Source organism: Tauraco erythrolophus, chromosome 10 (assembly GCF_009769465.1).
Source record: "Tauraco erythrolophus isolate bTauEry1 chromosome 10, bTauEry1.pri, whole genome shotgun sequence".
In the NCBI taxonomy this organism is placed as follows: Eukaryota; Metazoa; Chordata; class Aves; order Musophagiformes; family Musophagidae; genus Tauraco; species Tauraco erythrolophus.
The window spans coordinates 15,162,250-15,738,965 of NC_141474.1; the positions used below are offsets into that span (position 1 = coordinate 15,162,250).

The 576,716-nt window shown below is 38.9% G+C and overlaps 2 protein-coding genes across 9 annotated transcripts; one reads left to right on the plus strand and one right to left on the minus strand.

Annotated features, from left to right (window-relative positions):
* The first annotated feature begins 51,997 nt into the window (after positions 1-51,997).
* On the plus strand, positions 51,998-419,208 carry DPYD (dihydropyrimidine dehydrogenase). Its single transcript, XM_086617732.1, is given in 25 exon segments — positions 51,998-52,015; positions 68,676-68,786; positions 98,005-98,087; positions 149,882-149,969; positions 161,702-161,863; positions 170,648-170,844; positions 174,881-174,962; positions 177,993-178,080; positions 220,408-220,512; positions 223,637-223,806; positions 225,460-225,502; positions 225,505-225,669; positions 236,365-236,549; positions 243,836-244,051; positions 276,064-276,228; positions 300,728-300,796; positions 303,280-303,363; positions 321,957-322,077; positions 323,011-323,130; positions 348,774-348,916; positions 367,465-367,644; positions 405,448-405,591; positions 416,242-416,382; positions 419,040-419,179; positions 419,181-419,208. Coding segments are annotated over 25 exon segments (3,048 nt in total).
* A 74,586-nt stretch (positions 419,209-493,794) lies between these two features.
* Positions 493,795-549,424, minus strand: PTBP2 (polypyrimidine tract binding protein 2). 8 transcript variants are annotated; one of them, XM_086617838.1, is made up of 15 exons: positions 549,210-549,362; positions 547,593-547,623; positions 534,552-534,627; positions 522,025-522,197; positions 521,463-521,606; positions 518,875-518,889; positions 517,738-517,902; positions 517,551-517,661; positions 508,310-508,505; positions 500,138-500,292; positions 498,643-498,676; positions 498,105-498,197; positions 497,501-497,717; positions 497,321-497,398; positions 493,795-497,170 (listed from the first exon to the last, which is right to left on the minus strand). In XM_086617838.1, the coding sequence occupies exons 1-15, from the start codon at positions 549,215-549,217 to the stop codon at positions 497,038-497,040; spliced, it is 1,629 nt and encodes a 542-aa protein (XP_086473964.1). In that variant the 5' UTR covers positions 549,218-549,362; the 3' UTR covers positions 493,795-497,037. The 8 variants fall into 8 exon arrangements, with proteins under 8 accessions (XP_086473964.1, XP_086473963.1, XP_086473967.1 ...); XM_086617837.1 differs by lacking the exon at positions 518,875-518,889 and having other exon boundaries at positions 500,138-500,277; positions 549,210-549,424; XM_086617841.1 differs by lacking the exon at positions 518,875-518,889 and having other exon boundaries at positions 549,210-549,341.
* Positions 549,425-576,716: the final 27,292 nt, after the last annotated feature.

Here is a 576,716-nt window from a genome sequence, read left to right on the forward strand (position 1 = left end):
GAGCACCAGGTGCTGGTGTGAAGGGCACAGGTTTTCCTGGCTAAGCAGATTTCCAGGGGGTGGGAGCTGCCTCTTTCAGCAATGGATGGTTGCCTCCTCACCTGTGCAGGCAGACAGACAGACAGGACTTTGCTCAGAAGTCAATGGGATGTGGTCCAGGTAAATCTATATTTCCTTTTGGGGAGAGAAAGGGAATTACAGTAGGCAGAAATAAGCTGTGTGCCCTTTGTTATGCTTTTTGACTGGGGGGAAAATAAGGTAGTTGTAAAATGGGGTGATTCAGAAGGATTCTGCATATTAAACAACACAAACACTCTGAGTCTCTAGCAGAGAGGTAGTTAAGTGTTAAGGAGATGCCTGTAGCAGGAGGTGAGCTTCCTGGAGGGCAAGAGGCATTGCCAGAGAAGAGAGTGTTTTAGTGTGGCTATTGCCAGGAAAGGGGCTTTGCCACTTCAGCAGATCCCTGTCTTCCCCATGGCCTCTGTATCTCCTGGAAATTACTGGCTCTGTGGATTGATAGAGCTGGGGAGTGGGGCACGTTCTACCTCTTCGTGTTGCGTATCTCGATCCTCGTGAACTCTGGTGAGGTCGTGTTCTGAAATTCGGACTCATAAACTAGCTCAGTTTGGGATGTTTTCTTTCTCTCCACTCACTGAATCATACCCTTCTCTGGTGTAAATTGTCACAGCTCCAGAGTGTGCACCAGTTCGGATGTGCCCACTGGGCCCTGGGCTGCCTCCGCACCCACTGCAGCTGCAATCGCTACCGCAAAGACAAATTGGCTCGCTCAGGCTCTTCCTGTCTTTCCACAGTGTAGGAATAGACAGTGGGCCCATGGGGTTCTTCAGAAATATTACTGGTTTCCAGTGCTGGCATAATGCTCCCTTCTAGGTAGTATCCCTTTTCTGGACAATTTCCCGGTAAAATAGTAAATGGCGACTGCAGAGCAGTAAAGGCGATGGCGTATTTGTTTGACTGACATTTCAGAGCCTGCAGAGCAAATGCAATTAGGATCCACAGTGCGTTGCAGCTTCCTTTCTTCATTTCCCTGCTCTGGAAGAGCTGCTGTTGGGTTTAGCTTAAGCCTTGGTCCCTGCTCCATGTCAGCCTTAGAGTGGAGGAGAGGCTCCAGGGAGGGAGGGCGGCATGTCCTTGAGCCCCTGCGAGCATCTTCTGCTTTGGAAGCAGCCGACACCCTGCAGGGCTCAGGTGGGACAGGAGCTGCTGCTGGTCTGCTGCAGCCGTGGGCAGGAGGGGGGTGGTTTTTTTAGTTGGTATGAGCTTCCCCTGGACCAGGGTGGCTCTGCAGCACTCAGACCTGCGCTCCTCATCAGGCAGAAATCCTTGTCGGTGCCTGCGGATCCATGTCAGGCAAAGCTACCCGCAGTTTTGGGCTACCCTAGCCTTCACTGGGGCAACTGATGCTTTATTTGGGAGTTTTGCAGGGTGAAGAGCTGATGTGCCGTGAGCACTTTGATACACACTTGGCATCAGAAAGAGGTGGGGAAAAAGTGGCAGTGATCGTTTGGAGGTAATTGAAAACAAATTACTACCAAAAGCCAAGGGCTGCAGTTAATTGCGGTGGAGCACAGCGGGTCACTCACCTGTCGGGCAAGACTGCGGGAGAGCAGGCAGAGGTCAAAATTGTTTCTCTCCTGGTGGGGAAAGAGGATTTCAGCCATATAATTTGGTTTGTAGGGTTATTCTGTAGCTTGTGGACACTGACATGAAAAATCCAGGCCCACAGAGCAGAGCTTTAATTGCTGGAAAAGGCGTGGTAGGAGAAGGTGAGGGCAGCCACGGCTTGCCCTGCTGACAGGGGGGTGGCCCGGCTGCAGCGTCCCGCCTGCCATGGGCAGGTCCGAGCTGTTCACCGCAGGCAGCACCTGGCAGGAGAGGCATGGGCAGCTGCCTAGTGCCCTCTCCGCTGAGTCCTACTTGAGGGAGGGGGCATGTAAAGCCTGGACTTGGCCAAAATGAGAGTGGCGTGGTGAGGGCTGCGATGTGCACAGAGCCACCACGCTACTGGCCCACTCCAACCAGGAGTTTCACCTTTCGGGTTGAACATTGCTGCCACACATTGTTTTATTTGTTAACAAATTTAAACACTGCAGTGTTTGCCATTCCTGGTGCTTCTTGGATGTCTGGGCTCAGGCAGTCATCAACGCACATGTAAATTGGTGAATGGTTTTGCAGTGAGTCCTCTGGACGCAGAGGAAGCTGGGACGCAGGGTGGCACCGACCCCCTGCCTGGGGGTGGCAGGAGGGGTTCTGCCCTCTCTGGGTGCTGGGTGTCTGGTATAAAACCTCTTCTGTCTCTCAGAGGAGCTCTTTCCAAGCCACTAAAGCTATTGCCAGGATTGAGGAGATGAAAATAATGATGAAAAAGCTGATCTAGTTTTTACTAAATTGGACTTTTTCTAGATACTCTGATTCGGAGCTCCTGCAGGGTAAAGAAAAATTTCTTCAACTTCCTGTATCTGGTGACAAGTTCATTGCCACCCTCGTTCAGGGCAGGTCCTTGCTCCTGGCTCTTGCACCTTGGCTTTGTGCTCGGGTAACCAAGTACAGGAGCTATAGCCTGCGCGGCTTGGTGTCTGCTCACTGCGCTAGTGCTGCCAGTGGGAGAAATCCCCATGAGAAAGGGGAACCAAAGTTTCCTAAAGCAGTCTAAACGCAGGGCAGCCCCACCAAAGTTGGTGGAGTTACATGAGTGTCAGCTGTAACTGCTCTGAGGATCAGGCCAGCCCGATTAGAGCCTGGATTCCAGCACTTCAAAAAGGATTTTTAAGTATACATGTGTAGGACAAGTATTAGAATATGAATACTCTTATCCAACCTGAGATATGGGAAGAGTGATCAGCTAGCTGTCCTTGGAAGTTAACATCCTTTGATAGTTCAACGTACCCTTACATAGAAAACCAAATCATATGCTGATTTATTTGATTTACTGTTATTACTAAGGACAGCTTTTGGGAAGATCGGTAATAAAGTCATATTTCCTCTTCTTTTACAATGAAAACCCCCCACATTGTCTATGCAGCCAAGTCTGTCCTGAAATAACAAGCCTGGTGTGGCAGCGTCAGTGGCGCGTGGTTTCAGTCCCCACCGCGGGAGCTGTGCCTGCGCGGGGGCTGCGGGCTGTCCCCATGGGGCGGGAGCTCCGCTGTGCGGGGCGCGTGAGCGATTGCTCTTGTTTTCCACGTGTCAGATCACAACTTGCTCATCAGTTCAGGGTCATGAAAAATACTGTTGAAATGAAAATGCAGGAGCTGACTGAGAAATCAGTGAGTATGCTCTCTGGGTGCTCCAAATTTAGACGTCGTGGTTGATTAAAGATATAAAATATGTGACTTTTTTTTCCAAGCGAAAAGACACTCCGTTATTATTATGCAATTTGAACATGTTTGTTTTAAGATTAACAGCTCCGTTTCACAGCAAGTATGCATACCTGTGTGTGCAGGTGTACATGTAGGCACATGCTGCAGTGGTCCAGCTCTGCATGGAGTAAGCTGCTGAGTTAAGCTGGCAGTACAAAATGTATTATCAACTCCCCACGGGGCTGGGCATAGTACCTGTACAACAGAGTGGAAAAGTCTGAGTGGTACAGGGTGAGAATGTTTCCCTAGCTAAATTTGCTGGTATTCAATTTGCAACTTCACAATCCCCCCCCCCCCCCTTTTTTTTTCCATTATTTCCTTCTATTTGTATGAGCTGAAGGGAAAAACGGCTCTCCCATGGGAGGAAAAGGTCTTGGCAGGGCAACAGCTCTGTGTATGCTGCTCAACGCTGCTGGGTACAAGGAGCTGCTGAACACAAGGTGGATGTGGTGAAGTGAAGGAGTTTACAGAGGGCCGTGGGTTTTTTTCATGATAATCCCAGGGCTGGGTGGGGTCTCCTGGGGTTGGAACATCTAGGAGCTCAGGGAACTTCAGTGGTCAGGGTCGTGGATTATTGCAATGAAAACATACAACCTAATCCCCCAGAAAAATAACGTATAACCATGTGCTCAAAGGCTAACGCTGTGCCAAAGCCGTGGCCACCTGGGTTTCTCCCATTCTGCTGCTCCCTACCTGGGGGAGCGGTGCTGAGGGCTGGTGCTGCTGTGCCTTAGTGTGGCTCTCCGTGCAGAGGCGCAGCCGGCACGGTGCAGTGCTCAGGGACGGCCGGCACTCCAGCCTCCCCGCTCCTTGCTGGGGTGGGAGACTGCTGCCTGGGTGGGCAGGGGTGCTGCCTGCGAGGCCACATGGCAGCAGACTGCCTTGCCCGGAGGTTGTGCAGGGCTCCGGGGCAGCAAGGAGCCACGCACAAGGATGCAGCTCCATAGCATCGGCAGGGTACCCACGCTTTTGACCTTGGATTTTCTCTTGCGTATGCAAAAAGCACAGTGTGGTGTTAGAGGGTTTTAATGGAAGGAAACTGAGGAAGCCAGTGAATTGTTTTTGATGGTGAGTGTTTATATTCACAATTTGAAAATTCAGTGCATTTTTTTCCTAGGAATTTAATACTACCTTTAGAATATGAGAGTGGGAAGCCACTGGAAATCATAAAAGAGCAGGGTCTCGGTTAAAAACTGCAGCTAAGGACCTCTCTCTAGTAATTCTCAATGTTTCTACTGATGGATTTCCAAATAGCTACTCTAAAGCTCTGGAAATCTGAGTATTATTTCCAGAGGATATATCCATACAATGACTTAAACCTGATATTCACAAGACAAAAGCTGTTTGTTGCGTGAAATAAATTTCTGCAGTTCAGTCCCTTCTCTGGGTTAATTTGCTCCCTCAGTGGAAAGTTGGGGACACCAGACTGTCAAGGGGGTGCAGAAAGAGAGAGGGAATTGGTCCAATGAGCCAAGGAGTCCCGATCCCCTGGTGTAACCTGTGCAGCACCCTCCTCACCCAGCACTGAGCTTCCAGGCAGAATTCAAGCCTCTGACACCTCAGCATTCCTGCCCAGTTGCATGAAACGATATCAGGAAAAAACCCGTTTACTACAGCATAGTCTAGTTTTTAGATCCAAACATTGCTGTACATTGGGTGTGAAACTCCCTAATGTTTAGTAATGATGCTGGAACCTCTCTGACTGACAGCTCTGAGTAGAGCACTTCCTGAGGTTATGTAAATGCCTAAAAGAAATCTAACCCCAAATCTTAATTGTGTAGCAGATTTGGGTCCTGTGAAGTCTAGGCACTGCCAGATTTTAAAGTCGTGCTGCTACCTTACGTAAATACTTACAGTAAGTGTCCTAAAAATATCTTTGGCTCACTGAGTGAGCTAGAAAGTGGCCTTGCAGGGCTGCCCCATCTCCGCCGACCGTGAGCAGCATGCAGTGCTGCTCAGACCCACTCCAGCGAGAGCGGGGAGCCTGCTTCCCTTTGAGCCCAGCAGAACTGCAGATATCAGGGATCACATCCCAGGCAGGGGTACAAAGCTACTTCCACTTCTGATGCCCACTCACAGGGCAAAGAGACCTTTCCTTGTGCTGCCGTGCTCTAGCCTGGCGCAGAAACAATTATAAAACATGCTTATAAATTCCACCTGGGTGTTGCAGCCCTTGCTATGAATCTCAAAACATATTTGAGATTTATTAGCATTGTGCTGCTTCTGACACAAAGGATGTGGGGGACAAAGAGCAGCAGCTTCTCTGCTATAAGGAAGCACATAAAAACCCGTCAGTACACTTGTAATTTCATGCTTTTAAATGTTGTTATCCAAACATTATTGTACTCGCAACTATTCTGTGTGCGTTAAATCCGAGGTGTAAAATACTACCTGGTATTAAAAATGCGATAGTAGTGTGGATGGTTAGAGTACATCTAATGTTTTTGTGAGAGCTCTTGTTAGCTCTCATTGCCTTGTCCTTGGTGTGACTTAAGGCAGAAAATCGCGACTTTACAGCTTTTAAAAGATGTTCAGAAAGATGTGCTTGAGTAAATAGATGTCTTTATTTTCAGTGTTTGAATAGGCATGTAAAAAGAAGGGGATTGAATAAAGGCAAAGTCCGTGTGATAGAACTTACTAAATAATGGTTGTGATTAATTTTGCAGAATTGTCCATGGATAACTGACAAAATACGTTTTCCAAATCCCGCAGCTTCTAGAACTGGCTGACTCATTATTGTACTCAAGGAGTAGTACCTTTGAGTTGGGATCTGGCGCATATCAAAAATTGCCATTGATTTATTTTTTTTGAGGGATTGAATCAGGGTCCTAATGGACCTGTGACATTTTTCAAACAAAATACTTGTTATATCCTTTCTTTTTTTTGTTGCTTACTCTAGGCTAGATGAGGAATCAGCGCTAAATCACAGCATTTCCCACTTCCCCTCTCCTGGAGGGAGCCAAGGAGAGGGACAGGGCACCTGAGCAAGGGGGAAAGGTAGAAGAGGAAAAGCACAGAAGGGAATGATGGGAAATAGCAGAGGAAGGGAAGAAATAGGAAAAGTCAGAGAAGAAAGAGAATCAACGAGAGATGAGGGAATGAAAAGGAAGAGAGAGGAAAAAGGAGTAGAAAAACAACAACAAAGGTTAAGACTGGATGAACATCAGTAAGCTTAATAACGAATTCTCAGTCTTAATCTTTCAGCATAACTCCTTAGGCAGGAGCTCAATGTGATTTGGACATTTGTGGGGATTTTTGGAAACAAACTCCACCTCCCCCTGCCCCCCAGCGCTGTGTTCAACAGCTTTTCTCCCTGTCACCTTGGCCAGGGCGTGAGGGCTTGCTCAGCTCCACAGTGCCTGACAGCCGCCCCACAGGTCAGCCAGGTGAGCCACTGCTGGCCACGGGCAGTCTCATGCTTGTCCACGTTCAGCCGACCTGAGGTCTCCAAGGAACATGAGTAAGCACCAGCTCCTGCTTAAATCTCAGCAGGTTTATCATTTACAAAACTGTGACAAAAGATGAAGTAATGTCCTATCTGGCCACGTACTGGGCTGCAGGTCCTCTTTTTTCTGATGTGTCTTGTTACTGTCAAAAAGAAAAAAATCAGTTATTGTGATTTAGAGGAGTGAAGTTTTTAAAATAAAATATACATTCCGTGCTTTCATACAAAGATTCAGTGATAACCAAGTGACTCAGATCAATGCCCTGTTATCAAAGCCCAAAGATTTTTTTTTTTTTAAGGTGTTTACAGACTATCTCTGCTCTCATTGCACCCTCTTACAATTACAGATGGGGACAATGAAAACACACATTCCCATGCAATTACTTCCTGCTACCTTGTGAAAAGCCCAACCTTAATGAACCTCAATACTGAGTAAACTAACGGTGTTCTTGTTAAAGAGCAACCTGGGAAGCTATGCCCTACTGCTGACGGTGAGAGCAGACCTGATGATGGGAATTAGCCTTCGTAAAAAGCCAGGTTTAAGATGAGATTTGAAGGAGTTTTGAGTCAGCATTTCCAGCCCGTTGAGAATGAAATCTGGACCTGGGTTGGACACAAGTTAAGGGCAAGTCTTTGGTAAATCTTTGCCTTGTGTTTTGGAGAGACCAGTATGCTGTCCTCTGGTAATCAGAAACAACAGCTGCCCTCACACAAAGAGCAGAGCTCTGACAAACGCACTGATCCCAATTTTTGCGTCGCTTTCCAAGTCATCAAAGCAATTTTAAAATCAATATGTTACATTTAAGAGGGAGGTCATGCGTTCCTCTCTGGGCAGAAATATCCCATCAAGTCTGCACAGGGAGAGTTAACATCCTAGACGCAGTGTTTTGTACAAACCAGAGAATATAAAGAATATTCCGGGAAAGCCATAAAGGGAGATGACGCAGTAATGGTTTCTGGGATGTTAAAAATACAGTTATGCTTATGAGCGGCTGCGTGAGCCTGACTGCGGTGGCTAACTGGGGTGACGCGGTGTGGGTGACACAGGACATTCCACTAATGTCAGGAGCGCAGGGCCGAGTCCCAAGCAGCTCCTGCAATTTTAACGTGTAAAGAGGCCAGAAGACAGCTTGGTGCAGTAATAATAATTTAATGCAACTGCTATATGTAAAGATGCATCTGAGGCAGTGTTGGTAGGTCTGCCAACAGTACTTTGTCAGACACCAAAGTGATCAATCGGGGTAGAGCTTGTAGGCTTGAGTACAGGGCTGTGGGATCAAGCCAATAGTTTTTAATAGGTTTGAGCCGTTCTTAAATAAACCTTCACTAGTTAGGGTGGCACCGCTAAGTCTGCTTCCTACCGAGCAGCAGGAAGACAGAAGGAGCATCTGCAACAGTAGTAGTTTAACACAAATTGATTTAAAGACTGGGATAACAGGAAGCTTAGAGAGCTTGGATGAGGGATGGAGGAGTTGGGCAGGATGAGGTGGAAACAGAGAGGAGCAAAGCCCAGCCAGCTGCAGGCAGAGGAGGAATGTTTCTCCTCTGTTTTTTTTCTGTCAGCTGAAGCGCACCACGTTGCAGAGAGGAGAGGTGAATGCGTGGGGCATACCTATGAACCGTCCTCCACTTTGTGACCTCTATATTGTGTCAGGGGAACAGCCCCTGGGCAAACCCAGCACGCTGCCTTTCACACCCTTCTCACCTCCCTCTTCACAACTGGGACCCACCGCAGGGCCCTTCGGGCTGTGGTTCACTGAACAGTCTGCCAAGGGGCTCAGTTGCGGTCTCCAATTTCCAGAGGTTTTTAGTCTGTCCAAAATACTTATGCCTGCAACATCTCAGACCTGTCCACATCTTTTTTTGCCTGTTGGGTATAAAGTAGTTTGGCTTTTATGGTGTGTCTGTATACAAGGTTTTAGTAGTTTGGATTGCTTTTATATTTTTATAATGAAAGTAACAATCCCTTAAAAAATTTGATTACTGCTCATGGGAAGACAGTATATGTTTTTAATGTTTAGAAGCAGAACTACAAATGAATCAAATTGTATGAAGTGTCTTATTTAAAGGTATTTTATTTTATTACAAGCACTACATCTGGTGTTTGTGGAAATGGAATATGTTTTGTTTCTTCATATGAGGGTTCAAAGGAAACCACGGTGGGAGTTAGTCCTTCTCACTCAGTAACTGCACTGATGTCAATAAGTCAAAATTAGACTCTTCCCAAATTGCATAAACCACTAAAAGATTCAAAAGCAAGGATTTGAAGGGCTGTAAAATTCCCATTTCAGTTGAGAAATGATCTGCAGGAGTTGTGGTCTTTTTGCACAGACCCACACTGTGTTCTTTCTTTACTGACACTTTAGGACTATTGTCATGTGTGTCTATACATACATTAACACATGTATATGATGTGTAGCTGAACATGTATGTAAATGTGTGTGTGTATATGTATTTCTAAAACTATATATATATTGCACTGTTATGAAGAGCCAAAGATTGCTTTTGGCCATGCAATCTGTGCTGTTTCTGAGTATGCCGAGTCCTGCCGCCTCTCCGACTGCCTGCTGAGTGTGTGGCTCTGCCTGACCCTGGTGACAATGAACTGCAGCAGAAACTCCCTCCCTGTCTGTGTCGTGACAGGGGCCTGAATTTGAGGGCTGGTTTGCATGTTCCAGAGTAGGGGCTCTGCCAGATGTGACCATAGGAATGGGAGGCCAGTGGGCTGAGCCTTGTGAAGTGGAGAAGAGCTGCCTTTAGCCTGGAGTTTGCACCTTCCACCATTTCCAGGGGCTAAGCAGGGAACTGGATCCTCCCTGGGAGAAGTCAACCAAAGAGGCATTATCCATTCAAGGGGGCTAGTGGAACAGTGCAAATGCCAATGGTCTTTGTCATTAACCAGCTCTTTTCAAACCAGCTGAAGAGCTGAATGGTTCCATCGATTAAATCCCATCCCTTCAAAAGGCAGGAACAAAATCACCATTATAATGTTTGGCAAAGCAAAACATTTTTGTTTGCTGGCAAGAATTTAACCCTAAGGCCGTTCTCCTGCCTTAGGATGTCAAAGAAAGAGGCTTTGCTAGTCAAACACTGCCTGCCTGCCCAGCCCATGTTCCCCCGATGATGAAGTGCTCCAGCGACAGAAGTCACCTTCTGCGTTCAGCTGAGCTCAACTGGAATGATGCTCTGTAGCTGTGCCGTTAAGGGACTCTGAAGACGTTACGGGTGCTGAGCTGTGCCGCTGTATTTCAAGTGATAATAAAAACTCACCAAATAAATTGGAGGAGCGCGGCTTCTTGTTGCAGCAAGTTGAGACCATATAAGCAACTCTATCATTGTGCTAAGGCAGCAGATGCAGTCAGTGTTTGGAGGAAATGGTTCATGACCTGATGATGCTTCCTGAGAGGTGCAGCCAGGAAACAAAGACACTGGGGGCCCCTGGGTGGGAGTAGCACTGGCGGGGCGGGCGAGGGGAGCAGCAGGATCAGACAATGGGAGACAGCGAGGAGGAAGGTGCAATGCAAGCAGAAAAACCCTTCGGCATGCTACAGCTTCGCTCTTGCCCTCAGAGCTGTGGGATGAAGAGCCACTTACCACAGAGCACGGCAGGAGGGTGCTGCTGTTGCTGCAGTGAAAGTGAGAAGCCACAATTGGCATGGGCATGGACCAGCAGGGGTCAGATCCAAGGCCTGCATCGCCCTGAGACGTCCAGTGGGTCCCTGGAGCAGAGGAAAGTCCTCACCCCACACAGAGAGCCACAATCTGCTGGGACAGCACCTGCCAGATGCCAGACAGGATGGTCACCGCACAAGCACATTAAAGCTGATCCCTGGCCAAAGGAATGCTGACAGGGTGTTAGTGGAGCGTGTTAGTCCCTGAGCAGCCAGCCCTGAGAACAGGTGAGAACTGGTGCCCTGAGAACAACACGACCTGGCTGGGGGTCTGGGGTAGAGCAGGGCGCTCCCCCGGGGGGCTGCACCCTGAGCAATGGCAGCCCAGAGGCTAAGGGCAGAAGCAAACCCTGCTCACGTGGTGCAGCCGTCACCACCCCCCTTCAAAGCAATGGCTCTTATCCCTTTGAGAGGGGTCCACAGCACAGTCATGGGCAGCAGCGTGGCCCCTACCCCCTCCCCCAGACAGTGCCCACATGGGCAAGGTAGCCAGGGGTCCTCAGCCCCCCACCTCAGGGGCTCCACGGTGGCACTTTTACTCCAGCTGAGGCTCTGGCCCCTTTGTCTTTGCATCAGGTGAATCCAGCTCAGCTGTGCTGGTGCAAAGGCGAGAATACACTTTAAGGAAATAGCTGCAAAATAAAGGTGCAACAAATAAAGATAAAAATGCTGCTAATGAGCCTCGTTGGCAATGGCATTATTTGCAGCTATAGCATGGAGATGCATTTTTAAAAAACATATGTGAAATAAAGCTTTTTTTGTTAGAAGGAGTCAAAGTTCCTGCACTGACCCTCTCCCCCCGTGCGGTTCTCCCCTGCCATGTTCCGTGTTTCCCGTCGCTGCTGCCCCGCTCCACCTGCGGAGAGCAGGTGATAAAACAGCCCCTGGAAGCAGGGGCTGAGGCTGGCATCCTGCTGTGATGAGCTGCGGTGCTGGCAGACCTCGTGCCGTGCTGGGGGTAGGTCACCTTCCCTGGGACTTGGGCAAGTGTTGGGAGGGAGCTGGTGTGGGGTTGTGCTGAGCCTGGGAACCCATCGCTGCCCTGCTGGGTCTTTTCACAGACAGTCGTGATATTCTCTGTTGCCCTGCGATTTGCAATATGTATTTTATTATTTACATAAACTCATGCTCTTGCTGCCTTCAGGGAATTTCACCCAAGTAAGCATTGAGCTAGTTTACTTTCTTTCGAATGCATAAGCGCAAACATTTTTGACGTAGTTTTTCTGCTACTGGGATCTCTGTGTTACGTGCTTCAGCTAGGTCCTTTTTTAAGGAGTTAATAAACATGTCACTGCAAGTCCATTGACTCTCAGTAGAACATTTCCCTCATTCCTGAGGTCTCTTTCATAACTGGTTTGCATATTGGCACTGCTCGTTAGCATCCAGCCAGCTTTTCTGTGGTGTTACTGTGCAACATGCTTTCCTTTTTAGTACCTGAAGCTCGTAAGACAATTATGTTTGCCTCCTGATGGGGGAGAAAGTGTCTGTAATCAGTGTTTCATGTCTCAAGTCTCTTAAAAGGACGAGAAATCCCAAACGCAGTAACTTGTGGGTTTTCTGTCTTAGAGAATTAGGATGTCTTTGCATTACTGAGCAGGCAAACATTGAGCAGTGCTTGATCAACAAGAGGCATTGCCAGAGGTCTGGTACAGTCTACCACAGCTGACGGTAAGTGTTGCTATAGGCTATGGAACTAGGAATATAAAATGTCGAATGACAGTAATAATTCATGCATCCTGGGACATATAAAACCAACAGCATGTCAATAGCTGTGGCATGCTCTGCAGAAAATATGCAGGATTTAGATGTTGCAGGAGCCTGTGTTTTATTTTAAACTACACTTTCCTTGGTGAAATATAGGCTTTCTCCATTTGTTAAAAGCATTTATTTTTGGTTTCATGTTGCTACTTTCCTATTAAGATTCTAAGAGCTGCACAGCTCAAAAGGGGCCTGGAGATTCAAAAAGCAAAATATATGTATTTATTGAAGAAAAACACATAAAAGATTTATGAAACAGAGGGTGCAATACTATTTGAGATTCATGGACCATTTCAGCATTCATAAAAGCATATATGGTTCTCCTGTTGGCTTCACCGAGACTCAGACTTTGCTAGATGGGTTACCCAGGAGGTATCTGGCATTGCCTTAAAATGAAACTTACTACAATCACTTTGCATTTTACTTGGAAAGCAGAATATCTTGTGAAATAAGTAAGCACTTCTCCAGTATTCATCCTCTTAAAAAATACTTCAGGATAATTAATATCGCTTGTTTCTTATGAAAAGTTACTGAAGAGGGTGAATTACTGCATCTGGGAGGGTACAGCAAGCATAAGAAGAAAGACTGTGTCTCTCTGGTATGTGTCCTCCCCTGTGCCATTGCTGCACGTCTGCTTGGGAACCTAAAATTGACGGGTGCTGTTTTACTGGCTGAGGCTCCCACAAAAATTCTTCAGATGAAACTTTAATGAGAAAAGGGAAAAAAAAGATGTTCGAGCAGCCCCATTGTTACGCTTTCTGCTGTGTCTTCCTGTGCACCGCAGCCGTGTGTTGCCAAGCCTCAATTTCTCTAAATCTGCCTGGAATTAGAAAGGCGAGACAGAGAAGTGGCATGTCACTCGTGATTATGTGAATATAGGCCTTAATGTACAAGTAATACTTCTAAAAGAATGTAAAATATTAACAAAAAAAAAAAAGAAGCATCACAAAGAAACCTACCACGCATTATTTAAATCTCCCCTTGTGAGAGGCTGAGAACTCAAACGTGTACGAATTGTCTCCTCTTTCATGTGACAGCGAACCTTCCACTTCAAATGTGCACGGTCCCAGCTCCCAGCTGTCCACATCAGGAATTTTTTTTAAGGTGCATATTCAAATAAAATGTCTTAAATATAATTTCTGTTTTTTGAAGATCATAAAGTGATTTTGGTGCAGTGGACTGCACCTACATAAACAGGCACTGATAGACACTTCAGCACATCTTGCTGAAGCTAGAGTGAGACAGAGATGATGATAAAAATATAAAAAAAATAAGCCTACTGACTGTCTGAGACCTGGGAAAAGGGAAGTTTTGTTCTGAGGAGAACATCTTGGCTCGTTCTGCTCCTTCGGTTTGGTTTGTGGAGGATGTATTTTACAGTCCTCCCATGATACTCTGCAAATTTGAAGCTGTCACTATTGATCCTGCTACTTTTTGTATTAAAAGAATGTCTATGGTGTGTATATTATGGGGAAAAAAACTGGCTATTTCTACTTACTGTATTTTCATTGTCTCTTTTCTTATGACTGTACTGTTTGTCAGCAGCCAAGGGGCCACTTTGATGCTTGCTTTGATGCCATGGTTGATTGTGTTGCACAGTTGAGCCTACGGTTTTCCTTTCTAATCGGAGCTGGCATGCCGGGTGAAAAAGAAAATAAAGCTTTTCTATAATTATGGTTATCTCATAGAGTCTGCATTTGTTATAGCTGCTGGGGTGCTGGGAACTGGTGTTTGTAAATACCTATTTAATATTGTGATTTGTTTTCGGTCTCAGAGATGTTTTTGCCTGCTTCTGTTCCTCATCTCTGACTGCTCATGTGAGCAGGCTTGCATGCCTGTGTGCCACGCGGCTATTGCCTCGGGAAGATGCCGGCCTGGGTGTGTTACCTGCCTTATGTCTGTGGTAGAACCTATACCTTGTTCACTCTTCTCAATCTAAGGCATTAGCATCCAATCAAGAAAAACAAACGAATCTTGTTTTATCAATTCATCCAGGGAAGTGAGTAGCCAAAATAACCAGAACGTTAATGCTGGCAGGAGGGACAGAAGGCAGCCTGGCTGGCTTCGAGTGTGCTGTGTGATGCCCACCTCCACCTTGCTGCTCTCGGAGGTATACAGTTTCACCGTGGCTCCTAGTATGTGTAACAAGACTCCCCTGTGCCCACAGAAAGACTCACTTGCTGGCTCTCTTCTTTGCCTCATGGTCCGTCAGGTAACGCCAGGCAGCACTTGAATAATACCCGCTTGGATGTAGCTATTCCTTTTCTCCCTATGTCTCATGGCCATTTGCAGACTGGTGAGGAACCATTCTGTTTCCATTTTACAGATGGAAAAGGAGAGACTTTGAGAGGCCGAGTGAATGGTCCAGGATGATGCAGCAAATCAATGGGAGAAAAAGGGATCAGGCCACTCCACACAGTTTAGGAGTGCCTATAACTGCCCCATGGGTTTTCTAGGGAAAGGCAGGCAGGTCCCCAAAGAGGCAGCTTCCATCTCAGGAGTGTTCCTCTATTATTTCTGTCAGATTATTGCTGTGAACAGTGGAGAAACACAAAATGTATTATTCATCTCTCCTACTCGTAAAATCAATATCTATCAAAATACAAATACAACTTAAATGAAAGGGCACATGTTGAGTGCAGATCCTACTAATTAGGTATGATTTCCCGACAATTTCTTAAATTATTTATCCAAGGGATGGGTAGCAGGCACTTTATGTGCCCCAGAGTGAATATTATAAACCGCTTGTCATGATACAGCAAACGTGAAATGTAGTGCAATGCAGTGTGATTTGTAACCTTGATGAACTAATGTAATATCAATAGACATCAATCTGTGCAAAAAAAATCTGTCTCGTTGTAACATCTAACAAGATATGTCGAAAGCCAATAACCTTGTGAAATGGATGGGTATCACTGAAGGATACAGATTGTGCTGATAGGAATCAGTTAAAGATGTAATACCTGCAATGGAAATTACAAAACCACCATCACCAAAAGAGAGGTTTACATCATGCATGGACATTTGTCATGGGAGCAGCTCTCTCCAGGCTGGCAGTTGGCTCTGGAAGCAATTCCACTGTAACCATCTGACCTTTTTTTCTTATGCTGGTATTGCTTAGTCTAGCCCAATAGTCAACATCTAAACAATATTTATGCCTTATCTAGTTAATTACACTTTTAAGACCTGTAAAGAAAAGAGCCAATGGTTTTGAAGATTTTTGTGTGCAAATGAGGAAGCAGCTCTCCTGTAAAATGGAAGGTTTACAATTGTCAGTCAATAACGTAGATTGATGCTCTTCCATTTTTAATTGTAAGGATTTTTCTTATGCAGCTTCTTTGGATCTTAATTTTCAAACGTATACTCCCAGCTATACAAAAACAAAAAAATCTTCAAATTTCATCACACCAGCCATGCGTCAACTGAAAATCCTTGGTCCCGTCATATAAACGTGATACCTACTCACCAAATCGTTGCATATTAGTGATTCAAAAGAACAGTCTGAAATATTAAGGTGTGTTTTCTCCCCAGTTTTTAAAATGGATGGTGTAAAAAGTGAGCATGTTATCATTTTACTTTTTCCTTCATCATCTGACCGCAATTTAAGGGCAAGCGTAATTCTGAGGCTCAAACTAAACAGCTGAGCATGGACCTGCTATGACTTCAAAGACAGCAATAGATGAGAGGCTGAAGTAAAACCGCCAGAATAATTCAGACCTTGAACTTCTTATCCAGGGCCTTCCTCTCTAACCCTAATGGTGAGCAGGATCCCAGTAAAGCCATCGGGAGCCTGAGGAAAATGCTGTAGTGGTCCAAAGTGCCTGGGTGTGTCGGCTGCGGCAGGCAGCCTGTCGTCCTGCTGCACCGTCGGCAGTACTTAGGTGCAATTGTGCAATTGGGGACGCGAGGCAGAGGCTTAATTCAGAATTTCATGGCATTTTAAAGTACAAGTCAGAATTTTAATGGTATTTAAACCTTTCTTATTAGTTGCACAATAAGGGTCTTTCAGCTAATGTTCTGCAAAATCCTTCCTGGCGTTCTGTAAAAGACACGGTTTGAAAATCGAAGAGCTGGAGGTTGAATGCTGGGTGTGTGGAAAGGGATCGCTGTGCCTGAACTGATGGGAGGGATGAGGGAGTCTGAAGAAGTGCCGCGTTGAGATATCGTGGCCTAATAAGGGTAGCAGCACAAAGTACAAAAAGGTATGGCATGAATACGTTGGTTATACAGGACAAATTCACCTTCGATTATTCACCTCTCCTGCTTGTATTTTTGTTGTTTTTTAATTAATGGAGGATTGTCTGGCAGGTATGAAAATAAAGTTCAATCCCAGAGTGTTTAAGTTATAAGTCTTACCTATGACAAGTGAAAATAGACAATCTACATTTAATGTTTTGCGTTTTCTCATTTCATTTAAACGAGAATGAGCTACCTGGAAGGAGCATCAAACATTGTAGCTACCCTTTAATGGTATTTACGTTTTCTTCTTCTGCCTAATTCCGTTCATATGTGTTTGAAAAGTGTATGATTGTATATTAGTGACTGCGAAGGTTACCTAAACTAACATCATGAACTAATTTTGTTTTAAACTGAGGGTGGGAGCACATCTGTTTCAAGCAGCTTTGTAATATCCCTTTTGTGAGTTCAAATCACACACAGTAATGACTGCTTAAGTGAGCTCCCACATGCACAACTACTTATTTGCAGTAGCACTAACCAATGTATCTATAAAACGGCACTAGTATTTTGGTGCACTGAAATAGGTTTGTTCTCTCCCCTCCCCTTGAAAATTCAGCTCTGTGTTAGTGTTCAGTGAACACCAAAGAAAAGCGTGCGTTCTTCCCCGTAGTGGATGTGTTATTCACTGTACTGGCTAGATATTTTATATTTTGCTTGCCTCTCCCTTTGAGAGAGGCATGACGTTTTTGTAGCTGTAACTAACACTATTTTTCAGCCACAAATTGTTCTAATTATATAACATTATAAATATAATTGAGGTAATAAAAGCAAAGCAAATAGTCTAGATGATTGTATCTCTGGATTATTTTCAGAGGTTAAAAGTGTGTGGGTTTGCTGTACATCACGCTGATTTAGGAAGGATATAGTCTGGAAATGATCACACGTGGAAGACACCAGCTGAGAGGCGTGTACCTTATATATAAGCCTACACCAAATGGCTTATTTGAATGGGGAAACATGCCTTTTTCCACAGATGTCCTTTCTACAGATAAAGGTGTGTACAGCCTGCAGATATCTACAGTGGGCAAACTGAAAGTAAACAAATAGAAATGTGTTCAGTTGACAAATTTCTAATGTAAATGATTTTGCCTTAAACTGTGGAAGGATCAAAGAAAAGCTTTGCAGAATAGATCCTCCACCATGGAGACAGGGAGGCAGAGGACTGCAGTGGTGGTGCCTGGCCTCTGTTGTGCTGTAATCTTTAATGCATCTGTCCTGCAAAGCAGGAAAGTACTATTAATTTGTTTTTCAAAGAGATCTAAGAAGCAGACAGAAACAATGGGACCTGTGTGCACACGTAAGGGAACTCTGTAAAAGCTGAAGGGTTGAAGAAAGCTGTGCGGAGGTCTTGGCTAACACCCTAAACCATTAGACGACCATCCTCGCAAAATCTATGTTGCCAAGTCTGTTGCCACTGAAATCTGAAAGCAAACATTAGCAGCCAAGAACATCACGCTAATTAATTGCCTCAGGAGGACGCAATTTCCAAGATCTAATGAAAGATGGAACCCAGCTCCCGTATGTCCCATTTGATAGCCCAAGAAAACTTGCCCACGTTTTTCGTAGAAACAGTGACAAATGTCCAACTACTTGTCTCTCAGCTGAATAAAACTAATCACCAGGCCCAGAGATGGAAATGGCTGCTCATCAGTGCCCAGCCTGAAAAGCCAGCCCAGGAACTGCCGCTGAGGAACCATTTTGATTCACCATGTTGAGGGCAGCTTCAGAAGGCGACAACTGATCTCCAGAGCACCTCTCCATGCTGCCGTGTCAGCCAACGGAGCAGCAGCACCCTGCACCTTGCATGCAGCTACCCCGTCACTTTGCCAGTCATTTAAAAAAAATAAAATAATGATAGAAACGAAAAAATGTTAGCATGCCATGTTCTTGACAAAATACTGGAAAGAAGACAGAGGCACCACTGTGCGTGCTGGCTTGTGTGCCGGACCTGACCCTGACCGAGCAGACCGGGAGGTTTAGTGCGAACAGGGAAGCAACAGGGTTGTGAAGCAGGACTGTGGCAGACCCCAGTGTAGAATCAAGGTTTTCTGAGCATCCCCTTATCCGCCTAAACATCATTAGTATTTACTAAATGGTCAATTTTTGGAAACATCCAAAATTTTCACCTTCCTTTTTCAAATTTTGTATATGATACATGTGAAACTGCTAATCTAAAAAGATTATCTCGACACCCTGTTTGGTGAAAATGGGCATAAGGTGAGCAGGTACATATTGGACAGCAAATGGTTACCTTAAATATTGAAGAAAGTATATTTTATTCTGTCTACCTCAAGATTAAAGAGAAAAAAAAAATAGGAAGGTCAAGGTAAGTAATTGTAACACACTAGCCATTGTGTATTTCCTCAAGATCTCAGGTTTGTACAGAATAATGACATTTCTGAACTTCAGTAACTTCCATGCAGAAAGGCACGTCATTTTGACAGGCCTCAGTAGATCATTTAAACATGAGGGCTGACATTATGCAGCCTGTGGGATAACGTTAGACAGAGGGTATTTTTCTGCAATTGGGCTTCAGTTTCACTCTAGATTTTAGGTGACATAAAGCTCAAAAGGCACTCCCAGTACTAGTCACCCAGAGATGAGATCAACACTTCTGAGTATATGTTTTGATGACACGGCTCAGAAAATGGAAGCAATTATTATCATGGAAGGACCAAGGTGGTAAGTACCATGTTATATATGAACAACTGTCAGACAAGCCAAGAAATGTCATAATCCATTATATTAATGTCATAAATGTTATCATAAACTGACATCAGAATGGTAAACTAGAATTCTTGCACTTTGTTTTTTTTAAAGTGCTGCCATTCTTAAACTTCACTGTGTTCTGGAAAGAAGAGTTTAGTATTAATTTTTCTCTCAAAATGAAAGACTTTATAAAGATTTTCAGCATAACAGAAGTAGTTTTTTGAACATCTACATCTTTTTTAAAAAATTTTATTTTAAAGTAACTAGCTGAAGTGTCACAGCAGAATTCAAGATACCATGAAAAGATGAGGGAGGAGAAGCCAGCAACACAATAATTCCTGTCTATAGATACTGTCTCCCATTGCTTTATTTGAACTGTAGCTGTCACACCTGCATCACTCAGGCCTCTTGCCAACATGCTGGGGGCTGCTCCAGCTGAGGACAGGGGAAGCAGGACGGCAGAGGTGGGAGCTCCTGCCCCGGCTGCTGACTGTGCCAAGCCAGGACTGCGCCTTTTTGCAAATCACTCCCTTGAGATTCTTTTTTTTTTTCTATATGTCAAATTTGAACCCAGGTGACGCTCAGGAATTTATGACAGTGGAATGAAAGAGTGTAAATCGTATTTTACATCTTTTGTGTTGCTGAGTGTTTTCACACCCGCAGAGAGCAGGCAGTTCAGTGGATGTCCCCGGTGCATGGCTCCTCTGAGTTCACCCCGGGCTCCCAGGTGCATCACCAGGGACGGAGAAAGGAGAGTGCTCTCTAATGAGACTTCTTGCCAGCACCAAGCGGTGCTGCATCCATTGTTGACCAGTTAAAAGCCATGAGTAAATTGTTGTCACCTCATGGAAATCTGTTCCCAACACAGGCTTGTAAGGGAGGTGATCTCTGAGCCCCTCTGAAACCAAAGCCTCGTGTCCACACTCACAAACTTTACTAATTCTACAAAGGAATGGTATCACCCTGAAAAGTGGGTGCATTGGAGGTGAAACAATACCCAGTTAGCACTGGACAGCTTGGTTTCCAGCATCTAGGGGAATGGTATGGTAAACTCCAGAAAAACAAGAGGAAATTTAAGGTATGTTTTCACGTTCCACGTGCAGTCCAAAGAGAAAAGCAGGGTAAGTACTTCTGGAAAGTGCCATACTGTATTTACCGACCACATCAGATCAGAGCTGTAGTTTTATGTCAGACTTAAAATTCAGCATTTCCAGCAGACTCATGCTGATGTACGGGTGTGATAACATTGACGCAGGCAGGAGACAGCCACCAGTGAGTCACTGCACCGCTTCCTCCAGAAGCTGCTGTCTACGGCAGGTATCCCATTGCACCCACCGCTGATCTAGCCTAGCTTGTAAAAAATCACTGATCTAGCCTAGCTCGTACAATCTACAAATAAGCCGTGTTTGTACCGTGCAGGTAAATGTTCAAAGTGGAATCAATATGGGCTAACTTGAATTGTATAAGATAACTGCAAATCATTACTTCAAGTGAGAGTATAATACCTGGGACCACAGGCAGGAAAATACATTTACAGACTATCAAATTATCTTGGGATAATAGTGTAAGGCTTTTCGCTGCTGTACTGTGTGTTCTGATGGCTGAGCAAATAGTACTACAGCTGCAAAAGGCTCAGAATTTCAAAGAGAAGAGATTTCATAAACAGAGTGCTTCCACAGGAGAGGCTGGCTTTTCAGTATTATTTTGGGGGAATATTAAAAAAAAAAAAAAACACCCGCAAAAAAGTAGTTATTTTTTATGACTCAGAACTACAGAGTAACATACTATGATAAACAATACCTTTAGACAATTTGTCTATTTTATAAAATAACCTGCAAAGTGCCTCCTTGTTCATATGAAGTTACTTGTCTCTTGTGATTGCAACAATATTCTTTTGATCAAATGTGTTTTCAGAACTGGCACAAACAACTCAAGTAGCTAAGCAACTGTAGCAGTTTGCATGCACAAGTGCTGTTTGAATACAAAATTTTTCAAGCACATTTTCAGAGAAAACAGAGTGCCCTTTGAAATTTCGGAACTGAAGCTATATACTATAGCGTGGTTTATGATGTCTGTAGAAGTGTATGACACCCAAAGTGCTTTCAGGGTGCTCCAAGGTATATCAAAGAGCATTAACTTCAGCACAGCTGAGAATGTCCCCAGATTCACTTATGAATACATATTTCTTATATTCTGTATGTTAACTACAGTTAACATAGCCTTGGTCATTGAGAATAATCCACAGAGTAAGCCTATTAGGTGAGATTTAACGTCTACATTTTTCTGCTCACATCTGCTTTCCTGACATATGTAATCTGCCTGGATGTCACAGTTTACATCCTATTTTCATTGGAGGATAATGAAACTTGATCGGTGTCTTCATCTCCGCCTCCATCTCTGTAAGAAATATTTCTGTTTGTCACCTCCTCCCTACCAGCGCTCTTTGGCGTGATCCTTAGCCAGGTCCTTTATTAAAGAGTAGTACATGCAAGGCTTGCAGGCAACCATACAATTTATCATTGTTTGTGCAAAATGGGCGCAAAGAGTGCTACTTCAAAGACAGTAAGAAAAGAAAAGTGACGTAGTAATTTCCTAACCTGAATTTTCTGTACTTCCGTCTCTTACACAGCTCTGGCATATCATTATTTTAGCAGCAATCAGTCAGTAGTAGCTTTCTGAAGACTTATGTTTCCTTTTAATTCTTATGAAACTGAACTGTAGGCACTTCAGTAATTTTAGAACAGCTTAGTCCGAGAGGTAAATTAAAATCAGGGAAAATTAGACCATTTCTAATGAGATGGTTATTATGCTGAATAATGATGATTATTGGTTCTGCTTAATAAAACTGTCAGCCAACGCAAAATATATATTAAGTGAAATTACATTACATTATATTTCTATCAACTCAGAAATTCAGTGCATTGCTTTCTCACAAACCACAGGCATAACGAAATGTTAGACAGTGCTTCCTTTTCCAAATAGGATGAAACATGGAGCTTTCTGAAGCAGCCCTTTAAAGCCCTGATTTAAAGCCTATTAAATCTAATGTGGTGAAGATTCATGCTGACTTCTGTGCCATGTAGATCAGGACTTCACTAAACCAAGCAGTGTTCTTTCCTATTGTTTGTGCTAGATATCTAGACAATACTACTGTGGTGAGTATTTTACAGTATTATTAGCTTGCTAAAGAAAAACACTTGTAGGCACCTGTTCCCAGCCCCCTTGCCTCAACGAGCTCATTGCTTGCCAGTTCACCTGCTCTTCTGTTCTGATTTACCTGGCAAATTAGGAGATGAACTTCACAGGGTGAACTACGCTTTTTATTTCCAAGGTGAAAACAATGAGGAAAATTGTCTATTAGCTAAAAATGAGATCCTGCTGTACAGAACTCGACACTGGAGCCCCAAAGGCTTAGAGGTGAGGTAGCTGCCCAGAATCCTGTTGGCTGTCCAGAGGCATGACTGGCTGGGAAATCAGAGCACTCAGCATTTTTTTGTTTAAAAGCAGGACGTAATATCAAACCTTGCCTTCAGCAAGGACCTCTGTGTTGAGGAACAAGACCCGGCCCTCTGGGAAAGGAGGGGGAAGCCGAGAGCGCGTTCCTGCTAGCACACCTTCCTGCTAACAAACCCTTCTCTGTGTAGGGTTTCATCTAAAAGGGTATGTTTTTGTGGAGTATTTTGATATAAACGAAGCCACATTTGTCTTAACAGAAAAGGTGTTCACTGCAACTGCAGTAGCAGCATATTTTATAGATTCTGAGAGAGACTAAACAACTGCATGACTAGATACGTACCTATGCCAATTGACCTGGTGAACTGGGACATGGAGGCGAGCGAGTCTTTCAGTAGTGCACGTCGAAACCTGGAGAAGCACAGATTTTCCTATATAATTTTATTTCTTTGAGAACGTTATTGCTCTTACAAACAGCAATGTATTATCTTAAATGAGGATGCTAATGTGGTTAATAAGTCACAGTACATGTGGTTACAAGGCTTTTATCATGCTTTGAAACATTTACTAATCAACAAGATTTCTCCTTTTATGAAGCCCATTTTGAAGAGTTCCATAAACAAGGTTCAACAGTCACAATTTCATTAGCATTATATTGTTGCCATGGTAATGCAGTACCGATTCAATTGATGGGCTTTTCATCCTGGGCTTATTATAGAGTTGCTCTTCCTGTCAAAGATACATCTATATGGAAACAGCAAACAGACCTTGTCATCTGACTATTAACACAAAATTTCATCATATGCTAATTTGGATAGGAACATATCATGTTATTGGCATCAGACCCGGAAATCATCAGAGACACGATAGAAGTTACTAAACAACATACATGGCGAAGTCACGCTCCAAAATTAGGAAAATTACTTGCATTGTTTGCTGCAGTATTTGAATTTGTTATCGCAGAAGCCCTTGGCTCTGCTGTGCCTGTTCTCTGCGATGCTATTGGGAGGGCACAGTCCTGCAGGTGGTAATATCAAAGGAAAAGAAAATCAGTAAAAAATACTAAAGAATAAAACCTGAGTTGAAGACATGTTAGTCCCTCTCCTGTTTGCATGTTCTGCAGTATGTTTTGGGGAAGTCGCTGCCAAGTGCAATGCCTTGGTTTCCCAGTCTGAAAATGGGTATAATGATCTCTCGCCCCCTGCGTGGGGCACCTGGTGTATACCCAATAACGAGTGATAGCTGGTACTGCTAAACATTGTTATTAAGTAAAGGAGCAATGTTTTTAGCAGCTCCAGGAAAATACACTGCACAGATCTACAATTTGAGAAATGTCACTGGGAGAATCTGGACTCACCCAGGGAAACACAGAAGAGTTGGCAGATCGAGCAGGCAACAGAACATATGCAGTTAAGGAGGAAAGATACTCACATAGTTAAAGAATCGTGACAGTTTGTAGTTTTTTAAAAATAGAGAATATTGTAGGCTACAGGAGAAGTATCTGCAGCAATCTGAGCAAGGAGAGCAACAATACAATATAAGGCAACAGCAGGGTGGCTTGTTTATTGTATGTTAAAACATTTTCTTGTATATTTTCACTGGGTTTTGATGTTTGTTTCCTATTTAGATAGGAAATACCTTTTTCCATCCTGACACATAATGTTCAGTCTATCATTTCTTAGCTTAATCATTTTGTGTCCTTTGCAGCAGCAAGGGTAAATTACAGACAAGATAGTATTCAGTATAATCAAAGATGTGTTCCATTTTACATGATAAGTTTTGTCTGATTTACAAAGGCAGTATCTTCTCCAGCTGAGCACGGAAAGAGAGACCTTCACTCGCAGATAAAAAACATCTCAGAGGAGACTCTTCTCCTCCATTAGGATCCTATTGTTCATATAAAAAAAAATAACCATTGTTACTACTATTATCTATTTATTCACTTTTACCATGATGTAGCCACAGGACCCAGCTGAGACTGGGACCTGCTTGTGCTAAGCACAGCAGAACCACATAGAGAGCCATGGTCTCTTTTGCAGACAATTTATAAGCTTAAGAGCCATGCCATGAGAAAGACCACAGAGGAAAGAGAAACAGAGAGAGAGGGAGAGACAGCTGAAGTACTGACCGAAGGTCAGAGAAGTCCATGGCAGAAGCAGAGCAGCTCTCTAGCCCCAGTTCCCTCTGTCAGGATGCCTGTCTCGCTAGGGGAAGGAGATATTTGGAGATATCCTCCCCCAAATTCTGAGGATTCGGACTCTAGCTCCTGCACGGAGCCACGCTTTACCTCCTGATGCATCTATGCTGCTGAGCAGTGGCAGCCTCAGGCAAAGCTCGAAGTCAGCTGTGCAGCCCACCCATATTACCTATTAAAACACCTTCAGGCTGGCTCCAGGGCAACCCTGTTAATCCTCCCAGGGACAAAGGCTCAGGAATACCCTATGTTTTTGAGCATGTTCAAGGGCACCAGGGTCAGGGTACCTGCCAGAGGAATATTAATGGGTTTCAACACCACAACTGAGGCAATAGGGATCAGGTTTTCCTCCTCTGCGGTAGGGACTTCCAAATCCAAGCCTGAACAGATGGAGGGAGCTGGAGGGAGAGAGAGGAGATTTTGGTCACAAGAGCAAAAAGTCAGATTGCACCAGAATTTGAAGGCTTTGATCAGGAAGAAATATGATGTCTTAGGTGAGGAAACCGTTGGCTTGGAATTTTTCTTGCTTTTTCCCTCTCGCTTGCTTGCTCTCTTAAAAATCCATATAATGTAAAACTGTTAAACTCTGGGGGAGAAGGCATTCATCTTCTGATCAGTAAATACTTCCTTTTGCTGTGTGATGCCTGCTGACTTTACTGCTGTTGCAACCTTTTAAAATGCTTTCAGGAAATCTCATTAGATTTTAACTTTATTTTTTTTTTATTAAGGAGTCTGAAGAGAGTTTATAATAACCTAAATTTAACTTTTTATTAAAAACTGCAAATATAATGCTAGCATGAGTTTGATCTCATATACATAGCTGATAAAAATTCTGATTTGTAGTAAAATTCCTTAGCCAGGGATCTGCTGTCATCATATTAATGAATATAAAAGTTGACAGTTTTAAAATGGCAATATTACAGTAAGCCTATATACATATTTTTCTTATAATGGCTTTGCATTGTGCATTCAGTATTGGTGAATATTAAGATTTTAGCATGCAGAAGCAATATCCATTATGATAGGATTGTCCACAGCGAATTGAGTAAGACATTTGCTTAATTAAAAGTATTTATCTTAGGTGATTTAAGAAGTATGTCCTACTACCGAACTGATGATGTAAATTAGTTTCCTATAATCAGTTCACTACTGATGACTCTCCTTATACCAAACAGAAGAAAAAGGTAACAGTGGAGTGAGAGGAAAGTAACAGAGCCCACAGTCTGAGAATTTAAAGGAACTTTAGAAATACTGATTAATCAACGCTATGCCACAAGCAGGAAATACAGATGATTACATCCATAATACAGATAGCTAAACAGAGCCCTAAAAGGGTGCACTTCTAGCAGCAAGTTAGGAAATAAAAACATGAACAGAAGACCAGATTCCCACTCTTACCCGCTGGACCTGTGCTGCTTCATCTTCCCCTAACGAGGCCGCCAAGGCACTGCCATTCGGGAAGCTGACCTCCAGGATCGGGGCTGGGACGGGGCTCTGCCGCAGTGGGGAGACAGAGCCCGGGCAGGATGAAGCCCCGTGGCGCGGCGTGGGATGTCTTGCGGGGTCTCGGCAGTGGCTCTCCCTGGCTGTAGCACGGTGCCAGGGCAGCAGAGCTGCTGTGGCTGGGGAATTTGGGCAGAGGGTGGAGAGCAGAGCCAAGGCAAAGGCCAGAGTTACGGGGAGGGCAGGAACTGGTCTGACCTGCTCCCCTGAGTGGTTTTAGGCATGTTGATAAAAACATGCCTTTAAGGGAGAGCCCTAACTGGTGGAGTGCTTCAACCTGTCTCAATGTTACAGCTGTACAGCCTCCTGGACTAGCCTGTCTTCCTTCCTCACCATGCCAAATGACCCAGCGAAAGTTGTAGATCTTCGGTCTGTGGGGACAATCTAACATCGGCAGCTTCTGGGGGTGCTGCTACAAGGTAGGGCCACATCTAACTCCTTCAAACCATTCCATCAGCTCAGGTGTGCCACTCACGTGAGAAGCTGGTGACTTCCACTGCAGAGACCTACTTGTCTTCTTCCCGGAAAACCCTCCTGCCTGCGAGGCAGTTCCCCAAGGCAACTGGACCTTTCATCAGCCAGACACACAAATCACTTGCTAAGTAGTTTTGGCTGAGGTTGTTGGACAAAATCTTCATAGACAGAGCCAAGAGGACAGGCAAGAAATACTTCTCTTCTTCATGACACAACTTTTTTTTCTCGTTATTTCTTCTTGTCTCCTTTTTACACCCCAGGCATTTTTTCTTTCTACATTAGCTAATAGGAAGAAACACTGTGCCCTACTCTAGTCATTTAATTTCAGTAATTTGTTTTAATTCTTATTACAAGCATTCAAATAGGAAGTGATGTTTATTGATATATGTTACACTTCTGAAACACTAGAAAAAATTATCTGGCCTGTTCTGTGCTAGTGTTGGCTTAGATGACATTTTAGGAACAGGAACCACCCTACAAAGGGCTGGGCATGCGCACAGAGCGGGAGCTGCCGGCGAAGCACCCGGCCATGCATCTGGTTTTGATCTGTACGTGTGATTTTCCAGGTGAGCCTCGGACCTTGGACCCTGCCTTTGGTCTGTGCTTCCAGACATTGTCCTCACGACGGCAGACAGAGCGACGTCCGGAGTCCTGCTTCCCCCGGCCACTGCGCTGGGCATTAGCTGCTCACCAAGCCGTCTGCACCCCGCTGGACACCCAGCTGCCAGGCCCCCAACCCGGCCGGGCTGCTAGCGGAGATGCTGCTGGGGCAGGCTTCGCCCCGCTTGTTGCTGCCTGCCTGTCTTGTTCTGCTGAGTTATGCCCCAGCCAACTCCTGTCCCGTTGTGCCGCCACCTCTGGGCTGTGCCGAGTTTTCAATTATCACAAGACACAACGCAGATGCTATGCAAAACAGCTAGTGCGGCTCGAGCAGGCTGAGCTCCGTAGAAATACAGTTAAATAAAAAGGACTGCTATAATACCAGGAGGCTGATTGGAACCACAAGATACGAGTGTCATATCCTGTGGCTTTTATGGTGGTAGATGTAGATTTTAGCCATTAGAGTCCAGCTATCCAACAGATAACAACCAGAGGAAATGGATCTGGGTATCTTCAATTGTGAATGAATGATATGCTTTCGCCAATAAATGGAGGACCTGGTAATCTGCCAGAAGATAAAAAATCTTTCAAGGTATCTACAAATCCAGTCAGGCATGTAATACGTGGTAGCTTCTGACTTTGTGTAACTTAAAGAAACTCCCCAATTACTCACAATACATTTAAAATGGTACGTTGAGAGAGCTCTGACCTCAGAGAACCAATGTGTCATTACATTGTCAACTCTGAATTCAGGCAAGGAAATAAATAGCAAAGCGTAGGTCTCAACTTATGTATTTGTACAAACAGTAACAAACCCTCCGATCACATATCATGATATCTAGGCGGGCGTAAAGTGCTGTGACAAAACAGGGAGAAATAAGCCTAAAATACAGTAACGTAAAATGTGCCTGTTATTAACTTCTAGAAAAGCTCAACAGCTAGAATATTAGAATGTGGTATGTAGACAAATGTAAACAGAGTAACACATTAAGTGTGTTTTTCTCCAGAGCAAAATGAAATAGGCATACAGAGCAAATTATAATATTTAGTACTTTCAGGGCAAATTCTAGTTGAGGATCATGAAGTAATTCAAAAATATTAATGAATTAGCCTCACAGCTAGTTTTCAGGTAGATAATAATGATAATTATTACTATAAATAAATGTTATTATTATCATTCTCACTCGAAAGAAACGAAAATTGAGGCATAGAGAATTTATGTATTTGTCCAAGGTCTGTGTTTTACTACTGTACCCGTCCTTCTCTAGAACTGTTATATATCAATTTTATCCTTTTCCAAATACTGTATGTGATATACTGTTCAGTTTATGAGCTCTAAAAACCAACTAGCTGAGCTTCCTTACGAAACAGTGCCTGTGAACATCTCCATTTGCATTTGAATTCTCAAGCAGCGACAATCCTGCTTAAAAAAGTGTAAAGAAAAAAGGAATCATTGAAATCAGTACAAAATCTGTCAAGGCCCCATCTGCAACTGGGTATCAGAATATCACTAAGAAGCTCTGAGGAACAAAGTTCATTCCAAGTCTAATGCACAGTGCTTTTCAGTCGATGAAATTAATTCAAGCAGGGTGAAACGAGGGCACATACCATGAAAAACTCTGTTCCTCCTCTGAGGAGTAAAGGAAAGCAGCATCTCTGCTGTGTGTGTGATCTCGGTTTTGGTACACGTACCCATGCTTCAATACTAAAGGTTTTACATGGCAAAATACTCAGTGTGCTCATGTCTCCTTTTGATAGCCACATATACCTGCTGCTTCTCTGAGGAGTGTCAGGGAATGAGAGATCTCTGGTGCTGACAAGACGAGGACACAGATTATGTGTGCTTACTGCAAAAAGCAAGCTTCCATAGACAGCTACCTGAAGCAGTATGGAAAAAAAATTGATAGACTTCACTCTGGCCTTGAAAAATACCCTTACAAACATGTTTACTTCCTTCTGAATGAAAAATATATAAAGGTTAGGGACACTTATTTGTAGGATATTTATATATCTCCTCTTCAGGATCTGAATTCCTTAGAGTGTTGTCCTTAGCTTTTCACTCTCACGCATGCAATACTTGGAATTAACTACAGAAAATAGGGGAACCACAGCATTAACACCATTCTAATGTACCATATTATTTTTTTTTTCCCTTTTTTTAACTGTTAAAGTATGCAAATGTTCTGTTAACTGGTCCTCATGTTTTCTCTTTATTGAATTGCTTTCACTATGGCAAATAAATATTCATAAAGAAATGTGGACAATAAATCATTTCAAATAGTTCAAAGCCATTTTCCTTCCAGACTGCATATATATTCAGCTGTGACTTTAATATTTCATTCAAAGGAGAGTCTTGTAGAAGGACAATAGAGATAATGTATCAAGTAGTAATTAAAACAGGGGTAATGATTAAAACCATTTTGATCTACGCTGTGATCTGTCAAGTTCATAATCTCCTGTGTTTGCTCAGATGACTTTCTACTTGCTATATACAGAAACTCAAAATAAACTTTTTCTTGAAGACACTGCACAGAACGCAAGACTTCAACCCTGAGCTTGCAGGATGCACAGCCCTTCCCAGCTCTGAAGTTTAGATGTATCTTCCGTAGCATCCTAGCAAGACAAAACCCAGACAGGCACTGTCCCTCCTGCTAATATTGTGACTTCTCTGGGAAGCAGATCGAGACGCAGGGCAGAAGACAACCAAGGGCCACCCCAACGTGTACAGGCACGTGTAACCTGTCTCACCATTCAGATTTAAGCTAAGAGCTCCAAAAGAAATCAAAGTTAAAGATCTGGTTAGCTTACACACTTAGGGATCTTGGTTCAAATCCAGCAACAATGTTCCTTATGTCATTATATGCATTTTGGTTACTAATACACATATTTGGCCCAAACTCATTATCTTTCCTGATTTGTTGCTGACTTTAGGCCCTGACTCAACAGAGCACTTATATACAGACTTAAATAAATTGATTTAGGAAAGCATTCCTCTTTGTGTTTAATCTTGAGCAGACATTCAACTTTGAAATCGATGGGACTTATGAACAGCCCTGACCTTGGGGTCTAAATGGTTGCTGAATCAGTGCATTGACAGAAACATACTGGAAAAGATAATATCCATGTCTAATCAGAATGATAGTCCCTACTTTCATTGGAAATTACTGATAGATAACACACTATTCTGCTCAAGATACCCATTTTATAGCATTTATTAGAAAGCCTTAATTCACATTGTCTGTTTATGCCAAAGATACCAGATGAACAGTGTCATTCCTTGATAATGTATCTGTAACATTCTTTAAATCAAAAAATAAAATATAGAAAAAGTGCTGGCACAAGTGGCCATTCTTAATTATTTACTGAGACTTTCTCAATTGCCTGCCCCATGGCAATCCTTTGGACGACAGGTGGACGGAAGGTGAGGCAGAGTGGTTCTGAAATCCCACGGACTCAAAGACAATTGCATATGAAATACCATGTTATGCAACATCTAAAAATGAAACTCCCCACAAGAATAACATTTGTAAGGGCTGCCTGCCCAGTCTACATAGGGAATTTTAAGTGATCCCATGTTTTTATTACACAGTGAGAGCAGCAAGAGTGAAAAAGATGGATGTTTCTGGTATTATGATGTACAGGTTATACAGGTGCAACTATGGCCAAAGCAATAAGATTACAAGAAGCAGTTGGTAAAATAATTGATGCTATGTTGCACGGAATAAAAAATTTTTCACACTTAAGTCTTTTTTATTATATTAAAAGATGGCAAATAGGTACTCTTAGATGTTGTTTACAGAGTCGAAACACAGACATAGAAGGGGAAGTAAATTATGATGGGTCCCATCGTGTCATCTAATTCAATGAATGATGTGTATGAAGATCATAAGAAGATGCAGAAAGAGTCAATGGGTGCTACCTCTCTCTACAACCATAGAAGGATACCATGATCCACATTATTCCACTGAGTTCCTGGGGCAGAGTTTGGGAATAACGCATAAAGAATATAACGCATAACGCATAAAGAACAGCTGTACAGTGTTCAGCTGTGGTGGAAACTCCCACAGTTACCTGTATCTATCGTAGTGCTGCCTACACTTGCTTTAAAGGTGATGAGTCAGGAGTATGCAGCTTCTATATTGTGTGCTCGTTGCATGCCAGTTCTGTACTGCCTGAAAGCCTCTGAACCAAGGTCCCTGGATCCAAGAGCAGACTGTAAGGGGGAAGCACAGAGAGTCAGGACCTGTCTTATCCTCCTGCATAATTCTCAAATTGCCAAAAAACCCCAAGCTGAAGCTCCCTTTTCTGTTGTATCATCTATTCTGCCCCAGGAGAGGGTGAGGTTAAAGCAAATCTGCGTTCTGAAACAGTTGCTGCTTCAGATAGGCATTTCCATATATGATTACAAACTGGAGCTAAATTTGCTTAATTTAAGATCACCTGCTCTCAATGAAATCAATTAGTGCCTAGCAGGAGCAAAAGGCTTATAGAGCTCAAGGTGAGCAGTAGCAGGTTTTTGCTGGATCAAAGGCTTTTTAAAATGTGAAGAGTCACTAGAAGGAGCAATGGACCTATGCTACAATGTTAGGAGCTCCTTAATCGATTCTCTAGTTGCTGCTGAAATCTTTCTGATTTAGAGAATTTAATTACAGAGGTGAGTTTTGCAGCTGATTTTATAAAGAGTCTGGGACTTCACTTTTTCAGCTTTCCTGATACCACTGTTTAGAGTGTAGTAATGATTTTTCTGTGATGCTTGTAACATAGAGGTCATAGAAGAAAACTGCTTCCCCTGTTACTTTGCTAGTATTTACACTGTTGTATTTTTTTAGGAACTAGAAAGAAGTCACCTGCTCTGTTCTGTACCAAACAGTGTTCCTGTATGCATATTTGTCACAGTTATTCTCCTTTTTAATTTATGAAGATTATTGATTATTTGCATCTGAAAGTCCCTTTGATGAGTCTGCCTTTTGGGTTTATTTTCTGGTTCCGCCTGCCAATATTGGGCCAAATTCTTAATTAGTATTGATTGGCCCTGATTTTGCCAAAGACAGGCTGACTTTCTACTACTGAACTGCTGGCCACTTTACATCCTAATTGCTGTAGTTTTCTTCATTATTCTTCTTTTACTACAGAAAGGACTAGTTCACTCTTTTCTGAATACATAATAATAAGCATGCTCAGCCATTGTGATCACAAGGAAAGAAGTCCTACAAATTCTCAGAATTCATATGTTTTTAACAACAATTTAGCACATGTGGTTGTAGTTCCCCATGTAGCAAAAGAAATTCATCATATGTTACACTATGTTGAATTCACACCCTGCTGCAGCACTCAAGCTAATGTGAGGTGAAATGCAACATAGAGTAAGTTGATATAGAAGAAATACTCCTTAATACTTAGCCACAGAAGCGAGGAAAGAAAAAGTATTTCTGTCTACCGGTGTGTTTCCTTTTTTCAATAATTAACTTGAAACTGTGAAGCCACCTAAGATAAAATGAGTGGAAAGGACCACTATGCATCCCATGCTGCTTTTTGATTAGTTTTGTTACTTTCAAAGCATCTTTATCAGAAGAATGCTTGGTTATGAGGAGTTTTTTTTATGTGTGTTGTTTTTTTTCTTTTCCAGTGCTCTGGCTTTTCTCCAAGCAGGAGGATAATTCCAACTCGTAACAGATGTAGACCATCCCCTAAGACTTAGGATCAATCAGACAGAAGGTGACTGTTCTCCTTAACATCTTAAGATTTACTTTGGTTTAAAAGTCTGTTTTGTGTCCTGCAGACCCATTATTTACTAAAATAAATGCTATAAATGCAGCCATAGTAAGCTTGAAAAATAACAAAGCTAGATTGAGCTTATACTCAAATGTAAACTGTTCATCACAGAGGAATAAGAAAAAAAGGCTCCTGATGCTGTGACAGAGTTAAAAGCAAAAGCTCCCCATGGTAAAAAGGGCAAGTGAAAAAAGAGGATGAAGAACAGGTGGTAAAAGAACAAGGGGAGGGGATAACAAAACAAGGGGAAAAGTGTATTAAAGGAAGAAGCTTAGACCAAAGAAGTGTGTGCAGCCCCAGGGGTATGCTTATAGCACTACAAACAAAGTCTGACTAACTTTCAGAGATAGTAAAAACAGAATGAAAAGAGGAAAGAGAGACGTGACAGCCTGTAGCAAAGAATTAGAAGAGAGTTGAGGAGAAAAACATAAGGCATGCTTTGGCTATTCATACATACTCCAACGCTTCTTTCTTTGTAAAACATCCTATGGCTCTCTTAGTGTGGAGGTAGGAAAAGCACAAGTGGAGGTAATGGTTTAATGTTGCTTATGTGTCCTGTGACCAAATAGTTTGATTTAGGATATCAGTGTTCAGAACACAAGGTGCAGATCATTTATAAAACCATAAAAGGGAGGGGTAACACGTGCCCCCCCACCCCTACTGTGGAGTGTATAATGATAATACAAGTGATATCAGTATTGCAGAAACTTCAGATGCTCAGTTACTCAAGTACGAGTCAAGGTGTTACAATATTAACTTTGCCTCAGTCTTTAATAAGGTCATCAGTTCCCAGGTGAGCTGGCCTTTGGTGTCTGAGTGCAGGGAGGGAGAGCAAATCGAAGCTCCTGTGATCCAAGAGGAACGGGTCAAGGATCTGCTCCTTCGGCTGGATGCCACAAGTCTATGAGGCCTGATGGTATCCACCTGAGAGTCCTGAGAGAGCTGGCGGATGTCATTGCCAAACCCCTGTCCATTATCTTTGGGCAGTCTTGGCTCACTGGGGAAGTTCTGCTGGACTGGAGGCTGGCGGATGTTACCCCCATTTACAAAAAAGGGCGGAAGGAGGATCCGGGGAACTACAGGCCTGTCAGTTTGACCTCGGTGACGGGCAAAGTCATGGAACAGGTTATCTTGAGTGCTATTAATGAGCACATACAGGTTAACCGGGTGATCAGGCCCAGTCAACATGGGTTTATGAAAGGCAGGTCTTGCCAATCAAACCTGATCACCTTCTATGACAGGGTGACCCGCCTAGGTGACGAGGGAAGGGCTGTGGATGTAGTTTTCCTAGACCTCAGTAAAGATACAGTTTCTCATAGTGTTCTGGTTGAGAAACTGATAACTGCTGGCCTGGATAGGCACACCCTCCTTTGGGTTAAAAACTGGCTGGATGGCCGGGCCCAAAGAGTGGTGGTAAATGGGGCTAAATCCGGCTGGAGGCCGGTCACCAGTGGGGTTCCCCAGGGCTCAGTGCTGGGTCCAGTTCTGTTTAACATCTTTATCAACGACCTGGATGAGGGGATTGAATGTACCCTCAGTAAATTTGCGGACGACACCAAGCTGGGAGGCTGTGTCGATCTGCTCGAGGGTAGGGAGGCCCTTCAGAGGGATTTGAACAGACTGGATTGTTGGGCTGAGGCCAATGGCATGAGCTTTAATAAGGCCAAGTGCAGAGTCCTTCACTTGGGGTATAAAAACCCCAAGCATCGCTATAGGCTCGGGGAAGAGTGGCTCGAGAGCTGCCTGGCGGAGAAGGACCTGGGGGTGTTGGTTGACTACCGGCTTGATATGAGCCAGCAGTGTGCCCAGGTGGCCAAAAAGGCCAATGGGATACTGGCGTGTATCAAGAATAGTGTGACCAGCAGGAGCAGGGAAGTGATCCTGCCCCTGTACTTGGCACTGGTGAGGCCGCACCTGGAATGTTGTGTCCAGTTTTGGGCCCCTCGCTTTAAGAGAGATTCATAGATTCATAGATTTCTAGGTTGGAAAAGACCTTATAGATCATTGAGTCAACCATCCCTAATCCCCATTAAACCATATCCTCAAGTAGATCATCCACCCTATTCTTAAACACATCCAGGGATGGGGACTCAACCACCTCCCTGGGCAGCCTATTCCAGTGGCTGACAACCCTTTCAGAGAAGAAATACTTCCTAACATCCAACCTGAATCTCCCCTGACTAAGCTTATACCCATTTCCTCTTGTTCTATCACCCAAAACTAATGTAAAGAGCCCTTCCCCTACCTCCCCACCATCTTTTCTCAAGTATTTGTAGGCCGTAATCAGGTCTCCCCTCAGCCTCCTCTTCTCCAGGCTAAACAGCCCCAACTCCCTCAGCCACTCCTCATAAGTTTTATTTTCCAGCCCCTTGACCAGTTTAGTCACCCTTCTTTGGACTTGCTCCAGGAGATTGAGCTCCTCCTCCTACTTGAGGATATGGTTTAATGGGGATTAGGGGTGGTTGGACTCGATGATCTATAAGGTCTTTTCCAACCTAGAAATCTATGAATCTATGAATATTAAAACTTGGCCCAAATACTCATATTTTGAGTACTTTTGTTCATGCTTTGTATTTGATATCACTGTCATCTTTTATGGAAGACATGCAAACCCCTGAAGTTTAGATATTATGAACTTCAGATCCACGTTGGTTTAGAAGAAACTACAAGTGCTGTTCTATATAATCAAAAAATCAAAACAAGGAAATAAACTGAATTGATTCTATCTTCAGTGAAGTTATCAGTAATATAAATGGATCCAGAGTCTGTTTATGACTTTGTCTGCAGGAAGTTTAAAGGTCTCTTTTGAGAAACTATGTGATAACAGTTCAGCTTCTGCTGTGTGTGCAACTTTGTCCCATTATTAGGATTCTGTCAGCACTTTGGGCTTGCTGGTCACAGTCCTAGGTGCATAGGCTTTCTGAGGAAGTGTTGTAAGGAGCATGTGTTGCTATTGCTTGCATTGAAATTGTTGGTTAAAACTGTATTTTGGATTTAAAAACTCATTAACTACGGTTGCTTTTAAGGTTAGAGATGTACCCTTCCTTCAAACTGACTGTTTCAGTGGTTACTTAACAGGAACCATTTATGATACAGCAGTGGCTGCTCTTGATTATGTTCTGAACTACTTTCATACAGCACACCCTTCTAAGCACTCCTTGAAGTTGGTGGGATCTGACTGCTTGTGTAGTCAAGGGCTATCTAAAGCCATCCAGAAAGATGGCTCAGGTCATCTCAGTGGACTTACGCCATATGCAACAGCTTTATTATTTGAGGAGAAACTATTTGCCCTCTTGCTTCAGATGGCTAAAGGCTTCTTCATTGGAAGATAGAGAGCTTTGCTGCAGCTAATTATAGATGACTGGGTAAAGTTAACCCTTCAAAGTTCCATCAATGAATGCCTTGACTTTTGAACATGCTCTGTGTTTTGCAAACAGCAGATAATGCAGGTAATCACCTTCAGTAAACAACACCAAATAATGATGTTGTCAGACTTACAGAATTTTTCAATACACAGAAATTAAATACTTTCTAAAGAAGATAAATTGGAGAATGCAAAGCACATACTGTATTCCTGAAGGAAAAAGTTGCAGAATAAGCTTTAATCCTCATTTCCCTGATGCTGAGCTTGTGTATAAATGCTATCCTTTGCCTCCTTTCCTGCTGCTGCTACAAATGAGGCAAGGCACAGTTGATGGGCACTGTGTCAGGAGAAAAGTTGAGCCATGGGGAAATCCCACTTGTACTTTCATGTTTGCAGGGTCAAGGTAGAATATTAACCACTACCTTAGCAGCCCCTCTAGGCTGTACCGACCCCTAACATAGACAAGAATCTGGCCCAAAATGTTCCCTTAAAAGAACAGGCACATGAATGCTCTGGTTTACCTTTTAAGTTGGCAACAGTTAATTGAGAAAGACTTTAATCAATACTTTATGTAATTTAAACCTGATGCAACCAAGTACCCTGCCTCTGAGAAACTTTCCAACAGGACTCAATGATACTTTGATGAATAACATCTCTAGCAGGCTAATTTTCTAGCTAATTATCATCAAACACCTAGACAGACTTTCTGCAATATTAGATATGCTTTGGAAAAAAAAAAAAAATCCCCTTTGACCATGGGCAGAAAGGAATTACAAATTCACAGGTGTATACAGATTTTTCAAATCTTGAACTAGTGGTTCATTACAGTATCTTGGTGGTAAAACATAGCATCTTATAGTAAAGTAGGCAGCAAAAATAACATAACTGAATTTGAAATTAAAAATCACCATCCACAGATAGAGCCCTAAATTTTATATTAAATAATAAATTAAGTTGTAGAAATTTTAAATGGCAAACTATGTTTTCCTCCAATCAAATGCACTTTGGCCAAAGGGATTCTATGCATTTTGGGTTTGAGGAGTGCTTTATTTCAACTGTAAAGGAAAAAACGAAACCCTACAATGCAGCTTACCAAAACTCACAGATCTGTATAGAACTTAGAACAGTTGTTATCCCAAGTGTACCATTCCTATTTTAAAACACTTTGAGGTTACACTTAGTCGTAAGTATTTGTAGTCTACTGGTCCCCTCTTCATTTTGTTCTGTGGAAGTAGTATGAGATGGAGGTACAGGCTTGAAAGGAAAAAAAGTGTTACTGGAAGAAGCAAAGCCAGCTATGCCTCCCTCTGCCAGACTCTGCATCTTTTCAAATTCATTCTGCTGATACTGAAGCTCATCCCTTGCAAGATCACAATCTACAGCTGTAGTGAGTAGTGCTTGCGCAGTGTCACATTACTCAAGCAGTCCAAAATCAGATCCAAGGCAAATTGTGTTGCCATGCCTTTAATGGAGGTGGGGGGAGCTCATCATCTTTAAATGGCTGGTATGTACTTGCAAAGCATATAACCCAAAACCGGAGCTGACAGTTTAAGTATATGATGGGAGAATAACAAACAAGCGTAACAAACAGATGGGCCAGCCAGTCTGTTACAACGTGGTTCAACTGCAGGTCTGGCTGTGTGTGTGTGGGGGAAGCTCCTTAGTCAATCTTAATTGTCATAGCTCCATTGACTTTGGTATTTACAATAGCTTTATTTATACCATGGTGATTAATTTCCTCTGTGCTTGAGAAAAAGAATAAAAAGGCCTTTTAAATTCTATGGTATTCTGTTCCTTTCAGACTTATAATGAATCTATCCAGTGACAGTGATATAGGTTCTCTCTGCAATAAGTGTGAAATGGCAAGTGTGTATATATATATATATGATCTCATTGTCAGTATTTGACAAGCTTAAAAAAAATGTTTTGGCTATGGAAGCTATTGATGTAGGTGTTATGAGGCACGTGGGAGGTATCCTTCAAGTTTTTGGTATGTTTGAAGCAGGAATTTGCTGTGTGGGCTAAAAGGACTATATCTGTGCCCTTCTCTCCCTCCATGAGTCCCAGCCAGGTGGAGATCACACTTTCCCAGCTGGCTGTTGTGGCTGTGGTCCACCTAACTGCAGGCATTCTGCAGGAAGGTGGAATGCAGCTTAGCCAAAAGATACCATAGCAATAGATTATTATGCGGTTAGAGTAAAATCTTGGACATGTAGGTGCTGCGACAAAAAAGTGATGATTGGGACAGATTTGGGGAAGGAGCTCTACTGGATATAATCTTAAAACCAACCAAACAAAAAAAACCCAGCAAAACCTAAACAATTCAAAACAAGCAAAAAACCTACCAGCAAGAAAACACAAAACCTTTTACTTTGCTCCTTTGTGTAACAGTGGACTGGTCCGCAAACACCATGATCTCTCTTTTTTTTTTGAACCTTGCATGAGGTAAATAGCACTCAGCATAATACAGTACATTTTTGTTAGGCATACATTTCAGTATTCCATGAAAGTTGTTGTTTTCCTATGTGAGACTTAAATATAATATATGGGAAAAAAGATTCAAGCATGTAAAACAATAGATGATCAGAGAAGTGACGACATTGCGTATGCAAGACTTTTGTCTAGAAAAGCTACCATAAAGTTAACTGGTACTATAGGTCTAATGGTAGGTGAAGAAGAGAAAGGTAGAAGAAATAGTTTTGGAGGAAACAAAAGCAAGAATTACATTTTTGCATCTGATCAAAATCCACAAATTTAGGAATGAGATTAGACAATGTTTTATTTGGTGGAAGATTTAGTTTTTAAAGCATGGTGTGTGTTCTATGGCAGTAGTCATTTTCAGTGGAAATAAGATGCTCTGCATTGATGGATAATGTTTGTGAGAAAGGGTTAATTTCCAGAAGGAAACTGGTTTAGCTCAGATTTTTTTTTTCTCATCAAATTGACTCTGCTTGATTTGATGTAGTGATCTAATATGACCTTGATTAAATTAGAGAGAAAATGATGATGCAGACTGTTTGTCCTATTGACAATTGCTACCTTAGGCTAGGGTGGCAGTGAATTAATGTCTTGCCCATATTTTGCAGGGACCTTGGGTAGGAATTAATTTCTCCTATTCGCTTCAATCTTGCCAAGAAGGCAATAACTGTTGCTGATTGTAAAGTTAGCTATTTTTGAAGTGGTGAAATGGGCTTCAGGAATTTGTTCAAAACAGTCCAAGAAAGATGACTAGTTTGCCATCAGCCTAGTAGTTTAGCAAGGACACAGGGATGTACTACAAGTCGTTTATATTATCTGAACATCAGTTCTCCAGTCAACAACCAAGGCTGTGGATAGTCTTTATCCATCATCTTATACCAACAGTTGGGGGCTACAGCCACATCTGAGACTTGTAAGTGGAAATCACCTTGCTTCTGTGCAGTGTATAGGTCCTGGGTAAAAGCCAGTTCTATAGCAAGCTAGGGAAGAGAAATTTTCTTGAACTGTCTTGTGGAAAACTTAGTCAAGTTTTTCTTTTTCGCTCTATTTTCTGGAAGCTACAGAGCAAAAAGTGTACTGCTTAGTGTTTTGGATGCTTCCACTTCATGTTTCCGGCCCAAGCACTATTTTACCTTATAGCAATTATTTATGCAACTTAAAGCACCATAGAACAGTTCTCCAGCAATATTTCATTGCTTGGCTTCAACAAAATATTCAAGTTAAGTACCTGTGACTGTTAAGTGTTGATGGTACTTCAATACTACTATAAAATCCAGGTTATAGTTAGGATCTGTTGCACTGAGCACTGTAAAGACCTGGAGACAGTAGCCTATATCAGAAAATGATTTTCAATTTACAGCCTTTTAACTCTGTTTTAGATCTTGCAATTAGGAGCAATACATTTCGCTATGTGTATGGTCACAAACGCTGAAGTTACAGGCCAGTGTAAACAAATAATTTGTATGGAAATGGAACTCTGGGAAGCAATTCACAGGCATGCAAAGAGTTGGGTTAAAAATGTGTGGAGGCCTGTTTAGTGTTTATGTAGAGCACTGGTGGAGGGAGAAAGCTTCACTCTTTTAATGGCAATCCAGTCTAACATGAAAAAGAAAATTTTAATTTTTGTGTACTAAAATAACTAAATGGAAAGATGTCTGTTAATATAAAACTAATATCTTCTCTTACACAGCTAAACAACTAATGTCACTCATAAATTGTCATCTCTAAGCAAGCAAGCAGATGGTCCTCTGTGAATGTCATGTGTTATATGTACGCTAGGGAGAAGGAAAGTGTTCATGTTACAAACTCAGGCAAAGGTAACTCTTTATTCTTGTTTTGCCTTTACTGTTAAAACTAAGATTTCTCTGGCAAACCTGCCTACCAAGTTGACTTACGATGAGGCTAGCATATAGTTCCTATCAGTTGCTATGGTTTTTCTCTTATAGTGCTCTCATTGGTACTTTAATAATAGATTCTGCAATGACTGTCAGTTTTTTTTTTAGTCACAAGGCATAGTTGAAGGTGTTAAGAAGGTACTAATCTAGCCTAAAACTACTGTTGCTGGTCATTGGGCAAGTATGGCTGGGATTTCAGCCATGAGATGGATGGATGTATTGCAGAGACAAAGGACTAATTGCAATTACTTAAAGGATCATTGAGTTAACATCAGTTATTGTATTTCTTTTAGGAAAACACAAACCTCTTTGTTCCTTTTTGAACTACTAAATAAGAACAATTCAAACACACAGTTTATTTGTTTCAAGGATGTTAATCTGGTGGCAGTTTTTCTTTACAAAATAGTAATTTAAAAAAGAAAACAGTAGCCATTTTGTTTGTCAAATTTTTATTTGTGAGGCATTTGAAAAGCTATTGAAGTTGAAATCACTTATGCTGCAACTATAGAGACCAATAGTAAATAGTAGTAGTATTTTGTAAATAATTTGAGAAGCCAGTTTGTACCTTGTCAGTATCTCTGGAAAGCAACACAATTATAGAATCCCTACTAAAAAAAAAAAAAAATCTCTTGCTGATGCTCCTGCTGTTATTGGAAGGGGTGAATTCGCACCAATAGTTCAGTGAATATATTTGTGGTGTCTGTCTGTTTTAGAGGCTGATCTTTCTCTGATCTCACTGCATGCTTCCCTTTGAAACTGCAAGCACAGAAGTGTAGTTAATTTTGCATAGTCATAAACTAGGCAGTTAAGTCTCTATCTCTAATATTTATCTGAATGGAGAAATATTTGCTGTTGTCAGAAGTCAGGTAAGTAGTAAACCTAATAGCTTGGCAGTCCGACTTCTTGGAGACTTGGAAACCTTCTCTGCACAGGGGAGAGAGGGCTGGAAGGTCAGTTGTCAACTGGCTGGTGTCTGTGCAATCTACAGGAGCGTCTGGTGACCTTAGTATCATTTTGTCCTACTTCACTGCTGTACAATGAAATGACTCCAGACCAGGTCTCATTCTAAAGGCAGACCTCACCCTTGTCAAAACTTCCTGTTGCAGGGAATGTAGAAGATGCAAATGTACCTGGCCTCAGCACAAATGGTCTGATCCTTCAAAACAAAACTTGTTTTTCACTCTTCTCATCCCAGAGGTGCATAGGTCTGGAAAGGAGCACTCTTTGCTCCTAACACCCAGGGCTGAAAGAGATGGATGTGACACACCCCTTCCACCGCCACAACCAAGAGATGTCTGAGGCAACTAAGTGATTTCAAATTTGTGGTGGATTTGTTTTTCTGTTCAGGAAGGATAATTTGGTCTGATGTAACAGTGGCTGCTCAGTATCTCTAAAATTGAGTCTAACAATATTCTTCCTGTAAAGTACTTTCAGCCTCTTCTTCCCTAGGTTCAATGCTCCAAAATCCCATTTTAATCTGAGATCTATAATTGCTTCTATCTAAGAAAGACTCATGCTAAATGTGTATACTTGTTAGCTTATAAACAGATTTCCTGACTATTCCACCTAGCTAAGGTCCAACAACATGAGAAGCACATTAAGAGACTGAAAATAATTTGAGGCACATACAGAGAAAAGACTCTTGGACCAGTGCAAACCCAGGACATGAATTTAGCAATTCTCAAGCTTAGTAATAAATATAGGATTTGTCTACAGATGTCATCACTGGAGACTGGAAGGGGGGAAAAAATAGCCAGATTTTTCCATTCCCTAAAATATCTTAAAGAAACATTTGGTGGCATTTAAATAGGAAAACATTATGCTATGCCAGAAACAAGTTTTACTTGTTAATATTTCTTTGAATTGCATGATAGTGGTTATCAAGAGATGTTTGTGGTGTGAAAATATGTGGGTTCTTTTTGCTTAATTTTTTTACTCAAGATGATCATGTTAAAACTTGTGGTCCTTGCTACATCTAAAAAATTATAAAGCAGTTTAGGAGACAAGATTTGTTTACACTGCCACAGATGGCTGGAATAAATTAGTGGACTCAGTAAAGAACGGTTCATTTTAGTTTAAAATGCATTTGGACACTTATCAAAGCTCACATGGTGGCCATTTTGTTATTTATTCATCTATTTGTGCTTTACAGTTCCATGCCCAAAGGCTATGTCTGAGTAATGGTCAGAGTTTCCTCCTAACAGAATTTATAATTATGTATATCTTGCACTTCAAGCACATTGGTACTCCTGTACTGTGGCATACCCTGGGTTTATCCTGTGTAGCTACTCTTTCTGAAGACCACTATAAATCCAATTGTAAACAAGCAGATTAGAAAGGCAAGGTAAACTTCTTCACTAATGAGAATGTCGTAAGTTGAACATTTTCCCTAAACTGGTGATGAAATGCATAAAGCTGTGACTATATACTTCCTTCAACATCAACACTGCTATTCAGGAGAGGTAGTGAGAGCAAGGCTTCCCAAATTAACTCTTGAATTCTAATCCCCCTGGATCAGATTAGGAGGAGGGAGGACAAAGGATGGCAGTTACTTTATGGCTCTTCACTTATGGACTTTTCAGAAACACTACAGCAAAACCTCCCCCTCTCACACTTCGACTTTCACATCTATACACTTGTTTCCTCCTTGATACCAGTACAGTGAAGGCATGCAATACAGATGTCTTCAGAGTTGATGAACCTGGCACTGGAATCAGTGGGGCTACTTCTTTCAACTTTGCTCTAATCATGATTTTCCTTGTCCTGGGAAAGTCAGCACCACTGGAAGCCTTCAGAAGCAGCTTGTCATCTTCATGGCATTTTCTTGCTAATCCCATTTCTCTTGGACCCTTTGTGTACTGGATATATCACCTTTAGACTGTTGCATTTGAGAGTCAACAACTAGAGAGGGCAGAAGCAGCAAATAACAAATGTAAATCTCTGCGTTGTCATAGTTAGGTGCTCAGAGAAGGTAAAAGAACAACTTGGGTTCATTTCAGGCTTTCCTGAATCCCATGCATTTGACAGATGAACCTGTTTAAGTGTAACGACTAATCTGGATTGCTAAATCAGGCATTCAGATGTTGGGAGATGCTAGCTGTGAGACTGTAACCATCACTCTTCTTCACACGTGATGAGTGAGGAAACTGGTCCTGGAATAAAAATAGTGTGTGTTTAAAGGCTGCCCACCAGGTCCAAGTTACAACTGCACAGCAAATTGAAGTCTGGAATGTCCTGTCCTTCTAGTACTTGAGCTGATGTGAATTGGGGCAGTTTTGAGGAAAAAGGGAGAAGTTGCTTGTATGTCAGTACACTGAGACCCCTAGGCTCTCTAATACATCACTGCCAGAATTTGAATGCTGAACTTTCAGAGTTTACAGTTTACCCTTTAAATTTGCAGATTAACGACTGCAATGGCTGGAGGAGGAATCGTTTGGTTTAGATTGCAGGTTGTGCTCCCGGAACCATTTGAATTTGAAAGACGTGACCTTGCTCACTGCCTGTTGCCCTGCTCTGCCCTCCCAGCCAGGCAGCTGTTCCCGGCACAACACTGTTGCTGCTGTGGTGGCAGTGAGCACCTGGAGATTTTCTGAGAAAGTTCATGTGTGACTATTTCTTTGGCATGTGAACAAATTTTACCTCAAGAGCACAAGGAACAAAAGGTTAATGGCAATTTTTGAAAGCCTGTATAACTCAACCAAGCCTCAACAGCATGTCATGCCAGAAGTGAAAGTTAGGTCTTTAGCATCACTGCTCTGTTTCTGCTGCTTTCAAAGCCCTGCTAGGGGGAAGAGAAAAAAATTAAAACTCAGAGGCTTAGCACTTCTTCAGAAAAAAAGCCCAAACTATATTTAGGCTTTGTAACACTTCTCTTATTAAAATTTTTTATAACTTTTGCTTTAGAAAAATAAGACTTGTATTCTGATAAATGTTGTGCATGCTTCCCTGTTTCTGCTCATTTATTTCCTGAAACAAAGTTCAGCTGTACAGATGCTCAGTGCTGATAAGAGCACTGTTTGCCACAGCTGAGAATCCAGAGATCAGAGGGGTGATCCCTGGAAGGCCAGCCCTCCCTAACTGCCGGGGGAAGCTGACAACTGCAGCAGGCTGACACCGACTGGCTGACTGCCATGGTTTGCAGACAGTAAGTTGATCCTCAGGAGAAATGAGTGGGAGGAGAAATAAGAGGAGCCCCCTCTACCAAGAAATACAAATTGTGATGTAAGGCGAGGTTCAGTTAGGTCTCTGAATCCCTTTCTCTAATCTCTACTTATTGGTAGAATAAGTCCTGCTTCATTCAGAGGGGAAAACCCTACTTGTATGAAATTTAGATGGTGTTACTATTTACTGGTTTCACTGGGCAAAAATCCTACATTAGGTTCATTTGACTGGGTAGGCAACATGGGGGGTAACCAAGGATTTACAACCTTTAGAGCAAAGGAGAAAATGTGTTGTGATGACACTTTTCAAAAAGGGAGGTTCCTCAGAAGGGTGTTATCTGTTAACAGACGAAAACCTGGTAGGAAAGAATGAAACTGGAGAGTCCAGTGGCTGCTGTGTCTTCTAATGTAACTGCTCCTTTAGAACAAGTGGATGCAAACTGTAGATGATTGGACACAAAGCAGTTTATTTAATATACATGGAAATATTTCTTGTGAAAATGACTTATGGGCTTAATATACTTGTATAGTCAATATAATGCTGTAAGTCAGGAACAAACACAACTGGAAAACTCCCCAGCTAGCACCAGAGACCACTGAGCTGTTCAGCAATGTCAATATTAATGAAATGAACCAGACTCTTGGATTTGTTAGAGATAAGTACTAGCAATGCAGGAGATCCTGCTTCTGATTTTCCTGCCAATGCTTTAACTGCTTTGCATGGGTGATTGTAATCAGTAAGAACTGTTATGTGATAGTGCTGAAGCAGAGACTTGAGAAAACACAGCTCTCACTTGAGACAAAAAAGACTACAACCTTCTTTCTCCACTTCTTACAAGGGGAAAAAAAAAATCTCACTGGGCATCACAAAAGTGCTCATTTACAGAGACGGAAAGAAATAAAATAATTACAATGCAAAGAAAAATTTCCATGCTGTTCCATGAGAGGCATTTTCTCTGGAGACATGAAAGGAAGAGTAAAGGCAAACTTATTCTCTACTGCACCCAAAGGGTCATTAGTGTCCAGAAGCTACTTACACTTTTTCAGACTTTTTATAAAGCAAATAAGAGTGGGAAGCCTTTTTTTTTTTTTTTGTGCTGTAATAAAGAAGAGTAGAATGAAAGCCAAGTGGATAAAATGAGTACTGTATAGAGCATGTTGATGATCAGATCTGGGATTCTTTTCTGGAGAAGGGGAAAAAGAACTCAAGTTGCCCGGCATGCAAAAAGGAAAAGCAAAGACTTGTCTTAATTAAAACTCCTCTTTTCTTGTGAATGATGAGAAAAGCTCTCGTATTTTGGGGGATCATAAGAGTGGCTACTTGAAAATGCTGTCTAAAAACTGATGTTATGGTGTGTGTTTGTTTTTTTCCAAATGGAGTATACTTGCTTTTGCTGTTTAAGGCAGTAGGGAAGGCAGAACTTCTTTGTAGGCATGTTGCAGTGGGAATATTTCGGTGATACTGTAAATATTGCATTTGTGGTAGTAAACAATCGCAATGTTTGGGAGGAAAGAAACTGAAGGGAGCAGAGAGGCTGTGTGACCTGGCCTGCCTGCCTTTGTGGCACTCTCTGTGGCAGGATGGCTTCTGCTGAAGGGGCGATTCCCCTGAGGGGATGCAGGAGGAGGAGGAGGTGGAGAGGCTCGCTGTCCCTGTAGGCAGCAGGGACAGTCCAGGCCAGTAGTGCTGGAAAGGTGTGTGTGTAACCCCGGGAAGGGTCCTCTCTCTTCGCCTCTGGGCAGGAGAGGGTCTGCATCCCTGAGCACAGAGGTGTTGGCTGCGGCCCTGGTGTGCAGGCTCCGCATGTGGGATTTTCACGACGTGGAAGAACGGCCAGGGTGAGGTTTGGCCCTGTCCCCGCTCCCCCTTCCACCAACAGGGAAGGGGGAGCACGACAGCGAAGAAGGCTGCGGTGTGCATGTGGACCGAGACAGGGCAGGTGCCTGCGGGCCGTGGCGAGAGGCGCTGCGGCACCGTACGGAGGCCGGGCCGGGCCCCGGGCACCTGCCCGTCGGGCAGCGGCGGTGCCTCGGCGGCGCCGGGCGAGGCCTGCGGCGGCGGGGCCGTTTCCCAGCGGGGGTGTGCGCCATGAAGCCCCCGTGGGGGGTTTCTACGGAGCCGCGTCCTCTCCCTTCCGTGACTGCTGACGCCCGCCGCGAGCCGTCACGGCGCCGGTCTGGGAGCGAACCCGTCCCCTCTACCCGCCGGGCCGCCCCGACCCGGCTCGGTCCTGCCTGGCAGGGCGGCCCCGGCTCCGACCCCGGCCAGGCGCGGAGGGCGCCCGCCCACTTGGGCGTTGCTGTCCGGGCTGGCGGCTCCGCCTCCTCCCGCGCTCCGCTCCGTTCCACTCTGGGACTGCGGGGAGCCGGGGGAAGGCGGTGGCGGTGCGGACACCATGGCTCGTGTGCTGAGCCGGGACCCGGTGGACATTGAGGTACTCACTCGCCCGGCCGAGACGTGCGGCTGTCGCTACCGGGGAGGGGGCTCTGCCCGGCGGCGGTGCCCGGGCCGGGAGCGCCCAGCAAAGTTTTGGCTGCCTTAGGAAGTACCTTGCCGCTGTTGCCGCTGCTCGCCAGCGGCGTCCGAGGCCTCGCTCCGCTGTGCCGCCCCGCCGCAGGGCCGGCCGCGGGCAAGTCCGGCCCGGGGGGGTGCTGGCCTGCAGCCCAGGCAGCCGCAGCCCTTGTCGGGGTGGCCGCCGGGCCGACAGGGGCTGCCTGAGCCACCGCTCCGGCTCTTGCCCCGCGTCCCCTTTCCTCGCCCCGGAGAGCTGGGCGGCTGGGGGGGCGTGAGAGGGCGGTGCCCGGCACCTCCCCTTCTCCTCGCCGCCCCCTGTCCCTCCCAGCCGGCGAAGTCGAGGGCTGGGTCTGGGCGAGCCCGGACTCCCGCGGTGAGGTCGCCTTCCCGGCTCTGGCAGGGTTCCTGCCGGGCGGGGCTGCTCGGGAACCGCGGCCCGAGGAGGGCCCGGGCGGCCGCTCGAGCTGCCAGGCCGGGCCCTCTCGCGGCTCCTGCAGCGGCCAGCGGGCCGTCGGAGGGGTGCGCGCCCTCCGTTCTTCACTGTCCCGCAGTGGGCCAAGTTGAGCTGACTGCTGCGCCGTGTTTCCCGGGAGTCAAACAGTAGCATGGAACGCTGAGCAGGATGGCAGGAGCAGCACCCTTGCTGCGAGTGGCTTACAATACCTGTGGCACTTAATGTTTTTGGATGACGTTCCTTGCCTTAGGTCGAACTGGAAGCTTGGGAATAGGGTCTGGACATGGCCTGGTGCAGGGCGGAGGTGAGCTGGAGCGAGACCAAGGCTGGTGCGGTGTAACATGCAGTGAACTGCTGATGTGAGCCAGGTTGCACGGTTGGGATTCCAGGTAGCTTTCCCCCACCCTTCATGGGACCTTGCGCGTGGCTGCAAGCTTCAGCTCTTTTAGAGAGCCTAGTAAAAACACAGTGATGATAAAACAACTTGTAGTTTGACAGTGTTGTTGCAGCCTGACACAACTTTTTGCTGTAGTATGCCTTGAAGTTTAAAATATTAGGTTTAGGGTGGGCTGTTGCAGCGCATTGAGGGCCCAGTCATGATCCATGAATGTGCACAGCAGCAGCTTCAATACACTTCTATGTCAGTTGTGACTGAATTTTATCATCAGTTCTCATGTTGAGTTTTTGTGTCCAGTCCATTTCCTAACTGAGCTGCTTCTCAAACCATGACTAATGTCCAGAAATGCTCTTACAGATACTCCAATAAACCTGAAACATAGAATGGATGGGAAAAACGAACTGTTGTAGAAGTCTCTCTGGCAGTTAGGGGGGCACTGTAGTATGAAATCAGTAGTCTTGTCTTTTATCAGCCCAGTGTTTTCAGAGCAGCCAATCTGGGATTTTTCAAGTGTTGAAGTTCATTTTTCTATTGCAAAAGTTTGATTTTAGCGGTACAAGTTTTTGAGTACTTTCCTCAGATTTTTAATGCCAAATATTTCTGTGATTACATTGTTTTGCATTTCTAGATATGCGTGACTCATTCAAAGAGCAATATATTATTATAGGACCCTGTGTTGGTAATAGTATGTAGCGCTACACGATTTAGAAAACTGACACTTTGAAAAAGACTAGTATTTGTTTTACTCTCAGATTAAAATAGAAACTTTGGTCAGTATCTTTCTGTGTTTTTGTTTTCAGCACTCCCTTCAATGAGTGAGGAAATCAAGGCAGTCTACTTCTAACCAAATGTATTGTCCTTTCTCCATCTGTTTGAATAAATTTAGTCACTGTATGACTTTTCTCTCAGATGAATATATCAATAATTACTTATAGTCTAATTGCAGCTCTTTGTGTTTTGTTTTTGGTTTTTGTTGTTCCCTCCCCCCATGGGACTTTTTTTTTTTAAAAAAACCAAAGTAAAGTATTTTGAATAAAAATGTATTTTTTCTTTTTCTTTGAAGTAGGGCAAGTGTATGTTAGCTAAGCCTATATCATTGTAGATAAATATTATCAGACATTTGGTTGTTGAGTGTAGAAGTCTATCAATATGAGCACTGGCAGCACAAATTGAATGTTTCGGTCACTTTCTTTGCTACAGTATAAAAACTGAATGATTGTTTTCATTAAACTTATCTCAGTGGTTAGCATCTCACACAACATAGTTCATATAATTAAAATATTAAATATGGCCTTTGGAGACTTGGTACTACTTTATCATTTATTTAGATAGTTAAGGCTGGATAAAAAGGCTGATGTCACTGGTTAAAGAGGAGCCAAGAATCTGTGCTAGAAGTAGCTAAAATCTCAGCCAATTCTCCAAGTTATTTAATAAAAGAAAAATTCCAAGAAACTGTCCCTGGGGAATCTCATTCCCCTTTGTTGGCTTAGTCAGCAGCTTCAGCTCCTGGGCATCCTGTTCCTGAAATCTTTTGGCCTAACTGAAGAAGATGAAGAAATTACATAAATAATCTTGTTCTAAAAGTCTGCTTTCCAAGTTGTGGAAGACTAGAAGTGTTGTGATTAATATATAGGATCTTCTTCTAAAAATGGCAGTGTTAAAACCAAAACAAACAAAAAACCCTCAAACAAAACGCCAAACAACTACCAATCCCACAAAACCCAAATTATGGTGTGGTTTTTTTTTGAGGGAGAGGTGGAGTCTGGGCAAATTTATCCAAATGTGCTGATAATATTCCTTGGATGCAGAAACTCTAAGCAAAAGGAAAGAAAACCCATTCCAGAATAGCTACAGGTAAAAGTACCTACCTTGGATGTATGGCGCGGGGACTTGTCTTGACTTTTTATTTATGGCATCTCTAGATCTTTATAAGAGATTTTGAAATCTACAATATGAAGACAGCGTTCCCTTTCTAACTTGTAATGTGAAACTATATGTTAAATGTACGTTCAAATTCTAGATAGTGTTTACAGGCTTCATACATACCTTTCCCAATGATACTCTGGGAAATAAAGTATTCATTTTTTAGCTGGTTCCTTACACACAATGAATGTAAACCATACATAATTATATGTTTTGGGAACTTCAGGGTTCTTTAAAGAATTAAAGCTGTCACATCAAGTACTCAGAAATTAATGAATGACAAAACTGTGAAGTACTGAGTAGAATCAGAACTCAGTTTCTTGAGTTCATGCAGGATGACGCAACCTTGAAAGATATTACTTATATTGTTCTCTGCATGCGGTGTTTTCCTGACCGCGTTCCAGTCTTCCTCTGATGTTCCTCTAGTTGTCTCATTTGGTGATGTTTGAGTGGTGCATACGTTCTAGCTCTTTGCCATGCAGTCTACAGCTAGTGAGAGTAGAACTCCCAGCCCTCCTTGCTAAGGGTTTCTTCTCAGCAGAGCAGAGATGCTTTGCTACACTGTTGTCGTAAACCTAAATCATTGATGATAAATTAAAACTCCTCGATATACCTTAGTATTTACAGTAGGTAGAGAGTATGTTGGCATTTCACAGATCTGACCTTCCCTGTGAATCATCTATTGCATATGTTTAAAGGTGAGTTGAATGTTGATGAATGGGTAATTCCTTGCTGAGCCAGCAGCTGGGTAGCTAGCATGCTGTCACAGGTGTTTCCAGATGTTAGCACTGATGCCTGATTGTGAGAATAAAAGGAAAGGTGTGAAGGGCTAGAACCATGTTCTGAAATAGCAATCTAGGAATTGTCTGAGAATTACCAGGGTAAATTTGTGGCACTTTCACATATAAGATAATGAACATCATCATTGTAACTGTGTCAAGCTTCTCTTTGTTTAACTTTAGGAGGTATAAATGGCTCTTAAATCACTTTTTTTTTTTTTGTCATTTGAAAAGTTATTATAAAATTAATCCATGTAGCTTTATTTGGTGTTACTTTAGAAAGCTAACATTTGCTGTGCGTCTTGTGCGCTGTACTCTTCTTTCCGTGGTGGTGTAATCCATAGGTATAAATAAGTTGCTGTTACCTATTGTGGACAAAAGCTTTACAAACTACATTAACTTCAGGGTGAAGTGGAGAGTTTGTTAAGGACTAGACTGTGCCCATTGGGTGCTGACCTTAGTGAGGACACAGGAGGCTCCAGGAGTTCCTCAGTGCACGTTTGTTGTGTTTCTTCAGGAGCAAGATACATGCTGCTCTCTGAAGGCTGCTAATGAAGGTGGAATGAGGTTATAGCCTGTTTGAGCAGCTCACCAAGGATGCAGTTAGCACACCTGAACTCAAGGGCTGTAACTGGTTCCAGGGTCTGGTAGGTGGGGGAACAGGACTTCTTGTGCCACGATCCCTGCTGCATGCAAAGGCCACCTGGGAAGTGCTCCTAAGCCTCAAGGAAGCTTTATTATGCAACCTGCAGTTTCCATACCGCTTAAAGTAGCAGGTTTGATAGCAGCAACTGTTCTTTCCCTGGGATATATACTTAGCGGGTGCTACAAAGCATGGGCTATGACAGCAAGGTAAGCAAGTTTCACTTGTCAGGTTTATTCTTCTCCCAATACAAATGGAACATAACAGTGAGAGACTACAGGTAGCAAAGATGATATGTCTTTGGAGGACAAAAGGTATGTCTGAGAACTAAGCTTGATGTCCTATAAAGGGAGAAGCAGAGCAAGGACTGAAAAATAAAGAATAGTGTACAAGCACAGGAAACCTCTAGCAAGATAGCAGGGAATCCTACTAGTCAGCATGGCTTGCAAAACTGTCAGGCAAAGGTTATATGAATAAATAGCTGAAGCTAACTTTCTTTGATCTAGGCTAAACTTTTATTTTAAAAAGCCCCAATTATTACAATGTCTCTCTCTGTTGTAGATGTCTGCTAGTTGTTTGAAGTTCCATTACAAAGCTTTAATATGTAGGATTTTTGTAAGTTACTGCTTTATTGCTTGCCATGATGATCAGGTGGCTGTTCCAGATTGGTGGCTGTGTCTTTCTAGGGTCATTAGATGAGCAATCAGTGAGGAAACAAAACTTTCTGTTCACCTATTTTGGTTTAATTTGTGTCTCAAGCTCTTTTGTTGTTTTAGTGATTTTACTGTAGTAAACTCTTAACTGAGTGGAACAGCAATTATATCGTGATTACCAAGATCTCATGGAAGATTATAGATCCCAATTACGATGTCTGTCTTGGAGAATTGAATAATATGATTTACTCATCAGGTTAAAACCTGGTCTGGCAAGTAGGAGGGAAAGTCTTCTGTATGAAACATTTTATCTTTTCATGTTGTATATGCAAATCTTGTTGATGCTCAAAGAGTTATGTATAGTCTTGCCTCCATTGCTGATAGTCTGCTAAACTGTAGCACTGAAATTTAGTCAAGTTCTCCAAAATAATGATATTGGGAAAAAAAAATTGACCCTTGTGCTTTTCTTTTTTTTTTTCAACCTTTGAGTTTTAATGTTACTCATGCATTCAATTTCATTTCTTTCCCATGTTTTAGAACTCTTACTCTTTTTGTAAGAAGGTCTTTAAAATAAGACCTGCTAGTCCCACCTTTTCTCATGTCTGGGACTTAATGAGAATTGCAGGCCATTAAGAGACTTGAGACAGTTGTCACTGCAGTTAACAACTCTGAAAACAAGAAGGAACTGAAATTAATTTTCTGTTTTGTTATGTAAATGGATTTCATGATGATTTTATGTTGTAGACTGCACTTGAATTTTTTTTCCTCCGCTTAGTGTTACATCTTTTAAGAAAGTAAAACTACATGTTGATATAGGAAGCTGAGATTTCTAAGGCAGGATTTTGCCCTGCACAGGAGTGCCGTGGTGCAGGGCAACCTATTGAGAGGCGTTTGAAGGGGTACCCTTTTAGCAGCAGGGCAGAACTTGCACAGTTTTCAGTGCAGCTGAGAGAGGTGTGGCTGTAGGCTTTGCTTGGACCCAAGCTTGCACAGCTGTCTCCATCCTACAAGCCAGTCTCCATGCACGATGCGCTTTGTGCTACCTGAACACACGTGCTGCTGCTTTTCCAATGGATGCATTTTAAAAATCTGCTGTCCCTCCTGTCCTATGCCATCTTGCCAGTGTCAGTAAAATGACCCAGGGAACACAAACATAGCTAGCACTGAGCTGGGAACACACTTGTACTTAAAATGTTGAGAAAAGCTGAAATTCCTGGTGGCTGCAGACAAGCTGGATTGAACATGTCCTGTTTGTTCTGGCTATGCTAACCCTTTGACAGCACAGAGTTCAAATCAAAAACTGCTTTCTCTCCCTCCCTGGTTGCCTGGCAACCTCCCTCCTCCTATTAGCATATGATTTCTATTCCTTTTTTTATTTCATCAGTACAGTGTTACACACTCTGCTCCCTGCCCTGTGCCGTCACCTTTGAGAAGAGCAGGATTTGTGCCTTTATTTGAGGCTTCGGCAAGTATGTGATTTGGCAAAGAAATCAAACATTTGGGATTAGGAAACCCTTGGCCATAAATGTCTTATCAGAAGCTCAGAGGGTGGCGTTTGTGTGGGCATGTTATTTGCAGTCCTTTCATTTTCATTTGCTGTCATTTGTATACTAGGGGCAGAATTCTTCTTGCAGATCACTGCAGCATAAATCTCTGTTGTCTTTAGATGTGCAGAGCGTCAATTTATGAAATGTGCCAACAAAGACTGGCTACACAAATCTTGGTGGGCATTTTGTTGTCTTGGTCTGTATGCGGTTCAAACCCAATGCCATAATTCAAAATGTAAAAATATATAAATAATCAAATATAGCCAGATCAATTTGGGACTGGGGAAGAAAGCAGGTAAAGTGGAGGAAATTAACTAAAGTCTCTGATTTTCTTCTTATAATAATGCTTGTTAGAAGTAAGAATAACATTTTGCCTTCAAATCGGCCACATGTATTCTTTTATGAAATAACAGGTGATTCAGGCTGGGTCTTAAGTTCAACTTTAAATTCCTTTTTTTCTGCTCGTAGATACTTACAACTATAAGAAATACCCAAATCTTTTTTGCTGTTGCAGATATCAAAGGACATAGGATTCAAGTGGACAAGCTTCTTTAAATATCATTAGAAAAAAACAGCAGCAACAACAAAAATTAGAAGAGACAGTGAGGATGAAATGCCAAAGCAAGTATGTTTGAGGACTGTTTAGATCAAGAGATATATCGGAGTTTTTTCTTAATATTATCCAATTCATAAGCTACTACTCAGTTAACTTGTAGTAGAATTGCCATTCTCAGCCCAGATTTACACTGAAGGGATCCAGTTTTCCTTGCAAGCAGGAAGAATGCAAGAATCTCTTCCTGAAGCAATTCTAATATGTGCTCTGTCCCTGAGACAGCTAAAAAATCACTGCAGAACCTTCTCTAACTACCTTGCAATGGAAGAGGGGTTTATTCCCCTTGGAAATGCATCATTTGGATGACTAGCATGTCTGTATCAAACCCATAAGTGTATTTGTGAAGGGCTTACGGTAAATGGAGGTTCCACATTAAACAGTGGTAGACCTTAGTTAAAGCCATGAGATGTTTTAATTCCTCAGATGTCAGTGTATTAGCACTCCGTGTGAGTGGTGGCAGGTGACTTACTCTGTCCAATAGCTGTAGAATGTCCACCTTAGATGGCAAGTACTTGGGTCACGCTGCTTAGGCTGGGGATGGGGAGAAATACATCTATACCTTTTATGTGTAGTCTCAGAACGAAGTAAATAACCCACTTTTTCAACATCCTTGTTTTCTTATGCTGTGGACTGAGTTGGGTAATTTCACTTCTGCCCTCTCTCAAAATACTTAGACCTTCTTATGAAACGTCTCTCACCGTGGTCAGAGATGCCTCACTAAACCAGTGTGGAATTATGAGTATTTTTAGGTCTTGCAGAGACTTCACCATTTGAAATTAGGGTAAGCCAACCTATAAAAGTATTTTCTTTTTAAAAATGCTTCCAGTATTTATGCATATAGTTTCAGGAAGCTTTATTATTATGATAAATATTAATACATGTGGTGCTGGTGTTTTATTTGTAAATTTAAAGTGATAAACACATTGAAGTCCTTGAAATGCCAAACCTTTCATCTCTGCTCAAGCCAAGGTTCAATTTTATTTTCAGTATGACATTTGCTGCCTGAAGTGTTACAAGTGACTTGACCTTAAAATTACGTTTATTTTAGTTCATTGAAATGGTTGGCCTTTCCGGTTCAACTTGACACCAACAGTGCAAATGGGAGAAGGCAGACATTCTTGCCTGTGACTTCATTTGAAAGCCAATTAAAGAAACATCTAGGTGTTGAATCTAAATATTTCCATTTAGATGGGATAGTAGTCATCAGTTAAAGACAATTGTGGTGCATTCCGACATTTTAATTTCAGGTTCAAAAGCAATTATATGTAGTTAAAGAGAGAGGTGTTCAGGCAGCCAGACGGTCTTGTTTACACATCTTGCAGTTTTTTAAATAGATATACCTGTGCACACTGCTTTGAGAATGTGGAAATCGTGGAAAAAATTGAAAGCTGCTTTGAAAGTTTGATGTTAATCTCTTCTTCCTAATGATGTGCTGCTTCGAAGTATTAGTCATGTAAGCAACGTCATTAGGTTTATATTTATTATGAAGATTGGACTCTGTACCATTTTCAGGTAGATTGTTGTGGTACCTAGTTTGTTTATTAATATACTGCTGCACGCTTTCCTTGGTTCTTTGTTGTGTTTTTGTTAGCTGGGCTCTTAGAAGCCTTATTTCAATTGAAGCTGCTTTTGTTGAACTGTCCTGGCCAGGGTTTTCTCAGTCAACAAAATATTTGACCAACTTGGAGAGAATGAAGCAGGCTGCTGTGTAGGAGATGCATCACTGAAATTTGTGCTACTGTTTCCCAAGACAGGGATATTTGGTTGTGCTGTGCGCTCTGCACAGGGCTGTCTACCCAGCCTTGAGAGAGATCCTCATACTGCCTGATTGCCTCTCTGTTGGTTGATTAAGGAATGATAATATTGTACTCTGAAGGGACACCTTTGCAGCCTTGAGATGAAAGGACAGAAGGCAGGATGTGTCCTTCTGGGTGAGGAGAAATGGGCTGATATATATGTGAAGGGATCTAGAGGGAAGGAGAAATAAAATCGGCGCTACAAGCAAGCTATTGCGGAATTTAACAATCACAGCATTTTCCTTTACAGCCATTGCACTGCTGTCATCTGTATAGCATGTAGCTCATTATAAAATGCTTGTTTTTGCCTTGATTGTGAAGGGTGCTCTGAAACTCAATTCTATTCTGCTTTTAATAATAAACTGACTACCCTCCCATCCAGGCATGTCTAGCATCCATGCAAAGCTCCAGAATGCATGTGTGAAAGTAGGTAGAAGTGTTAGAATAGGTTATTAAAAATGTAGACCCATAATGTGAGTAAAGAAGATTGGAAGTATAAAGAGAGGTTTTACACCTGGAAGTTATTATAGTTATTTAGATTGAGCGAGAATAATAACCAATTGTTTTCTGAGATGTATGACACATTTATGAAAAACCTTGAAGGATAAATGGATCTTTTTAGTATGCTACTTCCACAAAGGACTCTATGAATAAAATAACAGTGAGAGAACTCTCAGTGGATGCTGAATACTGCTAATTGATGAAATTATTACTTATTACACTGCAACTGAACTCTGCTTAGAAACACTATTTTCAGTATAATTTTTTGAAAATGACAGCTGAAATGTAAGAGGCTTTGTATTGAAAATGAATAGTGATAATTTCTTGATATCTTTGAAATGAAAGATATTTCAATGACAGTTAAAACTGAGAAAAGGGATTTTTTTTTAAAGTGCTCAGATCATGGAATATCGCTATGGAAATAAAATGAACTTTTCTGAAATCAATGAAGTTGACTTAACGTAGACTTATGGGGCATTTTAAAAATAGTTCTAAGTATTCTTATTTATAATAAAGCAGTCAATTATTTTTGTCAGCAGTTTTCATGTTATGTCACATGTTAAGGTTAAAAATGAGGTTTGGGAGAGGACGTAGCCATCACATTTAGGAAGACTCTAATTGTAAATTAAATCAATACTGAAGTACTCCATCACTTACTGCTCAGGGCAAAAATGGGAATGAGTACTGATGAAGTCAAAGCCTGCTGTCCTTGGTGTGTCATTTTAGGTCTGTGTACTAGCTCTTAAGGAATGTTATCAGTAATTGGTGTGAGGATCTGTGTGCATAGTATCATGTGTAGTGTAATATTTTGTTATACAACTACATGTGAATACGAGATCTGATTTCAGCCTTAACAAATTCGTTCATCAGTGTTAGAGGTATACCTCCCTCTCTGTTAATCTTGGCAGTCTTCAGAATCTGAGAGACAAAGTAAGCTTTTGCAAATTCATTCACATGCTTGTGTGTGAGTGCATATGTGTGCTAATGACAGGAACATGAGATGGAAGATTAGAGGTGGTTCCCAGACTTACTCTGCTACCATTTTAAAGCTGTGTTTGGCCCTTTTTTCATTTCCAGTTGAAAACATAAAATTTTAAAGATTTTAGTAAGCTTATATATAGCTTTTCAAAACAGATGGAAGTGAGAGAGTTACAAAAGAGCTGGGAGGGAAAAAGTAATCGAACAAGATAACCACAACAGAAGCTGTTCTGAAATGCTGGTGATGAAATGCAGAAATGAAATGAATGCAGAACAGAAAAAATGGAAATAATTATCTATTCTCAACCTACAGTCTGAGTAAAATGGCAATGGTAACCAATACTATTGATTGCTGAAGGGCCAGTTCCTCTTTGTTAGGACACGATAAGAAAGAGTTTTTGGAATACTGTATGATATTTGTTCTTAAGTAAAGCAGAGTAGCTTACATGCTGCCAAACCATTGCACCAGGTGAGGAGATAAGATAAATTGGGAACCCCAAGAAGTATTTAGCACAAAAGAAAAGTTAGTCAATTTTTAACTCCTAGTGTAATGTTCTCTCTGCACTTAATCAAGAGCCCTTAAGCAAAAACATGTAAGTAGTCTTGAGAGTTGAATCAAAACTCTTTCAGTGCTGGAGCACTGTTCTTGTTGTGTTTGATCTCTGTAATCTTAGTTGAACAGCTGATCAGCTCGACTTCACTCACGTTTGCCTTTTGTCTTGGTCAATGGAAGGCAGGAACATGGAGATGATCTCTTTCCAGGGTGACTCCAGTAACCATTAGACTATTAAGCAAAAGAGCAAACAATAGCTGAAAGAAGAGCTGACCTAAATTCAAGCTGAAGACCAAATCTACACTGAATTTTTGGTTCCTCTGGCATGTTTCTGCAGCTGTCAGGTGAAGAGTAGCAGGAAGATAGCTAAAGCACTTACATAAGTTACCTGGGTACTTTTTCTTTACATTGTTTCTAATGTACTAAATAACCTTACTTGTGTTACAACTGTTCCTGTTACTCTGCAGTATTTGCTCCTGCTCATACCAAACCACAAACAAAAGGATGTTGATCTGAGACAAGTGCTTGTTAATATTCCGTCTTAATTGAATGACAGCTTTGTGGTCTTGTATGTTGTAGTGTAGGAGAGAGAGCTTTGTCCCGTCAGCTTATTTTTGCAGAAGTCCAGTACTTTCAGTCCAGCTGAAATCCAATGCTTTAGAATCATTACAGTATGTTTGTAGGAGAACTACTTAGCTATATTTTTAGAAATCCTTACAAATGATACAAATACGAATTCTTCCCTGTTCAGAGCTCTCATAGCAGAAATGCGATTTGTCTTAATAAGTAAAAGAATTGGAAAAAAATACTACTACACACAGAACCCTTTATAAAGTATTTTAAAAATAAGTTTTCTGTATAAATATGTGACCAAGTACGATAGATCAGAACCCAAATGTTTACTGGCATGTTTTTAGATTGGATAGCCTAATCTGATTATCTTATTTTTTTGAGTATCACCTCTGCCTCTGGCCCACACATTCAGTTGTTTTTAATGTCAATAAGATTTAAAAATCAAAATTGTTGAATAAGAGTGAAGAACTCCGAGGAATTGCTTTGTATTTCCCATTATTGATATATGTTTCATTGTCATCTATAATGCATGTGATGCCCTGTGTGTTTCTGGAATGTCATGTTTCTTTGCTTAAAGATGTCAACATAGGATCACTGTGAGCTTCTGCAAAAGACGACAATGACATGTTAAAAGGAAAAATAACAATTTGCAACAGTTTTCTCTTTCCTAACTTGCATGGATTGTTAAATGTTACTGCTTGATGTGTTATTTTTTCAATTATCAGACATTTGATAATATTTTAATATGTAACTTCACACATCAGACCCTTTCTGTTTACAGTGTATAACAGATCCTTCACACTTCCACTTTCCTTCTAGGTGCTGATTTTTTTTTTTTTCCTTTTTGATTGGGATGCTCTGATGTACACAGTTACTAGAAAATCAGTAGTTCTGTTGTCAGTTTTGTATTTTATTATTGTATTAAATAGTTCCTAATGAAATTTTTATAGAAGTTGCATAGAAGTAAGATTGTTTGTTGTTTCTTCATGTTGCAACAGATTTAGAAAGTCAGTACTGTGACATAGTTGGCATGTTCTTGGAACAAATACAAATGTTCATTTGTGTTTCAAGCACTGAATGTACTATATCTTTTGGATGTATATTGTCACTGTCATCCTTGCATTTCAGGTTCATTTATTGGACTTTGAAAATCACCTTTTAACAAAGTTTTCAGAACACTGCTTTGCTCAGCTAAAATTAGTTCTGCTGATTTTGCCAATGATTAAACTTAAAGCAGTAATAATTTTTAATGCTAATTTTTCTCCTATAATCAAAAGTCAGTAGAGCATTCACTTTTCATTAACTGACATGTCTCTAATGCAAGTTTGGGTTTTGGTTAAGCAAACATTTGCAATTGAGGGTTCAACTAAGAGGTTCAATTATGAGGATACAGTGGCCTTTTTCAGGTTTTGGCACTAAGTTTGTTTCCAAAGGCAACTGAGCTCACTTTCTCTTTCAGTCGGTTTGTCTTCTTGCAGAAAAATAGAAGTGAGATGTAGATGTATATATATGATAATCATCCTTTCTGCTGTGAGATATTCATTAAGTGACTCTATGGGAGTGAGCAGTTACAAACGTTACTTAGCATTCCTCATGCAACAGAGCAATTTGATGTGCAAGGGATCCAGGCATAGGTAAATATTATGGTCAGGAAACAAAAACTTCTAATGTACCTGTGATGCAAACATAAATATTTTCTGAAGCTTTAAGTTTTGATTTGTAAAGAAGGAAGATATTTTTATTAGGAAGATGAAAGAAAGGTAACTTTGAGTGTAGTGAGTTTCACAGACTGTGGAGATACGCATGTGCTAACTTTTAAAGTAACAGCAAATCATGAAGCTAAGAATCAAGACTGTGACATGAATTCTGTGGGTTTTTTTTTGCGCTTAGCCAATTGACTGGATGATTAAAGACTGTCCAGTTAGAGAGAAAATGTATTAAAATGTTAAATGTGGGTGTAGAAGGATAGCTGCACCAAGTTTTAAACCCTTCTATTTTTAAAGGCTGTACAAAATGAATATGTAATAGTGAATTCAACTTTGAGTAAATTCTTAGAGCTGTGCTCAGCTACCTCTTCTCTGAATTTGCTGTTAGCCCTAATAGCTTTTGATGTAGTGTATTGTTCACAGTGTGAAAATGTGATCTTATCACAGAGTAGGGTGTTCCTGGAGAAGCCTCGGATCCGAGAACTTCATCTTATGGTATGGTGGAGTTTCAGCCTGCTTTAAGCTGTGTGGCTTTTGATGTATGTGTCTTTATATTAAATATGTGAATAATTCACTGAATGCTGGGATACTACTTGGATACTTAAAGTTAAGCACGGAGGGTGAGTATTTAGTTTTCCCTGTGAAGGTTAAGGCATTTCTGCAGAGATTAGTTATGTCAGGGAGGTAGCATGCAGACTTTCCAGTGGCGTAGTTTACCACCCAGAGCTCTTCTAATAGAGGATTGTGGTTTATGTCTATGGGAAGCAGGTAACGCTTTTTGTTTTCTATTTTAATAAACCTTCTGGGATTTACAGGAATACCTAGCATAAATGCATTGCTGAGGTAGAGAAATCAAGCTCTTAATCTGAAAGTTAATGTATCAACAAAATTAGGTAAACCATGCGTTTTGGGTTGTGCAATTTTGCTACTTTGTTAAATCTGTAATGCTTTAACTTTGCTTATATAACAGAAAGTGCGTGAGAGAGACCACACTTTTGTTAATATAGACATACTTGTAACTAAGACTTTCCTGACTTTTGTGGGAGTGATTTAGAAAACTGCTCATTTTGTTAAGTATTTACATGCTGCAGGGAAATGTGAGGACCATGAAAATCTGTAGTGGTAAATCTGTTTTGGAAACCCCACTTTCTAAGTATTTAGTGAAGGATCTAGGAGTCCACCGCTGGGATACCGGTATGCTATGATATTATTGCAGGATAAAGAATAGTCTTACTCTCACTAAATATTTGAGACTGTGTAAGAAGTGCAGGAAGCCAGAAAGGTGCTTGTTCTGATAGAGCAGCGGTTTGTTTTATGGGGAAATCTAAAGCTACATGGAAATGTGAAAGTGAAGATATAGTACTTCAGTGGTATGCTAAAGGCAGTGACCTGTCAGTGCACAGCTAGAACATGCTTACCACAAGATCATCCATTGGCCTTTTAGTTCTTGCTCTTTTTTCAGACTCTGAGCTCGTGTGGCTCAGAGAAGAAGTCTTGTGATTAAAAGTTGAGTCTCTTCCCAGCTGTGTTTGAGCTGCCCCTTCAGCCTGTATACACACCAGGATTCGAGGTTGGGCCCCACTCTCTTCAGCATGTCGGCTTCTTGGCCCCTGCCTCACAGGAGACTGCAACACTGTGGCTCTTCTGGCACGTTTCCTAGTCCCAGGCTGGCTGGCTGGCTGTCTCTCCACAGAGGTGGCGCTCCATCTTCCAACTCTCTGGACCTTGAGGACTCTGGTTGAAGATATCATAATAATGTAAATTGGTGGTTCTCAGGTATGGACACCAAGGGTCACCTGGAGAGTTTATTGTTGTTGAGAGAGATGAGAGTTGCTGCTTCTCACACTGTGATACACCGTAATACAAATGGGTTTGTGGTCAGCTTGTGACTTTGCTCACACACGCAGCTGATTGTCTCAGTAACAGAAAACACATCTGGTAATATACAAAAATAATTCTTTGGGGGTTTCCCTTCTGAGTCCCATGCTGTCTGTGATCCTTTCTGGTTCTAGGATTATTGGGTTCTCCAAAGGCTGGCCACACTATTCCCCTGACTTCTGTAGTCATATCACACCTTGAACGTCTCCATCCCTGGAGACGTTCAAGGCCAGGTTGGACGAGGCCCTGAGCAACCTGATCTAGTTGGAGATATCCCTGTTCCTTGCAGGAGGGTTGGACTAGATGACCTTTGAAGGTCCCTTCCAGCCCTAACCATTCTATGATTCTATGATTTCATCTAGCTTTCCCTGGCCTTTATTGCCTCTCAATTAAACCAGGCCTGAACTACTTTGAAAGTACAGTCTTTTCACCTTTTTGAAAATTTTGGATGAATTTCTAAGGTATTATCAGCCAGGTTATGTAAATTGTTTGTAAAGATTCTCATCAGTTCAGATCTTCAGTAAGGAAATACACATGTGACACAAGTATAAATTTATGAGTTATTCGGTCATACATAATAAGCATGGGGGGAGAAATTCGCAACATTTACCCATATTCTTTCAATAATGAAGAATAACATAGAGCTAGTTTCTGGAAGGCATGATACCATGGATATTTATTTTTTTAAATCTTGTTTGTCTTTTAGTGTTACAGACTCTCCTAGGATTAGAACTTGCTCATTTGGTAATGAAACTTCCACTTGTAATAGGGACTTTACATGGTGTTTGAAGTGCTGCATTTAACTGTTAGTGCTTCATGCAGCTTTCCAAAAGCAGAGCAGATGTGAGAAGTAAAATGTGAACTAGGTAATTCAAATACAATGTTAATAGAAAGAGTTCATGCCTTAGTCATCTTTTTCTTAACTGACATGATTTTTAAACAGTACTCATTATTCTGGGTCATCTAACCTCATGAAAACAAATACTTGTAGCTTGAGTTCTTTGATCTTTGACTAACACTAATAAAGTTAGGTTCATGTTCAGATATACTAGAAAATATCAGGGAAAAAAACCTCAGGTACTTATTTCTGTCAGTGAATTAACACTTACAAAGCTTTGAAATTAATTGTTTGGTATGCTCATTACTCTTAGAAAAAATAAATATGTTCTCATTATGTTCACTTGGTGAACATATGTTTCTTGCAGTACATTTAATGTTACTTGCTGTGAGGGAGATTACAACTCTTTTTAAGGAAATTGGATAGATTAATGGAATGGGGTGGGTTAAATTGCTCTCCACATGCCTTCCCTAGCATGTTTAGCCTACTCCTGATTTTTAATTGATACATATATAAAAGAGTTTAGCTGAGGATGCTCTGTGAAGCAACTGCAGTAAAACAGGATGTAACCTGTGTATTGCAGGGGCTGGGCTAGGTAAGTGTGCTGTATACTGAAATAAAGTGAGTAACGCATGGGACCACGTTTTGTGCCTGTAATCAATAGTCTGCATGTGAACAGTTGCATTTTCAACAGCTTCATTGTGGCTGTATGCATATTGATCTGTGGTGAACTTCAGCAGGTGTTTTGGGGCTGCTCGTAAGAAACTTCCTCAACAAGCTAGAGAAAGTGGGCAGAATCCATGAAAAGACCAGATTATTACTTTGTCTTATTAAGAAGCCTATACAGTTTTACTACCGCAACCTGTGGCAGACACTAAAGAGAGGGTTTTTCTGATCTTTATTCTGGCTTTCAATTACCAGTAACAAAGATGAGGATTACTGAGGACTGATACTCCTGTTTTAAATCATTTGTTTCAGTAGGAGTTCTTCCAGAAGCAGAGCTATCTTAACTATTGCTATTGATTTTTTTTTTTTTTTTTAACCAAATTTCTTTTTTTAACCAGGATGCCTTGTTAAGGTTGTTACTTTGTGGGTGGAGGTGGGGGGGGGAAGGGGAAGAAAAAGAAAAAAGCTGAAGACTTCAAAGCTTAGTGCTTTAAAGAAAAGCTTTCAAAATTTGGAGTAATGTCTTATATTTTATAAAGACAATGCTAGACTAGCAGGACTTTTTGATGACTGCCTTGAAGCTATTGTTGTCCCACCTATGATGTAAATTGTACTTTTTTCTTAATACCATCTCCTCTCTGCACCCCCCAGTTGGTGTTTGAATGTTCCTAATAAGCATAATGCTTCCATAGCTTTATGTTTTATTTTGCTGAATATGCTTTTAATTAAAAAGTCAGATTGAATTGCAATAGCTTCTTATAATTTCAGCTAAAAGGGTGGCTTTATGAGATGGGATTAAAATGGGTGTGACACTTTTAATTAAATTAAATTTCTGTACCAGAAATTTATGTTGGATCACTGCAGAGCACGGGCCAAACCTGTCTTGATTTACCCAAAAATGCTGCATCAGAAACAGGACTCCCCTGCAGAATGTGTCCTGTCCTGAATGACTGCCTTGAAATTGCTTATTTTGTAGTAATATTAATTCAAATTCTTGATAAATTACTCGCTGTAATATAACATGCTGTTTTAAAACTTTTACAGCCTTTTCATTAATAGATGATAGTGAAGATTAGAGCTAGTACTTTTGGTGTAGACTTCTTAATCATAGCCTTTAAAGTAGAAGCTGAGCAATAAGCATCTAATGAATAGCTTGTGGCAAGTTTATTCTCAGAAGCTATCTTACTGTGTTGGCACAGATCAACATAACCATTTATCACTAAATTCTCAAAATTTAAAAACTGTAGCTATCACTTATACATTCTAGTCATTCTTAATGTACCTTACATATGAGTAGTTTATAGCATTTTAGGATACCTGCAACATAAATCAATATATATTAGTCATAATTGGATATGTTCCCTTCTAGAAGAGGATGTATTAGTGAATTAAACCATTCTTTATTTTTTTTAGCTTATAATAATCTTTGTCTTTTAAAAGACTAATAATAGGAGAAATCATTATAATGGGTTATTAAAGGAATTCCTTAAGGTAGTTGTATTTGAGGGAGACACCTGCAATATCTATTTAGTTGTGTTCTGCAGAGACAGACCACTTGGCTTTCTTACCAAAGTGAAGTCTTCAAACTAACCTATGGAAATAATGAATGTATAATACTTTGGCAGTGCCTGTAATCATCAACGCTGTACAAAGCTGCAAGCTTAACTCTGCTGCGCACGTTGTGCGGCTGTGCCGCAAGTGTGTACTCAGCATGGACTGAATTTACTTCTGTGTACCTACTCATAGCCCTATTTCTTTCTCCATCAACATAGTACTTAAATAGATATCTACAAAAATACAGCAGTATTATATTCTGATTTGCAGCTATTAATGATAATGGATTTATGCCTACTTTATTTTTGATGAAATAAGTGTGGCCATTTGTGTAAACCACTAAATATATGATTCATAGATTCCCCATTACTATACAAATAGCATCTTAATGTGAAATCCAAAGTTCATAGTACTCTGAAAAGTGATGTATTATGTACCCACTTTCTCCATTGGGGAACTCGAGTTTTGCCCTTTCAACATCTGGAGAGATCAAATAATAGCTCATCTGGCAAGAATGAGAATTTATGTAGCAGAGTAAGTATGGGATCGGGACAAGCAAGATCACAGATGCCCGAATAATTCTCCTCACCAATGAGCTCTCCTCCTGGTCAGATGGCCAGTGTGTTTGAGAGATTGGAGGTCTCAGGATTCCTTTCTTGAATGTCCATGGTGGATTATTTTTGTTTAGCTGGCTGCATATGTTAAGTGTTGGTTGCAACACTCCCTCTAGAACTTTCTTCTCAGTAGTTTTCCACTTACTGGCTGACCTACCTGAATTTATTTGTTAAATTTACTAAATGTCTGGCTAGCCATAAGCTGCAGAAAACCAACCAGGGAACTGAAATGAATAAGAAGAAAACACCCTTACTCATTTTCCTTTCTGACAGTTCAACAGACCCCAAAGCATTTACATTACTTTCCCATTTAGGCAGTTAACTTCTGAGTGGTTCTTAAACACCAGAGACCTCTAGCTAGAACAGCCACCTTTGTCAGCAATCCAAGATTTAGGCAGATAGTATATTATTTAGATAGTGGGAATAGAAGCAATTTTTATATTTTATATGTGATTTAGTATGTTCTGTGCCAGTTTTATTTCAGATTTAATTCTGGGACATGCTGCGCTACAAAATCCTTTTGGATTTCTGCAACTGTTGCGCTCGGAGTCATGTTCCTGCTGCAGAATTCCAACAGGAGCAAACATATGGGGATTCTTCCGTCCTTGGCTTGCCCCACCATTTGTTCCACGTTTTAAACCAACTGGTGCTGTACCCAGTGGAGTACATCTGTTACAGTTTATTACTAGAAATTTGCAATTCATTTCAGTTTGCTAAAATAATTATAATATTCATGGCCAAGAGTACTGCATTAAGCGATTACAAAAGAGAGTATGCAAAATGTTGCTAAAGTGTATATGTGATTCAGGACCTACTGCCCAGTTTGGGTGATGTGGGCACTCAACTGCCTATCGCCAATGAATCGGATACGCTCTGACAGTTGAGTTTGATCATCTTGAGAAATTAAAGTGGCAACTGAGATGCTGTAAGTGACATCCCTTATGTGAATGTCCCTGCTCAGTTTTAATTAAGAATGTAATAAATTAGCATAAACCACCACGGAATGCATTTGGTTGCCACATCTTGCCTGAGGTACTCAGCTGGGGAACACCCAGAAATGGAGCAGAGTCTTTACTGCTGGAATTGCAGAGGCACATCCGATTACACTCTCTAACTCTTCCTGAAAGTCAACAGCAGGTAGGCTTTTTGAATGTTGTAACCCACTTTTTTGTCTCATTGTGCTTCAGGCAAGTGGGTGTTACTGTATTAGTCTGTTATTTGCAAGTAGAATTTTCAAGTAAGCAAAGTTTCTGTTTAGTGGGAAGAATGGTTTACTGATCAGTTCAGAGTAAGCATTAAATAGTGGATTAGAAAGTGACCCTTTCACTTTTTTTTAAAAAAAAAGCCCCCATAAACATCAACACAATAAAATCTTAATGCAACAGGTTACTCGTTCATCACTATCACCCACTCAAGCAGACTTTTAAAATAAGGAAGCATACTGATATAATATTCATAACCCCATCATACTCATCATGTTCAGTCTGCATTTCTCTAAGTCGGTCTCACACATCTTTGACATATAATAACAGAATAAGAACACCCTATCCACCAGAGTGGAGAAGTATAGTGCTAAGTCAAGTTTTTTTTAAAGGAAAACTTACAAAACCTATTCCAGGAGTTACAACCAACAATATTCCTGTTTTGGTTTTCCATCACAGACCTGAGTCTGAATCTGTTGTTTGCATGCTGTTCGCGCTCACCCCTTGAATTAAATGAGGTCGGTTTAGCTGTGGAAACCTGTCATTTGTCTGATTTGAAAAGGAGCTTGGGTTCCAAAAAGCTGATTTAATTTTTCAAGTTACACTAGTATAATGAAAGACAGACTTCATTCTGCCTGTGTCATCAGACCACCACTGTCACTTAAAAGTACAGCTATATTCCCAACGTTTGTTTGTGTCCTTGCAAATGAAAGTGTTGTAAGAGAAATTAAGTTAACTCATCAGCTCACTAGATGTAGTGTGCTGTTCCTGTGAAGGGAAAGTTGGAATGTCTACTTAAATCATGAAATATCCGGAAATAACCCAGATCCTTTAAAATATTTTTTCCTTGTTTTTTTTTTTTTACAAGTGTTACTTAGAGTGATGTAATGAACCAGAATTATATGTTTCTATATGCCGTACATAAAAAACATCTGGCAGTGGAAACTGTTATCGTGGCCACTAAATATAATTCTGTTTTCTAGCAGTTCTAGAAATGTCTTCAAATACTCGAAATCTGAGTGGTGGTGGACAATACAAATCTAAACAAGTTTGTATGAAGTTGGGCTATAATATTGAGTAATTGTGTTTTGGTTTTGCATAGCATTGTAAATAAGTGTGTGAGGTGTCATTTAAGAGACTTTGAACTTTTTTGGAAATTTTATTTATGTTTTAATATTTTCTGTTCTCTTTCTACAGAACATTCTGGCTTTAAATCCCCAAAAACAGACGCATGCAACTCTTCATTCAACAGCAGCAAAGAAACAAGTCAAGAAGCACTGGAAAAGGAATTCTGACAAAAGCTGTTCAGTGAGTGCACGTTTATTATTGCATCTGAGACATGCAATAGATAATTGAGGCTGAAATCTCAATTGTGTAAGAAATTCAAATTTGAGCTTCCTGTGTGGTTTGGTAGCCAAATTTGGCTCCTGTTTCTGTTCCTGGAGGTACAAAGTTACTTTGTGATCAACTATTTACTTTTCAGAACCCAGTACGTGCCATACCTTTTTCCTTTTTGGTGATTTAGTAAGTCTTTGACTCAACTTTTTCCCCTTTTGTTACGAAGCCTGTCCATCTCAAGTATCAAGCGGTATCACAGCTGGCTCACCACCTCCTGGGCCTGGCAGAGCCACTTGCTCTCCCTGGGTATCCAGCGTCAGCTGCCTCTTCTGTACCCTGCAGGGCTGCTGCCCACTTGCTGCTTTTGTTTCTGTTTTCCATGAATAACACTGACTAGAGCAGCACTTCACTATCCTTTCTAAGACTTTAATGGTAATTTTATTTCAGTACAGAAATAGGGGAACCCATCCTATGTACCTGCTTTATATGTGTATGTATGTATATATATAGCTACCTATATATGTACTATATATACATGTTCATATGTATATACATTATATAAATACATAAAGCTTAAATTAAGACATGGTTCTGGATTTTGAATTTTGTGCATTGTGTTTTTCAGGAAATAGGTGGTTACAGAATAAATATTTGTTCATTATAAACTGTCTGTGTCTTCAGTATTCTGCCATTAGTTATCATCATTTTCTCTCTAGATATTTAGATTCCTAGTCTCAGTGTGATATTTGACTAATCCTATCAGACTTTCTTGTCTCTTTGATCTGTCATCCGATTAGAAGGTTTGTAATGTTTTTACTGTCTTTCTGCAGATTCTTTTAGATAATCCTCTAAATTCACAAGTCTTTTAGGTAGAGTACTACTTCTTCATCTGCAAACTATTTCCCTTATGGGTACAATGTTATGGTGTCTTTTCATAGTGTTATCAAAACATCATCTTCCACAAAGTAGGAAAATTCAGGTTTAATAGTTGATATGCATTTATTATTAAAAAAAACCAAAAACAAACCAACAAAACACTAACCAAATCAAAAATCCCACAAAGCTCCTCAGTTTCTCAAAACTATGAAATCTGGTATGACTGACAAATATTTACTGGGAGGAGCAACCCAAGATATCCTTAGCATTTCAACCATACTCTAGTATAATTTCGTGCTTTATAGCATTGATTTTAAGAATCTCTATTTTACTATAGCTAATATTCCTATTTTCTTATTTTATTTATTGGATTAGATAATGTTATAATAACTGGAAACTAATGTACATGAAAAGCTTCTATTTGTGAATAAGGATGATTATTTGGGGATGTTTGGTGCAGTTATTGCCCACAATTCTGTTCCTGCAGCACAGGTAGTTGAGCTGCTCAGCAAGCAGCTCCTGGACAGCTGCACTTTACATCGTATGTTTTCAGGTGACCTGTAATCAATACTGGGCTGTAAACTCCTCTGTTTTCAGAAACTGTTTGTTAGGAAGCTCAGATATCCGTGCAGCAGGGCAGCTAGGTATCTGTGCAGTAACCTGATTAGCTGTTCCAATGTAAATTATCCTAGGTTAGTTAAACTTCAAACTATAGCATACGCATATATATCTTCCTAATGGGTGTATTAACATACATTTTCTAAAGTTTCTGAGCTTTAAGATCACTCTTGTTTATCTGTGAGCTTTTGCCCATATCAGCCTTGTTTGATTTTTGTATTCAGTTTATTCATAAAATGTTTGATATTCAAAGGTTTTGCTGTTAATTGTGAAAGTGCATGGCCTTCTAGAAACTGTCTCTTTTCCTGCATTCCTGCTCTTTGCTGTGCGTGTGTACCTCATGGTGTCTCAACTACTCTTGAATCCCAAGACCTGAGCTTCTTGGGCTGTGCAAACAGCACTGGTTTTGGGTTCATCGTTAGCTTGCATACCTTGACTGGACTTTAATTTGAAAGAAGTTCTGTATGTTGTCAAGTGTTGCAGGATGATGTTTTGGCATGGATTCACAATCTAATAAACAACGTGGCTTTACAGTTCTGCATTACTGCATGGAGTGCTATTATTAGGACTGTGCAGTTATTAGGACCCTACACTGAGATCTGTTCATGTGTTTCAACTTACAAGGTTAAAGGTAAGAGATAAGCAAATAGGTATATCTGTACGTGTACACACCGTCACAGAATTATTTGGTAGAAATGCCACATTGTTTAATTCGCAGGTCATGATAAGAACCGTGAAATGCTTGAAGAAACCGTAAAGGAGCCCTTATTTTTAGGCCAGTAATGGTCCTAGTGTTTAGAACTGTCAAACTTTTCTTTATTCAGAAATATGTAATATATATGATATATGTAACTTAATTTCACTGTGTGAGATTTACCACACAAATTACTATTCTGGCAGAAAAAGCCCTTCAAAACTAAAAAAAAAAAAAAAAATAAAAAAATCAAACCTAAACATTTGTCTAGTATTCCATTACATATAAAAAGCATTAGGAAAAAATGAGAGACTTTTTACATTCTCCAAATCATCATCATTGAATGGTTTTAATAAAAAAGAAAACAAACTTACAGAATCTTTTCCTAGCCTTCTTAAAATAACAAAGCTAATGTAGGAAAGAATATATTGAGCATGATTTTCTGATATGATCTAAAAACCCCTTGACAGTAACGTTTAGGCCTGCTAATGAACAGGTCAAGCTCTATTTGAAGTCCATAGGAAGTATACTTCTTTGCATTTCCTTAAAATCTGAACTTGGCTTTTAGCTTCGGATTCTTTTAAAGCTGTACTGATGCTGTCTTTGCAAAATTACTGTTGGAGGGAAGGTGGGAGTATGAAAATACAAAACTAATTAAATTAACAGCCCTCAAAACTCTGAACAAAAGCTGCATCTGTTGAGGCATGCACACAGTGACTTTGTAATGTCTAATACACTTCCAGATGGCAGACTTACATATTTCCTTAGAATAATTACACAAGTGAAATTTTAACTCCTAGCCTGCTCTGAGATGCTTTGGGTTGCTCATTAAATGAATTCTGAAGTGGAAACTGAGTGTCAATATCTTTCGTCGACATTGGAAAAACATTCTCCTTAAGGAAGGTTCAATCACACTTTCAATGAGTGCTATTGCTTATTTAGTGTATTAGCAACCAAATTTTGCTGTAAAAATGATTTATAGCTGTATGTGCAAGATCAGTCAGCTTTCCTTCAGAAATTTTAACTTCGATTTAGATCAGAGTAGGAGAACTCTTTATTGCTGAGTCACCCTTAGTAACAGTGCTAAATCTAAGCATTAACACTCTGGTTTCTTCTGAGTCATGCTGAAAGATTGTGTAAACATAGGCCACCAGTCCGTCTGGGGAAACAAAGGTTTCTGTTGGTCGGAAGAAATTAAAAAGTAGAAGAGTTTTGAGATGGCTGTAGTAATATCAAGTGTTGGAGAAGGAAGCAAAATTTAGATCACATTAGGTCGTTGATTTACAGATAAAACTACATCAAAGGAATGAACTGTGGATGCTGTGAGGACTTGCATTGATTTCAGGGTTTTCCTAGGTAGTCAAGGATTGTTTAAACATATGATTTATGTCTTTATGGTTTCCAACTCTCTATAATTCCATTTCTGTATGTATTTTATGCTAGCTCACATTTAAATCACAAACTAGACGGGCACGCATTTGTGTTCATTCGTGTTACACCCAGCACACTGAATTCCTTGCTTTATGAATAGGGTTTGTAAGCATTAGGGGACAAGTTCTGCTTTTGCCTTGTAGACGTGCTGGTTTGTTGTCCTAATGAAATTCACCTCCACAATTTTTATAAATTCGCTTGTCACTGGAGAATTCAGTGGGATATTGTCTAGCTTTTTTTTCGTAATGAAACCGTGGAGGTACCTACAGAAGGATGTATGAGAAGATGATATAAACCCACCTATATATCCAGACTTCCTTCAGTTTCTGCATTTAGAAATAATAGTAATATCTCCAGATAGAAGAGTTGGAAGTATTTCAAGAAGACAAGAAAGGTGGAAAGGAAATGAGGTTTAAATTGGTTTGTAGTTAATTGCCATAGCCTGTAACAGTATTGATTTTCTGGCAGTAGTAGCATTGTTCTTTGTCCTTACGTTTGCTAAGCCTGATCAGCATTGTGCAACAAGAGCCTCTCTTCCTTGAACAAAATCATTTTTAAGCTCAGCTGTTTTTTTACAGGGGTGTGGCTTTTGGGCATGAGTCTTTAACTGTTCTATAGCTCTTTCCAGCCATTAGAGAGAACCAAATTCTTAACCTTGTCTTTTTCTGTGCAACATGAAGGTGCAACTACCAGATTGCTCAGTACTGATGGTGGAGAGTGAGATCTGCAATTCATTGTAACATTCTTTAAATTCAGAGGACAAGGTTGCTTCTTTAATACAGTAGTAATATGAGTTTGCTGAAACTTCAAACTGCTTTTTACTTTAGTATTTCTGTGGCTGTCACTGCTATACCTCAACATCTGTAAAAAAGAATTCTTGTTTTAAAAAAAGATTTGCAAGGACCTCTTAGTGTACAAATGTTCAAACTTGTGTAGAAAAACCTGTAAATAAGATGTTTTTTTCTCAACTGTAGTCAGTATGTTACTCTAAGTATTGCCTTCCAGTGAGATGGAAAAATGCCACATGATTTTTCTGCCCAATCATGTATCATAGTCGCAGAACAATAAAGTTAGCAGTTCACAAATAACTGTTGGGTTGAAGCAGAAATAGTGCAAATTGCAAACAAATAGATATGAAACCCAGTTCACCCAAGGCCTGAAATCAGGAACCTTAATGAATAAATGCTTTTTCAATGAATAATTTGACCATTTGTAGACATGTATTGATGAAAGATTATATATTTATAAATAAAAAATAATCCCGAATGTTGTAAAATAGAGAACACTCATTAAAGGAAATCAACTCAATTATATTTATAATCTAAATGTATAGTTTACCTTTGCAAATATTTATTTTTGTCCTCATTGCATATGAATATGCAAGTTTAGCTCTTTTCTGAATGAAGATACAATGGCAGATGTTTCTCTAATCGCTGCTCTATTCAGACATTAATTGGTAGAACATATGTAGAATTCTACTAGTCTGAATAGGTATAGGATAGCAGCAGTCTTTTTAATCACATCACTATTCAACCACTAATTGGTGTGATGATTAAGGGACATTAGAGGGAGCACTTTGACATCTGATTCTTTGAACTGATGTCTGCTCAGGATGCACTGTATTCATCATGGCCAGACTGATTTCTTAAATAAAACGCTCTGATTCCCAAATGTGGAAAATATTGCATTAGGATCTATTGAGGTGATTAGGGAATTTGAGAATGATTCTTTTATTTAGCTAGTGATTGACTGTATATGCGCAAACTATTCATATGAATAATACATGGGTTACTACTGAGTATCAGAAAGAGCTGAGAAGTAACATCAAGAGATTTTCTCTTTTCTCATAGTGTCAATAATTAAATATTAATACACATTTTAAAATGTACCAGTTTAATCATTTAGCAGTCAAATTCCTACTCATGCATTTTTTAGATTAACTAATTACTCTGCATTTTCTCGTATCGATACCATATGCTGGCATTTGTAACCATTTTACTGGAATAAAGTGTTACATGTTTATATGTGATACCACTTATTCTTGCTCTAAGAAATGCATATTATAATCCCTGAATTTTCTGTTTTATTTTAGTTTCAGTGTCTTAAGTTATTTTCGTTAGAATATCTCAATAGCTCCTAACGTGCCTGACTGCTGCAAATCAGTGATTTTATGCACATTTTCTGTGCATCAAATTGTAAATACTAGCTGATGGCAAGTTATGCCAAATCCTTTTTTAGTCTTCTAAATTTCTAATCCTTAAGGTAATCCTTCTTACCTTGTGGCTCTCCTGGAGTGCTGTGCAAAACTACCTCTGACCTCTTAAATTCCTCTGTTCAGAGTTCTCCGTGCTTGATATTCTTCAGATTTCCTCTTCTTACAGAGCAGCACTCACCAAAGATTTTTAGTTCCAGGTGTAATTCTGATCTTAGCCATTTCAAAACTGAAGTGTCTGAGTTGCAAATTGTTGGGTTTTACACAAACATGTATGACAAAATGAAAAATGCTTGTCTCCTCCAAATGCTGAATGCTAGGTAAGTCTGATCAACTCATTCCCCTTCATTAAAGCTGAGCAGATCAGAGTGTAGAGATAGGACCAGGATCTTCACTGTTAACTTTCATCTTCTGCTTAGCCTTACATTCTTTTAGATGTGGATTTCTCTATGTGCACTTTCCTTTGGTTTATTGGATGGAGATAAAGGTGCCTTCTTGTGTTGGTGTATTGGAAAGCAGTATAAATAACAAGAAGACAAGCTTCTCTTGTTTCAGCCCCTCTATTCCCACTTTTTCTCTTTTGTAAACGATTGCCTATGCTGAAACTTATACTGCTCTTTTGCTTTTTCCTTTCCTCTCCTAGGATTTCTTCTTGTATAGTAAAAGTCCCATCTCTGTTCTGTTTAGAAATCTATAAAATTAAAAATGATCATGAGCTTTAGGTTGAGAAATTGTAAGTGTCTTGAATATGGTTTCTTGGAGAAACCTGCACTATTGGTAGCCTGTTAGTAATTACTCACTTCAGATCTATTTATATTGTCTAAGTCCTGGAAGGCATCTGCTCACTAGAAGCAAAAGGAGCTGAGAGACCAATTTTAGTGTGAAGGAAGCAGTGTAGCTTGCTGAATGCTGGTAGCATGTCCAATATAGAGTTGCACTGAAGTGTTAATTACAAGACCCTCCTTGTAGTTTGTAACTTTGCCATGTATTTGGACAAAAATTTTCCAAGTACATCAACTCTTTTATGCATGTTAAAAAATAAGTCATATATGCATGTCAAAAAATCATTTTATTTAAGTATGAATGAACAGATCTGGCAGCAAAGCTTGGTTTTGATCTTTTAACCAATCCTGATGGCATTATATTTAAAAAAACCACTAGCATCCTCATGCTTTGAAGCAACGATGCATAACAGGCTGGGGACTGAAAAGTGTGTTGGTACAACAGAGCAGTCCAGAGCTTTGAAAACCTTATCTTGACTGTTTCTTTTGCATTTTCATCACAATGTACAGTCCTCAGGTGGAGAGCAGTTAACTTGCCTCATCACTTGCTGCTCATTTGCTTACAGTATTCAGTATTCTTTGCTTATAGTAGTGTCCTGGTTTCAGGAACTCTTAAATTTTTGGTGCGGCATCTCAGGAATGATTTGAGACTTTCATAATGATTTCTTTGTTATTTTATAAACAGATACATTGTTTGAATACAGTGCTGAAAATAAACATAGTATCTCATTCAGTGTTGACATCAGAAATCTTTTTTTTTTTTGATTCTTCAGTCTGCAAAGAGGCTAGGTACTCTTTGGTACAAGAACCTTCCTTTTAGTGTGTGTGCTTCCTGTTGATGAAATGTGAACTGGTGAATGGTCCAGTCTCTGGAGCTGTGGTGTTGCCATGTCAAAGCATATTTCCTCTTGCTCTTTTTGGCTGTGTGCTTGTCCTAGCTGTCTTCAGAAAGCTATGTGCATTCTGCACTCACTTCCATCTCCAATCAGTCCTGTTTCTTCAGCAAGTATTTGGAACAATCACTCAGCAAAACTTTCTATTCCCCCCTAATACTAAGAACAGGACAACAACCTAGTGTTGCTTATTTGCTAGCTAAAGTGGAAGAGATTTTCCTCTATAAAGACCATGTGCATTGCATTTGAAAATTAAGTTGTAATTCATGTCTTTTTTGTATTTTCCTTTAAAAAAATAAGTTGAAGATTTCTTTTTAATGTACCATGTAAGAGGAATGTTATTAACATTGCTAAAACAATTAAACAAATTAAGAAGCATGCATATGACTACCTCTATAGTTGCCTTGAAGGATATGCACTATTCAGGAAAGACAAACATGAAGGTAAAGCATTTTATGTTAATAGTGCAACAGATGGTAAAAAGATAGCAAGGGTAAAACCAAACCTTTATGGATCAAAATCACTTTAGGGAAGGGCAGTAAACTCATTTCCAGTGTGCTGAGAATATGCTATAGAGTCTCTACAGAGCAGGTTTAAATTTGGCTATGACTGTAAATAGAAATCAATCTAATCATAAAAATGTAGGTTTGAGAGGGATAGCGAGAGAATTTCTGTATCAGGACAGAATGAAATATAGCTAGACATTTCTTGACAGATATTTATATAACCCACTTCTAAAGGCATATGATGTTGGAGACTTCTTATTCTTGTTAGTGTTTCATCAATGCAACAGGAAGTTTTTCCTAAAATATACTGTATCTCATTTGTTGACGATCAAATTGTTATCTTGTCCTTCTACTACTTGCAGAACAATTAATGTGTGTTCCCTTTTGGTATAAAATCTGTTATATTAGAAGATTCCTGTTAGATATCCTTCTACTTCTCTATTTTCCTTCGACTCTGCCGGTCATGTTCTCTGAAACTGTTATTTTGTTGCTTTTCTTGGGATTTTCATTTTCTGCATTTTTTCTCTAATCATGATGATGAAAAATTACACAATTTTTCATCTGGGACGTAGCTAGCACTGAGTAGAATGAAATAACTTCATGCCTCACGCACTGAACTATCCCACAAGGTGCTGTTCGTTCTGCAAGAGCATTGAATTGTCTTGTATTCAATTTATGCATTCAAGTTATGGCCTAAATTCTGACCCTTCAATTTGACTTGATTTTTAAATTATCTTGCTTTTTAAAATGTTTAATATCTCCTCTTTCCCTATTTCCCTTATTCCACCAAACGTGATGTCAGTAGAAACATTTAGTACATTCTTCTTTCCTAGCTATCCAGGTCACTGGAGTCCTGGGTGAATCATGAGTGTCTTGATTCAGGTCGTTTTTCAGTGATAGCAAACAAGCTAGGGGTTGTTTTTCAGTAAGTTCTGCACTCACTGGCTATTTGTTTTATCTACACTGTGTTTTTAGTTAGCTTATGAAAAAGTGGTGTAGAATACTTATTAAAAATTTTACTCAACTTTTTTCACGTCTTAACACTTATTCATGAGACCATTCATCCTCTTAAAGACAGAAGATAAGACTGATTTAACTTTGTTTTTACGTGTCCATGTTGGCTTTTTTTTTATATTGCATAGTCATTTTTAACAAATGTAGTCCATTTTCTCTACGGGGGCCTATACTTGCTATTTTCACTTCCTTATTTGTAAAGGGAAATATTATGTTTGTCTTTTCTGGCGTTTTGGAACCCCAAGCCCTCAGAGTCTTTGAGCGCAATTGATAGTGGTCCGTGGATTGCTTCAGTTAGTTCCTTGATGACTCAGTGATACATGAACTGCATCTGTCTGATTAAAAAAAAAAAATATATTTCCCAAACCTCTTTCGTCCGTACTCAAGCCTGCAATCCCATGTTCTTGCTAAAAATAATACTTTTAGTAATAGTTATGGCTATACCATGCCATCTTCCTAAAGAGAGTAGGGAAGGCTGTGAATAGCAGTTCACTCTGCATCATTTGTTATTTGCTCTCCTTTCCTGTACATAACCTTTCTACTTATTTCTCATGTATATAGAACCTATTTCTTATTATTTTTTCTCTTCCTTGTTAATTGAAATTTGCTTGGTGCCTTAGATTTCTGATTTTATTCCTACAGTGCTTGTGCTGCTTATTTATACTTTGAAATTTATATACTTAAGTATGTGTCATAGTTTCTCTGCTTTTATGATTTTGATTTCCAAGCCGTGGAGGAGACATGGTATGAGCATAAAGGTCTTTTAAGTGGGTTGTTTGTTTTTTTAAACTTGGCTCAGGAGTAGTTTCCCTTTGTGCATTTCTGTCAGGGTTTGCCCCTATCACCCTCTCCCCTACTTTCCTTTACTTATCAGTGTAACCTTTAGGAGATACACTAACCTGATCCCTGAGTCTATAGAAATTATATTTTCCGCAGTTCAGTGTCCTCATTCTACTACCCTCACAACTTTGATTGTAATGCTATTAGAGAGATAAATCATTGTAAGACACTTTTACTTTCTATATACGGCTTGGAAACCCACAGATCCTGATAATGATAGGGTGCATGTATTCCTTGATGTGATAACTGACAAACTGTTAGTAAGAGTCATTAAATCAGAAATGTTAATATAAAATTTTAAATAGTATCAACTCTTACTAATTCAGGTATCAAGCTGAATGGACTTTAGCCTTAAATTTAGCAAATGGAGGAAGCAATAGAGTAGATAATCAGAGAATATAATGTTCATTAAGCTCTTTTTTTTTTTTGAGTGAATTTAATATGAATTCTGTAGAAGAATTACCAAAGCTTATTTCATTGTATTATAAGACAAACTCAGAAATTAAGAAAGCTATTTAGATCTCTGAACTGAATTAAACAGCTCAAAGACATGAATTTTGAGGAGATTATTAATTCAAATATACAAAAGTTATTTGGAATTTGCATCTCGACTAGTAAAGAAGAGTTTCAGGCTGAACTGACAAATAACTTCAAAAAGAATGTTGAGAGAATGAGGATAACCCATAAGGAATTGAAAAAAAAAATGGGATTGATGGGCAAAGCAGGAAGTACAGAGGGAAAAGTGAGAACTTACAAAAGTCAAGTTGAGTCACACCTGGCAAAAGAAATTAAAACAAATAGTAAAAGGTTATTCAGCTATATAAAACAAATAGTAAAAGGTTCTTAAGCAATCTGAATTAAAAGAAATAAAAGAACAAGGAATGCCAGTATGAAGATAGGATTAAACATCTTAGGTATTGTCTAAAATCTTTGTAAATCGTTGTCCTAGTTTCAATAAAATGGGAGTAAACCAGGAGGTGGCTAATGGGCAGACAAGTGCAGAAATAGAAAGACAGGCCAGAAGGAAAACTTGGAAGGTTTCATCTCTGAAGTCAAAGGGACAGAAAAATGTCCATAAAAATATCACAGAAAAATTGACCTGTGAAAAGTAAAGCAATGTATGTTACAGTAGTTGATTAAAAAATAACTGATGCAGTTTCTGTATGTTAAAAGATGGAGAATTGATGGGCAACTATATCTTAGTCTCATATCAGCAGCATGCAAAACTTTGCAAACAAATTTTGAAGCAAAGATTTATTAAATACATTAGAGTAAATATAAGATGGAATAAGACATATTGGGCTTTATTATTAGTGATAGATTGTGACACACTGACAAGGTTTGCTTAGGTGGTTTTTTTTGCCAATTAATAATGAAGTATCATCTGCTTAGTTTAGAATAGTAACATGGATAAAGGACTGACTAGAAAGGAAATGAGAGCGAGCAGTGCTTAAAAAAGAGCTCCTGGGCTTTGAGCAGAGCTTGTTGAAGGATCAGTCATTAGATTCATACAATTTAATATTTTCATTAATGAGCTTGACATAAATATTAGGAACATGTTACAAGAAAGTCGACAGGCACTGTCAATACAGAAGGAAGCAGAACATCGTAAAGAACTGTGTGACACTGAAGTTTAGAATGAAAAAAAAAAGGTAAGAATAAATTTAATAGCGCAATTAGGAGGCTGTATAGCCAAGGTCTGAGGATAAGAATGACTAGGATCTTAATGATTGGAGTTAAGAGAGAAGATGATTTAGAAATACCAGCTGATCAGAGGGTGATGGTTCCATCAACTGGATGAGAAAATCTGAATGTGAACTGAATGTGATAGCAAGAGAGTAACTCTGCTCATCCAAGGGACAATGGCTTTAAACTGAGAGTAGATTTCTATTAGATATAAGGAAGAAATTTTTTACAATGAGGGTGGTGAGGCACTGGAACAGGTTGCCCAGAGAAGTTGTGGATGCCCCATCCCTGGAAGTGTTTAAGGCCAGATTGAATGAGGCTTTCAGCAACCTGATGTAGTGGAAGGTGTCCCTGCCCTGTCTGGGGTTGGAACTAGATGATCTCTGAGGTCCTTTCCAACCCTAACCATTCTATGATTCTATTCTATAAGTTGTCACTTCCAGTCTGCTATATACTTTAATGGTTTTGACCACAGGTGTCTGACATAGCATGCTCAGTTATTCAATAGACTTTCTGTGCTGATTGCTACCTGTTTGAAGGGGATATTCATAGTATGTAGAATAAATTGCTTTTAAATCACTTCAGATACTGTAGTGATGAGTGTCATTGAAATGTTTATGGGGAAAAATAGTTCTGCCTTCAAGTAAGGTTTTGAATACTGTGAGCTAAATAAGGCTACACACTAAGCACAAATGTTGAAAGGCTATTGATTAGGGGAGCACTCCCAGTTCTGCCTTCTGAGTGAGGCAGCACTTCTGTGTAAAATAGCGTATGATCATATCATTAAAACTGGCATTTTGCTGTATATGTGTGAAAGGGCCAAATCAAGTTTTGTAGCATCAACCCTTTTTTAGACATTTTTGAATTTAAGTGCTTGACTTCACATGCCTGTGTTTGTTTTATCACGGCTTATGTCATCTATGGGTTCTGCTATGTTCTCCAACCAACTCTACATACCCTTACTCTGGCCTTTGGTTTCTACAAGTATTACTGTGGGAATGAGGTTAATAAACTGAGATTATGCATGTGAATAATAGTTTGTGTCCTTCGTTTACCTATGTGGATCATTACCTATGTCTCTCTAAAATGGAGAGACACAGATTTGACAGATGGACCACTCGGTGGATAAAGAACTGGCTGGATGATCGCACTCAGAGAGTTATGGTCAATGGTTCAATGTCTACATGGAGACCAGTGTCAAGCGGTATCCCTCAGGGTCTGTTCTGGGTCCAGTGCTGTTCAACATCTTTGTCAGTGACAAGGATGACGGCATTGAGTGCACCCTCAGTAAGTTTGCCGACGACACCAAGTTGTGTGGTGCCGTGGACTCACTTGAGGGAAGAGATGCCATCCAGAGGGACCTTGATAGGTTTGAGAAATGGGCCAGTGCTAAGTGCATGAGCTTCAACAAGTCAAAATGCAAGGTACTTCACCTGGGTCGGGCCAATCCTAGGCACAAATACAAGCTGGGCACAGAGTGGATTGAGAGTAGCTCTGAAGAGAAGGATTCAGGGGTGTTTATAGATGAGAAGCTCAACATGAGCTGGCAGTGCGCTCATGTGGCCCAGAAGGCCAACCGCATCCTGGGATGTATCAAGAGAAGTGTGGTCAGCAGGTCAAGAGAGGTGATCCTCGCCCTTTACTCTGCTCTTGTGAGACCCCACCTTGAATACTGCGTCCAGTTCTGGTGTCCCCACCATAAGAGAGACATAAATCTGTTGGAGCATGTTCAGAGGAGGGCCACAAAGATGATCCAGGGGCTGGAGCACCTCTGCTACGAGGACAGGTTGCAGGAGCTGGGATTGTTCAGCCTTGAAAAGAGAAGACTTTGGGGGGACCTAATAGCTGCCTTCCAATAGCTGAAGGGAGCCTACAGGAAGGCTGGGGAGGGACTTTTTACAAGAGTGTCCACTGATAGGACAAGGGGAAATGGGTTTAAGTTGAAGGAGAACAGATTTAGATTAGATTATAGGAAGAAATTCTTCAATACGAGGGTGGTAAGACTTTGGAATAAATTGCCCAGAGAAGTTGTGGATGCCCCCTCCCTGAAGGTGTTCAAGGCGAGGTTGGACGGAGCCTTGAGTAGCCTGACCTAGTTGAGAGGCGTCCCTGCCCACGACAGGGACGTTGGATTAGATGATCTCTAAGGTCCCTTCCAGCCTATGCCATTCTATGATTCTGTGATTTGCGATTTTTCTTTACTGTGTAACAATTTGTAGCTGACAGATGCAGCTACCCATGCAATGCTACAGGCTTGGGGAAGAGTGGCTGGAAAGCTGCGTGGCAGAAAAGGACCTGGAGGTGTTGGTTGACAACCGGCTGAATATGAGCCAGCAGTGTACCAAGGTGGCCAATAGCATGCTGGCTTGTGTCAAAAATAGTGTGGTCAGCAGCACTGGGGAAATGCTTGTCCCCCTGTACTCAGCACTGGTGAGGCTGCACCTCAAAAACTGTGTTCAGTTTTAGGCCCCTCACAATGAGAAAGACCTTGAGGTGCTGGAGTGTGCCCAAAGAAGGGCAACAAAACTGGCGAAGGATCTAGAGCACAAGTCTTATGAGGAGCAGCTGAGGGAACTGGGGTTGTTTGGCCTGATGAAAAAGAGGAGACCTTATCACTTTTTACAACTACCTGAAAGGAGATTGTAGTGAGGTGGGTGTTGATCTCTTCTCCCAAGTGACAAGCAACAGGACAAGAGGAACTGGCCTCAAGTTGCACCGGGAGACATTTAGATTGAATACTAGGAAAAATTTCTTCACCAGACGGGTTTTCAAGCATTGCAATAGGCTGCCCAGGGAAGTGGTGGAGTCACCATCCCTGGAGGTATTGAAAAAATGAGTAGATGTGGTAACTTAGGCTTAGTGGTGGACTTGGCAGTGTTAGGTTAACAGTTGGACTTGATCTTCAAGGTCTTTTCCAGTCTAAACGATTCTATGATTCCATGTAGGCTGATGCTGTTAAATATCTTTTTAAGGTATGTGCTCTGATGCGCATTCTTTTAACTTGCTACTGATGCTCTGCTATGCAGACACCAAATTACTTTGAGGCTGATTTAGCTACATAAAAAATTCCCGGCTAATAACACTGGTTTTGATGCCTTTCAGAAAGATATATGTTAACTGAACGTTTTCTCCATTCTCAAGGGCTTCATCACACGTTGGTCCTAGCTTAGTTATGTAGTTATCTTTTGCTTTAGCATTTATATTTCTTGACTCCCCTTCCAGGACTCCTAATATCCTTCAAGTTTTAGAACATTATTTCCATCCCAAAATTAAAAAGACTTTTCTTTCTCAGAAGTTGCCATTGGCTGTTGGAGAGAGTCTTTCATTGCTGTGGAATAAAGGAAGACTGTCAGGAAAGCTGGCTTAGTATCTGTCCTCTGTCTAGCCAATGCTGAATCATTAGACTTCATACAGGATGAACTTAATGAGCAGTTTTTTCTAACTTTTGAAGATTATACCCAGCAAACTTTTTATTTTAAAGGAAAAGAGGGGAGGGGAAGCTTCGCTTTCACTGCTTTCACATCTAAAGTCGTTAGAAAGAATAGATATTGAAATCTCTTAAATTTAGATCTATAAATTTTAGGAACAACCTCCACTTCCTTAATAAACCTACTGCATTTCTGACAATGCTTGGACTGTTTTTCCTGTCCTATACAGTCTGGAGGCTACCTCCTATCTTTTGTGTAAAGCTTTCAGAAGCAACTTTGCAAGAGTGTAAGAAGTCAGTGAGTCTTAGCCAGTAATGCATAGACAGTAATTAAGAGTTGGGTGAATTTAACACAAATTTGAATTGCATCATAATATTATTTACATTGTATTTCTCAAAGATTGTAACAGTAGTAATACTGGTGAACAGTAATAACACATAAGTTGCACATGTTTTACAGAGTATATGAAAGACAAGGGGGCAGTGTGCATCAGAGTATGTGGCCGTTTCTTGTTCTGGAAGAGTAGTTCTGTTGGTTCTTTCTCTGGAGTTTTTCTTTCTTATTTGTATTTTCCTCTGGACTTATTCACTAGTGAATGGACAAACAATGCGAGAAGGATCTTGCATGTATTTGTAGCAATAAGCCTGAAAGCTCTGTTGCCACCAGGACTCTAGAAAAGCTGTAGAGAGGTACAGAGCGTTGCTAAGCAACACCGCATGGCCACAGATAGTATTTTTCTTTTAATTTATTTATTCTTCAGTTTGAGTGTGTCCTGCTTGGAGCCATTTGGGTAATAGTTAAGCAAGCATATAGAAATCGGAGTGCTGCAGGAGTGGAATAAAGGAATGCAATACAAAAAATAACAAAGGAAAAGCCATGACACATAATAAAACAGACCAAAAGACATGAAGTAATTAGTAAGAACTAGGGGAAAAAAGTAAACAAGCATGGGAAAACAGTACAGGAGAGGAAAAAACCCAAGTAATTAATTTAAAAAAAAAGGGAAAGACAGGACACCATTGGAGAAAAATTAAAGATTGAAAGCTCAAACAGTGTCTACACAAAGGAAAGAGGGAAACTGCTGCATAAGAATTAAAATTTAAAATTGGGGATAAAAATGGCTTCAAGAAGAAAAAGGAGAAATTTGGTAATCATGTTAAAAGTATAATGATTTTTGTTCTCTTTTTGTTTTGCAGCCACTCTGCTCTTTCCTATTGCTCTTTTGGCACATATACAGTAGCAGTAGTGACATTCAGGAGCTGGGGACTGATTAATAAGTCCAATATGTTTTCCAGAGAGGAAAAATAATTCGAAGTAAGAGTTTCAGTGTTATTTAGAAAATATTCAATGTGTATGTTTGAAAATAGCATTTTCAAAACTAGGTTATTGCATTTTATTGTAAAATGTGGATGATTATACTGAGGGTACTAGGTTAAGCTCTGATTGCAGAGAGGGAGCTGGTCATTCGTATTTCTCCAAGTGAAACACATTAAGCAGGGGCAGTTCTATCCTGTGCAGTGTTCTGAGAACTAAAAGCTCTTCACTTGCAGCCCTTGGAGCCACTTCTAGACTTGAGAGTAGCATAGCCATGTGGGGAAAATGCTGTGACAGAGCCAGCCCTGCTGAGACACCCAATGTATTAGCTCAGGAACTGTGCTACCTAGCCCAAGTGTCTTGAGGAGTGCTGTTTGTGAGACCTGAACTAGACTACTCAAAAGAGTGCTAAGTCTAGCTCATACCAAAGAGCTTTGCATCACACTTCTCTTCTGGTGAATCTTGGCCCTATATGTCTCTGCTTGCTTGGGAATTTATGGGAAGGTGCTTGCCTGGTGCTTTCGGGCATACTTGTATTGCTCACCTCAGCTTGAACACAGCAATTTTTAAGAGACTGCCAAGAAGAGGAATACAGCAGTCTGAGCTGTCTGAAGACAGGCCAGAAGGTTTTGGGAGAAGAAAGCTATTCAGGTTGAGACATGAAAGCTTCCAAAGGAGTAAAAACCTTATGAAGACACAGACTAGAAGAGTGCATGAGGTATTGAGTCATTAGCTGCTCTTCTCTCTAAGGTGGTAAATGGAACTGAGACCAGAGGCTATATATTTATCCCGGATGTTTTTTACAACCTGCATGTGAATAAACAGTGTTACAGCAACATTCTCCTAATGTCATTCTAATGTTCACTGTGAAAAGAACTTTGGAATGCCCTGCTGACAAATGTAGCTACACCTAAAACCCTGTTCGTTTCTGTGTATAGGAAAGTTCTCATTCATGTCATTTCTTACAGAAAAGAAACTGATACCATTTATTCCCTTAAATTTGTATTAGGAGGTTCTCCAACTTATTAAAGATGCATAATATCTTTATTCAAAGAAAACTACACTTATTTGAGACTTATGTCTGTTTGTCTGTAACTAGATGACACAGCAGATGGTGATAACTTTGTGGGATCTGCAACAATTGTAATAGCCCCATACCTCTGATTTTCTGAGTACTTTTTGAGGGGAAAAAATATTTTACAGCAACAGTGTTTGTACTGTCCTACTTTGTCGTTTCCCCACACCTCAAGACCTGACTTTTCACTTCCATAGCAATGAGTATAAGCTTTCATTTTGACTAACTTGGCTTGATGCATGATATTTAAAGATATATAACTGTGTTGACGGTTAAACAGTTTTGGCTCCCAGTGAACCAATGTCTTGTTTTTTTGTGCATTCTTACACATGCTTCCTAGTTTTGTAGTTTGTGTTTTTTTTTTTTTTTTGCATTTCCATTTGTTTTTTTCTGACTTTGTATGTGTTACAGTCTGAGGTCACTATCTTACTGTATGTGGACCCTGTAGTGTTACAATAAGGTTTTAGATGCCAGTCAGTGATAAGCAGGGTACAGAATGCGTATAAATATAGTAGTCTTTTCACTATTTTTTTTCTTTATGGTCTTTTGAAAAAAAAAAAGACGACAGCAAGTTTTTCGCTGACTTAGCTATTTTAGATGGCAGTTAATGTAAAATGTATTTAAATACTTGGCTTTACTGAACGTTTCAGGACAAGGACATGTCTTTTGAATCTCAAAGAAAATGGAAATAGAGGAGAAATTGCAGCCTAGTGTTTTGTCCTGGGTTTGGCTGGGATAGAGTTAGTTTTCTCCTTAGTAGCTTGAATAGTGCTGTGTTTTGGATTAGTAGGGATTTCTTATGAGAAGAATGTTGATAACACACTGATGTTTATAGTTGTTGCTAAGACATCAAGGACTTTTCAGCTTCCCATGTCTTGTCAGTGTGCAGGTGCACAACAACTGGGAGGGGGCATAACTGCAGCAAAGGACCTGTAACTCCTGATTTAGCATTTGAGTTTAGGTTTAGGATTGAGGCCCAAGTTGGCCAATGGAATATTCCATATCATGCAACATCATGCTCAGTGTATAGATGAGTGTTGGTTGGGAAGCTCTTTTTCTTTTAATCTCTCTTTGGGACTCTTGCTCTTCTGAGATTGCGATTTTGGCACTTCTCTGTTTTGGGATCACTAGTCAGGGCTGGGCCAGGCATTGGTCAGTGGGTGGTGAACAATTGCACTGTGCATTACTTGCTCGTATATATTATTATAATTTTTATTATTTTTTATCATTATTACTTTTATTTCAATTATTAAATTGTTCTTAGCTCACAAGTCTCCTTCCTTTCGCCTCTTCAATTCTCTTCCCCATCCCCTGGGGGTGGAGGCGGATGACGGAGCAGCTCTGTGGTGTTTAGTGGCTGGCTGAGTTAAACTGCAACATTTTTTTTATTCAGACTGGTGAATTGTCAACTCACTTATATTTTTTTTTTTTTCTTCATGACATGTCCTGCTATCATCTACAGTTACTTCAGAATCAACATGAAGTTTAAGATATGAGACCTGAGGTAATAGTTTGTCGGTGTTTGCATATGGTGGTCATGGTTTATGAGTGAGCTTCAGATGATTTAAACTCAAATAATTCTTCAGTTTTTCATGAGAAATCATAGTGATGGAAAATCAGATACAAAGTGACAGCATGTAACACAACTGCACCAGGGTCTTGATAAAAGGGTTGTACTCTACAGGCTGCAACCTTTTTCCTAATTCTTAGTCTTTTGACTCAGATGGTTCTCAAGCATATTTAATATTTCTAGTTATTCCTTTGGGGAAATCTAGTCTCAGTTTCATATTTGGCTTTGCCTGTGGTAAGTACCCTCAACTGTCACATGAGGAAATTTGTTTCATGGCTATCCAAGTCGTCTTTTATGCCGTGATACTGATTTTCAGATAACATGGTAATCCATAGTAGAAACACATATACTCTTTTCTTAGTAATTCACCAAGTCAGAGGATGGGATCTTAATAGTATTTTTCATGGAATTGTTTCAGATTTTTGCGAAGAAAGTTTGGAGGAAAGATGCTCTTTTATGAGGACTTGGCCAGTGAGCACAGTGACATATAACCACATATGGTTATGGCAAGAAATATCATCAGTCACAGGCACTGAAATGTTTTTCATGCAGAGCTGTCACCGTTTTCTTCTACTAAGTTAAGCAGGAGATGGGATTTTTCCTACCCCTCCTGCAGGACAGAAGCATTGGATTACTTGGAGCCTGGAAGTCATCGATCCTACAGTGCTCTCTGTGCATGAGTCTAGTCCCTTGGTACCGTCACCAGTTTCTTGGCTCTTGGCCTTGTATTTAGCATATTTTCAGGCTCTTTCCAGGGGACTTAAGTACTATTAATGTAAGTCTTTTAGATGTTGCAGAGAATTAGGAGTACACAATTTAGTAAGTAGTACATGGAATGAGGTTTAGCTGGTGCATGTGTTTCTATAACTGTCAATAGAAAGACGTGATCTGTAAGATTAGAAGAACCTTAGTAGGACCTTGCTGTTGTGGTTTAACCTCAGCTGGTAGCTAAGTACTACCCAGCTGTTCACTCACTCCCCCCACCCAGTGGGATGAGGGAGAGAATCCAAAGAGTAAAAGTGAGAAAACTCATGAGTTGAGATAAAGGCAATTTAATAGGTAAACCAAACCTGCGCACACAAGCAAAGCAAAACAAGGAATTCGTTCACTACTTCCCATCGGCAGGCAGATGTTCAGCTATCTCCAGGAAAGCAGGGCTCCATTGTGTGTAACAGTTACTTGGGAAAACAAAATGCCATAGCTTCGAATGTCCCCCCTTCCTCCCCCATCTTTATATGCTGAGCATGATGTCATGTGGTATGGAATATCCCTTTGGTCAGTTGTGTCCACTTCCAGCTTCTTGTGCACCCCCAGCCTCCTTGCCAGTGGAGTGGTGTGAGAAGCAGAAAAAGCCTTGACACTGTGTAAGCACTGCCCAGCAATAATGGAAACATGCCTGTATTATCAACACTGTTTTCAGCACAAATTCAAAAATTAGCCCCATTCTAGCTACTATGAAGAAAACTAACTCTGTCCCAGCCAAAATCAGCACGCTTACCCAGTCAGTTCTCATAGTTATTTGGGTCAGAAGCTTGTGCAAAATCATGAGAAATTGCTTAGGCAGATTAGCTTCTGCAGAATTGGTTGGGAAAATTGTGTCCTGCTGTGTTTGTTTTGGTGGCTTGTTTTTTTTTTGGTTTGGTTTGGTTTTGTTTGTGTGGGATGTTTTTTTTTTTTTTTTTTTTATATTGAGGCAATTACAGGGAGCTGTAGTGCATGGTGAACATGGAACCATGAAATAAAGTGTTTTGTTGTGGCACTTCTGAAAAAATACTGCTGTCGGAGAATAAAAAATGCCTTGTAAGAGATGAGAGGTAGCATCTTGGGCTGAGGAAGCAAGCCTGCTACATGTAATTTGCTTTTATTCCTCTATAGGCCTGGACCGCATTGTTTCAGGATGATGTTTAAGCATTTTACTGTAACTTTAATTTTTGAAAAGCTCTTATATTTAATAATTCTTTAGCTATGCATGAAAAATAAGAGGGATCCTGTACGTTGGTACTCTCAAGTATGTGGGGTCAATTCCTTAAGTTCTTGGTCATTCAGCTTCTAAAAAAGCAGGGACTTTGGGGTATGCATTTTCTCTTACGCTTTTTGTTGAAGGTCAAGAACATAATCTGTTCCTTAGGAGTACAGTTCTACCTGCATTTTAAAGATTCTTCCTTTTTTCCAGGTTATAAGCTCTGTAAATGTTAATTCTCAATATGAGTCTGGTCTTTACCTACATACTCTCATTTTATTTAATCTCAATGAGTCAGGGAATATTTGCCTAAGCAGAGTAAAGAATCACAAAGGAAAAGCAAGCTAGGCTGAGCTATGGGAAGGTACTGAGAGGGGAAGTACAGCATTTGGGACATTTTTTTCTTTACTTAGTTATATTTTCACTGTCAAGTGAAAGTAGTATATTTAGAAATTCTGTGTAGAGCCTATGTCTCTTTACTTAGACTTCATGCCCTTAAAGAATTCAATTGTAAATTTATGCTATGAGTACTGGAGAATTGGAGGGTTCAACCCTCAAGAATGGGTCCCAGACAGAATCTTAAACTTCTGTGAAGGCTCTCATGTAGTGCTCAGGCTTTTCAATAGGAAAATGGCAGGACTACAGCTACATTAAAAAAATAAGTGTTATCTAGATGAAGCTTGTTATATTCTAAGAGATGATGCGTGTTGTTCCCTGCTACAGAGCCCTATCCCATACAGGGAAGCAGTCTTAAAAGTGCCCCTTCAGATGCAGAGGGACTGGTAGCTTGTTGCCAGGTCCTCCCATCCATCTACTGATGAAGTTGAGCATTTGTTCTAGGAAGAGAAGAAAAAAAGCGAGGAGGCAAAGGGTTTCCTTCCTTTTTGTTCTCAAAGTTTTCTTTGTCTTTTAAAGCTGAGTCACAAGGGGAGGAGCATTATAGAATGTCCTGGCATCACCTAGTGGCATCACCTTCATCCTCTGCTCCTCTATTATTTCCAGCTGTGCCTCTGCTGTCTTGCATATCTTTTGTACCTTTTTATTCTTTTCTTTTGAGTTCTCTGGTCTGCTATTCTTTGTGTGCATGCTTGGTCTTTTCAGAATGTCTTTTCTCATCTTCCCTGTATCACTACTATCTGATGTGTTATCCATTGCCAAACACGTGGTGTCTGCATCTGCTCTGGCAACAGCAGGTTGAATGCAAGCAAGATACCATACCCTTATGTGAACATGAAGGCTGTTACGAATTTGCCACTTGAAATTTTGTGCGTGAAACAGCATGAAAAGGAAGTTAGCAGAATGCCATCTCAGATTGGAAGATCTTTCACAGTCCTGGTAAAATTGCAAACTAAAGTGTTATATATGTTTAACAAGTAATTAACTTTTATATAATTACTTGTCTTTAAGGATATATTTTATAAATATATTTTATAAATATATTTTATAACCATATTTTAAAATGGGAAAACTTAAAAAAAATAATATCTGAAATTGTCTGCTTCCACTTCAGAATCCCCAGTTATATTGGCAGTATTTCTGGTAATTAATAACAAAAACCACACTTGCAGTTTCAGAAAATCTCCCATGCATCAGAGTTTCCTGGTATCAGTCCTGTTTTAGCAATATATTCCTGTTTGTGGAGAAAATGTGATTCTTGTTTTTGAGTTTGCATGTGCACTATTTTTAATGCCTTAAAAATAATATTCCTCTAAAAAAAAAACCTGAGAAAAATTAACATGGTTATGCTAATCAGGCATTGATTGCAGCCACCCACAATTCTATTTAATATTTTTTCTATTGATTTTTATTTGATTATGAACGCTTAGAGCTGGTTTTCTGTTGGAAGTCTGCTATTTTTGATTTATTAATATATATATTTTTCAAAGAGCCTGTCTGGCCAAAGTGGCTGTATGACATAATGAAAAAATTGTTATAACAAATGTTCATGTATTATGAATGACATGCTGTCAAATGTTATGTAAATACCTGAGGGCTCAATATACTTTCTGCAGATATTAGGAATATGTACATATTAAAAAAAACACCCTGTTTTCCCCTTGTGAACAGCTGACCACGTATCAGTTTTAAGCTGCTTTTCCCCTTGTTTGAAATAAGAACCCCCTGAGAATGAATCACAGCAAATAGGAAGGAGGAATTTAGTAGGTAGATATTGCATAGATCATAGTATCTTACAGTTAGGATCAAACAATCCTTTTACTTGTTAAGTTTTAAAAAATGCTCTTAGATAAAACCCTTTGGCAAATGACATTGGTTTTGTTGAGTTGCTCAATATGAAGATAATTTAAGGGAGCTTCCAGTATGGAATACAGCTATCAGCTGCTGAATAACTTCAATGAGTTGTAGCACCAACATTAGAATAAATGCAATATATGTAAGTCATTTTACCCTATAGCAGGTGGGTGCTTAAGTCTGTAAGAGAAGATCAATGGAACCATTTAGCTTTTTGTGTGGTTTCAGTGTAGAAAGACAGTCTATTCCAAATCAAGAGAGAAGTCTGCTAAGAATATTTAGGTTTCATTGAAATAAAGCACAGTGTTATATAAGTTCGCATCAAAAGTAGTAGATGTGCTTTTCCAAATTCATAACAATTGTCTATTAGTCTGTTTTTAATAATTTTGCTTTGGCATGTAATCCTGTTTAATTAGATTCTACTCTCTCTGTTGTTTCAAGATTCCATAAACTGGAGTCTTATATACCAGCTGCTAAAGCAGGAGTTACTGTCTAAATGATATTCACAATGAGTATTTGGAAGGTTTACAATTATACCCTTGCTAATAAATTGTGCTATTTTCCCCAACAGTTTTAAGTGCTAATCTTCAGAAGGCATTTTAAAATTAGCTAAAATTCTGTCAAGAGATTTACAAAAATTGTTAGCACGAAGATAATTATGTCACAGTCCTTGGACTCCATCTATGATTGTGTGCATAAATCAGAAAATGTCAGCTGTGTTTTCCCTTAATAATTATTCTTGCAGCAATATATTACAGTTTAGATTACTATTATAATGTTGCTTTAGGTTTATAAAACACAAGTTAGTTATTTCTAAAGTTTTCTGCTGATGAAATAATTCACATTTCCAGAATAACAAGTGATTATTGGTGTTACCATTTTATATATCAGTAAGATCATCAGTATGCAAATAAGCATTCTACATGTTTTCTATAGTCCCCCAAAGTCGTCAGCTTTTTTATGACAACTTTGTTAAAGGAGATCACTTCTGCAATGTGGCCACATTTCAAAAGAGCTAGCTAACGTGGTCAGCCTTGTGACACGTGTGGGAATTGACTTTTTAACGAATTTTTGGACCAAAATTTGAGACTTTTCTTGGTCAATCTGTACAGCATGTAGGTACTTACAGTAGATTCTATAGGTCCCCAACAGTTTTGGCAATTTATCATTGGAGCCTACCTCCTTAAAGGTAACTAATTGAAATACCAGAGGGAGCTACTACATCCTTCAGAACTGGGGCCAGGTTGTCTCATTTTAAGCCCTCAGAAATCTAGGTACCAGTACATTTAATATGTACATTTTAAAATTTGGCTGCATAAACATTAGAAAATTAAGGCACAGGATACTCTGTAGGAACCTTTTTTGTGGATTATAAAGGAGAAAACAGGAGAAAAATGAATTTGTTTTAGCATTAACAGCAATAGTAAATATAAACCGAACAGGTGAGAGCTGTTCTGTCTTTTAATTTCTGTACATTCCTTATGTTTAATACACAGAGAACATTTGAAAGTAAACGTGAGATTTACTTTCACAAATGTTTGAAAAAACTCAAGCTTTCTAAGAAAATTTCCTAAAACCATGATGAAGCAATGAATTCTCAGAATTTGGCAATCCTACCTACCTAAAAAGTTATTTCATGGACGATAGAGGGCATTTTAAGTTGTTTGATTTGGCAGTGTGTCAGCTAGGATAAGAGATCTACTCCAGTGATGCAGGCTGCCTTGGAATAGGTCTTACGCTGTTGTAAGATCAAAAGATTTTATTTCTCAACTATCTCAAAATGTGTGTAAGACATTATCTGTAATACTAACACTTTTGAAGTCTAATGTGAAGTATTTCAGGATAGAGTTAAAGTAACAGGACATGTCTTAGTGTGATCCCACTCTCATTTAATTGGATGGAAGATTTAAGGTTGATTTCAATGGAAGTGGGGTCACTTCTTTTATCAATACTGTATCACAGAATGGGCGAGTTTGAGTGTTAGTCTTCTCAAAACTGATTCGTAGGCCTATCACGGCAGAAGAGAGGCAGCAATGCTTTTGTGATTTAAGGAGATCCTCAGTGGTGACACCAGGCAATAGACTGCTTTTGGTTTCTGAGCTACTTCCGCCCAGTTTTGCATTTGACCCAAGAGGCCAAATCAAGAACTGCTTTTCAAATGACTAAATCAAAGAGCTTTTCTGTCCAAGACAAAAACATATTCAAGAAAGCTAAGCTGATGAGTGTTGAGAGACATGTTTTAAAAAGTACAACTTCAATTTTGCCTGCATCCTAGGTTTTTATTTAAAACTAGAGTGATTCTTTATGTTCTCCAGTTATGGGAGCTAGCTTGTTACTTCAATCAGTGTCTAAGAGTGTTTTGGACTTGGTAGTTGCTGACTTTCCCCACACTGTTAGAATATTATTATAAAGTTTGTCATGGTATTATTATCACTTATCATAATTGAGCATACAGAATTATGAGCATATAGTCCTTGCTCCCAAAGCTTGCAGTTTATTTTATTAACAAGAATAAATTGCAGTAGGAAAAAAGTCATATTTTTGTGTTTATGGGAGGAAAACATTTTCAATTTGTTCATTAATCTTTCTTCTTCCTCATCTTCATACTTTCATCATTCATCTTTCTCATTTCTGATTAGATGTTCCACCAGTATGCTGTGTGTGATGCCACCAATATTTGTGGATATCCAGTCTACGTCTCCCGTTTTAACTAGTTGTCATGTAGTTTTAGTTAAGATCTCACATGATAAATAAACCTCGTATTTATAAATACAATCTCTTCCCCACTGTCTTGCTTTGTGATTAATTTGGAAATCTCAAAGTATTTATGATAGAATCCTTTAAGAAGCAATATTTAGACTTTTGTGGCTTTTTGACATGCAATGTAGTTGACTTATGATGACCACGTCCCTAATCACATTTCTGTACTTATTTTTCCTCCTGAACTTCTCAAAGATGATATTTAGTTTAGTATCATACAGAACTATAGATCTGCCAACAGCGATAACATATAGAGTGCTATATAATTATTGAATCATAGAGTTAAAACTTCAAGACTTTATCTATACCCACAGAAAATCAGTTGGCAGTAAGCCACCAAAACCCATTTTTTTCATTGCTTGTGTTTTGATTTTTTTTTTAACTTTAGCTGCTTCTCAAAATGAAACACCTGGGAGTTTAATTGCTTATTTTACTTAAATCTGTGAAGTATTATGGAGCAAAACATACTGCCCTGTGCAAGGTGTTTATAGATATTAATCTATTTGGTAGCATGGATAGTAGAATAAGCAAAATTTTTGCTACTGATTTAAGATTTAAGAATGTGAAGCTCACCCTGGTCAAGGTCTGCCTTGTTTCATCATTTCTCAGACATCTTAAGAGTATTCTCATGCTCACAATTTCATTCACACTGGGCTTTTCCTATGAACTGATATCCTTTCAGACAATCTACAAATGTAGTGCCCGAGCTGATACTCAGACCCATGAAGAAGTGGCATCTGTACGCCTGTAGTTGTGCTTATATATGGTATTTCAGAGAGCGTGTTCTCTTTTCTCTGAGAGGATCCAGCATACTGTTTTGGATGATTGCACCTCTAACTGGAAAGCAGTGGATATGATCAGTATTTGCTCACTCTCCTGTTCAGAATGTATGCGGTAACTGATGACGTAGTACTATGAGGTCATCTTCCTTCAGGAGTTTGCATCTGGCTCAGTTTTTAGTTCATTTTTCCTAATGGTGAAGTTATTTGCTCTCCAGCTGCTGTATCTTGGATGAGAGCTATTTGGCTGAAAGTAGCTGAGAAAGATATTGTCCAGAAACAATTCTCAGAAACGGTAGAAGTAAGTTCATCATCTTGCCAAATGAATTGGTACCTCTGTTACTTGAGTCTATAAAATTTGTTCCATATTTTTGTTCTGGGTTATCTATTAATTTTTGCATTGGGTTTATAATTGAGGTGGAATATTTATGCGTGTAAGGCCACATGATCATAGCATTTTCTTTAGTATGGGCCACCTTTGTTGCCCTTCAGCTGATTAAAACAGTATGGTCTATATAGACAAGAAGAAATACCAGCCAAACTTATTCTTTGCAGCATTTTCCACGTGAGAGCATCAGTTCTTTTAGCTTGTATGATATAGAGAAGATTTAGTTGTGTTTGATAAAAATCTTGTGTGCTTTGGATGCTCTGTTGTTTCTACATGCTTTATACCACAAGGTCAAGAGGAATGAACTGTGTGGTGCTCTGACTTTTTGAACCTATCCTGAGAATCTTGGGGCACAAGATTATTAAAACATGGGTTTGCCTCTTTCGATGCTTGGAGCAATATTCCAAATATTTCCTTTGTTCTGTTTTCCTGGAAGATGGGAGGTTTGATTTTTGCTTGCACAGATGCTTTCAGTTTAGTACTGATGAATCAGGAAATCTTTATTAATTAGTATCGTCGATTTGGATTTCTTTTCCTGCCCGTGTGTGCTTGGAGCTGAAGGTCAATGTATGCTGATCTGAATAATGGAATACTTCGTTGTAGAGCTTCCTTTTCTCGCGTAATCCCTTTGAGTTTTTCAGTAGGATTTTGCCATACAAAGGACAGCTGATTGTAATATAAACAAAGAAAAAATATCAGATTAGCCATGGGCTAAGATTTACTATTCATACTTAAGACATGCATCTTTTTTTATAAGGGAGAGAAAAAATTGCGAAAGTTTCAAATGTAGCTTTGTTCATCTCTCCTGCTCAAAAGTGTATTGTTAAAGTATTAAAACTTCATATTTAAAAGTCTATAGTCTTATTTAAAAATAATGATAGCTTAAATGTTAATTGGACAAGCTAAAATATCTTTGTTAGGTCATTTACAAATACCTAATTATTTCCTTTCCAGTAATGCTTTTGTAGCCTCAAATTAAATGTAATTATAAAAATAAAGAATCATTGCACAAAAGAAATAACGATAGGTAATGTTTATTGTATTTATAACTATCTTTAAGATGTGGACTTGAAAATTAATTCAGATATTCAAAACTGTGAAAGCAATATCACCAAATAATAGTGCATGTGTTTTCTTTAAAGCTACTGCATAAAGAGCCTGACAATTCTGCCTTCAAGGTTGTTAGCCATAGAAACTCTTACACTTGCAACTTGTGTTTCTTTTACACCCATATAGCAAAATTATGCCTCCCAGAGGTAAGTTTTGGTATTGGAGAAAGGTGCTGCAGAGAACAGGGGTAACCTGAAAGCCTCCTGTATTGACAAAACCTCAAGAGAATATAAAAATCCTATGGATGATGAAGATGATCAGGGAATTCTTGTTTGCTGGTATTTCACACTCACTTTGCACAGATAAAAATTTCTCTACTCCCCAGCATCTTCTGAATCAATTTTTCTGCCTTTATAGCAGCAGAAGAAAAGGATCAGCACTCTGGAGTAGTGGAACCAGTCACACATTTAATAATAATTAATAAAATATAACCAACTTTTATTTCATTTATTGTCACAAAATTTCTGGCTTCTTATTACTTGTGAACTCTAATCTGCAAAAACATTAAGTGGATGAGGTGTCTATAAACAATATTTTCAATTTCTATTGTGTTTTAAAAATTAAATTAAATATGAATTAAATATGATTGGTTTGTTCGAACAACACTGCCTGTTTTATTGGGACAGAATTTATAACTTTTATTGTAATTCTAAAATACATGTTTATGTTTCTATTCTTGTCTGTGTGTGTATAGTAGCTTTGTGGACTCACACTGATAAAGGAAAAATTAATATTTTTTTTCAAAGACAAAAAAAGTAAAAATTCTATACATTTCATTATGGAACATTTATAAGATTATTTCCATGACAACCATATAATAAGATTCATGTTTACTTTGTTTTTGAGTTCTCAATGTCTTTTTAATGACTCCTGTGTAATTAAAACAGAATGCATAATTTGAGGTTACATAATATTAATCAGTTTTGTTTGCATGATGTTGAATAATATTAATATATTTACAATATACTGTTTAAGAGCCTTACATGGATTTGTCTGTTGCAGAACTGTGAGAAACTAGAAAATAATTTTGATGACATCAAGCACACGACTCTTAGTGAGCGAGGAGCACTTCGAGAAGCAATGAGGTAAGTGTGGGTCACCATAGCAACAGTCACAGATGTGGTAAAGAAAGAGTCATTCTTCATTATTGGGGGAACAAATGAGTTCATTGCCACCATTCAGCTCTATTCTCTAAGGTATTAATTTGTCAGTGGAGAGGCTTCCCTTGAGGCTGTACTTTGGTTTTGAAGCTGCATAAATGTTAAGCCTGACTGCACAGTAAAAAACGTAAATGTTTAATTTGTTATTTAAAATGCTTAAGGGGTGCCTTGCTTTATATTTATACTAAACTGTGAGTGAATGAAAATATTGTTCATCTAAATTCTGTAAGTGTTGAAGCAATTGTACAATGCTGTTTGAACAAACCTGTATTTTCTTTTAAATTAGATTTGATTTTTATGTACGTAGTTCCTGTGTACTCTGATTTTATTGCCAGATTTACATGATTTTGATTTTACTAATAGAATGTTAAAATCTATCTGGTCCTTCATATGTTGTAGAGATGTATATTTTGCTTCATATCTTTATATCATTGCATGTAATGCTTATTAGAGGAGGTTAAAATTAGTCAGTACATGAATCTTCTGTCACCCTTGCTTGCGCTCTAGAGTATCTGGGTACAGGACTCCAAAGAAACTTGCCAGCTACAGTACCTGGAAAAGGGAGTGCTTACTATGCTGAAAGGTGGTAGAATCAAAGACAGATTTATTGAAGTAACTCACTGAATAATCAGGAAGATGTTAATTATAGTATTATCCGTGGATCAGAAAATTATAGTAACCTCTACTTTTTAAAGGTTTTGAAAGGTGGATAGTAAAATGTAATTATGCAAACGTAGTGCTTCATTTCACTTGCCTGATATCGGAGTAACTTCTTAGAATTGCACTAGCACAGTAAACAGTAAAAACAACAACCAAAAATACTGAGAATCTTCTTGAAAAACTAATTACACCCATTTGCTTTGATTGTGTTCATAATCTCTTTAAATTTATGGATGTGTGTGAATGACTTTATTTGCGTGACTGACTTTATGTTCATGATGCTCGTCTCATGTACACTGCCATGAATAAGTGTTTGTAAAGATATTCTGACTTGAAATGCAACCTGCCTCTTTTGAAGCCTTTCTTATTGTGTCCAAATTATATTCTTTCCTTTCTGAACATTTAAACAGCTAGTGTTGCAAATAACTGTAAAAATAAGGGCATTCACCTTTCTAATTGTTATTTCTTACTTTTTGCTTTTTTTGCTTCATACATTTAGGGTTTTTTCCCCAATGTAGCCAGTCATCTGTGTATGTAAATCTTTCGTGTAGTGCCAGTAAATGGAAAGTGATTTAAAATAAAGATTTGGAGAACTTTTGGCATATGAAGCTACTTTTAGTATTTTCAACAAATAAGATTTCGAGTTGCTGCTCTCCTGTAACGGCATTCCATGGGTAGGTTTGCAGCATTTTGCGATACGTGACTCAGCAGAGTTAATCTTTTAAAAACTTGGGAGCTGACAGCTTTTTGGTGATAAACATTTGCTAGCAAAGGAAGCTTTGGCATTTCAAAGGTCATGTTTCTGTTACAAGGACTGTGTAGAAGATTCTCATGATTCTCTGCTGTGCATACAATAAAAAGCACTTTACTATCTCATAAATTTGTATCCTGGCTATTTCTGCTAGTCTACAAGCCATTCTGAGAAATAGTTATTGATTGTGAAGTGTGACAGATATTGTGCAGTGCTGGAATTCTCTTAATTGCAGTCAATATTACATAGTTGATTTTTTTTCTTAGTTGTTTTTACAGAGGTAAAGAAAATACCTGACTTACTAAATTAAGACGGTAGTATGTTTTCATAATCTACTTGAGTAACACATAAAAGGTGCAAAATGTTTATTTAGAGAGGTATGTGCATGTAGGTATTTTTCTAAATGTGTGTAAAAGAGACTTGTTATTTTAAGCTGTATAGTTCTTTCAGCTGCTACATAGTCACCCTGCATCCTTGGTGGCTGCATTTTTCAATTTGGATCTCAAGATTATCTGTAGCATATGTAATTCAAATGGTACATTTTGACAGATTAAAGTTCACTTTGCTTTCCCATAACTATAGCGGGCATCTGACCAGGTGTGGGAGGACATAGATTTGCTGGCCTCAGTGTTGTGAAATACCTGCCTTCTTTTGGTGTGGCAAGCATGTAGAGAGGGTTGCACATTGCACAAAGGCACTAAAATCATGTAGGCATGAAAACAGCAACAACAACAAAATCCTAGTTGGATAGCAAAGCGGATATATGTGGATCTCAGATGAGCCTTAAGTTGAGTGGGCAGTCTGCCCAAATCCTCTCTGATTTCCCAGAGTGATACTACTGGCCTGCCAGATGAGAGATACAATGAACATTTTCCCCCAGTGCTCCTGTTTGGAACGAGACTTTCCGTTTTAACTTTCTCTTTGAAAAAAATGGTCAATTTAATATGAGTTTCAGTACGTTTCTAGTCTAGGAATATCACTGTGCTCTGCATAAACAAACACTAATATCCAAGAAGGGTCTTTTTCTTTTTCCTGCTCTTCAGAAACTGAATGGTATTCACAATAAGGATTAAATGAAAATCATCTCTCTTGTTTATGTATATAGATGTATGCAAAATAAACTTTCTGAAGGATTTTGAAATGATCATAAACCATAAGAACTTTCTTAGTTCTACTTCACATTTTAGACCTTGAATGAGATAATGAACAGATAGTAGTTTTCCATTGCTCAGTGTATAAAGAGTGCTATTGTAAGAATTTGGTTTACTTATGATTGCACATAAAATCATACAGTATTCAATTCAGTTAATGTTTTGCTTATTTTGTTAACGTACTCCAAATGGTTTATTTATTATTATATTTTAATGCAACTGCAAAGCTTAAGTAAACAATAAAAATACATTAATTTTTTGAATTGGGTTTTATAAATGGACAGACTATTGCTTTACATATCTTGAATGTGTATATGATAATTTAATTGGATATTTTATGTGGTGACTTGACAGAAAAGTAGCATAGATGTATACCTATAGTGTCAGGTTGCATAAGTCAGAGCATTAAGCTTTTGGTAAGCAAGGCTTGGTTTGTTCTTAATATATAATCCCTGTAAAAAGTCTGGATCTTGATCCTCTTTAGAGCTTTCTCTACTAATTTAAAGGAGCTTTCAGACTCATTTGGCTGCTATGAGGAGAATAAGTATTTGAGGAGGATGAAGTGGCATAGCTAGCTCTATGCTGACCCCGGTAGTCTTTTCATAGGTGGCAAAACCAGAATGTAGACTGCTGCGGTAACCATTCCTCTGGGAAAGTAGGGTAGGTTTTTAAGATTCCTTGAGGAGTCTTAAAAACAAACAAAAAAAAACCCCACAATGAAAAACTCCCGAACTGTAAAGTAACTTTTTTAGTGGAAGCGTGGAAGAAATCTCAAACCAATTATTAATAACAATTTAGAAGAAGGTAAGGTTTAGGGAGTTACTGAGTTTAACAAGGTGAAAGACAAATTTCAGAAAGCAACAGACATCAGCTGGTAGGAAGGGATTTTTTTTTTTCCACTGAATCCGTACACTCACTTTGTGTACAGACATCCATTGTTATCAAAAGAATCACAGACTTGGTGAATTTGGAAGGGACTGTTGCAAATTATCTAGACCAGTGATCTCCAAACTTTTCTGATTGTGCACCAGCAAAATATTTTTGAGCACACATCCCCACAATGTATGTTTATTTCTTTAAAAATTACATACGTGTACCACTGTACTGATGTATTATGTGCATTATAAAACACATACAAGAGTAGAGATTAAAAAAGCAGGCAATAAAGATGAAAAAAAAATTTTTTTTTTTTAGATTTTATTTATTAATGGTATAAAAAAAGTATTCCTTCCCACATCCAAGTGGATTGTCTTGCACACACTCCACTTTGGAGATCACTGATCTAGACCAGCTTTTCTGCTCAGAGCAGCGTCAAGTAGAGCAGGTTGCCCAGGGCTATGTCCAGCCAGGTTTTGTATATCTCCAAGGGTGGAGACTCCACGGACTCTCTGGGCAAATATCCTCACAATAAACACTGTCTTTTTTTTTTTTTTTAACTGGAATTCCTTGTGTTTCGGCTTGTACCTGTTGCTTCTTGGCCGTTCATTGGGCACTGCTAAGAAAAGTCTGACTCTGTTGTCTTTCTCCCATCAAGTATTTATACATATTGATAAGATCCGCCCCCCTCCCCGAGCCTTCTCTGCTTGAGGCTAAATGTCCCCAGCTCTCTCAGCCTCTTCTCATGTGACACCTTGTGTAATCAGCTCAGTGGCCCTTTGCTGGACTCGCTCTGGTATGTCTGTGTCTCCCTTATCCTGGGGAGCCCAGCACAGGACACAGCACTCCAGGTGTGTCTTACCAATGCTGGGTAGCAGAGAAGGATCTCCTCCCTCGACCTGCTGGTGATACTCTACCTAACATAGCCGAGGATGCCACTGACCCTTGCTTCAAAGACTGGCTTGTGTTCAGCTTGTCCTCCAGGACGCCTAGGGCCTTTTCTGCAAAGCTTCTTTCCAGCTGGTTGGCCCCAGCCTGCGCTAGTGCCTGGGGTTTTTCCTCGCCAGCGACAGGACTTCACTTGTCCCCCTTTTTTTTTTTTTTCCTCCACTTTAGTAGTTGTTTTGTAGGCCCGTTCCTCCAGCCTCTCAAGGTCCCTCTTGATGGCAACCCAACCCTTCGAAGTATTAACCACTACAGTAGATGATAGATTGCTTTTGAACACTGTACTAGTAATACACTTTAGGCCTATGTCTACTGTAGATTTTGTGAACCTGGTGTCAGACAAATGAAGGCATAGTGTTTAACATCTTCTGAATCTGGTGTTGCAATGGTTTTCTTATCAGCTGAGCTGGTTAGCCACCATGGTGGCATATGGCAGTGAGCAATCAGTTTTTAAGACTGGTGAGATGTTAAATACATGAATGGGTCCTAGTTGTAGATGAATAGTGTATGGTCTATCTTGTGAGCGTTGACTGACTGAGTTAGTATGCATGAAAGCATTACAAGTGAAAATTAAAGCTGAGTGTTTTTGTATAGATTTCTTGTTAATAAAGGAAGATTTAAACATATTTCTTTGTCCTTCAAAGTGGGAAAGGAGAGAGAAAGTTTGCTTGTCTGTTTGGATCAGTGTAAAAAGACACCAAGTTAATTTGGAATTTTCTTTTGAATTCACATGTCTGTATATGGTTTTGGGTAATGTGAACATGGGAGTGAGGCTTCAACTGTGATTTCCAGTTTGATAGAAACAGTTTCTGTTAATGATGATATTCACTGTTGCCTTGACAACTGTATAAGCTGGGGTTAGTAATAATCAAGCTTCTTGTAATACGGTCTAGACTCTCAGATGTATTTGACAAATAGTTTCTATGGCTGGGCAAAATCCCCAAAAATTGCACAATTATAAGAAGTTTAGTGATTTCACAAGTGTTCATTAGCTTGCAGAAGAAAAGTTAGGGATTTAAAAGCATGTGAACAAAACAAGTCTGCAGCATAAACTACAAAAGATCTACTAACCAACTTGTTAGGGCTCTGACCTGAGATGTGGGAAACAGAGATTCATATTCTGGTTCTGAGTCAGGCAACTTGGTTTTCCCAGTTTAAAAAGCCACATCATGGACCTGTAGAGTTAGAGAAATGCAGGCATGAAACACAAGGAAAATGAGAACAATGCAAAATGTCATTTTAGAAGTATGCCTGCTTTCCCGTATTGTTGTTAAGCTGTTCTGAGAGATGGGACGAATCTCAGGGAAGTTGAGACGAAAGGTGAATGAGGAGGAGTAAAGGTAATTGCTTCTGGGTTCCTGATCCAGGTCTCAAAGATCATCTATTCAAATAAATCCTTTGTGTTCTGGGAAGGTGGAAGCCTTTGGAGTGAATTCCAGTGATCCAAAGTAGCCACTAGCCTTGTGATTAGTGTGTTTGATTGGGACTGCGGGAGTAAGTTCAAATTTCTCTTTCACTTTCTTCTATCTTTACATTTCTCTCCAGTGCAATCATTTGAATGCTGCTTGGGGCATGTTTTTAGGGGAGAAACAAATGATTGCTTCATATATGTTTAATAGAAATGTTGTGCTACTTCTAAAGTGCAACAGCACTGTGCCTTCTTGGGTGACCAGCGTGTATTCTTCTGATGTATCTTGCCACCACCAACCAAACACTTCCTGCCTCAGAGGACGTACTAATTAGGTAAACCACTTTGATATGTAGGCTTATTCATTCAGACCTTTATTTAGACTACATTTGGCTTAGAGATATTCCTTAAAAAAAAACAACTGCAGAGATGTTCGCAGACTGAAAACAAAACAACCCACAAAACTGTGGAATTTGGGGAATAGACCATGCCCCCCTTAGAACTTCTTTTCTAGATATGTATCTTGACAGTTTTAAACATTTACCATATTATTAATACCATATGGAAATAAGCAGATGCTGCAAAATGCTAGTATTGCTAGTTACACTTGGTGTTGCATAGGAATAGATGCAGAATATTAGAAACACTTGAGAACTTTTAGTAATGCTTCCATAGTAAAGACCTGTGTGACTAATAGAAATGAATTTAACTTTGTTTTGAGTGCCATTTTGAAATCACAACTTCACTATCATCCTTAGTGTACATTACAGATCAAACAGATTGTCAACCTCACTTGCGTTGACCAAACTTTGATTGTGTATCTTCACAGTGCAAGACTGCTCTGTACAAGGATAGCTACGTCTGAACAAACTGCTTTGGTGCTAGAAGCTGCTTAGTGACGTTAAGAAGGTTCTGTGTTCGTGCAATTTTACCTTGCTCTTTTTTGACTAATTGACTGCTGAGTCACCCACTAGCCACTGTTTGGCGGCCTCACTGTGCCTGGGATGCATTGCTTAGGTCTTTCCACGACGGAATAATTTTGGTCTACAGGCAGGTACTGTGCAGAGCTGTAACACCAAGCATGTATAGGAACCTCTGACATTAATGTAATTATTTTTGCGATAGTTATGAAAACTTGCATTGTGTTTCTGTGTCATTTACGTGGAGAATTAAAGCACTTAATATTTAATTTTGCAACTAAAAAAAGACGGTTCTGATATGTGACAAGTCCACTGTTTCAAGTCACAGGTATATAACTCACACTGAAGATCTTGTGGAACTAGTGATAATGTTTATCTTCTGTGCTTTAGAATGTAATTGCATTGCTTTATATATTTTTAAAGTATAAATCAAGAAAACTATTATTAATGTCTTATGTTGAGCTTGATCAACTTCGTAATACCTTGATCAGAAATTTTGAATATTGAATTACATTTCCACTTTATTTCAGTTAATTGTTGCATATACATTGTTCAGAATATTGTATATAATTTCTCATTTTTAATTTATGAATTGTAATTTTTCTGGATCTTGTAACATATACAGAGGATAGGCTTATTTCTTTAGATATTACAGGGGAGACGATCAAGATAAGCTAGTTTGTTTTCCTGTGAATGTTCCTTTAGTCACCTAGCTAGCATAAATTAACGAATGCAACTTTAACTGACCTGAAGTTGCGCATCAATGATGTTCGTGACTAGCAGATGTTAAAAGGATGTTGATTTTTTTTTTGCGATTCTGATTGACAATGTAGATTCACAGTTACTTTATATCAAAGGACTGAATTATACTTTGTGCTGTATATAAACAATATATGGGTCTGAAAAAAAAGCATTGTTACGAAAATAGCAAATAATATTCATCGTTTTGAAAACTGCATTACAATTACTACTTTTGCTGATATGCTGAAATGTGCCTTATGCAAGATCTGACATGAACGCTTTTGGTAAAATTATGGATGTTTTTCATACTCTTTCTTGTATGTATTAGAGTGACTGAATGATGCTTCAGGTCTGTTCTGTGTATGGTAAACACATTGTTGCTGTATCCATGTGTACTGTTCCCAAAAAATATTTCAGAGAGCGGAAGAGAAAACAAAAAAAACTTTTCTGTCACTTCAAGGGAGGGGAGCCTGTTTCTGCTTTTGAACCGTTTAGTTTTATGATTTAAAGAAAAGAATTGGACAACAGTCAAAATTTATTTTTTTAGCAAACTGCAGGAGATGTTGTCTGATGTTGGTGGTGAAAGAGATTTTGAAAACCACTGTGGCAGATGGCTTACCACAAAGACTCCAAAGATGGCATGCAGTGGGTGCAGCATCATACCTTTCAGTGACTAATGGCCACTCGTCTGCAAACTGTTAGAGTAGAAAATTGTGCTACAGAATCTTGAGTTCACTCCATGGGTTCCCCCTGTGTTACTCTTTAAAATGCAAGGTTTTAAAATATTTCTGAAATTTGTTCGTTACTGCCATTAACAATCAGGAATAAATACTCTGGATTGCTGGAGATGATATGTACAACATGGACTACCAGGCTTATGAATACCTTAGTTTCATCAGCCTATACACTTTGCAAAAGGTTTTGGTTCATTTAAAAAAAAAGAAAAAATTCAGAGATAAGTGAAGGAAGTTTGCTCGTGGTCTTGCCATGAGCCAGGGCTTTCTGTAGATTATTGATATTTGATTTTATGTTCCAGGGTTTTGCATGGCTTACTTTAGATGGTGGCTTATACCATCTTAGACCATAAACAAAAGTCTGGGATGCACACAGAAACTGGGTGTGTTACAGCTTTAGTGAAGGAGTCAGATATTTTAGTTTAAGCTGTTGAAGCTCATGCTGCTTTATTTGTAAGTCATGAATTTAATCACCACTGTGGCCAACCTATTGAGAGTACCACATTCCAGATGTATTCAAGAAACTCCGTTTCCTACAGTAACTTCTGTTTTGCCTACAGTGAGAAACTAGTCCATCTTTACAAATGGTATTTTAAATGTATCTGCTCTTGTTGCTTTTCAGACGTTTACTGTGGTTCTCAAAAGCTTCAAAAAGTGTAAGCTTTCTTCCATCCTTTGTGGTGTCCTTTGAAGTCGATGGGTTTTGTATTGCCATGGGCATCTCCTTGGAATTCAGGATACAAAGCAAAGCTAGGGTATTGAGGATAAAATACAGTCTTCGTTCAAAACTGCTTTATTAGGTAGTGTATGTCTTGGTGTTGCATGATCATTGTGGCCAGAACATCACCATCTTTTCTAATTATGATGTGTTTAGAACCCTTTTTTTGCTGCTTCTCAAGAGTTCTAACTATATTATACTGACTGTTGTGGTTCTGGACGTAGGAGCAAACATCCGTTTTCCTAGAAATGTTTTATATATTGGGATGAAGGTGTTTCAGAGATTAAACTGGGTGTCCAACAGTGCCCCAAGATATTTAACTTCCATCAAAATTAATCTTTCTTTCCTCTGTTGATTTCTGATTTTAAATTCTGTTTATTTACTTGAGGCTATTTGTGAAAGCAAGAAAATGATTATTTAAGTTTAATGTTCCGATGGAATCAACCTGTTTATTGAAAATAAGACTCTAATGTGTACTAGATTTTTTTTTTCCAATAAATTAGTTCTTAAGAAGATGAACTAGCTTCAGTACCACACATTTAGCTATTTGGCTACAAAATTTTGCAGAAACAATTTTCCATGCTCATTTCTAAGGAACACAGATACTTGACAGGAAAATCTCCTTTATTGGAGCTTGCTGTTGAAAAGTTGGTGGGCAGCTACTTAAGCCTTAGACCACTTTAAGTCTTTCAGGATACCACCCAGAGACTTTCACTGCTAGTGCATAAGACAAGGCTGCTAAATTTTAGCACTCCTAGGGGCGAGGAATGTTAAGATTTCAGGCAACAATTTGTACAAAGGAAGCTGCTTACAGAGTGAGACAAACATAAGAGGTGTCATGGAGAATCAAGGAACAAATTAAATATTCTTGAGCAGCATCTCCTGCTGTCATGAATGCCCAGTACTGCATCTCTACGACGTGCTTTGTAATGTGCAGAGAATACTGATAGTGACAAGAGTCTTTATGGAGCAAGCGTTTGCACTTAGTTTCAATTTGTATGTATTTAGCTTGTTCAACCAATCTGGAGCATTTGGTTGTGGCTTGGTCTGATACCAAACATCAAGGTTTTGGTTTTTTTTTCGGAAAGCAAAAATAAAAAGACATTTTATTCTGAAAAAATAAACCCTGAACAGTTCTCAATATTGCCTTAGTATTTGGACCCATTCAAATGAGTTCTAATAATGGATCTGCAAGTGGAACAGAATATAATGGAAAGAATTACAATGTGATTTCCATCAGAATACTTACAAAAGATATTGATTTACAATCTGACACCGTTACAATAAAATAATCTCTTAAAACTGGTAAGCTTTTGTAAAATATTTTAAAATGATACTACTGCTTTTTAAACCACAATTAATAGTATATAATATTTCTACTATTACTGTACTTTAAAAAATAGTGATTACTGTTACTATATTTAGTATTTTTATTTAGTTCTGTAAAGTAATTACTATTACTATATTTGTAAATAGTACTGCTTTTAGTACCACTATTTCATAGTAATGTTTAACAGTACTATTTAATACTACTAATAGTTTTATTACTGCTATTTTACCTACTGAAGATTTTTCCATGTTTGCCAGTATTAATTGGTATTAACCAAGCACTCGCTTTGTATTTGGTAATGTATAAAAAATAAATAAATAAGGTTTTGGTTGGAATCTGACAGTATTAACAAAAGGTCAAGAAAACACTTATACTTCAAAGAGTGTTTTTATTATAGAAAAAGATATCTTTATGAAATAATTTTCCACATTTTCTTTTTTTCTCCTACCTGACATGTCTTCCCATTTGAGCATACAGGGGCTTTCTGAGTGATTCTTCCTGGTTATCTATGTTTTATCGAGTGAACGGGAAATGCACTTGAGCATGAGTAAAACGGCTGCTGTTCCCAGGGACCTAGAGCATCTTGCTTGGCTCATGGCTGGCTGTTAGACGTTGGGCTATGCCTCACAGTGTCTTCCCATGGCAGGTTTACTTGCATGGCAACTGCTGGTGGTGTTAACTGTCTTCTGTCCTGAAGTGTATTCTCTTGTGATTTCTTCTCAAATAAAATAATTAATTGAGATGGGAATTGTTCTCTCTATAATTAAAGAACTATACAGGGATGTTTAAAAATACTTAAATAGAAATTATTATATACATTTAAGAGAGACTCTGGCCCCATTGAGTGTTTTCCACTAAAGAGAGCTCTGACCTGGCTCAGCCTGAGCACTGCTAGCCATCTGGCTGCAGTAGCCAAAACAGGGCTGAGAGCCCCATTTCTTGAATACCTCTTCCAGCCTGCACTGAGATGCAGCTGCACTGTTATTAGCATCTGGCATAACTTAGATTTTTTTTTTTTGGGGTCGATCTAGACAACCTTAAATGGCTCCTATGTAGAGTCATATGTTTAGTCATGGGCTACCTGTAGGGTATCTCTGTGTTGTCCTCACTGACTTGGTCAACATTTGCACAAAGCCGGTGGGGCAGCATCTGCCCAGGCAGGGGGGATGTGCTGCTGCTGTGAGTCCTGCTTGTGGCAGGGGAGTGCTTCTGTGCTGTCTCTGAGATAGCCAGCACAGGCAGCCGTGATGTAGAAGCTGCAGGGACATGAATGTCCATGTCGGTTGCTCAAGCCTACAGGACTTGGGTAGAGCTAGGCTGAAATAGACACTACCTGTGTTTCAGGAAGGGTTATGTGATCTCAATGCCAACTATTTTGTTTTGGAGACCTCTAATGCTGGGCAACACTGCTTGCTTATATAGATATAGTAATTCTAGGGTATCTTCTGCTATTAGAGATGTAGCCATTCTAGGGATAAATTCTTCTGTGGCCAAAATCATGAGAAAAAGCTGGTTAATACCCGAGGAGAGGGGAGAGGACCACTATTCACTCCATTGCAGATGAAATCCCTGATTATCCTTTTCTAATACAGGAAGATGTTTAACCAGCAGGGACTATACAGCATAAATATTTTGCTCTTTTTCCTAGTTGAATTAGATGTATTTCAGTAAGTGTAAAACTATCTCCCTGTATTCCCTGCTTCTGTGATCAATTTCTGTGCTTTTATTCTACTTGGGTAAGCTGGATGAGTGGAGAGTTCACCCCTAAATTAGAAAGACCTGAGTAATCTTTGGCGTTGCTAAACATTCTATTTCCTGCTACTGTAACAATGTCATGACATGTAAAATTTATTTTGTCTTAAAACTATAACTGCAAACAGAGGTTTGAAAGGCAACTTCTCTTAATATTTTCTCTTTTATCATACTCATTTAATTCATGATATAAGACAAAAATGCATTGCTCTTGTGCTGAGAGTATGAAGCCACAGTTGGTAATGGTAACTCGATGTTTGTAATATAAAGTGTTGTTCCTGTAGCGTGGTCCAATTATGCAATAGTAAAGCAGAGATGTAACACAGTAATGCTGCTTTCCTATTTGTTTCAGTAAGTTTAGCACAGCAGGAAATGTGGCATTCTTCCAAGGTAATGCGTCAAGCTTACTGTTGGCTGGAAGTGCAATGGAAGTTATTCTAAGACTTCGCGTACTGGCTAATAACTCTTGCTGAACGTATGTGACGATTGTGTTACGAAATGTATTTGATGTCATTTCATTGCAAAGATTTTTATGTCTTAATTTTGAGATGTTATGGTATTCTAGAGATATTCGAACAAGCTTCTCCATAGATGCTACGTTTATGACATTGTAGTTTTAGTAATCAAATATAATTTCTCTATGATTAGAGATCATGTACACTCTTTTTTCAAGACCCTGCTGAATCTTATGAAATCAGAAAGAACTACTCCATTAATTTGGTCAAACAATGTAAATTTTTCCTCAAAAAAAGTCCTATTTTTTGAGGAAAAATGTATTTAAAATAAGATCTAAAATCAAAATATATGTATAATATCAACAGATGAGCTGGTGATGTATCAGCGATTTGGTGGCTGGGAGAAATTGCAAGGCGTCTTTTTTGGTAGTGACTTTGCTGTTGAGAGCTGGGGTGTTGGGTAGATATCTCCGAATTTTTGTGGTTGGTCTTATTTTCAAATAGTTTTCACATCGCTTTAAAGCCATTCCCCAAGTCAGTAGACATTGCTGTTGTACTGTGGCAGTCAACCCACTACAACTATCTTAAAAATACATTAAAGTTCTTTACCATTTTGAACAGTCCTCAGCAAAATATATACATTTAAAATAGCACGGGAGTGGCTTTATAAACTGCTCCATGGTGTATCTCAGCATGTTTCAAATGTGATGAGGAACAGCCACCGTTTATGGAGTAATAGCAAGTAGTTTGCAATTAAGGAGTTAATCTTCAGCCTCATTAGCAGTCTCGATACAGAGGTTACCAGTGCATGCTAAAAACAATGTTGGGATTTCTTTTTGTGCACCACAAATAGCTCAGAGAACATCAGCAGGTTATTGAATGCTGTCATAGGCAAAAATACTGGCTGTTCTGCACCAGGTTTGATATAATGATTATAAGGATAAAATTCTCCATCTCAGGCATTTTTTTTATCCCCACTTCTCATTTTTCAATCAGCCTTCTAAAAAGACTATCTGACACCTCTTGGTCACAGACATTTTTCTCTGTGGTAGTAAGTTTGGGCTTACAGTAAAAGCAGTAATTGCTGCTAGCATCTAAAGCTTTCCAAAGGTTTTTAGTTACATACATACATGTACCTCTCTTGAAGCATTTCTGAATGCCTTTGGCAGCATTGATCCAGCAAATGAAAGATTGGTTGTAACTGGCAACATCTGTTGTTCTAGGAGGTAGGTTTGTCCAAGCTGACTGGAGTTGTCTCAGCACTGACACCTGAAGAGTGTATAAAAGAAAATAAAGAACAGAGGAGAGTTAAAAGGCAGCCATTAGGCTTGGCCCATGCTCCTTCAGGCAGAGGTAGTGTCAGGTGCGTGGACAAACAAAAGACCACTGACTTAGCTGAGCATCAAGGCTCTGCACTGGTCTCGCAAAGCAAAGATAGCTGCAGACAGTTATTAATGGGACTGAAAAAGGGATCAATCAGTACTGATACCCCTTAGTAATTCCTACCAGCATCAAGAGCACCAGCAAATTCTCCATGCAGTTAATACAGTGAGCTTGCTGACTGCAAATGTGTGTGTATGTTGTCTGCTTTCAAGGGCCCTTGTGCATCAGAATTGGCTCACACAGTGGGGTGTGGAAGAAGAGGGAGTGTTGAGTGGATGAGGATACGTGCTGATTTGGCAAAGGATATAGGTTGGATTCCTGGGTCGATAGTGGCAATGATCAGAGTGCTTTTCTGATGAATAATTGAGTATAGAGCGGTCAAAATTTTTTGCTCAGCAGTGACATAATTTGGCACAGTATGTGCCAATATTTAATGAAGAATACACATCTGGGACTGTCCAAGCTAACTTTAGGCTCCTACAGCTGCTTTCAGAGCTCTGAAAACTCTACATCGGATTGGAAAAAAACCCCACCACCCCACATTTGAACATCACCTGTCAGGGGTTTTGGGGACCATGTCTTGCGGTAGCAATCACAAGAGGAGAATCAGTCAGAGATAAAGATCAAAACTACAGAGTGACAAAACATGCTTGTCCCTGGATATCCTGGATCAGAGTATCTGCTCAACACCTTGGTTTGCTTTGATGACTAGCACTGACACTGAGATGCTGCTGCTTTTTCAGTAACAAAACTCCAGCTGAACCACTGAGTCTGTATATGTACCATGCTGTGATATTTTTCACCTGTTTCCTTACAGACAAACATACAGCAAGAGAACATGGCATTACAGTACGAGTTTCTAATGCTATGTAAACAGACTTAGATTAAAAGGGGAAGAAATATCCAAATTCTATAAAAATAAGTGTAATCTTTCTTTAATCCAAAGCCTTATACCTACTGCTGTACCAAGGAGAATCACTGGAAAGTTTGAACTCCGTGTTTTGTTTGTTGTTACTAATCAGTAGTAAGTTCTCTCCTTAAATTCCGTGATTTAATGTTTTTCAGATCTTCAATTATTGTGGCACTGAATTTTCACCAGTAAATTCGTAAGCATTTCCATGCATTGTGTGGCAGAGTATTTTCTCTTCTGTTTAGTGGGGAACTCCTTTTTGGTAGTAGTAGTATTGCAAAATAATGTTGCGTGTTCAGGAGGTGAAAGGGCTGTGGCTCTCAAGTGAGAATTATTTGTGAAAGCATAACCTACACTATCGTTGCCCTCTTAAATGTCTTAGTGCTGTATATTTGCTTTTGTATTTAAAATTGCTGTTTAATGGTCAATGTAGGAAGTGACTAGAGAAGGAAAAAAATTTTTCAGCATTTTTATGCTGCATATTAGCTGCAGTTAGAACAATGGGACAGTGACACTAAATGTAACCTGGTAATTTGCTCATTTTGTTTTACCTTTGCATTCTTCCACTGTATGGATAATGGTCAGTTAATACCACTATCTCAAGTAATTTCTTTTTTTTTTTTTCTTTAGAAAAAAAAGCAGTGGGGAGAATTTTTTTCTCATCATCTTCTGTGATTGCCAAGTTATTTGTATGTAGAGGGAAGATTCTTTTTGTATAATCAATCTGCTGCTACCCATTTTACTGCCAAGCATTTCTTCTCTATGGTAGCGTAATGTTACCTAGGGAACAGCTTAAAGCTGACACATACAGTGGTGCCACAAATTAATTTCACAGTTATCAGGATATAGGGTGATAACAACATGAGCTACTGTGAAATTACCATTGTTCCCATTGAGTTACAGTGTAATTATTACTTTTGTGGCAACTATGCAAATAACTCATGTCACTACTGTAGGATGGGATGTGCTTTCCTTTCTCTGATTCAGTACTTTGTGCTTCAGAGGCATCTTTATGTACTATAAACTAGAGCTGTGCTTTGAATTGAAATCTAAATATGGTTAGATTTTCACCAAAAAAAAAAAAAAAGAGGGGAAAAAAAAGAAAAACAGCACTTAAGGGACTAAAAAGCAAAATCCCCTGCAGTCTGTCCATTATCACCTGGAATCAGATCTGCACGTATGTGCTAATTTAACAAAAATATAATCAAACTGCTATTTTTCCATTATTTCCAGCATGAAAGTTAGAATCTACCTTCAAAAAGGGAGCTTTGAGTTAGTTAGTTTTACTAAGGGACATTTTCAAGTTTCTTTGCTGCCATTTGACAGAGGCTGTTTGTTGGAAGGGACAGGACAGGTAAAGAGATGTTTGATTACGTTATAATTCTTATATTGATAGGTAGGAAAAAACTTCTGGAGCAAGGTTAAGATACTGTTCCCAGTATGTAAGATGGAATGTATCTTTGACCCTGAAAAGTGGACCCTGGTAAAAACAAGAGAATCGTAGCAAAGCTATTGAAAGAGTATGGATAACATCCAAATGATGATGGAATATTAAAGAAAAGAGCCATGCTGGATGTCAGCGTTCCAGTATATATTATCCATGTTTTTCAAAATAACAATTTTCTGATGCTATTTCTTTGAAACTAATGAAAAACAGCTATGTAATCACAAAATTACAAAGCAGTGTGCTGTCCTGCATCAAAGTACTCTGCTTTTAATTGGAAATACATAAATTGATAAGAAGTCACTTCCATGAAGTTCCTACTGATCTGTCTTTGTGAATTGCTCTAACTGAAGGAGAAGCATTTAAAGCAATAGTTGGGGTATTTTTTCAGTAGTTTGATAGTTGTAAGTTTGTCTCTAGGCAAGCAATGTTCTGATTCTTTCTTGTCTTGAATTTTGTTTTTTTTGAGTCAACACAACCTGCTTGGATTTTGCACTGATGGACTATACCAGTACCATAAGACCTCTGCAACTGACAATCTAGGGGGAAGTAATCACAAGATAAATAAACCTTATGTTCTGGCTCATTTATTATCCATGTGATGAATAGTGGTGGAAGTGTGTGGTAATTAATGGACTGGCTTCATGGAATGACTCCTGTTTATCATATGGTTGTTGCTCTTTTTAGAGGTTTGCTGTCAAGTATATTTATTGCAGTATGAGGATGTCGCTAATTAGTATGGATATTAGCAAGACTTTGTAGGAATACTCTAAAAAATTTGATTGTTTAAAAATTTTGTTCCTATCACGCTCCACTTTTATTGATTCTAGATATTGAAGATCTAAGTCAATATTTAATGCTGCATTATGGCTCAGGCGTGGTAATGTTTGACCCATATAAGTTTCATTTGAAAGTAACAGCTTGATCTTATTAAGAGTTTCTGTAAAATCTGCTACAGTCCTTGCATGCTGCTGTTAGGAGTCAATCATAAAGGTTTAGAGTCGCCAGAAGTGCTTGTTGTCCTGGTTTTGGAAGGAGTGGGGAGGTCAGGATGGGTAGTTGTGGGACTGTGGGGAACTTCTAGTGTTGCCAGTAAGGAGCAAGAAGCTCAAGTTGATGATACAAATGTGTCTCTCATGTATCTGATGACCCAAACAAGCAGTTAGGCTCAGGATAAGTGTTCTGTAGAAACAGATTTTTTTTTTTTATTGTAAGTAGATAAAATGAAGTTATTGGTTTGTTTTTTTTAGGAGTCTAAACTTGAACTATATAATGGACTCTTTCTTTAATACATAAATACAACTTATCTCCAAAACTGCTTGCGTAAAAATGCCTGGCAAACCATAGAGCGATAATGAAGACTAATTTGCTTGCAAAATAGGTAACATTAATTATTGTATTGCTTTTGGTGTCATTTATTTATGGTTTCTTGGGTTTACTGGACAAATAATGATAATTCTGTGCTTCATATGACACATCTGCTTTAAAACAGAAAGAAAAGTTAGATCTCTCCCTACATGTTCAAGTAATGGAATGATCTCAGCTTGTTAGTTTAATGGATTTCTTCCCCCTCACCCCTGATGACCAGTTTCAGATATCCTGATGGGGAGACAAGAGGGAAGAGTGAGCTTTTTTTTTTCTTTAGTATACTTTTTTGTTCTTCCTCATCTGGCTTACCATTATTCCACTAGTTAAGAGAGACTGAGCCAAGTCCTTGTATAATGTAAGCTTTCTTCCTTTGCTTATGGATTAGCTGTTGCGACTTTACAGGCTGATCTTATATTTTTCTCTTTGAGTTTCTGGCTGATGCGTGGTAAAAGTGCTCAGCAGAAGTAGCCTGAAAGCTGAGGTCCAGATCTGACTGTCAGGGAAAGCAGATCAGGACCTAGTGGTTTACAAAGGGTCAAAACCTACGTAATAGCTGAGTCACTCTCCTGAAGCATAGTGAATTTAAACCTCTGAACTGAGATCTGTAAGCAGAGCCCTGGGAAAGTCCTTCGACAGGTTCTCATGACTCCTGTCAGATAGAGGCAACCTAACCTGACTGGAAATATAGCCTGAGCTATATTCTGTGCTGTAAGTACAGATGAGTGTGCGTAGTGCTTGAATGGTGGTGTAAGGGTGAGTAAAATTCCTTTGTAGGAGTGTCGACAGACAAGGCATCAAAGGACAAGACACCTGTTACTTTTGTTTTCACAATTGACATCACTTGGTGATTTGCACTGTGACTTTATCCAGGGAAAAAATGAACCACGTGAGAGAATGGGATAAGTCCTTAGTCACGCTTCACTTGATGGAAGGTGGATTTGCATGCTCCTTCCTGTTTGTCACAGTCACTGACCCTGAGAGACGTACTTATTTGCAAAAAAAAAGTCTCTTGGAAGTTTCACCTACCAGGAGAGATTTAGAATGACTTTACACAAAATTGTGTCTCCTTACCAGATTGAAAACTGTGGTCGTCTTGTTTCAAAATAATAAACCTACCATTTCTTTATGCAGGGCTACTAAAAATTAACAATTATGATCTGTACTCTGAAGAATATAAATAGTTTCTCTTCTCCAGGGAAAATATACATTAATCAGTGCCAAATCTCACTAAATTAAAAAAAAAACAAATAACCTATTTCATTTTGGCAGGGTTGGTAATATTCTGATCCTTGGCTTCAGGGCCAACGTATTTTTCTAGGTCTACATAGAAAGATGTTCCTGTCATTTCTGCCTCTACAGTAAATAAAAAGCTGGATCAGCTCTCCTGTGTTGTCTCTGTAATGAGTTCCAACTGGAGTACTATCCCTCCATGCTTGGCAGCTTAGGCAGGTTTTCAGTGGAGCGTTTTCTGGTTTTAGAAAGAAAGATTTGTTAACCTCTTCCTTGCCTAGAAAGAAACAGACATTATAATATAAGAGATTACTTTACAAATAGTAACTACACCAAAGTTTTGAGATTTATGGGCATTTTTATATTTTCTGTTTATCCAGAATAATTCTCCATGTTCTGACAGGTCTTATTTATTGTTTAGGAAATTGAGAATGTATTTCTAGTTTTTTTCTTCATAGTAAGGTAGAGGTCTGGTGTCTGTTACACCAAATACAGCCTAGGACTGGAAGTTGCTGTCTCCTATCAGCTACTTCTACATGACATAAATTCTTCTCTTTTTTTTTTTTTTTAATTACTTTGCTCAGTAGTCTTTCTTTACATTTTTCACCACTGAAATACTAAAACCTGCAAGAAGTTTGTTTGTAAAATGCTTTGACTGGTCAGTTTGCCACTGATGAAGGAAACAAGCCCAGTGGTAATGAAGTTTTAACTGAAGGCAATATATGGCGATGTATACTCAAATGATACCAAATAGGTAGAACTGTCTTAGAGCAGAAATATGATCTCTACTGTCATTCCTGTCGTGGGTTAGGCTGCTTCGGCAACTAAACCCTACACAGTCCCTCTCTCACCCTCCCCCACCCCCAGGGATGAGGGAGAGAATCAAAGAGGAAAAAGAAAAGAGACCCGAGGGTTGAGATAAGAACAATTTAGTACTACAGCTACCAATATATATATGTACGGATATGTACAAGGATAAACATATGCAAATGAGTGATGTACGGTGTAATTGCTCACCACCCCTTGACTGAGGCCCGTCTCGTTCCAAAGCTGCAATCCCGAAACAGATAAAACACGATACTGCAATCCCAGATGAACGGGAGGCCCCGACACAGAGAGCGAGCGAGAGAGAAAACACCACAAGAGTCCAAAAGTGAGAGTCCCGGAAGGGCAAAAGCCCTTCTTTCTGGCTGACCCTCCCTCTTATACTGGGCATGACGCTGCATGATATGGAATACTATTTGGCCAGTTTGGGCCTCAATCTTAAGTTCAGGTACAAATCGTAAGGAGAATTGTAGACCCCTTGTCCCGGCTATGCTCCCCCTTATTCTGTTTTGCTCCTGCACACTGGCAAGAACACGGCAGCTGAAAAGTCCTTGGGACCTCAGTGCCAACTACAAACATCAGTGCGCAATCAACATTCTTCTCAGAGCGAGCCTCTGAGTAAAACCAAAACACGGAGCTCTTCTAGCTGCTAAAAAGAAGAGCTAACTCTGTCCCAGCTAAAACCAGGACAATTCCCTAGAAAATGCTGTACGATTAAGGAATTCCTTAGGGAAAAATGATCCCTTTCCATTGTTCCTCACTGAGATCTATGAAGAGCTTTCTTTATCTTCCTGTTTTGTCTATCATCACGTTCTCATTGTGGATGAATTAGATCTGTCACGTGTCCTATTTATAGCTGTGGATTTCCTCCCTCAGCCCCTGTGGAAGACTCAGCAAAGTACCGAGCACTTTGGCCAACACTAAGAAAGCTCTTACTCTTTCATTTAATTTTAAATGAAGCTTAATTGATGAGCTTAAACTTGAACATGTGCTTTAGTGTATGCACAGCATAGGGCCACAGCGCTTAAGTCTGCAAATGTAATATCTATACAGTAAGTAGTATGTATGGTGGCTCATGGAAATAGACTCAGGTCCTGGGAATTCAGCTGTTGCTTCTTGTGTGATGATGCCCTGCCGTGCAGCCAGCGACCTGCCCTGAAGCAGCTTATTTGCTGGAAGTACTCAAGGGATCAATCCTGAGTTTATTCCACAGACTACCTACTAAGAACACTAATACTCCTGTCACACCACAGATAGTCCTGATCTTGTGTGAGTACATTTCTGTGAGGAGTAGGATTAATAATTAATGCATGTTCCCTCTGTGTAAAATAGGATAATCTCTGACAGATGGTCGTTTTTAACAAGAACAATGCAGTAATTCAGATCAGACTAAGCATGTTTTTATCTGTGCCTCAAAACTAAAAGACGCTTACATGGATGTATGTAAAATCTGCATGGCTTTCTTGCATTCTATTACTAGTTTTAGATCATAGACATACTGGATTTTTAGAGGTTGTAGTAGTAGTGGGGTTATGTCAGATTTCATAGCGTTATAGAAATATTCTGCCTTTAGCTGTCAAGTGTGTCTATCTGTAGGTGAAGAGCTGAGAGGAAAAACAACTTTCTACCAAAAGTAGCAACTTACTAAAAAATGCAAGTCTAAATATTGTTTTGTACCAGCTTTACTATTCTAAGTTAATATAAACATACAATTGTTGGTTTTTTTTTTATTCCTGAAATACCTTCTATAGTTCTGTCAAAGAAACAAAATACTTAATCACTTTTTAGTCCTTTTTTCACTAAGGCATACTCACCTAAGATTTAGAGGTCAAACTGGGCACCCTCATCAGTACATTCAAGCTGCACTGGCCTCCAAGGAAAGATCATCTGTCTCTTGCTGAAAGCTGCAGAGATATATTAATGAATGATGGAATGGTTGATGGGCTATCAAGGAGCTCATCCAATATCAGCATCAGGCTGATGTGCTAGAAGGGCTGCTTGATGTGCTATAAACATGTCGGATATTTAAATTCTCTTGTTGTATGTAATGAACAGTTACAAAAAAGCATGCACCATCGCATACTTGTGATGGTTTGATGTCATTGCTTAAATGAAGGCTTTGAATCACAAATATGTGTGCAAGTAGCTATGTTCTTCCATTTGTAAAATAATATGCTAACTATTTCTCAGAACAAGTAATGTACCATATATAGCACCAAAACAGTGTCTAAAAGTGCTTTGTATCATGCTAAGTAGAAGTAGATATATCTCTTGAATGCATCAGGTAGCTTTCATCCTTGGAAGTGTCCATTTGGACCTTTTTTCCCTGGGAATGCTATTTTGAATACTGGACATCTGTTCAACAGAATATATGTATTTTTCAAGTTTATTGAAAAGTCTATAATATTTTTCAAAGAAATGGACTGATTATTTAATCAATTTTTGTATTGAGAAAGCTATTAAGATGTGAGATTATCTTTTAGATTACCAGGTCAGACAAAATACCTGGTATTTATGAGACACTGGGAGTGCTTATTAAAGTCACTTAACAATTGCCCCTGTAAGTCCCTAAAGCCCGAGAGCACCTAGAGGCTGCCAGAATACTTATTCTGCTCTACAATTAAAGAGCTTCTCGATGCTGAAATCTACAGTAGGTTTCCAGACAGGAGCTTTCCCTGTTCCACATCAATTCAGTCCCTCCACGTTAACCAAGCCCAGATGTACATAAGGAGCTAGTAAGTATCTGATGCTTAGAGGTTTAGCAATTATGTTTGGCATACCAAATATGTGAATTTAAATCTCTGCTCTTCCTGATTTTTGAGTAAATGCTTAAATGTAGTACTTCTACAGCTCAGGACTCAAACATGGGTTATCTGATGGTGGTTGCTGTTGAACTATGTGGGTTGTTTTTTTTTTCTCAGATGAAAAAGCAAAGCTTAAATTTATTCTTTCATTAGCAGGTTCATAGGGTAACTTTTGGAGAAGGAAGGACATGGCTCTGGTTTGTCTCTGGCCATGTCAGGTATTTAAGCAACTAAACCATTTGCAGTTAGCATCTTGGCCGGTTTTTGAGAATGTCATGTATACCCTTACATACTCTATCCGTTCATTTAGTATGTGTTTGAAGTCTTAGCATCTAACTTGGGTCAAACCACTTCACTAATACACAGAAGGGCAGCTGGAAGTCAGCTTTAGCTAACTTTGGGATTACAAAGCCCAAATCTTGCCTTTGCAGATGAAACAATAGTCAGAAAGATTACTTTAATACTTGGATTTTGAGTTCATGGAAAGGGGGTAGCGTGTGCCTGTGACAGGAAAAAGAAATCTAGCAGTCAAAATACAAGCTAATTCTGTGGATGAGAGATTATAAAGGTAAATGTGAGAGAAGGTAGAATATTCTAAAATCCCACTTATGTTTGGGAACTTTGAGAAGAGCAAATCTCATTACTGCATCTTCAAGATGGCACACAAGCCTGAGCCTGTAATTCAAATCACTTGCATCATTTTAGGAGAGGTAATTCTGATTCTGGTGGTAATGCAATTAGGAATATTGCAATTCTCAAGATAATTTTGGTCACGTTTGCGTTGAATTAGAAACGGCATGAGGGGACATCATCTTGGATAGCAGAATTCGTTTTGGACTTCAATTCCCCTCGGATTCTATCCCTATGTATTTTTTACGTACCCATTCACATCTCTTCTCAGTTTTATACAGCAAAACCTCTTGTTTTTCACAAGTTTAAGCAAATGGGAGAGGAGTAGCAAAGAGAGCCTAAGAGCTGCATTACTAATTGCATGTCCTTCAGGAACCTCCAGGAATCTCCCTGGCTTTGACATATTTGAGTTTTCACTCTTCTTAATTTATGAATTTGATTCAAAATCTTCAAATGAGACTGGATCAATAACTCTGGCTGGGTAGCTTATTTTATCTCCTTCAAAGTAAAAATAAGATGTAGTTTTGTGTTCTCTGAGTTTTGAATACATACATCTTCTAACACCTTCTTTTATGTTATAATTTCAGTATTAGCATGAAGTCTTCAAAATAATTCCTCTGAATACAGTACTTGGCCCTGACCCACAAGAGAGAGATATTTTATGATAGGAGCCATCCCAATGTCATCTCCATTTTAGATGCTGCTGTGGAGATTTGCATTGAAAGCAGCCTAAAGAATGACTGGGAGATGTGCTTACTGCTTCCCACTCTGACATCGCTGGGATGAGTCTCTGTAAGGCCTAATGATTGCTATTAGATGTATGTATTAGTTTATAGTGTGTGTGGTGTATGTATTTGTTTAATAAGCAATCATATCAGTGGATCTACTGGGCAGAGGCTATTAGGGGAGTCTGCAAGGAAGAGTGAGAGCTGTAGCAGAGAGATTCAGAAATACTAAGGCAATGCAGACAACTAAATGAAAGGGAAACGCAGTGCAGGAAAGCAGTGTTAAAAAAGGGAGAAGTATGTATTTCTCCCCCAGGTGAGCTGAAAGATGATAATGCAGCACTGAACAAATAATGATGATAATCTATAAATTAATTAATATGTAATATCTATTATCTCTCTTGAGTTTTGCTTAGTACTCCGCTGAGATCAATGGGCAATTGACTATAGATTGACAATTGTCAGCTTCATCTTTTGTGTTCATATTGAGATCAAGGATAGAAGTTGATCTTCTCTGCAGAATAAGTTTCATAAGTGTGCTCTGCATCTAAGAAATTGCTCTCACCCAATAGAAAATATTTTGAAACCCCTAAAGCCTACAAGGTCAGATTTCTGTGAAACAGTAGTCTGAAATGTGTTTCCTTTTCCTGTAGAAGTAGAGTGACTTATAAGAATATAAAAAGAATTAAAGTTCTGAGTTATGTCAGTACATGGCATTAGTATTACACCTTTCAGTTTTCAAGTTCATGTTATTTATTGTAACACAATGGAATACTCAGTATTTTCTGTAGAGTCAGGAAGAGGCTGACAGCAGTTTATTGTAGGAACAAGGAAGATTCTGTTCTTGCTGCACTGATATGCAGCAAGATTAATCTATTAAATATTATGAGACATGGTTGGCTATGCTGTTATTGAAGTGGATCTGGGATACATATTGAAGTTACCAGCCTTTCACTGTGCTTATTTTTATTTCACAGCATTCTGGTATTATGAAGTTAAGGGAAACATAAGTACTTTTTCATTTTTGTTACTCTAGATATTCTTGGGCACAAAGCTGATGAAGTTAACTGTCTTGTAAACCTGTACTTGGGTGCTAGAACTTTGGAAAGGATTTGAATAACTGCCTGAAAAGCAAACGAAAGCCAGAGAGTGTTGATAATGCTTTGCGTTTTTTCCTGACTGCCATTGCAGTGTAGTTTGTCAGAATTAGATTTATTTTTGTGCAGACAAATTGAATTGGAATTTAACCTGGAAAAGTGAATTATTATCATTAAACCATTGTACAAAATTCCCAATGAATATGTGTCTATTATTTTACGATTGTCATATGGCATGGTATAGCATTCACATTGGAAGGGCTGCAGTGCTTTGTCTGTACTAATACTATTGTATTTACAACTCTATAACTAGCTTTGCATAAGTTTGTGACACTCATCTCACAACTGGGATGTACTTTCAAATGAGAATAAACTTTTGTTCATTTGTTCCAGGATTGGGCTGGAGAAGGGCAAACAGTTTTCCATAGTATCCAGTATATGTTATTAGCTTCTTGTACTCATGTTTTCTCAGTAACATATAATTTTTGCTTAGAGTTTGTAGACTCACAAAAGAGAGAATAAGGTGATAAAAACGAGTGCATGTAATAAATGTTTTTTTTTCCACTTTTTAGTTGTGGTTTTAAACCTCTATGTTAAAATCCAGGTATTTGAATCAAAGATATTATGCAATTAGACAGAAGTTATCATGTCACCATGAACTGTATATGACTTTGTTAATGGTATATCTGCCATATTAATTAATCAAGTGTGAAATCGAGGTGTATACCCGTGTGACAAAATTAAAAGCTTTAAGCGCGTCTGTCCAATGAATGCTGGTATTTTTTGTCGTATGGTAAGTTGTGTTCTCATTACAGATTTCTCAGTGTTGCTTATAGACGATATTCAAGAAGAGAGAGTGCAGGTTTGTATAATGCTGCTGTCTGGTGCAAGTTGGTATATACCTCCTCCTGAGTTGACAGCTGCTGTAGTAATTTCAAGAAGAATCCATGTTGCCTTCCCTGTGGCTCCTCCAGGTGCTACAATGCCTAGAGGAGGTAAAATGGCACTAACTTTTACAGATGCCAACATCTGCACCAGAGAAGGGCTCTGTTGATTAAAACTTGGATAGTCTAACACCTTAACAGTAATTAACCCAAACTACTTGTGACTGTGCAAATGACTTTTCAAGTTACAAATAGCTTCTTCGCTCCTCCTCCCTCTGAGTTTTAAAGTAAATCTTGTTTGTTTCACTGGTAGGAACCCAGACAATTTTATGTGAAATATTTCTACATTTCTTAGAAATATTAATTGAAAAACATTCATTAATAATTCTCTAAGTTATTCCTTGAATTAATTGAATTTATTATATAGTCAGATTATTGGCTGTAATCATAGTTTGAAAATTAAAAAGATTAGGATTAAACTATTATATGCTAGAATTAGATATAAATTTGGGGACTACAACATTCACTTTACAATCCAGGTGCATATCATATAATACTACATAGCATAAACAAACCTGTAGGTTGTAACTTGCCTGCCGGATGGACATTACATTTCTCTGTGAGCAGTAGACACCACGCTCATTTTAGAAGCTCTGGAGAAGGCCTCTGTCTCTTGTATACTCAGCATTGTAAGTGATGTGTATTTTTGGTACACTGGGAAAAAGTTTCGTACGCTACTTTGTGTAGCAGAGTCTGAAACACCACAATTTTGTTCTGGAAAAGTGACTGAAGAAGCTGCAACTTCTTTGTAACTGACCTAGAAGCTATAAGCAACAAGATCTAATTAGGGAAGTGCAGATAAGGTTTGTGAGAACTGGCTGTGTGAGAGTTGCATTTTGGCAATTTCTCCTCCATCTAAGAGATAGTAAGGGTATGAAAGGTATGCATAGTTGCAGGTAGACAGCTGTCCACCTTCCAAATTCTTCCTGGCAACATCTCATGGGAGGTGTATTTGCAGGCAAGCCTAGTTATAGGTTGAAGAAAACCACTGTTGGGAGGAACTTTTCTCTTCTGATGTCACTTCTTTGGGTCATGTATTTTTGGTCACTGTTAGGAGCCTATGGTACTGAGGTTGCAGAGTCCCACTCTGTCAGCAGAGTTAACTGGCAGCAGCTTTCATTTCATACTTCAAACTGTGACTTACACCTGGGGATATTCCAGTTTTCTGCTTTCCTTGTGTTTTGTTCGTGATAGTCTTGATAAATGCATGGTGGTGAAATCTGCATATTACCTACTCATTTGTGGAAGAGTGAATAACTGTATAGTTCTCCTGCAAGCTTTTTAGAGAGAGAAACTTGTGCAGTATGTGTCTGCATGCCACTTACTAAGTGTTTCAAATAAGTATTTGCCCGGTTTTGGACGGCATTTGAGATGTGCGTGTGTCGATTTAAAGAGAGATGTAAAGCACCAGTGATTTGTAACTAGCTTTTAGGGCGATGCTGCTCTTCCTAATGTAGTGGTACAGCACTGCTGCTGTGCTGGGGAGTCAAGATAAGGGACCTTAGTTGGAGTGAAAGTCTGCTTGTATTTTTCCTGAGTCTGCTATGCCTTGGATCTGGTGACCTTCAGGGCATCCTGTAAGCATCCTCTGTGTTCCCAGGCTTTCCTGGAGCTGGGAACAGCTGGCAAGAACTTTCTGCTGTGTTCATTCTTCTAATTGTTTACTTTAGGACTGATATGTTAAAATGTGAAAGAAAACATAAAAAAAAGATAAACGTAAGATATTAGGAAATAGGCTTAAATTACGTTACTCATTGTAGACCCAAATAGCTTATTTTAGTTTTGATGTTTTTTTGTTGTTGTTTGGTGTGTGTTTTGTCAACTAGGATGTTGTAGCAGCTGATGTCAGAAACATTTCTAAAAGTTCAGAAAAACTTAGCCTTTTGCATTTCTTCTGGACTCCGTGGTCTCATAAATGAATAGCCTCAGTCTTAGTCAACGATCTGTTCTTTTATAGATGAAAAGACAGTTATTCACTCTTCAAAACCAATGTTAGTGTTCCATGGCAAATGTTTACATTCATGTACCTTTCTTCTCCCAAGTTACACTAAAAAAGCTGAGTTACATTTTTAGAGATTAATATAAGCTATAAATACGCCCTTTTTTGGCATAATTTTTTAACATCAATGTTTTTCTTGTAAGAAAAAAACTAAAAATTAGACTATTGAAAAAATGTTGTGTAGTGCTCAAAAGTGAAACTTTTTCTTGTAATCCAGTTTTCAAAAATGGTGGTAAGTTGTAATGAAGTGTTATGAAACAAGTAAGAAAGTTACCTGACGTTAAATTCAGACAAGAAGTGAGAGTCTACCACACGTCATCAAAATGTTGCATACAACTGGAAAAGAATTCCTTTATGCCATAAAATTAAAGGAGTAAGGAAAAAGAAAAATGTTGAAGTGGTGAAGCTATGTAGTGATATTACATTTAAAATCTACCTAAATTATCAAAAAGAAAAGAAAAAGATCAAGTTTATGGCAGTTGACAGTGGTATTGGTCAAGAAAATATAAAGAAACTTGTAAAGACTGCAAACAGTGATACTGAACATAGCTAAATGAGTTTCAGTCCAGGAAATTGTCAGCCTGTATCTGGGGACAGACACTTTCTGAGGTACAAATATTCCGGCAGAAGAGCTGCCTTGTTCCAGGAATACTGAAAAAACTCCAGAGATTTTAAGTGATATAAAATGTGTCCTGATGCTAATACATGTTTGAACAGGCTATTATCTGGTAAAATTATTAGCTGCATCTTCAATGCTATCACAAGAAAGTGATAATTCCTTATAGTGGAGGAGAGCTCTTTCACACTGAGTGCGTTGTGTGGGGCTGGATGCTGGTGTGGGAGAGGGAGCACAGACCAGCCAGCAGGAGTGGCCCAACTGGAGTGGGACCGTATTGGGAATTGAGCGGTGCTGCGGGCCCAGAGTGTACTGTACCCATTTGAGTGTGTGCTGGTTAGGTGCCTTAGGCTTGATGAAGGCTGGAGCATTTGTAGAACTGCAGCTGGAGCGCTCTCCTGGGAGATTTGCTTCTGAAGTCCTCTGCTGATCCAAAGTAAAGTGGTAAGATAGATGCACCAAAAATCAGAGCATGGTGTGCCTATGGCCCTCGTGTCTTAATATGTAAGTGACCAGTGATGCTCACAGCCCCTTTAAAGAGCAGTGTCATCACTGCGTACTACAGAAATAAAAGAAGACAAAGATTGACCTTTTCTAGATCATCCAAGCAGCAAACATTCCAGCTTGAAACTGGAATGAGCTCTGGAAACAGTTTCACTTCTAAGCCCTGCAGCAATGCAATTAAAATATTTAAAATGTAAGGGATGCTCCTGAGTTGATAGTCAATTCATTTCCACATGCGTTTGCTTTAGTAAAAGTAGTGCTGTATACACAGCACAGAATGTGTCTTATGGTGACTAAGCTATGTATTATTATTGGAACAAAGAGAAAAGAAAACAGCCACAGACAGGTATTTTAAAGGTAACATTGAATGTGTTGAAATTTAATTTTTCCTTAGACCATCATCTGTTCTTTATGTTATGTGTTACTGTAGCATGTGTGCTTTGTTGGTATTCGTGAATACTGCAGTATTTCAAACGCTCGCAGAGAAGAATCTACCTTTACTTCACAATGTCTTTTTGTATCCCTATCGCTTATATGGAGTGTATTATACATTAATATAATGTCCTGTAATTTGAAGTCTCCCTTTTGTAGAAGCCTTACACTACTCCTCATAGAGACATTCTTGGAGTTTATCCTCTCTTAAGTGCAGAATTTCACTAAAACACATACTTCGCAGCACACGGTGTAACAAAATCTGCCCCTTATGTAGATCGGCTCTCCATAGGCTGGAATTAGTTTCTAAAATTGTCTGTAGCACTTAAAGGCAGCTTTCAGAAGGGACTAATGGTTAGAGACATAAGGGGTTCTTCTCTGGAGTATACCACTTTCCAGTTGCTCTTTGGCAGTGTGGGCTCTGTCACGAAGATCTATTTGTTAACATGGTGGCTGGAAACGGGGAAAGTCTGAGGTCTGTCATCCCTGCACCTCTCTTTATACCATAGACGGTTTAATTTAGAGATTTGTGTATTTTGAATTTACTGAAATAAAGTATTTTGAAAGAATTTAAAAGTCTGATTAGATGGAAGGGTTTTGTTTCCCTCTCACAAACTCCCCTTTTATTGAATACCTTCAGAGTTATTCAATAGAATTGTTAGATACCACAGTCACACTTCAATCTTGCTTTCATTCTGTAAGTGTGCATCAGACAGATGGATGCTTTATATGGCAGGTGAAAGTGGAGGTTTCCTTCAGGATAGTTTCATTTCAAAGTTGTTTATTTGCAACATGCAGCCTCAGGATAGCACTAATGCTTTTGCTAACAAGTGATTTGTGCCAGCCCCAATACAAATAAAATATTTGATTTGTGCGTTCTAGTGTAAACAAATGTGCACATGCTTGCTGTCTTCAGACATACCGCATTTTATCAGCATGAAGGGATCCTTATTTATTTTATTACAGTTTGTAGTGAATACCAAAGATAGCAGTGTGGTAAGTTGTAATGAAGTGTTATGAAACAAGTAAGAAAGTTACCTGACGTTAAATTCAGACAAGAAGTGAGAGTCTACCACACGTCATCAAAATGTTGCATACAACTGGAAAAGAATTCCTTTATGTTACTCTCTATGTTACTCTCTAAGAAATATGTGTGAATATTCTGTTTGGATTCCTATTTAACTAAAAAAGGGGAGAGCTTCACGTTAATCCTATTTCTCTTAACTTTGGTAGCATATTTGAGTGAGTTAAATTATGTTATTCCATATGCTAATCACAGTGTACGAATCAGTATGTTTTGTTCAGTGTGTTTTGAATGTAGTCTGTTAACATTCATTAACCTTCAGGTATTTTTTTTTTTTTTTAGAAAGAACCCAGAACTTAAATGTAAAATAAAATGATTATTTAACATTATGATGCAATATGTATACATGCTAAATTATACCTTATTTTCTTTATGAAACTAGCACAGAACCTACTACATTTGTAGTACTCCCTGTATGATTGCTATTTTGATGTTTAGATTCAAGAGTACAAATTGATATGAGAATCATTAGGGGAAAGACACTTTCAAAATTAATCTGTAGGATTTCTCATTAGTGTGAGAATGTACTGTTTATTGCAATAATTCTTGCTGTAGTTAGATGCAGTGGAGAACAATGTCAAGTGAACTGAATACTATGAACAATGTAAAGATATTAAGTCTTTCCTCATTACTATGGCATCCAGTCATTATTACCCAGCTGGACTGAGTTGAATATAATGAACTAATTAACTAATTAAACTCAAGGTACAGACCCTGCCTACAAAAGGCAGGCCATTTCCTCCTGGCTGCGGAAGATGCAATGGCATCCTTGGAGCTGCAGCCCAGGCTGGTGAGCAACAACTGGTGACCCTGATGTGATACATCTGCGAGACCCTGAGAAGCCCCGACTCCCTCGCTGGAGCCAGAGCCGAAAGAGCCGGAGCTGGGAGCCCGAGCGAGAGTCCTTCGGTGAAGAAGGTAAAGCCGCAAGCCCCGACGTGGTATTCGCGGGAGGGAAGCGTGCTGGAGTTGGAATGAATGGACCGGGTCTCTGCTCACCTTAAAGCCTTCTTGAAAAAACCTTTGAAAACAAAAAATTGTAAAACAAAAAGGGGGAATTATGGCATCCAATCATTATTACCCAGCTGGACTGAGCTGAGTATAATGAACTAATTAACTAATTAAACTCAAGGTACAGACCCTGCCTACAAAAAGCAGGCTGTTTCCTCTTGGCTGTGGAAGATGCAGCGGCATCCTTGGACCTGCAGCCCAGGCTGTGAGCAACACATTACCAGTAATTTCAAACATACCTTCTGCTTCTTTCTTTGTCTAAAGAACCGTGCAGATAAGACTACTTAGTTTTCTGAAAATGAAAAATACTAAATATGAAATGATTTTAATAGTAATAACAGTTTGGCGTATCCTCAAAAATTATCGGAGAATTATAACAGTGGTGGTCATAAGACTGGACTGAGCTGTAAAATAATGCATTATTTAGAGACTTGAAACGTCTCACAAGTTACACCTCTGTCACTCTAGATAGAAAAAATATGTTATTATCTGGCTTAATGCTGATATTTACTTTGAGACTACAGCTATATGTAGCAGAATTTGAAAAATGATATATTCCATACTATGGGATTTTGTGCTAGAAAGCAACTGTTTCTTTTGACATGCAAAAATATAGTTTGTTTTTTTAATAACTGTATGCAGTTTGTTCTCATGGAGATTTTAAAGTCCATACAGTTACCTTGGTGGTCTAGTTAATGTTCATTCACAAGTGTATGATATGAAAACCAAAAACTGATGTGACTTGACATTATTTATTAAAGTGTTATTTTTTTTCTCAAAACATATTTTAGAAATGTAATCAAGGAACTCTGAATCTAAATGACTTATAAATTTACTGGTTCTGTTTACAGGTTATTTTTCCTTTAAAAATGTCTAATCAGTATGCCTCCAACTTCAACAGCAGTCTAAAAATGAAACTTTTCTTTTTTACTGTCATATTAATTTGTGTGACAAGGATTCTTCATCTGACACTCAGCAGTCTTCCTGATGATCAATGACTCAGTCTAAAGTCCAGATAATTCTTGAGTTGCCTTCGCTCTTCAGAGCAAGCATGAGTAAAAATAGCAAAAATGTTGCTATAATTTCACATTGGGGTACCACGAAGTTAGAGACAGGCTTCTCATTGACTTCCTTGGAACCGTGATTTTGTTTGCTTGGAGCAGCAGATTGAGTTCTGCGCTTGATCATGGCAGCTTTTAAATAAAAATTTTCAGAAAGCTTTTGTTAAATTAAGACAACAGCATCTAACTTAATGGTTCAGTGGAGCACCCAGAAATGAGGGATAACTCAGTGGTTTTGTTATTGCCTTGGAGGCTTGGATGCAAGTGTTTTCTGTGCTGTAGCCTGCTAAAAGCTGCTAAAGTGTTCTATGCCTTAGTCCTTCATTGTCAAAAGCGAAGTAATGTTTCTTTGCCTTCTTACTTGGATGGAGAGAGAAGTACAAACCAACAGGGAGAGGTGCTCAGGTGCTGTGTTGATGATGACTGCCTAAGTAAATGTAGGGGGATAAACAGTCTTTTGAACAGGTGTGAACTTGCCTTGTCTGAGTTCAGAGTTGACTCTGGTTAGCACAGTGTGAAGCTGAGGAAGGGACATAGGGAGACTGTCTAGTCCAGTCCTCTTATTCAGAAGAGTGTTGACTTGAGCATCTTGCTCTGAGCTGTGTCCATCCAGGTTTTGAATATCTCCAAGTATGGACACTGCACAGCCTCTGTGGGCAAACAGAAAACAGTGAATGTATCAGCGTTATGCTGAGCCTAAGTTTATTGGCAGAATAAGAAATGGGCAGAGCTGATTCTTCCATATGTGGTTACGGGCACTGACCTAGCTATACTGCTTCCAGATCCAAAGTGAGAGCTTTGATAAGACCTTTGATACTTTGCTTTCACCTGGTCCACGTCCCCAAGGATGGCAGACTTCAACAATGCTGGGGGTTGGACAGCACACTGAGAGTCAGTTTGCTATATTCTCAGGGCTGCCGAGGAGATACCTTAACGTATAAGGCTCTTTGGCTGGATTTAAAGAACTACAGTTCTGCATTCAAAACTGTAACAGACCATTTTCTGGATGAACACTAATCACTGGAGTCGCAATGCGGACAAGATTTATGTTAGCAAGAAGTTACGGTTTACAAAATAGTATTGCTGAAAATGGCTCATTGGTTCATGATACTTGGTTCAGGTATCAGAGCTTTTGTCTGTTAGTTAGTGAGACAAAAGATGTGTCACTCATTTTAAAGCTATGGTAATAAGGCTAGATTCTGAGCCTACAAAAGAAATGCTGCTGGTATCTGTTAAAGGAATAGCGATCTGTAACTGGACAGAAAAATTCAAACCAGCTGTGGTATAATAATGCAGAAATAAGTTTGTCAAGTAACCAAAGATGTACAATGTGAAAATTTAGTACAAGACAGCGTGCACTTTCCTAAAAAATAATGTAAAATTAAACATTTGCATTTTGGAATATGACTCAAATACCTGTTTTCTTTTAAAAGGAAAATGTGGAAATGTGGCATTTTTGAAAAATCAGCAAATTAATATTAGTATATTTACAACAGAACTGTGGGTTTCTGAGCTGTAAATGCTGGAATTAACGTCCGTAGCATTGTGAAACACTCGGGCTCTTGGGATAGGTTTGGCTTAAGAAATTTTGCCTAGCAAGGTAGATGACTGTGTTAGTTAATGCTTGTTACTGTTGTTTTTTCTTTTTCTCTCCCTTTTTCTTAATCCACATTTTTCCCCATTTATCTTCCCCCTCTTCGCACCACTGCCTTAGGACACAGTGTCAGTAATTTAATCTCTGATTTCTCCAAGAATAGGGTGGTAATATTGTACTTTATATTCATGGTAAATTAATAAAATATTTACTAGATACTAGCATGAGCCATTATGAATTGACTATGTAAAAAGGTGGAATACTTGAGGAACGGAATACAACAGATTCATTAACAATAGCCCTTATGTCACCAAAAATGATAGTGTACTGTCACTCTTGCAAAGCAGTACCGTGAACTGTAGTTTAATGATTATTTGGCTGAATCTAAAACCAAAATATGATGTTTAAATTTTTTGATGGAACCTGCTGCTATTTGAGATTTATCTCTGTACAGTGACTTAGACCTATACTATGGAGAAAGTCTGTGTTAGAGAAGGATTAGGACAGGTATAATGTTAACTGATGTGGCAGTAATAGGATTCATCCAGTGAAGAAATGACTTTAGTTTAAAATATATGAATAGGTAGTGCTATCAGGAGCTATTCCAAAAAAAAATAGCTTTATATTTTCATGCTAAGCAGAAAAATGCTGGTGATAGCATAGTACACTCACCAGCTGATGTTGAGAAATGTCAGGAGGTTGTGTAGAGCTGTTTTCAGATTAAAAATAATCACCCTAGAATTTCTTTTGACTGCATAACTTTTTTTTTTTCTTCACAAATGCAACAAACATGCAATGTAAAGTAGAAGTTTAATGCATATTTTTAATTATGTGCTAGAAAGTTACTAATTTGCACTAATGATAGAGAGACCCTTTTATGAATTACTGCATTATGCAAATTAACACAAACAATAAAAATAAAATAATGTATCACATAATGTACTTAATCTGTTTTGACATTTGTGGTTCAATGTTAAATATTTATGCTAGTACATCATCTTGCACCACACTAGTGAACATACTCAAGTGTATTCGAGCAAAGATCATGCTGTGCTATCAGTAGAACATTTTGCCAGAGCAGTGTCACTCCTTCCTCTTTGCTGAAAACTGGGAGGGTATATTGCCTTATATAGTTTATGGTGCATATTTCTATTGCTTTTGTTTGGAACAGTGGACAGAGTTTTATGTGATCGTGTTTTGTAAACACAAATTAGTAGAACTAATTGCTAGATTTTTAGCATGTGTAAAGCACCAAAATGGATTTGGGGAGAGATCTTTCAAAAATATAGACAGGAATTCTGCTCTTAATTACACTGATTTTGATTTTATTTTGGCATTTGAGGAATTGATTTCCCCCCCCCCCCCCCCCCCCCTCTATGAACCATAGCTGTCTCTCTGAAAAACTCCTGGTCTTTGAAGGGTCTGAAGAGCCTAGTCATGGATAAGGAAATGAAGGGATGAAGAAAAGACAAAGAGCTTTTACTATTATTCATTCCTGCCTAATGCACAAAGACAAACTTCTCATGATTGGCAAAATAAACCATCTTCTGATTATGCAAAAAATTGCTTCAGAGTGTAGAAAATGATGAGAAAGGGCTATTTCCAAGAATGTGTTTCTAGTCATAATGTGACTAGTACATTTCAAGCCCATAGTGAAATGGGAAATTAAAGAGTGGATAACTCTATCCTACTATTCTAGGCTTGCAAAGGAAAAAAAAAAGTATTAACTGAATTACAAGTGACTAAACACTCTCTACTTGCATATGTTATCTTCTGTTCCACTGATTCATGTTACGTAACTGAACACATAGCGGCAGCACAACTAAAACACAAGTTAACAGTGTTGTTTTTAATTTCTATTCATAATGTGTGTTGAACTGCATATCTTTAGTCAATTCATAGACTGAAGATGGAATCTATGTAGTTTCTAGTATCTTTAGGTACCTTCCTTGACTGAACAATGCTTAACACCATCCAGCCCTTCACAGGAAATACAACCTTTGAATATACCTGAAATGGGGCTGGAGTGGGATTCTAATACAGAGTATTTTTCTTCTGCTGCTTCAAATTTGGAAGCCGTTATCAATATGCCTTCATGCAAGTGAGCTAACTGCTTTTAAAGTTGCTAACCAAGCAAGTCCTGAGAAAGGAATCTGATAAAGCAGCAGTGTCGTTCACAATCTAAACTCTTACTAGTCTACAGTAACCCTAAATTGGAATACATCCTGCTGTGATCAGATTCTGGCTGAGGAGGGAACAATAGCTAGGCTTGCCAGTTGGCTTTCTGGAACCAGGGATGCAGGAATGGAGTAGACTGACAGTAGTAACCATCAAGGAGGTTCTCCCGTTGGTTTCATTCATGGTGAGAGCTGAGAGCTAGGGGAGCATTGAAGGCGTTTGGCAACAGCAGTGCTCAGGACAGGGAGAGTGGTAGTTGTGCAGTGGTAAAAAGGGCATGGGTAGAGAGCCTCTGGATTCTTACGGCAAAGAGCTTTAATAAAAGCTGTCTGAGTCTGCAGGTATCTTCTTTTGGCATTCATATAGAGTAGAGAAAACAATTAGCAGCTGTCATTGTTAAGGAAGAGACACTGGTAAGGAAGCTATGCTTGTGATTGTGTTGATATCATAGACTGTATCGTAGTATTCTATAAATCCTGAGGCATGAAGCTGCTGGAAGTTATCAGGTGTATTAATCAAACCCTAATGCTTCTGGGTTAGAAAAGAGCAACACTAAAATCACAACATCTAAGCCTGGGATGCAGGAACAATTGGAAAGTTGCTAATGTGTACTCTGTGTGTCTTTGTGTAGAGAGAGGAGGTACTAATGGAGAGTGGAAGAAAGTAGTACTTTGTACTGATTCCTAGGCTTTCTGAAATGTCTCTGTGTGGCTTGTCTGAGGATTCTTTGTGGACTACGTTTTGTATATATCAATTTTAACATTTTTCTGTAATTGTTTTCAAATAACTGCATGAAAAAGAATTGCCAAAAGGCAGACATCTGCTCATTTGTAGCAAGAGAAACCATCTACCAAAAGAGAATATTTAAATCCTTCCAGCAGGTTTTTGAAAATGTAATGCCTTTGGGAAATGGGAAAAGTATGTTTTTTCATTTGCACTACATTTACAGTCCCGAGATTGCTATATTTGGTGTAGGACTAACAATTTGAGCATATAGACGTACAATGGCATATACTCAAGAACAAGTGATCTATCAAACCATGGTGAATCAACAGATTAATGCTTTTTTAATTCATCCTAAATTTCTCTAAGCTGTGTTTCTCTGAAAAAAAAGGTTTCTTTTAAATGTTTTCCAGACTGCACTTAACTGCTGAGCCATCTGAGAAAATGTATTTATTCTTATGCCATTAGCTTCGGTATGGGAAGAAATGTGACAAATACTTTGTCTTTTATATGATCTTCTTAAAAGGATGTGAAAATTCTTCCTACTTAGGTAGTAGGGATAAAACCTAAAATGCAAGATTTTTTGTGCCTTCCTTATAGCAACAAATGTTTGTCCTATTTTTGTAAACACAGATGAACTGATTGTGGTCTAGTTGCCACCTGAGCCTTCTTGAAATTAGCAGGCCAGTGCCTTTTCTATGTTTAGCTAGTAGATGGAGTTTTATTTGCCAATATACATCCACCTAAAAGGTCATGCTATAGTGTTTAGAAATCAAACTCTTTTAATAATGCGTTCGGGTGGTTGTATTTGAAAATCCTTGTATATAAAACTCGCATATTTTAGATCCTTTGGGTACAGTATTTTAACAGGAATCCTCTTAGTTACCCTGATTTTCGAGTGACTGGTAAGGTGCTAAAAATAGGGATTTAATTTATAAGGAAAATGAATGCTTGTGTCATTCCTGTAATCCTAAATAACTTGAGAGGTATGTGAACTCTGAAATTCTTTAGTTTGCTTATCTCTGTGGGAAACTTCAGTTGCAGATAGGTGGAGACCAGTGACGAGTAGTGCTACTCAGAGCATTGGGACCGGTGCTGTTTAATATCTTTGTTGGTGCCACAGGCAGAGAACAAATTGAAAGGAGGACTTGGGGGTGCTGGTTGATGAGAAGCTCAGCATGAGCCAACAATGTGGGCTTGCAGCCCAGAAAGCCAACCGTATCCTGGGCTGCATCCAAACAAGTGTGGTGAGCTGGTCGAGAGAGGTGATTCTGCCCCTCTCCTCCGCTCTCACAAGACCCCACCTGGAGTACTGTGCTCAGCTTTGGTGCCCTCAACATAAGAACATGGATCTGTTAGAGCAGGTCCAGAGGAGGGCCGTGAAGATGATCTGAGGGCTGGAGCACCTCTCCTATGAAGACAGGCTGAGAGAGTTGGGCTTGTTCAGCCTGGAGAAGAGAAGGCTTCAGGGAGACCTAGCAGCCTTCCAATACCTAAAGGGGACCTATGGGAAAGCTGGAGAGGGACTTCAGAAGAGCATGTAGTGATAGGACAAGGGGAAATGTTTTTAAATGGAAAGAGGGTAGATTTTGATTAGATCTAAGGAAGAATTTCTTCACTCTGATAGGGTGAGGCACTGGAACAGATTGTCCAGAGGAGTTGTGGCTACCTCATCCCTGGAAGCGTTCAAGGCCAGGTTGGATGAGGCTTTGGGCAACCTGATCTAGTGGAAGGTGTCCCTGCTCCTAGCAGGGGAGTTGGAACTGGATGATCTTTGAGGTCCCTTCCAACTCAAAACATTCTGTGATTCTGTAATGATTCTATGATAAGCAGACATAAATTTCCCATTTTTAAAGGCCATTATTCAACATACTAGGAGAAATTGCAAAGATAGTATAAACCTGTTAGGTCATCTAATCCAGCCTTCAAGCCATCTAGTCCAGCTTTATGTCAGCATAACTTTGCAGTAGTCCTGGTTGGTGAGACTTTGAATGTTGAACAGCTATCTTATATCCCAAATTAAGTGGTCTGTATGTAGGAGTTTTTCGTATTCTGGATAATGAAACTGTGATAGGGCAGAAGTATGCAGTGCGGTGCGTCTGTGAACCAGCCTTGCCATCAAGAGGGTCAAGTTCTAAATTTATTTGGTCACTACTCAGACTGATAGAAAGCAAGCCTGCATATTACCACTATTGTTTCCGTAAGTTTTAGTTAAAAAAAAAACAAAAAAGAAAAAAAGAAAAGAAAAAGAAAACCTTTTGTATTTAAATTATGTATTGATTTCATGTAAATGCCCTCAGTCTGGAGAGTGACTTTTGGCTATGTCATTTATTCACATGATCCTGTGAATGTTGTAAAATTCTTCACAGTGAAGGTGATTATAGGAAAATCTAGATATAGCACATACATACTCATAATTCAGTCTTAATGACTTGGTGTATTTACTGCTAGTAAACAAATAAGACTGAGTTCTCAACTCTCTACTATTGAAATGTTACTTATATCTTTAAACTCAGGATATTAAGAATGCAACATTGATTCCCAGTGTAATTTGTAGAGGGTTTCTCTTTGCTCTGTACTGACCTCTGTGGTTTGCTTATATGATTTCTGTTATTGTGTCATAAAGCTCTTTTCATTTTCTGAGGGAATATACTGATTTTGATCTTTACTTTTTGAATAAGGTAGAAAAGCACAGCCAAATAATTCCCTTAAACAGAAAAGGATACAAGAAAATGCTACCTTATTTTTAAGATGTTTATATTTTATGAACAAGGATATATTATTTTCCTGTGGCTAAAAAAATGTATAAACAATATGCAGTTTACAAAATTAGAAGAATAACAAGTATGTTTCCTTTTTTCTGGGTCTTGATGGCTGAGCATGTTATCAAGTGACAGTGTCACTTAAGGTGTCTTAGATAAACGTCCTTACTTGCAAAAGAAGATAGAAGACAGTCATTGTACACTTGCAATGTCTAGAGAAAATCTTAAATCTTAAAATTCTCTGCTGAATTCTTGGACTTTCCACACCAGTAGCTCCTCTCGGGGAAAAGACATGAGGAGTTGCACTTGGTTCTCAAATACGTAGCTGCATCAATTTTAAGGTGAAGAAAAGAGTGAGGAGACTGGAGCTGTTCCTACTAGTCTGGGTGCTGGGAACTCACTTCTGGAAGACGGGCATTAGGCTGGTTTAATGAATCACTTAAGGGCTTTCATTATAAGCAAACAAATAGTCCGAGTCCCCCTGGGGACTACATATATTAAAATAAAAAAGTTAAACAGTCTGATAATGAAATAGAGCATTTACCATCTGGCAGGACTGAGCTTTACTAAGGATACTCTGGCTATGAGTTTTAAAATTTGGAAAAAGGTGGTTGACTGGGGTCAATAACTTATCTCCTGCATGGGAAGAAACATCTTTGTCAGGTTCACAGTGGAAATGTGACTGACCTCTTAGTTTTCTCTGGAGTTCTGAACTGTAATAGCAGCCAACGTGTTTTTTTTTTTTTTCCTACAAGTCTGAAAACAGGGGAAGCTGAAACATTTGAAACTTTTATTTTGAATATGGAGTTAAATGAGGTAATTTGTGCTTTATGCCTGCTTCCAGAGTATGCTCAATGTAGGGTCAAATCTTCAGGTGACACCACAGCAAAGCCTGCACAAACCTCCTTGGTCTTTTACCTTCTTTCCTCCCTTCCCCCCACACCCCTACCCCTTGATAATAGCATCATGGATTTGGGAATGGAGGAAATGCATTGTGTGCAGAGAGCAGTGAAGCCTGCCTTGGGGAGTGCCTGGATTCTAGATCAACATCAGATCAGTTCTCTGGGCAAATGGCAAGATAATGGTAAAGGGAGAGCCAGAGAATTCTTCGGAGCTTAGATCCTAAAAATAAGGGAAACATTAGCTTATTCTGCTGTTACCACCTTTCCCAAGACTACTTCTCCACAAAGATTCTTTGTTTAAATCACTCTTGTGTTAATTGTGGAATTGCTGGCATGCCTAAATTGCAAGACAGATGAGCATAAGTACTATTGGTCTGATCATTAGAGTCTCTGTGGTGCTATAGTGAAGAAATCGGTTTCTTCTGGGTTTGTAGTTTTTAACTGAGAACATTTTCTTAAATTTTCAATTCATGCATTTTAGTTACTTTCTACTTTATCATAGATTGCTTATATATGTTATTATTAAATGTACTAAATGTTTTCGGTATGAATAAATGGTAGATGTGTGCTCCTGTTGTTAACGATGTATTGTACAGAGTGCCATTTGCAAGATGTGCATAGATGGTGAAGGCATTTGGGAGAAAAAAATGTCTGAGACTGAACTTGTAAAGTGTATTTTTCCTGAAGTGAACCCAAAGGAGCTTCATTGACATTAAGATAAACAGACAACAGGTGGTTCATATTTTGAAAAGGTAATTTACACAGTATAAGAATCATGACACATAAAAATAATTTCTTCTCTCCTAAAAAGACTAGAAATAATCCTTGATATAAGTCAAAAAGTCCATAATACTTCTGGGAGAAGAGTCCAGGTGAAAGAAGATTATTGTGTACAGGGCAAGCTATAATAAAAACTGTCAGTTCTGTCAACCCTTCTGTCTAAGGTCTATAGAGGATTAAAAGGATATTGAACATCGTGTAACAGCTGTCTCCTGTGTGAAAGGGATCACTATTGTGGTGAACATAAATGTACTCGTTTAAAAAACTCCATAAGGCTAGGTGTGGCTAAGCCACAAGTGGTTGGTTTGGCAGATAAAGTGCTGCTTTCAAGGACTTGAAAGAACACAGTTGGAGTTCTAAATAGAGAGTGTCAAAGTCTTATCGATGAGTGTGTTTCTTGTGCGTCTTTTGCACACGTATTGGAATAATATGGGATACCATCAAGTTTGGCATAATAAGCAACAAGCTATATTGTGTTCCTATGGAGGTGGAAAAATATAAATTAGTATGTAGTGTGAAATGTAATCAGTGTTTCCAGACAAGTTGCAAGTTGACTTTTAACTACTTTTTTTCATAACTCTAAAAACTTTAAGGTTTAAATAAAAATATGTTCTTGCCAGTAATAAAAACTTTAACTATACTTAGTTTTTCTGGGACAGTTTAATGAATTTTGAATGTTGATTAATACTTTGGAAAATACAGCAATTTCATAATGCTTCATATGAAACGAGAAAACGGGAGCAATGTTTAGAATGAATATGGCTATAAATCTGTAATATTTCAAATATTTTATTTGAAATTAAAGAAAAAGAATTCTTTCAATTCTGAAGTGAATGGGAAGAAATAGTCTACCCATTATATCCTTTACTCAGAAGGTGTGGTTTTGTTTGGTTATTTTTTTTTCTTTTGTGAGAATGAAGTATGAAAAATGGCTAGCTATCCAGGTTATGGAATGGATTTCCTATGTAGAATGGTTTGACTTGGAAGGGACCTTAAGGATTATCTGATTCTAACCCCCCTGCCCCATTCCTTATCCACCAAGTGATCCATTCCATCAAATCTATGTCTCTCCAGTTTGGAGACAAGGATGTCATGTGGGACAGCATCAAATGCTTTGCACAAGTCCAGGTAGATGATGTCAGTTGCTCTTCCCTTATCCGCTAATGCTGTAACCTCATTGTAGAAGGTCACCAAATTTGTCAGGCATGATTTGCCCTTAGTGAAGCCATGCTGGCTGTCACCAGTCATCTCCTTAATTTCCATGTGCCTTAGCATAGTTTCCAGCAGCATCTGCTCCATGATCTTGCTGGGTACAGAGGTGAGACTGACTGGCCTGTAGCTCCCCGGGTCTTCCTTTTTTACCTTTTTCAAAAATGGACTTTGTTTCCCTTTTCCAGTCGGTGGGAACTTCACTGGACTGCCATGACTTCTTAGATATGATGGATAGTAGCTTAGCAACTTCATCTGCCCATTCCCTCAGGACCTGCAGATGCACTTCATCAGGTCCCATGGACTTGTGCACCTTCAGGTTCCAGTACACTAATTAGTATACTTAATACTGCACTTGTCTGGGACAGAATATCAATACAGGGACCAAGCACAGTTCATTAGGGAGGTGCCACAGTATAAAGGATGAGAAATAACTTGAAAAGATGAAGAGACCAGGAGTCTCCCGAGCACATCAGGTACTGTTTCCCATTAAATTTTTTCTGTCACAACTACTGGTAATTACTGCTTGAGAATAACCTCAAATTCCTGTTGATGGAAAATAGGTTGATCTTGCTGGGACGTACAGATGCTATCACTGTACTATCTAGAGCTAACGTCTGACTTCCTCTATGACTACGTTACCTGATGTAAACCTAGTGACACCAGTATTATCAGAAATGAGAATCTAAGCTGCATTTAGTGTACCAATGTCCTGGATGGCACAGAAAGAGAAGAGTTGTTGGTTTTTTTCTTAAAAGCCTCCTCCAAAACATAATATACTGGTAAACTGGAAGGAAAACTTTGTCACCTGGACATAAATGCCAGAAATGGAAAAGAATAACATTCAAATGAAGAATCAGAGGTTCATTTTGGGACTTAAGTTATAGATGCTGAAGCGGAATAATTGCTGCAGGTAAAAGCATGTAGATGGGTTTGACACGATAGCTATGTGGTACATGAGTCTGCATATACTTGTCAGGAGCTGTATGGTTGACATCCCATTTAAGATCCACCACTAAGGAGCAAGAACAAATAGGTTTTGACACTCACTGGACTTCATGCCTGTGTACAAACTGAGAGTATTATATTTCTGCACCACAGCAATATTTTCTTTTGTGAGACATTATCATAATAACTTTGGTTTTGAAGTCAAAGAACTCCGAATGTTGTAGAGCAATATATGACAAATAGATTATAAAACAAAATATAGATTTACAGATGCTGTATATAAATTGCTCTAGTAAAAGTCCAAAGAAGAGGTAGTCTGTGTGGGAGTGAAGGAGCTAGTGAAAGGTATTCCATATAGATTCTAGTACTGGTGATGTTAAATATATTTTTAGTAATAACATTGATTTGATATGAGCTGCATAGAAGATAGCTACTCATAGAAATGTGAACCATTTATTTGATTTGCTTATTCAAATTGAGTCTATGAGTAAGCATACGATGGTTGAAATAATTTGCATTATATATATAAAAAAATTGGTTTGATTTCTGATATGTCAAAAGGATGCTACAGCTTTTCTGATTTGGCATGTGCTGATATACATGCTTTGTGCTACAATATTCTGTAAGCTGCATTGCTTTTTCTATTTTTAATCAACTCTTAATTTATATAGCAGTTTTATTCTGTAACATTATAAATTGGAGAAATATAATTGAAGTAATGATATGCAAGCTATATAAAACGAAGTGGGTGAAAGGCAGCAGTATTTGCAGCTATATTGCAATATGATTAAGTGAAAAATTCTGTGTCTCAGTAAAATGACAGGAGGAATTTAAGAGCAGGAAGAATATCATCTCCCAGAAACGGGCTCGATGCAGGCTTCTCGCCATGGGGCGGTGTTCAGAGCACTACCTCTGCGCTGACTGTGGATCTCTGCCTGGCTGCATTCCCACTGTTTCGCAAGGATTTAAGAGGAAATCCCACCAATCTACTTTTCTTCTGGTAGCCATTATTTGCATATGTCTGATTACAGACTGAGATAATGTGGTCCTGAGTATGCAGAAGAGATGTCACTAGGCAAGGACAGTTTTAGTGCAGGAGCCTACCAGAAATGGACGCTCTAAAGAGCTGGATGGTGAATCGCAAGAACTCAGAAGATGGATTGAAAAGTGACTGGTACACACTCTCCTACACCACTGTCATAAATACCTGCTGGCAGACATTGGGTCATGCTTTTTTTTTCTGTTATCAGCATTATCCAGTAAAATGGAGTTATGCTGAAGAATGGTAAAAAGTTACAGGACAGAGAAGTGGAGAAGTTTCAGATGAATGGGTAAAAAAAGACTACAGAAAACAGGAAGACAGCCAAGCAGATGCAAAGAGGAGAGGAGAGTTCCTGCACTCAAGGGGTATTCAGAAGTAGATGAGAAAAGAAGAATTATGGTCATGTAGAGAGCCAAAGAAGAAAAGAGAAAGATGAGTCATTGATGAATGAAATGATTTTGAGCCTATGTCCATATGATTCACTATCTCTTAAGTGTCCGAAAATAACCTTGTCTGTAAGTGCCATTATTCTACACTAGGGTAGGAGGTTTTTGTGTCTGAAGACTAACTTCTAACTCTGAGCATTTCTTTCTTTCAATAAAAAGCACTTCCCTTACACCCCCTGTAGTTTACAGCAGCAATGTCTTATCTGTCTTTAATCCTGTAAAGTGCCTCTATTTAAAATTTGCTTCCTCTGGTCATCTTAACTTACTGACAGAGAAGTTGTCCCATTTTCTGTGGGTCTGCAGAAGGCTCACAGGACCCCCAGATGATTGAAGAATAAACAGTGATGTTGTGGGAGTCTTTCCTTCTTTCTTTAGATATGAACTAGTATTACCAATTTACATGGTGATGTATGTTTTGTTTCTTATGGTTCCTGTGCACTGCTAACGGGCTGGGCATTTCTCTTTCCAGTATCACATATCCAGGACCTTGATACCTGCTTGCAGTAAAAGGTCCTGGATATGTGATACTGGAAAGAGTAGTAGTCTATGTTCACTGCCTTTTATACAGTTTCTGATGCCGTTTGTATTCAGAGACGTTTCTTGGGGATTTTATCTGTTTCTCTTACGGTCCAAAATTATGTGTTCATAGTTGATTCTAATTTAAGATTAGTTTGTCTTCTTTGTTACCTCGCACACACAATAGAGTTCTCAGCTTTGCATGTGAGAATCCCCTTTTCTGCTTCTTGACTTTGAATAAAAACAAATATTCCTCTAAGTATTATTTGTCTTTGGTACTCATCAAACCCTTATATCAACTGTTATTGTGTTTTAGTATTTAAACCTGACAACAAAATCTCCTTGTTGCTTTGTAATCTCTTTTTCCTTTTCTATCCATTGTGAAACGTATTAAACAGGAAGACAATAGGGTGTAGGACTTTTTGTTTGACTGTTGGTTTGGGGTGTTTCGGGCTTTTTGTAAAGAAAACAATTTCAGCAAGTCTTTTTTTTTAGAGCTGCCAGCAGTAGGTTCTTACCAATGGCTTTCCGTTGCAGTAGAGGATCTTTATTCTGACATGTCTTTTAAATGACTGTATGTATGTCCGAATCGCTGTTTAAGATTGTCCTTGGCCCTGTTTAAGTACAGCAAGATCAAACAAGGAGAAGAAAGCCTAAGTTCTGCAAGATTAGCCGTAAGTCGTTAAAGGATTGAAACTCAAGAAAAAATCTTATGTGATGTTCTTCACTTCTGTCATCAAAGGCAATGGACATTCAACCTGGGAATTATAGATTTATTTGGAAATTATAGATTTATTTCTTTCTTACATGTGGCTTTCTTGTTCCACTGTTTACCATCCCTAACTCAGGTGCTGTCGCGGACTGCCTGTGTCTTCTCACAGTGAATCGCAACCAAACGGTTGTTGCGATCACGATGTATCTCACAAAAATCAGAAGGCTGTTCTAATCTCAATATTATCTTAATTAGAAAGCTATCCAACCGAGAGCTCCAAGACACCGCTCTCTGAGGGCTCCTACCTCTCCAGTACCCAGGAGGGAAATGCCCCACTCCCAGGAGGCAGTGCCCCACCTTTAACCATCCATGGGTCATGTGGTTTCCGGCTGACCAACGTGACTCACTGCACCTGCTCCAACGAGCCACAGGTGTCCTCTATTCAACCCATACAGCAGCCAGAAGACTTCCCCGACAAGGCTTTAGAAAGTGGTACAAGAGACTTGGAACCAAGAAGAGGCTGGACGTTAGAACTGGGTCTCCTGTGTAAACTGACCTCTAGTTTGTTAGGTGGAATCAACTCTATGATTCTTTTGAAATTAATTGACCAAAGCCTTGGGAATTGTACACAGAACATCATAGAGACTTACGTAAAACTGTTACGTGAGTATCTGGGCTATTTCTCTGAGTAGTGGATAAAGTTTTAGAAACTTCTACAGGTAGTAAAGCTGGAAGCCTTTTTTCAAAATGAATGTCTATATCCTGCAGAAACCCACATAAATGGATTAGGATTTAATCTTCTTCTAAACCTCTGCCAACAGTAACCATGATAAAGGTTATTTGGCCTGTTTTGTGATATATGAAAATTTGATAGGATATCAGCAACAATCTGTTGTGGAATATTACTCCAGATTATCTGTTTCACCCCCAGCCTGTCAGCATACGTGTGATTGCACTTCAGGTCGTATTGTTGCCAGTTAGATAGACAATCATTCGCTGCAATTTTAGGTAACGATATAACTAAATTGCCCCTATTTGTTTAGAAGCAAAAACGTGTTAAGAGCTGGTCTAGACCTACAAATGAGACTATCTGTCAGTCAGATGTTTTAATTTTAAAATAAAATACTGGGTAATATTTCAACAATTAAACAATGAAAGCTGTTAATTGAAAATTAGTCTTGGCTTTGGCTTTCTTTTCTCTTTTTCAGTGGAAAATTGGTTTCTGGTATCATTTTTTTCTAAGAGAAAGATTTTGGTACAGATTTTGGTACAGAAATTAGTTACACTTTTATCCTTTCTTTTCCTAATTTGCTTTCTATTCCTTTTTATGCATAGACATACCTCATGGTTTCTTGCATCTTTTTTCTCAACAGGTAGTATGTATTCCAGAAATTTGCAACTTTTATTTGTCTATTCCATTTTTCTTTTTTATTACATTGAAAAAAATTCACTACTTTTGAAGTGCCTTTTCCTTTTATTGTCTTCAGATGTTTGCAATCTACTGTTCTGTGTTGTGTATTTTGAGTGCTTTTTTCTTTTTCTTATTAGTACTTGTTGTATTAGAGATCAATTGAATGAGTTTGTGTGTGTGTACATCCACGGGTTTAGGTGCTTATTTTGCACTGACAAAGTTGACAGGTATGAAACTGGTAGCTGATAATGTCGGGCTATTGCATAAGTAACCTTTGCATGCATTATTTTGTGGCTGAAAGATTTACAAGCACGCTCACCTTAAACAATAAATAACTTCAATGTTGCAACATTTAAAAATAAGAAGTTAAAGATTCTAAATTCACTGGGGATACATATGTATAATTTAACACTGTTCAGCAAGAGATGTAAATTTTGAGCTTAGATGTGTGGGAAATGTGAGTTTCTGTCATTATATAGTCACAGGCATGTCTATAAAGCTATGCCAATGATAATATTTGCATAAATATTTATATAAATATGCTATACTTGCATGGCATTTGTAGGGGTTTTATATCTAACTTAATTTACCATTTCACAATGAGACTGAGTTAAACCAGCAGCTAAGTGCTTCCAAAATGGAAAATATCTTTCCTTTTCTAAGAGTTTCTCAAGCTGGGGTTAAGTGGTGCAGAGACTGTGGCGTTTGTTGCCTTTTACACGGAAGTCAATATGTGTATGAAGTGAATATGGTATCTTTTAAAATTCAGCATAGCCTATATATTTCTAAAGGAGATGCTGTTCCATGAACAAATAGGGGAAAAATGGATAATAGTGTGTCTTCTGATAGTTGGAAGGATTTTTCCTATATTTTATTAAGAAATGCTGAGATATATACTCTGAGATTAGTCTAGGTCTGGCTTTGTTTAATGCTCTGTGTTTTTATGCAATCCAGAATAGTAAGAGCTCTTAAAAACATGACTGTTTCTTTTTCTTTTTTTCTTTTTTTTTTTTATTTTAAATAATGAGCATGTAGCTCTTCATTTAAATTCTGGAGGAGCTAGCAGATGAATTAGAGAAATTTAATCTCTGTCTTCAGTTTGTTGTTTACATTATTTTGAACTAAGCCATAGTAGTGGAATAACCTTGTAAAATGGATTTCATAGGGTGGGAGGACAGTTACAGAAAAAGGAAAGTGTAGTACCTAATGTTTCCTCATAGGTGGACATGCATGTGGAATTGAAGCTTATGATAATTGTTGGTGTACTCCCTTAAGCACAGTATTTTGCCTGTGATTTTTGAAAGGATCGAACACTTGCAGCAATTTATGTAATAACTTTCTGGTGGGTGATTATGCTATTTTATTTATACTTTGTGCCTGGTTCACCAGAATGCAATACCTTTGCTCCTTAGTACAGTAAATGCAGTCTGTAATGTCTATTATGGTATGGTCAAAGGATAATTTATTGTCAGATAGAAAAATAGGTCAACACTAATGTCACTTGATGATCAACCCCCCAAGTTTAATAAAACACCTCACCAGCACGCATTCTGTACAGTGCTTGATGTTTTATTAGGACTACAGTACCTTACAGTACCTAGCTGTAGCGGGAGTGTAATTACTGAGCTGTCAGAGTGATAAGTGGGATTAATGGTAGCCTGGTGCACTGTAGTCTGTAGAGTGCTCAGAGAGTCGGAAGATGGTATTATTATAAGAGAAAGTCTGGACTGGCATATTCATGGCATCCTCCCCTCCTCCCCAAAGCTCGCATTCAAGTTTACGTTACCCGCCTCCCCAGTAGCTGACATTTTCAACAGCTGTCATTTGTGAACCAGCTCAAAAATTGAAAGGAAATAATTCGGTAAAGATGCTTGCTAGCCACAACTGGTAATCTGTATACTGCTTATCCTGCCTGGTGCCATTCTAGTAGTTTTTGACAAGAGATTGTTCTATATATAATCCACAGAAATGTATTTTATGTTAAGTGCAGTTCTTTTGGTCTCGGATAGCGGACTGTTGTATTTTAAAGGAAAACACATTCAGGAAAGTGGAGAGGAAAAAGTCATAATGGAATTATTGCCTTTTTTAAATGCATGATTTTCTACTTCTCTTATTTCCTTACTGCCTACACAGGCAAAATGATCATCCAAGCCCTCATAGTGGTGTATTTTGTCTAGCGTATCTTTTTTTTTTTCCTGGCTTCTAGTACTAAAACTTTCCTGTCTTTTAATCTGCTTAGAATGCTAAGAGCATCCTCTTGACTTGGTGCTCTGGCCACATCAACCCTTTGAGGTCCCCACTGGCCTGCCTTTGCTTGTTAAGGCATTTGTAATGTGCCTGTCAGTGGGTAGTGCTGGGCTGGAGTATGTTTAACTGCCATGGCTAAACCTGCTGCTGCACTTCTGCCAGACCCCTCTGACATCCTGACTAGTTGAACGCACCATGGTGTTGAACCTGGATTTGACTTTATCAGATTTCCCAGCTTTTGCAACCTGAGACCCGTTTTCCTTTAAGTATTTCCTCTGGGACCTTTTCCCTGTGACCAGTTCTGTGGGAAAATCCGAACAGCTGCTACCATGTGTGCCTTCAGATTTTGCTGGTGCCATGGTGTCTGCAATACCCAGCTAGATGATAATGAATAGGAAGGTGAAAGACTAATTAGTCTTTTACTTAACTGACTTTGCCTTGTCTCTTATTCACCCTTAATTGGGGGGAGGGGAAAGTAAAGTGCATGTGACTGACAGTCATGCCAGTTTTTCACTGCCAGTATTTTAGTCATTTAATTCCTTTTAGTGTGCTTTTAATTTGTTTGTGCATGTAATCCATAGGCCTCTTGCAGCTTTTCTGTGTTTGAAGGTATTCTATTCCAGCCAGTTCCACAGTGTTATTATCTGTCATTAAGTAACAATAATTAAGGTGGACTTCTGGGATTTATGTAAGTAGCTGTGCTCAGATAATATGTAAAAAACCCATTTTGCTTCATTTTCCATTATTGTTAAAACCACAATTTACATAAATTCTGTATGTTAGTAAAACAATATTGAAAAAGCATCCAGAATAACTTAATGAATTCTGAGATAATTAGTAGTATGGCATTTGACCTATAATAATCACTGATAAGTAAAACCAAAAGCGTGTACAAATACCTTTGCGTTTGAGAGAATCACTTTACTTCTTCGCTTTTACCTTCTTTTTTACATTTGCTTACTGCAAATTACCTTGAGGGCTTAATCCTTAGATGGGACTTGTGCAAGCAACAAGACCAGTACATCCTCATGGATGACTATGCAAGAACAGTCAATAAATCTTTGCTACTTAGTATGTTTTAATACACAGATTTTGTCTTTAGGGACGACAAGAAGAGTCTGGGGGATTTCAGCTGGGAGTATGCATAAGACTACTGAATTGTTTTCAGAGGTCACAGATGTATTACACAAAACTCATAGAAAAGTAACTTGAAAATTTATCCACCGTTCTTATTCTTTGGCATATATAGCACAAGTAATTCTTTCCTCTGTGGAAATACTATTGCTTTTGTATATCTGATTGTCCAACATCCAGAATTTAGTCCACAGTAACATGTTCAGAACTTTGTTAATAAATTCAGATTCACAGCACAGATGTTTTTCAAATAGAAAAATGAAATGGTCAGAAGTTTAGCAATCTTGGATTCCAAGGAAAAAGTCACTTTTATGTAATCAGATGTTGTTTCGTAATACTTAGATATCTATGTGTAGTCCATATATTTGAAACTGTACCCTACTGCCTTCTTTTCTAAAGCGGAGTCAGCAAAACATAAGCAATCAGTGTTGAATGCAAGTCAATAATGATGATGTAGCACTTTGAGGTTTTAAACAGAATTTTTTATGGAAATGCTCTATATTATTTCTTTGTGGCTTGTCTTCTACAATGCTAACTTGAAAACCTTATGCTATTGGTAGCGTTTGTATTCCATGTCTCTTTGACGCACTTTCTTTTATTCCTGTAGATGCTTAAAGTGTGCAGATGCCCCCTGTCAGAAGAGTTGCCCAACTAATCTGGACATCAAGTCATTCATCACAAGTATTGCAAACAAGGTAAAATTAGGCTTGCAGTGGTACACGGAAGCAGATAACAGCAGTTGCTTGCAGTTCTGTTAGTGAGATTGTGTTTCAAGGTTTATCTTTGTAAAGTCTTAAAAAAAATGTTTACAACAGATGCTTTAAAGTTCGAGTCATCTAATTTTTAATTATTTTTGCTGCTGTTCTGTGCCTGTACAGACAGTATATAGTGCAAATCTATTTCTTCAGACACTTTTTTCTATAAAGTTTTTGGTTTTCATGGTTTTCAAATATAATGATATTCAAAAAACTGAGCATTGCAATGTAATTATTTAACTTTGCTGCTACCTGAGGTATTGTAGATACAAAACTTTTCTTTCATTGAAGTTTTTGTTTGTTCGTTTGTTTAAGAAGCGATTATAGTTTCAATTTGCCATGGGTAGAAATTTGACTTGAAGGTGGTCATCTCAAGGAGTGTTCTCTTGTAGTTCGCAATATAGTAAGTCACCTGAACTATTAATAAAATACTACAGGAATAAATTGAACCTCCTCTTTGGAGATACTGTACTTTTTCCTTTCTTAATAGGCTCTTATACTATAATCATAATGAAATCTTAAAAACATTATTTTGATTTGTGGTTTACAAATGACTTTTAACAGTCAGATATAGAAATAAATAAAGATGACTGCAAAGTTGATATGACAAGATTAATTAGGCTGTCTGGGATAGCCTAAAGATGACTGGGTATTGATTGCCTCATAGCTTTTAAAACTTACTTCCCATCTGCGGAATCATTAGCTGCTGCGTGATTTATTTGTCTGTATGAGCCTAACTAGACTCATAATCTACTGAGGGTGCTACAAAGATTTTCTGCTCTAGCATGTCTCACTGTCAAATGCAGCTGGAAGGGCCAAAGCAGGTAAAGCTGGAGTGAAGTTGGCAACAGCAGCACTGCCATGTGCAAGTTAACAGCCACATTGCTTCTACTACACTGTGTGCTGTACAGAGAAGACACCGGTAAATTCTGCACCTTAACAAGAAACATTAGAATAAGAGGAGATATTAAGATAAATGTATCAATTATAACGTAACTATGTGTTGCTGTGGTTTATAGTAGTTGGCATTATTCCTAGCATCTGCATATAGACCGTTTTCTTATATAATCGGTACTCTGTCAGTGCAGCATTTATTTTCATGAATGTAGGCATCTGTTTGCAGCCATAGTATAGTATGTGGCATACTGCTGCTTATTACCTCTTCCAGGCATTGTGAAGCAGGCAAACTGAACAGAGAAGGTACAAGGCAGTAATGAAACTGCTGGTCTCTATCTCATAATTGTGCTGTAGTTTGTTTAGGAAACCTAAAGCAAATTTTATGAAAGAATTTTACCAGGATGGTCTCTTTTTATTAAGGATTAGCTATTCTGCTGTCTTGAGTAGAATAGGGTGATGTGTTGTCGAGGGAAGAAAAAGGGCCTGATTATCAAAATTTAAAAGCTGGGAATAAAGAACCAGGGAAGATAGACTGAAGACTGCAACTGAAGATGTCAGAAGAACTGACCCCAGCAGCATCCTGGAACGCGAAATTTGGTGGATCTTTTAGAGTGATAGCCTCAGAAGTACGATGCCCTTTTGTGACTTGGCAGAAAGGGTAAGTCATTTTAACAGCTGATTCCATCTGAATTCTGTGAATCCATTACAGAGGAGAGAAAAATCAAGGTGGGGCGACTGCAGAGCTTTGAGGATTGTGTTTTGGCAAAGGTGTACTGGAATAATATTAGGAAACTGCATCAAGGGTGTGAAGTGGTCTTTGCCCTCCTGAAGCCAATGGGTGCACTCTTACAGGTTTTAATAGGGCCAGATTTAACCTGTCGGATGGTCAGTGAGGTGGATCAATCCTATAGAGTTTGGGATGTTTTAAAACATCTTGGAAGCTGCAGATGCTAGGTAAGACTGTGATTTGCCCTGATCTCTTGCTGTTTTATCAGGAAATCCTGCTTTAGAAAAGAGTTGCAGTATACTACTGTTCTCTCAGGAGATTTAACATTTTTTAGAGAAAACCAAAGTATCTTACATTACTGAAATGTACTTATAGCCTGTCTTTTTGTACCCTATCCCCATCTATCAATAGCTTCTGTATCCAGACTGAAACTATTTTTTTGAAAGATATACAATGGTTTTAGTAACTGCTTTTACCTCATGTTGATACCTGATAATTGTATAGACAGCAGGAGACATTCACACAAAGGAAGTTTTTAAAATTCAGGTAGTCCATTTCTGCTAGCCAAGATGTTAGGATGGGAAATTATGTGCCTAAAATCAGGACTGCATCTGTGAAATTCAGTTCCAAGTGTGAGTTACATACAGTCTTACCCTTTGTGTTCTCTCCCTACCCTATTGGAAGAAATCTAATACAGCATGGTTGTGGAAGCATTTGTCTAATACAGCTCTAATGCTGACTTTAACAACAAATAAACAGAAAACCTGGAAAAAAAAAAAAAACAAAAAAAAACCCTAGAAGTGAGAAAACCCACAACCAGATATGCTTAGCAAATAGCTGAAGTCATGGGCTGAGAAACAAGGCTAGGAAGTCCTGCATATTTGTGGCCTCCACATCAGTGGCTGTGCCTCCTGTAATTCATCTACCAAGCAACTTCTCAGGGAAATAAACAGTGCATAGAGGGAACCCAGCCTCCACTTGCTGGCTGCAGTCTGCTAGGCTGAATTTTCCTTTTGATGAATTTATTTCTGGTGCCTTTGCTAGAAAATGTTTCTATTATAACAAATTCTGTTCTTCAGAAAAAGTAACATGAATTATTCTGGTTTCCTTTATTAGTAGGATTTTTTTCTAGGTATAGGTATGTACTCCTTTTTTACACTACTGCACTTTGAAACTCCTTGCTTTCTGCCAAGCGAGCAATAGATATAAGGTGGAAGTTGAGAGAGGGGTACCAAAAGCTGAAATGATTCACTTGAAGTCATGACCCTGGCAGAGTCTGTGTGAGCCTGTTCCTGTGACTGCTCCTGCAGTGTCCTCTCCCTTCTTTCATTCTGCTGCTGTGGCGGTTGGTACTTGCACCATACTTTAGAGCAGATAGAAAACAAGAATAGTGTGCTTTTGAAAACCACACTAAAACTTCTAACTTATCATTTTTAAAGCTTTTAGTGGAACCAGTAAGTAATTTTTCACTATGTTATGCATTTTTCTAAACTTACATTGAAATAATCATTTGGATATCGTTCAGCAATCTACTAGCTCAATATATTTGTATTATTGTCATAAAAGTATTTACTTTGCATAATCAAGGGTATTTTACATGTCATTGAAAATACTTTTTAAAATTATGATATTTTTGCTGTAATTTGCCTTGTAAATAAACTTTCTATTTTAATCCAAAAGCTTATAAATATATCTGCTTCTCGACAAAATAAATAGGTGAGGCATAGAACATTCAAGTATTTCAGGTCACTAAGTCCAGGAAATTGGGGGTACGCCTTCTAGTCTTGTTGAAGTCCCTCTCCTGCTTCCGAATCTTTCTTCATCACTCACTTGAGAAGTAAGTCCCTTCATCAGGTTACCCTTCTACTTGTTTAGATGAGATTCAGTTCAATAAATTCCTTGTCCTCATCCCTGTGTAAGCAGTATTGCATGAAAGTATTTATTTAAACATGATTCATTATTAATACAGAGTATTTAGACAGCACTGTACTGAAAATGAATTACTTTGTCAGGTATTTAAGAGCTCTATTGTATGTAGTTTGTTTTGTTGGAAAACTGCTATAGCAATCATAAAAGGTCAGGGATTCTTGTTCTCTAAAGCCTGAGGCTTTTTAGATATTTACAGGCCATGTACAATGTAGCTGTTCTGCCATTAGACCTGAGCTCAGGGAGTAGAAGAGGGACAGGGGAGGAGGGGTTGTTTCTGGGTTGAGAGGGTAATTGAATTGGCAGACTCAATGAGCCTTGGGCCTCTTTGAGAAAAAGGATGTCACTTGTGCTGTATTGTGTTAGCTGCTGTGACTCAGTAGAGTTTAGGCCACAACTTTCATTCTCTTTTTCCATACAAACTGGATTACAACTCTGCTTTATAAAGGTACGATCTGTTCTTCCCAGTCAGTGTTTCTGAGTTCATGCAGACTGCTTGCAATTGTGTCTCTAGGAGACCAGACTTCAAATCACCATGCATACATTACTACTTTTGTTTCTAAACATCAGAAGATGTCAAACAAGTATTCTGACTTTCAGCTGTCCCCTCTTTAAATACAGCATTCACAGTGCAAAGTGTATGTCTTTGTTTATAAAGCACAAGTGCCATCTTAGTTATTTCTTTCTTTAAAAAGAAGAAACACTAAGGAAAAGTGTTCAGCTGCTGCAGGAGAAAGCTTCCCCTTCTATCCCTGAACTAGTACCAGAAGTGATTTTTAGGATTTTGTGTCCTCCTGCCCCCTTTGACATGTTGGTATGTCAAAGTAAGAAGGACTTGGTAAAATGGAGCTCCAGCACTCATCATCCTTTAGGACTGGCATAATCAAATATTGTACAGCAGCAGAAAATCCTACAGCTTCCCAGAAGCACCTGAACACTTGCAGCCTGTCCAGCTTTCCTCCTGTTAAGCAGAAGTGTGTGCCAGTGGAAGCTGCCCATTAGAAAGCAGCAGCTGCTCACATGCTTCACCTTTGCAATGTTCAGTGAGACGGTCTTGGAGCTTTTTGTTATCAGGCACCTTTATGGTTGAGTAGTTGCATTGAAAAAACCTGTTGGTACAGTTTAGACATGGGGATATTAGTTATGCACTCACAGGCATAAGGAGTGAGTGACTCAGCCTTTATAGTCTGAGTCTGTAGTGAAGAATTGGGGGTGCAGAAGTATCTTTTGTGTTATCAGTACTCAGAAATCACACTTTGTTGCTGCAGCCCTCTGTTACTAGCTCTCACATTTTTATATCAAGTCTTGCAATATTACAATGGTAGCTGACATTGATTCAACATTTTCTCCTTGTTCGGAAAGAATATCTTCTCCTATATCCCTTCGTAATACAGATAAACTGGTCTGAGCTGACACATCAGCCATTTTCTAACAGACTTTGTGTGGTGGATGTAAGCTCCTGGTGGCCAGCATTTTAAAAAAACACAACAACAACAACAAAAAACCCACCAGAAAAACAAAAAAAAACACCTCAAACCAACAAAGCCATTTTGCCCTTTGGATAAAAGGTTGTCCCTGGACTATACAGAATGCTGGTAGGAAAATGGGGAGAAAGAATTGAATGCCAGGAGCAGTACAGGGAAAGTTGTGGAACGTTAAGAGTAAGTTTAGGATTTTAGGGGAATGTTGAGGTTTAAATGAAACCAAAGGAAAGGTGTGGTGTTTTTTCAAGAGAGAAATTCGATTTTTCAAGGGAGAAGTGGGAGCAAACTGAAGCATAGAGATAGATACCAAGGGATAGGAGTGAATCTGACCTTTGGGAGATTGGGAGAGTAAAGGAAAAAGTGTTTGTGGTAATATACTGGAAATAAGAAGGAAAAATGAGTAGACAAAGGAAGGCAAGAGACCAAAAGCTGTGGGATCATTAAGAGAACAAGAAATGAAGAAAGATTGTAAGGGAGAAAGGATGTGAGAGACATAGGATTATGACAGGTGAGAGAAACAGAGTGATGGTTTTTCTGTGCCAGAGGAACTCTGAGTAAATTAACAAAGGACATCTGTATGCCATTGCAAAGACTGTAGAAAATCATGAGTCACAGTTCATATGTAAAATACTGTAAATGGGATACTGCTAATACAATGAAGGATTGTGGAAGTCAGAAAGCTGCTAGATGATTGGTAATAATTATATACAGATATGCATCACAATTAATCATTAAATACTGCTTTGAGGCCGCAGGTTTTTGAAAGTGCTGTTTTATTCAGCTTTCTCTGTTAATCTTTGTATATTTCAGGTCACTAAATACCAAAAAGCATTTAAAAGAAAAAGTAGTAATGGTGTTAAATTGATGCACTTGAAACAGTGACTTTTCTTGAGATGTCTGTTTGTACTTAGTGTAATGGAATGGCTGACAGCTGGTTTCAGTTGCCATAGTGTAATTACGTGGAATAGACTTTTGCAATGACACTATGTCAATTAAGGAATCTCTCACATTCTAGACTACAAAGGACAAAATGACAGTACAAGGTATTTCTTCCGTTCTTTTTCAGAAGAAGATAGTGACACTGTGTGAAATTACAGTCCTGTTATGATGACACAAGTCAAATGATGTGAAAGATTTCTGGATTGATTAAAAATCATCGGCATTATAATATGGAATATGTATGATTTGATAAGTTGCTGTTATGTTTGTTCATTCTTCTTCGGAAGAGATTTGGGGGGGCTGACAGACTGGGGGCGTTTCTTGTTATATTTGAACTGATGTGTGTCAGTGTGAAAAATGCGACTTATATAACGACGTACTTTAAATAGTGGCTTTTCTGTATGTGAAAATATTTTAATCCAATACATCTTGAGTAAATTTTAAAGTCATCGTGGAACATGATCTAGGATAGAAGGAGGTGATATTTTCCCGTATTTTTTTGCTGTCTCGCTTTTTTTAAACTAAACCCAGATGAAAAAGAAATTATCTCTTTTTTCTTCTTTTCTGTTAAAGTCCCAAAATTCTGATGAAGTCAATGTATTCATTTTTATTACACAAAGCATAATAATGCATATTCTTCATTGTTTTTGGGAAAACTGCAATATCAAAACATCCTGATGCATAATGAATGTATATAAAAAGCTCTTGAATTGAATTGAAAGAAAAGATGCTATGAGCATTTCCTGATAGTAAATGCAATTTCTTCTGGTCTCTTGGTATTGATCCTATGTGTTTTAATAGGTTTTTTCCAAGTAAAAAACAGTCTAATTTGCATGCAAATTATATAATGCTTCCAAATGATACATGTGGAGATCCTCCTCTGCCTGGTTTCCCGCTGATTATTGATGTCTGTTTAAGGCTTGTTTTTGTTCCTTGTGTTAGCAATGTAGTATTTATTGACATTTTGATGTAGGAAACCACAAAACATCCTATCTAGTTAGATTAATTTATTTCTATGGAAGTGCACAGGAAAAAAAGATTGTATGAACAAAGGCACGAGCAGACATTTATCTCGTTAAAAAATTCAGAAACATTCTAGTTTTAGATTTGCTCCTTTTGTGACGTCTGTAAGAAATTAGCCAACTGAGTCATTATTTCAACATTTAAAAAAATTGCTCTCAACTGTTAAGGTAGCTTGCATCATTCCATGCCCTGGAGTAACGTTTTCATTTTAATGAAGCTGTCCTCCCTTTAATTCTGATCCTTTCTCATGTGCAGCATGTGGTGTGTAGTTACCAGCTTGCTAGGTCTGCATGTCATGTCTATTTGTATGCAGCCTACTACACCTTGGTTTTGTGAAATAAAAGCAATCAATAATTTTTTATAGAAAGTGAATATTCTATGAATAGTCCACCTTTAATGTCACTGGTCAATATAAGGATCATTAGTACATATTTTCAGCTTAAAAAAGTTACATAAGCACAAAGTGTCCATGTAAGTAAATATGATAGGTACTTTACATATACTATAAACTCTCATTTGTTACTGTAGTAACATGATGGTTTGCAGTTTTGTAACACAGTTTGTATAACACCACTTAGTGTAACTTACTAGATTATACTATATTTCCTGCCAGTTTTGTCAAGAATTGGAAAACATTTTTCTATTCTTGTTTGATAGATGGATAATAAATCAACACAGTAAAGGCAGAAATAAATGATTAAATAGAATGGAAGGACAAAGAGATGAAGCAACTCAGAGCTGGGCTCTTGAAGTCCTGCCCACAGCCCAGTCTCCATGCTGGACAGTGCCCTCAGTATCAGGAAGGTTACAGATGGGCTTGCTCTTGAGTCACTGCACAGGGTCATTGTAGCAGCATGTGGCTGTATCCATTCTCTGGTAGTGGAAGAGTGGCACTGGGAACAGTGGTTACACTGGTTTCTGGAAGGAGGAAGAGGAGAGTTAGGGAAGTGCAACTCTTCTATGAACATGGTAAAAGTTTACCAATGGTAAATTGACACAGGGTGACTTTTGGTTGGCAGTCAGGGAAACCAAGCTAGCACTGAACCTGTACTTCCCTTTCATCTTTAGAGGTGTCCACTTTGGCACAGTTGGAGCACACTGGTGAAGCAGTGCGAAAGACGCCCTGCTGCTCCAAAAGACAAGTGTAACACTTTGGACTTCAGGTGTGACAGTCTTTTAGTTTATCATTAAAACTTATTTCAGGTGTTAAGAGTAGAAGATATATGCTCTTTGATACAGTTTATCTAATGTCTTAATATTTAACATGGTAACATGTTCTGTATATCTTTTGGCATTCTCATTTGAAGAGGACATAGTTCCTCTTTTCTCGGGTGCTACCACTAGTAATAGCAGCAGCAACTCATGATCGTGACAGCAACATCTCAAAATTTTCCAAATCAGGGCCTCACTTTCATATACTCCATCACGTTTCCCCTACATTAAGAGTTCAGCAGCAATTGGTCTTACCCCCAGTAGGACTTCAGTCCCAGCTTCCTCCTTATCAAACTCTGTTGTGGTGTCCAGAGACAAGTTTCCTTAGATATCTCCTCAATAAGCCATGACCTCAGTCCTATACCCACAATGACCCTGGACCCGTTTCTCTGAAGTCACTTGCTACTTTAACACACCCTGTCTTTCTGTAGCATAACTGTGCTGAAAGTTTCATTTGAGTTTGCAGAACAAGTGAAATGTGCCAGGTGTGTGACAACGCCTGTAGTGGCACAGCTCAAGTGTGAGAATGTACTTTACAGATATGTGATAAAATTAATTCTAAAAAGAAATAGTTCAACAGCTTTGCATTCTAGTGTAATAACTAGCTTTTTATATCGATTATATTGATTGTATATCGATCCTTAATGAAGTTACTTAAATGGAAATCATAGAATCATCTGGTTGGAAGAGACCTTCAAGATCATCGAGTCCAACCATTCACCCTGCACTGTCAGGGTCCCTAAACCATGTTGCTCAACACCAGATCTACATGTTTTTAAACACCTCCAGGGATGAGGACTCCACCACCTCCCTAGGCAGCCTGTTCCAATACTTCACAACCCTCTCTGTAAAGAAATTCTTCCTGATATCTAAAATGCACGTTGTTGTAATTGTTTCCATTGAACCACAGTTGAAGATAACAAAAATAATAATCCTGGACAACACAGGAAGGGAAAATATAACACTCATATGTAGTGGAATATCAAATTGAACAAAAATTCTTTGGAAACAATTTGTCTTTGAATTAGTGAGAAAACTCCCTCCTACTAGTTCGTAATTATTCCTTTAGAGTGGGGAAAAAAGGAAGGGCTAGATGTAATTGCCTGGAGAACAGACATCTAGTGCCACTTGGGATGGCGTTAAGGTATCTAGTCTGGTCTCTGAGTGCTGCTTTAGAGAGACATAGGTCTCCTGCATCGACTGTGTCACCCCTGCTGTCTGCATGGGTATGTGTCAGGGACATCTCCAATATAACCGGACTTCTGTGTTTTTCTGCTGAATTGAGCTTACAGTGTCTTTAGTGGCTGGTTTTAGTAGCTCTAACAATCTCTGGTATATCAAAACCGCATCATTCATCTGGAAGAGCAAAAATATTTGCTAATACATATAGCTTCTGTTGAACTAATACTCCTTTACTTTGGAATAAATGAGAATTGGGGATGATAAAGTGCCTTGCCAGTCACTGCAGGCAAAATGGTTGGCAAAAGTTCTCTCAGAACAGTTGCATAAAGGGATTGCCTCTTCAGCCAAGTTTAGAATTTCAATGGATTTTAATAATGTCTAAGAAAATCCTATGAAAGTATATCCAGGTAGCTGGTTTGTGTTTCCAGGTGGTGGACAGGGGCTTATGCCGTGCAGTAGACCAGCATCTGTAAGCAAAAGGTCCAGTTCCATCTGCAAATACATTTCTTAAATGTTGGCATTGTCTTGGGAATCTGTGTCTACAGCATCTGATTTAACTTGAAGAATTTTATGCTGAGACTTTTAATATGCCTTAGTGAATTTGAACCTCCCAAACCAGAGTCTTGTTACCCATCATTGATTATATTGTGAGATCTTGACACTACTCTTTCTGTTCATAACTGGATTCTTGCTCTGTGTGGCATAGCGTTCACTTTGAATGAACACTTCTATGTATGCTAGCCTACTTGATAGACAGTAAGTCACAGGCATTGCGTAGGGGCTACTGTGTCTGAGTACTTCATGTTGTTTTTCACTACATCTTCTGGTTGATTGGAGTCAGCTGTCCTGGGACAGAGAGGTAAATATTTGTAATAAAAGTTTGATGTTAGTGATTATTATTGAAGAGTGGAACATGGAAGAGGTGGTGGAAGAGGAAGGAGTCGTTGTTCTTTAGTCTCTCAGTTATTGCTAGTTTGGAGAAAGATGGAATGAGATCCCAGAATGTATTTCTCACTGAGGAAACTTTGTGAAACCTCAGCCATGTGCTAAGAGACACAGTATTGTCTTCTGGCCCTTAAAGAATACTATGGAGTTAACATATCTTCATGGACCTCTTTGGTAGGGCATTCAGAGTAGGTGGGAGGAGTGGTAAAATTAAGAAAGAACTAGAGTCTACGATTAAATAAACTTCTATATTAACTATACAGAAGAAAAGATAGGATGTAAACAGCTTGCTTTAATTACACCATAATTTCATTAATGTAAATGCAGAACTGCCATCAGTAGTTCTCCCCCTCTAAATGAGACTTCAGTTCACTCCTGACATTTGCTCTGATGATCCCTTTTAAGAGAATTATCCAATCTAAAAAAAAAAACCCACAAACAGGGATTTTTTTTCTCATGGCATCAAGGACTCAGAGTTTGCTAATGTCCATTCCTTAGATTTTTATTATGGAAAGAAATCTTGCTAGCTCTCATATATCAGGAAACTGTTCCTTTTCTGAACATGTGCACTGAATATTGAGAACCTGTGAAGTTGTGAATTATATATAACTTCTTTAATCAGTTCCCTGGTTTTCTATTTAGAGAAACAGGAAAATAAGCATTTGCCCTGATCAGTATGTGGTTGAGAAAAAAAAAAAAGTTAAAAAAAAATTCAGTAGTGCAATATCTACATGTAGCTACATAAGAAACCACCTCCGCTTCTCATTGTGGATCTGGGACAATTGGCATTACTGAGCTGGTGTGAAGGACAGACAAATCCGCAGAGATGGTGTGCACAGATGTGTAAAATAAGCTTTTCATTCCCTGTGTCATAAAGAACCGATAATCTAACTGGCACTTTCTGGTCAGACTTTCAACAAGGGTTACAACTCAGCTACTGCCCAATTGCCCTAGAAATGGAGAAAGTATTCACAAGTACATAATGCAGGCACAGTGGTTTTCGAACATAGGTTTGTTAAGCCACTAAATATCGTACAGCCACCTCAGACTGAAGATGTTTTTACTATTTTGCAAGCTAAAAAGAAAAGTTTTTTCTTTGCATAATCAGCAATTTTTCTGACTTTCTTTCCAGTGTCTTTGACATAATGTTGCATAACATGTTGGTATATTTAAATAATGTCAGTGTTATTTAATGTAATTATATATTATTCTACTAGCCAGTTGAAGAAAAAGTATTTTGAATTTTCTCTTGAATTTTTGCTTCCTTGATATGTGACTCTCTCTCTCCCCGCCCCCCCCCCCTTTTATTTCTTATTTCTTTTCTCTTTTTCCTTCAGAACTACTATGGAGCTGCCAAAACGATTCTTTCTGACAATCCACTTGGCCTAACATGTGGCATGGTGTGTCCAACATCCGATCTCTGTGTTGGTGGCTGCAATTTGTATGCCACTGAAGAGGGACCGATTAATATTGGTGGATTGCAGCAGTTTGCTACTGAGGTTGGTATGACTTGCAAATGATTTAAATTCTTTATATGTACCAATGAGTATTATGTAAGTGGTTGCCGTTGTTAATGATTTGTTTAAAAAAAAGTTGGTACTAATAAACAAACGCATAGAAAGTTTAGAATAATTATCCTTTTTCTTGCAGCACATTCAGAAACTTAGAAATGCTTTCATAATGCAATACTTTGTAGGAACATAAGGAACATTATTTGTGAACAAGATGACTCTTTAGAAACACTATTAGTCAAGAATACTTGTTTTACAATGAAAGATTTATCTGAGCCGGGTGAAATTCTGGATGTTTCTGAAGTAGGCTATATAGGGGAAAAAAATGAAGTGCAACTGTATCTGTAACTGCATGTCAAGGAGTTGAAGAAATGTTCTAGGCGTAGGCTAGATCCTGTAGCAGAATTAGTGTGTATTTGTACAGGCTTTGGGACAAAGGAAAAGTTTCAGATGATTTAGACTTTTTACTGTCCTGTTTTGCCAAAACCAAGTAAATAAGTAGTTTCAGGTTGACCTGAAATATATGTCTATGTATGTCTATCTAGATAGAAATAGATGCGCACACATGTGCGTATGTGTAAATTTATTAGTTTATAAAGGTGTGTGTATATTTTGGCTACTGAAGCAAAGATTGTTACTTGCCACTTGATGTTAGGAAGTCTTCTCAAAGGTTTCTGTTGAGGTGCATGTGCATTATTTGTGAGTGTATAGTTTCAATGCTCCAATTTCCATCTGAAGAAAGACGGAGGCTGCTGCTCATTTGTTAACTTCCTTTGAGGGCATTGAGAATTTGTACTAAACTCATGGTCTCACCTGGTGCCTCATCTGATCTGTCTGAAGTATCTTTGGGTGAAAATTGTGATTTTGGTCTCTATACAAGTAAGGAAGTTGTGGCTGTATAGAAAAAGGGCATATGCATGTGTTAAGTTTGCACATTTCTATACAGTCCTTAATTAATGAGCATGTCCCTCTTCTGTGTCTTGAGCCATTTGGCCTATCGTGTTTACAAACATACGACGAAATTCCAGTCACCTTTACAAAGCCTGAGAAAAAAAGCTTTGTACGACAAACCAAAATAGAAATGCAAATCAGTCTGGAAGTAACAGATGATATGTTTGTAAAGCAAATTTTTTTCCTCTGCTGTCATTCATAGACTTCACACTCCCTTCTTAATGGCTGTGGGTCATGATTCAATGAGCAAACATTGCTACCTGCTGCAGTTCTCCTCTTTATCTGATTGTATACCTCCTTTCTTCTCTCCAGGAGACTTGTAAGGCTTCTGGAGCACCTGTTAACTTTTCTGCTAGGTATTGCTGAACCTTCTCTCCCCTCTGTCATTTGGGTAGTTATCCACTTTGATTTTCTTGAGATTTAAACATACAAGTGTAAGAATCAGTACAGTTTGGACCAAAGTTCTCATTTACAGGGTGAGGCTACAGATACTGAACGGTAGTTGTTCTATGTCTGTATTCAATAGTTGGGTTTTATCAGTCAAGAGGCAATTTTATTAACTTTTCTTCTAGGGTCTTTATTCCTTATATGTGAAAAACTTAATATTTATTGCAAATCAGAAGATATACTTTTTCCTTTTTTTAAAAAAGAAAAAAGATTAAATAGCTGTCAAGTAGATGATAAATACAATAGTGAAATATTACTGTTTAGGAACCAAATGCAAGTAATATCTGTTAAAAACTTGATTTGTGTCTCCTTTTAGCCCTAATGCTATGATTAATAGAGAGGAATTATGTGTTGATAGATAATGCTAAATATCTGCCATTTTTCTTCAAAAATCTTTAGAAATCTATTAAAAAAGCTCAATGCTAGCACAATGATTGATATGAAAACTGCAGAGAGGATGAATAGCTCAGGACGGCTTTGCTCCTAATGTTTCAAGTTTGTTTAAAGTGGTATTAGTGTCAAGAGTTCTAATAAAATAAAATTGTTATACAGTTCTGTTTAGCACTCTAACAAAAATAACATTTCAGTAAATTTTATTATCCTTAATATTTTTATAGTATCCTAAATTGTTAAAATTAGTTGTTAATAACCTTTAGATTTACTACTGTTTAACAAAGAATTTGTTATTTACAAATCACATTACATTTAAATGTATTGTAGTACTGATAATTAGTAATAACAGGCAGTCGCTTTTGTAATTAATACTTTTTTTAGCTTTTGTTGAGTTAAATTTTACTATGGAAGTATGTATAAGTGCTTCCAAGTAACAATCATTATAAAAATGTAGATTAAAATACTGAAGAAAATCATAAGGTACTACTACTGCGTATACAAAAATTGTCTCAGATACTGCAAACGAAGTGTGTTCGCAGCTTTACCGGTATATGATCAACTTAACAAATTTTGTAATTTAGGTGTGCAACGTGTGTTACTTGTAGTGAGAGCTGCATGGTAATTCTCGTGCACTGTATAATAGTTTGTCCCACAGGGGCTTATTTACTGAAAACTCCATTGTGCATAAAGCCAGTTTTAGACTTTTTTCCTTGAAATTAGTCTGAAGATCGTACAGTTGATGCATTATGAGAGCGAGCGATAATAAAAGGCACAACTGCTGGCTGAGATAAAAGATAAAATTGCAGTAAAGCAGGAATGTGGGTTTAAAATGGAAAATATATGGGTATGACGTATGCCCCTTTGTGCTTCTGAACAATGACTGATCATCTGTTCATACTGCAGATAAAACTCCCTAATTGTAAAATATTTGTCTTGCATACAGTGGAACAAAAAAAATAGCACCTCACACCTCCTGCATTTTCCTTCTACCCTTCCATATAGTTTTGTAACTATGTTAGGCTCATTCTCAAAGAAATTGTAATCCAGTCTGAAAAATGTGGATGTTGACAATTTAAATGTTCAAATGGAAAAAAAGGAAATGTCCGTTTGTATTTGTGATGTAGAATGTGTATGCTGGGATGCAGTTACCACGGTAACTATTGCATCTAGAGAATAACATGGAGTAAAAGCTCACTATTATAAATGATGAGTGTCAAGTGCAGGTTACACCTGCTACTGTACAGGTCAGAATTATATTAATATCTTTATCTATCTCCTTTGCCCAAGTACTTTAGAGTCAGGAAACATCTCTGTTTTTGGAACACGAGTTCAGTGAAAATATACTGAGATTGCAGTGACAGTACGTACAGGCATGAGCTATATGACTGTCAGTCCCACAAATAAACTAAAATTTCTGGTTACTCAAGTACAAGTTGGTAAACTTGCAGTGAAAAAGAAGCGTGATCAGACATTGTCTATTGTAGTATTAGTAAGAAGCCCTCAAAATCTTATGTTTCTGGATAGACATTCCTGAATCTAAAGGTTCTCCTGTGTTTCTAGTTAATCATTCTGGATGGAGCAGCACAAGCTAAATAGAAAATGTATTATTTTAATTGCTGCATACTAAATTTAAATACTAGATCATTTAGTACCATGATTCTTGTGCCAGCTACAGTTCTGGTGATTTGTTCCTCTCTGGAGATATGTTCTGACTGCTGTTGCAGCAGAAAAAAATCACAAAAAGAAACTTGATATGTTTCTTTCCTAAAATATGCATTGTACAAGCTACTTGCTGTTAATCTAGGGGCATCCCATTAGAGCTCCTAGACTGGGAGGTGGGCTGCGGTGAGGGTCCCCCGCTGAGTGCTGAACCTCCCTTCTTCCCCAGCCCACCATGGGCAAGGAAGCAAGGGCAGCCCAGAGGGATTGCTGTGGAGCAGTCTGCTGTGCCCTCGGGCTCAGTCTGTCTTTTAGGTGTGTATTGACAGCTCTGATCAGTCTTAACCTAGGTGGGGGAGAAGGTGGTTCTAGTGGAGCTGAAGCTCCAGCAGTGGGATGGACTTGGATTGCTTGCCTGGGCCTCTCACTGTCGCCGGCACAGATGAGTGTGCTGCATCAGCAGAGGAGGATTGTTCTAAGGCAGCAGGACAAACAGAAAGAAAACCCTAGTCGGTATTAATTTTTATTCTAATGCATCCTTAGGTTATTTTCTCTTTTAAGTAATGTCGAAATCTATAATAATCATTATAAAATATGGGGCTTGTTTGAAGGGATTGATGGAGCCTTCTACAGTAGTTCAGATGATGAATCTAAGGATTTCAAATTTCTCAGACCAATGCTGAAAGACTTGCTGGTATTTAGGCAAGTTATATAAACTTTTCTACAGCGTGTTTTACAGACTTTAAACATTCTTTGTGTTTTGTTTTTTTTTTTTTTTTAAGACATACATGAATGTTGCTATGACATTTTTAGTGGTAGGATTAATGAGATTTTGAGGTATGGACTCTGCAATGTCATAGATCCATGGGTTTTCTTGGGACTTGGATAATATTAACTTGTAGTTGTTATATAGGTTTGAAAAGTCTTTAAGGAGACTCTTTAGGCCCTAGTTTTGTCAACACTCACCTACTTGCATAAAAGTTTGCAGTATTACAAATTTAACTGTTCTCTTGTGGAGGGAGGACCAATAAGTTTTCCTAACTAGCTCATGTTTGTAGAAAAACTACTTCCTATACATCCTGTACATCCAAACTAGTTGTGTGATCATGTAATTTGACAATTTCAAGAATATTACTGAGCGTGTAACTTGCTTCATTTTTTATTAAAATCTGTGCAGATATTATTTTCTCCTTTAAATATTCAGCTGCCCCATATTAATGTAAACCAGCCTACACACAAATATCCATGGAAACCAGTGGGAAAGTGTGAAACTAATACAATCGTTTCCTAAATGTTACCGATTTCATTGCCTGTTATTTTCTTTCTGTGCACTAGTAAAATCTGATAATTCAGAATATACTAATATGTTTCACACTGAAGTAAATACCAGCTAGATGCTAATGTCTGTGTCAGTAGCTGCTCGATATCTTACTGTCTCAGCAAAACATATTTAATGGCAAACCTGACTAATAAACTTATTTCTATAGCCTTTTCAGCGTGGAAGCAGGCATTATGCCTCAAGAATATAAAGGATTTAGTTATGAAATCAAAACTTACATTACTAAAATACTAAATTTTCCTAGTGCTCCTTCAGTTTTCCCTGTGGTGTTTTTTGTTTGTTTGTTTTTTGTGGTTTTTTTTTGTATTGATGAAGGTTTTGTGATGAAGATGAGAGATTAAACAGATGCCCTTTTTACTTGAGATGTGACCTTCTTGGTATGTCTTGAAGACTATGAATATGCTTTTTAGCAGCCTGTCTTGTTTCATAGGATTAGGCAAAGGCTTTTTTTACATTTTAATGTTGAAGTTAAACTTTCAGTCTATTTACTGTTTTATTTAACACATTCTTTGCCATAGTCCAAAGATAATTTTAAATAGAGGTAAACTAGAGTAAAACTGTCTGACCGTATTTGAATTCTGCACATAGGTGGAGGAAGAATGTCTACAGTATGTTCCTGTTAGAAAAATTCTGATCAGAAAACTCAAAAGTGACCGAAATGAGTTACTTTAATTTATTCTAATTTGTATAAAATTGAGGATAACAATTTTGAATAACGGTTCTAACCTGCTGTAATGGTTTTAAATGTTTTAAATTCATTTAAATCATGCTTACTATGCCATAAAATGATTTTCATCAGGTTAGCAAAATGCATTTCTCTGAGTCACCTGCGCTCTGCCAAATGTCACATCTTTTCATCAAAACATGCTAATACTAGAGTCACGTAGTGAAGAAAAGAACCAGAATTTTGTCACATGAGGAGAACAATAAGCTTTTCCCTGTCTACATTCTGAAAAACAGCTGAAGTGAGTTGGCTAAAACTTTCCAGGAAAATTAAACGTGAATTGGATGCTCAGAAATCGAAACCAGTGTAGTTTGCTTTAGTAGGAAATATTGTGGAACCTTAATAAAACTTGTGTTTGCATACAGCGTCTGGAATTATGCTCTTTGTCAAGTATATGGAATGTTTTGGAAGAAGAACCAACCTCACTGCAGTGAAAAAATGTTTGATTTACGAAGTCTCCATAATCTTTTTGTAAACTGGGATATCCTTTCTATGGGCCCTAGTGGACTTGAAGCACAAGAAGTGGATGGAATCTGTGTGGATTTTGTTTGAATAGACCCCAGATCGGGAAGCAATGATGATTGCATAAAGTTAAAAAATAAATGCTTGATGATCTATTTAACCTCTTTTGTTTGTGTATGAGAGAGCGAGAAGGAAAGGTAGGCTTGGGAATGATGGCTGAGTCTTTCCATTGAGAGATTCAGCTTTAAAATTCATTATTTGGTCTCATTTTCCTGAATGGGTCTTAGTTACAAAGCACTGCAAAACAAAACTCCATCCAAACAAAAATGAAATCATCTTTTTGAGGGGAAGGTGGACAAGCAAGGCAATAGTATTAAACTTTACTTGCATCCTGACCACAGTCTAAACAGAGAAAAAGCGGAGAGGACAGTTGCGTACGATGTGGCATTGAACGCTGGCTTGCAGGGTAGTCATCTCTGCACACTAAAGTATTTGTACAGAAGAATTCAGTGATATTTAATTAGATGGATTACAGTGTAGGGAAACTTCACCATGAGGTGAGTGAAAATCTTTTGAAATGCATTGAAGCAGTTCGCTATTTCACACAGTTACCCTGCCAGCCTTGATATGCAAAACTGCCACTGAATTCCAGATGGCAAGATATCACCGCACAAGCTGGCTGTGCTGCATAAAGCGTTTCACCTATTTGCAAATAGGCAGAATTAAAGTTGACCAGTCAGCCTGAACTTAGGATTTCCTGCATGAGTGCTTGGTTTCTGAAGCTTAACACTGCACTACAGTAGTGCAGCACTTTAGCATAACATTTAGTTGATGGATATGACTTCAATAATAAATATAAAAATAACTATGTTAACAATAAAGTAAATTGTGATACTTTTTTAAGCATGTGCATATTCATAGAGTTCAATATACACATTAAATATGCAAGTTATATCATTTGTATTACTGAGTAGCCTTCTAAAACAACTATCTGAGACTTTAATGGAAATTTTGTATCATTCAAGCCATTTCTCTGTGAATGTAACAAAGCAGACATTTAAAAATATCCTATTGCATTTTGGTTATCACAGTCTAGTTTCACAGTACAATATAAGCTTTTCAGCCTGTGAAATCCATTAATAACCACATTAAACGTTCCTATATTGTATGAATTGTCAGATTTAAATGATTCTTTTTTAAAAACAATTATCTGTCTCTTGCTTCTTGCAGTTTGTTAAAATGCTATGTCAATTTACAAAGACTAGGGGAATTTGACACAGAAATTTTAGAGGGGGAAGGAACTAATCATTGGTTTACCTAGCATGAGTGCTCAAGTGCGCATAAAGAAAATGAACATTGATTCAAAATATAAATGAAAAATTCTATTCATGAGTGGAATTGCCAAAGTTTAACTTGAAAAACCTTTGCTTCTGGAGTTGTAAGGAAAGTAAAAACTGTTGGTAAACTCGTTAAATCATTTAAATAGCATGTTTATTACAACAAGTGGAAATTTGTGTATTTTAGAGGACTAGTTAGTACTTATGGAACACAGTTCTGCATTGAAATAGATGAGGAACAATATCTTCTTGTAATTTTGAGGTGCAGCCTTAAAGTGTTTGTGATATGACTGAGAATCCCAGTGCCATGAACTCTTGTATCCTTTTGGTCTAATGTTGTGCTTCTGCTGCGAAGATATACTCCTTAGGTTAAATATTTTCCCTGTAATATCTAAAATAAAATGAAGATGTAACTATGCTCTTCCATACTCCTAATCTTCAGTAGCCTGTAAGACATGAGTCTTTTCTTTCCTTTTTATATGTTATACGAGACAGAGACTCCATTCCTTCCCCTACAATGTATGTAAATGTAGCGGACAGTGAAGTAGCTTAGTGAATGTAGAATACTTCTTCCTTAGCCTCTTGCCTGCGTGCCTGAGCAAAAAACTGATTTACTGCAAATCTGAAATAAACTGTGTGACATTGCAGCTAGGTTAGGAGCCCATCGTGCTGAGTTCTGTATAAATACATAATAGTGTTCAGAGTCTGTCCCAAAGTACTTTAAATAGTCAAGGCAGGATTGAGCAGATCATCATCATTTTCAGGAATGCCTACAACTTTTGGACACCCAATTAAAAAGTGGAGAACATCTGAAATAGATAGGCAACTACCATGAAATAAGTCCTACTAGAATTGTTTAAGAGGAGGCATCTAAAGCATGGATTCCCTTTGAAATTATAGCACTGAAGACTAGGGGCAGTTCCTAAAAAAAGTTTCAAAACCACCTAAGATTGGTTACCTACCGTCTCTAAGAAGTCAAGCCATAACTCGTTTATCCAGGACCACACAAGATGTCTCTTGAAGAAGCAAAGCCCCTTCGCTGGTGTTACAATCCTTTGTTATTTGCAAAAATACTTTTCTAGTAGTAGAAATAATCAGAACATTGTTTGAAAGGAAATTTTTGGTGTTACAGAGATTCTTTGCCGCCTGGTTGGCTTTGTATTACTATTCTGTTATTGGTAGTCTAGTTCCATCTTCTCTGTAAAATTTACGGTAGTGAAAGATATGACTTCAGACGTTTTTGAGACAAAAGGAATTATAGAAGAACTGAGCCCTGCAACTACAACATCCCTCACAAATGCACATGTCAGTTGGGAATCTCTATCATGTTACGAAGTGATTTGCAATAATACATCAATGGCGTGTGACAGTACTAGCGGAAGCTTCTGTCAGTGTTATTCAGACTAAAGTTTAAGGAGGGAATTTAACGTATATAACCTGTTGAATGTATTGCTTTTCAGGTGTTCAAAGCTATGAATATTCCTCAGATCAGAAACCCTTCCTTACCTCCTCTAGAAGATATGCCTGAAGCCTATCATGTGAAGATAGCTCTCCTTGGTGCAGGACCTGCAAGTTTAAGTTGTGCTTCCTTTTTGGCTCGATTGGGCTATTTGAACATCACCATATTTGAAAAGCAGGAGTATGTTGGTGGTTTAAGGTAAAAACAATGACAGCAAAGCACTATTTCCAATGATTGTAGAAAGCATAGCGAAAAATATTGTGCAAACATAGGTTATACATGATCCTTCTACTTTTATCGAAGGAAGAGAATAGATGATTTCAGATCTGGAAAACTTATTTTTTATTTAAATAATTCATCATTCAATTTAAAATAGGTACAGTTACAGGCAAACTTTAACTGAAAATCTGGTGGCTATCTCCTGTATTCTCTTCATATGACCTCTAAAATTCCAGGGTGCAATTGTTACTATCAAATTAACACTTGAGATAATTATGTCAGGAGTCATTTTCTGTTATCCAAAACTTTTAAACCAAAATGAAGTAGTTGTAGCCTTACATAGTGAAAGAATTAGTAGATATTTAAAATGCTTTAGACAGATACTAATTTAATGGAGAATTTTAAAATTAGAATGCTTTCATGAATTACCTAATGCAAATAAAGATGACAGTGAATAAATCCATTGTGTATACCTGGACTTACAGCTTTAGTAAACCATACTGTAAGAGTGAAATAAACCCCCTACAATTCTCACCCATCAACAAATTGCAGATACAGAAAGGAAGGTACCTTTGCAGTTTTTCTATATGGTAAACACTTGGCTGATATTTGCATGACGTTATGTCCTTGTGGTTTAGCACTAGAAGATTAATTTTTACCACTGTAACAATGTCTGAGATAATATCTTATAAGTTTGTTGGAATCGCTAAATATAAGATAAAATATTTCAGAAACTGACTAGTGGATACCAACCTATTTGGAATCAAAATTAAAGTTTTCATGTTGAAGATGAACTCACACTGAAGTGTTTACAAAATAAAAAGTGAAAAGAATTTCTCACTGCAGCATCACTGAAATCAATAGACTTGACACCATTAATGAATTTGATCCATAGCGTCATAATGTCAAATACTTATTCAGTGCTCTGGAAGAGACAGAATCAATGCTGGAGAAGCTGAACTGATCACTTGCATTTTTGCCAGTGAGATTCAGAAGTATTCTAGCTAACTATCAAGGTATTAATGCATAGGCATTTAACTGTGGAGCTGTTTTACTTGAACTGGTTGTCATAGAGGATTGTGAATTTGGTATATGGAATACCTGTTCACCTGTTGAGTAGCACATGTTTTCATAAATACCAGATTTAAAAGCAGGTTTGTTGCTGTGAAGTAGTAAGAAATAATGAGATGTTTCTAACAATAAAGCTTTACTTGGTGACAGGTTAGACTCAGGCTGGGCTCAGCAACATAATACAGTACTTTCTGCAGTTGCTTACAGTACAGTGCTGTGGTTGCTTGCTGTGTGCTTGCATGTGATTTGAAGCAATGCGATCTTAGGTTACATCTGTTCTTCAGGTTTTAATTTGAATTTAAAATAAGTCTCAGTCTATTGTTTGTTTTTCTGCAAAAAGCCTTATACTAAATTTTGCCTGTTCCATTACTATCTTTAATGGTCAAGCGGTGCATTATAATATGTCCGTCTTTTGAGTTTTAAAGGTCTTATGGTTGGACTTGATGATCTTAAATGTCTTTCCAACCTAAATGATTCTATGAAAGAACGCGTCGCAATCAAGGTCAGATTTTACTCCTTTCATTGTAGAAAGTTTCACATCTGATTTAAGGACATCAATTCCTTTTGTCCTTATTTTAATCTTGGAACAGAAGGGAGGCTGGCCTGTGGCGGCAATCATCCATTATTGCAGTTGTAAGTCTTTGCAGTACATCTTTTAACAAGTTTAGATTATTGATGGGTGTGTTTTCAAGGCTTCGTAAACTATTGCAAATGACTAACAAGACCAAATTAATTTTGTATTTAGAAGGGCAGTGCCTGTACTCTTTTTTTTAGTTTGCACTGCCTTTTAAAAAATGTTCTTAACTAGAATATTCCTTCGCATACATGTTAGATCATGGCTAACTTTAATATTTAGACAGTAGAAAGCTGTCTAGTGGTGGCAGTTCCTGTGGTGTGATATTTAAGCCTAGCATAAGTCTGTGGTTGTCTGGACATGACTGAATTTTTCCCATTCATGAGCAGATTTTCTTACGTTTCGCCAGTTTTGTAAAATTTATGCTTTGTAGTAGAGTAAGCATGAACAGATCACGCTCTTGCTTATAGACTGTGAACAAGCTTCACTGCTCATGCTCCTAGCTATGCCACTGGTTTACCACATATCAGAATACTTCTCTCACTAGGTCAAAGGGGTGTCACTTGAGCAAAAGTTATTTAGGATCACTGAGAAACTCCACACACCTCTAACTTGAATCAGATTTGAGAAAGAGAAGAATCTCTGGGACACTGTTCTCATTCACTGCATCCCTCCTGCACCTCTGCTTCGTTTTCTTCTCCTCCTCTGTCCTCTCCTCCTCTCTCTCCGTTGCGGAGTCAGAGACTTCTGCTGCTGAAAGAAATGATAGCAGAATTACTGATGTACCAGTTGTCTTTCATAAAAGGTTTATTTTCATGGTAAATATGCATGTATGTGTCCCCACAGAACTGTGTATTTCCGTATGAGCATACATGTACATTTGTATGTACGTGTATGTGGGTATACTCCACAGCACTAAACTGTAAGTAAATGTTTAATAAGAGCAAAAAGTGTTTAAAAATTCTGACAGTGACATAACACAACACAGCCAATGCTGTTCTGGATTCTCCTCAGAAGTGACAAGCCTTCAACAAATATATAGGTGGCTTGGAAAATAGAACTTTCCTTTTTTTTTATTAGATTTTTTTATTGAATCTCTGATGCAGAATCATACTGATAATATTAGTTTCTGTTTCAGGCACCTTTTTTACTTAGCATGACCTATGAAAATTATGTTGTTGTGACACGTTCATTATATCTGATATTTAGAACACTTTCATTGCACATTGGTCAGGAAAGGTGAAAAAAAGGAAGTATTAGAAATTGTAAAGAGGAACACCAGTTTCTTATCAATATAATTAAAGTTGATGCAACTTAAAATGAATAAAATCCTTCTGACCTGTCAAAGTTAGATGTTAAAGATGGCATGATCACTAACAATATGTAAAATAAAGCCACAGTGAATCTCTTGTGCCAGTGCTTTGTTATGGAAATTATAGATCCATTAATTGACAACAGATTAGACTGCTTGAATCTTAGAAACATCTGGGGAGAGACTTTCACTTTTCTGTGTAGTCAGTTTTTTTAATCTTCATTGAACAAAACTATCTAAAATAGAACTTCACTGTGTTTACCTGTAATGTGCTTGTTTTACAACAGATTTTGAATAGGAGTAAATAGATGTCATTTCATTGGAGATAAAGATCTGTACCAGTAGATATAAACAGATTCTATGCTGGAACTGCAGTTTTCCCATAGAGGAGAGCTGTGTTTCTGGCAACTTGAAGATGTCATTTCTAATCTTTCCCAGAAGGAAAAAACGCGAGCTAATAAACGTTAAGTCAAAAAGCAGACTTGAGACCAAAAGCTGGTAGAAAATTACTAACTTTGTCTATGCTGAAAGATCATAAGAAAATTATGAAGTAGAAATGGAGGTGGGTACAGTTTTAAATATCAATGCTCAAAGTAGTGTATGCAATACTAAAAAAATTTATTGGAAATTTGTTTCTTTCTAGTTGGATAGCTTAATGAATGATTGCTAGAAGATCATTTTGCTCTCAGTAGACGTAAGACCTTTTCTTAAATGGACATCTTAAATTTGTTTAGTGTACTGTATTCTGGTGATCAAAAGGAATGGAGCTGAAGCTCTTTTGGACCGAAGCTTAACATATGTTAAATGGTTACCTATAAGCATGGGCAGGATTGGCCTCAAGGTACTACCTTCCTGGCCCATATTTTTAGCATTGAGTGAATAATGCTATTTTGTCACTCTAACAGTTTTAAAAAAGTCAACAGTCAAGCTTCATATGTTTCCATTCACATATGTCAAAATTAACTAAGGTATGTTACAAGTATTGAATTTTTAACAACTAAAAAAATTCTCTCTTCCTAATAGCTGGAAGTATTTCATAGGCGTTTTTATTTATTTAGTGCATCTGAAATCCCCCAGTTCCGATTGCCGTATGATGTAGTGGATTTTGAAGCTGATCTTATGAAGGATCTTGGAGTGAAGGTAATGAAAAATACATCCTGCTTATGTATAGCTCAAAGGAAAAAGAACAAGAACTCTGCAAAGATTAACAGCAAAATGTCATGCACATTAGTAAAGAACAATTAAAAGCTACACTAGACAGAGGCAGGAAGATGCTTCCTCTTGCTCAGGGCATTTGTCTGTCTCCTGTCTGAATGCCACTAGTTTGGAAAAGGGCAATCAATAGTTCTCATCTGGCATGCCTGCATGTGATTAATTGTCTGTAAGAAACAAATTCCTAAATTGCTTTAGGGGTTCAATGTAGCTATTGGAATGATTAGATTTTTTTTAATCGAGTTTTTTTCATGCAAGTTAGGCACTACTTAAACATTCATATTTGATACTTCTCCTTTCTTTCTCTCTCCCTGAGTTTTTTCTTAATGATTTATAATACAGTCTTGCGTCCAAGTTAATTTTATAATAAAATGCATCCAATTAAACAAAGTGTTAACATGATCATCTATTATAAACAATAACAGTCATTCAACTTCTTGGAAAGCAATAGTTATGCATTATTCTGTTAAACAAATGTGTGTTGTTTACAGATAATGGGAATGTTGCTTTATTGTTAATTTCAGGCTTGAGCTGAAGATTTAGATAGTATTTACAACTGCTGCACATTTTAATAGAAGTTACAAATGTAGAATGCATCACTGGATTAAGTTTTTGAGTACCAGGCCGGATAATATATTTTTAACATGAAACTAAAGTGCTCAGTGAGCACAACCACAACACTGAGACAATTTTAGACAAAATTGCTGGATGTAGGCTTCTGGGAACCTCTGCAAAACTTAACTCCCTAAGGCTATGACAGAGTCTCCAGAATGGACTGATAGAGCCACCATGTTGTTTTATCCTGCAAGTCCTCTACGGTTTTGAAGTGCAGCAGAGAATCTCAATGTAAATTTGCTTCCAAGTTCTGCCATTGGTTTGCAATTGACCTTTGGCAAGCTGGTTAACTTAGCTTTATACCTCTATAAACTGGAAATATTTTCTGGTGTTTACTTAAAGCGTTTCAAGTCTGTGGTGAAAGGTGCTGTATTGTGTAAATGCTCAGTACTTCTGTTTATTCAAGTAATTCTACTGAAATTAGTAAGAATTAGCTGAATAAGGATTACAGAGCTAGGCCCTAGGAGTATTATGAATCCCCACAAAAAACAGTATTGTCATTTAAATTCCTTCATTAGGTTTTCATAACATTTGTGCACAATACAATGAAAAAATATAATGACAATTATGGAATGCATTTGTTGCCTGTGAGGATGTAGCCTGTATTCTTGAAAGGATTACAACTGTATGTGGCTTTTGCACCTCTGATAAAATTCATGTGAAATCTCCGAAGACAAAAAAAGTTGGTGTTTTAGGTATTGTACATTGTATTTTTCATCTACCTTTTTTTTACTGATAGGAAAAGTGTATTAAATGAAATATAGACAGATTCAATAACGAACAAGTTATTAAATGACATGAAGACAAAACTGTGAAGATCACAAAGTACAGTGCTTACACAGTGGAGCATGGCATTTTGTAAAGTGAATATACAAGTGATATAACAAAACTAGTGAAAAATATTGAAGTTCAGAGAGTCTAAAGTACAGAGATAAAACCACACATATCCATGTCAAGAAGTACAAAGTATCAGAAGAGGAATCACACGCACTTTATTTACTCAAAAGCCTCAAGGGTTAGGAGAGATGAGTAAAAGGTGTGCGTATCTTCTCTTGCATGACTTCTACACAGGAGACTGCTATAGTTGATTTGCTGAACATGCAGCAAACCTTCTTCCCCATCTCACTCTTATAACAGCTGTAGTTGCTCAACCTGTGCAGTGGCTGCTCAGAGCAGGATTGCTGGTGGAACATTGCTCTACAAATATTTTCCAGCTTTTGCTTCTGAAAGTGAATAGTAGTTGAATTGAAACAAGTGTAGATTATAGGTGCGTTTTTATTACTGTGACTTATTTCTTTCAGTGAATGAACACCAATCACTGCACTCTGGGAATTGTTGCTTGTCTACATGAGAATTAAACAATTGCAAGTTTAAATCAAAACTGATCTCATTGATAATTTTGAAAACCTGTGTTAGTTTACCATGCAGAACAGTCTGCTTCATTACAAGCAAGTAGGACATGCTGTAATTTGCACAGAACGTTCTTTAGACTTATTGCCATCTCTGGCCCAGTCCTTTGCAGGCAGGTTTTCTGAATCCACAGAAACACCATTGACTTCACTGAGGGTTTTTGGTATAAAGGTGTCCTAGCTAAGGGTCTCTGCAAAATTCAGACTGTGAGCTTTGAGGGTGCAGCACAACCTTTCTTCTTTCAGGACTGGCATTGCATTCTGTGCAATTGGAGTCCTACCTAGTTCTTGATACTGTGAGATAAAACATTGCTTGGTTTTCTCTTCAGAACCTCTTACTACAGAATAGTGTCGTGTGTTTTATTCTCTTTATTTCTCTGTAAGAGGCTCATACTTTCACTAAGGTTTCTGTAATAACCTAAACTGCTCTTTTTTTTTTTTTGGTTGGTGTACTGGGTGATTGTCCCATTTAGCACATGTTTTCTAAAGGAGGTTATTGCTTTCACGTCATGTTTCTTACATTCGGATTTTCACATGAGAAAACAACCTTTTGTAGACAGCACTGAATACGGTGATTTACTCGCAGTAGAAAACTGCCATTTTCAGCTTTGCTTCAGTGTTGTGTTCCACAGACAGGCCTTGTTTGTCTGTTTAGCTTGCTTTAGCTCTTTTAGCTTACAGCAGAAACCAAGGTAGCCTGTGCTTGGCCCCCATGTGAGGATGACCTGAAGGTACATTTTACCCATATATAGTTTGGGCCACTTGCTTAGATCAGAGCGAACCTGGGCTTTTAAGCCTAGCTTGGGGGGGGAAAAAATAATTAATTTGCTTTGTTCGTTCACTAGAAGATCCTATGAGATGTCCATATGCAGGACACGATAGAAATTATTTTCCCATTATCGCATTAAAAGCAAGTAATCTTTAATTCTTTCAGATAATTTTTAGTAAAGGCCTTGCAATGGATGGAATGACTCTCCGTACCTTGAAAGAAGATGGCTATGAAGTGGTCTTTATTGGAATAGGTAAGAAGAGCTCACTGTCCTGTGTTTCATCATCTTGAAATTGAATGACTGTCTAAGAATAAACTGGGACTTGTATCTATGTTAATAGCGTGATGTGAGACAGCTTCAATTTGATGCATTATGACAGTATGGAATATAAGGAAAATTGAAAAAACAGGAGGCTAAAGCTCGCTGTCTTAAGACTGATTTGTTAAAATTTTCACATTTAGGCAATAGATTTTTAAGAAAGACAAGAATGCGGCTGAATGGGTTGATTTATTGTTTGTTTAAATAGTTAAAAAATGGATGTACTAAAAAATTACTCCTAATTAATTTCCGTATTGGCCTAGAGCAATACACAAGTTCAGTTTTCCATTCGTGCGAACAGCTTACTATACCCACATAATTACTGAGTCTTAGGTAAGCCAGTGATACCATGCTTGGTTGCTTTTTTTTTGTTTTCTTTCGTCCATATAAACATGTAGCATCCTTCAGATAGGCTGTAGTGAAATATAATGATGGGATGGGTTAACAAAATAAGCTGACTTTGACTTATACTAAAACTGGCATCACAGATCTGTCTTCTCTCATATTCTGAAGAAGTCCTGCACCTGCCTGCTATTTGAATCATTGCTTCTTTTTAATGTTAGATTAGAATTGTTATCCATTTACAAGTACTTTGAAGTACAGCTGGACCCATCGCTACCATATGATAGACATGTTGAGCAGGCATCGTCTACAGTTGGTATGAGACTTAATGCTGTTTATTGATCTAGACGTTGCCTAAGTGAACATAATAGGAAACAAGTTGTCCAACTGTTCCTCTTTCCTATTATTGATTACAGAGATGTAATTCTTAGTACAGCGACAACTGTTGTTTACCATCTGGATATGCAGTATAATAAGCTTTGCAGGTCTATTCTGTCATATGATTATAGTACAGAGCATTCTGATTTATATAGTCCTAAGTCCTCACATTGTTAGACACCTTCCATGTATAGGAATTTCAGATGTGTCATATTTTGATGGAATTGTATACAAGGCAATGAGTCAAACTTACCTTCTTTATTGTTTTAATCTATGTCTTTCAAACTGCTTTGTGAAATCTCACCAATGAGGGATTAATTTGTAAATAAACATTGTTTTCTGAGAGTCTAACATTTAGGAAAAAATTACCAGTCATTTTTGGAACATCAGCATGATTCCCCTGCGTTTCTGACTCATAAATTTAAAGTAACAGTTCTGTTAAAGACTGGCAAAAACGACTGCTGAGCACTTTACACATAGGATTGGAATGTTTGTTTTATGCATGTGGGTTTATTTTCTGACCTTAATAAAGTTATCCTAATAAAATATATTTTTTGTTAGAAATGTATATAGACAACATTGTGCCATACAGATGCTAGGTACAGCCAGAATTTTAATAAACAAAAGAAGGTATCTGAAGTATTTTTCTCCTGTAAACCATGTTTTCACTGTATTACAGTGGGTATAAAGGTATAAATGCTAATGTAGGAACTGTGTTCCTACAAAGTTTTGTTATTGGAAGCTACCTTGCATTCGTAATGAAGTTGGTCCCTCACTGTACCCCATGTCTGTCTGTCATTTCTCTTTTACAGTACTGTGTAAGACACTGGACAGTAATGTGGCCTTGCATACTGGTAGTGAAAGATGGAGGACAAACCAAGGGTTACCGATTTCTAGGCTTAGCTATATTAATGCAATAGGCCATTTATAAACTCTCAACAGCAGTTTTTCCATAATGAGTCTGTGCTGTATTTCTTTTTGTGTTCTTTGCCTACTAAACAAACATATATTCAATGAAATGTCGTATTTGAACATTACACTGAATCATGGGAGTAAAATAATTAGAGAGCACTACTTATATAAAATAGAAATTTTTTTTAAAGGTTATTGTAATTTGCTTCTGAATGAATCTGTACCTTGATGGGAAATAAACATGGTAGTTTTCAATTTTCCCTGTTAGTGGAAAAAAGAAAATGTGAATGAGTATGTAAAAGAAGATGAAGTCCCTGATGGGATGAGGGAGTACACTGTGAGAGGATTTTTTTTCTTAGCAATGTGATTTTTGAAGAGCACACCTTTGGTCTTGCAAATGAGATGGAACTAAAGAGTTTATCAGTCAGCATTGTGCAAGAGTCCATGTGATTCGTGAAATGGAAGAGCACTTGTAGGTAGTGAGCAACATGAGGGAAAATGGAGATGCAAAGAGAACTTTGAAAGCAATTTTCCATGCAGTTATGCATCAGCAAAAATCTTTCGCTATGTGGGAATGTCACATGAGGTAGAGGGATAGACCCAGCTGAGGAGTGTATGGAAGGTAAAGCATAGGTGACTGAGATTTGATCACTTCTACCAAATGATCATATCGAAGAAAAATGAATAGCAAAGACTTTTTGTGAGAACTGTTTGGAAGGGTGTTAAAAGTGTGCTCTAGTCAACGTATTTGCTCTGTTTCAGACCTGAAGGATAAAGAATTCCGAAGTAGTTCCCAAAAGGATATAGGTTAACAGCCTTACTCTAAAATAAATAGTAATAAAAAAAACGCTTAGCTTCAAGTCTTTGTGTACCTGGGGCATTGAGACTATGATGGTTTATCATAAGGTGAAAGACTCTCTTCAGCCAGTAGGTCTGGTACATTTAGGTCACTGTTTAAAGCTTGGAAAAACACCTTATACTAGACCTGAAAACAAACAAATAGCCAGTGTGTGTTACCAACCTCTGGCAACTTCTGGGTCTCAATTGGAGTCACACCTTACCTCCATGCTGTTTTATAAGCACCAGCTTACCTTTCCCAATTAGACTGTGGCTGTGTGTATAATGTTATAGAGACTGATTTGGAATTTGGGGTTACAAAGACATGTGTTGAACTAGCAAAGACTGGATCTGAGGGAAAGCTTTCATAGTTACCTGACTAAGTGGTAATGAAAGAGATCAGTCTGGGCAATGGCACACTCTAAGTCATCTAAGAATCTCAGTCACAGGGGTTGCCTGTTATCTTTTTTGCTTTTGGTGGTTCTTTCTTTCAGTCTCCTGGTTTGTGCCTTATCTGAACGGTGTTTCATCCAACTAGTTTTTAATGCTGTACTTCTGTTTATTGCTAGAGAATCAGCGTATGAATTGCCTTTTCCCTGTCCATCATACACTCTCATGTCCTCTCAGTTTCCTCTCTACAAAGATGTATATTTTGCAACATCTGGCAGCAGACATTGTCTTGTGTTTTGCATACATGGACGTAAGAGAGAGACCATTCTTTTGTTTTTGTTTTTGTTTTTTCTCCAGCAGTCCTGATTTCAGATTACGGCTAACTTAAGTATCAAAGGGATAGTTCGTGAACCTCAATTTCTTCCATCAAAAGTAATGATAGACAACAGCACACATGGGAATTTTTTCACGGGACTAAAAGGCAGCAGCCTTTAGCAGGGAGGAACAACCTGTTAAATCTAGTCTGGGAGTCTACTATATTTTTTAGTTCTCTCTTCATTGTAATTTAGTTTGATGCAATTTCTAAACTTAGTCTTACTTCGATGGGCAATTAAAATACCTGATTAAGAATTAGAGATGTAGAATTAAAGTCCTTAAAATTTTTATTTTAAAATTCCATTTATCTTCTAGTTACAAGTCTTTTACTTTTATTTGGTTATTCACAAACATTAATGAACAGGAATTAAATCTCCCGATTGAACTTTCAAAGTTTTAAAACTAACCTCTAAAACTACTCATAGAAAAAAAAAAAAAAATCCTTTCCAGATTTGATAGATTACGCTCAAGATACTCTACCTAGAATCAGCTCTACTTTTTGATAAGAAATGTTTGTGAAGAATTTGTGATTAAGCTGACAAATCAGTTTGAAAATTTTGATATTAAAAAGAAAAGTAGTCTTGCATCAGTTGCTACCTTCTGTAAACACCATAGAGACTCAGGGCAATAGAGAATTGGCATGCTGACAGCAAAAGGAGAAATCAATGATGGGGTGAGGGGCTAGAGGAGAGAGCACATGGTCCTTGGAGACAGCAAAGTAAGGCAGTGAAGGGTATGTTATGGAGAACAGAGCAGTCTGAATGCTTTGTGTTGCTGTGTCTCTTGGTTGATTTTCAGGGTAGAATACTTAATGATTTTTACAGAAAATGTCTATGTGTATGTGTTTCACTTGGCTATCAGAGCAAATGCAGAAATACTGGACTTTCATTACTCACCCTTCTTGAAGTTCAGCTACGTTCATTGGAAAACAGGATTGTGTGGTTCTATCTTTTAAGACTCCACAAAGCATTGTGTGTTCTTTTTGAAAGAGAAAATACACAACAAGTTTTTTATACAACTATTTAATTGAATGAAAATGAATAACCTAAGTATTTATAGTATTTAGGGACATGTTTTGTGTGACATTCAAACAAATATATAGAAAGACTATCACGAAAAACTATTTTACGCAAACCTCTATACTTATTTTGTATGTTTTATCATAACATAGGGGTTTTATATAACATTTAAATTCTTTTTATATAAAGAGCAGATAAAGTATATTTTATTTGATAAAATATTAAAATATATATATTAAGCCTCCATTCCCAGGAATTGCTTAGACACTTCAGTGTCCATAGGCTTAAACTTGCAGCCCTAACTTTATAGTGAACTTCTCACTAATAGGACAAATGCAGCTAGTAATGAAGCTTTCTTGTCTCTTCCTCCATCTTGTGATGTTGAATTATTATAAAGTCGATTTTATTGTGTTAGGGTATTCAGAGCTTTAGTAAATACTGCAAAATGGTAGGTTAGCTGAGCATACAGAGTAAATCCAAGCAGATATATCCTGCTTGCAAGGGTTAAAACCGTACATAAAAAAGGAAAAAACGAAATCCCTTGTGGAAAGAACCTTTGTGATAATTGCAGTCATTCATAGTTAATTAACATAGCATTCAAACAATAATATAATCAGATGATTCCATTGATTGGAATGAAATTGCACACCAAAAAAAGAAATTAAAAGTCCAAGCATTGATGTACCTTGTTTTTTTAAAAAAAACCCTGTGAGATTGATTTACTGTCTCTTCCCCAAAAAGTAAGTAATCTCCTCATGCCTGTTATTATCTTCTGATTAACTATGCAGTGCCACCTGGTGTGCAGATGGGAAGAATATTACACATCAAGAGCTCTGTTCACACCCACCCACACAGATATAAACCTACGTGGCAAAAAGTGAACAGATGTTCATTTTGCTTGTGCTATAGGAAAAAATTGTACATCGTACTCCTGATTCATAAACTAAATTTGGAGGACATGAAATCTGCATATGAGGCCCATAGGCCCATGGCCAGCACAGACATTTATGGAGGAAATATGTCATATTCAAAATAGTTCTCATTTCAGGTTGTGAACAGACTTTTATTTGTTTGCTTTGCTGGTTTTGTTTTGCCTTACATTTCTGAGTTTTCTTTTTCTCTTCACTTGCTATTTCACTTATTGCCTTCAAAGGGAAAAGTTTAGAGGCAGAGTCTTTTGAACACATATCCAGGATTTATCTGTTGCTTTGGTTGTTTATCAGAATTGTTTTCTGTTTCTTAGCATTTAAGATGTTCCTTAAAGTTATGCTCTTAGGCCTCTTTGTGAAGACCTGTTTGGCTCAGCGGTAATATAGTCACGTAGGATATAATGTGTCTTGGTTAAAGAGGGAACTATAGTACAAGCATTGCACAGCCTTAGGCTCTTAGGATCTTCCGCTCTATTTTGGGAGAATTTTTAGTGTTCTTTTGTATTACTTTATATTTTTGTAAGTACTTTGACACTTCATAGATGATATGGTTTTTGCTGCGAGGAAGCGAAAACCTAAAGACCAGATAAAATACGAGTTGGGGAAAAAAATAATATGTTGGAAGGTAGTGCAGGAAAGAATGATGTTTTTGGAAACATGATCAGCTAGATACTCAAAATAAATGTGTGCCTAGCCTAGTTTCTGAGTTGGTTTTATTGACGCTTGTAGACAAGGGTTGTCACTGTCTTAGAATCTTACAAAGACGGTGCTTTTCACCCAGGATTTTAAATGGTGACAACAGTGGGCTTTCAGGCATCAGTATCCTTATGCAGTAGAAGATAATACAGGCTGCAGAGCCAGAGAAAACACTGGAATTATGTTTTATTGTGACAAAAAAAATATTCAAATCCATTTAGCTGTGAAAAGCTGTAAGACTTTGATATTAGCTATAATAAGAATGAAGTCATCAAGATGAGTCGTGAAGTCAGATAGTACTTCAAACAGTTTGAAGAGCAACAGTGACGAAGAGCAGTGTCAGGATTTGGACAAAGCCAATTGAAAATATTTCACAATTGCCTTACAGTAATCTGAATAATGTTAAAATTAAATTTAAGAGTTTTGTGTTTTTTTTTTTTTAAATAAAGATCCCCGAGAAGGCTAGTGATAGATACATTTGCAATTTAGTACAGAACAGGATCAAAACTGTACATTGAACTGCAACTGTATGAAATGAAGTCCCAAGGAAGATCTACACAAGTCTGTGCAGTCAAGTATAGGACTTCTTTATAGTCTGCCTCTTGGAGTGCCTTAGCTCATTGCTCACAGCTTGGAGAATGAATGCACTCTTCTGTAACACTGTGTTTCTTAAGTTTTTCATGTCTCGTGTGAAGAGTATTGCGAACAAACTGCACCATAAATTAGTTCTAATACAAAACTCATTAGTCCTCAATATTCATGTTATTCTCCTCTTTTGCTACTCTTTAAAACAATTTTGTTATTAAAAAACAAAAGGAATATAGTTATATTAGAAAAGGAACTCTGTGAAAGAGCTTGTTCTTACATGCTTATAGTAGATGTTTGAGCTTGCATTTATTCCCAGTCCAGCATCCTTCCTGGAGACTGACAATGTACATACATTCAAGAATTTTTATGCTTGAAGCATCTTTTTCTAATATTGGCAGTTGTAGTAAGCTCTCCTTCCAGTTCTGTAGTCCTCACTACTTCTCTGGATATTGATGGAACATTCCTAATACACCTTGGAAGCAGTGGGCAATTGAAAGCTTTTAGGGCTCAGATGCACAAAACAGCTTATTTATTATTAATAGTCTTAGGACACTTTCAAAAAATACTAATAATCTGCCCTTGGGCATCCTTAAGTTATTCACTGGCAAATTACACACATTTTCATACTCTTATTTACTTATCTTTCCTACCAAAAAACTACTTAGCATAACAATCTCTACTGCACGTTTTACGAAACACTCTCCTATGTCTCTCTAAGATGCTGGACAGTTTCCCTGAAGAAATGCTCATCTAAATATAATTGCAATATCAATTTAATTCATACTGTTTTAAAGAGTAATTAAATTTTTTAATATCTTAGCAGATTAATTCATCTAACATTATTTAGCACTTTTTGAGAGTTTATTCAAGCATTCATTTTTAAGCATTTTGATGTTTGAGAAGTGCATAAGAAAAGTAAATATTGAACAAAAGGATGATGTTAGATACTGCATTTTCGTATTCTGATGTTACATACTTCAGTGCTTTACACCTAAAGAAAAGAGCTTTGGTTGCTTACCTTTTGTTTCTAGAAGTTGCCTCCATGAGACTGTTTTGGAGCCAGCTGGCATTGTTGCTTTCGGACACAGGGGGAGGCTTCTAGCAGCTTCTCACAGAAGCCATCCCTGTAGCCTCTCCCTTACCAAGACCTTGCCATGCAAGCCCAATACGAGTCAGTTACTTTTATGTTTTAGATGTACAAGTAATAATTATGCTGCCGTCTTTTTGCTTCCACATTTAATATTCAGACACAGAATGAACAACCATCTAAAATACCGGTGGTAAGCTGGTGCATATGCTCTCTTTCCTTGTAAAGAGAGTGCCATGTGGTCAATAAATATTTGATGCAATCAGACACTTGTTGGAACGTTATTCTACCTAATACTATAGGAGGACTGACACAATACAAAATTTAAGCAATAGCTTTAGAAACTCCTTACTTTCCTTTGTCTTATGAAGGAAAAAAGGCTGGTTAAAAACCTAGACTTGTTACATTTTTTTATTTTTTTTATTTTTAAAGATTGTACAGAAGTAGGAAGTGTATCAAAATCTCACCTGTTTAGTGCCAATTATTGGTGAGAAGATGGCAAGCACTTTTTCGTGTTAAGGAATAAAGTTTTAAACAGTCTTTCTCTACACATTTATGTCCCAAATATAATGTTTCTGAACTCGTATTCTTTCGCTGCCCACTCAACAAGGGATATATCTGTTTGTTGAATTGACAAGTTAAGACAAAACCTGGATTTCTATGGTGGATTTGTAGCACTTGTTGAAGGACTTGTAGAGATTGCTTTAGGAAACCTTCTTGCTCTGCCACTTCTCTGCTTCGACATGGGCAAGACTCAAGGCTTCTGTCTGACCCAGTGGTTGTCCTGTGCTTCTCATTCATCTGCTTCCCTTTTCATCATTGCTTAGGAGCCAGGCCTTTGTTGATCTAGAAACAGTTTAGTATAATGAAGGGAAATTACCCTATTTCAGGGGAAAATCCTCACGCCTGATTGTGCTTGAGGCCAGTTTTGGTCCTTCATATAACTTGGGGCACACTCACTAGTGATTCTGTTTGGGTGAGATTCACAGTCTGAGAGTTTTCTGAGACCTGAGACCTGTAGCCTTCTTTGCCTGCAGTCTATGCCCGAGAGAATTCTTCACTCCTTCCTCCAGGCTCAATGCATTAATTGAAAGCTTTCCTATTCCAGTAGTATTTGTAACTTTCTTATCCAATGCGATAGCTTCTACCATCATGGGAAGGCACATCCACTGCCTTCCACATCTCTTTTGTTTTAATGGAATGGTAGTTTTAAAAGTCAACAAATATCTCAAAAGAAAGTTTTACATGCTTACTATAGCAAGTAATCTTTAACTAAGCTATGTAAATATTTGTGTGTTGAATTACGAGTGGATAGAGATTAGACAGGCTTTTGAACCACTTGTCATGGTCATGATACTAGAAAATTGTTCTGTACTATTCTAATCAATACTTTTTGGAGATGCCAGTCATATGATTCCTTTTACTGTGAAATTAAAAGGCACTGTGTAAATACATATGTTAATGATTACTAATGCTGTGTATATAATTAGGATAGAGCATATAAATATTATAGTATATGTCACATGGCAAATGTTTTAAAAGAAAGACTAACATGTATGCAAATATTCCTCTGGGTTAGTGTAGCATTCTGGTGTGTCCTATCGGCTTGAGAAATAAAGTCCCATAGATAGTCTTCTGTGCACACTTTATACTGCCAAACTGTATTCAAAATTTTTCATTTTCCTCGTGGTGTCACAAGGTGTGGAGTATATGTAGTAATTAAGATTCACTGTTTGTACTGTTACTGCTTTCAGTGTATTAATGCTAAATTTACTGTAAATTGTCTTCATAAAACAATGTTTACAAGATTAGAAGATGGAAATAAGCATACTAAGTACTCAGAGTGTTTGGATAATGCTAATACAAATTACATGTTTATCTAACAAAAGAAAATATTTTCCAAACATTGTCCTTGACAGTGTTTGCTTTCACAGGAAATCCTTTGGCTATTGTTCGTTCATTTGTGCTAAAAATGTAGTAAGCTGAACACAAACCATTAGAGAAAGTGGAAATGCATTCAACAGCTAGTATGATGATTCAACATTCCCTCTAATGATCTTTAGTGATTAGTTTCATAGGAGGAAAAAAATGAATAATGAGAATTTAAAAATCATCAGGTTTCAGCCAATTAATCTTTAATGATAATACTGCAATTATGTTGAAATTACTAGTCACTTATCAAGTAGAAACTTGTGGTGTATTACTACATTTCTAAGAATTGTCAAGGTTTTGTTTGTTATTGTTTCATTGATATAATGGAAAATGGTATAACTTACTGCAGATTTCTTAGGATTTTTTATTAGAAATAATTCTTTGTTGGTTTGTGACTAATAATAATAGGTGGTTGTTTATTTGAATGTGATGCATATTTTTAAATAGATTCTAACAGTTTAGTAGATAGTGAAATTTCAGTACCTGGTGGTTGTTTAAATTGAGATGACATCGTTAACCATTATTGAAGACTGTTTCTCAACACTACAATATTTATAGCATTTTCTCTAATACATTGGATTTTTTAAATGAGAGCAAATCACATATAGAATAAACAGTTATTTTGATTTTATAGTTAGTATATTATTTAGTAGTTAGACATTGAAAATATCACAGTTCATTATTTCAACATATAGGTGACATAGAGGTGATTGCTTTTTTATGCACTAGGAAACACAGACTAGATGTGGCTATTATGGCCCAATACAAATCTTTTGTACATGAAAAATGATGGCTAAATTTTTTGTCTGGGAGAAGGTTTCTTAATCTTTAGAGAGTTAGATAAGGGATGCTTCAAAACAGAAATAAAAATTTCCCAAGAAGATTTTACATACATGGGTGAACAAATAGCAGCTCTTCACATTTTCATGTTGCTTGTGGCAGATATTCTACAACTGTGGTGTAGAAGAAACACTCTTGATGGCTAAGGAAAAAGAGAAGGTCCAAAACATGAAGCATTATGGTGCCTATTCTGTATAGATTTTAGGCAGCTTTAATTTAATTTGATCCTTCCTCAGGTGAAGTGGGTTATGCCTCATGCGCTCTCAGGAAGCTCTCTGGAAGCTGGCTCAGGAAGGCTCTGGTGGGCTGGCAGGGATCTTCCATGCGGGAGCTCGAGGCAATAGCTGAGTCCAGTTCCTGCAGCCTCCTCTGCAGCTTCGGCACAGGAGCTCAGGCCATGACATGCTGTGCCAGGGGTTAGTGTGGTTAGCTTGAGTTCAAGACCACTACAGATCCTGAAGTCATCCCAGATTATGGGATTTTAAATTGCCTGTTTGTCTTGTTATGCTCAGAGTTTCAGTTCTTGCCTGTTCCTGGCAGAAAGAAATTTCTAGAGTTTGGGAGAGATTGACCCAGTGACCATTCTGTGCAGGATGCGTGAGGTACTCGGTTGTGGTGTCTGTACTGATCGCTGGGATAAAGTTCCTGCCTGTTTTGTTGCTAGTAGCTGCTTGATAATAAAGCTTGGAGTTAATTTGCTTTAAAAAAACAAACTGTTTTCCTTCCCCCAATAGATAGAATCTAAAGAAATCACCTCTAATTGTTACAATCCATGCCTTCTTTGTGCACAGCTTTTTCTGCAAAGCCCAATAAATTTAAGTAAAGGAAGTTTTGAAATCTTAGCACTTTTGAAATCTTAGGGACGTAAGAATCTTAATATACCCACTACATTGGCAAGTTGGTCCCTTATTTTTCAGATACAAATATGAGCCCATGCTTGTGCTGAATGCCCTTTCTTGTATTGAAGCATAGAAAATACACATTGTAGCTCAGTTACTTCTGTAGACCTGCCATGCTTGCAAGAATAGAATGTGTTTAATCTTCTTTGCAGAGTGAATAATCATAGATAGAAGTGTGGTGTTCAGTGTTCATTCAGAAAGCAATAGAATATGCAAAGAAAATGTTTAGTTAAAGGAGAGTTGAGTAAATTGCAGCTGTGGCAGGAGATGGTAGTTGTTTTTAAGTTCATTGCCTTAAATTTTTCACTTGGCTAATATCAAAAATATAAATCACACACCACAGTAGATCACTGGAGGGAAGCAGTGTGGTGTGATGCTCTCCTGAGAGTGAGACTTGTGCTCTGGGTATTGGCCTCCTGGCTGACTCTTCGTTCTTCTGTACTATTATGTGGGAGTAGTGAGACTTAGCACTAAAAGGGCTATAAAAGTGCTCAGCGCTGTAGAAGTGCTGTGGTGAAGCTATGGCAAAAATTCAGACTGTTTCTTGGAGCTACAGAAATCTTTATTCCTAACCTCTTGCGATTTGTGCTGCTTCCCCAAATTTAATTTCTTTTCCAGTATTTTGAAAAAGACGTGTAAGGATCAAAATAGCAAATTAAATAATGCAAATTTTATTTTTCATTATTGACATGAATCCAGCAATTTCTCAGTGAGCACAAGGAAGTTGAAATTTTTATCAGATAACTTCTTACTCACGTTGTACCCTTTTCTTTACATTTTCCCCTGTAGGATTATCCTGTTAAAGACACATTGTATCCTATGTACTGTTTTCTGAAATGAAATTTTAATAATTTATCAAAAATGAAACATACCTTGTGTAGTGCCTAATATATATTTATTTCACATTTCAGATATGAAAATATCTAGACCAGAAATAGTTTGCTTACCTGGTTGCATTTTACTTACATGTTGGAAGACAATGTGATTGTATTTGTGTTGCCAATTTGAAGAGCAGCTTGACTTTATTTCCTCCACCTCTCAAAGAAAAATATGCCTCTGCTTGTATAACACTCCTTCTAAAACTCCTTGTAGTAAGATCTGCCATGCTGTAGGGCTTTCCATATTTCTAATAAGCATGTGGTAGTATAAGGGTCAGGGACTAACCAGTGAATAAAAGTCAAAAACTCAAAATGAGGTGCCTTTCCTGTTCAGCACTGGGCAGTGATAGATACTGATAACGTTTGATTAATGAGCAGCAGCCTTGCAGTGGGTGAAAACATCTGTAAGAAATGATTTATTATTTCAAAAGTATTGGAACCTTACCGTATCTTGTAGATTTAACTATGTGCGCCTGAATAAAATAAATGAGATGCAACATGTGAAAAATGAAAACACATTAATTGTAAAGGATGTGTCACAAGCAGGGTATTTTCGTTCAAATACACTTTGTCATGGGGATTTTTAATGTTGCTCTGAATACAAATCATTTAACTGGTTCATAAAATCAACCTAGTTAGAATTCTTGCATGTATCATTGAGACGGAAATGAGGGTTAGACTTAATATGCCGAAACATCCCTTAAATGTTTGCATTTGGCATCATATAGAGCTGTTTAAACTGCACTTATGAACAGAAAGGATTTTCTCTAATAAAAGTGAAAAAATATATTGAGGCAATTTTAACATTGAATTTGAGAAAATGAATTCATTTGTAGTGTCATTAAAGTTTGTTAAATTTGCTGTAAATGTGTCTGTATGAACAAAAGTCTAATTCCCTTCTCCCTGCATAAAGCTGCATGTTTGAAAATGAGCAATGACTTGTAGATGGAGGTTTTACTTTTGCGCACTTCTAGGCTAGTCTTGTACTTGCTGGGTAGTCTTCTAGACTGCCCTTGGTTTATAAAGTGACCTTATTCTGTCTGTGATGCGTGTCTCTGTGTGTCGATCCAGTGTCAGGCCCCGTGATTCTATTCAGAGCTGCCACGGAGTTTGGATCACATAGAGCTAATGATGGTACAGACTCACCTCCATGAAACTGCAATGTTTGTTCAGGCAAGTTGGAGTGCCCTGGCTGCTGTGTTAGAGAAAACTGCCTGTTCTCTAGGTTTGGAAATACATAAGGTGGCACAGTGGAAAGATACAACCTGTTTTCCCATTCCCTCATCTTATGCCAGGTCAGTGACTGTGGAGCACTTCTCAATTTGGAAATTGTGGTCTATGCTTTTCCGTAAATCTACACCTATTATTTGTGTATACATTATCCACTTTCTTACTTTTCTGTTCTGTCTAATTCAGTGGGCATTTAAAATATTTTTCCTCTTGGGTTTGGGCACTGATTACTTAAGAGTGTATAAACTCCTGCCAGAAAAAAGACGTATTTTCCTGTCACATAAAGAAAGTATAACCTTGGAAAGTTTTTATTAAGGTGTGCCAATTTTTAGTAAAATTAGATGATGTATTGCTATGTCTCTTGAACCTATTTTCACACTGATTTGTCTGTGGAATTTAATACTGAAGGGCTACAGCGTAGTAGTCATGTTGTATTAGTTACTTATGGTCATCATCAAAAATTTTGTTTAAGATCTTGTTAGATTCTATTCATAGCTTTTGGTTTCTTCGCGTACAGCCTTTTCTGCTCTGTTCTTTATCTTGTTTTGATCTTACGGGCCCCTCTATAGTAGGAGTTAGAGAGTAGAAAAAAGCCTCTTTATCTTCAATTCTCTTTTTGTAGTATCTCTGAAATAAAAAGAAGAGGAAATTAAGCTTGTCCTCAGACCATGCCTTCAGCCAGTTCTTTAGGGTCCTTGAGTAATGTCATATCTTTGAGTTAGAAGGTTCTCTTGTTCGTGGAGAGGTTGGCTCGTCCTCTTGTCAGGCCCTAGAAGTTATTTTTCTAAGATGTACTAGACAGTTAAAGCAATTATGAAAGTAGAGGGCATCTGGTTTTACTGTCACTGGATTTCATAAAATGGAGCTCCAGCAGTGATAGCAACTCCCTCTCTTTAATGTGGAAGCCACAAACTGACTACATTAAAGGAGTGACCTTTCAACCTACAAGCTGAGTGGAATTAGAGCAGCTTGCCAACCATGAGGTCTTGGTAGTATCTCTGCAGCAGGTGTTGGCCTAGAGAACATATGGAAGAACAGCTGGACACTAAGTCCTCTGAGCTCTCACAGGATCCTAACCCATGTATATTTATAGGGAGAGGGGGAAAAAAACCCCAAAACAAACCAACCTAAAGAAGTAGATAATCAGAATTTATAGTAATGCTACATGGATGTTGCAGTAATGTAGTTTAGCAGCCAAATTGAAACTTTAGAAGCAAAAGCTGTCAGAAGCTTTGTAAATCTGATAATTTCTGCACTGAAGGATCTGTATCGAAATTCCTTCGTCAGGCAGCTAGGTCTGTAATCTCTGAGGCATGGAAGGGGACAGACCTACTGCAAGCCCGTTCGCAGGCTTCTTTTGTAACAAAAGTTGTGTAGAAAGCCAAGCACGGTTTTTCCCCTTCCCTTGTTGCGCACCAAATGCCCAAGAAAATGCTAGTACCTTTAATTGATACATCTTTTAATGCTCTTTTTCATTGTTGTGTTTAGTGATTACTTTCAGCTTCTGAATTAAGCTGGCTAACAGTGTTGTAGAAGACCTCTAAAATGCCACTGAATTAAGGTTGGGGTTAAAGACAACTGCTTAGTGCTGTGGTCCTGTGAGAACAGTCTTCATTTTATCAAGGATCTAGTGAGATTTTTCACATGCAACGTGTATTTTTTTTCATATTTTTTCCTTAGTGTCATTGTAAAAAGAAAAAAAAGTACAGCCTAACAATGTATAACTTTTACGAATATAAATTCTCGTCTTGTTTCCACTGAAGTTATTACTAAAGCAGTTGACGGAAGCCATGTGTTTTGCATCTCATGTTTGGCTTAACTGAAATCTATGTAAACTTTTAAAGCTATATTGTTGTACACTATTAGCAGCAAGTTTGGTGTCTGGCCCTTTATACTATATGCAGAAATAGAAAGAGTAAAAAGGAAAACCTTATCTTGGCTTTTCCTTGCAGTCCTGAGCAGGAGATGCACAAAATAGACTCTTACCGCTCTCAGGAGTGCCAGAACTGTGCAACTAGTACTGCTTCTTGACTTCTCACCTTTTCTAAGCACTACATGCTACTATTTGAGCATCACCATTTTATAGCAGAGACCTTGCCTTAAAGGCACGAGAGAACTTAAAGGTTGTGGAATAGATAAGCACAAAGCAAGGCAACTTAAAGTTGAAAGAACAAGTTCATTCTCTAGATGTATATCTGGAAATCCAGTCTTTGTTGATGACTCCTCAGATAACCAAATTTGTCCCAAGACCAACTTCTAGTTAAGTAGCTTAGAAGATGAGGCAACAGGAAAGGGAGAGCCTGGTTTCAGCAAGCAATATACATTGTAAGCCTTGTGCAGACTGAAGAATCGTTTAGCAGCCTCTCTCTCCAGTTTGTTGGAACTTCAGTTAAAAAATTGTATTGCCTTTCCTCATGTATGTATGCCTCAGTGAACATGTGGGAGGAGGATTCTGCATTCAGCATTGTTATTGCCAAGCAGGACATGTGCTCTGAAAACAGCATCATCTGCCGTCCCTTCTCAAGAAGGACACTATCCAAACATCATGCAATTTTTGTTCTTTATTTGTTGAAAAGTGTTTCTCTTGAGTTACTGTAGCATAGGGAGCACTCTTTGGTATGTAACTTTTTCTTTATATTAGTAAAGGAAGGATGCTGACTCATGTAATTTTTATCCCTTTCCAGTTGTACTTATGTCAAGGGTTGGTGCAGGTACTGTTTTATTTAGATCAATACACAGTGGAAAGGAACAGTGTCAGATATAGGTAAGGGCTTGAATTCGTGGTTTAAGTTCAATGTGTTTTGCATAGAACAAGCCCACCTTACTAGTCAAGACAGGTTTCCTGCTACACACTGAAAATCATTTGGAAAATCTGTGACTGAACAAATTGGAGCCATTTCTCATATTTTAGTTAAGGAATAGTATGGCCTGATTTTGTGACAAAGGTAATGTTTATAAATGAAAGTTTTTATACAGGGACAAAAAAGTGTTCCTAAATTTCTAGGTGAATTTCATTGTTTTAAAATAATGTTCAGTGTCTGAACTGATTCACCTGTATGAAAACGTGTTATTAGGCTTTGCTTTAAGGTGCCTCTTGAAGTTTCTGCCACGTTAGAATCTAGATGTATGTTTTATTGGCATTTTTAAATTTGAAAACAGATTCAGGACAGAGTTCTCCAAGTGTGTATGGAAATGAATGACTAATTACAAGTATCCTTACTTAAGTCAGGAGTTATTCCCAAAGCAAGTAGTATGCACAGCCATTGAAATATATTTTGCAGTCATCTTAGTGGCTGTATTGCATCCCAGAGGTATGCGAAAGTGCCATATTCAAGCCAATGTTATTTTGAAAAGGCATTGATTTGAGGTCCTTCAACTGTCATCATTGTCTTACAACACAGTGAACCTTGAATAACTACAATATGCAAGAACTATGAACTAACGCCTCAAGATAAAGTTTATTATGTCACTGTGTGCTTTTAAAATCTCTTGCTATTTTTGCTCATGTTCTTCAGCTGGGATGGAAGTGTATTTGTAACAGTATGACTAATTATCTTTGTATGCATTTATCACTAAATAAACTTCACATAAGACAGCAAGATTGTTTACTTAAGCAGTATAATACTGGGAATGGAAGATAGCTCTAGAACATAGGATTACATTGCCAGAATGGCACTATTTATTAAGCTATGATAACGCTAATGTTCCTCTTTGATGTATAGCATGTGCGACTTCAGCTGAACTTGTAGAGAGCCTTAAGGATGTTTCATTGAACATTTAGTATGGCAGCAAGCCAGAATACATTTAGCCTAAACCCAGATGACAGGTTGGTAATGAGGTAGTGATTGATGACCACTGCTTCCGTATGAAAACCTGCTTGATATGCTGGGGGGGAAATGCATTGCTAGCTCTTTTCATTTCACTCCCTCTGTATTAGTTATTCTTAGTGTAGAGGAGTAGCATTGGCTGCTGGTTATTCAATCCTGGTTTAACTTTTAGATGAGAATCGAGTACTCAGCTGAGATTTTAGAAGCGCAGCCCTATGGCTACATTTATGTGTAATTCAAATCTTAATTTAAATGGATTTTTATTATCAAAAGTAACTGCAATTATATCACCTATAAAACACCCTATAATATTCTTATTACCTGCCTCTGTAATTTTACAAGTCCTATGATTCACCTTCTGTGCCATCTAAATGGCATTGCTTTCCCTTCTGATATAAAAAGAACTTGGCCCAAAGGTTGTAAAATGTTGCTCAGGCAAACAAACTTGAGCAAAAGACTACTATTTATTTTGCCTAGTCCTCTTGAATGCTTTGTTGTAAAGACACTTTGCACTGCTTATTCGGATGATGGACAAACTGTTGTTGTCCTGTGTACCAGGGAGGATATTTAAGCCCTGTCCTTCAGCTGGGCTCCAGCTTGATCTCTGAATTAGCAGTAAGAGGAGTTAGGAGGCGGCAGCAGAGGACTGTAGGGGTTATATTCATAGCTGTACACATTCAGACAGGGTGTATATTAGATGTCCCCAAAGCTACAGGATAACTAATGGGATCACATTAAGGCCTGGTTAGAAATCACCCAGGGATGCAGCAAAGGGCGCTAGGTCAGCATAAATATCCAATGTCAAAAGAGGCTCGTTATTAGTGTTTTCGCAGGCAGAAGTGTCTCTTGGTCAGGAAAGGGTGAGGAAGCTTGTCATCCTAACCAGAGTGACATTACACTCCCTCAGAGCAAAAATGCAAGCAAGAAAAATTGGGATCAGTGGTAGAATCAAGACCCAGAATAAGGAGGTGATGAAGTGGGGCCAAGGCAATTTCCATTCCCCTCCTGCAGCTCCTGGGGATGTAAGGGAAGTTGTCATGCCCTGTGGGGGTGCAGTGGCTGGCTTTTTGGCAAGGAACTGATGTGATATCAAAAAGGCAGACGTGTGACGTGTTTGAGAATGTATATTGAACCCAAATGAGGGAGCCTCTGTCGTTGGAGTTTGCTGATGGGCCTTAATGACGGGACAGGTTTTGACTTGATCAAGGTGTGTGTCTCTGAGGCCAATCAAGACCTGTCTGATGCTGCTTGACAGCCAGGAGATAACCTGTTTGTAATGAGTATTGTATGTTTGGGCTAGTAATGATCACTTTGGGCATATCCAGTAGTACTTCTGGCGTGACTCCAAGAAGGGACAAAGGAGTAGGCAAGGCAGGAAGCCACTGGACTTCCACAGATGTATGAACTGTTGGTGACTGGATTTACAAGTGATTTGGTTGGTATCACAGTTCATCAGGAAGTGGATGCACCTTCCCTTTTTAGGTTGATGCTGGGGAGAATATTTTTATCTGCTTAGAAAGCTTTCCAGGAGTGTACAATGTAAGAGCTAAGGTAATCTTGGTGGCAGAGAGGGTCCTTGTGGAACTACAGTAGTCTTTAGAGGAGACCCAAATGCAAGGGATGGTCAGTCCTATTGTCAGGTGCAGGAAGAGGAGACTGTCACAACACAGGGCTGGATTCAGATACGCAGTGCTGAAGTTTAACTCTGTATGCACAAACCAAAAATGATTAGGACAGGAATCATGATCTGGTCTATCCAGTTCATTTAACTCCCACAGAAGCAGAATTAATGTTATTTTCTTACTAAACGATACCCCTTTGATGTTTTCTTTCTTCTTGTGGCTTTCACCTTTTATCTCTCTCACAACCTTTTTGCAAACCTCTGTTTATTGAATAGCGAGTTCCTTAGGGAACGCTGATCTCCTTTTTGTTTGGAAGGTACCCACATCACATTTATCCAATATAAAAATAATACTTTAGAAATCAGTATCTTTTAACTTAGGTGTGTCATTAATTTGGAAACTTATGTTCCATAAATTCCTGTGTATGGCTGTAGAGTCCCTGGGGCAGGTGTTCTGTCCTGAGAGCTGTAGAATTTGTCGGGTCATGTTTGATTAAAACATTCCTTTCTTATGAATGTTTTGATTGAGTTTGTCAAATGTTCGCACTTATAAACTGTCCTTAATTAAGACGACCATGTTTTGTTGCTCACTGACCAATGACAGGATGGAGCAGGTCCATTGATTTTTGCTCTATTCCTGGAAAGACTTTAATTTTAACAAGTAGTGGCAAGTGAGGACATAGACTTCGGGTGGAGATTAATGGCCATATGGTGTTGTTGCTTATACACTGGAAAGCTTAGTTATTTACTGTAAATCTGACTCAAAATTCTATACGCAAAGCAGAGGCTCCTACTTGGTTTGTTTCCATAACAACATACAAAACAGCATCAATCACTTATAGTGGATCTCCACACTCCATAATTAGGGATGCAGTTTTAAGAAGTGTGGGAGGAGTTGTCTAAAATGTTTTTATGTTAAAAACAATGTTAGGCCTTGTTCTCACAAAAGCTTATGCGCAGACTTCACTTTACACAATATAAATAATTCCATTGGCGTTTATGGCTGTCTACACAGCTCTGATGCAGTGTCTGGAGTGACTATGCATGCTGTGCTGTGTCCTGTCTGAATGACTGCTGCATGAACAAGGTTTGCTTGAGGGGGAGCTTGCCTTCTGTATAGGGAGCAAACTTGGTCTTGACTCGAGGCTTATATCAACAGACAAGGTCAACAGACCACTTTAAGATCCAGTGCATGGACTTCAGTGTGAGTGTTGTTTACAGTACAACAACCTATGATATCGTAGAATAGTGACAGCAAGAAAAAACTGCTCAAAGCACTTGCTTTATGCAAAAAAAAAAAACCCCAAACCCATGGCAGTGTATCATTTTAATGTAGAATTTTAAGCCAATGAGACATCTGCCAAAAGTATGTATGATATTTTTAACTGGTATCAAGTGTGTTCATGCTATCTCCACACTTCCTACAGAACAGCAGTCAATAACAGATACTGCCATATACAGCTGTTACAACATTGTAACTTCTTTCAGTGAGCCAGTTCCACAGCTCTTATAGTGATCTACAGATTGAAAAGTTCAAAATCATCAAATGAGAGGTATTACTTCTCCACTAGACTTACTACTTTGCTAGAAAAAACTTATTTGTTTTTTGTATTTTTTGGTCGTGATTGTTTTGTTGTTGTTTTTTTTAATACACATGATCTATATTTTATAATACCAACCTGAAATGCTTTTAGTTCTCCTGGCATTTTTTAAGGCATGATATAACTAAGTTATAAGAAAACATTGTCTCCAAAGCATCTTGTAGTTGACAAATCCCTGGGTCTCTATGCAAGTGGTATCTGAGTCGTCTTACTTTCATCTGCTCCAGAGACAATGCTGGTGGTGTGAGCCTGGAAAGGAAAGGCTAAAGGGGAAAACCCTGCAAAAAGTGAGGGAGAGTTAGAAAAAAATAACAGATAAAAAGGAGGCAAACAGAAAAATATATGTACAAGGAAATGAAACTGAAAAAATTAAGGAATTATAAAGGAAGAAAAGTTAGATATAACAGAATGCATAAACTGAAAAAAAACCTCAAATAGAAGAAATAAAAACTGAAAGACATGAGCAATATCCATAAAGATGGTAAAAAAAGAAAGGATTAAAGTAAAGCAAAAAGCTCATATAGCTATTTTAGCCACAGTTTTGATAGTTTCTTTCCTTTGATAACATAGATGTCATTTTTTTTCTTTTAAGAAAAAGAACGAATGAATGGAATAGATGTATTTTACTGAATTCGGATCCATTCTGTTCTTTGTCAAATATTGTTTGTCTCACATACCAAATAAGTAAAATCTGAAGTTAAAAAAAGAGAAGCATTTATATAAATAACTCTCCTGACTGATCAGCTGTAATAAGTTGAAAAATGGGGAAAAGTATATATTTTGAGGATTTTTACATTATTTACTTATTCAACTCAAGGAATAAGCATATTGTTACATTAGCCAACATACTGATTTTTTTTTTTCGAAACATGATTGAATCACAGCTAACGTTGCTAGGTGACAGGTAAGAGAAGAAGTATAATTAGACATGTCCAAAAAAAGTCAAATAGTGGAAACTAGTAATCATGAAGGAAGGTTGCCATTGGCTGTGCTGACACCAAATGACCATCTCATTCAAATGTACAGTTCATTAAATAGTCCCCTCCTGCTCTGCTTCTGCAGCTGAGCTCTTACTACTCTGTGTGGAGTCGGTGGAAATAGGGAGACTTTTAATTAGGTGCTAATTTTGATTTGCTCTCTGAATAACCCTTTGACGATGTATTATTCCTAGGTTTTTAATACTAGCATTCACATGTGTTTCCCAAAGACAGAGCTGCCCACCAATATGTGCGAGTCTTTCTACTTCTATCCGCTCTGTAAAGGCTACTGGCAAAATAGCTATGATGTGACATGACCAATAGACATGATCCATCTACTTAAAATGAGGAAGGGAAAATAGTTGCAAAAATAAGTCTCTTACAATAATTGATAGATGTTGGAGGCTTGATTCCTGTCTCCTTCAGACTCTATGGCCTATCTAAGACCATAGAGAGTGGCCTTTTGAGGACATTGTCCACTTCTCTCAGTACCTTGATTCCTGTGAAGGGCACAGATAGTCTGGGTGCCTCCAGAGTTCCAATGGCAAGGAAATAACTGTTAAGACAATGCTTGCACTAGCACTGTCGTAGGCAGGAAATAGTCTGCATGCTTCCTGGACTGTGAAGATTCCGATTATGAAAGATCCATTGTTCCCGCATTTTAAAATCCTATTGTGTGAAAGCCCAAGAGCCATCACAACCTTGCTTCTAACGTGTGATCCTCAGCATATCACTTAAATTTCCTTGCACATCTGTAAAGCGCAAGGATAAATGTTTATCTGTTATAGTTTGAGGTTTGACTGTCTGTGTAGCACCTTGAAAATAGAAAGCACTACAAACAGTAAGTGCTATTTGTTACTATTGGTATTGAAATAACTCATGCAGCCAAGTGTAGAGTATAGCTTGCTGTCTGCCTAATGGATTTGCATTTCTACATGCAATGAAAATGGGAAGATGTTGCTATAATATCACTACTTTCATTTTATAATTTTTTTGCCTCTTGCAGTACAGCCAGGAATTCTGCATGCTGCATTTGTTATACATTTAATTACATGGCTTCAGAAATTTTAAATATTCTGTTTTCTTCCGTTCTTCTTCAGTGTCATGATAGCATTGCATTTATGGCGTCTTTCTGATGACTTCATTTGCTGAGTGCATCATTCTGTTTATCTCTTTCCAGATTTTTAAGTAATCTTAGTTGGGTGTATGAATTACCTTTCATTAATTAACATTCCCCTTTTCTGTAAAATAGATGTAATGAGGAATTTTGGTTGTAAGTACGGTGTTCTAAACTGTCTGTGTAAATGATTAAATGAATAAATAAGTTAATATTCAAGTCCCCCAAACCACCTCTGTGGTGCCTCGGTAGTAATCTCTTTTTATCTCACAAGGACTGCATTTAGAAATAGTTTTGTTTCTTGCCCATTCAACAGTTTCTTCATTCAAATATTCTGAAATGTAGCTTAATTAATTGCTTTGTTCCTGAGCTGCGAGTCTCTGAAAATGCCTTTTTCTTTTCTGTTAAACTGGTGGTAGAGATGACCATGAATTAAAAGAGCTGTCTGATATATGAATATGTATCTGCTCAGCATTTGATTGTAGACTGAAGACATGTTATAATCCTAATCTCTCTCTCCAAAAATTTGAGGACATGAGCTTTTGCGAAGACCTGTACATACAGGTAATGCAGCTGTATCTGTGCATGTGCTTGGTGATGTGATTGTCAGCACAGGGTTATCAGGCTGATAGTTTTCATTGCACATGTGCTATTTTTAACATCCAGATCTGATTTTGCGTTTGAATGCAAAAGTGGATATTTGTTTTCTACTTACACATGTACTATAATCAGAAGTAAAGTGGTGGTTGCCAGAAGGCAGAAGTCAGAGGTAGATTTTTTATTTTTTTTTTAGCAGAGGATTCTGTTTATTTGAGTCTCTCTCTTCTGACACAACTGTTGTTGCTGCTAAGGTTCCATTGTTCAAGCAGGCATAGTGTAATTTTATATGTGAAGCAAAACTAATTTGTCATTGAAAATACTGGTGTGAAAGACTTGGTTTGACATAATCGATTTGGCAACACCGAAGTTCTGAAAGATTATTTTGTCAATAGGGCAGTGGATGTGCAAAGCAAGATTTTCTGTCTGCGTGGTGGGATTTTTACGTGGACTTTAAGGAAGCTCAAGTATTGAGCAGTATCAATTTTAACCCATTAGAAAATTACATCAGAGGTAAAATTACTGGTTTTACATGTTGCAAACATCCGTGACTGTAGACGGTGATATTTAAAATGTTGTTTTTAAATACTATTAACTTCAATCATCTGAGAATGGAGGAAAATTGTATTCAGGTTTTGATTTAAAGTCCTTAGCCTTGTCTTACACTAGTCTTACAAGATTAGTGAGTATTTTTGTTGAATAAGTTAAGGCCAACTTACTGGGAAAGGGACTGTGAGTTGGCAAGGTGTGGTTTCTGTGAATAAGTACGTATGGTACTAAATGGAAGTATGGACGGAGGTTTTGGAGAGAAGAAGTTTCAAAAATTAACTTTCCAGACTTGTGTGAGAGCTAGGTTTTCCACTTGTCCATCCCTGAGCTTTGTCTCTTTGTAGCATGAGTAGATGAAGAAAGGGTCCAATTCCTTCTGCATTGCTACTGACTAGGAGAGCTCTGTAACCTGTAGAAACGTATAGAACCTGTGGAAAATGCCTGTAAATGTCTGGACTTCTCTTACTTTTCTATGAATGTCTGGTACTTATGTCTTAATAGTGAATACTTTTCTTTTACCTAACTGTATTAGCAGATTTTTCAAATCCAAGATAAAAAAAATCAGAAATCTTTCCATGCTTTAAGACCTCAACCAGAGGTATATCATAGAGTCATAAAATATTTGGAAGGGACCTTTGGAAATTGTCTGGTCTAGCCCTCCAGGTCAAAGCACAGTCAGGTAGAGCAGGTTGCCTTGAACTGTATCTGGTCAGGTTTTGGACATCTTTGAATACATGAGAAGGCTTGCTCTGAAAATCTCCTGGCACTCTTGAGGTTCTTGGCCTCCAAGGCAGTCTCTCTGCTAAACTGTGCAGCAGTATTGTGCAGACATACAGGTCTTTGGAAGATGAAGTATGGACCCTGAAGATACTTGGGCCCATATCAAGCAGAGTATTTAGGTGCACGCCCAGGAAGGGGCTGGTTTCGAGTACTATATTCAGTATCCATAACACCTTTAGCTGTGTTACAGTTAACGTTGGATTTCTGCAGGGAAACTTTTTTCAAAACTTGATTTTGTTGTGAGTGCTTTCACAAACGTATCTGACTTTCACTACTCAACTTGCCTAAAAATCCCTGATAAGTGGTTCTTCTGGCACATAGGTAGTCCCAAAAGACTGCCAAGTATGTTTCTGAACAGATTTCCATTTTCAAAAGTTTTTGTACCAATGGTGTGAGTAAGCATGTTTATTGTCTTCTGATCTTCAGCGTATTTTTGTTTCAACTCTGACCAACATGTTATTGATAACTGTATTTTATAATTTTATAAAATTATATAATATCAATTATTAACCACTGGCAGAAAATTGGGGAAATTTGGGGAAAAAAAGCTTTGATGCTTTTTTAATTTGAGTTTTACTATTATAGTATTACACTGAATAATTGTTTCTCCTCAGTCTCTCTTCATGATTTGCATGGACAATATTTCTGCTAAAAAAGACACAGACAGAATGTAGCAGTTTTTTAGCTTAAAGAAATTGAAGATAATCTCTGTGCTTTCCTGATTCATTGATTGGCCTGAGAAAGTCTGATAGATAATGGAGGGTTTCCAAACAGTGTCAAAATATCAGTGGCAAGTTGATGTTGATATAATTGAAGTTAAATGTATTAATTTTGTCTTAGTGATACAGAGATCAATGCATTTTAATACTGACTTTGGTCTGGGTTCAATCCAAAGCACAGTGAAGGGCCTAATACTGTGAACAACTAAACTTTTTTCTTTAGTTGTGCAGCACTCAGCCTTTGTCAGATAGTGGCCAGCACATCAAGCAAGTGGGTCCAATACTGGACAGACAGCAAGAAGTGGCTTGACAATGTGCAGAGATTTCTTTGAATAAAAAAAGATGGAATATTTAAAATTAGCTTAGTATGTGCTTGTTGACATTATAGCGTATCCTCAAAGCCCTTGACAGTTTTGAACAAGTTATCTTTTAGCTCAAAATAGAACAGTGAAATAAAATACAGTAGACCCCCAAATAGTCTTTATTTCAATGAGCCTGATTTTGGGACCCCACAGAAACCTACCTTCAGTTACCTCCTGAGGATTAATAGAAAAGCTGCTTTTACTAGAACTACGAATTCTACATTTGACAAAAGTTAAATCTATTTTAAAAAGAAAGAATAGCACAAACTGCATCCTAAATTTATGCTAGTGACATTGGATTTAGGCACATGAAAGCAATTCCAAGAGCAGATTTGCATACAACAGAAACCTGTAAGCAAATTGAAAGTGCTGTTTAGGATTCATGGAGGAACAAAATGCATACTCCATCTCTGACATAATTTGTCTTGAGGTTTATGAAATAATTTTTCATCGGATTATAATATTTAAAGTAATTAAAGATACAATTTGCTATTTAATAAACAATGTGTTTTGTAACTTCATTAAGGATGCTGCCTTTCTTAATTGTAATGGTCCAAAAGGTTGTCAGTGAACTGTACATTAACTGCAGAGATAATAATGATTTTATATGCTAATAATTTTTAAATGAATAACTCATGTAGTTTTTCAGCCACACAGGGAAAATAATTTACATTCCTAAAGCATACTTTGGTATTAACCCCTTTACTTGGGGAGAATGGATATCCATGTATAAATGTTCATTTGTTTTACATTAGCACTAATGCAAGCATGTAGGACCCACTGGTGTGAAAAGATTAAAAGCAGCAGCATTAGACAACCATGAATGTTGCAGAGAGAAATCCTTGTTAGAGGGACCTATTGGGACCATGTAATTTGATTTTCTATTTATTGATCAGATGCTTCTTGTTTTTGTTACTATTTGAAACTCTACTGGGAGAGAATCTTCCTGCTGTAGTACTGCAAATACAAAAATACGCACCAAGAAAAAAATTAAGGACTCATACTCATTCCTTGGTATGTTGGTGTGGCTGGACTAACATTAGTATGGGTCGGATACCATGTCAGGGGAAGCATATGCTCTCTTGGGAGCATTTGCACCATTGGCTGAAGGCAATTTTAGGCATCTGGTTTTAATTTTATGAAACAGTCATCTCTCTGGACATGGCATCTCTTCATGGACTGAAAAGGGACATAGTTTCCTACCTCTTTGACGCATTAAGTATCACAAAAAATAGTTGCTTAACATAAGAAGAATAGATTTCCTATTTTGAATTTTTTACTTAGCCAGAAGAATAACCTTCAGAGGAGGAGGGAACTTGTGTGCATGCCTATGCAGATTTCTATACTCACAAGCCGAGTACCTGACTCATGATCTTCAGTGACAATGTTTCGCTTCATGTTCTTGATTGTTGGGCATTGAGGAGGCATTTGGAGATCTTCACCATCATTTCTTTGTCTGTTTTCTAGATAGTAGCCTTATAGCATCTGAGATTCAACTGGATTCTATTTCTGACCCAAAGTACCAGATTTAGTGCCCTGTCAGCAGCATGTGAAACACCCAAGGAAATCTCACACACTTGAGGACAATGGTATAATTAGTTAATGAAGACACTTGGTCTTGGAATAAAATTTCATATGAAATATGACATATACTGATGTTGGGAAATGAATTTGGATTTAATTAATGAATCAAAAAAACCCAACAACCCTTAGACAAATAATAACTTCTTTCTGTCATTGACCCTTACTCAGAATAGGGTCAGGTCAAAGTATGACCTTGCTTAGTTATTTCTAACATGTGAAAGTATGCAGGAGTAGCTATATAGTTGGTTAATGTTTCTCAGCCGATCTACTTGTGTAGGAGAATATCAGTTTTAACAGGATATTTACATAAAACTCCTTGCTGCAGCTGCTTTTAGAAGGAAAAGCGGATAAATATGTGCTTAATGATAAGGACATTGATGTGAAGTGGGTAAATGACCTGAGTGAGAAAGCTCATTGACCCTCCAGCATGTTACAAGAATGTCATATTTGTTGCAGCACGCTCTGTACTGACACACAGCATGTGACAATCTGAGAAGATAAAGCCTCTGACAATGCATACTTATTCACCTGCAATTATAAAATTCTGTGTGCTATTTTTCTTAATTGATAGTGAACACTGGAGCATAATCATGTTGAAAGCGTCTCTTCAGAGTGTTGCTTTAAAGAAATGAGTAAGAAAGTCTGCTCAAGTGTTTTGATAGATGATTCATGGCACTGGAGCTGCTATCTAGGAGCCAATATAGCCAAGCCTATAAATATGCAGTTACGAGAACCTCTGGAAACATGCATTCTGGTGGTGTGACAGATTCAAAAAGCACTTTTTCTACCGGAGTAGGTTTCTAAAGTTGCTTTCTTCCTGTTCTACATTCAGATACCGTTGTCTAATTAGACTAATTGGCTGGCAAATTTGCCTTCTTTTAAATAAAATTATTTTGGAGATGAGAGAACAAATACCATCAGAAACCTGAATTACTCTTTCTTTCCGTAATAATTGTTTCTTTTTAACAGAGCAGAAATAGGCTTTATTATTTCTAGGAAATTTCTATTTAATTTACTATATATGACGCATTTCCAGAAAGAATGAATATTGGCAGTCTATTTATAAACCTTTAAACAAAGTAATCATAATGAATGGCTGACCTCCACCTTACCTGCAGTGACAGTAATGGATACAGCTCTAACAAATAACTGTTACCTGATGATATTTTAACAAAACGAGCTTGCTTTAAGTCTGTACATGTGCATTTTCCTGTGTTTCATATTGTCTTCTGGAGATCCAAAATACAGTGAGGATAATGAGAATGAATGGTAGCTTAGATGTGTTCTTTCCTTGAACTGCTGGTTGTATTAAATCCACAGCTCCTGTGCAGACCTACAAATCTATAACATCCGTTTCAGATAAATTCGGAAGCAAGGGACTGCATTCTTTATTCTTGGTCCAGAGATTAAAATTGATCATGGGAGACACAAGGGAGCAGATTGTAGTATCACAGCTCAATGTGGTTAACTGGGATAGTGCACCGCTTCTGTTCTACTTAACTGTGCTCATACAGGTTACAAATATTATTGATTGCAAGGGTCAGTGAAGGCTGGAGGGAGGTTATGTCGCTTGATGCTATTTGGTAATTTTTAAGGGACAAGAGCTATGAACCCTCATAGCAGCTGGGACAGGTACAATTTAAATCTGACAAATGGAGATTTATGTTTGTGTGAGCTGGCGAAGCCCTTCAGGTAGAAATAATAAATGGAAATTTGATAGGTTGTTTATCATAGGTCAAATAATGTGCTGTAGAAGAAGGAGAAAAAAGATTTAATTATTACCTTTTCATCAGAATGCACTGATGATAGGTTTTCAGTTGTAGATCTGTGCTGCAGAAAAATTAATAATGTTTAGAAGTCTTTTTCTGAGGCATCATTTTAAAATATATGTAGAGATAGTTTACCTGAAGTAACTAAAAAATGCAGTGTAGGTGGAACAATACAGGAATAATTACTGAGTAATTATAGCATCTTTTTCTTCCGCCACGTGGACAAAACCAGTGTATTAATATTCTGAGATTTAAGATAAGACAATATAATATGTTAACAAAGAACCGGGAAATAATATTTCTTTCCTATATTGAAATTTCAGAGACAGTGGTAATGATTTGATTTACACTGAAGACTTTTACGTTTGGGGGAAAAAAAAAGAAAAAAGTTTGGGTAAATCCTTGTTATGTTTTAGAAATAGGAATAAGCAGAAAGTCCTATATTTTACAAGTATTATTTAGCTTGTGGGATTTTCTTCTGGATAAGGAAGATTTTACGAGTATTTAATATAGATACAGTTATGTAGGGTGCAAAGCTTTAATCGATCCAGCCTATTGTTTCATAGTCACCAAACAACATGGAAGCTATGGAAGTCACATGCAAGAAAGTAATAGTAGTGAGTTTAAGAGAAATGGCTGTGATTCTTAACTGTGTAAGAATTACAGTTCTTAACTGTAATTTAGGAAACAATATTATAAAAATCAGTGTTTATATTTTTAACACTTTGATACCACCTATCAGATATTATATTATTATTTTCTCTAAGTGGTAGAGGAACCAACGAGGAGAGGTGCTTTGCTGGACCTTGTTCTCACCAACAAAGAAGGGCTGGTGGGGAACATGAAGCTCGAGGACAGCCTTGGCTGCAGTGATCATGAAATGGTGGAATTCAAGATTCTTAAGTAAGCAAGGAGGGTGCACAGTGAACTCGCTACCCTGGCTCTCAGGAGAGCAGACTTCAGCCTCTTCAGGGATCTCCTTGCTAGAGTACAATGGGATGAAGCCCTGGAGGGAAGAGGGGCCCAAGAAAGCTGGTTAATATTCAAGGATCACCTCCTCCAAGCTCAGGAGTGGTGCATCCCAACAAAGAGAAAGTCAGGTAGGAACACCAGGAGGCCTGCATGGAATGAACAAGGAGCTCCTGGACCAACTCAGACACAAAAAGCAGGCCTACAGAGGGTGGAAGCAAGGACAGGTAGCCTGGGAAGAATACAGAGAAATTGTCCGAGCAACCAGAGATCAGGCTAGGAAAGTGAAAGTCCTGATAGAGTTAAATCTGGCCAGGGACATCAAAGGCAACAAGAAAAACTTCTATAGATATGTCAGTGATAAAAAGAGGTCTAGGGAAAATGTAGGCCCTCTCCGGAAGGAAACGGGGGACCTGGCTACCCGGGATATGGAGAAGGCTGAGATACTCAATGTCTTCTTTGCCTCAGTCTTCACTGACAAGAGCTCCAGCTGCACAACCCAAGGCACAGAAGGACTGGGAGAATGAAGAACCACCCACTGTAGGAGAAGATCAGGTTCAAGACCATCTAAAGAACCTGAAGATGGACAAGTGCATGGGACCTGATGAGGTACATCTGCGGGTCCTGAGGGAACTGGCAGGTGAAGTTGCTAAGCTACTATCCATCATATTTCAGAAGTCGTGGCAGTCTGGTAAAGTTCCCACTGGCTGGAAAAGGGGAAATATAGCCCCCATCTTTAAAAGGGGGAAAAAAGAAGACCCAGGGAACTACAGGCCAGTCAGTCTCACCTCCGTGCCCAGCAAAATCATGGAACAGATCCTCCTGGTGACTATGCTAAGGCACATAGAAAACAAGGAGGTAATTGGTGACAGCCAACATGGCTTCACTAGGGGCAAATCCTGCCTGACTAATTTGGTGACCTTCTACGATGAAGTTACAGCATTGATGGATAAGGGAAGAGCAACTGACGTTGTATACCAGGACTTGTCCAAAGCATTTGATACTGTCCCACACAACATCCTTGTCTCTAAACTGGAGAGATATGGTTTTGACAGATGGACCACTCGGTGGACAAGGAATTGACTGGATGGTCACACTCAGAGTTGTGGTCAACGGTTTAATGTCCAGGTGGAGGCCAGTGATGAGTGGTGTTCCTCAGGGGTCGGTACTGGGACCAGTGCTATTTAACATCTTTGTTGGTGACATGGACAGGGGGATTGAGTGCACCCTCAGCAAGTTTGCAGATGACACCAAGCTGTGTGGTGGTGTGGGCACGCTGGACGGAAGGGGTGCCATCCAGAGGGACCTTGACAGGCTGAGAGGTGGGCCTGTGAGAACCTCATGAAGTTCAACAAGGCCAAGTGTAAGGTCCTGCACGTGGGTCGGGGCAATCCCATGCACAAGTACAGGCTGGGCGGAGAATGGATTGAGAGCAGCCCTGAGGAAAAGGACTTGGGGGTGCTGGTGGATGAGAAGCTCAACATGAGCCGGCAATGTGCACTGGCAGCCCAGAAAGCAAATCATATCCTGGGCTGTATCAAAAGAAGTGTGGCCAGCAGGTTGAGGGAGGTGATTCTCACCCTCTCGTGAGACCCCACCTGGAGTACTGCCTTCAGCTCTGGAGTCCCCAACAGAAGAAGGACATGGAGCTGCTGGAGCAAGTCCAGAGGAGGGCCATGAAGATGATCTGAGGGCTGGAGCACCTCTGCTATGAAGACAGGCTGAGAGAGTTGGGGCTGTTCAGCCTGGAGAAGAGAAGGCTCTGGGGTGATGTTATAGCAGCCTTCCAGTACTTAAAGGGAGCCTACAGGAAAGCTGGAGAGGGACTTTTTTACAAAGGTGTGTAGTGATAGTACAAGGGGCAATGGCTTTAAACTTGTCCTGGTTTTAGCTGGGCCAGTGTTAGCTCTTCTTTTTAGCAGCTAGAAGAGCTCCGTGTTTTGGTTTTACTCAGAGGCTCGCTCTGAGAAGAATGCTGATAGCAAGTTGATGTTTGTGGTTGGACGTGAGGCTCCAAGGACTTTTCAGTGTGCCGGAGTGCAGAAGCACGGCGGGATAAGGGGGGAGCATAGCTGGGACAAGGGGGACACGATTCCCCTTGTGATTTGTGGTGGAACTTCAGATTGAGGGCCAAACTGGCCAGTTAGTATTCCATATCATGCAGCGTCATGCCCAGTATAAAAGTGAGGGTCAGCTGGAAAGAAGGGCTTTTGCGCTTTGGCTCTTTCGCTGCTTCTGCTCTTTTGCGCTTGCTGCGCTTTTGCTCTATTGCTTTTTTTTTCCCCTCTCTCTCCCAGTACTCCCACTCTCGGAGTACTCTCTCTCTTTCTGCCCCTCTCTATTTCGGGGCCTTGCGTTCGTCCGGGATTGCAGCTTCGGGACGAGACGGGCTGCGGATAAGAGGGGGTGGTGAGCATCTACACTGTGTATTAAATCATCTGTATTAAATTGTTCTTATCTCAACCCACGGGTTTCCCATTTATCCTTTAATTCTCTCCCTCATTCCTGGGGGTGGGGGAGAGTGAGTGACCGGCTGTCTGTGGGGTTCAGCCTAACCCACGACAAAACTGAAAGAGAGGAGATTTAGATTGGATATAGGGAAGAAATTCTTCACTTTGAGAGTGGTGAGGCACTGGAACAGGTTACCCAGAGAAGTTGTGGATGTCCCATCCCTGGAAGTCTTTAAGGCCAGGTTGGATGAGGCTTTGAGCAACCTAGTGTAGTGGAAGGTGTCCCTGCCCATGGCAGGGGGGTTGGAACTAGATGATCTTTGAGGTCCCTTCCAACCCTAACCATTCTATGATTCTATAACAAAAGTACAGGACAATTTTAGCTAGTGCAAGTTGATGTTGTCTCAGTACACCTCATTGAAACTTCCTTGCTGTACAGTGCCTGAGATCTGACCAAAGGTATTATTCCAGAATATCAATGACTTAATTATTCCTCATATATTTCCACAGGATGAATTTGCTGCCTTTGATAGATTTCTTTTTTTTTTTCAGCCGTTGCTTTGCAACATTGTAGAGACCTAGTATTTATTTTTCTTCGTCATGCCAACTAATCATTTGCAGTTTTTTCTTTGTGAATCTTTTCCATCAGATTTGTTCTCATTTTATCCTTTCCCTGCATGTTTACCATATGTAGCTTCTATTGATCCAGCTTTTCAAGACTTCTTTCCAATTTTTTTACATAAAAAAATAACATGAAGGGATCTTTCCTATGCTAACATTTTATTTTCCCTTTGTAAATTTTTATTGGCTTTGATTATTCCATTCTGCTAGCATGACTGCCTATAAACTGAACATGTTAGAGAGGTAAGCGATAATGAATCTGCTTTCTCTGCTACATATTCAGATTTCTGTGCTGTATAGAAATCTCTTTACTGTGACATGTGGTTTCTGAGAGGGTAGATTTTTTTTGTGTCCTTCAAGTTACTGATAGACAATCCCCAAGGAGGTGATCTTACTTTTGTGGCCACTTCACTTCAGCACTGTTTACTGAACAAGAGTAAGCATTGGGGCCAGTTTCTTCTCCTCTAGTGTCGTGCAGCGTATCACACTGACAAATAGTATCTGGCTAGCGTCTGGAGGAAACATAGCCCCCCTGTGTCTTTCCTTTGGCATGTTAGTGCTAGGAACATACTCACAGAAGGAAGAGGGAAAGGAACTGACAACATTAGCATGTCAGATTTTAAACTTCAGCATCCCTGCTATGCCAGTTCAAGGATGCTCCTGAATAATGACAGCTTATGCCAGTGGTGAGAAGTGACCAAATTCCAGTCAGGACTAAAATCCAGTTCAGCTCTATCATAAGCAGACCGGAGTAAGCCCTTTTGCTGTGCGGAATGGTACATTCTTATGTTGGAGATGGATTTGACTGAGACTACTAAATGCATTATTGCTAGTGACCTTTTCAGATTGTCGCCAGTATAATAAATGTTACCAAGATGACATAGGACAGGTTTGCAGCAATTTTCCACTTTATTTTTTTACAGCAGATGTTTCTTCAGTTACTCTGTATTACAATTTACAGAACTCTTATGTTCTACAAATCAAGATTCATAGCAAACTATTTCAGTGCTTTAAGTCCTGCAATAAACAATACCTGGCAGAACAGAACCAGAGGGAAGGTAAGCAAACTTCTGCATTCATCCTTCTCTATGACGAGGTTTACTTCATAGCAATCCTCACATTTCAGCAAGTCCTTTCACCAGGACTACCATCTAACTTCCTAGCATCCTCAATTGGACTATTACTTCAAATATGGGCAACATTAAGTATGTTTCCAACCTGAGAAGAAAGGCTAGAATTACCATCTGTTCCTTATTTTAGGAAGCTGTATGTCTTTGTCCAACCTAGTATCACTTCTTCTAGTATGTCGTGTAAAGAACTATGTTTTAAAAACACTTAGTGATACTGTATACTTCAGTTCTGAAGTATGCATTTTAAAAGAGTGCTTTTAGAGGATAAGTGCTCATGTCAGACTGGGAGTTGAAAATCTTTGTGGTGCTTAATTGAACAACCAGATACTGAGAATTGCAAAATCACCACGTAATTTCTTCAGATGTTTGTTTAATCATCTTGAAACACAGATGATTTTCACTAAAATGCATTACCTTAGTCATACTTGAGTGTTACCCCAACAATATTTGAAGTGCAGATCCCGTATGTTGACCATAATAAAATTAAGAATAGCAATTAAGACTAGAGGTGGAGGGTAGGCTAAATCCTTGAGAAAAGCTGGACTGATTATGATATAACCAAATTAGGGGTGGACTCTGTCTTTGGGGCTAATGAGTTATGGTTCACCTTTGGACATTTTGGTCGACATTAGATGTCAATACAATCTGATCATGGGATCGCAAAATGTTGTCAGGACAGACCACAAGGCTGCAGTGTTTTGTAATCCAAGCTCAGACACACACCACCAATTGTGTGATCATAATCTTAATTTCTATCGCTTAGATGGATTGATTCTAAAACTCTGCCTGATTTCCATCTGCAGTTTCTGCCTAGCTCTTGTGAAATTTTGGCTACATCTCAACTGGGATTGGACAATTGGCTTCAAAGAGAAATTGGATTATAAGAAAAATTAAGTTCTGGCTGATCTGACTACTTCTTTCCTATTATTTCAATGCCATTTGCAAGTGCTCAGATCCTTGTCTCTGTGTCTAATTTAGAAACAAAGGAAGGTGTGCGACCCATGGACTGCATTGCTTCCAGGTTCAACTACTTATTCAGATGTTTTTAAAAGACATTATGGTATGGACATAGCTGTTCAACTTCGAACGCACTGCAGCAATTGCATATGGCTCTTGTTGATAGATACGAAGGATTTTCTTTCAGATATGCTGTACACAGTATTCCTTCTAACTTGAGGGTAAGAAAAAGCCAAGCCAAGTGTCTTGTAGCTCTTTTACTTTTCTCCCTTTACTTTTATTTTTCTATGAACGAGGCCTTTAGCCATTAGGGAATTACTCCTACAAACCTTGCAAGTGTACCTTTTCCAAAGTAAGAAATCATTAATAAAAAAACAGTAAAAAGAAGCAGTTATATTACAAAATAAATCTACCAGGCTTACAAAGAAAACAAATTTGAAAGAGCCACCTGCTGTGGAGATGAGGCAGTAATCTCAACAGCAGGAAATAAACAGAGAGAGGAAGAAAATACAAAAGCATAGACATTAAAAAAGTAATTAAAACACTTATCTCCATCAACATACATAGCAAACAACAACAAAAAAAATCAACCACCTAGAAAACATACTCTATTGAACCTCACAACAGGAAGTAATGAAGCTGCCACCATAAAAAATCTCTAGAAAAAAAAATCCTTTAAAAATTCAAGCCTCAAAAGTATTTACTAATGTATTAATCACTAATGGACTGACCTTGTGAGAAGCTGAGCACCTGCAGAGCATTCGCAACTTTACTGGGCATTTAGTCTTTGAGAATCAAACCTTTAAATATGTAGTGAGAGTAACTCTTTAGGTACCACTTGCTTTCTGTTTCATTTGTGTCGAATGTTATAGCAAAAATTGTAATGGTGCATTTAATATAATCACCTACCTGGCACAGCTGAGGTACTATATTTGGATAATGCATTTCAGTATAGTTTATATCTAAATTGTTGTGTAATATTGATCCATGGACAGCAATGTTATCAATATTGATATGAATGAATGTGACTTTTTATAAACAAATTGGTAGAGCGTATGCCACTGTATTCAAATAGATTCTATCATGTCTAGAGAAAACTGTAAATTTGACAGTTATGAGAATTTACTGTTTCAATGTTATTTTTCAAGAAAATGCTTTAACGTACTTAAAACTCATGGTCCTTTTTATACAATTCATGGATTGCGTGACATAAAATAAAACCACTTTAAATATATAGATTTTGATCTCCGTTTTCCCAGGCCACAAACTAGACTTGTTGAAGAACAGCACAGCATTCAGAAATATTAAAGGATGCTTAGGCACTTGTAACTTGCAATATTTTCTTTCTTCTCTGCCGTGCACCTTTGCAGTCACACTCTGACCATATGGTACCTGTAGCTGCAAGTCTCTGGGCAGGTGTGAAATGCTATCAGAAGTGTTACATCTGAAATATTTTTATATGATAACACAAGGAGCAAGTTGGAGCACTTGATGTGTAAAAGAGCAGGGAGATGGGACAAAGTGGGTGCTTTTCTGTTGATTCAAAATGACCCTTTCAGAAGGGAAATGGTGGATTTAGAAATTTACCTTTAGAAGGCAATTATCTTAGCTCTGTATCTACTTTAGCACATCTTTTTAAGAAAAGGAAAAAACATATAAACAAATACTGTTTAACAAAACTTGTCAGGCGATGTCAGTTCCCTCTAAAAGTCGTAGCAGTCTCTCTCCATCAGCTTTCCATGGCTTCTTAGCCCAGGGCACATGAGTGGGCACAACTTCTTATTCCTATTTCTCCGACTGGCCTAAAGTGAGATATTGCTGGTGCAGAACCTGTTCTGGTTGCTGGTCTGTGTTGTCTTGGCTTGTCTGAGCTTAGCCTCTCGGGTATTATTTCAGGAGACTTGAATTGCCACCAGAGCAGATACACAGCTAATCATGTGTTTCGTCTGCCCACATCCAGTTTCTTACAAGATTCATGCATTTTTCTCTTCATTCTCAGTAGATTCTGACAGTTCAAGGCTTTCCATCTGATCCTAAGAAATTCTGGGCCCCTCTTCCTCAGCAGATCCCTGTTCCGGAGGCTGGGAAGAGCAAAATAAGAGTTTGCCTGTAAATGTGCTTTTTCGAAATCTTGTTTATCTCAGAAACATGAGTATGTTTTCATAGGTATGGCAGAAGGTAGAAAGACCTCCCTACTCTCTAAATTTCTATCTAATGCTCCATACTTCTATGACATGGGAACATTAAAAAAAAAAATCCCATTAATTGGTGAATGGAGTTTGATGTTGATTTTGGTTTGCTAGTTTTAAAAGGTAGGAGAAAGGATGCGCATAGCCAGTCAATCCAATTTTGTTTTCTTTTGAATTCAATTTGGATAAATTTAGAAATGTAATGTAATTTTGAAACAAAGTTGAGAGACTCATTATTAAAATGTAAGCGTGTCTTGGCTTTTAAAAAACTAGTTCTTAATGTATTCAAACACAGATTGCATTCGCCAGACTGTATTTACATTTTTACCTGAAATTAAGGGGTTATTAAAAATAATTTAGCCAGTTCTCATCTTGAAAACTCTCTTCCATCAGGATAGCAACAGCTAAGAATGCAAAGAGAGACAATAGTGCTTGAAAGAGCCTAGCTCTTCATTTGTTTATCTGGTCCAGCTTAAGTTTTTCCAAAATGTGTTATTATCACAATTAAAAATGAATCTAACCAAACTTCTCAGCATTTGATGTGAGGAAAACCAGAAGACCTCACAAGTTTTGTCCTGGTAGGCTACTTATATTTACACTTCAACTTCAGCTGTTTTTTTTTGTCTGGAGATGTGTTCTCAGTAAGCTCCCAGTGAAAACTACATTTGACCCTTACCATGGACAAGGGCTTATTTTGTGTGTTAGTTATTAAGACTGGCTGAGAAGTTCATTTGAAACTGCAAATCTGCCCAAACATGTCAGGTGTAAGTAATCCAAACAATGAGTTCAGGTTCAGAAGGCATTCCTGTTTCTAGGGAGAGGGGATTTGATCAGAAGAGGAAAGAGAAACATGTTGTGCCTCTACTCCCACTTTAGTTTTTCCAGACCAGGCTAATAGTTACACGCATAGCAGCAGTATTTATTTCCTTTTCAGATTTAGCTGATTGATGTGTTGATGTGCCTTGGTTTATTTGGTCCAGCAACCAAGTGGACTAGGTGCATTGCGCTGCATGCCAATCGCTTACATTGTGTATGCATCACACTTGTATATTACCTTGTATATCTGACAAATTGACTCTAATCATTTAGCAATTCATATTTTATCTGGACTTGGGAATTGTGAGAAGATCTACATTCTGTCTCTTTAAATAGAGACAATGGACTTACCACCACCAGTTAAGAAATTAGCATGCATCAGTATTGTGAGAACAAAGAGTACAAGATCTTGATAGAATCATAGAATCATAGAATGGTTTGGGTTGGAAGGGACCTCAAAGATCATCTAGTTCTAACCCCCGTGCCATGGGCAGGGAAACCCTACACTACACCAGGTTGCCCAAAGCCTCATCCAACCTGGCCTTAGGAATGATAGGAAGCGGATTTTGGTTTTTTGTTTTTTTTTTTTTTTTTTCCTAATATATATATGTGCAGGTATATATTTATATGTATATATAAAGGATATGAAAATAGAAGGTTAAAGTCTGTGTTTTCCAAAGCCACTCTTATAGTGGCTAATGACTTCGGAAAGTATATGGTATGTCAGACATGGTAGGGACACTGATGCTGAGGTATAGCCCACTGGAGAAGGGACTGGGGGATCAAATGAAGGAAAAAAGGCAAGAGGGCTTCATAGTGAGAGAGTGACACTTACTGAGAGATAGCTGGAGCATTTGGAGATGAAAGGCAGGGCCTAGCAAGCCAGAGGGTCAGGAACAGAGATGAATTACTTTCTACACACTGTACCTGACCCAAATTGGGATTGTCTAGATTAGCTTTTGCAAAGCTGAACTAGATCTGTCATGCAAGCTGTTATTTTCATGATGTTTCTACTTTCTCTATTCTTAGTAAATGCTGTTTTTCACAACCCATGAGGCTTTGTTGTGTGATTTGGGTATCAGTTGCTTCAGAAGTTTGTTCCCTGGCATCAGCAGGTAAAGGAACTGAGGCTTCAGGAAGTCCAGGATTTTGACTGCAGAAGGTGGGGAGCTGGGCATAGCCCTCTGCTTGTGTGCAGGTGTGCAGAGTCCATCTGAACAACACTAGTAGAATTGTCTTTCTAGGCTGCCTCCTCTTGGTTGCCCTTCAGAAGAGTTGTTCTTCAGTGCAAGTGAAGGAAATAATTGTTATCACGAGAATTTGATATAGGTTATTTAAAGACAGGAGACCCAGAATAGCGAAAGATTGTTTCAGGACAAGAAATAGTAAGTAATAAATAAAAAAAACTTTTAAGTGGCTTGCAGGTGGATTTTAGAGCAGAGAATTGACTACATTGGCTTCAGCCTAAAACCTAGCGGAAAGACCGTATGTTTTTGTAAATATTTTTTCTTGGGTGGCTCCTACCTATTTTGTACTAGTGTGTGAATTCCCTTTTGCTAAAGGATATCTCTGATTTATCTTCAAAGGATATTTCTCTTGGTTCATTATTTTTGACCTAAATTGTGTCTTTTGTAGATGACTGGTTTTTTAAATTTTATTTCTTCTTTAAAACCATTTTCTTGAAACTACATTTTCCTCTCCAACTGCTTTTTCGTCAAATGTTCTCTCTCCTGAGAGGCTGTTGGTTATTTATCAATATTTGATCTGTCTGTAAAGTGTACTTCTGTGGGGTGGCCGTTTATTATGAAAGAGCGTCTCTCTGAAGTGGATCTTATCCGTTCTTGATCTCTTTCTCTGTTTGTCTGCCTGTCTTTCGTAGCTTGCCTTGTGACTTTAAGAAGTATTCAATCTCTCTAATTTTCACAAAATTAAATTCAATCATTATAATGGCAAATACTAAAAAGCAAAAGGAGATACAGCAGAATTCAGTGCAACTTCCAGCAGATGCTTAGCAAGGAGCTTGAAACTGTACCAGGTGTATAAAAGAAAAATCCGTTGCATTTCCATCAAACTTAAATATTGCAAAATTGTTTTTTATTGCGTTTTCAGCAAATTAAAATAGTAAAATGAATAGCAGAAAATGCCAGGTATACTGACTACTTCTTAGGCTTTTTTTTTGGTCATATCAGCCAGGCTAAACATTACTGAATCCAATGCGTTCTTAATCCAACTCCTTTGATTTCAGTAACACCGAACTAGTGATGAACCTGAACTATGAACATTGCAACATTCCCTTAATTCTACTCTTTCTTCAGCCTATGGGAGATAAATTACTGATGCTGTTAGAGATTAAATAATTTTCATTAGGAGATGATAAAAGCGGCAAAAATAAGTGGAAATAATATTTATGAGAGTTTTCCAGTGGGGATGGACATTAGGTAGAAAGGAAGTTATCATTAATGCAGGCTGCATGTCTCACTAATGACAAGAGTGTTTCTCCCAAAAGTAAAGTGAGGCCTCTGAGCTGGTTTACGGATACCTCAACAGAAATAGTTGCATTACTCTATCCTCTGCTAGTAGGCAGTCACAGAGTTTTTTCTGAGGTATTCTTGCTGTAGATGATTTTGCAATATATACATAGAGGAAGACCTATACAGTTTTAAAAATAATTTATTTTAATGCATTTTACATATTGTACTTTCAATAGTACTAAGTATTTCAGGCAGCCTCTTAAGATATCCATTATTCATTCTTCATTAGCTGATATTCCAGTCTACCAAGGAAGTACAGCATTCAAAGGTCTTGAAGTTCAGTACATTCTAGCATTTTCTAACCTTGTTTTTTTCAATGTCCAATTATAGATCAGCGATGTTTTGAAGTCAGGTGTTCAGCAACTGAATCATGTTTTGTTTTGTTTTTTTCTTTACTGAAACTGTTAAAACTAAAAATATACTTTATTTATTTATTGTATCATAGTAACTTCATTGAGGGATCTAGAGGTTAAGAAACTTCCTTCCTATCAGGTGACTCATGAAAAAATCCTAAACTTTCTTATGATTGAGTCCTGATCTTATACTGTAATGAGACAGATTTTTGCTGCTTCAGTAACATGAAAGGGCTCTAAACCTCCCTACTTGGAACAGCACTCCACAAAGTGCAATGCTGCTTTATTGTTGAAACTAAAATGGTGTTATTGGGGTTTTCCAGAACAGCATGTCTCAAAGAAGAGAAAGATCAGTCTGCTGCCATCCATGCCTGAGAATGAAGGGAACAGTGCTTTGCACACTCCAATTCTACCTGCATGCTCTGAGGACTTCTTGGTTCTTGTGTGTTTTCTTAGAAAAATTGTTGACATTTACTTCATTTCAGTATGTAATTACTAATTAGCATACTTTGATAATGTAGGGTTTTAGATGTAAATATGAAAGTGAAGGCCCTGTTGAAAATACCCTGATAGATCCTTGCATTTGCATGAAAAAATATTTAACTTCTGTGTCAGCTAGACTGTTTTTTTGTGCTGTCCAAATGTTAACACAGCAACAAGAAGATATTCATTGATAATTGGAAGATGATTTTTGCTGTCTTCTTTTAATTGAAAGGTATTTGTTGCTATTACTGGTTGTGGAAGTATCCCTGTCTGTATCCTATGGTTTCTGTATAAATGTGTGCTATTAATAACTGTAAATAAATGTCAGCCAATAAATACTTCGGGGTTTTGAGAAAACAATCAAGAATGGCAAAAACCGATGGCATACAAATACTTGCAGATAAGACAGATCTACAGTACTGCCATTTGTCTCCTCTCCTCATCAGTTAAGCTGTTTTTTATTGCCTCATTTGTATTATCTGCAGACTAGCCTCAAAATGCCTCAAAACAAAGGGAACAAAACCATTTCACAGCAGTAAGTTACATGTGCCTGCATATAAAGCAATGCAAGAAAAGCTTAGAAGAGTCTTTTCTTCCGCAGTAACTTCCCTGCTTTTGCACCCTGTATAGCCAGTTCGCTCTAGCCCTTCCCTCTGCATTTGTTTTGGTATGAGTTATATGAGTACGCAGGTTATCCAACAACCCCATTTTCAAGTGCCAGTGCTATTAAAAGATCACCAGTCATGTAAACTACAGACTACAAACATGAAGCTACAGTCATTCCTGATGTTCTTTTAGAAACATCTGAGGGTTTGTAAAAGTTCTTGTATTGAGGATGTTTTTGAGAATGTGTATGTATGGTGAAATATATTTTGGTCATTGAAATTTCCCTTGTAGTTCTGATATGCTTTAAAATATCTATTTTAGGTTTGCCAGAACCAAACAGAGACATATTCCAAGGACTGAGAATGGATCAAGGTTTCTATACATCTAAAGACTTCCTACCTTTGGTAGCAATGGCAAGTAAACCAGGTGTGTGATATTATGTTTTGTTGCAATTATGTTTGGTAAGTCACTAGTAGTTACTGATATGTCAAAACGGACAGGTGGTTACACAGCAGCACATCCAGTTATGAATCGCCTCTCAATGAATAGGTCTGGGGCAGGGTTTTCTTTTGGTAAGGTGCAACCTCAAGAGTGTGGTCAGGAAAGTCAGTCCCCTAGAGACTGTAAAGCAAATAGTCATATATAAAAATCTAAACACATGGCAAATCATTATCCCTAATAATTTATATTTGTTATTTTGAAATATATTCAAAAGACGTCATAAGCTTCTCATTTGTATAAATTATCTTGATATAAATAGTATATATAAGATGGTCTTGAAAAAAATCTGATAGTAAAGAAGGTGTTGCTGACCCGTATAGGCTTTGTCTATTGTTGATAAATGATTTTACTTGATCCAAAGTCCTGCATGTTTTACAGACACGTTTAAGAGACCACCAGTTCCTTACCCAAAGAAGTCAGTCTACAACTCAGGACAACAGTAGCATGCCAGGAGTTAATAAGACAACACTCAGTTCATAGGCACCAAATGCAGTCTTGTTTTATGCTTTTACATCTTTGTTTTGAGTACAGAGATGGCTGTGTTTGCTCCCCAAGGAGTATAGCGGCTTTCAGTGGCCCTGAATGTGAAATCATAAGCCCCAGATGGATGTATGAGACAGGGCTCGTGATTTTTATGCCATGTTCCCTTGTGGTCTAGATTCCCCAAGGTGTTGATAAAAAAGAAATTCTATGTAGAATTTTCTGGGCGTATACTTAGTGCAGCACGTGGTCTTGTACATATAACCCCATATTTAACCACACATACACCTTTTTTATCTACAAAGTGATTTTCTTCTGAGAATTCAGAAATTTCTTTTAGCATCATAAAAGGTTGCCTGCTTATTTAGTAGACTTTCCATAAGCAATGCTTTAAAGAATATATCTTCTGTAGCAAATTATTCTGCATATAAAATTAAAGTTTATTACCCCATTTTATGCAAAATATTTAGGAAGAGAAATTCTGCATCCCATCTGTCCCATCTCTCTGCTGTTCTGATCAAATGCTTGTTTCTGTCTGTTTTGTTAATCTCAAAGTGAGCTCAAATGTGTTGGGAGGAAAAGGTAGTGGTTTGGTTGTTTGTTTTTTTTTTTTTAAGAAAGAGATGTTTAAAAATGAAACAGATTGAGAATCTGCACTGCAAAACATTTGTAGATTAACAAAGGAAAAATAAGTCCTGCAAAACAATCCCCTCTTGTAATAATTTGGCTAAAAATACTTTATAAAATTTTTATGGGCATGTAGCACTTGTGTACTGTAAGTTGCCTGCCTGCATGAGGATCTATATACTGTGATCTGCGTCTTTTAAAATGTCCAAAGCAACACCCTCAGTTTGCCAGGATACGTAATAATATTTTTTATATTAAGTCTATAGTGAAAAAAAGAATGAACTTTGAAGAACTAACCTTTTCTGACTGACGGGAATAGATACTACTTTTGTGTTGTCTGTTAATTAACTGTCTCTCTTAATTTTCCTAGTATCTGTCTGTAGCTACCTCTTGCTCTCTAAGCATGGAATTTTAAAAGAAAATATACACATCCTATATCCCACTCTATCCTCCTTTTTTTTTTTTTTTTTTTTTTTTTACTATGACAGTTCTCTAAATAATGGACATAGTAGGCTTATTCACAGAAAAATACATATTCTGCCTGCTTATTCAGTTCTGAATACCACTTGTTAATATGCTTTCCTCCAAAAGAGGTTCCCCTTGCAAATACACAAAGTAGAATTTACCTTAGGAGTGACCTTATTACCAAGAGCAAAGTGGGCTGCTGTGACTGATCCGTTGTAGACTAGTCCCCTAATGGCACTCTGAGTAGCCATTCCCCTGCTGCACTTGTGCTTTTTCCACTCCTCAGTGTACGATTTTCATGAAGCATTGTTTGTTTAAAATAAATGAGAAAAGTTTAGAGAGAATTTTAGAATAAGAAGTTTATGAAGTAAATAGTAAGTACAATGCCATATACATAAGGGGGAAAATGATAGCATTTGCCATACATTAAGCATTTTACAAATGGAGAGAGAATATGTGTATTAGGATGTTGTTTCTCACATCATTTATATGTCTAAATTAAAAGCATTGTTTCCTTGAATGATATGTGTGTGCGTTTGCAACTGCGCGTGAAAATCTGCTGCTGCTATAGCAGGATACTCGAGTTACAGTGCAATAACTAAACGGCCATCTTAACGCCTCCTGACTGAAACTATCATGGGCTCATTCAGAATATAGCTTTATATTGTTTCTGGCATTATTTTTTAAGTTGCAATAATTTGCCTAATTAACAGTTAGTTGTATTTAAACTTGTGATAAAGTGCAGTCTCATAGAAGGAACACACACAGTTCAGTATTACTTAAATATTTCTTATATAATCGGATCATCAAATACAAGCTGTAGATGACAAACACTCAATGTCGTCATTCTCTCCATGTAACTTTTTGGAAATTGTTCATAGAAAGCCACTGTAGATGAAACATTTTCTCCTAGTGTAAGATCTAGGATTTACTGTAATAATAATATTCTTACATGCTTGTCTGCCTCTGAGAACCATGTCGGAGCCAGAACAGAGTCAGTGCCTTACAGAAAACTGAAGGAACTAACTTTGAGAAACTGTTTCACAAAACTATCAACAACTGGTCATCTTTTGAAAAATACCAAGCATTACTCTTTATAATCTGTTGAAAGATGTTGTTTTTTTAACTGAGAGGATAAAGAATCTGATAGGAGAGAAACTTACTTTTTTAATAAAAAGATCTCACAATGCTATTTTCAACCTGACAAGATCCACAATACTACAAACGTGTTGTCATTGGAATTCTTTTTGGATAGAAAGGTGCAGCTGAGTACTGACTATGAAATTATGTATATGAGCATATCTTAAAAATGGGAATAAAACTGTCTTTCAGTGAAGCAGAATAATTTGATAGTGACACTCCATACTTGGAAACTGTAAGATGCAATTTTACAGTGCTTTGAGTACAAGTACCTTTTAGGCTGTCATGCAGAAATGGTTTCTCCACTTGAAAATGGGATTTTCCTTTCATCTTTCAGGGATGTGTGGCTGTCACTCTCCATTGCCATCAATACATGGAACTGTGATTGTACTTGGGGCAGGAGACACTGCTTTTGACTGTGCAACATCTGCTTTACGCTGTGGAGCTCGTCGTGTGTTTGTGGTCTTCAGGAGGGGATTCACTAATATCAGGGCGGTTCCAGAAGAGGTAAAATTGAATAACAACATTTATGAGAAGGAATATTGGTTGTTATTTCTACAGGGCCTGAAAGTGTGCTATAGATACTTAAAAGACATCTACTAAATCTTTTGTTTATAAAGATGCTCTTAAAAATGTATAAATGTCTATCAAAGATCGGAGGCTCATTTTATATAATCTCTGTATAAATAATTTTCCTTAGTTGTACCTGTTTCCTGTAAAGTCAGAGTACCTGTTTCATTTGCATACAGGGGGTAGAATTTCTTGTAAATTAGAAAATACAGTAAAAATTTTTAATCTTGGAAACACCTCAGAGATCAAACAGCCATTTTTGAGTGTTGTAGGTGACTCTTCAGGTCATAGTTAGATCTGAGAATGATACCTTCTGACTGCTGTCTAATGAATCTAAGAGATGCTGACGTTGCCTTGGGAGGCTATAAAATCTTGTAAGAAAATTGCTTACAGTGATTTTGATTTTGAATCACTGCCAATGGCAATAGAGCGATGTCATTCATCACAGATTTCAGCGTTCAATTTGATTTTTAGTTTGGCTTTGCACTTTGACATTTATCAGGACATCTGCATGTTTTGAAACCGACTCTGCTTCCTCAATATATCTGTACTACAGGAGGAGTTTTTTTCAAGTTAGATTTTCTTATTTGGGTGGTCTTTTTCCATTAACGTTTATTTGGTAGATACTTTACACTTCTGCATACTTGAGGATGTCAGGACATCTGATGCATCTTTTTTATGACATTTATGGTAATTTGATAGATCTTAGAGATCTTATAAAATGGGAATGAAAGTACAAAAAAAAAGTAATAGAGGGTCTCTTGATGCATAATTTACTTCTATTTCTGCTGCACTTCATTTAAGAATTCTGGAAACAATGAGATTACTGAAGCCATTGCACCGACAGACTTATGTGCTATTCAGATTCTTACTAACCAAGAATCAGCTATCGTGCTGGACTGGGTAAATTCCTAAAAGTTGTCAATGTTTGTACTCATCCAATCATGCAGTGGCCTTGAAAAAAAGTAAAATAAAAGTAGCTTCAGCTAATAATGACTATGCTAGAATAAAGTCAGGTTGGACATTACACGTTCAAAAATGTTTTGTTGTGTAAATATAGACAATCAAATCCCAAAGACTTTGCTTAGACAAAATGCTGTTTGACTTCAGCAGTTTTACCACAGCAGATATTCAGAAGATCTTAAGACTCGATTGTCACTCAGAAAGCTGTTGTCTGCACATGGTAGTCAGCATTTAACAACATCTTAAAATCATAGTAAATAAAAATCAGGATATGTAGGTAATTAATACTAAGCCTCTTCTTAAAAGACACGGATAGTTATATAAGGTAACTCTTTTGCCCTTGAAGGAGTTGTACATATTCAAACCAATAGAGAACAATAAGAAAATATATTGGAGAAATATTTGCATTGTAAATTTATCTAATGCCACTGTCTAGAACTGCTTGATTTAATAGCAGAAGAGGCTCTGAAGTTGGTATTAAGATGACTGTCTGTATACTGTATATAGGTGACTTCTACTGCAGAAGAATGTGTGATAGAATCTTGAGTCAAAAAATGGTTTGTTTTTTTTTTTTCATAAAAACACAACAATAGTCAAGTTATTTATTTTATTGCTTCTACTCTACAGATGGAACTTGCAAAAGAAGAAAAGTGTGAATTTCTGCCCTTCCTCTCCCTCGGAAAGTTGTACTTAGAGGTGGACAAATTGTTGCTGTGGAGTTTGTTCGAACTGAACAAGACAATGATGGAAACTGGAGAGAAGATGAGGATCAGGTTGTCCGTCTGAAAGCTGATGTGGTGATCAGTGCCTTTGGCTCCATTTTAAGTGATGATAAAGGTAACCCTGGCTAATGCTAATTGCTCTTTTAGCTGCAGCCATCTCCTGTCCTTTGGCCATTTTATGAAATGAATCTTCTGGAGGTTACATAGCTTGTGACTGCTGATCCTCTTCACAGGAATTTCTTTGTCTTTTACGTACTCTTAGAACAAACTTGAGGGTCTGATAAAACAATTTCCTGTATATCACTATATAGAGCAGGAACTCAGATTAGAGGTACAGTTGGTCAGTATATGTCTTGCTTTCCTCTCAATGCAAATGGGATCTCAAAGAATATTCTTGAGGATTTCTTCTGGTCTCACTAATTAACTTCAGGGAAACTCGTTATACTACAGATTTAAACTGAACTGCTCTGATCTCGGAAACCTTTTTTTTTACCTATTAAATTAAGCAAGAATTTAAGACAGATTCACTGTTCTGGTTCAGCTGGTCTGAGTATCACTCATTTCTTGTGCATATGCAAGAGAACTGTGGCTTCTCTCATACACAGTATTTGCTTAATTCACCTGTACTTGTCTCAGCTTGTCATATTATTTAGTTGCACTTTACAAAATTTGGTCTTAAAAATTAACAATTACATAGTTCCATAATAAAGATACAGAAAGTGGTATATAGATGGCATTTCAGAGATTGAATGAATTGTCTGGATGTAGCAGAAAGAAAAATGAAGAACATGAGTAGAACTAACAAGATGGGAACTGAACAGAACTCAGACTGTTCTGCTCTGACACTAGGTTTAAAGAGTTCAGGCACATACATCAAATTTGGCTCAAAAGTGAAAAACACTGACTCAGCAGTAGACAGATTGATAAAATTAATAGATCTTCAGCCTGGAGATGCTCATCATGATTAGCAGGTTCTGAAAGCCTAAATGATCAATGTGCCTACCTCTCCAGGGCACAGTCATGCCAGCCAATTAACCCATGACATGTTGTTGTGGTCCTTTGAATGTAAATGCCCTGACAGAGGACTTGGCTAGTGCCTCAGAGTGCACGTCACCAGAAAATTTGGTAATGAGATGCTGGTTCTGCCAGTGCAAAGGGAATTTCAAAATTTCTTAGCACAATATGGTTTTGTGAATCTTTTCAATCAAGGAAAATTGTAAATCTAAAATAATCTAAGCAGAGTCTAGTTGCATTTGTGGACATAACTCAGGTACATAAAATGTTTGACTTCTCACATCTGCATCTTCTGTGTATGCCTTATGCAGATAACACTGTTTTAAATGAAGTTAGAGAAATGAGTTTTCTGATAGTAAGATTTTCTAGAGTTATTTGTGCAATTATACGAAGAGTGTACTGACTTCACAGGAAGATAAAACATTAGTTAATGAAGAAAAATTAGAGGTCCCATTGAAGAATTTTAGAATGTAGCTGCTAGCAGAGTTGTCAGTGATCTACATGAGCTACTCTGTGCTTTCTGTTCACCAGTCCAGTTGTATATAAAGTTAAACCATCATAGAGCCAAGAGAAGAATCTAAACTCTCTCCTACAGTAAAAAAGGATCAACCTGGTTCCTTGAGGAACATGTGAAGTTAATTCAAGGAGCATTCCTGTCTTCTGTGTGTTGCTTTTGCTTTGGGATAGGTTCATGAAGCTGAGGCTGTTATCTGGACAGCAACTGCACCCAGCTCCGTACAGTGCTAATTACTCAGGGCTGCCTCCTGCCCTGGAGTTGCCTTCTGCTCCAGAGAGCAAAGGAGGTGCAGTCTACGTCTCTGAGAGAGCAGACTCCCATTTCACTTGGAGATGTATTGCTGTGTAAAGAGTCTGGCATCTGTGTTGGTCATGTTTTAGGGCTCAGTCTAACGCCCAGGAAGCAGGGAGAAGATGATTAAGGTTTGGGTTTTTTTAACCTTTTAACCTTTAAGAGATTCATGAGCTACTTCGTTGGTGGAGTTGACTGAGAATTTTGGAAAGTTTTGTTGTTTTTTTTAAAACTCTCTGTTCAGGTTTTTTGGAAGGTTTTCTAGAACCTAGAAAAAATATCTAATTGGTTTGGTAAATCAAATACTAGTCTATGCAATCAGCACGTTTTGTTGTGATTCATAGACCGTATGATAAAGGATTGATTCTGTTTTCCTCCATATTAAAAACTTTTTCGGCTAAAGGGTTGAACTTACTGTGTTGCTTAGCCTTAATACTCTGCCAGTCTTGTATCTCCTAGTACGTATTCACTAAGTTATTTGTTGTGAGGTTTTCAAATAGGAACATAAAATGGGAGGGGAACAAAGTCATGCAGTGAGCTGATCATGAAAGAGAGTCATTCACCTTGGGGTGAGCAAAACACCTCAGTTTCACACTGTATTTTTGGTGAAACTGCTTTAGAATAGTAATCGAATTACAAGTAAAAATGCAAGGCATTTATTTTGGATGTTGTGAAAGTGAAAAGAAACCAAGACTTGAGGGAATAAAGTGTTTATTTTGAGCATACCATTTCAGTTGCTTTTAAATCTTTATTTTTGACTAAGCTGTCTTTAAGAAAGTCAAATTTGCTTTTCACTGTTGAGCCGGATTACAACCAAATCTCCAGGCTACCTCAGCATACATAACAAAAAGAAATAAAAAAAAGAACCAAAACCCCAATCAAACCCAAATCCAAAAGCATCGTATATTCTAGTAGTTTTTTTTTCTTTTTTTTAAAAAAGTGCATTTTTGTATTCGAGGAACAAGTATTCTTCATCAAAAGATAGTGATGAAAATACTGGTGATACTTAAAAATGCACAATACCATGTGCATGTGATGTGACTTGGCACTTGCTCTGACTTTGAAGGAGGAGATGGACTAGGTGACCTCCAGAGGGCCATTCTAGCCTGAATTATTCTATGACTGGATGACTCAGATGCAATGATGAATAAACATGTTAATTGCTGGTCATACAGAGAACTCTATCAATTGACCTAATTCTTAAGGCACCTCAGGAAACTGCAAATAGTATTAGTATAGTATAGTATGGGCTAAGCTAGCAGGATACATCCTATTTGTTATTAATATTGTTAAATGCCGATGCTACTGATGTAAGAATAGATAAAATACTATGAAAACCAGAAGGATTAAAATCAAATTTGGTGAAATCAAGTTCAGCAAAGTGTTCTAGGGCAGCCTAAATGCTTATATTTTAGTTTTGTTTAACAAGACATACGCACATGGGTGGCTGCTCTTTTGAGCAGAAATAGCTCATAGGTTAGAAAGCTTTTTCTAGTCTATTATTCTCAACAAGATGTTTCTTATTCTTGCATAGTAACTATTACATTTGCAACTGAGATTCCATGTGCTCAGAGTCTTTTTTTGTTTTGTTAAAATGCTGGTTGTGTTTTTAAGCAACAGTTCTAGTAAGTATTCATCCTTCTATTGGGAGTCATTTAAATACATCATTAATTTAAAAAAACGGACTCAAGTCCATTTTATGCTTGGAAATTTGCTAACAGACAAAACAGGAGTGTTGCCTTCTAGACTATTTTAAGACCATTACTGCTTTACTGAAACCAGCTAAAAAACCCCAACAAATTGTTCAAATCAAATTACTGCAGATGGAGTACGAAAAATGTTTTGCTTCTTGTTGAAAAAAAAAAAAAGAAATTTTGCAAGCACAAGCTGCTTTTTAAATTTTTTTTTTTATTGCATAGCTTATCAAAGCCTTCAAGCCATCATGACTGACCCACATAAACAAAGAGCTGTTAGAGAATTTTGTACCTTTCCTCATGCTCCTGCTGTTTTGCTTGGTTTGTTATTTTGAAGGTCTACAACGTATTAGTGAATTACTGAAACATCTCTGTCACCATTCCAAATTGCAACTACTCAATATATACAAATGTAATTCTGTGTACTCCCAAGCACTGTGTACAGCCTCAACGTCCTGCTTAACACCTGTCCAGCTGGTTTAAAATCTGAACTTTGAATAACCATTTTCTTATCTATGTTGTTCTGATAAGCAAAAGTAAAAGTATTTTTGGACTGGAAAATTTTGTGCTGGAACAAATGTCCTTGTTCTGATTTATTTTTCTGAATTTCTGAGGAGAGCCATGGAGAAATTATGGAAAATAGTACACTTGTTCAAAATGCACTACAAAATGCAGTGCAGGACAGGGGACTAAGGCAGGATAGGGAACTGGCAATGTAAGTTTAGTTTAACCTTCTGTCTAGCAGGCAGCAGTAAAGAGGGGCTATTCCCATTTTCCAGAACACTGAATCTTAGCACGTTAATGCCAATTTTACTTTCCTGGAGAGACAAAAAAGAGGTATGCAAAAATATGCAGGCAAACTCCGAATACCGCCTTTGTAAAAAAACTCCAGGAAATAGTAGGTTGTTTGAGAGCAAAACTATGTTTTATTAAATTTTTGGTAGTAGCTAGCTATTGCACGGTAACTGAAGAGCAAAATTGAATTTCACGTTTCTGGGAGTCACTCACAACTTTCAGATATTTTGCTTTTACTTTTAGTAGGACTGTCTTCTTGCTTGGAAACTGCAGCAGCAAACCCCAGAAGGCTTACCAGGATATAACTGCTGCCCCCCCCTGTAGCAAAGATAAATTTCATAGAATCATAGAATGGTTAGGGTTGGAAGGGACCTTAAAGATCATCTAGTTCCAACCCCCCTGCCATGGGCAGAGAAATCCTCCACTACACCAGGTTGCCCAAAGCCTCATCTAAACTGGCCTTGAACACTTCCAGGGATGGGGCATCCACAACTTCTCTGGGCAACCTGTTCCACTGCCTCACCACCCTCACAGTGAAAAATTTCTTCCTTAAAGAAGAAGAATACTTGGGCAAAAATTTGCCCAAGTAGTTTACGATTTTATTATTTAATCCACTCCTATTTAATATTTATTTCTATAAATTGAGAAGCATTTTCTAGGAATAAAGGCAAAAACTTGCAGAGCTCTGGGCTCCTAAGCAACACAGATTTTAATTTTCCTTTGTTCAAATACAGAACTTCACAAATGGTACAGAAGCCAGTGAATTTGCAGGGAGCGTTGAGTTTCTTCGTACAGACTGGTCAGACAACTAGATAACCTCAGCCTCCAAGCATGGAAGCATTGCCTATCTAATGACAGAGTAGGAGGGAGAAAGAGAGGTGACTGAGATGCCTCAGAAGGGATGCCCACAGCGGTGACCTGATGTCTCCCTAGTAGCCCAGCATCTGCCTTGTATGCACAGAATAGACTTTTAGTCACCAGACTTTTTAAAAAATTGTTATATGAAACTGAAATTTGTATAGATTCAAAAGATTCTTAGTGAATAGGTAGGAGTCTTTCTGCTGAGTCATTTGGAATAGGATTTTTCTGCACAAATAGGTTTTACTGAATGAGTTTGAGTGCAGCAGTTCCAAACCCTGAAATAGTTACCTATCTCCAATATCCAAAAGTGTCTTTGTGGTGACTTCTAAAGCCCTGTTAAGTTAGAGCAGGAATTCTGCTCCTTCGTCTGATAGGCATCAGTACACATCTGCTTGCTGGTGACAGGCAGAAACCAAAGTCAGTACCAGCTTGCAGCAGAAGCCTCTCCTAGCATACCTGGACCCAGCTTTCTCCAGTGAAACCACCTTTTAATTCTGGTTCAGTATGCTAGTGGGGCAGAGGCTGCGGGAAGCTTGATTGTGCCTTTCTTTATTTACTGGGCATTTAGACTGGGCGGTGTCAGCAGTTAATCAATCTGTTGGTGCATGTGACAGCTATAGTTTTATACTTGAGATAAAGAAAGTTACAGTGTATTTATATTTCTCTGAAGTAATGCTACTATTCACTGTAGACGAAGTCTATAAGATGGATATCAAAAACAACATTAATGAGCTACTAAAGCTAAAATTACAGGAACTTATGAAATTGGTTAAACATAAAAACCATTAAACTGTTTATTGAAGCTTCACAGATATACTGCAGCTAATGAGCATTTCTGCTATTTAAATAAGCCCAAATTGAACACACATTACATGGATACATAATTAGTCATGGCAGTCAAACACACACAGACTCACTTTTAAAGCTTTATTTGAGGAATCTTTTCCATTTGATTTGTTTTGTTAATTAAAATATTTTTTCTGTATTCAGTTATATTTTAATGTTGTTTTTGCAAGTGCTATAATTTGCTGCTGCTTTTCCATTTGTGTTTGTTTGCTCTATGAATATAGCAAATTTGGAACATATATTCAGAACTGTCCTTTTGTTTGATGTTATTTGTATTAGCATCACTTGATAGCATCAGAATAATTCAATTGTATGTTGTCTTTTATCCAGAAGGATCTTTTCAAATGATATATAATATCTTACTGGGATATGGAGGCGAAGGCAGCACAGCCACAGGATTGCACTTTGAATTTTCAAGAGAAAAGTTACATTAGTTTTAGACTTTAAAGAGTGTGAGGATGCAGGGATTTAAAAGACACTCTTTTCTTTAACCCTCTCCCAAATCATGCACCAACAAAAACATTAGGAATCTAGTTTGCTTATTCTTCAGGGTCAAACCAGCAATTCAGAGAGCTGTGCCATGGTTTAGGCTGATCCGGCAACTGAACTCCACACAGCCAGTCTCTCACTCCTTCCCCAGTAAAGTGGAGAGGAGAAAAAAAAAAAAGTAATAAAGGGACTGAGGGTTGAGACAAGAACAGAGGGAGCACCCACCAACCATGGTCCCGGGCAAAACAGACTCGGCTTTCTCAAAACAAAACAATTTATTAACAGTTACTTAAAAGGACAAAGGGAAACAGAACTGGTTACTTGAGAGGGTAAAAGAAACAAAGCCAGATCTTAAAACCGACACCTTCCCCCCCCCCGCCCTTTTCCCTTTCCTCCCGGCTCTACCTCCTCCCCCCAGCAGTGCAGGGGGACAGGGACTGGGGGAGTGCAGGTCAGTTCATCCCATGCTGTTACTGCCACTCCTTTTCTCAAAGGAGGAGGAGTCCTTACACCCTTTTCCCTTGCTCCAGTGGATCCCCTACTCACGAGGAAAATCCACAAACTTCTCCAGCGTGAGTTCTACCCGCAGGATGCAGTCCTTCCCCATCGGATTGCTCCAGTGCGGGCTTTACCACAGTCTCGGATTCTTAGGGACTTGTAGGCACTCGCTCCGGCATGGGTCGTCACACAGACTCCAGATGCCTCTCTACCTTGTCGTGCGTCCCAACACAAATGTCCTCAGGCTCAGGCATCTTCTCTCCACGGGCTGCGAGTGGGTCTCTACTCCACCAAGGCCGTTCTGGTTGCAGGAGGGCCGCCTGCCATCTCGCCACCGGCTGCAGGGGAAACTCAGCTCCGGCACACCTCCTCCCGCTCCATCCTCACTGACCTGCTGTCGATGCGGCTGTTTCTCTCAGATCTCAGTCCTCTCCGGGTGAACTCAGCCTGGTGGGCACCCCGGGAGTGGGGCGCTCCCCGAGTTTCCCAGCTGGCTCCGCCACCTCCATTCTCAGTGAGTGGTGCCAGCCCGATGCGGGAAGCCACCTGGCCGGGAGCCAGGGAGCGAGGGCAGTGCCCTCCTCCCTTCTCTGCTCGCTCCTGGGCAAAGCACCTTTTCCAGTTCCTTTGTCCCGACTTAAATAGGGCAATTCGCAGAGGCGCCCTATTGGCTCAACCCCGAGGGGGATGGCAGTCCGATCTGGTGGCCAGAACCGGCTCTGACCCGGTTCCAAAACCAGGGAGGTCACAGGGAGCAAATCCCCTCTCCTACCACCAGACCGCCCCCTCCCCCCCCCCCCCCCCCCCCCCCCCATTAAACCATGACAATCTGGTAGTTGGAGTCACCTCCTTTCAAGCTCAGATTTGGCTCTTAGACTCTCTCTTACCCCTTACAGGGGAAGAGAAGAGACTTCTCTTTGTGAAGACCAAAGTTCTCCCCTTCTTTCTGTGGGTGGTCTGAGAGGTGGTCCCTTCAGCCTTCCAGTTGTCCCACGTACCATATGCAAATTGTGAGGATGTTAGGAACTCTTATATAAGATACTTTTAAATCATGCCCTTGTTTTTACTTCACCTAAATCTTACAAGAAAGACAGAAGGAAATTGCTGCTGGATACCATGTCAACCTTGCCACCACGGAAATGTTCCTTCCCAGTTTTAAAAATGCTGATCAGACAGACAAATCCCCAGTCCCTGGGGAGATGTTTCAGGTGAAGGTATGTTGGTCATTCTTTGCACTCAAAAAGCTTTTGGTATAATTCTGTCCGGACAGCTATTTTAGCACAAATAATCCAAAGATAGATTTGAGAAATGTGATAGATCCAGGATAGCAGAGGTATTACCCTATTTTTCCACAAGATGAGATGAAATAAGTAGTCAGAACTTCCAGCTTTACATAATTTCCTCTGAAAAACTACTAACTACATCTCCAAAAGCATGTTGCCCTCTAACACCTTTACTGTGGTTCAGGCCTGTCTCAGAGAAACAAAAGTCATCTATTAAATCCCCAATACCAACTCCTGCAGCACCAAGTTTTCCTCTGGGTTTTTTCCAAACATGTCTTTACAAGCCTGTACGTATTTAGCTTGTGAGAACTGTCTAGACCACATGCTGAGATGGTACCACTGCATGCAATAAGTTATCCTATATATGACAAATATAAGATGATCAAAAGCTTTCTTTAAGTACAGACAGTCTGAGACATAAAAAGAAAGTGAATGTATTGATTTATAAATATTACTGAAGCATTCTTAATAAAACTGCTGTCAGCCATTATCAGCACTTCCCTTTGAAAAAAAACCACCACAAACCAACAACAAAACCCCAAATGGAAACAAACAAATTTCCAGACTGAAAAATATCTCAGTCTGAAGGTCGTGTTTAGTGTAATCTTTCTGTAATTTAAATATTTTTAAAGGAAGTAATTTCATAAGTTTTTGATTCTGTTAACTACGCAAATACTATTTTTGCCAAGTTAAGCCACGAGTATAGGTGGGGTGGGAGGGATTGTGCAAGCAATAGGTCTTGAAGATAGATTAAATACTTCTGGTATGAAAATCTGCTACAGTTTTCATCTTAAAACTGTTTTCTGTGATTCTGGCTTCTGAACCACTTGCAAAAAATACTTTGGATTTGAGTCCTCTGGATATTTGTGTATGCCAAGGGTGAGGAAGAGACCATAGGTGAGACAAGTAGGTGATAATGTTTGTGCCTTACTTCCTATTTTATTATTTTGCCCGGGATTATACACAGCCTTCACTTTGAAATACACTTCTAATATGTGATTTGGAGGTGAGGGGAGATACAGAGCCTGGGAAGAAAATTCCATCATGATGATTTGAAAGAAGGATACATTTGAAGCTTGCTGTATGCTCAATCGTGCGATGGGGCAATACTGTGACTTTGCCCTTGTATTGGAGAAATATCCGTGTCTTAAACTGGCAGGTTTCTCTTTTACATGTATGACAGCGCAACTGCATCAGTTTAATTGACCTTGGCAATCTGCATCTGCTAGTGGTCTGTCCCTGAGGGACACTGCAATTTTAAGCTGTGTTTTATTGCAGAATCTTCAGTTCCTGTAGACAAAGCTATATAAAAAACTCTCATTTTGATATGTACCATCAACATTTGTAAAAATATTTATTGAAAAAGTGGTTCTCTTCACAAAGCTACTTTGAAGTATGTTTGCAATTATAACAAAATAATTTAAAAATGCCTAACAAAAATCATGTTAATATGGAGCAAGATTATTTTTTTCTAAGTGTGTACACATTTATGTGTACTTAATGCTATTTGCATAATGCCATGCAGTATGAATTTTTTTTTCACATCTACCTTCTTTTTAAGGACAATAATAGTTCATGTGCAGAATGCCTATATACACTGTTTACTAACATGAAAAAAAATTAAGATATCTTAATGCATGCTCAAAAAGAAAAATCAGGGATTGCAATGAATAAGATACAAAAGATATCATCTTCATGTAAGCATTTCATTTTGATTCTGTTTTTATGGGTTTATTCTTAATATATGTAACACGTTTCAAAGTGAGCCTTACTTTCAGGATGTTCTGAGTTTAAATAGTAAGTCAGGATGGTTTTGACTTTATTGAAATATGTCTTTTTCAGAATTAAATTTCCTTAAAACCAGCACACTTTGTCAAAGCCAAAGCTTTGATAGCGTAACATTTCCTGGTGGGAAAATGTTCCATCTGAAAATTTTCAGTCAGGTTTAATAATGACCTGTCAAACAGAAGCAGAATATCGTTTTTGTTGTGAGGGTTCATAAATATGGGAAGTAAATTCTGGAGATCTAAATGAATTTCTAGAAATTGTATCATAAACATTCTTTTTTTGTTTTAAACCTCAAAAATCATATGCTGAATATTAAGTTGCACAAGATGTCTATGGTAGGTCATTCAGGAGAGAAGCATGGCACCAATGATTTCTTGAGCCTATGTCGACTCAGTCACTTTTTTTGACACTTGTGTACTTTTTCTTGTACACAAATCTGGCTTTGCAGGTGCACAGGAACCGGTTACTTTCCTGATACTAGCAAACTGATATTCTATATAATACATGTTGTTGTTCTGTCTGGGTCCTGTTAGTAATTACGTGCCTCCACTAGCTCAACAAAAATGTTCATGTATGTAAAAGGACTTTTCATTTCTACTGTAAATTTATGTTGAAGTGAAAGAACTAGGACTTGGAACTGCTTTTCTAATTGTTATCAGTGTGTATTTGACAGATTTTAGCAACAGTTTTTTTGTTTCTTCTATTAATATACTTGTCGTTCGCTTTAATTACAGTCAGAGAGGCCATGGCACCTATCAAATTTAACAGATGGGGTCTTCCTGAAGTAGATCCGGAAACTATGCAAACAAGTGAACCCTGGGTTTTTGCAGGAGGTGACATTGGTGGTCTTGCTAACACTACAGTGGAATCAGTAAATGATGGAAAACAAGCTTGCTGGTACATGCACAGATACATACAGGTGATTTTTTAAAAGTATTTTTCTCTTTCCCATTTCTATCTGCTTTTAGATACTTTTATTGTGATTGTTAAAGTAATTTTGTTGTGTTTTATATAAAAAAAAAACAACCAAGTTTTGAGAACCTAATACCTAGATTATCTGGTGATTTGAACATTATAGATTAATTCAGTTTGGGTCACATACTTGAGTTGGATTAGCTGAACCCAGCTTTCTTACATTACCTTAACGCTAAAATCCAAGCAATGTTTTCTTGGCCTCAGCTCTGAATTCCATTCAAGGGTAGCAAGCCTTCCTGCACAATGCACAGTGCAAGTAGAAGTCCTAATTGGGTAATTGGGGAAAAGAAGAGAGCCCATCAGTATTAAAATCCCTCAATACTGCATAAAGTCAAAATTAAATACGGCCAATATTGTTACCTGGGGAAGGCAATTTTAGTATTTTTCAAGTGCAGGTCTACTAACAGTTTACAGAGTACTTAGATTATCTGTACCAGAACCAAAGTTTGCTCTGACTAGCTCCAATAAACTTGCTCTGATAAACTGGACAGAAGAATGCACAGAGGAAAATAATGCAAAGGAGAATTTCCCTGAGAAATGTGAGTTTAAGACATGAAAAACCTGGTAACTGCATATTCTCTTTCAGTGCTCCTTGTGTGTCACTGAGCACCTCTGCCCTGATTTTTCTAGTAAAATAAAGAGCACAAAGTCTGGAGGAGCTGCAGAGAGAAGAGATAAAGCCTGTGCGTGAAGAGCCAGCTGACAAAGAGTGTGTTCATAGTGCAAGGAACTTTTTAGAAACATGATACATGATTCATTCTCCTACAGAAAGATTTGAAAAACTGAAGTTGGGACTGTAACAGCTCGATGTCTTTCTCCCCCATCCATCTGCTCAAAGCCTCTCTGATTGCATGTTTGTGCAATTTCATGCTGTTGGGGTCTGATTTCACTTCCTAAAAATACTTCAACTGAAAGCTTGTTGTTAGTATCTGTGCATATTTTTTCTCACTTGCTCTAAAGCACTGTTTATGTCCTGCCTTCTTAGACACTATGAAAATGCTGAGTGTGAAACATCTTTAATCCCTGACCTGCTTGCTTAATTTCTCGGTGCACAGTGAATTTGGGTAACTGTGATAGGGGAAGAGGGGGGTATCTCCTCCTTTTTGTCTCCTTCCTCTCTAACCTCTAGAAAGACACACATCACTTAAAACCCCTCCTTTACCATGTTACTTCCTCAAAGCTTGCTTTTTTCCCCCCTCTGGAATGTATTGAATTCCTTGGAAAAAATCTGAATAGTCATGGCTGGAGAATTAGAATTTTAAATCAAGCAGGCTTGTGATATTAGAGCATTTCCGTTACCCTTTGCAGGTTTCAAGGCAGCTTATTCGACCTTACAGTCTCACCAGGAAGCTAATGGGAAAGCCTTACAGCAATCTTCACAGGAAAGTTTCCAAATGTCAAGTGTCACCTTTCCAGCTGTTAGATGAATGGGTTGCCCAGGGGCATTTATTTGGATGTGCAGCCCTTGTGAAATCTGGTTGCTGTGGTGCAGAGTGCTGTAATTTGGCAATTTACTTAACCAGTGTTTGGACCTGGTAGAAATTTCAGTGACTGGAGGAGAGTTTGCTTTTTAAACAAGTTGTTTAGAAAAGGATTGTGTTACCGTGATGTTTAGAGGGATAGGTATGTGCACGTGTGTATGCCTTTGCGCACAGGTGCGTGCGCACATTCAATTCACAGCCCTGTATTCTGGAAACTTCCAATATCAAATTAAAAAACACCCTTACACACTACCTTGTTTTCTCTCTACTGTGAGATTCTAAGACAAGTGACCTTCCTGGAATCTGAGCGTCTGAATCGAATACACGTTAATTTTTAAATAAATACATTGATACCATCTATCAGTATTGATACCATTTGCATTTTAGTTACAGGAGTAGGTAGCCATTTCCAAAGTTGCCAACTATTGCAGCACCAGGATCTATAAATAATGCAGTCAGCCTTTAGCAAAATAAAACTATTCCATAGGATTTCTCAACCAACTCAAGACCGTGTCAAAGGTTGAAACTCAAAAGGACCATCCTGACTACTTGCAGAATGCACTGTTTGAACGGCGCGCTGATTGTATCCCAACCTACTCCAGGCAAAAGGCTAAGCAAACAGATGGGCCTGATATGTGCCCTGAAACTCCAGTCATTGCAAGCTCTGGCACATGGTCAAGTGAAGCATGAGATCCAGACTCAAGGACTCTCCAGCAGAAATGCCTTATGTTCAAAACTGGGAGTTATTTACAGAAGCTTCTTGGCTGCTCTTATACTGGAAACTTTCCATCATTAGTTGCCTAAATATCGCCTGCCTCTTAACATATTCCTCCCACTATACGAAGTATAGGTTCATCTCAGAAATTGTTGCCTGCAGCTGTGTCAGGTTAGTTTCTATAAACATGACCAGTCAAAGCCTTTGTAAGGATACATGCAGTAAAACATGTAAGAAAATGTAGTCAGTCTTCCTAGAACCCTTCTCTGCAAGTCATTAGAAATCCGAACAGAATCAGCCCGATTCATGCAACTGTCTGCTATTCACATTTGTTTCAGGATTCAACCTTTTTTGTTATTTCATGAATGATGTAAAAATGTCTGTAAAATAATTATGGAGATTTATTTAGCTTGGAGATTGTAATGGCCCTCACTTTTGTCTGACAGTGACTTTATGATCTTGTGCAGAAGCAATATAGGATGCTGTTCTCTTCTGTGCCTCAGTTCGCATTCATTTCTTTTTGATAAGTGAATGAGATTTAATACTATAATAACTATTTTCAGGGTAATTCACAATTATTGGAGGACTAATCCTAATTTTCTATGCCTGCCTTGAGAGCAAAGACAGCTCTCACATCGCGACTCTCCCAGTATTTTCTTCCTGGACCACTGCAGCAGCCTTGATGCTTCACTTTTGCTCTATTCATACCCTTACCTGTGGAGCATTTTCCCATATGTGGCAGTCAAGTTGCCATCTTCTTCTTAATAAAATCCCTCTTAAAAAGTGACTTTTCCTCTCTGGTTCACAATAAGCTTTCTTTTATTTAAATCTGTTTTTTCTTTTCTGCAATCTCCCCAGTGTGGAAGGTTTCTTTTATATTTTTCCTAGACTGAAATGTACATGATACACTTAAAGAATAGAGGGCTGGATCCCAACTGATATAATTTACACTTTTCTAAGATGCTATTCAATGTGAATTTTGAGCACATCACTGAGGTATTTTGAATCAGTATTGTATATTTGCTTTTTTTTTTTCTTTTATCTATGCTGTCAAAAAATATATGGGCTTTGTGTCTGAAGAGTATAGTTGTTGGTTCTTTTATGAAGGTTCACCATTCTCATATATTCCTCAAGCATACATGAATGTACTTAATTTCATAATCAATACCAGAGATGGGAGGTTCCCAGGAAGCTTATCTTTGAAACTGTTAGTTATGTTGTCTGCTTCTTTTCAGGACAACCAAAGGAAAAATTGAACGCCCCTTTGTTTAGCTAGAACATATGAAACACTAGCATGGAGATGAGTAACAAAACACCATTTGCAAAAAGGTGGACGAAATGCAAGTGCAGGAAATGGTATTTTGGATTCTTACCTTTGAGTAAGCAATGTCTGTTCCAGAAACAGAAATCCAGGAAGGAGCTTAGAAAAATCTCTGCACAACTGGACAGAGCCTTGAGCAACCTGCTCCAGCTGACCCTGCTTTGAGCAAGGTTGTTGGACTAGATGGTCCCTAGGCATCCTTTCCACAGCCATTCTGAGACTGTATGAAATAACCTAAACATATTTAACAAAGTCAAATAATGGATAATCGGAGAGAGGATAGAAGAAGAACATGCAAGGGAGAGATGTGTTTTAAGATCAGACTTGAAAACAGAGAAAGCAGAAGTGAGATGAAAGTGTTCAGGAAAACTCTTCCAGGCAGCAGGATTTGTAGAGAAGGCTCTCTGTGAAAAATAACAGTAATACAACTACTCACTTTCACAGTCTATCTTTGTTAAAGGCCCGAAAATGGAGTTAGACCATATCTCTGTGGTTAAGAATTTTCTCCATCTAAAGAAAATGAATGTCAGAAATTGTATCAGGTCTAAAGCTGAGTTCCCGGCTCTCAGCCCTGCACTACAGACTGTGCTGCTTTTGCCTCTAGGCATATCCTGGTTAGAGTAAGGTAAGGCCACTGCGTGCAACGTGCTGGGGATTTTTCACCACCCTCTTTCAGTATCCAAAAATTGCTGTGACTGGAACAGTAAGTAGCTGCAATATCGTTAGCTCAGCTGGTTGGCATCAAATTAGAGGAAGAATGGGCCACACTTTTTGTCCTCTATTTTTAAAAATAAAAGGAAGAGTTATTATAAACAAACCCTTGCCTGCAGGCATTCTTTTCCTATTTGTTTGTGCAATGTCACGAAAATCCTTCATTATAAAGATGATTTTGCTTTCAGGAAGCTATAAAACATTTTAGTTTGCCAAAAGTTTTGCTTTGTAGAAAACAACACATCAGGGCTTAGTAAATTTATTTCTTTTATAAGCATTGTGCTGAAAGGAAAAACCAGCAAAAAATAAATAGGGCAAAAAGGGAAGTGATAGGGAGGAGAGAGATAAATCTGAAGGGATGTATAGCCGCTGGCTACTGAACCTTCAGCTGCATCCTGCCCCTGTGTGTTTTTAAAGACTTGGTTTATTCCATTGAAAACTTTTTTCTCCTCCCTCTGCCACCTCCACCTGGGTCACTTCATCATTAACAAACTGTTAGGTGCATCTTGTGAGGCTTGAGTGCATCTGGATGGAATTATTTGTGGGTTTGCTTTTTGTGAGGGAAATTTGACAGGAAGAATAGGCCTGTTTGCATGTGGTTTGGGAAGTTGCTTGTGATCGGTTCACCTGATGGCATGCAGGAAGCAACGCCTATTTTTGTATGGGTGTATTCAACCACCTGATTCAAAAGTCTTTCACTGCTCTGATGGATATTATTTATTTGTCTCCTATAGGATTTATTTTCCATTTTATCATAGAAAGCTCTTTTTATGTCACTAGTTAAAAATGACTTTCAAGTAACACTCATTTTACGTGAGAACAACTTTTAGAGATTAAATTGCCCTGTCTTGGAAAAGAAACAGTACAATGTAACTTAAGCTGCATATTAAGCACTTAATCTGTCTAACTATCTGTCTATAGCAATCAACATTTATAGTTATACAAGCAATGAGTAGTTCATGAGTGAACTGAAATATATTCACAGAGAATATTTGAACAATTCTGGATAGCAAATGAATTAACAAATAACTACTTTCAAAATGGAAAATTAGGTTTATTACTCACATGTGCACATAGAGTGTAATTGGCTAAAAACCTTTCCATAAGTCAGTCTTTGCTGTCATTTTTACAGAATCAGAGTTCACTGTGAGAGTTCTGTATATAAGTGTTGGTTTCAGCAGATTTCCCCGCTTCCAAATATGTAGGAGACAAAAGGTGCTAACATTTTAAAAATGCTTTAATTTTAATTGTGTGATCCAGGAAGTTCTGCTTTGGCATTGTAAACATTTTGCAGTTGAAATTTTAGTTAAGACAGACATAAAAAAATGTTGAAGGGATGAAATAAAACCAAAAACAATCAAAAGACAGTACTTCTTTTTAATTTTTTTTTCTTTTTTTCTTTAATTTGTCAGTTAACAAAAGCTTTTGAGATGTAGAGTGCTGGGCTGTTTGATCTTCTAAGAACTCATATTATTGTGGTGTAGGAAAACAGCCGTGTGGAGTATGACATGGAGGAAGGCAGTGAGCACTCACCAGGGAGGACATGGGGATATCTGGCTTTTTATAAAGCGTGGCTGCATCAGCTGCTAGCTGGGAGAGGTCATGATAATGAAGGGAGTTTGGCCCCATGTGGTAGGGATCTTTAAAAATTCCCTTTTCTCAAAATGTCCACCATTAGGGATGCATTCAGGTTCACGTCATTCAGACTAGGACATTTCCACTGTTTTCAGTGCTTTTAAGCCATTAGAAAATTTGGCCCCCAAATGTATTCTCTTTTTCCAAGGAATCAAAGATCTAATGTCAGAATCTGAGACATAAATCCAGGCAGATCTTTAAGGTCCCTTCCAACCCTAACGATTCTATGATACTATGATATGAACTCTCATGTTTTGAACCAGCCTAGGAAACAAAAGGCACTAAAACAAACAAAAAACCCTTCATCCCATCCATGCTTATTAGTTTTCACAGGTAAAAATGAGGTAAGTAAGTTTCTTAAAAAAAAACCAAAAGCCAACAATAAACAACCCAAAAGACAGCAATTTGTATGTGACTGAGGTTTTTACTCTGTTGCAGAAAATCTTCCCCATACCTCCAGTAGTGGTTCTTTTTGTTCTGCTGAGGAAATTTTCATTTTAAGAACAGAAGAAACTGCTGTGATCTTATGCTGGGACTTCTTAGGAACACAGACTGTGTAGGGCTTCTCTGTTAGCAATTCTTGCTTTATTTCTTTGTGATTTTATTGAGTCAAACATCTGAGTGAGTGAAGATTTTAATTCTACCTAACACAGCCTGATTATGATGCTGTTCAGTATCCATACATGGAAAAAAATTTTCCCTCCACAGTTTTTGCAGCATTAGATGCAACATTTGCATTGAAAGCTTTTCACTGACTCTCCAGAGAAACGGCTGCCTTTAAAATGAAAACAAAAGTGACTGTGGTGTCACAGCCGTAATGTGTATGTTCTTCTTTGATCCCAAATCAGTCTAATTTTCGTCACCCTTAAAGTTTTTGTATTAATACAATTAAATATTAAAACAATAATAGTTTTGCTTATATTGATATGTAGCCCGTTGCATAGGCTAGATAAAATCTTTAGAAGAGGGGACAAAAGGTGCAGGAGTTCAAATTGAGTTAGGGCTGAGCAATCCTGCACATGGATGCATTCCCTCATTTTTCACAAGTCCCTATGCATTTTGTAGGTTGGCACCCGGGAAGAAAATTAGAAAGGGTCTGTCTGTGCATACCCTGGTATTTTTTCAATCTCACTGCTACTGGTTGCTGTAGGGAACAGAGCTGGCTGTTCAGAATGGCTGAACAAACTTTTGGACTGAGCCAGGCTAGCAGTTCAGGATGTGAAATAACTGTTTCATTATTGTTATTGTTGTTGTTGTTATATCGTTATCAGTTATTTTCAGCATGACATACTATTCCAGCATGAATGCCATTTGAATAGAAGATGTTACATATGCAAGTGTGATTTTTTTTTTTTTTTTTTTTACAGTCCTTACATGGTGTTGCAGTTTCTACTATTCCAGAACTACCGCTCTTCTATACTCCTATCGATTTAGTAGACATCAGTGTCGAAATGGCTGGACTGAAGTTTCTGAATCCTTTTGGCCTTGCCAGTGCAACCCCCACTACTAGTTCTTCAATGATCCGAAGAGCTTTTGAAGCTGGATGGGGCTTTGCTGTCACTAAAACATTCTCCCTGGATAAGGTAAGGAAATATTTTAAGGTATATTTAGCATGTAAGTATTTGTGTATTTGAAAAATCTGAATCTTTGGGGAATGACACTAGTAAATCTAGCTATGATAAAGGTATCAGGGAAGGGTATGATACATTGTGTAGGTCAACTAGTCTAGTAGATTCCAACAGTGCAGTGTGAATGTGACACAATTTCGAGTTTTGTTTGCTGTTACACTCTTCCCTTTTATTCTCCCACCTTTTAATATTAGCCAACTAGTAATGGTAATAGTCTTTTTTTAAAAAATATTGCAGTGAAAATGTTTTCTGTGAGGGATCAGAATGCAAAGGGAATGAGTAACAGCTTTGTCAAGCAACTCATGAAAGACGGCTTCTGTGCCAAGGACTGCAAATAAACCACTAAAATTGAGTTGCAGTTGCAATGTGATAATGTGGGCGTAAACTTGAGGCTGAGTGGATAGTGGAAGAGGAAGATGGAGGCAACATAAAACAAGCCTATGGAGGGAAGAGTATTGTAGGTTTGTAGTGCAGTGACATAAACCTTCAGTAACATACGATGGAAGAGGAAGGAGTTAGAAATAAGTCTTGAAGGCTCTGGCTCAGTGTGGCACCTAAAATGAAGCATTTTGTTTAGATTTAAAGTGTGTAATTGCTTGTTTGACCTGAGAATTGCATTCAGGATGGATTTCCTGTTACTACATTCAAAATCGTGTGGATGTATGTATAGTTTGACTTGTGCAGAGAGGAAAGGGTGAAAGGTAAATCCTTGGGCATAGGCATGAGTAACAGGGTGAATAATGGTAATGTGTTCTCAACCAGTGACAAACAATAGCATGGGCTGAAGAGAGCTTTTGACATGAATTGGAAACAAGGAGCTTTTATTCTTGGTTCAGAGATGAGATGTAAAAGTGTACTAACAGATGGAGACCTTACTGGGGAGAAAAGGTAGATTTGTTACTCTACCACCTCTACATGGGTAGGTACTCTAAGTGAGTTAACTGTAGAGGGTAGCCCTCTAATAGGAGGAAGGTCTAAAGACAAAGCGCTGTATTACTACAGCATACTGCAAAATATGTCAGATTGGCTTCTGCTGTCACTTACTCCTGAAGTAGCCCTAAGGAAGTAAGTGTTCCTCTGGATTGCAATGGAGATTCCAATCTACTTTCTTATTAAAACACTTTTTAGGACATAAATGCCATTCAAATATGTTTACAACTGACTTATGTGTATAACATTCCGTCAGCTGTAATTATTCAGTGCCCAGGCTAAAGGCAACTCATAGCAAGTACCGAGATTTATTAATTTATCAGTTTTATTGCTGGTATGCTTGCAGTCCTGCCAGATTACTGCAGACCTGATTACTGTGTATCTCAAGAGCTAAACAGACACTGGCTGAGTTCCAGCTTGGGTGGGAGTTCAGGAGGAAAGACACGCATGTTGTAGGAAGTGATGTTGGTACTCCACTAAGCAGCAGACTATGAGTCATTTTTCAGATGGCAACTGCAAAGTGTTCCACTGGATGCCATGCTCTGGAGGTGTGACTCGGGCAGAGATCTTTCAAATGAGAGGATTGCTAAAAGCAAGTAAATCAAGTGGTTATAAAATATTTTTTTAAAAATATTTGTTGCAATAAGATGCAAAATATTGCAGATAGTATTTATTTTAACAAGAAGAAGTTCAGAGAAGTGCTTTGGGTGATTTCTAGTCCAGTGATGATTATTTCTAGCTAAGCTTTCTTCTAAAGTTCAGTAGGAGGCAGTATTCTTTCTCTGGTGCCTAAACTCTTGAATCATATATTGCTGTGTGCAGTAGGACTGTATCCCACCCAAGTGCTACCTGGTTTTTCTACCATTGTATTCTTCCCAGTTATGCACTTCCCACAAGTATTAAGCCTTAGTGTTTATTACATGATTTGAGATGCTTGGCTGTGAGGTTCTGCAGAAATAAAATTTCTTTTATTTATACTAGTAGCATGGTAATTAATGCTATGAAAATAAATTTCAAATGGGAAGAAAAGCTTAATGAGATGCAGCAGTTCTGGTGTGAACAATGGTTACTAGACAAAGACTGCTCTTGTTGACTTAATGCTAGAACAAGGAGTTGGTAAAGAGTTTGGAATAATATAGGTTGGCATAATGTGCTAACTTTTTTTTTTAGAAAAACTTCACTTCTGATTCTGTAGGCATGAATCTTATGCAGCGTTCAGCAGGGAGCAGAATGCTCTCTTAGACTGCAGTACCTATGGAAGTAATGATTTCAGACTGAGCTGTCCTGCCCAGCTAGTCACAGTTAACTGTGTAGCAGGACCAGGAGCAAGGATTTCCTGATCTAAGCCTACAGAGTCAGTGGGAGGAGGCAGAGCTGCTCCCCAGACAGTACAGTTCCCAAGAGCCAAACAGCTTCTGGGAGGAAGGGAGCTCGCTAGACAGGTTTTGGCAGCTGAAGCTCCTCCTCTTCAGCCTTGATTGTGTGTGATACAAACAGGATTCTGTGTTCATCCCTCTGGTCTCCTCATTTTATTTGTCCTGGTCAGGTTTAACTTGTGGACTTCCTTCTTATTTGTCATAGTTAAAGGCCAAGTGTGTGTGGCAAATGGGGAGCTTCGCAGCAGGAGAAACGCTCCCTTTTCCAGAGCCGATTACTGAATTCACTGTAGTGTTCATTCACTGATAGGGAAACCAATGACTTCCCAATTGACCATGGGCATTCTTCGACACTTTAGCAAAAGCGACTGTTGCAGGCTAAATTTGAGTGACATATAGCTAGTGAAAAGCATATACAGCCTAACCACAAATTTCCGTGCATTCGCTACTGCGTGATGGAATAAGATCAGAGAGAAGAGCAAGATAAATCTTGGAAGAAGGAGATCCAAGGACAGAGATAAAAAGGACTCAGGCTGGAGAGCTGTGCTTCTCATAAGACAGAGGATTCATTTCATATGAACTTCTTCTCCTTCTCCCTCTTTCGCTACCTAGCAGAGTTCTAAAACGCTAGGCTGGGGATCCCTGCAGCCCAGGAGAGGCCATGCTTTCTTGTACAGGGGAGCTGTTGGGTAGCAGTGCTGCAATACTAGTCCCTGTCCATCATTTACTCCCTTAGTCTTCCCAATGCTCGTCTGCCTTGGCCTCACCTTCAAAGTGTCGCGTGTTGCCACAGAGGGAGTGAGCACAGCGCTGACGGTGGCGTGCCGCGCTCGCGCCCTTTTCAAACACCCACGTGCTTTGCTGCATAATTGCCTTCATGGCAACCCGCGAAGCGTTTTCTCTTTGTAGGGTGAGGATTTCAACTCTTGAATGACTCAGCAAAAGTTTATTCTTGCATACTACTGTACTATTGTTGAAATATAAAAAAAAAAAAAAGCTAACATGAGAAATAGGTGAAATTCCTTCAGAGTATTTATACCTTTAAGTATACTGCACTCTAAATATTTTAGACGTTACTGGGTATTATAACATAATGTGAATATTAATTACAGGGTACTGTACTTATATGTGTCTATAGGTATCTGTGAGGGAAATAGTGACTTGTAGAATTTTGTTTACCAGATTAAACATCTTTCAACAGCTACTTTAGTATCAAGTAGATTTGATTTCTTCCAGAAATGAGAATAACTGCTTTTAAAATGGATTATCACTAGGTATGACAAATGGTAGCAGAATAAAAATGCTCCTTCACCCACCTTTTCCTACATTTATGTCTTCCCTTTTTGACTGCAGGATCAATAGCTCCTTGGTCTGTTGGTTCAAATAGTATTTCTGTCTTATTCAGATAACTCTGTGCCGCGACATATTATTTGTAAATTCTGTTGGCAAGCTATCGATGGGAAATGGAGGAGCTGCGTATCACAGGGAAATGGAGGAGCTGCATATCATAGAGTCCACAATAGATGAATACCAATTATTACCTCTTTTAGAGCTCAGATGAACAGAAAACTAACTGCAGAATGAAAGATACTGCATTAATTAAATAACTGTGAGTGAGAGATTTTTAGTAGAAGTGTTATACTGAGCTGGTTTATTTACTTAGAATTTATTAGGGAGTATTGTTTAGTACACAAAATTTGCATTAAAATCTGAAATCAGAAAGTTTGTATAAAAATAGTATCAAAATAAGTCAGAGGTTATATGAAGCATGCACACCTCTCTACCATATCCACTACCACAGTGAGAAGTTTATAGCAGAAATTGAGGTTTTATCAACTGCATTCAGGCTTTGTTGTTCTCTCACTGCATTGTATGGGCTGCTTAGAAAGAGGAAAAAAACAACAAGGATAGCAGAAATGTTTGCTTTGATTTTTAGATGCTTCCTTCACTTCTAAAATTTAATTCTGATTAATCAGATACATCTGTCTTTATTCTGTTGTGACATGCATTGATTTGTGATGCTGTCACTTTCAATAATGTGGAAACAGTTGCCTTTATTATAAGAACCAGCAGAAATCATGCAGACTAACTTCATTTTCAATCTTTAATTTTTTCTTCATTATATATGGAGTGAGTTGCATGGATGATTTTAAAAACAAAGCTACAATTAAAACTAGATTAAATTTGAACGAAACCATAGTGGAGAAAACTTTCTAGTCGTAATGTATGTTTATACAATTCACTGATGTAGATTTTACAATACATTTTCAGAGCCATTTCTAAATTAAAACCATAGCTGGTAGAGAATTAATTAATTTACCCAGGATATATTGCATTTCTATGTGCCGTTATTACAATATACATATTCAGGCTCCAACTGGTTCTCTCTCTGTACATTTGTACTGTGTGCACCTCGCTTCATAATTGAAGATAGTAAAAAAATCATGGTACAATGACGCATTGTTTTCCATAACATTCGTATTTCACAGAAGTGAATCTGTATTACAAAATGTATATTTTTGTATGATATTACAGCATAGTAATTTAGATTAAACTAGTTATAATTTATGGTGCCAAGCCGAAAAGCTATTTAAGATGCATTAAAATGCAGAACCATGACATTTGAAATTCTGATGTTCTTAATATGACAAAGGTTATTCTATGGAGTTTTGCTATAATATGAAATATTAATATTTCACAATACAGTTTTGATGAAGTACAATTTGCCTAGCTTGCATATGATAAAGAAATTAAATGCTTACCAAGGGAGTTCAGTGAGAATTAGAGCCCTGCCTGAACATCTGCTTGAAATGTTATTATCCTGTCCTACTGACAGCATCACTCCCTCATTGTTTTTCAAGATTGACAGCTGAATATTGTACTGATTTCTGCAGCAAATATGTTTAGGTGAACTTTGTTTCGTTTTTTAGGAATTTAGAACATGCTTTTGATTTCCATCCTATATTTTTTTTTTTTTTTTAATACTCTTGACATTTGTAGATGCCAGATTGAGGTCTAGTATGCTGTAGCAAAGATAGACCATTGACTTGCAACGAAATGCCAGTTGATATCTCAGTAAACAGAAATATTACTATTCTTTATTGTGTGGTCTGTATGAAAGCTGTATGGGCTTTCTTTGGGGAGACAAATGATCAGATTGTTAATGTCAAATATAAAAAGGACTGTTTGCCTTTCTACTAAATAACATCAGACAACTTTTATTGACTACGTTTTTTGAACAGAAAAATGGACATTTTACAGGATTCCTTTGCATTACAAAACTCTGTGACTTGAATTATTTCTGGTTTTACCAATGTTAAAATTATTATTATTGGCCTTAATATTCCTTTGAGTTGTTTATGTGCCTTATTTTGTTCCATATTTCTGACATAATTTTAATAAGAAATATTGGCTTTATTGTTCCCCAATTTTTACATTTTTAGATCACTGCATAAAATTAGCAGAGTTTAACAGAGGAGATAAAAAACTATTCTAGGGAAATGCAATAGAATGTAAATACTATTTTTTACAATACTGTAGCTACGGCATTGTATTTTACTTGAATATTTTTATACAGAAAATGTATTATTTGGCTACAAAACAAGGAACAAATCATTCTGTGACTCTGAGTAGGTGGCAGGAAAACAGATTTTCCTCTTTTTTTTTGGCAAGAAAAAGTATTTCTCTAGTAGGTTCAACTTAAGGGACAGATCTCATCTCTACTTATTTTTACCCTATCCCTGACCCAGTATAAAGAAGGCTCTCTTTAGATGCTAATAACTTTAATAACTTCAAAATTATTGTCTGAGGAACTAGAGACGGCTGCCTTTGACCATTCTTTCCCCTCAATCTGTACACCTGGGGCTGTAGGGGCTTGACATATCTTCACCCTGGAGGAATCCCAGTTTGGAGAGATGTTGCACAGCTTGAACAACACAGTGAAAACAGAGAGTCCGGGATTGAGAGCTTTAACCAGGTCATTGATAAGCCAAGTCCCTTCCTACCACAGCTGAAGTCTGCACCAAGTAGATGTATGCCTTCAATTGTTGCAGATGTGCTTCTTGACACCAATGAACTTGCAAGTGGGGTAGTTTGAACCATTTTAACAATCTATTTTTACCATTGGTAAGTCTGGTTATTTTGCCCAATTAATACTTTGAATGTTCAAGATAATCAACTTCATTTTTAAAGCAAGAGTTTAACTACTGTCTGAAGTCTCTCTCTGTCTCTTTGTGATTGTATTTATTACTTAGAAATGAGAAACTTTTTACAAGTTCATGATAAAAATTAAGCCTCTGGACAAATGTTTAGTCCCACTCTTCCTGCATCATTAAATATTGCAAGAATGCTGCATTTTTTCTGCAATGAGAGCCACAGCACAGAGTCTGTCGTAGAGAAGTGTGTTATCTCAAGGTGTGGATCTTACAACTCATCAGTGGAAGGAATGTGAGCATGGAGTCAATAAGCTTCATCTGTGCTAAAGGACAGATTTTTCCAGAGGATCAGCAAGTTGCTTTCTGTATTTTTCTCTTTTCCTTCCATTCACCTTCATGGAGCAGCATAAGCTTGGCTGTAACTTTGATCTCATGCTTCTTGAGCTCATTTTGTAAGTTCTGTAGAGTCTTCAAGCCAACAATGACATATCTTCCTCAAAGCTGCACATGAAGCTGGCCATCAAAGGTAAAACTACATATATGTGCCAAACTAATTGTTGGTAGGCTAAAGGTTCCTTAATTATGTAATTGTCTAAGGATTCATTTTCTGTTCATCTGTCTGATTTTTACACAGTATTTAGAGATCGTTTCTTTTTCATGTCTTTTTCTTCTGCAGCCAATGGTTTAAAATTGTAGAGCAACAGTACACTAATATATACAAAGTGTAAATTTGATCATTAACCTCAAGCTTGAATATTTTAGGCAGCTTTTATATAAAAGACTTGTAAACCAGTCTTTTAGGTAATTTTTAATCTGAAAACTCATTTAATAAAACTCATTCTGCACATAGAGTAGCACAACTGAGAAGCAGTTTCAGTGAAATTTTGAAGAGCATAAAGATTACAATACTGAGTATTTTGCTACATAAGCCTTTCTATAAAAAATAGCTGCCAAAAGTAGGAGTGTTCATTCCTGCTCAACATATTATGTGATGTTTTGGAAGTGACCAGTACTTAAGAGAATATGTGATTTCTCTTCATAGTACAACTATTAGCCAATCAGTCAAACAAAATGGATACAAATTTTACAGTTGGCTAAAAATCCGAACAGTATTTATGTTGAAGAAGCTGCTTTGCTCTGTCTCAGCTGAAACCAGGTCAACTACCTTTGCTTTATTTACCTCATGCTTTTGAAAATAGCTGCAAATATTTAACAAAAGAGAGAGACAAACAGAGCACACATGCATAATTTTCCAAAACAGCTGAGAGTCTGCAGCTCCTCATGGCTGTATCTGAAGTACTCAACATTTTTGAAAATCACATCCTGAATAAACAGGATTCTAAAAAGCAAATACGTAACATACTTGTGTAAAATATCATTCAGGTGTCATTTTCTGTAGTTGTTTTTTATGCCCTTGGAATTTTATTGGTAATCTTGGCAACACTTCAAATAATTTTGTGTCAGAAAGGAATTCAGCTAAAAGGCAGTTTCGATGTAAGATAGAAATTGCTAAGTGTAATTCTGAAATATAGAATTTTCACTTTTCATTCTGAATTCAGATTTGTTGCAGACTGCTTTTAGCATTTTACTTTCTTCAAAACAACCAACTGCATATAACTTTCATATTTACTTTCTTATTAATGTATTTAATAATTTATTAGGAAAAAAGTTGTATCTTTTTTTTAATAGTTATATTTTAAAAATGCCTAAGATAATCACAGCATTAAGGCCATTGGACTTTTAGCATAAATGAGTTCCCTGTTTTTCAGAATTGTCATGATGTGCTTTAGATAATCACAGACTTTCAGGAAAAAAAAAATAAATTTGCCATTATAGATTTCAGAAGTTTCCTTCCTGTCAGGTCATTGACGTTCCCCTCGCCCCTTTTGGTTAAGTGCATGTGTCAGGGTTTGTTTTTCTTCCTCATTTCCATATTTTAATTATAAGAAAATCCAGAATGCAATCCAGTCTTCAGTAGGTCTACTGAGATAATGAAGTGGGATAGGGGAAAAGTGGTCTTTATGCTTCAGTTGCTCTAATTTACAGTTCAGCTCCTTTGCTAAGGTCTGCATTCAGAATCCATATGTGAAGTGGACGGCTATGGTAAAATGTTGGCTTCTGCAAGTCTACGTGATAATTTGGGACCTGGCCTTTGCCCACTAACTTTATCAGGCTGCAAATGTATTGGGGAAGACATGCTTCCAGCACCATACCTTCTCCCCTGGGCACCAGGTAGTTGTTTCTTGCTTCAGCTGTGCACGTTAAATAGCAGCCCTGCTGTTGGATGAGCACTTTTCCTCATCTCCACCAAAAAAAACCATAAGAAAGCTGAAGCATCTCATGCAACAGCTATTGCCCAAAGATACCCGGTTGGACCATGCAACCTTGCCATGTTTGCAGCAATGTGGCTCCAAATTGACTCTACATGGACACTCTTAAATCAGTGTCAAGCATGTATGTGCTGGTGTATAGCTTGTGTTAAAAAGTTTGCAGACATAAGCTGAAAGGATATAACTAGCTCTAAACTGGATTATGTTTCCACACACAGGTTTACAGGGTTTTAGTTTAATCATTTTTCAAGGGATTTTTGGCTATACCACTGTAGCTTTTATGTAAAGGCAACATGCTTCTCCTAAATGCTTGAGTTATCTCAGGTTTTGAGTTCCCAGTTGGTAAATGAAACTGGCAGGGCTGTGTATAACATCTGATTTGCCCACACAAGAAGTTAAGAAAGCAAAGAGCTGATTTTTGAATCTCATGGTGATATAATTGCATTTACTCCTGATTGACGTTGTTGCAAAAGCAGCATGAAGTCCCATATGTTTAAAAAACCAGATAGGTTCTTATGTTAAAATACCTATTACTAATGCAAATATGTATGTGAGTGTATTCTAAATAACATTTCTTATCATTATTTGAGATTTCTAATGATCTAAATATATTACATAATAGAGATTATGGTTTTATGGGACTCTGTTCTTCAGTCAGAAAGTGTAGGATTTTTGTGAGTAAATCTTCTAGAACTAATTGCAGCAGGAGACAAGTGTGTCCATCCTATGAACTTTGGAGTTACCTACTTTAAGAATTATCCAAAATTTGCTTGTCACAGCAAATTGCAAAATTTAATTTTTGATCTATAGAAAAAGGAACACACGTTTTTAATATTCCCTTAATATAAGTAGTATGAGAGTCTTTATTTGTACATTTTCATATCACCTATACAATTTTAGATTTGAGTGGAGGATTTCATACTACTTCAAAAAATTATTTCTACTTAACTACACTAATGTCATTGAATTATTATTGAGTATTGACTTTTTATACTTTAAAGCTAATCTACTTTGACTTTCCTGGTGCATTTTGGACTATGAAACAGTTAATTACAATGCTAGCTATAGGATTCAAAAGCAGCTATCAGCACCTTTTCACTGTTCTCGGCCATATACTTAAACCGACAATGTGTAAGTAAGTTTAGAAATTATTTTTTTCCTTAACTTCTGCTTGCCTGACTTCTCTGATAATTCAGTGGAATATAAGAGTTAAAAAACCCCTAAATTCTTAAAACATATTACAAATGAAAAAGATGTAAGCTAATGTAGCTGGATGGTTTTTCGTTAGCAGCTGACCTTCTATTGCTAGAAAAAAGAAAGTCTTGGCTAGAAGACAGTTCAATAAATGAACAGGCTATATATTGATTTTTTCTCCCTCTTCCCTTGTTATGTAATATGATTTCCCTTCCCTCGCAAGGGTTGCTGTCGTACGGGATGGGGCTGGGATCATGGTCGTGGAAGTGTATGGGAATGTGTAGACTAAGGAAGGCTGTCACAGCAGTCAATAAGATCTGAGAGGTGTTGACTAATTGCCTGCTAATTACACAGTAAATTGTCTAATTAAGCTGATGGTTAATTAGGGTACGATCGCACAGCAGTCTTGTGGAATTTTTGTCTGATGTCTGGGAAGCAGCTTGTGTAATTGGCAAACTGGTAAGGACTGGCAGAGAACATGACTGGGAAGCACGCTGCCAGTAGATGACAGAATAAGGATGCGTTTGCACAAAGGTTGTCATGTGAACACTGAGGGGTTTGTTAGCCTTCTCCAGCTACGTGGCAGCGGGCACAAGGAGAAATTTAGCTGAAAGCTACTGGAAGCTGTAAATAAAACAAGTGTGTAACATTAGAAAAACAGTGATGTGTGCACTTCTTACGTTTTAGGCAGAATTTTGGCTTTAGATAAACACAGAGTACAAAAATTTTCATGTAAAGAATTTCACCAAACTCTGCAATTTGACCATGGCACTAATTATTGTATTGTGCGCTGTTTAGTGGAGTCACAAAATGATACCATTTCCCAGGATACTCTAATACTATGTTGACGTTGAAAAAGTGTAGCTGTTAATAAGGACGCTTGCCAGCCATCATAGCCATCATATATGGTGTTCTGAATACTCATTAGGCATTGTGTCCATCCCCAGATGTGACAGAGTATGAACAGGTCATAATGATGCTCTGGATTAAATGTGTATGCACTATGCATAGCTACGATATGATTAATGAAAGTATCTAGATTCCAGATTCTGACCCAAAGCCGATGGAAACTGTTGGGAGTATTAAACAGTAAGAACCTGGACAGTACGGGAGTACAGACACTAATTCAACAAAGCATCAATTTGCTGTGATTTAATTTGTAATTCAGTAAAATAATGTGGTATGTGCACTTTCTTAAAGTTAATTACAAATGTAAGCTTCCACAGAATCAGCATAACACGATACAGGACTGTGTCTTCGCATGGTGCCGAGATTTCATCTTGAGCTATGTATCAGCAAAATCTAAGAAAAAAAATTTGCTCTTTTGTATATCATGAGCTAAATCAAAGAAAGTATGGGTATATGTATTTATTTATTAAGAATGCTTTGATGTCACTTGATCAAAGTGAAGCTTAAGATGCGCTTTCACTCTTGGAAATGATACATTGTTTCACAGGTCCCCATCTTTTTGCTTTTTAGCATTTGCAATATGTGACTCAGATACAGTGTCTTCGCGGAACAAAAAATAAAACAGATTGAATTCCAGATCTGGATTGCTGCTGAAACTGTTGATTTTTTTTATCTATTTATTTATTTATTTATTTATTTATTTAAACCACAAATATGTTTCTTCTTCCATAGAAATAGATTTTTAAAAAATATATCAAAATTTGAGGGAGTAGATTATACTTTCTTTGAATTAATGAAGCCATTTCTTTCCTGTGATCTTGCTGCTTCTACCTCCCTTCGCCTGAACAGTTAATAATGCCTTTAAGTAACACCCTCTGCGTTGTGAATTTTTGTTTATGATTTTTCCTTCCAAAATAATTGAGCAAAATCATGATACACAAAGAAGATTCTGACTGTGCCAGTCACTGGACATGGGACTTCAAACACTAGCAGGCTGATCTAGAAGGCCTTAAACCTTCTCTGAGGGGATTATAACAATACTTGTAATGTTGCTTCTCTGTGTGTATTTGCACAGAATAAAATGTTATGTTCCCCCTTCATCAGATTCTTTGAGTGGTTGCATAAAATGAAAAAGGTGTAGTTCACTGATTCAAGTCAAAACCATACAGGGGTGCTCTATGTACCTGATTTTCATTCAAATAAAATGTATTTTAAATTTACATTTGATATTTACATGTATATATTTCCACATCCATCTGCACATGTGCAAAACCAAACCTCTTCTATTCATTTTTCCTTGCTTTTTTACAGATTATTCCTTAAAAATACTGGAGAAACTATCCTTTTTGTCTCTGACAGCACATTCAGGAGCAAAGCTCACTTCACCAGCCAACTGCAGGAACTGAAAGCATACCGTGCAACCACTGCACTTGCTTTCATTTTCTATCATGGAGCAGCAAACAGATATGTTGCTAATGCATTTTATTATCTGAAGACAGAGAAAGGAGTTCAGAGGATAATTGTTACTTTATTACGTCCTTCAAAAGCAATTTCTGGCACATACTATTATGATTTGTGATTTAATAAATCACCAAACATAGAAAAAGATGTTTCTGATAATTCACGCGGTATAGTAAATGTATGTATTTATGTAAAGCCCTATTGCAACATCAAAATCTGCAATAACAAAAATTGTGTGATGATAATGCTACTGTTAAGCATTGATTACCCACTTTTTTGAAAAATCATGTTTTTTAAAAATGTATTAATTTTTTCATATGCAGTTGTAGTTGTATCTTGTCACATATCTGTGTTTTATCGTGGAATCAGTCAAAAATGGATATGTTTCCCAAATGTTCCTAATGCATTCTTTCCCAAAGCATTGTCGTTGTCCGTTTTCGAACCTCGTGCTTAAACAATGGAGTCAGAGTAGCCTGTTGTCAGCACGTTGTCGGTGTTGTGTTCCGGTTTGTTGCCTGTGATGGTTCTCTCCTTGTGCAGTTCAGGAGGGTTCCTGTTTGCCACCCGTTTATTTAATGTGTATATCAAGCCATAGAGAAGGTTTAGTAAAGTGACATTGATTGAAGTGTTTTCAATATGTCGAAACTCAGCTTTATAACTCTCGGCTGATTTAGCTTGAGCAGTTGATTGCATTATTCAGTGTTTGTGGGAGACTGGGGCATGGTTGAGAGCATGCTGAGCAAAAGTCAATCCAGACAAGATAGGAGTAATGCTGGGATCGTTAGAGGAAACATCCAGAGGCTACGGCAAGAGAATTATCGGTCCTTCCAGCTGAGGGATGTAGTTCCATTCCAGGCAGTAGCTGCAACAGCAGATAAGAGCCAGGAGCCTACACCCCTTTTATTTTCTGAATGCAGGCCTTGCTAAGGGTATCCATGCCTTATATTTCAAGATTAACCTACTGCCAGTGCGTGCTATATGGGACTGCGTCTTAAATCTATTCAAATATTGTCAGTGGTGACAAACTTCACAGCTTGAACGCCACAGAGTGCCTCGTTGGGGAATTAAAAATGCGCCCAGCCCATCCTGGTTGATTTGGGTGCCCTGGGATGGTGGGGAAGGACGTGCTGGCAGTTCATCTGAACTATGTTGTTGCATATGCTTAGAGCTCTTGCCCCGAGGTATTCTGTAACAGCCTGAGTCTCTTAACTCCAGCACAAACTTGGAGAGCTTGTTTTTCCTCCGTAACTTTGCAAGAATTGAGGAAGGGGTGAATACTGGGTTCCTGGTTGCTACTGTTTTTTTTAATTATTCTATTTAAGTTTATGTTGCTTCTCAGAAGGTCAGTTGCTTGCTGCTATTGTGTAGGAGGTATGTTTTAAAGACTGCCAGGAGTACCTGGAATAGGTGGTTTCACATGAAGGTAATGCAGATCTCAAACACATAAATAAACAAAATCTTATTTTTCTATATTCTGGATGTATTTAAACTCAGATGAATTTGTCTGCTTACATTTATGAACATTTTTGTTTGATAGCCAGAAAAGTTTTGTGCCTTTAGGGAGAGTAAAATGTCGGAGTCCATGTCTGAATTTTTGGATTATGCATTTTTGAGTGTCCCTTTTTTCCAATGGCTATGCTTTTGTCATTTCTTGTTCCAGGCTAAAAATCTGCATTTATCTTGGGCGAAAATTGAACAAATCTGTCAGTCAGAAAATTCATAAAGGAATATTATGGGTTTTTTCTAGAAACAAAATTTAACCTGGGAATGCAAACTTAATCTTCACTTTACAATAAAATTGAATGTATCCAAAGATAAAATTTTCTTTACTTGAGCAGCTTGACCCTCATAATATCATTTTCTTTTCCATTCTAACCCTGTGGTTGGAGAAGATTCTAAAAGTGTATGAAAGATAAAGAATATATTCGAGAGTAAAGTATATATACAGCTATAAACCAAAGAACATAAGTCTTATAACTTGTTTCTTATGCTCTTCAGTACTAAAAGTGATGCTTTGCTACCTTAACAAAAATTGTTCGTAGTGTGCATTGGGTACCTATAGGTACATAAACTCTGTCTCGTGATGTATATTTTGTTGTTTTTTTTTTCTTCTTGGATTCCTCCCTTAACATAATTTTTTAAAAAAATAGTGCCAGGGAGTACAAGGATTTAGTGAGGTTTAAATTTCCAAAAGATAACAGTTTCTACACAAAGAGACTGACAGATTTCAAGCTCTGCTAAGAATCTGTCTGACGGTCGAATTCATGCAGAGGAGAGACTTGCTTCATGTCAGACATCCTCCATGTGTAGCTTGCTTCAGTTACGTTCAAGGGTTCACATTCCCACCGTGCCTCTTCCTTATGTGTTTTTGGTATCTTTTAAGAAGTCTTTTGTCAGCCAGCCATTTCAGCTCTTAAACGGGCTTTTCACACAGGCAGTGGACCATCCGTACTTGTTTGTTTTTTGCAGGATGTGCTGGACTGCTTCCCGTTTCTGATGTAGGTGTTGGAACACAACATCACCTATATTCATGCTTTTCTATCTATAAAACAAGAGTTCCCAGTGTGCTAGCTGGTATTCAAACACAATATTAGTGCCTGTTTCAAAATAATGTGACTTAATAGCATAATTGAGGATGGAGTATGTGCATTCAGCATGCATGTTTACAGTGAAGTGGCTTGATATAGCTAAGCTCTCATGGCCAGAAACATTAAGTGCAACAAAGAAAAACATTTTTCTCAAAGTGATGGAAATGAGAGTTGTTTATTTTAGGAGATCTTATGAAAACGTAACTGGGGGAGGGAAAGCAAACCAGCATTTCTAGCCAATCCATGCCTGCACACATGCATCTCTTCTGGCTGGAGCTTTCCCCTTTGGTGCCATTAGCATTTTCATTTCAAAAAACGACAGTCTGCAGTGGAAGCAGTAAAAATGTTCAACCTGTGGTTTAAATTATTGATTTTTTTGAATATTGAAGCTCTATTTCAAATGGGTTTTGTTCGAGTTACTTCTGGGTAGAGGGTTCCAGAGGTAATTTGATATCTAAAAGCCTGTATATTTCAAAGCCATTTCAGTCTTTTGAGTTCCATCAGCTGATTGGGTAAAATACCTTATTGTCTTCTGAATTGCAGGCAATAGATAAACTGCAGCTCAAGGTTAGCACGTAGACTGGCGTACAATGCTCTTGGTGATTTATTATGTGTACTCAGTGTCCAATCAACTGACAAAAATAGCTCATTTATTTTTAATGCGGTAACTTATCTTCACTTAAAAAAGAAAAAATCTTTTGAGATGCTGGTATTCACTATTTAGATGTGGGGAGCTCTGATATCTGTATCGCTAGGTAATGATACGTGATTAAAATTAGGTGAGTTCATGGTGTAGAATCCAGTATGTGTAAATAAACAGTTGATGCATATATTTGCACAAACAAATTGTGTTGTATTACTACAGAACAGAATGGCTACCGTGAGAGAGAAGTTGCTTTTGAAGAACGGCAGTACAAGCAGCACTCAGGTTTATAAATGAATACGTTTGCAAAGGGCTGGATTGTTGATGGCTGTACACAAACAATGTGTAGGAAGTTAGCCATTCTCAGCATCCTTCTATTCACAGAAAAAAAAAAGTAAAAATGATATTACTTTAATAAGGTTCAGATCTGGCTGTGAAGCCATATTGGAATGCATATTGGAGTTTATGGGAATTGTGAAAATGAAATGAATTGCAGGAATGGCCAGGTTAAGAAGTGTCATTATCACTGGTGACTAAATATCATAGAATAATGGGATGATTCAGATTTAAAACTTTCCCTTAAGGAGGCTGTGAGTTGAAGAGTACCAAAACGTAAGAATGTTTCACTAAAGCATGGATTATGCGAATTCAAAATTATGCAACTTATTTTGCAAATATGCATATATAGCGCATATATGTTTATATAAAATTCAAATATATGAAGATAAGTCATGAAATGATGTGCAGTATAAAGAGCTTATATAATGCCCAATTGGTTTCCCTCCTACAATAACTCTAGTTTCTGTGATGGTAGTTTAAGAATTTGTCAGAAAGTTTGTTGATACTCTTGGAATACTGCTCTTCAGTGTTTTGCATTGTAGTACCATGAGGATTAAAGTTTCTGCTGTATCACCGTGTGAATAAAAGTCTTATGCTTGCTGTTCCTAGACATGCAGCAGAGAAGCCTGCCCTGCTCTGTACTGCTGCACAAACCAATGTTAACCAGGGGAAGGTTGTCTAAGACAAGCAGAGATGTAAAAAACTGGATTACTACTGCCTCCGAAAGCAGAAATGTGCAATCCTTACCTGCCTATATACTTTCTTGTTTTGCACTTTAGGATAAGTGAATATTGACTATACTATATAGATTAATCTCCCTACCTGGGGATACAAGTTTGGGCTGAGAAGAGAATAGCAATAATTTATGTCTGTAGGGAGGAATGCTGGATCTCTGCGCAGTGGAGCCCTCCTTGGTCCTGGTGCAAACTTGGCTTCATTGGCATGTGCAAACTTCTGGCATGAGACTGCTCTTATGATCTGGCATGTGTCAGTAGCAGTTATATCAATGTTCCTCAATGAGATTTTGCAGTGATCTGTGCTTTAAACTCCACAGTTCTGGGGTAGGAAAAAGGATGGGAAGACATTCCCTTTGTCCTATTTTTCACTATTATAATTATCCCTAATCAGTTATCCCTAATCAAGGATTTCTTCTGGGGTGAAGAAACATAATTCTACTTATATAACTTTGTGCGTGACTTTTTACATTTAGCATCAGAAGGCTTTTGAATCCTTGTCCCAGTTTTAAATCAGTATTCTATTGGAATAAATGGAGAGCGTGCAGGTCAGGCTGCCCTCTCTAGCTGAGGACAGATTTATTCTTATTATTCCAGTTCTGAGCATGCGTAAGCCTATTGTAGCACATCTCAGCTGGCTCTGCCATTAATAGTGCCAGATATCTAGCCACAGCCATTGTGTACTTCGTAACACTCCTATGGCAGTAATAGTGGGAACATTTACCACAGATTCTTTAGATGAAACTCTAATTGTAGTCTCTAACGACCACCTTCCTATTGATTTCAAGGGGAACAGACTTCGTCTACCCTATCTCTGTGTGCTTGCTAAATCCTCTGATAAGCATATTTACTTAACTGACAGACCTGAGCAATAACTCCAAAGAGTGCTGGTGTTTGGGACTTATTATACACATAATGAGAAAGAACATGGCCAGCTCAGAATAATTTTTTTTTCTCAGTTGTAAACAGGAGAATTGTCTTGCTAGGAATTTCCATGTGTCATGGTTACTTTAAGTTCTTATCAGAATATTTTAATGAACTTTGCTTTTTTTTGCTTTATCAAATTTGTGCTTTATGTCCCACAGCTCTGATTTTTAAAAGCTGATAGAATGCATCATTTTTCTTGGGCATTTAAAAAAATTAATGGGCAATGATTAACCTACTGCTATGAAAACTCCAGATGAACCTGGAGGAAAAAACAGGCTTGAGATTGAGGCCTCTGTGTCTGTCACAAGTGGATGGGAATCAGAGCTCGTTCTTTGGCATAAAAATTCTAGGTACACTTCAGCACTTCTCTACATGGATTCCTGTCTGTCAGAGCAGTTAAAACATGTGCAGATACTGAATGTTTATTTATTAAGAGCTCAGTCTGGAAAACTGGAATCAGCCCAGCAGGCTGGAAATCTCCGCTTTGAGGCTCTCAAGAGGAAAAAGTCATCTCTCTCTCTAGATGATGGAGCCTATTTGTGGTGCTTCTTGTGATGACTAATGGATGAACGCACAGTGCTCTCAGAGACTGATGGCAGATCTGAATGTGCTGGCTCTACCCTTCCTGAATATAGCCCACCCAGGATGTCTATTCCCAAAGACCCTCCCCAGGATGCATACATGATGCCCCAAGTTCAAGCTTGCCAGAGCTGTACTGCATCCTCATCAGTCATAACATGCTAGCAGAATTCGTTCCATGATTCAGGGGGTCAGGAAAAACCTGCTAGTCATTACAAAAATAGTAACTAAGTCAGAACGATAGTTTCATTCAAAGTGGAAGATGTGAGGTTCCTTACAAGCTGATACATAGGAAGGTAATTTCAAAAGAGCTTTGTCAATTATTTAGTCTTTGTTATTTAGTTTAAATCTATTCAGATACTATTTCACCTACATTTTATATTTATGAAAATAAAATCTAACAGTTTGTATTCAATACTTTTATGTGTGTTCCTGTTCTGGTAGTCAATACAAAGAGGAAAATAGTTTTATTTTGTGGATTTTAAAGTAGATGAGGCCTCTAGCAAAAATCAAAATCTCTTTTAAAGATTTACCTAAAATTTAGTGCTGACTTAAAATTGATTTGATTTCTGACAAGATGTTAAAGTGCTGAGTTAACATTCATAGAGGCTGATATTTTAATGTTTGTTTTTCTTGACAATTGTATTATCCGGATCTATGTATAATCAGGCTCTGTGAATGGTAAGTGGCTCTGCCTTGCAATCCTGCTCATGCAAAAGACCCTTTGACTTCAATAGTACTTTTGCACAGGAAAAGATAAAAGGAGCATGTTCAAAACAAAGTTAACATTTAAGAACTCAAGTTATCAAAGCAGAAGCGTTATGGATAGATTGTCATTGGAATGTAAACCTAAATATTCCCTTAGATAGTGAAACCCTTCCGTCTTCCCTGTACCCCTTTATTTGTGACTTTAAATTGTTTAGTGCCTCCTGGAGAATTGATACCTTGAAAATTGTAGTACTAGCTATTTAAATACCTTCCCAAATAGGATCGGTATGGTTTCCTTGAATTTCTTGCCCCTAAATATACCGAAATGCTAATCAATGTTTACAGTATTTAAATATTCTTAATCCTAATGGAAAAAGAAAATGCTGCAGGTAGGTACAAGACATACCTCAAAATTTGCAATTCATCCCCAGCAGAAAATTTAAATACATGCTTCAAGGGAGTAATGTGATTCTCCTCCTAATTACTTAATCCAGCAATAAAAATATTTTGGATTACATATAAATTTAAATAGAACTTTGGTATTCTGTAACTCCCTGATGTTGATTCTTTGTGCAAGAATTTTAGCAACTCTTTAAATAGGATTGTAGCTAAAATATTTTTCTTCTTGATTATTGAAGAAATCATATTTTTCACCCCTTAAAAGGAAGCATCTATTCTCCCCTCCTCCTAGAAGATTATAATAGTCTTGATTTACTTACAGCAGTCTGTAGGAAAATGTTTTAGTGATGGTTCACAGTTTGCTATTGGAGTTTTACAAAACAGCCTCTAGGAATGACTAGAAATACATTGATTATATGGCTTCCCTATGAGAAAACAGTAATTAAAATTATACCACAGATTCTGTCAGGACATGTTAATATTTAATTAGGCAATAAGTGAGCTTAGTACAGGTGTCCGGAGTTGTTGACAGGAGCTTTGTTAATCCATGTAGTATTGTCTCTTAAATAAATAGTTACCTCCTTGCATTTTTCAAGTGTGAAGTTACATGCTTAATTAGCCGACGTTAGAATTCCTATGTTAGAGTTTTTGTTTGTTTGTTTAATTTCTGTATCCATACATTGATTACAAAATCCTGGATGTGGGCTTTAAAGAATCCATTTTCTCACTGTTTGCTGTTTCTGTCAGGGATTTTGTTAGAATTATGAGACTACCTTTAATTCTTTCCCATTTTTTATCTAGAGGAGCAGTTCATCCCTATAGGAACCTGCCGATGATGATGTTGCCCTACTGCCTTCTTACAGTATTTCATTTAACAATTAGGAAGTAGCATTAGAGAAAAAAAAGAGTTGTCTCTAATGGTGATGTTTGAAAAACTATGTTAATTTAGCCTCCGTTTAAAGTACCAGAAGATAATCCATTAGTATTCTCCTTGTAAGCATAACTCCTTTAGTGACTCTACGAAACTTGCTGCTGCAAACATGTCATGTAATTCTTCCTTCTCTTTCCTGGGTCTTACCTGTTGTTGATTTTTGGGTCTTACCTACATTAGTTCCTGCTTGGTTTTCTTAGGCTTATACTTTCCAAACTGCATTTTCCTTCTCATTTCATGAGATCATTCAACAGTACTTGCCTAGAATGAACCTTAAGAATTGCTGCTCCTTTATTTGGACAGTTACATACATTTCACAAGTTTTGATCACTGATTTGATGATGATATTTGCTGACAGCTGAAAAGGGACTAATATTATTAGATGTCTGTAAAAGAATTAATCTCTTAAGGCAAGCTAAACTGTTAATGATCTAAATCCACTGGAGTCCCAGGGGTAAGCATTATAAACTGGACTGGTGTATTTTAATTATTATGCGTTGATTTTCCACTTATGTGAATGTACACCAGTTCTTAGAAGCCAGGCCACAGATATTTCACTTTTAAGATACAGATCAAAAGCTGCAATCCATGTAGCTAATTTATCTATCCACATACTCCTATTTTATTCCATTCTGTTCCCCTCAAATAATTAGTATTGCAATGTTTTGCTTGCAGTGGAGTAATAGAATCCAGTCTTGTCATGTTGATCACTTCTGAGCATCTGCTCTGGATTATTATCCAGAAATGCCTTGTCAATATTTTAGAGAACATAAGTAGGTTACAGATAGAGAGTTCAGATTTTTCAGTAAAGCTCATCAGGTACTTCGTCCAAGCTACACGAATAATGCTTTGTTGACCCAAAGTTATAATCTGTAGGAGAGTAAAACTGAGTTTTTACACACTTTCAAGACATTGTACCTAGCATTTATTGTACCTACAATCCTAGTGCCTCAGGGATTATCTGTGCTGTTACGATAAAGCATTTCATGTCATTGTAGGTAGTCTCAAGCATCTCACTTCATATAGTCTGAAGCAGTGTTTTCTGAAAGATCGGATTTCTTAGTAGATCCCAGTACAGTCCATATAGTACAATGAATAGCTTCAGGTGTATTCCTGGAGCTGAGGCTACTTAAAGTTCTAAAGATGGTGCACTTTTTTTTTTTTTTTTTAATTTATTTTGAATTCTGTGCTTCGATTAAAATAGCAGGTTGACCATCCGCTGCTGACTTCTTCATCAGTGACTATTTTTCATGGGGTTACCTCCTGGGAGGTGCAGAGCACAGTCCAGAAAAAATGCTGCACTGTGAAAGCTCTGGTTCCTTAATTAAATGGAAAACTGAAAAACTGAAAACCTTCAGACAAGCTAATGTTTGAGCCAAAGAAAAATTAGATTCTTTTTTTTAGTTGGAAATTGTGTCATTTGTGAAAAAGTTGCAGATAGAAAATATCTGACTAGCTTGCCACTAGATTTTCTTACTTTGGGTTTTCTGTTATGCTTTATTCTTATTTCTAATCTTCAGCTTCTAAGCTGAAGAATGTCTTTTCCTCTTCTTTTTTTTTTTTTTCTTCTACTACAGCTTATATGCTATTTGTTTCCAAACATTGGGAAAGCTTGCTCTTGGAGTAGAGAAATATTTGTTTCTAAAAAAAACACAAAAACAAACCAACAAAAACAACAAAGAAACCCCCACAACCAAAGCCTGAGAAATCTGCTGATCAGCTTCAGATTTCTTTCTCAGAGAAGTCTGGGATGTTCAAACATGATTTTCTGTTCTAGCGGTCTCTCTCTGAAAATGAATTAATGTTTTGAGACAAATACTGAACATTTTTCTCATCAGTCAGCAAAGCAACCATTCATCGGTTAGATAGTTTATTATATGAAAACTCTGAGATCTAAGAACCATACATTGCAAAAGCAGATCCAAAAGTGAATGTCTGAAGACAGATACAACTTTCAAGAACTGTAACTCTACTTCTGTCTTCTTCTATGGGTATAATTTTTGACCACAATGCAATTTGATGGCAGAAATTTAATCATGTCCTACTGCTTACATCTTTATCAGAAAACTGATAAAATGTGTGCTCACACTGAACATTAGCAAGAAATTTTTCAAATGTCCTTCAGATTTTTTTTCCTTTCTCTTCTCTCCCTCCCTGGCTTCCCTGTCGCTCTCAGAGAAACTGATATAAAGCTGATGAGAATTTGGATTTGCTTTGAAAGCATCTTTTGTTCAAAGACTAATTTTAACCTTGTGATAAAGATTGCTTTTTGTATTCTGTCGAACGTGATATCTAGTAATTGTTTGTCAAGGCAAAGTGCTGTAGGACATAATACGTTTTTTAAATGATCTTTTGTAATTACAGTACAAATGTCTTTACATTCTAATGTCTAGGAAACAAGCAAATATGTCAAATAAGAAAAATATTAAATGTTGGTTTAATTTTAAAGCTTTATAGCTTTGTATTATGCAAAGTGTTTTTTAAAAAGCTGCTCAACCAAATGTAATTGTAAACAAAGATCAAAACTTCATTTCCTTGTGAAACATATAACTCAAGTAGAAAATATGGATTTGTTCGTTTGGCATCAACATTATAGTTACTCTTCCATATTTTTGTGCTTTTACTCATATTTTGTATTGCTTTTGTCTTGTATTTTAATCTGATTTATTACTTTAGGGAGCTTTAGTTTGTAAAATTAGGACTTCTGGTCAATCCAACATGTATGAATTAACACAGACTGGAGGACTGCCATTGTTTTACGCAAGGGCAGCAGAACATTTTTACTTGACTCGCAATGGGGATGGGATTGTCCCAAGATTATTCTAAGGTAAAGAGAGTAAACAATTTTTTTTTTTAATACTCTGATCTCATAAGATTATCTAAAGAGTTTGGGATTTTGCTATCATAATCATAAGTTATCAGTAGTGATGCCCTACCATCTGAAAATTGCATTAGTAAGAAAGGTGGTGTGCTGAGAAAGCAGCACTGAGAGAAGCTTAGGTATAAATTAAGCTTGGTGTCTGTAAATTTTGAAGTTTCTCATGCATTCTCATGGTTAAATCTTAAGGCACTAATTAGACGATATAGGAGAACATCAAATACATGGTAACTAAACCTCTAACTTGTCTTTCTCTTTCACACAGTATGAGTGCTTCAACAGTTTTCTGTAGAAACCTGACACATTGTTTTTTCCCTTATGGGGCTGCAGTCTTCTGTGCTAACTTAGTGATTTGGAAAGCTAGCTTGCTTGCTGGAGCTGTAGTGTTAAATTGGTTTGATAAACACAAATGGGATAGTTTAATGTTGTAAAAACATTTACGAAGTAACGGTCTATTTTTTAAAAAATAGTTTGCCTAACTCATTCAGTCTAGAAGTAGAATAGAATATTAAGGAAGATTTACAAGGCCTGTTTGAACTCCACACTTTCAGGTTATAAGGTACATACAGATTTGGGTACTTTCATCTTTCCAAACCCATGACAAACAGCCATCAAAAGACAGATAAGAATATTTTTTAAAGTATCCTTTTCCTCTCTATAGCATACTAGATATTGTACGGAAAAGCTGAAGAAGTGTAATTTATAACTAACAGCAAGGATCTTTTTCAAGATCTGTTCTGTACTAGTGGAGAGATCAAAACACTTATGCTTTAAATCGCCAACGTGAACAGTCCTGGAAGGCTGATGAAATAATAGATTTTTAAAATCATTTCTCATTTTGGTGAGAGAACTTGAAAAATAATTATTTTACATCATTTTATCATTATGTGCTGTCTGTCTTCAAGACAAGGAAAGCAATGAAGAGGAAAGAGTGGGCTAGGTCTAGACTTCATTCACAAAAGCAGTGGAAAAAAAAGAGGTGTCTAAATTTCTCATGTCTGGTTGTGGAGAGATTAGAGCAGTTTCTGCATGGTGGGATGTTACGATAAGTTTTTATGTCAAGGTGGTTTCAGTTTTTAAAAAATGCTCCCTCATTCACTGAGGGAAAGAGAAGGAGAGAGAGAGGAAGTGATTTTGCTGAGGTTTTGTACTCACATGGGAAGAATAATGTCTGGCCTATTCCATCACTGAAATAAATGCTAAATACAAGCGTTACGAATTCAACGGGCGGCATCGTGTGCAACATAAGTGGTTCGTGCACTGGAAGATGCCAGTGGGTACATCAAACCTCCTTGGGCAGAAATCACAAGCAAATTTACTTGCCTTGCTCCATGAGCTAGTAAGTCTCGCTATGCGTTGTAAAAATCCTATTCTAGCAGGAAAGATGTTCATGGAAATTAATCATTAATCTGCATGGTTGTACTTGATGGAATGGTTTTGTGTTTGTGGCGGTCCTTGCTGTGGATTTAGCATCCTGTTAAAAGGAGCCTGACAGCTTAGCTGGAAACAATTCTGAGTTTGGGGAAAGTCAGGAGAGCAAGTCAGTGCTTCAGGCCTCAGAAAAGGAATCCTACAGAGATGTCACATGTCTCGGCTCTGATGGAGGAGAGAAGGTGAGGAACAACTTGGGGAAGGATGTATAGGATCTGTGCTGTGTGAAATGGTATTGTTGCTTCAGGTTTCACTTGCCTTTTGTGGATGGTTAAAACTCCAGAAGGGGTGATACTAGACACAGTCTGGCTAGACAGCTGAGTCACAGAAGAGGCAAATCATCACAAGACCTTGAGTGAGAGTTGGCAGGGAATTAAGTCTGTGACGCCGTTGGTATCTATGAGGGTGTGCAAACAGCAGTGAACCAGATTTCCAGAAAGCTTTATCTGCTGCAGTATTAGGCAGGAAAGGGATACTTCTCCTTCTCCATAGTTTTGCATAGGTGAAATTGTACATCAAATTCTACTGTAATTAGCAGAAACTGTAGGGAAAACTGAATCTTGATGTTAGGAGGTTGATTAAAGCATTTAGAAAATAAGCTTTAAAAATGTTTCACACATACTGGATTTTGAAATCTTTGCAGCCTTTTCAATACATCTTTGAAAATCTGGGGCAAAGGAGTACCTGATAATTTGCTTAAATACCTGCATTTTTCAGCTACTGGGTTTTGTTCAAGTAAGGAAGGTGGTATAATGGATATAGTAAAGTGGAAACTTACATTTGGGCTTTTTTTGCATTATAGTTTACTGTCTACTAACTGTAAGTATGCTGTTTTGAGATACTTGACTAAAATTACCTTAATAAGGTATTTATTTCGATCTCTTCTTCACAAAGAGGCTAGTGTGGCTGCCTTGGTGTTTGTATTGACATTCAGTAAGTAGTAACCCTGGGCATGTACCGATGCATACTCCACTTGGCAAGTATAATGCCTTCCCTTCCTAGAAGAAAGGAAGGTCAAATAAATAACTTTGTAAAAAGTAGTAATCTGCTCGTTGTGTTAAATCTTTTTCTCATATTAATGAAAAGAAACTGACAAAGGTCACTAATTTCTATCTGCTTTCATAAGGTAAAGATGAGAAAAGCTTGATTTGAAGTATGCAGCGACTTTCATTTACTTTGGGGGGCAACGCTGCAAGGCAAGTTCTTTGTGCCTCTTAGAAGCCTCTCAGACTGAACAAAACACATGTTAATGCTTGGCTTAGTGTGATTAAAGGTATTTTTAAAATCCAAAAATCTTATTTGAAACCGTAATTGTACTGCAGATATTTATATTGCAGAACACCTGTACTTTCAGGAGTGAATATTTGTACAACAGGTTAATATATTAGTTACAGGTACAGTTAATTAATTTTCTTTCCATATCCCAAATATAAATGCCTGTGTGTTCTCTTAAGCAACTTTATTATTGCAAATGTTCATTAAAATGCAATTAGGTGTAATATTTTGGGGAAAATGGGCAAAAAAGAATGCTTCAAGCTCTGCAAATCAATAGAAATGTACCAGAGCTTTGATATGAAAAATCATATTGTTTCATCCTTTTTGGTTCTTTTTATTATATTTGCCTAATATAACTACATTAATTGAATAGTTAGAAGGTGTGGTGCACCTTTTGGTGTATTTGGTGGTTTTTATGTGTTCCTGCAACTGACCTCTTCATACAACATTTTCTCCAAACTGTTTTGTTTGGGTTTTTGTTTTTTTTTTTTCAGTTTCTAGGAAACATGATTATAAAATAAAATGTGAACCCAGTTAATGAAGAGCTGTCTTCTTGATTCCCTTAAAACAATAACTCTGAGAGAGAGGTGGACGGCTTGATTCATTTCTACGGATCATTAACTTCCACACCTACAGATGACAACGTTAATATTCACAATGTGAATTATTTCTCTGCTGATTAGTTTAGGAGAAACACACAATGAATGTGCTTATCGCATGACCTAACACTGTGCTGGACACCCCTTTGGGTCCCTTAAAATTCAGAATGTCCCTTCTGCCCAAATGGAAAGCTCTGTCTCTCAACTTAAACAGCATGGTTGTGTTTATAGTACAAAAATCTGTGGCAATTATTAACTGCAAATGCGGACATGTGAAGCAAAATGACTTCTTGAGTGTACAGTAAGACATGGACTGATGAATTGATCTGCACTTTTATTTAGATTTGACTGACTAAAAAGTGCTGAGTGTTTGAACTTCAAGGTGTTGACTCAAACCTCCCAGCCCATTAGATTTTAGTTGTTTAGAATTCAATGATCTGATTGAGGGGTTCAGAGATTATTAGAGCAAATGGGACCTGATCAATACCTTGGGTCTTTTTTTTTTTTTAGTGTGTTAATTAATTAATCGACAGGAACAGAAATATATGTGAAATGCAAATTAACTCAGTCTCAGGTTACCAGAATACCAGAATTGTTCATAAGCAGAAAGGAGGAATCCAAAAGCAGCAGGATATTGGTGCTTTTATCTGTGTAACACCACTTTGTTAGGCAATGTCCTGAGCTAGATATATTTGAGAGATTGATATTACTGTTTCTGCTCTGCTCTCCTGGGGAAAAGAATCAGCTCATGAGGCAAAAGAAGAAATTCAGTAACTGAAATATTCATGATTCACAGTTGGCCCTTGATTCCATTTGTTGTCACTTTTTCTCTGTGTTTGCATTAACTCCCCCAAACCAAGTTATTTTATAGAATCATAGAATGGTTAGGGTTGGAAGGGACCTTAAAGATTATCTAGTTCCAACCCCCCTGCCATGGGCAGAGAAATCCTCCACTACACCAGGTTGCCCAAAGCCTCATCCAACCTGGCCTTGAACACTGACAGGGATGAGGCATTCACAACTTCTCTGGGCAACCTGTTCCAGTACCTCACCGTCCTCAATGTAAAGAATTTCTTTCTTATATCTAACCTAAATCTGCCCTCTTTCAGTTTAAATCCATTGCCCCTTGTCCTATCACTACACGCCCTTGTAAAAAGTCCCTCTCCAGCTTTCCTGTAGGCCCCCTTTAGGTACTGGAAAGCTGCTATAAGATCACCCCGGAGCCTTCTCTTCTCCAGGCTGAACAGCCCCAACTCTCTCAGCCTGTCTTCATAGCAGAGGTGTTCCAGCCCTCGGATCATCTTCGTGGCCCTCCTCTGCACTCACTCCAGTAGTTCCATGTCCTTCTTGTGCTGGGTACTCCAGAGCTGAACACAGTGTTCTCAGTGGGGTCTCACGAGAGCTAAGTAGAGGGGCAGAATCACCTCCCTCGACCTGCTGGCCACACTTCTTTTGAAACAGCCCAGGATACGATTTGCTTTCTGGGCTACCAGTGCACATTGCCGGCTCGTGTTGAGCTTCTCATCCACCAGCACTACCAAGTCCTTTTCCTCAGGCCTGCTCTCAATCCATTCTCCACCCAGCCTGTACCTGTGCTTGGGATTGCCCCAACCCACGTGCAGGACCTTGCACTTGGCCTTGTTGAACTTCATTTTGCTGTAATCTAATACTGAATATGGTTTTCTTAATCCCCAGATCTGAGTTAATTTGCAAGGTTTCCCCACAAAGCAAATTAATTTTCTGTGGACTATTCTGTTTACCTTTGCCAATGATTTTTTTAGTCATTTTTATCATAGCTTTGTCTTTTAGTGTGGTCACATGTAAGCTTTGTTCTCCCCTAGTTACTCTTTATTAAAAGTCTTCTATCCTCAGTCTTCAGAGTACATGAAAGCTTTGTGCTATTTTTCCCAAGGACTGGTTATTGCTTCCATCGCATGGGGAGGTAAGGTACTTGATTCGATTTGGAGTCTGGGGACGTTCTCCTGTTCCTGTATGCGGACTTCTACTTTCAGCTGCATGTGGGGACCAGACCATCTCATCAGTCAGATTATCCCTCTGTAGCAGTCAGCTTTTTTTAGAATGAAAAATGTTGTTAGAATCAAACGTTGAAGTGCCTCCTGTCAGACTTCTTGCTCCAGTTCCATTGTGGCTTTTTACGCAGGCAAAAATTTTTATCAACAATAAAAGGGTTGTGTGCATAGCTGGGATAAAAGGAAAGCTGGGGTTTCAAAAAAGAAAAGGAATAATCAGTGCCAACATTTGGGCACACGATTCCTACAAACAGGGAAAATCAGTATTTGATTAAAACACCAGAAGATGGTCTGTCACAAACCCTGCGGGCTGGAGCACTATGGCTCTTTCAACTGCTCTGACCTTACGTGCTGTTTTGGACACAGCAGTGACAATTGGTCAGCCACCAGAATTGCCCATCTTGGTGAAAGAACTTGTGATACTATATCAAATTCACTCCTAAGACCAAAAGACATTAAGTTGGCTAAGCCCAGCCAATAGATCCTTTGCCTAGTTCTCTCCCTGTTTAGCTTTTGTAGCTGTGGCAGGAGACTGAAGAGGAAGACGATGGTAAGGCAAGTTTTGTGTAGGTATTTCATGCTCCTTTCAGAGAGACAATTTTCGTTCCTGTCACTTGTGTGATTTTATTCTGTATGTACATAGACAGATTCCTTGAATCATCACCTAAGTTATAAATTCCATTTTGTTTCCATGAACTGCGAGTCTCCTTGTGTCTGGGGCTGTCATGTGCTAACAAGAGACAGGAGAGGTGCCAGCGTGTCAGTCATTACAGACTCTCTCCATGTAGCTTACTCTGAGCTAGGAGAGGCAAACAAGGAGCGGGATCTTAAATAAGGACAGCGTATCCCTCTCAGGAGGAGCCAAGACAAAGCAGCCACGTGGTAATGTTTGGATTTCAAAGTGGGGAAGGATTTTTGGAAGCAGAAGCAGTTTGGTCAGGAAAAATAAAGTGTTTTTATGGACACAGCAGAGGGGTCGAGTGACACAGAGGCAGTAAGGAGGCAGTGGAAGCAACAATTCGAAAGAGCGACTGGCTACTGGTGGAGGATGGGACAAGAAGGTCCCTAAGCACCAAAAGGCATCTCTCAAAATCTCAAGGAAAATTTAAGAATGAGGAAACATAGGCAGAGATGTGTTTACTGTTTCATGTGTCTCTGTGTATCTCTTGTGGTCATTAAAGTGAAGAGTGGCTGCTTTTGAGATAGTTTGCAAAGTCTGCGTGTTACCTGATTCGACTGTAGAATCCTGGAGAAATAAATTGCCACTCAGATGTTGGCTATGACTGAGCTCTGGGAAGGAATGAGTTGAAGCCATGGAGATTCGGCAGCAGTCGCAGGGTCTAAACAGGGGTCTCTGTTCTTAGATTGCCTGGAGACCCAACGCAGATACAAAAACTTCAGAGTGTTTTCTTATGGAAGCAGACTGAGGCTTGTGAGTGTCCCACAAGAGGTATGATCTAGGCTGTAACATCTCAGTCTTTGAATTGTTAACTGTAGTAAAATGAGAGACTGAAAGAACCCCACCACCACCCCCACACAGTAGGATAACAAACGATACCGTAGGTGGCTCCAAGCATTGTCTGACGTATGCACGTGCACAAGCCAGCCACAAAATGGAAATCACACCACGTGCATCTTATCTTATAATTTGCACTGAACCCAAGAATAATAATTCCCACCAACAGACAGGCTGTTAGCTCAGGCTGAGTGCCATACAACTGCAGCTACACAGCTTCTGACTGGTTTGGAGCATGCAAAAAGGAAGCTCGTGGTCGCTTGCAGCATGGTAAAAGTAACTTGTATCTGTTGGCAAATGACCACATGCACCCTGTGCTCGCAGGGGTAAGGTCATATTGCCAGCATTTAAGTCACTGACTTTGCATGTTTTATCATGCTGGATGATGTGATAGTACTGGCCTGTATATATCAATAGCTTTCTGGGGTGAAGTCAAAGCACAAGCCTCCTCTGAGGCAATTTAAAAGGAGTGAAACGCTCAAGAGGATAATGTGGAGCAACTGATGTAAATGGTTCTTCTGCATAAACTGCAATTTTTCTAATTTGTTTTGGGAGTGAGGGGAGTGTACTTTGCGGTTTGGTTTTGATTTGCATAAGTTCAGAAAATGTTCAGAATTATTTTTTTCTGAAGATAAAACTTAACTGTTGAGGGGGAGGTGGAACTTTTGTGGTGAAGGGAAAATTAGGAATTATTATGATGTCCATGTTTCAGACATATTAGCCCTGAAAACAGATGAACTGGGAGATTACTTTGTATGATTCCTACATATGTAAATGGACATATAATTATCTATCAGTATAAAATATTAGTACGTGTTTACTGTATAATAAATAATTCAATTTTATAAGCAAATGAAGATTACCTCAAATTTACATACAATGTGAAGAAAAGTCCCTTTATCCTCTCTCGCTGCAGCATTTGGCAGATTCAGGAATAAATAATCTTTTGTGGCAAGGGTATGCCTTATCAAACATATGCAGATCAGTGCTAATTAATGCTAATTAAGGTTTCCTGTCTATCTAGTTGGAAAAACGTCCAAATGTTATGAAATCCGGTTAGTATGCCTATTACCCTAATTGTTTTATATGGGATGATTCTTAATTAAAATATGTAAATTGACCTTAATTGCTATATACTAATGGAGGTTCATGTTATCTCACTAAAAATGACAAGATGGTGAGGAGGGGTACTTAAACAAATAATTCTGATACGTTTGTAAATAAATGACCCTTACTCAAAATTATTTTTAATTGGAAATTGGCAAAAGGAACATTTTGCCATCTATGTTTCTCTTTAATTTTAAATAATGTCAGAATTTACAGTTCTTTGTTAATATAGATATGGTGACATTGCAGCTTAATTAAGACTACTACACAAGTCAACATTTTGTGTGTTTATTGTATGTTTCAAAATTGTTTGCTAACCTCATGTTGACCTTCAGAAATGTCATGCTTTACAATATTGATCTTAATTTCAGTATTTTTGGTTTTATTTTTAGATATTGATCTCTCTTAGTCGTATCATTTTGTTTGTGAAGTTTGGTACACTGGTATGCTTTTGCTGGTGAATGGACCCATGACCCTGACTTTTCATTGGAGAGGCTGGTGGGCGGCACCTCTTTGCTCTTCACCTCTTAGCTTAGAACATGGACTTTGGTCATCTTTGGGGAGGATAGTTCACATGTATGCTGTTACATGACTGAGACCTACATAAGTTTTTACACAAAGTCTTGTACGCCCTCTACTCAACACAAAAGCATAATTTAAATGATGTTTTGTATGGTGGTTTATAGGTGCCCCATATTGCCATTTTCTTGATAGTTATCGTACCATTTCACACACACAGCAAACACTTTTCTGATGTAGAGAATCTTATCAGAGAATCTGCTAACTGAGAGAACTGACCTACAATTGTAGGTTTTATTCGTGGTAAGAGTACAGTTTATAAACACCTCGTATGTTTAAGTTTACATTATATGATAGACATCATTGCCTCACTTTAGAGAGTCAATCTGAAAGGCTTCACTGTTTTGCAGGATATTGTCACCAATGTTTCTCCGAGGATTGTGCGTGGAATTACTTCAGGTCCTATGTACGGCCCAGGCCAAGGCTCTTTTCTGAACATTGAACTGATCAGTGAGAAAACAGCAGCATATTGGTGTAAAAGTATTGCTGAACTGAAGTCTGACTTTCCAAACCACGTAAGTACCGCACAGTCATAAAGATGCAGTATATTTAGTTAGAATCTCCAGCTTATAGATCTATGAAAACTCATGTATTTAACATTCATTAAATAGAATGCCAATTGCTTTATTGACATACAAGTGTGTTATTAAAAACCAGGAAAGTTAATCCAAATAGTCCTTATGACAGAAAATTCTGTGGAATGACTGTTACACAAATGAAGAACAGTCATGATTTTTAAGTTAGGCTGATGTTTACATTCAAATAGATAATATCAAGGGAAAGAGTTGATCCCAGAGTGGGTGCTTGTCAGTTCTGCTCTGAATAATTTTGTATTTAAGATCATATTTAAAGATGTAACTTATCATTTTCATTTTGAATTGAATTTGATTTATAAAAGGAATCTGTGTTCTTTTTTTTCTTAATCCAATGTGTAACATACTTCTAATATTTTTATAAGCAATTGGCTGCCTTAGGAGAAAAAAGCCAATTCTGACTTCAAGTTGACTTCACTGCAAGGATAGAGTTTTGTTAGAACCTTCTTGGCTATGGGGAATATCTGTCTAGAAGGTAATAATCAAAGTTGGGAACAATGATGCCAGCTGGCATAAATGGTTTTCAGCTACTGTTCTAGTGAGTAAGAACAAAGAGGTGGAAAGGAAAATTCACCTCGATCATCATTGGGTAGAGCTAGAAATCCCAGAGCTTATATATCTTCTGTCTTGAAGTTATTACCTCCATGGCTCAGCTACGAAGGAAATAAGTGAACGTTCCTGAATATATTATGGTATGAAGACAATCAGGTGGTTTTTTTTTCTTATTCCTGAAGTTTAAACATACACATCAGCAAGTATAAAAGTGTTTAAACACATTGTATTGATAGTAAAAGTGAAGTGCTGCATGTTTAATATCCTACTTCAGTATGGATGAACTATGGGCTGTGTGTTTCTGAGGTTCATGTCACTTTATTTACTGTGAATGGGCTTCATAATAGTGAAGATAATATTGTAATTCTCTGATGTTGATTTTAACATCCTTTGTTGAAGTCCTGCGTTTTGCATGCAGGCAGACTGTTGGCTGTTTCTGCTGTGAGAATGGTCTCCCATTACAGTCTTCACCAAAAATCTATTGCAGTGTTTTGTGCTTGAGACCAAACTGTTCTCTTCTGTGAGGAAAAGCACCAGCAACAATTTCAAAAGGAAAATTTGAATTTTCTGAGGCCTAGCCTCTTCTGTGGGTTAAAGAAGTCTTGCTCTTCCATAGCTCCTGGGGTGAGCATCTTCTGATCATCCCTCACTATGTGAGTTACTACTTTGAGAATGTGAATTCAGCTCCTGCACATTGACTGATATCTTTGAGGTTGTTCATGCCTGCATGGGCACAGGGGAAGCAGCACCAGCAGTAGATCTTGGCTTTGCTCACAGGGATTTTTAAAATGTGCCTGTGAACTCATCTAAGAACTGTCATAATTATAAACCTAAATTTGTTGCTAACTGAAAACAGATTTTTTGTTCACTGAGTAGAAATCTCATGGTGAATATTTTGAAATATTCTGCATAATTGAGTTTGCAGAATTCCTCCCGCCCCCTCCCCAATTTCCTGTTCACTCCTCTAGAAAGACTTTTAAACTTCATGAGTTTTGGGAGGGTTTATTAAAACCAAAAGCAGTTTCTGAGAATGGTTTGGGTGAACTTAGTTAACAAGTAACGAATGACATTTTCTGCTCAAAAGAAAGCCAAACAGAGATTAGGACACAAGTGATTACAGTAAAAAAACTTAGCTTGCTATGGTAAATATTAAAAACAAATCAAAATTTATACATAATTACTTTTGCTATGTAATACAAGTAATTTAAAGGTAAGATTTATCTTGCAGATGAAAAGGATAGGAGCAAAATAGCTATGTCACTAGAAGATGATCCCACAACAGCATCCTATCTCATGCCATTAGGAAGAAGCGAACCATAACGAAAAAAGAGCAGTAAATTCCCTCAACAAAGCATAGGATTTAAACTAAATTTTGCAAGGGGTTGTGCGAAAGAGGACCACCAGGCACAGCTCAGTGGATAATGTCATGTAACTGTGACATGTTGCCTCTATAGATCAGGAACTAGCATCACTCTTGTGCTGTCTTCACCCCTGTAGTGGGTGGCCTCATTCTTTGACTCTTCTGACTCCTCATTCTTGCTTGTAGCTTGCAATTATCTCTGACTGGCAGTCTTTCCCAGTCTTCTCTTCTGTTAGCCTTTTCCTTCAACCCTGACTCCGTTTCAAGTGGACTAGGGCAGTAGCTGCCACCAGCAGAAACTTGCTTCAATGCCACCAGCAGTGAATTAAATCTTTGTAAGAGTCCAAGCAGAGGAGAAAGCAGAAAGAGAAAGTATCTGGATTCTGTATGTTTGCTTGTAAAGTATCATCAAAATCTTTGCTGTTTCAGTTTAGGACTTTTAAAAATTGAGTTAATTTAATATTACGGTTACTGTTTTTTCAGAAAGCACACGCACACAGAAAGAAACTAGCCAGTGTGCACAGTACAGGCCCAAGATGATTTTTTAAAATTTTATTTTTATTTTTTAAAATCAAGTGCTTCTCTGTTAAATGATTTGCAGTTAACGATGGGATTGTTTTCCTTCTTGTACTTCAGACATCTCACTAAGGTATTACTTCAGCAACTTGGCTGAGACCATTTAATACATATGGTATTATTCAGCGTTGTTTATTGTTACATTTTTGAAGGACGCAGTTTTAAAAACACTGTGTCCACTGCTTTCTTATATATGAAGAAAACATCGTTTCAGACAGAGAGCTGTGTGAGAAGAAAATTGGCCTGTTTTTATTTTTCGTCTTCTTTTTACTTTCCCAGATACTGTAGTTTTACTTATTTATATTGGCCTAACTTGTGATATCCAAACATCTTCCTTACATGTTTAAATAAGGGTTTTTTTTATGAGAGTCTATTAAGTATTTATATTTTTCTGTTTTATGGCCACACATAGCATCTGATACCACAGGATTTATCATTTTGTGCAATTATTAATAAGAAGAAAATGGATTTTTTTTTTTTTTTTGTTCTTTAGTAGTAGAGACTGAAAACTTGACAGTGAGGAAGATGAAACAATTATTTTTTTAAATTTCATAGTCTTAAGTGTAATACTAAAATATCCATTCTGAATTAGTATAAAGCAGACAACTTATTGGCTAATTTTGCATCCTCAATCCTTCAAAAAAAGATTGTTTGTGAAGTGCTGTATTAATCAAGAAAAAGTGAAAGAAAAATGTCAATAATCAGAGTTTTCAGATTGAAATTTAATTACTGCTTGTTTGAGAGGAATGATGCCTGAAACCATAATCATAGTCTGGTAGTCTGTCTCTTTACTCTCTGCTATAGAGGGATATTTTGGGTCAAGGCCAATAAAAGCTGTTCCTGTGTAATACAAACATTATCTCAACATTGTAATGAGAAATAGGAAAACTCCCTTTCTAAGAACTGCTCAAACCGATTTGAAGTGGCAATGGGAAAATTTGGAGGTGGGAAGTGAACGAGTGGCTGGGTGGGAGCTTAGATGCTGACTGGGGTCAACCCACCACAGATGGGAAATAAAGTTGTCAGTTCATGTTAAAAAGACTAGACCATAATTTGGACATGAAATATTTGAAGTGCTTTAGATAACGGGGCAAAAGAACTAACACTAATGCCACAGCATGCCCTACGTTTTTATTTTATTTACCAAGGAGATACCTGACTGTATGTTGTATTGTACTTTCCAGCCAAAATGTGGCTGGAAAAATGGCGTTTTATAGTGTATGCGATAAATTAGTTTACTTAAGAAATATGAATTTGACCAAGTAGAAGTCACCTAATGATATAATCAGGAAAGAAAACTGCGCCAAAAAAAAATAAATATCACTTTTACTTTAGCAAAAGTCCACAAATTATAGTATGTCTGTGTGCTGGCGAAATAAGGAGCTGTGTGCACAGTGAAGCTGGCAATTGTGCAAATCATTTTTGGTGATTGCAAGGGAATGAGATATATCTATCGGTGGTAGCACTTGTTTCATTAGAAAAAGCCTGCAAAGTGCTGCTGTCTGCACTGGGGAGAACAAGCTTGAGACAAGCAAAGTTTGAAAGCAGTAAAACACTTCTCTACAGGAAAATGTGAACTGAGCCTTCAGTAAGAAGGCAATGGGCACGGTTGCCAGGTAGTCTTTCTCCACCTTCCCCAAACTGTAATTGGTTCCCTGTAGATGATAAAAAAATAAGCAAATTCATGAGAAACCTCAATATGCAAATTAGGTTTTGTCTGAACACATGCAAGAGGTCACACGAGTACAGATACAGGGCTTTGAAAGGACACTTAATGAAACAAAATAGATTACAGGAGAAATGTCATTCCCTGCAGGGCCAACAGAAGTCCATCACAATCTTCCTTCCTTTGTACTGCAAGGAAGAACTGGTATCTTGGAAGAAGATGCCAAAAATAATATTTTTCGGTATTGCTGTATTAGTATGCCGAAGTCTTAATAGTAACTTTTTGGCCTCCTTACTCAACTGAAATGAGTTTGGGCTGCTGTATGACTCTGAGAAACGTACATAGGATACCAGATTGTCAGCCGTGACACTAATGCTGTGATTCAGATATCAGTGTCGTGATGTGTTGAATTGAGAAACCTCTTCTGCTAGAAACATTAAGTACTCTTGGACCCCAAAACTAAGCTGAAAACTCTTGTCTCCTTAATGTTTGTTCTGCTGCTTTCAGAATGTTGCTGCCAGTCTCTCTGACAGTTACTCAGCAGAGAGAAGCTTTTCAAGGCTGAAACTGTTAAAGATATGTTTTTGTTCATCATTTTGTTCAGAATGTCCCAGGAACACCTGTCAGGAGTAGCCATGGTAGAGAGCACGCAAGAACAGATTGCTGGATCCCAGGCTGATAATTGACTTCTTTGTAGTATTGGGTTTTTTTTAATGTTTTTAAATCTCCTGGAATAGTGAAATTAGTTTTCCATATTATGCAGATTTTTTCTACCGTAGAGGTATGAAACAGGGCAGCCAGTTTTGTTTAGTTTTGGTGTTTGCAGATTTGTTTTGTTTTGTTTACATTTAGGTAACAACACCAAATTTGTTTTAATTGTACTCTGTGAGGACAGGAGGAAATGAGGGGTTACAGAGAAGAAAAATACAATTGAACAGGGATACAGGAGTGCCTTGCCCCTCTAAATAACTTTTGCTGCAGAAAAATGCAGTGTTCAAAAAGATTTCCTGAAGTTATAATATGAATAGAAATAGATTTGTAAATAGTAGTTATTTGGATGATTTACATGGAGAGGTTTGATTAGTTTGCCGAAGTGATCTCTGAAGTGGGGTCCTACCTATCAAGTTTATGTGTAGAACCAACTCTGGTTTTAATAGCAGGTTTCATCTGCAGACTGTGAACATCATTTGTATATTTGTATAAACATATGTCTCTCCAAGTCTGCACTAATAGTAGACCTTGTAATATGGTTACTGAGAGGAATTGACCAGGATATCTAAAATTGCTGCAGATCTCCTTCGAGACTTAAAATTAAGGGATATTAGGTTGAAAACTTTTTAACATATAGAGGAATCATAAACTTCACAGTTTTACTGTGAGGAAAAGGTCAAAGCTGGCTTTCTCACTAGATATATTAGGAATAATTTGTGTATTTTTTCAGGCATTATTATAGCTTTTATTTTTGATGGGCATTCAGAGGTCTTTGTGACATTGTGTAGAGTACATAGTATTTACATTTTGAGATACCAGTCACTAACTTGATTCAGGTTATAAAAGGTAATAGTTTATTTTACCATTTGGATTTCGATTTGAAACCAACAGCAGCCAGGTTATTGTGGACCTGGACAGGCAGGTACACACCACGTGTTCTTGGGCCACAACAACCCCCTGCAGCATTACAGGCTTGGGGAAGTGTGGCTGGAAAGCTGCACAGCAGAGAAGGACCTGGGGGTTCTGGTCGACAGCTGATTGAACATGAGCCAGCAGTGTGCCCAAGCAGCCAAGAAAGCCAACAGAATCCTGGCATGTATCAGAAACGGTGTGGCCAGCAGGAGAAGGGAAGTGATTGTCCCCCTATACTCAGCACTGGTGAGGCCACACCTGGAGTAGTGTGTCCAGTTTTGAGCCCCTCACTTCAAGGAGGATGTTGAGGTGCTGGAGAGAATTCGGAGAAAAGCAACGAAACTAGTGAAGGGTTTAGAGAACTTGTCCTATGAGGAGCGGCTGAGGGAGCTGGGACTGTTTAGTCTGGAGAAGAAGAGGCTCAGGGAGGACCTTGTCCCTCTCTGCAATTACCTGAAAGGAAGTTGTAGGGAGATGGGGTCGGTCTCTTCTCCCACGTTATGAATGACAGGATGAGAGGGAATGGCATCAAGTTGTGCCAGGGGAAATTTAGGTTAGATATCAGAAAAAATTTCTTTACAGAGAGGGTTGTGAAGTATTGGAACAGGCTGCCCAGGGAGGTGGTAGAGTCCCCATCCCTGGAGGTTTAAAAACTGTGTGGATTTGGTGTTGAGGAACATGGTTTAGGGACCCTAACAATGCAGGGTGAATGGTTGGACTCGATGATCTTGAGGGTCTCTTCCAACCAAATGATTCTATGATTCTCAGGCCTGTCGGAGGACCCTTGCTGGAAGCCCAGATGCTTTTCCATGTGAACTGGAAAGGGGCGGGAGCCACAAGCCAGGCTACCCATCAGCTGGCACGCTCCATGTCGTGGAAGCACCCAGCAGTGCCAAACGGCTACCTAGATTCCCTTCTCTGAATTTCAGATCCACAAATCACATTAAAACACTCCAGAAGTTTTTATTGCTGCAGCTTAAACTTCCCAAAGCCAGCCGTCATGGATGCTTGGTAGGAGGTGAAAAAACCCACACAGCAGTTGTTAAATTCACCATATGGAAAAGATCCCTTTCACTACAGAAAACTGGCAGTAGGCCTAGTCCCTTACCATCAGAGGAAATCCTAGCTGCAGAGGGAGGACGAGGTGGGAGTACAGCACTCGTACTGGTTGCCTTGCCCAGAAATGAAACCACTTGTCCCTAGCTAGTGTGGAGCTCGAGAACGGCTGACTCCTCGGTTTCCAATGGCTACTGTGGTGGGCAGAAGGGAAGAGGCCTTGGAGCATGGAGCATATAACCACTTTCCCTTTTCTCTTCATCCTTCACCACAAGGGAAAAAGAGGACGAAAAACAGCACAGAAAGATGCTTCTTAGAAAAGGAAGAGAAAAGAGCTGACATGAAAGAAGAGCAGAGGCATTAAACAACGTACTTCCACATATGCCAGGGGATCTTCTGCTCTCCTCCATCCTGAGCATGTCCTTGTTGCTCCTGATACTGGTTCAGCTCTTTGAGTACTAGCAGGATGCATTTTCCTCTGTGCAGTCTCAGGAGGAATTCAACAAGAGCTCTGCTTTTAAACAGTAGATTTGCACCAGAAGTGCCCATCCATTTCTGTAAGCACAACAGTTTCTATTTGCAAGAGTAAGTAAACAAAACCAGAGGCTACTAACTGAAATGTTGATGTATTGGGTCTTTGAGATCACATTTTCTTATTTCTGGGAGAGGCTCTTCCACAAGGCATAAAAAATGCTCAAGCCTGTTATGACCTAAATATTAATAGAGATGGGACTGAGCTACAAAATATGGTGCTGTAAATTTTCATTTCTTGAGGCTTAGGTTTTAGTAAAAAAAATGAGAAAATACAGGAAAATTCTCATCTGTCATCAGCGTTTTTTGACAGTAGTGTTGGCTATAGCAGATCTGCTTGAGGCTTGAAAAGTAGCAGAGAACTGGCATGTGGTCAGTTAAAAACCTCTTTTCTGGGAGAGATCAGGGCAGCTACAAACGTTAAAACTTCTATCCTTGTATTCAAATTGGTAGAAGCTGTTCTAAAAAAAAAATAGAATTAGTAAAAGGAAAAAAAAAGGTAAAGAAATCCCTTTTGTAGTGTACCATGCCTTGAAAAAAGTTGTTTGAGGACATCAAGACTCAACTGAGAAAGGGAGCTTGGGTTTCCAAAAGGGTTTAGTAAGGTCCCTCGCTGAAGGACTTGGAAGAAATGAAGTTACCCTAAGATTAGAGTGAAGAAACTCACATGAAAAAATAACTAGTTAAACTTAGGAAACAATGTTAAGGAATAAATACTCAATTTTCACAGTGGGTAGAGAGCTCCAGTAAAATTCCCTAGGGATCTGAGCTGTGTTCTGTGCTATTTAAAATGTTTATTAACAATCTGGAAAAGAGAGAGAATTTCAAGAAGGTAAACTTTGCTGATAATAGTAAGTACTGTAGGGAGATAAAGATGAGAGCTGACTACAAAGGGTTGTGAAGGATCTTGCATTACTGAGTGACCGGCCGATGAACTGCCAGATAAAATTAAATGAAGATAGATGTTGTATGCACATGGGATAAAACAGTACTAAGTTTATAAATACAGTGGTTGATTCTAAGCTAACTCTACTAGGGTTACAGTAGAGAGCACTATGAAAATCTCAGCTTAATGATGAATAGCATTGAAATAAAGCATATCAAACACAGAATTTCTGGGAAAAGAAGAGAGAACAAAGCAAAAGCCATCATTATTCCAGTCTATTGTTTCATTTTATTTCCACATTTTGAATACACTGTGTGGTTCAGATTCTTCTGTCTCAGCAAGGGTGCAGCTAGATTGGAACCAGAAAAGCGGTAGGTGGAAATGAGCAGTAGGAGACACTTCACCACGTGCTGCTGTTGTGGAGCTCATTCTGACAGCGCACTGCCAGTGTCAGAGATACGTACAGGTTGAGAAAGAACCAACTGAAAAAATTGTTTGGAGAAGGCTGTGGAGTACATCACCTCTGGCTCAGGGAATTCCCATGCCACAGATTCTTAAAAGCCAGGAGTTTTCCAGGGAAATATTACTTTAATCTTGCCTTACAGAGCTGCTGTTCGTGTATGTTGAAGAAGGAATACTGGGCTAGGTAACCCATTAACCCATTCCTACGGGTTTAGACTGTCAATGTGCAAAGAAGAGCTGTTAGATTTGTACCCAGGATCAGAAACCCTTTCCTGCCTCCACCTTTGGACCATGGTGCCTGTATTACACTTTGACAACCTGATTAGCATGTAACTACATGCTTGAACTCAAGCTGAGATGAAGATATATTTTGTACTAGTTTGAAGTTATGTGCTAAAGGTTTTGTAATTCAAGTGCTGTCTTCAATTTATTAGATTGAAAGGCTACATTTCCAGACGGTCACCACAGATGATCCTATATATAGAAACACAAGAAAGTCTGCTAAAAATTTACCCAGGGACAATGTCTGTTCATGCATGTTCAAATGATTGTGCAGTACATGTCCTGCTAATTGGTCCCAACTGCTACAGTATTAATTTTGGTGGTTTTGTTGTTATTAATTTTTTAAGAGTGTGGTTATTAATCTAGCAAAGAGGTGAGACCACTCACACCAGCCATTAATTTGGGAGAATTTTGTTTTAAGAAAGCACATGTCATTAACTGGAAACTGCAATTTGTAACTGAAGATAGAACCACGTGGTAAATTCAGTCAGATTCTTACAAACAATCTATGATTCAAATGGATATGTTTGTGGTGACAAATTAGGACTTGATGAGAAATGTGAGAAGATCTTTTATTTTTTGCCCTTGGAAGCTACAGCTTTGTTGAGGAACCTGTCAAACTAGTTTAATTCAGAACCTATACTTTCTTCCTATGCGATGACTTCGTTTGTTTTACTTTCACAGCTAAGCTTTGACAAATACTGAGTAGTTCAGTAAGGCAGAAGACTATTTGTACATATGCTAAGAATATCTTTTTGATTTGGAGAGTGAGTTATTGATCCCTGCAAGAAAGAACAATTTTCACAGTTTTGTGAGGGCTGTGAACACATCTTTAAAAGTTTAGCCTTAGGGTAAGAACTAGGAGAAAATTAAAGCAGTTTCTGAAATACTTCACCAACCGTCTCCTAGAAAATGATCCAAACTGCTTGATTATTGGAAAAGAGAAACTCCTTAATGGCTAGCATCAGCTCAAGCTGGTTCAGGATGTGCTTTGGCTGTTGCTGCTAAAAATTCCTTTTTTGAAGAGATACGTGAATGGTCATTAAGCCGAAGTATCGACAAAGGAAATGCACTAAACATAAAGACAGTGTGATTAAAAAGAGATTTCTAGAATGTAATTCTGCTCACAGTGACAGGAAGAGTAGCATATTTTTGTTCATCTTATTAAAGTTTGAATGTCCTTTTATTTTTCTATGCAGACTATTATTTAGAGAGAAGAGCTCAGCTCTTAAAATCCCCAACTGTTTTCTCAGTTTGGTAAGTTACTGCGTGCACAATAGAGTGCTGCGAATGATCTGTGAAATCTGGCTGCGTATTAGGCAGAGCGTTCATTCTTTCTAGAAATGTCCTCCGTAAGCTGCAACAAAGGAAATTGCATCATGTGTTAAAAAAATCTGTACGCTCAAATGTCCGTTTCACCCCCCCAATCTGTGCTTAAAATAGCAATAACAACCTTGGTGCAGGGCATTTCCTGGAGATTAATAACCGGCCAGGGTTAATGGCCCTCAGCAGTGCCTCGGGCCATCAACTCCTCCCAGCCAGTCATTACTCCCTGGGAAATGCCCTTTTCTGGGTAGTTATTGTTTTAATATTAGGACGTAGAAGTTGCCATTGGATGGGGAGAAAATGACCTTGTGGCAATGTTAAAAACTAACCCCCAAATGGCAAACTTGAAAATTATTGACAGTCAATAATCTATCAAAGTTAAAATCTACAGTTTGTAAGAATGACAAAATTCTGCTAGCCTTGTTACCTGTGCAAAACATTTATCCCCCAAATACTTCTTCCTGTTTTCCGTATCATGTTTTTCATAGGCAATTGGATAAATTACAAAATTTGATCTTTTAAAATGCACAGTAGCTTCGACATTCATTTATACTGGCTGTGATATGATTTTAGTCTTTATGAGGCACTGAGTGTATGTGATTTAGGTAATTCTGCTTTTTCTCTTTTGTGTAATGTGTATTACAATAATAAGAAGAAAGCAAATTTATACCTGATAAAAGTAGTAAGTACATGCTGTTCTTGTAGCCCATGCTCTGCACTTAATTTCTGTGATGTGATTTACATTTAGGCATTCTGCTAGAGCTCTAATGAAGAAAAATATGAAGGCTATGTCTATATTTAAAAGTCTTGCTCACATACTTATGTGGGCTAGGAATACTAAAAATAAATTGCATCTAACTACTGTCCTGGCAGAACCCTAGTGTAGATGCAGTTATACCATCAAACAGTTTATTTTTGTTCAGGAGCAAGAGTTTACTTTACTGATAGGAACTCCGCCGATAGTAGGAAAGCTGGCTCTATGCAGACATGTTCTAGCTTAGATAAGAAAGGCAGAGGCACATGCTTGAATCTATCACAATCAGAGCCAGCTCTTCAGTCTGATTGACAGCAGCTGGACTATATCCCAGCCTCCTGTGCTTTCTGGGGAGGGGGACTAGGGAAAGATCTCAAATTCAGAGCGAAATGTGGGAATAAAGTGTTCCAAGATGTTTCTTTTCCTTACCCACTGAGAGGAACATGTTGATTAGGAGAATTCTAGTGGGCTCCGAACTGATCTTAATCTATACCCTCAACACTGCTGATAGCTTCTGAACTTTTTATGCACATTGAGTTTAAGAACTATGATCATAAACTTTTACATAATCTTCTTCACCAAAATACTCGTATCTATCATGTTTCCATATTCTAGATCTTAGTTCATGCTGCTTTTATATTTTAATTCCTTTTTTATGTTCTGGTTGAAACTAATGAACTGTAGTTGTTATTAAGGTTAAGTGGCAACTGCTAAACATGCAAAATCAGGTGGCCAGCAGGACCGAAAAAGCAAAACTCTTTCTCTCTTCCTATAGTATTAGTCTGATACACTGTGTGTGAACACAGACATGCCAACAAATTACCATGGGATAGCAAATTACAGTGTGTTGGTATGGTAACTACCTGTGTGCATATTTGTAACTTGCAGCAAATACAAGCTAATTCAAGTTAATACGAATTTCTTCAATTTTGGACATAGCAAACTGAACTTACCTTATATTTTATGGGTTTGAAAGAGCACTGAAGAAGTCAATTACTGCAGGTGTGCCAATTGCTGGTAACTCATAAGTCAGCGGTAACTTGTTTGTGCGTCTAAACCTTGTGTGCATAGCTAGTGGAGATGGTATATTCTTTAATTGTTGAAGGAAAGATGTGACAGTAAGTACTTATTTTCTGAACACTTAAATAAATATTTTAAAGGCTTCTTTCAAGGAGACCTAAATATATCCTTTATTATGAGCCACATAATTTAAACGTAAGCTCTAAGAAAACAGCGGAGTACTTTTCTATCCTATTTCCTGCTGCGGCACCTCAGTCTCACAGCTTCCCGGAAGAATGCTTTTTCGCTGGTTTATTTTTACATCTTTCTCCTATTTTTTAAGCTCAGGGTTTCTAATTTATTTAAAACTTTCATTTTCTTTTAGTTCTCTTTATGTTTAACATTTTTGTTATAAAATTGTAGTTATGTTGATTGTTTCTCTCTATACATAACAGCTAGTTAATGTCTTAGGTTTGGAAAAAAATTATATTGAAGCTCTGTTCTTAAAGTTCAGTGTAGCCTTCCTGCTTTTCTTGCAGTGTAAGAATCTGATAGACTTACTCTTAGCCACACCATTCTTGGCCACCTAGCCGTTTAAGAGAGAGATTACCTCCGTATTAAAATCTGAATACGCTTGCAGAATGTTTCATTTGAGTTAACTACAGCTCAGGTGAGAGTATCTAGGGATTGTGTGAATTTTATAGGTACACCAAATTCTTACCTGTGAGCGGTATGTGCATCTCAAGGTAAAGTGTGGGCATTGAAAGTGGATGTAAGTCACACTTGCATTCTCTTAGTGTTGTACTATCAGCACCCATCTGGTTCCTAGGACTTCTGCCTTTGATTCTGCCAGAGGCATCCACGTTTCACCTGATTTATTTTCAGTTTATCTTTTTTGGAACACATATACTCACTGCTGAGTCATTGATAAAATATCTCCAACATTATATGGCAATTGGTCTTAAAATGCTTTCATTTGAATGAGACTATAATCGTATAGACTATTCAATGCATTTTAATTTTTAAATTTGCATTTTTAATGTCCAATCCCATAGTGATATGCTGAACAAGTCAGATAACTTTTATTAAACATCCAAATATTTAGTGAAAATAGTAAGGCCTCTTTCAATTTCTCAGCATCTTCAGATAAGCTTTCCTAAAAGATGAAGGAGGTGGGTGGAACTGGCAGTTGAGGAGGAAAGATTAGTCAGAAGATAGCTGCCAACTTCCAGCCCTTAATTTTGTATCTTCTTTGCTGCTGGAGCGTAGCCAAAAAACTACTTGGGTCATCAGACATAATGGCTGGCTACTTAAGTAAATTGTAATGTCTGCATATTGGAAAAAAAAAAAAAGATACCCACTCGTGAGATTTGCTGATCGTATATCAGATGGGAGCACTGAAGACCTGCCATCATGAGGTTTGGTGCTTAGTGGCACTGTTGTTTATTGAATTTTTTGGTCCAGCTGGGAGATACCAGGGGATAGTAGGAAGGAGATATGAAGAGATCTAGTTCAACAGGAAACATGGATTTTCGTTTTTACTTCTTGAAAAGTTCCATGCCTGACAGAAAGTAGAGTTTTTTTCTTTGCTAAGGGACTATTTTAATATAATTTTTATTCTAGAAATATTTATATATAAAACATTTTTCCAAATAAAAATATTTATTTATTTTTAAAAGTTTTTATGCTCCATGAAGCATGTTTCTGCTTGCCTCACCTTACTATTTTCTCTCAAAGCTAGATAGCTTATCTTAGCTATTGAGTGCTAATTTATTGCTAATCATTTGAAAAGCACAACAAGAATTAATTTTGTATACAGGTTTTTCATTAAATGAGCCTAGAGCTCACATTAACATGGGCCTAATGAGAAACAGTGGTCTTCCTCCAGGTCAGGAGGGCTCTTGTTCATTTGGAGAGGTGAGAGCTGGGCAGGAATCAGTGAACGTATATGAGCACATCTGGTATTTGGCTTCGTGGCACTTGAGGTTTCTGCATTGTGTGTGAGGGAGGTGGATGGTGTGTTGTAGCTGTGGAGATGGCCTTGCTGCTGGGCTGTGGGTCTGGTGTGTCTCTCAGTAACAGCTGAGTCTTATTAAAAAGCAGAGGTGTACAAGCTCAAATAGTGACAGAAAATGTAGAACTGAAGACTATATTTGCTTTAGTGCGTGATGAAGGGGCAGAACAAAATCTGAAGGTAGCTAACAGTAAAGAAAAATAAACACATTGGAGCTGCAAGATCACAGGAGGAGACAGTGGAGACAGCAATGAACCAGATCTCAAAAGGTTGCAAAGACGATAGCCTGAAGATTGAGTGAGAGAACAGAAGGCAAAATACAGAGATAAAGAACAGGTTTGAACAAATACCAGACTGCAGCAGGTTCCTGTGCCGGGGGAAGGCTCAACATGCTTAATGTCTGAATTACTAAAAACAGGTGACTCTCTGCTTAGTGCAAGGGTATGAAGTGATCATGAGGAGAATGAAGCAAGAATACTTGTTGATTGAGTGTATTTTTGCAGGGAGGGTTCATAGGAAAATCCAGGTTGGCAGGAACCTCAGGAGGTGAGATGAGCTAGTCCAACTAGCTAGTCCTTCTGCTCAAAGTAAATTGGTTATGAAATCAGACCGTTTGGAGAAAAAATGTACAGGTTTGGAGAGGATGCCCAAAGAAGTGGAAACTTAAGTGTTCTTCAAAAGAATCATTCCAGTGTCTGGAGGGGGGAAAGCAAAGGTATCACAAGAAAGTGAAGATCAATATATAGAATGGTTATTATTATGTTTCTGTGTACATTGTAGCTTTGTACCATCCTTTTATCTCTACTTTCCAACAGGAAGATAACCCAGAAAAACTTTTTGTAAATCATCCTCAGTGAAGTGCTGATGGGGATGGATCTCACTGGTTCCACTCCTGTGGGAACTATTCACAGGAAAAGATCTCACATTTCCACCCCTGTGAACATTTGCAGATTGTCTCCTTTAATGAGGTGAACCTGTCCCATTAATCAGGCAGGTTTTGGAGTATGAGGAAGCTCTCCTCTTTGTGAAGCCCGATACCTAGACCAGACAGGAGAGAACAGTGTAAGGGACTGATAGCTTTCCCCATGCAGCTGGCGTGTTAAGCCCTCAGATAATTTCCTGAAGAAAGGACAAGCCTCATAGCCTGTTCCTACACGCTGTCTTAGTGACGTCTCATCTATCAGAACAGACTAACTGAAGAGCTTTTTGTGCAAAATCAGGTAAATTATCAGTGCTTTTCAGTATATGACTACAAGGATAATGGTGCACAGAGAGAGAGTGGGTGAGTTGTGGAGGATGCAACCAGGCTGACAAAATCACTCACTCCTCCCAGGCATTGCTTTGGCACCAGCGATGTCGCATGGTGGAGTAGATCACAGGGCTCTAAAGGGTAAAGGGAGGGGGTTTTCTCCCTCCTCTCTGAGCTACATTTTCTCCTCTGCCAGCACGGATACTGCTAGTTTCCTAGAGCGTTCATAATCCAAGGAAGTGAATTAAAAGAAGCCCTGGGGGTGATGAAACAAGGGGAGAGATAGGATGGACTTCTCAGGGATGCAGAGAGACAGATTTGACCTGGGGAATTGCTAGCTGACTGCATGCCGAAGTTGGGGAACTCTGACAGTTATTCAGTGTGCATTTTGTCTCTTTTTATTTTCTACTGAATTTCTTTTCTAATAAGTTAAGCAGCTTTCCTGTAAGGTAATTGGGGAAATATATCTGTATGTATCTAGAAGCAGTCAGGGACTGGAAGGAATCGTAGGGTTCCTTTCAGTCAATGGCTGCTCCTTCCCTCTATGGGAGCAGCCTACAGCCCTTGAACATATTTGTCTCAGGTTGGCTTCCCTCTCAGAGGGGCACCCTGCAGAGACTTGCCTGTTCTATTGTGAGAATAAACAGTAACAATTAGCAAGGTGCTCAAAGACCTGTGTTGAAAAGGACTGTGTGTATATCTGGGCACATAATTTGATGAGAAAAAAATTTCTAAAGGTGGAGGAAAAAATCCGCAATTTGTGTTGCCTTTTTGCAGCTTTGTTTTCCATATGTGGTCTTAAGGATCAATAATGTGTCAGCACCCTGGTGTAAAGCTTTTGCTATAGGTCATAGCATGTGTCTGAAATATCGCAGAATTAGATATATCCTTTTTCTGTTAGCTTCTCCAATATTGTATTGGTCTCCTCTGCTTTCTCTTTATATTAAGTCAGTGTGGAAAGTACAGAAATACAGCAGGGGCATGGCAGCTGCACAAGGGCTTGCAGGTATTGTTTGCTAGGAGTACTGCTGGAAATTAGTATCTGTCTTCACTCTTCTCTTGGGTTCAGCCTTTGTTAACTTGCCTCTTCCCTTTTGGTAATGCTAATTTCCATTCGCCCATGTGTTTGTTTTGACTCATTATGAAAGAGACTAAAAGTTAAACTAGGATAGATTTCCTATGCCAAATTAAGTCCCAAAGATTCTATCAAATTTCCAGGGAAGTCTTCAGCCACGTGGGTCATTTGCAATGGAGTTGGAAGAGTTTACCCGAAGCACCTGAATTTTCAACTGTCTCTCTGAAATGGATGTACTTTTTCTAATAATATGAAATATTTGAATTTTCCTGATGTGCCTTGTTGGAGTGCCATTTTTTCTTTCATTAAACATCTGTTTTGGGGCACTCGTATTCTGTGGTCTCTTTTTCACCCTTCAGGAATTACCATGTCTTAATTAAAGAGTGCCCTGAAGCATGGGAGGTACAGGTGCATCAGGTACTCTGTTTTTTCTGTCCATTCATTTTGCTTTCAGTCATATTCCAAGTTGGTAGGACTCTCATTAGACGTTTTTAATGGAAAGTTAGCTTTTCATTTAACCACACTTTCCATGGGCGTGATCTGTGCCTACACATTTATGTGTACCAGCAGGGCCAAGGGCATGGTAGCTCAACTGCTGCTCTGATAGTGGCTGATACTGAGTCTCACACAGCAGAGGAGCATGTACAACACCAAACTGCTGCCTTGTTTTCCTACAGGTGCAACCAGTCCTAAAGAGCAGTCTGTTTAGATCAAGCCACAGCATTCTGTTATTTTACAAAGAAATGGGTTTGTTCGTAACCCTTGGTTTTTATTTGCCTGAGGACATTAGATCCTAACAACTCTAGGCCCTAATTTGAAGCTATAGCCCAGTGTACTCACTGACATCCATCAAATAATCTCATTAAATAGATGGAATCTCATTGATAGAAGTAGAGTCATCATATAAAAATAACTGCCTTTGAAAATAAGCATCTCCGTTTAGCCTGAGAAGAGAATCTTTGTTGTTCTCTGCTGGTGCTGATTTTGTGTGTCTGGTAGGGTGAGCAAATGGTAATATTTTCAAAATCCAATCATCAACTTCTTTAGACTTGCGTGCTGATAATGTTTCGCTTGGTTTTGTGTCAGTCTGTTGTATTTCACCTCCACTTCTCTTTGAAAAACAAACCGGAGATCTCAGTATAAAGTAACAAGGTAAAGATAGGGCTGTATTTGAAAGGTTTGCTACAGAAAGACAGCTAAACAATAAACATATTCATATCCCTACTTGTCTTATTTTCATTTACTCAAATTATCTTAAATTCTTTTTAAGTGCAAGTTAAGAAGGAAACAATGGATGGTTAGAATTTGTTAAATTATTTACTCTCTGCTCCCTGAAAAAAAAAAAAAAGAGAGAAGAGAAGCAGAATTATAGGTCAGCAATGTCAAGACATTCTGCATTACTTGTCTTTATCATCATGCAGAATCTTTTATTAAGGCAGCATTGAAGGAATAGATTTATGGACTGAAGGTACAATGTTTAATATGTCCATATCCATCTAGATTGACAGTTCCTACCGACGTGAATTTCCCAGGAGAGACAGTGTTACTGGTGTCAGTGGATGGCATCATTTACTTCAATGTTCCATTATTAAATTGATAACAAGATAATTCCTCTGCTTCTCAGAGACATGACAGGGTTTACAATTGTTAACTTTCTTATTGCATGGGATTTGATGTTCTAGGTAGTTTTTAATAAGAAGCTTTTTTTTATTTCAGTTCTGCAACAAATCAAACATTACAACAAGAAAGTACAGAAAAAGAGAAGCCTGGTTGGCTCTACAAGGCATCAAAATTAGGCTGGTTGCTAGAGGGTTATTTTTGCAACAGTAAGTCTTCGTGCTCCCGTTGTTTTTCAGTACTGCACGTTAAGCGTGTTTGTGCAATGCAGAATATTTGCTGCAGTCATGCTCTTACTTGTGAGGTGGGTGTTAGAAATGTTCTGTACATTGGTAATTCCAGCTGGATGATTTTGAGGATGATCATTTCATCAGCCATTGGCCATTTGGAAAAGCAGAGGACTGCCACAAGCGGCACTGAGCGGCAGTAAGCCTCCAAGAATCTTTCTGCTGGCATGATGTGGCATAGCCGTGACTTGTCCTGAACCTGATGTTGTGCAAGAGGCCAGGTTACAAAGGCAGACTAGTGGTGCAAGTCTCAATAAAGCAGAAAATCTGTACCAACCCAAAAGTCCTGTGATGCTGTTGTTTATTCCCTTGCTTCTCGCTCTTTGCTACAGAGACTGCATCTCAGAGCTATTGGGCAGGACAGAATCTGGCCTATGGTCTGCATGTTTCGTTCTTTCATGTGTGAAAAAACTGTAAGAAGTCTGTATGCAGCATATGTGTTTTTCAGTTAGATGATTGTTTATTGTGTGATTGAAATAGCCGAGCAGTGCTCAGTACACTGTTCTTTATTAACTTTTTGCCAAGCACCTGGTGAACCACGTGCTCTTGGAGCTACACGTGTGCAAGGACCTTCAGGAAATGCTCCAAGTGTGTCAGTTTGTTATGGCATGCAGGTGAGAGATGATGTGGGTCAGAACTGAGGGCACGTACCTCTCATTCAGACAGACGGACAGATTTTACTGTTGTGAAATAATGATTCAGCTGTCAAGAAGTTCTCCTCTCCTAATGTGCTTGTATAGATGTAGGTGTCTTTTCCACTAGTGAGTGATGAACTAAATATGTTTTTACCATTGTTTTAGAAAGACTGTATCTTCAGTGCCGAGCTTCTTCCTAGTATATGTTTCCTGAGTAATTTTGGTTAAAAACGTTTGAGTTTGTTCAAACTAAGCAGGTCATGTAGCAAGGCTGTACTGTGTTGTTTGGGAAGAAGAAACATGTCTTGAAAGGAAGACTGAGGTCCTTCTGTGTTAGCCACACACAAATACCTTCTGAAGTTTAAAGTGATCAAGAATAATTTTGTGAGTATTTGATGTCTGATTCTTACTGTAGTCTTCAACCTCTGCACTCCCTCTATCCACAGCAATTATCCTGTTCCATATCCGTGCTTCCTAAACAAGTAGCTGTTACAAAACCAGTCCTTCAGCCTTCTTGAAAGCTCCTCTTGATTTTACCGCTTTCAGGGGAACGGTCTCTTAAAGATGATGTTGAGGATCTCTTTTTATTTCTGCAAGGGCTGTGCACATCAAAAATAAAATCCTGGGGATTTTTGCAAGTGTTTGAGAAAGCAGAAGAGGGGGCAGGCTGAGGCCAGAAGCAGTGTCTAAAAGGAGCATTTATGGACACTTGGTGCGAAACTGTCGTCAAGCCTGGTGCAACAATGAGAGGGAAGAGACAGGGAAGAGCAAGTAGAAATTATATAGGTGGCCGAATTTCCTGAAGCACAGGGAGATTATGCACAGACCTGGAAGATAAGGTTAGGAACAGACACGGGCTATGGCCTGTCTTAGATGACCAAAGTAAATATGTTTATTACAGGCATGAGGGTAGAGGATTGTGATTCCATTGTGTCTATTGGGAAGTTTTCTTAAATTTGCAGGAATTGACAGTGTTCACATTTAAATCCAACCCCCTGAGATATTTTTCAGGCTCTTTTGAGTGTACTGAAACTTCCTTATTCCCTGCAGAGCAGTACAGGACATATGGTAATTGTCTACCTAGAGTTTTACTGCTGTCTGGCTTTAAATAGATGTTCTCAGGATTGTCTGACCCAAAGTGGGCCCAGGTTTGGTTTTTTTTCCTCTCCTTCCTTTTGTTTTGCAACCTCTTGCAGTGAATTCTGTGTGTTAGGGAAGAAAAGATCACTTGAAAACATACACAGTGGTGAACCTCATCCTTTTTATTTCTTTTAATGCTATTGCATTCATGAGACATCCACATAGAGATAATGGCAGAGAAAAAAAAAACATTCACAAGGGAAATAAATTCTAGTTTAAGCTTCCAGAGGATTATTATAAACAGGGAGGAAAAAATATTTTAAGGATTACGAGAAGTATCTTGTCAGTGTCCTTTTAAGTAGAACAACTACTAATGCATTAGTTACAGAATTGTGTGAAATGTGGCTTTTTACTAGGTGCTTTAGTTGCAGTATATTCATCTTATAATCATGTCCTAAATGGTATGTTATATACCCTCTCTTTTCTATCTCCCCTCCCTCGAACAAAAAAGTAAAGTTTTATTGTAAACCTTCTTTTTCCGTGAATGATCAAGAAAAACCTGCACACAGAACAGCGTCTGATGTTACAAACGTGTTTGTCCCTTTATAGACATTTGGAGAAATATGTCTATCACCTTGTGTAAGGTCAGGGTGTACAGACCTTGCCTAGTGACATCTGTCACAGTGATCATGGGGGAGGGAGCAGTGACTACAGGGCCACCGCGCTCCTTGACGCAGGGCAGAGTGGCAGGGTCTGTCCACAATGGACAAAATAGCAGTTTGAATGAAGAAGAGGAGGAGACAGCATATGTCAGCTCTGCCTCTGATCTGGAATAAGGAATGGGCCAGGGAACCCACTGTGCTTCAATCACGCATGGTTTCGCAGGCAAGCTCTGACAAAGCTGCAATTTAGTCAACCTTCATTTACCGCTTACTACACTTTAGCAGCAGCTTTATTGTAAGATCTGTCAGTAGCCTACTTTTGAAAGCCAGGCAAGTGTGGTGCGGCCTCGCACTTGTGGTTCAAACAACTGTAATTAAACTCCTGTCAAGTTGCCACTGCAAATTTCAGGAGTCAAGAGGAAGGATGTGCTCTCTGGGGATGCTCCTGGACTGGGCCATGCGCTGGACTTCTGCAAGATACCAGCTGTTTGGGGCTATGAAGGTTGCAGGGGTGGTAGTGTGTACATGGCATTGTAGGCACCTAAGATGTAAAAGAAAAACAAATTAAAATAGTGAGAAGAGATGGAGAGGCTGAAATGTGATACAATTTCTGTTTATTACTTTCCAATAAAACCTCTGATTTTTATCACTTCTATTGTTACTTGTCTCTTGCTATTCTCTTTCTAGCTAATAGGAGATAATGTTCTATGTTTTCTTTATAAATTCTCGTATGTGATTTTAGGAGTAGATTCAAACCTCAAACATCCACAGGTAGTGCCTCTAAATGTCCACATACAATAATAATTATTTTTTTTTGTAATAGGTATTGACTCCAAATGAAAAGACTGTAGAGGCATTTTGAGGAAAAACAGTAATTTGAGGAAGCACAGTTTGTTAACATGGAGTGCTGGAGGATCTGTTTCCACCTAGGAATTAAGTTTAATTTCAAGTTATACGAGAACACTGGGGAAAAAAAGGAGAATAAAATCCCTACTGTTTTAAAATTTTCATTATTCCCTCTGAGATCATGGTTTTCATGTGAAAAGTCACAGCAGAAATTTATTTTTTGCTTTCATTTATTTTTGTTCTTGTAAACTACTGCTTCTGTCTAAAGTACGTACTTAATTTTAAATGTGAATATTAAAACTAATCAATATTAAATAACCATGTTGTCTTAATTAACAGCTCTTTGAAACATCACAGATCTTGTTCCTCCTCTTTTGTACACTCCCAGCAGAATTTTCAAATTTCATTAATAACACTTGACGTAACCTAACTCAGCTACTTGTGAATATAGTCAGCTGCCCTTGTTGACTTCCAGCTTTCCCTGCTGAAAAATTTGGTTTGTTTTAAAGCTGAATTGTGTAGGTTTCTGATATACTTTGGATTGTGACTGCAACTGTGAAAATCCTCATCGTGTTGTCAATGTCTGAGTTGGGTTTTTTTTGTAGTTTTTTCTTTAGTTAGTTTATAAAAAGTGCGAATTTGACAAGATAGTTTCTAGCTAACTTCCAGTTACTGCATATTTTCACTAGTTTCTTACTCTAAATTTTTCTCATATATACTTTCTCAAACTATTTTTTCACAATTTGTGTTTTATTAGTCTTTTTAAAGATATTCATATTTGTTTCCTGAGTACTCAAATCATCTTGAATATTCCAATAGAACATAAAGCAAATTTTGTTTCATAAACATTTGACCTACAGAGCTATATAACGTTTTTTACAACAGAAAAAAGTATAGTACAGGAGAGAAAGTTTTTTCCTTCATCAAGAGGGGAAATAAAAGCATGGCCAGTAATGATTGTTTGTGTTTAATGAAAAGCTCAGTCTTCTATTTATGCCAGAGGTGCACACAAAAGGGCACTTGCAGGCAAGGCAGGCACTTCATCAAATGCTTTCTTTCTCAAAAGGCTCCCACCTTGCAAACACCAGCCGGAAGGGTGGATGGGTAGGTAGTCTGCAGGTAGGTGGGTGGTAGCTCAATAGGTAGAGATTCATCAGAGCAAAACAATGGAAAGAATGGAAATGACGATGATGATGATAAATGGTATTGTCCTTTGAAATTAATAGATTGTAACATTATCATGTCTAATTTTCTCCATAGCTGCCTTCCTTTTTAAAGTGTGTTTCCCTCCCTTCTAAAGATACTAAATATCTCATCCTTCTTATGGAGATGATTTGGGAGTTTACAGTTTCCAACAATTGTGTATATTGGAAAATTTTTCTACACCATGCTTTTCAGTATTTTTGCCTTACATGACTGAGACATTAAGCCTCAGCATTATGGGAAAGTTCAAGAGAAGTGTTATACTGACTGGAAGTGACAGATTAAGCTCTTCCAGATATTAATGCTGATAGTAAAACTTGTTGGGAAAACAAAAAAGATTAAAACCAAAATTCATCCTACCTGTGTATCAAACCTGCATGTGAAACTTTCATATGTTTCACATAAGAGGGCCAAATAAACAGAAGTGTGGCTAGATGTTTTCTGTTCTCCTCTCGTGGTGTCACCTTTGAACACAGACTGAGCCGGTAGTGCGCTCATAAATTCTGTGATTTCTTTTTCTGATTTAAACTTTTAGCTGCTGCAATATAGGTCTCTGTTGCTTTTTTTTTTCTTTCAAACCTGATCCTTCTAAGAAGTCCTCCGTGCAGGAGTTCCTGCACTGAATTCTCTGCTGATCTCACCTTGAATGTATCAACTTCAGAGTTTCAGTGCCTGATGATCTTTGATGGGTCCAGCACAAGTGATTTTGATTTAGTCTTAAATAGAAATTAACATTGTTACTCAAACAGGGCATTAGCTGGAGGAGTAGTTAACATTCATTTAACAGTAAGTACCACTGTATTCACCTGAAAAGGTGGGTATCTAGCTGCCCATCCAAAAGAATCCTATTAGAACTTATTTTACCCAAATCTTGAACCTCAATAAAGATGATAGAGGCAACAGCAGCTACAGGCAGAATGGTGCTCGGAGTGAGGAGGAAAGGCAATACACAGAGACAGCTCTTGGGGAACCAGGGTCTTGGCCAGTGAATAGGTAATAAAATGTGTATCGTGGGAAACCAAAAGCTGGAAGTTCCCTGTGCCACTCTCCTGATCCTCCCAGATTTTCCCCACATCCTGCGAGTCTCCTTCCAGTCGTCTCTACACAAAACAGTCCCAGCTGCCTGTTGCTGTCCTTAACTTGCATAGTATGAGATTCCAGGGGCTGGGTTTGGTGTATCCTGGGTTCCGGAAGTCAGCTGGAATATTGTGTTCATATGTTGCCGCATCAGAGTGTAAACTCTTGCACCTGTGTCTTACCTACCTCTGAAAAGCCCCAAGTACTTCTGGCATTGTATAAACAGTAAATAACTTAATTCCTCTGACCTCAGAAACAAGTATGTTTGGCAGTTTTCCTGGTGGGCTCTGTGTCCAGGATTGCCTTTGTTCTAGCTCAACATTCTCTTGTGTGATGAAGAGAATGCGAAGTCCTCTACGTGTTTGACTAGACCTGCTGGTTTTCCCTCATGACTTAAAAAATACGGGTAAAATAGATGACTTTGTATACATTTTCTCATCCCCAGTGAAACATACAGCTAAATTTCACTATACATGCTCGTAGAACATAGCTGGTAGTTCCCATATACAGGTAGTAGTAGTACATGTCTGGAGTCGCAGTAAGGTACGATATTACAAAATCTGGTAACATGGCTTAAAATGATTGCGCATATATTCTTTTCAGATTCTGATTGCCAGTATCATGTGCAGCTATAGCAGGGAGGACTGGACTGAACTTTCAAAAATGGCTGAGGTAATGGTTTCCTAAATGTGTTTCTGCATCTTTTTTTTATTCTCCTTAAAAACAACAGCTGCAATAAGGAATTTCTTGAAAGAAATAGATTCAAAATGAAAAATGAGAACTCAAAGTATGTCCATTATAATTTGTTTATTTTGTGTTTTCATTAAAATGATGGAAATGTAAATTTAAAGGAAATCTGTTCCATAAAAATGGTCCCTTGGATTTTTAAGCAGTACCTGGAAAACCTTTAGTCTTTGAATCTATATACTTTTATTTGCATTTTAAGCAAACTGTATATTATGACTGATACCCTGATAAAATTTAATTCTACCTTTGAGAGCCTAACTTGATCTTACCTTGCCTACAGGCACGCTGGTTTGACAGCATCAGAAGAAATTTTGAATATAAAACTCTTGAATATTTAAAGTATATAAGGCTCATTTAATGCTATTCTAGTTTTAATACAGACTTGCAAAAATGATAGTAGAGAAAGCCAGCGTATGTAATAGCAGTCAGCAGGCTTCCTATAATATAAATCCAGTCTTTCACAAATGCAAACAGACTGCGCACCTGAAATTTCAATTCAATTTGAAGGAAAAAACTATTTAAAAACATGTGCCTGTGTCCATAGGGAATAGTATAAGCAATACTTGATTAAGACAGCAGTGATTTCATTCAGAAAGGTATCTATGTCTGAATGTAATACAAAATTTTTATTTTTAAATAAAACTTTTTTTCCCACGTAAAGTATCTAGAGGAAATAAAAAGCATAGTTTCAGATCAATAAAGAAAGGTTTTCACAAATTCAAGCAAAGAAAAAAATTAGCTTGTCATTATTGATAGCATTAGCTCAGATTTAAATGTTTTATAAGTTGGGTTTTTTTTGTACATGTTTTTATATAGGTGTGGATATTTTGAATTTGTGTTTTCATAGGGCTGGACATGTATGTTTGGACATCATTGTTTCTTTATTCACAGCGTCCTAAACCCTCCTATGGTGATGTGGGAAGACACTTTATTTTCTTTGGGCATTTTAAACCTATGAGGGGAAAAAAATCACTTTGGGGACTCAGGGAAGTTAAATTAAACATTATCAGTAATTGACTCGGTGATCTTCAGCACTAGTCCATTTTATACCTGTATTTACCTAATTGACCATGAAATCTTTTGTGGAATCCACACTTGACAGGAGCAGTACCACTTTTAAACTGACTGAGATGAATGGCTTTATTGTACTGTTTGCTCCTCTTTTTTAATCCAGTGGTACTGCTCTCCAATTTTAAGACAGATATTTTCAATCTTGTTTGTATTTATGTTGCTCCTTTAGAAAAAAGGAGTTATTTAAATGCACTTAATACCATGTAATGTATGTGATAGAACTTTCTTTTGCAAAGTTGTTGTTAGTCTCCACTTTGCAGAGAGCAGCACACTTGTTTGGGACGCTCTGGAATCCACAGCTGAAGAGCCGTGATGTTTAATCACATGTGTAGGATCCTACCAAGAGGGTAATAGATGTGGCTTTCCAAAGAGCAGAAGCCCCAGAAGTTACCGCAGTGCCTCTCAGCAGGAGGACGACCTATTCATACAAAAGGTCAGCTTGTCACGGAGGCCGACAGCACCAGCACCAGCGCAGCGTGGCTGGGCTCACAGAGCTGGCCAGGACGGGGGGCATCCCTGGAAGTGATGGATGGCTTCTCCCCTGCTCGCACGCTCAGAGAGCTGCTGAACCGTGGCCACGCTGCAAGCAAAGTTACTCCAGTTCAATAAGCAAAAACAAAATGCAAATGCAGAACAAAATACTGGTTAGAGTCACGTGGAAGGCAACAGGAGAGATCCTTGTTTCAGGGTGGAACGGTTCAGCAGGGAGGAAGAGGAGCATGTTCGTGTGCTATCCTTGCACACCTCAGCTCCTTTGCCTTTCTAGTTGTAGCTAATAAAAGGTGCTGAAGAGAAATTAGCATGAGTAATATGTTCGTAGAGACTTTTTTTAATACTCTCGTTTGACTTCAGAAACAACATTAAATAAACGACAAAAGCTATGCACAGTACAGGCCCCTGCAGAAAATTTAGATACTAAATTCATTAAAACAGAAAGGAGAAATTTACTTCTGAGTCACAGTTCTCCAGAGCACAGAAGCACCTGGGCAACAGTGACTACTGAACCTTGCTCTCAGTGCTGCCCTAAGGCCTTGTAATTACGTTTCATTTTTTAACATTTTCCAGAACCAACTACGTATTGTGCTTGTCTTTTTTTAATTTATTTTTTACTTTAATTTTGTTGGTAATTTTGGGAAGCCACATCAGTTTTTGAAATTTCTCTGTAATGATCAGCACGTTTCTTTTTCAGGATATCATAAACGTAGCTTTCTCTCTTAAAAAAAAAAAAAAATCAAATGTCTAAAGAAATCTATTTAACATGAACAATAAATGCTACAGGAAAGAGTACATTACTTGATGTTAATTTTGCTTTTTTTTTTCTTTTGCATGTTTCATAGGCTGGTGGTGCAGATGCGCTGGAGTTAAATTTATCATGTCCTCATGGCATGGGAGAGAGAGGCATGGGCCTGGCCTGTGGGCAGGTAGGACTGTAACCGCAATCTCTTTCATGTCTCTTCAGCAATCCTGCACTACCACGTTGATAGTTACACCTCGGGGGGAAGACACAAGCAGCGGCTTACTAGCTCGAGATTTTTAGGTTGAATGTGTTTAAATATTTAGTGCTGAAAGCGAAAAAAGAGAAGACAGAAGCTGAGAGGATACAAAATGCTTAGTTTTGCTGAGAACAAAAATGCATTATGTATTTGACAAGGAACAAGACAAAACCAAATAATTTTCAAAAAGCTCTTGGACAGAATTTGTTGGTTTCCATTTCAGTGCCCTGTAGATATCTTTGAGATCACAACCCGGTAACCACTGCGTATATCAATAATGATTTTGAAGGATATGAAATGTACACACATTTCATTTCACAATTTTTAGCAAATGAATCTGACTGTATTTTAGAATCACAGAATAGGGCATACATTCCAGTAGTGCCACCTACAGTCAACGTCTTCTCTTCTAAGAGCCTGTGTTCTGCAACCTGTAGATTTGATGGTTTATACAGTTTAGGTTGGAATTATCTGTGCCTGATGTCTCTACCAGGTAGAAATCCGATGCAGAGTTTATCAATACGTCCCCTGATGTCAGTTAGGAGAATGTGGGTTGTCTTGCCAATGAAAAGAAATTAAATGTGCACAAAAGTCAATTCTCGTACTAATATCCTTTTGAAGTTTTCAGAGTTTTGCGTGTTTGATCATGGTTTGAAATTTGTTTTGGCTCTGAAACATGCTCAAATGTGGTGAACTTGGAAGTCCCTGAAAAATCTTGTTTCACAGTCTACCAGGAGAAATTTTCTAGAGTTTGACCACCAAATTTTTGGAAGTCAGAAGCCTGTTTGATTTCCCATCTTACTACGTTTTGGGGAGATAGGAAAAAGAGGAAGATGCATAGTGGGAATCATGATTACGTACCCTAAAATTGACACATACTACTCAGTTGAGCCCCTTGGGGAGGTCTAGTAGACATCTTAATTCATTCTCACTTCCTCAAATACAAACTTTTAAGAACTGAGGTGTGGTTAGATGACTAAACCATTAAACTTTTAAAACTTTTAGTAGGGAGGCAATAGGAGCCGTAATCATTTCAGTGCAGCTGGGGACACACTTCAGGTGTAGCATTATCATAGCAATACTGTCAGGCACAGTGCATGGGACATTTTATTATTTTCTGTGAACAAAATTATGTCGATCTGTTCTATGCTATAGATTATTATTTTTAATCAAAGTAATCTGGATGCTTTTCATGGCCAGTGGTCATTTACCAAAGTTATGATTAAAAATGGGAGACAATTATAAAAACTCTCCAGGACCACACGAGGAAAATGGTAATATTATTAATATTTGTTCCTTGCATTGCATTCTACGACAAAGAGCTATAGTAGCTGTTTTTATAATTTTATGAAGCATTTCCCACCCTTCACTCTGCAGAGCATAACCAGTAATCTGGCTTGTCCCCCCCTGAGATGGTAGCACACTGTAGAAAGGTGTGGTTTGGTCAGGGAGAGCCCTGAAGGTTTCATGCGGAAGCTGAAACTGACTCCTTTCAGGCACGCTTTTTTTTTTCTTTTTTTTTTAGGCATATGTTATTTCCAGCCTTCACTGGTTGTAATAATATATGCTTGTGAAGTTGCTTAGATATGTAGTCAGTAGGGAGCTGTCTGGCTACATGAGTTTTTACATATCTTTCAGCTATTGTAAAATCAGAGAACCAAATGCAAAATCTGAGCACTCAGGGCAATCGTGTGGATTTGTGACTCTCCTTGGAGGAGATCAGATCCATAAAGCAAGAAGATGATTACATTATATATACATATATGTCGGTATAATAATAAAATTTCTTTCTTGCCCATACAATATGGATATTCTTTTGAATGTTTAATGTATACTAGTGTTGCTTAAATATAGTCTTGTGTTTTCTTAACTGTCTCACCAAAATGAGAGCTCGGAAAAGAATCTACTTCTTTAGACAAATAAATTAATAAAACAAGCGATCTTAAGAAGGCTAGATCTTGAGGTTCTTCCGTAGAGTTGGCTAAAATGAAATTATAGTGACTTTAAATGTGGTTTATCAAAGCAAAGGGCGAGGATAAACTGGATAAAATACCGATACATTTGACAAGATTTATCAGTAGCCCTTCAGGGGACTTCAACGTGTGGTGGCCCCTGGAGATCCCAACATGACAGGAAAGTGCTAGGAAATATTTTGGCTCTACTCCTTTTTTTTTTTTCCCCAGCACTGAAGTCAAATAGGTCATACATGGGTGGTATGGGGAAGAGAGAGATCAGGTATGCTCTGGAAAAAAGAAACACCACTTGATATCTAGAAGTCAGGGCATGAGGGTTTGAGAGACAGAACAGCTTTCCTGGTTGTACAGTGAAGCAGTTTTTCTTAAATCGTTTTGATAACATAATCCTCATCTTCATTGGAAATTTTTTTAAGGATTAGGTCCCTTTTCATGCCTAAGCACATTAAATCCTCAAGAAACTACAGAAATTGCTGAGATGAAAAATAATGGCAGAGAAACATGTATGTGTATTTTCACTATTTATAATTCTAAAATGTTCTGCCTTTTTTTTCATTGTTGTTTAAAAAAAAAGTGGAAAGGAAAGGTTAATTACACTGTCTACTTTTTCTCCTCATTTCAATTCCTATGGTGTGCCTAAGGGTAAGTGTAGAAATCTGGGAACATCAGATTCATTTTTTCTCTATCCTATTTTGTTACCTAGTCTCAAACACTTCTACTGTTTTATATGCACTGTAAATTTTAAAAATTCCAGATATATCCAAATTATATATATATATATAAAGAATTGGTACTAAGCATGACTGTTTGTTTTATACTGAATTACAGTTCTCAGCCTTTATTTGATTTTAATTCCAAGTCATTAGTGCAGACACTCTGGCGCCCAAACAGCATAGCTAGCCAGAGGGTAGTATTAAGAGGCATCTGTATTGCTGCCAATAAGTTACTTAAAGCTGGTTCTGTATAAAATGTCAATTATATTTACTAATGCTGATTAATGATAATAAAGTTAAGGTTTGTGTTCTTTCATAACAATCTGCAACTGTATAAAAGTTGAATATCATTAAAAATCGTAATGCAATTTCCATCATTAGGTTTAACAGCACTAATGCACGAATTTTCTTTGAATCAGATAACGTGAGTGTACAAAACATTTAATAGTAAACATAAAGACAACGTGGTGAACAGCAAATTATTAAAAATGACAGTATTGCTTTCCCACTGTAATTCATTACTGTAGTAATTATAGCATAAAATCATAAAAATAGTAAATCAATCAAACATCTGAGATGGTAGCACTCACTTTCCAGCGTCTAACTTGTGGTGGTGTATTTGTGGTGCACTTTTTGTCTTTTCACTAGAGAGCAGGCAAAGGTGTATTAATTACTGGTTTTTTTTACTTATCCTTCTAAAAAGTGGCATTAAATAGTCAGAATCATTACTGTGATGTGAAATGAACAAATTTAAATGTCTGGCTTTTTGGTTTTGGTCCAAAAGTCAACAAGTCTCTCCAGCTGCTCTGGTAAGAATGAATAAATATTTGAATCAAATTGATAATCTGGGTTTATTTTGTGTTCCTGCTAAATTTTGTGTAATTTGTTGTCACTCAGATGAAACCCCAGGTCTAGTAAGGGTAATGTACATCTACCTGGAATCATTAGAATGAGACTGACTAGGATGAGTGATGTCCAAACTCTTCAAAAATATCAGTGGATCTCTTTGGCCAAAAGGGGTGTGAAAAACAACGGAGGCAAGAAAACAGCAGCCTACAGCTGCTTGAAAGACAGTAACAAAGACACTGGAAGAGTATTTACAAAGAGGGAGGGATGATCCTCTGTAGTCTCAGGTGATACAGCAAGGGGCAACGGCCACAAATTGCAGGCTGAACGTTTCACGTTGGGCATCAGGAAAAAAATTTGCCAAGAAGGTGACACAGGACAGGAACATGTTGTTTAGTGGGGCTGTGTACTCTCCATCTCTGGAGTATTCAGGGCTCAGGCAGGCAAAGCCATGGCAAACCTCAACTGATGTTGGTACTAGTCCCACTCAGAGTAGGAGCTTGGACTAGCTGCCCTCCAGAAATCCATTCAGACAAACATTTCTGTGATTCTGTGGATTCACCCTGCTTAATTCCTTTCCAAAGATACTGCGTTGTTTATACCAGAGGTAGGAAATGGGTAGGGGGTAAAAGGAAGCACAAGGACTCACCTGCTCACTTGAGGTGAGATGATCGGTATGATAGAGAGATCTTAAGTCAAAAGCAAGACATCAGTTAAATTTCCAAACCACAGAGGATGCTTCTATACTTCAAAAAAACCCCAAATCTCATATTCAAACTTCTCAGCCTAAGTGTGAGAACAGAGATTCTTTATGCTATAAGCAAATGTTTTTCAAGTTAATAACATCCTGGCTTATAAATATTTATCATTAATTAGTCTTACCTTCTAACTTCCTAAATATAAAAAAATCTTTGCCTATCTCAGCATTTAAGCTACAGGTTTAGGGGATTGATTGCTTTTCTTAGTTTATATTGAAGGAGGCATATATATGTCTCTTGTGAGCACTGAAATCCAGATCCTGCTGGTCTAACTATTCAGATCGTGTGTAAAATGAACTTGCTTTGTGGTTCTTTTCTTACCTTTATTTTCATTTTACTTAAACCGTACTTGTTACAGCCTCTGCTGCTGGCTGCGTTCATGTTTATTGCCTGCAATTAGGAGGCAAGTTTCATAAAAGACCACATTGCCTCATTCAGAAGACGACAAATCTTTTAAAAACAAAAAGCAAAAAAAAACCAACAAAAGCCTTGGTTACTCTGCAAAGATGAGGACTGACTCCATGACACAATTAGATTTGCTCTGCTGTACCTTGGAAATAGGAAAGATGAGGCTGCTTTTTAATTGAAGTGCACAGTATAGCATGCTAATTCACTATTGCTCTGCCAGCATGGAGCTTGAAGTATTTTAAATAAATGATGCCCCAAACAGAATTTGATTTTATCTGTGTTCATAGATTTCATTTCATAGATTTCATAGATTTCTAGGTTGGAAAAGACCTTAGAGATCATCGAGTCCAACCATCCCTAATCCCCATTAAACCATATCCTCAAGTAGCTCATCCACCCTATTCTTAAACACATCCAGGGATGGGGACTCAACCACCTCCCTGGGCAGCTTATTCCAGTGGCTGACAACCCTTTCAGAGAAGAAATACTTCCTAACATCCAACCTGAATCTCCCCTGACTAAGCTTATGCCCATTTCCTCTTGTTCTATCTCCCATCACTAATGTAAAGAGCCCTTCCCCTACCTCCCCACCATCTTTTCTCAAGTATTTATAGGCCGTAATCAGGTCTCCCCTCAGCCTCCTCTTCTCCAGGCTAAACAGCCCCAACTCCCTCAGCCGCTCCTCATAAGTTTTATTTTCCAGCCCCTTGACCAGTTTAGTTGCCCTTCTTTGGACTCGCTCCAGGAGCTCAATATCTCTCTTAAAGCGAGGGGCCCAAAACTGGACACAATATTCCAGGTGCGGCCTCACCAGTGCCGAGTACAGGGGCAGGATCACTTCCCTGCTCCTGCTGGTCACACTATTCTTGATGCATGCCAGTATCCCATTGGCCTTTTTGGCCACCTGGGCACACTGCTGGCTCATATCAAGCCGGTAGTCAACCAACACCCCCAGGTCCTTTTCCGCCAGGCAGCTCTCCAGCCACTCCTCCCCGAGCCTATAGCGATGCTTGGGGTTTTTATACCCCAAGTGAAGGACTCTGCACTTGGCCTTATTAAAGCTCATGCCATTGGCCTCAGCCCAACGATCCAGTCTGTTCAAATCCCTCTGAAGGGTCTCCCTACCCTCGAGCAGATCGACACAGCCTCCCAGCTTGGTGTCGTCCGCAAATTTACTGAGGGTGCATTCAATCCCCTCATCCAGGTCATTGATAAAGATGTTAAACAGAACTGGACCCAGCACCGAGCCCTGGGGAACCCCACTGGTGACCGGTGTTCATGTGGCATTCTGCTATCATCCTACAATAACATACTGGTTAAGTGTAATTCATTGAGTCCTATAGACAGTATTAGGTCTCTCTCTTGTCTTTTGTATCAGTTACTGCAACAAATTAATGCAAAGTACAGCAGGGTGGTGTTACACTGTGCTATAACAGCAGTGGGAACATTGCCACCCAAAATCCAGTGTAAACCAGTATAATCAAAGTGAGATTTGTGTCGGCGTTTGCAGTGGAGTTTCAGGATTTATATGTCTTGTTGTCTTGCACTGACTACTTTCATCCATTTTGGCTGGGATCTCGAGAAGGTAAGTCACAGCTGATCTCACTGTCTTTGAGTCGTTTGGTGCCCTCTGTTGCTTTGGGTCACGTTTCAACCAAATGGTCTGTTTCAATCATGTTTCTCAGAGTTTAAACTATTTAGAGATACTGAATTTCTCTAAGTTTCATAAAACTAGGGACAGGTACCTATGAGTCCCCTACCTGAAACTTGAGTAGGGGAGTGCAATTGTCTGCTATCCAAGCTGATGGATATAAACAGGAGCCTTAATAGTCCAGCTGAGGGAAAAGCTCAGGCAGACACAGGAAATTCAATCGCAAGGCGCAGACTCCTCAGATACAAGGGTTCCTTGGTTCAGGTGGCGATGGTGTTAGTCTGTGTGTGCAGAGATGTGCTGCCTTGGATGTTGTTTTGCTGGGAGGGTATTTGGGATGTGCAGGGAGAGGGGATGCTGCTGATTGCCTCCTCCAACTCCTGCAAACGTCAATCTAAGCACACTTTTTTGCAGGGCAGGAGATGTGTGTTGTAGGCTTACATTCCTGGCTTCCACGCTGATCATGGGCATGCATCATCCTTTATGATAGTTCAGTTTTATTGTTTTAACCTTTTTGGATTATTTTTTTACTTTCACCTTCCATGGCTTCATGTGTGTCTCTTCCCTTTCTCTTTCTACTCCCTCCTTCTTTAAAACCCTCCTCATAAAGTAAACCCATTGCTGAGTTGCTTCCAAAGGAACAATTGACTCATGAGGTATTTCACTGGAAATCTGAACAGAAAAAGCTTGCTGATTACGTGGTCACTCCTGGGTTGGTGACATCACCCACCTTCCTCCAGTACCTGAGGATTAATTTCCTTTTCTGTTGCTCTTACAGGATTAAGGTGTGATTAAATTTCATGATTTAAATGGATTTCTTCCATTTCTTTGGTTCTGTATGTCCTTTATGTGCTCATGTATTCTGTTTTTCATAAAATGTAAAAGGAGATGATACTTAATAATGAGGTATGACAGTTAATTGGTATTTTGTCTTAAGAATTCTGGTTTTCATACACTCGAGAAGAAATGAATCAAGATGCAAAGTTTAATAAATTCATCATCAGAACACTATTCTGTAATGTTATATTGCAGTTTGACAACATTTAATCCACTGTTATTGGTTTGAAGGATTTTTAATTTAATTACTCAAAAGACAAAATGGAAAATAAAAGGGATCACAAGTAGGACGGTAATATTAACAGCACTGCAGACTTGCTGAAACTTTTTAATTACATGGTATGGCTGTTAATAAGGTTTTAAATACTGTTTATGTGTGAAGGCTTTTTATTTGTATATGGAAAGCATTCTCTACAGAATAGATTTTCTTAGAAAATGTAAAACTGATTCTATTTCCCTGAAATTCATGAAGATACAAGAGCAAGTTGGGGATAACCTTATTTTCAATCTCACTATGATGGAAGCGTTTTAGCTGGAATTTGCTGGATGACAGATGTCACAAAGAAGGTCAGTTCAGCCAAAATATCAATGACCTGCCACTGTTTGAAAAGGAAATAAAAAGATTTCAAACATTTTAATGACACTTCAGTAACCTAACTATGATGGGGTTTATAGCAAGTGCTTCCCAGAAAGAAAGAAAACTAAGATATTTTTTTTAAAAAACAAATGGCAACCTGTACTTATTCTTGCAATTGTATTTAATGCACTGAGAAGCTTTCAGAAAAGAGAAATGTAGAAAACTCAGGCAAGCATATTTCTGTGATCTACATGGTTAAATGTTTTGGTTAAATGTCCAGATCCTGTGGCCTGCTTTGCCTTTGGATATGTGGTTGCAGCATAAGGTATTGCAGTTGTTTATACCAATGATGTCTGGTAAACAGGATTTATTGGAAAGGAAATGATCAGCAACAAGTATCTATGTGCAGGGAAAATAAAATGTTTTAAGATTGTTCAGCTTGGTGCACAATAAAAGTTAATTGCACAGTGCACATTAATAGCTTTTTCTTTCTATGGTTTGAGTTTTATGCCACCATTTGATAAAGTTAATTAACAGTGTGTTAACTAGTCTCTTCACTGCCTACATGAGAATTTTCAGGACTAGGCTCATACTTTTTTAATTTTGTTTCATCTCCTAGTAAAGTTAGTCAATGCACTGGGAGGCTTGCTCTTTACAGTAGACCAAATCTGAATACAGGCCCATATGATGATCATTTTAAAACTGAGTGGGAAATCCTTCTCACAGCATAGATTTTAAATTTCTTAATTTGTTGGTTTCAATGGTTTATGGTTTCCTCAACTATTTGGTGTTTTCTGCCTCTTTATTATAAGAAAGGACTGAGAGCTTGCCTACCTGGCCACAAGAAAAGCTATTTGTAGCTGCAGCGCTCATATATTCAAATTCTCTACTTCCCTTTAAAATATTTCATATATGATGTAAACCGAATCAAACCTTTATGCCTTCTAGCAGGTAACCTCTGCATGAACTAAAGAGCTGAAATATTGTTTAATCATGCTGCATACCACTTTTTACGGTAATATGAGAAACATTATTTTGTTTGGCTAGAAAAAAAAACAAGATAAAATATTTTTTTCTATCGGGATAAAAAGGCATTTTTATTAGCCAATACTTTACATATACCAATACTGTTGATGAATAAATCTTTCCAGTTAGTATCTCCAAGAAGCTTATAAAATTAAATATGCAGTTTCACATTTTTCACTTGGAACATTTAGGTGCAATTGGTATCAGAACAAAGGATTTGCTAATTTGAACTGACAATCTGTGCTTCACCCTTTCAGGCCAACTATTATTAACCTTTATTCTGACAACCAAAGAAAATAATGGTTGTGTCTGACTCCTTTAATGTTACATTAAATCGATAGCTGTAAATAATGATTGCTACAGTTTTAACTGACCTATGTTCATGACACATAGAGAAAGTTTTTCCTATCATACAAGATAACTATATATTTTTAAAGCTTTGTAGATAATTTAAAATAGAAATTTTTCCAACAGTAATGTTTCTTCTGGTTGCTTAGATTAACATTTTAAGTTGAAAAAAAAAAAATTGGAATAAAGAAAAACATGCTTCCACCACCTCCTTAGAGAGAAGACTCAGTTTTCATAACTTCAATTATTTTTCTTTTAGTGCTGAGGAGAAAACAAAAAGCTTTTATGTGATCTGAAAAAGAAAGTAATTGCAAAGCTGTCTAAAGACAGCCACAAACCTTTCAAGTCTCAGTTGTGCTTGCTCTCGCCATCCCTCTTATCGTTGCTCTAACTCCCAAAACAAATGTATGTTTTGTACTTTTGTGTACCAGTCAATCAAAAATTTCAGCTCATTTTTGACCTTGTCTTCTTGTTGGTTATCTTTTCAGTCATTAGGTGCTACATTATCTGAGACAGGGTGTAGGAGTGCCATGCTGCTAATAAGGTATCCAAAGTGGATCTCCCACACAGCGCTTTGATAAATGTATTCTTGAGTTTGGATACTGACCTATGTTAATATTGGCAGCTGTTAGATGAGATACTGTAAAAAGCTTTGGAGTGTTGGTTTGTTTTTTCAAACACATGTTAAGCATCGTTCATTGGTGCAGCTCCAGTAGCGTACTAGACTAAGGAAATGCTGTAACAACTTATTGTTCTCATTTTTTCATTTGGAATAGAGAGAAGTGGTCAAAGGCTTTGTCTTATGCTTTTAACATCTTTCAAAGGTTCTAACTGTAGAGCTGGAGAAGGGAGAAATAGTGTTTCTGATACTAAGTGATAGTGAGAAAGAAGAGGGATATTGGGATCTGCTAAAATTGAAATTTTTTAAGAAATTTTGATTCTGTCAAAAGCTTTTCTGCGTCTTTTAAGGTTTATTTGGTTAAACACCATTAAATTTGAAGTTCCATTTTTCTAATGTGCACCATTATTTTAAAAAAGTTTTTCGAACTAGCCTAACTGTGAGTTAATTACACAGTCCAGCAGTGTCATAGTCTCATGTTGGCTTTTCTCAATACCTGCTATTATCTCTCCCAGTATAGACTGGGTCTCAGAGCTTTGGCTTCTCAGCTCAGCCATGACCAAAGCCTGGACCTAATCCAGAGTGACATGATTTTGTCCAGTGACACATTGGTATCCCTGGAAAAAAAGGAGAATCTCAATTAGGCTCCCCCAAGTGGAACTTGAAGCGACTGATTTGAAGAGGGTTTTTTCAGTTCTTATAATTTCCCACAGAAAATTTTTTTTAAAAGTTAAATCAAGTCACCAGACTCTCGCTTAGATTTTTACTTTGGCAGAAACATCTATAAATTAGAAGTCATTACTCCCTATAAATATTAAAAAAAAAAAAAAAATAAAAAAAATAAATATAGTCTTTAAATTATCTTCAAATGGTAATGGTTTTACCTGAGTGAAAAGACTATCACAAAAAGAAAGAATGTGGTCTGTAAAAGCTAATGAGAATTTTCCAAGCTATGCTTCTACATCTTAATCTGCAGTGTTTTGTCCTTGTTTCACTAGTAGCACATGCTTAGTTATATAAGCCATATGATATCTCCTGAGTTAAAAATATTATAGTTTTTGTTCAAATTATGAAGAGAACAGATATGTAGAAATAACATAAATGTCTTAATTTACCCAGTAAACGACTTCTTTTAAAACATTTTTAAAAGAAAGGGACATTTTAGAGTATGTAGGAGAGTAGAAAATAAGTATATCCTTGAATTAAACCAGTGAGCAGTAGTCACAGTGCATATTGTTGCTATGGTAGTGTAGTTAAAAGGTAACAATGTGGACCTTACTTAATTCTTCTCATATTGATCTCTGATCTTTTACAAATTCTTCCCAAAATAAACCCCTACAACCTATAACCCCACTTCATTTTGAAACCTCTCATTTCAAAGTACAAGTTAATTAATAAAAGCTGAAGTTCTAAGCTGAAATGAAACATTTTGATTCTCCCAGAGCAAAATATGAAATTATCCATTTGTGGACGTTTATACATTTATATCCTGAATAGGAATTTCTTGTACCATTTTATTGAAGATGTCTGATGAGATTTCGAAGTGATTTTCTGTTGCTAAACTAATGGAAAAGGCTTCCACTACCTTTTTTACATGTTGGATCTGATGCCAAAAGGCAGTACAGTATTGACTGAAAGAGAGTCCTGGATTCACATACTGTCATTATCTCTAAAAGTTATTTTGTGGTGTTAGTTTCACATCACATCATATCATAGATTCTAGCCAGAAGGACAGAAGCTCTCATCCAGCAGCTACATTTTTGTGGGGTTGACCAGGCTGACCCAAAGCCTCAGAACTCATTTAGGCATTTTTTGAAATTTTTCCTAATATATATAGATAGCTTCACATAAAACTGTGAACACTGTTATTCCTGCCTTAGGTTAAACTGCCTCATTTCTTTCTTTTTGACAGCTGCAGTCAATAGATGTTGACCAAAAGCTGTCAAATTTCCTGAGAAATGAGGAAATATTTTTTACTCCAGATGAGAAGTAGAGAATTATTCATCCTCTATCCTGGGAAATACTTCCCTTAATTTGACAGGCTTTAAACAAATTGTTAGCTTTAATTAAGCGTGAAGTGGGACAAATGCACAACCTAAACTGCCCCTTTCTAGGATGTGAGAAGACAATAAAATTCACCATGAGATTTGGCAATGGTGTCTCTTTTGCTATGGCGACTGACTGCAATTCTGTATTTAGGTACTGTGGAAATTTTGGATAGGTTTAGAGACAGACAGTTTTATGAAGCCAATGTTGGACATCTCATAGTAGAAGGGAGAAAAGGTAGCTGTGGAAAAGATCAATAGTAATATTAAAAAAAAAGAAATAAATGCTAAAGATATTAATTTGCAATGCTTTAAGCTGAAATTCCTATACTTCTACTTTTTCTTCAAGTTTGAAGGAATAGCAAAAGAGTACCTCTTCACACACAGAGAGAAATTTTGTGGGTTTTTTTTTCAATTCTGATTTCCTAATGAATTTCTGAATCCATGTTTGATCAGGAAAAGAAATAGTGTGATAGATACATATACAAAGCATTTAACTGACAGCTTATCAGACTAACAAGTCCTCAGAACATCTGTGAGACTTCTGTAAAAGATGCAGATCCAGACCTAAACGCTGAGCCAGTGGAGTGGATTGAATAGGTGAGCAATCTGTAGAAATTATCATTCCTCACTTTCTAAAGCTGCTCCGAAAGTTTCCTGCCTCTGCCTGTCTGCACTGTGGATTGTGGCAGGTAGTGCCGCTCTAATGTTCACAAGGAAAGGGTAGCATAGTCCAGAAGAAAGTTCACCTGTTGCATGGAGGTTATTTGCAGATGGTGAAAGATTCTTTTCTCCCTTCCTGTTTTTCAGATGAGGATGCATTTGAGTCCTCGTGGTCTCTCAGACAGCCATTTGACTCTTCACTTGTAGACTTCTGTTGAATGAAACAGTAAAGTGAGAATAGTACATGAATTAAATTTAAAAGCCAAATCTTGCAAATTCTCACTTAGAAAGTTTTTCTTAGGCTACATCATTCCTGACCATAAAAACACTCGCTCCTTTTCCCGTTGCCAGCCATACCATTTTGGAAAATGTATCTACTGTGCAGAATGAGGAACTTAACTGTAGAACATTTTTTTCATATAAAAAATTCCTCCATTGATAATGGATGTAAGAGGGCTGCAAGATTTTTTTCTGAAGAGCCAGTACAGGAAGAATATCTGTCACCAGAAGAATGCACTGATGAGGGACTCTTGGGTGCTACTTGCCTACTAACCATGTATAAGAAATCCTATGTCAGCTTTGTGTGTGTTAAATTAATACAAAGACAAAATAAGTCCTCTGTAACTTAGTATTTAAAATTGCAAACACATTGACATAATGCATGAATTGGTCATGAAACATTTGAGAACAGTTTTGTGCCATCAAAAACCTGAGGTTTGTGAGGAAGATCGGACTTATGCTTGCGTTAAATAGAATACAGTATTTTAATTTCTGAAACTTTCTTGTTCAGGTCATTGTAGTCAGTGATAGACGAGATTTAAGGACTTTACGTGGCAGATCCTAATGGATCTTGCAACATTCTTTTTGCCATCTGAAACTTCCCATCATCACAGTCAGGATAATGGACTTGCACAAATCATCAGCATGACCTGTAACAATAACTCCCGAAGTCCTATGTAAGAAAGACTTCATACATATGTAAAATCAGGATTTTGTCTGAGAAGAGTTATGTTTTTATAATTTCCACAACTGCAAAGGTCCTTACCCTGTTCTTAGTGAGACAGAATTGCCACCATTGTAGTAATTAAGGATGGACTGAAGATTGCATGATATGATCCATTTTCTGTAGCAGTAATCAGACACGATCAGCTAATTGTTCTGCTGAGTGGTAGCCTTCCGTCTGAAGTTCTTGGGGGAAGCTCTGTAACAGGTTTATTTTTATGACGTCTTTCAGACTGACATTCGTATTCTTTATCTATGCACACATACATATGTACATATACTTACACATATGTACTTCCCAAGGACTGTTTGTATAGTAAAGAAAAGCATGTTCATTACTCTAAAGTAATTGTATTTCTATCTTTACATTATTCAAATACTCTGAAAACCTGATTAGGTTCAATTATTAAAAATATTTCTTCTGTTAATGTGGAAAGCATCTCTTGGTTAAAGCTATTCCAAAGAATCAAGTGCAGTTTTCTGCCAGACAAACCTTTTCAGATCCTTATGCAAATGACTTAGTAAAAACTGGGCACCAAAACAAGGTGAGTTTGAGGAGGTGAACCTCAGTCTGACTCTCCTCTCTCCATTTATTAAACAAGTATAATAGTACTTCCCTACCTCAGAGAGGTGTTCTGGGTACAGTATAAAGATTGCACAGTAACAAGATAGTGTAAAAATGAGGACTCTGCAAGAACACTGAAAGTAGGTCATAGTAAAAATTTCCAAAATTTCCAAAAAGCTACAGCGAGACATTTCTCTGGTAATCTCTTTATGGTTTTGTTTTTTTTTTCCATGAAACACAAGGAGAGTTGACCTACTCTATGCACAGCATTTTCACACTCCTTTTTAAACATGCAGGATGTATCTGCCTTGGGGGTGGTAGGACGTGGGATTTGTCTCATTACCAATGCCAAATGCAATCAGTAGACAACTTGCTGCTTTAATTTCTGAGGACTTATTCTTATAGTTATGGTTGTAGTTAAGCTTATCATGTGATCATGTAGAAAAAAAAGTGAATAGTTGTTTTTCCTCTAGTATCTACCCATTGGCAATGAGTAGTTAGGATTAAAAGCTCCATCTAGCCCAAGGCTATAATGAATATTCAGGAAAAATGATTCTGTACTGCTGCTTAGGGAAGTAAAAAGACAACCCCTGTAACATTCAAATCTCCTGTGCGTTTGGAATAAACAAGCAATATTTGATTAAGAACAGGAAGACAGAAGACACACTGATGTACATCTCATACCAAAAGAGACTTTATATTGTATTAAATTGCCAACAGATTCTTGTAGGTACAGTGCATGAATCAATATTATGTTTTAGCTGATGATAATTTTACCAAGCTTTTATATAGGTGGTGTTTGTTTAAAAAAAAATAAAAATACAGCAGATAAATGAAGTATGCTACCAATGGATGTTACAGTCCATTGAAGCATTTGTTCATTCTTTTGGATTGACACACAGAGTGAAATTATGCAACACATTCTGTAACAATCACACTAGATCATCATTAATGAGAGAACCAACAAACCTAGTTATGTGCAATAGAAGATAATTTATAGCAACATGGTAGACTCTGAACCAAAAGCATTAAAATCCTGTACTACATTAAGCAGAGTAATATTTTAGTTAGTTCATGTTGTTGATTTTGTGAATGTAAATGCCCAGCTGTTTTTACAGCTACTAACGTTTTACATATCAAGCCATTTAGAAAACATTTCTCAACTGTGCAGGCTTCATCAACCGCTTTATCCATGATAAAAGCTGCAGGCACTTTCACAAAGTTGGGCTGGGGTAAAAAAAGTATATGTATGTTGTATTAGCAGTGACAGGTGTTTTTTGTAACGCTATATACAAGTTTTATGCTCATCCTTTGAATGTTTTATAAATCCAATCTCTGCTAAGAATCAGTAAATACAATTTGTAAATTAGGGTCAATCTTTCAGAAATCCAAGTAGATGGGAAGCTCTGAATTGGCAAAATGAAGCCTGTATGTGGCATCTTTAAAACTAGGTTTTGGTACCAGGCTGCTCACCTTGTTAAATTTGTACCTGAGCTTAAAACTTTGCTGAATATAATCAATTAATGTTCTCAGAAATCTGAAGTTTTGAACTGCATTTCAAATTGGGATAATTTTTTTAGTCAATGATCACACTTAGAAGTGAATTCTCTACTTCTAATCACTTCAATCTTTCTCGAAAGTAGTGTAGTTCATTCATTTCATATAAAAATTAGCTGTCCAGTGACACAAGTATCTTCTGTTTTCATCCATCTGATAACTTCTGATGTGTTTTTCTGAGTCCTTAGTGCAAATATCGTAGGAAATAATGAATTTTATAAATGAATTGATAACTTTTTCTTAATGATGTAAAGCAGAAAATGTGATGTTACAGATAAAATCAGGTGGGGATGTTATTCCTCTTTGAGAATATGTTAGTTGTCTGTACAGCATAAAAGCTCTGGTATTCTCATGCAGTAGCTTCGTGGCGTGGAAATCCCTCTGGCAGCAGAAAGCTCAGGCATGTGGTGGCTGTGGCCACCTGACACTTGCGGTGTCACTACAGCGAGGGTAGAGAGGACAAGCTCGAGGACAAGCTCGGGTGACCTGCTGACGTTGGCCACTGCTCCAGGAGGAATCTGAGCAGGAGGGGGCTGGATGCTCCAAACAGAAGAAGGAGGCAGAGGTGAAGGGTGAGAGGGTAGGTCAGCTGAATGCTCCAGAACAGCTCCACTGTAGGACTGAAACTGAAAAGGGAAGCAATAAGATATGTCACATGTGCGTGTGTTTTGGGGGTGGCACAAGGGTAAACAGTAATTTATCTTTTTTTTAAGGTATGCAGCATTATCTTTATATGATATTTATTTAATAAGCAAATTAATTAGAAGATTATGGGGAAAAATCAGCTAAAGAAATACCTGATTCAATCCAAACTTATCAAATTGAATGGAAATTTTAATTTTTTGTATAAAATGCAACACCTTTCCAATTACTATCAGTGACCATCTCCCTATGCAGCAAAGCACTGTGTTCAATTTTTTTTAAATTTTTTCCATGTTTCCTCACTAAACATTCCTATTTTTTTGGAATATTAAGTGAAGTAAAATCAAAGATTTCACCTCTTTCAGTTGAGTTTTCAAACTATTTTCCTGTTAAGTTACTGGTGGTTTTATGGATGCTGAAAACGGGCAGGTTTCCAAGACTGATACAAGTGAGCCTTTCAAAAGGGCTTCGTCTAAACTTGTGCTGTGCAATCATGTATTTAAACTGTTTACTCGCTTGAGAAACTGAAGACCCTTCCATTGAATTTGTTGCATTAATCTTAGTGGGGGAGAAGCAGAACTGATTGAAAATGATGGTTACTTTTGGAAAAAACAGGTCAAATTATTATTTCTTAAGAAAGACAAACTCGTTGAATTGTCTTAGGTGGGATGGAAATTGATTTTATATGAATGACCGAGATCTCCCAAGAAGTTATTTAATGTGGATTAAAATGTGGGGTTTTTAAGTGTTAGTGTGTGTTGGAGTACGAATTTTTACAGCAGCACTATAAGCACAAGGAAGTCAGCATAATGAGTGATGTGATGCCAACATCCTGGACATTTTTACAGGATTTCTAAGGAGAAGAATTAACATAAAGGATATACAATTCATGTCTTCTGGAGGGTCTCTCATTTCTGCATTGGGCCTCAAGGAGATTCAAAACAGAATTGAAAGTCAAAGATGCAACTACTTTCATACTGCCAGTGCAGCATTCATACATATTTCATGGAAGCTGCCTGGGTGGAGAGATCACCATTTTTATTGGAATGGCACAGCTAAGTCTCAGGGTTTTACTATTCATGTCAAGCACTGTGTACTTTCCAGGAACACAGCCTGTGGGGATTTTGTTTGTATTTAACCATTGGCGTAGAGAGAAATAAGAACAAGGGGATGTTTCCTGTGTGTTGACTAGACTGACAACCTTGGTGTCCACTGAATTGTTTTAAACTAAACTTCATTTAGGCTCATCCTGTTTTCAGTTACTACGTAGCAATGCAGCTTTCTGAGTTTTTACAATATCCAAATTGGAGAAAATTATTCGTATATGACAGACTTAATTATCTGAGAGAGTGATAAAGATTTAGTAAATGTAAATAATTGCTGTGGTACCAATTAGCCTACCCACAGGTTATGCTTGTACTAAATCTAGTAATAGCACCATTCAGTTTTTAAGCATATCACACACCATGTTCTACATTCATCAGTATTGCAAATTTTAAGGTATTTGTTAAAGTGCATTATCAATAGCCAACAGAAAAAAACAACCTATACCCCAAGAGCGATATTGAACAATAACCGTTGTATGTGCCAGATGCAGAATGTTAGTTCCACTGAGCTGTTTTCAATAGAAAGGATGGTTGATTACTGTCTACATGAGACCTATTCCATAAGGGAAGTAAATGCCTGGAAATCATGAAAAGCCAACACTTGAAGATTTTTATTTCTGGCTTTAACATAGAAGATTTTGATCTTCCATTTGCACTATGGGCATCCCAAGTTATTCTCTGAAGTCAGAGGCGAGTTCAGAAGTGCTGAACTGCATTCTGATAGCCCTGCCACCTCGTCACATCCTTGTTCTGATCAGGGCATGATTAGCCAATGCTTCGGTTCACATTATTTTATAGGATACTAGTTATTTTCAATATACCTTACATAGAGTGAGTCATTAAAACTGAAAAGTAATTTTTAAAACGAATGAATAAAGAAAGTCTCTGTCATCCAGAATGATATTTTTCCCTCTCTGGGAAGGGAACATTTTGTGATATATTTGTCTTTTGCAAAAAAAAAAGCGCAAATTTTTCTTTTTTCATGAACTAACCTTTCTGTAAAGGATTAGCAGTTACTCGATGTGTCTGAAATAAGTTAACTAATGAGATGAGGTTCAGTGCAAATGTGTAATTTCACAAAATCACAGTATAGCCACTTATAGCAAAGTTTTCTATTTTCTTGATACACCTTTTGTTCATATTACTTTTAATTATGTTCTATATTTATCTGACCTGTTTGAACAGGATCCAGAGCTGGTACGGAACATCTGTCGCTGGGTTAGACAAGCTGTTCAGATTCCTTTCTTTGCCAAGCTGACCCCAAATGTCACTGATATTGTGAATATTGCGATGGCTGCGCAGGAAGGTAACTGACTCCAGTGCACAAGCTGTGCAGATTTGCTAATTTGCTGGATGGGGAAAGATAGGGGAGTTGCTGGAATAATAACAAATAACAGCAGAAACTAATATGGAAAGAGTTTATCTGATATATTTTATAATCAGCACAGTGATCAAAGGCTTCTTAATTTTGTCCATGCTTCTAGAATATAGCCATATAGGAAGAGAACTATATTAGACTGTTGGTAATAAATCATATATGTTTGTGTGTGTTTATCTGCATGCTCCTGTTTCTGTCATATTTATACATTTATCATACCACTATAAATTCTCCTGTTCCTACATTTAGTAGTGAAATGGTGTGTCCTGAGAAAACAGAAATACACCATTTGAAGGTATATGCATATATTAATTTTTTTCCTTGGGGTTTAAAATACAACATGGCAGGAAATTAGTTTGCAAGGAGGTGTATTAATCCATCACTTAGAACCATGGTCAGCGTTTCTCTGTCGCATTGTTCATTTTGTGTTGCTCCTCACAGTGAGAAAAGAGAATATGGACTGGCTCCGTCAGTGCAGAGTTGGTGTCATCAGCTTGGCAGAGGTGACCCCTGTGCTGGGGCACCTCCAAGTGTTGAACGTCCACTGTAGCAGGTTCTGTCTCAGGCAGCTGAAGGGTAGAGATCTGCCTGTCAGCCCCAGTGTTTCCCACGTTCTATCTTATCGACCTTGTAGCTCTATCAACTGATGCAGCCTACCTTGCAACTACTGTTACATTTATCAGCCCAGGATTGGACTTAAGGACCCTTCTGTGCATCCTCTTACAGTTTGTTGTTTTCTGTCTTCAGCTGTTTATTTGAATTTCTAGTTATTTCACAGTTTCACAGTTTTTTTTGTTGTATTTTTCCTCTCTTGTTCTTATACGCAATTTAACAAAAAGCGACTGACCTTTTCTTTCACAGGTGGTGCAGATGGTGTTACAGCCACCAACACTGTGTCAGGACTGATGGGACTGAAAGCAGACAGCACACCTTGGCCAGCAGTTGGTGGAGGACTGAGGACCACATATGGTGGCGTGTCAGGTAGGTGTTGCCCTTTTTGATGCATGGTGCTTCCTTGGAGGCTTTCAAAACATCAGGAGGTCCTTGTAGTGGGCTAGAATATCATGTCTGCAGTCGCACTGAGTCCTTAAAGCTCACTGCTGGTCAATGTTTCTAATAGTCATGACAGATGGAACAGATTAAGTGTGAAGGCTCTTGGGTCGCCCTTTCCTTAATAGTAAAGCGCTGCATCAGAATGCTGTGATAGGGTCACCGGAGAGGGAAGGAAATCTCTTCTCTCGTGACCCTTGCTTTTCCTCAAATTTTTCATTCTGTCACAATTGTCAGGCCCCATGTTAGACAGAGGCTAATGAAAGGGCATCGCAGGGGGAAATATCAACAATCCAAATGCAGTGTATGTTTCATAGCCCGAACTCCAGCCTTCCTCCTTCATTCCCACTGAGTGCACCTCTTCCAAGGAGGTTTTTTCCTTCTCTTCCCACTGTGGTAAAAATGATAGACTGTATTAGGCAAATATATGTATAATCCTTGAGATATACAAGAATATCTTGGGTACGCCATATTTCCAAGTCATGTTCCACAGTTTAATTTCAAAACCAGCAGCAAAACTTTTACACTCCAGTTCAGTGTCTGCACACACTAACATATTAATCTATTGACCTTTTACACTCTGTTGCTGTGACAACATGAACTTGGCCCTGCAAAGACAATACTGTGAGCTTCCTTCACTTTACTAGTATGGGGATTAGTCTCCTTGGCGATAGAGGTAGCAGTAAATATACATAACAGAGGTAATAGCATCTTCTTGATTGAGTCAAACACTATTTTATCAGACCCACCTCCTACCTCACCCCAAAAACATAATCAGAGGAGACCAGACAGGCAAAATATGCTTTATTTTACGTGACTGGTGTTACCCTTAGAGAACCGTAAGAAATGTAGTGAAAGATACCTTTTAAACTTTAATTCAGACGAGTGTATTCAGTGGAAAATTGCCTTATTGCCTTAGATAACTACATGGAATTTGGAATTTTTAGAGAACGCTGAAAAGCAAGGAAGAGATAACAATCAGAAAAAATTGTTATGCCTATTGCATAATGATTATTTCACAGTGACAGTCCAGTAAGATGTTATATTTTAGTATTATGCAAAATGGGAGGAAAAGGGGAACAAGAAGAGAACAGCTACAGCCCATTTCAATTTCTCTAGCCTGCCATGTTGACAGGAAAAGAATAAAGGAGGTCACAGTGGGTGCTGTGCATTAAAAATTAATAAAAGAACTATTGCAGTAGTATTTTATATAAGTAACACCATTCACATTTTCTCATTTAAGTTGCAATTTCTGAATATTCCTTCTTACCATAAGTCTGTCTAATAAAATCTATAAAATGACTGCATTATGAAAGTGTGTCTCATGTCACAAATTTAAAACATGTATGTAGCGTAAATTACAGTGGCACCTGGAAGCTCAGCTATAAGGGAGGATGTACCAGCATTTGTGTGGTTTATAATTCTCTTACAAGTGGGACCTGAGGAAAAGTCTTTGTTTCTTTTATATTTATATATGCGTATGTGTAAGCTTAAAAATGTGTTTTTTTCCCGAAGTTTTAAATGTGTCAGAGGAGATAGAAAGTGTCACTTTAGGATTCACTGTTACCTGTGGCGCAAATCTAGTTATTTAAAAAATATGAAAACCACTGAAAGTGCTGTCAATTTATTGTGCTTTGAAAGAGCATATTGTTGCAGACAAATATATAAAGGTTTCTTGCTGGTAATTGATATCACTAGGTCCCAATCCCTCAACTCGTTGTGCAAAAGAAAACCACAAAGCCAATAAAGTCAATAGATTCTGCAACACGTTGCAATACTTTCTGCTTAACAATCAGGGTATAGCAGTATACAAATTTATGAAAGCAGGAAAGCAATTTTAAATCAAGAGAGCTAGCATGCTCACAAAAAGACAAAAAATGGGAAAGCATGTCGTCTTGTCAGAGCAAGGGGTCAGAGTGGCCATACTTCTGAGGTCTGTTCCTGGCCATGCCAGGGCTCAGTTGCGTGGCCTGCAGCCAGACACTTGACCTTTCCGTGCTTTATTTCTGCTGTCTCTGAAATGGCAGTAACACCACTTACATGCCTACAGGCTTGTTGGGAAGTGCTCTGTGGTCCTGGCATGAAAATGGCTTCATAGTGTAAAGTATTAGTTTTCTATTTTGGTTTGCTTAAACCCCTTGTTCTGTTTTATTATTTGATAGAGTCAGTATGGTTTTGTTGTTTTTTCAAATAATTCCTCCCAAGAGATAATTAATTTTTTTAGTTAAAGAAGCCGTAAGTCTGGTCCATTTCCCGTGTGTTTTGCCAAAGCACAGCTGGTTTATCATGTTCTCTAGTGCACTAAGCTAGAGTAGACACAGGTCATAGGCAAGCTGTGTCTTGCTTTCTGGACTTCTTCCAGTTGCATAGACTTTAGCTCTCTTCTGGACTAGCACCGACGCTCTCGTGGTGCAGAGGCAGTCAGGGTGGCAGCAGTCCCTGCCCCGTGGAGCCACGTGCCCCTGGGCGCTATGGCAGCTGGCTCTAGCCCAGCGTGGGTCCTGGCACAGGGCCCCTGGGTCCGCTCTGCTGGTGAGGTCTGGAACATACCTGGTCCCAAAGCTGGTGACCCTCCACATCACCCAGCTGGTGAGGAACCGCTCACAGTGAAGTTAAACTGGATTTTAGATTAGTCTGGGCTTGATTGTCCTTTCTCCTCTTGACATGTAAATCATAGGTACCTCTCCCTACCTCCAGTAACATTGCGTGCTAGCGTAGGGGTTGCTCTGTCTGAAAGGTGGTTTTGCTTCAGAGAGTGAAAAGCAGAAGCCACTGTGCTCAGGGTCCACCCTCAGCAGCAGGACACGTTCCTCCCGCGATGGCAGGTAGAGCTGGGTAAGCTCTGCACCCGTGGCGAGGGGTGGATCACGTCGCAAGGAAGTCATTCTTCTAAAGGACAGCTGTTCTTCAGTGTTCTGTAAATTCCCTACATCCACACGTTCCTTAATGCAGTGCGGTGAGCGCAAACTCACTCCACTGAGTTTGATGAAGGTTTCCGTTGAAGAGCAAATAATGGAAGTATGTTAATGCCCTGGCTTAGCAGCAGCCTGACATTTTGACTTGCAGTCTTCCCTGTCCTCCACTGTTTGAAAATGGCTCCTACGTGGCCACGTACTGCAGAAAGGTTTTCCGTATACGACTTCCTCTTGGCCTCCTCTTTCCTCCTCGTCTACCTTGTGGGGAAGGAGCTATGTTCAGGAGGAGCATCATTCCTTTTTCCAGAAAAGTGAGACATTGAAAAAGGATTTTTTTTTTTAGTTTCTTTTAAATTACTAAATGACAGGTAGTTTCCTATGGTTTGTCTAAAATACATAAAAATAATAATAAAAAAAGTTTATTAACGTCATTGCCAGATCCTGAGATGTTTTCAGAACAGACTTATGTCTCTGTTTTTTAAAACATTTTTTTTAAAATCTTCCAAAGAAGCAGAGACTTAATAAGATTACTTACCCCCGTTTAGCTTTGAGTTGTCACAGTCAGTTTTTTCTTCCCAGCCAGTGCTCGGGCAGTGACCTTCCTGTTGATATAATTTGATCAGCTGAAAATTGCTAAGCTGTAAGAGCCATCGCTGTTTTGCCCTTCCTACTCTCCTATTTGTTGGGTGGTCTTGACAGGGAAGGATCCCAGTATCCCAGGTGGATGTTTGACCACTAGACTGTAGGATTAGTCTCTCTTTCTCCTCCACTTGCCTGCAAATATTGAATTATTAATACAGAGTGAAACAGCTCTCACAGGATTCATACTCATACTAGCACAGCCTGCTGACCTGCACACAAGCCTGACTTGGGAGAGCCTGGTTTAAATCCCAGGTGTGAGCCCAGATCCCAGCTGGGTTCCCGGTTTCCGAGTTTAACCTCCAACTATTGAGCATCGTAAAACCTCACTGGCTTTTCTTCACCTTCTACTTCTATTCTAGTGCCAAAAAAAAAATTTGTAAGAAAAATTTCACTTTAATTTTACAAATTGTTGGTTTTTAAAGCAAACTTATTACTAATTGGCACCATGGAGTCTCAGCTGAGCCCAAGGGCTGTGGTAGCCCTGTGGGTTTCTGTGGCTCTGTTACGTGAGAGGACATTGTGCTTAGATGATCCCAGTCTTCATCCATTTTTTATAAGTTTCCAGGAACTTCCCATTACTCAAAAAGTGAAAATGGCCTGATGAAGCCTCCCAAAATATTGTTTAAAAAAATAAACCTTTATGATGAAAGAAAATATTAAAATTAAGATACGACTTGCTAAACTGTGTAACTATCAAATGTTTTTGCAGGATTGGAGACATAGTTTGATTTCCATTAAGGAGCTTTTAGAATTGATGCAGCACTATTTAAAGTTTAAGAATATAGAATACATGAGATTTTACCCCAAGTTCTTTCTATGCAGAGTATTTGTTTCTTAAAAAGAAGCTAATGCTGGTTTTTGTCCTCATAAAGAATAACGACCTTTGGCTGTGAAAGAGGTTTTAGTCTGTATAAGTATAAATTATTTTGAAAATGCATACTTTATAGGTACTAGAATAGGATGCCAGCTTTCCCAGAGAAATGTTAATATACTGTCAGCAGCTGTATACTTCCCTAAGATTTGTTTCTTTCAAATATATTTTAAAATTTTTAAAAATTATTTTTTTTATGAGCTTTCATACTGTGTGTCCATATTCCAGATGTGTTTTATAAAACACATCACATTGCAGCACAATAGGATATCTATTGCAGGCAAGATAGAGCAGAGCTTCTGCTTGAATTTCCATGGGTTTTGTTCTTTGTCATCTGTTTGTTTCTTTGTTTTTGTCTCTAAGCCAGATCCTTGGGGGATAAATTTATAAAACCATTCACTGGACTTAGCAAAAAACTTAGGTTAAAAGCAAATCTCTCTATGGTGCTCTCACTATGTATTCTTTTAATGCTTTGTTGCAAAAATATTGCAGTGGTTTACAGTAGTAGTTCAAACATTTCATGTCTTATGTGCTGTTACTGCTTTGTCCAATTATTACATTCTGGAGTATTTTGGCATTATTTGCACGAATATATCATACAGCATGTTTGAGTATGTGTGTTTGTGTGTTTTCCAGAACAAGGGAGATTCAGAAAGTTGTGTGTTATAACTTCATAGCTGACTGCAAGGGATGTCAGAAGGAATATACCTAGATAGCAGATTCAGTCATTAAAGGTGGGAACATATCATTGTTGGAAACCAGCAGAGACAGTTAATTTTAGCTACTTTTGAAGTAAGTTAGTGGAGCTGTCTCTTCTTACAAAAACCACTGTCAGACAGCAATTGTGCCTTTTAAGGGAATGCATGTTATTTCATTAAATTAAAATGTATACATTATGTGAATAATCGACGTTATTAATGGGGCATATATTCTAATCTGAAATGTATGAATTGTATTGAAAGAGGAAAAGTTGAAGTTATAATAATAAGGGCTGCCTTTTAATTTTAATTTTATGACACATCATTAAAAGAAAGGTGAAAAAAACCCCCAAGAGCATTCACTTTCCTAATCGCAGTTCTCTCAGTGACTGTGCAGTGTGGATTTTGGTCAATAGAAATGAATGAAAAGCTGCCCATCACTGGAAACAAAACAAAATGTATGTATGCATAGGCACTTCTGTTTAGTATAAATATTACTGAGAGTTAAAGACTATTTACATTAACATATATTTAGAAAACAGTGTGGCTAGGAGTAAAAAAAAATATATGGTGTAGTACAATTTTAATTTTGTTTTATTATTTCTGTTAAATGTAGCTCAGCCATTAAAAGCCCTTATTTGCATATATTATGTCAGGATTCACAAAGAGTCCTCTGTTTTCTGTGCTGTCCTTGCAGCAGTCTGATTTCTCTTAGTGTTCTGCCGTCACTGGTCTGTGCAGGAGAGATCAGAGCCCTAATAATAGATTTTTGACAGGGAGCTCGCCTGCTACCTGCCCTACACAAATCCTCACTGTTCATGTTTGCTTCACGGCAACAAAGCAGACAGAAGGAAAATGCCAAGTGCTGAGTTTGAGGTACAGCCCTGCCATAGCTTGACATTTCAGCAGAATAGCAGTTTATGAGATGCATAATTTTTCATCTGGGACTCAGCTGCCATTTTCATAGAAGCTTGCAGCTCATCGACTGACTGGAAGTAGGGCAAAGGTTTACAACATAGATCAAGGTCTACATCCTTCCCATAGCTATTTAAAAATAAGTATTATTCTCCAGATAAGGCCAGAGAACTAAGCATTTTTTTCCCACTTTTAATATTTTTTTAGCCAATTGCTTTGCACAAAGAAATCACTTTACACTTTTAGCACAGGTGCTGTTTGTAGTTGATTAAAAATTATCATAATTGATTTCATTCACCAAAAGATTAAACTAGTCCTGGAAAAAGAATGAAGCATCAGTCTTTACGCACAGTGTTTGAACAAAGCTGTGTTTTCTCCTCCTCTTACTGGGAAAAAAAGCTCATTATGAGCTTGAAATGAATGAAAAGTCTTTACTCTTGAAGCGTAATTGGTTTGCGTTTTATTACTGTTATAGATTGAATTTAAATTTTCACATTCATGCACGTGTACTTGGGAAACAAATGCAGTGTAGGTACATACAAGTGAGTGTTTAATTTAGAATTACACATCTCTGTGAGCTTCAGTAACAGTTCACCATGTCACAGCCTCATATAGAACAATGGTACAGTACCTCGGATTAATTAAAGAAGCCTTGCAGAGAACTGAATTCTCAGTATGTCAAGATTTCAATTTTATGTTAAATATTTTCTAAAGGCCAGACCCTTAAATCTCAGGGGCTGTACCAAGCAGTGAGCTGTGAATTTAACCATAGGCTAACTGCTAATGATAAGGAAAAGAGTCCAAGTTGAGGCAGCTGTAATACAGTCATTGGATTAGGCTATCAATCACTCGGTTCCCTGAGGAACAGGCAAAGACGACAAAACAGTGAAAAGGGAAATTAGGAAGGGAGGGCATGACTAGAATGAGATTCTTCACCAAATGTATCTGTTAGTTGGATGAATCCCCCAAGCATCAGACAGAAATGTCCAGCATCCCTCTCAGACTAAAAGCCAAGTATTTGTTCCAAACTCCCAGAAAACCATCAAATCATCGTTAACTGTTGCTGGTCTGTACAGGGTTTTAGAAATGCAATCCTCTGTATTCTTCTGTTTTAATAGCCTGTAATTAGATTAATCTTTAAACGACTCTTATTTAACACTCTGGATTTACTGTTTACATCAAGGCTCATGTAGAATATGTCCAGTTGAAATAATTCATGTCCCAAATGAGTGCATTTTTTTGATAAACAAATAACCATTAAGCTATCAAGTCTTAACTGATGGCTACCAAAGGCGAATGTCAGAAGGTGACTCAGATAAAATCATAAATTCTACTCAGACATAATATGGTAAAAATAAGAGAGAGCAGCTGCGACCTAGCTTACCCAAGCAGAGGTGAAAGCACGTGCAGTTTTTATCTGGGTGCGTGTAGGTAAAAAGGAAAATCAGTTCATATAATGGTATGGATTAACACGATTAAGTGAAGAGTGCTCTTATAGTTAGCAGTTTAGAGACATAGTCTGATTAACAAAGAATGGAAATGAATAGAGAAAGTAAAAGAAAAGTCAAAGCATTTGAAAGCAGACTGGTGAAGCAGGGGCTTGTATTTAAACTTGGTTACAGTCATGGGTAGAGATGAATGTACCACATGCAAACGATGACATGATGAGGAGGTCTAAGTCAGTCAGGAACAGAATATTTCCCCTTCCAGTAATACCAGCAAGGTTGAACCCATTGGTGTTGTCTTTGTCAGCACAAGTTGATTGTCTTTACATGTCTGTCAGGCCTAAGGGAGAAGGTGTCTCTTTCTCTTATGATCACCTCTTCCAGTTTTAGACAAACACTCACAAAAAAAATCTCTCAGAATATTTTTATGTCATATCTTTTGGAGACTATCATTTTGAAAACTGGTATCTTTCTATCATAAAAAACTCCCTACAGTTCATTTTGGAGGTCATTTAAATATAGCCGCTTTAAGTATCTTGTGAATTATTTATTTGAAAAATACTTGGCATTTAAGTACTTTTCAGTTTATTCGAATACAGGAATGAAAATACTATCAAGAATTTCAAATAGACGTTAATTAAAATAATAAAAATCAAGAAAAGCCCCTGGTGAAATCTACTGCTAGGTTTGTTTTCCATTAAGTCTCAGCAGCTCTCAATCTGATCTTGCCCACCTTTCTCCCCTGATAATCACAATGAAGTTAAAATGTCTTTTCACTTCCAAGTGCAGCTTGAACGAGGGCTAGAGACTGTGATGGCGTGCAGTATAACTCTCCGGTCTTTCATATGATTGAAAGGCTACCACTGACTCCAAAGTGTGCCCAAACGACGGGAACTGCATGCCTTATGATATCTCAGTAGCTGCATTGAAGGGCCGTTTGGGCTTGCCGACAGGTCTCTGGCAGTCACACAAGTTAGAGCTGGGCCTGGCTTTCTGCTCCCAGGGTTGCAGACAATGCAGAAGCACATTTTGTACAGAAGCAGTAGTTCTCAGTGGTTAAGCGTATGGCCATGGGCTGGAGCACAAAGAAGATCATTTTAGGTGGTAGTGTTCAAATTGGCCTGGAGGGCCGCAAAGCTTTGTCGCAGTGTTACATGAATGTTAGGTTCAAACTTGAATACAGGTGATGAGCATTTAGGGAGTTTCAATATAGGAGGCAAAGACCTGACGAAATATGGTCCAAATTTAGGTGAATACACATCGGTGTTACAAGCTCCCTGCTGTTGATCGTGCAGGGCCCATAACTATCCTTTCTGCTGACTTGTTATTCCGTACCTGAATCAACAGCAGGGTTTGTGATACAGGTGGTACTTGAGAGTGATCAGAAGCAAGCGTCTTCTCTGAAAATTATGAACTGTACCTGTCACTCACAGAACAGAAGTTCTAACTGTAATTCCCAAAAAAATCAAGAATCTGGCAGAGTTTGTAAACAATTCTGATTAACGATTGTATCAGCAGAGGTTAAAGTCTGTGAGTACTGACCTGGTATGTCTTAAGCATGTTCATTTTCTTTCATATCTCACTTTGCATATTGATTTACTCTAGTCACCAAGTGGCATATACTGGTTGTAGAGCCCATCTGTATTCAGTGGAGGATATGTTCTCATCTTACCTGAAGAATGAACACATTTTTACATTTATGCAAAAAAAAAAAAAAAAAAATTACAATACATTGAACATGAAAATATGAGCTAATAAGTAAATAGAAAAATAACTTCTTATTTAACATTCATTAGCATGGAGCTTACTCCTGTCCTTCCTTCTCTCTGTGGGACAGCTGTGTTTGCAGGATAGGCCAACTGACTACTGTCGTACACCATGGAAGTGGGGATGCTACCACTGCTGACAATATACTCCAACTTCTGTATTGCCTGCTAGCTCCTCCACCTGATGCAGTAGCTTGGGTAGCCTCAGTGACTTAGGCATCTCTGTGAGGGTGTTGGGGCTCTCATCATTATTCCTATCTATAAAACATTGGATTGATGTGTTATAGAAATGAGTTGGGAAGTGGCTTGAAGAGAAGGTTCACAGTTACATGGAACTGTGCTGGCTGAGGTTAATCCAGTTGCAGGATATTTTGACAATCAGATACAGGGGTTTAGGGGAAAAAAAAAGAAATAATCCTTAGAAAAACTTTAAACGCAGGGCATTGCTTTACGTACTTATGAAGTTATTGCTGCTATTCTGTTTCCATGTAGGAGTAGCCTTTGAAAGTTCTACCACTGGTTAGCTATGATTTATGATGAACTCACCACAGTGAATACATCTTTATTCACCTAAATCCTGCTAAGATTCTGTATTTTTTAGTATCCTACTTGAATGATGAATAAATCCTAATGTCAACTTCACACATAAAATACGGAACACAAAATATAGCAGATTTGTTTAACTGGGTAGATCCTACATTTGTATTTCACTGGGCATCACATCATCCCTGGTGAGTTATTGCCAGAAGCATTTATAAAAGTATTTCAAAACTGTCAGAGCATTTTTTTTTACCTTTCAAAAGAATGCAACTAATATATAATAGTCAGCTAAAGGATCTGCATTTTAATGTGTCTTGTCATGCAAGCACGCCATTGTACAGAATGAGCTATACAGATATCCAGCTCATACACAGGATATACAACTGTATCCTACAAAATCTTTTAGGAAACCTGTTGTCATAATTCGGTTTTCCAGTTTATGATCAATTTGCAATTTCTATGTTGCCAGGTAATGGCAAATGTCTTCCCTGTAACGTACACTGTATGAGCATTTTTATTAAGTCCTGTTTAAATCCCAGAAGACGCTCATAGTCAGGGACTGAGCCACCATTATTTGGGTTAAGTGAGAGCCAAGTGAGAACTGTTGAGCTCAGAGTCCCACTGTTTCAGAATGAGAAATGCATTGCACAGCTGTCACAGATTATACAGAGATGGTGTTTTTAGTGACGGTTTTAAACACTGTCCATAAAATGCATGGTACCACACTTGACTCAGCACTGAGGTAAGGCTGAGCTGTGAAGAACTCTGTTACAAGTAGCTAAAAATGAGGACAGGACTGTGGGGTTTTTTGCAAGCAGTCACCCCAATGAAGATGTGATTAACTGTGTTATGGTTGTGTCTGGCCATTTATATATGTTTCATGGCCCCGTTGAGTGACTTATTGGTTTTCAAAAGTATAAATGATTACTCCAGCCCACATTTTGGCTGGGCTGAGCTTATCTTACTCCCTGTCAGTTATTGCTGTGCTTACACTGTTAATGCCACATCAGCTGCCTGCCCCTTGAATACACCAGCTTTGGCAGTATTTCCACCGATTTTTGGAGATATGCCCAAATCAAGAGCTGCTTAGATTTTAGTAGGGAGTACTCAGAGAAATCTTCTCATTCTACGCCCTGATAAATTCTGTGCATCAGGAGTGCTTGCAGAGAAGGTGTTGCCAGACAAGGCTTTTAAGAATCGTTTGCTTTTTTAAATAAATTGAACAGCTTCTTCAGAATTTATTGAAGGTGGGATTTGAATAATTCAGGTCTCTAAGGAAGATCTGATGGCAACTTATTTTCCCTAAGAAATATTTGGAAAATGCCTGCTATGTGGTAAATTTTGGTTTATGGAAATAATGAATTGCTTGCATCTTTGTTGGTCATGAAAACACATTAGAGGATCAGCCCTTAGCAAGTGTCCAGAGACGAGATAAACCCTGCCAGAGGCAGGGAAGTAACCCAAGTCTTGCTCCATCTTCTTGAGAGGTGTTTTGGGAAGGACCTCCCTGCTGCATGGGACTAGCACACAAATTTCTTTCCCATGCTCTTATGTTTCTCTTCTTTCAGGCTTACTATTTTACAGCTCTGAGAACCTATCCAGCTTACCATTAAAGTCAGATGGTGTGGGGTGGTAAAAGGGTCTTCAAAACCAAAATAAAATCATCACTCTTACAATCTCTTTTCCAAACTCGGGCTTCTTCCAGGACTTTCTCCAATGTCCTTTGCTATTTCTCTGTTTCTCACAAATAAGATTCACTGAGCCAAAGGTTTACTGGGCAGAGAAGGCAGGAAGTAGTGGTGCTCTTTTCTGCTTATGCTACCTGCATTGCCTTCCTGAGCTGCCGTTCCTTCCAGGACACCTCTCTGTCTGAGAGCCCTTTCAGCCTGTTGCCGCAGAGGCCAAGGACTTAAGATACAGCTGGTGATATGCACTCACTGTCAGGGATGTCATGGGCAGCTGTGGGCAGACGTGCTAACCATGTACAGCCAAGGGTTATCCCTTGAACTTCAGGCACTTCACTAGGAGACTGTTAAGCTTCTATCTCATCACTGTAAGGAGACAGGCACTCTCAGAGGTGGGTTCCTTTCTCACTTAATTGACTGCCTCCGAAATTTGAGGTTAGCATATTCCTAATTTATGTACCTCTGTCAAATGCCTAAGAGAACGTGTGCCTATATTTTGTGATGAAAATCCAGTGGTTAGGCAAGTAAATTTTTTTTTTCTGGTACAGGTGTAGACTTCTTTTTTTTGAAAACACAGATGTATCTGATTTTAGCCTGGTCCATTTTCTAATCTGATATCACAGGAGAAAGTGATATTTGTATGCCTGACATTAAAATATCTTCCAATCAGTTAAAGTAAAGCGTCTGGTGTTTTTCTGTATTTTAATAAGCCCTAATAACAGCATTGCAATCCCTTAATGCTGTTTCTTATGTTCTTGTTACAGTAGGTATATGGCACACATTTTCTGGTTTAAAAAGCTCAAAACAGATTTCAGCAATTTAATCTCAGTGTTAGAAAAAGGATCACAGCAGCTGCTATAGTATTTTGTATTTAAACTAGTTTTTGTAAAGACTCGTGACATGCTCCCTGGGAGCTAAATATTGACAAGCATGCTCTGGCAAGCAAGATCAAGCTTGGTGAGTTAACACAGCTCAAGTCTCTGCACTGACACTGTAACCCAAGTCTGAAAACTATTATCCTACTCCATTTGTTTTGGCTTTATAGATGATACTGTCCACTTGAATTAGGGATTTCTACTGTATTTTAATACTATAACTGTGGATTCATATTTGATTTAGGACCACAACACATGCAAGGTTGCTTTTACATTTGTGTTTGATGACATCTTCAGCAATGTATTGTGTGTAAAATCACAAATGACAGCATAAAACCTTCATGACGTCAAACCTTCAAAATAGAAGTATACATTGAGTGTAAAATAATTTAAAAATCACATTTATCTTTTATGCTATAGAACGCACCATGTCCTAAAACTGCAAGTCTGTGAAAGCTGTGGATCAAAAGTGAAGCTTGGACTGTATTCATTATGGGATATAATTTAGGAGATTAATTTTTATTTGTGTTTTGTAACTGAAAAGAAAAATCTATGTTTTTTCTAATCGTAACCATTTTTGTTATGCTTATAGTTTACTTTTTGAATTTCTGAATAAAGAACTTAAGCCTATTTGGGCTTTTAGTAAATTTAGCATATACACTAAATCGATTACCAGATGCATTGTGCAGCATATGGCATTGTACAGTCTTTGTGTGCTTCATAGTATTTTCTTAAATTACCAGCATTTGTTTTGATTCCAAAAATGCACTTGTCTCGGCTCTCTAGTGCTTTGGACTTAAATGCTGGCTTTTCAGTGCTGAACAGATGTGTTAGAGTTTCACATGGAACACTTATGCTTTTGTGAGTCTTCCTCTTTAAGCTTTCCATATGCAGTATTATGTCAGCGATAGCTCATGCAAATGGGACCTCTTTGTATGAACATTCATTGCTTAAAATAATCTTCAGAATTCCTAATAATTCTGCATGACCAAGAAGAACAAGGAAGCAACTCAGTTCTGCCCTAAGATAGTGCCCTCAGAGTGAATCAATTCTTTCAGATATGTTTTATTTTAGTTTAGAGAAAAACAGGAAGGAAGGAGAATGTAATTCCTTCATGAGTGACAGCAACAGTCAACAACAGTCCTGTGTGCTCCTGTGAACAGCCATATTCCCATGCTTGAGGCTGTGGTTCGAGTGGGCATAAAAATTCATCCATGAAAATGCACAGAATGAGGTGGCCAGGACATTAGTATCTAATTTTCTTCTGAGAGGAGACCGCTTGAGTTGATTTACAAAGCACACTTCTAAAAAGGTATCCTTTAAATTACCAACAGTTTTAGAGAAAAGGGTGATATGACATCCTGGGCCAAGGGCTTTGTGACCAGGAGAGCTGACTGCTGCCTCTTCTGCTCAGGTGCAATTGCTCTCTTCATGCACAGATTTCCAGGTCTCCCATTGCACCCTATTTCTCCTGTGTGATAAAAATATTATACCTTTGTATAGCATTTGGATATCCTGTCCTAGAAGGCAGTGCATAAGCACCAAATATTGCTCTTATGTGTTTCACAGCAGCAGTGTGTGTTCTGATCAGTATTTTAAAATCAGCAAACATTTGTGGGCCCCTGGCTTTCTGTTACTTGGCCTTTGATAACTGAAGACCAGTGAATGCAGTTTCAGGAGTTGTGTTGCTATAACTTTTCTTCAGTGGAAGCTGAGGGGATGAGTAAGTACATAAATTAAGTCTCTTACTTGCCCTCTAAGCTGCCCTCACTGGATAACAATTAAAATGATCTGACAGAGCGATGCACTAAATTCCCTCGCATCCTCTCGTGTTGCTCTGAATACATCAAACAAATGCGTATTTAGTCCTATTAATGCTGTTATTTTTATTAATGCAGAAAGCAGAGTTATGATGCAGGTGTATAATTTCATCTTGAAATCAGCATTGAGTTGTGTGTGTGGTTACAAGCAGGACTGATATAACCATGTGTTAATTACAAAGTCTTGATAATATATCCAGAGCTAGTAAAGGCCTCCGCAAATAACGTTTGTGCTTCTTTTATGCCACAAATAGTTTACACAGCACAGACATGCTATTATTTTGCTTTCCATTAAGGCATTAACTCTTAAGTTCACTGTACGCTCTCAGCAAAAGAAATGACATGAAACTTGCTGTAATTGTGAAGGTTATTAAAACGAAGGAACAGAAGAAAAAGCCTTTCTTTAAAATCGTCATCCATGTGCAGCCAAGGTCTCAGCTAAAACCAAGGTATCAACTCTCTGTTGGAGTGAGAGGGTCCTTTTCTTTTATGGAAAACGGAGTATTGTCATGTAAATTTCATTACAGAAATGCCAAAGGGTAAGGAACTAAATATTTAGAAATTTATGTACCTAGTTATAAAACCGTAATTATAAGAAAGTGTTCTTGTGTAATGAGTACTCCATGTCTGTCATACAGTGTTTTAATGTCTGCAGTAGTTATTAGCCGAATATTTCCATTATTACCATTCTGTGCGGAACTGCCATTCTTGAAACTGATTGATGTTTAGGAATAAAGCACTTTTATTACACGTTGCCAACTTCTGAGGACCAATCTTATAACCTACAGTGCCTTCAAAGGAGTGATGATACCTCCTCTTTCTGGAACTAATCACATCTGAAGAAAGTGAAAGAGTGAAAACATTTTTTATTTTTTTTCTGGAGAACTTTCATTGTGTTGTACACTATTCTGCTATGAAATGATTATAGTGTTTTATCTGCCAAGGGTGACACTGGGGGAAGATAACTTTACAGAAAGAGAGATGTTTGAATATAGGCAACTAGCACTGTGCAGTGGCTTCACTTGAGGCAGTGAATTTATTTGTGGGTTAATGACACTGTGGTCTCAATTTTTCTTTGTCTGGGTGCAAAAGAGTCTTCTGACAGTGTGTGCTGATTGCAGTCTTCACTAACATTTCATTAGTTCAATTTGTGGGTTTGTGCTCTGTCCAGACCAGCACACAGATCTGCAATTTCAGGGACGAAAAAGTACAAGAAAAAGAAAAGAGACTCCTCTGCCAAGTGTTTATCTTCTTAAGGCCACACTGTCATGCTAGGGCCTAGGCAATCTCTAATCATGCTCTGGGTGTTTTCAAAGAAAGAAAGCTGAAAGAAAACATTGCAGGCAACTTAGTGGTCAATATTGCTCAGAGGGCAATGGTGGTTTGTGGAGTGTTTGTGCATATTTTGTGCATTATTTAAATTTCTTCATCCTTGTCCTACCTCTGTCCCTTAGAGACTGATCTATAAAGCCATGGTGCCCTCTGACTCCAGCAGGAACTACCAGCAATTAGGAGCCTCTTGTACTTTTCTCCCAAAATAAGGTAGAGAAAGAAACTGATGCTAGTTTAACACTGGCATAAAATGTAATGTCCAAGCTGAGCTTGTAGGAGCAAGTTCAGATGCTGGCATTAATCTAAACAGACCAACATGAAGCTCCTAATGACTATATTTGTACTTCAGAGACCACCTAAAGTTGGAAAGCTTCTGCTCCAAAGATCTTTCAGGTTCTGTATTAAAATGAATAAGGCAAGTCTTGGGAGGTGAAGAATCCTCCCAAGAAGCTATTTTCAACAAGATAGAGTGGGAACCCAGCTGTTCTCTCCTAATTCATAATTTGATCACCAGATTATAACTGGTCCTGCAAAAATCAGGTCCCTTCCTGCCTTCAGTATGAACAGCTCTAGTCTTTGTTCTTATTCATATGAATCTCTGTGTGCCCAGATCCCTTTTTCTCAAGCTGCAAAATTGCAAAGCGAAATTGTCAAAAGCCCCCATGCTTTGCTTCTTTTCTCAACCCTACCCTGGTAGCAGCAGCTTGCTTTCCAAATATCTCAACAGACTCTGATACGGCCCTTCTTCTTTCCAAATGATGATACAGCCCACCAACTTACAGACACATGCAGATCCCCATAGTCAAGGTAGGTAGTTTCCATTTATTGCTGGGAGGAAAAAAAAAGTGTCAACTAACTTCCTACTCATCCTATGGCAAGCAGATGAGTAGGGCTGTGTGCTTCAACTACCTTAGGTACAGCTACCAGTTCTCCTACTCTTGGTTGTGTGAGTCTTGAAAAAGGGGAAGTGTTGAAATAAATGGCTATGATACACATAGTGTTGAAATAAACATTTATTTTAACACATTGTATGTGATGAGCCATTTATTTTAACACTTTTCACTTGAAGTGTTGAAATAACAGGTTTTATCAGGGGACGTGTCATCCACTGTTTTATGTGCATGTGAATATGGAAATATATCCACTGAGTGTGCGTGTATAGATATACTCACACAGATTATATGGATATGTGATAATAGTATGGTAGATGTGTATGTAGCCACACACTATTGCACAGGAAAATACAGTGTTCTCTGCTGAAATTGAGTCATTTGTTTCACAAAAATGTTGTGTTCATGCCATTGTATTTTTAATATATTTTATGTATCTATAAATAGCTATAAATATATCCTTACATACAATTGTATATTACTAGATAGTAGCAACTGGATGAGATAGGTAAAATAGAGAGATAGACAAAATAAAACAGATAAACTGCAAAATAGGGTAAGAATGAGTTATGTAAAGGGAGAAGGAAATGCTTCATCTGAGCTTTCTAGATATCTAGATCTGGTTTCTTTGCTGTGCTTTCATAAGCTCTGCTTCCCTTTTTGTAATGGACTTCTTAGACAAGTTAAACAGTACAAGGTATGCTTCAGGTTTTGTAAATAACCTGAGAAGTTGTCATAATGCATCTTTCAGTAATGTTTTTATTTTTAAGTACACTGTAGGAGCATCGACACCCTGCTCAGCCGCCAGTCACCACTCTTCCAGAGTGTTCTTAGATATACTAAATTGCCTTTGTATGGTTAGAATTATGTATGCTCTAAAGTACAGGCACAGTCACGTAGACACACACGCATGTCCCACTTTCTGGCACCAGGGTCATGTTGACCATGGTAGTTGTTGTTAAGGAGGTTAAAACCAGCTCAAACAAAGGTAGCGCTGCCTCTGAGGCTGACAGAGGCAAGGCTGCCTTTGAACAAACCTGTGTGCTTCTGGGTAAATAGCCACAAACACTCCTACTGGACTTGGAGTTAAACACATCTTTCTCTGCATCGAAGTAAATGGGCAGCAAGACTGACCATGTGTTAAAGTGAAGCGTTCGCATCTTTCGGGGGGAAGTATTGCCCGGCAGAATTTGGCAAGAACTTGTTTGTCCCACTGTGATGGCTGCAATAGTCTCGTCCGCTAACTGTGGGCAGTGTTTCTTAGATGGGCTGTCCCTTGGCTTTTATCCTGGTTTAATTCACATGTCTTTTTCCTTGTGTTGTGTTGGGAGCACGCGTCAGTCATTAACGCTGCTTTTATTATCACTGTTGTATTGTTATTTGTTTTATTTTGTTAGCACTACCACTCTCTCAGTAAAAGGCAAGTTTTGTCCTGGCCCCGTGGAGGAGTGCAGTGCAAGAGGTGCCAGACCTCCTGCAGCAGTACACTGTGCTCGGCTCCACTGCACCAAACCGGGTGACTCGGACTCTGAAGTCATGGCAGGGAGCAATAGCGAAGCAGTCAGCAAAAAGAAAGGGTATAGCAAGCCAACCAAAGAATATGTAAAGCACGGTGTGAGGCAATTTCCAGCTTCAAGTCAACCCAAAGTGGAAAAGGTGAATGAAATTAAATAATGAACACCTGATAAATTGCAATAGAAAATGCTTTGCTAGGTTTCATGCAGATCACCAGAAGTATCGATTTTTAGCGGATCTGTAGTTTTCAGTGAGAAGAATGGCTTTGTTAGAAAATGTTTAACCAGCTCTTGCAGCAATTGCAAAACAATTTGTATCTCTCCTCTTGATTTTTCCTACTGAAGTTCAATATGAGTGAAAATTCCCTCAGGTCTTCCTGGATAAATAATATTTACAGATAATAAAAATTTTCTTTTTCCCTCTTTCTCTAATTCTAACCTTTTTAATTGAAAGAAGTCTCTGATGACTGCTAAACATTTATTGAATGAGAACTCTGGTGATTTTATGAACTTTCAGCTGAAAGAGCGTAAGTAATCATTAGTAGAAATTCAAAAATGGTAAAAATAAATCCTAAAAAGGACACTGGTTTTTCTCTGTGCTTATGAAAGTTCTACCGTTTTTTTTAATTTGGGTAAAATTTTTTTATAAAGGAAGCACGCAGCAAAATGATTACTTTTTTCCAGACGTAGATTGGACTGAAACCCGTAGGTGTTGCAGATGAAATGAAATGAAAAATAAGCTTTGAGATAAAAAGGAAGGGGGGAATAATTATCAGAGAAAATATTAACACATCATGAGTTTGTCAGGCCATAAATGTCACAGATAGTTGTGGCACACTAATACAAATTAGTAGAATGCAGTGAGTCAATGTGATTTCTAGAGACAGCAGTGGCAGAGTAAGATAGAAGTTGTTTCAAATCTGCAGAATCATTAACTTTATTCTAAAGTCTTGGAGTAAAGTCTGGACTTCACTGCAGTCAGCAGAACCTTTGCCATTGATTTGGTAGTGTTGGTGCATCACCCTTAACAAATTATTGATAAAATGAAACATTAGGTAGCCATTGCTTTGAAGATGCAGGCTAACTGTTGTAGAGACATCTTGTAAAATGAATATTCCCTCAAATGCTCCATTTGGTAAATGAGTAATTAAAAGTTTTGGTTGGAAGCAGCCAGTAAATATTACATTATTATTAGCGATTTTTACAAATGGCTATTAATGAGTGAGTAGTAATGGACTGAAGAACTGACCAGGCTGTCAAATAGAGAGGGAGCAGTGAAAATAGTGTTCTCTGGATCCTGAGAAGTGTTGGGCTGTGCACCATGAAAGCTGCAGCAAGGTCCATCTTGAACTTGCTCTTTGGGCACTTCCCATGTTTTTGGTGCACTGAATATCGCGTCCTATTTGGAGACTTCATAACTGCTGTGGATAGTCTTTCTCTTGAAACATGTCTATTCATTGAGTTTTCTTCTGCATATAAATGCATTCTCTGGCCATTTTGAAGGATGTGCCTGCTACACTGATTCATTAAACTGCCACGTTATCGGGTAATTGTTTAAACATAATGCCATAGCACTATCAAAAGGAAAGGTGAACTAATGGCATTTGCAAATGTCAGGGATTATCTTAACACTTTTATTATAGTTTATAAAAAGTAGGTTCAGGGCATTCCATGGCAATTATTTCCACAGAAATTGGTTATTTAAATAAATTGCTAATTATCTGGATATGACAGTATTGAAAACCCTACTAATGAGTTATTTGATAAGTGTAGCTTATGGTGGCCACCTACAGGTGGGAGAGAGAAAGAACATATAGAATAATTGCCATCAGAAGGAATGCAATGCAAAGAGGTTGTGTGTAACCTGTACATTTCCCAGTACTGTTTGCAAATGCAGATCATATATATAAAAAGTACTTTGATCACCAGTACTAGGCAGCGTACATGTTAAGCAGAAAACGTCTTAACAGAGAGTTATGTGTTCTGTGTTTTTTTTCCTAATCCCCAAACTTTCTTGTCTAGTTACTTCCTACAGCATTGGATTGATCATCTAACAATGCCTGAACTTTTCCAAAACAATTCCCTTGTGAAATGCTTTTTCACCCAAGTCTGGTATTTGCTGTCGTTGGCTTCTTTTGTCACTAGCTTTATTAATTTTAACAGTCAGGGAGATAACAATGTCAGATGTCTTCCAAGAATGTATTTATAGAGGAAGGATGTTGCTTAGATTTTGGGGTTTTATTTTTTTTAGCAGCACAGACTTTATCAGTAATTTATTAACCAAAAATAATGTATCTGCTAATTTTTCTTTGTAATATTTAGGCTCTGTAGTTTAAATCTGATATTGAATTTGTAAAAACCTGCAATGTAATATAATATAATGCAAATTAAAAAGTAATTTTACTTTACAATGCACAGAATGAGAATTATGACTCAAATTCATTTTATTCCATCTAGTAACCATAGATACAAAAATTTGCTTTTAAGCCATCTACTAACCAAAGGTATGAGAGTTTGCTTTCCTTTAAAATCTGTGGTTTTTTGTTGATAGTGAGTTCGATAAAGACCATTCAGACTGTTTCAAGATTCAGGCTCAGTATTATCAGTCTGAATTGATTCACTTCAGTTCTGTTGACTGTTTTTTAATGGACCTGGATCATCTTTACCTAAAAGCCCATTTAGAGCCTCTGCAAATATGTGTTAAAGACTTTAAACTACACACTGGCGCAATATATTGCAAGTGAGAATGTAGCCCAGTATTTAAGACTTCTGAGACTGTTCTTTTTCCCCTTTGGTGGATCACTGGGATCAAGAAGATCTAATTGTTTCTGTTCGGAACTTCCAAAGCTACCGGTTTGCTTGAAGCTTAGTGCCAAGCTTCTCCTTGAAGAAGGCATTAAGTTTGACTCTCAAGCCTCAATCTAGTGAACATTTTTGGTACTTGACAGAATCGAGTCCTCTGGGAACTCCAAGCACTTATGAAGTTGTAATAAAACATGTGTCTTCAGGCATTGGTAAAGGGTTTTTTGCTTCCTAAGGAAAAATAAGCAATCAAACAAATAAGTAGGCATAATACCTCTCATCAGTTTATCATCAGTCTGCTACCCTCAGAGAACAAAGGCAGCTCTGCCTACCTGCTCTGATCAGGGGGAAGCATTTGATTGACATATGTTCTGCTTCTCCTTCATGTTGTATTTTGCCTATTGGATTTCCTTGACTGACATCCCTGATAGTCATAAAAACCTGACTTTTATTTAAAAAAAAAAGAAAAAAAGAAAAAAAGAAAACCAAACCTCTCTGTCCTAAAGAAAGAAAAGGTCAGAGACTTTTGCATCATATGATTATTTCATTTTTTAGATCTTTATATAATAGCAGGTATTTGTTCCATAATTAATGAGAGACTTGAAAGAGTAGTTTTCAACATAGAGTAGTATGTCATCTCCACCAGGTATTTTTCTGTCTGTCTTTCATTTCAAAACTCACTTCCCTGCCTGAGGTCTGGATAAATGAACATTGTTTATTAAATCTTATTATTTTACAGCAAGGTAAATGATAGCCACGTCTAGCATCTGGTAGCAGCTGTAATGCTACCATCAAGAGAGTACCATATCAGCAGTTTCCCATCTATTGGTGCTTAACTAGTGTAATTACAGGTCCCAACATGTCAAAGTATGTGGTAGATGCTTATTTTTAACACGTGGGCTGTCTTTCAAACGCATGCTGGATTTGGACCTCTGCTTCTTAAATATTATTGGAGTTATCAGAAAACATTCTGCAAATTCCCACTACTACTTACAGCTCTTTTAAAAACTGGCATTAAATCTCCTTTATTTCAATCTTTTAAAAACTCTTTCTCCAGAAATCTATGTAATGGAATTTATTAACTTCTTGTGGTACTCATATGAAAATGCAAGAAAATAGAGACTCTAGGTCAAATTCAGTGCTCATGTGCTTTTTTTATTATTATTATTATTTGCCTTTTTTTTAATAGCTTGGCATCACTGTTGTTTGTATTCTTTCTTTTTATTTGACTTTAATCTGAAAGGTTATTTCATCATTTCATTAGGTTCTATCACAAGCGAATCGCATTGTATTCCAGACCAGCAGCTTTTATTACAGAAGGGGAAGCTTCTGAACTGTTGATCAAGAAATACACAAGAGAATGGCTGCACCTTCTGATGTGCTTGTTCCGTATTCTGTAGACTGAATAAAAAAATGCGGGGATGAATAGTGACACCTAAGTCAACCCTCTGATTGTCATTAGAGCCATTTATTTACTCTCATTAGAAGCACTCCTGAAATGTTTTTAAATTAATTTGAGTGAATTATAGATGAATGGAATACTTTTGTGATCATACCAATTTATCACTAATTTACTAATCACCAAATGTAAGTAATAACTCATATTATGAATATCAAGTGCAGCTAGTACTAAAAAGTACCCATGTTCCATAATAAATTCTAAGTCTCATTGCCATCTCTGCTAGGCTTCATCAAATCATATACTTGATTTCTTTGGGTGGAATGACAGCCTTTCTGATTACCTATTGTGCTGAAACCTTAAATAAACCATCATTTGCTCCTTTTCCTCTACTGACCATTGTACAGAGACAGTCATTTAAGTGAGAAGGTGGCTAATTTAATCAAACTGAAAAAAGGAATGATTATGTTCTGGAAATATTTTCTCGTGGAACTCTGCTGTAAGATATCATTAAGGTCAAGGGTCTATAAGGCTTAAAAACTGATGGAATGCAAACTCTCTGAGTTACATTGGGGTTAAAAGAATATAAACCTTCATGCCTCAAGGCAGATGTCAATTTTTAACTCATGCACATTGGGAAGAAATTTCCCTCTAGCCACTTGATTTCAGAGTTACCAACATCTGTATTCTTTCACCTTTCTAAAAAACAACTGCCTCATCATAGTGAGATTCTGGAGCAGCTGTGTCAGTGACTGAAAGCAATATAGCAAGTCTGATGCTTACCTGTAGCCTCCATTTCAAACACTGAATATTTGAAGAATTTCATGAACTAGTGTTTTTCAAGGAGACTGTTTTCAATATACGCGCTATATATATGGCATGTATGCCCTCCAAAAGGCTCTATAAATAAATCTGTGAAAGCAAACAGCATGGTTCCATTACTTCTTTTTTTGTCTCAAGTCTTTAAGACTGGACCATCAATTCTGTTGTAATATTTGCTCTTTGGACATTAGCAGTCGTCCTCTTTCAGAGAATCATTCTATTCCTTTCAAACACTTTACAATCAATCTGGCTCAAATGATGGCAAATACTCACTGGTGTTCTGTGGAAAGTTCCCATTCATCTCCAGCTCCTTTCTGTGATCGGTTCTGGTCTGATCTTAGATGCTTTAAGGCCTTTTTGGTGAGATTTCTAATTTCTATGAACCAGGCTCTAGTTTTCACTAAAACACACTGATAGTGCATCTTGGGTTACCCTGTGCATTTATGCAAATTATTATATCATACATTATATCTCTATGTAGTCTCTGTTAAACTAGCAAGGAGCATCTGTGTAGAGCCTGTAATCAGTCCTGATCCCTAACATGGGCATGGAAAAACCTCTGGTGTGTCTTGATGGAAGATGAAAGAGTCTATCTGATCAGATAGTGAGTCTTCTGGTTTTTGCTCAGGTGCAGAGATCAACTCTTGAAGAAGGAGGAGGTGTCGTATTAAGTATATAGTGAAAAGGTGACTATCCTGAAGCAGCAGAAGTTGTTGCCTGAGAAGATAGTTTTGTGCTGAATCCAGAGCAGGTGTCAATAGACTGCTTAGCTGAGCTTTTGGATGTGAATGCATTTAATACTGATGAGCCAGGGTCTCCTGTGAATTCAGTGTTGTCTGTTAGGGTTACAGTGAGAGGCAGTGGTATGTTGCAAAATACAATGTGAGCTGAAGACAGAGTATTTCTAATGGTTAAGATAAACCAAATTTCAGTTTTCTGTAATGGAAAATTACCTCGAAAAAAACAGCTTCTTGACAGAGTGACAGTACAGCTGTCCTATTTAAAGCAGAACATGACAGGTTTGTGACTTGAACTTGTATGAGATCATTGTCCTCTCATTGTCCCTTCCAGCTAGACTGGGGAGGTCTTAGCTGATGCACAAGAAAGGCAGAGGCTCTTTCTAGAGAGCAGAATCCTGAGCCGACAGTAGGTCCTTCGTGGAGACCTGTACAAGTCTGCCTGAGAGGAAGCACTGATGGGGATACTGGAGGGAGGGTTGGTGCTGGGATCAGTGAAACAGGGCTGCTTGAAAAAAGCAACTTACCCTTTACAAAAGACTTTCCTAGATTAAAAATCCAGCCAGCAGTCTGCAGTACTCCTGTCCTGGAAAGGGTAGCAAAAGAATGGCAACACAGCTCATTTGGGTTGAACAAGAAGCTTTGTCTGAAGGATATGAGGTTGTTGGTCAGGCATCTAAGCAGAGCTGTGGTGATCCAGTGGCTACTGTTTCTGCATGGGCTCTTTTCCCACACTTCCTAATTGTGATTTCTTCTTCCTCTTGGTTTGATCATTGCATTGCTTTTATTTCTTTCTTCCCTTTTTGTTATTTGCTCTTGAACAAGGTCAAAGCTTTAAAGGTTACAAAAACACTCATAGAGGGTGTTCAGAAGGATTTCATGTCATGATATTTCCTCGAGTTACCTAATAAAGTACAAAAAAAGGGTACTAGCACTTCCTTGTGTAGGTTGACAGCCAGCCAGTTCCTCTGGGAGCAGCGTGTCCCTCCCTTACACTACTGTATTGTTGTCCAATGACAACATAAAATCCTAAAGGTTCTCAAAATTAACTAGAAGTTTTAAGAATACGGGAGTTATCTAGAGAAATCCCAGCTAGCCTAAAAAATAAATAACTGAAAGTCTCAGCTGTCTTGCTATGCATCATTTAATGAGCAGCATCTGTATACATATTTTAAATACTTGCATACCATCAATAGGATGTAGCCAAAACAGATGATTGCAGACAGTGTACTGAGACTTTAATCATATCTCCTCTAAATGTAGCAGGGAGTTGTCTGACTCAGCCTCTATATACCATTTGAAAATGCAAGCTCCAGTCTTGGGGATACAACCATAAATGAATATACTTTATTCTTTTGAGCTTCTGACTATCGTGTTAATAGTTAAAGGGGGCTTAAAGGATTATCCAAATCTACAAACATCCAAAGGGGAAGCATATTAAATAATATATGAAATATCAAGTGCAGTGAAATGGCGCTTTTAAACAATTTTTAGTCAGACATAAATAAGCTAGATGTTCCCTATTACTTGAACAACATCTACGTTCAAAAAATCAACCTGATTCTTTGTGTAGAAACGTAGATCTCTCTGTCTACAGTGTACTGTATGGTGAAGTACTGCTTTCTGTCTCAGACATTGTTAGTTTTTGTTTTGAGCATCAGCTAAAGTGTTCAAGCCAGCTTTGCAATGTTTATCTAAATGTTTCTGCAATTTTCTTTATTTCAGTGAAATTCGTAATACAAGTATTGATACCACTTGAAACTCACTTGGTGTCAATTTATAAATGAATATAACCTCTGCATCTCAGAATTAGATGTTAGTTCCTGATGTTCCTACCATGAGGGATGTGCAAATTACATCAGGGTGTGTTCTGACATTGCTAATAAAATGTTCTGGTTTTCTGTAGGAAATGCTATTAGGCCCATCGCCCTCCGTGCAGTGTCTGCCATAGCCCGTGCTCTCCCAGGATTTCCCATCTTAGCAACTGGAGGCATCGATTCTGCTGAAAGTGGGCTCCAGTTTCTGCACAGTGGGGCTTCTGTTTTACAGGTATCTTTTCTTTCTTGAAAACATTAAAATTGAAATAACTGTAATTAAACCCGTAATGGATCTTCCTTTCAAACACTAGGATAGTGGGAGTTTTGTATTGCTGAAAGGAATTTTCCTGTTTTTAGCTTCATGCTGCTTGCTAAGAGATATTAATTTCAGATGGGGGAGGAGGAGGAGTTGCCAAAAGAAGACAACTTTAGTGTCACAATAGCAATCTGGGAAAAGGCTAGTCATGAGTATGTTATCACTTTTTCTCTCTGACCTACGGGATTTAAACTTGAAACATCTCTCCCTTGTCATACAAACAAGATTGACACAGAGCTACCTGATCAGGTAGCTTGAGCTACCTGATCTTACTTTATTCGTGGTTTTTGTCTTCTGCAAAGAGCCTTTCAAGGGGAGAGGGCTTTGAAAGAGCACTACTTTGGTCCCTTTGGCAGTTAAACTCTTGTTTTTCGAGGCATCTGTGTCCCTTAAGCATGGTTATTAGAACAGGAGGTGCAGAACTGTACCTCCTGCATCTGGTGCTGGCATTGCAGCCCATTGCATTGGAGTGAGGTGTCGGGCTGCATGCAGTAGTCAAGGCTGTTTAGGTTGCCTCATGGGTTGTTCTGAGGTCCTGGCCAGACTGGCATGGTTAGGTAGTCCCTGTAATGGAAGGATGCCTTCGTGGCCAGTTATTATGGGTACCAGGAGATAAGCTGGAAATCAGCCCCTTACCTGCATGTCAAGGCACCATTGCAGCATACATGTTAGAATGGCTGATAAGGAGCAAGCGGTGGTTATGTTGTATTATTCCATGATGTATTGTTACATTCTGGTAGATATTCATCCCCTTTTTCCGTAGTCCCATCATAGACAGTGGCAGCTATGGATCCGGTGGATATCGGCTTTGTGTCACTCCATGAGATGACTGGATTGGTTTCATTCCCACAATTCACTTTGACATTAAAATTAGATTCAGTGTGACCATCTTTTCTGCACAGCTATGTTGACTGCTGAGATTAGTCATTTGTTGCTGCGTTTCAGAAAAAAAAAAAAAAGTCAACTTAATGCTTTGGTTTGGTTAGGTTTTTTAATGCTTTTTTGTAGACTTTCTATATTCTTTGGATTCATTAATATCATTTCCTATTTTTTTTAGCTTGTATTAGAATACTTCAAACTCTTCTTTTCCCATGAACAGACAAAAGATCTACCTTTGTTACACAATGGTCTGAGAGCTTCTTCCATATAAATACTAAGTAGCGGTACAAATTACAGAGCAGCATTTGTCTACGGTAACTAGGATTGGCAAGAGAATGTTTTGTGGTACTATAGATGCGTTTCATTTGTTATTACTAATAGAGCTGCCATTTTGATGGTTTTGTCTGTAACAATGTTACGTGATCTGAACTACACAGAGTGGAATGATTTTCTGTTCTGTTCTGTGTCTCCTGTATCTGTTTCTGGATGACTAAAAATGTACTTTCCTTTATATAGGCTGTGTAGCTGTTCATTTTTTATCATTTCTTTTCTTTTTTGTTGGTTTGCCCCAGTAGTAATGGGAAATTCTGAAATATAATTTAATGCAGACATCCCAGTCAGTGCTCAAGAGAAAGAATATTGGATTTACAAAACATTAATTATTGTTTTATTTTTAGTAATAATCAACTTCTCTGGAATTGGCTTCCAGAAATTACTTGGATCTATATTGGTCTTCTGCCGTTTACAGAACAGTTTCTCTTTCAAAAGATTTTTCCCAGAGATGGTGAAAAGAACTCTTTTCTTGTCCTTAGGCTTCACCAGTTTAACTTAAATCATCTCTAGAAGTGATTTTAAACTCCTCTGGATCAAACCTATCCTCAGTTTGAGTGGCTTATTTCTGTTTCACTAAAGTAGGGAAGTCATTTAAACTAATCTGAGATAAATGGATTCTAAAGTTACTGTGTAGGTAAGGTTCTGAACTGGTTCAATTACATTTATTTAAAAATAAGCCTTTAGTAAACTTCATGCAAGATTGTAAGTACAGGCCATGAATCTTTTCATCATCTTGAGAGAGGCAAACAGAAGGGAGAAGGAAATGAGTAATCTCTAGAGACACTTTTACAAGAAATACACTTGGTCGGGACTAGACTGAAACTTTTATTTGCTGAGACAAGATACATTGTGATAGACAGAAGAAGACAGCCTCATCTGCATAGGTTGTCTTTAGAACCTAATTAGGAGTATGAGAGTCATTGCAGTTCTTTTCCTTCTTAACAAGGTCATATGAATAGCTGGCTAATACGCTTTTCCCTGGATCCCAATCTCTCTCCCATGTCCTTGGTATCAAATGCCCAAGTTGTTCCTTCTTCAACAGTCAAAAACTCTGTTGCTTAATGTAAAAGCTTTGACAGTTCACTTCTGCTTTCTCAGTATCAAAATATGGAGCAAGTACTGAATGTGGAGATCACATCAAATAAAGTAGTGATCTACTGAATGATTCAGTATATTAAGATTCACTACATAGCAAGTCCCTGAGTTAAGTAGGTAGTAGCTGGGAGTGTACTGGGGGACTTATATATGTGTCCCTTCGCCTTATCTTAAGTATCTGCATTGGACACTGTTGGAGATGATGCTGAATAGACACTTGGACTGAAACAATACTGCACATTTTGTGATCTTACTTCACGTTTCCAGAACCACGAGGACACCTTATGACTGATCCAGAGGCACAAAGCAAGCAACATGGACTTCTGTGGTACTGGAGTGAGCTCTGTGCTCAGCTCTGTGGAATGAGCAGTGATCTTAAAACCTGGGAGTGGGAATTGCCACTGCTATCACCGCCTGTTACACAAATAGCATTTGGGTGTTTCCTCATTAGCAATATTTTAAAAGAGTAGGGAATGTCAGTTCATCCAGCATTAAACACAGTCTGATACCACTAAGCAGCACAGATTGTATTAATCCACCCACAGAGCCCAGCTAGAGAGTCTGGGAGAGCAGCATTTGCGTGGCCATTGGGCTTCCCTTTGTTTTGCCCAGACAAGAGTCTTGTGTCTTCTCTGCCATGGGATGTTCATGGACTAAGATAATACAAAGGCTTTATGTGAGTTGATTTAATTGCAATGTGGCATATCTCTTAGAGAAGAGGTTTATGAATAATAAATGTACCTCCATTAAAAGCAAGATCAGGTTTTCCTCTGCAGCTATTTTACCTACAATCAGTTCTCCATTATTTTTTCCAATTGCTTTTATTTTAAAATGTGGGGATTTATTTTCCATTTACAAAAATCATCATACACAGGAATGCAAGTCAGGAGTCAGGTGGTAAGCCATTTTTTAATATATGCTGTAACCACCTCAAGTGGTATTAAGCAAGTATATTAGGGAATGGTTTGGGGAGTGAGTTTCAGTATTCAAAGTGTGTTCCGTTCCCTCCTTTTGAAGATGGAGGGCAACATCTTAGTGTCACTACAGGCAAAAAGTTCATGTGTAACAAAGTTTTGCAGCAGGTATAGAAAACAAACTGGATCGCTGTAGTCAGTAGTAGCTGGACTTCCGAAACAGTTGCAAAGAGACCCCACTTGGTTTTTAATTTTTCATTAAAAGTGCTGTAACATTTCAATCATTTTTCAGCTGATTTCATAGCACTAAACTTTTTGGTAACATGACCAAATCCACCAATCCCTTTTCAGTATAGGCATGAAAAAAAAAAAAAGAACTTTATTTATGGAGCTAATCCTGCACCCATTGCATACGAAAAGCTCTATAAATGTATAGTTGCATCTTTCTGAGGTACAGTTCATTATTATAGGCTTCCAGTGAGGCTGAAGTTTGGGTTTTTTTTATTTCAGTAAGCTCTTTTTAAAGCCCCAATTTATCAAAATAAGAGGTATATTGGATTTTTTGCATCTTTTGCATCATGTATGTGATTTACCATGTCACATGACGGTTTGTTAGATTTCTGCAAGGCTTTGAAAGAGACGTACATTTTTCAAAGTCATCTCACTGTAGGAAATTAAAATGGAGACAATTATAGAGAATTCCAGTAGAAAGAGAAAACGCATTATGGAAAAAGCAATAAAAGCGTAAAAATATTAAAGTAAAAATCACTTCACAGCAGCCTATATGATTCAATTGTAGATCAATATTGTGTAGTTAATGCATTAGCAGTAGAGCATTAATTTGCAATTACCGCAGGTGATCTGATCCTCTGTGTTCTGTCCATTGACATAAATGACCTTTTGTTGAAAGAGATTCTGTAGTCATTATTTCTAGCAGATGTAACAAAAAAAAAAAAAGGTAGAACAAAGGATGCTTTCTGAAGTATACTTGTTTCATGGTAGAGTCTCTTAATGTTATATTCTGGTATGGAATACTTTTGTTAATCTTGAATATTGGTCATTAATGTGTAAAGAATATGGGTTCCTTTTCAAGCTGATTTATTTCCTTACAAAGTATGGAGGTCACACATGTCCCCCGTTGCTCCAGCATGAATGTCTGTAAGGCTCTCTACATAGCAACGATTTAAAATCCATCCATATAATGCTGCTTCCCAGCAGGGCAGCCTGTCGCTTTGCCCCAAACCCTGTTTCAGACCCACCTCCACTCATCTCTGTCTCCCACTGGATGGGATGTAGTACCCTGCAATCCTTTTCCTATGGGCACTGTGCTCTTGTCCTCACCGTGTTGTGTTCAGCCCATGCACACCTGCTGCCTCTGGACCTTGCACCATGCCCCTCCTCATCTCTCAGGCAAGGGAATAAGGTGGGAATGTACCCCACCACAGAGGCAGAGCTGCCGCGATGCTGGATCTGCTCCGTGCCCTTCTCTCCTGCCCCCCACCAGTTGTGTATGAGACCTCAGGGATCTGAGGAAGTACAAAACAATTCTGGAAGTATGATAGCCCGTGACAGGAAAGCAGTAGCGATGTATTTTGCCTCAGCAAGATAAATATCCGTCCAACACAGAACGCGGTTGTTTTTATGAGACTACTTGTGGATTTTGTAATGTTTTTAAGGAGCATTCTTGTTGGTACCTCTTTGGAGCCAGAGTCTCAAGGGATTCAGGACAGTTTGATTATTATTTTTTTTTCAGCAGGCTTTTTACTGAAGCATTTAGCTGAGGGATTTTTGTAACAGCAGGATGGCCTTTTGTGTGTGAATAAACAAGCTTTTCCATCACAAAATACTGGGACTTGAACTATGAGAGAGCATTGTTATTGTATTTGTGCAAATGTGAAACCCTGTGAGGAACCTTTCTACATGGTATAAAATGCCCTGGGTATCAGAAAATAAAGCAAGGCTCTGAAAATATAATCACTGAAATGACAAGGAAAAAAAAAAAAACATTTCATAGACATCATGTCACGTCTTAATGTTTAGATGCTACCATTTTCTCCACCCCAATCTCAAACAAAAAAAAACTGTAAAAACCCATGAAGTAAATGTGTGCTGCAATCATTTATCATATTTTTCCCCATCTTTTTTTAAATTTTCGTTAAGGTCTCTGATGCCATTTCTCTATGATTTTTTATCACTATAGAGCTGCAAAGTAGAGAGCTGGTTCTCCATGCACTTAATTAGTGTTGTTTTCAGGCTGCCTCAGTGTCTGTTCAAGTCAGTGAAGACGCTGATACCTGAGTTAAGTGAGAATTTCTTATTCAGGAATTATTGTTTATGCCATTTAATGATATCAAGAGCAAAAAACTAAAAGAGATGAAATCATGGGAGTGACAGAGCAGGGCGGTGATGGAGCAGGTCCTATGTTTCACAATTCCAGGTTAAGTGTATACTGATGACACTTGGAAAATACTTGTTTTGCCTTGCAATGAATAGTAGTGATTTTGAATGCAGAGGAAGGTCTCAGTCTTTCCTTATGTCTAATCTCAGCTCTGTGCGAGGTGAATGAAGTTGAGTGGGTGGCTATGAGTCTTAAACAACCACAAGGTGCAATCGGTGTGGCAAAGCAGGGCTGAGCTTCTCCTGCCTGCACTCACCAAGAGCCCACCCTTCCTCTGCCCCCAGCCCATCCTTACACCAGTGCATGGAGGAAACAGAGGCTGAAGGCTTTGCTTCGTGCCGGTCAGAGTGCCCATGGGCAGATAAGCCCAAGAACAGGCATACTTTGGCACCAACTGGGCACTGTGAAGTTTCTGATGTAGGCTGTGTACCTTTCTATGCAAAGCTGTCCGTGATACAGAGAAGTTAAGATGTTGGAGCTACTTCCTCTCTCCCCAATTAAATTGATGAGTGAAGAATATATTTGCTGGACGCAGTGGCAGGCCACCAAGATGATACGAGATGAGATTCAAGGAATGGCTCTTTACATCCACCAAAAATTTTATGGAAAAGAATGCCACTTAAGGCAAAACCACTTTTCAGATACAAGTCCTTTAATTGAGACAAATGTGATCTCATGTAGAAATAGCAGTTTTTAGCTTGTATTCCCAAAGAAACTCAATATGTTTTTGTATGCCCTTTTGAGTATCCTCAGTCACATGTGAGCTTTGTGGCCATTTTCACTGAAATTTGCCAGAATATAGAAAGTATTTTGCTATAACAAGTTTTGAGGAAACAAAAAAGTCAGGCAGAGGAGAGTGCGTACCTGCCTTCCTTCACTGTAAGTGCACAAGCACACTATGAGCTCACCTTTATTAGACCTCTGAGAATCCACATGGGACAGCGCTGTTAGGACTGTGTCAGCCACAGGAAAGGCTTTAATTGACAGTCACGCCTTATTAGACGTCAGAGAATCCAACCAGGAGACACAGAGCTGCTGGAAGCCAGGTATCATTAGCTCCGCTGCTCACAGAGCTGCGTGCTTAAAAAAGTCTTCAATGGACACAGCGCTGAATGGAGCGGCCCTTCTCTGCAGAGCTGAAATTTATAGTACACGCAGAAACAAAAGAGGGAACAAAGTGCTGTTTGAACATGTCGACATAAAATCAAAAGGAAAATGAATGTGAAAGAGAGAAGAGTTGGGACAGACATACTCAAGCGATCACTTCTGATAAACTTTTCATTATTTTCTGCTTTTTTTTTGGCTCAGTGCTAATTACAGAAACTCAGCCAGTTCTCAGATGTCTGTCTGTCTTTGTTAATAAAAAAAGTCATTAGAGGACTGCCATGCTTGCTCCGCTACAGATGCTTGAGGTGGAAATTGCTAATTGATAGTGAGAATTTCTTTTAATGCAAATCAGAATTTGTCAAACAAAAGCAATCTAGAAAGGTTTTGGGTTATAGTTGGAAAAAAATATCAAATTAGAACAGATTTTCATTATTGATTTTTACTTTTATTATCTTGCCCCTTCTAATGAAAAGTTGCAATATTCAAATCAGCAGATTGTAAAGTTATGGACTAAACTCTAAGCTAATAACGCCTTTTATTTTGTGCAGTTTTGCAGTAGTTTTACATTTTATTTGAAGCTGCTTAGGGAATTTATCTATTAGCTTTCTTTTATTTCTGCTCATTTCACCAGCTAGTAAATGAGGTCTGCATAGATAGGATTGTTATTTCGTAAATTTGTAAGAGTGAATTCAAGCTCATTCCATAACAATTGCTATTTGTCATTCTTATAATGGATTCTCATGCAAGTAGGTTTAACTATCACTGAATGGTAATAATTATTTAATAACAATTAGGTCTCAATTGAGCGTCAGCTCAAATGCTGTCCTGTACCAGTCACTCCCAGCCTCTTCAGAGGATTCGTTCTTTGCTCTTATACCTGGGGACACTGAGCCTGCTTCTCTTTCCCCTTCTGCCCAGATGTCTGCCCTGCTTCCCTGGGTCTGGTTATACAGGGACTTTAAGGGTTGAGGAGACGTGAAGAATAGTTGCTTTGGCAACATGCTCTCTCTATCTCTCCCAAGGATCCACAATATTGCTTGTCTTTCCAAACCCCAGTACTGCTGCACCTGTTTTTAATGTGGATTCACACTACTGATGTGGACTCGTGCTGCCACTATCTTATATGAACAAGCACAGAGCTGTCCTCCCTGTAGATAAAACCACATGGTGTGAATTGACATCAGGTAAGTTTTGTTTAAAAGTTTACAAAGTAAAAGCAACATGGACATGACTCTTCAAAAGAGGCTCGATTAAGTGTTGAAGAAATTGTGGGCAAGTTGTTTACTCAGGTCGCTTTCAGACACGAAGCTAGCTCTGTTGTAGACAGGGTTCCCCTTGTGTACCAGTGACTGGAAACTGAATCTGAAAATGTACCCAGATCCTTGTTGCATATGGAACATGTAAATAGAAGGAAAGATCAGCACAGTTTCTTTTTTCATTACTGGCATCTCCAATAATTACTTAGGGAATTTCTTATGTTTTGTTTTAAACTGTACGGATTGTAACTGCAGGGGACTTGTTTTCCAAAAAGGGAAAACACAAAACATTCAGGATTGCAAAGCTCCACCATCAGAAGTTTTTCTCAGAAACGTTACTGGTCATGCCAAGAAAATACATGTGTAAGAAATTTTTCTTTTGTACAGTAGCAGCTCTGTTATCTTTCAGTCAGAGGCTGTAGCTGTCAGTGAAAGGAAGAAAGAGAGAGCAAGCAGTGGAGGAGGCCATGCTCAGGGAAGGCACAGTCCTGGAGCCCACGCTGGCACGGGTGTGCGCTGCTGTGCAGCTCGGCTCGGGCTCAATGTGGGACTAGCTGGAGTTTGCTGACCGATCTGCTGTTTTTCCCAGTGGTAGAAAAATCTTTTTTCTGCCCAAGAAGGAGGGAGCAATCTGGGAAATTGAGCCCTTGTGGCTTTTTTTAGTTTTCTTCGTGCTACAACACAAGCCCCCTGACACAGCTTGATCTGACTGGGGAGAGATCCTTTTATCCATGCAATTTGAATGAAAGAAACAAACAGAGAAACCATTTTTCTGAAGCTGGCAGTACATTTAAGAAAGGATTAACTTCCTTCAATATCTGAGTTATGTCACTGCTTTTCTTACTGATATTTATTATTTGGACAGAGATAGGTAAAACAATCCCTAAGGAAATGTGGAAGTGGATTTTTATCTCAGACATGAAGGACTCAGAGGGTCAGAACTATTTTATTCACATGAATCTCACTCTTCAACGGACACAGCAGCTGCTGCACAAATTCGCACAGGCAAGCTGATAAAGGATGAAAGTAATTTTAGCTGAAATAAAATGTGAGAGTACTAGAGAGAAAGACTCACAAGGATGAGGGGTTAATCATTGCAGGACTGAACTGAGGTTCCAAAATGGAAAAATTGCTTTTCTGTTTGATTTTGAGAGGTCTGCAGCTTTCAAATTCTGGTCACAGGAGGATGTCCCTCAGTAGATGGTTCTCATTAGAGGTTGTTGAAAACTGCTTTGAGGAAACTGTTTTGCATTGACGAATTTCGTTTAATCAAAATAGATCTGGGTTCAAGTCCCTGCTGTGTCTGATTCAGAGTGTCCCAGGATGAAGTACGCTGAAGCTTTACCCTGGATCTGTTATGCATTAATGAACCTGAGTATTACCAATGATCAGGAAATAGTTGTTCTTTCACAGGGAAGTTTAAGGATGGAAAAGTTTTCCAGTTTAAACTGATAACTGAAGTTCTAAAAATGTGTGGAATTAACGCATTTAAAGAAAAAAAAGAAAAAGATCATTTGGTGAATCAAATATTTGTTTCAGTCATGTTGCAACATGTTTGACCTTTTCATTCCCATTCACTTGTTTTGCAAACCAGACGTTTTCAAGTTAAATGAAACCATTGTGTTCTATGTTGTCAAACAGCACATATTGGTAATTCTGAAACTCTTTTCTACACATTTTTCAGAACACAGTTCTTTTCTGCAAAGTGTGCTTTGCTAGAACCACATTCACTTCTGACAATATGCCTTTCCAAAAAGGGAATAATGGACCAACTCCAGTCCAGAGAGGATAGTGTTCCTGTTGGTTGGCTCTCAGAAGACAAAATCTTAAAACCACTGCTAACTTCTGACTAAATGTTTTATGTTATTTGATGACTTTTAACATCAAACCACCAGATCTTGAGCGACTTAACTGATATCTGCTTTAGAAGTATCTTTGGAAGAGCTGGAGGATACAGCACATGGAAATGGGTCGAATAAATCTACATCTGCTGGGCACAGCTGCTGATGCTGTACCAGCAGCTGCAGAATCACAGGGAGAACTGATGGATTTCATTTTCCACAACAGTACTTACAAGAGAGAAGCGATACCTTTGGGTGTTAATAAATGAAATATGAAGTGATATTCAACATACATTTAAAGATAGTTGTAGAGCCTCTATGTGTGATTGGACTGTTTACACAGGGGAGTTAGCTCATCTGCTTTCGAAGCTATCTTTCCTTTTGTAGATCTACAGTACAATGATACAATTTGCTATAGATGGCTGATTATGAGGCTGTTTCTCACACTCCTTAATGCTCAAGGCGTGTGGAATCATATTTGTTTTCTTAGGAAAGATGATCACGATCAACACTTTTATCAGTGTGTGTGCCCACCTACTGCATAAAGGTCCACTTTGTAGTTCTAAGAACTGACAGAATGCTTTAGAGAGATAAGGAAATATAACCATTCCTCTAGGGGTGGTTGACAGGGAAAAAAAAAAACCAACCCACTATTACCTCAGGGAGCCTTCTGAAAATTCTTGATTTCTTCCGCATTTCCTCTCTCAAAGACACGGGACACAAAATTGCATCATTCAGGGTCCCTTGGTAAGTACCAGTTTCCCACTCCCAAACACCCAGTTTAGCTATTTAGATCAAAGATACATTAATTGGCAGAGAAGAACTTAAGGGGAGGAAAAATACATTTGAGTAGGCTAGGAATTAATGCGTCAGATAACATCCGTAAAGGATCCCTTATGGTGCTCTTATCCCCTGCCATGCCCTCATCTGATAAGTGGCTAATAGATTCCAGACTTTTTTGTCCTCCTTCATCGTTGGCCATTCCCAGTTGCCCAAAGTTGCTGGAGTGCAATATACAAAGGAGGTCAATCTTTCACCCCAAAATTCAGGTACTTCGGGATCTTCGTGCCAGCAGGAGTAACTGTCACTTTGGCGCTGGGCAGGCTTTTCTTTACAGCCTGTCTCAGGAGGCTGCTGTGGGTTCAACACAAGCTGGTGGTTCTTCTTGTTGCCCAGCTACTGCATCCTTATTTCCTTACCTGTAGTCCCTGCCTTGATGCTCCCTAAATGTCAGCTTAGCTCAACACCACATCAGCATTATGTTGTCCTGTTGTAGAGAGGATCCAAGCTGTACAGGGGATAGAGCTCTTATCACATGAGCCTGTCTTGCATGGACTGGAGACCACCTTCTCCTTTTAACTCATTTTGAGCCCCATTACTTACTGATATTAGCCTATACTTCTGATTAGACTGACACTTTACCTCAACCTTGTCTGATGAACTCACTTGAGGTATAACAAAATAACTGAAATACTTCATTACTGACACCCACATGACATCGGACCATCCAGTCATTTTTTTAATATAGATTCCTTAAGCCCTATGTGAATGATTGCCTACTCTGCAGTGCCTGAAGCTGTTAGCATCTTTGAATCTTTCTTCTGTGTGTTGCCCCTCAAGTGTCACTAGTAAGCCCTCAGCTCATTACGACTTCAAGTCTAGAACTCAGTAAAAAAGATTATGTCCTTTTTTCCCCACAATTCAGGCAATCCATAGATGTAATATTTGAGTCCTTCAAACTGCTTTCTGAAAGCTGTACTAGACTTTGGAACAAACAGTAGTTCATTAGTTCATGTATATTAGCTCAATTCTAATGTTTTAAAAAGGCTATCAGCTATCATCCAAATCAGTTTTGCATCTTGATCCAATATCCGTAGCCTTGTTAAGTAACATCCCATCTGCTAACCTATATCTCTAGAGTCATTTAAGCAGCTAATGTGAATGAATCAAATCATTCCATCTGTACTGTATCAATATTTGGGAAGCTTTTTCTTACTTACAAATTTGTTCTTTAAAACAAAGAATCTCATTTTTTTCCAGAGAGTGCACCATATTGTCTGATCATCTACTTCCCATAATGTTCTTAATCCTACAATTCTCTAGCAAAAGTATTAATTGCTGATAGAAAAGATAATTTAGGCTATGCATTTAATGTACTGGTAAGTCAGTGTTCAACGAGACGCGAGGAGGAGGAACCATCATTATACAGGCAGCCTTTCCATAGACATTTGTATACTGAAGATTGTAAGTATAGAAACACCTCTCAGAAGAGACTTTATTTGTCTGCTTATTCTCACATCGCAGCTCTTGCCACATTATTATGAGTACTGTGTCAGACAACCAATGCTGTGTGTACTGCTTTTTACTTTGTAGATCTGGGCACATCATAGTACAGGGCCCAGAAACCATGCGTTTTCATTTCCACAAGCAAGAGCTGTGCAGCATATAGTTTGCATGGCCCAGAAAGATCTCCCTTTAGTTGAGTCAATTTTGATAGCTGTGTTTCAGAATAAATTTTAAATTGTATGTATGCCTTACCTAGATTACAATCATGCTCTTGCCCACTGCAATAAAATTAATTTTCTTAAGGTTGTCAATTCATATGGATACCCAGATGGGCACAAATAGAATCCTTCCTGAAACACCTTGCATTCATTTACAACTTCAGTCTTTTTCCACCAGAATCTTAATCAATAGACACTAATCAAAAAAGCAGTAGCCTCAACTATGCATTGAAAAACACCTTAGAGTCATTCATAAATGTTTCTTTAACAGGAAGGCAGTTTTATGTCTTCAATATTTATCAGGAAGCATTTTGAATAGAAAAAGAAAGCTTCTATAAAAATATGATAAATAATCCTAAAATTGAAAATATATTGTAATATAAAATCAAAACAGCAACTCTTTTGCTTACCATTTGGGCATATGAGTAAAAATATTTCAAAGAAAGTCAACCAAGTTAATGGAAAAGCAAAATTGTTAATCCATTGTAAAATCTCTCACAGGTGTCTCAGAGGAATAATAGTTGTTTATCCCCTTGCTATGGTAAGAATATTAGAAACTGTGAAGTCAAAGGCCAATTTCCTAATCAGATGGCATTTTGAGAGCTATTTTATTTAGAGATCCTATGCAGTTTAGAACCAGTGCTGAAATAAGTCTCTGTCTTCTGGGGAAGCAAGATGGCATTCTGCTAAATGCTAGAATTTTATCATTTGAAGAAAAAAAAAAGGCAAAAAGAAAGCAGGCAGTGAGACCTAAGAATATAAAAGCATTTGAGATCTCAGAAGGAGTTTAAATCAATGCAGTGCCACAGTTACAGCACAGATGAAAGAGCCTGCTGTCTCAATTGCCAGGAAACTACTTAGAAACTCTCACTTTGATTTTTTTTTTTTCAGTAGTCCGTTACATTACCACTAAATGCAATATATGGGGACATCACTGCTTTGATGTTGTACAGCTACAACAAATGGAAACTAATACGATAGAACAGTCAAGCTATGTGATTTGCGTTTGTATATACAAATATATACCCATCAATCTTCTTACTTCTAAACCATGTATCACTGCCACCCATCTGCCTCCTTACTGTTGCTTCTGTTTTCATAAAAAAGACAATTATTTTACACCCATACTCTGAAGAGAGAAACATCTTTCAGAAGGGTGTAAAAATTAGAATTTTTTCCAAGCTATTGTTTCCTACCACAAATTCATTGTTGGCAAAGGGTTTTAATAGTGCTTGCAGGCAATTTTGAATAGGAGTATGACTGCTGCCAGACGTTGCAGTGTTCTTGTTCTCACAGATCTAGTCACACCAAGAATACTTAACACTTCTTGCAAAGCAGCACGTTATCAAACAGACTAGATTCTCTGACCTGCTCCAGCCTTTTGCAGTCAACTAGCAGTATATGAGTAGTATATAGAGTAGTGTAAGGATGAACTGATACAAATGTGTCTAGATCTGTGTCTCCTCTGCTGAAATCCCTGCTATTGATTGAATAGAAAGAATGCAGATGGGGACTGGGGTCCATTTTCAGCACCATCTTCCCCACCATCACCTGTCCAGCTTGGATTTCATCACATAATAATGAGTTCAGGTAAAACTGAAGATTGTGGCTTAAGAGAGAGTGGACAGAGCAATACCTGAAGAGGAGTGCATCATTTCCACTTTTTAGTGTTACAGAAAATGTTTTCTTCTCTGCAACATCTCCCAGTGGGAAAATGCAATGACAGCACTGAATAGGAATTGCTTTAGTGGGTGATCTGGCTGGAAACGCCTCAGCCACTTTGTCCAGGTTCTGCATGGATGGCACAGGTCTTCCACATAGACCTCCAGGATATGCCAAAGCTTGGACAGGAACCACATCTATTTTTGTAGAGAGCAAAACAATGGGGTTTTTTGCAATCTTTATGTTGCTCCTAGAAACATAGACTATGGACAAAATCTAAAAGGTCTTACACAGACAGAGCTCTCCGTAAATGGTGCAGGGGATCTGCCTCAGTAAAGACTTCAGAAATCAGCATCTCTTTGTTGTATAATGATTCTCTTGAAAGCAAAGGCATTTACAATGTTTTATAACTAATGTGGTAGTACCTGTCACCAATAATGAACTTTTTCTTCAAAATATGTAAATTAAAAGTTTCAGATTGATGTGAATGATTACTAACAATCATGTAACCCGTAAAATTCATTTTACACAATAATAATCTCCTGACAATTGACTCCAGTTCCTCAAGTAAGATTTGTAATGGCTCTGGATCCTTTGACAAAGTTAGGCTCAGTATTTATGTTTATTTAGGAATAGAGCAGACAAGTCATTTCTTATGCAAGACATCAGCAGGGACCTTTGCATACCTCTCCCATCATCGCATTTTGCAGAACTGTTTTACTTAGAGCCTTAGCCTGTGATTCATTTCACATCCCCATTCTCTAGTGAGATCATTTGGTGTATGTTTGATTTACCAGCAGCAAAGCAGGCATTGTGTCTTTTAGTATCTCAGACATGTCTGTATAGATTAGAATTGTAACCTATGGTTGTAACTTATACTGAACGGTTTTAGATTTCGGAGTATCAAAAGCACAATATAATTGATCACATATAGAATGTTGGCCTGCTTGTCTCTTTTGGGATGTAAGGGGCAATCGTTGGAGTCTGGATCTGGGGGAAAAGGGAGGAGGTCAGATGTTAAAAATGAAATGGTAGCAGTTCTACTGCCAAGGCAGTAAAACCTGCAGGCAATGCAGTAAAACCAAGCTCATGTGAAATTATCTCCCTGTATAGTATTACTATGTATATTATTATTATTTATTATATGAATAATATAGGTTACCTTTCTAAGCAAGAAAAATGTAACACCTTTCTCTTCTAGCCCAAGTTCTAGTCTAAAGCTAGAGACAATCAAAAGCAAGACAGCAGGACAGCACTTGTCAGCAGGAGAACTAACAGCTTCATTGTGATCTGGACCTCACTCTGTCCTGTAGGTTGCTCACAGGGCCTGTCTCTGGTCTGCCAAAGAAAAAATAATCTACTTTCTACCTAAATGTTTCGTGTGAAAGCCTGGGTCGATGAATGTTAATTTACTCATAAAACAGATTCACTCGATTGTTTAGTATGAAGGGATATTAACAGGTGCCATTTCTGCCATGCAAAGTCCAACCCTACTGCTTGCCAGAACCTGGGCTGATAAACCATGCGAGCAACTGATCCACACTTGCTCCGTTCCTTATACTCATCCATAAGCAGCTTCTGTCGGCCACAGGATAGACTGCTGGTCTGCCACAATGTGACCACATGTATGTTCTCAGTCGTGAAGTTACATTTTTGTTCAGGCGTTTGCTTCAGAGTCTAAAGGGAAGCACATTTTGCTATGTTTGGTTGGTAAAAGCATGATGCTGGGGAGAGGAGCTGAGTGGGCAGGGCTGGGTGCAATTCAGTTTCATGCTGCTGCTCTGATCAGTGTGCAAGGCATGGACAGCAGCAGCACCCTCCTCACGTTTATCTCCTGTTGAGGTGGTTTTAAGACATTAAATGCAAAGTGATAGCAACCACAAGGTGGTTCCATTTTAAATATGGCCATAACTGGACTGCTTTTCCTTCTCTTCACAGCCATAACATAAGATACCAGCAGAAGATGGGGCTCAACATTTAGCTTTGCGAGGGAGGAGAAGCATGCCTGTTGCTCAGCGCAAGCAGCAGGAGCAAAGCAGGGGCATTAATGATGTGTGGAGACGGGTCGGTTCAGTTGTTCTTCAATTTTTCCAAATGCATGAGTTTGAGTCTCACCTGGTCTATTGCCCTTCCACTTCTCCTGTGCTGAAAAGAGGGCACAGTGTCATTTAAACTGGTGATTCAGAGGCAGCCAGGTATGATGCTAAAAACCTTTCTCTGTGGTGTAGAAACTGTCATAGCTGATGAGTCAGGGAAACCTTTTATCTTGACTTTGTTCACTACCTTTTAAAATGCAGCAAAAGCTTCAACATTGATTCATGGTAGATACTGTTAAGCCTAAAACATAAGTCTCACCATCTGATACGTGCAACATAAATTTCGAAGTTTAGAATGTTTTAGAATTTGCCAAAAACATGGTAAAACTATTTCTTTTGGTTTTGTATGTGTTAATGTTTGATCTCTCTTGTTCTAGAAAAGGCCTTTAAACATAAGCACTTGCTTTTATCACAGTGAAATCAGTAAAAGGCATGTCTTTGGTTAATTATCTGCACTGTTGGGCACCGTAGTCATAAGGCTTCTACAGAAGAGGAGGATCATCTGAAACCACTTGCTAATTCTACGTCCTTCCATTTCAGATAACATTTTTCTTTAGTGGAGAGATTTACATTTTTCTTAAAATATTGCATTTTGCCTTCGGTTCTGGAATCTGCTTGGCTTTCCAGGAAAGGCAAACAGAGCACTGCACATAGACTCGCAGGATCAAATGTTAGCTTTTAGTGTGATATCATCTTCTGCACATTTTTATATTATTGCAGTTCATAACACTGCACCACAAGATGGAAAGCAGTAAAAGCCTCTTTATTTATAAGGTTATTACAGGTATCCTCCAGTGTATCTCGTGTATACGTTCTGTCAAAATATTTCAGGATTTTGACAACGGTGCTTGAACTTGTTTCAAGTGACATGACATGGCTTTTAACTGTATTTTTTACAGTTTTAGTATTTTTAAGAATAGATAGTAAAAGTGTTATGCACTAAAAAAAATAGAGAATGCCTTGGTGAACAAAAAGGTTTAAATAACATCAGTTGAATTTTGCAGTTAAATGAGCTGTACAGGAAATTATTAGGATGCTTTTCATAATTACTCTGGGAAAAAAAAAAAAATCTCGAAGTCTATGGAAGGTGTAACAGACCTAATTAATGTCCACACTGTTTCTCCAGAGAAACAGATTCTGTATAATGTAAATGCGCTGCATAGAAAGTGTTCTTTTGCTTATTTTATAGTTTGCTCTTATTTTTCCTTCTACATATGGTATTTTACAATGTGATGTGTACCTGCCTTCAGAATTGCAAGTTGTATTATCATTTCCGAAATGTGAAAAACAATTATATATTTCCTGTATTTTTTAAATGTCGATGTCAATTATGATCCAAGGTGTGTTTTCATGTCCAAGGAGTGTGGATGTGTTTGCACACGTGCACACATTTATGTTCTAAAATGGGTGGCTATTTCATTTTGTGTTCATTATGTGTGTACGTAAGCGTAGGTACTAACAGGAGCATTCTTTTTAGCTTTTAGAATAAAAGCTGAATCAGAGGCTGAAAACACTGACACATCTGGAATTTCAGAGCATTTCCAGGGACTGACAATTAATGGTACTTAACAACTCTGTACCTCGTCACTGATGGATGATTAGAGTTTAGCTCATGAGAAGGTGTTCAGAGAAGAGTCAGGGATTTTTTCTTCACTTATCATTTTGGTTGGGGGATCTCTGTAGGTTAAATCTGAGTTGTTATCCACAAAGTGGTCCAGAAGAATCCACGTAAATGGATAGACTATTCTCTGCTGTCAGTAGTTTTATGTTTACATGTTAGGCTCTGCAAGTCAGGGATCATTGCTTTATATGTTTATAAAGCTATATTGCTCTCTGTGTTTCTAAAGTATCTAAAATAAAGTGCCCTGGCCTCCTAGTACCACTGAATGGTAATTAGCAGAAAGGGACCATTCTGTTCTGTGCCTGGCAATGCTCATCCATGCTAACGGGTCAGCTTAATGGGTGCTGTTTGCTGAGACACTTTCATTGGAGCCAGAGTCTTCTCAGGGGTAACCAGTGAAAGGACAAGAGGCAGCGGGCACAAACTGGAACACAGGAAATTCTGTTTAAATATAAGAAAAAGCTGCAAGGGAGCACATTTGGGGCTGGGCTGACTTCTGAACAGCTTTCAGGTCTGGTCTAAAGGCTGCTGTTAGGAAACTTCGGCATAACTAGTGTTATTGAGTCCTTTTTGTCCTGAACTGCAGTGATGGTATCATGACATAGGATTAAGCAGCCAATTAATATACTAAATTCTTCTAGTTCTTTGCCAGTGAATTTGCAGGAAGGGTCATCTGATAATCAGTAAGTCCAAAGAGCTTGCCAATTCCATATGCTCCTCTGCCACGATGCTTCTGATAACGGACTTACATTTCATAGGTGTGCAGTGCGATCCAAAATCAAGATTTCACTGTTATTGATGACTACTGCACTGGACTGCAAGCGCTTCTTTACCTGAAAAGCATTGAGGAACTTGGAGACTGGAATGGACAGAGTCCTGCAACTGTGCGCCATCAGAAAGGAAAACCAGTACCTAGAATTCCTGATCTGATGGGAAAGGTATGTTGTTTCATTGCCATTCCTGTATAATGACACTATGTCTTGGCTTTGAATGCAATTCCATAATCATTGTATGCAGTTTCTGCTACTCTACCTTGGCAAACCACTGCTGCTGTCACAATTAGTCACCAAGCCTTTTTCCTTATGAGTATTAACAAATATCTGAAGGCAGCTTAAGAAAACAAACTTGAAATTTCTTGATATGGGATAACATTTTTACTATAAATACAGTCTCTCCACTTGATTCATAACATCATGTCTTTGAAAAAAGTGTAGGATGTAAAATTACAAACACATTGGAACAAGTTCTGGAACTGCTTGTTTGTATGAAACTCAACTTGATTGAGATTGATACTAATATTGTGCCAGAAGTTCCTGGATGTTCCAGACACGGTGCAACATTCAGGAGACATGAAAGCTCCCTAGCACTGGACCTGAGCAGCTGAGACAGCTTGTCACAAACCAGCTGTTAGCTGGAACAGTAGATCAGGTAGGGGTGGCCCTTTGATCATCATACCTGAGCATCTCATGATCTTTAATGTGTACTGACTCCTAAACCCTCTGCAAGGCAGGGAAGTTCCACTGAGGAACAGTGACACCAAATAATTTAAAAGATTCCACAAGATTCTTTAAACCTGGAAAGTCTGTGGTGGAATAGGAATGTAAACTATAGTCTCTCTGAAATCCTAACCTCTGGACTGTTTCCTCTCTGCTCTAGTAGTTCCCTGCTACAAAAGTGTCTTTGGAGATTTTTGCTAGATGCAGCGGGTTGCAGCTTCCCCAGTACTGCTCACCCTTCCACCAGGGCACTGGCTGATCCTTGCTGAGAAGCAGGGAGGTGTAACTGGCTTCCTACTGTTGCCCTGCTGCCTACTGCTCTAAGCAAAATACCTGCACAGCAGGGAAGCTGAGCTTTTGTTTCTGGTTACTAGAGGGGATCACTTTGAAGACTGATTTCAGTTACACATCATGCCTATTGATGATCCTTCCAAAATCTGATATAACACTGTTGAAAATAGTGTAAAAAGTAAAGAATTACAAAACAATAGGATTTGGAGTGTCAAACGCCTCCAAATCTCTGCTTATCGTTGCTGATGACTGGAGTTGGATTTAGCAGGAGATTAGAGACTCCTATATTGTTGTTGTTCTCTGTGGAGCTCTGAAAATTATAACATTACCTTCCAGGAGAAAAGACAATCCTATTCCTAAAGCTCTGGATAATACGCTGCTTAAAATAAAACAAGATATAAGCAGTTTCATTTTCATCTACTTATGTTAAGCAGTTAAACCAGGCTCAAAGGGTTATATCTAAACTTCCTTCCTTTAACACCTGTAGAAACATACATAGCATTTCCAACTCATGTAACAGAGATTTGTTGTAATTCTTCTTTAAGCTGCAGAGTTCTATCTTTGTTTTGCCTTTGTATTTTACTAACCAGACAACCATTGTCAAAAATGTTTCTCATGTCCTTTTGAATAAGAAAAAAAATTCTTAGTCTTTTCTGCTTATCACTACATCAATAATTAACTTTAAAAAGGTAGCGTGAAAATATACTTTAAGGAAGCGTTTAATAATTCAAAAGAATCTGAACTTGAAACAGGTCACACAAAAAAAAAAGAAAAACAAAGCCCTATGTAATCTTGTCTGGCTGTCTGTTAAACATTAAAAGGAACAAGGCACACAGAATATAACTGATTGTGTATTTGATTGCCCTTAGCACTGAATTATATCTTTGGATCATTGCTACTAAATAATAACATATAAAGTTAAGCAGGCTACATCATTGATAAAGTTGTGATATATTTTAGACATAAACTCAGGATGGCTGTTTGTCCAGGAATGAACATTCAAGGGAAAGGAAGAAAAATAATACAACACGGATAAAAGGAAATACCATGATAAATGATCCTACTAGGGGCAATCAAATACAAAGGCTTGATATCATTAATATTTATAATATCATAATTAGCAAGACTGTGCCTAAGCAGTGTTATTAGTGTAACTAATTATGTTATCATAAACTAAGTTTGCAGTATTATAGGAATCGGTATTCTTGCCTTCATAAATTATTATCAATATTGGATTTCATGTACTTGTGCCTAGTAAATTTAGTTAAGTACTGTAGTTTCATCTAGATTCAAACACAAATATCTAACTTGCTTGGCAGCAAGTCATAACACACACTTCTGATTCTCTTTCTAAAATAAATTCACTAAAAAGCATGTCTTTACTCTCTATTTGGAGAAGAGAAAATAGCCAGTTCGTGTGATGTACATGTTCTCATCGATGAAAGTAATGTGTAGGAATGTATATGTTATACATGGAGTCGAATGTGACAGCCAAAATCCTGCATTATGATTTTAAAAACTTAGAAGGAGCTATCCAAGTTTGTCTTGATATTACTGTAAGATGAAATGCTGTTTCTTCAGTAAGACTCCAACAGCAAATGCTGCTGAACTTTTGCATTCAAAAAAAAAAAAGTGAAGATGCTAATTTTGATGTGTTGTATTTTTGGTGCAGTAAATGTAAAAATATAAAGGAATCACCCTCCACGTTGTTACAAAATTCCTATTAATTTTCATGTAGAATCATGGGGATAAGAAGTTCAGACAATTGACAATTTAATGAGAAGGAACTGAGGACAAGAATTATTTTCGACAGCATCAAAACCACTTGCCTTCTGATTGTATACAAATTCATTGAGCCTCTCTCAGTTTCGAATATCTTAGAGTTAGGACCAGTCATATTCCCAGCTAAGTATGTTCATAATAGTATCTGTTTTGATTCACAGTGCAATATTGAATTCTAATGTCCATATCTTTATGTAGTGGTGCACTGTTCTTTTGATAATTCATTTTCTGTCCTGAAAATGCTGAGTGCAGAGTGTTGCCACAGGAGAGTGACACAGTAGACTTTTGTCATGAAATATTGTAGTATTTGATGACCACAGTAAACTAAAAGATAAATACTTTCTTCTAAATGGTACACCTGACATCAAACTGAAGCTGTCTTGCCATGCAGTCACCAGATAAATGACTAACTGAACAGTTACCACTGTCAGTTGTTACATTTATCACAATAATTTCCTTTCTAAACAGAAAGAATACTAACAATACTGTGCCTAAATAGTGTGATGTAAGCAGTTTAATAGCAAACATATAAACTTTTGGCTGAAAAAGGGCATTGTGTTCATTAGTACCTGTTCATGCTTCTGCATTAATGAAACTAATACTTTCATTTATAGTTTATAGCTCTTAACAGATGAGAAGCATCATAGCACTGGGAAATATTTTGGAAACTTGAGTGCTGTTTTATGTTTTTCATTATTGCAGAATGTATTTTTTGGTATATAAACCCTAAATTTGTCATCTTTAGCTAGCTAGTAGGTATTTTCTGATAGTCTTTTTGATAGCACTAGCTTTTTCCCTTTTGCTAACAGCAGTTGCTGCTGGAGTCAATGCTTGCCATTGTCCAAGATGTGACCTGTGGTACTACACTGCCTGTAATAGCAGTGAGATTCTGGCTTAGAAATGCTAACCTCAGTCATGGCTTCCAGTCACCGGGTGATACTGTTTTGCATAGCTCCACCAATTTTATTTATTCTTTCCTGTGGTTGTAGTCTTATCCATAACCACTCCAAAGACAGTCCTAGCACAGATGCTGCATCAAACTCGCAAAGGTGGACAAAGCCTCTGGCTTCCTTCCTCATTGCTTTTCTGATGGCTTATTTAGTTGTGGGGTTTTTTTTCTATGGGAGGACCTGACATTTGAAGCCTTGACACAGATGACTGTCATTAATATCACCTCTGAATCACCTTTCCATTAAATGCATGGAATAAAACTTGTCAGCTTGTCTCAGCTGTAATCTCAGCTTGCAAATCTCGACACTGAGATGAGAGAATGGCAAGGTAATGATGACACCACACTGCTTCTCAGCGACTCCCTCGAGGAAGAACTTTTGTAAAAGCACACTTACCTCAGCATGAATTTAGAGCTGAGATCAAGTGCATGATGCAATCAGGCAGGCAGTTAAGATGTAGAGCATGCTCTTACAGCCCAAAGTTATTAGGGTGGCTGCATAAGAGAGATGGAGAGCACAGGTAGTATCCTTATAATCCAAAATTAACAGAATTATGTTTTAAAATAATGTTCCCGAGTTTCTCAGGAAGATACATGACCAGGAGTGGTAAAGATAACTCTGTTCTCACCAGGTATCTGGATAAGGTACAGTATTCATCAGAGGTGCAATTTGGTCTCCTGTGTGTAGTCACTGTCTCGCCTTGTCTGTTTATTGCAGGATTCTCTTATTAGTTGCTCACTGATCTTCTCCAGAGAGCTGAAGTGATTATGTCCCAGAAACGTACTGGTGTCAGCTGGTGGTCACAGAAGTGATATAGTGTTTTTCTGTATAAACTTCCACCTAATGGCAGCTAAAAAATCATACTTAACGTATGTAACTTAACATAAATCATAGTCAACATTAACATCTATTCATGCCAGGTAGCTAAACATTAAAATATGGCAGTGTATTCAATTGGTAGGTGTGGATTATAGAAAGAGATAAATATATGTGGATGTTTCATACCTTGCTTTCAGCATCAGAAGTTTTGCAAAAACTGACCTTTGTTTGATCATGTCTAAAGGTTAAAAATTTAAAAGAAGAAAAAGAAGTAATTTAAGCATCTTGATTCCAGAAATATTCAAAACCCAAAACAAGCTGGTTTTCATAGTGGATCCTCCTCAGCTGTTAAGGTCGTGCTGTACTGAAAATGTTAAAACAATATCTGATAAAAAAGCACTTGTAGAAGGTGGTTTTCTTCAGCAGAGAGATGAGAGAGAATGATCCTGAACATGCAGAGTGTATGAACTTCAGTGAAAATTCTCATCCCCTTAATTTAGCAAGGTGCTGATTTTGTTCTCTGAATGCATGGAATTCCCATTAAGACTAAAATATGCACTTCCTTCAGGTATCTATGAGTACTAAAAGCTGAGTCTTCTGAGCAGTACAAACCTGCTAAATTCTGACTTGATTGCAGTCAAATCTAAATAGCCTTTTGTATGGCAGAAAAAAAAAACCTTGCTATACCATCAAGATTTCATGGAAATAGTAAATTAGCTCTCTCTATGAAATAAAGAAATAACATGTGAACTGCCAGCCATTCAAGGACACTATTGCAATGCATGCACCGAGTTTGACTCCCTTCAGATTCTTGAAGACCTCTGACTGTCTTCACTGACCAGAGGGTTTTACCCTTCGATTTGGAAGTGCATCTTGTTGTTCAGGAAGGCAAAGAGTAAAGATGACAAACAAATGGTGTTTGTGGCCATGTCCAGAAATACAGACTATCTCATCATATGATGGTATAGAGATTTCAACAAAAAATTAGCGATAAAGAAACCCTTTTCCCATATTGCCATCACCAGTTCTGAGAAGAGTCAGAGGGGGGGAAAAAACCTAATTTTAGACTGTTTGATCCTTTTTCCCTTTTGCTAAGGCTTGCACCTGATATGCAGCTTTCAGCCAGGCAAAGTGTCTTAAGTGTAGGCAGTATGATCAAGAAGTCTCTTAGTTTAGGATATTAGGGGAATTGTGCATCAGCGCACTCGGGGACGGCTGCCACATATGCTTGTTGGGTTGACCGAAAATAAGGCTCTGCGAAAATATGTCTGAACCAGCATCTTCAGGTAGATGAAGTAGTAAGTCCTTTCCTCCTGCTTCCCCCTCTCAGTCTTTCACCTTCTCCCCCTGACATGACAAAAGGTCTCCACAGACATGGCTTCAGGTGGGAGCCCCATGGTCCCTCTGTGGAGCATCACCCGTCGCGTTTCGGGGAGCGCCAGTGGAAAAGCCCTCTGCACCCCACTGCACAAGTCAACGCTTACCGGGTTTGCTGCCATTGGTGAACCCCCCAGCATTTGCAAGCCAAAGCATTACGAGCAATCCCTGGCCTGACCGATTGTAGGAAAAAGGACCTCTCTAACATTATTTTTTTTTAGTAACTGGTCTGTTATGGAAGTTTATGTTGTGATTATCTACAGTCGCTGTTTCTCACGGAGACCGCAGGTTGTTACATAAAATGTATCTTCCCTAACGGTGAAACCATTTGCAGTAGAAATGGAATAAAACAAAAGGAACTAGGATTATTAAAGTGGATTTGAAGTAGTTTAATCTTTGTGGGTTTTAAATGTACTGTATGCTAAATTTGCTTCGAGCACCGAGTTTAAAGTTTCATATTCACAGCCAGTAAATGTGGCTATTAAGAAACAATGTATTCACGTTAACTCCTTGGCTGTGGCGGTTTTAGTGCATTCACTGCTGGCAACGGACATCAAGCCAGGAAAATCCAACTCCTGATGCAGAAGGATTTAAAAAAAAAAAATCCAGACACTGCCAAAAATACATAATTCTTTTTTTGTACTCTGCAGTTTGTTTTACTTAGGGAAACGGCCTGGTCATACCCTGCAGCATGCATTCATTACAGTGATCTTTGACTGCAGATGCAGAGTAATAAGATGCATATTTTAGTGCTTATTATAATACCCTGTCCAAAACAACTTGACAAATTTGTGATTTCGACAGTATCTCATTTTGCTGGCTGCAGCGCTCTGTGATTGCCTGGTCCACGTGGCTCCCAGATTATGCATACCACCAATACTGCTCATTAAAATGGCCACAGTTCACCAGTTCGGTAGCTTGGAACGAACTTGGAATGAATTATTATACAACAAAGAGGCTGCTGTCATGCAGAACAAAAGACAAGCAAAAGAGAGCTTTGGCTTAATGAGGCTAGTGAGTGTCTCCCCTGCATCACCAGCTACTTGACGGCCTTTGAGCATGGATTTTTTTCTCCACAGGCCAAAACCTTTGGTCTATTATTTTGTGTTTATGCACCTTGAGGCTAATATACATTTTAATATGCTGCACATGGAGAAAAAAATCAGCCATTAGATTAGAACATGTGCACTCCCTGTTAAGTTAATGACAGCCGAACATAGAGATAAATTTAGGTTTTCATATTTAATTATAGCACAGCGCAGTACGTTTAGCAAGGATAAATTGCACTATTATTATGCTTCATTTTTTTTGACATCTTTTCATATTAACCATGCACACTTACCCCCACTTCCTCCCCAGTGTCACACATAATGTCTCTGTGCATCATCCTTCTCTAACACCATTAATTTTTATTCTGTACAGATGTGTATGTATTGTTGTATTTGTTACTTAGGGTTAGCTTGCTGGTTGGATAAACCCATTCAAACAGCATTTGTGTTAGGTGATCTACATAAGCAATAAGGACAGAAAAGACATAAAAGGAACTGGCCTGCATGGCCAGACATGGCTTCTCACGTCTGTTCCCAGAGCAGGGTTCCCAGCCCTTCTCCCCCGGATGTTTTCAGCGCAGTGCATGCTGTCTGTGACTGCAGAACGGTAGCACCTTTCTCAAGCAGCTGAATTAGAAAATCCAGAGAAATAACGCATGGAAGGTTAAATGATTTCTGTGGAATTCTGTAATTGGATAATGTTAATATGGGCAATGGTGGTGTTAATGTAAATGATCTCTGTTTTGAAGAACTTAGCATTGTTTTATGGTATAGGAACTAAAACAGTGCTAATGTTGCTAGGCGGTATGTGCTGTTTGTCGGGGCTTGTACTGCATTACCTCCGTTTGTCAGAGCTGTTGTGCCAAGAATAGCTTCAGGTAATTAGGCCAGACCTCAGCCTTACAGATGACAATATGAATTAAACATAGAGCAAGCTGGCACGCAACTCAGCCTTTGCTTGTCCTTATCAAGTTTTAAATGGGTATATTTGACAATTTCTGTGCTGCCGTGGATTTGATGGTTGTGTTGGACTATTTGTTACTACCTGAGAGAGCTTTTAGATGTGCTTTCAGCTCTGGGCTGAGCTATTCAGGTAGTTGAGATTGTGAAAAATATGTTGCATGCTTCACAAATTAAGGAAATACTGCTATTTTCCAAAGTGGATTAGAGCAGGTAAATAACTCATATGAGAAGATTTTCCTCCTCCGCTGTGTGTATAAGCAAGTAGAAGATATTATGCTACAGGCTTATTCCTAGATTATTCCGTATTGGATAGTTGTTTTGTGACAAAAGACACTGTGGCTTGATGACCAGAGGGTCATGACAGGATAATAATCACCATATGAAAGGGTGTCTGGATCTTGGTGATAAAGCATTCCTCATCGCAATCAGTCAGCACTTGCTGCTGCAAGAATTTTCCTCAATGGCAGAGATCAGCTTTTTCATATTCATTGATAGCAAATCAGTCTCTCTCTCCCTCTCCCTCTCTCCTTGCTCTCTCCATCCTTAAGTTCTGTACCAGCTTTACTGCAAAGAAATTTTTCTTTGTCAAGTGAATCTCTTGGAGTTTGGGGATGTTTAGGACACTGCAGTATTCACGGGATTGATATAGTTGGCAGAGGCTTATTCTTTGTGTCTCACTGAGTAAAGCCCTGGTCAGCAGTGATTGATAGCTAATTGTCTACAGTTCAAGAACTAGAAAATGTATCAGCAATTAATTTCTGCATGCAAAACTCTTCTCCCTGATTTTGTAAGTGCAGATTTTGATGCAAATTGCATCCGTGAAAGCAAGGTTGTGCCTTTCAAATGTAAGCTTTAGTTACTAGTCTGAGAACCTGATGATATGAAATTCTTCCTCTAGAATCTACCTCTAGTGAGAGAAATCATTTATTAACAATATTGTGTATTCTAAGCAGTACTTCTAACCATCTTTTTATTCATTAAGCACTGGTAAAATGCTTGATATTATATGAGACGTAGTCTTACGGAATTGCAGGCTATATCCTACAGACATCTAGATGGCTTAGAAACATCTGTGCCATCAGAAATCTCTCTTCTGTATCTACAGGTAGCTGTTATTATTATTAGCTGTTTATGTGTTCCTGTTTTGTTTATGGTACTAGTCATGGATGTACTTACTCATGTACATGTACAGACTTGGGCTTTTAGCTTCTGAAAGAATCTTTGTCCCTTAAAACTTCTCATCTAAGAAAGATATTTACTTGGATAGCAAGGTGCTCTGTGGGCCACAGTGCTCCGTGCAAGGAAAGTGCAAAAACAAAGTCTGCAGTATTGGTCATAGCCAGCAGACTAAGTATTCATTTTCAGCCCGTTTTCTAAGAATTGTGTTATTCTTGTGCTAGTTTTGAGAGGAATTTTGACTACAGCATCTCTTAATTCTCTTAGGAACAGATTTGGCCCTTAAGCACAGCCTTAAGTGTAGTGACATGTACAGATGTACAAGAAATCTAGAAGGAGTGATTTATGGGGAGAGGCTAAAGAAGCTAAAACTCTTAAGTGTCCATATGTCCTGCCTAAATGATGTGTGTAAACATAAGAGGTGGAGATCTCAGTGGTCTACAAATATTTGAAGCTTGGAATCAATTGAGAGAGGAGGATTTTATGATGTAGAGTGAGAACTCAACCAAGATTGATGAGTTGAATTGGAAAAAAAAAAAAAAGAAATGTTCAGGAAAAGCAGGAGAAAAATTATCCTGATTGGAAGGAAAGCTGTTTTGAAACGATAGAGGTTTCATGCTGGCTTGCTGACATTGAAGGTAACAAGGAATTTTAAAACTTGGATGTATGAAGTTTAAAAGTACTGCTGGGAGAAATTTGGGTTGCCAGGAGCATGTGCAGGACTTGTAGACTTTTCCTGTCTGATTTACACAAGCTAGCCTATGGTCCTTTCCAGCATCTCAGCTGCACACTAGAGGCTATCCTTGGAAGCCACTGCATCCTAACAAAGTGTTCAGATAGTGACTCAATATGAGCCACTTGGAGCTAACAGCATCTAATAATACGCAATTGAAATGTCTTTTTGCTTAAAGATTAAGATCATACTTAAGGAACATGATTATGTGCTTTCCCACCTACTTTATTTTTATTGCTTTGAAAAATGCTTGAAGATTTTTTTGTAATCTTGTGTGGTTTTGATCCAACCACATGAATGTCTCAGCAGTCAGAAGAGTACTCCCTGAGTTTTTATGGAAAAATGGATTAAAAATGTCTTTCTGTCCCATTGCCCATTAGTTATACATTGACACAGGGCAGCTGCCCCCAGTAACTGAACAGAGCTGTTGGGCACACTGTTTCTACATGTAGGAGTTGAGAAAAGAGATTTCTGCACTTTGCTCACTTATTCATGCTGTACTGAATTCGTTAAGGCCCAGGAACTGTGTTTGGGTTGTTCCAGGGAACAATTACAACCAGCCTGTAATCTGCTGCTCTGCAGCACGTTGGGGCTCTGTAATAGTTTGAAGGGGCCTGGCAAGAACTTTATTGATTTCTTGGGATCTCATTCAGGCTGATTGCACTTGGGTACTCTGATGGTTGATGTTTAAGAACACCTACCCTAGCTGTTATTAAGAAGGTGGGTCTAATTCTTACACAGGCAAGACCTTGTTTGCCCTTCATTCAATTCAGCGGACAAGTTTTAATGAAATAGCTCCCTTTTATTTTTATGCCACAGCTCTGTTTTTGATTGCCACATTTGGAACTATCCAGTGTAAGTCAGTCACTATATAACCCATATATTGGTCAGGATATGTCGTATCCATATATCTGTTCTTTCATTAATCATTTTGTCTCTTTCCTGTTTGACTGCTTGGTATAATTAATGCATTTTTTTCTGTTACTATGTTGTATTTCTTCCAAGTTGCTGATTATTTATACATATAAGCTATAAAATACCTTGTTGTTTTATACAGTATGTGTGCATTCATGAGAAACCCAGAAGCGTATCACTGAAATGGTACCTTTTTTTAAGATTGTTCAAGACAAGACCTTGCAGTTGAGTTTAAAGTAGTTGAATTCTAGAACCAATTGACTATAGTTTTATTTATTTATCATACCCATCATTACATAGGATACCCATCTAGAATATAATGCTAATTATTACTTACTATTTCTGAATAGTTGTGCTCTCATTTAAAATATTAAATATATGCCAAAGGCATCTTTCCCAATCCCAGACCAAAACTCTAATCCAGACTCTCCAGCAGTTTTTCGCTGCCTTTACTGAGCCTTCTTTCAAATGCTGAGCACTCCTGGCATTTTGAAATGTCCATTTCAAAAATTTCCATTTGTAAATTGAAAACCAGAAGGCTCATTGTAAACCCACAAAGCTCTATAAGCACAAATATATCTATGCTTTCTCTTTTACTAAAAATGTATTACTAAGCTGTAAACAACTCACATGCCATTTACATTAGCATAAAAGATATTCTGAAACCTCTAAACTTACCCATTCAAGCAGGGGCAACAAGAAATCCTTTGGCAACTGTAGCATGAGTGTGCCTTTCATAATCAACATTTATAAAAGAGCACCCAGAAAGAGTGAGCGTGGTCTTTCAGCGCTGCCATTCTGGGTGGTACAGAGCGGGGTTAATTAATGCCTCATGCTCCAGAACTCTTCTCTCTCTCTTCACAACAAAGTCATAATCGTTCATTTGATAGACTGCAGCCATTTTGTTAGCAATTTGTCATAGCTTGGTTTTTGACCTTCAGTGCCTGGTCTGTGGGTGAGCTTTTGTGCCTGCTGCTGGATTTTGAACTTACTTAGTAGGGTAAAGCAGATGGAGGTGAAACTTAGTGATTACATTTTTCCATAGGACTTATTTCTCTGTTGTTTATCACTGACGTATTTTGTCTACATAGTGTGAAGTGTTATAAAAACATTTGAGTGATGAACGTGCAGTCTGAAAAGCTTGAAAGTCTGCCTCTCTGCATCCATTTCAAAAAAGCATTTCCTTTCCATCCAGTCTGTCACTTTAGTTATCTAGTTCCTAAATGGCGATTTGGGAGGGGATGCCTGTGTGAATTCATGACTGCTATTTTGACTGTATGAGTACTGGTTCATAATTCAGCACGTATTGGGAATATAACTTTTAGAGCAGAATTGAGCATTTATTTTGCAGTGGCGTCTTAACAGTCTATTGTAAGCATCCAACTTAACTGTCGAAATACCACCCCCAGATCGTCCATGGAGAGGTCTCAGTTTACAGTATTTGACTGGCTGAATTGCCCTTAGGAGTCTCCAGCACAAGGAATGAAGTCTCTGATCGTAAGCAGTGAAGGCAGATATCAGGACGTTGAAATAGTTGAACATTATACATTCAGAGTAGGATTTACTTGCCTTTAGATGTGGTTTAAGACCTTACAGATGTCTGAGGAGGTCTGGATCTCAGAGCATGGCACTAGAGACCTGTGTTGAGGCAAATGAACCCTTTCCTGCCCAGAAACTTAGTGTGGTTCAACACTGAAAGCTTAACAAGCAGAAACATGCAGTTAAAAAGGATGCAGAAAGTTATTTCCAAAAGCATATGCTATCTTAAACAGGGAGACCATTCTTCTCCAGAGGAAGCAAAGAGTCTAAGTGAAATACTGACCAGGCTTACTGCTCCTAGGGGCAAGGAGTTAAGACTGAAGGGGTTGAGGCATTCGTCCAAATGTCATCCAATGCTTTTGGCCTTTTTGAAGGGAAAAAAAGTATGTGCAGCCATGTATATGCGTGTTCATGTGCAAGAAATGTTTTGTTTGTATTTCTCATCTGTTCGGCAGATATGTCCTGTAACTCCAGCAAGGCTCTCGCTTGCTGGATTCAGGGGTGCAAGAAGGACTAGAAGACTCCAAAAGCTTGGATCTCACAGCTAATGGGACCACCTCGTGTGGTCACTGTCCCCAAAAATAGTATCAGATGCAGAGGTTGTTCCTGAAAGTTCATTTTAGAAACCTAGAACGGAGAACTGTCATCAGCCATGTTTAAGCCCATATAGCTCAAAGACAAATAAGTCTCTGCTGTTAGAGTCTATCCCAACTGACTGATGTTCATTTAGAGAGTGGAATTGGATCAGGATATGACAAATGGTTCTTGAATAGTACCTAGGAACACTGAATATTCACTTCCACATCTCTAGTGGAATAAGAGTTAGTTAGTTAGTTAGTTAGAACTAGTTAGTTCAGTTAAAATTAATGTAAAATTTATTTAAGGCTAGCTTTGTTCATTTAGCCAGGATATACTTAGCTGCTGCTGTGAAAAGGACTGTGTTGCAACATAACTTGCTTTCAGTTTCCGGCATTGAGAGATTGTACAGTGTTATCAGCACAACACAAGATAATTCTATAATGCAATTGCAATGAAAACTTGGAGACTCAAGAATTAGATAGGTAGTGGTAGATACATCAAAATCTCAGCTTATAACTGTAGTCAACTCTCCCTGCCTCATTCCCATAAGGGTACTTTAATTTTCTTCCTGTCTTGCAGCAAATAAACATGCTTCTCTTCACAACACACCATATGCTGTTGGAAAAGGGCTGTAAAGTTTTATAGATATATTTGAGCATATTATAAAACTATAATAAAGTAAAAATAATGCAAAGAAATAGAAACTATTGAACAACTGAATTAAAATATTAGTCTGGGATGATTTTATTGCATTTGCGTTCTACCTGGCTTTTGAAGTCATGAAGGGATAGAATTCTTTTTTAGGGTTAAGAAAATCAAGAATTTTGATTTTAACAGTACTTGTAACATTTACTTAAACACTTAAACAATTCCAGTATGTTGCTGAAGACTACTTAGTTTTAGATCAATCAGTACAAAACTGATTTCTGATGTTTATTTTTAAAAAATGTTTTACGTGGTTTTAGGGAAATATTTCTACTTCAGAGATGAAAGTTTTTACTCATATAAATTGACATGTTAAGTAACTAAGTAGCATTACAGTGAAAGTAACAATACAGTAATGTTGATGACCAAATTACAGATACTATATTTAATCTGAAGTCAGTTTCAACCCAAAACGTGACCCCTTTCTCTGCAAGCCCAACAGAGAAAACACTGCAATTGCTCTTAATAGTGCTGCCCTCTTTTTCCTCTTTAGAAGTAAATAATATACCAAACAATTATCTCGAAGGTGAAGATGGACTGTAGGAAAGTTTGCTAACTTGTTGAGGGGTTGGTTACTGTGGAAACATCTGAGCATCTTCAGGGGGCTCCAGGTACCTCATCAGGGACCCGACTCAAATGCCTCTACATGAATGCCCGCAGCTTGGGCAATAAACAAGAGGAGCTGGAGATGCTAGTGAGCCTGCAGCGCTATGACCTGATCGGCTTCACAGAGACATGGTGGAATGACTCCTGCGATTGGTGTGTTGGACTAGAGGGGTATAAACTGTTCAGGAAGGACAGGCAGGGGAGACGAGGAGGAGATGTTGCTCTCTACGTCAACGAACAGCTAGAATGCATGGAGCTCCACCTGGCAAGTGATGACGAAAGAACTGAGTGCCTGTGGGCCAGGGTGAAAGGAAGGGTAGGAGACTTTACAGTGAGAGTCTGCTACAAACCACCCAATCAGGAGGACCAAGTGGATGAGGCCCTACATAGGCAGATGGGAGTTGCTGCTCGTTCACAAGCCCTGGTCCTCATGGAGGATTTTAACCACCCCAACATCAGTTGGAAAAACAACACGGCAGGGAACAAGCAATCCAGGGGATTCCTGAAATGGCATTAATGATAACTTCCTTATCCAAGTGATAGAGGAACCAACGAGGAGAGGTGCCATGTTAGAACTCGTTCTCGTCAATAGGGAAGGGCTGGTAGGTAATGTTGAACTCGTGGGTAGCCTTGGTGGCAGTGACCATGAGATGGTGGAGTTTGAGATCCTAAGGGCAGCTAAGAGGGGGAAGCTCAGCAAGCTTGAATCCCTCGATTTCAGAAGAGCTGACTTTCGCCGATTCAGGAACCTCCTTGGTAGTGTGCCATGGGATAAAGCCCTGGAAGGACTGGGAGCCCAAGATTGCTGGTTGACTTTCAAGGATCATCTCCTCCAAGTTCAAAGGCATTGCATCCCTAAAAGGAAGAAATGAGGCAAAACCACCAGGAGACCTATATGGATAAACAAAAAACTCCTAGCTAAAATCAAATACAAAAGGGGAACACACAAAGCATGGAAGCAGGGACTGGTAACCTGGGATGATTACAAGGAAGTTGCTCGTGTACTCAGAGACCAGGTTAGAAAAGGTAAGTCCCTGACAGAGTCAAATCTGGCCAGCGATATTAGAAATAACAGAAAAGGATTTTATAGGTATGTGAGAGAAAAAAAGAAAATGAGAGAGAATGTGGAGCCTCTCCGGAAGGATACAGGTGACCTGGTTACTGAGGACGTGGAGAAGGCTGAAATATTCAACAACTTTTTTGCCTCAGTTTTCACTGGCAACCACTCGAACCACACCACCCAAATCACAGAGGATGTTGGCTGGGTCTGGGAGAGTGAAGAACCACCCAGGGTATGAGCAGATCAGGTCTGGGAACACCTAGAGAACCTGAAGGTGCACAAGTCTATGGGACCTGATGAGATACATCCACAGCCTGAAGGTGCACAAGTCCATGGGACCTGATGAGATACATCCACAGGTCCTGAAGGAACTGGCAGCTGAAGTTGCAAGGCCAGTAGCCATCATATTTGAGAGGTCCTGGCAGTCTGGTGAGGTTCCTAGAGATTGGAAAAGGGCGAACATAACCCCCATCTTTACAAAAGGGACCAAGGACAACCCGGGAAACTACAGACCAGTCAGCCTTACCTCTGTGCCAGGTAAAATCATGGAACAGATTCTCCTGGTAGCTGTGCTAAGGCACATAAAAAATAACCAAGTGGTTGGTGACAGCCAACATGGCTTCACTAGGAGCAAGTCGTGCCTAATTTAGTGGCCTTCTACAACAAAGCTACAGCGCTGGTTGACATGGAAGCAACGGATGTCATTTTCCTGGACTTGTGCAAGGCGTTTGACACTGTCCCACATGACATCCTTGTCTCTAAAATGGAGAGACATGGATTTGACAGATGGACCACTCGGTGGATAAAGAACTGGCTGGATGGTCGCACTCAGAGTTGTGGTCAATGGCGCAATGTCTACGTGGAGACCAGTGTCAAGCGGTGTTCCTCAGGGGTCTGTTCTGGGTCCGGTGCTGTTCAACATCTTTGTCAGCGACATGGATGACGGCATTGAGTGCACCCTCAGTAAGTTTGCCCATGACACCAAGTTGTGTGGTGCCGTGGACTCACTTGAGGGAAGAGATGCCGTCCAGAGGGACCTTAATAGGCTTGAGAAATGGGCCAGTGCCAACTGCATGAGCTTCAACAAGTCAAAATGCAAGGTCCTTCACCTGGGTCGGGCCAATCCTAGGCACAAATACAAACTGGGCACAGAGTGGGTTGAGAGTAGCTCTGAAGAGAAGGATTTGGGGGTGTTTATAGATGAGAAGCTCAACATGAGCCCAGAAGGCCAACCGCATCCTGGGATGTATCAAAAGAAGCGTGGTCAGCAGGTCAAGAGAGGTGATTCTCCCCCTTTACTCTGCTCTTATGAGACCCCACCTCGAATACTGTGTCCAATTCTGGTGTCCCCACCGTAAGAGAGACATAGATCTGTTGGAGCGTGTTCAGAGGAGGGCCACAAAGATGATCCCAGGGCTGGAGCATTTCTGCTACGAGGACAGGTTGCAGGAGCTGGAATTGTTCAGCCTTGAAAAGAGAAGACTTTGGGGGGACCTAATAGCTGCCTTCCAATAGCTGAAGGGAGCCTACAGGAAGGCTGGGGAGGGACTTTTTACAAGAGTGTCCACTGATAGGACAAGGGGAAATGGGTTTAAGTTGAAGGAGAACAGATGTAGATTAGATCTTAGGAAGAAATCTTCAGTACAAGGGTGGTAAGACTTTGGAATAAATTGCCCAGAGAAGTTGTGGATGCCCCTTCCCTGGAGGTGTTCAAGGCCAGATTGGATGGAGCCTTGAGTAGCCTGATCTAGTTGAGAGGCATCCCTGCCCACGACAGGGAGGTTGAATTAGATGATCTCTAAGGTCCCTTCCAGCTTATGCCATTCTATGATTCTATGACTTGAGTAGCATAGCTTACCTACATTCTCCCAGACAGAAGTTTCAGTAACTCAAAAGTTTTCATTCCCATTTGTAGGGGTTTTTTCCCTCCCAAAATCAGCTGGAGTACTAACCATTTGAACTTTTTTCATGGAAAGAGTCTCTCAGAAACAGTTGCAAAGTTCAAAATATTTTGGGCTTTCTCTCCTGCAATAGCTCCACAGTGGCTGTTCATGGCTCGCCCTCCATGGCCCTCCTCCCACCCTCTGCCCATCTCACCCTGTGAGTCCAGCCTGGGGAATGTTCTGTATGAGCATCCCCGAACCATGAACCCTGCTGTGGTGAAGCCTGATAGCCCTCACGGCCCAATCCTGACCACTGCCTGTAACGTGCTGTAAAAGAGGCAGACTGGTGATGAAAATTTTATGTTGTGGTGCTTGTCTGGACTTAAGTTCTGGAGAAAGATAATGTGTGGCTTAGTGATCTGCACTGGAAACAAGCTGCTAGTTGTGAAGTGAGCTCAGCTAAAAAGTTCAACTTTGTTTGCACCCTTGATGGCTTTTATATATATAAGAACAGTAAGACTTTAAAAAAGTCTGCTCTCAGTTTTACTGTGATCTATTATAACTTACAGTATCTTAAATTATTTTTCACCCCTTATCACAGCAATCAGAAACTTCAGATAAAGGTTGACACCTGCTTTGCTTTGTCTCGCTGCAGGCGTATGTTCTTTTCCCCAACTTAGAAAAAATAAGAATTCTTTTAAGACATAGAAAGAATATGGCATTAAACTCAGAGTGTCTGTATCTGGTTTTCATGGGGGTTGCTTGAAAGGAGTTAGACTATTTTCCAGGGGAAACTTATGGCATGCTACTTGTGTATAAATTAACAACAATGAAAGTGGTAAATTAAAATTGCAACATCCACTTCTTTTTTAGCTCTGCTTTGCATTTATATAGAAGGATTTATTATTACTGTGATTTACCTTCTACTAAGAGATAAAAGAAGGGAAAGTATGACGTAGCGGCAGTTGTAATTACCTTCTGGAGAACTTCAGCTTGCAGAAAATGCTGCAGCACATCTGCTCAGAAACTGAAGTTGCTGTGAGCACACCAGGCCATCTTCCCTCCATTTTCTAGGCTGGATTCCCACATTTTCCAACACAGCAGTTCAACTGTAAGATTCAGCACACGTTGAAGGAAGATCCATCTTCCGTCTCAGATAAAGCACTGACCTCCTGCACGGCCTCTGCTTTTTAATTTTGTTCTTTTTCCCTGGCTCCCTGCATGTGCTGGCCATGAGGAGCATTGGTGGCGTGGAAGCCCTAGATGGGACAGAATAGCAACCAGCTTTTGGTGCTTTTCTTCAGCACTGTCAGTATCAAAGATCCTTTTTATCTTAAATGCTGGCTGAAACCACAGGGGAAGACTATATTCCATGACTCCATTCTCTCCTTGTGCTTGCTGGATTTTCAGCAGTGCTATACTTATAATACCATTGTGTAAGGTGACTGAGTTGGCTTAGGAGCATGTCCACAACTGTAGAACAAGCTCCCACAGGACCTAAGACTCAGTGCCTTTGCCTTTCACCCTGAGAGTAAAAAGGCCCTTTTCCAACTTTGTCTTCTCTGTGCAGAAGTGTATCTGTGTTGCTGCTTGCTTTTGTTTTTACAGGAAGGAAATTACTAAAATCTTACCAAAACAAAGCAGCATGTCCCGTACATAAAGAATGAGAATGAGAGAGGAGGTGAGCCATGCAAGATAGGTGGAGTTCATTAGTTAACAGACACTACTGGAATATTTTAATGATGAAGGTGGCATAAAACCTTGCAAGGGAAAACAACAGTATGAAACAAGCGTCCATTTTATCTCATTTCTTTTGTCTTCTGGAACAGAAACAGAGACATGAGAGGCAGGCTCAAGAAACCTAATTAAATACTGAAAGGAAATGAAAATTAGTTCCCAGTTCTGTTGCCCACACTGATTCTGTGCATATTCAATTTGTGTTATTTTCAGAAAAAAAAAGTAAGACATTATAACCAGAATTTGCAAGATATTTTGCATTCTTGAAGAGAGGAACTAGGTGTCTGGGCTAGTCTTCAGATATGATCCGTACTCCCAGTAGTGTCATTAGAACCTGCCAAGTATTTGGCATATCTCATATCAGTTTCATTGTTATAAAAAGGCATCAGTGGACCCCCAAATCTACTAATTTCTGTTGGGGAACTGTTTAAAGACTTTGAAGCAAGGTTTTCCTAAGGAAAAAAGAGAACAATTGATAAGAAATTTTATTAAATAAGCTGAGTTCCCATGGAAGTGATTATCAACACTAAATTTTAAACTATTATTAAGTTAGAAAGGAGAGTTAAATCAAAATATTATGATTTTATGATCTGTCTGTACCAATGTCAGTATCAGTGTCACTGATACCAGTTAAAGTGTTAAAAAGAAAACTTTATAGCATCCTGAGGTTGCTTCACTTCCTAATTAAGAATCATAGACTCATAGAATCGTCCGGTGGAAGAGACCTTCAAGATCATCAAGTCCAACCATTCACCCTGCACTGTCAGGGTCCCTAAACCATATTGCTCAACACCAAATCTACACAGTTTTTAAACACCTCCAGGGATGGGGACTCCACCACGTCCCTGGGCAGCCTGTTCCAATACTTCATAACCCTCTCTGTAAAGAAAATTTTCCTGATATCTAACCTAAATTTCCCCTGGCCCAACTTGAGGCCATTCCCTCTCATCCTGTCATTCATAACGTGGGAGAAGAGACCGACCCCCATCTCCCTACAACTTCCTTTCAGGTAATTGTAGAGAGCGATAAGGTCCCCCTGAGCCTCCTCTTCTCCAGACTAAACAGTCCCAGCTCCCTCAGCCACTCCTCATAGGACAAGTTCTCTAAACCCTTCACTAGTTTTGTTGCCCTTCTCTGAACCCGCTCCAGCACCTCAACATCCTTCTTGAAGTGAGAGGCCCAAAACTGGACACACTACTCCAGGTGTGGCCTCACCAGTGCTGAGTATAGGGGCACAATCACTTCCCTTCTCCTGCTGGCCACACTGTTTCTGATACATGCCAGGATTCCGTGGCTTTCTTGGCTGCTTGGGCACACTGCTGGCTCGTGTTCAATCAGCTGTCGACCAGCACCCCCAGGTCCTTCTCTGCTGTGCAGCTTTCCAGCCACACTTCTCCAAGCCTGTAACGCTGCAGGGGGTTGTTGTGGCCCAAGTGCAGGACCCGGCACTTGGTCCTGTTGAATTTCATACAGTTGGCCTCAGCCCATCGATCCAGTCTGTCCAGGTCCCTCTGTAGAGCCTCCCGACCCTCAGGCAGATCAACACTGCCTCCCAATTTAGTGTCATCTGCAAACTTGCTGAGGGTGCAATTAAGACTTCAGCAAGCATTTTGCAGAGTGTGAAAGGAATCCTGTGTAAAGTAGCTGTAGAAGGGAGAAATCATTTATTTTAAGGACACACCTGGTGCAGGAGCTTGTTTTAAGACTAGGTTGAAGATACAGATCATACTTTGTCTCATGTTGGAACATTGTTTATTTTCTTGGCTTTTTAAAGCTGTATTTGTATTTCTCCTATTTTTGAAAAAAAAAAAAAGACAAGAGAGATGTCTTTAGTTGTTAAAAAATGCAGTGATATCTGTGATAAATAACTCCACACTAGGACATATGTTTTATAGTTATGCATTAAGCTTTGTAACTTTAGTTTGAGAAAGTCCCTGATGATAGAGAATAGTGTGTATTGAAACTAGTTGGATGTTACACTGTTTTACTTCATTCTGCCTGGGCACTGACATCAGAAATGACTAGTTTCCTATAGGCACCTAACTTCAGAAAGGAGAGATATGTCTGTACTTTTGAAATAAATGTGCCCGGGAATATTCCTAGGTGCTTAGGCCAGCTGGCACTGAGCAGCCTGTGCGGATGATCAGAAGCTGTTAGTCTCCAAAGCAGGTTGGCTGCAGGCAGGCTGCCTGCTGGGAACAGCTCCTGGAGCATGCCGACTTCCAAAGCCTCTCCAGGAATTGCCTGGGACACTGATAGTCGGCACAGGCCAAAAGTGGGCAAGAAAATTTTGCAACGCTTTGTCAGGATAGATGACAACATCCTTGAGCCCAGGAGTGTTCCCAGACAGTGATTTATTACTGTGAGTATAGACTGAGTGTCTCGCAAAAGAAAAAAAAAAAAAAAAAAGAGAAGGCAGTGATTATGGTAATATGTAGTGAGTGGGCACGAAAGATGGACAGATGGACGTAAAAATGAGCTATACTGGACGTTAGTGTAAATTGCACTGGGGAAAAGAGCTCTCACGCCTGAGGCTCCAAATCAAGAAAACTGGTGAGAATTTTTAGAAAATCTCCAGAAACATCTTCTATGTAAAATATAATAGAATGTAATGTAATTTAATATAAATATGTGACTAATATACATATTTTGTATGGTGTGACTAATATATCTGTGTATATATGTCTTATCCAAGTATGGACAGTCTAAAAAAATAATTGCTCACTCTCTTTCTGACTGCTATAAACAGCTAACCTGTGAGTTCATTGCATCCTAATGGATGAACTCAATTTGTAGGTGGAACAAAGTTGCAGTGATTCAAATGAGAGCACTCAGAAGCCATGTTACATTAAGAAGTAGTGCAGACAAATAGACCAAATAGGACTGGAGTTGCAGAATGAAAGGGTTGATGCTGCAGACTGGTGTCCACACAATATGCATTCTGAGGGTTTTTATTGTGTTCTAGCTCTGGCTTGGTCTCGGAGCAAAATGCCCATTAGCAGCCCATTCTAACCATATCCTGGAGCACACATTCAGGTTTCTTTTCCTCCAAAATAAAATCCAGTTGTGCTCTCTGAGACTGCTCTGCCATAAGAACCAAAGTGCAGTATGTGGAGATAATCAGGAGATTCACTTCAAAGGTGTACTCCTGATCTAAACTAAACCACTAATGTCGAGGCACCTGGAGAGCTCATGCAGCAGCATTACAGCGATGCAGAGCTAATGTGCACAATTAGGGAGCAAGCCGAGGCAAACCATCAGTGGAGCAGAGACAGAAGGTGTTAACCACTCAGAAAAGAAGATGTTTGCATAGACAAGGAAAAATTTTGTGCAAACATAAATGCATTTGCACAAAGTAGAGAAGAAAAAATCTACTGGTAATTGTCTCGCATGTGGGATTCTTTGCTTTGGCAAGAAAATTGTTTTGCCGAAGCTTGCTTACAATAGCAAAAAGAAAGAATGCACCACATCAGGAAAACAAACTGACTCAGAAAATGTATTTTTCACATATCTGGCTTTGATGCACTACACAAGAGTGAAAATAAACTTTGGTGCCATTTGCACAAGCATGAACTTAAAACTAAGAGCAGCAGCACAAACGCAGAGAAGTTGAATGCCAGCTGGACAGATGAACATCAGTAAAGGCTAGATAACACAGGCTTTGTTGACATTTTGTGAGAATCTAGAACTGCTGACAAAAAGTACAGCATAATATTACACAGTGAACAATCAAAATACCAGCAGGACAATGTAAATTACCAAGAAATGTTGAACAAATTAAATACCAGGAAATATAGATAGCACACAAATACTCTGCTTTTAACTAAATCAAGTGAATGAATGAAGCCTGTGACTAAACTGGGACAAATTATTCATAAAAGTTACATACAAAAAGTCAGAAAACTTAGCTCAAATAGGCAGTAAGCTGTAAGACCCCTGTAGCAAAGTATCTACATGGTGTTTTAAAGGTCTGGAATGTCTTCTAGGCAGATGAGAGCTGGAAGTGGATACAGCAATGCAGCCAGGAGAGCACTTGCTTAATAGAATGGCCTCTGTACTCAGAGAAAAAGCAATAAGGCAAGTGAAAGTAAGGAGGGCATAAGTCTCATTGCTGAGGTTTTCCAGAGCCACGGGTCAGATGGGCAGCAAGCCAGCTGTAGAGAAGATGGGAAGCTGTACATATGCATGGTCTTTTAGTAATTTAACAAGGCATTATACAGACCTGCAGGTGGTAATATGCTTTCCATCTTAAAAAAGTAAAAGTAATTTCAGTTTCTGACGCAATACTCATATATTTGCAAATGTATTAGATGTAAGAATTAAAGAAAGTAACTACCTTAATACCTTTTGAGCATCCATTAGGGCGGATATGGGTGGAAGAAAATACAATCTGAGATCAAACCTGTGCAAGAAGAATGCCAACAGTATCAGCAAGAACTAATGGGGCTGGCTGGGATCACTGCCATAGCTGTATAGATGCAGAAACAGAAGAGCAAAGCTGTAGCTGATCATGATTGCATTCTCATCTATCTGCTTGAAATGACCAAGGCAATAAATCTAAAATGAAATAAAATGAGATGAAATTGCATTTGACTCCTGGAGCACTGGGATAATTGCTGACCTCCCAAAGGCTATTACTCAGCTCCTAAAAGGTAAAAACCATGCAGGATAGACCCACACCTGAAAGTGGGTAGGTCAGTTTGAAGATTAGTGGGATTCATAAACCATCTCACAATGCTTTTCCACGCATTTCAGATCTGTACAGTCTCCTGAGGTGGTTACTAAACAAAACCATGCTATGAATACAACTGCTGTAATTCACTGGAGTCTTCTCATACATAAAGGAGCTATACAAAATATCCCACGGTGCAACGTTGCAGCATGTAAATGCCAAGGCCATTATATCACACAAGGTGGGGCGGGAGAGGCACTACCATTTGTGTGAGGCATACATAGAACACAACTCCTCTGAAAAGGCTTCTACATCCACCAGCAGAGTGTAGGAGCAGCCCAGCTGAGACATACTGGAGTAATGTGTGTAAGTGAATCCTTACGTTTTAAGGGCAGGAAACTATATGAATACAGAGTGACCACGAATTATTAGAAAGCATTTTATAAAGCCAGAACTAGCACCCATCGGTAACCACAACGGAATGCTGCCAACCTGCAGTGATGTGCATTGCTTGACATCTGGAAAGGGATTGAGATGTACATCCCTGACTTCTTATCTGGGCTGCTATACACAAAAACAGGATGACTGAACAAGAATGTCAAATTCTCAAAATAAGAGAACAGAGAAAATGAGGAGATTCAATGTAAGTATTATTTAAACTAGGTATTTGTCAGTTTGAGGCAAGGGCTACAAAAGAACCTCAAAGGAGTGTTTGAACAAGGCAAAAAACTTAGTGTAAGCTCATACCCATCAATCTTTCACATTGACCATAATGAGCAGGGAGAAGTCCCATCATCTCCTGGAGTACTGCAGCCTCAAAGGTAAGTGGAACTGTGCAATACGTGTTCAAATTACAGTGCCCAGATCACTGAGCAGGAATGCCATTGGGCACCTGTCAAAACTATTCTGGGACAGAATCCTCCATTCAAAGGATGACTGTGTACTGGGGAGCATCAAGCTGTGCAGGTAGTTGCATTACCCCTGGAGAAAAGGAGGCCTAACAGAGGGAGACACATAAAAACTCATGGCATTCTTAACAGACTTTGAGGAAAAGTACAGCAAAGGACTTGATTTCAAACACAAATCTCAGAACCTAACCTTTGCTGTGTTAGTCAGACTCCTGTGGCTCAACAGTCATTTTGCAGCAGTTGTTGCAGATGGTGTTCTCAGGATCAGGCACTCTGTCAGCCCCACTACCAAACTGCGTTTGGAGACAGTGGAGCCTGGGCTATTTCTTGTTCGCTCACACAAATAGCCTGGGAATAAAAATCTAATCCACTTCTCATCACTGCTCTCACTACCATTGCCTTGCAGCAAGCAGAATGGCAAAACTGAGTCAAGAACTGAAATGGCAAGTTTTTTAAAAAGCAAAGAAGACGACATTCTCTAGTGGAAAACGGCCTCTCACAGAAAGTGCTCACAGTAGCCTGGTGCTGTACTGATGCCAGGACACAAGTATACGGCAGCGTCTGCAGCCTCAGGAAGCATTATGGCTGGCAATGGGGAAAGGAATAACAAAAAGAAAAGGAATCAAGGGGCAATACTGTGACCAGCAGGCTAACAACCACCAAGAACTATGACCCAGGACTCTGCAAAGATCAAACCTTTTCCTCAAGATAAATCATGAACTTGAGTGCAAGCCACCCACATTGAAGAGACCCTGTAATTTGTCTAAAGCAAGTGTGGGTGGGTGTATTTTCTAGTCTCATCCCAAATGTCTGCATCATATGAGGCACAGATATGGCTAAGGAGGCACTTTTTTCACCAAGCCTTGGTGAGTGGAACAGAAGAACACAAACTGATGAACATGTCATTGACAGACTTTGTAGCTGACTTTTTAATCTCCACACCACTGCAACAGCTGTGTCACAGGCAGTCTCTGCAGAAAATGCCTGCCCAAGCTTTATGCTGCTTCCAAGTTCCATTTGGGCAGTATTGAAGGTGACAGAATAATCCTCCTAACCCAAGTTGCCAAGGAAGTTGAGTTGGAAATTTTTTTTTTTCAGTAATAATTACCAAGTTTGTGTATGTGCTATTCCCAAGTTAAAGACAGAGAGTGTTTATATTTGTGTTTAATAATGCCATCTCAGCTAAATGTAACAGGGATGTCACCACAATGAGTTTGCTTATTCCTTCATAAACATATTTATGTGTAGGAAATTCAGAGAACTCTGCTTCAAAAAAGTGATTGAAAGAAAATAATCCATCTGGAAGAAGGATTAAATGCTGGAGCGAGGTGCACTGTCTCATTTCTGAGGTCTAAGCACAGAAAATGTTTGTCTAAGCCTGCAGATAGACTGAAGTGGTGGCTGAGGGGCAAGTTACTGTCGGAGCAGGCAGCAGCCTGGAGTGGCACGGGGGGAGTGGGGCATTTGAGGAGGTGCTGTGGCTGCCCAGGAGAGCCCTGCCATTCATCACACTTCTGCTCCCATCACAGCCTGGCCCCTTCTCCTTCCCCCTGCCTGGTCAGTGAGTGCTCCAGCTCTGCAACAAGCATTTCCAGCAGCCATGAGGTACAGGAGGCCAGCCCTGCTCTATCTCCAGCAAAATCAAGTGCTGCTTAAATACTTCACAGCTGTGAGCTGGCTTTGTGCCATGGTTATCCATGAAGCCCACATAGCTGAGTTGCGTTTTGCTACCCTGCCTCATCTCCCTGCCTGCCCCACTTCAGGTGCACACCTGATAAGAAGCAGTTTGTCCTGCTACAGTGTCATGGCTCGTTAAAGTGGTCTGCGCACAGAAAGAGTGGTCCTCCTGCAGGACCATTCGCTGCATCTTCTCTGGAAGCAGAAAATAGTCCCAGCCTTCCTGAGGAGGAGCACACATCTCTCCTGTGTGGTGACTGCTCCTGGCTTTGTAAGCCGCTCAGACTGAACCTCTCCTAGGAGCTTCATCCATCAGAATACATAGCACCTCTATAAAATATGGAGGGAAAAAAGTCAGGCAGACAGACGATGTGGATTATCTATAATAATATAAATTATGTCGTCTGTGACCTTTATAGCAGCAACGCTGTTGTAGACAGCATTAATGTAGAGAAGCTGCACTAAGTAGAAAAATTTGTTTCCCTTTCTGTCTTATGGTGAAATGGCTAGAGGTGATTTTTTTTTGAGCTGTGAGTGGAATCACTCTAAATATCTGGCAAAACTTTAACAAGATTAATTATGTCAAAAAGTAAAAATAATTTGTTTTTACAATTTAAATGAGGATGAGATTTTTAAATATGGCAGGTTTTGAGTGGCAACTTTTTGTTTGTCTACAATAGGTTTTATATAGCATCTATTACTTTGGTACCTACGCATTGACATCTCCTCACTGCTTGATGGTGGTATAGAAAGTCATTTATAATCAGTTTAGTGAAGTATCACTTTGTAATGCGTATCGATATTTTATTCATAAGATAAGTTTGATGTAATATTAATTTAAATTGTTAGCAATTACTTAATTTCTTTTCAGATCTGTTTAAAAGTTTTAATAGCTTCAAACAATCAAAATTCTTCATCAATCACTTTCTTTCAATGGACCATTCCACTTTTACCATCTGGTTATATTCTTATAGTTTTTTTAATGTCATGTGTTATGTGTCGATTTGTCACATTCTCAAAGCTGTTAGAAGGCCTTAATCAACCAGAATACCAGACTCTTCATAGGAGAGCATTCAGCATTTTCTTATCCTACCTCTCACCAACTGAAGTGGGAGTTTTGACTATCTAGGGATGGAAGTGCTTGCTATTAATGCCAGAACTATTTGTATTATGACTCTTAGCATGAAGTTTAGTGAGTTTAGATTATTGAGGTGATGATGAAAATCATTGTGTTATTGAGTTTGAAGAGTCTAAAAGGCAATGGTAGGCTCCTTGGTCCTAACTGTAAGAGTTGACTAGAGCTCATTTGTCTGCGCTGAATGCTTTACATTTAAATTAGGATTTTGTGAAGTAGAGATGGAAGGATTACTGTGTGCGAGAGACAAATGAGGGAAAGCATTGTAGTCTGTGCAGAAGGAGGATAAGTACTGTAGTTCATCTGCCATAAGAGATGGATTACAATGAATCTGAAGTGGAAGAACGTTTGCTTAGGAATTATTAGCAGTGGTTTGTATTTAAGTAATCTATTAGTGCAATATATATGTATAGTTATGTGATGTGTAATCTGCCAGGCAAAAGCGGAGTTTATTTCTACATATATTGAAAGGATATGCTATTTACAGTGTAGGCAAGTCAGTAATAATCTGAAGCTTCCATGCAAAAAAAATACATCAAAACAAAAAGGCAGATAAACAAAAATCAAAACAAAGCCAAAATAAAAATCTACAAAGGTTCCAGCAGATGGAAAAAGTGTTCGCTCTTACCACTTGTGCAGGTTAACTGTTAGCAAAAGGTATTTGATAGGTAAATTTGCAGCTAAAACACTTATAGCAATGGTGAAAATGAACTTTTCTTTGCACATAGTATCAGCAGTGGTTATTCTACTGAATGTGCTGAAAGCCTCATAAAGTGGCCTTCCAAATCTGGTTTCTTCAGAGGCTGGAAAAGGTGGTTGCTGGTTGCCCTCTCTGCCTAGTGTCCCCATTCCCCTGAAAGCACAAATTTGATGGACATGACTGATTAGACTGTGTGTTTTTCATATGGCCATGGTGCCTACATAGACTTTCTATATGTAAGTACTGCAGTGTCCGAGCTGTATTTCCACCAGGGAGATGCGGGAGAAAGTGTGGGAGAGCAAAGGAGGATGTAGATAGTGTGCATTTCACCTCGTCCTGCCCACAGGGTGTATTGCCCTCGGGCTGCGTGGTACTGTCAGGTTGCTCAAGGAGCTTTTGAACAGGTTCACATGGGTCATGTAGGCAGTTTAATGCAGCTTCATGAGGCTTCACAGTTCTAGAAACAGGGCTGGGCTGCTCCTGGTACCTGACCCAGCTCATTTAGCACAGGTGGAATTAGCAAATTCAGCTTAATACAGCTCTGCTCACCTTGCCTGGTCAGCAGGCATCTATGATTGACAGGTCAGTTGATAACCACTAATGTAGCCATAGCAGCAAGGATATTCATGCTTCTCATAGTTATAAGAAAAGATTTGTTTTTCCCTTTTGATAGCCTAGCTAGCACTTCTGAAACTTCTTTGAAAGCACCTAGGAAAACAGACAGTCATTAGGTACTACTAGAGTTCTACTAGTACTACTAGTCCTCAGTACATGTACCCCCGAAGAGAACGGTTAAATTCAAGGAAACAGGTGATTTTAGGGTGTTCTGAACAGCTCAGTTACCAGTCAGCTTGGAGGAGAAGTTGGGTGAAAGTATCTAGCAATGGCATTTTTCTATATGATCAAGTAATTTACAACATTGATATGATAAGTGCACAAACTGAATGTATGGATATATCTACACTGTGGTATACAGATAACACATGCAAATATGAATACTGGACTATGTATTTTTACTTCCGTACCAGTAAAAATACAAAATCTTATTTGCACAAAGTTTTTTCCAATGCTAAGGCTCAACTGATACTGATCCATGTTTCCTAAATGCATTTGAATACAGTTATGTTGCGTGCCTGTCAGATATTTGTTAATAGCCATTCTGCTGACATCTTTGTTACGCTGTTGCTTAGCTGACAGAATTTCATCTGCATAAATGGGTGGAAAGTTCTTCCTCCACATGTCCAACAAACTGGAAGACAAAGTGCCTGCCATGTTTTAATTTCTTTTGCATGTTCTGGTTAGAGAGTGAGAAGAATGCTTTCACTCCACACTGTCATGAATATGGTAATCTATGGAAATCACAGAAAGCAGGTACTTAAGTTAAGCACATACTGTACTACAGGAATCCCTGATGAATTCAAGTCTCTTCTGTTTAGGGAAGATGTTGTTGTCTATTAAGTGACAGACTGCCAGATGTTCATGAAGTAGCCAGTAATGTGTATCAGTATCTTATTTCTTCACCCCAGAAGGTAACATTTTCTTTATCATCTATGTCATCCTGGCTTTTGATTGTAAATGTCTAAGCTTGCTTCAGATATTAACTCCTTTTTGTTTTATGATGAATATTTCATTACTTCAGTACATTTGTAGACTGTAAGTTTTTGCTGCACTATAGTAAGCAATAATCCTAAAATCTTTTCCTTCACTTGGTATTTATAAGCTGTTAAAAACCAAACATTTGGATGGTAGACATGAAGAATAATTTGTTCATGATTCTGAGCTAGGTAGAGACAATTTGGCAGGGTTAGAAAAATATGATGAAAGAAGAAATAATTGTTATTTTAAATAATGGTTTTGTCTGCATGCTCAAGCACTGGTACTATCTATCTCAGGGTGAGGTCACAGCAATATGTTTTCCTAGAACACACATTAATGTTCAGTTTAGTCTCAGAATTACTGCAGGGCTGGGGGTTAGCTCACCCACTTTAAATAATCATGGTCTAAAGAGCAGGCAGCAATAGTTGAGTAACTAAATGCAATGGTATATACACATGCAGTGTGGGGAGCAGAGGTTACAGGAAAAAGCGTATGTGCAGTAATACAGATTATTGAGACAGCACTGTTACGAAGCAAATAAAAGTTCCAAGAAAAAAATAAAAATAATCTGAAAGGCAGCGTTCATTTTTTTTTTGTTCCTGAAGAACTGTTGTGTTCTGTCCTTTCTTTGAAGCCATTTCCACATCATTAAAGGCAGTGATACCAGTAATGTCTCAGCTCTAAGAAACAGCCCTGAGGAATGTTGTGAACGGTTTACTAAAATGGAGAAGTTCTCTGCGGCTTCTTGCTAATGTAACTACAGAGCTCTGTGGCTGTAACAACTGCTGTTGGCCCGAGAAAACTCACTATTGGATGGAAACTGATAGAGTGAAGTATCCCGTCCTCCCCATGGCACGTGCCTGCCCGCATGCCATGGGGAGGACTGTTGGAGGATTCCCCTGCTGAAGGGCTTGACGTGAACCCTACTGACCTCTGGATGACTCCTTCATGCCATGGGCCCTTACCACGCAGGGTGTGGGAAAGGGCCATAGGTTGGCCTTGCCAGACGGATACAGAGAAGAGCGGCTATTTAAGAGAATTTAGCTTGGAATGTCTGAAAGAGTAACATCTAAAAGAACAAGAATTAGCAGATTCACTTTCTCCATTGCCAGATGTACTTAGTTTTTATTACCTAAGCAGTTTACCCAATCAATTGGGAAAACTTGTGAAAAAATATTCTCTCCATGTATATATGAATATGAATGTGTGTGATTTGCCACCTTCAGAGGAACAGAATTCTGCTTTTGGCTTTATTGTTGGATTGAGGGTGGGTTTTTTTCCCAGAAGGAGTACAAGCTATCTTGACATTGTGACAAGATTTTGTTGTTGTTACTGTTGCCGTTCTTCGGTACTGGGACTTTGTGTTTTCTTCCTCGCTGGAAATGTTGGAGTCATGTTTCATTGTATTCTCTGGCAAGGAGGAAGAAAGCAGATACCACTTCAGGAAATTTTAGGAATCTTTTTCTGTTGTTGTAAAGTTGAGAGACGATGGAGGCAGACCACTGTATGGAAACTTTTGCTCAGTCAAGGCCACATGTACATGCAACGTGTAATAAGGATTCGAGATATATGCAGCCATTTTAAGCACATTAGATTTAAAAAAAAAAAAAAATAAAGGATTCAGAAGCAACTGGAAAAAGTAATTAAAATTGAAACTGCTTTCTTTGGAAAACTTTATACCTCAAATATAGAAGTTTTCTGCATGAACAAATGGGAGTCAAACATAACTAAAAGCTTTGTGCTGAGGGCATACAAAATGACCCAAAGAAACCTGATTTAAATTCTTGTAGCTCCTGGGTGAGGGCAGCTGTCTACCTTGCTTAAATGTTAATGTTTCCCTTATCTGATTGGCGTTCCATACCATTCTCCCACTTTCAGGGGTCCTGCTTCACCTATTACCCTCTTGAAAGCTATTCATTCTTGTCTGCAATCTTTGTACCTTTAACTGTGTCTGAGGTAGTCACTTGGCTGTGGAGCCTCTCAGGCTGTTCCACTCTTAGCTTTTACCTGCCCACTGCTTGTCTCCCCTCTTCTCTGAATCCAATGAGAAACCTTCCCAGATGTAGTCCTTCCAAGGCAGCAAAGGGATGAAGCGCGGCTTTTCTGCATATTTACAGAAGAGAGTGGCATTTGGGAAGGATAGCTAAACCAGCTACAGATCATCTGTTCTTCATAGGAAAGGCGAGTCAGTGTGGATTTATGAAAAGAAAACAACGTTTGACCAACTTGATAGCCTGCTACAATGAGACGACTGGCTTGGTAGATGAGAGGAGAGCAATAGGTGTTATCTTTAGCAAGGCTTTCAACACTCTCTTCCATAGTATCCTTATAGACAAAGTGGTGAAACCTGCTGTACCTGACCCTGCTCTGAGCAGGGAGTTGGACTGGATGGTCTCAAGACATCCCCTCCATTCTCAACCGCTCTGTGATTCTGTGAAGGTAGTTGGCCACCTTTGTCCTTTCCAATCATTTAGAGAATTTGTATTTTCTCCTCCTTTTTTCTCTCCTTCTCTGAGGGAAAGCTGTTGGTTAAGTAATTTCAGAGAAAGATCTATTCAGAAAAACAAGCCACAGAGAAGGAAGATTAAGAGCCTTCAAACTTCCTGTTAGATTTCTAAAACACACTGCTGTTTTAGAACACCTTGGTGTTTACCACTACATGGCAAAGTTTTGGTGTAACAATTATCCATCCATTTGCGTCGCTACAGAGTATGTGGGCCTTCGGTGCAACTCTGCTGCAGCTGCTATAGAATATTTCAGTAGAGCAATTTGAACTCTCTTTTAGCAGTTCAGTTTGTCAGACATGTTTCAGTCTTTATTCTTGTTCTCATCTAGTTTTGCTCTGTGCAAGCAGAAACGTGCACTGGAAAAATGTAGAGTACGTGAAATAAGACAATTTGGCTTCATTTCTGTTTCCAGATTCATGAGGGACATGACACTTAAAATTGTTTACATGTTGAAAGCACACAAGAGTAATTTAGAGAATGAATGCATATACATCTTCATACCTCAGACTGGAGGCAACACTCAAGTATAAAAGAAGTTTGATAATGACGCTACATTCAACAGGGGAAATTCTTCTCACATGGGAGAAGCAGTATTTTTGAAACGTGATGCCTCATAGCTAAATGATACTGCTAACCCAAATTTCTGTGAGCCAGCGTATGTAAGTTCTTCCTTTACCTTGTGACCACTGCTCCTTGAAAATAATTTTTATGAGAATTACTACTTTCCAGTGTTCTTTTTGAATCCCCATCTCATCAGCATATACCAGCAGGATATACTTCAGATCCACTGGCGTACTATAGGAGACTGTTGCTTATTTTTGGTTTATGATGATACCTAGCTGTGCCAGCTGAAATCTGAGGTTTCTAACAGTAGATATCATTCAACTCCTTAGTAGGAGACAGCTCCCAATTAAGCAACCTATGACTACATCATGGAGACATACGTGGACTTTCTCAGAATAAGGAGCAGATCAATTTCAAAGTTAGAAATAAAGTCTGGGTTGTCTGATGCATATTGCACTGCCCTGTTTACTGGACTGGTCCACTGGTTAAGCTACTTGCTGATGTGCCCATAAAAATTCCAGCAATCTGAAATGGAGAATTCTCTCTACTTTTTACCATTACGAAACAAGCATCTTTTTTAGTTCATAATATGCTCAATTACCTTTAGATTGATCTGTGAATAAATTATAATAAAACCAGACTTATTCACCTTAAGCTCTCCGGCTTAAGGTTTCATTGTTGATTCATTATGTTGTCAGTTCTCTCTTGGCAGAGTAATGCATTTTTATATCTGGATAGAGACAGTTTTAGTGGAAGATACTGTTATCTTTAAATGAGTAGGATTTAGCTTTTATGGTGAGAACAAATTCATCAATGATGAATTCCTGGAGAAATTACTGAAAAAAAATCACAATGTTGCTGGAGATTTATACAGTTCATCAGTTAAAAGGCAGATTTGGAAGTCTGGAGAGGGGGAGGAATTTGGATTTTTCCTTTCTTTCTGCAAAATACTCCAGCACAATATTTCAAGCTTCCAGTTTTGTGATAATGCAATTGTAAACGATGAAATAATACCACTTAATACATTTATTTTGGTTCCGTTCTTGATGTTATCCCTCCAATAGAAACACATTGAATTATGGCTATATAGAGACAGATGGATACAACTAATGCAGCTTTAGACATCACTGATACAGATATAAGTAGACAAAAATTATCTAATTACTTTGTTTGTTGCAATCTTTTCAGCACTTGCTATGATCCACATATTCATATTAACTGTTTTTTTTCTAGGCAGATGTTGACATGACAAAGATATCAGTGTATGGAGGGTTTAGTGACATTGGAATATCTGGAAATTAAAAAAAAAATAAACAAACAACCTACTGTAGAAAGATTTCAAAAGCAGAGTTAAACTCTCCAAGTTCTGTGCTTTTACTTTCATTTGGAATTGTGCTATTAAATCCCCCATGTGCTTAGGAAGATATCCTCTACAATGATTAGAGGTTTTTTAATTTTAAACTCTCTTAAATATCCATCTTTTCAACAGTTATTTCACTGTGTTTCCAGTTTTGCTATATTCAGAAACTCACTTCATTAAAATATTGTTTGCCGTTTCATATGGCCTTTGACTCCAAAATGTTTGAAACCACAACTCTGAACAATAAGCAGTCTCATCAACTTTCCCTGTATCTGTGTGTTACTCATAAGGGGAACCATCACTAAGTCCTTCCTAAGCTCCTGAGGCTACATTTTCATGTATTATGTATTGTTGTAGAAAAAATTGCTGATTTTCAGTGGTGTTTGATGAAATTTGGCTGGGCTGCTTGTGAACTACTAGACTCCAAACATGAAGTAACCAGGCTATTTGTATGGGCACACAGTCACCTTCTGTTCAGTGGAAGCTCATTGTGTATGCTCAAGCCTGGACTAAGACCTAGGTGTTTCCTTAATTAGTTTAAATTCCATTTAATCAATTTCTTGATGGAAAAACAGCAAAGCACAGCAAAGACTAAGGTTGGATGCTAATTTTCTAGATTAATAATAATTTCATTTATTTTTAAAAGATACAGATTATATAGTTTAATTTAACTGCATGCATGTCATTACAAAGCATCTGAATTATGGTACTGATGGCTTTGCACACTTTTCAAAATGCCTGCTGTACATTCCAGCTAGCAGCTAAGTAAGATGTAGAAATCTAAGTACTACCATCTCACAAGTTAGAAAATGAATTAATTGTCTTTGTAATTTGCTCTTCACCTATACACAAAAATTCTTTTTCCACACTTTTCCTTAGATCACCTATTTAATTTCAATATACTCAGTATTTCTGTCTGTAGAAATTAGGAGAACAGAAAAGTAAAGGATTTATTCTTCAAAGACTTGGCTATTCTTCCCAAAGATGATCTTCACTCAGCCAAACCATGAGCAACTGTCTCATCTCTCTACTACTTCAGTTAAAACCTCAGCAGAATTAGCTTTGCTGCCTGCTCTGAACGTCAGCAGTTCAATTCCTGGCCAGACAGGGAAGGGTCCAAAAATGCTTTGTCATCAGGTCTCCTGCCCTCTCAAGCCCAAAGTTGTTGGTATCAGCACATAAATTATGGAAAGAAAATAGTTTCTCAGCTGCTACTTATTCGTATCCAAAATGTATTTCTAATTGATGCACCCTAGCAGACAAACAAGAACGCTTTTAATCAAAATTTGTATTTTTTAGATTTTTGCTAAAAGCCTTAGGCTTTCTAAAAGTCATATAAAGAATTGATTCTCTATATGTGTACTTTAGAAGCTATTGATTAGATTGAAATTAGACAAATTCTTCCTTCTACTCATTTTCCTGTTTAAAATAATTATGGTTTTGTTGTCTTGTTTGACTTAGGTAGGTAGGGCCACTACCTTTACTACTGCTTGCAGTAGTATTTAAAACCTTATTTTAAGTCATCCTAGAACATTTTCTTTCCAAGATCATGTATGGCCACTGCACAGAAAGAAAAGTTTGTTTGCTGTCTGTAACGAAGCCCTTGACATGACATTCAGTAACAAAGTTCTCATTGAACTGACAAAACAAGAGCCCTTTGCCGATGGGCAAACTCGGGCTACATGTAGATTTGGGACAGATGGGTCTGCAACATTCCCCATGGTTGTGGTCTTGCGTTTGCCTAGATGGAGGCTTTGTCCCAGGGTATGGCTCAGTCCCAGCCTGCAGGAGGGCACCTCCTCTGGAGAGCACCATGAGACTGCACGTTGTTCTGACTTGAAGTTAAAAACATCTTGAGGCCACAAACCAAGTCTGGGAAGCAGGGAAGCATTTCAAGGACCTCACCCTCTGGCTGTATGCTCAGAGTGCCAAAAACCTAGCAGCTAAGAAAGCTTTTATTTGTCATGACAAGAAGCCAGAGGTCCCAAGGTTGGGTATTGTGACTGTCAGAGCTCCTTGAGGGATTTTTCTCCTAACGATTAACAGAAGAACAGGGTAACCTCTTCCGAATTTACTTAATTTTAAAAAGTAATAGTTTCTAAATTTTTTAAATAATTCTGGTTTTAAAATTCACATTGAAATTCCCTCTTAAAAGATTGATAACCACAGCAGTACTGTATCTTGTTTGATATGCTCTTTGACGTTGTATTATTAGCGTGAATTAATGCTAGCAACTGCTGAGGCTATGTGTCCTCTGTTACTACCTGCTAGTTTCTGCAGTGCTGCAGTAGCTTCTGAATGGGGTTTCGTAGGGTGGATAAAACACTTTTGCAGAATAAGGAACTAGTTTCATGGGAGGAAGAGCATGGTCTTTTGCATCAAGCGAAAATCCATGTTTTCTACCATTTTTCATTCACCTAAATCTGTGATTTAGGCACACAATCAGTTGTCCATATCTCTGCTAGGTAAACAAAGGGACTTTTTCTTTCAGGAAACTGAGTGTTTTATGAAATCTGAACCAGTGCTTTCATGTTCTTGGGTGAGACATAAGTTTTGTGATTCAGTGAAATCTTCATCTAGAGTTTTCTTAATGGGATTCAAGGATTAAATATTGCAGAAAAGATGCCAACAAAGAGGTAAATTAGGAAATAAGAATGTGTTTCAGTTCATTTGGTGTTTGTTAGCCTTACTTTGACAGATCAAGACAACCTTCTATTATCAGAATGCAAAATACATGTTTGTAAGCTTTGAAAATATGTATCTATACATTCAGATATCCATACAATAATCTTAAACACTTGTGGAACCCTTCTAAGCAAACTGATAGTTTTATGATACCTTTCCACATTCTATAAAGAAATTTCCACATTTGAATTATTTAACATGATACATCTTTATATATAAGCAAGTGTGCAGTGGGGAAATACAAGACTGTTGGATGCTGACCTGCAATTCAGCTATTTTTCTGCTGTGGTATATTAATATTTAATATTCAATATATTTTCAAGTCAGATCCTGAAATTCATATTTGATTTTTATTCACTTCTCACTCTGGTACAGTCTCACTGATTTCAATTTCAACTTTCTGAAGAAGAAGCAAGTCTGTCCTGGTTTTCTCTGGGATGGTTAGTTTTTCTTTTCAGCAGCTAGAATAGTGCTATGTTCTAGATTTAGTACGGGATTTATTATGAGAAGAATGTTGATAGTGCACTGATGTTTATAGTCGGTGCTGAGACATTGAGGACCTTCCAGCTTCCCGTGTTTGGCCAGTGTGCAGGAGCATGACAGGCTGAGGGGAGCACAGCTGGGGCAAAGGGCCCACAACTCCCTTAGGATTTGAAATTAGATTTAGGATTGAGAGCCAAATTGGTCAATGGAGTATTCCATATCATGCAACGTCTTGCCCAGTATATAGATGAGAGTAAACCAGGAAGCTGGAGTACTCTCTTTTGGGGAACTTTCTCAGTCTCTTCTTGGACTTTCAGTCTTTCAAGTGTTATCCCTCTCTTGCTCTTTTTGGGTCTCACACTCATCTGGGATTGCAGTTTTGGGACTTATCTGTTTCAGGATCACTTGCCAGGACATGACAGACATTTGTCACTGGGTGGTGAGCAATTACACTGTGCATCACTTGTTTGTATATATATTATCACATAATGTCTATTTTAAATATTATTATTGATATTATTTTATCATCATTACTATTACTGGTTTTATTATTATTAAATTGCTCTTATCTCAACCCATGAGTCTCCTTGCCTTTTCCCCTTTAATTCTCTTCCCCATTCCCTGGGGGTGGGGGAGGATGAGCAAGCAGCTGCCTGGCGTTTAGTTGCCGGCCAGGTTAATCCATGACAAAGTCGCATTCAGCAAGGAGTTAGGATCTTGCCCTTGAGATTAGACTCTCCTTTTTGCTACACCTGCTCATTAAGCATAATCATGTTTCCTGACTTTTGTTTCAGAAACTACCCAGTTTTGGGCCTTACCTGGAACAACGCAAAAAGATAATAGCTGAGAACAAGATGAAACTGAAGGAACAGACCATGGCTGCTGTGCTTCCCAAGAAAAAGCATTTCATTCCGAAGAAGCCCATTCCAGCAATCAAGGTAAAAAAATACATGCTTATGCATAAGAAATGATCAGCCATCAGGCAGTTGACATGCACAGTCATTTCTAGCAGTTTGAGTTGGTTATTACTGCTTTTAAGCTTGTTAGAGGGCATCAAAGACAGCTATTTATGCAGACTTTCTCGCTTTTAACCAAAATTGATGGGAAATGATTTGTGATGTACATGTATAGGTATTTCCCTAATGTCATTTTTCAAAATGAAGATATTGGTACAGTAATTGTAGAACAAGGCACAGGTAACACCTTGAAAAATGAAGTAGGATTGTTAACAATTTCTTTCAGCTTGACTGCTATAGTATGAGCTCAGTTTTGCATGATAACTTTTGATTACTTGCAATGGGCGGAACACCTTCATCTCTCATGCAGGATCAATGGGAAAGGTTGGTGTTCAGTACATGTGAAAGCTGTGTCATAGGTTTTCAGACTGAACTTCTAAAGCTGGGGAATGTTTGTCTAAGTCGCTGATCCACCATCTACAATGAGTAAATGTCAAGGTGAAAATAAAACCTGTGACCCCATCTACTGCATAATCCATACCTTTGAGCTTTTCCTTTCCCTTAGGTAGCCAATAGATGTCAATAAAATGAAACGTCAGAAGCTAATTATTCTAGGTGTTCACTTTAGACCTTACTTAAACTTCATGTCTGAGTAGGAAATAGAAGCAAGCAGAAAAAAAAAAAAAAATTTACAGTCAGAATTCTCATGTAGGCCCTTTTATAAAGCAGTGTGAAAATGTTATCTGTTGAGCTTGTTGACTGTCTTCCTCATATATGTGAGAATATCAGATATCTATAGATAAGTAACTTTCACTATATGATCAGACCTGTAAGAATTCTTGCAAAAATAAGGCCAAACATAAAATACAATATGAACACATATTGTAAATAACACATAATTCCGAAAGGAATTTTGCAGTTTCCCAACACATGTAGTATTCCTGTAGCTAGCTGGTAGAACTGCAAAACCAGCCAAGGAGAAATTTTGAGTTGTCTTCCTGTTTAAGTTAAATAGTTTGTCACTTCTGTAGATCTCTCTCAGTTTTTTGGGCTGCTTATTTTGGTTTATGTCATGCTATTGAAAATCGCTCCCCTCCTCTTGTCCTGGGGTTCCTTCTTTATGTATTCAAAAAGTTCCAAAGAACAGCAATCTACTCTTTTTTTCCCCACTATGATGAGCATTTTCAATGCCTACTTGACCTCAGAGGTTTTATGGTTCTGTTCTCTTTGCAGGGGAGTATTGATGTAGGGAAAAAGAGAAAGAAGAAGTAACAGCCAATAACTGCATTTTCAGAGAGAGAGCTTGCTTCTGAAAACAGTAGAAAACCAAAAAACTCATACCATCCAAAAGCGAATAAACTGAATGAAGGAAAAAGTTTAGCAAGAGGGAAAAACAGACATAAAGGCTTGAAAAAAACATAAATAAAATGGTAAGGTCAATAATTTATCAAGCCTAACTCCAAGTACAAAAGCAAAAAAGAACCAAGTAGTAGGAGATGGTTTAAAAAGAAGAAAAGAGGCCCTACTGCAGGGAAGAGGAAAATGAATTCCAAAAACCAAAAACTTTTGTTTATAAAGACATTGAATACTTTTGCGTGGTCTCTGTGAGGAGCTTCTCAGCCAGAGAAATGAGGTTAGCATCTTTCTCACACCTTCATTTAAACGAGACTGAAAAAGACTGAAGCAATTAGAAGAAGGTAGGAACCACCAAAGGTGATTCTTGACAGTCTTTCAGTCTGACCATATCTTTAGAAGGGAATATTTTAACTCTAATGAGAAAAACAGCAATGAGAGATACCCATTAAGAAACAGGAAAATACCTGGGTTTTACTTGAAGTAGGGAACTTGCCCCTACTAAAGGAGGTTTTAATAAAGATTATTAATAGATGCATCTATTATGTTGTGGAGAAAATCTGCCAGGAAGATTCAGAATATTCATTACGGAAGCTGAGTGAAGCTTAATGAAAAAAGGTGACTTATCTAATACCCTTCCCTGATGGGGATATCTCCACAGAGAGAGGCAGAGGAGCTCAGACTTGAGTGATTTATTTGTAACTATCCAAGAAGTATTCACGTTTAGAATTACAAATCCCAGACCATCTCCAAGCAGTTCTGTCTCGGCTGACGCTCTAGACAGAAGAGAGGATATGTTCTGTTAGTTCAGACTAGGATATCAGGGGGTGGGAATGGTCAGCTCTTACAGCTAGTCCCAGCCTCTGGAACAGTGAAGAGGTATGCTTGAAAGCTGATCGGACCTAAGAGATAGCTGTCCTTAAAAGAGCTACAACCCCTGCTTTCGCTGGTTATATTTTGGAGAGTTGCTGCAGATTTCCTGATGGCTGCCCAGCACTCCCTCATCTGTCTAATCTGCTGTTGGGTTGGTGATATGTAAATTCCAACATTTGTTTAAATTACACATGCTGCCAAAATGCCTTTTTTTTATAGATTTAAAAACCCTCTGTGATTATCCAAAATCTAATTTAATTTTTGGATTGGTTTTCCCATGGTTTTTCTCTTCATTTTGTCTGTTTTTCAATATTAATTGAAACTGCATACTCAATGAATACTGCATATTCAGTAGGGTTGTTTCCTCTTTTCTCACTTGTCTGTAATATCAGAATTTCTGCCATATGTGGATATGTGACCCAGATCTTTCTTTTCAGTGGCCTTTTTGTACAGCTCCCACATATATTTCCCTGCCTCGGGTTACCTTCTTATTACGTGAATTTTCTTCCCTCATACATTTCTGTGGTTTTTCCTAAAACTTTAGTTCTTTCTCCTTCAGGGTCTGTACCACACTATTCGATCATTTTATTTCTCCCTTTTTATTCCATAAGTCTTGCTGTAGACATTGTCCTGTTTGGTAGTTTAAACATTCTGGCATAGCTCTGTTTGTCAGCTTAGCTAGGGCATGACGTATTGTTCCACCTGTTGGAAAAACATCTTTGAGTTCCTCAAGCTTAAATTCCTTGTGTTTGAACTATTTTTCACCCATGTGTGTACGGATATGTTTACATGGCCTTTTGCACATGCATCTATGCGAGTCTTTTTGTGCTGATGCTGTAAGCATCCAGCTGGAAGCCAGCATCCTGGGAGGCATCTAGACACATTTAGTCCAGTGCTGTTAATCTATAAAATCCTCTTGAGAAACAAGGTATATTGATCTAGGCACAGCATTATTACACCGTAACAGTGTACCATTTGGATCCTTCCTGGCATATATCTGGGTGGTTCAACATGAATAGTTTTAGCTTGTGCTTGTCTGCCTGGAAAAGACCATTTTTGTCATACTCTTCATCATAAATGTGGAGCTGTTCATATTTCAGGTGGAAATATGCATGTGTCCCCCGTAATTTATGGGACTGTGAGTCTGCTTCTCCCAAGTATTTGCAGCAATAATCTCCCCTGCAGTAGCCCATAATGATCCTGTCACTATCACAGTACCTCAGAGAATATTCTCGTTGTATGTGACAGTTTAAGCAAATTTAAGTTACTCTTCAGATATGGAGAGAAATCCTAGAGTCCAAAACTCCTCTTTCCCTCCTTGCTCTCACTGTAGAAGGACTGCCTCAAGTGGTTCTGCAATAGAATAGAATAGAATAGAATAGAATAGAATAGAATAGAATAGAATAGAATAGAATATTTCAGTTGGAAGGAACCTACAGTGATCATCTAGTCCAACTGCCTGACCTCTTCAAGGCTGACCAAAAGTTAAGGGCTTTGTCCAAATGCCTCTTAAACACTGACAGGCTTGGGACATCGACTGCCCCTCTAGGAAGCCTGTGCCAGTGTTTGACTGCCCTCTCGGTAAAGAAATTGTTTCCTAATGTCCAGTGTAAATCTCTTCTGCTGCAGCTTTGAACCATTCCCACGTGTCCTGTCCCTGGATACCAGGGAGAAGGGCTCAGCACCTCCTTCTCCACTTCCCCTCCTCAGGAAGCTGTAGAGAGCAATGACGTCACCCCTTTTCTCCAAACTAAACCCAAAGTCCTCAGACGCTCCTCATAGGACATTCCTTCCAGCCATTTTACCAGCTTTATTGCCCTCCTCTGGACACATTCAAGGACCTTCATCCTTCTTAAATGGTGGGGCCCAGAAGTTCACACAGCACTTAAGGTGAGGCCGCACCCACACTGAATGCAGCGGGATAATCCCCATGTTTGACCAGCTGGTGATGCTGTGTTGGATGGGCCCCAGGATGCGGTTTGCCCTCCTGGCTGCCAGGGCATGCTGCTGACTCCCATTGAGCCTGCTGTCAACCAGGACTCCCACACCCCTTTCTGCAGGGCTGCTCTCCAGCCACTCCTCTCCCAATTTATATTTGTGCCTGGCATTACTCCGTCCTAGGTGCAGAATCTGATGTTTAGGCTTGTTAAATTTCATCCCATTAATCATTGCCCTACGCTCCCATCTATCTAGATCGCTGTGCAAGGCTGCCATTGTGCTGGCAGCCCATAAGAGGAAGGGCACTGTGCTACTTACTGTATGTAAAACTGGAATGACTGTGTATTCCACATCATGGCTGATTAACACAACAGCAGTATTCCAGATCATGGCTGATTAACATAACAGCACAGTAATTACGGTGCTATTTTCTATCTTAATGTCTTGCTAGTTTGCTTGTGTCCTGTGAGCGCAGCCCACCAAGCAGAAGTTTCCATGAGCTCTCCATGGTGTGTCCTACTGTGTTTTCTATTGCAGCGTTCTTTTATCTAGAACGCATCTGTTGACAAGAATAGCAAAAGTTACTTATTTTGATATGCTGTTCGTCGCACTGCATTTTTCACTGTGATAGTACCTGTTCATCTAGTTTTATAAAATACCTATGAAGTTCCTTGGGTTTTCTTTAATTTAGTTTAAACTGAAATAAGTATCAACAGTCTTCTGGTTCAAATCTTTTCCTGAAACACACGCAAGCATATTAAACAGCATCATATCGAAATCAGAAAATTGAGAAACTTTCCTCTGTCCTCGGTTAATATTTTGCCTTTTCTGAACATTGATCATTGTATTCCAGGGCTTTATTTTTCATTTGTTTAGCTAACTTGCAATCCCACTTCATGGCTACTTAATTTCAGAACTGTTGTGTCAGAGGCCTATTGAAACATAAAATTTAACAGTTGCTTTTTTTTGTATTTATTGCCTCACAGTCTTCATAAAGAATCGTGATAGATTCATGAGGCATAATTTTTATTACAGAAGCCATATTGAATTATGTAGTAGAGGTTCATTTGAGTTATTTTGTAAGTCTCCCTTTAGCTAGTACTGCAACTGTTTTGCTTTACTGAAACACGGCTTAGAGGTCTCTAAATCCCAAAGCACATTGAATAACCTTTTTAAGTACTGGCAAAGCATCTGTAATCTTTCAATGTAAAGTTAGTTTTAATCAGATTACGTATTTTTGTTAGGCACTTTACTGTAAATTGACCTTGGTTGTGTACCTTCAGATTCTGGTGACTTTTTCTTCTTTAATCCGTAATTTTTTTCCTAACCTTTCTTCTTTTCATCTCTCTCTCTGACAGTACCTCACCTTTATTACCAAAAAGAACAGGTGGAAGGAGGCATCTCTCTAATGGAGATACACACTGGTACAGAGAGTGATTGACTTTCTTTGCAATGTTTCATCCCCTTTCCGTGCTCTCTCTATATCCTAGTGAGGGCACTTTTGCGCAGCCCCTTGTTCTTTCACAACCTATTGAATCCTGAGAACTGCCCAAACACCCCATAAATAATGATGAACAGATAGAGTACTTGGGATCAAGCACACAGCTTTGCTATATAAATGTCAGATGCTTTGCTAGGAGTTTTTTGTATTACCTGATGGCGGATCAACTTCTGCGTTTGTAGCACGGTCAATGATCCCTCGGAGACCTGAAGACTGAGGTTGAGGCCTGTCCTTAGGACAGACTGCTATTCAGAACAGGCACATCTCTACTTCTGGTAATCTAAAGATTACTCTGCTTTCCTTACCTGCTGTTGCTGTCAACTTCAAGTGCATAAAGTTCCTAGCCAGTCAGCCTTTCTTCTGAACATGGTGTGACATGTGAAGTGCTTTATGGTGACTCAAAAAGTGCAATAAGAGGACAAGCATGTGTGTTCCCTTTGAATTTGCTCTATGAGATGCAGTAGCTGCACTGTGTATGGCTTTCTAATAATCCAATGAGAAGCCTGTGATGTTCATGATCTCTAGAGCAGTGTGGTCTTTTACAGCATGGTCTGCATGAAGATGGACACAGCAGGTCTCTACAAGGAGCCATACCTGAACCATGAATTGTGTTTACAAATATGGGTTTACTAATATGATGGCTAATGAAAAGCTAATCACCATAAAATGTTTGAGACATTAACATTAAAAATGCATCTATAGTAATAAAAATAGCATTGTAAAAATAATATCCTACTGAACAGATCTGCTCCTTGTGTATCCTCAAAACCACATCTGCCTAGCTTAGTGACAAAATGAATTTTTCTTCTGTACTCATTAGTGACATAAAACTAATGGATTCTGCTCTGATTCTCTCCATAGCAACTGAATTCCCTGCCAGTTCCAGTTGCAGGACTAAATTCCTCTCCCAGTTCGTTCAGTACAGTTCTGTTGAGAAGAGTGAGACAGCACAGCAGTAATCAAAAGGAGCACTCTGGGTCCCTGAGATTGCACAGGTGTAACTTAGGACAACATTTAACTTACAGTTTTTTTATTATTGCTGTTGGTAATGTGTAAGCTAGAAAGAACACAGCTTGACTTTCAGAAACTGGCTTCCGTTTGCAGGTCTGGCAGTTGGCAAAAAAAAACATTATACTGTAAACAGTGCAAATTTGATCCAGAGGCCATTGTGATATACCAAGTGTGGAATCCCATAGTGCCACTTCAGTTGCTTTTTGGAGTGAAACTGCACTTTAAACAGTGAAAGCTGATTATTTCTTGCTGCACTGCTTATTTTGTTCCAAACATTTATGGTTTGATGGAAACAAGAAGCTCTGAGATAGCTTGAGATGCTGCAAAAGAGTGCACCTGCAAAGCATCTTTTAAGTACCGTTGCTTTTTAGTCAATAAAGTCTTGAAACTTTGCAAATGAATAAAGATGCAGTTTTTGCTTGAGAGAATGAAGTGATTAAAAGACACAACACCCAGGAGTGTAAATGAGCAGTAAATCATTGACACAGTCTTTTGAAATCACTTTCAGGCCTCTAAAATGCCATCATCCTCCCTATTTGGGATTCTGAGTCCCCGAAATTATGTTTTATGAGCTGTGAGAAGTGAGACTTGGTTACAAATCCAGAAATCACCATGCCATATGCATTGTTTTTGTTATTCCCTTTATAAATTTGTAGCTGGAAAAATCTGTTTTGATCATGTTCTTCTAAGCAACCATTTCCTGAGCTATCTAATGCTATCTTAAACCTTGGACTGTCTCCCTCCTGTCCCCCAGCTGCTTCTCTGGAAGGCCATTAACCACCTTACTCCTTTCCCATTTAAAAAACCTTTTCTAATTTCCAGCTTTAAATTTATTCATGGCTGGCTTATAATCATGTGCTCTTGTACCAACATTGTCATTTAACTTAAATAGCTCTTTTCCCTCCCGGATGTATATATAGAGAGACATCATATTCCTGCTCTGCCTTCATCTTCCTAGGCTAAACATCTTGTTAGGCTCTTTTCGTCTTCTCTTATAAGCAAGGCACTCCATCTCATGATTATTTCAGTAGCCCATCTCTGCAACCTGCTTGAGCTTTGTGGGTTTTGTTAACATCCAAACGATATTTAAAGAATACAGATGTGAATCCAGAACCTCTCTGAAAAAATTGTTAATTACCTATGCTGTTTAAACGTCTGCTTTTGTTAGATTAAAAGCCCTTCACTATCAGGAATCTCCCCATGTTGCTACTTTTACAACACAAGCAAACAGTGGAAAGCTAGTTCATTGTATGTTATACAGGTTTTACATCATTTCTTCCAATTCTTCAGTGCGCAGACCAGTACTTGCAGACGACACGTGCATTTGTGACGTACAGTGGAATGTTTGGGGGCTATGTACACAAAAGAGAGGCTTATAGGATACTTAGTATTGCTGGGGGCACTAGATCACACAAAGACACATGTATTTTAAAACTTGTACCAGGTATGATACAGAGAAGCCTACATGAGACTTGAAACAAGCTGGAGCTGAATTCTACAACTACAATTTTTCAACTGACAGAGAAGACTGCAGAAACCTGAGAATTGTAGCAACCTGAAAACTGCTGAGCAATTCCCAGTAAATCCATGAACTTAGAATCCTGAGTAAGACATGGGAATGAAAATACAGGGGTCTGAGCAGTTACTAAGAGATCCCATTTGATTGAGTTATGGTAGCTCATCAGTGGAGGCACAATAAAGGGCTGAGTGTTCAAGTCTAGTCTTTTGCAATGCCAAAGTGAAAAGAATTAGCGGAAACACTTTCGTAGTAGTTAATTGACCTTTTACAGTGGTTTAAGCAAACAGATTTTACTTCAAATTTGCAATGAATTTGGACCATGCACATAATCAGCTTGCACAGCTGTATTGATAAGTGCTAACTCATTAGCCGTGATAAGCTGCTCACTTACATTTGTCCACAATCATGCCTTTAGCAATGTGCCATGGCTGTGTTATGCTGGAAGAGCATGAATGTTCTCTACATGTTGCTGAGAAGAACTGGAAGGCTTTTAACATTGAATGAATACAACCAAGGTATTTCACATGTCAACAACTTAGGGATTTGGCAGAGAGAAAACATTTGAGTGTTTTTAGAACAGGAAAACAGTACAATTTCCCTGTCCTTCTTCCTGGGCTTAGGATATGGTTGAACTTCCTACCTCAACAGTGATTAAGAGTAACTTTGTAGATCCTACTACTGCATCCAACGAACAACGAAATTTGTCTCATAGCATAAAGACACTATTGTAATTTAAATGCTGAAGGCCTCAAAGTTAAAACTTCACTGAGATGAATGGGAGTCATTCGTTCAGGAAGTAGAGCTGTTGTTGGAATTCTCAGCACACTCAGGAAGACAAAGTTGGACCATTTTTGTATTTGATTCATGTAGCAGAGCTTTTCTTTAGAGCTAACATTAATAAAGCCATATTACCCTATTGTTCTCATGTGGCATAGGAATAATTAGAGATGCTCAGCTTGTTTGAAAGTAAGGCTGCCCAAAATAAGATATGCTATGAAAATTTAAGTTACTGTAATCCAATTCTTCTGAAATGAGAATTAAAAAAAAATATAGAGCATTGTTTGCAATTATAAATTATACAGGTTAAATATGACATGCTACTACACACTTAAAATGGTGGCTAAGCATTTCAGAACTTTTTTTTTGACTGATAGGAATAAGGTAGTATAGCTTCTTCAAAAAATATTGAGAAATAGAATACAGAAAGAAATCCTTATCATGTTTCTTGGTGATGCAAGACCAAAGGTAAACACTTCAAAGCTTATAATTCTGGGCAGACTTGTGTGTCTCATATTTGTCTTGATCTTGAGCATTTTTCAATTGACTTGGATCAAATTCCATAATCAAAATCATAATGACTTCTTGGTTTATTACAGTAGAATGACTTTGAAGCCAGTTCTGCTCTCCTATCACACAATGAGATTTCTCTAATACTTAACAGTTATACCCTTTTCAAAGCAGAAGTAAAATGTATTGTTGCATCACATAACCTTCATTTGCTGAGCCCAACTTTATCTTAACAATGTAGAAGCTTGCACATAAAATCTAGCTTGTTTTGCAACATGGGAACTGTTGTAGAACTGTGCTTAGTAAACTCACAAAATATCCAGGGAACCTATGCCAGTGCCACAGAGTGAATCTTTTAAAATGCAGTCATGTTCCTCATCTGGGCTATAATTCCTCAAGTTAAACTAATTTAACTGAGGGATAGCTGTAGTCCAAAGGACCTGGAACTTGTCTCATCGTTACCATTGACTCAGTGAAGCTGAAGTGTCACTGAACTGTGCAGTTTACCTTTATGTAAAGTGGAAATGGTTTGCATCAGGTAGGTCGCCAACAATTCTTTCATGAGGGCATGTCTTCTGCTTGCAGTGTGCATCCATACGCTGTCCTGCCATGGGCTTTTACTGATGCAGCACAGATGTGTAAGGTTAATGCCACAAATTCCTCCCTGTGAAGTTAACAGAACTGAACTGAACCAAGACTTGCAGGATTAAACCTACATCTTATTTCTGTACAATATTTGCAATAAACTGATATCTTTGTGTCATTTGCACATCTTACTAAAGAGAAAAGCAGTTACTGTTCTGTCAGTTTATTTGATCGTGTCCCTTTCTTTTCTTGCTGTGAGTTCTTAGATCTGTGCTAATGAGAAATGACCAATAATGGCAAAACAATAGCACATTCAAATCAAGTAATAAATGTGTAACCCAATTGTAGAACGTATTTGTATACAAATACATACTTCTAGTGCTGCCTCCATTCAAAATGAGCCTGTATGGAGCATTCTTTATATTTTACAGGATGTATGAAGGTCAGCATCATCACAATGCATGGCCGGATCTTCCATATTAAAGTCCTAGAGAGTGCTCCTGCGTGGCTATAGAAACTGCTTAGGTATCTTCTAAATGAGTCAATAACTTTTTTTTTTCCCTAGGATGTAATTGGAAAGGCACTGCAGTATATTGGAACATATGGTGAGCTCTGCAACACAGAGCAAGTTGTGGCTCTGATTGACGAGGAAATGTGTATCAACTGTGGCAAATGTTACATGACCTGTAATGATTCTGGCTACCAGGTAAGAGCACAGCTGTAATTAGCAGAAAGGCACGATGAGTTATCTTTCTGCTGCTGGGAGGAAAGAATCCACCTTCTGTTAATGAGCAGGTGGTAAAAACAGATGTCTAAAATATTGGATTTGAACCCCAGCATGCTCCCAGGCTATACTGTGCAAGACCCAGCATGGCTGCTTCTGGAGGGCTATGCAGAAGTGTACCACATTTTGCTGGCTCACTCTAGGTCACTCTACTGGTGTCTCCCTAACTGTCAGTGGGATTCTTTTTAAGAGGAAGAAAATGAAGGAGACCCGAGTCAGATGGCAGTAATGACTGATGTTCTTTGATGTTCTTCAAGTACATGAGGAACAAAGGGAAGAATGCATCCCTTCCCACCAAGGGGATGCAGGGACACAAGAGCTGTTCTTATTTCCAAATGCTTTTTAAGAAACCTAGTCCTTGTTCCACCAGCGTAACTCGAACTGATTCAGGTTTCAGGCAGGTGGGTTTTTGTTGATTGAGATACAAATCCTTTCTTCAGGATAGCTGCCAGGGTTTAGAGCAGCAGGTTGAAGTTTAGAGAAATTGTTGTGCCCAGAAAATAGCAGAATTTTGAGCTGGGGCTCCTGTTTGCAGCAAAGCATTTCTCCGATTTCTGCTCAGTACGGTAACATAAGTTGTATGAAATGTATCAGCATTTCTACATACCATTCCTTGCCCTGTCGACTGGAGCTGATGGACTGGTCTGCAGTAAAAAGGGCAATTCAGGAGGACTCATGTTCTTTTAGAAAACCAAAATATAGTCTAGCATAACCTCCGTGGAATCTGGTATGCAGTAAGCGATAGTTTCTGCATGAATTTTTCTGTTCATCTCAGTCTGATAATAGTTTGTCAGAGGCAAATACATTAACAGAGCACCAAGTTTCCTCTGAACAACATGACCTTTTGTTTATCCTTAATTCAGTTTAATCAATAGTAGGTGTGATGAATTTAAACATACAGTCAGAGGAAGAAGTCCTCCCATTTAAAATCAACTCCTGCAAAAAAAAAGTGTGTCAGAGCAAAGGTAGACATGTTTTTTTCCAGTGATATGAGAAAATTAAGGCTGTATTTATACTAGATTAGATTACCACAGTAGCCTTTTAACTGTCTAAATTTATTCTTGACACTGCAATCTTCATCTCTTCTCCTTCCATCAGATTCCCCAGTGAAGAGGAGCCTTATTATAGCTTAGGGAAAAAAAAAAAACAACCACCAAAAGAACCAAAGCTTAAAGCCCAGGAGGTTTTCTAAGCACAAAGAAATGGGTTTTTGCTTAATTAATTAGGGAAATTGAAAAGAAATTAATTGCAAAGATTTGCAAAGAAATTGTTAATTGCAAAGAAATCAAAAGCCCCCTTCCCTTCAAAATAGCATCTGCTTTATGCTTATCTTTGTTTCAAAAATATCCATGCTGCTCTACAGAGCTATCACCTTGTATGAATCCAACAGAAAAGCTTTCCTTAATTTAAAGTTAGCACTGTAGTCCTGACTTCTCTCCCTCTTTGAACTGCCTTTCAAGATGTGCATTGTCATTAGGGAGAGAGGAAGGAGTCCTTAAACACTCACAAACCAAAGCTCTCTTTGTGCTCAAGCTAAACTGAAACTTGTAGATTCAGGGCAGTTTGTACCTACTTTGTGCCCTTGCTGGTTGCTACAGCAACTTCTGTGCTCTCTCTCCTTGCAGTGACACCCCAAATGCCTCAGACCTGCCCTTGGAGCCAACCTGCAGCACCACCAAGTCCCTCTCATCTCCTCCGCGGCTCCTCCGGTGGCTGAGGGTGGTTAGGGAGTTTTGCTAAGGCACCACTTGTTCGCATATAAGTGAGAATTCAGTTTTCAGGCCTGATTTTTCCCTCCTAAAACTCTTAAAAGTAGATATTCAGCATTTTTTTTTTTTTTTTACTTTTCTAGACTTGCTTCTTAGATATTGAATCTTTTGCGGTGTGGTGCTTTTGTTTTTGCTTTTAATTGCCATTTCCATTATACCAGGAGCTTATTTCATTGAGACTGCAATTGCTATTTCACATTCAAATACACTTATCACACTAATTGGTAACGAGGATCCACTGCATGGAAACGTGAGAAATACTGCAAACTCTGCCTGCCCAGAACTCAGATATCCCTCTCAAAAATTTGTAAAGGGAAATAATCACGAGGCACAGCGTGCTGTGTTTTTCTCTACTATTTATTAAATTAGATTTTTTTATGCTGTGATGACAATAAAAGTCAAAAGAACGTATTGTGGCCAGCGTTGTGCTGAAGCCATACAGGCACGTTCTGGTGTCTCCTCTGAACCAATAACCCCAGCAAACTGCTGTCTTATGAAATATTTCCTTCACGCGAAGGAGAAATATCCCTCTGGGAGTTTAAACATTATGGGCCAAACTCCTTCTTTTGAAACCAGCCCTTGTGTCCCGTGAGCTTTTGCCGCGGTATAGTTTGGCCCATATTTCTAATTTTAAAGTGCCGGGCAGGGGGTTGTTTTGTTCCCTGCCAGTCGAACAGTTGCTATAGCTGCAGTGCAGAATCACACCAAGATGTCTCCAAGTGCTGTAGCACAGGAAATGCAGACACTAAAATGGAAGCAATTCTGACCTTTTCCGTGAGTGACATCAATAATGTTTATTCCTGTTCACAGGCTATCCAGTTTGATCCCGAAACCCACCTGCCCACGGTTACTGACAGCTGTACAGGCTGCACCCTGTGTCTCAGCGTCTGCCCCGTTATCGACTGCATCCGCATGGTTTCCAGGACAACACCCTACGAACCAAAGCGCGGGGCCCTTAGCCGTGAACCCCATGTGTTGAGGTGATCGGTCCGACAGCTAATGTGAACTTTACACTTGTTTGATGCAATTGATTTGCTTTCTAATTAGTCCTTGAAAATCTACTCTTATTAAAAAATGCGATATTGATAGCCTTTACAATGAACACTGTGTTTTCCAATTATTATTTTTACAATAATTAAGTTTTGAAATTACAGAAAGACAGCAATTAGTCAGTCGTGGCTGTCCGTTGTCCACTATTGAAGTGTAACTTTCTCCTTACAATTCATGCTGTAATTTCAAAATTTCTTTATAGACTCTTTAATCTCTGTGTATTTTCTGGCTGTAAATATAATTAAGAAAGCATTTTTAATGAACTACAAATCAATGTACAAGCTAGCTGTTTTCAAGGAGTCATTTTGTAATTAAACATTACATTTAGTTTTAAAAGAGTTTCTTAGAAGATGTAATTAACTACATAGCATTCAAACAAAGCAATGTGGCTTCTATTTTCTATGGGAAGAAATGAAAGGGAGTTTAAAATAGGATTTAAGAACTGGATTAATCGCTTTCAACTACTACAGCATATGGTAGTGTATTTTTATAATCCTTTCCAATTCTTTCTCACACTAGTCACTTTATAGAATAAATTTGTTGTGCACTGAAACATGCTGGACTCTCCACATTTGTGTGTGGCATGGGTAGCCTGATCGTTATTTTTTTCCCCCAGTGAACACTCATAACATCTCTCTAAAAACAGTTAAACCAGCGTATTACGAAGTCCAGGTTGCATTTCAGGATTCTGACTTGTGACAACATTTTTTGCTCCAAGTTCATCCTCTAAATAACTTTTTAATTGTGCCAATTAATGTTCCAGAATGTACATGTTACAGGTCAGAGATCTGATTACGTGCAAATGGAATACACACCCTGCAGACCACGTTTGCCAAACACAGACACATAGGGCAAACTGGCAAGATGATTCCCCCAGTGCCAATTCTTCGTACTTATTGGTTATGTATGGTTATAATAATTGCACAAACAAAAAGAAATACAGATTTGTCTGTCTTGCTAAACAATACCTCAGTTTTAATCCATTTTTCATTCACAGTAGGAACTTTCTAATATTAACATATTGCTGTCTGCTTTACTCCACTTAAGAATTTAAAGCCTTTAAGTTTCATGATAATAAACAATCTATCAATTCAATTTCTTATATCCTATATTGTGATCAGCAAAAGCTTTGATTAAAAATACACCCTGACTTTTTTTTCTTGATTTATAAGTTGTGCACTGAATTATAAATAAATGTTGAAACCAACTTGGATTTGTTTGTGGGTTGTTTTTTTATTTACTAAACAGATTTTTCTTGTAGAGGCTTGTCAGTGGTGTTTCATGATCTCTAAGATTCACTCCAGGAATCATTAATGAGTTAATTCATGTGTATATTATTCCATTAATTGCCCACAGTGCTGAATGTAGCGTGCTCTTTGCCCCTCTCTGGCACCTCTTTGTCTGCCTTTGCCTTGTCTTCCTTTTGCATCCCTTCCCCGGCCGGACGCACGCACACACTTGCGTGCGCACGTATGTACTCGCTGTGTCACTGTAATGTTTTCAAGTGTCATTTCATTTAGTATCCTCGCTCTACCAACACTGTCTTGCTGACACTTCAGGCTTGCTTGATGAGATCCCTTGGCAGGCTCAAGCCCCGTGTCTCCACTAATAGCTTTCTCTTCATGCTTTAATTTTTCTCTTCATCGTTGTAGATTTTTCACACTTAGATGAAAACTGGAACAGATAGTCAAACTGCTTAGAAAATACTGGCCTGGAACTTCTCTTGGTCTTCCAGTAGTTTCTTATCTTATGTGAGCTATAGAGAACTCACAGGAAGAACAAGATGTTTCCTAAATGTTAGGGGCAAAGTTTGGAAAGTCTCTGCATGTACCGTTGTACCTCTTCCGGGAGCTGGCTGACAGGCAGCATGCCCCTGAGTGGGGCAGAAAAAACATCAAAATCAGATCATCTGCTGGTAACCTGTTACGTTCTCAGTTAGATGCAAGGAAAAGTAGCAATCCTCTCCTAAGCTGTTACCAGGTACTTGTGATTTTGTAGCCTACCTACCACAGACTCCGAGGGTGAGAGGTGCTGTGTCACCTGTGACTGAGCTGGGCAGCTTCCCCAGGTCTTTTGTTGCTGCATCACCAGACCTGATTACCCCGCTATCCTGAAGGCATCACGTCTGGGAGCGTGGCTGCTTTTAAATACAGAACAATGACAGGAGACCTAATTAAGGAGCTAAGCACATGTGTATCATAAATGTACCAGCAAAATTAGAGCTTTTACTAGGATATTCAGTAGTCGCGGGATATCCAGTATTCCCAAGTAACTATAAAGTAATGTTTGGAGGAGTAGAGGCATTCTTTGTGAATCAAGATTATAATCAAGGCTATAATTTGTTTACCAAGCAAGAAATAACGGGCTATACTATGCAGGTTTCTTTCTCACTATCCGCCCTCTCCCCGACTCTTGTTCTGTCAAGCCCATTAACAGTGTCAGGAAATGAGTTCCCAAATGAATGTGAATACTTTCTAACGGTGACAGTCAGCAATAAATCTGTGTGTTGCAGGAACTCAGAGAAATGACCACATTTAGGTCTCCTGCAGGATTGTCTTTAAGTCATCAGGGTAAGGCGAGGTGTAAACAGGCAGGGGAGAGCGCCACAAAGGACACATTCCTGGGTTTTATAGGTTTTCACATCTGTCCTGGGGAATCCATCCCATTCAGCGCATTCGAGAGCCAAGGAAACAAATCAGAAGAACCTGGTCTATTCTGCAAATGCTGTAGCCAGTTATTAAAAAGGGATACGAATTTTGAAGTGTAAAAGGTTCCAAATTAAGCTCGTATATTTCAGTGATTTAGTTGCACATTTAAGGAATTATGTATTATTAAAGACATGCTGGGCAAGATCCTGCAACCCTAGCCCTCACAGTTTCTAGACATGTTGTCCTATTGATTACTGTTATAAAATATTGTAAACTATATTTGACAAATTAAATTATGATAGAAATGCCATAGCTCATCCTCCAGCAGCACATTCTTATTCACATCATATTCCTGAACAGAAAAAGCTCCCCATGTTCAGTGTATGCTCTGCAGTCCAAGAAATACTTGAAAAAGCTGCCAAATCCGCTTGTGTGAATCCCAGTGCACTCATACATGTTCATTGGAAAAAGATGTTTTGCCTTGCTAACAGACTATACAGGCAGTTTGGTTTTTGGCCTCTAGGATGAACAGACATAATATTTCCAAGGCACTGGATTGGCAATGTTAATAGATGCATTTGAAAAATTACACAGGATTTTGAAATACATATTTCGTGATTTTAAATAAAATATTAATTTGATCTCTCAGCAAAATTAAAACTAGCCTTTGTGCATGAATCTGATGGGTAAGCCTGTATCTCCAGTGTTGAAGCCACTGTACCAGCGCCCTTGCCCTGACGCTTTACCAATTGCTAGAGGAAGCCGCCTTTGCAGACACCCATTTGCTCCGTTCATAAAATTTGGCAGGAGCAAAATGCAAGTTACCTATTAGAAGCTCTGCCCTTCTGAGTCGTGTCATGGAGGACACAGGGCTTTCCTCCTTGTGGCCTCTGAGAGAGAGGACTTGGCAGCCACAGAGTGGCTCACTGTCATTTCTGCAGGCTCCCCGCCTTCCACTACGTAGTACTGGCACCTTCGGCTCCTCCACCTTTGTTGTCTTAAGCCTTTCTCAAGGTGCGCGCAAAAGCAATTGCTAGATTCAAGGCAAACTATCCAACCCCACCTGAATGCCATCAACCCCATACCTCTTAAAGCCACTTTGTTTAACACAATCCGGGATTATAGCCTTAGCAATATACTGTTAAGCATAAGTATTTTCTACGAATAAGAAGATCCCGCCAACATATTCTATACATATGTTTCATTATTTATCTACTGTAACACAGGTTTGGGCATGTTGTTAAAATTTTATATTTTTCAACATATTTTCTAGTAGAAAATTTTTTTAGATAAAATATTTATTTCATTGGCAAAGGTTTCACTTCACCAGGCTGTTCCACTTCTTTGATGAACTGTGGAAGCTAGGTTTTCATTGGCAACATCTGGCAACCTGGCAGACTCTCTCAGCAGCTGGATTGGTAACTTTGGGTCTTTCATATCATTAGTCTGCTTATGGGCCACCTGGGTCTCTTTGTCTTTGCTGTTGCCCTTTCCTTTCCTTTCTGAGGAACTGTAAGCTCTCCAGTTATTTCTCCAGGAGACCAGTTTTTAATCACTCTTCCACAGACTGGTGTGCTGGGTCTTGTGCAGACGTCCACACTGGCCTTGCCCAGGAGCAGAGACTCCGCTTTCATCCCTCCATCTTTCTTGGAGGGCTGAATCTGCCCATCATGACTATTTTGATGTGGGAGCAGAGCTGCTCATTGCTACCATGCAGTGAAGCTGGAGGGCAGCTCGGCAAGTGGACACACATCGTGTCTGCACAAATGACATCCTAAACAATCTCAGATCTTAACAGTAAAAACACATACGCACACACAAGCGTGCACACACACTCTCCTCTCCAAGTTACTACAAGGAAATGCAATTGTTCATTTTCTGTAGAAGAGCTGCAAGTTTTTCAGCTTTACCTTGCTCTGCCTACCTAGATGCTTTGAAACACACTGGGGCTGGGCAATATAAGTGAAATAATTTGGAGTGAGCGCTGGAACAGAACAAAAGTCCTTCCACTGTGACTTAGCAGCTGAAAATGGTAGCCATTCAGTTTAGCTTTCCTTTGCGAAATACTAACACATCTGGTGGTGCTCTAGAAATACAACCCTCTCGTGTACACTCAGCATTGCAGTGCAACTGAGTACAGGGGAGATTTCCCGTGCTGGTTTGCACCTTACACGGCGAGGGCTTCCTCTGCAGGGAAGGCTACAGCATCACCTTCTAGCCTCCAGATGTGGAGGGTAAGGCTGTACGTGCCTGGCTGTCTAGCACCGGTCTTTCCACATATCTGGCAGCCAAGATCCTTAAGACAAGAGCAGCAAATAGTTTCAAGCTGTGCTCACCTGTTTTAAGGTACTATGTAACGTTCAGGAAAGTCTTAATAAATTATTTTATATGAGTTGAATAAAACAGCTACAACCATTGAGCTGCCTTGTCTTTTTTCTTTTTTTTTTTTTTTTTATAAGACAAAGCCATTTTTCTTCTTCGTCATATTAAATCACAGTATAAAGTTGCTCCTCGGTATTACTGCTCTTGACAGTGAGCTTTTTTGTTTCATTTCAGCCAAGAAAGAGGCAGCCAGAATCAAATGCCTCCAGCAGGCGACTCACACTGGTAACTGCCGATGAGAGTCACACACCACCTACTAGAGCTAATCATCCTCCTAAAGGACATTTTTCTCACCTGTCTATTCTAGAGACTACTTATCATCACAGCTTTTACTTCTGCTTATTGGAGACAGGTTTAGGCCTTGTCACTGAAGTCTTCATATTCAATTGTTGAGAAACAATGTTTCTCAGGAAACCGAAACACCCGTTATTGTGCAGATGAAATGGCCTGCAGATAAAAGTTACTCACTTTGTGCAGGTGCACAATGCCGAATTTTGGAAGTCTGAGTTCAGTAAGAGGAGCCAGTGCCTTCTGCTTCTCCTATAAGTGTGTTATATTCTCTTTATTTGTAGGCAAAGTTAGTGATGTGGAGTTCGACAAATCTCGCTGTAACATAAGGGAGCCAAAGTGAACGGGAATGACCCTGTGCTGTGGCGGAGTGCTCCAGCCTGATGAAAGCATTGGGGCTGGGCAGCACTGGGCTGGGCAGGGGCTGCCCCAGGTCCCTTTGAGAGATGAACGGGCACTCCTCGTCCCTTTGCTTTGGCTCAGACTTCAGTAATAACGTGTCTGGCCTCTGCACTGCTGGCAAGACCATGGGTCCACCCTTTGCATGACCTCAATGTTCAAGCAAAACAAGCACCAACAGGATTCCTTATTGAAGTCTTTCTTTAAGAGTTATTATTTTTTAAACAAAAAATCATGTGAAACGCAAGTTGAAAAATATAAAGTCTATTTTCAATACGGTGACATAGCTACCAGAGTGGTGAGCACAATTATGTTCTGGTGGCTTAACTGGAGCCGCAGTGATTTCCCGTGCAGTCACCTGCTTCGTAACTGTAGGAACTTCCCACTGTAACACATTTGCTGGTCACCATCACATGCAGCGCAGCCTTTTTAAAGAAAGAGCCCCACGCTGCACTCTGTGGATCTTTTCCTATGATTGCACATAGGTAAACCCCTTTCAAAAGTTTTATGAGGTGCAAACATATACGTATTTTATGCTACTAGCTTATTTATTGGATTAGCTTGAGGATTTGATGCAAAAGCTTAAGATGATATTGAAAACACATTACTTCTATTGTAGCTAAGAAATCAGCTTTAGAATTAGTGAGACGTTGTATCAGGCATTATGTATAGCCCTGTAGCTTTTTAGCACCGCGGTTCTTGTTGCTACAGCAACCGAATTAACCATTTCATTAATATAATGGAATAAACCACATTTATTCATTTTTGCACTCACGGGTAATCCACATTCAGCTTTCAGCATACTTGTCAAGCTGTGTCCCTTTCACCTCAGCCCCAGATTTTTCCTCAGCATTGCCAAAGGCTTTTTATTGTATTTTTTTAATTTTTGGGGGAGAGAGCGAGCTGTTGTTTTTTGAAGAATGTTATATTTTCTTGTAATTAAATTTACCTTCATTTCATTGGCTAGCTTCTGTTTAGTATCCTAAGTAGAAAAGCAGACCTCACAGGAGCATTTGGTGCAGGGAAGTGCTGTTCTTCACATCAGGAAGGAATAAACCACTTAAAAAAATGAAAACCTTGTGCCTGTGATCAGCTTGTAGGCTAAACTTGGCATGATGTGTTCTACTGTAAATACTAACAGTACTCAGCGATGTAGGCTGCCCAAACTGTTGTCTTGCTGAACTGTAGTGTTAAGAGCAGATGGAGTGCTACGCTTTTTGTTTACCCTGGGTTTAATGTTTCCCAAGCCGTGCCCACATGTTGGATTGGTTATTGAAATAATAGCTTAATTAAAATAATAAGTCTGTCCATCAGCATGAGGAAAGACTACTCCGAGTGTATGGAGCACAGTCAGGCAGTGTCACCCTGTTTGCATCACTCTTTCTCAAGTGCTACCATTCCTGGTGGTGCCCTTGCGCTTGTTCCCTCCCCGTGAGAGTGTTGCGCCAGCTCTGCGGAGGGTTGGGATGCAGCGGGGCTTGGCCGAGACCCACACAACACCGAGTGCTTCCCTTGACAGTCTTGAGAGTTGGCCAGCAGTAACCAAAAGGGGCCCCATGATCAGCTGGAAAAGCTCTTCACGATACATTGATGCCAGGTAGCCACAGAGGCTACAGTGGCAGATGGGGTGCAGACACGAACTGGAGACCCCCCTCAGCTCCAACTTGCTGCCTGGAAGTGACAGAGGGGCCACGGTGCCCAGGTGGGCGCCAGCAATTCCCCAAGACTGGGGCTGCCGGGTTGAGTTTTGCTTTGCACCAGCGATGCGGCACTGAGCACAACACAGGCTCTTGGCTAATGTTTATCTGCCTGCCCTTCCAAAGCAGCTACCAGTGCAAAGCCACAGGCCAAATTTCAGCCCATGAAATTCATCATTATTAGCGATTCCACATCAGAAGTCACTGCAAAGGAAAGTAGCGTATTTGATGCAGGTTTCTTTTTTTTTTTTTTCCTAATACAACTATAAACTCGGTAATGTGAAACTGAAGTTTTACTGGAAACAGAGCAGATGTGTAAATGATTTTGAGAAATGAGTTAATTAACTTTGAAGGTATAAACCCTTTCATTAAAAAGACAAGGCATAGATGTAACAGCACAATAGCATATCACCTGCTGTAAGACTGTTCATTCATTGCTGTTGGAGTGAATGTATAAATCATATTATCTACAAGGGCTAGTAGAGTCTATCTCATTCACATGTACTGCCTTCCCTACCTGAATGAAATTTTCAGCTCTTCCTCCTCGGCAGTTCATTGTGTGAGAAATGCCTGAAGACCCAGAAGGAGAAACTTACATAGCTGGCAAGGTGAGAGCCCGTAACTGGCCTTGGACACAAAAGCCGAAGCACAAAGGCTCTGTGCGCATTGCAGATCGCGCTGGTGCCATATTCTCCTCCCGCCTTTCTTTCTCTTTGTATATGGAAAGCATTGTCCCAGCTGCCTAGGAACACAGGACTGAGAGAATTTTACTATCGTGTATCATGATGTTGTAGCTGAGGATTTTGGGCTACTAAATGTTACATTAAGCTTCTTGACTCAATGGTTTAGTTTCAGGCAACTTGTCATCTGGTGTAAGTTTAGCCAGAAGAAGATGTCCTGTAATGAGTAATAGAGAGCTTGCGGCTTCCAAAAGCATTGCAGCTAAACATTGTTTCCCCACACAAGGTTAATACTGGTACAATAATTAATATACACGACTATATTTTTTTCAACCTTAAAAACTCTTTTCTATCCTTTACTAGAACTTGGCACACTTCAAAGTGGCAATTGGGTACTTTAGATACTCAACAAATACGATGAAGTAATTTTTGTCTGGAGGGACACCCTTAGCTGCAACTCATTGGAACTTCTCTTGTCCAAAACTGAGGAAAAATTGCTGTTTAAAACAACCGTGTTTCAAACAAAGCAGGGGCCTTGCCTTGCCTTCCTTTCCCTATTCCCACAGTGCAGAATACTCGGGCCCCTGCTGCACCCGGGTCAGTCCATGCCTTTTGTGGCTTGAGGAAATGTCACTTGATTGCCGAGCTGCAGCAAAGCCTCATCGGCATCGGCCGCGGCTGTGAACCTCAGGAAAGCAAGTCCTTATCCTGTTAACCTCCCTTTACGTTCTGCAAAGTGAAGGTTAAAAACTTGCTTCCTCCTCTCCCGAGGGCTATTCTCAGGTTGATCAACACTCCAACAATAAGCTCTGTCTATACCGAACCGGGCATTATTTCACCACCCAGCGCAGAGCTCGCAGAGCTCAAATACCCGAACGAGTGGCTGAGGGCTTTGAAAGCCGCTCTGCAAACAGCGGGGATAAAACAAGAGGTGTTGCCTGAGATGTGCGGCTTCCCGCTGCACCCGCGGCGGCTCAGGGCCGCTGCAGGGCGCGGCCAGCCCGCAGAGCCCCGGCTCGGGGACCCCCGCGGCGCGCTGCGAGACCCGAGCAGACCGGGTCTCCTGCCGCGCCGCGCCGCGCCGCGCCGCTCCGCGCCGCAGTGCCGGGCGAGGCGCGGGGGGCAGCGCCGCAGGGCGCGACTCGCCCCGGGCGCCGGGCAGCGGCGCGGCGCGGGCCCCGGGCCGGCGGCGGCCGCGCCCCGTTCCCGCAGCAGAGGGCAGCCTTGGCCTGGCCCTGCCGGCGGCAGCCCGCGGCGCGCCCCGCCGAGCGCTGCCCGCCGGCTACGGCCCGCGGGGTCGGCGGCCGGCCGGGGGCGGGCGGGTCAGTCCGCCGCGCGAACCGCTGCCTGGCCTGCAGCTGCGGACCGGCACGGCTGCACAGCCCGTTCGCCCGGTGCAGCAGGGATTGCTAAACTCGTTAACTGTTTTCCTGACGGCCTTCGGATTTGCGGGGTACGCTGCAGTCCACATGTTTGTGGCAGAACTGACGTTTTATCGCTGGCGTTACACAAACGTGCGAATACCGTATTCCCGGTTCCATCTGCAGCCGCCCTTCGGTGCTGAACGAAAGGAGTGATCCCCAGTTTATGGCGGCGAACCTGCGGCCCAGTCACTACATTCAGAGGGAGACATCTTATTTTCTTTTTTTTTCCCTTGGTCACCTGGCTGCATCCCAGTTACCTATAATACAGACTTGAGGTCTTAAAAGTAATCATTTAGCCTTGGTTAGCTCCTTGCAGCATCTGTGACTCGGTGGCATGTTTTTTTCCTGCTGAAATAGCAGCACACGTGCTCAGGTGCTGTGATATTAGTCATGGCGTATTTTAACTTTCCAACGGCCATCACCACAGATGAAACAGGAGGTAGAGCTATTGCCAGAGAGACTCTGGATACCAGAATAAAATTAGCATCATAAGAAGGGAGGGGAAAGTATTACTGTTACCCAAGTGCTGCTAAATTAGCCAGATGGAGCTAAAAATAGATTGGAAATGTCTATATTATAGCCGAAAGAGTATGACTTCATTTACTCAAGCTGAAATGGTATTTTGCTGCCTGAAATCCTAGGCACACAAACAGTGCGTTATATGTACTTATCTGCAAACATTGCATGTGTGTGTATATATGCTTTATATATTGCACATTTCGTATACAAATCTAGACAGATGCTAATTATTGCTCACAGTTAAGTTTCTGTTTCTAAGCAAGTCGTGTGAGACATTGATAAAAGGCTGTCTATCTCCAAAGCTCTCTCCAAACACTTTTGTCTGCAGCAGACATAGCTTAAAGCCTAGCTAGGGAAGAGACACAGTGTTAGAGGTACTCATGGATGCACCCCTAAGATCCCCAGCAAGAGCAAACTGTAATCCAGAGTGTTTTGCAGCTGTGTTATGAGAGTACAAAGAGTGGTGGAGGGGAGGTCTGAGGAGCCCCTACCCAATGCAGGAGGTTATTTACCTGCCCTTCAACCACAAGACTTGCAGATCTCCTCCTCTTCCAAGGCCATTCATAGGCACACAGAAAATCTGTGCTCTTCTCTGCATTCAGATAGCCACTTTGGGATATAGTTCCTCTGTGCCATGTCTTTGCACACCAACACGCACTTTCACTGCCATCAGCACCAACCCGGCTGTGTATCTGGGCAAGAAGAAGAAAGAGTAAGGTGACATTAAACCCGAATCGCATAAGGGTCTTAAAGGCACCAGAGGTGAGGCACTCAAGTTGTTTTCCTACTGCAAGGACACAGCCTCAAAACCTGCTCTGCAAGACCACGGCAGTCCCTCCGGACCCAGGCAGGTGCATTACTTCGCCCTTGGCTGGTAAGCTACAGCCTGCGTTGCCTGAGAGCTCCTGCCCTATAGGATTTTGTTACTTTTCAGGTTTTCCATTGTTTTCATTTCAGTGAAAAATATATTGGCTTATAAATGAATTCCTCACTATTGATTCAGAAGCACATTTCTGTAGCACAGCCATATTTTGAGGGGGTGAACACAGGCACTTCTCTGCCCTTCATTGCTCTGAAGACAGGAGCTCCCCATCTCCTCACTCTTGCAGGACATGGCTCAATGTCACATCTGGAAGCTGGATGGGGAAAGAACCAGAATATTGGCTCTGTTTGGAAATGGCTCCTTATCTCTCTGCCTGTCTGCTCCGAGCTGTGCGCAGAACATGCCAGAGCCCAAACAGGCCCCATGGTCTGGCGTGGTGTGCATGCAAATCCTTCTCCTGGCTGATGGGCAGTAATTACCTGTGATTATTGCACAGTTCAGCTCATGAGTCAGCCTGGCATGCTCGCTGCCTCTGAAACATCGCTTCACCCCACACACCTCTCCTGACCTTGCACATCCTATCTTCTTACAGACGCCAGTGCCTTCTGTCAGCTTTACGCATTCATCACACCACTTGCTCATTACTGCACACCCCAAATCAAAATTAAGGTCACTTCACACATTTTCAAAGCCCTCAGCTGTCTCAAAGCCAGATATCTCAATGTCTCCCTCCATCCTGCTGACCCTCAGCAGGCAGCCATCACCACTGGTCTGAACTCTGCTTCTTTCAAGCCTTGCCCCCAAGCCCGTCTTGCAGCACGTGCTGAGTTACTCACCCAGCCTTTCCATGGTGACAACGGCGAGCAAAAGTCTCGCCACTTAAAGTCCTTAACATATATCCCAGCTTTCGCTGACCCGGCTTTCCCACAGGGATGACTGTGATAGCAACCAGCTGATCCTTTATAATGGGCAGAAAACAAGGAGATGACTCCAGCAGCCCACCCACGATGTTGGTTTTCTCCATCCTCTCCTCAGCAGTTCTGCCCCTGCCAGTCCTCGCTCCTCAAGGGCAGCCTGGAGACATTTAAGATTGCTGGTCTGGTGTGAGCAACCCACCAGCTATTACACTGTACGTTGATTTGCATAATCAGCTGTAGGTAGTGCTTAACAACAGGCCAAGCTGAGCGGCAGGGACTCTGTCTAGATCAAGGCTGGCTGACACTGGAGATAGCAGGGGAGCTTGGTCATTTTGTGGTGCACCTAGCACATGGCCCAAGGTTGCAGGCAGCTACAGAGAGGGTATCTGCCCGGTGACACTGCCCTGAGCAGCCTGTGTCACATCTTCTGTGCTTGCTGCAAGGAGTAAGAATATACAGCACCCAGTAAGCCCAGCCTTTGGTTTCTACCACAGAATACATCCTTCTGGTTTCAAAGTCCCTCCTTTGCTCTTGAATTGTTAAAGGCATGTGTTGCAAGGGGGATTGCCACCCTACTGGGACGGCTTTAACTCATCTGTGACTCGCTTGAGAGCCATGAAGACTGCACTGACACTCAGGGCAGCTCACTAACACACTGTGGTCAGGGGGTGCGTGCAGCTACCTCCCCAGTCCCAGCAGCATTGCACCCCTCTTGCCGGCCCTGGCCACAGGGCAGCTCGGTTGTGGCCTTCGGTATTTTCTGTGCTCACTGCTTGCTAGGCTGGACCATAGTCATCCAGAGTTTGCTGCACAGATTACAAATCAAGAAGAAACCAACAACGAAGGTTTCTTCCTTCGTTTCACTTGTTGATTGAAAAATACCACTTCAATGCAGTAACAGCATATGTAGAACAAACGTAACAAGCCGAGAGTAAGAGCGGTGAAGCTACTCTGTCACTTCTGCTTTAGCCTTTCAGTTTCAAATGGCTGTGTTGACAAACCACTTCTTTATAGTATTTGCCAAAACATGTTTACAGAAAGGCTCAGGCACAAGCGTACCATGGCGTGCCAAGGCCATTGAGAGTGCTAATGCCACAGCAGCCGGGTGGAAAAGACGCCGGCTGCAACAGCACGGGGAGAGGATGCTGCTGGATGAAGGGACTGGGGCACACACCGACCATTTGAGCACTTCTCCTGGCAGCCAGCTGAAAAGATGCAGAACTTATTTCCCAAACATGACTGCTATGAATTTGGTAAGAGCTTGCAAGTTTTAGTGTTTACAGATGGCTTAATTTGGCAGTTGTAATCATTATAGGAGCTACTAATCTAATGGGAGTTAAAGGCTGCCAGAAGTAAAGTATGACAATTAGAACAACACCCCATTCCATGAGCGCTCATAACTTAGTACCATTACAAACGCCGTAAGGTGCCCTGATGCATAAGCATTAGGTGTTTGGTTAATCACACTGCAGTTCAAGCGAGCACCGGCACCAAGGAACAAAAGGACAGTGAAAAATCAAACCTTCACCTGTCCCTTCCCACCCTGCTCCTCGGACACATAGCTGGCATGACAGCAGGCTTAATTTCTTTTAATCCATGGGAAGAAAAAAACACATGAAATCTAAGCAGTGGCCAAACAGCACACAGCTGAAGAACCTGCCATGTGAAGACATACTCATAGTGTGTGTTTAAAGCTCTTCATTCTTCCACGCATTCAAACAAGCGTATCATTTGTGTCACCAAGGACATAGTCACAGGTACCAAGCCTACTTCCCGCTAGCTGAGCTGCAAGAGAAGTCAAGGAAAGATGCACAAACTAACCTGCATTGCCTGGCATTTGCTAACAATGTGCCTGCATACAGTTGCGGAGAATCAGCTGATGTGCAGTACCTGCTGCCCTCTGATAACTGGCCGGTTTGTGTAAAGCCCAAGAAGCACTTGTACATGCGCGCACACACACACACACACACACACACACACACACACACACACACAAACCACCCCATTCCTTGTTGCTTACTTTTCTCCAGCTAGTATACTATCTGCCTGGTTTCTTTTTTGAGAGGCCCTGCACTGCTGGATATATTCTTTGGATCCATTTTGAAAGCAGCCTCAGAAATCCTGCAGTGTCCATATTATAAGGATGTTGTATTTTCCTTTGACAGTATTCTGGTGGTTATCTATTATTCCCTCTCTTAAATCCCATCTACAAGGTCTGCTGCAGAACCTCCTGCTGCCACAGGAAAGGCTGATTGCTAGGCCACTTAGTAAAGCAGTTGGAAGCTGGGCAAAATACTGCTGGTGGGACGATGCTGACATGTTGGACTGGGATCTTTGCTGGTGACTGTACTAGCTGGAGCAAACCTCACTTTTGCTGAAGAAGTGGCAATGTTGACAGAAAGAAAAAAATGTCTGCCTTCCTCTCCTAAGTGTCCAGAGAACAGAGATGAGTCAAACTCGAGTTGAGGGCAACATAGATCTCACTGCAATGAAAAGCTGGTTCCTCTCTGGGGGAGAGTGTTGTCCTTTAGTCCCTCCTGGTGCCTTTCCTCCTCCATACCAGGAAGAATCATAGCTCAGCTTGGGCGAAGCAGTAACCTAAGAAGTGGGAGATCTTACTGTTGTCTCTGCACCAACTAATAGTTAATTAGTGATAAGAGGAAGAGCTCTATTAGTCTATTATGTGCATGAAATACAGTATTTGGGTGGATCTCCCCAGAGAGTCAATATCAGTGAGCCCATGTATTTTGAACAGACATCAAGTCGGGACTCCTCACTCCAACAAAGCACAGTGTAGCAGAAAAGGCTTAATTTCTCTCTCTTTTTTGCTAGAAGATGTTTCTGTCAGCAAGAGGGGAAAACAAATCTTAACCACAGACTTCAGCATAACAGTGGCAGTAACAAAACAAGCTCCATTATTAAACTAACTCTTGGTAAGAGCCAGATGATTTCTACAGACAATTTTGCATGCAACTGCTAGATGTAATTTGCAGAGCGAGTGCCAAATTGCCATACTAATTATTTCTGGGCTGATGTTTCCTCTGTGACATAGTGGCATTTGGAGAATGGGGACTAACCAACAAGTGAAGTGCTGAAGTGGGAGATCACTAATAGGGTTTCTGAGAAAGAGAAATATAGCAAATACCAACCTTCCTCTTCATACGCTCACTCTCAATTTGCACTGAGACAATTTAATACGCAGAACTGTTCTACCTTGTCCTTCTCTACTTTTGGCACCGTTCAAGCAAATGACGCCCGCCCGTCCCTGGGTAGAGCGTGGGTATGGCTGAGCGGGGCCCAGCAACACGGGGTGTCGGGGGTGGCCCTGGCAAGGCCTTACCACCCCTGAAAATCTCCGGGATGAATTTGTTTCCTTCGCTATGCATCTGCCACGTGACTGACGCACCCACGCCGCGGGGTGCAGCTCGCTTAATTCTCCGATCTGTAATGTGCTGGGGAGGTGGGGGAGGGCTGGCAAGAAGCTCACTTCATCTGAGTCTGTGAGCAGTTTTGTATCTGCTTTTATGCCCGCTCTCTCGCTAGCAGTTTGATCTGAGTCAGTTTTGCAAATTGGACATTTCTGCACACTGCATAATAGAAGATGGAAAAGAAAAGCCTTTCTGGCATACTACGAGTTTTTTGCTTTCCGTTCTTTTCCTCTGTCTTATTTTCCTTTTCTGTTGTTGATGCAGTACTCTATCAAGTTTAAGCAGCGTAATTTTAGTCTGGCTCTACAGACATAGTGTTTAGTGAAAAGCAACAGGAAAAGAAAGGAGTAGGTTGGCTTCAAAGATTTTTAGGTCATATTTTTCTTCTGTTAAAAACAGAATTTAAATGTATTAAAAGACTAATCACTGGAAGTAGAATAACCATTTAATATTTGATTGAAAAACAATACCAAATTGCTTTAGATTTTGAATATCAAAACGTTGATGGATGACAGTGAGATTTGGCCAATAAAGGGTCCAAAACCAGCAAGTGGCTGTGGCAGCAATATAAACGATGTTTGCTAAAATGTGTCTGATTCTCCCTTTTCCTTGTGCATTACTGTAGCAGGGACTTTGGGCTAAGGGAGACATATTCCCAGTGGGGACTACTGGGACAGACTGGACGGATAACACTAAGCTGGCATGGAACCACCACCGGATCGGTTCTTCATTGCAACAGCACTATATGGACAGCTTTTAAGTTAATTCACACCACCATAAGACCACAGAAATCTAATGGGTTGTTTAAGCGTATGGGAGGTCAGAATCAGTGATTTAAACTACCTCAGCAAATACAGGCGCGCCTGAGGCTGGTTCTGCACAGCGCGTCCAGCCCTGCGCAGCAGCACGGCACCTGCCATGGGAATACCCGGGGACTGCCCTGCCGAGATGCAGGGCCTCTCTCCTGAATTCCTCTTCGGGTTTATGCCTTTTGGTGCTGTTTTCTATGGGAGGCCCCTCGAGAAGAGCTGTACGCAACACGCTGAGAAAATAATGTGGGGGACACAGGACCGTTTCTCTCTGCCAGGTTGATCTCTTTTTTTTTCCCTGTGCCTGTTTACCTAAACTCATAACTAACTTAATCCACCCCAGACAAAAGGTCTGCTTGTTCGCGGACAGCACAGACACATGCTGTCAGGTGTCTTGTTCCAGTTATGTTTATTTAAGGTTGCATCAATTCCCTCCCCTGCCCCCCGGTAACGCGTTTGCACACACCCGCAGCCGCCGCAGCCTCACTGGTCGCAAACCACAGCAGCTGTCCCCGGCCACAGTGTACGGGGGTGCCTGGCCCCCCTCGGGCGGCAGGAGGGGCTCTGCATGCCCTACCGCCGCTCGCAGCAGCTGCCAGCACCGGCAAGACCTGGACGGAGCTCCCACCTCTGTCCCTGTGTGTGCCACTGCCTGCGCTGGGAGCTGCTGGTGAAGCACCCGCTGCCGTTAGGGGCAAATACTTCCAGCTGCAACCACACTCAGTTTTCACCAATGATGATTCTTTGAAGCTTATGAGGTCCATTTGCACCGTATGCTACGGCAAGGTGCATTCCCTACAGCTGGTTGTTACCCGCAGCGGCTGCCCTTCCCCCTGAGAAGGAGAGGCCACCGCTGCCTGCTGCCAGCTAGGGCCCTGGCACACTGAGATGCCCGGCACCGCTCCAGACCCTCTCTGCTGCTACAACTGCTTCAGGATTGCCTCAGAGCAAGATGAACTCATCAGTGGTTTAGCCTGCCCAAGGCTAATCCCATTATGGATAATCTTGTTTACCACATGTACTGGCCATAGAACAACATTAGCTGTTAACTCTTGGTGTCCCCACAAGCCGGCCCATTGGAGACACAGCCATAAAGGCCGTGTGGGGCAGCCGAATCCCTGTTCCCAGCCTCACAATTCGCACCGTGTTGTCCAAGGACAGAGCTGCCAGCACCTTCCTTGTGAAGATGCAGCAGGAGTGCAGCACCGGGCTGACGCCTGCAGTCACACAGCACATCACCTCCCATTCCTCCACATCCTGATCCCACATCTCAGCAACAGGTCACCAACATCTTCACTACTAGTGTGGGTGCCCTCTGTGATTAGGTTTAACCCCGCCAGGTTCAGCATAGCCTCGTGTGAAGAAAGGAGACAAAGCTTTTCCCCAATGATATCTTAAAAACACACCTCCTGCTTGGCTGCTCCTCTCTGCGACTGGGCTGGAGCAGCAGGGACGTGAGGGAACACCACCTCACACTGCTGTCCTCAGGCAGCTCCAGTGAGATTCACGACTCCCTGCGGGGTCTCCATGGACCACACGCACTCGCAAGGTGCACGGGCTGCCACTCACAGAAGCCGCAAATCCTGCCACAGGCAGTGCCCGACCAGCTCCAGGCAGGAAGGTGTGGGTGCAGCTGGAGCTGCAGGGGAAGCTCCATCTTTCCATCCACCTCAGGAGCAGGACGGCTGCGCTGCCCTGGCTTTTCTCTCCTGTGCTTTCAAATGCTTATACTCATTTTGGGTTAATCTCAGCTCAACCATGCCGTCATACCGCCAGCCTGTTGCAATACAGAATTGCAGGACGTGTTTACTGGTGGAAGTTTGTGTTTGTTCCAATTTAAAGAAAAGAGTTTTTCTCCTACAATCTAGGAAATCTGGAAAAAATATCAAAATTGTTTTAATCACAATTTCAGGTTTTTCATTTTGAATCTTGTCTTTTCAATTATTTTACATTCTGTCCTGCCAGGTCAGCTGTGGCATCAGTTCACTGCATCATCTGCTGGAATTATCATATAATGAAAATGCTGAAAATTTCCTATTCTTTTATGTCACTTGTTAAATCAGTGAGGATGGCTGCCTCTTAGAACTAACTTATTGAAAATCATTGTTTTTCTAGATCAGTGTCTCCATTTATTTTCAGCAGGTTAAGCTCATAATTACTTCTAAATTAAAAGTTGAAAATGAATCTTTAAACTATTTCTTCTTTCTAAGATGACAGTAGTCAATATTAAATTGAGAAGTCATTTTTAAATAAACATGCAGAAGTGAAATTTTAATTTCCGTTTCTGAAACAAAAATATCCCAAACAAAACATTTTAAATCAGGTTTTTCATGTCTTTATCCAACATAAATATATCAAAAGCCTGTAATTTCTGTGAAACAATTTAGTTTCACCAAAACCTTTTTTCTTGCTGAAATCTTTTCCTTGCCCATGTCCTGATCAGCCCCACTCCCAGTCTCCCTGGCAGTGGTGACAGAAAAGGTGAGCTGTCCCTGATGTCTAGGCTGCAGAACAGGAGGACATTTGATGTCGCTAAGATCCTCCAGAGACCTCCAACACCCTCGCCACAGGTTCCCTCTGAAAAAGACACCTGGGACATAATTAAGGGGAAACGTGAGTAAGCATCAGTTCAGGGGACGTCACTGCTGAATGCAGGGCCGCCTGCACTGCCGCGGGTCTCCAGCCTGCAAAATCCTTCCCTGCTGGGTCTGCGGGGAAATTGTGCTTTTCAGACATCTCCTCAAGTAACAATGATTTCAGAGTGAAACTCCCGTCTCACCAGCATCCTTTCCCACCGCGGAGGTGGGCTTCACCCCTGTCCCCGGCGGCTTTCAGTAGGACATTGCCCCTCCACTAGAACAGCACGCTGTTCTGCTATTGAGGGTAGGGAGAGGAAATAAAGGTCATCTGATTGCTCTTTGGACTGTGGAAATTAATGTTTCCAGGCTACGCAAACACCACCACCTTCACTGCTGCATCTGTCTATGTCCTCCACTGACACCAGCAAGTATTTCACAATATTCCGCAAGACAACCTGCTGTCCTCTGCACTGCTTCCACAGACAGCACAGTAAGTTAATTTCCATCCATAATATTTGAATATACCTTAATTATGAATTTAGCCAGTCTGCTTACTAATGCAGTTTTCCCTAAATTATTTCATGGTTGAGTGAGAATTCAGTCATTAAAAAGTAGTAATGAACATGTAGAGTGAAACAAAGCTGAGGCCTTTGGAAGCCTGCCTTGTAGAGCGATAGGAGAAGGGAAAGCTCTTGTCTCTCTGGGATGGTGCCTGACCTTAAGCTATAGATCTGTTATCTCTAACACAACCTGTGGACAAAGTGCTTCAACCCTGTCTCTCCCTAACCCTGGTGTGCTCTGCTGCTGGTCCCTGAGCACTGCACAGGTCATATGCGTGCTCTGCGCTGGGGATTGCTGCTGAATGCTGGGGATTGCTGCTGAATGCTGGGGATTGCTGCTGAATTTAGTGTCATGCAGGACATCATGCACTGCAGCATCGGGCGTCAGAAGGACATACGCAATCTAGAGCACCCTAAAGTGCAACCGAGCAATTTGTGCGGTGGGGCTAATGCCCAGAGCTAGGGCAGTGGTCACTTGTGCTGTACCACACGCTGGTACAACTGTGTCTCTGGTTGTTTGATCAGTAAAAATCTTCACACGTATTTAACTTTAATCCCAGCTGAGTCTCAAACTAGCTTTCTCAAGCCCTCCTCCCTCCCTGATCAAAGTTGTGGGTGAGCATTAAAGGGCACAATAGGAAACGTCACATATTAGACTGTGGTCTCTGGTTTTGGTGGCCATGTTACAGAGAAGAAGGTGATACTCACGTACAGCGGTCCATGCCTCAGGCCTGCTTATCCTACTGTTTGATGCAGACTTGAACACCTTTCCAAACAGCTGTACGCAAGGTACGTCCAGAGTGCAAGCACAGCTGGAGATTGAACCCACAGGCCAAATCCCACCCATGCATTGCCTGAAGTCACTCCTCTAGTGCACCAACAGGGGCATAACCATATCTTGAAGTTTCTCCAGCTTTGGCAAATGCAAATACTGTGGTGCCTTCAGTCCCTGAACTACATATGAAATTAAAATTAGAGAGTAGTTGATGTATTAGTTTCTATACTGAACTATTTGTAATCTTTTCCAAAATTCTGTGTATAATATAGCCAAATGGCAAGGGCAACTGTGGCAGTGATTACCGGGGAAACATTTGTAGGATATAGTAATGGAAGTTTAGCTGTAAACCCATCCTGCAGAACTTGCTGATTGAAATTTAAAGATGCTTTGGCAAATACTGTTGTTTTCAAAGAGTAGAGACATCATTCTTTATATTCCATGGTTTATGTATTTGTATGCATCACACAGTAACATATCTTAGCTTATATACTTTTAAGATGCTGTTCGAAAGGATGACCATACTCATGGATGTATCTACCAGATACCTTGGGGATCAACTATAAGGTATTGAATAAATTGACAAAAACCATTTTGGTTTGTATATAAAGAACTAAAGGATGAGTAAGTCACGATTGTTTGCTGTTCTAATCATCCATCCAATGTACAGGAGACAAGGTTCAAAAGTCCCTCCGAGCATCTGTAAATCCAGCTATGATTTGCAGTTCTAGAGACATATTTGCAGAAGCAAACCATTTAACAAGCACTGTGAATATGTCAAAAAAGTTATTTTCTCTGTTACAAATGCATCGCATTGAATTTGTCTCCATTTCTTTCCTTCTGCTCCAGAAAAGAAGTTAGATCTCCATTGCATTAAAATTGGTTATTGCTGTCAAATATCAGTTAGAAAACGCCAGCATTTTTCTTTTCCTGTCTTAGCTTTAACTATGATTTTACGCATCTCGGTCTCCACTGACAGATTTGAAAAAACAGTGCGATGACTCGCACAACTGGAGTGCTGCAACGGACCGCTATAAACTCTTCAGAAAAGATAGCCAAGGAAGGAGAGGCAGTGGGCTAGCCCCGTATGTTAGGGAGTGTTTCCATTGTCTAGAGCTTAATGATGGTGGCGATAGGGTTGAGTGTTTATGGGTCAGAATCAGGGGGAAGGCCAAAAAGGTAGATGTCATGGTAGGAGTCTGTTACAGACCACTCAACCAGGATGAAGAGGCAGACAAAATATTCTATAAGCACCTGGGAGAAGTCCCATAATCGCTAGCCCTTGTTCTCATGGTAGACTTCAACTTACCAAATATCTGCTGAAAATAACATATGGCAGAGAGGAAACAGTCTAGGACATTCCTGGAGTCTGTGAAAGATAACTTCCCAACACAGTTGGTGAGTGAGCCAACTAGGGAAGGCTGGAGGTTAGCAAATGTGACACCTATCTACAAGAAGGGTCGGAAGAAGGATCCGGGGAACTACGGGCCTATCAGTCTGACCTTTTCCTGGCCAGGAAAAGTTATGGAGCAGATCATCTCAAGTGCCATCACGTGGCACATACAGGACAACCAGATGATCAGGCCCAGTCAGCATGGGTTTATGAAAGGTAGGTCCTGCTTGGCTCACCTGATCTCTTTCTGTGACAAGGTGACCCCCTTAGTGGATGAGGGAAAGGCTGTGCATATTGTCTACCTAGACTTTAGTCAAGCTTTTGACTCCATTTCCCATTGCATTCCCCTGGAGAAATTGGCTGCTCATGGCTTGGACAGGTATACTCTTCACTGGGTAAAATACTGCCCGGATGGCTGGGCCCAAAGAGTGGTGGTGAATGGAGTTAAATCCAGTTGGTGGCTACTCACAAGTGGTGTCCCCCATGGCTCAGTACTGGGGCCAGTTCTGTTAATATCTCTATCAACAATCTGGACAAGAAGATCAAGTGCACCCTCAGTAAGTTTGCAGATGACACCAAGTTGGGCAAGAGCATTGATCTGCTTGAGGGTAGGAAGGCTCTACAGAGGGATCGAGACAGGCTGGATCGATGGGCTGAAGCTGATTGTATGAGGTTCAACAAGACTGTTTCAGGTCCTGCACTTGGGTCACAACAACCCCGTGCAATGCTACAGGCTTGGGGAAGAGTGGCTGGAAAGCTACCTGGCAGAAAAGGACCTAGAGATATTGGTCGATAGCCAGCTGAAGATGAGCCAGCAGTGTGCCCAGGTGGCCAAGAGGGCCCGTAACATCCTGGATTGTATCAGAAATAGCGTGGCCACCTAGGACTAGGGAAGTGATGTCCCTCTGTACTCGGCACTGGTGAGGCCACACCTCGAATATTGTGTTCAGTTTTTAGGCCCCTCACGACAAGACAGCCATTGAGGTGCTGGAGCGTGTCCAAAGAAGGGCAATGAAGCGGGTGAAGAGTCTAGAGCACAAGTCTTACGAGGAGCAGCTGAGGGAACTGGGCTTGTTTGGCCTGGAGACAGAAGAGGCTGTGACGGGAGACCTTATCGCTCTCTACCGCTACCTGAAGGCGGTTTGTTAACGAGTTGGGTGTTGGTCTCTTCTCCCAAGGACAAGAGGAAATGGCCTACAAGTTGCACCAGGGGAGATTTAGATTGGTATTAGGAAAAATTCTTCACTGGAAGGGTTGTCCAGCATTGGAACAGGCTGCCCAGAGAAGTAGTGGAGTCACCATCCCTGGAGGTATTTAAAAAATGGATAGATGTGGCACTTAGGGACACAGTTTAATGGTGGCATTGGCAGTGCTAGGATAACAGACTTGATGATCTTCAAGGTCTTTTCCAACCTAAATGATTCTGTGATTTTATGAATTACAGTGGGAACTACTATGGCTTTCTCTGCAGCTGTTTCCCCCCTCATTCACTCCCTATTTATTAGCTATTCCAGCAAAAGCAGTAAATAAACAATAAGAGAAGAAGTGTTCCTGGCAAGATGCAGATGAGGTCAGTGCTTAGCACTCACCACCTTGATGTCTTCCCCAGGTGGAACGGGAAATGAGGAGGGAGTGATGGACTTGCTTGGTGGGTAGGTCAAGGGAAAGGACAGAGCTTGCTACTGATAAAATTTTGGTTTTAGAAATTCGGAAACCTTTCTGTGCCCTGACCATTAGAGCCTTGCCATGTGGTATAAAACAATGGGTTTAGAGACTACCAAGTGAATCTCGTGAGGATAATTTTCAATCTTAAAAGGACAAAACGCAGACAGGGGGAAATGATCTTATATATACATCACTACCCTGGCATCCTTCATCCATAAATGCTTGGGCATGGACTGTTCTTCTGCGAAGATGCACAATCAGCATTGTGGACTTGAAGCAAAATATGTGAGAAACTACAGGAGCAAACCAGGAACTGATGGCAGAGTCAGGGAGTACAAACAGGTGAAATAAAAGAGATTGCAGTGAGATTCGAAATGTAGGCCAAGCCCATTCAGCTCCTGCAATCAAGTGTTTACCGTCTGCCTCAGCATCATTCTGCTCCCATCCTTGTTCCCTTCATTCTGAACAATGCGACATTTCAATCTTCTTTAAATTCAAGGACACCAAGTCCCTGAGTGCCCCACTCGCTAGCACTGAATGGGAAAACAAACCTGCCTAGCCTTAACAGCATCTTAGCTTACGTCAGTGATGCAGAACATATTGCTTCAAATGCATATTCTTCTAGGGGTGCCATCCATCCACACTGACAAGGAATAGAGCGTCCTCTCCCTTTATCATGTCTGAGAGAGAGGAATGTGTGAAGCAAAGCTAAATGTGTGAAATGCAAATACAAGTCACTACGTTCTGGTAATGCATTTCCTATATTGTCTAGGAGCCTTGCAGGGCTCCGGCTCGGGGATGTTAATCTCCCCAACAGATGGCACGTCCTCCTTACCTACGTAGAAAAGACGCGTTACTGAAAAAGGGAAGAGGCAGGAGCAACATGAAGCGTGTGAGAGGGGCAGAGTGCCACCCCTCCTGTTCACAGCTTTGGATATCAGGGCTAAGGATCACAATGGGAGCTGAGGGAACTCTGTCCCAGGTGTTCTCTCAAAGAATGTACAGGCTGTAGGATTTTTTTTTTTTTTTTTAAAAAAGGAGAGATTCTTGGGATTTTTTAATTGGCAGAAACTTTTTTTTTAAATAACATTTGATAAAGCACAAGAATAATACTATACTAGTATAACATAATGTGGAAATTTGCATCCACATTTTCTTTCCACACAAATGCTTATGTATATATGCGTAACATAAATTTCATATACAAGAAGAGTTTGCCAGATCTGGGTAAGGCAGACACACGCAAGTATAGATGGTGTCACAACAGTTCTATGGGGATATCTTGTTTTGGGCCAATATGGCTATTTCTCAATATTAAACCAAGCCATTGCAGAGCACTATTCTTTCTTAACTACAAGCATCACTGCATCTATTTAAAATTAAAAAAAAAAATCATAACTGAACTGAAAATGTTATAAAAACTTGGAGCTTACAAAAGGCCTAATCTGAACCAGCTATCCTTTCTAGACATTTCCAGTTGATGATATTATTATAATGCATTATTTCTTCATCCAAAGAATTTGAAAACACTATAGAAGTACTGTGTATGACTTCAGTACCATGGGTCTGTACATCATAACCCACCTGAGAAGACATCACAGAAGAACAAGCGTGCCTGGACTCCTTCCTGGGGCAAGCTCACGTGTACCCAGACAAACACCCAGTGAGGAGACACCAGCACCTATTGGTAGCCACATGGACACAGTCTATTCTTCTGGAAGCCACTAAGGTCTCTTTAGAAAGTATGTTTTCATGCATGAACAAGCCAATCTGGGAGTGGCAGGAGCAGTGCATTGAGTTGACATCTTATCCCAAGGTGCTGTGGCACCTGACACAGCTCGGGCTCCAGTGTTGAAGCACCATTCCTCTTCTGCATTGCCTGCTGCTGCAGGGTGACTGTAAAACCTGCTGTCCCTAAGCGATGGCACTGCAGATTGCCACAGAGCCTGGGGTAATTTGACATCTTTGAGGTGTTTATACTGTCAGATTTATTTTAAATTGGCTAATATAGCTGAAAAGTTCAAAAAGAGGGAAAGCAGTGAGTTAACAGATCTGAAGCAGGAGTGCAAAGATTGAGTTTCCTTAAGAAACTGAGCTTCAGTAGCAGTATCACTATGATCCCTGAAGAAATTGTGTGAGGATAACTTAATTATTTTAAAGTATTTAGGGATTCAATAATTTTGCTGATGGCAACTTGAGAAATGTTAATCATTTTTATCCAGTGGAAAATATTATGTTTGTGAATGAAAAAAAAAAAGAAAAGAATGACATTGGTAGTGCTTTGAGACTTTTTTCTGCAATGTGTTTAAAGTACTTAGTGCACAGAGGGACAAAAGATCCTGGTGCAACCTCTGCAATCTGTAAAACTACCAGAGAAACAGCAAATGTAATAGCCAGCCCCGGCAGAAGGGCCGGGGGCCTTCTGACAGAGTTGACTCAAATCGTTTTGCCACAGACTTGAGGAAAAGTTGTTGAGGTCTTTCTTACTATTTCTTACTATGGAACCGCAGGTATTATAGCACCTGGCAATCCACTTGTGACTGATTCTCTACACAGGTGCAATCCCAAATTTCCTTCCACAATATCATAGACATACTAAACACATGTAAAACTAATTTTATTACTAAAAACTACTTTCCTAGTAGAGGACTAGTAAACTACTATTTTGCTAGTCCAAATGTGATCACTTGTTTTATTTCTCAAATGGTGTTAATAAAGTTACCCTGCATTGGCCAGCTTGTAGCCTTTTGGATGCTGACCTATGAAAGGGAGGGTCAAGAGTCACGATAAAGGCTTAGAAGTACATTGCAAGTAGAAAAGTGAATGCCAATTTTAAACCTTTAAGGAAAGTTATTTCGTCTATCAGATAAAATACACAGGACAGGACACAGATCTTCCACATTTTTACTGAATTGTATCTGGTCTGCATTGCAGTTAACCTAAGATAGACTTGACCTGTATTGGTTGGATTAGAGCAGTCCATCCCAAATGCTTATGTTTATAAAGCAAATTCATCCAGTTTTCACACATGAAGTTTATTCCCGAAATCCAATCAAATCGAAATCAAGGATAATGTGATGTCTTAAATTTGAATTTCCACAATGATACAGGCTTCTATTACACCTGGAGATATTCTCCATAAACTCTTGATAAGAGCTGGAAAACATCTACAGAGAATACTTCTGCTTCATACTAAGGTCTAGGTCCACCTGACTGCTCTGAATTTACCAGGATTAAACACGTGTAGCTGAACCTAACTCCTACTGTAGGTATTTCATTCAAACTCAGAGCCTCCAAACCTCCTTAAAGCTGCTGATCAACACTGAAGATGGCTTCCAAAATTTCACGAGAGATTTTCTAGGCATGGAAAGGTCTTCTTCTGGGTAAAGGTGTAACCACCTGTGTCCTACCAGGCTGAGAAGTAATATGTGTAACACTCCCAGAATCCATAAACTGATTTTTCTACCTATTTTGAAGAAAAATAAAAATTGTATTGAGGAAATTCTATAGGAAAAAAATATTGCATATGCCAACCTGCTTATGAGCCTGTTCCGCTGCTCCTAAAGGCCACCAGTGTCTCAGCTTGATCCAATTACTGCACTGTACAGCTTATCACACTGACCATTTTTGTTTCTTCCTTTTCTTCAGAACTGAGTCTCATTAAGAGGAAATATGACAGTTCCAGTCAATGTTAATCCAAACTCTCGGGTTAGATCTGTATTTGGAGGCAACCTTAGGTTTTGTGAACTTTTATTCAACACAAAAGCAGCTCCTGGTACTCACACTCTTTAATGGATTTGTACCATTTGCAGTAGTTGTGCTTGTCATATTGTTTTCCCTAGAACTTGGTCTCTAATAAAGATTAATATTTATGTATGGTTTTGGGTATATATACGTATTTCCTTGGAATGTCTTTCAGCACTCCGGTAAAATACCAGAAAGATATTTTTCAATGGATTGAAGAGATCCCTGTATTTTTTTCACTCTGCTATTCCAAAATGTCAGAAATATTGATGAAGTGATGCTTGAACTGAAAATGCAGCAGTATCTTGTCTTTAAGCTTGAATCACTCTGAACAGACAGAGATCCTATTGCTTTAAATTCTTCCTGTCCTTCAATTTTAACTCTTCTGTACAGCCTCTCAGACATACAACAAGAAATAAGCTATAGTTTTATTTCTCTACAAAGGTGTTTAAGAAAAATGAGTATTTTAGCTTCTCTAGGTCAGAACGTTTCCACTGTAACATTTCAGCATAAACAGAGAAATGGCTAACATACTAACTGAATTCCTTGTTTAATATGTTAAAGCGAGACTTTTAAAGGCAACGCACTTTGAGTACTACAAATGCCTAGTTAAGCCCCATCATTCGCTGCCTTGACCATGGCACTTCGGAGGAAAGCTCTCTCCTTGCCACCGTGGGTGGGCTGGGGACGCTCCCATTCCCACTCCCAGCCCATCACCCAGGTCTGGCTATGCCTGTCCCACCAGCATCCCACCACTACAGCAGATCCCACCTCTGCTCAGCGGGTTTTTTCTTTCCCCATCATTGCCTTTCATCATGCCTTCAGTTGCCTCCCAGCTCTTTTTTCTGATTTCAAAAAGTTTCAGTTTTCACTAGAAAACTGCTAACTGGTTTTAACTGAGATTAAGATATGGGAAATCACAACTTTCTTGGTCCTGGGAAGACTGTTTCTAAAATTCCTCTTGAGTCTAGAGTTCACTTAGCCCAGAGTGAGTAAGAGAAAAGCAAGGAGCTGTAGGACCTCAGCATCATCAAGCCTGACCTCCCAGGCAGGGGCTGATCATCCACGCTGCACTTGGGTGCTGGTACTGATGCTTGAGGAGGACGCTTGAGGGAGACGCTCCTGGTTTGGTCCTGCAGCTCCAGCTGCCTCTGTTTACTAGGCCCACACAGACAGCACACACATGCATACACGCAGAGCACACACGGATGCACACCCTGCTTGTAAAAGCCTTTCTTTAAATTCCTGTTTTGAGGAAAGTGAAACAAAAAGCACAATTTCTAGCACCACAGGAGAGAGGGCTCTAACCCCGCACCCTTGCAGAGAGGGCTTGCAAAGGCAGGGCGAGGTGTGCTTCCCCCCGGGGAGGCTCAGCAGACTGGCTGTCCTTCGTGCATATGGAAAACTTTCCTTCTGTGACAAGGTGCAGGAGCTAAACTTGGTGCTTTATCACAGACGATGCTGCTCAAGAATAAACACAACAACAGGAAAAAAAAAATAATGAAAAAGAGGCTGAGCCTTTCCCACTCACTAATTTTGGTTTCAAAGCAAGAGGCTGAACAAACAAGCACCTGACAGCACGGGCGTTTTGGAATGCCAGCTCCCACGGGACCCCGGGGTGCACCATCTCCGCACACATCCCACTGTGCCACTGTCTGCCAGGCTGCTGCCCGCAAAACGTTACTGTAACTTCCACAGTAGCCACTGCTTAATGAACCATGGTTTAATCCATTAACAGAGATGAGCCAAAATGATTACTCACGCTCAGGGCAAATTTGTCCATTTTCTGGTGTCTCTCGAGACTCAGCTCAGGGAGGATGGACTGAAGCAGTTCTCTGACAGGAGATGCAGCCTCACTGGAAAAGAAAAACAGTCACATTACAATCAGTAATTGCACAACCCTTTCAGGAAGTGTTCGTGATTTTGCAAGGTGCGCTTCGTTGGACTGCAGAGAACCTCTCCGAACTCCAGCCTTATTGCTGGCTTCCTTCAAAAAATTGAAACCAAAAAGTAACACCAAAGTTGCATCAACGACAGTGCCAGCAACAGCATTCCACTTCATAGTCCTGGGTGAACAGAGGAAAACCAGAAACACCCCCACTCCCTCCTCTTATGGGCACTTCGTTCAGTTTGTAAACGGCCGTGGAAATGAAATGCCAGCTGTGTGCTTTTGGCCCTCCAGTGACTTCTGTGAGGTAAAATCCAGAAGCAAATCCCGAAGTGGGACCCCTGAGCGCTGGGAGGTGATGCCACTCGGGAAGGGAACCACGCTCACGTAAAGGGCTGATGCTCCTGGAGGTCAACCTCTCGTCTTTCCTCTCCGGGCTGTGTGGCACCGCCGGCCCCTCTGCATGTACCCCCATGCCAGTGCAGAGGTCGGCTCCCAGTGCTGCCAGCCATCCGTGGCAGCCCCTACCACAGCACCCCTGGGCAGCTGCTCGCCCGGTGCCACAGTGACCGCTATGGAGCCCATCAACTCGTCATTTACAGAAGATGTAGCTGGACTGGTTTTGGCTGGGATACAGTTAATTTTCTTCATAGTAGCTGGTATGGGGCTGTGTTTTGGGTTTGTGCTGAAAACAGTGTTGATAACACAGGGACATTTTTGTCACTGCCGAGCAGTGCTTACACAATTAAGGCCTTCTCTGCCTCTCACCCCACCCCACCCGCCAGTGGGCTGGGGGTGCACACAAAGCTGGGAGGGGACCCAGCTGTAACAGCTGACCCCCACTGACCACAGGGATATTCCATACCATATGACATCACGCTCAGTATATAGAGCTGGGGGAAGAAGGAGGAAGGGGGGCACGTTTGGAGTCGTGACATTTGTGTTCCCAAGTGATCGTGACGGAGCCCTGCTTTCCTGGAGATGGCTGAACACCTGCCTGCTGATGGGAAGTAGCGAATGCATTCCTTGTTTTGCTCTGCTTGTGTGCACGGCTTTTGCCTTACCTGTTAAATTGTCTTTATCTCAGCCCACAAGTTTCTCACTTTTACTCTTCTGACCCTCTCCCCAGTCCCACTCTGGGGAATGAGCGAGCAGCTGGGTTAATGAGTTACTGGCTGAGGTTAAACCACGACAGTAGTGTTGTACCCTGACTCTAAGTTGTGCTTTACGCAGGGGTCATCTCTGGTAACTAAGACACCGCATGATAAATGCCTTTTAGTCCCATCATCGGGTTCTCCAGAGAACCTCTCAGTGAAGCAATGATACAGGCAGTATCTTCAGCTTTTTCCACTGCTGGGATGGCCAGATGGAAGGAGTTTCTGGGCAGTACATAGCCTTTCTCCAAGTCACTGCTGAGCTGATTAAACCTACAGCACGCTGTCACACTGGCATTACCCTACACTCACTGAGAACACAGAGCCTACAGAGGCAGGACTTGGTGCAACCAGAGCACAGCACCTTCCTGAAGCAGCAGAGATGTGAGGTGTCTGAAATAATAAAAAAAAAAATATAAGTACAGATAAAATATTAAAAGCGCAGGATCCTGGGTCAGGCTGCCTGCACATGCCCTGGTCCTGAGCGCTCCTCAGCCCAGGGAACAGCAATGCAGGAAGGAGTTAAGGAGCTCCTCAGGAGTCAGCGTGGGGCTGGATGGGCCTATTAGCCCTGGCAGAACTCCAGTGCTGCCAGATCCAGCGTAATTTTCAATATAAATGGAAACACAATGCAGGAAGCCACAAACCCTCTGTATGAAAAGCTAGATTAGGTCTGCAGAGTTTATTAGCCTGGGCTCCTGGCCACAAGAAAATACCTAATTTGCTTTTGGACTGCAGCTAGCCCTGGAACCCACACGGGATGGGTTTTGCTGGGCTGTGAGTAGGTGTCACATTGATTATCCAGCATTATATTTATCTTTGAGGACAGGCTATTTTGCACCAGTAGTTCTCATGATGCATGATCAGTGCAAAGAAGTACAGGAAGAAATGGAAAAGCATTTCTTATATTTATTTTTATATAGATAAACCATAACTTTAACTATCATTCATGGAAAAAGACTTGTGTCCAGTTTGACAAACAGCTGGATCCCAACACTGCCTAGGCTGGACAGTCCACAGCACTGCCAATTTACATTGAAGCAGAGGCGAAAGGAGACTTAAAAAGAGGAGTTCCTGTGGGACCAAGGGCAAAGGAGGTCAAGCCACTGTGCACCACATGTGTGGGCTGGTGCAAACTGTGCCAGAGGCAGAGGAGCTGTGCCACTGGGAGCCCACCTGCACCCACGCCAGCAACAGTCCCACTGGTTATTCAACATCCTGCCACAATCCTGGAAAAGGGAGCACAGTTCAGGTTTGCTCCTCACTTACATTAGTGTACTGGCAAGATGCAGGAAGGATTTAGAGCAGTCTGGGCTTGAAGGCATGAGACCCAGATTTCACTGTCATGGAATATTAAAGCATTGGGTTCATGCTGCGGTTGAAGATACAAGTTAGGTACCACATTGCTAGGTCCTGACAGGACTGACGCATTTCTGAACATGACCAGAAGCAAGATTTCAGATACTATGGGAGCTTCAATGTCAGAAATACAGGTGCCTGCTAATTTAGGGAGCATGGTTTGACAGACTGAGGTGCTCAAACCGGGACTGAGGTGTGCAGGAAATTTGGCAGTGCTTTTGCAAACTTCATCCTCATGCAAGTCACTTACTTAAAGCTCACTTTTAAGCTTTAACACCCCAGTTTCTCCCTGTGGTAAAATCTGAATGCCACAATAGTAAAAAACCCAAACAAACCAACCAAAACCAAACTGATCAAACAAAACAATGAAAACAACCAACCAACTAACAAAAAACCCAACTCCTAACACATGAATTGTAAAACTGTGCATTCTGCTTTTCCTGTGTGAAATCTGGACATTTTGTGAATTTATGTGTTCCACCCAGCTGTGCAACAGAAGTGCCAGCAGACATACAAAACCCCAGCTCTGTGGTCTGGGTATTTGTAATCCAGCAGCAGCAGTTTGGAAGCAGGGCAATGGCAGTGGAGACTCTGCATCCAGGGACGAGTTTGCACCACTGGTGGTATTTAGAAACTGACAACTCGGTTTTGAATCTTCTTTCCAGTTCCTTTGCTTCTTACCAGCGTGCCTGGCGCACTCCATGCCAGGGCTGTGCCAGGTACTGCGTACCAGCATGGCCACCCTGGCAACGATGCTGCGAGGGCCAGAGGTCCCCACGGAAGGCGGATGGCAAGCAGGGTGAGCCGTATCCTCTCTTGCCTCTCTATGCAGCTTTGCACATGTTGAGCTGCCCGAGTCGTTTCCCAAGCTGCTGATCTCTGTTGACAACCTTGTATGTGACTCGGGGCTGCTGGGGCACAATGGTCACTGCTCCCCTTTAGACTCTGCTTCTAAGGGAGAGTATGCTTAAAGCTATGGATAGTGTTAAGCAGTATTCCAAGTTACCTTTTAACAGGAGAGCATCACCCTTCTCTTACTCTTATTCCCTTTAGAAAACTAAAATTGTTGGCTGTTGTGTATCAAGACAGAAAAGCTGCCTCCTGGTGACAGACTGGATTACTCCACCGACGTACCTTCAGCAACAGGCTCCATGTATGTCAGGACATAGTTTAAAAGGAATGATCATCTTTTTAATAGATCACATACTGAGTCACAAGCTACATGTTCAACAGAAAATCAAGCTAATTGCTCACTTCTTCTAAGATATCCCTGAAGGATAATCGAACTCTGCAGAGCTGTTTCTTAGTTGGAAACTAAATAATTAAGCTGAAGAAATGCATTTCTCTTTCAAGTTTCTCTCTGTATTTTCTTTTATTCTTCTTCGCACCAAATCCTTCAGCATGAACATAAGCTATTGACTTTAATTAAAAATTAAAATTAGCTCTAGTTCTGTTTTGTTAAATCCACAGCTGAGAAACAAAAGAGACTGTCAAGACAGAAAAAGAAAACATTGCAACCTTCCTGCCAGTTCTCATCCCTACCCACTTACCCAGCAAATCGTAAACATGCCGCGCAGCATCTTCTTCCTGAGTGTAACTGAAGAGTCTTCAGCAGGATTTACCACATGTGGACTTCAGCTCCTAACAGCAGCTGTGTGTAATATAAAGAAAGAAATGGACAGCACTGTAACGTGATAGATTTGTGAAGCCCTGAAACTTGATAGGAATTTTCTTTATTAATTTAATCTATTACTGGCTAATTGCTTATGTACTGTAAATCTACAAAGGTCAATTCTTGAAATCACCAAACAATAAGAAGGCATAAAACACTAACAAGTCCTAATACAGTAAGAACGTTAATCAATAGTCTAAATGAAGCCTTGTATTGCCAATGATGCATGAAAATGTATTATTGTTAGGGACTACATGCATGGGTTTCACTGAAAGCAATAAAACAAGGAGCCAGGTATTTTGAGAGAAATGCAGTATAGACAGCATCGGTATATATACAATGAACTTTTTCAAAAAAGCAGTTTCAAGGAATAAGCCATTTCACTGAAAAGCACTTTCACTTTCTTGCACAAAAAGTAAAAGGATAAAGAGTGCTGATGCAATAAAGAAATACCTGACAAAGGCCAACTCTGTACTATACAGATGTAACAGGAGAACATGCTTATATATATTAAATACCGCATTTTAAACATTATGTAAATAAAGATTTATACACATTAAACTTTCATAAACTTGCTTATAAACCTCCAGCCTCACCCCAGACAGAAACCTACAGGTACTCCATTCAAACATCTGTGCCAAGAGGACAGAGTTACTGCAGCTGTTCGCCGCTGCAGAAGGGAACAGACTCTTCACCTGGAGGCTTGCTCCGCTGTATTGCTTTATGTCGATTTAGAAAATCCCTCTTTCCTGAGTTTCTAACTGGCTTGGATGAATGTTGAGGAAAAACGGTATTTTTAAACCATCTCTGAATTCTAAAAGGCTGCAGAATAGTGTTTTGTTTGTAGGAGCAATTTAGCTTTATTAAGCAGCGTGACACAGACTGAATGAGCTCAGACACGCTTTGTACAGTGTGTTGCAGCAGAGTCATCATCATCAGCAGAAGCCAATCAGTCTAGAACCTGATTACCGAGAGCTGTGCTGACACGCTGCAAGGAAAGGTGTTAAAAAACCTTCTTTTCACTCAGTCACTCATCCTCCAAGGTAGACACCCCATTTCGCCTCTGCTATTATTGAAGGAATTTCTCATGGCAGTAGAGGTTTGGCAAACTGTACTTGTCAGAAAATATTTTTATGTTTCTCTGTTTTCATCAAACCTCTTTGCCAAACTGCCAATTGTGAAGGTTGTTTCACTTGCACAGCATTGTTAGAACATATTTCACAAACAGTGTAGACAGCACTTACTGTGAAATCCGTATTTCTTATTTTCCTGCTGGTAGGAAAATAGAATACTTAAAACCAGTTGGGAACCTAAAGAGTTAGACCTGCTACAGGCAGGTCTTAAATTGCTATTATAAAAAGGTCCATTAGCAGGTTTGATCTGAGCAAGGAGGGTGTGCTAGTTTACTCCATTAGTCTGATTTCTTCCCAACTAAATTCTGCTCATGAATTTTGGAAGTATTGAATTAGGGGAATCTGGTTTTCAGGGCCAGGCATGGATGCTGGAAACAGTCATATAATAACGTACTCTTATGTTTTAGGCAGAAAAAAGGAAGCATTATTCCTTCTGAACATTTCCTTCCTCTTTAAATCTTCAGATACTCTGCTTTCTCTAAGGTCATTGCATGAATTTAAGATACACCATTCTGGAAACTAAATTAGCCCTCATTTGCTGGGAAGTTGAATGCAGCCAGACTAATGGTGGTGCAAATATAATTGGTTCCCAACATGTGTCAGTGTGTATACTCCTCAAGCCACGGAAAAGATGCATTATGGGACTAATTTTTAAATGTTAATGGATATTGGATGTTTGCCAGACACCCAGCTGTGCACAAAACATTGAGATGGTAAATAGCTCTTGATCTGTTTAGAAACAAATTATAATGGCTGTTTGGATTCCATACGACTGAAGGCATGGTAACCAGCACAGGCTCACAGACTGACCCTATTAACTGCACTAAGGGCAATGCACCAATTTTAAAAATCAAAATAAGAGACATAAAATAAGGCTATTAAGATGCCATTTAAATTATTTTATATTAATATTAAACAAACAAAATCCCAGCAACTACCCATAGCACCTGTTACCATTGCCTACATGAGCGAACTTATTTGAGGGAGCTTTTGTTAGATTTCTTTGGTAGGAGGTCAAAAAGAAAATGTATTCATCACTCAGTTAATTTGATTCTAAAGTAAGGATCCGAGTGAAAAGCTCACCTGCACTTACAGAATAAAATCTTTCCTGCCACACATCAGCAATGGGTCTCACTGAGACGCACCAGAGAACAAGACCTCTCTTCGTTTGATGTATAGTTCTCATAATTTTTAAATTGAAGTCCACGAATATCAGTATTTGCAGGAAATTCTCTACTTGAAATGTCTTACTAATTGTATTCATTTGGTCAGCAAAGCCCAAAAGGGAATTTTTAATCAGCCGGATTAGGTGCTTTGATTACTATTATGTAGCATTAGCAGAAAGCATTATTTCGCAAGTGAAAAGTGTACTAATCATCAGCAACACAGGAAAGCCCTTTTCCGTAAAGCTCTGTGCTCAGCAGTTTGAGATCCCTTTTCACAAATATATAAGACAGTCACATGTTATTCAGGAGATCTTCCCCTTTAGGATTTCGCTGTTTGGGTTTGAAAAATTCTGGAAAAAAGGTTTTAAGTCTAGGATATGATCGGTCCATTTATGATACCAAAGTTTCTCCTTATAAAAAAACACCAAAACGGTATGCAAATCCAAGCAGAAGAGCACAATGTCATCGCATCAACAGGGAATGACTCAAGACTGATCAACAGCTGACTATGCAATGTTATTAAATCATAGCCTGTCAATAAATTTGTGCTCCCCAAGTAACTTTGCAGTTACAGCTTTGTATCTTGAATTTGTGCTTCTTAGCATCTATTCTGTGTGTTTGTTTTTAACTGTGTGCTTTCTGCTAATTTGGGTACCTTACATATCTCATTCTCAGTGATCTGAAATATACTAAGGTATTAGGAAAAGAAGCCTGAAAGTCACTTCTCAGATTTCTTCAAAATTAACTTTCTCTTTCTCAAAAGAATGTCGCTTTCACCAAATGTAGAACATCTACAAAAATAAAAGCATCCTGACTGTTAGGAAATATGTGCCATTCTGAGCGGCATCATCAACATATATCAAAGGAGGATATTTTTTCCCTGACAGCTCAAGAGTCTTGATCCATTCTTACAGAGTAAGTATAGATCTTGGGGAAATGTTTTCCTTACCACTGATTTCAAATGCTAAAAAAATGAGATGACAAACGAAAAAACCCCTTCCTCAACCCTGAAAACTTGCCTGACAAGCCATGAGATGAGGTATGGCTCCATGGAGACATGCCCCAGGCCCGCTGCCACCCCACTGCAGGCAAGAGGGCATCCCTGCCAAACTCAGCCCCACACAGGCCTGGGTGCATTATTTCATTGGCATCGGGACACCTACAGCAGAGGAGTTTTGCTCTCTGCAAAGAGTCCAGGCACTCATGGGCAGGGAATCACATACACAACTTTACCTCTGCCCTGCAGCAGAACACGAGAGAGTCCCAGCACTGTCTGCAGCTGCAGGAATACTGGAGAAGAGTCAGGGTTTGGACATACGTGCATCAGTGGTGAATTGGGCTTGGAGGAGGGAAGCTGGGGTGGCAACTGGATCTCCTCTGAGATTCAAGAGGGAGGATTTTATGCCTTTGATGCTGCACTAAGGAGATATGCTGTGCTGCCAGCTGATGCTTCCTCCACCATTAGCAATAGGCAAACCACAACTAGCTGGTGTCTCACACAAGCAACAAGGGCGAAAGCAAGCTTGTTCTTCATTCCTCATCCTGCTGGGCATCGAGAAGAAGCGTGCCCCAATAGCCACGTGCATTTCACACCTGTATAACATTATAATATGTTCCATCCCACCTGCAAGCAGACAAACAACTGGGACTTCTCCTTCCTAATAAATCACTGATTCAACATCAAGATTCGGACAGCACGACTACTTCAAGGACCAAGCTATACCTTCAGTTACATTAGCGTAAATGTCAAATAGTTCCACTAAGAGTGGAGAATTTATTCTTAATTTTCAAAAGCAAACGAGACCAGCAGCATTCAGGGTTTGAACGACCTACATCCAAAGTGTATTTTCACAGATGCAGAGTAATTTCATTAGAGTACTCTGCAAAATCTTTTACTTGCATAACTTGTTTCCATTTCTTTTTAGTGTAATGAGATTTCATGATGAAAGCCAAATACAATCTAGTATAGCAAAAGTGCATGTTACGCTGATCCTAATAAGCCCAATGAAAATCAATAACGCTGCTGGTTTCCCTGAAATTAGCCTACATAAGCTCCAAGCACCATGTTCTGCCTAAAGCAGAGTATTAGCAGCTTATATAAGACAGAGATTTCCTAGTAGAAAATCTGAAAACAACCACACTTGAGGAAAAAAAAATAAAATAAATAGTTGTTACAAAACCCAGAAAAGTCGGAGGTAGTTGTCTCCTGTCCTTAAAGCAAGGGCGAAGGATCAGTTTCCTTCCCTTTTCATCCAGTTGCCAGCTGCTATCCAGCTGCGGTGCTGACTGCAGCCTGCACGAGGGCAAGTCACCAGGCCCCAGCTTCTCTGTCCCCTGCAAAAGAACAACAGCGTCCACCCATTTGCTGAACAAGGATGAGAAATTTTGCTCTGGAAGCAGAAGCCTCATTTTCACTGGCATAGAAATGAGGATTAAAATAAAACCAGGGGAAAAAAAAAATAAAAAAGAGTCAAGCACAGTGTATCAAGGAGCAGTATTAAAAATGCAGGCAACTTGCTGCAATCAACTTTGAAAAGATGCGCACATAGTCTATCGAATTTCACTCCTTTTGCTTGTAGCTTGCCCTGCATTCAGTAATGGGAATCCTGAGTTAAGAGGGGAAGAGAGAGCAGATCTGAAAGCAAAGAAAAGAACGCACAAATGTCAGAAGACAGAAAATTACAGTTCATCTATATGTTTAGTCATATATAATATATCTGAGAGTAATATCCATCATTATGTAGATTTTTATACTACATGTATTTCAATAAAATCCTTCTTTGAAGTTTGCCTCTTCTTAAATAAGCTAATAAACGTAGGAAGCTTAAAACATAATTTCCGTTGCATTAGTAAGCTATTTTTTCTTCATATAAGAAAATGTTTCTCTGTAATGATCTACCTTATGAATGACCTGGGGAAATAATTTCAGGTTTCCTTAAAATGCAACCATTTGTTTCTTATTGGTGAGTTCAATTTCACTAAAAGTTATGGAGTGAACAGCAATAGCCTATTTGCAATATTGGATAGCCAAAGGTGCATAATTATTTCCCATTTACTATTAAAACAATATATTTAAATAATTCAGCATGTGGCTGCTTTTTCCTTTTTTTAATGATATACTATTAACAGGTTGACAGATTTGCAAGGGCGAAGCATTTTATGAATTTTTTGAATTAGGAAATTCTTACAGAAGCAAATGTAAGCACGAGCTTTTATTTTTGTGTAACGTATGCGTTAGAAAGTCTTCCCTCAGGACAAAAATATATTGAATTGCTGCAAGTGCGTAACTTCAAGTAAGTAGTTGTACTTATTTACCAAATGTAAGTAGGGTAATTCTGAATAAAATGATCGCATATATACAGACCACACATACGTAGCATATAGAAACATGTGCCATGGATACGTCGGAAATGTACTTCTCCCTTTGACAGAGGGAGGGGGCACGGCTCGTTCTGCCTAGTTCAGAGGTTGTAAGGGCTTATGCCTGTACATCACAGGTGTACAGAGCTGTTGCTATGGAGACTGGCTCAAACGAGCAGGAAATTTCATTTTGATAAAGTTATATTCTCGAGAAGAGGAAGAAGGCTTTATAGTCAGCATCGCATACGGCATTTTCTAATGTTGGAGACATGTTCTGTAAACAACGACAGACTTGAAACGCAAGTGGCAATTTCCCCTCGTGGTATTAGCACCTGGGAGCGGGTGGGGCAGTTGGGAACGTCCCTGTACCACGAATCCGCTGGCGGAGGTGCGGGCAGCACCAGCAACGTGGGGGCCAGAGCGTGGCAGCGGCGCCCAGGCACGCACCCACCGCGCTGGGTGCTGACCCAGCACTTCTGGTCGGAGAATCAATAGGGCAGTGCTGGCCGAAAATGCAGCCGGGCTTTGTTCAGCTGAAAAGTGGCAAATTAATTTCATGTGAATCACTTCATTAATTTTAGCTTATGTAAAAACATTAATATTTGTTAATTAAAGAAATCAAACCTCTTCATGGAAGGTCTTTCCAACCCAATTGATCAAAACAATGTTTTGAAAACAATAAAAGGAAATTTGTTCACTTTTTCCAGCTTCCTCACGCACCAGGATTTAATCAACTCATCACTTCACTAAAGCTGACAGAAATTTGCTAAACAATTCCACAGACCAGAACCTGCACTTTTCAGGAGAAAGAGGATTTGACTGAAAGCTGCCCCCCACCTCTCCTCACTAAGGACAAAGAAAAGACAATTACCGTTGGGCTGGAGAGCATTGCAAGTAGTCACCTCCTCTTGTTCTTCAGCCTCCAGCTCTTGGCAGGACCTTCTGCCCTCCAGGGACATGGCAGGGGGTTCCCAGCCAGGGAACACATGGCCACCACTGTTCCCCGGAGCCTTGCGAGCCTCCCCTGGCTGCTGCATGCTCCACCTACAGAAGGGACAAAATCGACTAGTTATGGGAAAAGCCAGCAGGGGGATTAAAGCAGGGGTCAGGGGACAGCGGGGAAACAGGGGACAGCAGGGGGCTGCAGGATGGCAGCACAGCCCCTTGCCACAGGCTGGGGTCACACGCGTCTCCACGAGGAGCAGGCTGTGGGAAGCAAGAGATCAGATCTCCTCCACAGGTTAAAACCTCAGGAGAAGAAAAGTTCTTAGCTCATTTGGCAAACAAGGCTCAGGAGGTATCTTTGGTGGGGTGTTTTTGTCTGTTTTCATTTTTCTTCCTCTTTAAGTCTTGGTATTTGAAAGCTTCTAGCTATTTACATCCAGCAGCCTTATGCAAACAGCTATTATACTAAGACCTTTTTTTGGATCATGGGAATTTTTTCTGCACTAATTTGTAATAAAAATCATTTAAATATTAAAGGATTTACTACTGCTCCTAGACTTTGTGCAAGGCTTGGAAAGAATATTAAAAGCCTTTTACCTGAGAAGAACCTTTCCTTCACCTAACTAGCGTTTCACTCAGGAAAGCCACAGTGAAATCAATTCAGCTTCTGGCATGCATTAAGCACCAGCCATTGCTGGGAATGTCTGTCGGCAAAACTGAGCCCTTCGCTATGATATGTCTTTTCCTACACTACATCTTAACTGCCATAAATAACAGATGAGGTGGAATCTCCTTTTGCACCTCAGTATTGTGCTCTTTTATTGTAAGAAAAATCTATTTGGTACCGTAATCATATCACTTGCCACAATAAAATAAGAGGCTTTGCTTCTCCCCTGTCCCCTCCTGAACCGAGCACCTAGACTGCAGTAAGATAAAGAAAAGCCAAAGAAAACGAAAAAATATCAATAAAGTTACACTGGTAAATTGAAACACTTTCTATCTTAGGGGGAAAACCTGTTATTAAAATAAAAATACCTGAGATAGTGTCAGGCAGTGCGACAATGAAGATGTCATTACTAAAATAGGACTCTTCGGTCCCTTAGCTGTCAATAATTAATACATTATTTACACTTGCACATTCTCATTTCCCAGCTTTCAAGATTTCATTTACACTCTGATCCTTTGCTTAGCAGCAAATTTAACATCATTGTGACCTTCTTCTGCCTGACACTATATACCTATCAAACAGAGAAAGAGAATAGCATCTAATATGTGCATTTATTAAAGCAGAAAGCTTCAGTTACTGGAAGAAGTGACAAATGCCAGTGTTTGCCACAAACTGGAAGAGAAACAAATTGCTCCCAAAGAAAAATCAATTAAGAAGCCATCTTAATAATACTGTTTGTGCGGCCTCCGTATTTGCACGTTTTAGGGAAATGTAGCTGAAGTGTTTCTAATTAAAACTCAAAGGAATTAGCAAACCTATGAAAGCCATACCACAAACTGCATAAAATCTTATGTTAAAGACACCATTTTGACTATCTGAAATGAAAATATTCCATAAGGTTGAAGCAGCATTTTTCTGATGATGCTGAGGAGATGCATCCATTATATATTCCTAGGAGAAACAATGTCAGATGGTCATATGAGATGTAAATTGCCATTACATCACAGTGTACATAAATGTACATATTTATTTAGTATAAGAATATGCAAACTAACAGCATAAAATTTAACATATGTTAAAACTATGCTGAAAGCAAGGATTGCCAGAACATAGCTGACTAGGGTAATTCCTTTGAAATCAGTGCCAATTTTCATGTTGGAGTTAATTTTTCTGTTTCAAAAAGCAAGTATCCTGGACCTATCCTGGCACACTGGGAGCAGACACTGGGTAATCTTGAATGGGGAAAAACACAGAAATTTGGGATTTGGGCTCTCAGGGAATTTTTCTGTTGGCTTCAGTGGATTTTGGAGCATGTCCTGAGTGCAATCAGGAACTATGAGGAGTAAGAGGAGCAATAGTCTTTCTCCAGAGAAGGATTTGCTGAGAAGAGGAGATAACCCAGAGGATGCTTTTCCACACGCAGGAGTTCTACCGAACCATTACACGAAATCCCACTTTGTCATTTTTTGGCTATGTAGAATTTATGGTCGTCATTTAGAAGACCCTCTTCTAATTCTATAGAAATCTAAAGCTCTTGTCTTAATTTCTCATAACTTCACAGAAGAGGGTTGTATCCTCTTAGCCAAGCAAGCGCTTCTCCAGCTGGAGTTTGCCCACACTGCCAACGGCATTGCATTCGGCAGAAAAGATGATCTGTACAGAGTGACAGCTTCAGGGTTAACCATACCATTGACTCTCTTGGCCTCCCCAGGCACCTCTGCTGAGCGACTGCTGCAGTCCGTGTGCTCCTCTGTGGTGGGAATGGTGTTCTCATTAATCATATGGAGGCCTGGCTGGATTTGGCACTTTCTGAAATTTCATCTCAGGAGCTGTAATCAGAGGGAAAACACAGACACGCTGGACAGCTTCTACAAAACGCTGTACCATCTGCTTGACCAAAATGAACACACCAGTCAGAGGGAGGAAGCATTGAAGTGAACATGTGAACATGTTGTCTTAGCTAAGGCCAGGCCCTCTCACTGTGTTCAGGCACTGTGGATGTGGAAAGCCACCTGAGACTAACTTAAACCTCCCTTCACCTATGCACAAAGAACACAACCACCAGTCCAACGGTGCCATAACACAATTGCAGTGACAACTGGCTTCCACCTTCTTCTTGCATAGCCAGCACTCAGCTATCGCTGTCAAAGCTATGTAAAACAAAGTCTGCATTTAAAAAAATCTGTGAAAAATTACTACACCACTCCAAAGTTAATACCTCATTAATTGATTTATCATTGCACAACATACTGACTCCAGTTTCTACAGACCTATCTCCTCTTCATCATCAGTGGGTGATCTCCAGTTAGCCCTTGAGTGGGTACATGCTGTTATTGCACCCTTGGTGTCTGCTCCATCCTACCGTCCCTCTCTCTTTTCCCAACCAGCTTTACAACAACTGATTGCTACAATGCCATAAAAATTAGTTAATATTCAACAAAAGGGAGTTCATGCATTATTTTGCACTCTGAGAAATTAGTATCATTTACTGCAAATAAAAATTTCCAGGATGAATTCTTGCATGCCAGTTCTTAGCCAGGAGCACAATATATTGGTTGAATTGTGTTTTCTCGTTAGCAATAGAGATTTTATAGCAGAAGCCCTGGCACAATCTTTATGATGGAGGAGCAAACAGTATTGCATCCACTCTGCCATAAAAAGTAATCATTTCTGGAAGACTCTAACACAGTAAAAATTCCAGGCTGTGGACTGGATTCAAATTGGTGAGTACCCAAAATATGTCCAAATGCCACCCAGTTGCAAGAAGATCTGTTCTGAATTCCTGAGCTATTATGGGAATATAGTGTTTATGAGACATGCTGGATTGATGGCATCTGCATGCAAATTCTTTTTGCTTGCCATACAACAAGTACACATGAAAATCAGAGCATAAACTTCCCTCTGCTGTCCGTTTCTGTAAATCACTTCTTGACAAGTGATGGGCCAGCTTTATCTAATGGGTTAAGAAAATGGGTTGCACTCTCGGCTCAATTGTTCGTCATTTCTATTTGCTCTCATTTTTATCATTAACAGAAATATTAGTTAATAAAAATGAAGAGTTTTGCAATACAAATAATTTGACAGAAATTTTGTTCACTCAAGGGGCAAGTCTAGCTCTTCTTTCATCACTGTGCACCCCTGTGACTACTGATGGTTTTGTTTTCCCAAATGCCAACCTAAAAATCAGCCAGACAAGAAAGGACCTGGCAGAGCCTGTCATTGACTAGGAAGTTCCTTTGTTTTTCATCTTTTCTGCCAACACATTAAGCATGCATAAAGTTTGGTAGGAAAAAAATCAAATGCAATGTTTACTTCCAATTTGGCAAAATCATCCATAGCCCATTCCCTCCAGGATACATTTGTCAAAGGTGGGAAACTGAAAAGCACGAGATAATCAGCACTGCTACTTCTCAAGTTCTTATTCCCAGAAGGACAAAGAAGAACAGACCATAAAAAAATTGTAGAGTTTTTTTTTTTTCCCCATCATAACTGTCATTGCTAGACCCAAAAGCTCCAGCATTCTTCATGAGATAAGGAAGACCCATCTACTCAGTTCTTCCTGCATCCTGTGCGTTCTTACTTTTCATATGTGCAGACATAAGAGACTCTCAGATTTCGGACACCAGTCAGAGCAAGTCCATACCAACACAGCTCCAGAGCAGTTGTGCATGCAGGCGGGCATTAAGTGAACTCCTTGGGTCTCACCTCAGAGGCCAATGGCAGAAGTGCAAGCACAGTCTTCACAGGCCACTTCCCATCTTGCGCCCCTCCTGGGTCTCCCCAGTCACTGGGATGGTGAGGGCAGGGCGACCGCTGGCACGTCCTGTGTACTGAAGACTGATGCCAGTGGAAAAGGACAGTCTGTGGGTCTAACACGAGATTGCTGCTCCAAAGAGTGAGTGAACACAGCTGAACCCTCAACTTCTTATGCTCAAAACAGGAGGTAAGACCCCAGACACTTTTGAGGACATAGGTCTGACTAGCTCTGTTTCATAGCATGGGAGCACTACATGCTACAGATGGCTTCATGTATCATTTGGAGGAGAAATTCATTAATGCGTGAAGTATCAAAGACGAAAGGCTTTAAGGACCATGTGGTTGGTAAAAAGCCTGGCTGAATGGAGTAAAAGAAAGAAAAGGAAGTTATTTAAAACAGGGAGGAAAAGAAATCACTGATGAAAACAGGAAGACTAAGGCAACAAGAGGCAAGAGCGGAAGAGGGACACCAGGAGGCACCCAACGCTGGGGCAGAAACCTGGTCTTCTCATGGGCCCGACAGCTGGGGACCAGCTCTGCCCAAGGTACCTTGGTGTAGCTCTGAGTCCCTGCTAATACCCCCTGCATCTAGCAGCTCCGCAGCAGGGCCTTCAGGCACGGCTGGGCTGGCTGGGTGTCAGGTTGAAGGTGGCCAGCGCCAGGCGGTGTGCGTGGCCATCTTTTGCTCCTGGTCCTATGGCCACATGTATGCGCACTCATACTCCTGCAAACCCACAGCATTAAAGGAAATCAGACACAAAACCGCTGCAATGAAGTGCACACCTATAAATATGTGGGTTAATGGATTTAGTTAAGCAGAGATATAAACAGACCTAACTAGTAAGAGGGAAAGTCTATCAATACTCTCCACCAAATTACAGGCTTTTTGACTTTTTTTTTTTTTTAAATATATTTTGTCTTGAAGATAAGAGGAGTCAAAAGCAGCTTTGGTTTTATATGGTCAGGCTTGCTGCTTTTGATAGTTTTGGAACAAAGCTGCTGATACATTAAGAAAGCACGATTTGGCAGTGTCAGCCCACGCTGTGTGCCGGCCTGTCGTGTGGGGGTGGGTATGGATGAGGATCACAACACAAAATGTGAACCGTGTGTAAAACCCCAGTAACTTATCTCCAGAAGAGGAGTTTATGTACATTATGATTAAAGCCTTAACTCTTGTTTGCTGATAAATTTACAGACATTAGCATCAAGGTAGCAATCAGGAATTCACCAGCTTTACTTTCTTATAACCTGTTAGTCTCTGATAACTTCTCTCTTCAAGTGACATACTGTAACACTGCACAGTATTAAATGATATGCACAAATAAGTACCTAATGGTAGATTGAAAGATGTTGTAGCAGTCCAAGTTCTTTCATTTTCCTGATTATAACGGCATTTGCATAATGTATGAATTCAAACATTATTGCTGTTAAATAATGCATAAATATTCTCCCATGCTGAAATACATCTATTTCCTCTCCATGAATTATTTTGAATGTATCATTCAGTTGTTTTTCTATTTAAAAATGTAGTTAGAACTCTGCATATATCAGTATTATGATTGGAAGAAGTATCATCACAAGTAGTTGGCTAACGCTCCAAACTGTAAATGAAGTATACATTATTAAATGAGCCATCTCCTTCCTTCTTCAGAAAGCATTATCACCAGAATACAATATTTAGTATTTCTGAAATGTCAGAAAGCAATGCAGGTACATATTTGATTATCTGGCAGGTCTTAGGGAAGAAAAAAAGAAAAACAACATTTTGCTCCCCAACCTGAAGGTAATATCAACATGGTCACATATAAAAAGAGATAAATCTGCAGAGGTGACTGTGTGAGTTCTTGAATGACTCTTTGTGAAACTAAGCGCCATCAACACCCATTGACTTCCAATCCCATATCCCCCAGATGATGGACTCTTTTATTTATATTAGATTTTATAGTGTGCGCCATCCAGCAAATTCTTAGATAAATTCTGTCAACACTGTCACAGAAGTCAGTTACATCAATGACAGATGACAGGATGAATAAAAGGACTTCAAGATTCAAGTATCTAAACTTGAGCACAAAAAAATTTAACTCGGTGCACAACATTTAACAATAAAAACGTCACAATGAAAATAACATAAAACGTATGTCCCTCCTGGGTCTATAGCCTAGCTGAAATGGTCAAAGAAGGTAAAGAATTTAACAGAACCTCAAGGACTCAAAACCATCTTGTATATATGCTTGCTTAGAAATGTGCAAACGTACCGATTTGCCTGCTAGTGTCTTTTTCCCCTGCTTATGCAATGGCAACAGTTTTGTTATGAAATATCTGCTTTTTGCAATTGTGGTGTTTAAAGATTTAAGCATTGACCTCTAATTGTATTGCCTCTCTCTTTCCTCTCTCTAAAATTGGTAACCTTTTTTTTGAATTATTTTTTACTTACCATGTAAGTAAAAAAGTTTAGTTTACTTACCATGTAAGTAAAAAAAATGCTTACTAAGTAGACATGAGTTAGTGTTTCAATTTGGATCCTAACTTGCGGGATTCTCTTGTCTCAGTCAACTGCCCATTTGGTGAAGGTAGGAAATAAGTCTCCAATAAAAGTCATCTTTTTTTGAAGTGTGTCATCTTTTATGATTTGTCATTATAATGCTAAAACTTGTCAGCTCCATCAGTATCATCACCATTACTTTACCCATATAACCCACACACCTACATATACATACGTGCAAGGAAACTGTTTACTCTGTCAAATAGATTTTCTGTCACTGCTTCTCTCTTTTGTCCTTTTCTGCTGTTGATGGCATAGTGGAAATGCACTTTTAAAACCTGATAAGCTGATCCAGTGGTAAAATGAACATATTTTGCTTACACTTATTTAAAGTGAGTCTGCATGAACTGGGGAACATTCTGAATTGGATTTGATCAACTTGCAACTATTGCAAATACAGCACAGAAAATGTCATCTCTTAAATTCAATACACTTGTAACTCCAAATAAAACAAACTGAAAATTTGTTGGTTTCTAATGCATAGATATCTAAAAAAAAAAAAAAAAAAAAAGAAAAGTTGCTGCACAAGTGCTTTACCATGAATTTACAAGACTGACTATTATTCCACAGATTGGACCACAGAGCAGTTAAAAGTACTGCAATTTAACTCAGTGAAGATACTGTGATTTTTGTAGCTGAACTGTGATAGGGAAAGATCCCACCTGCAAAACTTCACCATACTCACTCAGACACTGCCTAGCAGTAATTAACTCTTCCTTTCCCTTTAGTTTCTGCAGAAGCAGGGTTTTTCAACCCACTTCACACCCACATCTTCGGTATGGCAGCAGTGTCCTGCGGGCAGCCCATGCTAAGCAGCTCTCAGGTAGCTGAATATCTGGTTAACCTTCCTCAGACCAACAAGTATCACACCTGAGGCTAAGGTTTAAAATCCTGTTAATAAATCTGGGTTACTTTCTCTCAGGGAGAAACATCTGCAAGAAACAGCTAAGCTGGAATACTTTTTTTCACCCGTTTGAACAAATGTAATCGTGCAGATTCCTAACGTATAGTTAGCGAAAGGCTGAAGACAAACGGGCTGCCAAGAGTAAAGCTGCCCTGTGTGGTGGCTGCTGTACTTCAGCAATCATCGCAAATCATAAAGAAAGGACTAAGCAGTTGGAAAGAAACACACTCTAGTTAAAAACACCTTTGTCTAATTCACAAATGAATTAATGAAGTATGAAACTCACCTCCTTATCTCGTTGTGGATTTGCTGTCAGGAGCAGAGGTGCATAGTTCAGAACAGTGACTAAAAAGGGAGGTGATGTACATTTGAAACACTACTTCCCATGGGTCCCGTGCTTTGATTTCTGCCTTTAATACTGATAAGAAGTGACAGTAGTTGGATAAAACAATCAAAACTGGAGTTGAAGAGCTTATAAACCTCCTGACACTTCAATAAACCAAAAGCCAATACAAACCTTAAAAAAGTCATACATCCATTTTGACTCTGAATGGCCACATGGAGCAGAACTGACACATACTCAGAGGGCTAGAAGTTACCTCCTGATTTTACTCTCATTTCATAAATTTTAATTAAAAAAATAAATGCTAAATTCTACGTGGAGAAGTAAAATCTTTTATAATCTTTTAGACAGTTGCTGCCAGTTCTCAGGAGAGCTTTATGCCTACTGCTAAATGTCTACAAATCAATATTTAATATTTTGGAAGATTAGGTCTTAATTATCCATCTCCCCTTTAAGTGTCAAACTCACTTTCAACGAAAATACAACCGTTTGCTGGCTGATGGATTGATTGCTGCTCATTAGCGTATCTTTTCCTGTAGGTCAGAGAGAAAGGCTTCCAACCACATTTCTTGTTTGCTGAAGATACTACACATTTCACCTGACTTTAGCCATCTATAAGTTAGTTGATCTCAGCTGGTTTACAGAACTTCTACTCTAGTCAGTGGCACCTCCAAGCACACGATTCAGCATATCAGACTTAACCCCCTGCACCTCAGTCGGAGCTACCTGCTTCTCCCCATAGGCAACAGGAGCACAGGCAACTAGCCTGAATTACATATCCAAAACATAGACAGCAAAGACTAAGCAAGAGATGAACAGCTAATTCATGAAATCACAGTCCACTGAAAGGAAATGGGAAAATTAGAGAATGATATTCCTTAAACATTTTTAATTTGCAGTCCAGAAAAATCTGATTGCAGAATATATTTCTCTTATTTGCAAGTAAAAGGGCTAAATCTGTGTTCAGTTTACGCAGCAAATGCTGAGCAAGGCCAGATTTTTAGATATTGGGTAACTAAGAATTCTGATGCCTCAGCGTTCAATCATCCCATGATTTAAAATCTTGCTCTAAGCGCTCTCGGAAGAGATTCACTCACCTTCTGTTTAATGGAGATTGAAAGAACACAAAAGCACAGAACCCAGCACACTCTGGACCTGGATCCTATGAAAGTGAGTTACGTATCAAGCTCTTCTACTTTCAATAGTTACTTTTCAGTTTAGTATCTCCAAACATGGAGACTTTAGCGGAGACCAGAAATTAAGTCCACTGAAACTAACAGGAATCTTTCAACTGATTTCAGTGGAACCTGGATAAGCCCCAGCAGCACAAAATTACCACAAAACTTAAGTCATATACTCCAGTGAAGTGGAGATTTTGACATGGGAACTATCTGTTCAAATAGAGCTGACAAAAACAAATGCATTTTTCTAATAGATGTTTCTGTTTTACAAAGCCACTTACGACTTCTCCTTTGTTCCTTGCACTTGACCCTGCACTGAAGTCTTGGATTGAACCTGTGGCATTACATTTATTTCTCCAGCAACTGATTTTGGGGTCACAGGCACAAGAATCATAACTGCATTGCAGAAGACAAGTATGGAATAAGAGAGTATAATTTTACAATAAATCAAAATATTTTTCAACTGTCAATATAATACTGAAAATAAAAAGTCCTTGTAAATGTAAAGGTTTAATGTAAATGTATTTTTTTTCTGTTTTCAAAAGTCTAAGAAAGCATGCTGTATCAGACCAAAAGTTTACCAATACAGCATCCCTCCTCTTGACAGTGGTCCATATTTGATGCTTACTGAAAGAGTTTAAGGAGTTAAAACAAAGTAAAATAAATAAAAGACAACTGTAGTAGCTTCTCTTTGCTGTGAAACACTCCAGGGCCTGGCAATCAGCACTTTCGCCTTAGAGTACATGTTTCTTATACTATATTGAGAAACATCAGAAGTTGCACTATTTGGATATCCAACATCTGTGTTGTCAAAACACTTAATGTTCAGGTAAAAAAAAAAACAAAGCAAACACAAAACACAATAGAATATCAATGAGGCCACAGTATTCAGTCTCATATCCCACCAAATCAAGTTGCAGTCCTTGTTGTGTCAACGTGTGTGGGTGTGTGAGTACGTACTCTTCTGAATCAACAACGATGGGCACAACTACTTGCTACGTGAAGGCTTAGTGAAGAGCCTAGGTACAAGAAAGGAAATCTCAGGTGTCAGTACAAATCCGATTAGTGACGTGGGCAAACATTAATCTTGTCACAGAATTTCAATCTTTAGGGTATAAAGAAGCACAGTCACCTCTGTTCCTGCAATCTCACTTTGCCCACTGAGTTGCCCCAGGAATACATTAACACCCTGGCTCTGTCTTCCTTTTAGGCAGAAGCCTCTTTTAGAAGGCGAAACAATGTCCATCAGGGAACCTCAATTTCAGGTAAGAGTGTTGTTTCAGGTAACGTTACGAGTCAAGATTTTCTGTCAGACCCCAGTCCCCCTGGTCTGGCACTTAACCACACACTTAATTCAGTTTACAGACAGGGGGATTACTCACACAATACTAAACAATGTGCTTACATGGCATTTCCCATGAGCGCCTCCCTTCAGGCCATCCTTCCAAATGACCAAGACTTTCATATATGAACGTGTGACCCTATGTGGTTAATAGCTTTGTCTTCTCCCTTCTCTCTTTAAGCAGGCTACTTCTCATGCCCACCAAAACCAGTGCTTTAGCAACAACACACACAGGAAAGATGTGTACTTTGTGGTGGCACAGCCAGGACAGGCACCTGCCCTGTGTGAACCACTCGGGTGCAGCTACCAGCCAACTCCTCCTCCCAAGAGGGGCTGCTCCCTGAACCTACCTCTTGGCAACCTCAGTCCCTGCTGCCTGCTTCTTCATGCCACGTGGAAAGCGTTCTCTGACTGCAAGGAGCTGCCTGCAGAAACTGTTGCTGCTCTGCAACAAGCATGAGGCCATGAGATGGGATGGTGTCCACAGCACCTGGGAAGAGCCCAGAGGCAGGCGGTTACCCTGGACCAGCTGGCGTGGGGCATCTTGGCTCCCTTTGAAACGATGGCCCCTTGGCAAGGGAGTTCCATGGTAAAAAAGCATCCGAGAAGTCTCGTCGAGAAGAAAGAGGGGAGAATGAAGCCTTCAGGGTATCATGCCTTCAAAGAGACCAGTAGAGCAGCCTGGCAGTCTTCCTAAAGCAGAGAGGGCTTCCTTAGCAGTACTGTGATGTGCACACCTTTAAGTCTCCATTCAGCTAGTTGTACGGTGTCCTTAGACAAACAGAAAGCATATTGAAGACACAACTCTTCAGCAATTATTTCTTTGAACATTTTTGGTGGAGGGGTAACATCTTTTCACCCTTTCCTATTTCATACTCATGCATTAAGAGAATTTCATTGCACTATTCAATGACAATTGCAGGCAACAGCCATCATTGAGGCTTTGTTGAATTCAAGAGCGCCATGCTGACTTTCTCAAATTTCTGGCCACAAGCTACTTTGAGGGATTTAATTTACTGCACAGAAAATGTCTTCAAAAGATTTTTTTTTTCCCCCCAGATGGAAATTGTCCTCAATACCATGAGTGCACAGCAGCTGTATCAGACATTTGGTCCACTAATTAAGAGAAGTAGAATAATCAGCTTTAAAGCTCTAATACCCATCTCTAAATACCTCTAAATGAATTCACAATTTTTACACAAGAAGCAAAGTGCACTACTTCTTACACAGATGAGCCATTATGGAGTAACCTGAAGCATTGTTATACTTTTTCTGGTTTTATTTTTGAGAAGTCATTAATGACCTGATCCTATCCACTTCAGGTTAAAAAGGAGACTTTCTTCTAGCATGAGTAGAAGCAAGATCAAGCCCTAAATACACGTCTTCCCTAGAGTTCCAGGATATGCTGATGTGAGAGATTGCTTCGGCAAGCAGAAAAATGAGCTGGAACTTCTCCTACTTTTGCTTTGTCCTTTGCATTTTTCATACTCTGTATTGACAGCTTCTAGATGTGCAGCATTCTGTGGCTGGTGATCCTTCCTACGCCTATGTACTTTGCTGTCTACAGCCCTATTAACCTCAGATTTATTAGCTAGTTTGTCAGCCACTTACACTGCCAACTTCCCAAGAGGCGAACACATCCCTATGTGAAGATGCGCCAAAAAGACAGTAATGGGAAAAAAGTACAACCCATCTCACCCTTTTAAAATTTAAGAACGCTTAAACAAAAAGTGAATATTCTATATGCAGTCAACCAAGCTTTAAAATTTAAATCAAGATTAAAACACGTAGCAAACTAGGATTCGTTTTACTTTCAGAAACTATTATTTTCTTACTATTTTGTATTGCTTGGCGAGGGAGAAATATGTTCACTTATGGAAAAAGATCATAGTGGATATTTGGTAGGAAAGTAAGATATTAATATTGAAAAACATACATTGCTTTGTTTGATTAAGGTTCAGCTAAAATTTAAATGGTGGGCACAGTATCTGGTGCACGGACAGAGGCTTGTTTCATCACCTATGCACAGAGATGGCTATGACACCTAAGCAACACGTACGCTCTTGAACATCATGAAAACCTAGCTCTAAGTGCCAACTCAAGATTGTAAATCAAATTAGAAAAGGTATAGCAGGAGAGTTTGAAATGTCGAGACAGGTGGAAACAGAAAAGTAGGTTTTTTGGCTCACACGTAAGACAAGCAATAAAACTTCACTAAAAGATAATGAACACTGAAATTTTCTCTGTGTAAATCATCAAACATTTATTTTTTAGGCATGTTTCTGCAGTTATGATACATTTGAAGAATAATCATTGCTCTCAAAGGCCTTCAAAGCATTCATCTTCCTGCATGATTTGCTCTAGGGTGAGTTCACCAGGCAACATAATAAAACATCAGCTGCCTCAACAGTGCCGAGCTATTTTAAACAAAACCTTTTCCTGTGTTCTCCTCGGTGTACATCTTTGACATTTAAAGGAGTGGGGAAATGGTTTTATATTACCTTGTGAAAAAATCATGAGAATGCATGTAAAACTGTGTAAAAGGATATGGGGCGAACAGGGAGGCAGTGTGGGGAAGGATATACCAGGAGTTTGGAAACTAGTGTTGAGTATCTAGCCATCTTCTGGTTTATCTTCCTATGCCATCAAAGACTCAGCAGTGTCTATTGCACTGAACCTAAGATGCACTTGGGACAAATGAAACTTTCCAAATAATTTGCAATAAGTTTAAATGAAAAACAGTCTGACAGAACAGATTTTTTTAAGTTGCACGATATAAAAAGCACAACCAAAAGTTTAGCAAAAATAAAATATATGATTGGCTACTGAAGCAGCCTATTTTGTTTACTGAACAATCCATTATTTATTGAGAAAATAAAAGGAATAGGAAAGGGAAAGTAGAAATACTCAAAGTTTGACAGTCATTTACAATGATTGCAGTTTAATTTTAATGGACCTTTTCTCAACTATACTTTTTTTTATCTCAACACAGTTCTTTAAAAGAATGGAAAAAACCTGCAAACATGCTTGCAGGAAGTAACTGGGGTGTAATTTTTTTTTATTATTTTCCTGTGAAGATGTTGAGTGCACTAAAGCCTCTTATAATGTGGAATAGGACAAGCCTTTGAGAACGTGACAGTAGGTCCAGGGTGCCTACAGGTGTTGTAATCACTAACTCCTTTAAAGCTTAAGCTTGCATGATGCCTAACCATGACTTTGAGTAAGCCAACATAGCCCTCAGAAGGAGTTTGTGCAGACCATCATGCCCCGTCAGAGACTTGTTCACTATAGGACTAATTTGGAGAAGTATATTGGTTACCGAGAATGCTCATTAACACTCTGTGGTAAGTGCTGCCGACAGCCCTATGGGTGAGCCAAACAAGTCTGGTCTGGTGAAGACTAACAGGTATAACCTGATTTCTGCACCTGCTCAAGGTACTATTTGTCCCATCAGAGAGCAGTACAAGGGCTGTTGACAGACAGGAATGGGAACTGGCTACTAGCAACACACTGCTCAGGTCTGCCCCAGCACTGCAGACCCTAGGGCTTCCCCTTCAGCTTCGCTTACAAACCCCTTGCAGACAAATTCAGCTAACACCGCACTGAGTGTGGGAGACAAGCACAGTCCCAGAATAGGCAAGTTTGACTCCACACCTCAAACCTTGCTTCATTGGAAACTAAAAAGCTGCTAGTTTGGGTCAGAATTCCCATCGGATGAGAAGAGCTTCATAACTGTTCCGTTGAGAAAGCTATGTAGAAGAGACTAGATGGATAAGTTTTCCTGACTGGGGAATAAGGGTGAAAATATTTCCTGACGCCATCTCCACAAACTCAAAGGCTATCTCCGGATCAAAGAGCAGAGATTTGTATCTATGAATGTATTTATATGTAAAGTTTCATGAAGCTCGGAAGACAGAAGATATGTGCTGGAAAACACTGACAGACTTTCCATAAAATAGCTTCTTAAGACAAGGTGACACAAGTGTTCTACATAGGTATGCATATGGGCAGATATATTTAAGTGTTAACTCTTAAGCATTGCATAGCCCTCTCCCCTTGTGTATAAGGATTTTAAAATAAGGCATTAAAAAACTTTCAAATAGCAAAGTCTGGCCAGTGCTTTTCCTGCAAGGTAGGCTGATGTGCAGGTAGAAGGCAAGTCTGGGAGAGTTCTGATACAGCATATCCCATCCACCCATTCCTTTTTCTTTCTTCTACCTATTCTACACAGGAACTTTTCTGAATATTATAGGAATAAAAGTAATTATTTTGACTTGTGCTGACCCATTTATGAGACCTTTTGTAAGATTTTACCAGGCTGATTGCTAAATAATCAAGTTGTGATATAAAAGCATTCTTCCCTTAAAAAAAAAAAATAAAAAAATCACGTATTATTAATTCTCCATGTTATTTTCATGGTCAGTGTCTATTACTATGCAACTGTATTTTGCCTAAAAACCAAACAAATGTACTAATCCCAGTTTTGTCAATGTATTTCTAAACATTTACTATAGTTGACATTTGCAGCTACATACTTACAACTGCTTACTCTTCACTATTGGGTTTATTGATTGAAATGCCATTCATTTTGTGCAGATAAAAGAAACGTGGCTTAGCCTGTTTCTGTTTATTAAGATGTGGCCAAGCAGAAATTTCACTTCATTTAAAAAAGCTCAGATATCACTTTCCTTGCATTTGCTTCATATACACGCTGTTTAAAATTCTGAAGATAATTATTATATAATGCATTCATTCACCTTCTGTTTAGTAGAAACACTTCTATTAGCATAATGGCTTCTACAACCCTCTTTGCTAATAGTTATTCAGTTGTTTACACATTGTTTGCATGTGTATGTAAACTGTAATATTAGCTTTACCTAACGTATCCAAATAAAAGATTAATTGAAGAAAAAGTAAAACAAGGAACTAAGGAATGTTAGAGAATTGTAGAAGGCAGATCTTTATTCTAACCAATTCATCAGGGTGTCTAACTTGAAACCAATCACAATCTCTTTAATTTCTGTGGCTACATAGGATTCATCCCCCTCTAGTGATGGGGAGAGAGAATTCAAGACTTCCACTGCTACTCGATAACAAAGCGGTGTGAAGTCCAGATTGCATGGTTTATACCCACTGATAACCTGTGGTCAAGAGATCATTAAGAAATCAGGTATTCTAAATGTTATGGCAGAACTTCCCTTAAGGGCAAAGTATCACAGTGACAAAGAATTCTCAGCTGAGAAACAATAGAGAATTCTCCTAGATTTTCCCCTTTTTTCAAATTACATTTTCATCTCTTAACAACAAAAGGCGCAGAAATTGGGTAAAATAGACAACTGAAAGTATTACTTTTTTATTCCTCTCCAGCTAAGAATGGTCCTTTCTGAATCCAGTAATAATTGTGGTAATTGTCCATCTTTTCCCCTAGGATCAATGGTAAGAGCATGCATTGAATGCTGATAGTACAAATGACCTTGCAAACAAATTCAGTCAAGGGTGGCGTCCATGCTTATGGGATGCTCAGCAGGAACACGAAGTTTACAAATGGGTAAAATCACCAAACAGAGTCAACATCATTACAGATATACAGAAATGTGGGGATGGATAGCGTGAGTCAAAAGCAGAGGAGCAGTCATAAAGGTCCCCAAAGCGGAAGACAAAACCTACAATTGATACTGCAAAAACCAGAAAAATATTCAAACCAGGAAATTATTAGTTCAAACCAATAAGCATCTGTATTTTTCTACACTGGGAAGACCATTATGTGCTTCAAAATTATCAGAAGAAGAGAGATGGAGTGGAGGCTAAGGGATGCCCTCCGCCCTGTAACCAAGAACAACTGAGGCAGCAGCAGCATCTGGGCTCCGAAGTGCTGCCCACAGTATGACCATCCCGTGCACAAACTGAACAAACAGAGCTGTCAGAGAAGTAAGCTGCTGAAATCACTTTCCCCCTACCATAAACTACTAATTTGAAAAGGAGCTCTGGAGTATAATGGGATAAATAATACCAAACAAGAACTGTTCTAATGCTAATATTCCTTTAGCTTCAGAGGGATGAAGCAACAGCCATAACTGAGTTCGAAATGGGTCATGCTGTGTATTTGTGTATATCCGTAACGGTAGCTGTTGTGTACCACTATAAAAGTTTGTTCTTAACCTGCTTTCTGATGCTGTCAACCCCAATCCTTTGGAAATGCAATGCAATAGTTATTTAAGTTAGCATAAGCCCCCTGTGATCCATTCACGATTTATTAGAAGTTTGGAAATGAGTGTTGCACATTTCCTTTCCCCCATTTTCTATCTTCTGCCAGCTGTGTAAGGACTCAATAAAAACGCCATCCATCCTCTTTTGTCAACCAATAGTTCTCTAGTCGCAAGCTATAAATGAACAGCACAATAAATTAAATGTTTGACAGGGAAGATGTATGGCTTCACAACACTGTTTGATCTATGTTTTTAAGGAGAAAACACTGAAACCTATAGCTCTAGTTATGCTATTGATCACTGGGAAAATGTGTTTAAATAAAGAATATATAACATCTCTCTCCTCTATTTCACCCAACCTTGGGAATTATTCTAATTCACAATCAGAAGAAACAGTAAGAAAATAAGAGGAAATAATAAAAAAATGTCAGCAAATCCAGTTTGGTGCTTCAAACACAAAGACATTTCTTCACGATTAAAAGGAAGGATATTGATAGCTGAAGCTGAAAAGGTACTTTTGGAAAACAGAGCAAAGGATAGAGCTTCCCTCACCTTGCTGTCAAAAGTCACTAAATTAAGTGAGAATGAGTGGAGAAAAACAGTTACCTCCAGAGATGACTTAACCCCCTATCTCTGCTAGAAACCTATCTTGACACAGGTCAGACTGTCCTGTTGAGCTGCTTATTTCTGATGACTAATTTTGAGACTATGCTAGATGACTGGTTCAGATGCAATGTCTAATATTCAGGCAGCTAAATTTAGGGGAGATGAATCACACAAAAGAGCCTGCCTAGCTGCTGTTAAAATCAATAAGACGACAAGTTTTATTTCAGTGGTGCACTACGAGCGGCAAACTGACCATTTTAACAACTCAGTCATGCTACTGTCATGCTGTAACATGCCATACCAAAACCTGTAAGTACTGAGCTGCTTGAAACACTCCAGGATGCCTCTAATCTAGGTTAGGCACAGCTTTCTGTATTTATGATCTGGGATAAACTGTAGCACAGGAAACCACTGATGTGGGCAATTGGACTGGGTTGTTAGAATGGTTTTCAGACAAGGAAAGACAGGAAAGTTTGTGGTTAGTCATTAAAATCAGTAGAGCTGTAGAGTCCAACCCGCGTTCAGAGGAACCTGTATCCATGGTGGATATATGGAACTGCTGTACCTTACAACATGACTCTGTCAATAAGAAACAGCAATATACACAGTGATTGAGAGAGGTGTCAGTAGCAGGCACTCAGGAATGAGCTATAGTTCCAGGAAATCTGGAAAACACACACACTGCACTGTCAGCCTTCAGGTGGACTTCATTCAACACTGCTGGGAAAAATCCTGCTCCGCGTTTCAGTGTCTCAGAGTGGGCAGGCCCAGACTGAGGGTAACGTCCTTTTCAATGGGCATCAGCAAGTCCAAATTAACCCAAGATCACATTTGCGTAAAAGAGAGCTATCCCCAACAGGGCAGCACAGAGATGCATTTTCTAGATGAAGTCCATTATGAAACACTTTCTGTTTTTTCCATGTCTGTCTTTTCTTGACATATGAACTTTCAGCACCCAGTGCTGTGTGAAATAACTGCAATTTTCCTTCAAGCACCTATTAACAGCGATGAGCTGACAGATGGGAAGCACGCAATCAGCCCACTCAGCTTTCTGCATACCTGCCAAAACACTGACGCTACAGAACGAAACCTGCCCTCATCTTTAGACATTTTCTGGAGAAGCTGGTGTTAAAACTTTTGGAACATCTGTAAAGTAACAGGAGAATCAGTAGCAAACAGTTTGTGAGGTGTCAGCCTGACATTTGTTTCAGATAGTACCTAAATAATGAAGTTCACAGGGAAGTAGATGTTTTCTGCAATTTAATGTTTATGCAAAGTATAATTCTTAAGAAACTTTCCTCTACCAACAAGTCACTAATCTTTCTGTAGGAGGCAATTTTCAAGTACTTCCCACACAGACACAAAGATTACAGGCCCATCTCTGTACTGGAAACCTTAGGCTCCTTTTTATTTAGCACGTTTTTCTTGTAAAAGAAACTACAAAAGACTGAGTAATCCAATGGTTTAAAAACAGCTTTTTAATCAATTTAGTTATCTGATCGGAAGGAGTAACAGAGAGAAAATATCTCAGCCCAAGTTAACTTCTCTACCAGTCACACTTTTTGGGAAAGTTCTCTCTGAAAAATAGCTCCACCTGACACCTCAGGAAAATAGTGAATTGAAGCGAGAAAGCATGCCCGGGTGTACTGGGTCAGGACAACCTCAGCCTCGTGTTTTGTACAGTATTTACAACTGAACCACTCATTGTGAAATACTGCCAAATTCATACCAAGCCATAGAATTTGACACCCACCAGACACTGCTGCAAGTGAGGAAGGAGTTAAAATATCATGGGGGAATCAGTCATCTAGTTTTCTCCCTTCCAGTGGAATTCCCAGTCCAGATCCATGCATATACCCTGCCTGCACCAGCTTTTAGGCCTAAAGCTTCTATTTCTGCATGCTCCCCTGTCAAGTGCAGTCGAATGCTTTTTACAGTCAGAAACTCAGCATCCAAGCCTCTACCCAAACTCAAGTAGACATGTGTCATCCCACAGCCCTCACTGTGCTCCCTGCAGTGGAGACCCGCCAGACTGATATATCAGTCTGATACAACTGATAGTTGTAGAACACTGGAACAGGTTGCCCAGAGAGGTGGTGGATGCTCCATCCCTGGAGACGTTCAAGGCCAGGTTGGACGAGGCCCTGAGCAACCTGATCTAGTTGGAGATGTCCCTGTTCCTTGCAGGGGAGTTGGACTAGATGACCTTTGAAGGTCCCTTCCAGCCCTAACCATTCTATGATTCTATGATCTGTAGGCCATTGCTGTGCTCACCTGGGCTTGCTTCCTTCTCCTCTATTGCAAGAGCTGAGGCAACTCTGCAAGTGCTCCTTTTCTGCTGGCCTCAGCAGCACACGTCCTGCTCAGCTGGGACATCAAGTCAGACCTGAGACTAGGTTACACGGACATAGCGTGGTGTGCCATATCAACAACGAAGGGATTGCTGCTTCATCATATCAAATACAAACTAAAATAGTTTAAAGTTCAGTGCAAATCATAACAGTGATAGGTAACGCCACCTTGGAACGAGTGGGATCAGGTGGTAGACACAATTCAGTTGCAGTGGACAAGAGCTCTGTGCAAGGTCGTTGCCCTGGGCTAAGCTGCAGGTTGCTCTTGCAATTGAAGTAGCCTGGCAAGTGCTCACTTGGGTATCTTCTGCACTTCAGACCACAGGGTGGAAGCCCTGACGCTCACTCTCTCCGGGTTCACCACCATGTCCTTTCCGCTCTCACCCTATATTAGCATAGAGAATTATTTTTAGAGTCATTTCGGTAAAAAAGCACTGATGTACCAGCAACAAAATACATTCATCCCCCAGAACAACAGTCCTTAAGTGCCCCAGAGGGTATTTTTGTAACCCTTCCTGCCTTTCAGCCAGATAGCAACACAAAGGACAGTCATCCCTCCTTCTTTCTATACTGTCCCAAAATTAATCTAATATATTCCTTATTCTGAACTCAGCAGAGATACAATAATTTGCCCAAAGGCTCTACACTCACAAAAGCAATCACAGGCCAGAGGGACAACTTACAGATTGTTTGCTGCTTGTTCTTCAGCATTTGGTGCATCTGATGGCTTTGAGACACAAAAGCCTGAAGTTTTAAATGAGGTTCATCCAAAGTCCTCAGCAATAGGTGCTGGGCTTTCTGGAACACTTTTTATGTGACTTAGTTGTCATGTAAAAAGTGTTCCAGAAAGCCCAGCACCTATTGCTCTTAGGTTTGTTATTGGAAATAGTGTTTTTTTCAACAGTACCTAGTTCACTCTCTAGGTAAGCCCTCTCCTGTTATCCTCCTAGGAAGATGCTATTCATAACCCATGTGTTTATCAGAAAGTTCTAGGCTTGGGTGGAAGATGGACAGGGGTCTGTCAAAACACCATCGTTGGGCCTTAGGAGCTTCCTTGGCAGCATGATGACAAACAGTAAGTAGGATGTATGTAACAAGAACGGAGACTGTGAGATTTCTAGGGAAAAAAAAATCTAGACGATTAGGTGTTCATTGCAATCCAGGAGCCTCCTGCAAGCTACTCTTGGTATCTTGGCGTGTACTAGCGGGGTCAAGAGTCACACAGATGTGTCACATGTGGATTGTCCCTGCGCTGTGTAAAGGCAGTGTCGGGATTTACAGAAGAACTGAGCACTGCTAAAAGGATATCAAGTAACTACTATCTCATGTGCTACAACAGTAACCAAGACATTTTTCCCTGAAGCAGAGCTTGGAAATCATAGTAAAAAGAAAAATCACGATTTAGAAATGGAATCCTAAAAGACTGCTCCTTTGAAGAGAGCTCAGTAAATCTCTGTGAATTAGCTTCTGAATAGCTCTAAATTAACTTCTATTCAGGACTAGATTAAGGCAGTCTGGGTTCAAAGGTGCCTTATGAGAGCCAGCCACCAAATGATCCTGCAATCATCCAAATAATCCCCACCTGGGATAGTCAGTGACTGAAAGTATAGCTTGGGCCCTTTCTCACTCTCTGGAGTGCTGGTCAGGTCTGTTCTCTTACATGAAGAAGGGAAACCTTCATTATCAAGAGGTGCTTTGGTGGACATGTGGGTGAGACCTATGGCGCTTCTCGCCCCTGCCACTCCAGAGTCTCTTGCTGGTATGTCAAGCCGATGCTTTGGCTCTGGTAGGCACCACGATACTTGCTGCAGCTCTGGGGAAGCAGAGGCAGCTCAAGCCATGTCGGACACAAACAGGCTACATTGCTGACATCTGCTTATTTATGGCTTGAGATATAGTGGCATCATACACCTTTGCACTGAAAGCAAATTTAAAAAAAAAAAAAATATCCCTAATAATATGGTAATTCCTTAAGAGCTTGTTCAAGAATTCCAGAGGATCAGTGCTATTTTCAAAGAAAAACTAGCATTGTCGACACCTGAACTCCCAAATAATTAGATTACTTCCATTTTAGAATATTTACACTGTGTTCAGCTTCACAGGTTTTTGGCTACATCTTTCAGCTCTTACATTTGGAGGCAATTCCTGTAACCTGCCATAAGACAGAGGAGCTCTGCACACCTTACCACACCTCTTCCCATTACTTGACCCCACTTTCTCTGTCCTACCCTACCACAAAATAAGCAACCTGCCCTTAATGACTCACTCCCTCAGCAGTGTCAGTTTTGCTGGTCTCCATGCCCCCACCTGCTATTTCTGGCATCGTTCCCCAGGCACTCCCAGTCTGGCATGGTACGACTGACAGGGTTACCCAGGTGCTGTTGACCTTGCAAGACTGTACTCTCCCACAAGCCTCCTGCCATTATGTCTGAAATCCAGCTGTTTCTCACATAACCGTGCCTTTCCCACCTTCTGCAGCCCAGGTAATGCTCAGCTACAGCAAGTCTGTGACACCTGTTAGTGCCTTACATTATTACCTGTCACATCCAGCCACTTCTCACACCAGGCCCAGTCGGTTTTCTACAACTGCTCCAGTTAGCTTGACCTCAGGACAGAGCCTCGACATTTGCCTGCAGCCCAACAGTTGTATATAGCAGGGGAAGTTAAATCCTCTACTGCAGGTAGGCAAGAAATGCATTAGTTCCTTGTTTCTGTGGTTGAAGAAAAAAAAAAAAGAAAACATAGGTTATTCTGAGAGAAATATCCTCTTGCACATAAGCAGATGTATGGGAAGTGAGCACCACAGGATGAGCACCTGATCTTACATGTGAGAGCTTTCAAAGACATGGTCTGATCCTGCTTTCTTGTGCCCAATGAGTGACTTCATTATTCAGAAGCAATTTTTTATATTTATACATACATATATATGTATATGTGTGTATATATATATATATAAAAGACATCATTACTGTCAACTCTTTGAAACAAGACTCTCTTTTCAACTGAAGCAGTAATTTCAAGTATCTTACTGTGTGACTAAGGTTTAAGTTAAGGAAGCACTGATTAAACTCACACTACATTTGTTCCCTCTGCATAAGAAATAGGCATCTGTACCGGGCAATATAAATCATGAAGGACTAACAATTGTGATTAATGACTGATAAAAAAACCTTCAGCTTTAGAAAGGCATCATCAAGGCAACAGCTTACCACCACAGAAAATTGCCTTGGCATGAAGAACATCCTGAATTGTTAATATTTATACACTGCTGTGAAAGTTTGAAGTCCGAAAATACTGTAGATAGTCAAAACCTGCAGAAATCCAAACATATTTTCATGAATATGCACTGTATTTCAAGTAAATTTTGTTTTGTCAAGTGACTTTTGCTAATATAATTTCCTCTATTTTGAGTATGAAGACTAAATCCAAGCGCCTTTTATCAAAACATCTTTCCTTTGAGTATAGACCCTGCTGAGAGGGTAGGAAAAGATACAAGAAGTGGAATTCATGTCTTCGCAGGAGCTTGAAAATAAATTTTCCTCTCTTTTTCACACCTTGTAAACATATACCCTTAATCAGATATTTAAGATGTTTGATAACTCCACAAGATTGTACCTGCTGAGCCTGTACTCCTTCACTATAGGGTTAAGAGCACATAGAGGTTATATTCTTTATCTTAATGTTTGGTCCCTGTTTTATTAATCTTACACATTTAAATAAAAGATATAAAACTGCAAATACTTCCCCCCTTCCACTGCTGAATTTTCCAGTTCTCTCTGGTGACTTCAGAAATGCTAATTCAGTTTGAATTAGCGAGAGTGTGTCTTAAGCCAGTGACATCTGCAGAGCAGAGAATTATAGCACCTTATAAAGTTATACCTTACCTCAGTCTTCAAGAGTTTTAAAAGATACAAGATTCTCATCACAAAGCACAATTGTATCAAGTAGGAGTAGCGAATTCATGCTAATCACATTTAATCTCTTATTCCAAATAACGCACATAATAGATGTAAAGAGGAAAAACAGGCAAACAATCAAAAACTTTATAATAACAGGTCTTAAGCTTGGCTTCTATGTAATAACTCAGCCACTAGCAGCCCAAAGTTAATTTAAAAGACACTAGACACATATTATGTGACAAAAGAGGAAAAACTCAGCAAACATTTAGCCTAGGAGATTAAGAAGGAAAAAGGTCTGCAGAACGGTATTTTCAATTAGCACCTTGTATGTTTCCACAATCCATGACCCGCCTAAAAGTAATGACAACTTTCGTGCACCCTGCACTGATTTACAGGAACCAATCTTGGCCATAAAAAGAAAGAGTAACTTTTTCCTTTTACCTTGGCACCAGGTGTAAAAGCAACAATTCACCAAAGGAAAGCATTATGCACTTGGAACCAGAGTTTCTTTCCTGCTCGCACAATGCTGATCTAAGTCTGTGAATTTTCTGCTGCTTCTTGCTATGGGGTTTTTTTTGTTTTGTTTTGAACAATTCTTTCTGTGAACCTGAGATCCATACCACTGCAGCTGATTATTCTTTTCAGATGGTTTCCTTTGCTAACATCCGGAGACTTAATTCTTGTTACAGTACTCTCCCTACCCTGAGGAGCACATTTCCTATTGACCAATACTCTGCTCAATTCTGATTATAATTGTAAAGGCACTGCACTGAGATTAAACCTCCTACTTCCACATCTCATGCACAGCAATCTGAGAGGGTTATTAAAATAGACTCCCTTCTGATCATCTCTGTAGACATTTTAATCTTACATTCAGTGTTTTTATATCCAAACCTTGCTCCTCACACACAGGGGGGAGGGAATTAATTGAATTGAGTGGGAGGTTGATTTGGCGGAGTCCATTGGAACTGAGCAAAAGTATATCTCATCTATTGAAAAGCACTTACCCTGAATTCTAACAAAATAAGCCCATTTTTAAACTGCTCACTTCAAAGGGAAGAGTGGGAATTGCTTGTGCTCTCTCTTTTCCCACTAGTGTTTCTATTACAATTTTTCTTAAAAACAAAACAGGCACCTGGGAAAGGATGATACAACTGCAATGTATGGAGTAAAGAGTGATTTTTTTCTTCCCCTACTAATGTTATTTCTAATGTGGAAATGTGAAAAGCCTTTCAGTGGAGTCATGGGATGAGGACGGACTGTGAGGGAGACAGTGAGGTAGGCAGTTAACAGCACTTCATTTCCAATATATGCCCACTGCATGAAATCCAAGTCTGGGTTCATTTGCGGATTTTCTCTTGTCTTCCTGCTTACATGTAAAGGACACAAAGTAGCAATAGGCAGGAGAAAGTATTAGCCTAAAGCCTCCACTCAGATGTCAGTGCACAATGCAAACTGGAGCTTCCTACAGGTAGGATTGAGACTTCCCACAAAGCCCAGCACCTCCCAGAACAGAGCGTGCTTTGCAGAGCAGACTACAGTGTTTGTCTTGGAAGCGAAGAGGATTGTGGACTGCGAGGACATTGGCAGCACACTGGTGCTAGGTTTACTCTCATGATGTGTTCATTAGGAATGAATCAGGATTTTGCATGAGGTCAAGAAAATGAGAACGTGTAGGTGATCCATACCCTGCCCTCGCATTGAGGATCTTCAGCAAGAAGACAGAGTATTTGCTGAGAGAAGATCAGAGAGAAGGGAGAAAAGACTAACACTAATATTAAACATAGGGATACTCATGTGTCTGACCCCCGATGTGTAGCCAAGGCTCAGAAACAGACCAGTTAAATCCTAACCCCCCTTCTACCTCTTTCAATAACCTAGGACATGATATAATATAGTACGTAACGTAACATGGATACGGTGAGCTCCTCTGCTTTCCTGAGCCATGTGAGGACTAAGACCTGTGTATTCACCTAAAACATAAGTGTAAAGTATCCTTTTGGCTTCTAAGACTAAACAAAGTTTCAAAGACACCAGGACTAGAAGACAGCACTCTCAAGAAGAACTGCTGTGGGAGCAGAGTCCTTAGTTTCCAGGACCCCAGAAGTCTATCAGAGGAATTGCAGGCAAGCCTCGATGCCAGTTACAGTTAGTGTGGTCTCTGGAGTTCCATGATTTCAGTTTTGTCATCTCAATTTTGCTACAACCCATCTCTAACACTTCTCTGGTAAGCAGGGGAATCTCAAGCAAGTCTGTCAAGCATGATACACATGACAGTTTCCAGAGCTTCCTTCTGTTTCCTCCAATTAAATACAAGCCTGTAAAGAAAGTCTGGGTACCTGCAATCCGACTAGAAATCCTGGGAGGCAAGCTCTTATTTTCTGCTAAGCTTCAGTGGTTTGTTCAGGGTGAACAGCATCAAATGCTGAAGCACAGAGGCCCTCCACAAGGAACTGAAGTTCTCTCTGGCAAGTAACAAGGAGTCACAATTTAGTTCGTTAACTTCAGGAACATTAGCAGTTCTGTAGCATCTCATTCTTCCTTACATTAAAGCTACCCTCACTTTCATTTAACAAACTACTGTCCTCCTCACTATTTTTAATAATTGCTTTTATTTACCAGATTTACATTTGTTAATCTGATCAATATCAATTAACCTCACCTTCAAAGTCATTAGTGAACATGCTGAAAGAAACTATTTTCAGAAAACCCTGGGAGCAGCACGTACATCCTCCCGTTTGACACAAGCCATCACCCTCTCTCCTGGCAACTGACCCTTTCTCATTGCTAGCCCTTCCTTTACTGATCAACAGATTTTTGTGATCCGAACAAACCCAAACAAAATAGCAATTCTGCCATATCCAATTGGTACCTTGCCTGATAAACAGGCCCAGGCAGATGCAGGGGGGTCAAAACCTCAAAAAAAAATCTCATTTGGCTTTGTACATCATAAAATTAAAAGCTTTGGAGAGTGTTTTGATGAAGTGTTACTACCACCATTGTAACATTCAGCAAATTTAAAGTCTCTTTTCATCCATGTAAAGCATAACCCCAAACATCCCCACTCTCCATTTCAGCATTAAGACTGTCCCCCATTACCTGGGCTCCTTGCCACTAAATCTTGGGATATTCCTCACGCACAAGGGGTCACACTCAAGTCTCTTTATCAAGCAATTCCTGATGTACTTGTAGATAAGGTCTCCTGGGCCAGTACTCCATACTCAGGACATGAAGAATGAAGAGGGCACACCAGACGGTAGCATTCTCTGCTTTCTCAGCTTTACTTCTATTCAGCTTTACGTCTCTAGCATTCTCAGCTTTACATCTGCTCAGCCCTCCCCAGGTCAGCTCTGGCTGGGGAAGACAAGCAGTTTCTGAAACTTCACCCAACAGCTCCCAGCGTGCTTATGCCCATCGCAGCACCGTTATACCTCCACCAAGGAGCATAGGGAGCCCGCAGCAGTCTGGAGATTGTTCAGGGGGAAAGATGGTACAATAGAGACAAGGAGGCAGCAAAACCAGGGGCATAAGGTACAGGGAAGCAGTGCTGGATGGAAAGAGATCAGGAGAGCGGCTTTCAAAAACAAGCAGAACGTAAACAGTGAAATGCTCTAAAGTTGGGGTGGGGGCGGGGAGGGCAACAACAGACAGGCGATGTGGTAGAGAAAATAAAAAAATTCATTTAATTTAGGGTTTGGTGCATCTAGCCTATCTAGATGGGAAAGGAGACAAGAAATAGTAAAGGGAAAAGCGGTGCAGAATTTCAGACATGATGTAAACTGAGTCTAGCAGAACTTTTTCTTTTATTTAATGTTCTGTCTGCGTCAACTCTAAAGAACAGAGCTATTAATACACTTCAGATATTTAGTACAGGAACTAGTCTACAGTTACTTACAGCTGATTACATGCTGCAAAGTTATGAACACTGCTTATCACCTTTACGTTGTTATTAGCTATAAACAGAAATATTTTAGTCTATTCCTTGAGAACCTCCCTTATTACAACTTCTTAAAATACTCCAAATAGTACTGAATCAATTTGGTAAAACAGCTTTCTTTTGGCTCACTTTCTTTGACACCCAGATCTCAGATCTGTGTTAATACATGCAATTATGTTCTAACTGGAAATGCCACAATATTTTACTTTATTCATTACTACATAAATATGTACATTTATGTGCATGGCTCATAAGTTGTAAATATTACCATTATCTGTCACCATAAAACAGGCTTATGAAGCATCGTTTTTCTTGCCTTTCTCCTCTTACACTACAATGAGGGGCAAAAATCAGAAAGTTTCTTTGAGAATTATTATGGTCTTTACAACATGACTGACACCTCTAAGTAAACGAGAGCCTTTGTCTCAAGAAACTTAAGGTATAAATGTCAGTCCAACTCCATTGGGTAAAAGCAAACATAACTCTCATGATTAACAAAGAACTAACACATAGTTTCAAAAAAGCATTTCTGGAAACAGAAGAACAGGAAAATCCCACTGAGATGAGACTTCAAAAACAATTGTGCCTTGGAGAATCCTGCTTGGACCTAGACCAGCAATGGCAGAAACACAACAAAAGCGGCAAGATAGGCTAAAGGTAGGGAAAAAACAGCACACAAAACCCCCCCAAAAACCCACGCAGAATAATTGGCATCCTAGAGACCACCATCATTAATCCATGACTACAAATATTTTTTCCTGTCTCATTGAAGAAAAAGCATTAAGAATTTAAATAACTTTACTTAAGCAAAACATTCAGCACAGCCCATGAAGCTGATGTAATCCACGATTTTGGCAGCATGCGGCAAACCATTTCATAAGATGCTGTTGTAAAGTGATGTGTTTATTATGTTAACTTTATATTTCTGTACAACATACAGTATTTTAGTAATTATTAGTGTCTAGAAACTAAAGAGGTTCATATGGGCACTCAGGTCAATGAGCATCAGAGTGTGCATTAGCTTAAGTCCTAGAGCTACTCAGTATTTCCATCTATATCTAAAATCCATGCCAGTTCAGTCTTTAGGGCTGGAACAAATAAATCAGCATAAAGTGTTTTAAAGCTGAGATTTCATTACATTCTAGCTGATATTTGACTTCTGTTGAAGCAGGCAGTATTGTCTGCTCAGAATGTAGATGTAAAACTGCAAGTCTTCCTCACTAATTTTAAAGTACTTATGCACCAGAATTTTTAGCAACAACTTATTTCCAGTGATAATAAAATAAGTTTTGATTATTATTCATATAAGAAATTCATTGCAGCAGTGAGGCAACGTTAGGGATTATCTTCTAAGTGCAAGCAGCAAAAATAAAATTTGGAACAAAGCTGACATTAAAAATATTTGAATCTCGTAACTGTTCCATCTTCCTTACTGCTTGAAATGACTGCAAAGAAGGTTGAATGTTAAGAAGCGTAAAACATTTTGACACGTCTAAAATTGTCAAATACAGAAGAAAAAGGAAGCGCGTAACAAACCTGTTAACTCACATAAATCAAGCAGTTTAAAACATCAGCTCCTTATCAGTGGAAGGAGTCGCTAGTGTCTCTGGACAACAGAACTGTAGTGAAGAGGCATGCTAGTACTCCACAGAGAATGGCAACTTGATGTACAAGTACTCAAGAGATTTACAGAAATATGTTCAGATTTTGTACTATAGATCACAGCAGCCCCAAGATCGGAGTTGTGTTTGTGGCAATTATTAATCCAGAAAAGATTTTAATAAAATCAAGTCTGCAAAGTCCCAGCTAAATTCAGAGCGTCTTAGATTATTTCCATTTTTAAGTGATTCACCCCTGACCTTGCAATGATACACAGCTCCTCTCCGTAGTGCTGCCTGACAAACTCAAAAAAACTTAAAACACTGCCATTTCAAAAATTGCAATTCGTTTTTGAAAATGAAAAATCAAGAAAAAAATTCCTATAGAAAGGAGTGCAGGGACATAGGCTAAAACTGGCTGACAAAGTGTATGGGTCTGACTGCTTGCCCTGCCATAGCCACCTTTCCCCTGGTATGCACAGAAGAAGCTCTCAGCTACTGTCTCATCTCTGGAGAGTTGAAGTTCTTGTACAGCAATTCAGTATTTATATCGTTTTCTCTCAGTTTCCCTTCCCTTGCATACTGGGTCACTACATCTGGATGAACTTTTTCTTTTCCCTAGAAACATGGTTTTGGCAGGGCAGAGCAGGAAACAGAGTATCTCGGCATTCCGTAGGAGTTGCCTAGATACAACCTCCGAAATGGCAGAAGTCTAGACTCATTTTTTCCAGCACAGAAAATTAATGTCTATTGTTCCAAGTGCTAATCCTACTGCAACTTCATTAAGTTCTACATTGACTGTTATTGAGTTCTACTAACATAAATGTAAGTAACATTTACTGACAGACGTACCGAAAAAAATTACAAAGTAGGGGACTGAAAAGTATAACATAAGATTATTTTTATTATAAAAGAGTGATTCAGAGCATAACATTGTTTAAGTTCCTAAGACATCTCAAAAAACGTGAAGCATTTGAAGAGCTTCCATCTTAGTATAACAAGGATGTCGGTTACTCAGGATTCTAGCAGGTGCTAAACATTAAGCGAAGCTGAAATTATTTGACTAACAAGCTTCAAGGATTTCCAGAGAGGGAACTGTCTCAAAACAGACTGGAGGGCTCCGAGATTTTTCTAGGGCTACTTAGTATGTTAATGCGAGAGCCTGAAGTGCACACAGCCCTAATTTCACTCTACAACATATACCCTAAAAACTCTGAAATCATGGATGCAACTTGCTATGGTCATGGAAGCATTTCAAAAATGCTGGAGAAGAGTCCTAGAAGCCACTGAATCTGCAAGTCTTGGATCCCTAGAACCCTAGTAGCTGCAACAGATAATCAGGTTTTGCTTCAAGTGTGATGTCCCACTGAGGAAAGTTTAGGCTTTTTAATACTGGGCAAGTACATCACGCACAATAATTTTACTTTCCAGTAAATCTGTTTGGAAGCTTACCAAGCAGTTCTAAGTCTACAAGGCAGCTGGATAGCTACTCCCAACAAAGGAAGAAAATCCCTGTACCTTTCTTTAGCTACGGAGGAATACATCATACATGTTTCAAATCACCTTGAAAAAAGTTCTGATGTACAGAATTCCCTGCTTCAGAAAATGAGGAAGCTACTGTGGACTTAAAAAGGAAGGCTGTTAAGGTGTGTATTCTTTCAGATCAGCAAAAATGCAAGTTTTCAGCTGGCTTAGAACTTGCAAAAGCTGGAATCAGAAACGAAACGTGGAATCCCTTTCCTTAGGACAATCTATTTGGAAGACCTGGGTAAGGCTTATAGATGATAGCCTATACAAACCAACAGTCTACATTCCTGGGGAAAAAAAAAGTTCCAATACTTTAATGTTTGCTTTGAAAAGGAACTACTTTAATCACTTTCAGGTGTCCATAAGAAAACTGCAAATAAATATCAATATTGACCTATTAGTAAGAATATTTGTATTCTATAGACTTCAATTTTACTGAGTGGCTCTCATCACTTGCTAGTGAAAATGGGTGGTGATCTGCCAATTCTTCCATTGCCACAGCTGAGAATGCATCCCTTGATGGACCACAACGTGTTGCAGACTTAGCCAAAGGTATGCCACCTGGAGGAAAAAAGCTATTTAGAGTCTATCCACAGCAATGCAGAAGTGCTTGGGGTTACCATTCTCCTTCTCTTTTTGTAATCAAAAGAGCAATGCACTCAAAAGTACACCCACCTCTGTGTCACAAGATAGCACCACAGACACCTTTGTTTTTAAGAACTATTTTGAGTAAAGAGCCACCTATGACAAAAAGGTCATCTACTATTAACCATGTATTCTGAAGTAACTACCTCAAAGAAGATGAGGTTTAGCTACATGTAACAGAGGAATTTGAAAATAACCACTTTCTTGAAACCAAAGTGGACTTAAATCGCAGCAAGATGTTTAGGTCAATAATTTTATTTTTCCTGCGATATGCTAAGCATAGCAAAGCAGCGATGCAGACTGAGTAGAGAAGACGTGCAACTTCCGTCTTCAGAGTTTAAAAGAACAGGTTAGATACATCTCTGACCAAAATGGTTGAGGTTTACCAGAATTTGCTGGAGAACTGGGAAATGGCAGGTGATCTCTGGTCTACTTTCTGTAAACATCAACAGGAAAATCTCTCTCTCTCCCCCCAGAGTGGGAAAAAGAAAGAAAAACCCTTGTTCACAAAAAGGCACCCAAATTACCTTAAAGTCAATACCTGAAGGTTAATGTTCAGACAACAAAGCACAGCATGCTGAAGAGAGTATTTTGTTGCCACAGCGCTGTGACAATTTACTAGCCGAGGGCTGTCAGTGCTTTAAAGCTGCAGCAAGGCTGGTGTCCCACCACAGGCAGCAAATCACCGGTGCTTGTCAGGTGCAGCTGCCGAGAAACCTCTCTTGCCTCAGAAAAGAACGGACTAGTCCAGCAGGATTTTGGCTGCACAACTGAAATCTTCAAAGGATGCTGATGCTGCGAGAGGTAAGCCCAGGGCATTAAGGAACTAAAGGCGAGGTGGTCAGCTCAAAGGATACTGGGGCACCGTTCCATGCAATACAGATGGTTGGAAATTTTACAGTAGATGTTTTTTCATCAAAAAACATCAGTTCCAACACAAGTCACTTTTGATGACTGCTCTAAGAAATCTCTTACCAGACCCTGCTAGCTCACTTTATCTAGCTCTTTGGCAAGCCATCAGTGTCAATCACCGTAAACTACCCTGACACAGAGCCTGTCCTAGGGCTAGAGGCTTCAGGCTTTCAGTCTCACTGACTTCCAAGGATGATCAGTACTCATCCTGGGAGAATCAGCTTCCACAGCAGTCTGCATGCAATTGTTAAGCTCTGACACCTATGCACCTGCTGACCGGAAGTGAAAAATATACATCACGTTCACCTCACAAGCTGTGCTGATTTTGACCAGACTTGTTTGAATTATTTTGGGTGGTTATTTTACAATTAGTAACTCTCACCAAGAAATTTTAAGAGCTATTTATGCATGACGACTTGAAAAAACCTACTGAAACTTCATCAACGCTCCTCTGTCCAATGCTGCTCCTGCTGCAACACACCCCTTCCCTCCAATTTTTCATGTACTCCACCCAGCACCCCCAGGCCCCATGACATTTGCTACCTCACAAGCTGCTGCCTGTTAAGAGAGAACTACGTGCATGTGCATTAGATAAAGCCTGCCAAAAGAAAAGAGAAGGCAGCAGATTTTTTCCTTCCCTTTCCCAAAGCACTGAAAGTAAGGACTTTGACTTAGCAAGCCAACTAATCATGAACATATAAATAGAAACACCTTAGTACACGAAACCTCCGTCCCCTCTGTCTGACAGGAACCCAGCCAAAGGGTGCAGGAGTGACAGTGAGGAGACAGGGGTTATCTAGGGACCAAGACATGCACATGGAGACAGCGCAATTACACATCTCATTTCCTTATGAAACTGGGCTAAAACTCATAAAACATGCAGAACTCTTCAATAATAGGAGTGCTATTTTGAGCGCATATATATATTTTTTTTTAAACCAATCCACAATTCACGTTTTCCCAAGGAAGAAAAGTTTTCTTTTTTGCTTTTCCTTTGCTGTCTGCATGCAGAACTGATCAAGAAACAATAAAGATTTTAAACTTTACATGCTGTAAACTTTAAAGAAAAATAAAGCAACATAATTGTCTTCCAAATTAAGTTTGTTCATCAGCGGAAGTTCAGTAAACTCAGAAAATTACAACAAAGAAACATCATGCAGTAAAAATTACTTTTTTTAAGGTGAAGCAGTGAACTCACCAATCTCCTTGTTAACCATCCTGAAGAGACCAAATACACGCGCGTGTGTGTGTGTGTGTGTGTGTGTAGATGCACTGCAGATTTTCAAATCTCAAAAGAGTCAGATTAGGTAATTCTGAATAAATCCTTACATTAAAAGAAAAAAAAACAAGTTAAAGAAATTCTCGAAAGTTTCATTATTGTGGCATGTAATTCCTCAGCAAGGCAGGAACCTTGTCACTGGTTCTAGCAAGCTAATTGTGGACTAAGAGAGTAACTTGTAATAGATGACCATTCGCTACAGTCAGATTACTGCAGTCCACTGATTAACTTTACCAAGGCTCAAGTGAGTAGAAAACTGCATGCCAAATCCCATTGTTTCAGAAAAATCAGTCTCTCTCCTTATCCTCTGTGTGGATGAGAACTGCAGGCTGCAGCTGCTCCCCAGGAGACCAAGAAGGTAAGAAATACTGCGGATGCTGCAGGACCAATACCTGGGAAAACCTATCTTCAGATACAATTTTGAGGACATTCACAACTGATAAAGCCCTTTCTACACAGACCAGGATTACAGGAGATGGGACATTTTACCAAACTATTTAAAAGAAAACTTGTTCACCTCAGTAAAACTCTTGAACTTTAGGTTGTCTCTGTCATGGAATAAGGTCTAACAGATAGAGACTTTAGCCTCATCCCTACCTAACACAATCAAATCCTTTTTTTAAGAAGTCTTGCTCACTGAAAACCATTTCTTGAGATGGACTAGTGGATTTATATACCTGTTTGTGGAGAAAGACATAAGTCTTACCTTTTTTCTAGGGTTTCGGCAGAACTACTTATTATCTATCTAAGCATAGAATTTGTCTAATTATATGAAGTAAGCTAGGGTATGAAATTGCAGTGCCTTGAATACTGCAGAAAAATGTCTGATTCGCGATTTCATACTATAACATACTACAATAAACATAAGGAAACTTACAATGAATCACAGGAGTATTTTTTTTTATACGACAGTTTATAAAACTGAAAATTAATGTTAAACATTAAAAATGGCAATCTACAAATAGTCATATGAGTTCTTATTCCTACAGGGCAAAAGTGCCTTTTAATAACACGTTAAATCACAACATACAGAAATACTTTCAAGTTCATTCACTTAACTTTAAACTTTCTTCATCACAATTTTTAGTTAGAACACTATCAGGTTTTGGTTTACTTCATTTACATATTGTATTTGCCAGCAGACATTACCTGATTAAAGAATCATTTTGGGACTTCAACCAATTTCATTGCTCCATTAGAGAAAATCTAAAAGTTCACAAAGAAAAAAACGCCAGCAACTGCCTTCTGTGAAAATACCAGAATTGTTTTAAAAAGTTGAAATTGAGTTTGGAGTACCAATGTCCTATGGTGAAGTTCTATTAACGTAATCTGAAAAGTCACATTCCATGGAGTGTAAGAAGTTATTCATAAACCTTATTTTTAGTAAAATTTTAATAAAAATTATGCTTTGCATTTTCACATTCTGAAGAGCTAAAAATACAAGAGAAATTTATTTACATTTTATGACAACAAAACTGTACAAATTACTATACAAAATGCAGTACCACCTCAAGAAAAATAAGCTTTTTTAAAAGTTCTAGTAATTAGGACATTAAACCTATATTTTCTGAAGAGATACCACTTTTGAAGACCGTCTATAACTGAACAGTGATTTTCTTCACGAAACGTAATAAAAAACGTTTCCATGAAAATTATGACTATTAATTTTGGCTGATACAATATAACCTCGTAATAAAAGTTACTGAATTTATCACAAATCAAATTCAATATATATTCTTTCCCTTGAGGTTTTTGTCACAGAACTTTTCAAAACAAGAAAAGTACAGGAACTTCTTTTAATGAAATAAACCTGGCAAGAGATGAGTAAGTTACAGTTTTACAAAACCTGTGTACTTGTAAACATTCAAGCATTGCAGATGTTTAAAGTTATTTTGAAATTATAGATATGACAATCACTGTATGCTATCTGATACAGATGTTTTGGAGTGGAAATAGTTCAGCACAAGCTGAACCCATGAAATGGTAAATTTCAATTCACATTTCTACTGGAAACAGGTAAGCATATTCTGATTTGCAAAAGGAAATCTGACACATTTTTACTTTTAAAAATATGGGACATCATACTATATAGATGAAAAATTTAAAACATCAGCTCAGTCAGACCCTTAACTACTGTTCAAGCCAACTGGGAGACAGTCACATCAATGCGTTTGGGTGCCTGAGCCGTAAAAGATGTCGATTCACAAGTTTAATGTATGGATGAATCTGATTCTACTAGCATTTCAGACTGGGTGATCACTGTGATACCTGGAGTATAACTTAGGTCATATCTTGGGTGTGTTTCTGATAAAATAGGTAAGAACATAATGAATTTTATTTAATGTAGTGGAGACTAATGCAAGCCTCCTATGTTATACCATGACCGTTAAAAAGCTGATAGCTATTTATTGACTTGAAGGTCGACCCAAAGAACAGACATCAGGTCACAAAGTAATCTGACATCAATAAATCTACAGTAGTTGTACTAGAAAAGTGACAGAAAAATGCTTTGACTTGAACACTGACAGCTTTTACCAATGTAATACTTCAGGATCATACAGTTACTCTTAAAAAGGGATGTGTGAAAGTTTTAATCCTATTCCTAATCAAGGGGGAAAAAACCCATAACAATTAGTTCAAACTAATATGAAGAAACAGTATTAAAGTGCTAGAACTGTTTTTACATTCATTTGAACCCATGTCTCTGAAAAGGTGAAATATCCTGGTCCAGAATATGTATGGTCCACTAAACTAATGTTAGAAACTTTATTACTTTAACCCATGAGTATACTGTATGATTAGTAGAAAATCTTTAGCAGACAAAAAAAATGAAAGATGAAACTGCAGCAAGAGAGCATGGCAAACCTGAGAGATCTATTAGTGCATATATCTGCTTTAAAACTAAAAAGATAGAAAGAGAGAGCTAACAAACTACAATAAAAGTTATGTCTTTAAAGCAGTAAGTTGTAACAGGGTGGGAAATGTTTAATAAGCACATATGCCTGCAAAGGGGTCACTATCTGAAAATAAAGAGCCGGTATTTTTCACAGGATCAGATTTATGGTAAAAGCCATAAATTGCATTTTTTAGTATTACGCTTTTCCCACCCTGGCAGAGGATAAACATGAATTTAGAAGCACAGTAGAAGTGAAAAACAAAGAAGGAGAGATAGAAAGCAGCAGAGAAAGACAGAAAAGGTGAATACAGAGCTACAGAAGTGTTTATTGAGCATGCTACAGAGGTAAGCAGAGTACACACAAAATGAAATTAAACAACCGTCAAACCTCCCAACTTTGTTAGAAAATTAATTTTTAATTGTGCCACTTTCAAACTATACTGAATTTTACAATTCTAAAGATGTAAAAACTCAACTAATAGAAAATATACATGACTTTTTTTTCTACATAGGTAACAGAATCTATGAATCTTGAAACTAAGTACATCAATTTCAAAAAGTATTGGTCATTTAAACAGAATCGAGGTAACAGTTCAGATTGACAGAGAACTGCTTTCAAATTAACTGGATCTGTAGATTCTGAGCCATGTTTATAGTAAAGTCAGATCAATTTCTAAATACAAAATATTTTGAAGAGATTTATTAAAACTGAATATTACAATGCAAGGTAAATTAAGACTAAAGGCACATAAACTTTGGTCCCACCTGGTTGTCAGTTTTAGAAAACTGCCACAGAATTTCCTGCAAGCATTTGCGGTAAACTTTCTTCACCACTGAAAAATACATGCACCGTTTCCTGAACTAGCTTGACCAGTCTGTACATGCTCAGAAATCCACAACCATATTCCATATCTTAATTACAAACTAAAGATGGCAATATATATTGAAATGCACGTAAGTCATGTCAACTTCAAAACACCTACGAAAAATACTCAGCCACAAACAAGACATTACTTAGTGCTGACATTTATATGATACACCCCACAAGAGTGTGTACAAAAAGGTTAAGATTCCACAATGCTTTTACGTAGGGCTCAAAGTCACAGAAGTCACTTTTTGTCCTTTAAAAAATTAATATTCTGTACCTTGTTAATTTTAACTAATGCCTACATTCGTAACTGAATCTAGACCAGAACCATGAAATACAAAAGGCCATTTTTAAAAAAGAGCACAAAGCAAAAAGTAGCAGAAATCAAATAACGCCATTTTACTCTTTCAGCGTAATGCATCTTATCCAATTGAAAAGAAAAATAAGTGACAAGCCAGCAGATAAAGAAATCTATCAAGCAGGAGAAACAAAAGCTTAACCTTTTTACACACTCCTGCCTAAACATATTTAAATTATCATGTAACAATGTGCCCCAGACAACCAAATCTGCTTTTTACTAGTTATGCAATTCCAGCAGTACTAGTTTTCCTTTTTAAGGCACGAATGTTCACTAAGTTGAAGAACTGTGGTATTAACTTGAACTCTCTTAAACAAAATGATGGTTTATCTAAACAACAGTTGAACAACAGCAGTTAGTATCACTGCTTTTTTATTATTATTTTTTAAAACAACTGAGGAATGATAACAGCATGAAATAAAAAATAAAAAAAAAAAACAAAACAGAAGACAAACTCTGGTCCCCACTTTCCTGAACAGTCAATAGGTGACAACACCAAACAATGCAATACACCCTCATTTTCCATCTGCCTTTTTAAATAGTTGACTTAGAGAAAGAAACTCTCAGATGGTGATTTTCTCCCAAATTGTAATTGTGAAGATCAATCAAAGCCTGAATAGCTTCTTCTACTGTTGACATCTGAAGAAGTGCCATCTTGTGATCTCTTCTGAAACAAAATAACGGCATTAGGAACTCGAACACTACAGAGGTTGCTCCTAATGTTTGCTATGTTCTATGTACTTTTCCTTAAGACACACTACAAACGCACACTTAGGCACTCTCTTTTGCTAGAGCTATGTACAGAAAAGTTACTTACTGAAAAAATTTAAACGCTTTCACAGTGCCTCCAGTGTTAGCAAACAATGTGCGTAGATCCTCTTCTGCTACTGATGGTCTACAGACAGAAAGAAAAAAAGAGTAAGCAAGAAATTATCAGTCAGTTTGGTGTGTTGCAATTCACATTAATATTACTGGCTTACAGACAGACAACACTTACGGAATATTGGACAGGTGAAGTGTTGCAGAAGGAGGGAATATATTTTGAAAATTTTTTGAACCAGGTTTCTTGAAGCGATGCAGAGGTGAATTACCAAAATCTTTAGTAAGCCCTTGGTCATCAAGTCCCTCTCGAGGTAGTTGTACTGTCTGATGTTTAGAAAGGGTAACCCGAATAATCTTTCCATACATTTTTTGTCCATTAAGATGGCTCATAGCTGAAAAGGACAAGAAGTTTACTTGATTCAGTGTTACTTTTCAATACCTTACAGTACATCACACAAGCAAACAATAAAAACACCCAAGCAAATCAAAAGGTCAATGTGCTAAAAGACTGGAATCAAGAACTGGTTCTGCAGAATCTGCATGAGTATCTAGTTTTATTTAAAGACCATAACATGTGATTCAGCTATTGAATTCATTTAGGATATTGTGCAGACCTTCTGGAACATAAGTGCATGCAATAAGATTTTGGATCTTGTGGGTAACCAGGATACAAGACAAATTGACAAATGTAAACATGCTTACTTCACCTGAATTTTTTTTACTCAGCTTAATTTCAAGTACTTAGATTAATGGGAATATAAACAGAAAACTAATCTTACCCAGCTGTGACTGGTTTCCATCAGCCATCTGTATAAGAGCACTGTCTTTCTTATTGTATAAAATCTTCACACGCTGCACATCACCATAAACACCTTTTCAAAGTCAAAGGTAACCCAAAAGAAAAAGTTCATTTTAAAGCCAGTCACCTAAGTAATATATTTTGACATATCAATGGAACATTCAGACAGCAACAAGATCACTCACTCAAACTCAACACTCTTACAAATGAATAAAGGAGATAAAGATTTTGAATAGTGAATCTTGAAAAGAACAATTTCTGATAAACCCTCAAAGCTATGTGAATGATATTAAATTAAAGACCATGCAAAATATATTAGCATGCATTAAAAGAAAATTTGTGTCTATGGAGAGTTTTAAACAGCAAAAGAAAAATAGCAAAAGATTTACTATTCAACTTTAAGCCAAAGTGCTAGCTACAAATAAGAATTAAGGTGAAACAAAAAAAAACAACAAAAACAACAAAAACCAAACCAAAATCAAATCAATAATAAAAGTATAGTGCTAACAATAACATACCGAAGAGGGTAAACAGACTTTGGGGCGTAACCATCTTTAGAAGGAGAGAAGAGCAAGCAGCGTAAGACAAGAAGAGAGAAGAGTCGAGGAAGAGCGGAGATGAACAGATCATCCATAACGAAGGGTGGTTCCCGCAGAATGGTGAGGTGGTCATGGATCATGGTTTCAAGGCGGTTAATTGGGGCAAGTTGGTCCGAGGAACATTTTGTTCAAGCACAGAAGCATGAACATAGGGAATGAAGACAGGGAACGTAGACAAAGACGAGGAGAAGGGTAAGACAGGGAAGGGCATGGGAATTTGGGTAAAGACAAGGAAAGGGAAGTTGAACACAAAGGGAAAAGGATGAAATGGGGAAGGGAATACAGCAATGCAGAAGAAAAAAAATAAGGAAGTGGGGAACAAAAAAAAATAAAATATAAGTCAGTACATAGGAAATGCAGGAATTTGGTCAGAAAATGGTTGGTTTATGTACTGTACAAGAAAAACTGAGTAAAATGTAGTCACCCAAGACAAATATGGGTAAAGTACATTCATATCAAGAGTAAACTACAGCATTTCATCTCAACATGAAAATAAATTAAAAAAAAGCATGCAATAGAAATTTTAAACTTTGAACTTTAACTGCGTAAGCATGGCTGGTTATGAAATGCAGGCAAAAAATCTTTCAAAATGGCACTCTGATCTAAAACATTTTAACATGCAAGACTGTGGATGAGAAAATAGTACCAGATGATAAAAAAAACTTAATGATTTACAGTGACAGAGGCCAGTTAAAATGGAACAGCTAGACTGATACAGACTTCCAACATTTCATACCAGCTTTCACAGCCATCAAAATAAATGTACAGAACAATAAAAATGCAAAACTAAATAAACCCCTTTAGATTTTAGAGTTAGCAAGAAAGATACAGTTAAGGTGAAAATGCTTTGCCACCATTTTTTATTATTATTTTTTAAAAGACAAATGAGTAACTGCAAAGAAAAAAATTACTAAGACAGACTGGAAGAGTGCCTCGTCAAGATCTTTGGGAGAACCTTCAAAGAAAAATGTGTTAGAGTAGTTCACATAAATTAAGACCTTAAAATGTGAGATAACAAGCATGAAATGAAACAGCAAACAATTAGAAGAAACAAAATAGAAACTCTAGTTTACATGATTATAATTGCAAAAGAAAGCATAGCTGCTATTTTGTAAAAATAAAGCTTTCAATTCAAATGTCAAACATGCAGTAGTTACCACATTTTTCTTAGAAAAAATAGGTAGCTGACTATCAAAAGACATTTTAAGTTGTTAGCTACCTGGAAAAACAAAAGTATTTAACAATAATGGCTTTAAAATTAACTTGGGGGAGATTATTAAAAAAAAAAAAATCAGCAAAAATACTTTGAGCTTAAAATTCAAATGTAAGAGGCAAAATGCAAAGAAATTATAAAATACTGACAAATGAAGTGTAACTAAAAAGGGGAAAAAAAAAGTTAAATTGTTTCACTGACCTCTTCATTTAAATTGCTAACCAGGAGGACTGTATTGCCACCAGCTGAAACTCCAGGCATTCCCACACGGCCAGCAGCAGCAGCTGCAGCTGCAGCAGCAGCATTTGGAATAGCCAAAGGACTCAGAGCTCCTGGAACAGCTGCAACAGGAAGCCCTAATTTTAAAATAAAGCATATTTTACGAAACACACACAAGTCGTTTAAAAAAAGTACCAATATCAGTATAAGTGTTGCATACACTAACAGTGGAATGGTCTGCTTTGTAAAGTCATCTAAAGGATTGTGAAATAGGCTGTTAAATTAACAAAAGGACGAGAAACATGATTTTTTTTTTTTAATTTAGATCAAGTCATCAAAGAGGTGATGAGGTATAAAAAGAACTTTCTTTTCAAGTAAACATTCTTGTGCACTGAAACTGTTTCCACTGTACTCCAAAAGGCTTAAAGTGTCTAGTTTATCAAAATGGTCCAAAGTAAATGTTGATCAAAGCAGTAAGAATAAACACTAATAGCAGCCTCTGCTTATTTTCCATCACCCTTTGAGATGCATTACTCACTTCAACTTGATGCTTCAGACTAAACACACAACACTGGAGTTTGCCACTGTGAAAAGGATTATGCATCTCTCAGTGCCTTAGCATAAATGAGGTGGGGAGGCAATCTTTTTAACTCAAGATTCAAGGTAGCACCACTGCTTACACTCTGTGGCTTTTGTAATCCAATTGCCTGAAGCAGCATGATACTGTTAGCTAAACTTTCAGCTATGCTTCTATTTTCCTTCTTCCAAGGAAATCCAGATCCTCTAGAGACCTGCTGGTTTTGCTTGGTCAAGTCACGGTGGTACTAGGTGAGTGTGCTACTCCCAGGATCTGTGAAAGGTTCTTGTGACACATATGCACTATATATAGTCTATATAGGAATACCTTTATTGTATTTGATCAAAATTTTATTCGCACATTTTACAGAGCTCAGTAAAAGGACAGTGACGTAGCAAAACATGATAAAACAATAAGAAATGCAACTTTAGTATATTTCTTTTTATTGCAATTGGGTTCTGAGTTTTCAGTATTTTGGCAAATTTCTAATGTTTATATGATCACGCTAAGCTAACACAACTTTTGATGACTCTTCCAGCAGTATGCTAGGTAGATAGTCTAAATATAACCTCTACACTATGTACCTACTTTCCTTCTCACATTAAGTTTTATTTTAAAGGAAGTCATAAGAGAAAATAAACTCTTCAGTCTCAGTCAAAGCTGAAACACTAAGCAGGTAATAGTAAATATATTCAATCATTATCCTAAATAAAGAATAATTCCAGACTTCGTATCAAAAGGGAACACACAAGGAGATAGGAAGGGGGGAGTAAAAAAAAAAAAAAAAAAGTAACCCTGCTTAATTTCCTAGAAAAGATTTTTACCTCCATTCCAACTCTCTATTTATGTTTTGTTAAACAAATTTGTGAAAAATAAGTAAACAAAAAAACGAGAGAGATATTTTCTTGGGCTGGACAAATGACCCCACAAAGGGAACAGAACATTTATCACTATGCAACCATCACTACTTTGCAAATTACTGATTAAGTACTGAAAAATATTTTCTGGTCATTTCCTGCCAAAGCACATACAGAAGAAAAAACAGTAAGTGTTCTAGGAAAGGAAATTAAAGCTATGGAATGCTTTCCGATAAGGCTTAAAAGATTAAAAATGTTAGTATTCAAGGGTCAAACCAGAGGAATAGAAGTTTTGAGTAATGACAGTTCTAGTCACCTCTCATGTCTCAAGATAAAGGGAAAATCTACTTGAATCTACAGAAAACAATTATGATCTTTTATTGCATTATATGTGATATTTGTGGGACTGACTGTAATACATAAGAAAGAAAAACTCTACCTTGTCTTTCTCCCTTCCATCCTACAAAAATACTTAATAGATTTGAGACTGTATTAGATGGTCTATGGAAACAACAGCCAGTTACATTAAATAGGCAATAAAGAGACATATAATATGCTTTAACACGTAAGCCAAGCACCAGCTACCTGGGGGTTAGGAAATCACTCCCCTCAGGCATGTAACTGAATGATCACCCATTCTGAGGGCTACACTAGGTCTTCCATAAAAGAATGCAGAAGACTAGCTGTCAGAGAAAGGATATGAAACTAGACAGACCACTGCTAGTCCAAGCATAGCAATTTTACTTCTCAAAATTCCATTTTGTGTGAAAGGAAAGTGTAATACTATATATTTACATATATTAATAGCAAGACAAAAATCTAACATAAATATGATGCATGTTTTGCTCTTAGGTCAAAGCTGAAGAATATAGCTTCACTTTCAAGACAAAAACAATAAAGCATGCAATTAAAGAAAGTACCCCTGTGGAAGAAGCAAAGAAGTCTATTCACAAAATCAGGCTGTAATACAGGGAAATCTGTGAATATCAAATTGAACTCCTCAACTTTAAAAAATTCCAGTTCTGTTCTAAAAAATCATTTTGGAAACCTACTTTTGAGCACTTTGTATTGCACACGCTGAATGTTACGTTTATTTACACTCAGCTACTGTAGAGGTCATACAGATAGAAATGTGAAGAATGACAGTAAGATGTGACAGATGTCCACTTGAAGGGAAACAACTTATTTTATACTAGGTCAATGGCAATCATATAAGTATTACAAAATGCCGAGATACTAGAGCATTTCAAATCTTCTAGTGTGTCTAGGCATCTCTCCCTAACCTTAGAAGCTTTAAGCCAGTCGAGTATTTTTAGGAATAAAGGAATCTAAGATGACTAGTGAAGTTTATATGGCTCTTTCCATAGTTGGAGAGAACATAGCTGAGTAATTCGTAATTTAAAAGGCAAAATTCTTCACAGCATCACTCTTTACAGGACATTCTTTGGTCCCACTGAAGATGTTAAAACCAAAGATTAATTCAAGACAATACATAAATCAACACAACACATACAAGTTAATTTGTATTAATTTATACAAAATATTTTCAATTATTATCCTTTGAAATTGATTAATAAGAATCTTAAGAAGGGGCATTAGTGGAAAGTGCTAATAAAGCAAGCCAGCAATGACAGCAAGGGATAAAGCTGTAGGTGCCCTAATCACAACATATTTCCAGCTGTAATATTAAACAAATATCTAAATTGGAGTTAAAGTATTATTGCATATCAGTATGTGCAATTGTAAGTAGTTCTTCTTTAAAATCTTTTGTTTGCTACAGTTCAGTATAATACAGTTGCTGATTCAAAAGTTTTTTTTCTGTAAGATCACCTGTAACTTCTCTGGGGGCGACAGGAGAATGTGTGTCTCTCTTCATATGTGAGGTGGAAAAAAAGAAAAAAAGAATCAACCATCTGCTTCTGATAATTAATTGAAACAAGTCCATTCTGTCCATCAGTGACTTTCTCCTTCTTTCAAAAGATAACAAGACTCATTGAAAAGATGTCCAATTTACAGTCTCAAACATTTCTGACACCTTATTTCATCAGAGCTAAGGATCTAGTAGATGAATGAGTAATGATGTATGCAGGCTAGGATCATCTATTTGATTGATAACGTTTCTAACTGATTACATAGTAGACATAGACCTCATTTCTTGGAAAGGTCAGACAAATTACAAACCCACAGAAAACACAGTTCCTGTTCTGTAGGTCTCCACAGCACTCCAATTTGACATTCTGATTTAAGCAAGAAAAATGTTATTTTTTTGAGTGCTTGTTTTTCAAACAAGAACAACTTTTATTATGACTGTTAGTTATCATGCAACACACTGTTTAAGATTTGAGGATTCATCTGAAACTATTTAGAAGTGTTAGTTACTTTGTCAACATGATCAACGGTTATTAGAAAGCTTTGTCAATAGCTTTATTTTAGCTTCCAATGATGACAGATAACAGGTTTTTGCTTTTTCCAGATATTAATCATAGAATAGAATCATAGAATGGTTTGGGCTGAAAGGGACCTCAGAGATCATGTAGTTCCAACCCCCATGTGACAAGCAGGGACACCTTCCACTAGATCAGGTTGCTCAAAGCCTCATCCAGCCTGGCCTTGAACACTTCCAGGGATGGAGCAGCCACAACTTCTCTGGGCAACCTGTTCCAGTGCCTCGCCACCCTCAGAGTGAAAATTTCTTCCTCATATCTAATCTAAATCTACCCTCTTTCAGTTTAAAACATACAAATACTATATGCCTTTTCCCTAGCCTTTTGAGGTCTTGATCTTCAACGAAGTTTAAACACAGCATGTCATATTATTTATTCCCCCTCAGAGTATCTTTTTGCATGACTTCTGAAATGTAAATTAATAATGACACTTTAATAAGAGGTAAATTAAAGCTATACTAAAATTATATGATGAACTTATGTGTGAAAGCCACAGGCAGTAGGAGTAGTCATCTTAACGCAGGTATGCATAACTGCGACTGAGAACTGGATTTAGTCCCTAGTCTTTGTACTTGCTACTGGCCTGCTTCTTATACTTAGCCTGAAGGGATCTGGGAGAGACAGCAGGTTCTTTTTAAAACCTCTGCATAACAGCTTATGAAGCTGCAAGTGTTACCACACTACATCATAAACGTATATTTATTGAACAGGAGGGTTAATTCCATCCAGAAGGAAACTGAGATATGTAATGGTTTAGTATTAATGCAGATTTAAACACCAAGACAAACAAGACTCACATCTTGTCACTAAAACTCAACTCAAAAAATTACGTTACACCTAAAACTCACTTCTGACACAGGAATCACAGTAGACGGTTAAAAAGCCAACAACAAAGAGGCACCCAAGTTAGGCTATTACATGCTGGCTAGTTGTACAACATAAGCAAAAGTCAGAACTCAGTCCCTACCCCATCTTCCATTACTGATCTCATTATATACATAAAAAAACAGCTACAGCAAGAATTTTAGCGAGAATGCCACAAGTTCAACTTATGGTATTCTTTTTGAGCACACAAAAGAATCTGAAGAGCATCACATTAAGCTCAAAATAGAGCTTCACTCTCATGAAGAAACATGCCCTTTGGGAACCATCTGTGAATAGGGTATGGCAGACACTCTGACTGAGCATATTCAGCCAGATATCTTTATCTGAGGATAATTATTATATATAAATATGAAGATAATTATTATGAGGATATCTAATATCAACATTACAAGAATAGGAATTCTAAAGCAAATAAAAGGAAATAAAGCAGAAGGAAGGTCGTTGCTATCAATCTGCCATATTTCACACATCATAGTTTGCCAACCTCCATCTTATAACTTCCTGAACTTTTAAGCGTTCTCGCCCTTTTCCTTTTGAGTATCTGAATAAAAATGCACAAGTCCTCATTTAGGCTTTTGAGTTTCTTCTATGCTTTGTCCTTTCTTATTTATGTCACTCATATTTTGTGCCTTTTTGCACAGTAAGCAGCCCAGAATGAGAACCCTGTTCTTCCATATTCAAACAAGCACCATTCCCATTTTGACGAATATCCAAATGGTTAAGGCACCAACAGTACTATGGAGCCTTTTTGTGAAGTTTTTCACCTACAGAGCTAAATTCTGTAAAACTAACCAATCAAAAAAGGCAACTAGGAAAAAACCCAAAATCCAAACAAACACACCCACCAAAAAAGTCCTTTATAATCATCTGTTTGACAGATGATGGAGAGTTACAACATAACAAGCTCACCCAACTGGCCACGAGCAGTTAGAAAACATACCCAGCTCCCTTATGTCTCTTTCAAAACAATCACAGAATCACAGAATGGTTTGGGTTGGAAGGGACCTTAAAGATCATCTAATTCCAACCTCCCTGCCATGGGCAGGGACACCTTCCACTAGACTAGGTTACTCAAAACCCCATCCAACCTGGCCTTGGAATGCTTCCAGAAATGGGATATCCACAACTTCTCTGGACAATGAATGCTTTTACAGAGGAAAAAAATCAATTACGATATATAATCACTACTCATCAAAATAATCATGACTGACTTCAGTGGTACTCTGAAATGTTTCACAGCCGCAACGAAAGTTACTCATATCGTGCACCTTTCAGTTTCCTGCTGCTTCGAAAAACAGTAGATTTAGAGATCCATCCAGAGAGTGAGAATTAAAACATTTCATTAGCTAATATGACTGTCATCTTCATAATTTTACTAGCAAAACCCTTTAACATACACAAAATAATGATTCTGATTAAAATCAAAAGGTTAGAAAACTTACGTAGTTTTGTAGATAGAAATTACAGAAGCATCTAAGTGACTTTCAAGCCTAAACCACTAAACCGTAAAGTCCACTAAAGTTAAAGTCACTTGGATAATTGTAACAAGTATAGTAACCCCAATTAATAAACATATCTGATGTGACGCAATGATCCCAGCATCCTCAGAGTGTGATTCCACTATATCAAACAAATTAAACCTGTTAATTTGATGCATACTATAAGCATTATATACACAGAAATATGTTAGTAAGCCTGAGACTGGAAGGCAACTTCTCAGGATTCAGGAAAATGTGAGAATGAGAGTTACATAAGTAAGGTTGCATTTGGCACTGTTTTATAAGTCATCAATCTTTAACCTTCTCCTCTCATAAATCCTCGCCTTACAACACCTAATATACTGGGCCTCACACCATAAGCAGCTTCTTTACTTTGTTTTTGTCTGCTTACTACTCATACTGCAGCCCCATGTTTACATTCTAGTAATTATGTGCTGACAAAAGAATTACTAACTGCCTCAAGGGCATTTCTACATCACTTGTCTCTATGGTGTCAAACTTCTTCACAAACAATCTTCCATCCTCCCTATCAATCCATTAAATGAGAGATTTCATTTTTTAAACAATGGGAAGTTAAAAGAGCAAAAAAGAAAATAAACTTTAGCTATAGGCTCTTCAAAGATTTAGATGCTTACAGTATTTTTTACTTTTCCAAAACTTCTGCTGTAGCTACAAGTGATACACCATTTTGCAAGTCATACTGAAGGATTTGAAGTCAAGCACTCAAGAACTTGCGGGAGTTGGGTGAGTGTGGAATTTACAAATAGATACGAAACATATCCTTCAAATAATCTGATTTCGGAGAAGGGCAGATATAGGGCAGCATTCAGTAGCCTTAACTACAATAGTCACCCTTTTCCTGGGCTCACATCATTCACTAAGTGCCTTCTAACTTCTGTAACACACAGAGAGCAGAGGCCCCTCTTTACTATATTAAGTCAAACTTACTTCACATTGGCCCCTTCTGTACAAAAAATAAGGCATGAAATCTATGTTGTTCTTAACTTTTCTTTAGAAGAAACATGGGAAACAATGAAGGAAAAAAAAAAAAGAAAAGTGGGAAGAACAATGATCCCAACATAATAAATCAGGTTTTGTAAGTCATGAGATTATGTCTAAGTACTATTAAATTTTGAGAGAGTGAAAGGCGTTCTCAAAGAATAGCAACTTGACAGAAGTAGGAGTGAAACTTAAGCAGTGAATTGTGATAAATTAAAAAAAAAACCCAAAGTAAAAATATCTCCCAAAGCATGCATTAATTATTTTGCTAATAGTAAAATGATACATTTATCTGTATCTTTCTCAGAACATTTCACCTACGATTCGATGAACTCAAAAGCTGATGGGATATTAGAACTCATGTACCATAGCCCTAGAAGCGCAGCTACAGATTTTTTCCCTTTTATTTACAGAAACTACAAACTAGCACCTTTTTTTCATTTGTTAAGAGCATAATCTTTCCTCACTGAAAGAAATTTAAAAAACATTATTTTCATAATCTGATATTACAAATAAGCGTTAGCATGAATAAAACATGCAAATCATGTTAAGTGTCTGTTACAAACTTGGGTTGGAGGGTAGGCAAGGTAGGCAGCAGCAGCTGACAGGAACATATGAAAGGGAGGAGCACAGATTTGGGAATAAAAGTAGAACTAACTTGACTTTTCCTTATACTTTGTGCATTTCTCATTTTGTCACGCATTCTCATTCATTTATGCAAGACTTCTAAAGACAATATAATTGTGTTACTACAATTCAGGTCACAATATAGACTGAACCCTGAACGGGCCTTTGGACACTATTGCAATTTAATATTTTTAATTGTCAGAAGGATTAATAAACATTTTCATCAAGTGACTCTGCAATACAAAAGAAAAATGTCAGAATCATACCTAGAAGGGAGGTCTCCTTTGCAAATGCTGCAGCAATAGCTGGGTCCAGCGCTGGCTGTCCATCACCAGATGGAAGATCAGGACGAGTGTAGTCCCTGCTTTTATCGTTGTTGTACTTGACATTCAAATTCACCAATTTGGAAAAGTCAATCCGTAGGGTACAGCAAGCATTATAAATGTTTTGACCATCTAAGGCCTGGAAAATGGAGTCAATTTATTTAAAAAAAATATACAAAGAGGTTGGTTGCACAACTTTTTTTTTTTTAAAAAAAAAAAACAAGGTCAGTGTATACATATTTATCCGTCTTACTGTCTAGCTCAAAACCAATTAAGATTAAAATGCATTAACGTCTCTTAACATGATTCCAGGAAGCTCCATCTTTACTTCTCTTACCTAGAAACTATGCAGCAAAGTGGCAAGAGGCATTTTAATGCAGTCAAACTTAAAAGTTAGTCTGCTGAATATAGTTAATTAATCTGTATTCCATAGTACAGCTTTAATTCAGACATAATGCCAATAAATTTCTCAAAGAGGAAAACAAAAAATATCAAAAATCACACAGAAAGTTGACCTGAGGGGAAAAAAAACCCCAAAATCTGGACTTAAATACCATGTTAGACAGCTACCTCTTGAAGCAGAATTTTTACATTGTTTCAGCATGTCTTTCTTCTCCCTTTAAAGGTAATTAATGCCAAAATTGAAAAGAAAAGCAACTTTATTTGCTAACCTAACGTTACTGACACTTTTTTAAAAAAATCCTATTTTCACAATTAATTGTTTTTTTCTGAAACAATGTCTATTAACAGTGAAATTCACATGAACTCTTAACATGACACCACTTAAAACTCTATGAAAACACTCTCTAAAAAGATATAATTGTATGTTTTGTCCATCTTCATTACATACCAGGCAAATTGATATACTTAAGATTTTATTCCAGTTATGTTTTTACGCATACCTTCCTTCCACTTAAAGCACTAACAGCTAATACGACATTTAAAAAACAGAAACTTTTGCAACTAAGTTGGTTTATGCTCTTGAGAAATGCTAGGAATTGAAAATACCAGCTCATCTTAAAAATTAACCCATTCAATCAAGTCATTATGTTAAATATACAAATACCTTATATATACACGGTGAAATAAACCAAATAAATCACACTTTCCAACACAGAAAACAGTTATTTTCTTTCTCTTGATTAATGCTGGACTGAAACATACCACTTCTGGACCTAAGCTCGCTCGGTTATCTGCAATGCACTCTCCAACACATTCAAGTTCTGGTAGAACTTACTGTTTTGAGCCAAGCACTGCATGAACCTAGTGTGCCTGCTTGCTGTGTATGAAAGCAACATGGCTATTTTCATACAGTGATGCATCTGGAAATTGAATATCCTGCAGACACCTCTCTGCTAGATCTGGGTCAGCAAGGCTGTCCCTTCCTACAAAATGTATTACCCCAGCTGACAACTCCAGGGCTCATGAAATCACTTAGAAGAATTACCATCATTAGCAGTCAACATATAAGAATAAATAAGCAGTATTATTAGAACTTCCAAGTAATGGGAAAATAAAATAATACCAAAGATATATAGAAACCTGATAATCTAGACATCACCTCACAAATACTTAGCAATTAAGAGGAGCTCCTGTGCTTGAATTTCAGCTTAAAACAATGCTTTAAACAATATTGGCAAAGCAAAATCTACTGTCCTGATTCATAAAATACCAGCTGAGGATTAATTCTGTATTGTTGTGGTGGTGGTGGGCATCACCATTTACAGAATACAGAACTTGGTAGCTCTTTTATACGCAACAGTAAAGCAGAATACAAGACTTTTAATGTTGGTATTTGGGAAAGAATCTCCCTTGAACACTTACGTCTAAAAAAGTAGACACTGAAAATCAGTCATCACTTTTAGAAGACTTCTTACCTTCTAAAATCCACTAAAATATGGATTAAAGGTGGGTCTAGTTTATGCAGCCAGAGCTTACTTATTGACAAAGACAACGCCATTGCCATCAAGGAAATATTCATTCACATACTGAAGAAAACTAGGTATGAATGAGACCAAAATACAGCATCCTTTAGCTTGTCCAAATCACAGGACCGTGACATAAAGCTCTAAGTTTTTAAAACACAATCGAGATTCATATTATACCTCTGTGTGAAGTCTGCAGACACACTGATTTATGGCTGGTAGAAGGCTGTGAAATTAATGAAAATCTTTCAGTCTTAAAAAGTAGCAAAGCGAAATATACCTGCACTTGTAGTTTCCAGAGTAGCGAACGTTTAAAGGGGCTGTGTTAAGTAACTAAAACTTAACACTGAAACAGTAAAAACTCCTCTTTCTGAGAAATTCAAAGTCAATAAAAGTACACACAAAAGAACACTGCACAAGAGAAATCCCTTGTAGTTGGAATGTGGAGTCTGAAAGAACACGCTGAACTGGAAAGGAAGGAGATGCGCTCTTAATGAGCACTGTAATGATACTCTGGGCAACAGGATCCTGAGAAAGGATCAAACCAAAAAAACCTCATGCCACCCGTCTCTACCAGCAGCATCATACACCAACACTGCAAGAAAAGTTTACCAGTGACTAGGTTTATTTTCAAGATTAACTGTTAATATGTAAAGTCACGACTGTGAATATGTGCGTCCTCAGCTCCTCCTTACATGATAAAACAATGTGCAACAACCCTCAAATCCTGTTCCCCTCAAACAGATATTCTGAAAAAAATGAGAACAGTAGTCATACGGTTAGTGAATGTTACATACAGACATCATCTCAAGGAACTCCAGTTACTGCTAAGAAGTTTCTACACACATGTTCACATTTGGACAGTACCACAAATACCCACGTTCAAAACCAGGCAATCAAGGCATCATGGGAACCTGCCTCTAAAATGTATCATTCTTTATCCTTCCTGTGCCAGCAAACCCATAACTTAAGACTCCACAACAGAAGTATCAAAACTTATGTCATCATGCATTACACTAAGAGTGCAATGCTACTGAACCACTTTCCAGGGCCCCTGCCCTCCCCTCCCACCTCCTTGTTACTAAGAAGTACCCCTCCTCTTGGACTTTCCCAAGGGTGACAAACATTCTGATGAGCGGCTCACCTCCTGCCAGAGCTTGTCAGCAGACAGATTCCTGAAAACCAACACATTGTGGTATTAGGAGCACACAAAAAAATATAGAACATGCATAAGAGAAACAGAAAACAGTGGTAAAAGAACAAATAAAACCCCCAATTCATTCTCAATTCAGACTGACACAGAACCCAAGGAGAGAGGCACATGCCTGAAACTGACACAATGAACCTCAATTCCACACTGACACTCCTGTGCATGACCTCAACTCCACAGCGCAAAAAATGACTATCAATCCATACAAGTTTCTCTACAGCACTTAGATTGTTTTGGGAGGGAAAAACACCACCATCACAAAAAAAACCCAAAAACCACCACCAAACAAAACCCCACACAAAACAAAGATGACTCCTAACAACTAAGTATGCTGCATGACTCTGCATCACCTATAGCAGTTAAGAAAGAGAGCAAATAAAGAAATAAAGAAAAATCACAGGCCCCAATTAGTGAAAGTTCCAAAACAGTGGAGCTGGCTGGAAAGAAGCCAGTATTCCTAGATAACTACTACAGTGGAAACATTCAAAGTATTTAGAAAGGGTCTTAACAACCAGGGTTATATTCACAAAGAATCCAAACTCTGCTTGTGTCTCCAGGCAGCACACCTTTCACTGATGGCAAGAATAGCCAGGCCTAACACCACAGAGAATAGCAGAATAGCCTGGGAAGTTCATGAGGATCCAGAACGGAGAGAGCTATCGACTGTCCAATCCCACAGGACAGTAAAAATGACCCATACAGGGAATACCAATGAAATAGAGGTCTGCACCACAAAACACAACACTCCTCCCATTTCTTAAAACTAATGTCACAACACCCTTTCTTTTGTTTGTAGCAGCCAGGAGGATGAAGAGATGAAAAACTGCTGACTTGAGAAAAGAACTCTCTGATTAAGAGGTGAGACGAGACTGTTTCAATGGGGGACAGAGCGGGGAAGGCAGGGAAGAGTTCAGTAAACAGTATTTTCTCCTGCTGACGATGCAATCGGCTCACACACAAACTTTCTCTGCAAAGGGACAGTAAGAATTTCTATCTAGTCAACATGGACTCACGACACTAGGATCTCTCATCTCCCAATGTGATTGTAAATGTTGAGAGAAGTGGTAACAGCAGCGCAAAGGTGATCTCAGATGGCAAAAGTACTCTACAAAGTACAAAATGTTTTAACATCCTGAATGGACTGAGCAGCTCCATGCAGACAAGAGTCAGATCAGTCGGTAGGCTCTGAAGCAGAGGAAGAACATCCTAGAATCATTTCTTCTTCACTGACTTCCTCACCTGAATGAAAGGCTTTCTGATGTAATGGACAGAATTCACTGCTCTTCTTTCTACTTTCAGGTTTCAAGAGCTTGAAAATCCTTGCGAAAGAAGAGTCCCTTGAAAAGTGCTATATTCATGGGAACTATGCTTTGATGAGCTTCTCTTAAGGCTGTATAGACCATAGTATCTGTGGAATGAAACCACCCTACAGGAAATGGTCAAGCAGCCCTCTAAAAATCAGATATGCCACTTAGCTATTCTTCAGCTAATTCACCTACCGTACTTGAAAGACAGACAAGAACATTAATTTGGGGAGACAGAAAATGATTTGACGTTTTGATATTCTCATTTTCCCAGTTCAGAGGACACAGCCCAGAGATTTAGCTAGCAGTTATTTATGGAGACATACGACTGTGAGCTACACAAAGAGTGTATCTGCCCCTTGCTTTGTCAAGCACTGTAGAGCATAAGAGATGATCCGAGACAGAAAAATAGATCTCTTGCAGGATGGAGACAGCTTGAAAGTGTTTACCAAGGTCTGATAAACGAAAATCTAATTTGAGGAGAGAGAGAGAAAAGTGGCAGAGAGGGGCAAACACAACCACTGCCCTTGTCTCCAAACTCACAAGGAGAAAAAGAGAAAATTTAGACCCTACTCTCTCTTCTCCCAAAGCACACAAAGCAGGAGAAATTCGAAAACAAGATCTTAAAAGGGTGCATCAGTTCAAAGCATTAAAAAAAAAAAAAGCAGTAATCACTACAAAAGATACTGCAGCTCAAACTAAGTACCTCAAAGTAAATGAAGGTCACATAGTAAGTATACTCTAGGGAGATAATGGTAATGTTCAATGGACATGGTAAGTATCTCTTGGGTTCCCTGCCCATGGCAGGGAGGTGAGGTCCCTTCTGACCAAACTATCTATGATTCTATGATTCTGCATGTCCCAAGAGCATCTGAAGATATGCTTTCAATGAAATTAATTTCTTTTGAGACAAGTGTGGCACATAAGAAGTTTCTGTGGCTAAAAAGCCTATGCAAAACACAGTCCATTCGCCAAAATAAGATTTTGCTTTTTATGTGCAGTGCCTTGACGAAGGACCAGTTGCATATTAGTTTTTCTAAAAAATTGGAAAATCCAGGATACAAACACTGCTGCTGGACTTTCTGATAATTGGATACAATCCCGCACTCTTCTGTTTACCTGAACACTTCTTACCATTTCCAATCACCAACCATGCTCTTTAGGATTCAAGATGCCTGAAAACCCTTACCCACAATCATCATGGATAATGTCCTGGAGCTAAATATTTATCTGGAGATGTCTGCTTTCATTCCAGCAATGACTACCTGAAGTTCCTATTACAGACTTTAGCGCACAGTAGCCCTGCAGAGATCTTTTGCAGACTGCTACCCTGAAGCTGTCACTCAAAACAACTGGAAAGACGACATCTTGAATGTAGATTTGAACCTCAAGAGAACCTCTGTAGAGGTACTCTAATTTATCTATGGGCCAAGTAAAGACCCAACTGGTCAAATATAATAGAAACACTCTCAATTCGGACTTGTGATATTTTTTTAACCCATGTTGGGTCAAGATGACTCAACTCCGTTCACGGACGTCTCAGTTAATCCTCCATAGACGAGGCATTAATAACTGTCAAATATTCCAGATTTGCAAGAGTACTTTTGGTGCATTTATAAAAGGACAACACTCTGGATTAGCCAGCTGATCAGATAGAAATACTGGCAATCTTAATGTTTCTGTGATATACTGATTGCTAGTATCCAAATACTTGGTTTGCTGCTTAGGCGGAGGGTTTCTGATCATTTACTATGAAAATGAGCTATTTTTGATGCTCTGAATATCTCCTTAGGCATGCAGACATGTCCAGGACATCAACTTCTGTTTTGTTAGGAGAAGCACAGTAGTTCAATGTGCTCTACTACTGCACATTCTGAGTACTTTCTCCAACCCATGGCTAGACTGTTGCATTGCACAGAACCTGAAGTTTGTGATCTTCCCCTTTACTTCCTGGTATAACAAACTATAACAATCCAATCTGAAGGTGGTGACGAAACATTAATTGGTGTAGCCATAATCTACTTTTACAGGAAATGAGTTTCTCACAAAGCAAGTGGAGTAAGAATGTAATTTTTCACTACTTGCTCATTCAAATAGCAAAAGTGGTCCCATAGGGCTAGAGGCTTCGCATTGTACATTCTTGTCAGTCTCACTATTTTCTCAGAACCTTCAAATGAATAGCATCTCTCCTTGGTACTTACATCACTTGAGTTTTTCAAATTGCTCTTTAACTTCCTTAATAAATCTTCAATTTCTATTAAGGCCCCATTCTGATTTCCTGTGAAGAGTGCCAGTGGAAAATTAAATTTCCCCATTATCTTTTATAGTAACTGATGGAAAACAAATTGAAAACTTCTTTATTCTGTTACCATGCTTTTAATTTTGAACTCCATGCAACTTCAGTGTAGCCACCACATCCTCTTCCTTCTACTGTATTTCCAGATATATTTAAACTGGAGGGTTTCTTCCTCTCATCTGACTGTTTCTTTCCTTCAGCTATTTTTGTTTTGGTGGCACTTCATGTTTTACCACAGTAGCTCAACCATAAGAACTGTACTTATTCTCCCCTACTTAGCTTGGGAGGGTAGTGGGGAAATCAAATCTTCCTTCAAATTTAGCATTCTTCAATACTTGCAGTTGGTGCCACTCTTAGGACTTTGGCTATTTATGTATAGATTGGTTATAATATGAAACTATAAACCTAAGATCGTTTCAATCTGTCACTAAGATAGGCTCCAAGATCACTCTGACAATGACAGTACATGCAGGAATCACTGTTATTCAATGAAGTTTAGTCATTCACACATGAGCTACCACTAGTGAACAGCTACCCTAATAAAAACATGCAAAACCAAAGAAACAAATACATGCGCTTTTTTAAAAAAATTATGACAAATATAGTATCCCACAAGCCAGTATCAGTTTGTCAGAAGTCAACAACAGCAAGAGATTCTTAGGTTCCTTTGATACTTTTACATACCTCATCTTTTTGTTATTTTGTCACTTCTTTATAATATATTCCTAGAATTACACTGATAATTTTCGAATCACTACAGTCCATTTCACAGATGCCATCTTTCCATTAAATCTTCTGATAATATATGTAAGATTCAAAAAATGAAGTCAAAAGATTTATCACTTGATGTCATATTTTGCTTCAAAAATGCACTTCGAAAGCAGTATTAACATCTGTTACTGAAAAGTAACTTTCCAAACAGGTACAACTGAAATACCACCATTCTGCAATAAACAACTTCGTATCAATGTTTATCAAATATTCAAATATGAATCTAAATGACTGATCTATTTCGCAGCAATTGTAGACATCTCACTCTACCTGACACATGATTTAGTATTGGCTACTATTCATCTCCGAACGCTATCCCTAATTTAAATTGTACTTCAAATCTACACACATCTCCAGACCCTGCTTCAGGAGTAGATTATCTTAAAGTAGATCATCACAAATCAAGCTGGAAAAGTTAGCCAGAGACAAGAAGATTATCTTTCTCATAGCTGTGAGAACCCATGCTCTGCTGTTTGAAAATGTCTCACTTTTGTGATTCTCTCGTCTTGACCACTTCACAGTTTTTTTAAGCAATACACAGTATTTCATTGGTGATGCGGATCAAAATGATCATCCACCACCATATCATGAAGGTCTTTATTTAAATATAGTCATCATTCTTTATAACAGAAAACTAAGCCTGTTTTTTCTTTCCTTTACTAAGAGAAACTAATTGCCACTCTGAGGTGTGAGCTTTTCACTCTTTCCTGAAGTTCTCAGCTGTTCTTTCATCTATGGGCAATAAGCACTTTCTATGCTGCCAAGCAACACTTAACTAGCACATCAATTTTAATCAGCCTTCCACAAACCTAGACTGCATGTGAAGGTTTTAAAAACACAAATTCATTCCATTTATCTCTTGAAAATAATAATAAAAAAATCCAGCCTTCCCTTTTGGTTCAAATTTCCTATTGCCACAGATGTGAACACATCCCATTCAATTAATTCAAAACATCTTGTCTAGATGACACGCTGCTCATCTTTGTCATAATGTATCCATAGGCTCTCCCCTGCTATACTGAACAAAACAGTTACCTGTTCTTGCCTCTCCTACCCACGATAGCAGTTTTCAATAAAACAAAAGTAAGATCCTGCTCTCATCTCACTGCTGCAAAGCTCTTCATAGCGTGGTCCCATTAGTAATATTGCACTCTCTCTTCTGGTTATAATGGAGTCTACATATACATTTTTTTTTTTTAGGATGCTATAGTTAAATACTTTCACAAACCTATACCCAATCCACAAATCACATTTTTTTTGATACTTCGAAAGTATCTACCAACAATAATCCAATGGGTTTACTAAATTTGCTGCTTACAGTGAATTAATTTCTCATCAACATTACAGCCTACATTTTTACATCCGGTTGACATATTCACTATTGCAGTCTTGCATATTATTTCATCTCTGTGCAGTCTTATTAAAATATTTGTTCAAAATTATAGATACATACAATTACTTAGACATAGTCTCCTTAAAAATAGTATCTTTAAACATTGATTTTACGCAATATAACAACATCATACAGTTAACTCCCACTTATTTTTTAACCTCAAAAATTCACACAAGTGGTGGAGTAGTATGACACATTATTGTGGTCAGTACTCTGTTACATTAACATTTTACAAACATTTGCAGTATAGAAAGGTCTCCAACCGTAAAAGAGAACCATACTTACTAGTTTTGCTTGCTGTGCGTTTACTGGATCACCATACTGCAGTAAAGCTTGGAACTGGTTATTCTTTGTGAATGTGATTATCTTCAATACAGCACCAAATTTAGAGAATATCTGCCAAAAACATTGTAAAGTTTCACATACAAGTTCCTTCCAATCATAGCTCAAGTTAAAGTGAAGTTTGGCTTACCTGATGAAGAACATCCAGAGTTACTGGATAGTACATATTGTCAATAATTATTCTAAGTACTGGACTCTGAGCTGGAGTCACTGCACTCTCACTAACAGTGGTCCCGCTAATGGGAGCATTTGTTGCCTGCACTGCCGTCACTGCCTGAAGAACAGCTTGGGCCCGCTTAGGAAGAGGGGAGAAAAAAAAGAAGAGACAGATTTGTTAATATTTCAAGATGATACCTAGAAATTAATTAGCAATATTAAAATAGTTCACGTCAGAAACATAAAATAGTCCACTTATTTAAAAGTCAGAGCTACAGACATAACACAACATAAGTGCAATGCAGTCCGACTCTGTGAGAAGAGACAATAAAAATGAAAACATCAATTAATCCTTATGTCACAGTAAGGAGGGGATTCAAATGGCACCAATATCAGTCTTTCTACTAGCAAGCTTACTGTTCTACTAGTAAGGATAAAGAAAGTGACGATTCTGTAGGTTTCAAGACTCTTTAAATTTCCTTTAAAGAACAAAAACCAAAGTAAACCCTAACAAATAAACCCAAGCCTACAGAAAGCAGAAGTATTTATTCCATTTTTCAAGAGATTGTATTAAAGTAAATGCTTCACTGTCAGTGTAATTATGTAGAAGGCTCTGATAGGAAAGCATAATGCTAAACTAAGACTTCAAGCTTCTTAGTCTAAACACAATGAAATAACACACAAGACTGACACGTCAGAAAGTAGTATCCACAGGTAGGTAAACAAACTGGTGTCAGTTATCCACTTTTTTTTCATAAAAAGAAGAGCAAAATCCTCTCCATATGTGGGGATTTTTTGCTTTTTAAACACAAGCAAGGTTTTAGAAATTCAAAGGTAACCACATGATAACATCACAAGAACACACATCTATGTAACTACTTCCACTGCCAAAACTGACAGTATCAGAAAGATTAGATGTCTTTTTCTGAGAAAGTGCAGAAAAAAGGGTTTCCATTTAATACTTTCATTACAGTAGCCTTATGAAGCAAAACAATACAAAACAGAAAGACAAGTGAGCATGCCAGGTAAAAATAATAACCACCATATTAATGCATACTGCATATTTTAAAGGTATTAGAGTTACTACACAGTTTCATGTCTCACAACTTACATGATACTCCTCACACTGAAACGAATCAATGAGTAAGAAAAGGGGGGAGGGGGGGAAGACCTGGTGAACACTAGTTGGGAAACCAAAATTTACCTCTATGTTTAACGTTAATTACTGTAACGCTGTAAAAACATCTTTTGATAACAACACGTTCTTTTTTTTCCCCTAATGTACAAAGTACACAACTTTCAAGCTGGCCAGATATTTGTCTGAGTTGCATAACTACCTCCTACTCCTTCTGTAAGCACAGAAGAAGCACTTATGAATTAAAACTCACTCCTTAAAGTGACTGGAAAAGTTTAGACTGTATAACCCAAAGAACCAAAACTTGTTAAGTCAGTTTTAACATATGACTCTTGCTGGCACTATCCATCTATGCTTATACATCATATTTCATTCCACTAAAGTTAACGTGAATACATGAAGAAATACAGGACTTAACATAATAGATAAAAATCTATGAAAATATTATAACAGTATTTTGTCAAACAAGTTCAACATAACATTTAGAATTATATATAAATAGCCACTTTGGAAGACATTTAAGTAGTACGCAAAGCTTTTTTCTTATTTTTGAAGAACTGAAATTAATTTTAATAAATAAGCTACACCACTCAAAGTATAACATTTATGTATTTGTAAATGTTGCAATGTCTGTGCAGAAAGACTAAATCCAGGCATTTATGATAGGCTAATGATTAAGAGAATTACAGTTACAGAGTTCATTCTAGTCTCAATTTTTCTGAGCCTAGATACTGTATGAAACAAGGTAAGAGATGTTTGTTTTAAATCTGAGTTTAAATGCTCCTCTCACAGTGTTTTGATGTCTCACAGGAAAAGGATTTTCATAAAATTATAAAGCTGAGACGCAAACTTAAATGGTCCATTTGAATCTGTTTATTCAGAGCCAACTCATTCCGAGTACATAACTAAAAATAATCTTGGAAGTTACCATTATTGAGAAATTCAGAATAGCATAATGGAACTTTTCCTACTCCCATTATTTCTAAAGGCCTGGCTGTTTAAATCATCCATAGGTTAAATACTTCTTTTTTCTCCTATCTTCTTTATAACTAAGATACTGGCATCCTTCTTCCCTTTTTTATTTTCTTTCATCTTTCAATCTATCAGTTACATGTACTAACATTCCGACTTCAAATAGAGACTAAAAGTTTAAGTATTTAAAAAAAAAGAAAAAAGGTAAAAAAAAGGCAAGCACACTACATGCAATATCTGCACCATCTTTACTTTTCCATATAGAAAAAAGAACATCCAACCATCTTGTGTTTTATAGAATGCTTCATGTTACAGAATACTTACTGCCAAGTACCTCTTTATATTATTTATTTGTAAATTAAAGAGAGACCTGAAAGACTGGGGATATGTTAAAATTGGGTATTCATGCGTAAACTGGCATAAAAGCTGCTGAAAAGTCAGCACATCCTATACGTTGAAAAGCTGGACATATGAAGTACAAAACCTGTATCATCACAAAAGCCAGAGGATAGTTTAAGAGAAAGCTTCTTAAGGAAGCACGTCCATCCACTATATGTGCAGACAAAATTAATCTTCTATTCTCTTTTTTCAAAAGTAAATGGAGGTATTTATTTTTCTTTAAGACTGACTTTTTTTTGGGGGGGTGGGAGGCAAGGGTGTCTTGATTTTTAAAAAGTACCTTTAGCAGACAAACTATCAAAGGACTCTAAGGAACTGGAAAGTTTAGAAAGATCAACAGGAAAATTAACACTACACTTAATCGGAACCAAGATGTCTTTCAACAGATTATCCTGAAAGTGTTTTTTAAATGTTAACAGCTATAATTTTACTATTCATAAACCCTACCTAAGACAGGACACAGGTAACAGAAACCGTAACCTGGTACTTACACTGTCTGTTGTAACATCAAAACGAAAACGTAACAAATTAACCTTAAAATAATCATCTGACTTGCATTAAGTTGATGTCCCTTTTCTCTCCCTGTAATTTGTACAAAACGGTCACTGTGTTTCTTTTGCTAACTATCCTGTTCTACTAGAACCAGACATATGTATCTATATTTATTGTAAAATTGGTTCTGCAGAGGCAGGAGCAAAACATTTTTTTGTTTGAAGTACATTTGTCTCTGTAGTGATCATTAAGGTGTTCTTCTCCAGGAACAGCAGATCACATTACCAGTGCTAACAGAGTGATCATTCAAAACTCCAAAACGTAGGCATTGGCATTAGTCATTATCACTAGGGAAATTCAAATTGGCATTAGAATCTCAGGTGACAGAAAGTTAATTTCTTCATCCTACAGTCTCTAAACTAAGACGAAAACTTTTTTAATGAAAAAAATACAGTTAAAAGACACTTTAGAATCTTTTTACGTTAAGGAAACATTAAGAAAATTCATCATAATGGAAAGATCACACAGAAAGCAAATCCCCTTCAATGTCACAAAATGGAACGATCATAAGTCAGACTACAGTAGTGTTAGAACATTGACAAAACCAAATGATTTAAACATATGCCACTTGCGCCAAGAATACATGCCATGCCTCATTTTCTACTGCCTGCGTCTGTAATACTACCTAACAGTAAATATACCTGGTTAAGCGTGTTATCAGTCTTCAGTTCTTTATGATTGGAATACTGGATATAGATAGGTTGGTTACGAAGATGAGGCGTCACAGCGGAGTAGTAATTAACCATAGTGATAGCTGCTTCTTCTGTAGCAAGTTCCAAAAACGCCTGTAATTAAACAGTTAATTATCAGTATTTACAAAGCAGATAATCTTCATATTAGCAGCATATAAAAAACACAGGGTTTAGTAACACGTTTTAACAAATATCAGTCTACAGAAGATGTCATTCTCTACATACCAACTGTATTTGCTAAGCTACTTCACCTCCAAAAATCCATCTGTGAAGATGCAGGACTAAATATTTGTCTTACAGTTAACTTTTTGCTTTACATAGCTCTCAACTATGCCCTGTTCTCCCACCCAAAAATTACTAAAAGACAGTGTAACTTCTTAAAAAAAATTGAAGGAATAGAGACTTTTTTTTAAAAAATAATACTTACTGTTATATGACTTCAACAGCATTTCAATAGCCTATTTTGAAATTAGACAGTAAGCATACTAAAAAATGGAATGTAAAGAATTACCTGATTTTTCCCTTTCAGCATCAGGATGTTGGTTACCTTACCAAAAGGTAAACCTAAAGCAATAACTTCTGTTTCTGTCACTTCTCCAGGCAATTTCCTGATATGAAGAACACGAGAAGGAGCCCCATCCATTTTATCGTCACTTTTGAATTTCTTGTTGTCATTACCATTGGCTGAAAGACATATTCAGATTCTATTTGAAAAGTTTACTGATATTACTAGTGCTTTATTAAAAAATGCTTTTAATCATAAATATGAGATAATTTTCAAGTAAGCCATCTCTTAGTTTGGCCCAAATAAAATTCAAGAGGTCAGAACAAATTCTGAAGAGACAAACATTACATATTTTCATGAAAGGTGGACTGTTCAAGTAACTCAATAGCCCTCTGTGATAACTCATTTTCTAAACCAGACAAAAACCACAGCAAATCCTTTTCATCTCACTTTCAGTGAAATACCTCATATAATAACATGTAAGAATATTAATTATGACAGAAGGGCTCACATAAGAACTCTAAAGTACATTAAAAAAAACAACTAGAGGTTACCCGGAATTTTTTTGAAAGGAGAAAACCAGTAGCGAATAACTACTAGAAGTGCTCCTACAGGGAAGTTTTATGGATCGTTTGCACTAAAGAACCAGATACAAAAAGGAGGAAAGTATCAAAGCAAGACAGGAAGCATTATCAATGGTGAGAAAGATAACACTGGAGAAAGGAGATGACTCAGAGAACTGACATCACAAAAGTCCAATGAAAACTAGAACCTCACAATGTAAGGACCAAGTGCAAAAACGTCCATTATGAACTATGAGCTCATTCAAAGAAAAGGAAAAACCAATTCATAAATGTGATGCAGTCAACATCGTGGGGGAAGCCAAACAAAGGTTTTCCTAGCAGAAGCAGGGAAGCATTAACATCATTGTACAAAGCACCAAAAGGACACTACTTAGAATATTGTACAGAATTTCAGCAAAATTCCAGTTTGAGTTCCTTTTTCTTAAACATAACGCAATAAAGGGTTAGCCAGTTGGATGGAAGAAGTCTTGCTTTGGAAAGAAGGCCAGAAAAAAAATTATTCACTTTAGCTAAAAGGTAATACAACTGCTGTTTACTAATATGTCAGTGGAGTAAACATCAGAGTCAAGAGCTGAAGAACAACACTGACATAAGATATATGGATATTAATGAATTAATCAATGCTAGAAATCAGAATGCATTTAGATATGAGAGAAGCAAGTATTAAGACTTCCTTTTTTCTACTTCTGGCTGTAAAACATGCAAGTCTACAGTCTGGCTGTAAAACATGTGTGAGCTATTCAACCTCTTGATTTCACACTAGAAGAGCAGTTCAATAGCTAGCTTTATTTTCAAAAACCATACAAATAATGACTAGTAGGAAAATATTTTTAATTATTAGGGTTCAAATTCCTGGGTTGAGGGCTTATACCAAAGGGGATTTAAACAAACAAACAAAAGAAAATTAATTAAAAAATCATGGACAAGACTACTTTTATTTACTCACTTTAAAAGTACAAACAATGAGGAGGGGGATAAATAAGAAGCATTTATATATGTTAAATGCTCTAAAAGCCTCATCTTCGTAATAAAGTTGATGGCTGTGATTTCCAGAGGGAAGAGAAAGAAAGAAGTCCTCAATTATCACTCAGCTCTAACTACAGAATATAATTCTGAATGTTTTGAATTTGGACCAGGAAAGTAATTTGCACCTAATACGATTCCCTGCATAAAAATATTGCATTCATTTATGACCAGCTTGAGTACATAAAGTTTTGCTAAGCATATGCCTAAATCATAATAAAGAATTCAAGTTCTTAACTCGCCTAAACGAAGCTGCCTTACTCAAGATTAAAAACACAGAATGAAATGGACTCTTATTTTCACAAGTCAAGAACATCTACACTCCAGATTGGGATCTGAAAAGTCAAAGCAGGTACAACATTTAACTACCTTATCAATGCTGTTAGGAAAATCAGCAAACTCAGGGTCTCTGACCAAAACTATTGAACATCCTCTTTACTTTTTCAAGAATAAAGTCGTTCGCCACACTTCCATTAAAGGAATTGATGAAAAAAGGGTAAATCTATAAATCTGGAACTGTTTCCATCACTCCCTTATAACTTTTTCTAATGGCTAAACCTCTTCATTCTAATTTGAATGTTTTTACCTTCCACTTCAGCTATCTATCTTTAGATTTAGCTAAATCTAAAATTGAAGATACTCTCTTAGTTAAAAATAGTATGTCTTAAAGGCAGGTCACCCCTTAACTCCTCCATCACCACAAAAAAAATTTCCAGGACTGATCTTTTTAAAAAGTTCTTTCACTGTGGAATACTTTAAGTATTTTCCAACTTACTGTAGCAGACAAAACAACAAAAACCCAGCGACATCAGAACTGGTCAAAATTCAGCTAGTAGTATCTCCAACTGACAATGCCAGAAGAGGTCGAATCCATGCAATAGCATATATTTTATTTTGGTCTGCAGCACTGAAGGGCAAATTCTGATGGAACACAGAAGAGTAAAATTTCAAAAATACACACTGAACTAGGATCCGCAATCCATCCTTAGCCTACACAAGGCTCTAACCTATACCATTTCAGAAAACATGGCGAGACAGCTTCCAGGTAGTCAGATTTCATATGTTCAAAATTACACAATATAGCAGTTTATCCTCAAAGCAAGACAGCTAAAGTTTATGAAAAAGTACTTTTATTTTTCATCTGAAGCTCATTACACAATAGCCTTCCCTAGTTCTCAATTTAAATCTCTAAACAAAAACAGAAGAAAACACTGTAAAGTGTGACAGGCTTAACAATGTATTACAAACAACACACCACAAACAAAATTTCCAAAAATAAAAGAATTACAGTAATACTGAAACTAGATTTCCAACCCCTTTTATTCATTACCAGTTTCAAAAATTAAATGAAACATTAACAATGAGAAACAAGAAAGTGAAAATAAAGTTTTTAAGCTAAAAAATTTTCTGAAAGTGTTAAGAAACCTCTGTTCCTATTACATCACCAGAAAAGTACATAGCATGAATGCTCTGGATCAATGCTTATGGAGCTGTTTTGTCTTTTATGTGGTTTTCAACACATAGTTTTAATGTACTAACTATACTAACTTTTCCACAGTATAACGTCCAAGAATTTTTTTTTTCCACACTAAAGCATGCATTTGGATTAGCCTTTAGGTAATCTCAATATTACTAGTAAAAGTATCACTGGCCAGTACATAATCACTCACATATATGTATTTGCAAAGAAATGTTCCTTTAATAATTGTTGTATCATCTGAATAAATTGCCTTTCCATCTATTAGCACCGCTATCTATATCTTTTCCTAAAGAGCAGCTAAGCTTTAACTTGACTTGTGTATACAAGTCTCTCACACAATTTTATTTTTTAAACTATCTTAAACTAAACCTCTACTACTCTTTAAACTTTTTTTACTTACTGTAAATGAGCTATACAACAAGTTCTGTGCTAAAATGTTTACATGAAAAGCAGATTCTAAATATATTAAAATAATATACACAAAAAGATCCAGACTTATGCACTAAAAGAATGTATGGCAATCAGAAAAAGGGAAGGGGAGGGAAGGATGAAGAGATGACACCAAGCATCGTAATGCTGTGTAAAATGCCCAAAGAAGTTTTCAGCAGTACGGCAAGCAATTGGACAACACGCCTTTATTACTATTGGCAGAAATATACCTTGCACAATGAATGCTGAAGGTAACATTAATAAAAAATGAAGCCCACCTTCTTAAAGTAAAATTTACTCCCAAACATTTAACACTGGATTTAAGAAGACGGAAGACATTAACACAACATCGGTTATTACTGCTTTTCTTGGAAGCCAAGACAACACATAGTTTCTACTTTTGATTATCCAGCCAGCATAGCCTAATGCTAATTTACTATTTCAATAATGGCAGTAATAAAGTGCGTGTCATACACTAAATATGCTTGCATATACACAATTGAATTTTTCAAAACATTTGTCGAAGAAAGGAAATTCAGCTTTTAGAAGAAATAAGAATTTTTGGCACTATCTGAAACCTTTCTCCCTAACTTTAGTCTCTTATTTGCCATTTAAATGGTATGTGTCAGCTGGAGACACATCATTAAACTGCTCTGGGAATAGAAAACCACAATGTTTAAACATTGGAACACAACTTGTTCAAAGCCACTGAAAGTTGAATTCAAACTCCTGTTAAAAACACCACCTTAATTCTCCAACAAACTCTATCAGCATAATCAGTGTCCATAGAGGTTAGAAGACAAGTCAAGAAGAGCAAGGTACTAAAAAATAACATCGTCTTGCTGTAGAAATGGAGTCTATGGAGACAAACAAGCAAACCCAAAAGACCCTGCCCTTTACAGCAGGAGAAAGACAAAACTGCAGAAAATTGAGGCAGGCAGGGGAGCTGGAGAGGGAAATCTCACCAGTCAACTCATAACTAATGCTGAGGAACTGCTATGAAACTGGAAGCTTATTGGGAAGTAGCTATTCATCAGGTAGTTTGGCTTTCACCAGACTTGAAAACAGCTTGATCCAATTCAAACCTCTTGTTGCTAACACTTCAACAAATACAAAGATGCACTGAAGAGCATAATGCTGCAATATCAGGGCGGGGGGAATGGATATAAAAAAATATCACTGTGAGAACAGCATGACTAAAAGACAGTATTAGTTTGTTTACTATTCAAGTTACAGCCTTAATTATATAGTAAAAAAAAAAAAAAAAATCAGAAATCTAATCCTGAATATTCAGTATATTCCGTTCAGACTACCAAAAAACTCTTGTTCTGTAACAGCCACTGCACTGACGCCAGAAGAAAAAATCCAGTTTCCATATGACATCAGTCATTCTATTTCTAAACAAAATCTCGTATCTACATACGGCATTCAGAGCAGATTCTCCCATCTAAATAGGATACTATAGTCCTAAACATACTTGATACATAAGCCACATCGTTGCTGCACAGTGTTCGTTTCAATTTATGCTAAAATCAAGTTGTTGAAATTGAATACTTAAAAGTTGACAAAGCGTATAAACGGCCATTATCTAAACAACTTGGGTCTCCGGCTTTTTTAGTTAGAAACTCCTATTTTATTAAACACAGAAATAGAAACATATATATAAAAGCACAGAATGAAGTGCAAGTACACAAGGCATACTGTAACTTCGTTGCATTCAATGGTTCAAGCTATGAAGATTCAATGCTCCCAAGTAGTTTTTATAGAAAAATAGATGTTAAAGTTCAGCATAACTCCTAGCAACCAGTGAATAATTACTTCTGTTGATAACTAGTTTGAAAACATATTTTAATAAGATTTCATCCTAGAGAAGTTTTTCTCTGCACACTTTTTTATGTTTCAATAAATACATCAATATGACCCCAAGGGTGTTCTGAGGCGAAAAATACATCATTTACTTTGAAAAATCTACGAAGCCTTTATTTTAGATGTGTGATTTTCCTTTACAATAACCTTCTTCCATATTCACAAAATCTCCTAATATGGAAATGTAACTATGTGGCTATGGGCAAAGATTTTGCAAACAAAAAAAATCTTCCTTTTACCTATTACTTCCTGGAAAGAAGGGGAAAAAATGTTAAAAATTCATCACAAGACAATGATTATAAATCCCTACATATCTGCAGTAGTGAAATAATTGATAAACATCCTTTCTGCAGGAGTCAATTTCTGTTTCACAACTGTCAGTACACACCAACAACCAACTACTAAATAAATACTTTAGCTTTCCTGAAACACTTATTTCATCCTCCAATATAATCAGTTTATACGTTAAAGACAAGAAGCTTACTAGCAGTATTATTTATTGTTGTTGCTAATGTAGAAAGTACTTCTTGTTTCACATTCACTAAATGCACAAAATTTAATGTTATGAACAAGTAGAGCATAGGACATATATCCACATAGGAAATATGTGACCAAGAGAAGGGCAATGGAATTATGAAGATACCTGGTTTATCACTGAGGACTATGACCAGACAGAAAGATTAAATATTGCAGTGGCTACTGAACACAATCATCTGCATAAAACAACCTTCTATGGAAACCATAGGCAACCACAAACTGGAAGGGTGTAACAGAGACCATTGTGGTTTCATTTCTGAGGTTCTTTCTTTAAATATATATACCCAACTTGATGTCACTGACAGAACGTAGGAAGAAGAGACCTTTGGCCTGATCTAGTGACAAACTTTTCCACAAGTGTCAACAGGTTCTCGAAACAAGAAAAACAGGACCTTTGTTTTAGTATAGGTATCTTCAAAAGTTCAAGCTAAAGACAAAATCTAGAACTTAAAATGTTTGAGAGAAAGAACAAAAAAGGAGATACTACACTCGAAAATAAGATAAAAACATGAAGAATATGAAGTTCTCTGAACTCTGCATTTGTTAACCTTAAAATTAAAGGCTACGTGTTCAGTGTTAATTATGCTTGTTTCGTTGGAGGGCAATTTTTGCTGTTTTGGGTCTTGGAGGGGAGAGCATGTTCTGCAAGACTCTGTACTTCAAAGTACTTCACACCCCATTATCCTTGCCTTCCTAGGCCACTACTACATTGTAGAAGTCTTATGACTTGAACAAAAGCATTAGCTGTAGTAATAGGTGGATTTTTACCATGGACATGAGCCAGGTTATGAAGGAAAATCTTGACCAACCAATAATAAAACTATCTTTGTACTATAAGAATGCTTCCTATCAAGGATTTGAGCGTAAATAAGTAAACATGGTCAAGCAATTAAAAACTTAACTACATGGCTTTTAACTGTCTCATCTGCACATAGGCTGCACCTCTGTTTCAAAATCCACTAAGTTTTCTAAGCAACAATAACACACAATAGGTACAGTGGCTGTTCAATGTTACACAGTCTAACACTAATGCACTTCCCTGCACCCCTTAAAATATGTAAAAAATACTACGGCTAGAGTTAAATGAAACTGAAGTGGAACAAAAATGAATTACCACGGCATAGTGATGCAGACAGAAATTAACTAAATTAATAATAACAGCTACATTTTATTTCTCCCATCCTAACTTTTTTGAGGGGTTTGGTTTGGAGTTTTGGCTTATTGTTGTGGGTTTTTTTTAAAGTTTCTTAATTTATAACAAGATTCAGGCATTCAAAGCACTAAAATCTAGTTCATCCACATGTACATGCCCATGTATATCTGTAGAAAAATGTAAATTATAGTCTATTATTAAATTATTATACTTTCCAATCATATGTGCTGTAGTTCTTCAAATCTTTCCAATTACTATTAATTGTAATCAATTTGCAGACTTCAAAAGCAAATTACCTATGTTTAGGCATCATTAATGTTAACTAATAACCAATTTTACTTAATTTGCCATCAAAACCAGCACATCTATGTTTATTCTCCAAGTTAAACACAGCACTTGAAATATTATTAGCTTGTATGCCTCAGTGCTAAGTATTCTGTTAATACAATGAATTACCTACCAAAGTCACTGCTAACATTCCCTGCTAATGAAGGAAAAACAAGATCAAGATTAATAGTATTGTTTAAAGCTCCAGGAGTTTCGTGAGCTCAGTTGCAAAATGATTTTTGAAATGTTTTTACTGATTGAACTTATACAGATGTGAACAATGAAATTGGTGGCAGCTATGGAAAAAAAAAAGTGTCAATTCTTCTGCTTCAATGCCTTGTCTTTGACAAGTCAATTTTCATAAAACTTTCATCAACATCTTTCACTTTTTATCTACACTCCTTAAAAATTTTGATTTTTTTGCGTGTGGATTTCAGCAATATGGTTCATGGCATGAGCATCTTCATACATATAATTGTTCATAAAACTTTCATTAAGCAGTCCTCCATCTGAAAAAAGCCTCACAATAAGTTCAGCATAAAATAACCCACCACAGAGGAAACCACTTCTTTCTAGTTCTGAAAGAGTTTGTTTTTTTTTTTCTTCGATTTAAAAGCTGCAGGATAAGTAACTGCAGTCATGTATTTATCGAACATACAGCATTGAAAGGTGAAAAAAAGTTATTTATGTCTATTATTACAATGTGCGTAACTAATGTCTTTAAAAAACAATCCAAGGTCAAAAACATTTTTTAAATATCCTGGCTTCAGCACTGGTTTCTCAGAATCCTGTTACCAACCATATTTTAGTTTACCTAAACTGCTTTTCTAGTCATTGTCTGCTGCATCAACATGAAAACAATGAATTCACAGATCTTTATGAGAGGGTTATACTCTTCAAAGAGATTGGAAAGAAGCAAGATTAGGACAGAAAATAAGAATAGATTTTGACAATATTTTCAGAAAGCTGAAGGAAAACACTGGTAGTAGTTCAAGCAGTAGTAGAAGGCCTGTGCCTCTGACAGTACAACTTCAACATATCAATGTCAGCTGATGCGAAAACCTCAGAACTTTACATATCTAACATCAAAAAGAGAACTTCTTAGAAAAGCTTAGCTATTTGCTGACCTGGAACTTACAAAACTGTCCTCCCTTGCAACAAATTCTGATCTACAGATGGGATTCTTCTCTCAATGTTTACAGAATGATGTTCTGCCATACTGCTCATAACTAATTCAAGAAAGAAAACAAAAAAGCCTTGTATATTTAAATATAAATGCTTAACTGAAATGAAATTCCACAACAATAAGGACAGTAATCAAATTATGTACAAAACAGGAGATATAAGGGTTCAGACTAAGTGGCAAAAGAACTCATACAGAAGTCATCCTCAATCATCCAAGTCTAATTTTCTTTTAAAGGCTGTTCTTTTACAAAAGACACACAAAGTACTTAAGACAGTAACTTGATTTGAGTGAATGGTAATACAACATACTGTCAATTTCCTTTCATCTATACAGTCTTGAAGATGGATACTGAGGAAAAAAGCTGTTTAGAAAATTCTCAAGGATCAGGCCTTGTATTTTGAGCAATGTGCTTTGGACGAGAGTCCAACATGCTAGCACCTTCCTTAATTCTGTAGTGTTTATCAAATTACCAGTGGTTCAAATAATCAGTAAGAACGCAAACCAAACATCCGTCCAACAATTTTGCAAGTTTCTTTCACAAAAAAAAAAAAAAAACAAACCATGAGGGATTCATACATCCCTGTAGGGCAGAGAAGCACAGATCTTTCATGCCTTTCTCTAAGAGAATTAGTAAGCGTATTCATAAAAGCACTAAAGTACTACAGTATTCTAACTGAATGGAAGCCGAATACAGGAAAAAAACCCTAATGGAACAGTTATCACGATAAAAGGGTAGAATAAACATTTTTCAAAACCTCATCTCTAGTTAATCCCTAAAGACACAGTCCCCAATTCTACCAAAAACACTCACTTCCATGAAAAGGTCATATTTTTTTTCTACAAATTAGGCAATTTGCTTTAGGTTAATATTTCCATAGCAGAGATTTAGAAAGAAATGAGGCTGGGACTCACAAGTTTTTGCTCTAAGTTTAAGTCTGCTAAGGCACTGCCAGTGACACCTGGGGTTTTTTTATGGTTTTTGACATACTTGTACAAATAAGGCTCAAAGGATTACAAGGACAAACTGTTTCTTTCTTCTGTTCATCTAGGCATCTGTTTGGAAAGATATCACAGGATCAGATGTTGAAAATATCAAGGTCAAAACAAGAACAGGTTGCTACGTACTCCAGAAAGCAACGACCAGGTCTCATGATATCATGACACTTCTAAACTGTAAGAATGAAAGGGCAAGAACAAGTTTTAAGAGTTACAGAGTAGGCCAATTTCTACAACATGTCTCCTTTACAAAGAACTTAATAAATGATTACAGATTCTCTTAAGCCGTAGATATCTGAGGAAGACTCATCACTACCATGCTTTGGCTACAGCAAAAAACTCTATTTACAAAAGTTTTAAATTCTTCTAAGAGAAAAGTAACAACAGAACCGAAGCAAAAAGAGGACACTGATTTGGACACAAGAATACCTGAACTCATGTGATTTCACGAGATGGGTACAGAAAAATTAACATATGAGTTTCCAGTTCAGATCTAACTACTTCTGGGTCTACAATCAGAACTTGTAAACTGTGCAAGTTTGGAAAAAGTACTTCCAGGATCACGATAAACAAAACAGCTATGGGAGAATACATTCAGAAATAACACTGAACTGTGGATTAGCCTACTCTACACATTTTTTTTAGCTATTTAACCAAGGTCGGCAGGCAGAAGAGAAATTTGAACACAATCCCAAGAAACTGCTTAAAAACAAACAAAAAAACCTCCAAACCAAACTAGCCTCTTTTCCACTGACCTCTACAGAGAATGGCTTAAATTATAATATAGCATTCAGATTGGAGTTTTTTGTTTGTTTTTGATTATTTTTCTACCAACCTCCTTTATATATTACACAATTTGCATGTAAACTTTTGTAACAGACGATTGACACCATAGGAACGAGACCACTATTCAGACCACTGCTGCTTGTTAATGAGACCGTTCCTCAGAAGTCATTTAAGGTTCTGGATGCCTAGAGACATATGAAGAAGTCTCACTTGTATAAAACGAAGAATTAACTCATTTGAAAACTCCCTCACCAATGCTCATTCTTTGGTAACAAAAAACACAAACACAACACAAAACCAAATACTAAATCAGCTTTAAAAGGGGGGAAACAAAAAACAAGGTGGGGAAAAGAATCTGTATTTGCTAAATACATCAAACTCCCAAGTCCACATAATGGAATCAAAGTACTCTCTTCCATTTTAAGAACTTTTCAAGGAGAAAAGAATTTAAAGTTTCAGGCTTCTTAGACAAGCTTCTGTATTTTTTCCTTCAAAAACCTCAAAATTATAAGAATTTTTATTTCAATGTTTTCCCCTTTAGCTTTTGGGTTTTTTTCCTTTGATAAATCAACTTGCATTTAATACTCCTGAACTGAAAGTTTCTTTAAAAATCTATGGAAAATTTTGTAACATTCCAGACTTTGTCCTGGTAACAGTGCTCTCCCTCCTCCTTACACCACCCAAATCCAAACCCTCACACACACAACACAAATTCCTTTTCATTCTAGGTTCTTATTTAAGTAAAGCAAACTGATGAAGCACTAACACCCAGCACTGAAGAGGACATTAAAATAAGAAGAGGGATCTCTTTCAGAACCAGAAGGAAGTTAAGAAAAGCAGGGGAGACAAACATACATTCTGGGATTCTAAAATGGCTATGAATGCACTACACTGCATTTTTGACCTATTCCAAAGAATCATCTCTTCACCTTTGGCTACAGAACTGCCAATGGAAGTGGTTCTCCTCTCTTCTGCTGCCACTCTCCTCCACCCCACATTGCACTGAATCTAGTAACATGGCTGATCAGCAAGTTGCTCCAAGGGAAAACGACACTTTTTGGCAGAACACAGTTTGATGCCGGAAAGCTCATTCTGCTAGTGTATGAGCACTCCAACATACAGAGTGAAGCAGAAACGTGGAGCTGGGTTTTTTTTTCTGCTTGTGCTAAGGATGCAGGATGAGAAAGCGTAGCACTACTCATTCTCTCAAGAGCTGCCACCACAGCACCCTAAATGTAACACGAAATTGCACCCTGAATCCCAATCTTTTACTACTAGATTAAAAGGAAAGAGTGCTACTATTATCAGCAACTATATTGCTCAGCACATAAATATGGAAAAATTGATCACGCACATTAAAGCGGTGAACCAGGCAACTATTTGGAAAGCCCAGCAACACTTTGATGCCATGAACCAATTCCTCCACATCTCTGAGAAGAGAGAAAAAACACATATTGGGAGGAGGCGGAGAAAAAAGGAGAAAAGGCAAAATGTCGGAAGTGAGCCCTCCAAGGGAACTTAATGCACGTTCAACACACAGAAGCATTAACTGCAACAGAAGGCGTTTTAGTACATACTAATTCATGAAAAGCCTTTTAATCAAGCATCATCAGAAACTTGACTGGAGAACCACCACGTTCACTTTGGACTGACGTTCTGAGATTCCATTGCTGCCATCTCAGACCGAAGTAGCTGAAGTAGCAAAGTAAAGTTTCCTGCTTTAATAGACTAAATCAGAACAGAGCAAAACTCTCTTTTCCTGAATCCATACAATATTATGAAACTTGCATAGTGTTCTTCCCTGATTTGCCCAGATTTACAGATGTCTATGTGTGAAAAAGCTGATGTCATATAGGAGTTAAGCTGTTTACCTTTGCTTGGTAGCTGTGAATCTTTACTTTGAAGGCAGCTGTACAAGACAAGTGTGATTTTTCATCCCATCAGTCACCAACAATTTAATGTACAGACATCTGAAAGTTGTCTCTTGTTTTATGGGATTATTCTTCTCAGAAACCCAAGGTTTGGGAGCATATACAAGGTCACTGCATTCCAACAGTTTATCCCTCTATAGCACAACGGATTCTTGTTTCAGTGTTCTCCCCTTGCACACAGGAAATGAGTCCAAGTATAAATGATATATTTCTCCTTTGAAAGGGCATCACTTACCAGTAACTACCATGCTGCTCATGTTAGAGTTCGGGCTATTGAGTACACTGCCTGAAAGAAGTTCGTCAGATCCTCTCTAAAAAGAAAGAGACAGTAAGAGATTTTTTTCCTCTATTTTGTGATTTTTAAAGATGATATTAAAAACGTCAGTGTGATAGGGAAAACCTTTTAGAACTTAAGCAAGCATAACCAAACCTATTCAGATTTGGCAGACTTCCTCTTTTCAGATAAGTGCAACAACTTGAAATCTAAGTAAAGCAGTATATTTACATGGCAATCTTTGAAATGAGAGCAGCTTAAGCACAACTGTTTCACCCACCACTGAAACACAGTCACCTCCAGACACAACGAGAATTTCTGAACAATAATTTTGCCCAGCGTTTCAAATTAAAATATTATAATTAAATAATAATTTTGTCTATTTCAATAACATTTAAAGAACTTATTGTTTTACTATTTTAATACATGTATATATTAAATTATTATATTTAGCTAAAACTACAAGGGAAATCTATACGAACAGAAATATGGAGTTTAGCTCACGTCTAACATCCCTACTTACAAAAAAAAAAAAAGACTTGTTTTCATAAGAAATGATCAATTTTCATTTTGGGGACATCCATTTGTCCTGCAAAACACAATTTAGGGCAGGGAATTACATCTTGATCATAATTCTTAAAACATGACAAATATCAATTAAGTGGTCTTGAAAATGACTCAAAAGTGGGCTGCAAAAATCACAGGAGGGTTTATACTGAAAATGTACAAGATAATCTTTTCCTCTCAAATTATTTGCAAGATGAGCATTTGATGTAGCTGAAGAGGCTTTTGCTTCTTTTCATGTCTTTTTTTTCTTTTATCCTCCATCCCCCTCCTCCATTCCTCAAGACTTCATCTCTCAAAAAGCCCCCAAAATATTTAGGTGATATTTCATTATAAAAAAATTTAAAAGGGAATAAACTTGACACCCTTTGAAGATTATCTTTAATTTCTTATTGGTTCTTTCCTCACTTCAAAAGTATTTCCCCAGCACCCTTAACACTACTCCAGGTCACTGCTAAAATGGAAATGAGGAAAGAAAACAGTTCCTACTCATCTTTATAAAAATAAACGTGTTTAATTCTGTTATCAACACTACAAAACAATCTCAAGAATAGTTAGCAAATATGTTTTACAGGGCACCTCAACACTGCATACTAAATTAACCTGAGGAGATCACCTTTCTAGGCAGCACAGTTGCAAGACACGTAAAAATCAAACCTTTATCATTTTATAACAGTACACTGTATATGCAACAAGTGTTCCTTGTATGGATGAAGTTTGTTTAATCTACACTCAAAATCCAGGAGCTCTTAAAAACAGTATATACGTGTATGCACACACAGAGCCATTAAAGTTTACTTAGTTTTCAACATCAGCTCTGAAGAATCTTTATACAATTTTACGGAATACTCTAAGCTCTTTAGGGTACATAGCAATAAAAGCTGTGCCTATCAAATCAACAACAGTTTTCCTTTAAAATTGAGTAATGCCTAATACCACGATTAGGTAGGGCCATAAGAAGGTCCACATCTTGTCCTTCTCAATGTAAGAACAGATCTCTAATCAGATATAACTAAGAAAAAGTTTAGCTGGACAAAACTGAGAAACAAGTTAGAGAAGTTACGGAAACTCTATGTTATTCAAACTACATTACTTTCTACTGTAAATATAATACACTAATTCAGGCACTCAGTAAACATTGAAACATAAACAATCTTTCTTTCTCTTTAATGCTTTATTTTTCTAACATAGTATTTACATGGGCACTAGCAGTATTAGCTCACTCAGAGATAACTGCAGTTAGTTCTGCTCGCAGCTATCCACCTAGCCTTGCCTGGAAGCTCTTGCCTGTAGCCTAGACAGCTCAACTGAAAAGGCAGAAGTAGCAGCAGAGACTGAATCACCTCATAGTCAGGCATATTAAAATAATTCAGGATCTTTTTTTTTCCTTCATATGACAGGCATTAATTTGCAACAGTACAGCAGTTACCGCATAAATAGCTGAAACATCCCCAATACCAAATGAATGCTCTTCCTAAAATCTGCAGGAACTTTACAATTCTGAAATATCTCTAAATTTGAGTTGTCTTCAGCTTCAAAAAGTTACTTACATCAGCAAATGCTGACTAGTAGAATGCAAGAGTGATTACATAAACTTGTGGTTCCTAGTAAATCAGGCTTTCAAAAAGCTGTTAATTTCCTAATCCACAGCAGAAAAATCCAAAAGGAGCACAAATTACTCAATAGAGTGGATATTCAGTTACTGTATTTGTGTTTCATGAACAGTTAAAAGAGTTTTCATTTTGAAACATATCATTTTGCATTTCATGAATACATTCAGAGTCAATCACAAGATTTTGTCATTGCACTTGAAAGAGTTCTCACAGTTTTGCTTCAGAAGAAGTAGTAAATGTGAATTCCTCATATTGGCACGCAAATTCTACATTTGTTTTAGTCTCATAAACCAGTGTTCATAAGCCTGACTCACAGTTGTACAGGTTCATGTGGAACGTTCTTCCAGCTTACCATGAAATCACAAATGTATAGCAAACCTCTGCTAACTCACTCCCATACACACTTGCCAAGCTTGGTAAAAGACAAAGATATCTCTTACCGCGTGAGCAATCATCTTATTAGATACACATGGTTATTTTTCCTCAGCAGTTCTTAAGTAGCCTAGACACCTCTGCACTCATTCAGTATGTAACTTTAAAACCAGCTATGAAGCAAAAGACGTGATATACTTGGATAGTCAAAAGCAGTAACAGCCTGTTAATTGTCATTTACTTCAAAAGGGTGAAGATGACAGTTGTCTAGTAAAGCAATTTAATATAAGCATTTCACGTAAGCCAACGCGTACTCTCAGACTGGCACTACTATGTGACACAAGCACCTCCTGAATTACAGCATAAATACTTATTTTACTTACATTTATTCAGCAGAGATAAGACTTTATTCAATTTGTGGCTTGGGGTGCTTGGTTTTGTTTTTATGTGCATCTTATTTTAAAGGGTGCTAAGCCAAAAAGGAGTGGCATCTCACTCCAAGGGCAAAGCTCTCCACTCTGCTAATCTCACACACAGATTTCAGAATTATAACTCATTCCCAAGCATCTTGAACATTTGCTAGTCTTATTCTCAAGCACAACAGTTCTAGTCAAATCATGCAAAGAAAAGAAAACTTTAAACTAATTTAGGTAAGTTCTACTGAGTGTTTCAGAAATAAGGAAACGAAACTCAGATCTTCTAAGAACATAGCGAGTCAGATTCTAGGAAGAATGGAAGATCCAAGAGTAATGTTCACTTAACTCTTTTCTCCATCTGTGCAAACTGCTGTGTTCTAAAAAATCAAAGCAAGTTTGAGATTGTATAATGAGACTGAAGGTCACAAACACATAGATCACAGAAATGTTCAAATTTAAGTTAAAATAACAAATGAACAAAAAATACCACAATTATTTTATTCTGTCATAGACTGGAAAGTAAAATTTGTATAATAGCCAACACTATTAGACTAACTGAATATCTATTTTAGCACGAGGGAAGGAGATTATAAAGGGCAAAATAAGAAATATGAACTGCTATTATACTATTAATAGGTCATCTTCTGACAACTAGTCCTCAACAGCACAAGTTTTCAATGCCAAGAACATTTATCCAGATTAATCTTCCATAAAACCTAAACCACTAAATACTCAGATCAAAGATATCTAGAAGATTTCTTCATGAAACCAGCATCTGCCAAAATACTATCACACAACATAAACAAGGGAATTGTCAACCTAACTTCTTGCAGTGAGTGAACCTTAAATTTGTTGCAGAGTCAATACTGTCCTTTCAATGAAGCCCGTGTTATCACACCCTTGCCCCCATGAGAGCGTTTCCATCCATGGTGTGGAATCAGCATGTTAACGTATGGCTTTAACCGATAGAATTACGTAAAACTGACATATAGGATTGCTTTCAGAAGCAGATGAAAAACATATCAACTTAGATTTTGAATACATATTTTGGAGAAACTTCAATTTACAGTATATATAAAATAATATATATATATATAAAATTTAAGTAACACTGCATTCAGCTCTGGAGTCCCCAACATAAGAAGGAAATGGAGTTGTTGGAATGAGTTCAGAGGAAGGCCACAAAAATGATCCAAGGGCTGGAGCACCTCTCCTATGAAGACAGGCTGAGAGAGTTGAAGTTGTTGTTGTTCAGCCTGGAGAAGAGAAGGCTCCAGGGTGATGTTATAGCAGCCTTCTGGTACCCTTCCAACTCAAACCATTCTATGATTCTATGATATTTCAGTCAATTTCTGTAAGTGAATACAGTTACTGTAGAAGAGGCAGAGTATATACAATTTACAAAATCAATTATATAAAGAGAAAGAAAAAGCCCCTAGCTTAGCAAAATAATCTCCTAGCTCCTTGTTTTAACAGTCACAGCTAACTCAGAATCCCCAACTACACAAGATGGGTTTACGTAGCAGGATTTCAGATTTTTCTTCCCTGCCATAACAGACTACTATAAAGTTTCATGCTATTACAGGTTATAGTAAGTAGCTATGCAATTTCAAGAAGTCATAACAGCCATACCATCCTTCCAGGCTAATCAAAAATATCCTATTCAGAAGTCACTGCCTACTATCTTCCTCACATTCCAGATAAGGCTTTGAATATTTCAAACATTCCTCAGATTTTATTACATCCAAGGTAAAAAAAAAAAAAAAAAAAAGAAAAACACCCAAAGAACAACAACCTTGGCTTGAGAGTTATCAAAGAGGTTTAGTCTTTTAAGCACCAAAGTACTTTTTGACAACTGTTTATGAAAAAGAAACATCATCAGTTCTTTTCCCACTAATTCAGGGCTCTGGAGACTCTGATCAGAAGTTATGGCTGAACCTAACATAACAGACTGAGTGTACTACAGAAGGTTTATTAGAAGCATATGTAGATGCACTACAATACTACAAGAACACCAAGCTAATACTACTAGAAGCAGAAAACAAGTGAGAAAACTACACTTTGTTAGAAAGTAAACAGCATCATCTAAAATAATTTCTTAAATTCCCATCAGAAAAGATAAAGAATATATTCAAAGATATTGAAAAATACGTTTTCTGATAAATCCTCTCATTTATGGTATTCCTATCTGCTGACACTACAAACCTCTCCCAAGAACAGGATGCTTTTGCCCCCTCTACTTCCCTCTCTCCCCCACCTCCTCCTCCAGATAAAAGAAAAAAAGGAGAACTTTAGCTGCACTGCACATTTACCACAGTCATTCTCAGCCTCTAGGCATGAATTTCCCAAGGGGTATGACAAGCCAGGAGACAGATCTCATGATTTAAAGAAATCTAACAGCACTGTAAAACACTTCCTTTCTAACAACATCTGGGAACAATTTAAAAGAAAAAGCCAGAAACCTGACAGTATGGGGGAGAAATAAAAGAATATGAGAATTCCAACCCAGACATTAAACATTCCCCTCTAACATATACACACTTGTAAACACACTGCTTCAGTATTCAATGTCTGAACTAACTTTGGGGACTGGATGTTGGAAACAACAGGACAAGCACTTTAAATCCCCAAACATAGCATTTACAAACATTCACTTTACATGAGATGGATCAGAATTTAACAAATGCTTCATCTTTAACAGGATGCATTTTAATGAAACACTGCATAAATACACCCTCATATACACTTTAATGAAGAAGAAATACTCGATCTGCCTTATGCCCTGATAATACGTGCTACTGCTAAAACATATAATCCAAATAAACTAAAAAATAGACCCTTACACCTCTCATGTGTATAGGATCACAAAGGATTACTAATTCAGGGCAGGACAAGTCAAGTCCAAACATGCAATCCAAAAGAAATTCCATGTAGTTTCATAATTCTTTTACTAAGGATACAGTTTAAACTATAAGCTTGTTACCACTTCATCAGAACCTTACATACAAAGAGTATGTCTACTTGATTTCTTTCATTTTTTTTTAAAGACTACACTATTTAACTATATTAGCATGAAATCTTACCAAATAAGGCCATGAACTCCATTGGTGCTTAATAACTTATGTAACATCACTTGCTCTTAATTCAGTGTGAAGTTAACTGGATACAATATGAACACCTCTCCATACTTTTTCTCTGTATTCTCTTTTTTCTCCAGCTCAATTCTTTTTCATGCTATCCTCTGCCAATCATACATTGTTTATATAGCCTAACAACTAACTTCACCATTTTTACACTATTTTTTTCAGTAAGGAAGGATCTAGGAGAAACTTAAGCTTTTTATCCTTTCTCCTAGCAACTATACACATGGTATATGCCAAGTACCTAATTTATGAAAAAACAGAAAGTTTGTAGAAATTGAAAGCAAACACAGGAATCTGAAAGTCTTTAAGACTGAAGGGAAACAAGTCTCAATTCCTCTGAAAAGCCTCCAGGTTCTCAAAATACAATGTGAAAAAGAGCCAGATTTCTCAAAGCATCTCAAGATCATGATGGACTATTAAACCAGAAAGCTGAAGAGTAGAGAACCAAATCTCCACTTAAACCATGCCACCCAGCCTCACTTGTAAACCTTCGAACTTTCAGTTGTAATGAAAGACAGCAGGCAAGAGTCTCATCCAATACCAATCAACGCTTCAAACATTCAGGAGGAAGTACATAAACAAGGTAATTTATTCCAGCAATTCAGACTTTCTATTCCACTTTTACCAGGAAAGAAAGTGTTATCCTGAATCAGCTGTACGTAACTGGTAGTAAATTAGACTAGGTGAGAACAACTCACTAGAGCTACCACCTGGATGTGTTCTTACCTTTCTGGTCAGAGAACGATGGCACTTAGATGTACAGATTTGGTCCTTCAGTTGTAGTTTCTACATCTCAGAATAAGATCCACGAGGAAGGTATTTTCTACTCAATTCTCTGCTATTTCACAACAACAAATTAAAAATGCTAGTGCTACTTTGTCTATAACTCAATACTCATGTTATACATTCACAGAAAAACTGATTTCATGAAAAGCTGAAACCAGCCATATGTACCTGCAGCTATAAAGAACAGCCAGACCCCTAAATCAAACATCGCAGCCCCATTAACAGCTTCTGAAACCACAATCTTGTCTGAACCAACTACCACCAAAAGCAACAGTCCTACCTTCTTCCTAGCCTCAGCAACTTGTTCCTATTCTGTCCTCCTCTATTCTATACTGCTTCAGCCATTTATGCAAATGTACACTTTGGTACAAATCTTGACTAAAAAGATGTAACTCACTGTTGTGTCAGTTTAGCTTTATCCTGGTTAAGTTCCCAAGAGAGGTTTGTGAAGTGGCTACCCAAACATTTATTGCACAACTATTACAGTTACTGAGAAAACTGGAATGCAGCTTGATCTGCTTGTGAAAACACGGCCCAAAGCTCTAAGAAACAGGAAAGGTACTTTTCTGCTGATATTGGCTCATATTTTTCAGATGGTGCAAGTGATCACATTTCCCTTCCTACAACCCCCTCAATTAAGATGCAAATATAGGTGTCCAGTTACAAATGAAAAATCGGTGATTTCCAATTAGTGACAGACATCAAAACATATCAAATAGGTATACTAAGCCTTCCTTACATTGATGCATACTTGCTACAGAGCACAAACTAATTTTCAACGTTTTTCCTTTCCCTCCATTTTCAGCTCTCCTTATTTTTCCACATATATTATAGTGGCAAAACAAGCATTAAGAAAACAAGAAAAAAGTTACAAAAAAAAAATTTGGAGTAGACTGTTCTGAGAATAAATACAAAAGTAATTTCAAACAGGGTCAATTTACAGCAGAAGTTACTGTTAAAAAGAGAGCAGTAACTCTGCTCTCTTTACAATGAGCTTCTTACTTCACTGTAAGAAGTTATTTTTTGTCACCAAGGATGTGTTTCCCATACCACTGCTGAAAAGACAAATCCAGATGTCAGTTCTAAACTTCTGAACTCGGTCACACTTCATTCCTGCTTCACTGCTAGAATGTTCTGCATAGTTTTTGCTGTCTACTGTTGCTACAACTATTACTGAACACAAAAGTTGGTTGTGAAACACCATCCTAGACAACACAAAACTACAACAGTTCCTCCAATTCACAAAGAACCCATTTTTCTCATATCACTGCCTTTAGCAGACTTTGCCTAATCCACTAGCAATCTACTAGAAATTATATTAGACATGCAAAGATAGCTCAAAACTGTAATTCTAGTATTTTAAATACAATAAAACAGACCATCACATGGCATTTGTCTGTATGAATGAGTCAAACAGTTTTTTATCCTACTACTCTCTTCCTTTTATTTCATTAACTAGAATGACAATAGTGAAGGTAAAACAGATTTCAGAAAAAGAAGAAACTGAAAGGAAAATGCTATTTAAATATATTTTGTCATTTCTTAAGTTGAGTCTAAACTTCCGATAACTTGCTAGAATTTCCAACTGACTTTTTTCTACACATATTTTCATTATATGGTGTACGGTTCAAATAAAAAATAAAAAGTCACAATATTTGTTTCTACCACAAGGAAATTCGCAATTACTAGTAGCCAAAAAGGGTGAGTGTTCTCTAATTTTCTAAGAAAAGAGATTACCTCTCAGAACTTAAGTTTAAAAAAAAAAGCGGACAATGCTTCAAGAGTACCTACAGACACTGCTACTTTGTGCGCTCTTCCTTTTCTCCATCAGCTCGTATATCTTCTTGTTTTAGCTAACGCCCTTCCCCCATACTATTATATTCCTCCATGTTAAATTTCAGCAATCAGGAAAAACGGGGACTTTGTGACACATTACTGTCTGGAAAAGTAATAGAAAGCACAAGGACAGTGCTTCTTAGCATGTTCTACCCAACTCTAACATAACCAACTAAATATACACCAAGATTTCCCTCTTTTCTTAAGCATACTGCAAAGGCTGATGCCCTGACTTCTGCAGAAAAAGGCCATTCCCACATCTTTAAACAGTAAAAAGTGATGTTTACAGGAATATAAGAGTTTTCCCTCCCTAGGTATAACTGGGGCTGTCCACACTTGGCAGGTGAAGCTCCATTTTTGGCCAGTGTAGCCCAAAGCATTGTCAACAACGTCACAAATTCCCAAATGCTACATACCAAATAATGCATTCATGGAGGAATGACTACTTCTTTTCTCTCATCAGGTAGAAGTATAGCTCACCCATTCTGAAACGTGCAATGCGCTTACACAAAATGAGTCACTCAATCGTTCAGGCCTCATTTACTGCACAGTTACGCGTGCCATCCAGGAGAAAGATGATACATTAGACTGAAGTAGCACACACTGAAATATAATGAAAGAGAACTATCATCTTCAATAGGCACCAAAAGCTCACCTAAGTTATTCCCTGCACCTGTGTGATGCATATTCTTTACATCACATTTTATACCCTCCAAGGATTCTTTTAATTACTCCAGAGAAAAGATACATGATATACTTCATACATTCACTTCAACAGTTGAAAAAAGTTCTAAGTGCCAAATCAGTTTACTTATCCAGATTAAAGCATCATAACTGTAAAAAGAACTTAAGAGAGCAATTCAAACTACAGTTATTAGATTATAATACTCAAATCTGTATAGCCAGTGAGCAATGAGAAGTTTGAGACTAGAAGCTAACTAGCAGGTCATTTCATTTTTAGTGACCAAGGACCTCATGTAATAAAAACAGAGCAACTGAGAGGTACCCTTTCAAAACTAAAAAGCAAGCATTTTATATAACATGACAATTTTTAAAATCTATAAATTTAAAATGTACATAACTTCTTCAAGAAACAGAAAATTTAAAAAAATCTATGAACTATGTAATATACTATCGTTACTGGAATCCTTAGCTCTGTTCTATTCAAAAGTACTTTACACAAACTGCTTATATACAATCGGAGTTCACAAAGTAACATCAGACACAGAGCTAAAGCTCACTCTTTCTGTATTATTTTATAAATAGTAACAAAAGGGGTGAACTGCATGCAGAGTAACATTTCCTTGCCTCCCTGAATTCTAGGTAGCAAAATGAGACGTTACAGCCCAAATCAAATATGAATTATTTCACATGTACTTACAAGATGACTGGATTTTCACATGTTCTAACATTTTCAGAAGTTAAAGCACACTACTCTTCTGACAGATTTTAGCTGGGAAGTGTGCTCCCACTGCATATTTGGATTTGCACAAATCTCCACATTTACTCTATGTAAACCAAGTTTTCAAATAGTATTTCTCATGTTTTCCACCTCATTTTGAGTTTTAAGTATTCCTCGGCTTTTGGTGTTAATTTCTAGTGACTCAACATACAAATAAAATCAAGATTGAACATTCAACAGTTCGATGACCAAAAGTGTTCTAAATCAAATCAAAGTGCACAGCACAAATAAATGGTAATGGCTTCAAATTTAGCAGCCTTATTAGCAGGCAACTCTGAGACTATAAAAATACTATAAAACACTGTAAGCAAGTATTCCTTTTACTTTATACTTGCCTTCCCTACATGCAGTCCCCAAAGTTCAAAAGCCTTTTTTTTAATTCAAAGACAATTTCCAGACTACAGTAGTTAACTTCTGCTATTACTCTTTTACAAAAGGGTTTAAAAATATAACTACCATGCTCATTTTTCCATTTAAGAGAGAAACTAGCCAAACAACAGTTAACATAATTTTTGAATTTGTATCCGCATGACTGATGATAATAAAATAAAGCAAACTTTCCAAACAGAAGGGTCATATGTCACAATCCTGGTCATACGTCACAATCCTTTTCTCCAAATATAATTGAATATATCACAAACATGCTGTGTAACTGATCAGTAGATATGCAGTAGGTGCAAAATCCCAAGAAAGCATCAGGTCAAACAAATATCCCAGGTAAGTTGATTTCAAACAGGTAAATCTCTGCCCACTGCAAATGGCTATCCAGTTACAATAACAGCAGTGTCAAAAGAGCATTAAAGCTGCTGAGGCAACTCCTTGAACTCTAAACTTGCTCCCTATACATTCCCAAAGCACCCTAAAGAAAAGATAACAGTCAAGGAAAGGCCAGCTGAATGTTCCTAGTTGTTTAGATATCCCCTATAGGTAAAGCACTCCTCAACTTTAAAAGGTCAGTTCATTAAGAGTAGTGAACAGTCACCAGAGAACACAAAGGACAAGTGTTTCACATGGCCTTTCACAAAACATGACTGAAGCTAGCATTAGACTGCTACCCAAAGTGCATATATCAATTAGTAGGAAATTCCATTTTCCATTCTTATTAGTATCTTGAGATAATTACAGAAGCTCCAGAATACAATCCAGTTTACTCTCATATTTAACAGCTTTCTTCAGAAAACTATCATGCTTTGTATTTATTCCCACTACTTCCATGCACAAATGGATTGTTTCCTTTTAAAAATCCAGAGAATAAGTCCATTTTACAAGGCAAGGAACACACTTTTTTGACACTTCTGTGCCTTTCCTTGTATTTACTTTAATCACTACCTCTGATACACCTGTCTTGACTTTTCTTATATTATATTCACAATATAACTCATGTCATCTTAAGCGTCTTTACTTCGTTGTCTGGCTAGTATCTGAAAACATGGTTCCAAAAAAATTGCACTACACACTTACAACATATTTCATGAATGCTCAAATTCTCATAAGATTCTAAGTCACTTAAGAATGAATCCATTTACTTCTCCCAAAGTGAGAATGTCAGAATTTAAGGTTCAAGCAATATATGGTCTACCTGAAATTGCTTCCTCATTAAACATGATTTGGGGCAATTTGTAAGTTGTTTTGCCCCAAAGCTACATTCCCAACGTTTTAATCAGTTAACACTTTATCCTTCCAGGCAACAGAGAAACAAATCATGTCAGTTCGTACATCTGCTTGGGAATAGCTCTCCCAGAAACTACACTTTCCTCTTGATTCAGAGAGTGATTTCAAGCTTGCTTCCAATACTGCACAAACATGTGGAGCCAGATGGGTCTAGAACCTACATAACTGACTTCTTACAGATCCTCCTAGAAGCAAACTTGCTCAGAAACATAATACAGGTACATCTGACAGAAGAGCTGCTATATCTACAGGCCAGCTGTATTACATAAGAACGAGTCCAAATCCAGCAGGACCAATACTGAATCTGAGCCAAAGAGCTTTACTAGACAAAACCTGGCTTACCAAACAGTTAACATAGACCACGTTCGGGTGGAAAGGCAGCTAAGTATTATAGCTACAAAATCCCTGAACAAATGTGGAGACTTAACTGTATGTACTAGAAAACTTCTATGTTTCTACGACTGAAACGTAATCGCTTGCATGCATTCATTAACATAACCTAAAGTTATCTTGTCCCATACATCTTTGTATTCTCATTATTTCTCAGTCTGCTTCTATGAAATACTGATCTAATTCCTATAACAGATTTGAATATAAAACTGAAATAAATAGTAAATTAAGAACCATTTGAAACATCTTTCCTTGTTACAACAAGTATGATAAATTTATAACCAAACTTGAGAAATAAAGCAAAGCAAACATCCAATTCTCTGTCAACATAACAAATTCTACCTCGCATATTTTTGTGTCCTATTACGGTCACTTCTCAACTTCAGTGGTAACTGTTTTGAAAAATGGACGTGATGGGGAGAGAGAAGAAAACATGTCTTTTACACTCACCATGCAACAAGGAGAAAGTGCTGTTTCAAAAAAAATCTGCAAAATTAAGCTTTAAAATAAGAAGCTGACACCGCTACATTAATCTAGAACCACTGTTTACAGTTCAGTGCCTAGAAAAGTCTTTTGTGTAGAGCCTCCAATTTATCTCTAGGGATTTTTGGTTAATAGAGCATATACTGCTCACTAAATATCAGCTGATAATGACTAGTTAAAATCTTACAACTTGCAATTACTGATGCTTAAAGTAGTTCATTTCGCAACAACAATTTTATCCCTTATTTGCTAAGTGTACATCCTACCTTCACACCAACTGCAACATCAGTGACAATGCTGTAAAAAAAGAAAAAAACAAGAACACAAGTCAACCAATTTATCCTCATAAAATCAACTTTTTAATGTATTGCAATGACAAAATAATGAGGAATCTGAATAGCCAACAACTTCCCCAACGAAGAAAATATGTTTAAACAACACAGTAGGACTGAGGGAAGTACAAAAGAAACCTACAAAAGCTACTGAGCTCCCCCAGCTTATAGGCTTCTCCAAAAGAGCCCAAAGTTTCAAGTAAACATCTGCACTGCCAGGAAATTTATTTAGGAAACTCGGTTTTCTGGACTACATAAGACTACAGGGTGAAAATAAAAGAATTTAAAAGTAAGTACAGAACTTCTCTCACTCATCCCTACTAACTACATGGCTAGTTCAACAACACAGCCTACCCCACAGATCATGTTACAGCAGAAAGCAATGAACACATTTTTTTAAATTGGCTTGAAAAAAAAAGAATGCATTGGCAGGTACACCTATATGAAATTTAATGAGGTACTCCTATACCAGACTCTGCAACAGGTATGTCAAGGTACATCTTTTCTTAGAGGTTGTGACATCATAATTCACAGTGTGTAACACAATCCCACAAGAAATCTAATTCCACATCAAAAAAAAATGAAAGCAAAACGTGAATATGTGAAAGCATTCCACAATGCAATACTCATTAATGACAAGACTTCTCAGACATGATTTGTAGCTCCCAACATTATAATCACAACTAACCATAAAAAGCCTTTAGAACTCTCACAGTTGAAAGGTTATATGCTTAAAGCATACCAAAGAGATTGCTTCTCTGTTTGAAGCAGAGTAAACAACTTCATAGGAAATCTGGATGCTAGAGGATGTTGTGTTTACACTGATGAAGGCTACAACCAGCAGCCTCATTCTCCAGGTCCAACAGAAAGGCCTTGTGTGCAGTGACTGCCCAGCCCAGCTCCCGGCCAGGAGCGAGGGCCCTGCCCGTCCCGTACGGCTGACTGATGCCAAAAACCTTCCCTTCTTTGGCTTTTACAGCCAGTCTCCGACATACACAAAGGCATCTTTCTACCTGGAGGAGGGGGGAGGCCAGAGGGCTTATTAGGCTGTTTCTGAAAACAAAAGAGCCCGACATCTGGCTCCTGCCGGCATCGCTCCTCCCCTCCAGCCAGCTCCAAAACAACCCCGAGCCCTACCGAGCGCTCCTCCGCACCCCGCGGCTGGGGGCAGAGAGACAAGGCAAAGCGATGGAGAAGGAGAGAAGAGGCTCTGGAGGAGAAGGATGGGTGTAGATCACGCTCCCTTCTTTACAGCGAGATCCGGCGTCTTGGGCACTACACTAAGTAGGGGCGGCCCAAAGCCCTCAACCGTTTAAACGGCAACCCCGGGGGAGAGGCTGAGCCCGCTCCTCACCCCGCGCCCCGTACTGGGCCTCAGGCTGCAGCTGTCCCGCGGCGGGAAGCCCGCCCGCCCCCACCGCCGTCGGGGCAGCGGCCGCTCCCCACGCCCTCGGAGACGCCCGCCCGCCGGCAGCCGGCACAGGTCCCGGCACCGACCGGCGGCACAACCGCGGCAGTACCTTCGCCCCCGCCGCCCCGGTCGTTACTCACCCGTCCATCGCCGAGCAGGAAATAGCGCGGATAAGCGGGACACACAACCGCACAGGCAACGCGTACAGGAAAGCTTTGAGAAAATGGCGGCCTGGCCTGCACGGAAACCGCCGAACGTTGCCGAGTACCGGACTCCCCTCCTCGTCCGTCGCCGCTACAGAGCATGCGCCGGCCGCCTGGGCATGCGCTGTCGGCGCCGGTGAAGTTGTTGCCATCAGCTGCCCGGGCTGAGCCGTCTCGTGAGGCGGCGCGAGCCTGCCCCGCGAGGGGCGGGAGGCGGCGGGGCGCGATCGTGAGTTCCTCTCGCTGTGGGGACCCGCCGCGCGGCGGGGCGGCATTCCCGCTCCTCCCGCCCCGACGCGCCCCTTCAGGAGCGAGGTCGCCTCAGGCGAGCCCGGCTCGCGGTCCTGCGGGGAGCGCGCCCGAGGGCGGTGGGGGCAAGCCCGCTCCGGGGACTCTGTCGGGGGTCCCTGCCACCCCAGCTGGGGCCGCAGCTGGCCCGCCGGGCGGCACTTGTTGCGTGTAGAGACTTTCCGTGCCTGGTGCCAGCACTTGGCAGCGCCGGGAGCCTTTTCCTTCTCGTCACGGAAAACGTTCGGAGGGGCCGCGCACCCGCGCACACCCGGTCCCCTCGGAGGGCCCGACCCTGGCGGGGAGCCCTGTCCTCCGTGCCTTTGGTTACACGTACAGCAGACCACTAACACTACTTCAAAAAATAAAGATGAACGTACAAATTGACTATTGCAGTGAGCTAAGCTGTTTCTTCACAGAATTGGTGTAGCCATGGTTCTCTGTAAACTACTGTTACCAGGATAAAAACTATTTGCTATACATGGCCATTAGGAAATAAGTTTTTTCTCTCTGTTATTTTTTGCTAGGTCTCAATATTTCATCACAAATCTTAAAATGTTTGATATGGAGTTTCTAGAAAGAGAGTTGTTCATGGGACAATCCTGCATTGCATTCAAAGTCAAACTAAAAATTTGGCATCTGTGAAGGAAAATATGAAAATGTGATCCAAATGTTCCTAAAAGATCCCAAGCCCAGAAGGATACGAAAACGTATTCAAAACACTTCTCTATTTCCTTTATTTTGATCTGGCAATAGTGGTTTCAAAAATACAGGTAGCCCATTACTTGATTGCACTTTGATTTTTTCAGGTCAGCTAAGTCCCTTGGAATCTGTCGCTGAAACTACTGATAAAGAATTTAAGAGGCAAAAAACTATGCATATCTCCATAACTAGAAAATTTTCACTATGCTTGACTACTACTGTCTCTTTCTGCTCTAACTGACCCCATGAGTAGCCCAGTAACTAACTTAACAATTTTACAGTATGTGCAAATTCTCATTTTACTCTATGACTTTTTGTTGTTCTGTTCTGGAAAAGTCACTCTGGTTTCTTTGCAGCAATCAATTTACTAGGTGGAAATAATTAATATTGCTTCTCCTAAATGCCAGTAACATTTGGACATCTGCAACTACCCTGTCTTTCAGCAATTGTCTTTGGCACCCATCACTGACCACTAGACTAAGTGATTTGTTATTCTTATAAAATCCTTCTTAAACATTTCATTTGCTTAGATTGTATATAAAGTTCATCATGTCAAATGCTATTCTTAACTCGTTTGCTTTCAACATTAGTATGTTTTTTTAAAAAAAAAGTATCTCGTAGCAGTCTTTACTGATTGCACGTGTTAAAGAAGTGCTGTGCTTGAAAGTAACATCGAGGACTTCAGAGATTTAGAATTGCTTATAACCATCTCTATAAATTCAGTGCATTGTTATGTATTTACTCCATATAAATACAATTCCTGTAGATTCTGGCATGTTTCGTAGGCTTTGCACCATTGGAGGCTGAGGGTATAGTTGATTTCTGTCATTTGCCAGTGCTTTTGCTCCTGTTTGCTGTCACATTGTATTGGGGATTTTTTTCTTTTTTTTCTCCGATAAATCTAAATATATCTTGTCCAGTTTTGTACTGGTAGAAGTACTGATCCTTCTACTTCTTAGCAATTAGTAGAAAATCTGTCTTTCCATCTGACTTACGTCTCACTGCCTGTCTTGTTTACCTCCTTTGCCTTTACAGTAATGCCGTCTTCGAACCTGTGTTTCTCATCTCTTTTGTAATAGTCCTGTTTTCTCCTTTCCTGACACCTACCAGAATCCATCTGATTAAGTGAGCTAATACTCATTCAGTTTATCCTCTGAGTTAGATGCTCTTCCATATAAGGGAGACTGAGGAGAGCGTGTTGAATTTTTATAGCAGAAAAGACACTGGAACTGAGTTTGCAAATCTCGGTGAAATAATGGATATGACTCTATAAAGCAAAACTCTGGTCCCTCTGAAACCATCAGTAGAAGTGATAATTAAGCAATCAGGATTTTACCTAGAGAATTTAATTTTAGAAGGGAAAAAAAGATACCATCAATCAGCATGTTACTAATAAAATGCCATGGCATCCTCTTGCTCATTTGTTTGTTCAGCGTGATGTTCCACTTTTCTTTTCATGTAGCTTTGCTTTTTTATACTATTATTTTTAGTATGCTTTTGGATGCCTTGTAAAATGTCTACCATATTTTGGACACTGTGATTGTATAAACAATGACTTGGTCATCTGTTTTCTCTGTTGCTAGAGTATGTCTTTGCTTTGTCCTTCTCATGTTTTAGGTCAGAAAAAAAATCGCTGCCAAAAACACCCCCTTGTCATTAGGACCTGTCAACTTTCTGCTGAAGTTCTGCACCAGATATTTCAGAAGGTGGCTAAAGTGTCTGGTAATAGGCAACAATTCAGTGAAACACCTCTAGCAAAACCCTCCACATTCAGTTGTTACATTATGAAACATGAGGGCTTACAGCCTCTGTCCTTTTTAATCTAACCAAAATTTAAGTGTAGATACTATTATTAGCTGTACAAAAGTTCCGAACTTTTTAAATCCTAGTAGCCTTATTGCTGCAATAATATTTTGTTTTCCAAATTAGTTTCCTTTGATCATTGATGTATTTAAATGTTCCACTTTCATTAGTTGTTTCCTTTTTATTTTAAGAACAGGTAATAAATAACAGTCTGTGTAGTTCAGCAGCAGTATGAGTAGTTAGTGGTGTACACTTAGTGAAAGATTATAGGAATTAGGAAGCACACAAAGATATTTTCTGCAGTACATTGTCCCAGATTGAGTCCCTGGAGTTGCTGGGGGAAAAAAATATAGCATCCACACTCTCAGAGAACATCTTGTCCAAGAATTTGCCTGAGCACTTTTTGGCATCCACAGCATTCTAGGGCAACAGGTTACGCAATTTAACAAATCATTGTCAAGCCCACTGCCTGATAATTTTCTTCAATGTCCATCAGTTCTTTTCTTGGAAAAAATTAATGGATAATTTTCCCTCTTCACCTCACCATGCTGTTCATGAATGCGTATACCTTCATCATATCATCTTCAGTTATATTTTGAGAGTCCTAGTAAATCTAGTATCTCCTGTATTAGAAGTCATTCCACATTTTCAATAATTTGTTTTGCCTTTTTATACATCTTTCCTAATCCTATTCTTGAAGACTATAATGGTCCTTATTATTCAAGTTACAAATCCAATGGCTTTATATAGGTGCATAATGAATGCTTTCTGGTTTATTTCTGGTTTTATGTTCTTTTTTTCTGGTAATACCAATCTCATTTGCATGTTTGAATGCTGCTAAGCCATGAGCTGACATTTTCAGAGAACCCCCACAACTCAAGCACTCTTTGCTGTGTGGACGGCATTCATTTAGATTCCAGGATTTTGCACGTATAGTTTGGCTTGTTTTCTCCCTTGCATATTACTTCCATTTTTCAGCACAGAATTTAACTTGCCATTTTATCATTCAGTCACACAGTATCATGAGAGCTTTCCACAATTCTTCACGGTCAGCTTTTGTTTTTATTACCATGAATAATTCAGCATCATCAGCAAACTTGGTTGCCTTGATAATCACTCTTTTTTTCCAGATCATTTAGGAATATGCTGAACAGTGCAGGTCCCTGTGGTACACTACCAGTGACCTCCCTCTACTGCAAAAAAAAGACCATTTTTTCTTGTCCTTCATTTAATATATTTTAATAACACAGTATTTTTAGCTAATAATTAACAAGTTATTAATGTATCAAAGAATGTACCTGTTAATAATGTATCAGCTTAGTTTCTCCCAAGAGATTTGGGCATAGAATGTCAACAAATTATTTTTTTAAATTCTGTCATGTTGTTTTGATCAGACTATGCTGAAACTAAAACTTAGTGACACCTTCGAAGAATATACTTTTTGCTGTTAGATGCACTTACACAGTAACGGCTCTTCGTTTGTCCCTGTCACCAAACTAAATAGCACTGTCTCTTTAGTTTCCTCGTATTATTAACACTAGAGTCATTGAATGGTGTTGCTTAGTACGACAGATCCTGTGGATATTATGGGAAAGGTTGATCATTCAGTTTACCAGTCTTTGTTATATTAAACCACATTATTCCATCTTAAGCCAGTTCTTGTCAACTTCATAAATTCCCCAGATGCCTTTGAGCAAAGTCCCAACGTTTATTAGTAGCTATTCATCTTTTGTGCTCCTGTAAACAGTATCCTTAATCAACATTTCTTCCCAGCAGTCTGTGTTGATTTACTTTGTTTTATTGAACTAAGTTTTGAAGCTATCGAGTAGCTCTTAGAAGCACAGTGCCCTAAATAAATGTCTCTTTTTCAAGTTCAGGTCAGAATTTGTCTTGCTAGTCTGAACCTCACAGGCTGCTCTACAGCATTTTATTTCTAGCATCCTTGCTAGTAAGATAGCTTAGCTTGGGCAGGCTGGGAGTGTTACTGCTCTCTACCATCACAAACGCCAAAACATGTGACATAGCTCATGCTGTACTCCAGTAGACACTCATATAGGTCCAAAGGTCCATTCTTGACAGCTAGATTATTATTTGCCTGCCTACTTTCCCTCTCTTGCTTGCACTATATCCACCTGGAAATTTATTTCCCAGAGCAAATTCACCACTGTGTTTAAATACATGTACATTTACTTTCTTCAGGACTGGAGATCAGTATTACTTCTTGTTACAAACATTATATGCCAGTGGTGATTGCAAACATCTTTTACACTATAGGCTTTTCTTGGTTTTTGCCTCAGCTTATTGGTAGTGGAGTGAAGATCGTGTTGTGGGTCATGTACAGCCAGGGCTGCAGCTCTGGGGAGAGAGTGCTGTATTTTGTCATCGAAAAGAAGCGAAATGAATAATTTTTTTTTCTGAATGCAAAGATGTCTGTTGAGGTTCTAAGACAGAGGGTAGGAAGTTCTCTGTCTCTTGACCTAAAGCAATGTACAGATCCTTCTGTTACAGACAGGTGTCAAAGTGCTAGCCTGGCACTCTACAAAACACAGGTGAAATATTCCAACATCAAAGCTATGATTGCTCTCCAAGTATGTTAATGAAGTAATGTAATCAGTTGTGAAAACCCAGCTTTCACCTGACTGTAATATGGCTGACCAGTACTGACGAGGACTACTCCCTTAACGATGTGTGCTCTTACCACTCTAGGTCTTTATGTTGCAGACAGCAATAGCTGTCCCACCTACCAGACAGGCATATAACCCATTACAAAATCTCTACGCACAATAATTTTTAAATCATTATTTAAAGTCTATTTTTATGTGTGGGTTGAATAAAAGACCTGCAATCAGAAAAGACTGGCTTTAATTCTTAAAGACTCCCTTGTTATTACAATAGCTTTTGCCAATCAGTATTGCAGGTAACAGAGGTTCTCCACTTGAGGATCCGACAAAGTATAAATTTAGGGACTTCAAGATGATTTTTATTTTTGAGCTGAAGTGAGATGCCTGAATTTTGGCTAATACTCTTATATAAGAGTATGGCTAACTTAACTGAGCTCAAATGTTTAGCCCAGTGACTCCCTGGCAAAATGTTTCTTTGTGCAAATTATTGCCAGTCTGGCATAATGTCTCAGCAGGTAGGTGGTGACTGGTAGCTGAGAGGTGGCAGTGATTAACTCCCTCATCCAATACGCCTGCTTTGGTGGGGGAAAATTTGCACTGTTCCAGTGCAAAATCAAGCAAACCCACTGCTGCTGATGATCTAAATTCATCTGCTTTGACTTTACACTGAAGCTGTCTAGGTGGACTCACAGTCATTTTTATCAGAGGAGAGTCCCAAGACCCCAACCCTCCTGCCTCCAGCTGCTCATTTGCAGTCTGAGAGCCCTTCCTGCTCTGTGCCCTGCAGACAGGAGTGAGCTCAGGCCAGAGGTTTAAGCCACAGCCTGAGTAAATATCCTAAAACTAGGCTTAGATGTAAGCTTAAGGGGCTGCTTAGATGTAGTTTGACTCATCCTCTAACTCACAGACCAAATTGGACAGAAGACTTTATGTAAAATACACAGTGAGCCCCGTCTTGTACAAGGTCGAGGATGCCTAGTTTTACAGACATGATAATTATGATTACTAAAAAGGTGACAAATAAGAAATGGAGAAAACGTACCTTGTTTTAAGAACTCAACACCAGCAAGGAAAAGCCTCCGAATCCCCAATAACATAGTAAATTAAAGCAATACATTCTCAAACAAAGAAAGAAAACACAGCAATTTTAAAGAACGTTCTTTGCACAGCTGGACTGAAATGGGACTTCTGCTGTTGATTTCAGGAATACCAGAACTTGAACTCTGAACTCAAATAATTTAAAAGGAGTAAAAATTGTCTCACAGTAATTTTTAAAAGGTCATGTAAGTGACAGATGAGCTCACCTTTCCGCTTTACTCTTTGATGTTAGAAAATGGAATTATTTTTGTACAATTTTTCCAAACCCGTGCTCTAATAACATCTCATTTTACAGAAATTCTTCCAAACCCTTTTGCACCTTATGTAGGAGCAGCATTATGTTCCTGGGATTTTTTAATAGGGATTATTTTATGAACTCCTACAAGAATGTACAAATTTTCCAAAAGAATATCATAGAGGAAAAATATTTTCAAATGGATGCTGTCCATGGTGGCGAAAGATATTCAACATGGAAACCTTTTAAGTGTTACAGAAAAACGTCTTCAAAGAGGACACCCCAGAAATGTGACTGTTTTTTAAAAAATGAAAATCTTCAAAGCAGGCATCTCTTTCTGTGAGGAAATCCTCAAAGGGGCATTCCTCCAGAGTGAGAATCTTTGAAAACAAAATCTCTTAACTGATATGAAAACTTTGAAGGCAATAAACCATTCCTAAAATTGAAGGCAATATATTTTCTTGGCAGAGTATAGGGCGTTCCTAAAGGGAAAAATGACTGCACCACTGTTAAATATAGAGGTGATCAACCCTTGCTTTTCTTACAAGAAGGAATAAAGATTTTTAAAAAACCTTTTATCACAATCACAAAGTTATTAAACTACCTTATTACAATATTTTTAACAATAAAAAGTATTGGTGGCAGTGTTCTCTTTCATCACTGGACAGGCACTTTCATACATACTGCTGACTTGAAAACAGCTTCTTCATTTTTAAAAATAGAGGTAAGAAAATCCATGGAGTGAAGCTTGTTGGAAATATTTCTGTGAATTATATTCCCATGGAGTAATATTTTTTTTGTAGAAGTAAGACTTTTCACAGAAAATGGCAGCTTTGCAGTATATTTCCCAGTTCAGTATAGTATGTTTTTTGGAATCTGGACTATTTTTCCAGGATGGGAATCCATTTCCAAATTTTTTCCAATTAGCATAGTCCATGGAGTCATTTCTGGTTAAAAGCTTTACAGAGAAGTGAGGTAAAGCATGGAAGTGACAACAAAGCAAAGTAAATAGCCTATATATAGGCTAGAAAGGAAACAATGAAAAGACAATTTGTTTGTTGTGCCGTGCTGAGACATCATGGCCTTTAAGATGACTGCTGTTGAGGCATTTCTTTGGGCACTGCTAGGAGATGGATGTACAGTATCATTTAAAGAGGCTGACTGCTGTGGCACTAGACTAGCTATTGGAGTGTGAGTGAACTGCAGCTGACCCAAAGCCAAGGACAAGCCAAAATGATTTCTGGGGCAAGACGTTAGGGTTTAAAGCAGCCTGGAGACAGTCACTTTTGAGTTGAAAAATTCAGAAATTAGAAGATAAAATACATATTTACCTGCCTGCTTGGCCACTTTCTCTCTTACCTATGAGGCTCATGGAAGCAGCGTTATGGGCAGCTTCTGCTCCTGGCTGTGTGAACCTACAACGGTGCCAACCACCTTCATGCAGCTCCTACACTCAAAAAACGGTGGATACCAAACAACATAGCATCTCCTCCACTCTTCTTTATTATTTTAAGCTGTCCTCACACATTCCTCACTTCAGGATTTGTGTATCATAAACACCCTTAGGAAAAGGCAGCTAAGGTGACACATTGTGGCATTCTGGTTTTTAATTGCTTTACTGTAAATACTCTTCCCACTTGTCTGTCTAGCAGCAGTTTAACTGGGGTCACTTGAGCATCTTTCTGTATCAAATATTCTAGATAAAATTATTCTTTCATATCTGCTCAGCTGAAATACTTTTTAGCATATCGGTTTCACAGAACTGTGATACCTGTGGCGTGCAGTAGTGAAAGATTCCAATATGTATACATAGAACGCAAATTTGACCCAAATGACATATGCTATGCGACAGAGTTCCTTAATAATAGCTTACAACTGGGATCTGGTTTTGAGTTCTAGAAAAACAGACAACCACAAAAAGTAGAAATTGCTGGCATGCTAGAAGGTAGACGTGAGTAGTGCTTTTGCTAATATCAGGAAAAAAAATCCAGACTGTGAGGACCAGTTACAGCATTCAGTTGCTATTACAGTTTTTTCAGTCACTGAATAAACACAGCCAATGCAGCTGGCAACGCTTAGAGAATTTAAATAAAAGCTACAAATACTTTGTGAGACCATTTGAAGACAATCTGCCCAAAATAGCTGCACATAAAACCCTTTCTGTAACACTGCCTCTCAAAACACCTAAACTCCTGAACTAGGCTGCAGGATTCCTCCGCTGCCCACACCGCCTGCATAGCCGCAGGGCTCTGCCTGCGTGGGCAGCGCAGCAGAGAGCAGCCTGTGCTGCGGGCACTGGCAGCGTTCTCCTACCTCCTGCAGCCAACGCGCAGCCCCCAGATCTGCCATAGTCTGGGTCCTTAACTGCAGCCACTCTTGAGCTTTTCTGCACCTAAAGCTCTCCCAGCGTTGCACCCAGCCCTTTACATCAATCCATAAGAAAATACCAAAGCCCCTTCACAGGCTCTTGCTCAAGCTCAGACTAGTAAATTTATTTCCACCCTCCAAGCAAGATTTTCGGAGAGACGGGTACCCCTGCAGCTCTGGTATGGCATGGCTGGGCTGGCGAGTGTGCAGCTGCGGTGTCGCGAGCATGAATGCCAGAGTAATCTTAGGACGAGACTTCATTATCACAAGTAGAACTAGTGACTTCTGCTGTGCCTCTGGGCTGCAAGGCTGAAAAAGCACCAGAAGCCAGTCCATAAGCCACTGGTTTGGGTTTTTTCTCTTCCTCATTGTCCACAGAAAATTCATACTATGTTAGCTGTAATTTAAAGCTGACCTGCTAAAGCAAACAAAAATCTCACTTCTGGTGAGGTAGGGACAATAGATCAGGGGAATCTCAGTAATTTTCCTTGCCAAACTTAACTCTTCTTATCTTCGTGATTTGGAAATAATAGAAAAATCCAAATGTTTCTGAGGTGGCAAATATTCCTCTCTAGGCTAAATGGTATGTTCTATTTGAAAATCATAATTTGCTCTATCAACCATACGAAGCAGATACAGTTTTCTTTCTTATGTAGCATAAACAGTTTCAGAAACATTGTGTGGTAAAAGGTTCATCAACTCACTCTGGAAATCTGAAAATGGGTGCTGAACAGAGGAGCAACAGATTAGGGATGGAAGTTGGAAATAATCCTGTTCTTAAATTCATTATGTTTCCAGAACGGATATCTTTTTTTTAAAAAAAAAAACACTTCAGTTTCCCATCCTCAAAACTAACGTACTTTATAATCTTGAGAGGAATCTTCTGTTTAGTCCATTGTCCTTTAGGAGTTCTGATGTAGCTGGAGAACAAGAGCAGCTTGTCACACTGCATTACTAACCATCTGCCTGCAAACTTCAGAGAATTTCTGTCTATGTGTGACACAATATCTCATTAACCTTTTGCAATATCTGAACCCAGCAAAGATATCTGCATTTTGAGAATAAACAGCAGCTATAATCTTGACTCTCCCTACGAACAACAGCAACTTTTAACAAATACCATCAGCAGTATGAGGCGCAGTCCAGTGATATGTTGACTCAAGACTTGGACTATAGCAATCATCTTTACATCAAATTTACATGTCTATAGTTCTTTACTTGTTTTTTAGTTCAGATATCAGTCCAATACTTGCTGTCTAATGTCGTGACTTAGCAGATGTAAAATATGATTTTAAACAGAGAAAACTGATAATTTACAACCATTATAGACACAGAGTGTGTAAAGTAGAAGTCATCATCCTGTGAGAAGTGATCAAAATACTGTATTGCTGAGGTCCTGGTGCAGGTTTTCAAAGGAGTCGGAGCGCCAGAGTAGTCATCTGCCTCCTGCTTTCTGCACAAGGGCAGGCAGAGTTAAGCCTTGGCCTCGGGGCACAGGAGCTGGCTGGAGAGTGAGAAGGGATCAAGGCCACTGACACATACAAGAGCTCATCAGGATGAACAGGGTATTCAGAGGCACAAAATATCTCACAGCTCCAACCCAACCTGAGGCAATGCAGCTCCCTCCAATTAAAGACATGCACTGCTGAACAAAATTTGGCTCTGCGCAAACATGGTCATAAAAGCTGTAGAGACTGTTTACATATCTCTAGACTCCTTTTTCAACTCTGTATTATTATTTTAGTTCAGACACAAATTGCCTGGCAGTGATTTTCATTCTTAGTTGTATTTATACTTCAAAATGTTGCTGAGATCATGCCAGGCTTAGAGCTTAGGAACCACCAGACCTAAACTTTTAAAAATTTGGCTTTTGATTGTCTAACAGTGCTAAAGGCATGTTCTTAATAGTAGAGAAACAGCAGGCATACGTGCTCAGTTGAAAAGGAAAAGTTTTAGTATGCAACATATTCTTGTTCAGACACCACGTATTTTTATTACTAGTAAACAGTAGAATAAACCACCAGGCTGTCATTATAGTACCTAAGGTACGTCCGCTCCTCAGCTTGCTCCTTACTTGCAGCGTGCTTCCTCAGCCTGTCACTTGGAATTATATGCGGCACCCTATGGAGCGCCCTGTTAAAACCATACTCAGCTGGACAACGCATTAATAGTGCAGGTCGAGAGTAACAAAAATACAAAGCCAACAACAGCTTCAGGACTAATTTTCACACTCTTCTGCCTTCCTCACTTTCAGCTGGTTTTGCTCTATTTTTCTCATAAGGACACAAGCAAAACAAAGCAAGCTGGGCTTCCCCAGAATTAAAAAGTGAAGAGCATTCATGTGTTAGGATTTATTCTTCTTGAAGCAAACTAGTCTGAGTATTAGCTAAAGTTAAGGTGCTCAGGCACATACAGCGAGGGCTTGACTGGAGCACTCTATTCTGGAGAGGTTTGCAACAAGACGTGAAGATTTAATAGCACGTTGCACTTTAATATCGTAAGCACCTTTCATCCAAAGATCACAAATGCTGTACTAGTATAAATTAAGTCTCACAGGTCCTCTGTAAGACATATAATTATTGTTATTATTATATGTTTTTATTGTTGGAAAAACTGATTCATTGCAAGTCACAGAGAAGCAGCGTGGTAACAGAGGAAGAAAAAGAGGTTTAGGGTTGAGTCCTGAGTCTCTCATTGTAACCACAACAGTACCTTCACAACTGTAATGCTCACAGTGGGATTCTTTGGTAACAGGACAGTCATACCTTTGAATTTCATATCTGTGACAATAAAATACTCCATAAAGAAACAAATTAAAATGCAAATTTTATGGGACTTGGAAAAAATGGTATTTTGAATTCCCAAGTATTCAAGAACGCCTTGATCGGCTACAGACTCCTTCCTCTGTGCTGGTATTGCACTCCATAAGCTCAGCTTTCAGTGAAAAATATACTAATCCCAACTGTTATGGTCAGAAAGATAATTGTTAAACTATCTCAGTCCTGGAGGCAGGGAGAGCCTGACGCATTAGCTGTCTGAGGTGTGTGATATGCCTTACTGAACTGAAGCTGAAACATCAGCTTCACAATACGAGTATCAAGATTGTTAACTGTTTTAGAGACTATCTGGGTATCTCTAAAAGGTAGGACATGAAGTCAAACACCCCAAATCTATTATCATCCTAAAATGGTTGATTGCTGTCATGCATAGGGTCTATCAAGAGCCAACAATAAGCTACAAGCATCAGTCTCTGCTATAGGCTCTTATAAAGTATGACACATTTATAGATTCAGTACAGATTTGGACATTGTCTTACCAAGAAAGTCCATCACTTCTCAACAGTCAGTGATTTTTAAGTAGTCTCATTAAATACAGGGGATTTTGGCAGCAAGTCTACCAAAGGGAAATAAGCATCTCCGAAAAAGTAGAGACCTTCAATCATCCAGAAGGAGAACGTTGAAATTGCCTCCTAAATTAGCTAGGAATCAATAATACATGAGGCAAAGCAAAGGGGAGAGAAGATTTGGTTTTGAATGACCTGCTGAGCCATCCACAAGACAGCGGAGAGGAAAGAAAAGGAAGGCAGCTGGCGGGTATCTTGGCTGGTGGCTCTCTGCTGTCCTGTGGCCTGGGAACTGAGGTGGGGGCATTGCCTTACAGGGTGGCTTCATTAGCCACCCACAGCCTATCAGCTGCATATAGAGAAGCGAGGATAAGCACAAGCTATTAAATCTGATTTTCAGATAAGTAGACCTCTCTTTCTATATTTGCCGTTGTAACTTGGTCTGTTTTGGATTTTGTAAAGAAACACTTCCCTTTAACATGGCTTAAGTTAAGAGTAAGATTTCAAGGTTGGTGGCTAAAATCACACATTCCACCTCCGTAGCTGTAATGATGCATCAATCCAGGTTACTGGAACCCTTCTGCAGTGCCCACCCTCCATTTTCCTAGGTATTGAAAGGCGAGCTGCACAGTTTAGGGGATGGTGATGCAAAAAGTACCTTTGTATGACCTGCATGAGCCGTGCAGACAACAGAACCTGCAGAAAGGAGAGAGGAGAGTGCTGAAAAAGAACTATGTTCTGGTTTATTCTCTACATTTGCAATTGTCATAACTCGTTAATAAAAGCATGCAGATTTTAATTAAGCTGAAAGTGGTGTAGAATTTCCAGCAGAGCAGCACCGACTCCACAGATCTAACTGCAGAATTTAAGTTGTTCTTAATTCTGGATACATAGGACCTTTCTTAAATGTCACAAGAGTAAACGTTGTTTGAAGACAGGGAGAGCTGCTCTTATGGCCAGGTTTTTACTTAATTTAAATGTAATTGGACTAGCAGAAATTCTAACATGACTTGTAACTGAAAAACATTATACCCTGTATTAATTCACCCTTCATTAAATTTTAACAAAACTAGAAAATGGCATTCCTGAAAAAACTGAGAAGGAAAGCAACTGCAGAAGCCCCTCTGTGCAACTGTTACATTTATGCAATGGGATTTCTGATCAGATGAGAGGGAAAGCTGGGAAACAGAAACCTTCCACAGCATTTTCTTTCACAACCTGGTAGAGCTGCCAGAAGAAATTCCAGATGGGTGTAATGCTGACTGTAGCTGTGATGCAGCAAGCTTTTAGTTACGTACTTATCCCCTGAGTCACACTCTATGGCAGTCTTTCACACTACTGCCTTACCCCAGCCTGCGTCCTTATAAAGAAAGAAGCAGTACTTAAGTATATCATCAATAGCAGCATGACATTAAGAGGGTCAATCCCCGGCTTAATGTGCACCACCTTCCTCCCAAACCAGCACAGGTCGGTCTTTTTCTTCTTATCACCCTTCATTTAATGTGATACAAAAAGAAGAAAATAGCTTGCATAAATACTGTATCAGAGTTATCAGAATGAGTGTGCATGGATGAGGACATAAGCAAGTAGATAAACATTTACTTAGCCTTTTTTGTACATAGTTTTAAACACATTAGTGCTGATAACATAATAGCCAGGCTATTAGAAGCCTGGGTCTAGAATACCATTTTTATGTGAGGAAGAAAGACAAGAAAAATGTTTTTTCAAAGTCAAACAGCACAGTTAGTGACCTGCAAAAAATTAAAATATTTACAAATAATCATAGGTCAAGAGTCTATATGACCCATCTTTGTGTTAGAGACAGCAGCTGAAGCTGCCGTGACAGTAGTAGGCTCAGTCCAGGCGCACGGTCGAGGAGGGGCCCTTCCAAAGCCGTTGGCACAGGGAAGAACGGGTCAGGCTTGGAGAGTTGAAGTGACTCATCCAGCAAGTGATACCACAGGCGAGACCAGAGCCCAGCTGTGGTGACACTCAGTCCAAAGCTCTGAGGAGAAGCGAGGTTCGCTGGTTAGGAGTAAACAAGCTACTTAAGTAGCATCTGAACACTTGCCAAGGAGTGGGGAGCCTCCCTGCAGCCAGTGCGTGACCCAGCCCAGGTCTGGAAGATGCTGCCTTCCCAACACTGCTTGCCCCTGCTCTGTGGCTGAGGTTTTACACATCAAGCTGTCTTCATTTTAGGCTTATTTTGACATTCTGCAATGAGAGATTCTCATATCTCTCAACAAGCTGGAACAATGCATATTACAAGCTTCTAAAATTTAGAAAGTGTGGTTTACTGGTAGCATATGTCTGGCCATGGTATATTTCTTTAAACATTGTTTATTCCAGCTTCCATAACACCTGAAAATAAACTGTGAGCTTTTTTCCCTTTAACCAAATTAAAGGATGGCCAAATTTTAATGACTGTTGAGGTGAGCATTTCATTACCGAACCTCCAGCCAGTTCACTGAGGATAGAGTTTTTGTTTGAAACAGCAGCTTGCTGGAGCTGTGTGGTGGTACTTGGAGAGACCTGGCTTGCAGACAACTGCTCCTTCCTTTAAGTAGCAGTAACTTTCTCGTCTGCCTCAAGCAGTTCTTTGGGATGTCACACATCAGAACACAGCTTTTCTTTGTTCGTCCTAATAGGTAGCAAAGAGTTCAGAGTTTTTTAGGTTCAGAAGCTGACATAGTCTTGTTTTGACCTTTCTCAACATGCTGAATGCCCTCCAGTGCTCCGCACTGGAGTGTGGCAAGCACAGCAAAATCCCCATCAATCTCATGAAGGGAGGCAGTATGGCTGAGCTATACCACAGTTTAAGAGCATTGCCCCTATACATTAATATCTGATGTTGCAGCCCATTTGCTGCAATGGTGGATGCCTCGATAGCTGCAGTTAACCTTGCTGAATATTCAGCAGCAGCTCTGTGTTTCTCAACACTGCCAGTTCACTCACAGCATTTAATATCTTTTAATTAATAATTTAATTAATTAATTAATTAAATTAATTTAATTAAGCGGTAATAACAATATACCTTAACCAAATGTTATTGTTAAATATGTTTGATTTTCTTTTTTGTTTGGAGCGAGAAAGCTGTTGCCATCCCTATGGCACAGAGCATCTTTTCTAGCTGTTGTTTTCTCTGGTTAGGATGTCGATCTTGCCAGAGTGACACACAGCATTACACTTCCAAGCCTGCATAGCCAGCAGCTCCTCAATTCCCTGGGGTTAGAAACTTCGACTAATGCCAGGTGCTAAATCTATATCATAGATCATTGCAATGCTTTTGTTTTTATTTATAATGCTGCTGTTCTCCTAGCACTTGACAGAGGTGCATATCATTTCCATCGTTTGGTAGCTGAAGGAGTTGAGACAGCATAAGGTATTGTGACTGGCCCACTGTCACGTCACAGAGATTTGGAGGAACAGAGGTTTTCTCATACCAAGCATCTTGGACTCAAAATCAAAATCAAGACAAAACATACGTTATACTTCCAACTCACTGGGAGATTTTTCAGTGGCCTGCTGCTTTGAGGTATGACAAACCTCAGACAGAAGAGTAAGAAGTGAGAAGCAGCAGCAAATTAAGAGTCTATGGATTGAAGCAAAACGTGAATAACAAGCAGAAAGTGTGCATAGATGTACAAATGATTTAGAAGACCTCAAAGAAAGGTACTCACACCATCTGTTTTAGACAACTTCTGGCATCCAAATTAGGCGCGATGCAAATTGTTTCACCCTTCATCTGCTGTTGGCCTCTTATCCAAACAGTGGAGCACACCCCATTGTGTCATCCTCCAGGTAAGGAGAAATGTTCCCTGTTATGGGAAAGACATCTGGTCATATGATAAGACATACATGCAGTCCCAGTTACACGACCAGGCATGCCATCATCGTGCAGTAACACATGGAATTTTTGCCAGAGGCAGACTGGGCAGCAACTCACAAGCCAGATTAGTTGTTCTGGATGACCCTGAGGTAGGTTTTCCCTGCTTTTTAAGAGTTAGGAGCATAAGTTTCCAATACCACCAGTAGACGGTAATGAAAGGGCAATCTAAGTTATACATCTAGTGTTAGATGCTTCAGTATTAACTACAGAGTGCAAAAACACTCCTGTAAAACTCTGACTTGCTGCTTGCTATGCAATCGCATCAATCATTTTGATTTACACGCGAGCTGCATAAGGTTCAGACATGCTTCATCTGCTGTGCACTGGCCACTCAGATGGCAAATACGTGGGGACATTTCCACATTCTTACTTTTAAGGAATCTCAGTGACAAGCAAAGGAGAGAATAGGTGAATTTCTGAGCTTGCGCTGGACAGAGACCTGATCTCAGCTGGGCTCCAGCAGTCCAGGCTGCAGTGCCGATGGGCTGCTCTCATTTGTGTCAGGCAGCAAAGAGCACAGGGCCTGACAATGCCATCCAGGACCAGACAGGAATAAGACCACACCAGGTTGACTGAACAGCTGAATAGCTCTTACAGCAGTGCTCAGATATCACAACCACAGATATTACTGCTAGATAGCCAACAAAACATGATTTACAGTGCGAAGTAGCTGATAGTTACTACTTCAGAGCTGCATATTGTTGCATGAAGAGAAGCTAAAATTACTCTTTATGATAAAGTTAATGGTGTACAGTTTGTAAGTTAGTTATAACAACACCTCAAGCATTTCTACAAAACTTAATTTTATATTCCAACTCATTAAAAATCTTATTATAGAAACCACTTACAGGCTTTATAAATGCATTTTCATATTATTAGGGAAGGATCTTAATAAAGAACAATTTGAATGCAAAATGCACACGTAGAGTAAGTTGCTTATAGTAAAACTAGCTAAATGAAATTTGCTATCAGCAAACCTCCCGACTAGTTTCTTTGTCTGAGTTACAAATGTACAATGTTTTTGTGTACTTAGACCTTTTTCTAAGAGAAAGAGTGTGCCAGAGAATTCAAACAATTGAGATAATAGTACAAGCATTGGTCATAATCCCCCTCTGAGGACCAAAATATCCCAGAGCAGGCTATGATGAGCATGTGCATTTGATTATGACAAGTGATGTAACTGACATCCATAGAAATTTCTCTCTCAGGCTATAACAATTCTTTAATCATGAAAATGAGAAACAATATTGAATCTTAGGACAAGGCTCTACTGTAGCTCTGTTGGAAATGAAGTTTTGATCTACTTAGATTAGTATTTGTTATGTTTGGCTACTAAATAAGCCAGTGTTTTATTATTTTTATTGATTACCATGTTGTAACATTGTGTGGTGATACACTAGTGAAGTTATTCATTAAAAGAATGACCTAAAAGTGAGCATGTTTCATCTACATAACTGATTTTCAAATGAGGCAATAGACTAACAGTGATTAATGAATGATTTATCATCAGAATAGAAACCAGTAACGGTTTACATCATCTGTATTCTTCACTGACATTGTAGCTGCTATTCGTAGCACGTAAATTTTAGAAGCCTATAATATTTAATCTTATATGACATGTTTTCATACTTGCGTTTTAAATTTTGTGCACTAACAGGTTCAAGTAGGTAGCATTTTAAATCTTTACAAATAACAATATTTGTTGTTTGCAATAACGCTTAAAACGTTAATCTGTAGATCCCTATCTTAATGAATTAGTAGTTTTCTATGTACAAAGTAGATGCAAAAGGTCGGCTTGTTATCCCCCAAAACTACTGTGAAGTCATCAGAGAATTAATTTAGTTATTCTGCTGAAGCTGCATGCAATCACCGAGGTTCATACGGGTGAAGTGTTATTAAGTTCTGCCCACTGACACATACTGCAGCACACAAAGTAAGAGCTCAGAAGTGCAGGCCACCGAAATTACTCCTACGTGCAATCAGATTGTTTTTTAAAACAAGCTTTTTGGGTACTTTGGCAGCAGCGCCGCAGGTGCAGCTAACCCTCTGTTGATTATGAAAGTACCGCTTCGGCAGCAGGACGCGCGGAGCCGCTCGGGGCGGTGTGACGGGCACCCTTTGCCCAGGGAACGCTGGGCAGAGCCAGGCCTGGCTAGGCAGGCTGCGCTGGTTTGCAACAAACTTTGGAAAGTCAGTATTGCATTTCATACAGCTGTGCCTGTTTCATCGTCCTCTAGTGCGTTTGCTCATGACCCTTTCATTTATCGCAGCAATAGGTCTCACATCTACGAGTATGGAGGACTTAAAAAGAATGGGGTTTTTTTGTTCTCTTCAATATCTGTTCCATTGATGCTGCCCTTGTGGCCTTCTACTGCTGTACCTCACTCCCAACGCAAATGTCATCATCAGGTAAAAATAAATGGTAAGACTCTACCTAACAAAGTAGCTTTGTTTGCCTTTAGCGATTTAATATAGCTTCAGCATAAAAGTTTGCGCACGTGTGGATGAGAAAGCTTCGGAGCATCTGTGCGTGCTCCGGAGCTGACTTTTCTCTCCTCTGGGCCCACAGGCTGAACTGATTTAAAGGTGCCTGATCATCTTTTAAGTACATAGCCACAAAGTTCAGCTGGTGCTTTGTGATTAAACCTTAGCTCAAAAGCCAGAAAGCTGAAGTGGTGGCACTGAGCCTACAACCAAAGTGCCTTTAGCAGTTCTTTTGTATGGAGACTGTTGACACAGAGTCCAAGAAAAGATGGTAGAAAAATGTAATTGTAACGTAATTATGACCATAGTGCCTACTTTTTTTGCAAATGCCTGACATTAAAGCAAGATACAAACATTCGTCCATTACCAGGACTCACTGATGTAAGCCAAAAGCAGATTGAAACGTTGAGTTTTTTCCAAGCCACAGATGTTAGGTTATCTCAGGAAAACGACAGCAGGTTCTGAGACAAAATGCTGAACTTTTCCACCATATCTGCTGTGCTATCAAATAGGCTGTCGTGATCCCGGTTCTTACTGTGACGTGCACCAAAACAGGTTTTATATCACTTCTAAGAGTTCCGTAACAGGATGTTACTCACTGCTAATGTATTTTGGTTCATATAAATGCAGAAAGAATCTGTGACAGGTCATAGTGTATCACCTGGTTATTTTTAGTCCATGTACATAATTTACCTTATTCATTGCTACAGGGGCTCCACAACTGATTCAGGGCTCTAATAGAGGCTCAAATCAAGTTAGAAAAAGAGCATTAGCATTACAATCTGTACAAAGTACAAACCAGAAAACTCAGATTCAATTTAGGGCATGAGAGGATGTTGGAGATGCTTCACCTGCTGTTAATAATGTCATGAGGGCTACACAACCAGATACGTTAGATCAGGATTTCCTGGTTTAATGGTGAGCATAAACAAAGACCAACAGTGCTCTGATGATGCAAAATTACATCGCTCTGTCAAAATAATGAAGCTACAATGATCTAGCAGAGTATCTGGAGACAGTTTAAAGATACTGTTTCCATGAAACTTGGCAGCACCACTCAAATCAGTGAGATGAGAAAGAGCTGGCAAATAATCAGAAAACGCTTTGCCTGTCAAAATTCAAAGCTTCCATTTCTGGGTTTTCTGAAAAGCAAAGGGTGGGCAGATGGGATCTGTTTCCTCCTCCTTTAATTCTACCAGTTAAATAGCCAACCAGTGGACTTATAGTTACCGCATCTTGACATGACAGTTAATCTTTTCTTCTTTCATGACACTGATTTATTAAATATTTGGGATCACCTTTTATTTACTGCTCTCACTTTCTGTAATCCAATCAAATGAGTCTTCCCAGCTGCCCTTAAAGCAAAGTAAATCTCTTCTAAACCATTCGTAAACAAATCCTCAGTGTTCATTGTCAGATCTAAGCAAGGAGTTATTTTATGCGACCACAAACAGATCACTGTCAATAGTAAAATCAGATGTTACATCACAAAATACTTCCAAGCATATTTGAACCGACAAGTGTACAGGAACATTATGTTTTTTGAAACAGAGAAATCCTAGTGTAAAGTCCTACCATCCAGTCCATGTAGCGTATTCCAGGTATGCGCATAAAATGATGTGTTAGGGAAGCTACAATATATAATTAATAATTACGACATTTCTCTCCTCCTCAAAGTCATGTTCCTTCCCACTAAACCAGACCTACTTCCTGATCAAGCTACTGTTCTGCTTGAAAAAACAAGATGCAAAATATCATAAATAGTAATGAATAACTTAAAGTCTTGCTTTGCATATCCATAATGCTCTGGCTCCAAGGATCTTGGACCATGCTTCATAAACTTTAATTGAGCTGCCTATATCCCTATCACATAGGAAAAGATTACTTCCTGTGTTTTATAGCTAAATGATAGCAAGAGAAATACAGAGGCAAATCCTGCCCTCAAGCAAATGGTCACAGAGAGTCTCCTCATTGCCTTACCAATGCAGTGCTGCTCTGCAAGCAGTACTCTGAATTTATTTTATAGGTAAGGAATAAGAGGAAGATGCTCTAGCTTTCAATACTAAGGAGCCGGGCTCTTCTTCGAGACACCCAGGGGCAGCAAACAGGAGCCTAGTAAAGCAGGAGGCAGAGGTTGTGCCACTGCTGTTTGGCAGCACACCCACTCAGCTGGGGTATCTGCCTTTGCAACTCCACACTCCAAAAGCTAGGATTTTTCCCCCTACTTCTCCCTGTGCATTACCAGACAGTGTGCTAACAGCGACAAATGCACCTCTACTATTAAAAATTCCCATTTCCATGTTTTTAAAGTTCTCTCCAACACAAGTGAAATAAGGAATATACATGGAAACTAATTCTACTGTCTTGAAATTTAGATTTCTAGAGTGAGCCAAAGATTACAGCTTTTCTTTTACATAGCCTCGCATTTCACGTGTCTTAAGTGGTTTCAGAGACTGTACCATAAGCACAGGCAAATGACAGGTCCATGGTTTTCCAGTTTTCTAGGTTAACTCATTACTTACATGGTTCTTATTGTTGCACTTGTTCCCATTGCTCTGCTTTGTGGCACCTCCTGGCCACCTACAGACACCTGTTTCAGAGCCCTCTCTCATCCTGCTTGTGCATAAGTGCAGGAGACACCTTATATGAAATACAGCCACTGCCAATCGAGAAGTCATTTATGTAAAAAAAAGTAGGTAGCACAATCAGCTGCTGACAGAGGCTAACTTCTCAAATGCATATGAAGTAGAAACCCACTGTAAATAAGTTTAACTACTGGTCTCTGCAGGGTTGTCTCAGTGGTCAGCCTCCTTTCTGCTGTCCAAGACATCGTTATCAACCAAGTTCTACTTCCACTTCATGACACTCCTGCCATTGCCAGGAGGACAGGACAAGGATGTATATGAAAAAGGATGCCTGAGTCATCGCTTATTATTCAAATTTCATTACCACATAAGCTGAGCTGAGCAATGCACAAACAAAAGAATGATCTTGCACCACAGGATGGCATTAAGTGGCCATAAGAAACAAGTTCCGGCTTCGCTGAGACAACAGTATCGTTCCATTTCAGTCAAAGCATTAGTCTCAAACAGGTATAATCAAGAGTAGCAAGACAAGTGTGACAAACAGCAGGACACAAAGTCTTTTACTGGGGAAAAAAGAGCATATTTGATTAGTAGTAATTTTCAAGACGTGACTGTCAGTGGTTTTAGCTGCCTCTCATAGAAAGGCATTTAAAAACATCTTCACTAAATTAACATTGGTTTTGTTTCCTAGAGAATACTCTGTTTTGTATTTCTGTTTCCAAACGTGTGGGGCAACACCCTTGCTTCTCCAGCAAGTACTTTTGTTTCCTTTTGGTTAAGCTCCAGGTTGTATGAGGCTTTGGGGAACCTGGTGTAGTGGAGGATTTCCCTGCCCATGGCAGGGGGTTTGGAACTAGATGATCTTTAAGGTCCCTAAATCCTAACCATTCTAATCCAATCCAATCCTAACCATTCTATGATTCTATGAAGCTATGGAGAAACAAAAGGTCCCAACCTCACCAGAAGAAATCACCCGCCTTTCCTATTCTGCTCGCAACAAAACCATCTCCTCTTCAGATATTTGTTCCTTAAGAGAGAAGCAACCGATGCAATCACGTTATTTTGAGCCTCTCCTTAGAGGTGGCTGATCCTCGAGCTCCTTGCTGTTCCTACCCTGACAAGCCAGTCGTGGTACTGGGGCACAGCAGGCAGAGTGGTGGCAGTGACCCTGGTGCTCCCCGCTTTCCCGCAGCATCAGCAGCTGGGATCAGGACAGGGTGGTCAGGCTGTGTGTACCAGCTATATGTAGCGCTCTGGAGATGCTGCATCAGGGATGAAAAGACTAAATTTCAACAGAAGAGCTGTAAAAAAAAGAGCATCTGTCTGGAGGTTTCAGCTCTTGCCCTACAGCCGAACTGAGCTGCCCAACTACCTAACTTCACTGGACCATGTTTGTCCAAGACCAAGAGAGGCAGCTCCCCGCGGGCTGGCTGGTGCTGCAGCTGAGCCAGGGCAGGACTGGGCCCGCTTCCCCTCCATTGCAAAGAGGTGGCAGGAGTCCTCTGCCCAGAGACACAGTGCAGGGCCAGGTTACATCGCTGTTGAACCTGCCTCCTCCTGCACAGCCACCACCACCGGAGGTCTGCCCAGGGCTGCCAGCACATGGATCACCAACCGGCCCCCATGGCTTGCCAGGACTTCTGTGAGAGCCACCCTCACACCAGATAAAAGGCCAAACGCTCTCTGTTTACAATGTTGCTTTTGATGGCATTAATTGCTGGTCTAGAAATGCGTTGAACTGTCTGTCTATGGACTTTGGGAGTGTTCCCACAGGAGAGGCAGCAGCAAGCTGCTCTTGTGCAGTGCAATTATACCCAGTAGCATCCCTAAATTGCTGTGTAACAACCATAGCCCAGCCTTCCCACACAGAGGTGATTCAGAAAAGGCTCCCCAACGAGCATAAACTTATCATATCTCCCCATTCCTAAGGAAGAACTACATTTGAAACTGGCTTTCTAGGATTCTTCTTCAATTCTGCTATTATTGGAGATCAATATCCCTTCAAAGGAGAGGTTTCTATGAATGGCCAGAGTAATATTTTAACTTCAAATAAATTACTTGGAATTCCAGTTTGTCCTGAATTCTCTGGAGTTCCCCAAGGTCATATACTGTCAAGGCTGGAGCAATATCTCTGACTGCATCTGTCTGAAAAGGTAGAAGGCAGGGCACAGGGTCAGGTATGATCTCCAGGCCGCTCCTGTTCATTATGGCAGAAGGCTTCTTAACCTGGGGAAACAGGCGTTTCTTGTTGCTGCTGATCTCATTTTCTCGGCATGTGCACGATAAGCAGCAAAGCAGATGAACTCTTAAGAAACAAAGATACTTTTTTAATGCAAATGCTTCCAGTAACTCAGAATAAGGATAAGGAAATGTGGAAAATATAGGCTATATAAGCAGAATTGTTCTGGCACAAAGAAACATTTAGCAAGACATTCCATAAGGCAGCTGCAGCTCTGTGAAGTCAGCAAAATTGTAAAATGACAACATCCAGTGTTTATTGTTTATAATTAGTGATTTCTCTCTCCACTTCAACTTCAGTGGCCGTATTACTATGTAGAAACCCAGCACAATTATCTTCATTTATGGATATTTTGAAAACTATCTTCTCCTAGAGATTATAATTCAAAATGATTTTGTGTGTGTATATGTATATTTAAAGGTGGTAATATTATGCGTAGGATATATACAATTTAAATATAACAGCCCTTCCCTGAAGGAGTAACTACATTTTTTATGGAAAGAAAGTTTCACGTTCTTTATATTTTTAAAGAATAGATGACATAACTTCTCAATAATGTAAAATGCAGAACTGAGCATACAACCTTCTGATGGGCTCATCAAGTAGGGGCCAAATTAGTTTGGCAAGTAAAGACAACACACCAAGAAACATCTGGACACCTCTATCTCTTTTATAGAGAGAAAATGCTCAGAAAGTGCTCTCGGTTGACTGGAAAAATCGGCATGGTAGAATATCAAGACATCAAGTAGAGTTGAGAAGGTTTGGCCTCAGAGACAGGAGCACAACATGCCACACCTCTGCACGAAGCAGCAGGTTTCATCCCAAGCTGGGAAGCCCCATTGTGACACTGCTTCCAGGAAAACACTCAGCAAAACAGTTTTGTTTTATACAAAGTTCTGCTTTTCAGTCTTTCTTTTTTCATTTCAAAATGCTTCAAAACCTAAAATTTAAAAATTCCCTATGAAATGAAACAACCAGAAGAAATACTTTGCACATGAATGGGACGTTTCATTTCAATAAAACCAAGATGTCTTCAGGTTTTGACCTTTCTAGCCTTTTACCATGGGAAACCATACTATGCTGAGAAAAGTCACTTCAAATCTAAAAAATAAAATTAAAAAGCTTCTCCTTTGAAATATCAAAACAAGTTGAGAGGTTTTTTTGGTGGTTTTTGTCATCACCTTTTTTAGCCACAAAGAAGTCCAGCTTCTGCCCACTGGAAAATCCTCTCTGGATTGATAACAAGCGGGGCTGGGCTGGGAGGCTGTGCTGGCTGGGTGCCCCTGCACCGGTGGTGGGAATCGCTCCTGCACACTGTGCCAAGCCTCTGCAGTTGACACCAAACACCATGAAACGGTTGTGCTCCTTTTCAACAGCAATTCCTGCACTTAGTTAGAAAACACCTGAGATGGTAGGTGATGGAAGGCTGTGATCTTGTGACAGATAGATCATTATTGCAGTGGCTAATTACCCTTTGCTGATTCTGGACAATGAGATTAGCATCAATGAGGCTGGGGAAATCTATTGGGAGCAAAAAGGGACACAAAAGACAAACAATGGAAATTAAATCCCTTGGTTAAACAGAGCAGTGAGACTCTTTTCCTCAGGCAGACCGAAGTCAGGATGCTTCCTCTGCCTCCCTGCCATGGGCAGAGATGGGGAGGAAAGATACCAATAAACAACAGCTCCTTTAGCACCAGGTACTGTACAGATGAGATCCCTAAATAGTCACTGTCAATATGGTCTGAGCTGCATGTGCTGTGTCCTGACCACAGGCATGACTTGGGGACAGTGCACCATCTTCACTTGGGAGAGACCTTCACTGGAGCCACACTGAAATAACCAACTTGATGCCAACTTGGTCCCAGTCAACAATGTCTCTCAGGCTCCTGAAGCTAAAAGAATTTGAGTATATCTGCTTGAAAATAATTATATGCCTACAAACTCAGGTCTTAAGATAGGAAAATGGGGTGACATTTTTAGAAGCACTCGGCAGTGGTAAACTTCACTTGTATTGAGGTCAATGGGATTTCTTTCTACATGCCTTAAGTGGGAACTGAATTAGGTCAGTGCCAAAGTGCTTTTGTAAATCAGACCTGTGTGGTAAGCAAGCAGGTACAGTGTGTTCCTTGCCTTTAATGACAGCTTAGGGACATCTCCTCTGATGCGGTGCAGCATGAAGTTCTCTTGATGACAATGATGCTACTGCTCATGGCTAAAAACCTAAGGTAGCTGTGCATATGAGTGCAAAAAAATGTTTGAAGTGTTCTTAATATGTTACAAAATTATCTATTTGAGATTTTAAGAAAAGATGAAATTTATTTACTTCAGTCTCCTCCTTAGAAATTCCCTGCCCAATTAGGAAAAATGTGCACCCGTGATAAAAACGAGAATGAAACAGTCATCTTTCAGGAGAGCAGTTCATTTGCAGTTGGGAATTATTAACTACTGAAAAGTCAGGAAGGTTCAGAGCAGAAGAGTTTCCAAATCTTTAGCCCTAGCAATAATGTCCCAATAACACTACACCAGAGTAATGGATAGGAAATGAGATAAATCCTTAGAAAAATGGATGATTTATGAAAAGATTAGACACACAAGTGTGTGTTGAATATGCATGCACAATTGCATGCTTAATTTGCACACCCAATTATTGCCATTGTGCATAAAATTGAATAATTATCATGAAAATAACTGATTATGGTTATTTACTTCCATAATTACTTGATTTGCACATACAATCATGGTAATTAGGCACACAAATTAGTCATCACACAATTGCATGCCTAACCCTATTAAGAATCAGAATCAATGCATTTATTTTAAATTGCATTTGCCCAATTCTGTTGTACTATGATTTTTTGTTATGGCAGGGTTTGGAACCAATATATGTAGTGGGGACCTGCTTCCCAGCATGCCTCTGTCCTGGTGCCACCCTTCAGGCATTAGCAGAGCCCCAGAAATGCCCCCACGGCACAATGCTCGGCTCATACGCAAGCAATGAAGGAAATGCCATGAAGAGGGAAGAAAAGAAAAAACCAACAAAAAAACAGTCAAAATGTGACAAGAATTTGGGAACGGCAGACAGTTTAAGTAGTTACTTTCAATTCAGGAATCAGGTAAAGAAAAAAAATGTCTTGAGCGTTTGTGGGAAGGAAATGGAGAGTAATACAGAGGAAACAATACTTTAATGATGCTTTTCAGCATTAAAACTTTAAAAAATGTAAGTACTGTAATCAGTTAGCATGTTTCTGAAAATCCAGAGAAAATATTACTTTAATTTTGTAGGCAAAGCCAGTTAAGAATGGAGATGTTAAATGCCCAAGCCTGCATCAGTTCTTTGCTGCACTCCCAGAAATAATAAAATACAATTTCAGCTCCCAGATTTGTGATTTCACTTATTTGTCTAAATGTCTTCCCCTTGTAGATGTCCTGTCTCCAGGTGCAGTAGGTGAGGATACCTTTATTAACTTTCCTATAAATCACATTTTGCTAGGAAACATAATAAAAGCCTGGGGAATTAGTCAATAAAATAGTGCTGCTTCGCTATCACTTAATAATGCCTGGGTCCTGTGGATGGAACTTGGTATGCTCTCTAATTAAAAAGAACAAATATGAGAAAAACATTGGCAACTTGAAATATTGAGCTGTTTCATGTTTGTTATTGAAGCCTTCTTGAGTACAATTTTCTAATAATTAGACCAGATGGACGAGAAAAAAAAAATTAATATGACAGTTTAAACTGAGTATATTACTATATAGAAGGGATCATGCATGACAGATCTGTGAATTT

Bases quoted from the DNA above. Each gene is read 5' to 3' on its own strand.
- PTBP2 (XM_086617837.1), bottom strand. From the start codon at position 549,424: ATGGCAACAACTTCACCGGCGCCGACAGCGCATGCCCAGGCGGCCGGC. The intron at 547,624-549,209 runs GTGAGTAACGAC...CTTTTTTTACAG, and splicing joins TCCTGCTCGGCGATGGACGG to CATTGTCACTGATGTTGCAG. The intron at 498,198-498,642 runs GTATGTTATTGT...GACTTTGAAAAG, and splicing joins AAGTCTGTTTACCCTCTTCG to GTGTTTATGGTGATGTGCAG.